Source organism: Bos grunniens, chromosome X (genome assembly GCF_055505025.1).
Source record: "Bos grunniens cultivar Pamir isolate PY7600 chromosome X, Bosgru_T2T1.0, whole genome shotgun sequence".
Lineage (NCBI taxonomy): Eukaryota > Metazoa > Chordata > Mammalia > Artiodactyla > Bovidae > Bos > Bos grunniens.
This window is the reverse complement of record NC_141194.1, coordinates 68,205,518-68,765,758: the sequence shown is the minus strand read 5'-3', so window position 1 is coordinate 68,765,758 and position 560,241 is coordinate 68,205,518. Positions and strand designations below refer to the sequence as shown.

The window sequence follows — 560,241 nt, the reverse complement described above, 5'->3', positions numbered from 1 at the left end:
CTTTTTATGTAAAGTTTATTGTTATGAACTCCAAGATCTTCTATATCCTTAAGTCACTGGGTCTTTCCCTCACTTTTAAAACACTTCATACCTCTAAACGAATCATCCCCAATCTCCCTTATCACTGCATGAGCATACCAACACTTTCAAAATTACTGTATTAAACTGAGTTTTCAAATAGAAGGGAATGTCTTTAAGTACATCAGTTTTCCTGGCATTGAGCAGACAGTAGGTGTCCTCCAAATGCATATGAAGTGGTTATTGATATCACTCAACATGTGTCTCTACAACTGCCACAGTACCTAGTTCTAAGTAAGCTTAATTAAAATAGAATGTGTGCTAAAAGTTTGAGTCTAAGAATGGCATTTATGACCTTCACCCTAATTTATCTAAATTCTTCAAACATATTTTATAGGGGAACTAACTGGATAACCTTCACACAGAATGAGTGCATCTGTGAGAGGATAAATCTTCGAATACACTAAGAAAGCCGCAAGGTCAGAATATTGTGATAGCACAAAACAATTTAAACTACAGCTTCATTTCTGGTAGGGGCCATAGTAGTTTTATAACTACTCATCAGGCCAAGATTAACGATTAAGTTTTAAAAAGTATTTTCAAAGATGCAGACTACCACCATCAGACTTTACCACATAAGGCAACACATGCTAGTAAAAGTCATACTATTTCTTTTTGCCTATTAGAACAGGTGACAATTATCACTTATCTGACAAAGTGGTACTAATTATACTGAAAATTACATTAGAAATTCTTTTATTTAATTAGAGGCTAATTACTTTACAATATTGTATTGGTTTTGCCATACATCAACATGAATCCGCCACGGGTGTACATGTGTTCCCAATCCTGAACCCCTGTCCCACCTCCCTCCCCATACCATCCCTCTGGGTCATCCCAGTGCACCAGCCCCAAGCTTCCTGCATCCTGCATCAAACCTCGACTGGTGATTCGTTTCTAATGTGATATTATACATGTTTTCAATGCCATTCTCCCAAATCATCCCCCCTCCTCTCCCACAGAGTCCAAAAGACTGTTCTATACATGTGTCTCTTTTGCTGTCTCCCAATCAGGGTTATCGTTACCATCTTTCTAAATTCCATATATATGCGTTAGTATACTGTAATGGTGTTTTTCTTTCTGGCTTACTTCACTCTGTATAATTGGCTCCAGTTTCATCCACCTCATTAGAACTGATTCAAATATATACATTAGAAATTCTCAGTGCCAACTGAGGAACAAAGGTTGAAAGTTCCTTAGACATGTTTATTTTGCTTAATAATGTTGGTTACATGCATTTGAATACTTTTTACATTCTAAATATGACATGTTCAAATTTAAACAAATAGTGGCACTATGTAGTTTCTAATCTTGGAACCTTTTATTGAAATGACATTCAAATAATTTTTCCTACTTAAGACTTGAAATTACTGGCTTTGGTACATTTAATGAGAAAACAGGACATGTTGCCATAAGAGCAATTCTTTTAGTATTTCATATATTGAGTAAACATTCTTCAAATGTTTGCTTAAATATAAATCCTTATCTACATCAGGAAATTCTGGAGATTCCTAAGTCACTTACCTGATAACCTACATTATAAGTGAATTTTAGAAATCTTTTAATTTTGCCAATGGGTTTCCCTGGTGGCTCAGTGGTAAAGAATCCACTGCCAATGCAGGAGATGCAGGTTCAGTCCCTGGGTTGAGAAGGTCCCCGGAGAAGGAAACGACCATCCATTTCAGTATTCTTGCCTGGGAAATCCCATGGACAGAGGAGCCTGGTGGGGTACAGTCCATGAGGTCGCGAAAGAGTTGGATGCAACTTAGCAACTAAACAATTAAGCAATACAGATAGGTTACTCAACTCAAATTTCATTCTCTGCTTACTTGAGCACTATAAACAAACTACTACAAGAGGCTTACTTCACAGCCTTTGAACAAGGAGTAAAGCAGCACGTGGTTTAAGATATTGCGCTTTATTCAGTTACTATTTTACACATAAAATCCAATGTTATAATGAATTCAGGACAATCCACAAATCCAGAAGTTGGTACAGTTACAGAAAGCCAACAGCAGAGGTCACTAATAGATAAGTGAAAGTAAAACCACATCTCACAGATCTTCAATAATATCATAAACATCTCAAATAAATATGCTGAAAAGGTTATTAAGATAAATGTACCAAGGGAGCCAAGGAGCTAGCTAGTCTTCAAACATCTTAGGAGTTCATTTGATAAGACCAGTTTTCTCATGGATCTGGTGACAACTTACGTTCTCCTGGCAGGAGTTAAAAGGACTTAATAATGGCAATTCCAAATATAAACATAAACAAGACTGAAAAGTAGATATAAGCAAGATATGGACACCAAGTTTTAAACTCAAAAATGACCAAAGTAACTCTGTGATAAGTTATTCATGAACTGTAATTTCAGCCTACCATAAAGTTGACTTCCAGGTGATAGCCAAACTTTCCTTTCAAACTACCTAAGACAGAAAAGCTATTCAAGAAGTTGTACAAACCCCGCTGCCCTGTCCCCTCATTCACCTGCATACAGAGGTGCATCAGCGTGGCCTCCAGCTCAGGCTCATGTCAGCACGAAGGAGGCAGCATAGGGCATTAAAAAAATTGTACAGTGTTTTGACCTTAATATTAACACAAAGGTTAAATAAATAAAAGCAACCAAGCTTGGTTTCATTTACAAAAGAAACAAACAAACCTACAATGAAGGTTTCAAGTATACTTTATTTCTTCAAACATGCTATATTTTAATGGGTACATAGTACTTTTACTTGGAATTAATTATGAGTTGATTTTGAAACAATTCAGTATTAAATCAGCTGGGATGATTACTGTTCTCTCCATTCCTTTGGGGTGACTCTGCCAACAGGTGATGGGTTCCACTCTATTCCAATTTGTGTTGCCATCTGTAAGAATTAAATTGCTGTCAGTTATCAGTTATGTTTAAATCAGAGTCCATGCTCCCTTGGAGATTATTTCCTAAAGTGGCAAAGGTATTCTGCTCTATAGGTTAAAAACACACAGTGCTCTCCATGTAGGCCAAATCTAATTGCTGTTCTAATTCTCTAGGGTAGTGCTGTTCAACAGAACTTCCAGAGATGACAGAAATGTTCTGTATGTGCACTGTCCAATACAGTAGCCACTAGCCACATATGGCTAGTGAGCAACTAAGATGTAGCTAGCATGACTGAGCAAGTACATTTTTAAAATTTTTTAATTAATTCATATTGATATTTCACATTTCTACACTACCTCCTCAAAATATTGTTTCACTCAACCACAACTACCTAAGTACTGCCAAGGAGGACATTTGTAATATCCCTTCATCAAGGAGCATTTCACCTCCAAAAATGTCCGTGATAACACATTTATTCAACATCTGTTCACTCTTCTAATTAAGTACACACTTAGACTCCTACTTGAACCATCAAGTACAGTAACTGGTAAATAAGACTGGTAAATGTTAGATGTAAAAAACTAAAATATTAAAAGCAAGTCATTTTATATCTCATCCATCAAAAACACTGTACTCAGTTCCAAGGGTAGAATGCAGAAGACTGACTAAGCAAAGAAAGGTGACTTAAGATGATGAAAACTCCGGAAACCATATAACAAAATGACTGATAGAACTAAGAATGTTCAATATGAAAGAGAAGATCCAGGAAACATAGAAATTTTCTAGTATCTAATGGCTGATACATGGAAATATGATCAGAATTTGTGTTGCAATGGAATGATGGGTAAATATGGAGGAGGCCTATTTTAACTCAATATAAGATCTTTTCAACAGCTACACAATATCGAAAAGACTGCCTTTTGATCCATAAGTAACTTGTTATTGGAAATGTTAAGAACAGATGATGAACTAATGCTCAGTGCTGAGGAAAAGTTCCTGCAATGAGTGAGTAATTACGTTAGAAGATCTCTAAAGCCCCTCCTAACTAGAAATGTACACTACTGTGTGAAAACATTTTGAATACATAAACTAAATGGCAATAAGAAAAATCTAAAACAGAGATTATCAGTCAATAGTACTTACATATACCCATACAGCAACACAGAAAGTGGCTCCACTAGCTAATACAGCATTACCATATTTGTCATGGAAATCAGGTGCCCGCTTTTGATGGATCTGCCTTGCCACTGCTTGCTGAATGCTTTGAACTTAAAAAGAAAAAAAGAATACAGGAGCATATCTACCAATTATCAGGAAGACAGAACATTTGTAATTGATATTACCACTTAACAAAAGCCAAGGAAGTTACTCTATAGCATTATGCAGTATAATAAAATGTTAAAACATTGTATCTAAAAGCAAAGTTGCATACTTTGAAATGCTTCACAAATAAGATGAATTGACAAATGGATAATATGTGATATAACAAATAGTGCAAAATGTTAGTTGTAGAATCTACATGCTGGGTATGTGGGTGTTCATTAGACAATTATTCCAACTTTTCAATATGTCTGAAATTTTCCCCAATACAATCTTGAGTGGGTAAAACAAAGAACAAGTGATGACAGTAACATCCATGATAAATCGGTATTTGTATAATCCTTGAACTTGGCTCCTACTTCATTAATCTGAGTATTTATGATTTTGATTTTCACAAAAGTTTACTCAGCAGTGCTCAACAACTTGAAAAGTTTAATACATAGACACTGTTCTCAGGTAACTTCCAGTCTAGAGAAGGCTATTATATACACAGACACAAACCATTATAATATAAGGAGGTAAAATGTTAGCTAAGCACTTTGAATAGCAGGTACGATTTGGTTATGTAGATATGGGAAAAAGAAATCTGAAAAAAGCAGAAACAGAAAACCCAGTGTACTATAAAACCAATCACGTCTGAAGGATAAGTTGTATAGATTAGTACATGTGTGCTAAGTCGCTTCAATTGTGTCTGACTCTGCGACCCTATGGACTGTAGCCCACCAGGCTCCTCTGTCCAAGGGGTTTTCCAGGCAAGAATACTGGAGTGGACTGCCAAGTTTCTTATGTCTCCTGCATTGGCAGGCGGCTTCTTAATCACTAGCGCCACCCGGGAAGCCCCTATACATCAGGAGCAGGAAATGAAGCCACTTTTTTGGTAGAGCTAAGTTTCTGAGCAGAATGACAACATTAAAACTTTGCCATTACCGTTATTTCAGTAGAAATAGTTTCCAAACTGCCTCTGGAGGCACCTGGGGGGCTTGGGAAAGAACGTTCTTAGCTCACCTTTGGTTACATTTCCAATGGGCAAATCTACAACATTTCACAGTATATTCTGTTCTAGAGCAGTTAAAAGTGAGCATGTGAATTCCGCATTGAAAGTAACAACTCCCAAACCCCGTTCCCTAAGGTCCAAGGCCCTACCTTCTCAAAAGGCAAAGAAAATAAGATTACCAAACAGTTCTGCAACACCTCATGACCTCAACACTCATGCTACACAAGTGGATTTCTTTAGACCTCTTCTCTGTGACAAAAAACGGTTCAGTTACCACCTACTGATAATTTTATATAAACCTCAACAACTCCATGAGGTAGGTATATTTACTAAGCCCCTATTTTACAAAAGAGGAAAATGAAGTTCAGAGATGTTAAATTATTTGCCCAAAGTGAAAAGGGAATAGACGTGGCTTTCGGAATATGAAAAACCAGTCAGGCAACTATTTTTTGTTATTATCAAAGGTGCTTCAGTGTTTCGTACACAATCTAGTAATACTTCTAATGACTATAAGCTGAAAATAAAAAGGTAGCTAAAGAACTAAATGCTAATTGCTCAAGGTCACTTTCATTGTAAAACTGTTCACGTTACTCAAGGTCACCTTCAGTGCAAATGAAGTATGGAAATGACTTCTACTTCTCTAATCTAGAGCATTCTCAATACATAACTCTGGTTTCAAATTTTCCCTGTACTTATCTAACTTTTCAGTTCAGTTCAGTCGCTCAGTCATCTCCGACTCTTTGCGACCCCATGAATCGCAGGATGCCAGGCCTCCCTGTCCATCACCAACTCCCGGAGTTTACTCAAACTCATGTCCATCAAGTCGGTGATGCCATCCAGCCATCTCATCCTCTGTCGTCCCCTTCTCCTCCTGCCCCCAATCCCTCCCAGCAGCAGGGTCTTTTCTAACGTTTAGGTAAGAATAAAAACAACCACAATTATTCAGTTAATAATCCACGAAAAACATAAATGCCAAAGTGCTACCATTTAGCAGGTAGCAGCACTGCAATGAAACCAGGAATAGGATAAGAAGCTCTTTTGCGGGTAAATTGTATCCCCAAAGCTAAAATTTATGAAATTACTTAAGGAACAAGAAGTGTTTACTAAGTGTCCCCCTTGAAATTGTAGGCTACCATATAATGAAACAGAGCAGGGTTATGACTCCAGTAACAGAAAGAGAGCTGGGAAACCAAACAGAAACGCTGTGCAATGAGGCTAATGCTAAGGACATCTTCCCAATTACTTAGCGTGCGGCGGGAGACCGAGCCTTTAGAATTACAAGGTCGAGCTGCAGATGGAAGGAAAGGGCACGAGAGACCACGAGCACAAAAGAATAAAAGTTGATGGGAAATGATCTGTTTACAATTTTTGCTCACCTCTCAGACGACTTAGTGCGTTTTTGGCCAAGGGAAACATCCTGAGGTTGAACATAAAATGGCTGCAACTACAGCTGCTGGTCTCTAGCAATTCGGCGTCTAGTACCCTTGCAGAGTCCTGAAAAACAAAATGGCTCTCGGCTGCGCTCTTCAAAGAGATTTGATGAAATCTCTCGCGAGACCTGTAAAGACCTATAGAATTCGTCCTCTTTACAGCACGCAAAGATACACGCCTTTTGGGAAATGTAGTTTCACGCTTTATAAATGACTTAGGGTATTTATTGAACAATGAGAAAATCGCTTGCCTTGAAGCCAGGTTTAGGGCTCTTTAGAGGAGAACTGAGACATTAATCTTAGACTAGTCATCAGAAGCATCAACTTCAAGATAGTGTTCAGAGGCTTGAGCTTGTATCTCGCTCCACACTAGCCAGTACTTTCTGTTCCCTCCAAACTTCGTTTATTTCTTTGATTTTTTGTTTCCTATTACTACCTACTAATATGTTTAATTTTGAATTTTGAAATGATTTCCAGTTATGAGGAACGTTGCAAGAACAGTAAAAGGAATTCTTACTACGTAGAAAAATCTATGATAAAGCAAATTTAACAAACTGTTGATCATAGAATCTTGGCTGTGTGTGTTCAGAATACAATTAATTATTTCAATATTTCTGTATGTTTGGACATTTTCATAATAAAATATTATAAAAAACGTGTCTCTTATGTCTCCTGCATGGCAGGCGGTTGCCACCTTTAGTCTCCTATAAAACTGAGGAGTTCCTCCGCCGTTCTTTGTCTTTCATGGTATTATTTTTTTTCTTAATTTTCAATTCAGTTCAGTCGCTCAGTCTTGTCTGACTCCTTGCGACCCCATGGACTGCAGCACGCCAGGCCTCCTTGTCCATCACCAGCTCCAAGAGCTTTCTTAAACTCCTGTCCATTGAGTCGGTGATGTCATCCAACCATCTCATTCTCTGTTGTCCCCTTCTCCTGCCTTCAATCTTTCCCAGCATCAGGGTCTTTTCCAATGAGTCAGTTCTTTGCATCAGGTGGCCAAAGCATTGGAGTTTCAGCTTCCGCATCAGTCCTTCCAATGAATATTGAAGACTGATTCCCTTTAGGATAGACTGGCTGGATCTCCTTGCAGTCCAAGGGACTCTCAAGAGTCTTCTCCAACACTACAGTTCAAAAGCATCAATTCTTCGCCACTCAGCTTTCTTTATGGTCCAACTCTCACATGTATACATGACTACTGGAAAAACCATAGCTTTGACTAGACAGGCCTTTGTTGGTAAAGTAACGTCTCTGCTTTTTAATATGCTGTCTAGTTTGGTCATAGCTTTTCTTCCAAGGAGAAAGCATCTTTTAATTTCATGACTGCAGTCAGCATGTGCAGTGATTCTGGAGCCCCAAAATATAAAGTCTCTCAGTGTTTCCATTGTTTCCCCATCTATTTTCCGTGAAGTGATGGGACTGGATGCCAGGATCTTAGTTTTTGAATGTTGAGTTTTAAGCCAGCTTTTTTATTCTTCTCTTTCACTTTCATCAAGAGGCTCTGTAGTTCCTCTTCACCTTCACTTTCTGCTATAAGGGAAATGTCATCTGCATATCTGAGGTTATTGATATTTCTCCTGGCAATCTTGATTCTAGCTTGTACTTCATCCAGCCTGGCATTTCACATGATGTACCCTGGTGGCTCAGACGGTAAAGAAGCTGCCTGCAGTGCAGGAGACCCAGGTTCCATCCCTGGGTCAGAAAGATGCCCTGCAGAAAGTAATGGGAACCCACTCTAGTATTCTTGCCTAGAGAATTCCATGGACAGAGGAGCCTGGTGGGCTACAGTCGATGGAGTTGCAAAGAGTCAGACATGACTGAGCAACTAACACTTACTTATTCACTTATTCTGCATATAAGTTAAATAAGCAGGGTGACAATATACAGCCTTGTCGTACTCCTTTCCCAGTTTGGAACCAGTCTGTTGTTCCACGTACATGTTCTAACTGTTGCTTCGTCACTTGCATTTCTCAGGAGGCAGGTAAGGTGATGTGGTATTCCCATCTCTTTAAGAATTTTCCACAGTTTGTTGTGATTCAGTCAAAGGCTTTGGCGTAGTCAATAAAGCAGAAGTAGATGTCTTTCTGGAACTCTCTTGCTTTTTCGATGATCCAACGGATGTTGGCAATTTGACTTCTGGTTCTCTGCCTTTTCTAAATCCAGCTTGAACACCTGAAAGTTCTCAGTTACTTACTGTTGAAGCCTCGCTTGAAGGATTTGGAGCATTACTTTGCTAGCATGTGAGATGAGTGCAATTGTATCATAGTTTGAACTTGCCTTGGCATTGCCTTTCTTTGGGATTGGAATGAAAACTGACCTTTTCCAGTCCTGTGGCCACTGCTGCGTTTTCCAAGTTTGCTGGCATATTGAGTGCAGCACTTTAACAGCATTATTTTCTTACTATACGTAAGCTTATTCTCTCTATTTTACATATGAAGGAAGTGAGTACAGTATCAAGATTAGGTAATTTTAAGCAACAGAATAGGTAATGGACCTTCTGACTATACAAGTTTGTGCTCTGTAATATATTTGAAGAGTACAGGCCAGTTATTTTGTAACAGTTCCCTCAACTTTTGTGTACTTGATGTCTTCTTATAATTAGATTCAGTTAAGGCACTTAAGAGTTGACTCATTGGAAAAGATTCTGATGCTGGAAGGGACTGGGGGCAGGAGGAGAAGGCTGGATTGCATCTCTGACTCGATGGACATGAGTCTGAGTGAACTCCGGGAGTTGGTGATGGACAGGGAGGCCTGGCGTGCTGCGATTCATGGGGTTGCAAAGAGTCAGACACAACTGAGCGACTGAACTGAACTGAACTGAAGGCACTTCTAACGGAAATACTACATAACAAGTGTGTTTTCTTAGGGTAACTTATCAGTAAGCCTATATATAATATTAGTTTGTCTTTTTTTTTAATTTTTGGCTGTGCTGGATCTTTGATGCTGTGTGTGGGCTTTAGTCTCGGCGAGTGAGGTTGAATGGGGGCTACTCTGTAGTTGCGGTGCACATGCTTCTCATTGTGGTGCCTTCTCTTATTGCAGAGGGCCCTAGGGCAGTACAGTAGTACAGCACTGGCTTAGTTGTCCAGGGGCAAGTAAAATCTTCCCTAAGCAGGGATGGAATCCATGTCCTCTGCATTGGTAGGTGGATACTTAACCATTGGACTACCTGGGAGGTCCTTGTCTCATTACTGATAATGCCAGCTTTAATCATTTGGTCAGAAGTGTGGCCTCCAAGTTTCTATACTAAAAAGTTACTGTTTCTATCTTTCTGATTAATAAGTAATATAAGAATACATTGAGATTATGTGTATATCCTATTCTTTATCGAACTTCCACCCACTAGTTTTTGTATTCATTGATGATTTTTCATCCTGGATGAAGCACCATCTGGAATCAAGATTGCCAGGAGAAATATCAATAACCTCAGATACACAGATGATACCAGCCTTATGGCAGAAAGCGAAGAACTAAAGAGCCTCTTGATGAAAGTGAAAGAGGAGAGTGAAAAAGCTGGCTTAAAGCTCAACATTCAGAAAACGAAGATCATGGCATCTGGTCCCATCACTTCATGGAAAATAGATGGGGAAACAATGTAAACAGTGAGAGACTTTATTTTCTTGGGCTCCAAAATCACTGAAGATGGTGACAGCAGCCATGAAATTAAAAGATGCTTGCACCTTGGAAGAAAAGCTACGACTAACTTAGACACAGCATACTAAAAAGCATAGACATTTCTTTGCCAACAGAGGTATGTCCAGTCAAAGTTATGTTTTTTCCAGTAGTCATGTTTGGGTGTGAGAGTTGGACTATAATGAAAGCTGACTGCCAAAGAATTGATGATTTTGAACTGTGGTGTTGGAGAAGACTCTTGAGAGTCCCTTGCACTGCAAGGAGATCCAAACAGTCAATTCTAAAGGAAATCAGTCCTGAATATTCATTGGAAGGACTGATGCTGAAGCTGAAACTCCAATGCTTTGGCCACCCAATGTGAAGAACTGGCTCATTGGAAAAGACCCTGATACTGGGAAAGATCGAAAGCGGGAGAAGGGGTCAACAGAGGGTGAGGTGGTTGGATGGCATCACTGACTCGATGGACATGAGTTTGATCAAGCTTCAGGAGTTGGGATGGACAGGGAAGCCTGGCATGCTGCAGTCCACAGGGTCACAAAGAGTCGGACACAACTGAGCAACTGAACTGAACTATGCTTTTTGCCTAAAAGAATTATTAGTGTGAAAGTTGCAAAATGATTTTTATAACTCTATCATTCCTTCCATATTTAACACTAGGTATTCTATTACAAGGAGAAAATTTATCTTCTTCCCTATTTATTTGTTTATTATCAGTTTGGATTCATGGATTCCAAAGGTTATAATCCATTGCTATCATGATTTATTTTAAGGCTCAGTAGTCTCAGATGTAGTCAGTAGGATTCCCTTCTGACTTATATGTCTTATATAAGACATATTGCTTCAAATTGCTTGATCTTGATATTGTACTCACTTCCTTCATATGTAAAACGGAGAGAATAAGCTTACCTATAGTAAGGCTTATATGTCTTTTCTTTTAGGTCTCCATCACTTTATTTTTTTGAGAACTTCTTTATTTTCTGACACAAGGCTCATCTTGCACTTTCTTTACCCCAGCACTGGAATCTATCTTCCTAAGGAGCCTTGATTTCTTTTAGGGATGGCATTTATCAACCTACATTTGGCATTAGGTTTGCTCATTTGTACTGGAGTGTCATTGCTTCTAGTCATTTCAGTGAATAGAGCTAGAAATATATGTTATGAATGATAAATTTATGCAAATACTGCCAATTCCAGTCCAACCCCCAAAAGTCCTTTTTCACCTTTCCTTATTTCATATTTGTATCTCCCTGCTTACACAGTGAGAATCCTAGCTCTCAACGTCTATGTTTTTACATATTACATTATACAAAATATATTTCCAGAATTGTTATCTACGAAAAACAAATCTACTTAGTAGAGTTTAAGATTTGCTTGTAGTTATTTTTTTCTTTAGACTAATAGTATATAATCAAAATAGTGTGTTCATAAATTATTCAGATTAGTTCTATTTTCTTTAGTGCAGTTGTTTTTCTTTTGAAATAGAGTTGTGCTCCATTTTTTCTGTTTTGTATTCAATTTCAGCTTTTTAACCCATTCTTATTCATGTGATTTTTAAATGTTTAACTTATTTTTAATTGTGGTAAAATATACATGACAAAAATTTACCCTTTTAACCTTTTTAAAGGATACAGTTCAGTGGTATTAAGTACATTCAGATTGTTGTACAACTATTGCTACCATTCGTCTCCAGAACTTTTTTTTTTTAAACTTTACAATATTGTATTAGTTTTGCCAAATATCGAAATGAATCCGCCACAAGTATACTTTTTTCATCTTGCAAAACCACATGATTTGCTCTTATATTTTATTTTAAAATGATTAACATTATTCCAAAAGTCAAAACTATACAAACTGGTATACTTAGAGAAGTGTCATTCCCTTCCTTAACTGTTCCAATCCATTTTCTACAACTCCTGTAGGAAACCAATTTCATTAGTTTCCGATTTAAGCTTTCTGTGTTTCCTTTTGCAAAAATGGTAAAACATGTATATATTTTCTTATTTCCTCTTCTATTTCATACAAATGTAGCATAATATGTACATACTTTTGCATTGGGCTTTTTCACTTTAACAATAGATATTGAAAATCCATATCATTTATACAGCTCTTCCTCATTTCCTTTCCTTAGAGTTGTGAAAAACTCCAAGGTATTTATGTTCTGTAGTCATTCTCCTACATTTGAACATTTAAGTGGTTTTGAGAATAATTCAATTACAGATAGTGCTGAAATAAATAATTTTGTGCACATATATCTTATTATTGAAGTAGATCCCCAAAAGTGGGATTGCTGAATCAAAGGATAAATGTATTAGATATTGTTAAGTTATCCTCCATTTTGCATACTACCAGCAATGTTTGAGGGTGCCTGCTTCCTCATAGACTCAATGACAGCACTTACTGAATTTTTGCCAAAATGATAGTTGAGATTCCTCTGTGTACCTTAAAACCTTAATTTTTTATTTGTTAAATTTACATGCAGTAAATTTCACTTTTTTAGTGTAATATTCTGAGTGTTGACAAATACAAACAGTATGTAACCACTCCAACAATTAAGGTGAGAAAGGTTGCACCCTCACAAAAAAATCTCCTTGTGTGGCCCTTTTGTAGTCAATCCCTCTCCCCACCTCCAGTCCCTGATAGCTACTGATCTGTTCACTTTCTACACGGTCACATAAATGGAATGATATTGCATGTCCAAGTGTTTTTTTGTATTTTTCATATTATGAGTGTCTCTTAACGTTTTAATTTTTTTTCACTTCTCTATATCAAACCAAATCTCTTCAGAACCAGCTCTTTTCCCTTTCATGCCATCTCTTTGTCTCTCCAGCTTAATGAAATTATTTTCCTCTGTGTGTGTGTGTCCCACCAGGCCCTAAAAGAATGGCCATATGATATTCCAAAGCATGAAAATAAATCCAAATTACAGGCGATTGATTTTGTTGCTGCTTTTCCTCTTGAATATATTATTCTTCTTCAATAAAAACATCCCAGTTTTATAACTCACTATGGTACCTACAAGACCTTTTAGAACTAACACCCAAAAAAGATGTCCTTTTCATTATAGGGGACTGGAATGCAAAAGTAGAAAGTCAAGAAACACCTGGAGTAACAGGCAAATTTGGCCTTGAAATAAGGAATGAAGCAGGGCAAAGGCTAATAGAATTTTGCCAAGAGAACGCACTGGTCATAGCAAACACCCTCTTCCAACAACACAAGAGAAGACTCTACACATGGACATCACCAGATGGTCAACACCGAAATCAGATTGATTATATTCTTTGCAGCCAAAGATGGAGAAGCTCTATACAGTCAGCAAAAACAAGACATGGAGCTGACTGTGGCTCATACCACGAACTCCTTATTGCCAAATTCAGACTTAAATTGAAGAAAGTGGGGAAAACCACCAGACCATTCAGGTATGACCTAAATCAAATCCCTTATGATTATACAGTGGAAGTGAGAAATAGATTTAAGGGCCTAGATCTGATAGACAGAGTGCCTGATAAGCTATGGACAGAGGTTCGTGACATTGTACAGGAGACAGGGATCAAGACCATCCCCATGGAAAAGAAATGCAAAAACGCAAAATGGCTGTCTGGGGAGGCCTTACAAATAGCTGTGAAAAGAAGAGAAGCAAAAAGCAAAGGAGAAAAGGAAAGATATAAGCATCTGAATGCAGAGTTCCAAAGAATAGCAAGAAGAGATAAGAAAGCCTTCCTCAGTGATCAATGCAAAGAAATAGAGGGAAATAACAGAATGGGAAAGACTAGAGATCTCTTCAAGAAAATTAGAGATACCAAGGGAACATTTCATGTAAAGATGGGCTTGATAAAGGACAGAAATGGTATGGACCTAACAGAAGCAGAAGATATTAAGAAGAGGTGGCAAGAATACACAGAAGAACTGTACAAAAAAAGATCTTCACGACCCAGATAATCACGATGGTGTGATCACTGACCTAGAGCCAGACATCCTGGAATGTGAAGTCAAGTGGGCCTTAGGAAGCATCACTAGGAACAAAACTAGTGGAGGTGATGGAATTCCAGTTAAGCTATTTCAAATCCTGAAATATCATGCTGTGAAAGTGCTGCACTCAATATGCCAGCAAATTTGGAAAACTCAGCAGTGGCCACAAGACTGGAAAAGGTCAGTTTTCATTCCAATCCCAAAGAAAGGCAATGCCAAAGAATGCTCAAACTACCACACAATTGCACTCAGCTCACATGCTAGTAAAGTAATGCTTAAAATTCTCCAAGCCAGGATTCAGCAATACGTGAACCATGAACTTCCAGATGTTCAAGCTTGTTTTAGAAAAGGCAGAGGAACCAGAGATCAAATTGCCAACATCCGCTGGATCATGGAAAAAGCAAGAGAATTCCAGAAAAACATCTATTTCTGCTTTATTGACTATGCCAAAGCCTTTGACTGTGTGGATCACAATAAACTGTGGAAAATTCTTCAAGAGATGGGAGTACCAGAGCACCTGACCTGCATCTTGAGAAACCTATATGCAGGTCAGGAAGCAACAGTTAGAACTGGACATGGAACAACAGACTGGTTCCAAATAGGAAAAGGAGTTCATCAAGGCTATATATTGTCACCCTGCTTATTTAACTTCTATGCAGAGTACATCATGAGAAACACTGGGCTGGAAGAAGCACAAGCTGGTATCAAGATTGCCAGGAGAAATATCAACAACCTCAGGTGTGCAGATGACACCACCCTTATGGCAGAAAGTGAAGAAGAACTAAAAAGCCTCTTGATGAAAGTGAAAGTGGAGAGTGAAAAAGTTGGCTTAAAGCTCAACATTCAGAAAATGAAGATCATGGCATCTGGTCCTATCACTTCATGGGAAATAGATGGGGAAACAGTGGAAGCAGTGTCAGACTTTATTTTGGGGGGCTTCAAAGTCACCACACATGGTGACTGCAGCCATGAAATTAAAAGACGCTTACTCCTTGGAAGAAAAGTTATGACCAACCTAGATAGCATATTGAAAAGCAGAGACGTTACTTTGCCAACAAAGGTCCATCTAGTCAAGGCTATGGTTTTTCCAGTGGTCATGTATGGATGTGAGAGTTGGACTGTGAAGAAAGCTGAGCACCAAAGAATTGATGCTTTTGAACTGTGGTGTTGGAGAAGACTCTTTCGAGTCCCTTGGACTGCAAAGAGATCCAACCAGTCCATTCTGAAGGAGATCAGCCCTGGGTGTTCTTTGGAAGGAATGACGCTAAAGCTGAAACTCCAGTACTTTGGCCACCTCATGCGAAGAGTTGACCCATTAGAAAAGACTCTGATGCTGGGAGGGACTGGGGGCAGGAGGAGAAGGGGACGACAGAGGATGAGATGGCTGGATGGCATCACCGACTCAGTGGACGTGAGTTTGAGTGATCTCCGGGAAATGTTGATGGACAGGGAGGCGTGGGGTGCTGTGATTCATGGGGTCACAAAAAGTTGGACACGAGTGAGCTATGGTTTTTCCTGTGGTCATGTATGGATGTGAGAGTTGGACTGTGAAGAAGGCTGAGTGCAGAAGAATTGATGCTTTTGAACTGTGGTGTTGGAGAAGACTCTTGAGAGTCCCTTGGACTGCAAGGAGATCCAACCAGTCCATTCTGAGGGAGATCAGCCCTGGGATTTCTTTGGAAGGAATGATGCTAAAACTGAAACTCCAGTACTTTGGCCACCTCCTGCAAAGAGTTGACTCATTGGAAAAGACTTTGATGCTGGGAGGGATTGGGGGCAGGAGGAGAAGGGGATGACAGAGGATGAGATGGCTGGATGGCATCACTGACTCGATGGACGTGAGTCTCAGTGAACTCCGGGAGTTGGTGATGGACAGGGAGGCCTGGTGTGCTGCGATTCATGGGGTCGCAAAGAGTTGGACACGACTGAGCGACTGAACTGAAGTGAACTGAACTGAGCTACTGAACTGAAATGAACTGATGATAAACAGAACTGGGACAAATAAATGGAAAGTTCTGCTATGTAGGATTTTTGTTATTTTTTAGAAAAGGGATTTGGGTATTTCAGACAACTGATTATGAAACAAAAACTTTAAAAAGACCTAAGTGCTTTCTTACTACCTTAGTGTGGCATCCACCCCTCAAACAAACTAATGACAAGTTAAAAAAAAACACACACACTTTTGCTGTCTATAATCAAAATTTAAGTCCTTGTTGGTGCCCGCCTCATACATCTAAAAGATTGCCATGAATAAGGACTTTAGAAAATAACTTTTGACCTCTGCTTTGTTCAGCACACGTGGCACCGTCTTAAAAAAGATCTCCTTCAGCAATATTGTTTTTCCTTTCTTGCTTTTACCTTTTTTGGATTTGAAACACTTTGGAGGCCAAACCACGGGCTTGGGATAGGTCTTATCAGTTATATGGCTAGGCAAAATTTTTCTAGAATAGTACACGAAAGAGGTGGTTTTCTTTTTTGAAATTAATTTAGTTTTTATTTACTTTTGGCTAGGCTGAGTCTTTGTGTCTTCCTTCCTGGGCGGGGGGAGGGGGGGAGGTGTGGTGGTGGTGGTGGAAAGGGCGGGGTTGTCGGGCGCTTTCTCTGGTTGAGGGGAGCAGGGGCTATTCTCTAATTGCGGTGCCTGGTTTCTCATTATGGTGGCCTCTATTGCTCTGGAGCACGGACTCTAGGGCCCTCTGGCTCAGTAGTTGTGGCCTGGGGCTTAGTTGCCCTCGCATCATGTGGAATATTCCCAGACGGGGAAAGATCAAACCGTGTCCCCTGCATTGGCAGGCGAATTCTTAACCACTGAGCCACCAGTGAAGTCCGGTCGATTTTAAAGACTTCTAAAAGGATCTGAGGAGAAAATACCCTGTTTTAGTAACCTTAAGCCATCTCCAACACTGAAAAGCCGCAATGATTCACAACTGCGCAGGCGCATTTAAAGAGCCTACACCCGCCATCTCTACGTTTAACGAAAGGGGTGGTCCATCATCCTTAGCGGACCAATGCAAAACCTCCAGATTATCGTTTTTGTATTGGCTAACGGAGACCAATTAGAAGTGAGCCATCTTTTAGCGGGCGTTTGGCAGTACAGCGTCGTGACGTTTTGTGAGGGGACTACCGACAGGGCTGAGCTGGGCCAATGAGAAGGGGAAAGGGGGCTGGTTTGCCTTTTCTCACGCCCAACCAACCCTCAGACCCAGCCCTAGGAAAGTTTCCCTTCTAGGCGGGAGAGAAGGCGAACATGGCAGCGCGTTGGTGGCGTTGGTGTGTCTGTGCAATCATGGCGGTGGCACTGCTGCTCGTTTTCGGGGTTCCCTCAGCCTCTGCCCAGAGAAAGAAGGAGGTGAGGACGCTGTTTCCAGCAACATGGGCTTTTCCGAACGAGAGGGGCTTGAGAGAATCCGTTTTGTTGTACCCGATCCCTTTCCCCGCCAGTTCTGTGTCTTTGGTGGCTTCAGTTCTGCCGTTTTTAGAATTGTGGGGTTCGCAAGAGAAGAAACCGTAACACTTTGTCTTATGGGATTGTCGAGTCTGAGAGTGGGGCGGAGTAGGTGACAGCCTGGCTTCTGTAGGCCTGTGGATAAACAAAGCTACGAGTTTTGACACTTCTTTGAATATGGGCCCCATCAGGTGGTGGAGGGAAGTTCGACTTTAGGTTCAAGGGGTAGAATATCTGACTCTGCTGTCAATAGATGTAACTTCCTTTTAGACACGTAAGAACTATATTATGTAGCATTTTCACTTCAGGAATGAGAGGATTAAACAGAAGAGCGGAGCTATGCCAAATTTATTTCATTGTCCAAAAAACTGATTGATCATTGTCCAAAAAACTGATTGAAAGCAATTTCAGTTCAGTCGCTCAGTCCCGTCCGACTCTTTGTGACTCCCATAGACTGCAGCATGCCAGGCTTCCGTGTCCATCACCAACTCCCGGAGCTTACTCAAACTCATGTTCATAGATTTGGTGATGCCATCCAACCATCTCATCCTTTGTCGTCCCCTTCTCCTCCTGCCTTCAATCTTTCCCAGCATCAGGATCTTTTCCATTGAGTCAGTTCTTCGCATCAGGTGGCCAAAGTATTGGAGTTTCAGCTTTAGCGTCAGTCCTTGCAATATTCAGGACTGATTTCCTTTAGGATGGACTGGTTGGATCTCCTTGCCGTCCAAGGGACTCAAGAGTCTTCTCCAAAACCACAGTTCAAAAGCATCAATTCTTCCGGGCTCAGCTTTTTTTTTTTTTTTTTTTTTTTAACCGGAGTGAAGTTCTTAAGCCATTTTCAACCATTTGCCAAACATCAAGCGTGCCAGCCATTGTTCTGGGAACTTAGTATACATAAGTGAACAAAACTAAGGTCCCTCCTTGTGGAATTTACTGGCTTTGACAAGTGGAGGAGATACAATGTTTTTTACTCTCTGTTAAGCAATCCAAGGTGAGGATTTTTAACATTGTTTTGAAACATTTGTGACTTAGAGCCGTTTGCTCTTAAGAGTTACAAATTACTAGCAATTGTTTATGCGCTCTAATTTTATAAATGAGGAAACCTAAGGCCTAAGCTTACACGGTTAACCATTGAAGAACAAAGACTAAGATCTTTGGTTAGTCTTATGCTATTTCCTATACATTTTGTGCTTCCTTTTGTACACAATACCTGTGTGTGCGTGCTTCTTAAGTCGCTTTTGTCGTGTTGACTCTTTGTGACCCCATGGACTGTAGCCCACCAGGCTCCTCTGTCCATGGAACTTTCCAGGCAGAAATACTGGAGTGGGTTACCATGCCCTCCTCCAGGGGATCTTCCCCACCCAGGTATTGGACCCCTCATCTCACATGCACTTTATTTTTTTTATCATTTATTATTATTATTATTTTACTTTACAATATTGTATTGGTTTTGCCATACATCAACATGAATCCACCACGGGTGTACACATGTTCCCCATCCTGAACCCCCCCCTCCCACCTCCCTCCCCATACCATCCCTCTGAGTCATACCAGTGCACCAGCCCCAAACATCCTTTAAAAATGCTATTTAATCGGCTCAGATGCTTGTCAACTTGAGCTGAATTTTAAAAGAACCTGTTTTCTCTGTTGCTGAGTATTTGTCCTAGTCCATAAAAAAAGGTAGCATATTAAAACGAGTTACTTATTAGATTGGCAAAAAGTGAAGTTAAAAATATACAATGTACAAAGTGTACAAAATGAGCAAGCGCCTATACTGGAACTAGAAATTGATGGGCTTTTTAAGGAGGATGCCAAGCCATTTTTTACGTGGAAAACAAGATGTAGAGCAATACATAGTTGTATATTCTGGAGACCTTTTATGTTAAAAAAAAAAAAACAACTACAAGTTAGGTATACGTAGAAAGAAACTTTTGTAAGAATATAGAACAGTGGCTACCTCTGGATAGTTGGGATTGTTCATTAGGGGAAGACTTTAACTTTTTGCCTTGTATGCTGGTATTGTCTAAATTTCTATAACCACCACTTACCCTTTTTAAGTAAAAAAGTGTAGATTTTTAATAACAAGTATTTCTACTAATTAAATTATTTATTCATTTAACCTCTCACTAAACAAGCAGGGGATAAAGTACTTTTAAAAGGGATCAGCAATGAATTGTGCACTTTAAAATTGTTAACACGGTAGATTTTATGTTATGTGAATTTTATGTCAATAAAATATTTTAAGGAATCAGATTCTAACACCCCTCTCACCATGCCCACTGTTCAAGACTGTTATTGCTCTTGCAAATTTATTGCCATATCTGTCTAACTGATCATCCTTGAACTCATCCTTCATAGTGTTGCCAGAGATAGTAAGGAGAAAAACTGAAAACCAAAAGGTTAAAAAAATGTATTTTGCAAAGTGTAAAAGAACTTATATAATGTGTTTCTTCACAGACTCATCTCAATTCAAGCTCCTCCCTATACTGGCTGCAAGTCATGTGGGATCTTAGTTCCCTGACCAGGATCGAACCTGGGCCCCATGAGTGAAAGCACTAAATCCAAACCTATGGGCTGCCAAGGAATTCCCTGGAAAAGAGTGAACGTACAAAGCATACCGAAACATTAAAAAATGGTCTTAATAATGCTAGGATGACAGACAGTTTTCCCTCCATTTTCTCAGTTTTCAAAATATTGTGTAAAATTTTAAAGAGCATATATGTTAATGCAATCCAAGTGATCTTTAGCCAGTTACTCTGAGTCTCATTTTCCTTATCAGTAGAATGGGAAACTGCCTATTTCTTTTCATATTGTGAAAATTAAAGGAGATGGGGCCTGTAAAATGCCTAATATATCTGGCATGTAGAAGACATTAGATGAATATTAGAAAATAAAATAAAATTGGGTTCCTCTGCAGTATACATTTTTTTAAAATTTATTTGGCTGTGTTGGGTCTTAGTTGTGGCCTGTGGGATCTCCATTGCATTATGTGGAATCTTTCATTGAGGCAAATGGACTCTCTAGTTGTGGGAGCTGGCGCAGTAGTTGTGGCACATGGGACCAGTTGCTCCACAACATGTAGGGTCTTAGTTCCCCAACCAGGGATCAAACCCACGTCCCCTGCATTGCAAGGTGTATTCTTAACCACTGGACCACCAGGGAAATCCCAATATAAAATATTTTTCAATTGATCTTTTTGTGTCAAGATTTTATGAAGATTATTCAGAAAATAAAATTATCTGCATATTTTGACAAGGCAGGCAATACTGAAAAAACTTCTATATTCTCTGACATTGCTTTGAGAACTGATACATACAAATGTCACATGCACAAAACCCCAGCAATTACTTAGAAAATACCTTATTACCAAGAACCAAAGGCTCAAAAGCATTGCAAAACAAGCAAATTGAGACATCCTCCAAAAATAAAACATCAAGAAGAAGGGATAGTGGAATATTTTAGCCCTATCCAGAAAATATGTAAACTGAGAATGGAGCAGATAGCATTTAAGGATTACAAACACTCTCTTCTCTGTTTACTGTCTTTCTCCTTCAGTCATTATCTGCCAATTATGTTTCCAGATCTGTTCAGTCTCACTCTTAATTTAAGGATAGAATTGGAAATTTATTCCTTAACCAGGAGTTTTCTAAACTAACATTTGTAGACTAGTGGATTATTAGGAAAGCTAAAAATCAAGAATTTTTATGAATAAACCATGATGGTCTAGAACACAGATACAATGAAGTAAGTTTTGAGGGTAAAGGAGGTGCATTTTAGAGGAATTCAGACCGGTGATGCTTAGCTTTATTCTGAAATTTAAAAGTAATCTTAATGACAGGATCAGAATTTAAGTGATAGTGAATTCTTATATGCTATCTTTGATAAATGATATTCAGTGATAGAATTTGTAATTGTTAAAGCTTAATCTACTTTGCTAGAGCTAATTGAGATATTATGCAAGGAAGTAGAATAAAATTAAACTGTTGTCACTTCAATTTCTTATACTCCTAAAAGATTTATCATACTTGATTATTACTAACAGAATAAGAGATATTAATTGACTTCCTGTTAGTGGGATTATTTTGTGGCCATACTAATTTACACGTTTCAAGAGGAGAGAAAGACTTTAAGCTTACTACTTAACTTTGTTGGTATTATATTTTGATTGTGAATATTAGCACTCTTCTTTTTGTTTTATTTGAGTATTTGAAACTAATGTACTCCAAGAAGGGGAGAAATAAATCTAGTGTTTTTTCATAGTAAGCTTTTGTTTTGAATAAATATATCCAGTGCAAATTTTAAAACGATGGATATATTTTCTCAAATGTTTTTTTAAAACAATTAGTGGAAAAAATATTTGAAATAAAGTTGGTTCCAAATCAATTACTACTTTGAGTTGCTGAGTTCGGTTGATAAATCTCTTACCTTCATGTACTATCATCCTTGGAAACTGTGTTTCTTACTGATAACTTTAAAGTATTAAATAGTAAGTAGAAGGACCTGAAGGGTTCAGGTGACATTTTAACTGTTTATGTTTTAAATATATATATATGTGTGTGTGTGTGTATATATATATATATATTTTTTTTTTTTTTGCCGTACTGAGTCGTCGTTGCTGCTTGGACTTTTTCTCAAGTTGTGGAAAGTGGGGAATGCTCTCTAGTTGTGGTGTGTGGGCTTGTCATTGCAGTGGCTTCTCATTACAGAGCTCAGGCTCTAGGATGCACAGGCTTCAGTAGTTGTGGCAAGTGGACTCAGTAGTTACAGCTCCTGGACTCTAGAGCACAAGCTCAATGTGGTGCACAGGCATAGGTGCTCCCTGGCATGTGGGATCTTCCCAGACCAGAGATCAAACCTGTGCCTCCTGCATTGGCCAGGGGGGATTCTTTACCACTGAGCCACTAGGAAAGCCCCTTAACCCTTTACTTTTGAGTATTATGACTTTGAAAGATAAAGGAATATCTAGAGAGTGATTAGTGGGACTTAATGTAGAGGCTTGGAGAAGAAAATGGCAACCCACTCCAGTGTTCTTGCCTGGAGAATCCCATGGACAGAGAAGCCTGGTAGGCTGCAGTCCATGGGGTCGCACAGAGCGACTTGGCAATGTAGAGGCTATAGGAAAACGAAACTTTTGTTTCTGAGCCATAGCTTTCAGAAACAAAGGGCTCCTAACAATGGATGAGAGGCACCCCTAAATAAGAAGTTTCTTCATTGCTAGAGATTTATTCCAATGAAGAAAACTTGTAACTCAAATATTAAGAAAAGAGAAATTCTTTTATAAAATCAGAAAAGACGAGAGGAGTAGTAAAAGAAGTCTCTAAGAATTATTAAGGCATTATATGTGTTATATTTGAGTTATCTTGAATATATTACATGCTTCAACCATTTCAGAAACATCATGTGGAGGTTTATTTTTAGGAATGGTGTATTTTTTCCTGTTGTTTATAACTTAAATTGCTTAATGCTTATTTAATTTCTGTATATAATTGCATGCTGCTGCTAAGTCGCTTCAGTCATGTCCGACTCTGTGCGACCCCAGAGATGACAGCCCACCAGGCTCCCCTGTCCCTGGGATTCTCCAGGCAAGAACACTGGAGTGGGTTGCCATTTCCTTCTCCAATGCATGAAAGTGAAAAGTGAAAGTGAAGTCGCTCAGTCGTGTCTGACTCTTAGCGACCCCATAGACTGCAGCCTACCAGGCTCCTCTGTCCATGGGATTTTCCAGCAAGAGTACTGGAGTGGGGTGCCATTGCCTTCTCCAATATAATTGCATAGAAATTATATAACATGGGATCCTGGCTCATAAGAAATTTTTTAATATAAATTTATTTATTTTAATTGGAGGCTAATTACAGGCTAAATTCTTTTAGCCTGTAAAAGAATTTCTCTTTTCTTTACAATATTGTAGTGGTTTTGTCATACATTGACTCAAATCCACCACGGGTATACATGTGTTCCCCATCCTGAACCCACCTCCCTCCCCATCCCATCCCTCGGGGTCATGCCAGTGCACCAGCCCTGAGTACCCTGTCTCATGCATTGAACCTGGACTGGCGATTCATTTCACATATGGTAAGATATATGTTTCAATGCCATTCTCCCAAATCATCCCACCCTCACCCTCTCCCACAGAGTCCAAAAGACTGTTCTATACATCTGTGTCTCTTTTGCTGTCTTGCATATAGGGTTATTGTTACCATCTTTCTAAATTCCATATATATGCATTAGTATACTGTATTGGTGTTTTTCTTTCTGGCTTACTTCACTCGGTATAATAAGCTCCAGTTTCATCTACCTCATTAGAACTGATTCAAATGTATTCTTTTCAATGGCTGAGTAATATTCCATTGTGTATACATACCACAGCTTTCTTATCCATTTGTCTGCCGATGGACATCTAGGTTGCTTCCATGTCCTATTATAAACAGTGCTGTGATGAACACTGGGGTACATGTGTCTTTGAATTCTGGTTTCCTCAGTGTGTATTCCCAGTAGTGGGATTGCTGGGTCATATGGCAGTTCTATTTCCAGTTTTTTAAAGAATCTCCACACTGTTCTCCATAGTGGCTGTACTAGTTTGCATTCCCACCAACAGTGTAAGAGTGTTCCCTTTTCTCCACACCCTCTCCAGCATTTATTGCTTGTAGACTTTTGTATAACAGCCATTCTGACTGGCATGAAATGGTACCTCATTGTGGTTTTGATTTGCATTTCTCTGATAATGAGTAATGTTGAACATCTTTTCATGTGTTTGTTAGTCATCTGTATGTCTTCCTTGGAGAAATGTCTGTTTAGTTCTTTGGCCCATTTTTTGATTGGGTCATTTATTTTTCTGGAATTGAGCTGCAGGAGTTACTTGTATATTTTTGAGATTAATTCTTTGCCAGTTGCTTCATTTGCTATTATGTTCTCCCATTCTGAAGGCTGTCTTTTCACCTTGCTTATAGTTTCCTTTGTTGTGCAGAAGCTTTTAACTTTAATTAGGTCCCATTTGTTTATTTTTGCTTTTATTTCCAATATTCTGGGAGGTGGGTCATAGAGGATCCTGCTGTGATTTATGTCAGAGAGTGTTTTGCCTATGTTCTCCTCTAGGAGTTTTATAATAAGTTTCTGGTCTTACGTTTAGATCTTCAATCCATTTTGAGTTTGTTTTAGTGTATGGTGTTAGAAAGTGTTCTAGTTTCATTCTTTTACAAGTGGTTGACCAGTTTTCCCAGCACCACTTGTTAAAGAGATTGTCTTCTCGCCATTGTATATTCTTGCCTCCTTTGTTGAAGATAAGATGTCCATATGTGCGTGGATTTATCTCTGGGCTTTCTATTTTGTTCCATTGATCTATATTTCTTTCTTTGTGCCAGTACCATACTGTCTTGATGACTTGCTCATAAGAATTAAAATGTAGAACAGCAGTACTGAAACTTCAATGCATACAAAATCACTTTGGGTTCATGTTAAAACTCCATATTCTTGGAATCCACCAGAAGCTTAAGAACTGCCCCCTCCCCCAGAAAGAAAATGGGAAATCACAGCTTTGATTAAAGACTTAAAGGCATCAGAGATGGTAAGTGATGTAGTATCTCAGCCCTTAATGCCAGTTAAAAAAAAAAGACTAATAGGAACTGAAGTCTTATGCTGCTGCTGCTGCTAAGTCGCTTCAGTCGTGTCCGACTCTGTGCGACCCCATAGACGGCAGCCCACCAGGCTCCCCCATCCCTGGGATTCTCCAGGTAAGAACACTGGAGTGGGTTGCCATTTCCTCCTCCAGTGCATGAAAGTGAAAAGTGAAAGTGAAGTTGCTCAGTTGTGTCCGACTCTAGCAACCCCATGGACTGCAGCCTACCAGGCTCCTCCGTCCATGGGATTTTCCAGGCAAAAGTACTGGAGTGGGGTGCCATTGCCTTCTCCACTGAAGTCTGATAGCAGCTTATTATCAGCTGATTGCAGTTGTTGCTCCCAGACATTGTGACTGCAACTAAATCCATTACACAGTCTGATGACAGGTGGTATACAGTCTTAGACATCACTAACACCTTCTTGTGCCATCTTACTGACATGTGAGGATCAAGGTCGGTTCATATTCAGGTAGCAAGGCCTCCTATATATGTTTATAGTCTCCCCTGCAAGTACCGAAGCTCTTCTGCCATTTGCTACTAGTTGGTGAGTCAGGATTTAGCATAAGTTCCTCTCCCTTTCCATGTTTAAAGCATTCACTATATGGATGATGCCTTGTTGGCAAATAAAAGCCTCAGTCTCAGTGACTGATGGTGGTGCTGTCTTACCATAGAGGTAGCCAGAGCAGTAACTGATAAACCGGACAAAATTCAGGGGCCTGCTCACCAAGCAGTTTCTTAGAAGTAAGTGAATGAATTTATAACACTCAATTCCTATTGGGTTCACGGAAAAACATCTGTGTTTTTAGCCCACCAAACCAGACAGGAAACCCAGCACATTATTGGACAAACAATATGTCTCACTCAGGCATGCTGCTAGGTCTTTTATATCAGCTAACCTGCTAATCAGCATCCTTTGAGTGGGGCTTATGCAGATCTACTGAATCAGATTTATTGGAGGATGAAACCTGGAAGTCTGTACTTTTAATAGGCTGCTTTACATTAGCCACACTTTGAGAAACACAGGCCTAGGAAATTTATTATCTATCATGCTAAGGGCTTGCTTCATGAAGAATTTACTTACTTTTATTACCAAATCTTTCTTTTACATTGTGTTCTGATCAGTAATTAATAAAAATATGTTTGAATACATAATAAAATTATAAAAGCTTGAGTTGAGCTCTTAAAATCCATTTCAGTTTAGACCAATGTTTCTCAGTGAGGGAGTGAAGAATTTTACTTCCCAAGGATTACCTGGCAGTGTCTGGAGACATTTTTGGTTGGTGGTAGATGGTGATGGTACAGACATCCAACAGGTAGAGGTCAGGGATGCTGCTTAATAAGCAATGTGCCAGACAGCTCCCCACAACAAAGAATTACCTGGTCCAACATGTTAGTAATGCTGCTATTGCTTGATTTAGAATGATCTGTTTGAATCCTAGCTTTGTGTCTTACTAACTGTGACACTTTGTCCAAATTACTTAACCTCTCTGATCCTGTTTACTCAACATTTAAATGAAATAAAAATAGAGTATTTAACCTCATTGTGTTGTAGGGATTTGTGACCCCATGGATTGTAGCCCGCCAGGCTCCTCTGTCCATGGAATTCTCCAGGCAAGGATACTGGAGTGGTGGGTAGCCATTCCCTTCTCCAGGGGATCTTCCCAACCTAGGGATGGAATCTGGGTCTCCTGCATTGCAGGCAGATTCTTTACTTGTCTGAGCCACCAGGGAAGCCTCCCATTGAATTGAATATTCATTCTGTAAGAAGAGAAGTTGCTGCCTGACACATACATGGAAGGCATTCCAAATAGTAGCTTCTATTTTCTCAATAAAACCAATTCAAGATGGGTTTACCTTAAGACATATTAAAATTTTAAAGGTTAGATCATTGTGAATAAGGATTATAACTTTTAATTATCATGCTCCAAGCTATGTTTATGTACTTTTTTGGTAAAAGTTTATTTTTTTTTTTTTGGTAAAAGTTTAAAACTAGTTCATATTTTGTTGTGATCTGTCTTCAGTTCATTTTTCAAAAATGAACTCAGAAAGTAATTAATTGCTTCTGTATTAAGCAGTGTTTTGAGGTGATAATCCCATTTTGTTGTTGTTGTTGTTGTTCAGTCGATGAGTTATGTCTGACTCTTTGGGAACCCATGGACTGCAGCATGCCAGACTCCTCTGTCCTCCACTATCTCCCAGAGTTTGCTCAAATTCATGTCCGTTGAGTTGGTGATGCTATCTAACCATCTTATCCTCTGTTGCCCTCTTTTCCTTTTGCCTTCAGTCTTTCCCAGAATCAGGGTCTCTTCCAGTGAGTTGGCTCTTTGCATCAGTTGGCAAAAGTATTGGAGTTTCAGCTTTGGCACCAGTCCTTCCAATGAATATTCAGGACTGATTTCCTTTAGGATTGACTGGTTTGATCTCCTTGCAGTTCAAGGGATTCTCAAGAGTCTTCTCCAGCACCACAGTTCAAAAGCATCAATTCTTTGGCACTCAGCCTTCTTTATGGACCAACTCTCACAACCATACACGACTACTGGAAAAAAACATACCTTTGACCAGATGGACCTTTGTTGGCAAAGTGATGTCTCTGCTTCTTAATACTGTCTAGGTTTTTCGTAACCTTCTTTCTAAGGAGCAAGCATCTTTTAATTTCATGGTGGCAGTCACCATCTGCAGTGATTTGAGAGCCGAAGAAAATAAAATCTGTCACTGCCTCCACTTTTCTCCTTATATTTGCCATGAAGTGATGGGACAAGATGCCATGATCTTAACTTTTTGAATGTTGAGTTCAAGCCAGCTTTTTGACTCTTCTTTTGCCCTCATCAAGAGGCTCTTTGGTTACTCTTTGCTTTCTGCCATTAGGGTGGTATCATCTGCATATCTGAGGTTGCTGATATTTCCCTGGCAGTCTTGATTACAGCTTGTGATTAATCTAGTCCAGCATTTGGCATGATGTACTCTGCGTATAAGTTAAATAAGCAGGATGACAATATACAGCCTTGACAAACTCCTTTTTCAATTTTGAAATAGTCAGTTTTTCCATGTCTGGTTCTAACTGTTGCTTCTCGACTGGCATACAGGTTTCTCAGGAGACAGGTAAGGTGGTCTGGTATTCCTATCTCTTGAAGAATTTTCCACAGTTTGTTATGATATGATCCATACAGTCAAAGGCTTTAGTGTAGTCAGTGAAGCAGAACTAGATGTTTTTCTGGAATTCCTTTGCTTTCTCTATGATCCAACGAATGTTGGCAATTTTATCTCTGGTTCCTCTGCCTTTTTAAACCTAGCTTATACATCTGGAAGTTCTCGGTTCACCTACTGCTGAAGCCTAGCTTGAACAATTTTGAGTATTACCTTGCTAGCATGTGAAATTTGTGCAATTGTATGCTAGTTGAAACATCCTTTGGCATTGTCCTTCTTTGGGATTAGAATGAAAACTGACCTTTTCTAGTCTTGTGGCCACTGCTGAGTTTCCCAAATTTGCTGATATATTGAGTGTAGCACTTTCACAGGATCATCTTTTAGGATTTGAAATAGCTCAGCTGGAATTCCATAACCTCCACTAGCTTTGTTTGTACTAATGCTTCCTAAGGCCCACTTGACTCCACACTCCAGGTTTTCCGTCTCCAGGTGAGTGACCACACCATCGTGGTTATCTGGGTCATTAAGATCTTTCTTGTGTAGTTCTTCAGAGTTTTAAAGTGTTTGTAATTCCTTTGAACTAATCTCTTCTACTTGGTAAGTTACTTAGGGATTGTATAGCCAGATATCTGGTCCCTCTAGTTAACAATCAGAAAGAGGAATATCACAAAATTTTGCACAGACCTATTTGAGATTTTGTTTAACAAGACTCCACCTGTTTATCACTAATTCAAAGCACGTTTATTTGTTTTATTGGAATGATCATATATTTATATGACTGAATAGAGATAGACTATATGAAACTATATCTGCTGTTGCTTTACTTTTTCTTTTCTAAAATAGCTCCAAATAGAATCTGTAGTTAATAAAATAGCCAAGTTATGTTTCAATTTGCTGTTAACTGTCAAATTTAATTTGAAATATAAAGAAATTAATGACTGCTTTAGAATATTGAATGCATATTTTTAAACTGTGAACTAATATTGTTCTCTCAGCTAAGAGGATCATTAATTCTGTATCAAATAACAATTCATTTGTTTTGAATAACTGAGTGTAATCTATGCAGCCTTACTTTAAATCAAATATCCTGTTCTTGACAATTTTTTGTAACTAATTGTATTGTTTAACTAGACACCACCACTTGTTCCTTATCCTGTCTGCCTTCTGTTTCATTCTCTTCTACTGTCTTTACCACCAACCTGTTTCCTTTTTTAAAAAAATTGAAGTATAGTCTATTTACAATGTTGTGTTAGTTTTAGGTGTAAAACTATCCCTCCCTCACAGCCTGTTTTATCCCTTTTATCCCTCCCTCACAGCCTGTTTTATCCCTTTTATCCCTCCCTCACAGCCTGTTTCCTTAGTATCATTCATTGTTCCACAAGTCTTGTTAATTATTTGTTATACCAGTCTTTTGAGAGTGTATATATTTCTCTGTGGGCTTGTTAAAGACTATATTCATTTTTCCACATGTGACATATTCATTTTGAGACTGCTACTGGAATTATCTTTTATCTGCTACAAAACTATTTTCATTAAAATTTATTTATTTTTACTGTACTGGGTCTTCTCTAGTTGTGACAAGTGGGGATTACTTTCTCATTGTGGTATACAGGCTTCTCATTGCACTGATTTCTCTTTTGGAGCATGAACTCTAGGGTGCACAGTTTTCACTAGTTGTGGTGCATGGGTTTGCCCCATGGCATATGGAATCTTCCTGGACCAGGGGTCAAATTGAACTTGTGTCCCCTGCATTGGCAGGCAAATTTTTAACCACTGGACCATCAGGGAAGTCCCAGCTGCAAAACTTACCTTTCTATGCATCTTTCTCTATTGTTCATAAAAGTGTACTCAGGTAATAAATACTTTTTTCAGTATTGGTTGAATTCAGACATGCTTTAAAGGTCAGTCAGTTCAGTTACTCACTTGTGTCCAATTCTTTGTGACCCCATGGACTGCAGCGCACCAGGCTTCCCTGTCCATCACCAACTCACTTCTCAAACTCATGTCCATCAAGTCAGTGATGCCATCCAACCATCTCATTCTCTGTCGTCCCCTTCTCCTCCTGCCTTCAATCTTCCCTAGCATCAGGGTCTTTTCTGATGAGTCAGTTCTTCCCATCAGGTGGCCAAAGTATTGGAGCTTCAGCTTCAGCATCCATTCCTCCAATGAATATTCAGAACTGATTTCCTTTAGGATGGACTGGTTTGATCTCCTTGCAGCCCAAGGGACTCTCAAGAGTCTTCTCCAACACCACAGTTCAAAAGCATCAATTCTTCAGCGTTCAGCTTTCTTTATGGTCTAACTCTCACATCCATACATGACAACTCAAAAAACCATAGCTTTGACTAGATAGACCTCTGTCGGCAAAGTAATGTCTCTGCTTTATGATATGCTGAAGTGACTTAGCAGGCATACAGTGACATCTGTCTTTCAAAGAGTGCTGTTTCTCTATTAGATTCCTGATCTACTTTCAAAGTGAAAAGGCACATCTTAACATCTGTTCCTGGATGATTGAGTTTAATGGGAAGGAATTGTTTTTACAGTTTGAATGCCAGTGCCCTGGCCAAAGTTCAGTGTAAATAATAGGAAATGTAATTGGTCAGATGCTTCTGAATAGTGAACCACTCCACGATTTACCAACCATTAACAAACATACCCCTGTCTTGTAAAGAAGAACAAAACCATGAATTAGCATTAACCCTGCACTGAGATTCTTGTCTTCTGCACTTCTTTTTTATCTTTTCCCTTCTTACTACTTTTGCAAAGTTTGAACATAAAGGTAGAGGTGAGAGGAATGATAAATGAATATGATTTCATTTATTTCAAACTGAAATTCTCATTGACTAACCATGCTTCTCTTCCATTGCCTCATGATGACTGACTTATAAAAAAAAAAAAACTTAGCTTTCTTTGTATAGACATAAGTTTTCATTTCTCTGAGATGTATGTTTGGGAATGCAGTTGCTGGATTATATGGTTAGTTCCCTGATAGCTCAGTTGGTAAAGAATCCGCCTGCAATGCAGGAGACCCTGGTTCGATTCCTGGGTTGGGAAGATCCTCTGGAGAAGGCATAGGCTACCCACTCCAGTATTTTGGGGCTTCCCTTGTGGCTCAGTTGATAAAGAATCCATCTGCAATACGGGAGACCTGGGTTCGATCCCTGGGTTGGGATGATCCCTTGGAGAAGGAAATGGCTGCCCACTCCAGTATTCTGGCCTGGAGAAATCCATGGATTGTATAGTCCATGGGGTTGCAAAGAGTCGGACGTGACTGAACGACTTTCACTTTCACAGGTCACTTGCTTAATTTTTTAAAGAAACTGCCAAACTCTTTTTCAAAGACTGTACCATGGTATAGTCCTACCACCAATGTAGGAGAGACCCAGTTTCTCTACATCCTTGCCAGCATTTGGTATTGTGACTATATTTTATTTTAGTAACAGACATGTATTGATGGTTCATTGTGCCCTTAATTTGCATTTCAGTAATGACTGATGTTGAACATCTTTTTGTGTGTTTGTCATCTGTAGATCATCTTTGATGAAGTCTCTTGATGTCTTGTCTATTTTGTTTGCTTTTCTAAATTTTGATGGTTTTAAAATATATTCAAACTACTAATCTGTTTTAGGTGTGTAGTTTCAAAATATTTTCTCCCACTCTATTGCTTGTCTTCATATCCTCCTTACAGGGTCTTTCACAGAGCAAAAGTTTTTAATTTTGATGAGGTCCAGTTTATCATTTTTTTTCTTTTTTTTTTTTTTTCATGTAAGGAAGCATTTATTTGAGGTTTAACATGTAATCATACAAATAAAGTCTGTATAAACACAAATCCACAGAGTCATACCACAGATAGCAAAAGACAAAGTAAAAACAAAGAAAACTAATTGGCGGCTATATACAGTTGGACACAAATTGTGTCTTGTACACTAGAAAGTCTTTTACAAAATAATCATCTTAGATCAACAGAAGACCAATCTTCAATGTCCTCCTGCAAGATGGTTACTTTAGCAATCTCTTCCTGTTTTCTGCAGTGTCCCCTTTAATACGGCTGGTAATTGTTTTGGTGATTGCCACCCCCTCGGGATGCCTTGCCCTAAGTGCTCTGTTGGCCTCGGCCTCGACCCCTAGTACCACCTCGCCCACCAGCTGCTGCACCTCTTCCTCCCTTTTGTTGTTGCTGTTGCTGTGTATATACCTCTTTGGGTTGTGCAACTTTGATTTCACACTTCCCAGAACCAATTTGATGGTATCTGCTTTCTAACAATTTCTTTACTGGCTCCTCATCTGTATATGTAACAAAGCAAAATCCTCTTCTTTCATTTGTTTTTGTATCCATAGGAAGTTCAATATTTTCAATCTCTCCACAGGCTCCAAAATATTCTTTAATTTGTTCCTCCGAAGTATCTGGGCTCAATCCACCCACGAAAACCTTTTTTGGGGGTTCCTTCCCCTTTAAAGCTTTGGCCCTTTTAGAGTCTATCAATTTGCCATCCAGTTTGTGTTCTTTCAGTTCCAAAACCTTATCAACACTAGCAGCATCCTTGAAAAGCACAAATCCAAATCCTCGTGATCTTCCAGTAACAGGATCTGTTTTAATCGTGCAGTCCACAACTTCCCCAAATCAAGACAAATATTCAGTCAGATCTTTCTTGCTTGTATCCCAGCTCAAGCCTCCAATAAACATTTTACCGTCATCCTGCTGGTTCTTGCTCACGTTGATCTTGGATCCCTCGGCGAACTCCTCTATGTTGCTGTACTCGTTCATGTCTTCCATAGCAGTGGAGTGGTCGGCCGGAAGGTGCTGGCGCGCAGACCGAGTCGCAGCAGCGGCGGCGGCGGCGGAGCGTTGTATGGAGCTGGATTTAAAATGGCGGCGGAAGAGCAATTTTTTTTCTTTTTTGAATCATGCTTTTGTTGTCAGTCTAAGAGCTCTTTGCCTACTCATTGATCCTGAATATTTTCTCCTAATTTTTAATAATTTTCATTTTTACATTTAATTTTGTGATCCATTTTTAAATTAATTTTTGAATAAGTTGTGAAGTTCTGTTTGAGGTTCTTACTTTTGACTATGGATATCCAGTTGTTTCAGTACCGTTTATTGAAAAGGCTGAGTTGATCCTGCACCTTTGGCCATAATTGTGTAGGTCTGTTTCAAGGTCTTATTTCTGTTCCATTGATCTGTGTATCTATCCTTTTATTAGTATCACCCTGCCTTGCTTACTGAAGCTGTATAATAAGCCTTAAAATTAGATAGAGTAGCTCTTCCCACTTTGGAATCATTGGCCAATGAAAATTTTTATGATTTTATTTTATTTATTAGGAAATAAATCATGCACATACAAATATAGTATATGTTTAAATCTCATCATGAAATAATATAATTTTAAGAATAATTATCATCATCAGGCCCAAGTACCAAATTTAATTTTTAGTTCTCTTATATTTTTTGTGTACCTCTGCTTATTTTTCTTGATTTTCAGTTGCCTAGTTAAAAAATACTTTAAATTCCAAGTTGAGAGTATTAATGGCATTCTTTCTTTATCTTTTTTTTAGATGGTGTTGTCTGAAAAGGTTAGTCAACTGATGGAATGGACCAATAAAAGGCCTGTAATAAGAATGAATGGAGACAAGTTCCGTCGCCTTGTTAAAGCCCCACCGAGAAACTACTCCGTTATTGTCATGTTCACTGCTCTCCAACTTCATAGACAATGTGTCGTGTGCAAGTATGAACTTTCAACTACACTTTAAAAATTAAATAACTCAAAATATTTTAACCATTTTTCAATCCCAGAAGAATGAGATTAGTTCAGTGGGTACATAAACAATGAATGTGTATACCTTACTTAGTGTGTCTGTAGTAACACATAGTGTGCTGTGCTTAGTTGCTAAGTCATGTCCAACTCTTTGTGACCCCATGAATTGCAGCCCATCAGGCTCCCTTGTCCATGGGGATTCTCCAGGCAAGAATACTGGAGTGGGTTGCCATCCCCTTCTCACTAACATATAATAGTACTACTCTTTTATAGTCTTTTTTTAAAGGTTTTGTTTATTTATTTATTTTGGCTGCACTGGGTCTTCATTGCAGCATACCAGCTTTTCTCTATTTGTGGTGTGCAGGCTTGGTAGCCCTGCAGCATGTAGCATCTTAGTTCCTTGACCAGGAATTGAACCTGCCTCTCCTGCATTGGACGGGAGATTCTCAAGCACTGGACCACCAGGGAAGTCCCCAGTCTTTGTCCATATTAGTGGGGGAGGGACAAAAAGCAAGGATAAAGTATCATGGTAACCATCATAGAAATAACAGAAAATCTAAAAATCATAAATTGATATCAAGTTATATAAATGCATGTTGATAGCATTGATGTAGTACTTGTGTGCTCTTGTTTTATGACAACAGTCCCAGAAGTTAGGTAAAACAAATCTTTCGTTTTTGGAAGAAACAGTTTCCAGTTTTTTTAATGGTATACTGAAAGCTAGAGATATTTATTATCGCAATAATGGTGACTGCATCCAAAATTTGGAATTACAGGAGAACTTTTTAAGAAAACAAAGATTCATGATGTAGAGGTATTTCTTTTTTCTAGATTATTTTGTAGTAATTTTAAACCTTAGAAATGGAGACTAATCTCACTTAAACTTTCATCAAACAATGCTTAGTTGATTTGATTTTACTATTTCTGAATGCTTTTAGGAAAAAAGGTATTTCTTTAAACAAAAACATTATAGATAATTAAAAATAGTGGATACTAAAAAATAAAATAGCTTTTGCTTTTTGTTATTCATTTACTTATATTTTTAGATCATATGTGTGGTCTGGGAAATCACTTTATTTTTTTTTTTTTTTTTATTTCTTTTTTTTTTTTTTTTTTCTAATTTTATTTTATTTTTAATCTTTACATAATTGTATTAGTTTTGCCAAATATCAAAATGAATCCGCCACAGGTATACATGTGTTCCCCATCCCGAACCCTCCTCCCTCCTCCCTCCCCATACCAACCCTCTGGGCCGTCCAGTGCACCAGCCCCAAGCATCCAGCATCGTACATCGAACCTGGACTGGCAATGGGAAATCACTTTAAAGGAAATGATACAGCTACCCTGTGAAAAACTAGTAAAATCTTGGGAGGTTTTCCAAATTCTGGTAGCCTGAGCCCATGTGAAGAAATAGACAGCCTTCTTTCAGAATAGTGTGTTATGCTTCCCCAAGCCTTTATAACACTTCTTAAAGATTTCCTCCCCAGAGGTAGGAGATAGGCCAGATATTTGGTCCCAGAGTGCTGTTCTTCTTTTTCAGGGATGGGATTATGCTGAATATAAATGGAAAGTAGGTAGAAGAAGGAAAAAGAATAGTAAGTGTTAACTATGAATAAACTTAAACTCTGCAATTACTCATAATTCAGTCAGTTTACTTACTGGCAATCATGAGTATACAAAAATGTCAGAAAACAAAGTCCTTCATAATTATGCAAATTAATGGAATTCTTAATGTTTTTAATAGTATCTTTTTATAAGACCAAATTTTAAATTAGCTCGCATTTTCCTAAACTCATTCAAATAACTAAAATTAAGCAACAGTAATTAGTATAATACTATGTAGTTGGTGCTCTTAGGATGAGAAGTATAAGAGTGCTTGATCCCAGAGTGCTGTTCACTCTTATCATCTGGCTAGGGAAATGAGTTCCACATATGAAAATTTAGCTGTCAGTATGAGACAGTTTATGATTAAGTACTAAATGAATTGTGTACATAATAAATGCATAAAATTTCAGGAAGGACATATAACAGGAATGGTTAGGTTTGACCTAATAGAGAAGGTAGGACTTGTACTAGGGCTAGACAGATGGATCAGATTTACATGTCAGTAGGATATTCTGTTTAGAAGACATGATGTGTGGAAAGGTACAGAGATAGGAGTAAAGTGCTGGAATTAAGAGATCTTGTTTGAGATTGAGTAATACCAACCTAGACAGAGGCATTAGAAGGCAGAGACATTACTTTGCTAACAAGGGTCTGCTAGTCAAGGCTGTGGTTTTTCCAGTAGTCATGTGTGGATGTGAGAGTTGGACCATAAAGAAAGCTGAGCACCAAAGAATTGATGCTTTTGAACTGTAGTGTTGGAGAAGACTCTTGAGAGTCCCTTGGACTGCAAGGAGAGCCAACCAGTCCATCCTAAAGGAAATCAGTCCTGAATATTCACTGGAAGGACTGATGCTGAAGCTGAAATTCCAATACTTTGGCCACCTGATGCAAAGAACTGAGTCATTTGAAAAGACCCTGATGCTGGGAAAGATTGAAGGTGGGAGGAGAAGGGGATGACAGAAGGTGAGATGGTTGTATGGCATCACTGACTCAATGGACGTGAATTTGAGTTAACTCCAGGAGTTGGTGATAGACAGGGAGGCCTAGTGTGCTGCAGTCCATGGGGTCGCAAAGAGTTGGACATGACTGAGCGACTGAACTGACTGAAGGTTGTGTAAAAGCTAGATGCATTATTTGGAAATAGATGATAAAGAACCTTGAATAAGCAGTGAAAGAGCTTGGACATTGTGTTCTGAAGGTAATAAAAAAGCAACAGTGGTTTCTGAGAAGAGGAAGAGTATCAAAAAAGTAGTTATTTAGAAAGATTGATGTATATTGCAATGTTTAAGGATTGGAGGAGGAGAAAATAGAGTTAAGAATTTTAATATTCAAATGTCAGATATTAAAGATCTAACTTTAGGTGACAGCAATGAAAATAAATGTGGAGGGATAGAATTAAAAGATAATCACACCCTGAAGAAGGAAATGGCTACACACTCTGATGTCTTGCCTGGGTAATCTCATGGATAGAGGAGCCTGGCAGGCTACAGTCCATGCAGTCGCAAAGAGTCAGACATGACTTAGCGACTAAAACAACAAACAACAATTGGAAACTATAGAATAAACTTTAAGGTTTACTTCACAATCATGTAAATTCCATTTTGAGGGGGAAAGCTATTTTCTTGTCAATTAGAATTCACTGAAAATATTTTTTCTTATACTGTTACTCATCTCTTAATTTAATATTATGATCCCTATTTACACTCCTTAATCTTTCAGTTAACTTGTAGCTGTCATTGCCAGTTGTTAGTGTTACCGTATTTATGAAGTGAAAATGTATGATACTATTAAATTCAAATTTAAGATAAACCAAAAAAAGATAATCACAGATGAAAAAATGTCAGATCTTAGAACTAAAAGCATATGGGAAATCAGGGAAAAGTAAAATATAGCTTGAGCTTTCAACTAATCTCAATTCTTTGTCTTTGAACTCTTAGAAGTAATTTAGCCTATTAAAAATTGTAGCTAGATTTTTTTCCAGTGAATTTAGAAGGAGCTTTTTGATAAGAAACAGGCACAAAGTATGAAGCAGAGTCAGATAATCACTACGTCTTGTTGAAATCCCCAACTCTTGATATAAGATTTCTCTTATGCCAAAACAGTGGCAGTGTTTTCCAAGGTTTGTCCTAACCCTATCAACAGAGCCTGACTTGCACTAGATTGTTTTTAAAAATGTTTTATATGTTATCTTTACAAATCTAATTGCATCCAGGCAAGCTGATGAAGAATTCCAGATCCTTGCAAACTCCTGGCGATACTCCAGTGCATTTACCAACAGGATATTTTTTGCTATGGTGGATTTTGATGAAGGCTCTGATGTATTTCAGATGGTAAGCTATTTGGTTATTCTGTTAAATAGAAATTGGTAAACTATATATAATGTGGAATACCTCTTTTTCAACGGCTGCAAGAAGTTAAATAGGACTTGTCTTATGTAAGATCTAGAGTAGTTAGTGAAATAAAAGCTGAACTTAAGCTAAACATGAAATATGGTGGTCAATACTAACTTATTAGAATATGGAAATTGGGTAGAAATCATGTAAACTTATATATATATATTTTGTGGTAAAATATAATAAAAAAAAGTACCACTTTGTTTTTAAGTGAACAATTTATCAAGTAACTTTTTAATTCAGAACAAGAATCCCACTATTGTGTAATACTGTAGTTCTTGGTAAGTACCTGTCTTTAACCTCTTGTGGCTTGTCTTAGTGGAAAAGCTCCTTCTTTTTCAACATTTAACTTTTTCCTGTGCCCTATATCCTATACCTACTGGCTCTATCAATCATGACCTCTCTTACCGTTTTTTTTTTTTTTTTTAATTAAAACTATTCTTTGAGGAACTTATGGTTCACAGCAAAAATGAGAGGTAGATACAAAGGTTTTCTGTTATGTCTTATGCCCCTGCACATTAATAGCCTCTCCATTATCAACATCCCCCACCAGAATGGTATGTTTGTTACAGTTGGTGAACCTCCATTAACACATCGTAATCACCCAATGTGCATAGTTTATATTGTAGTTCACTCTTGGTCTTGTACATTCTGCTGATTTGGACAAAAGTATAGTGAGATGTATCCATCAATATGTATTCATAAACAGTATTTTCACTGCCCTAAAATTCTCTGTACTCTACTAATTCCTCCCTCCACACTAACCCTTGGTAATCACTGATCTTTTAGCTGTCTCCATAGTTTTGCCTTTTCCAGAATGTCATATACTTGGAATCATACAGTATGTAGACTTTTCAGATTGACTTCTTTCACTTGGTAATATGAATATAAAGTTCCTCCATGTCTTTTCATGGCTTGATAGCTCATTTCTTTTAAGAGCTAAATAATATCCCATTGTCTGGATATACGAGACCTTGTTTATTCTTTCATGTACTGAAGAAATCTTGATTGCTTCCAAGTTTTAGTAGTTATGAATAAAACTGTTATAAACACCTGTATGCAGGTTTTTATGCAGACACAAGTTTTAACTCCTTTGCATAAATACCAAGGAGCACAGTTGCTGGATCATATAGTATGTTAGGGCTTCCCTTGTAGCTCAGTTGGTAAAGAATCTGCCTGCAATGCAGGAGACCTGAGTTCAATTCCTGGGTTGGGAAGATCACCTGGAGAAGGAAATGGCAACCCACTCCACTATTCTTGCCCGGAGAATCCCATGGACAGGGGAACCTGGCAGGTTACATACAATTTATGGGGTCGCAAGAGTCGGACATGACTGAGCAACTAAGCACAGCACACACATAGTATGTTAAGTTTTGTAAGAAACTTCCAGACCATCTTCCAAATTGGCTGTACCATTTTGCATTCCCAAGAGCTGTGAATGAAAGTTCCTGTTGCTCCACTTCCTCCTTAGCACTTGGTGTTATCAGTGTTCTGCATTTTGACCATTCTAATTCCCAGGTAGCTCAGGTAGCTCATGCAGGAAACGTGGGTTTGATTCTTGGGTCAGGAAGATCCCCTGAAGAAGGGAATGGCAACCCATTCTAGTATTCTTGCCTGGGAAATCCCAGGGACAGTGGAGCCAGATAGGCTGCAGTCCATAGGATCGCAAAGTCGGACACGACTTAGCAACTAAAACAACAACAGTTGTGTAGCAGTATCTCATTGTTGTAATCTGCATTTCTTTGATGACATATAATGTGGAGTATCTTTTCAACTGCTCATTTGCCATCTCTGTATCTTCTTTGGTGAAATGTCTGTTAAGGTCTTAGGCCTATTATTTATTTATTTTTGGCTATGTTGGGTTTTCATTGCTAAACATGGACTTTCTCCAGTTGCAGTGAGTGGGGGCTATTCTCTAGTTGTGGTGTACAGGCTTCTCATTTGCAGTGGCTCCTGTTTTTGCAAAGCATGGAATCTAAGGCACTCAGGCTTCAGTAGTTGTGGTTGGAGGCCTCCAGAATGCAGTCTCAGTAGTTGTGGTGCACAGGGTTTGTTCTTCCATGACATGTGGAATCTTCTTGGACCAGGCATCAAACCTCTGTCCCCTGCTTTGGCAGGCAGATTCTTTACCACTGGACCACCAGGTGTCCCCCATTTTTAAAATTGGATTGTTTGATCCCCTTGTTGAGTTTTAAGTCTGTGCCTTGTCATCTCACTCTCTTACTTTTTGTCTTTTGCACAGCAAAAACATGTAAATTTAATGAAGTACAACTTATCAGTTATTTCTATCATACATTTTGTCTTTGATGTTGTATCTAAAAAATCATCACTATATCTGACGTCATCTAGATTTTCTACTATGTTATCTCTTAGGAACTTTATATTTTGTCTTTGTATTTTAAGGCCTTTGATCCATTTTGAGTTATTTTCTTTTTTCTATTTTTGACCATGCCTTGCAGCATGCGGGATCTTATTCCCCAACCAGGGATTCAACCCATGTCTTCTGCATTGGAAGCACAGAGTCCTAACCACTGGACTGCAAGGGAAGTCCCATTTTGAGTTATTTTTTGTGAACAGGACATGGTCTGTGTCTAGGTTTTGTGGGGGTTTTTTGTCTGTTTTTTTGCTCACGGATATCTAGTTATTTTAACACCATTTGTTAAAACTATACTTTCTCCACGTAATTGCTTTTTCTCTTTTGTTGACAATCATATGACTATATGTGGTTCTACTGCTGGGCTTTTTATTCTGTTCCTTTGGATACCACACTGTTTTGATTGTTGTTGTTCAGTTGCGAAGTCATGTCTCACTCTTTGCGACCCCATGAACTGCAGCACACCAGGCTTCCCTGTCTTCACTGTCTGCTGGAGTTTGCTCATTTCTGTCATTCATTTCACTTATATATAGGTACATACACACATACAATTGAATACATTGCTGCTATTATTTTGAACAAACTGTTATGTGTTAGTTAATTAAGAATAAGAAAAACAAGTTTTTATTTTACCTTCACTTATTCCCTCTTCAGTCCCTTTCTTTCTTTATGTAGATTCAAGTTTCCAACCTGCCTTATTTCCCTTCTCTCTAAAGAACTTCTTTTAACATTTCTTGCAAGGGATTGTTTGTCTGAAAGTCTTTATTTCTCCTTCACTTTTTTTTGGAAGAAGTTTATTTTTAAAATTTTTATCTGTGCTAGGTCTTCATTGCAGCACACAGGCTCTTTGTTGGGGTGTGCGGGCTTTCTCCAGTCGCAGTGTGAGAGGGCTTCTCTAGTTGTGGCACATGGGCTTTAGGGTGTGCAGGTTCAGTAGTTGCTGCACACAGGCTTAGTTGCCCCGCAGCATGTGGGATCTTAGTTTCCCAACTAGGGATTGAACCTGGATCCCATGCATTGGAACATGGATTCTTAATCACTGGCCCACCAGGGAAGTCCCTCTCTTTCACTTTTGAAGAATAATTTCACAGGGTATTTTTTTCTCTCAACACTTTAAATATTTCACTCCACTTTCTTCCTGTTTGCATGGTTTCTGAAAAGAAGTTGGATGTAATTCTTATCTCTCTTACTTTATGGGTAAAGCATTTTATTCCTCTGACTTCTTTAAGAGTTTTTTCTTTGAGTTAAATTATATGCATGGGTATGTTATTGGCATTTATCTACTACTTATTCTTAGAGCTTCCTGAATCTGTGATTTAGAGTCTGATGTTACTTTGGGAAATTTCTCTGTCATTAATATTTCTTCTGTTCCTTTCTCTTTCTTCTAGTATTCCCATTATGTATATGTTACACCTTTTGTATACCCACAGTCCCTGGATATTCTGTTTTGTTTGTTTTTTGTCTTTGTTCTCTTTATTTTTCAGTTTTCAAGGATTGTATTGATAAATCCTCTAGCTCAGAGATTCCTCAGCCATGTCCTGTATACTGAGTCCATCAAAGGCATTCTTCATTTCTGTTACAGTGGTTTTCATCTCTGGTATTTCTTTTGTGGTTGTTTTTAGGATTTCCATCTCTCTTATGTTATTCATCTGTTTTTGCTTGCTATCTACTTTATCCTTCAGCCCTAGGGTTGCTTGACAGCCCTTCTTAGAGTATACTTACTATGGACAGAGCCAGTATCTTGTAGCTATTAGTGCTAAGCACATAATAGATGTTCAAGTAAATATCAAACGAATGGCTTAATGTTCCATTTTACAGTATGTTACTGTGCTGGTCATATTTTAGTCTCACACAGTGCCATAAATCAAAATCAGTGTATTCATAAAACATGCTGCAACCTAAAAGATTAGTGCATTTAGGCTTTTTTAGACCAAAGGAAACAGTTTTTAGAGTTTAAGAAATTGCTTTCTCATTCTCTACTATTCAAGCAAGGATTGTTTTGGAAATTAAAAATTGTAATTTCATTTATCTTACCAAGATACACATAAAGTTTTCTTCTACATCAAATACCTTTTAATATCAATGTCCATTTTAGAGCTATATTTAGAGTTAGTGGTATAAGGATGGTAGTGTGTCCATCTGTGGAATAAATTCGAATCTTTCTCCAAAGAATATTGTTATATGCCACAGCATACAAAAGCCATGCATGGATAAAAAGTGATAACCTACCAAAAACCGTACATCTTATTTTGGCTCTTTAACATCTAAGGATTGTCAAAGCCTATAAGATTTAAAAACAAATTTTAATTGTGAGAAAATATGTGTGTGTGCATGCTAAGTTGCTTTAGTCATGTCTGGCTCTTTGTGATCCTGTGGACTGTAGCCATCAGGCTCCTCTGTCCACAGGATTCACCAGGCAAGAATACTGGAGTGGGTTGCCATGTCCTCCAGGGGATCTTCCCAACCCAGAGATTGAACTTGCATCTCTTGTATCTCTGGTATTGGCAGGCAGGTTCTTTACCACTAATGCTGAAATGTACTATCTTAACCATTCTTGAATATAGTTCAGTAGTGTTTAGTACATTCACATTTCTGCATAACCAATCTCCAGAACTCTTTTCACCTTGTACAATGAAACGGAAACTCTTTATACATCACATAACTCTTTATTCCCTCTTCCCCCAGCCCTTGGAAACTTATCATTCTGCTTTCTATCTCAGTGAACTTTACTGTTGTCAGTACCTCATATAAGTGGAATCATACATACTTGTCTTTTTGTGACTGTCTTATTTCACTTAGTGTACTGTTCTCAAAGTTGATTCATGTTGTTGCATGCATCCAAATTTTCTTGCTTTTGGGACTTTCCTGTTGTGTCCCAGGGACTTCCCCAGTGGCTAAGACTCCATACCCCCAACACAGGGAGACTGAGTTTGATCCCTGGTTGGTAAAGTAGATCTCACATGCCACAACTAAAACCCAGAGCAGCCAAATAAGTAAATAAATATTAAATTTTTTTCCCTTGCTTTGAAAGGCTGAATAAAGTTGCATTGTATGCATATACCACATTTTATTTTTTCATTCATCTGTTGATGGGCACTTGGGTTGCTTCCACCTTTTGGCTATTGTGAATAATGCTGCTATTAACATAGGTATGCAGCTATCTCCTCAAGACCCTGCTTTTAGTTCTTTTAGATTTAAACCCACAAGTGGAATTCCTAGATCATATGGTAGTTCTATTTTTCATTTTTGTAGTAACATTCATATTGTTTTCCATAGCAGCTGCACCATTTTGCATTATTTTTTATTTTTTGATAGTAGTTATCCTAATGAGTGTGAGATGGTGTCTCATTGTGGTTTTGATTTGTAATTCTTTAATGATTAGATGTAGAATATCTTTTCATGTGCTTGTTGGCAATTTGTATATCTTTTTTGAGAAATGTCTATCCATATCCTTTGCCCAGTTAAAAAAAATATATTTGTTTATTTTTAGTTATGATGGGTCTTCATTGCTTTGTGTGGGCTTTCTCTAGTTGCGGTGAATGGGGGCTACTCTTTGTTGTGGTGTGTGGATTTCTCATTGTGGTACTTCTCGTTGCACAGCACAGGCTCTAGGCACATGGGCTTTAGTAGTTGTAGCACATGGGCTCAGTAGTTGTGGCTCCCAGGTTCTAGAGCACTGGCTCAATAGTTTTGGCTCATGGGCTTAGTTGCTCCATGGCATGTGGAACTTCCCAGATCAGGAATCAAACCTGTGTTCCCTGCATTACAAGGCAAATTCTTATCTACTGTGCCACCAGGGAAGTCCCTTTGCCCAACTTTTTTTTTTCTTGTGCCCAGTTTTTAGTAAATGTGTTTTTTAGTTGTAGTTCTTTATGTTGTCTCAATATTAGCCCCTTATCAGATATATTATTTTTTTCCCATTGCTTTTTCACTGTTGATTGTGTCTATAGACTACAAGATACTTTTAAAGAGCTGATTTGGTGTAAAGATGTTATACTAGTAATGATGGAAATACAAATTATAATAATGGTGTTATTATATAAATTATATAGTATATAAATATTGTTATATAATTATATAAGTTAAATTATATATATTATATACATTATTACAATATTTACCCATTAGATCAACTTTTGGCAAGAATGTGAGGAAACATACCTTCCTGTGTTGCTGGGTAGGAGTGTAAATTGGTACAGCCACTTTTGAAGGCATGTTGGCTCTATCCATCTTCATTTAAAATGTTTCTGCTCTATGAACTAATTATTCCATTTCTAGAGAAGCATTCTTACATATATACAGGAAAATGTGTACATGACTATTTCTTAAAACATCCTTTTTAATTGGGAAAAAAGGAAAAAACTAAATTGCCAACAATAGCATAATTACTTAATAAACTATGAGAGCATATACCAGCCTCAACATACACACACACACACACACACACACACACACACACACACACACACATATATATGCTGTGCTTAGTCACACAGTCGTGTCCAACTCTTTGTGACCCCATGGACTGTAGCCCTCCAGGCTTCTCTGTCCATGGGGATTCTCCAGGCAAGAATGTTGGAGTGGGTTGCCATGCCCTCCTCCAGGGGATCTTCCCAACCCAGGGATTGAACCCAGGTCTCCTGCATTGTAGGTGGATCCTTTACCATCTGGGCCACTCATATTATATGGGGCTTCCCTGGTGTGTGTGTGTGTGTGTGTGTGTATACTGTTATGGATAGATCTCTCAAACACGGTTGAATAAAAAAAGCAAAATGAAATGCAGAATATTTCAGTTAATGTGATACCATTTTTGTTAAATAAGGCAGACACAAAACAATATTATGTTTTCTGTTGGTATATACACATCTATGTGAATAAGTTCAGAAAGGTCTATAAATGGTAATAGTGGCTGGCAGAATGGACTGGAGTTGGTCCCTATAACCCTGTAATTTTTTGTTTTTAATTTTGTACAGGAAATGGATTTCATATATTACATAGTTCTTTTAGACACACATGTATATATGTATATTTTAAATCCAAAGGTGGTATAGTAGTCCCCACTTATCTACAGGGGATACATTCTAAGACTCTGAAACTGCAAATAGTACTGAACCCTATATGTAACTATATTTTTTCCTATATATACATATGTACATACCTATCTATGATAAAGTTTAACTTATAAATTAAGCACAGTAAGAGTAGCAATAATAATAACAAAATAGAAGAATTAAAACAGTATAGGCTCAGATGGTAAAGAAGGGGCCTGCACTGCAAGAGACCCAGGTTTGATCCCTTGGTTGGGAAAATCCCCTGGAGAAGGGAATGACAACCTACGCCAGTATTCTTGCCTGGGAAATCCCAAGGACAGAGGAGCCTGATGGTCTACAGTCCATGGGTTCGTAAAGAGTCTGGATGACTGAGCGACTAACAGATTCACTGTAATGAAAGTTATGTGAGTGTGGTCTCTCTCACAATATCTTATTATACAAATTTATCTTTTCTATCTTGATTAAGCACTTGTCACTTACCGTAATTTTTGCAGTCGAACAGCAAAGTTAGCAGATTTCTTTTCCTTTACAATTTCACAAAGATAGCGACCTCAGCAAGTGATTTTTTTTTCTGTCCTTATTGAGAGCTTTCATCTTTCCACTTAAAGGAAGCACTTTATGACTTCTCTTTGGCATATCTCATTGCCAACATCACTACTTTTGTGTTTTGGGGCATTATTAAGTAAAATAAGGGTTACTTGAATACAAGCATTGTGATATCACAACAGTTGATCTGAAAACCAAGACAGCTACTAAGTGTCTAATGGGTGGGATATGCTGGACAAAGGGATCATTCACATCCTGGGTAAGATGGTGAGAGATTTCATCACACTGCTCAGAACAGCTGCAATTTAAAATTTTTGAATTGTTTATTTCTGGAATTCTCCACGTAGTATTTTCAGACTGCAGTTGACCACGGGTAACTTAAACTTTAGAAAGTGAAACTGTGGACAAGTGGGGACTACCATATAAATAAACTACTATTGAAGAGTTTGGCCTAAAATTTGGGAAGCACTTTGGCGGCATGAACACTATTCAGGACTTAGTTTTGCAGACTCAAACTGATTTAACAGTGTAGCCAGAATTTATCTAGCTCTGCAGACTTTGTGTACACTCGCCAAACCATAAAAATCCATGGACATTGGTAACCAAAGAGCTAATTTTTAAATTCACTAATTCAGCATCTTTTACTGACAAGAAGGCCAAACTAATCATATACCTAATTGGTATACCCTCTCCCCTTATAGGAAAGTCTAAAAAAACTACTTTTATAAGGGTTACTCTTAAGTATAGAATCAAAACAAGGGAGTGGGTTATTTTATTGGTTGATGTCTTTAAAGTGAAAGTGAAGTCGCTCAGTCGTATCCGACTCTTTGCGACCCCATGGACTGTAGCCTACCAGGCTCCTCGTCTATGGGATTCTCCAGGCAAGAGTACTGGAGTGGGTTGCCATTTCCTTCTTCAGGGGATCTTCCCAACCCAGGGATCAAACCTGGGTCTCCCGCATTGGAGGCAGACGCTTTAACCTCTGAGCCACCAGGGAAGCCCAAAATATTTCTTTGAGCCCCTTTTTTCTGGGGGGGGGCAAGAATACTGGAGTGGGTTGCCATTCCCTTCTCCAGGAGATCTTCTCAATCCAGGGATTGAACCTGGGTCTCCCACGCTGTAGGCAGACGCTTTACCGTCTGAGCCACCAGGGAAGTCTTTAAGTTATAGTTATTTTATAGAAGCCAATCTCTGTTACAGGGTTACCTGCTGAGGGTACCTGAATGCTTGCATCTGTTGGTGAACATCTTTTCCCTGGACTTAACATTTTCTATTTTTTACAAGTATTATCACATCAGGAAAGTTACAATGCAAATGAGTAGGTCATAGATTCTTTACCTTAGCAATTCCAGTGTTATCTTAAGAATACCATGGTCTCATGACAGAGAAATGTTACGCTTATCACTAAATACTTATGAACCTTTTAGAATTGACTATTTCTGCCAATTGGTTACCATTTTGTATTTGTTTTCCCTACAATAGAGTACTCTCTTACTCCAGTCTTCTTTCCTCCACATTGAGAATGTGCTCTATTTGAAGCTTACCTAAGCTGCTGCTGCTGCTGCTAAGTTGCTTTAGTGGTGTCCGACTCTGTGCAACCCCATAGACGGCAGCCCACCAGGCTCCCCCCGTCCCTGGGATTCTCCAGGCAAGAATACTGGAGTGGGTTGCCATTTCCTTCTCCAATGCATGAAAGTGAAAAGTGAAAGTGAAGTCGCTCAGTCATGTCCAACTCTTTGCGACCCCATGAACTGCAGCCTACCAGGCTTCTCCATCCATGGGATTTTCCGGGCAAGAATACTGGAGTGGGGTGCCATTGCCTTCTCCTATTACCTAAGCTACATGAGACAATTTTGGTTCTCATAAATGTATTCTTTTTTTTGCATAATCTCTGAACAGACTAAAGTAATTGTGGTATGGGAAATTTTCCATTTTAAAGGAGTAAAATGTAGGTTTCTTAGCTAGGAATTTATATTTCACAAGCAGCCTTGGGTTTGACTCTTGGATTACTTACCACTTTGCTTAGATGAATCACTTAACCCACCTAAACCTGGGCTTATTTGTCTTTGTAAAATGCCTAAATTTCAAGATATTTGCTGTTAAGATTATTTTTTGGTAATCTGTATTCTCGTGGACTACTTTTTATTCAGCTAAACATGAATTCAGCTCCAACTTTCATCAACTTTCCTGCAAAAGGGAAGCCCAAACGGGGTGATACATATGAGTTGCAGGTGCGTGGATTTTCAGCTGAGCAGATTGCCCGGTGGATTGCTGACAGAACTGATGTCAATGTAAGTTTCCTTGCTTTGTAGAAAGTTACTTTGTCATTATCTACTTATTCTTCTGGGAGGTCCTAATTGGTCTCGTCCTCATATCACTGAGATGGTGATAGTTTGTCAGTCCCTTTATAAGTAGCATTTAACAGAATCATCCTGATGAGTGACATTAAAACATGCTCTATTACTTAGTCAATTCAGCATGGAAACCACTCTTTTGTCCTCACTAAATCCATGGAGTATCTAGTTGTACTTGGCAAATACTTCTTAATCTAAAAGATGTATATGTGTGCTCAGTTGCTTCAGTCATGTCCAACTCTTTGCAACACCATGGACTGTAGCCCACCAGGCTCCCCTGCCCATGGGATTCTCCAGGCAGGAATACTGGAGTGGGTTGCCGTTTCCTCCTCCAGGGGATCTTTACAACCCAGGGATCAAACCTTTGTCTCCTGCATCTCCTGCCTTGGCAGGTAGATTCTTTACCACTGGGAAGTCCCTAAAAGATGTTATGTTGTGGTTAAAAAGAATATTGCATCCATACCATTTTAGGATACGTTATAGGCTATTTTAATTAGGATGAAAAGAAAAAGTGTGATTTTTTTCATGAAAGTAACCACACTGATTTTGATTGTTTTCATTTCAAATTATTTTGATCTATATACTTAATGAATAAATTTCATACTTTAAAATGTTTTTCTCTCCTTTTCATTAGATTAGAGTAATTAGACCCCCTAATTATGCTGGTCCCCTTATGTTGGGATTGCTTTTGGCTGTTATTGGTGGACTTGTGTATCTTCGAAGGAGCAATATGGAATTTCTCTTTAATAAAACTGGATGGGCTTTTGCCGCTCTGGTGAGTGAATGTTGGAAGAAAAATTGTTTAGATAAAACTCCTAATATTACATTGTTAGGTGGCATTTTGTTTCTTTCTTACCTGTGGTAAAAGATTTTATATATTGATATTTTTATTTTATACCTTAAAATCAGTTTGTTTCCTCCATTATCTCATTAGTATGGCAAGAGCTTGAAGGAACTCCTTGTACCTAGTTTTTATTCAATCTGAAAGACTGTCAACCCTATGAAAATCTCCATTTTTTTAATTCTTCTAAAAGGCTTTTCAGTATTCAATTTTAAACTTGTATCAGTTTATTTGTAATTTTAAAACAGTGCTTTCCTTTCAAAGTAAATATTGATTCTTGTGATCCTTATGATGAAATATAAGCTTTTTTGTCATTTATGGAAAAATTTTTTTTCATGTAATACTTGAGAGGATATGCTTTTCATATACCTGTTAATTTAATTAAAGTGGGACCATACAATATTATGAGTATTTCATTATTTTTTGTTTCCTAGTGTTTTGTGCTTGCTATGACATCTGGTCAAATGTGGAACCATATAAGAGGACCACCATATGCTCATAAGAATCCCCACACAGGACATGTGGTAAGGGAAGTCCAGGATTTCTTTACATTATATACCAAAGTTAACCTTAATGATTAATATCCTGTTAGATCAGTGCTAGTATATGAAGGAACTCAATTTAGTTTTGACTTTTAAATTGCTCTGTATTAATAATGAACTTCGATTGCTAAAAAGACTATGCCATACTCTCAAAAGGGGGACTTTTTTTTTTTAAATCCCTTTTGAGTAAGCTGGCTAAGAATGAAAGTCAGTCTTCAACTAAATAGAATAATTGATCAAGTACTTGACCATTTACTGTTTCTAGGCACTGTACTAGGTATTATTAGATAGAGTGATAAGAAAAATGTAGTCCCTGTTTTCATGGAGTTTATATTATTTTACCTCATGGTCTTGTACACTAAAATACTAGTTTTCTCATTGGTTGAAAACATAGTATAAGTATAGTGAATAAGTACAAATAAATATAAGTATGAATAAATAATAAATAACACAGAAATAGCATTTATTTTAGTCAGACTTTTTACAGGTGAATTCTACAGATCCAATGTTTACATACATCAGATGAATTAATAATTTCATAATGTTTAAAAATAGCCAATTTTAGGATTACATTATCAAATTTTAACATTTATTTAAAGATTAAATTTTGTCTTTTTTTCCCTCAGAATTATATCCATGGAAGCAGCCAAGCTCAATTTGTAGCTGAAACACACATTGTTCTTCTGTTCAGTATCCTCTTTATAATAAGTTCTTGGTGCCACATTTTAATTTGTCTATTTTCTCACATTCCAGTATTTTCTCTGTAACATTTGGTTGAGGCTGCTGTCTTATTAATGCAAGTCATAATATCTTTGGAATTATATTACTGTATCACTTGCCATAGCCCGATCAACTGAAGACCTCTAGGGACAAACTTGCAGTCTGATAAAGCCAATGATCTAATAAAGATCATTGCTACATGGGGGACTATAAATCAGAGGAACCATGTGATTTCTTACCTATGGAAAGGTAGAGTTGTTAATAGGACTTAAGGAAAGACAGTGCTTAGATGAAATGTAAATGAAGCAATGTTTTGATGAGCTCAAAGCAAAGCCAGGCTAGGTGTAAAGAGGTCAGTGTCAAGTCTGGACTGAAGTGGATCCAGGATTTTGTTTCCTGGAAACTACAAAGTTCAGATAAATGTACAGTTTGTTTTCAGAAACTCCTTTTTTGAAGCTCTGTCACTTTGGTTCTGAATTGAGGCTACTTAGAAATTGTACTTGTAGATCAAGTGACTTAAATCCTCCAGGTAAGAATGGAGTATTTCCTTCTTACTTATGTAGTTTGAATCAGTTTATGATTTTAGATTACAGTGTTCCTCATTGAGTAGGAAAGCAGTAGTTACTCAAAGATGGAGTTTGTTTTGACATTTACAGCTTCAGCATGTCCTAGGGAGAAATATTATTTCCTGTGAACTGTGCAGCTACTTTATATGTGTGTTTTCCCGTCCTCTGTCCCATAGGACAGATTTTTACTTTTTCACATCTGAAAATAGATGTCTCTGTAAGCTGCAAGGGTAGATAATAGTGATATCAGATAGGTAAGAGTATACATTTCTTAGTATTACTGAGCATAGTTTACCTACCTGAATGCATAAGCAGTGACTCTGTGAAACAAATCAACAAGGTAAACAGATATAATGTTCTTTTAGGTTGTGCTTCTCAGGCAAGGAGTCCTGATATTGACATATTGGAATCAGTTGTAGCCCAGACAGTTAGAGAATCTGCCCAGTGACTTGATGGTAATGTCATTTGCCCTGCTTTGTGTCATCTGGATGATTTAGAGGAATTCCATTTTTTGTAGTTACAGACACACTTTTCATACAGTTTAGTTTTTTAGTGTATTATAAGCGTTTACTAAATTGTATGGCCTTCATAGTTATGAAAATGCATGAGAATTACAGAAAAATAAGAAAATATAAGCAAGGAAAAGGAAAATAGTCACCATTATTAAATGTCCTCCAGGGGATCTTCCCAACCCAGGAATGAAACCCAGGTCTCTTGCATTATGGGCAGATTCTTTACTATCTGAGCCACCAGGGAAGTCCATAATGGATATGTCATAATTCAATTATTCTCTATTGGTGAATATTGCAAAAAATATTTTCTTACACATAAAAATAATTGATGGACTTCCCTGGCAGTTCAGTGGTTAAGACTCTATGCTTCCATTGCAGGGGGCACAAGCTCCATCCCTGACCAGGAAACTAAGATCCCACATACTTCACAGCACAGCCACCCCCCAACAGAGGGTAGGGAAATACATATGTGCCAGAAATACATATGTACTCTGCTACCCCTGGCAAGTCCTAATTATTGTTATGTATTATTTTTTAAAACTGCTCTTTCAGTAGGAAAATAAATTGTTTAAATATAGTTTGGACAATAATAATCAAAGTAACTTAAGCATTTCTTTAGAATTCTGTAATTATGCTTCATTTTATACAAATATCTTTGTCTTTATCATCTATGATACACTTTATTTTACTGGCTCTTTTATTTTTTTTTGAAGTATCATTGATTTACAATATTGTGTTGGTTTCAGGTATACAGATAGTGATTCAGGTTTTTTTAGGTTTTATTCCATTATAGGTTATTACAGGATATTGAATATAATAAATCCTTGTTGCTTATCTATTTTACATAGTAGTTTGTATTTGTTAATCGTGTACCCCTAATTTGTCCTTCCCTCCCTCTCCCCTTTCATAATCAAGTTTGTTTTCTATGCCTATGAGCTTGTTTCTGTTTTGTACGTGGATTTATATATATATTATGTACCATGCTCATGTTTAGTTGCTCAGTTGTTTGTGACTCTTTTTGTGACCCCACGGACTATAGCCCACCAGGTTCCTCTGTCCATGGGATTCTCCAGGCAGGAATACTGGATTGGGTAGTTATTCCCTTCTCCAGAGGATCTTCTTGATCCAGAGATTAAACCTGGATCTCCTGCATTGCAGGCAGATTCTTTACTATCTGAGCCACCAGGGAAGCCCTTTTTATGTATATATGTATGTGTGTGTATATATATATGTATTCATATATGTGCATATACTCCCCTCCCCCACATTTTGTGATTTTGATGTCCTGTTTTACATCTTCATGCTTATCCTTTTACTGTTTATTATAGTTATAATCACTTTTACAATTTTTAAATTGTTTTTTAAATCTATATACTGGTTTATTTAAGTGATCTTAAATCCTTCTATATATTTGCCTTTCTTAATGTGACTTTTTCCCTTTCCCATATATACTTTCTTCTTTTCTATTTAGAGAAGATATGTCAATATTTCTTTTAGGGTAGGTTTAGTATTGCTGAATTCTTTTAGTTTTCACTTGTCTGAGAAATTGTTTCTCTCTCCTTCTATTCTAAATGATAATCTTGCTGAGTATAGTACCCTAGGTTTCAGGTTTTTCCCTCACAGGACTTTGAATATATCATCCCACTCCCTTCTAGCAGTGTTTCTACAAAGAAATCAGCTGATAGCCTTATTGGCATTCTCTTGTAACTGACTCTCTTTTTCCCTCTTGCTGCCTTTAGAATCCTCTCTTTATCTAGTTCCTTGTTATAATGATCTGCATTTCTATCCATCATCTTTCTTAAATCAGTTCTTGTTATTACCACCTTTTTGAACTCGGGGTCTAGTAGACTGGTGAGCTCTATTTCATTATTTTTTCTTTCAGGGGATTTCTGCTGTTCTTTAATTGGAAGTAGTTCCTCTGCCCTGTGTTTTTTTTTTTTTGGCCGCACTTGCTGCATGCAGGATCTTAGTTCCCTGGCTAAGGATCAAACCTGTGCCCCCTGAAGTAGAAATTTGAAGTCTTAACTATTGGACTTTGCCTTTTCATTTTACTTATCTTTCTCTGTCTCTATGACTTTAGGAGAAAAAATTATCTACTATGATGTTAAAGGGGTGTTTTTAAGTGGGAGCGTCCCTGTGCAGACTGTGTATGTCCAGTGTTTCTGCTGCAAGGTAGTTTTGGTATGGACGCCAGCCACGTCTTCCCTCAGGGTGTGCTGGCGATTGTCCCCTTGATAGGGGATGTGATTGGTGTTGGAGTATCTGGAGCCTGTGCTAGACTGAGGCGGAGCTTCCTCCCTGCTCTGTGGTTGTCACTGTCCTGTCAGGGATAGGGTCTGCTGCTCAGTTGTTGGAGTAGAAGCCCTGAAGGTCAGGTTTAGTCAGGCTCTATTGCCCTTGAATGCATGCCCTGCCCCAAAAGAGGTGATTGCTGAAGTAAGTGAGGCCTGTGCAGTCACAGAGGACTTATATGCTGTCTGTGTAAGTGTCTATGGTTCCACTCAGAAGCAGCACAAGGTTGTGTCCCTTTGTTGTGTTTGTCCCAGATCTAGTACAAGGCTGTGGTGAGGAATAGGCTGGGGACTGGGGCATTGTGGCTGCAGGAATTGAGATGGCTGCACTGCCACAAGAGATCTGGGCTGCCTCTGTGGCAGTCTTCTCCCAGGACCTGTCTGTCTCAGATCAAGGGCTAAGCTGTGGTGTGGAGTGGGTGGAGGCTGAGCGCAGCTGGGATAGAACCACTGTGTACACCCAGACCATACCCCAGGCCCTCCAGTCTGTCCTACATGAGTCCTGTCCCTGAGTCTCTCTGCCTGGTATTTCAGCACTTAGCTGCTGCCTGTTCTTGTAGCACCACCCCAGGCAACCTGATATGTCTCTGTATAGTTAGACCGAGTCTTTGCTCAGGTCTCACGCCAGGCTGTGGTGTGGAATGAACAGCCAGGGTCTTCTCCGCCCCTTCAGTTTGGAGTCGTGGTGAGGTGACAGCCAGCAGTGCAAGGCTCTGTCCACTCTGCCATCATGTGTGTGCTCCGTGCAAGTAGAGTCTAGGCTCCTCTCGCCCTTTTGTCTGTCCCAGTGGATTTCTGAGAAGGCAAGGTCTGGGATACTCAGACTGTGGCTCCACATGATCGCTCCCCAGAGTGAGGATCTGCCTGTGTGGACCTTCTCTTCATTACAGATCCCTCTGAGGTTGGTAGGTCCTAAGCTGACACTTTGCTGGTTACATGGAGATGTTTCTTGCAGTTTTGGTTGTATAGGATTTCTTCTACCAGTATCCAGTTAGTTTTCCATGAGAATTATTCCAGTATAGATGTATTTTTGGCATGTGTATTGGGGAGAGGTGAGCGCTACATTCTCCTTCCTACTCTGCCACCTTGAACCACAAATCTACTAGCTTGTTTAATAGCCTAGTTCCTGTTTATTATGTAATAACACCTCCTCTATTTTCTATTCAGTTCTCTCAGGGTAAGATGATTATGTAATTATTTACTATTTATTGTTTGTATCCCCTACTAGAGTGTAAACTTGTTCAAGGAATGGTCTATATTTCCTCTAACTTTGTAAACCCAACTAATAGTGCCTGCCTATAATAGACAGTGTTAGTAAAAGTTTAAAGAGTCCATAAATGAAATAAACCAATACATATGGAAGTGCATCATAGCTCTTGATAGCTAAGAACAACAGCACACAAAGACCTTGATGGTATAGTGTAAGATGGAAAGCTCTAGACCATGATACAGAAGCAAACTAGTCCAAAAACAAGTCTCGATCATTAATCAGAGTGTCTATAGCCAGAGCCTTTAGAAATGATCAGTCTTCATGCATGTGTGTGTATTAGTCGCTCAGTTGTGTCCAATTCTTTGTGATGCCCACCAGACTCCTCTGTCCATGAGGATTCTCCAGGCAAGAATACTGGAGTGGGTTGTCATACCCTCCTCCAGGGGATCTTCCCAACCCAGGGATCGAACTGAGGTCTCCCACATTGCAGGCAGATTCTTTACCAGCTGAGCCACCAGGGAAGCCCAAGAATACCGTAGTGGGTAGCCTATCCCTTCTCCAGGCCATCTTCCCAACCAGGAATCAACCTGGGGTCTCCTGCATTGTAGGCAGATTCTTAACCAACTGAGCTACCTGGGAAGCCCATCTTTATGCATACCTGCATATAAGTATGCATCAGTTCAGTTCAATTCAGTTCAGTTGCTCAGTCGTGTCCGACTCTTTGCGAACCCATGAATCACAGCACACCAGGCCTTGCTGTCCATCACCAACTCCCAGAGTTTACCCAACTCATGTCCATCGAGTTGGTGATGCCATCCAGCCATCTCATCCTCTGTCGTCCCCTTCTCCTCCTGCCCCCAATCCCTCCCAGCACCAGGGTCTTTTCCAATGAGTCAACTCTTCACATGAGGTGGCCAAAGTATTGGAGTTTCAGCTTCAGCATCAGTCCTTCCAATGAACACCCAAGACTGATGTCCTTTAGGATGGACTGGTTGGATCTCCTTGCAGTCCAAGGGACTCTCAAGAGTCTTCTCCAACACCACAGTTCAAAAGCATCAATTCTTTGGCACTCAGCTTTCTTCACAGTCCAACTCTCACATCCATACATGACCACTGGAAAAACTATAGCCTTGACTAGATGGACCTTTTTTGGCAAAGTAATGTCTCTGCTTTTTAACATGCTATCTAGGTTGGTCATAACTTTCCTTCCAAGGAGTAAGCGTCTTTTAATTTCATGGCTACAATCACCATCTGCAGTGGTTTTGGAGCCCAAAATAATAAAGTCATCACTGTATGTATAGGTGTATAACATACAGAACACTAGTAAGGTGTATAATAAAGAATCCTAGTAAGAAAAAAAGATCACTGAGGAAAACAACTTAGCTAAGCAACAAAACCATGAATGAGTATCATCCCTAAGAAGAGACTATTAAAAAGAGTATGTAAAATGGTAATGAAAGGATGAACAGGCAAATTTAGAGCCAATTATAAATTCAGGCCTTATCTGAACACCTATTTTCCCCTTTCTGCTTATTTTTACCCACATGAGATAGCATACAATGTGCATGTGTATATGAATAATTAATATGAGCATTTTAAATTAATCTTTGTATTCACCAAACTGCAGGGTGAATCTCTCTTTTCTACTTGAACACATTCTATTTTGTTTCAGAATTTGATTTTTCTTATTTTACTGTTCAACCAAGCCATGTACTACCTATTTGCAAGAGTACATCTATTTTGTATTTATGTAGCTTCTATATTAAGGTGAATAAAAGTGAAGTCATGGCTCATAGGATTTTCTTTTTTTATTAAAATAAGACAATTTAAGTAGTTTAGTAGTAATTTGTGCTTTGAGGTTAATTGTTGAAATTCTAAAAAATATTTGTTAAGTTATTTTTCAAATAAAAGTTAGTTGCTATTCTCTCTAAATGGTGTACATTTCAAATGTGTTCTTTTTTGGCAAGTAGTTGAAATATTCAAAATGGCTACTTAATTTATTTTAATGTATACAAAATGGACTCAATAGTTGGAAGAATGTTTCAGAAGTTTATTTCAAAATACAATTTTAGAGGAAAACTCATGTTTTATCTCGAAGTTATAGTGGGACATTTGTTTAAAATATCAGTTTTTATTTGTACAAATGAAGTAATTTTCTAACCTTAATTTTTTATTTTATCTTCATAGTAAATAATTGTCATACTATATAGGCACATGATTACTTGGTTATGGGGAGGATAAATTGGAAGATTGGGATTGACATATACACAGTACTATATATAAAATAGATAATAGGGACCTACTGTATAACACTGTATGGGCTTCCCTGGTGGCTCAGCTAATAAAGAATCCGCCTGCAGTAAAAGGAGACCTGGGTTTGATCTCTGGGTTGGGAATATCCCCTGGAGAAGGGAAAGGCTACCCACTCTAGTATTCTGGCCTGGAGAATCCCATGGACTATACAGTCCACAGGGTCACAAAGAGGCGGACGTGACTGAGGGACTTTCACTTTCACTGTATAGCACAGAGAACTCTACTCAATGCCCTGTAGTGGCCTATATGGGAAAAAAGAATCTGAAAAAGAGTGGATATATGTATAACAGATTCACTTTGCTGCACACTTGAAACTAACACATCATTGTAAATCAGTTCTACCTGAATACAATTTTTTTAATTACTTATAATTTTTGTAATTGAATTGAAGGTTTATATATTTATTCATTCTATATTATTCTAGGAATATTAAAGTTTGTGTTATTTCTCTCTGTGAATTTCTCCTTAAACGATTTTTCTAAGATGGTGGGGTTACCTTAGGGATGGTGCTTTTATGTGAAGCTGCTACATCTGACATGGATATTGGAAAGCGAAAGAGTAAGTCATATAATATGCCAAGATGTAGCAGTTCTGCCTTTATATGGAAAAAAGGAATATCCTCTTAATCACTTCTCCTCTTAGTTATATTATTTTACTTCACTATTATAAAAGTAATATGTGCTCATTGTAGAAAGTGTTGGGGGAAATAAGAGAATGAAACCTTTGGAGGGGAAGTTACCCATTATTCCACCATTAAAAAGCTAATAATTTTAACATTGTAATACAAGTTTCTTCCATTTCTAAAAACATCTTTTCAACTGTATGTATAATATTTTGAATCTTATACCCCCTTTTTTAATTGAAGTTAAAATATTTCACTAATATTTTCCCACACATAATTTTTAATTTATTGTTTATGCTATTTATTTAACCATTCTGATTTTGTTAAACATTTAGTTTTTTCTTTTCATTATAATGAATAGTTATTTAGTGACTATTATGGTATATATTAAACTTTATCTTCTTTTCATATTAATTCCTTAGTGTAGTATGACTGTGTGGTCCTGTGTATGAGTATTTTCAGTTATCTTGATGTTTTGAGCTGATGATGCCAAATTCTTTACCCAAATGTTTAATAGTTTAGATTCCTATTAGTGGCATTTCAGAATGCTTGTTTTCACTGTAACTTTTTATCAACATTAGAGAACTTTATTAAAAATATGTATGTAAGTGTGTATTTGCTAATCAGATAAAGGGGAAATGTTATATTATTTTGTACTTCTTTGTTTATTACTGTAGTTGAATATTTTCTTAGATGTTTATTAGCTGTTTTGTTTTCCTTTGTCTAAAATACCTTTTTGTCTTTTGCCATTTATGTATGTTACTCCTTTTCCTGTTGGTTTGCATGGACTTTTTATATATTAGAATTTTCATATGCTGATATTTGTTACAAAGAAATGCTAACAATGTAATTTACTTAATATGAAATCAGTTTGAGTTTTTATTTTATGGTTAAAGAGTTAAATGTCATCAAAATTAACCTAGGTTAATAAATCTATCTACTTTTTCCTTCTAGAAAAAAAGATGATGATATTGGATTTTGAATTTGGGAGATAATTTTTCTGTTGCATTGAAATGAAGTTTTACATATTAGAAAAATAGAACTAATGTAGCAATTTTTCATCCAGTCACTATACATCCTTTAATTCCTGACTTTTGAAAAAATGCCTATTTCAGTATTCATTTTTGGAGAAAGGCCATCTGGGTACTACTGCAATGCTGGGATGAATTTAAGTTGTAAAACATTTTGGTGACATATATTAAGTTAGTCACAATTTGATCTATTTCTAAGATTGTAATTAATGAAATTATCACAAATATTAATAATAAATATTTCTTTAGCACTTATTATATATCAAGAACTTTCCTAAGCACTTTTAGATATGTGAAAAAATTAGAATACAAATATATATTCGGGGTGAAGCTATATATACATGTATATGTGCATTTGATTAGGAAGAAAAAAAGACTTCTACAAAGAGCATGTGTTAATACTTATAAAAAATTATTTAAGATTTAAATTTTTGGCCCCTAATCATATTGTGTGAGAATTGTAAAGGGAAAATGGATTATTCTCTAAGTATAACAAAACTAAACATTGTCATTAGTATTGTCCAATAAATATGTTTCCCTAGAGCTTCCATGCTTTTCCACACCTACCTCTCTGCTTCTTAGCCAGTCTTAGTCCAGGGATTTAAAAATCCTCATGTTATGGGAATCATACTTGAGCATTGTAGGGTCATCGTCTAGGGTTAAGGTTGGTAACTGCTATGCTGAACCAGAGCATAGAGAGCTATGAATTTGGGGGTAGGAATCAGGTTTTTTTTTCCCCTCATAATTCAAATAAGTAATCTGAGTTGAAGGATGTCCTCATATAAGCAGTGTTCACGAATAAAGTACTTTCAACTAAGGCTGTCAGAATGATATTACCAGATGTCTTTAAGTCAATATTTATCAATAATACAATAAGGCCATACATAATAAGGACTTAAAAGAAGTTTAAAAAGTGAGTTATATTAAAGCAATTATCCTTTGATTAAAAAACAAATTGTTTTAAAAGAGTGAGTTATTTTCTTGTCAGATGTAAAACAGTGTTTCTAACACTAAATTCTGTGGTGGTGTTTAATGGAATTCATTATTTCACACAATTAAATTACACAAGTGTAAATAGAACTATTCTATTATAGTGTTCAGTTCAGTACAGTTGCTCAGTCATGTCTGACACTCTGCGACTCCATGGACTACAGCATGCCAGCCTTCCCTGTCCATCACCATGTCCCAGAACTTGCTCAAATTCATGTCCACTGAGTCTGTGATGCCATCCAGCCATCTCATCTTCTGTCATCCCCTTCTCCTCCTGCCATCAATCTTTCCAGCATCGGTCTTTTCCAATGAGTCAGTTCTTCACATCATGTGGCCAAAGTATTGGAGCTTCAGCCTCAGTCCTTCCAATGAATATTCATGACTGATTTCCTTTAGGATGGACTAGTTGGATCTCCTTGCAGTCCAAGGGACTCTCAAGAATCCTCCAACACCACAGTTCAAAAGCATCAATTCTTTGGCCCTCAGCTTTCTTTATAGTCCAACTCTCACATCCATACATGACTAGTGGGAAAATCATACCTTTGACTAGATGGACCTTTGTCGGCAAAGTAGTGTCTGCTTTAATATGCTGTCTAGATTGGTTATAGCTTTTCTTCCAAGGAGCAAGTGTCTTTTAATTTCATGGCTGCAGTCACAATCTGCAGTGATTTTGGAGCCCAAGAAAGTAAAGGTCTGTTACTATTTCCATTGTTTCCCCATCTATTTGCCATGAAGTGATGGGACTGGATGTTCTTCTGTGTATTCTTGCCACCTCTTATTATCTTCTGCTTTTGTTAGGTCCATAAGGTTTCTGTCCATTATTGTGCCCATCTTTACATGAAATGTTCCCTTGGCAGCTCTAATTTTCTTGAAGAGATCTCTAGTCTTTCCCATTCTGTTTCCTCTATTTCTTTGCATTTATTGCTGAGGAAGGCTTTCTTAATCTGTCTTTGCTGTTTGGAACTCTGCATTCAGATTGGTATATCTTTGCTTTTCTCCTTTTCCTTTAGCATCTCTTCTCAGCTATTTGTAAGGCCTCCTCAGACAACCATTTTGCCTTTTTACATTTGTTTTTCTTGGGGATGGTCTTGATCACTGCCTCCTGTACAATGTCATGAACCTCTGTCCATAGTTCTTCAGGCACTCTGTCTATCAGATCTTATCCCTTGAATCTATTTCTTACTTCCACTGTATAAATCGTAAGGGATTTGACTTACATCATATCTGGATGGTCTAGTAGTTTTCCCTACTTTCTTCAGTTTAAGTCTGAATTTGGCAATAAGGAGTTCATGATCTGAGCCACAGTCTGCTCCCAGTCTTCTTTTTTGCTGACTTTATAGAGCTTCTCCATCTTTGGGTACAAAGTATACAGTCAGTCTGATTTTGGTATTGACCATCTGGTGATGTCCATGTGTAGAGTTTTCTCTTCTGTTGTTGGAAGAGGGTGTTTGCTATGACCAGTGCGTTCTCTTGGCAGAACTCTTTTAGCCTTTGCCTTGCTTCATTTTGTACTCCAAAGCCAAACTTGCCTGTTACTCCAGGTGTTTCTTGACTTCCTGCTTTTGCATTCCAGTCCCCTATGATGAAAAGGACATCTTTTTTGGTATCAATTCTAGAAGGTCTTGTGGATCCTCATAGAACTGTTCAACTTCAGCTTCTTCAGCATTAGTGGTTGGTGCATAGACTTGAATTACTATCATACTGAATGGTTTGCCTTGGAAATGAACAGAGATCATTCTTTCATTTTTGAGATTGCACCCAAGTACTGCATTTCAGACTTTTTTGTTGACTATGAGGGCTGCTCCACTTCTTATAAGGGATTCTTGCACCCACAGTAGTAGATATAATGGTCATCTGAATTAAATTTGCCCATTCTGGTCCATTTTAGTTCACTTATTCCTAAAATGTCAATGTTCACTCTTGCCATCTCCTGTTTGACCACTTCCAATTTGCCTTGATTCATGGACCTAACATTCCAGGTTTCTATGCAATATTGTTCTTTACAGCATCGGACTTTACTTCCAACACCAGTCACATCCACAACTGGAATTGTGTTTGCTTTGGCTCCATCTCTTCATTGTTTCTGGCATTATTTCTCCACTCTTCTCCAGTAGCATATTGGGCACCTACTGACCTGGGGAGTTCATCTTTCAGTGTCATAATCTTTTTGTCTTTTCATATTGTCTATGGCATTCTCAAGGCAAGAATACTGAAGTGGTTTGTCATTTCCTTCTCCAGTGGACCACATTTTGTCAGAACTCTCCACCATGACCCGTCCATCTTGGTTGGCCCTACTCGGCATGGCTCATAGTTTCATTGAGTTAGACAAGGCTGTGCTCCATGTGATCAGTTTGGTTAGTTTTCTGTGATTGTGGTTTTCATTCTGTCTGTCCTCTGATGAATAAGGATGAGGATTCCAGAAGCTTCCTGATGGGAGACTGACTGTGAGGGAAACTGGGTCTTGTTTTGATGGGTGGGGCCAGTAAATCATTAATTAAATTTTCTGTTGATGGGTTGGGCTGTGTTTCCTTATGTTGTTTGAGGCCAAACTGTCAACTGTGCCTCCACTGGAGACTCCTGGACACTCACAGGCAAGTCTGATTCAGTCTCTTATGGGGGCACTTCTTCTTTCTCCTGGCTCCTGGTGTGCACAAGGTTTTGTTTGTGCCCTCCAAGAGTCTGCTCCATTATAGTGTAATAGAGCAAATTAAAGGTGAAGGCAGACTCCTGAAGATATAAGAATGGGAATGAAATTTGTTGTAGTTTAGACTTACCAGTAGATATAGCCCTTGCATTTTACTCTTAGAAGTGTAGCCTAAAATTTATGTTCTTACTCTTTACTGTGTTTAACATGCTCATTTTACTCTCCTTTTATTTTTCTGCAGTAATGTGTGTGGCTGGTATTGGACTTGTTGTATTATTCTTCAGTTGGATGCTCTCTATTTTCAGATCAAAGTATCACGGATATCCATATAGGTATTATTTTTTCATTTGTATAGTGATTACCTATGCTTTCAATGATTAGAGTTGATGTGCTATATAGTTTTTTTTTACTTTACCTCCAGATTACTCTAGCTTCTGACATAGAGATAGGCTTTGAGTTATGTTGCATATAGAAATTATAATAATTATGATATAGTGAATAAAACTATGTGATTTCTTGGGAAAATCATTCAGGACTATTCTGACATCATTTAATTTAACCTAGAAATCTATCAAACACATAACGATTAGAACATTTTATACCCTCGCACAGTTCCTTATTTGCATACTTTACATCTTTTTGAGGACAAATTATTTTTTAATGTTTTTTCCAAAACTTTTCACTCTGCTTTTCAGGCTGTTTAGGTAGAATAAACAGAACATTTGAATAGAATCCAATTTGTAGACTGTAGAATAAGAAAGAGTGTTTAAGAAGGTCTAATAGACTTGAAATATTCATAGCGATCTCTAAAGCTCAGCGAAGAAATTATTCTCCTAGTTATAACTTCTTGATTTTATTCTGTTAATAGCCAAAAGAAATGTACCTGTACACAACAGGCAATATCATGAGTTAGTTTTATAATCTGAGTGCCATTTACTACAATTCTTGTTTTAATACAACATTGCCCTGTTTTATAAAGGATCATGAACACTAAATGTAAAGTGTATCAAGTGATATTTTTGAGACACAAATTCATTCTTCGTATTTTCAACAGAAGTTTTTAGTAGATAATTTTGAATAACTCCCTGGCCGGCTCATTATATTGTAACATTTCTAAATGTATTTTAATCAGTGAACAACTTAAATTAATCTCCTTTTGCATTTCTTGCAAACTTGTTTAATTCTAAAGATTAAAACCTATTAGAACTTTGATCCTTGACTAAATCCTCCAGCTCTATACTTTTATTCTTCTGTCTATATGTATTTTAAAATAATTTATCCCCTATAGAATACTAACTGGGATGCAGGGGTAATCTTTCTGGTATTTCTATTACTTATATGATCACTGTGGTTGATTCAGTTATTAATTGGTATCTATTCGGGAGATATTTTAATTTGAGGTTATTTCTACTTCCTTTTCTTCTAAGACTACCTCAGCATCTCAGTGTCTCTTTTTGTTATTGGTACTCAAAGTTTATTATACATGTACCCAGATGTTCTTTGATCTGATATGATAAAATCAAGATATTTGTTAGAGGTAAAGACTATTTTTCTTTTAGATATTAATAGACTGGTATATATTTTTGTTTCAGCTTTCTGATGAGTTAAAAAGGATTCCGGAAATATGTAGACACTGGAGTAATGGAAATTGAAAAATGAAAAATATGTGTGTGAAAAGAAGAATGCAATTTATGTATTTTGGATTACCTCTTTTTTTCCCACATGATTAAAATAGTTAATCATTTAACCAAAGAAGATGTATAGTGCCTTAACAAGCAATTTTCATGAAGTATTTGGATACAATTCTTCTCTTAACCTTCCCTTCCCAGTAAACTTTCTGGAACATTTAATTTAGTGGAATTTTATAAAAAATTTAAAACTACTACATTTTAATTAGAACAAGGTTCAAAACTGTGTTGCTTAACTTTTGACCATGTGATTTTTTTATCTTATCCAAAGGTAGTTGGGACTTGTGACCAGGTGTTCTTGCATATGCCTGTTACTGATAACAGCGTCAGGAATCCATTCTTAGCTTTTCCAGTGTTGCATGGATGTGCATACTTCACACATCTTTCCTTTTAAGCAGAGAAATCATATATGCTATGTGTCTTCTGAAAATGGAACACCATTCTTCAGCGTACACATCTAGACTTTAGAAAAAGATCACTAGCCAGTCCTCCATCTTCCCTCCTGAAATTCTTTGCAGACTTTGTTTCTTGGTAGCTGTAGACATTAAGAAGTATTCCTAAATACAGGATTATGATTTCTTCATGAGTGTGGTGTTAGCTGCCTGTATTTGGAACAATTTCAGGCTCATTCTGTTTCCCTAATTTATTTAAGATGAAAGTGAAGTTGCTCAGTCATATCCGACTCTTTGCGACCCCATGGACTGTAGCCTACCAGGTTCCACCGTCCATGGGATTTTTCAGGCAAGAATACTGGAGTGGGTTGCCATTTCCTTCTCCAGGAGATCTTCCCGACCCAGGGATTGAACCCAGGTCTCCTGCATTGTAGGCAGACACTTTACTGTCTGAGCCACCAGGGAAGTCCTTTATTTAAGATGGGCCCCTCTCTAATAAAAATGTAGCTTAGTATTAAAATCAGTGTAAATTTACAATTGACCAAAATGTTTCTGCAACTCAGAGATTATCACTTATTTCATTTGTACCTAAGAGAAAAAAATGGATTTATCTGGTTAAATCAATTTCTGTATTACAGTGACAACACATTTTATTAACCCTTGTGTTTAGGAAAAGGACTCCCCTAGATTGGGAAAATAAAATGATGAAATATTAAGTTGTTGCTTATGAATAGAAAGTAAATTTTTCTTGTAAACTGTTCTGTTTTCTTGCTATTATGTTAACCTTTGTCTTCTCACTTTATGTGGAGAAACAAAGTTATCATTTGAAGAAGTTCTGTTTGAATTTAATCTTTTTTCTGTCAATAAAAATAACCATATGTGCTAACCAAATTTCTGTGAAGAATGAAAGTTGATGGTTATCAGTAGATATAGCTATAATCTCCTCCATGGCTGTAAAGGGTATCCAGAAATGCCACTATTATAGAAATATGCAAATTCCAATTGTGAAGAAATTTTAAGAAATCTTAGAAGTATTACATTAAAATAATATTGTGACTGCCTGCTACTATTTACCATCTAATAACTCTCCCTCATGGTCTAGAAATCTTACATAATAGACGTTTAAAGAAAGAGATGATTATAGTTGCCTATGAAGAAATGTTCTATGTGGGGCTTTTGGTTTGTTTTTTTTTTAAGTAGATTTGGTGGGTGAGGTGATATTTACTCTCTACTGGAGCCCATTTTTGTTACTCCACTGTAAATTGCGTGATTCTGGATTCCTTATCTGCTGTTTTTGTACTTGTCTCAGGCCAAATAAATTTACGCTGTGATTCTTATGAGACTTGTATGAATATGCCCTGATTTGTACAGACTAACCAGGGGAATATTACTGCCATGTAACCTATAGCTCCAGATAATTTGCAATGAGCATTGAAGAATGACAGTTCTTTGTATTTTCTGTGTCTCTCTTAAGAGCACATTCTTCTTCTTTAAGGAGAGAAGTTGTGTTCTGGCTAAACTCTGTAGAGGGCAGATTTACTACACTTAGAATAGTGTTACTTTTGTGGAAATGTTGAAAGTAGCTTTCATCTGAAGTGCCTTAAGTAGATTCTTAAATTTACTTTTCTAGTATTGATTTAAATATTATTTGTTATGCATTTTAAAATACTATTCAAAATTATACATTGTAGTGGCAGAGATAAACAAATGTCTGGCTGTTTGCTTTTTGATCATATCAATAAACTTCTACAATCTAAATTCTGAGTTTTTGGTTAACATCTAAAGAAGGGTGAACTGAAAACACTACACTAGAAGTATAATATTAGGCTATTCCATTTTGAAATTATAACTAAATTTACTATTGTCCTAATGGCAATAATTTGGTAGGCCAATTAGGCATTTCTCAATTTAAATACTTTCTTCCAGGATTCTATCCATTATCCTTTATGAATGCTGTCACCCTCTACATTAGTCAGAACAATCAAGATATGTAAAATAATGACTGTTTTCAATGCTTCGTTACATTTTGTCCTAGTCAGTGAATATTGTGACTAGGTAACATAATGGGAAAGACTAGAGATCTCTTCAAGAAAATTAGAGATACCAAGGGAATATTTCATGCAAAGACGGGCTCAATAAAAGATAGAAATGGTATGGACCTAACAGAAGCAGAAGATATTAAGAAGAGGTGGCAAGAATACACAGAAGAACTGTATAAAAAAGATCTTCATGACCCAGATAATCACAAAGGTGTGATCCCTCACACTCACCTAGAGCCGGACATCCTGGAACGTGAAGTAAGGTGTGCCTTAGCAAGCATCACTAAAAACAAAGCTAGTGGAGGTGATGGAATTCCAATTGAGCTATTTCAAATCCTAAAAAATGATGCTGTGAAAGTGCTGCACTCAATATGCCAGCAAATTTGGAAAACTCAGCAGTGGCCACAGGACTGCAAAAGGTCAGTTTTCATTCCAATCCCAAAGAAAGGCAATGCCAAAGAATGCTCAAACTACTGCACAATTGCACTCATCTCACACGCTAGTAAAGTAATGCTCAAAATTCCCCAAGCCAGGCTTCAGCAATACGTGAACCATAAACTTCGTGATGTTCAAGCTTGTTTTAGAAAAGGCAGAGGAACCAGAGATCAAATTGCCAACATCTGCTGGATCACCAAAAAAGCAAGAGAGTTCCAGAAAAACATCTATTTCTGCTTTATTGACTATGCCAAAGCCTTTGACTGTGTGGATCACAATAAACTGTGGACAATTCTGAAAGAGATGGGAATACCAGACCACCTGACCTGCCTCTTGAGAAATCTGTATGCAGGACAGGAAGCAACAGTTAGAACTGGACATGGAACAACAGACTGGTTCCAAATAGGAAAAGGAGTATGTCAAGGCTGTATGTTGTCACCCTGCTTATTTAACTTATATGCAGAGTACATCATGAGAAACGCTGGGCTGGAGGAAGCACAAGCTTGAATCAAGATTGCCAGGAGAAATATCAATAACCTCAGATATGCAGATGACATCACCCTTATGGCAGAAAGTGAAGAAGAACTAAAAGCTTCCTGATGAAAGTGAAAGAGGAGAGTGAAAAAGTTGGCTTAAAGCTCAACGTTCAGAAAACAAAGATCATGGCATCTGGTCTCATCACTTCATGGCAAATAGATGGGTAAACAGTGGCTGACTTTATTTTTCTGGGCTGCAAAATCACTGTGAATGGTGACTGCAGCTATGAAATTAAAAGATACTTGCTCCTTGGAAGGAAAGTTAATGACCAACCTAGACAGCATATTCGAAAGCAGAGACGTTACTTTGCCAACAAACATCCGTTTAGTCAAGGCTATGATTTTTGCAGTGGTCATGTATGGATGTGAAAGGTGCACTGTGAAGAAAGCTGAGTGCCAAAGAATTGATGCTTTTGAACTGTGGTGTTGGAGAAGACTCTTGAGAGTGCCTTGGACTGCAAGGAGATCCAACCAATTCATTCTAAAGGAGATCAGTCCTGTGTGTTCTTTGGAAGGACTGATTTTGAAGCTGAAACTCCAATACTTTGGCCACCTGATGCGGAGAGTTAACTCATTTGAAAAGACCCTGATGCTGGGAAAGATTGAGGGCCGGAGGAGAAGGGGACAACAGAGGATGAGATGGCTGGATGGGATCACCGACTCAGTGGACATGGGTTTGGGTGAACTCCGGGAGTTGGTGATGGACAGGGAGGCCTGGCGTGCTGCAATTCATGGGGTTGCAATGAGTCGGACACGACTGAGCAACTGAACTGAACTGAATTCCCTTTTGATACTAACTAATTTGAAACAGATACCCAGACAGGTTCAGTTCAGTTCAGTCACTCAGTCGTGTCCGACTCCTTGCGACCCCATGAATTGCAGGACGCCAGGCCTCCCTGTCCATCACCAACTCCCGGAGTTCACCGAAACCCATGTACATCGAGTCAGTGATGCCATCCAGCCATCTCATCCTCTGTCATCCCCTTCTCCTCCTGCCCCCAATCCCTCCCAGCATCAGAGTCTTTTCCAATGAGTCAACTCTTCACATGAGGTGGCCAAAGTATTGGAGTTTCAGCTTTAGGATCATTACTTCCAAAGAAATCCCAGGGCTGATCTCCTTTAGAATGGACTGGTTGGATCTCCTTGCAGTCCAAGGGACTCTCAAGAGTCTTCTCCAATACCACAGTTCAAAAGCATCAATTCTTCGGTGCTCAGCCTTCTTCAGAGTCCAACTTTCACATCCATACATGACCACAGGAAAAACCATATCCTTGACTAGACGAACCTTTGTTGGCAAAGTAATGTCTCTGCTTTTGAATATGCTATCTAAGTTGGTCATAACTTTCCTTCCAAGTAGTAAGCATCTTTTAATTTCATGGCTGCAGTCACCATCTGCAGTGATTTTGGAGCCCCCAAAACTGAAATCTGACACTGTTTCCACTGTTTCCCCATCTATTTCCCATGAAGTGATGGGACCAGATGCCACGATCTTCGTTTTCTGAATGTTGAGCTTTAAGCCAACTTTTTCACTCTCCACTTTCACCTTCATCAAGAGGCTTTTTAGTTCCTCTTCACTTTCTGCCATAAGGGTGGTGTCATCTGCATATCTGAGGTTATTGATATTTCTCCCGGCAATCTTGATTCAAGCTTGTGCTTCCTCCAGCCCAGCGTTTCTCATGATGTACTCTGCATGTAAGTTAAATAAGCAGGGTGACAATATACAGCCTTGACGTACTCCTTTTCCTATTTGGAACCAGTCTGTTGTTCCATGTCCAGTTCTAACTGTTACTTCCTGACCTGCATATAGGTTTCTCAAGAGGCAGGTCAGGTGGTCTGGTATTCCCATCTCTTTCAGAATTCTCCACAGTTTATTGTGATCCACACAGTCAAAGGCTTTGGCATAGTCAGTAAAGCAGAAATAGATGTTTTTCTGGAACTCTCTTGCTTTTTTGGTGCTCCAGCAGATGTTGGCAATTTGATCTCTGGTTCCTCTGCCTTTTCTAAAACAAGCTTGAACATCTGGAAGTTCACAGTTCACCTATTGCTGAAGCCTGGTTTGGAGAATTTTAAGCATCACTTTGCTAGCGTGTGAGATGAGTGCAATTGTGCGGTAGTTTAAGCATTCTTTGGCATTGCCTTTCTTTGGGATTGGAATGAAAACTGACCTTTTGCAGTCCTGTGGCCACTGCTGAGTTTTCCAAATTTGCTGGCATATTGAGTGCAGCACTTTCACAGCATCATCTTTTAGGATTTGAAATAGCTCAACCGGAATTCCATCACCTCCACTAGCTTTGTAGTGATGCTTTCTAAGACCCACTTGACTTCCCATTCCAAGATGTCTGGCTCTAGGTGAGTGATCACACCATCGTGATTATCTTGGTCATGAAGATCTTTTTTATACAGTTCTGTGTATTCTTGCCACCTCTTCTTAATATCTTCTGCTTCTATTAGTCCATACCATTTCTGTCCTTTATCGAGCCCATCTTTGCATGAAATGTTCCCTTGGTGTCTCTAATTTTCTTGAAGAGATCTCTAGTCTTTCCCATTCTGTTTTTTTCCTGTATTTCTTTGCATTGACCGCTGAGGAAGGCTTTCTTATCTCTTCTTGCTATTCTTTGGAACTCTGCATTCAGATGCTTATATCTTTCCTTTTCTCCTTTGCTTTTCACTTTTCTTTTCACAGCTGTTTGTAAGGCCTCCCCAGACAGCCATTTTGCTTTTTTACGTTTTGTTGCCATGAGGATGGTCTTGATCCCTCTCCTGTACAATGTCACAAACCTCCATCCATAGTTCATCAGGCAGTCTATCAATCTAGTCAGGTTATATAAGACTGAGCAGCTGCTGCTGCTACTGCTGCTAAGTCGCTTCAGTCATGTCCGACTCTGTGTGACCCCATAGATGGAAGCCCACCAGGCTCCCCTGTCCCTGGAATTCTCCAGGCAAGAACACTGGAGTGGGTAGGAAGTAAAGAAATCTGGCTTTTAAACAACTTTTAGTCCTTACTTTGTTTCTGACAAAGTAAGGACTAAAGCTCTCTGACCACAGGCAAGGCAGTGAACCTCTAGACCTGTTTCTTTATTCTGAGGTCAGTGCATTGGATTATATCACCTCAGTGTTACTTCTAGCACTGCTGTTCCATGATGTATAATATTAAAGATGCATTTAAATCTCAATAGACATCATTTGTGATATTCACGGTTGGTGTTGAATTAAATCATTTGAAATGTAGGATGGTTTGTAGTCAGATTTCTGAAGACACTGTGAAATGCTTGTGGGGGCCATTATACCTGAAAACTTTAATAATATGCATTGAAATATTTTAGAAAGAATACACTTGACACTGTTATGGTAATATCAGATCTTGATTTAAGTGGGTTATATTAAATTTTTAGCAACAATGAGATGAACAAGTGTAATAGTATGCTAATATTATAAAATATCAAAACCAAGGGAAGCTTAGATACCACTCAATCTCTACCTTCCTTTTGACTACTAAAGAATACCTGCCCTAGAGAGGTGAAATGATTTCCTGAAGGTTATTCCAAGGAAATGCCTACAGGTTTCCTATTTTGTTGCACATTCCCTGTGGATTAAATTTCACTTCAGGATGTAGATTACTCCCTGACGAAATGGAAACCATAGTGAGTCTATCTTGATTGCTTCCTTATATCTAGATTGTAGGGACTTGGGGAAGGGGGAATGGGAGTTGTTTATAATTAAGAGTTTCAGTTTTGCAAGATGAAAAGAATTCTGAAGGTTTGTCATAAAACAGTGTGAATGAACTTAACAGTACTGAACTGTGCATTTAAAAATGGTAAAAAAGTATATTTTATGTATGTTTTACTACAACTCAAAATGAAAACAAGTGCTAATGCCTTGGTGCCAATGTCATATTGACATATCCTTACTGACACCATTTTTTATTTGATCATTGTCCTGAAAATTGAGTAAGCTGAATAGAGTGTAACTCATGGTGGAAATATTGAAGTATCATCTTTAGACTCTGGGTGAAATTTTTAAGGATATACAGGTAAACTCTGCCTGAAGAATCAGTGACTAGTATATTTCAGTTACTACTCTTTAAACAATGACTTTCAGCTGGAAAAAAAAAAAACTCATGAAGATATGTTGGCTCCACCAAAACATCCAGACTCAGAAATAATGCATTTGGTCTGAAACTTCCACTTTATTAATATCATGCCTGGCCATGGCTCTGTGGTCAGCAGTTGTACCTAGAAAACTTTGGGTCTGAAGTTCTTTTTATGCTCTTCAAATAAATGCAGTGTTTTCTCTATTCCAAACACAACTCAAAAATTATAATTTCCAGGAAGCTTTCTTGACCTCCCAGTTTGAGTTTTATACTGCTCTTTTCTTCTTCAGTGCATCTCTGTTATCCTATCTTGTAATTGCCCTGTCCCTCCCATAAACTGTAAGTTCCTTGGGAACAGAGGTGTTGTCTTACTCATGTTTGTATGTTCCTTTTCGAAAATACATGCATAGTACACATGAGGTGAATTTTCACTGATTGAATAAAGAAGAAAAAACCTTTATTCTCAGGGTGTTTGCAGTCTTGTGGTGGAAAAAAACATAAACAAATGTAATCCCAGTGGGGAAAATCTGTGTTGTATCATGGATACAGAGAAGGGTTTGATCACTTTTTGAGGTTAGGAGGTACAGGAAGGGAGAGATTTAAGTACCAAAATGCCAAATTATTCTTATCAGTATAGAATCATTTTGTTGTTCAGTCACTAACTCATGTCTGACTTAGCATGTCTCTCCCAAAGAGAGCACAGATCAGATCAGATCAGATCAGTCGCTCAGTCATGTCTGACTCTTAGCGACCCCATGAATCGCATCACGCCAGGCCTCCCTGTCCATCACCAATTCCCGGAGTTCACTCAGACTCACGTCCATCGAGTCAGTGATGCCATCCAGCCATCTCATCCTCTGTCGTCCCCTTCTCCTCTTGCCCCCAATCCCTCCCAGCATCAGAGTCTTTTCCAATGAGTTAATTCTTTGCATGAGGTGGCCAAAGTATTGGAGTTTCAGCTTTAGCATCATTCCTTCCAAAGAAATCCCAGGGCTGATCTTCAGAATGGACTGGTTGGATCTCCTTGCAGTCCAAGGGACTCTCAAGAGTCTTCTCCAACACCACAGTTCAAAAGCATCAATTCTTCGGCGCTCAGCCTTCTTCAGAGTCCAACTTTCACATCCATACATGACCACAGGAAAAACCATATCCTTGACTAGACGAACCTTTGTTGGCAAAGTAATGTCTCTGCTTTTGAATATGCTATCTAAGTTGGTCATAACTTTCCTTCCAAGTAGTAAGCATCTTTTAATTTCATGGCTGCAGTCACCATCTGCAGTGATTTTGGAGCCCCCAAAACTGAAGTCTGACACTGTTTCCACTGTTTCCCCATCTATTTCCCATGAAGTGATGGGACCAGATGCCACGATCTTTGTTTTCTGAATGTTGAGCTTTAAGCCAACTTTTTCACTCTCCACTTTCACCTTCATCAAGAGGCTTTTTAGTTCCTCTTCACTTTCTGCCATAAGGGTGGTGTCATCTGCATATCTGAGGTTATTGATATTTCTCCTGGCAATCTTGATTCAAGCTTGTGCTTCCTCCAGCCCAGCGTTTCTCATGATGTACTCTGCATATAAGTTAAATAAGCAGGGTGACAATATACAGCCTTGACGTACTCCTTTTCCTATTTGGAACCAGTCTGTTGTTCCATGTCCAGTTCTAACTGTTGCTTCCTGACCTGCAGACAGATTTCTCAAGAGGCAGATCAGGTGGTCTGGTATTCCCATCTCTTTCAGAATTGTCCACAGTTTATTGTGATTCACACAGTCAAAGGCTTTGGCATAGTCAATAAAGCAGAAATAGATGTTTTTCTGGAACTCTCTTGCTTTTTCAATGATCCAGCGGATGTTGGCAATTTGATCTCTGGTTCCTCTGCCTTTTCTAAAACCAGCTTGAGCATCAGGAAGTTCATGGTTCACATATTGCTGAAGCCTGGCTTGGAGAATTTTGAGCATTACTTTACTAGCGTGTGAGATGAGTGCAATTGTGCGGTAGTTTGAGCATTCTTTGGCATTGCCTTTCTTTGGGATTGGAATGAAAACTGACCTTTTCCAGTCTTGTGGCCACTGCTGAGTTTTCCAAATTTGGTGGCATATTGAGTGCAGCACTTTCACAGCATCATCTTTCAGGATTTGGAATAACTCAACTGGAATTCCATCACCTCCACTAGCTTTGTTTGTAGTGATGCTTTCTAAGGTCCACTTGACTTCCCATTCCAGGATGTCTGGCTCTAGGTCAGTGATCACACCATCGTGATTATCTGGGTCGTGAAGATCTTTTTTATACAGTTCTTCTGTGTATTCTTGCCACCTCTTCTTAGTATCTTCTGCTTCTGTTAGGTCCATACCATTTCTGTCCTTTATCGAGCCCATCTTTGCATGAAATGTTCCTTTGGTATCTCTGATTTTCTTGAAGAGATCTGTAGTCTTTCCCATTCTATTGTTTTCCTCTATGTCTTTGCATTGATCACTGAAGAAGGCTTTCTTATCTCTTCTTGCTATTCGTTGGAACTCTGCATTCAGATGTTTATATCTTTCCTTTTCTCCTTTGCTTTTCACTTTTGTTCTTTTCACAGTTATTTGTAAGGCCTCCGCAGACAGCCATTTTGCTTTTTTGCATTTCTTTTCTATGGGGATGGTCTTGATCCCTGTCTCCTGTAGAATGTCACGAACCTCATTCCATAGCTCATCAGGCAGTCTATTTATCAGATCTAGGCCCTTAAATCTATTTCTCACTTCCACTGTATAATCATAAGGGATTTGATTTAGGTCACACCTGAATGGTCTAGGGTTTTCCCCACTTTCTTCAATTTAAGTCTGAATTTGGCAATAAGGGGTTCATGGTCTGAGCTACAGTCAGCTCCTGGTCTTGTTTTTGCTGACTGTATAGAGCTTCTCCATCTTAGGCTTTAAAGAATATAATCAGTGTGATTTTGGTGTTGACCATCTTGTGATGTCCATGTATAGATTCTTCTCTTGTGTTGTTGGAAGAGGGTGTTTGTTATGACCAGTGCATTCTCTTGGCAAAACTCTATTAGTCTTTGCCCTGCTTCATTCCTTATTCCAAGGCCAAATTTGCCTGTTACTTCAGGTGTTTCTTGACTTCCTACTTTTGCATTCCAGTCCCCTATAATGAAAAGGACATCTTTTTTGGGTGTTAGTTCTAAAAGGTCTTGTAGGTCTTCATAGAACCATTCAACTTCAGCTTCTTCAGTGTTACTGGTTGGGGCGTAGACTTGGATTACTGTGATATTGAATGTTTTGCCTTGGAAACGAACAGAGATTATTCTGTCGTTTTTGAGATTGCACCCAAGTACTGCATTTCGGACTCTTTTGTTGACCATGATGGCTACTCCATTTCTTCTGAGGGATTCCTGCCCACAGTAGTAGATATAATGGTCACCTGAGTTAAATTCACCCATTCCAGTCCATTTCAGTTTGCTGATTCCTAGAATGTCAACATTCACTCTTGTCATCTCTTGTTTGACCACTTCTAATTTGCCTTGATTCATGGACTTGACATTCCAGGTTCCTATGCAATATTGCTCTTTACAGCATCGGACCTTGCTTCTATCACCAGTCACATCCACAGCTGGGTATTCTTTTTGCTTTGGCTCCATCCCTTCATTGTTTCTGGAGTTATTTCTCCACTGATCTCCAGTAGCATATTGGGCACCTACTGACCTGGGGAGTTTCTCTTTCAGTATCCTATCATTTTGCCTTTTCATACTGTTCACGGGGTTCTCAAGGCAAGAATACTGAAGTGGTTTGCCATTCCCTTCTCCAGTAGACCACATTCTGTCAGATCTCTCCACCATGACCCGCCCATCTTGGGTTGCCCCATGGTCATGGCTTAGTTTCATGAGTTAGACAAGGCTGTGGTCCTAGTGTGATTAGATTGACTAGTTTTCTGTGAGTATGGTTTCAGTGTGTCTGCCCTCTCATGCCCTCTTGCAACACCTACCGTCTTACTTGGGTTTCTCTTACCTTGGGCGTGGGGTATCTCTTCACGGCTGCTCCAGCAAAGTGCAGCCAATGCTCCTTACCTTGGACGAGGGGTATCTCCTCACCGCTGCCCTTCCTGACCTTCAGCGTGGGATAGCTCCTCTAGGCCCTCCTGTGCCCACGCAGCCGCAGCGTGGGGTTGCTCCTCCCGGCCGCCGCCCCTGGCCTTGAGCGTGGGGGCATGGGGTAACTCCTCCTGCCGGCTGCCCCTGGCCTCAGGCTTAAGGGCGTGGGGAATCTCCTCCCGGCCGCCGCCCCTGGCCTTGAGCGTAGGGGCGTGGGGTAACTCCTCCTGCCGGCTGCCCCTGGCCTCAGGCTTAAGGGCGTGGGGTATCTCCTCCCGGCCGCCGCCCCTGACCTCTGACGCGGTGTAACTCCTCAACTCCTCTCATCGCGGCCCCTGACCTCGGACGCTGGGTATCTCCTCTCCGCTGCCCCACCCCGACCACAGACGTGGGGTAGCTCCTCTCGGCGGTTCCTGCGCCGTCGCAATCTGGCACTCTCAGCCGCCGCCCCTGACCTCAGACGTGGGGTAACTCCTCTTGGCCACCGCCCTTCGGGCATGGGGTCCTCCTGGTTTCTGCCCCTGAGCTCTAACATGGGGTAGCTCCTCTCGGCTGCGCTTTATCGCGCCCGTCGCAGCCGCCTGCGCTTTGCACAGCGGACCTTATTTTCAAGAAATTGTTTTGACCTGTCTTTGGATTCCCTAACAAATGACACAGAGGCTTGCCTTAATTTTGTCTAACTCGGAAGTCATTCAGGGCAGGCAAGCAGCTGTTCACACAGCATGTTCCTCAAAAATATTAAAAGACAAATGAACAAGCCACTGCTGCTCAGGGCAAAACATTCTAGTTGTGGTACATAATAATGTGTCAAAAGTCTGGGACCAAAAGCTGAGGAGAGACTTAACTTTGGGAAACAAAAGCTTTGTATCCCCATAATAGGATGCATGCCCAGAATAGGCTTGATAGTTCCGTAAGCTTTCACCTCTAATATTTATGCTCGGTTCTAGCAGGAAGTGAAAGCTAAGGCAGAGTTGTAAAAAGACTGGCTGTGTTACAGGACTGTACCAAAACAGGGCCAATCTACAAAGTCTGAAAGACATTTTTTTGTTTTGCCTCCACGTGTTTAAGGAAATCACTCTCATATCATTAGGTGACTGCTAAGCTATTGAAACAGATTTCAATGTCCACATATGATGAAGAATACAGTCTTTACAAAAATAGTTTAGGAAGTTCACTAAGCAAAGCCTATAAGTTGCAACATCCAGAAACAAACAATGGGAAAGAAGAAGAATCTGATTTCAAGAGTTATCACATTATAATACTCAAAATGTACAATTTTCAACAACAAAAAATTATGAGATAGATGAAGGAATAAGAGAGTATGGCCTATTCACAGGGAAAAAAAGGAAATTATTAAAAACCATACCTGAAGAAGCCCAGACAATCAATGGACATACAGGAAAAATATTTTAAATCAGCTACCTAAAATATGTTCAGAAAGCTAAAGCAAATCATGTCCAAAAAACTAAAGGAAACAAGGTAAACAATGTCTCATGAAACAGAGAATATCAATAAAGAAATAGAAATAACAACAAAATGGTAATTATGTGAGGTAAAGGATGTGTTAACCTTATTGTGGTATTTCATAATATATATGTGTATATCAAATAATCATGTTGCACACCTTAAACTTACACAACATTATCTGTCAATTATATCAATAAAGCTGGAAAAAGTAGAACACATTACTCTTGAGGAAAAAAAAGATATAAAAAATAGAAATTCTTGGTCTGAAAGATACATTAATGAAAAACAATTTACTAGAGGGCTTCAGAAATACATTTATGCTGATAGAAGAAATAAATAGTGAACATGAATATGAGTCAATTACAATTATCCTGTCAGAGAAACAATTAAAAAACAAGAATGGAGAAAATGGACAGAACCTAGAGACCTGAGGGACAACATCAAATACACCAGTATACAAATAATTGAGAGTCCCAGCAGGAGAGAGAGAGAAAAGGCAGAACAAAAAAAATGAAATGATGGCCAAAACCTTCCAAAATTTGACGGAAGACATGAATTTACACATATAAGAAGATCGTCAAACTAAGTAAAATAAACACAGAGATCCATACCAAGAAAGACAGAGAATCTAGAAAGTACCAAGAGAGAAGTGATTTTTCACTTAGATCCTCAAGAAGATTAGTAGCCAATTTCTCACATGAATAGATGTTCAGCATCGCTAATTATTAGAGAAATGCAAATCAAAACTACAATGAGATATCACCTCACACCAGTGAGAATGGCTATCAGCAAAAAATTCACAATAAATGCTGGAGAGGACATGAATAGATGAGAACCTTTCTACGCTGTTGGTGGGATTGTAAATTGGTACAGCCACTATGGAGAATAGTATGCAAGTTCCTTAAAAAACTAAGATCTACCATATGACCCTGCAATCCCACTCCTGGGCATATAAGAAAAACATGATCCTAAAGGATACATGCACACCAGTGTTCACTGCAGCACTGTTTACAATAGCCAAGACACAGAAGCAACCTAAATGTCCATCGACAGAGGAATGCTAAAGAAGGTGTACATATATACAATGGAATATTGTTGTTTTAGTCGCTAAGTAATGTCTGACTCTTGTAGCCCACCAGGCTCCTCTGTCCCTGGGATTTCCCAGGCAAGAATACTAGAGTGGGTTGTCATTTCCTCCTTCAAGGGATCTTCTTGATCCAGGGATCGAACCCACGTCTCCAGCATTGGCAGGCAGATTCCTTATACTGAGCCACCAGAGAAGCCCAATGGAATATTGCTCAGCCATTAGAAAGAATGAAATAATGTCACTTGCAGCAACATAGATGGGCCTACCTAGGGATTGTCATACTGACTGAAGTCAGACAGAGAAGGAGAAACATATGACATCCCTTATATGTGGAATCTAGAAAGAAATGATACAGATGAACTTACAAAGCAGAAAGAGACTCACAGACTTAGAGAACGAACTTAGGGTAACCAGTGGGACATACGAGGGGAAGAGATAGTTAGGGAGTTTGGGATGGACATGTACACACTGCTATATTTAAAATGGATAACCAACAAGGACCTACTTTATAGCACATGGGACTCTGCTCAATGTTATGTGGCATCCTGGATGACAGGGAAGTTTTGGGGAAAATGGATACATGTATATATAAGGCCAAATCCCTTCTCTGTTCACCTAAAACTATCAGAACATGGTTAATCAACTATATCTATAGAAAATAAAAATTTTAAAGAAAAAAATATTAACAGCCAATTTCTCATTAGAAACCAAGGAAGTCAGAAAGCAGTGAGATGACATATTTAAAGTGCTGAATGAAAAAGATATTCTATATCTGGCATAATTATCTTTTAAAAATATTTATTTATTTACTGATTTGGCAGCTTCAGATCACAGTGGCCGCAGGAGAGATCATTGCATCATGTGGATCTTTCACTGCAGCGCAACGACTTTCTAGTTGCCTTGCATGGGCTTCAGTAGTTACAACACACAGGCTTAGTTGCTCCCCAACATGTGGGATCCTAGTTCCCCAACCAGGGATCAAACCTGCCTTCCCTGCATTGCAAGGCGGATTCTTAGTCTCTGTACCCCTAGGGAAGTCCTCCCTCAACAATCTTTTAAAAATTAAAGAAAGAACTTCCCTGGTGGTCCAAGTAGTTATGACTCAGTGTTTCCACTGCAGAGTGCATGGGTTTGATCTCTAGTCTGAGAACTAAGATCTCACATGCCACAAGTTGCAGCCCCCAAATAAATAATTAAATAAAGGAAAAATGAAGACACTGGCAGATAAAGAAAAGCTGAGAAAGTTGATTTCCAGTAGATCTGTCCAACAAGACTTGTTAAAGCCTTCAGGCTGAAATTAAAGTATACTAGACATTAACTCAAAGCCGTTTGAGGAAATAAAGGACACTGATACACAGGTAATTATAAAAGCCAATATTATTGCATTCTTGGTTAATAACTATTTTCTTACATAATTTAAAAGAATGTGCATAAAACAAAAATCACAGATTAGTTAATGAACACACAAAGTTTAAAGATGTAAGTTTGATGGTAACAACATAAAAGAGGAAAAATGGAGCTGTATGGGATCAGTTTTACATACTGTTGAAGTTAAGCTGGCATTCATTCACACTAGATTGTATAAATTTCAGAGACTTATTGTAGTTCCCAGGACAACCACTATGAAAATAATGTAGAAGTATAAAGAAAATGAAATGACAAAGGAATTAAAATGATGCACTCCCAAAAGATCAATTAAATGCAAAACTAAGACGTAATGGAGGAACTGAAGAAAAGAGTATATACGACGTATAGAAAACAAATAGCAAAATAGCAGAAGTTAGTTTTTCCTTATCACTAATTACTTAAATGTAGGACTTCCCTGGCAATCTAGTGGTTATGAATCTGCCTAGTAATTCAGGTTAGGGTTAGGGTTCAATTCCTGGTCTGGAAAGATTGTATATTCTGTGGGGCAACTAAGCCTGTGTGCCACAACTACTCAGCCCGTGTTCTAGAGCCCACATGCTGCAGGTACTGAAGCCCACGTTCCTAAAACCCTCACTCTGCATTGAGAAGCTACGGCAGTGAGAAGCCTGAGCACTGTATCTAGAGAGTAGTCCTCACTACCACAACTAGAGAAAGCCCATGAGCAGCAATGAAGACCCAGTGCAGCCAAAAACAAAATAAATTTAATAACAACAACAAAACCCACTATCCAAATATAGGCTGTCTACAAGAGACTCATTTTTTTCTTCATTGAAGTATAGTTGCTATACAACATTATATGTTGTTGTTATTGTTGAGTCTCTAAGTCACGTCTGACTCTGTTACTCCATGGACTGTAGTACACCAGGCTCCTCTGTCTGTCCTCCACTATCTCCTGGAGTTTGATCAAATTCATGTCCATTGAGTCGATGATGCTATCTAACCATCTCATCCTCTGCCACCCCCTTCTCCTTTTGTCTTTGATTCCTCCTAGCATCAGGGTCGTTTCCAACAAGCCGGCTCTTTGTATCAGGTGGCCAAAGTATTGGAGCCTCAGCTTCAGCATCAGTCCTTCCAATGCATATTCAGGGTGATTTCCTTTACGATTGACTGGTTTGATCTCCTTGCTGTCCAAGGGACTCTCAAGAGTCTTCTCCAGCACCACAATTTGAAAGCATCAATTCTTCAGCACTCAGCCTTCTTTATGGTCCAACTCTCACATCTGTACATCTGTACATGACTACTGGAAAAACCATAGCTTTGATTATATGGACTTTTGTTGGCATTGTGATGTCTCTGTTTCTTAATACTCTGTCTACATTTGTCATAGCTTTCCTTCCAAGGAGCAAGTGTCTTTTAATTTCATGGCTGCAGTCACTGTCTGCAGTGATTTTGGAGCCTAAGAAATTAAAATCTATCACTGCTTCCACTTTTTCCCCATCCATTTTCCATGAAGTGATGGGACTGGATGCCATGATCTTCGTTTTTTAAATTCTGAGTTTCAAGCCAGCTTTTTCACTCTTCTTTCACTCTCATCCCTGGAGAAGGAAATGGCAACCCACTCCAGTATTCTTGCCTGGAGAATCCCATGGACGGAGGAGCCTGGTAGGCTACAGTCCACGGGGGTCGCAAAGAGTCGGACACGACTGAGCGACCTAACTTTCACCCTCATCAAGAGACTCTTTAGTTCCTCTTCTCTTTCTGCTATTAGTGGTGTTATTTGCATATCTGAGGTTGTTGATGTTTCTCCTGGAAATCTTGACTTTAGCTTGTGATTCATTCAGCCTGGCATTTCCCAATGATGTACTCTGCATATAAGTTAAATAAGCAGGATAACAATATACAGCCTTGTCATACTCCTTTCCCAATTTCGAACTAGTCAGTTGTTCCATACCTGGTTCTAATGGTTGCTTCTTGACCCGCATGCAGCTTTCTCAGAAGACAGGTAAGGTCGTCTGGTATTCCCATCTCTATTACAGGTGTGTAGAATATAGTGATTCACAACTGTTAATGATTATACTCTATTTATAGTTATTGTAAAATATTTGCTATATTCCCCAAGTTGTAAAATATATTCTTGTAGCTTATTTTATACAGAATAGCTTATACCTCTTAATCCCCTAGCCTTGAAGTGCCCCTTTCAGCTTCTTTCTCCCCACTGGTAACCACTAGTTTGTTCTCTATATCTGTGAGAAGAGACTCTATTTATTTATTTTTCTGAACTTTAAACTTCCTATTAATATTTTGTATTGGTGTATAGCCAATCAAAAATGTTGTGTTAGTTTCAGGTGAACAGTGAAGGAACTCAGCCATACGTATACATGTGTTAGGGGAAGTACACTGACTGAAACTGCTCACCCTGGCCAGGCACCATAGTTACCATGTGCATGACTTGTTTTATGACAGGAGGTCCTGGTAAAGAACATGAAACTAATAAGCCACCACCAACTGGAAGAGTTCAGGAAGGGTCAAAAGGTGACACCACGTGCCCATCCACCTCTCAGAATCCTTCTCGCTGGCGTCCATCTTGGCTGAGAAATGCGTGGGCCACCAGGAAGGCCTCTGAATGAGAATGATTGGCCAAAGACAACCTGGACACTAATCCAATCACCATAAAACCCAAGACTGTGAGCCATGTGGCAGAGCTGTTCTCCTGGGTTCCCTTACCCTACTGCTCTCTGCCTGGGTGCCCCTCCCCAGTAATCTCTTGCTTTGTCAGCACATGTGTCTCCTTGGACAATTCATTTCTGAGTGAGCTTTTGGGCCCTGGAAGGGGGCCCCTTCCTGCAACAAATGCATCCATTCTCCCCCCAAACCTCTCTCCTATCCAGGCTGCCACATAACATTGAACAGAGTTCCACGTGCTATATGATAAGTCCTTTTTGGTTATCCATTTTAAATATAGCAGTGTGTACATGAGCTTCTCAAAGTCTATAATTATCCCTTCCTCCTTGCAACCATAAGTTCTTTTTCTAAGTCTGTGAGTAAGAAGACTCCCTTTATTTTTTAAATTAATTTATTTGTAATTGGAGGATAATTGCCATATATCAACATGAATTGGCTATCAGTATATGTATGAAGGCAATGGCACCCCACTCCAGTACTCTTGCCTGGAAAATCCCATGGACGGAGGAGCCTGGTCGGCTGCAGTCCATGGGGTCGCTAAGAGTCGGACAGGACTGAGCGACTTCACTTTCACTTTTCACTTTCATGCATTGGAGAAGGAAATGGCAACCCACTCTGGAGAATCCCAGGGACGGGGTAGCCTGGTGGGCTGCCGTCTCTGGGGTCGCACAGAGTCGGACATGACTGAAGTGACTTAGCAGCAGCAGCATATGTATGTCCTCTCCCTTGAGATTCACTTTAGATGCAGACACAAATAGATCAAAAATTAAAGGATGGAAAAAGATATTCCATGTAAAATATAGTAACCAAGGGGAGCTTGTGTAGCTGTATTGATATCAGGAAAAATAGACTTTTAATCAAAAATTGTTATGAGACCAAAAAAATGACATTATGTATTGATTAAGGGGTCATTTCAACAAGACAGTATGGTAATAATAAACATAAATTTTAAAGATTGAAGTCATACCAAATATCTTCCATGATTACAATGTAACAAACCAGAAATTAATAACAAAAGAAAATGTGTAAAATTCATGAATATGTAGAATAGTACTAATAGTATAATATTAAACAATCAATGAGTCAAGAAGAAACCACAAAGGAAATTAGAAAATACTTTGAGATAAGTGAAAACAAGAACATACAATAACATGGAATACAGTGAAAGCATAACAGAGGGAAAATTATATCTGTAAATGCCTACATTAAAAAGAAGAAAAATATCAAATCAATCTCAAATCAATAACCTAACATTACAGCTTCTAGAAAAGAGGACATAATTTGACACAAGTTAGCGACTGGACAACAACAAAGAAATTAAGAAACTATAGGTATAGTAGAAACTAGATATAGAAGATGGAGAAGGCAATGGCACCCCACTCCAGTACTCTTGGCTAGCAAATCCCATGGATGGAGGGGCCTGCTGGGCTGCCATCTCTGGAGTCGCACAGAGTCGGACACGACTGAAGCAACTTAGCAGCAGCAGCAGCAGATATAGAAGATTTACAGAAGTAATATCCAAATTTAGCAGAAGGAAAAAAATGCTAAAGATTAGATTAGAATGAAGATATACAAAATAGAGAATATAAAAACAACAGAAAATCACCAAATAAAATATTAGCTTTTTTAAGACACCAACAAATTATTAAATTGCCTTAGGTTTAGATTCTTCATAAAATATTGCACAATTTATTCAACTCCCATTGGTTTATGAGAAAGAAACATTATTTCATTTGGAGCTATAAGATTAATCTTGTCTGGTATACTTCTTAAAATTGAGGTAAAATAGACATACGATATTAGTTTCAGGTGAACAATATGATATGATATTTTGGGATATTGTAAAATGATCACCACAATAAGTCTAATTGGTATCCATCAACATATGTAGTTACCATTTCTTTTCATGTGATGAAAACTTTCAAGATTTACTCTTAGCAAGCTTCAAATATGCAATACAGTATTATGAACTATAGTCATCATGGTATGCATTACAATCCCATGACTCATTTATTTTATAACTGGAAGATTGTCCCTGGTTTACTTTTAAATATTCTGTTCTTCCATATAATTTTCATAATGTGAATGGAGAGGTTATTTTAATTTATGTTAAAAAAAATGAAAAACAAAAACTAGATAGGGGCTTCCCTCATGGCTCAGTTGTAAACAATCTGCCTACCAATGCAGGAGACACGTGTTCAATCCTTAGTCCTAGAAGATCCCATATGTCAAGGAGCAACTAAGCCCATGCACCGCAACTACTGAGCCTATGCTATGCTGCTGCTGCTGCTAAGTCACTTCAGTCGTGTCCGACTCTGTGTGACCCTGTAGACAGCAGCCTACCAGGCTCCTCCGTCCCTGGGATTCTCCAGGCAAGAACGCTGGAGTGGGTTGCCATTTCCTTCTCCAATGCTTGAAAGTGAAAAGTGAAAGTGAAGTCGCTCAGTCATGTCTGACTCTTAGCGATCCCATGGACTGCAGCCTACCAGGCTCCTCCGTCCATGGGAGTTTCCAGGCAAGAGTACTGGAGTGGGGTGCCATTGCCTTCTCCGAGCCTATGCTATAAGTCACCACAATAAGACTGCACACCACAACTAGAGAGTACCCCTTGCTGACCAAAACTAGAGAAAAACTCATGCAGCAACAAAAACCAAGCACAGCCAAAAATAAAAAATAAAAAAACTAGACAGTTCTATGAGAAAAAATGAATTGCTATTTTATGATTTTTAATTATATTCATTTTAAATGGAATTTATTTTTTCAAGCAGTTTTAGTTTTACAGGAAAACAGAGCTTTGTCATACATCACCTTATCCCCTCCCCCAGTTTCTCCTATTATTATTTGAATTAGTGTGATATTCTTGTGATAATTGATAAACTTACATTGACACATCATTATCACCCAGAATCCATAAGTTACATGAGGGTTCATTCTTGGTGTTGTACATTCTATGGGTTTGAACAAATGTATAATGACATGTATCTACTATTACAGTCAGTCAGTTCAGTTCAGTTGCTCAGTCGTGTCCAACTCTTTGTGACCCCATGGATCGCAGCACGCCAGGCCTCCCTGTCCATCACCAACTCCTGGAGTTTACTCAGACTCATGTCCATTGAGTCAATGATGCCATTCAAGCATCTCACTTTCTGTCATTCCCTTCTCCTCCACCTTCAATCTTTCCCAGCATCAGCGTCTTTTCGAATGAGTCAGTTCTTTGCATCAGGTGGCCAAAGTAGTGGAGTTTCAGCTTTAGCATCAGTCCTTCCAATGAATATTCAGGACTGATTTCCTTTAGGATGGACTGGTTGGATCTCCTTGCAGTCCAAGGGACTCTCAAGAGTCTTCACAGTTCAAAAGCATCAATTCTTCAGCGTTCAGCTTTCTTTATAGTCTAACTCTCACATCTATACATGATTACTGGAAAAACCGTAGCCTTGACTAGACGGACCTTTTTTGGCAAAGTAATGTCTCTGCTTTTGAATATGCTATCTAGGTTGGTCATAACTTTTCTTCCAAGGAGTAAGCGTCTTTTAATTTCATGGCTGCAGTCACCATCTGCAATGATTTTGGAACCCCCCAAAATAAAGTCTCTCACTCTGTCCATTGTTTTCCCATCTATTTGCCACGAAGTGATGGGACCACATGTCACAATCAAAGTTTTCTGAATGTTGAGCTTTAAGGCAACTTTTTCACTCTCCTCTTTCACTTTCATCAAGAGGCTCTTTAGTTCTTCGCTTTCTGCCATAAGGGTGGTGTCATCTGCATATCTGAGATTATTGATATTTCTCTTAGCAACCTTGATTCCAGCTTGTGCTTCATCCAGCCCAGCGTTTCTCATGATGTACTCTGCATAGAAATTAAATAATCAGGGTGACAATATACAGCCTTGACATACTCCTTTTCCTGTTTGGAACCAGTCTTGTTCCATGTCCAGTTCTAACTGTTGCTTCCTGACCTGCATACAGATTTCTCAAGAGTCAGGCCAGGTGGTCTGCACCATCTCTTTAAGAATTTTCCACAGTTTGTTGTGATCCACACAGTCAAAGGCTTTGGCATAGTCAATACAGCAGAAATAGATGTTTTTCTGGAACTCTCTTGCTTTTTCAATGATCCAGCAGATGTTGGCAATTTGATCTCTGGTTCCTCTGCCTTTTCTAAAACAAGCTTGAACATCAGAAGTTCATGGTTCATGTACTGTTGAAGCCTGGCGTGGAGAATTTTGAGCATGACTTTCCTACCATGTGAGATGAGTACAATTGTGTGGTAGTTTGAGCATTCTTTGGCATTGCCTTTCTTTGTGATTGGAATGAAAACTGACCTTTTCCAGTCCTGTGGCCACTGCTGGGTTTTCCAAATTTGTTGGCATATTGAGCACAGTACTTTCACAGCATCATCTTTTAGGATTTGAAATAGCTCAACTGCAATTCCATCACCTCCACTAGCTTTGTTCATAGTGATGCTTCCTAAGGCCCACTTGACTTCACATTCCAGGATGTTTGACTCTAGATGAGTGATCATACCATTGTAACTATCTGCGTCTTGAAGATCTTTTTTGTATAGTTCTTCTGTGTATTCTTGCCACCTCTTCTTAATATCTTCTGCATGTGTTAGGTCCATACTACTTCTGTCCTTTTTTGTGCCCATCTTTGCATGAAATGTTCCCTTGGTATCTTTAATTTTCTTGAAGAGATCTCTAGTCTTTCCCAGTCTATTGTTTTCTTCTATTTCTTTGCACTATAGTACTATACCAAATATTTTCATTGCTCTAAAAATCTTCTGTGGTCTTCCTATTCATATATCCCTCCCGAAACAACCCCTGACAACCACTGATCCTTTTACTGTCTCCACAGTTTTGCCTTTTTTAGAATATCAGATAGTTGGAATCATACAGTATATAGCCTTTTAATATTTTTTGATAATTTTTAAACAGTTAAAAATGTTTTAATTTTTATTTTTCATTCTTTTATTTGGCCATGGCCCAAGGCATGTGGGATCTTAATTTCCCAACCAAAGATCAAACACATGTCCCTTGCATTGGAAGCATGGAGTCTTAACTATCAGACTGCCAGGGATGTCCCAGTATATAGCCTTTCCAGATTGGCTTCTTTCCCTTAGTAATAGGCTTTTATGTTTCCTCCATGTATTTTCGTTGCTTGATATCTAATTTCTTTCAGGACTGAATGATATACCACTGTATTGTTGCACCACAGTCTAGTGAAGGACATCTTGGTTGCTTCCAGGTTTTGGCAACTATTAATAAAGTTGGTATAAACATCTGTGTGCAGGTTTTTGTCTGGATGTCAGTTTTCAATTCATTCATGCATTCATTCTTGCAAGTATGGGGTCATATGGTAAAAGTATTTTTAACTTAGTTTTAGTAAGAAACTTTCCAAAGTGGCTGCACCATTTTCTATGAATGGGAATTTCTGTTGCTCCATGTTGTCATTAGCTTTTGGTGTCATCAGTGTTTTGGATTTTAGTCTTTCTAATAACTGTGTAGTGGTATCACATTGTTCTTTTAATTTGCAATTCCCTAAGGCTATGGTTTTTCTAGTGGTCATGTATGGATGTGAGAGTTGGACTGTGAAGAAGGCTGAGCGCTGAAGAATTGATGCTTTTGAACTGTGGTGTTGGAGAAGACTCTTGAGAGTCCCTTGGACTGCAAGGAGATCCAACCAGTCCATTCTAAAGAATATCAGCCCTGGGTGTTCTTTGGAAGGAATGATGCTAAAGCTGAAACTCCAGTACTTTGGCCACCTCATGCGAAGAGTTGACTCATTGGAAAAGACTCTGATGCTGGGAGGGATTGGGGGCAGGAGGAGAAGGGGACGACAGAGGATGAGATGGCTGGATGGCATCACCGACTGGATGAATGTGAGTTTGAGTGAACTCCGGGAGTTGGAGATGGACAGGGAGGCCTGACGTGCTGCGATTCATGGGGTCCCAAAGAGTCGGACACGACTGAGCAACTGAACTGAACTGAACTGAATGTTATGTAATGTTGAACATTTTTTCATAAGCTTATTTGGTATCATTATATCTTCTTTGATGAGGTGTCTCTTTGATTCTTTTGACCATTTAAAATTGGGTCTTTATTTTCTTACTGTTGAATTGTAAGAGTTCTTTGTGTATTTTGGATATCAGTTCTTTATCAGATATGTTTTGCAAATATTTACTCCCAGTCTGTGGCTAATCTTTTCATTCTCTTAGCCGTGTCTTTTGTAGAGTAGAAGTTTTTAGTTATAATAAAGTCCAAATTACAAATTTTTCTTTCATGAATCATACTTTTTCAGTTGTATTTAAAAAAAGAAGTCATTGCCAAACTCATGGTCACCTAGAGTTTCTATTTTATCTTATAGACATTTGATAGTTTTGTGCTTTTAATTTCAATTCATGATCTACTTTGAGTTAATTCTTGTGGAATTTGTAAGGTCTGTGTCTAGACTCATTTACTTTGCATATGGATGTTCAACTCTGCTAGCTCCTTTTGTTGAAGACTTTTCTTTCTTCCACTGTATTGCGTTTGGTCCTTTGTCATATATCAATTGACTCTAGTTGTGTGGGATTATTTCTAGGCTCTCTGTTCCTCCATTGATCTATTTGTCTGTTCTTTTACCAATATCACACTGTCTTCATTTTCAATTAACATTCATTTTTTGAACAGGAAATATACCCACACATAGTGATAAAATATAAAGGCATAAAGAGTATATAGTGAAGTATAGTGAAGTTTCATCCTGTCCTGTTCCCCCTGCTCCCAGATTACCTTTCCCAGGTAATCACTATTATTAAGTATAATTTTCATTCTTTCAGAGTTGTTTTGCTTCTTATCCTCTCTCACTGTCACTCTGTGGATCTTTCTCTTCCTCTCACTTTTGTGCATGCATGCTAGGACACTTCAGTCGTGTCCAATTCTTTGCAACCCTATGGACTGTAGCCTGCCGGGCTCCTCTGTCCATGGAATTCTCCAGGCAAGAATACTGGAGTAGGTTGCTGTGTCCTCCTCCAGGGGATCTACCTGAGTGAGGGATCAAACCCATATCTCTTGTCTCCCGCATTGGCTGGCAGGTTCATCACCACTAGTGCTACCTGGGAAGCCCCCTCACTCTCCAACACAAGTATTAACATACAGCATTATGCAACTTGCTTTTTTTTTTTTAATTTAACAATATAACTAGAAAAAAATCACATGTATGCACATGTATATCTGTCTTTTTAAAAAAGTATTTTATTGTGGTTTAAAAAGCATAGAATATTAAATTTACCATTTTAAGTGTAGCATTCAGCAGTGTTGAGTATACTTAGATTGTTGTGATCTCTAAGACTATTTAATCTTGAAAGATTGAAACATTATACCCATTAAAAACGAATGCCCCTCTCTCCCACCCATCTCCCCAATCCTTTCAATCAGTTTTCTACATTCTATTTATTTGATTTGACTATTTAAAATACTTCATATGGAACTTCCCTGGTGGTCCAGTGGTTAAGACTCCATGATTCCTCTGCAGGGGATGCTAGTTCAATCCCTGCTTGAGGAACTAAGATCCCACATGCCAAGTAGTATGGCAAAATAATGAAATGAAAAAAAGTTTTTAAATACTTCATATGAGTGGAATCACACAGTGTTTGACCTTTATGACTGACATTTTGCTTAGCATAATAGCCTCAAGGTTCATCTATGCAGGGTATGAAAAAAATTTCCTTTTTAAGGCTTCATAATATTCCATTTTCTTTATCCATTCATGTGCCAATGTGCATTTGTATTGCTCACACCCCCTAACTAATGTGAATAATGCTACAGTGAATATCAGTGGGCATTTATCTGTTCAAGATCCTGTTGATTATTTTGAGTATATACCCAGAAGTGAAATTGTTGGATCATATGGTAATTCTCTTTTAAACTTTTTGAGGAACCTCCATATTGTTTTCAATAGCAGCTTCACCATTTTATATTTCCAGTAACAGTGCACAAGAAGGATCTTTATACCACATCCTTACCAGCATTTATTTTTTTTAAAGGAGTTTTGACTATAGTTACAAAATTTTTTATTTATTTGTTTTCACCTGGTCTTTTAGTTTCAGCATGTGAGATCCAGTTCTCTGACTAAAAATTGAACCTGAGGCCCCTCCATTGGGAACACAGAGCCCTAGCCACTGTACCATCTGGGAAGTCCCTTGAATTTCTCTTATGATTAGTGGTGTTGAGCATGTTTTCATGTTTGTTGGCCATTTGTATATCTTCTTTAGAAAATTGCCTATTCAAGTCCTTTGTTGTTCATTTGCCAAGTTGTGTCTGACTCTTTGTGTCTCCATGGACTGCAGCATGCCAGGCTTTCCTGTCTCTCACCACCTCCTGGAGTTTGCCCAAGTTCATGTTCATTGCATCGGTGATGCCATCCAGCTACCTCATCCTTTATTGCCCTCTTCTTCTGCTTTCAATCTTTCCCAGCATCAAGGTCTTTTCAAATGAGTCAGCTGTTTGTATCAGATGGCCAAGGTATTGGAGCTTCAGCTTCAGCATCAGTCCTTCCAATGAGAATTCACGGTTGATTTCCTTTAAGATTGACTGGTTTGGTCTCCTTGCAGTCCAAGGGACTCTGAAGAGTCTTCTCCAACACCACAGTTCAGAAGCAGCAGTTCTTCGGTGCTCTGCCTTCTTTATGGTTCAGCTCTCACAACTGTACATGACTACTGGAAAGACCACAGCCTTGACTATATGGACCTTTGTCTGCCAAGTGATGTCTTTGCTTTTTAACACACTGTCTAGGTTTGTCATAGCTTTCCTGCCAAGAAGCAGTCATCTCCTAATTTCATGGCTACAGTCACCATCTATAGCGATTTTAGAGCCCAAGAAGAGGAAATCTGTCACTGCTTCTACATTTTCCCCTTCTATTTGCCATGAAGAGATGGGGCTGGATGCCATGATCTTAGTTTTTTGTTTTTTTTTTAATATTTAGTTTTATGCTGGCTTTTTCATTCTCCTCCTTCAGCCTCATCAGGAGGCTCTTTAGTTCCTCTTCACTTTCTGTTGTTAGAGTGGTATCATCTGCATATCTGAGTTTGTTGATGTTTCTCCTGGCAATCTTGATTCTAGCTTGTAACTCATCCAGCCCAGCATTTCTCATGATGTGCTCTGTGTATAAGTTAAATAAACAGGGTGACAATAAAAATAGTCTTGTTATACTCTTTTGTCAATCCTGAACCAGTTGTTCCATACAGGACTCAAATTGTTGCTTCTTGACCCACACACAGGTTTCACAGGAGACTGGTGAGATGGTCTGGTATTCCCATCTCTTTGTCTTTCACTTCTCTTCTTTTCTCAGCTATTTGTAAGGCCTCCTCAGACAACCACTTTGCCTTCTTGCATTTCTTATTTTGGGGGATGGTTTTGATCACTGCTTCCTGTACAGTGTTACAAACATTAAATTAAAAGATGCTAGCTCCTTGGAAGAAAAGTTATGACAAGCTTAGACAGCATATTAAAAAGCAGAGACATTACTTTACTGACAAAGGTCCATCTAGTCAAAGCGATCAGGAGTCGTGTATGGATGTGAGAGTTGGACCATAAAGAAACCTGAGTGCCAAAGAATTGATGCTTTTGAATTGTGGTGTTGGAGAAGACTACTGAGAGTCCTTTGGACAGCAAAAAGATCAAACCAGTTCATCCTGAATGAAATCAGTCCTGAATATTCATTGAAAGGACTGATGCTGAAGCTGAAGCTCTAATACTTTGGCCATCTGATATGAAGAACTGATTCACTGGAAAATACCCTGATGCTTAGAAAGACTGAAGGCCGGAGGAGAAGGGGATAACAGAAGATGAGATGGTTGGATGGCATCACTGACATGAGTCTAAGCAAGCTCCAGGGGTTGATGATGGACAGGGGAGCCTGGCGTGCTGCAGTCCATGGAGTCTCAAAGAGTTGGACATGACTAAATGACTGAACTGAAATGATTCCTATCTCTTACTGAGAGTTTTCCACAGTTTTTTATGATCCACACAGTCAAAGGCTTTAGTGTAGTCAATGAAACAGAGGTAGATGATCCACACAAAGGCTTTAGTGTAGTCAATGAAACAGAGGTAGATGTTTTTCTGGCATTCCCTTGCTTTCTTTATGATTCAGTGAATGTTGGCAATTTGATCTCTGATTTATCTGTCTTTTCTAAAGCAAGGTTGAACATCTGAAAGTTCTCAGTCCACATAATGCTGAAGCCTAGCATGTAGGATTTTGAACATAACCTTACCAGCATGGGAGATGGGTCAACTGCCTGGTGGTTTGAACATTCTTTAGTACTGCCCTTCTTGGGAATTGAGATGAGGACTGCCTTTTCCAGTCCTGTGGCCACTGCTGGGTTTTTCAAATTTGCTGACATATTGAGTGCAGCACTTTGATAGTATCATCTTTTAGGATATTAAATGGCTCTGCTTGGATTACATTGCCTTCATTAGCTTTATTGATAGCGGTGCTTCCTAAGGCCCACTTGACTTCACACTCCAGAATGTCTGGCTCTGCGTGAGTGACCACACCATCATGATTATACAGGTCATTAAGACTTTTTACCCTCTTAGCAAAATTTAAAGTATATAATACACTACCATTAACTATAGTCTTCTGAGGACTTAAAGTCTAATTCCCCAATCCCCCCTCAATAAAAAACCCACTAAATGTCCCTCTGGTCACATAAGTGCTACACAGCAATCCCAGGTAGTTGTGACTCAGAGAGCTGGGAACAATCAAAAGATTTGGTTGGCCAAAAGTGGATGAAAAAGAATATAAAAAGTTTAAAATGTTGACCATCTATAAAAAAAAAAAAGATAAATTTGTGCATAGTGCTTCTTGTTTTTGCTCTACTTCCTGTACTGCTACATTTCCTCACATATTAAAAATGAAAGCATACATGTAGATGTGTCTAGCACATGCCCAATAGAGTAGAAATTTAATAAATGTGAGCTGCCCCAGCCCTGCCTTACCTCCTTCTCCTTTATTCAGTGGATGATGAGTAGCTGCAAGTAATATTTAAGGAAGTTACATAACTTTGTAATCTCATCATAATGTCACTGTATCAATAAATTTCTTCCACCTTCACAAGTTCCAGTTAGAACAGAAAGGTACCAATCTGATTTATGTTATTTCTCATTTTGAATAGTAAAGATTAAAATGCACATAAATTACAACTCTGCTATAAGATCTCCACACTTTCAGGAATAAAACCGTTATGTGTGCCTGTGTGCTCAGTCACTCCACTGTGTCTGATTCTTTGTGACCCCATAGACTGTAGCCTGCCACGCTTCTCTGTCCATGGAATTTTCCAGGCGAGAATACTGGAGTGGGTTGCTTTTTCCTCCTCGATCCTTTGAACTTTTTAAATTTTTTATTTGTTGTTATTGTTTAGTTGTAAAAGTTCCTTACATATTCTGAATATTAAATCCTTATTGCATATAGGATTTGCAAATATTTTCTTCCATTCTGTAGGTTGTCATTTCACACTGTTGGTAGTTTCCTTTGATGTGAATAAATTTTAAAATCTGATATAGTCTTATTTATCTATTTTACTTGTATTGCTTGTGTTTTGCTGTCACATTTAAGAAGTCAGTTGCTGAATCTAATGACCTGAAGCTTTCCCCCTATGTTTTCTTTTAAGAATTTTACAAGTTTAAGTCTTTAAGCCATTTTGAAGTAATCTTGTATACGTTTTAAGATAAGGGTACTACCTCACTTTTTGCTACTGGATATCTTATTTTCCCAACACCGTTTATTGAAGAGACTGTCCTTTCTTAGTTGTGTCTTTCTTAGTCTTGGCACCTTAATTGAAAATCATTTGGCCATACATGCAAGGGTTTATTTCTGGGCCTTCTTTTCTGTTCCATTTTCTATATATTTATACCAATACCATAGATGGGGAAACAGTGGAAACAGTGGCTGACTTTATTTTTCTGGGCTCCAAAATCACTGCAGATGGCGATTGCAGCAATGAAATTAAAAGATGCTTACTCCTTGGAAGGAAAGTTATGACCAACCTAGACAGCATATTCAAAAGCAGAGACATTACTTTGCCAACAAAGGTCCATCTAGTCAAGGCTATGGTTTTTCCAGTAGTCATGTATGGATGTGAGAGTTGGACTATAAAGAAAGCTGAGCACTGAAGAATTGATGCTTTTGAACTGTGGTGTTGGAGAAGACTCTTGAAAGTCCCTTGGATAGCAAGGAGATCCAACCAGTCCATTCTAAAGGAGATCAGTCCATAGGACTGGAAAAGGTCAGTTTTCATTCCAATTCCATAAAAAGGCAATGTCAAAGAACGTTCAAACCACCACACAGTCACACGCATCTCACATGCTAGCAAAGTAATGCTCAAAATTCCCCAAGCCAGGCTTCAACAGTTTGTGAACCGAGAACTTCCAGATGGTCAAGCTGGATTTAGAAAAGGCACAGAAACCAGAGATCAAATTGCCAACATCCTTTGGATCATAGAAAAAGCAATAGAATTCCAGAAAAACATTTCTTCTGCTTCACTGATGCTAAAGCCTTTGACTGTGTGGATCACAACAAACTGTGGAAAATTCTTAAAGAGATGGGAATACCAGATCACCTTACTTATCTCCTGAGAAATCTGTATGCAGGTCAAGAAGCTACAGTTAGAATCAAAAATGGAACAACGGGCTGGTTCCAAATTGGGAAAGGCCTATGCAAAGACTGTATGTTGTCATCTTGCTTATTTAACTTACATGCCGAGTACATCATGCGAAATGCCAGACTGGATGAGCCACAAGCTGGAATCAAGATTGCAGGCAGAAATATCAATAACCTCAGATATGCAGATGACATCACCTTTATGGGAGAAAGAGAAGAGGAACTAGGAGCCTCATCATGAAAGTGATACAGGAGAGTGAAAAAGTTGGCTTAAAACTCAACATTCCTAAAAAGAAGATTATGGCATCTGGTCCCATCGCTTCATGGCAAATAGATGGGAAAACAATCTAAACATTTTCTTGGGCCCCAAAATCACTGCAGATGGTGACTGCAGCCATGAAATTAAGAGAGGCTTGCTCCTTGGAAAAAAAGTTATGACAAACCTAGACAGTATATTAAAAAGCAGAGACATTACTTTGACGACAAAGGTCCATCTAGTCCCAGCCATGGTTCTTCCAATAGTCATGTATGGATGTGAGAGTTGGAGTATAAAAAAAGCTGAGTGCTGAAGAATTGATGCTTTTGAATTCTGGTGTTGGAGAAGGCTCTTGAAAGTCCCTTGGACTGCAAGGAGATTCAACCAGTCAATCCTAAAGGAAAACAGTCCTGAATATTCATTGGAAGGACTGGTGCTAAAGCTGAAGCTACAATACTTTGGCCATCTGATGCGAAGAACTGACCATTGAAAAAGACCCTGATGCTGGGTAAGATTGAAAGAAGGAGGAGAAAGGGACAACAGAGAATGAGATGGTTGGATGGCATCACAGATTTGATGGACATGAGTTTGAGTAAACTCCAGGAGTTGGTGATGGACAGGGAATCCTGGTGTGCTGCAGTCCATGGGGTCACACAGTAGGACACAACTGAACCACTGAACTGAACTGATAGTGCTGGGTGCTCAGACAATACCTAATCTGACTGTAATGCTGGAGACCCAGGTTCTATCCCTGCGTCAGGAGGATCCCCTGGAGAAGGATAAGGCAACCTACTCTAGTATTCTTGCCTAGAGAATTCCATCGACAGAGGTGACAGGCGGGCTCCAGTGCACGGGCTCGCAGAATCCCACATGACCCAGGGACTAACACACATAGTGTGGGTATATATTAAACGCTCAATAAACATATGTTGTTGTTATTGTTTTGTCAATATGTCAGGGAAAAGAGGATAGATTAAAAAGCATTTTCACAATAAAGTCAAAATACGTCACTAGCAGTTTCAAGTCAATGGGACTGAATTAGACCCCCTTTGAAAAGGCGGAGGGGATCAAATGACGTAGACCCCCTTAGCAACAGGCCCCCAAAGAAGGTGAATTTCTGTAGCCAATAAGAATCTGCACTGCAGATAAGGCAGCCAATGGTCGACTCAAAGAGGAAGAGGGAGGACGCGCCAATTCTGGGCCTGAGCCTCGGCCCAACAAAATGGCGGCGGCGGCGGCGTCGCTTTGTTTCCGCGGCTCCTGCGGCGGTGGCAGCGGTGCCGGCCTTTGAGCTGTGGGGAGGATCCAGCGCCAGATCTAGTGACGACTAAGGGTCCGGTGCATTCTACCCTAATTGCGTGCCGGGGAGGGCAGAGTCGCGCCCTACGGTCGCTGAATCCTACAGGGCGTAGAAGCGAAAACATGACTGCTGAGCCCATGAGGTAAAACACAACTCCGTCTCACGGGTCCCAGCTGTCTCGGCCTACGCGTTTTCTGAACCTGGTGTTTGGGAAAAATTTGGCTTGGTGGGTTAGGCCTGTGTTTTGCTGAGCGGAAAGAGGCATCGTTTTCTCTTTAGGTGAGGAGGCTTCGAAGAAGGCTCCAGCCCGGGGTTGGGGAGGGGGTAGGGGTTGACTGGGGGCGCGGCCTGGTTTGTCGGGCGCCTTCTCAAGCCTCTCCAAACCCGCGGAGCTTAGTTGAATTCCTCTGTTTATTCTTCGCTGCCTGTGGAACTGAAACCCCCAAGTGGGAGGCGGTTTTTGGTATCCTGATAATTCTTCCTAATCTTTGGGCCTAGAACCGCGTGGGGAAGAAGAGAGGGTAGGGGGTAGGCAGAAGAGGGGCGAGAGGTGGGAGGAGGGGGAGGGGCGGTGGGGAGGATGTGAGATCCTGGGAAGACTCAGTGGCGTTTGTACTGCTGGAGACGGGAATACCCCAGCCTGGAGGAATTTTATTTTTTTCTGCAAACCCTGGGGACAAGCCCATTTTGTGGGGTGAATGGGTGGGTCTTGCCAGTGTTTCTTCTCTACTCCAGATCCTGAAGCGTAGCCCTGGATTTATCTCGGAGGTAAAGGTACTAACGCAGGGTTTTGCTTTCAGAGGACCCCAGTGTACTACTTTTTGTGTGGTCCAGCTTTAATGGGTGGTAAGGCAGTCATCAGATGTTTCTCCATTTTATGGGCAAATTTTGAGCAAAAATAATTAGGCCTTATTTTTGTTTATTTATTTATTCCAAGAGGGATGGGGAACACGTTAACTTGGTTTGATGGGAAATAAAATCTATTCCAAGGAAGCGGTGAGTGGCAGGCCACCTCTTAGTAATCAAGCACGTTTATTATAAGGTTGAGGCTGCTTTTCTCTTGTGCTTCTAATTTGGCTCTTGATAGTGTCTAAAAATATGGATTGTTAATATGGAATGTATACCACTTTTACACAAGTGAATGGGTTGCATTTCAGGCAGGTTGATATTTGACTTTTCATCCCTTGTGAATACAGTAATTTTTTTACTGTTGTATTCTTGGCTCCTAATGGCAAAGTAAAATTACAGGGAGCATAGACCAGAAGTTCATATGTAGTTGGCAAAATGTGATTTTGAGTAACTATTAGGATCGTATATATTTATGTTTGTGTATATATATGTGTGTGTATATCCACCATCTTAATAGTATACAGGTATGTATGTATTTATTTCCTTGGTGGCTCAGACGGCAAAGCATCTGCCTACAATGCAGGAGACCTGGGTTTGATCCCTGGGTCGGGAAGATCCTCTGGAGAAGGAAATGGCAACCCACTCCAGTACTCTTGCCTGGAAATCCCATGGATGGAGGAGCCTGATAGGCTATAGTCCATGGGGTCGCAAAGAGTCGGACACGACTGAGCGACTTCACTTTATTTTTTTATGTATGTTTTTGGGCTTCCCAGGTGGCGCTAGTTGTAAAGAACCTGTCTGCTAATGCAGGAGACATAAGAGACGCTGGTTCAATCCCTGGATGAGGAAGATCCCCTGGAGGAGGGCATGGCAACCCACTCCAGTATTCTTGCCTGGAGAATCCCATGGACAGAGGAGCCTGGTGGGCTACAGTCCAGAGGGTCGCAAGAGTGGGACACGACTAAAGCCACTTAGCACACACACATGCATGTATGTTTTTAGAGCATTTTAGCTAGTGTATAGAATTTGGGAATGAACCTATGATACTTATATGTCTATTTTCTGCATTAAAAAGTAGCAGATGGAAGATGTTTTCCTTCCTTTGAGGGGAAAAAATGGACTTTAGTTCTCAGATTATAGATCCCTAGTTGTGTAAAGATTGTGGCTTTGTTTTCTGACTTTGTGTTCATTGTTTTGAGTGCAGTAAGCCTTCATTTAATTGATATTGGGCACATTAGAGGTACCCAGTACAACTTGTTGGCTAGTTATTATCAGGTGCCCATGTTGCTCTACATGAAGGGTGTACCTTACAGTTAAATATGATCTTTAGATTTTACTAAATCTCAGAAAGTCTGCATTTAAAACTGTAGATTGAACTTGGATTTTCTCCCTTTCTTTTAGGGTGAACAAATTAATTATGTATAAACATTCTGAATAGAACTAGTTTATGCGAGGGTCAGTTTTTCTTACGGGCCTTGAATTTTTGTATATATTGGTGTAAGAATAATAATCATAACTAAAATTGAGTGCTTATTGTTGACCTCTACCTTTGTAATTTTAATTAATTTTCAAAACAGCTCTATGGAATAAGTACTTGGTGTTCCCCATTTTACAGATGAGAAAAGTGAGGCATAGAGAGAGCAAAGAAATTGATCAGTTATATAAATTGTAATTGATGGAGCTGGAATTGAACCGAGTCTTGACTCCAGAGCTTATGTTCTTAACCACAAGACATTAATACCTCCTTGAGCTACCAGAAAAAAACGTGATTATGACCATTTTAATTTAGTTCAAGTATTACAATGGAAGAAGTTCATGTTAGCTGCTATTGTCATTTGTTGTAGGTCTTTGAATTTGTAGGTGTTTATAATATTTTGCCTTTTATGTTCATATGAGATAGTAAGATAACAGAAACATTTATTTTCAGGAGAATCTTAAGCTATGTGAAAACCCCCTTGCAAAGAATACATATAATAGATATAAAGAATTAATTTTAAAAAGTGTGATGCTCTCTGATTATTTACTATGAAAGAGATCCAAGTGGGTGTCAGAACTGTCTCAGTATGAAGTGTTATTCATCTCAAGTCATAATCATAGGTGAAGGATAATCTGACAGGTAATGCTTGAGTGAGTTAAATCCACAATACTACTCTTTAAAAAAAAATCTTTTATTATAGTTGATTTACAATGTTGTGTTAGTTTCAGATGTACAGGAAAGTGAATCATTTATACATATATTCACTCTTTTTTAAAAATTATTTTCCCATATCAGCCATTACAGAGAATTGAGTAGAGTTCCCTGTTCCTTAACAGCAGGTTCTTATTAGTTATCTATTTTATATCTTAAATCATTCTTGATTTTCTTCTATGTGAGGCAGAAATAATATGAACAATTCTATACGTTGTCATTAATGTTATTTTAGGGAATTGTTCTGGATTTTTTCTTTATCAGATCCTCTGGCATTTAAAAATAGGAGCAAAGATTAGTTTCTGATTTTTACTTACATTTTGTAAGTAGGAACATTTCTGGGATTCTGTGGTGAAAAAATAGCCAAAAGGCAAAAGGGAGGAACATGAATGGGTGATTTGGCTAAATTTTATGTTGGCCCTGTGTTCCTCCATTCAATACTGGGGATTTCAGTCTGTGGTTGGTTGAATCCCAGGATGTAGAACTGAGGATATGGAGGGCTGACTATGGGACTTGAGCATCTTCAGATTTTGGTATCTATGGTGGATCTTGGAACCAAGATACCCTGTGTGGATACCGAAGGACAAATATACACTGAAAAATCAGTGGCTCAGTTTTTAAAGTTTTTGTTACTGTTTTTAAAGAATTTTTTGTTGTTTTTGTTTTCAATAAGATTGTTTCTTCATTTTTTTGGCCTGAAAGATCAGCCTCTGATTGACAGATAAACTTTCATTTATTCTCATGTAAAGATCTTAGAGATTTGATGGACTTGTCATTCTGAACCGTATGGCAATTTCTTACTTGAAAAGCTGAAAGCAGTATAACTAGTCATTGGTCTTAAATTTTAAAAAGTAGACATTGTCTAAATTGAGAGATGTTGAGAAAATGACTTAGAAAGTCTCTGTTATTGTGTTAGTCTACAATCAGTTGCATACTAGCCTAATTTTTGAAAAATGTTATCTGAAATATGTGCATTCCCACTGTGTGGAAAGCATTAAGCCAGGCCTGTGGCAGGGGAGTACATGCAAATTTTATAAAGGGTTTAAACAATTTTTTAAATGAATTTTTTATGACGTATAGTTGCTTTACAATGTTGTGTTAGTTTGTAAGTGAATCAGTTATACATATATCCACTCTTTTTAAGATTTCTTTCCTATTTAGGTCACCATAGAGCATTGAGTAGTGTTCCCTGTGCTAATGAAAAGTATTGTAAATGTTATGTTTGTTATGTTATTGCTGAGGGTGAAAAGAAAGACATTTTTTATTTTAATTGTGCTCAGACCACTTCCCATTATTGGCACTTCTTGGCATAGTTGATCATGAGCTTTCAGTTTTATATTTAATTTCTAGAGATAAGGTAAGTGTAATACTTAAAGGTATTTGTAGATAGATTTAGGTATGTGAAATACATTTTTTGGTAAGAAATTGTATTTATGTGCCTATTTCACTTTTGAAATCTGAATAAGCTTACAGACTGGGTGACAGAATACAGGCAGTTCTTGGATTTGCATGAAGTCTATTTTCTCCAGACCTTGAATGTTCTCTTGGCAGAAGCTGTTCAGATGGGTTAAGCTATGGGAAATGAAATATAGATCTTCCTTTAGGAATGCTGAATATAACAGGGCAGTAAAAGGAGTGTCTAAGTAGGATCTCTCTGCACATGGTCATAACAGCAGTTCTTACAAAACAATAGACTAAAAGCTCTTTGGGGATCTTTGTTAATTTTTAAGTGTTTTAGGAGTATAAAGAGTTCCTGAGACTAGAACTGCTGGTTGTGGAGGAATGAATGCTTAACTCTGAGCCAAACCTAGGTTTTCTAGTTGCAGCTCTATTGCTTAGCTGATTGTAAACAAATCATGTATCCTTTCTAGGCCTCTGCTTTGTCATTTGCAGAATGAATTTGTACTAGATGGTCCATAAGTTATTAAAAGTCCTATTTATGTTAGTGTCTATCATTTTTTGACTTTGCCTTTTTTGGGGGTAGGGAGAAGTGATGAAGGAAAATATCTTTCTTGAATTTGTTTGCCTTAAAACTTATGGTTTTAAGATGCATGGTTAGGATGCAGGTGTTTTGTTGCTAATATAATGTCATATTATGATGTACACAAATGTTTTATTGGAAAGGAAAACCTGCTAATTATTATGGCTCAGATTATGTTTTTATTTTGAAAGATTACTATATCTAGTATTTTTCTGCCCTTTTTTGATTGGAGATGATACTTCTGAAAAGACCTGTATTCTAGTAAACTGTGCTTTCTGCTCTGCAAAATTGTCAATTTTTCTCTCTAGCCACTGTTTTCAGATTTTGTTTCTGAGTTTTGGCTTCAAGTAGCCATTCTTGATATCAATAGTCCAGTTTTCTTGTTAAGTGTTACATATAATATTTGTTTAAGAAATCACTGTATGGCAGTGGTATTCATGTGTATATACCCTATGCTCCATTTTTTGGGGGGATGCTTTATTCATTGATCAAGTACATGAGTATCAACTAGGTGCTAGGCACTGTTCTAGCATATGCAAAGGGTAAAAGACAAAATTCCTGCCCCCTTAAAGCATTTTTAACCTAAGGAGGGAAATAGTAAATAAACATTGGAGGTCTATTGGTTGTGCTAGGGATCAGAATGAAGAAAAGCCTAATTTGGGGGATGTCTAGCAAAATTTTGCAGAGGAGATGATATCTGTATTGGGTCTTGAAGAAAAGTTAGCAGTTAAGCATTGACTATGAAAAAGGGCAGTCCAACAGGGGGATTAGTATGGCTAAAGATTAGTCTTATTTTCTACATAGCAGAGGAAATAAGATATGTTCACAAATAAATTTGAAGCAGGATGTAAAGGGCTAAATGCTGTGTTGGGTAAAAACTAAGTTGCTGTGGGAATTAAAAGTAGGAAGACATTTCTAATGGGGTCCAGGAAAGGCTTAGAGATAGTATTTAATTGTGCCCTTGGAGGATATATATACTTTTGACAAAGAAGACTGGAGAAGGATTTCAGATGTGAGGTATAGCAGCTTGAGCAAAGAAATGTTATGTATATTAGAGTTTTCTAACTGAAAGGAGGTCAACTTAGAATCTTTAACTCAATTCCTGGGCAAATAATTGTATAACCATTGGCAACTAGTATTTTTTTTCCCAGCTTTATTGAGATATAATTGACATACAGCATTGTGTAAATTTAAGGTATACAGTGTGATGATATGTTATGCATATATACTTTGAAGTGACTGCTACAATAATTACCTTTTTTAAAATTATTGTTGTGGAGAGAACATTTAAGATCTACTCTTTGGCAACTTTCAAGGATATAATACAGTGTTGCTATCTAGAGTCACCATACTGTATACTGTATATCAGATCTTTAGAACTTATAATGAAGTTTGTATGTTAACTTTTATGGCTCGATGATCTTATAAAAGCTTGTGACTGAGCCTGATAATTTTAGTTCAGCAGAGCTGTTAAAAGCATAACCCATTTTTTCTTAAAGATTGTGTAGAATTTAATGACAGATTTTGAATGACAAGCATTCAAAATGTATCATTACTTGTCTTTATTTTGGTCATTTGTCAGTTGACTTTTGGGTAACATTTGATTTCTAAAATCCAAAATAAAAAATAGTTTTTTTTTTTTTTTTTTTTAGTAATATTGGATTTATTTTGCTTATTTGAATATATCAATTGTTTTTTGGTTTATTTGATAACATTCCAAATTTAGCTCTGCTATAATGCTTGTTTTGAAAAAAAATGTGCATTTGTTCCAACAAGATTGATATATTGGGTAACAATTTGAGCATAAGACAAAATTTGTATTTGCTTATTCAGGATTTTGTTTACAAGGTCAAGGTTCAGCAAACTATGGCCACCACAGTGACCTGTTTTTGTAAATAAAGTTTTGTTGGAACACACCAAACTCATTTGTTTACATTGCCCTGTGGCTGTTTTTATAGCAGAGTCTCAGAATTGGATAGTTGCAACAGAGACCCAATGGCCCACAAAGCCTAAAATATTTACTCTCTGGCCCTTTATAGAAAGTTTGCCCTAGGTGAATGCAGGAAGCTGGACCCAGCTGAACTGAGCTGCATTAAAATACATGCATATACAGGCACATGCCTCAGACCTCTATCAGCTACCTCAGTTCACCCCTTGTGTTATGAGCCACACCCATCCACATCTATTGTTACAATTTTCCATCCGATTTCAGATAACCCTCCTTCCATCACTTCACAATAATTCATGAGCTGCAACCCTTCTGATGCCCACTTCCACAAGCAAACTTCAGGTCTTTTTCAAGGTAAAGTGCCATATTTATTGTTGTACTTGTGTATTTCTTAATCACTTAATGTGTGTAAACTGTGTAAAATTGTGCTACCATTTCTATTAGGTTTTTGTCTTTTTTAAAAAATATGTCACTGATGAAGTTTTTGGAGTGTTGTGCTTCTAACCCCATTTCCCCCCAGAGTCCTATGGTGTTCATTGTATAATTTTGCATTACCTGGTGATTTTTAGGAGCTCGTATCATTGCAGAATTGACTACTTGTCATCTTGCAAAAAGTATTGATTCATTCCCCAAATATTTCTTGGACTATGTGAAGTTTAAGTGAGTTAATGGACCCAAAACACTTAGGTTAGTGTGACATAATAATTACTCAAATATTAGTTGTTACTAATTACTATTACCATGTGCCAAGAACTGTTCTAAGTACTGCTTAGGTGTACAAGACAAGGCACCCCATGGAGCTTACATTATACTTAAAAAAAATCTGTACTAATTTGCATTTTGGCTTGTAGTTCCCCCCCTCAAAAAAGATGTTTTGGTGTTTTTATAAATGATATTTTAAAAATGTCTATCCACGGATCAAAGATACTTAAAATAACTTTCTAGTCAATATATTATTCATCTCATGTACTGTTTTATTGAATGATTTTTTGAAATGTTTTTTATAACTATAACCTTGGGTGATGAATTTGATCCTACCTTCAAGCAGATAAAGAATAATCATTGCCTTTTTACTATATTTCAAAATTAAAAGTTTCCCCCAAATAGGAATATTCTCCTATATAACCTCATTATAATTAGCAAAATTAGAAATTAATCCTGAAACAATACTATTTCTAATCTACAGACCTTACTCACATTTTGCCAGTTGATTCTCAATGTCCTTCATAGTGAATTCATATTTTGCCAGTTGATTCTTAATGTCCGTCATAGTGAAAGACAACGATTTCTTTTCTCTGGTCCAGGATCCAGTTCTGGAACAGGCATTGCATTTTGTTTTCATGTTTCTTTAATCTTTTTAAATCTGGAGCAGTTCACTTTACTTTTTTATCCCTTTCTATCCCATTTTTGAAGAACACTGGCCAGTTAATTTGGGTTTGTCTGATGTTTCCTTGTGGCTGTGTATTTTGCTAGAAATAGTATGAAGTGATATGCTTTTCTTTGCACATTTTATCAGGGGGTATATCTTTGCTTTTACTGTATTTTAAAATGTTTTTACTTTTAATACTAATATTATCAGCCCAATTTAGAGATTTTAAAGCTAGGTTTGGTTAATTTCTATAGAGTTAGAGAATTTGCCCACCTGTTATTTTTCTTGCCTTTCCCATTTCTAACTTTCCTCAGGTACCCCCAGCATTCAAATCAAAACACCCTATTTATGAAGTTTCACTGTGCTTTTTGAGTATCTACTAAAAATAAAGAATTAAGAATGAATGTTTCATATTAAAGTGACTGGACCTGTTAAGTATATGAAATAATACACTTCTTCCGAAGGCTGAATGTAGAGCATCCAAGAGAGCTTATTGAATATTTCAGTTTAGAGATAGAAGAAAAATATTTGATGGTACTAAATGACTTCAGAGCTTTTAAAAAATACTCAACAAATCACTATTCTTTTCTTTTAAGGAATCCCTGAGCAAGCATTATCATCATTTATATAAACATTTAGTATTGCTCTGTTCAAGGCAATTTGTTTTTTTCTCATATGGAAAAAAAGAGATGAACTCAGACCAGTTTCCTCCTTTGAGGAGTTTACACTCTAGTAGGGAGTACTCTTGGGTTTTAAAGAAGAAATTATAAGGAGAATGTGTTGCTGTTAAAGAGAAGTAAAAGAATGTTCAGTGGGTGAAGAGGGGAAAGAGAACCTTCTTTGAGGTAAGAGTTGTGGTTAGATAAGATTGGAAAGTCATGTGTGAATTATTTTGCAGAAAGCTTCAAATTCTTGCTTAGGGGTTTGTACCTTATCCTTATTTATAAACATGGGAAGCTTCTGAATGTTTTGAGCATGGGGGTGACAGATACTTGAATCCGTGCTCAACTATGCCAAATCTGTGGATTCTGCATCAGCAGATTTAAACAAACTCGATTGAAAATATTTGGGGAAAAAATTCCAGAGTACCAAAGAGCAAAACTTGAATTTGAAACACATAGGCAATTACTTAGACACCAATTATATTATATTAGGTATTATAAGTAATCTAGATAAGATTTAAAGTATAGGTGAAGAAGGTCATAGGTTATATGCAAATACTTTGCCATTTTATATAAGGGTCTTGAGCATCCTCAGATTTTGGTATGGGGGAGTCCTGGAACCAGTCCCCATAGTTACTGAGGAATGACTGTAAATTTAGGAGAATATAGTCATATACCTCTAGCTCCCACCTCTTACCCCCTAAAATAATAGCACAAGCTAAGTATCAACTGAGACATTTTAGGTATGATAGTATAGTAGTTTAGTACTTGAATTGAGGTAGAATGAACTTGGGCAAAGATGGGATTTCAAGGCAGATAATAATGACTTTTAGGTATACTTTTTCCCCCCTCCTTCCCCATTCCAAATATAATACTAAAAGATTTAAATAACTTTTATTTGTTAAGTATTGCCATCCACTTAATACTGTTTTCCATGATTTGTCTCTCACATCTGAATTCTAAACATTCATCTGATTATTCTGGATGGGAGCTAGGGCTACATGACTTGAAGAATGAATTCTGGAATTAGGTCTGATTTTCTGATGTTCTGCCTGTAAAATCTAAACTTTTAAAAATTGTAACTTTTCCTTTTGCAGAGAGAAAGAATGCCAGTTCTCTCCTAAAGACCCTTTTCTTGTAACCTCTCACAACAGAATAAAACTTTTTGCTTTGCTTTCTTGCTCTTACCACATTTTTTGCCTTCTATCTCCTTCTGAAGACTCTGCCTTTGAGTGGGGATTGGGTATGGCATATTGATGAAATGGACTGTATTTAATCACTGTGCCAAACAGAATGAAGCATTTCTTGAAGTTCCTACTGGGAATTACTGGTTTGGCCCACATGAACGTAGTTATTGCAATTAAAAATTTTTGAATGTTTCTTAGAGATCACCATTTATACATATTAAGGTAAAATGTAGGTCTTGTTCAAATGTTGCTGCTTTATTACTCAGATTTGTAACTTTTATCTGCATTAGAGCATTTATATCTTTGTATTTAAAACAATAGATTGTAATTTGTTCAGTCCTCCATTCTCTCTTAAATATTTTAGCATTTTAACCACTTAAGAGTGTATAATTTAGTGACATTAAGTACAGTGTTGTGTAACCATCATTATCTAATTCCCAAACATTTCTTTTACCCCCCTCCAAAGAAACCATATATCTGCCAATACTACTTCTCCATTCCCCTTGCAAACACTAATGTACTTTCTTTCTAGCTCAATGGATTTGGGTATTCTGAAGTTTTCATATAGAAGAAACGGTACAATATGAAGATTTATCCATATTGAATCATGTATCAGTACTTAATTCCTTTTTTATGCCTGAATAATATTTTATTAGGATATCCTACATTTGTTTACCTGTTCATCAGTTGATAGGCATTTAGATTGTTTTTACCTTTTGGATGTTGTAAATAGTGCTACTGTGAATATTTCGGTATATGTTTTTATTTGGACATGTGTGTTCATATCTCTTGGGTATATACCAAGGCGTAGAATTTGCTGAGCCATATGGTTACTCTCTGTTTAACTTACTGAGGAAAGCTAAACTATTTTCTACAGTGGCACATCTTAACATTTCCGCACGTGTTATTTTCTGTTTTATTTAAAAAATTATGGCCGCTATAATGGGTGATATATATTAAAGTGATATCTCACTGTGGTTTATTTTATTTTTTTTTATTTAAGCAAGTTTGTTTGAAATCTGTTTGAAAAGATTTTGGTCTTGTTTAAAAAGACCAAGCAGGTCAAGAAGACGGTTAGAACTGGACATGGAACAACTGACTGGTTCAAAATTGGGCAAGGAGTACGTCAAGACTGTATATTGTCACCCTGCTTATTTAACTTATATGCAGAGTACATCATGCAAAATGCCAGGCTGGATGAAGCACAAGCTGGAATCAAGATTGCCAGGAGAAATATCAACAACCTCAGATTTGCAGGTGATACCACCCTTATGGCAGAAAGTGAAGAAGAGCTATAGGACTTCTTGATGAAGGTAAAAGGTGAGAGTGAAAAACCTGGCTTGAAACTCAGCATTCAAAAAATGAAGATCATGGCATCACTTCCATCACTTCATAGCAAATAGATGGTGAAACAATGGAAACAGTGACAGACTTTATTTTCTTGGGCTACAGAATCACTGTGAATGGCGACTACAGCCGTGAAATTAAAAGACGCTTGCTCCTTGGAAGAAAAGCTATGACAAGCCTAGACAGTATATTAAAAAGCAGAGATATCATTTTGCTGACAAAGGTCCATATAGTCAAAGCTATGGTTTTTCCAGTAGTCACGTATGGATATTAGAGTTGGACCATGAAGAAGTCTGAGTGCTGAAGAATTGATGCTTTTGAACTGTAGTGTTGGAGAAGACTCTTGAGAATCCCTTTGACTGCAAGGAGATCAAACCGTCAATCCTAAAGGAAACCAACCCTGAATATTCATTGGAAGAACTGATGTGGAAGCTGAAGCTCCAATACTTTGGCTATTTGATGTGGAGAACCAACTCATTGGAAGAGACCCTGATGCTGGGAAAGTTTGAGGTCAGGAGGAGAAGTGGATGACAGAGGATGAGATGGTTGGATGGCATCACTGACTCAATGGACATGAATTTGAACAAACTCTGGGAGATAATGAAGGACAGGGAGGCCTGGTTATGCCAACAGTTCATGGGGTTGCAAAGAGTCAGACACGACTTAGTGACTGAACAACAAACTACTCAATATTAAAAAAATAGATCCAACCAAGACATTTTCAGTATTAGATTATAAACTGTGTAAAATGTGATTAGGGACAGGAGATGAATATGAGAAATAATTTCTATTAATAGTGAATAAAGTTTACTATGTACTGTTTATTAACAGTTTTGTGGATTCTTGTACACATTTGCAAATATCTGTGCACTATGGGGAATACAGCTCTGTCATAGCATAAAAGTTAGCATTGCTTAATGGTAAGATATACTTTGTTAAAATCTTAACTCAATTTCATGCTTACTTTGGAAACTTATTTAGTCTCTCTGAATCTTGATGATTACCTTCTGAAAAATGGATGTTAAAAGTAGAAGAAATTGAATCAGTCAACATTAAATAAGATGCCATTTCCATTTTAAGTATTCAGTGTTACTGATCAGGGCAAATGCCCTAAGGTGGAACATTAAAATTTTTTACAAGACTCTATCTTAGTAGGAGGGAAGGCCATAGCAAAAAACAGGGGCTAAGATCTTGTAGGACCTGCAAGAAAACCTCAAGATTTTGGCTTTATTTAACTGTGATAAAATTGACAAACTATACTATTTTAACCATTTTTAAGTGTACAATTTAGTGTCCTTACATAAATCACATTGTTGTACAAACATCACCACTATCTCCAGATCTTTTCATCACCCCAAACTAAAACTCCATATGTATTAAATAATTCCCCAGTCCCCTCTCCCTTAAACCCTGATACTACTGTTCTACTTTCTGTGTGAATTTGACTCTTCTTGATACCTCTGAATAAACAGAATTGTACAATATTTTTCCTTTTTTGTTTGGCTTTTTTCACTTAGCATAGTGTCCCTAAGGTTTATCCATTTTGCAGCATGTATCAGAATTTCATTTCTTTTTAAGGCTGAATAATATTCCATTCATTATATGTATGTACCACATTTAGTTTATCTGTTTATATGTTGATAGGCATTTGGGATGTTTCTTATCTTTTGGCCATTGTGCATAATGCTAATGTAAACTTTGGTGTGCAAATGTGTGTTTGAATCCCTGTTTTTAGTTCTTTCAGGCATATACCTTGAAGTGGATTTCTATCTTTAATCTCTTGGGGAACTACCAAACTGTTTTTCTCTGTGGCTGCACTATTTTACATTCCTACCTGCAACATATAAGGGTTCTAATTTCTCTAGATTCTTTCCAAAAATGGATTTTATTAAAAATTTTTTTTGATAGCAGTCATCCTAATGGATGTGAAGTGTTTGTGCTTATTGGCGCTTTGTTTGTCTTCTTTGGACAAATGTCTATTGATGTCTTCTGCACATTTTATGGTTTTTCTTTAGTTGTTCAGTCACTCAGTCGTGTCCAACTCTTTGTGACCCCATGGACTGCAGCACGCCAGGCTTCCCTGTCCTTCACCATCTCCCAGAGCTTGCTCAAACTCATGTCCATTGAATTGGTGATACCATCCAACCATTGTGTTCTCTGTCATCCCCTTCTCTTCCTGCCTTCAATCTTTCCTAGCATCGGGGTCTTTTCTAATGATAATTATTGATAGTTACCCCTTGTTGTTCAGTCACTCAGTCATGTCCAACTCTTTGCAACCCTGTGGACTGCAGCATGCTAGGCTTCCCTGTACTTCACTATCTCCTGGAGTTTGCTCAAACTCATGTCCATTGAGTTGATGATGCCATTCAACCATCTTATCATGTGTGGCCCTCTTCTCCTGCCCTCAATCTTTCCCAGCATATCAGGGTCTTTTCCAGTGAGTCTCTTCCAATAACTCCTTATTAGATATATAATTTGTGAATGCTTTCCCCCATTTTATGGATTGCCTTTTCACTCTCTTGGTAGTGTTCTTTGATACACAAAAGTTTTGACTTTTAATAAAGTCCAAGTTATCTATTTTTGCTTTTGTTGTGTGTTTTTGGTACCATCCAAGAAATCGTTGCCAAATCTAAAGTCATGACGTTTTATCTCTCTGCTTTCTTCTTTTATTTTTAAAACTTTGTTTATATATTTTTGGTTGTGCTGGGTCTTTGTTGCCACACACATGATTTCTCTGATTGTGGCTAGTGGGAGCTACTCTCTAGTTGTGGAGTGTGGGCTTATTGTTGCAGTAGCTTCTCTTGTTGCAGAGCACAGGTCTAGGCGCGTGGCTCAGTAGTTGTGGCACACTGGCCTAGTTGTTCCATGACATGTGAAGTTTTCCTGGATTAGGGATTAAACTTGTGTTCCCTGCACTGACAGCCAAATTCTTATCCCCTGTAGCACCAAGGAAGTCCTTTGGAATGTTTTTGATTGTCAATTCAAGTAGGGAGATTGACTAATTGCCCCCACTCCCTCCATTTGCTGAATGCTATCTTTGGCATTTAACCATGTAGTAACTTACCATTGTTTATTTTGTAGTATACCTCTGAGTTACACTGTGATGTTCTTTTATTTCAGCCTAATGGACTCTGTTTAGCAGGTATGCCAGCAGTGAATTCACTCAGCTTTTGTTTTTTTGGCACATTTCTTTTGCATTTTTCAAAGATACCTTTACTACATATAGAATTCTTGGTTGACATTTTTTTCCACAGCATGTGAAATATGTTATCTCACTGTTGTGTGGTATTTAACTATTTTGTTAATGAAAATCCTGTGTACTTATCATTCTCTTGTTGATTTCAAGCTTTTCTTGGCTTTTGACAGTTTAGTTATGTTTTGTCTCAGTGTGGATCTCTGTCTGTCCTACTTGGAGTTAATTGAGCTTTTTGGATTCATGTATTTCTTGAAATTTGGTAAGTTTTTGGCAGTTATTTCTTTAAACATTCATTCCGTTCCTTTTTCTCTATCCTCTCCATCTGTGACTCTCATTATGAATGTGTTGGTAGGCCTGATGGTGTCTTAAAGGTCTCTCATGCTCTTTTCATTTTTTTTTATCCTATTTTGTTTCAGTGTCTCATACTAGGTAATCTCAATGGGGCTTTATTTAAGTTTACTGAATTTTTCTTCTCTCTATTCAGATCATCTGTTCAATCTCTATAATGAGTTTTTCACTATTGTACTTTTATTTTGTAAAAGTTTATTTGGTTGTGTTTTGTAGTTATTTTTCTGAATATTCTTTCCCTGGTAAGACTTGTTTTCCTTTAATTTTTCTTTTCTTCTTCTGTTTTTGCCATGCTGCGAGGTGTGGGGATCTTAGTTCCTTGAACAGAGTTTGAACCTGCACCCCTGCATTGGGAGTGTGGAGTCTTAACCATTGGGCTGCTAGGGAAGTCCCTCCTTTATTATTTTTTTTTTTGTTCATGGTTTTCTTTAACTCTGTGAGTATATTTAGGACAGTTGTTTTAACATCTTTGCCTACTAATTCCAGCATCTGGGCTTCCTTAGGAGCAATTCTGTTACTGTCTTCTTTTTCCTCTGTGAATGGGCCATACTTTATTTCTTTGCATGCTTGGAACTTTTTGTTGAAAATGGACATTTTGAATATTGTAACGTGGTAACTTTGGAAAACATTCTTTCTTCTCCACAGGATTTGTTGTTGCTGTTTGTTATGGATTGTAGTTTTTGCTTAGGGAATTTTATAACCTATTTTTATTATGACTATTCTTTGTCTTGTGTGGACACTGAAGTGTTTGTTCTGGTAGATTATTCATCAGTTAGTGGTTTGACTGAACTTTCCATAAATGGATCAAAGCAAAAAATACAGACAAACTACAAACAAAACCCCAAATCCAGACAAAACTACTCTCTCAGTCTTTGGAGATTGACTTGGCATTGGGGCACTTCTCAGTGCTTGGCCATTTCATTTAAAACTCTTCCCTAGCCCTCCCTGCTTGATTGTGTGGAGCCTAAAGGTGAGCCATAGATGAACACTTATGGCCTTCTGTCTTTTCTGAGCATGTGTCCAGCCCTGAGTGTGTGTGGGCTTCCAAATTCCCTGGTCTATGTAGGAGCTTTTCAGAGTCCCTGTTCCTTCTATGTATGTCTTTCTCCATCCAGCTTTTTCCTTCTTATCCTTTTATGTCTGTCTAGTGCCTGGCCCGCTTGTTATTCCTTGCCCCAGGTGACTGTGGATAGTATATTTTCCTTTAAATGCTTTGTATAAAGGTTGCTCATTTCAGGAACTTGTTCTTCCTCCTGAGGTGGGTGAAAGAAATGGAAACCTGTGATGCAGTATGCCAGGTAACTACCAAACAGGTGAGAACACACAACTACCATTCTTTAAGAATAAGGTCCGTATTATTCCTTTTGACATCTGCAGGTTGTGCTAGAATTGTAGGCCACTGTCTTCATGGCCACCACGTAGCTGAGGAGTGAGGCATGGTAGGTGCATAAAATAAAATACCACAGTGCTCTCATTTCAAAGTTCAGCAGCTTTTTCTATTAAGTGCTCCCCTGGTGGTTGTAATGTTTTGATTACAAGATTCTAGAGTTCCAAAAAAGTTGATTCTGATGACAGTTTTTACCAGCATAATTGTTGCCATAGTGGAGGGACAGAATTTTGGAGTTACTCACTCCACCACTGTGTATAATGTTGTTCTTGGTCTGTTTGTTTTAATCCCTATGCAATGGCACATTTTCTTTAAAATTAATTTTTTTAATTGAAGTGTTGGGCTTCTCCAGTTGCTCAGTGGGTAAAGAATCTGCCTGCATTGCAGGAGACACAGGAGATGTGGATTCGATCTCTCAATCAGAAATATCTCTGAGAGATCGGAATGGCAACCCACTCCAGTATTCTTGCCTGGGAAATCCCATGGACAGAGGAGCCTGGTGGGCTGCAACCTATGGGATCTAAAAAGAGTTGAATGTGACTGAGCATGAGCAAGGACAGATGGATAGCTGATTTACAGTGTTGTATTGGTTTCAGGTGTATAACAAAATGATTCAGTTATCTATCTATATTTATTTTCAGATTCTTTTCCCATATGGGTTATTACAAAATATTGACTGTAGTTCCCTGTGCTATAGTAGTGTGTATATATTAATCCCAGACTCCTAATTTATCCCTTCTGCCACATTTCCTTAATAAGTGTAGCTTTTTATGAAGTCTTGATATCTGCTAGGGCATGAGTGCCCACATTGTTCGTACTATCTTGGTTATTCTTGTACTGTTCCATGTTATGTATCTTTTTCTTGTATTTCTAAATGCTTTGATTGGTGTTTAATTCTATTTTGATAAACACTTTAGAGGCCTACTGTGAGCCAAGCATTGTTTTAGATCAACATTTCTCAAACTTGGCATTATAAACATTTTGGTCCAGGTAATTATTTGTTGTGGGAGGCTGTCCTGTGTGTGCATTGACTCTCTGTCCTCTATCAATAGATACCAGTAACAACACCCCCTTCCCCACCCTCCACCAGTTGTGACAAGCAAAAATGTTTAAAGATGTTTTCAGATAGTTCCTGTGGGAGGTGGTGGTATGGGGGTGACACAGTCCTCCCACTTGAGAACTACTATTCTAGATGATAGGGATTCACAGATAATTAATACTGAGCTAAGAGGAGGAGTAAATGATTGAAATACTCTGTGATATGGTTAAGTATGTATATGAACCAAGGAATGTTGACAAACAGTAAAAATTGCCATGGAGTTGGGTCTTAAGGCTAGATAGTGATGTTATTTAGGAAGGGAGATGTTCTAGGTGGTAAGAAGTCTAGAGACTTGGTAAAAGGACCCTTACTTGAGCCTTGAGAGCAGAAAGAAATTGTGTGATTGGAGAGGATATGGAATGTAGACTTGAAGAAAAGGAAGGGAGTTGGGGTCAGATTTGAAAAGGCTTTTCATGCTATTCTGTTTTATTTTTTGTCTTTTCATTATAGAAAACCAACAAATACTTTTAAAGTTTTTAGAGTAATATGTTCAACTTTTTTGTAGCAACAATAATGAAATGATAAAAAGCATATGGTGAATGTTAAACTCAAGAAGATAACACTAAAAAGGGAATACTTGTACACTGTTGATGGGGATGTAAATTGGTACAGCTACTATGGAAAACAGTGTTGAGCTTACTTGGAAACTAAAAATAGAACTATCATCCAACAATTCCACCTTTGAGTATATATCTAGGAAAAAATAAGATGAAAGTGCACATCAGCAGACTGTTCTATTAAGAAGATATGTGTGTGTGTATGTGTGTGTGATGAAATATTACTCAACCATGTAAAAGGTTGAAATATGGCCATTTGCAGCAACTTGGATGGACCTACATAATATGATACTTAGTGAAATAAGTCAGAGAAAGACAAATACTATATGATATTGTTTATATGTGGAATCTAAAAAAATAATAATACAAACTAATGTATATAGCAAAAGAGAAAGCACATTCAAACAGAAAACAAACTAGTTGTTACCAATTAGGAGTATGGGATTAACAGATACAAACTACAGTATTTAAAATAGATAACAAAGATATACTGTATAGCACAGGGAATTACATCCATTATCGTGTAATAATCTATAATTGAATATAATCTGCAGAAATACTAAATCACTATGCTGTGTATCCTAAACTAACACAGTATTGTAAAATCAGCTGTTTGTTGTTGTTCAGTCGCTAAGTAGTGTCCGACTCTGCGACCCCATGGACTGCAGCATGCCAGGCTCCCCTGTCCTTCACTGTCTCCCAGAGTTTGCTCAAATTCATGTCTGATGAGTCAGTGATGCTATCTAACCATCTCATGCTCTGCTGCCCCCTTCTCCTTTTGCCTTCAATTTTTCCTGGCATCAGAGTCTTTTCCAGTGAGTTGTTTCTTCCCATCATGCCAAGGTATTGGAGCTTCAGCTTCAGCACCAGTCCTTCCAGTGAATATTTAGGGTTGATTTCCTTTAGGATTGACTGGTTTGATCTCTTTGCAGTCAAGGGAACGCTCAATAGTCTTCTCTAGCACCACAATTCAAAAGCATCAATTCTTCGGCACTCAGCCTTCTTTATGGTCTGACCCTCACGGCCATACATGTCTACTGAAAAAACCATAGCAGCTTTGATTATATAGACCTTTGTCGGCAAAGTGATGTCTCTGCTATTGAATTTGCTGTTTAGGGCTTCCAGGTGGCACTAGTGGTAAAGAATGTGCCTGCTAATGCAGGAGACATAAGAGACCTGGGTTCGATCCCTGGGTCAGGAAGATCCCCCGGAGGAGGGCACAGTGACCCACTCTACTATTCTTGCCTAGAGAATCCTATGGACAGAGGCGCCTCGCAGGCTAGAGTCCATAGGGTCTCAGAGTCCATCATGACTGAAGTGACTTACCATGCATGTACAGGTTTGTCATAGCTTTTCTTCCACGGAGTAAGTGTCTTTTAATTTCATGGCTGTAGTCACGGTCTGCAGTGATTTTGGAGCCTAAGAAAGTAAAAACTCACCATTTCGGTTTTTTACCCCTTCTATTTGTCATGAAGTGATGGGACCAGATGCCATGATGCAAGTTTTTTAAATATTGATTTTCAAGCAAGCTTTTTCACTCTCTCTTTCACCCTCATCAAGAGGCTCTTTAGTTACTCTTCACTTTTCTGCCAGTAGAGTGGTATCATCTGCATGTCTGAGGTTGTTGATACTTCTCCCAGCGTCTTGATTCCGGCTTGTGATTCATCCAGCCCAGCATTTTGCATGATGTAATCTGCACAGAAATTAAATAAGCTGGTGACAATATACAGACTTGTCGTACTCATTTTCCAATTTTGAACCAGTTCACTGTTCCATGTCCAGGTCCAGTTCTAATGGTTGCTTCTTGACCCATATACAGGTTTCTCAGGAGACAGGTAAGGTGGTCTGGTATTCCCAACTCTTTAAGAATTTTCTACAGTTTGTTGTGATCCACACAGTCAAAGGCTTCAGTGTAGTCAATGAAGCAGAAGGAGATACTTTGCTGGAACTCCCTTCCTTTCTCCATTATCCAACGAATGTTGGCAGTCTGATCTTCTAGTTCCTCTGCCTCTTCAAAACCCAACTTGTACATGTGGAACTTCTTGGATCACATGCTGGTGACGCCTGGCTTGAAGGATTTTGAGCATAACCTTGTTGGCATGGGAAATGAGCACAGTTGTATGGTAGTTTGAAAATTCTTTGTATTACCTTATTTAGGATTGGAGTGAAAACTGACATATGCCAGTCCTGTGGCCACTGCTGAGTTTTCCAAATTCGCTTACATAATTGAGTGCAGCACTTTAACAGCATCCTTTTTTTATGATTTGAAATAGCTCAGCTGGAATTCCATCACTTCTGCTAGCTTTGTCATAGTAAAACTTTCTAAGGCCCACTTGACTTCACACTGCAGGATGTCCGGCTCTAGGTGAGTGATCACACCGTCATGGTTATCTGGGTCATTAAGACCTTTTTTCTCTATGTATATATTCTGTATTCTTCTGTGTATTCTTGCCACCTGTTTTTTTTTTTTCTTCTATAAAATAGTACGTTTATTGGTTAAGAAGAATATTGTATTTGAAAAGTACCTTCCTTCTGGGATTTTCAAATAAATTTGCAGATATCATTTTATTCATCCATACAGCAGAAACTTTGGAAACCAGAAAAATGGAAAAAAGTATGGCTTTTTATACATTTAACGCTATACAACCAGTTCAACTATTTCCTCATTCTGGTGACTATGAGAGTACAAAGGAACCATTTACTCTTTTCCCTGGCATCACTCCACCTCTTGGGGAAATTTGTGGTAGGTGACTGTGGCTTCTTGGTCATATGATTCCTAGGGACAGTACAGGAATTCAGTGAGGGAGTTTAAAATGTTTCAGATAACTGTCAACATTCCATGGTTACCACCTCTTTCTAATTTCTTCTGCTTCCGTTAGGTCCTTACCGTTTCTGTCCTTTATCATGCCCATCCTTGCATGAAATGTTCCTGGATATCTCCAGTTTTCTTGAAGAGATATCTAGTCTTTTCCATTCTCTTTTTTTCCTCTATTTCTTTGCATTATTCATTTAAGAAGGCTTTCTTATCTCTCCTTGCCATTCTCTGGAACTTTGCATTCAGTTGGGTATGTCTTTCCCTTTCTCCCTTACCTTCTCTTCTTTCCTGAGCTATTTGTAAAGCCTCCTCAGACAACCACTTTGCCTTCTTGCATTTCTTTTTCTTTGGGATAATTTTGGTTGCCACCTCCTGTACAATGTTACAAACTTCTGTCCATAGTTCTTTAGACCCTCTGTCTACCAGATCTAACCCCTTGAATGTATTTTAGTCACCTCCACTGTGTAGTTGTAAGGGATTTGATTTAAGTGAAGAGTGAAAGTGAAGTCTCTCAGTCGTGTCTGACTCTTTGCAACTCCATGAACTGTAGCTCCTTCCTCCATGGGATTTTCCAGGCAAGAATACTGGAGTGGGTTGCCATTTCCTTCCCCAGGAAGATCTTCCCGACCCAGGGATTGAACCCGGGTCTCCTGCATTGTAAGCAGTTGCTTTACCGTCTGAGCAACCAGGGAAGTCACACCTGAATGGCCTAGTGGTTTTCACTACTTTTTTCAAGTTAACCCTGAATTTTGCAATAAGGAGCTCATGACCCGAGCCATTGTTAGCTCCAGTTCTTGTTTTTCCTGACTGTATAGAGCTTCTCCATCTTTGGCTGCAAAGAATATAGTCAATCTGATTTTGATATTGACCGTTTGGTGATGTCCATCTGAGAGTCATCTCTTGAGTTCTGAGAAAAGAGTGTTTGCTATGACAGCGTGTTCTCTTGGTAAAACTCTGTTAGCCTTTGTCCTGCTTCACTTTGCACTCCAAGGCCGAACTTGCCTGTTATTCTGAGTATCTCTTGACTTCCTCCTTTTGTATTCCAATCCGCTGTGATGAAAAGGCATAATTTTTTGGTGTTAGTTCTAGGAGGTCTTGTAGTTCTTCATAGAACTGGTAACTTCAGCTTCTTTGGCATTAGCGGTTGAGGCATAGACTTGGATTACTGTGATGTTTAATGGTTTGCCTTGGAAACAAACTGAGCTCATTTTGTCATTTTGGAGATTGCATTTAAGTACTGCATTTCAGACTCTACTACTCTTCTGCTGACTATGAGGGCTACTGCATTTCTTCTAAGGGATTCTTGCCCATAGCTGTAGATATAATAATGGTCATTTCAAACAAAAACTTGAATTAAAAAATATTTATTTATTTGGTTGTATTGGGTCTTAATTGCCACATGCCAGCTCTCCATTGTGGCACATGGATTTAGTTGTCCCAAGGCATGCGGGATCTTAGTTCCTAGATGAGAGATTGAACCCACATTCCCTGCATTGTGGATTCTTAACCAGTGGACCACCAGAAAAGTCCTGGTCATCTGAATTAAATTTGTCCATTCCCTTTCCATTTTAATTCACTGATTCCTAAGATGATGTTGTTCAATCTTTCCATCTTCTGTGTGACCACATCCAATTTACCTTGATTCATGTACCTAACATTATATGTTCTATGCAATATTGTTGTTTATAGCATGGGACTTTACTTTCACCACCAGACCCATCCATAACTGAACATTGTTTCCGTTTTGGCTCAGCCATTTCATTCTTTGTGGAGCTATTAGTAATTGCCCTCCACTCTTCCCCAGTAGCATATTGAACAGCTTCTGACTTGCAGGGCTAATCTTCCCACGTCATACTTTTTCCATTTTAATACTGTCCATACGTGCCCTGACGTTTCACTTTCATGCATTGGAGAAGGAAATGGCAACCCACTCCAATGTTCTTGCCTGGAGAATCCCAGGGACGGTGGAGCCTGATGGGCTGCCATCTATGGGGTTGCACAGAGTCCAACACGACTGAAGCGACTTAGCAGCAGCAGCAGCAGCATACGAGCCCTGAATGGCATGGCTTGTAGGTTCATTGAGTTATGCAAGCCCCTTCGCCATGACAAGGCTGTGATCCCTGAAGGAGAAATGAAGATAATAGTACATACTTGAGGTGGTTCTGAGGATTAATAAGATCATGCATAATAAGCATTTAGAAATAGTACTTGGGAAATAATAGATACTCATTAAATGTTAGCTATGTTTTTTGTTTATATCAGCATATGTGTATATTAATCATGTTTGAATCTTCTGTGGGAACACCTAGTGAGGTGTCAGGCAAGGGACACTTAAATGAACGCCTTGGATGTGTTTATGAAGTGAATTCATAAATAAGCATTAATCCAATTTTAATTGTATATAACCAGAAATGAGTTTAAACTCCAGATTTCTTTCTGTTGTTTTTTAATTGAAGTGTAATTGATGTACTTCTTACTACTGTTGTAAATACTTATATATAAATTTGAGTCCTTATTGTCTACAGGCCACTTTTCTAAGGTATGACCCTGAATTGGGTATTAAAGTAATAGTCTCTATATATTTAACTACTTGTATTCTGGACAGTTACAAGCATATTCAAAAGGAAGAAAATAGAACCGTCTAAGTACGTGATACCATCTTCAATAGTTATCTCATGGTTAATTGAATTTTCTATTTCTGTTTAATACATACTGACCTAAGTACCCCCTCACTGGATTAGTTTTAAACAAATTCTGGATGTCACATTATTGTATTGAAGTTTTTTTAAAAAAACTATACTATGATGTATTTCCCTGAAACCAGCTAGTATTTGCAAAAGGACAAGTGGATGCTTTTTTCTTTTGATACTAATGCAAAAATCAGATTGCCTTCCTGACTTCTGTTACGTGATAGTGTTTTAGATGTTTGGAGTCCATCCATACTTAAAGTGTAGAAGCTAGTATACTCTCACATTGGAGAAGGCAATGGCACCCCACTCCAGTACTCTTGCCTGGAAAATCCCATGGATGGAGGAGCCTGGTGGGCTGCAGTCCATGGGGTCGCTAAGAGTCACACACCACTGAGCGACTTCACTTTCACTTCTCACTTTCATGCATTGGAGAAGGAAATGGCAACCCACTCCAGTCTTCTTGCCTGGAGAATCCCAGGGACGGGGGAGCCTGGTGGGCTGCCGTCTCTGGGGTCGCACAGAGTCGGACATGACTGAAGCGACTTAGCAGCAGCAGCAGCATGCTCTCACATTATTAAGGTATAAAATTTTCAACATTTTCTTCTGAAATACTTCAGACTTTGGGGAATGATTTTACATATATTCACCACCTAGATTCTACCTTTAACATTTTACTACACTTGTTTTATCACATATTTTCCATGTATCTAACTCTAATGCAGCAATCCATCTTGTTTTTTTTACTCATTTCAAAGTAAATTCCAACAATCAGTATAATTAAAGTTCAGTTTTTAAAGCTGTTTTTTCAACTGTTTTTTTTTTTCAGATTTCTTTTTGTGTAAACTTTATTTTTGTGAATGATCTGAAGTTCTGAATTGTGGCCACTCATAGTCTCTGTGGTTTCAGTGCTTTTCATTTTGAACTTCGCTTTCATATACCGTGAACCTTTATTAGATTATGTAGGTTACATACCAGTAATTAATATTTAACCAAACTAAAGTAGCATGAATAATGAGAATTTTGCATATGTGTTTTCACTGGTTTTTAAAGAAAATTTATTTTAGGAAATAATTGTGTGTCCCATTGTGGTATGTTAAACTAATATGTAATTTTAGTAATCTCTTTTAAATTTTTCTATTTAACAGTTAATGTCAGGGTCCGATCCCCTGGAGGAGGGCACAGCAACCCACTCTAGTATGCTTGCCTGGATAATCCCATGGACAGAGGAGTCTGGTGGGCTACAATCCATGGGGTCACTGAGAGTCGGACATGACTCAAGTGACTGAGAACACACTGAGGTCCATAAGTCACTGTTTTAGTGTTTAGCTCTTTTTCTTTGATCTTGGTATTCTGTAAAGTGTGTAAATATTGTTTGTTCTCCATATGACTACATGCCTCATGACAGAAAAATCTATTTACCACATTATGAACTTTTTGAATGCTCATAATAGCCATGTGGGGCTTCCTAGGTGGTGCAGTGGAAAAGAATTCGCCTGCCAAAGACGCAGGGTATGCTGGTTTGATCCCTGGGTCGGGAAGATCCCTTGAAATAGGAAATGGCAACCCGGTCCAGTATTCTTGCCTGGAGAATTTCACAAAGGAGCCTGGAGGGCTATAGTCCATGGGTTTGCAAAGAGTTGGACAGAACTGAACACACATTCAGTAGCTATATAGTAAATGCTGTTGAGTAAATAAATGAGATAATTTTATCAATTCATATTGCAACTTTGTTTTTTTGGTTCAGTATTTTGGGGATTTTGAGGTAGCTTTAGATATGCACTGTTCAGTACAATAGCCATTAACTGTCTGTGGCTATTGAGCACCTGAAATGTGGCCAGTGTACATTGAGATGTGCTGAAAGTATATTTGCACACAGGATTTTGAAGACTTACTATGCAAAAAAGTAAAATATCTCATTACTAATTATTTTATATTAATTATATATTGAAATGATAATTTGGATATATTGGACTAAGTAAGATTAAAATTAATTTCACCTGCATTTTTTAAAATGTGACTTCTGCTGCTAAGTCACTTCAGTTGTGTCCGACTCTGTGCGACCCGATAGACGGCAGCCCCCCAGGCTCCTTTGTCCCTGGGATTCTCCAGGCAAGAAGACTGGAGTGGGTTGCCATTTCCTTCTCCCAAATGGCTTCTAGAAAATTGTAAATTATATTTCTGGCTTACATTATACCTCTGTTGAACAACACTGATCTGGATTGCTCGTTTTTCATTTCATTAGTTTTCAGTTGAATGGGTATACTACAATTTATCTGTATACCATAGGTGGATATTTAGAATATTTTTCTAATTTGGTACTATTAAAAAATGTTACTGAGAACATTCTTAAATGTTTCTCTGCACATGTGCTAGAGCTTCTTTAGGAGGTCAGTTCTGTTTTTTATTATAAGATAATTGCCAAATTGGTATCCATAATGGTTTTACTAATTTACACTTCCACTGGCAATTTGAGAATTTTCTTATTCTATATTTCTCCATTCTGGCCAATGTGTTTTTATAGACAATTGTAACTTAACCCTTAAATTAACAGCTTAAGCAAGCACTGGTAATTCTTTAAGTTTCTCCTAGTGAATCTTTTGTAATAGTCAGTGCACATAGCCCTTTTTTCTGTACTACTTATATTCTGAATAGATAAAAATTGATTTTAAAATTTTGCAGCCATAATGCAGACCCTATTAGTAGGCAGCTACAGTTCTTGCAACAAAAGTATATCTATCTTTTTAAGTGCCGTTAGCTTGAGAAAAAGCTTCTGGCATCTTTCTTTACAGGATGGGATACTATACTGACATTAAAAATTGTTTTAGAAAATAATACTGCAGAAGATTATTCACTACATATTAATGGAGAGGAAAGGTTGCAAAACAGTTAAGTAACCATTCAATTTTGTTAAAAAAAAATTCCCCAACATGTATGCTAACATCAGCTGACATTATATTGTGTACTTCGCACCTCTTCATATTCCATTTTCTCTAGTGGACTTACTAGGGACAGAGGATGTGGAGGGTGTCCTTAGCAACAATAAGCTAAAACTTCCACACCTGGAATAAAATTATAGGCTAGAGAGAGTGACTAAATGTGCTGTAATTGTTCCCATTTTAAATATTAAATATCAGGCTTTCCTTAAGGTACAAATGGACCCAAACTATATTATTCTTTACCTGTTGTTTTTTCAGTATTAGAGAAACTTTTCCAAGAATTAGAAATTGTCATTTAACTTCAATAAGAAGTCTATTTGCATTTGATATTTTCTACTCTTTTGGAAAGAAAATAGTGGAAAATGGATTAATCTTCAATCCTTTGGAATAAAATTTAGATGGTTTGAGCTCTGGTCTCAAATTAGTTTCATTTGGAATTACCTGATAAAAGGTTAGATTTGGGTTCAAAGCCAGTTCTGTAATCTTTGAAAAGTTACCCAACAACCAAGTTGTTTTTTCACTTATGCAGTGAATATGGTAATACCTACATGAAAATCTTTATCACCTGCCTAGCATAGTGTAAACACTTAATAAAATTGAGTTGCTTTATCTCTTCCTTTTCTGTTTTTCAGAGTAGATGCAGTTAATAGCTGGAGACAGAATTGATTAGGTATCAATTTCATGAAAAGAACTATGAATAGTTTTGATGTACATATCAAAAAAAATAGAGAAGTTACCATGTAAGTTGATTCTGATTTTTCATACCTTCCCCCTCAGGTATCTATCACCTGGAGTATTGAGTTCATTATACTCTAATGATAAGCCAAACACTGTGTTTTCAAAGATGATCTCATCTGTTTATATATCTTTTGCTTCTGGAATGATAGCTTTGCTCTTGTAAGAAAGTTAATGCTATCAGCAGACCTTAATGAGCGGTTATAAAACTCCTTTTAGCTAGTGCTTGCACTGTAGATTTTATCTGATTCCGTTTTTATTGATTAGGAACATAAGCTATATACTTTATCTGGAGAAATTTGCTATAACTCCCCTAGAATTGAATAGGGGTCCACAAACTAAATGATCGCCCTAGTAGGTTGTGGATGGATTTTGTTAAAGCACTGAATATTTAGTTACAGATACAGGAATGTGTATGTGGCTTTGTCTTTTCTCAGAAAACCTAAATTTTGTTTTTCTCCTCTTTCCTCTTTACCAAGATAGAAATAAGAATTTTATTTACACTAAGTTTCAGTATTGTTTGCAGTACAATAAATAGGGATATAGATTTACTCTGAAGTTCTAGGGGAAAATAGGTTTTGTTACAATGGGCAAAGTAAAATTGCATTTCTGCTTTATCAGAGGATAGTTTGTATTTTATCCTATTTAAATCTAAATTCATTCCCTTTGAGCTACAATATACTTCATCTTGATAAAAACCTTCCAAAGGCTTCTTCTTTTGAAAGATCTTAGTATGTTTTTGTTAGAAAATACAGTGATACTTGTACTTATTTTTCTGTTACAGTGAATAGAATATATTGAATTTAAATAGATGTACCTTGAGTGGAGTAAATTTAAGCTTTTCAAATATTTATGCATATTTCTCATTCTCAACTGTTCTTTATTTTTCCTTGATTCTGTATAAAAGCATTGCAATTTTCTCTTTTAATAAAGGAAACATCCATGGTTCAGTGTTTGTTTTCCAAGGTATACATCAGGAAATTCCTGATTCTATAGCAAAATTTGCTTTTTAAAATAGAGGTTAGCAGGTATTGGAAACAAGGTTAAGAGTTTTCACTCTAAAGGAACCTATACAAAAATTAGGTGGAAAACAATTACACATACTAGAGATTTAAAAGTATTAGGAAATTCACAGTTATAAGCATGTTTCCCCTTTCTTCCATAGATTATTCCTGGGATATTTAACAGCCTTTTTTTGCCATTAGAGTTTGAATTCCTTAAGGTCATGTCTTATGTATTTATTTTTTATTGCAGTACTAAGTACTCAGAATAAATATATTCAGCATTTGTTAAATATTATAAAATGAAATAAGTGAATCTTATTCCTCATGAATAAAAAGTGAAGTCTGACTGATTTATGTTTAAAACTCTCTATGTCAGTTTGGGAAGAGTTTAAATAGAAGTTTTTTAGGCAAGAAGTATTTGTGAAGCTAACCTGAATAACCTTTGTACCTTTAATATATCTTGTTTTGGGACTCAAAGAGAAGGTCTTGTATTTTACTAGTGCCTTGTTTGTTGTAGTGCATTTTGGATACTGTTTTCAGGAAAATAAAATTTGTTTTATAAGATGATTATTCTATGATGTCAGTGATAGATATGACCTGTCATCTCATATACTTAATTTTTATATCCTTAGATTGCTGGGAGGCCTGAGTGATTTTTTGAGATGATATAAAAGAGATACCAGTGTTATTTCCTGTTTTAGTATTTTTTTGTTCGCCTCCCTTTTTTTGGTAAAGTAACATATCTACTACTATGGACAAGAATCCCTTAGAAGGAATGGAGTAGCCATCATAGTCAACAAAAGAGTCCAAAATGCAGTACTTGGATGCAGTCTCAAAAATGACAGAATGATCTGTTTGTTTCCAAGGCAAACCATTCAATATCACAGTAATCCAAGTCTATGCCCCCGACTAGTAGTGCTGAAGAAGTTGAGGTTGAATGGTTCTATGAAGACCTACAAGACCTTCTAGAACTAACACCCAGAAAAGATGTCCTTTTCATTATAGGGGACTGGAATGCAAAACAAGGAAGTTAAGAAATACCTGGAGTAACAGGCGAATTTGGCCTTTGAATACAGAATGAAGCATGGCAATGGATAATAGAGTTTTGCCAAGAGAACGTGCTGGTCATAGCAAACACCCTCTTCCAATTAAGAGGAAGATAGCATTTAATTCCCTTATTTGTGGCACAAGATTTTTACCAGATGGTGTGATACATTGATCCTTCCTATGTCCCACTATAAAATTACTATTAAAAATTAATCTTAAATAGAAAGAATAATAAAATAATAAGATTCAGGTAGGATTCAAGACCAAAAATATCTTATCATAGAGAATAGAGATTGTAAAACCCTATTGTAAAACTTTGTGCTCTGTGTGGACATAGAGTGTGGACACTTGATTTTTTTTTCTTAATACTAAATGTGGAATTTTTCATAAAGCAGAGCTTCATGAAAGGCTTGATATTCTAGTGTGAGATCCTGGGTAGAGGAAACTTGTGCTTTTTCTACCTCATTTTTAATATAGTCAATCCTTGTTCACTGCTACATGGCCTCAAAAGCACCAAAGTAATTATCTAGTTTGACAGATATAGTTTAAAAAAGGTATAGTTGAGAGATTTATTTTAATTTCTGTTTCCATCCCATAGTTTTATAATCTGTGCTGAACCAAAAAATTCAAGCATTAACAGATTGATTACTTTCTAATCACTGCTTTTAAAGCTAAAGAAATTGAAGTAATATCCTCAGATCATGTTGAAACTTCTACTGAGTCAGTTTTTTCCCTAGTTTTTGTTCAGGGTAAAAATTATATGAAAGGTCTAAATTCTAGTGCAGTTGTTGTTAGAAGATCTCTTAACTCAGTCAATGTCCAAGTCACTTTCTAAAAAATAACAAATTTATTGATATAAATCACCTACCACAGTCCATTCATTTAAAGAGTACAATTTGGTGGTTTTAGTGTCTGTCAGATCAGTATAGCCTTCACTACAATATTCATCACTTCAACAGAAATCCTCTACCAATTAGTGGTTACTCCTCATTTTCCCTTATATCTCTACCCCAGATCCTGTCAACCACTATTTTACTTTCTATCACTATGGATTTGTGTATTTTGAATATTTCCTATGAAAGGAACCATACAGGATGTGGTATTTCATGACTGAATACATTCATTTAGCATATTTTCAAGGTATATCCATATTGTAGCATGACTCAGAACTTTATTCATTAATATTGCTGAAAAATATTCATTTATTTAATGGATATGTGGTTTCTGTTTTTTGGTTACTATGAATCATGCTGTTGTCAACATTTGCATATAAATTTTTGTATGTTTAACTTTCTGAGGAGCTGTAAAAACTTTTTCAGTTTTGTATTATTTCACAAATAGTATAGTGCTTATCTGTTTTATATTCACATCAGCAGTGTATGAGGGTTCCGATGTTTCCACATCCTCACTAATAACCTCCTAATATCTTTTTGTTGTTGTTGTTGTTGATATACCCTTTTATTTATTTATTTATTTATTTTTTGCTTTTGTCTTTTTTTTTTTTTTAATTTTTTATAACTTTAAAAATCATGTGTTCCCCATCCTGAACCCTCCTCCCTCCTCCCTCTCCACACCATCCCTCTGGGTCGTCCCAGTGCACCAGCCCCAAGCATCCAGCATCGTGCATTGAACCTGGATTGGCATCTCGTTTCATACATGACGTTTCACATGTTTCAATGCCATTCTCCCAAATCTTCCCACCCTCTCCCTCTCCCACAGAGTCCATAAGACTGGTCTATACATCAGTGTCTCTTTTGCTGTCTCGTATACAGGGTTATCGTTACCATCTTTCTAAATTCCATATATATGCGTTAGTATAACCTCCTAATATCTTTTAAATCTTTTAAATGATACCCATTCTTGTGGGTGTGAAGTAGTATCTTGTGTTTATTTTTACTGTGGTAAAGTATACATATTATGATATTTATCATTTTAACCATTTGTAAATTTGCAATTCAGTGGCATTAAATGGAGAGGGCAATGACACCCCACTCCAGTACTCTTGCCTGGAAAATCCCATGGATGGAGGAGCCTGGAAGGCTGCAGTCCGTGGGGTCGCTGAGGGTCGGACATGACTGAGCGACTTCACTTTCACTTCTCACTTTCATGCATTGGAGAAGGAAATGGCAACCCACTCCAGTGTTCTTGCCTGGAGAATCCCAGGGACAGGGCATCCTGGTGGGCTGCTGTCTATGGGGTCGCACAGAGTCAGACTGAAGTGACTCAGCAGCAGCAGGCATTAAATACATTGACAATATGTAACAGCCACCACCATCTACCCAGAACTCCATCATTCCCAACCAAAAGCTCTGTACCCATCTTGATACTCTCTTTAATAAATGGTGCGGTGTCCATTGAATATCAACATGTGAAAGAAAGAAGGTTGAAGTGTTACCTTACACCATATACAACTAAAAATGAATCAAATACCTAAATTTGAGAGCTAAAACTGTGGCCCTTAGAAAACTTAAGGGCCTTGAATTTGTCTGTACTATTCCAATCACTTGCTCAGTCGTGTCTGACTCTGTGACTGCACGAACCACAGCAAGCCAGGCCTTCCTGTCCATCACCAACTGCCGGAGTCTACCCAAACCCATGTCCATTGAGTCAGTGATGCCATCCAACCATCTCATCCTCTGTCATCCCCTTCTCCTCCTGCCCTCAATCGTTCCCAGCATCAGGGTCTTTTCAAATGAGTCAGCTCTTTGTATCAAGTGGCCAAAGAATTGGAGTTTCAGCTTCAACATCAGTCCTTCCAATGAACACCCAGGACTGATCTGCTTTAGAATGGACTGGTTGGATCTCCTTGCACTCCAAGGGACTCTCAAGAGTCTTCTCCAACACCACAGTTCAAAAGCATCAATTCTTCGGCACTCAGCTTTCTTTATAGTCCAACTCTCACATCCGTACATGACCACTGGAGAAACCATAGCCTTGACTAGACGGACTTTTGTGGACAAGTAAAATTTCTGCTTTTTAATATGCTGTCTAGGTTGGTCATAACTTTCCTTCCAAGGAGTAAGCATCTTTTAATTTCATTGCTGCAATCGCCATCTGCAGTGATTTTAGAACCCCAAAAAATAAAGTCAGCCACTGTTTCCCCATCTATTTGCCATGAAGTGATGGGACAGGAAGCCATGATCTTAGTTTTCTGAATGTTGAACTTTCAGCCAACTTTTCCACTATCCTCTTTCACTTTCATCAAGAGGCTCTTTAGTTCTTCTTCACTTTCCACTATAAGGGTGATGTCATCTGCATATCTGAGGTTATTGATATTTCTCCTGGCAGTCTTGATTCCAGCTTGTGTTTCCTCAAGTCCAGCATTTCTCATGATGTACTCTGCGTAGAAGTTAAATAAGCAGGGTGACAATATACAGCCTTGATGTATTCCTTTTCCTATCTGGAACCAGTCTGTTGTTCCATGTCCAGTTCTAACTGTTGCTTCTTGACCTGTGTACAGGTTTCTCAACAGGCAGGTCAGGTGGTCTGGTATTCCCATCTCCTTCAGAATTTTCCACAGTTTATTGCGATCCACACAGTCAAAGACTTTGGCATAGTCAATAAAGCAGAAATAGATGTTTTTCTGGAACTGTCTTGCTTTTTCCATGATCCAACGGATGTTGGAAATCTGATCTCTGGTTCCTCTGCCTTTTCTAAAACCAGCTTGAGCATCAGGAAGTTCACGGTTCACATATTGCTGAAGCCTGGCTTGGAGAATTTTGAGCATTACTTTACTAGCGTGTGAGATGAGTGCAATTGTGTGGTAGTTTGAGCATTCTTTGGCATTGCCTTTCTTTGGGATTGGAATGAAAACTGACCTTTTCCAGTCCTGTGGCCACTGCTTAGTTTTCCAAATTTGCTGACATATTGAGTGCAGCACTTTCACAGCATCATCTTTCAGGATTTGGAATAGCTCAACTGGAATTCCATCACCTCTACTAGCTTTGTTTGTAGTGATGCTTTCTAAGGCCCACTTGACTTCCCATTCCAGGATGTCTGGCTTCGTAGGTGAGGGTGAGTGAGTGATTACACCATCGTGATTATCTTGGTCGTGAAGATGTTTTTTGTATAGTTTTTCTGTGTATTCTTGCCACCTCTTCTTAATATCTTATGCTTCTTTTATACCATTTTTGTCCTTTATTGTGCCCATCTTTGCATGAAATGTTCCCTTGGCATCTCTAATTTTCTTGAAGAGATCTCTAGGCTTTTCCATTCTGTTGTTTTCCTCTATTTCTTTGCACTGATTGCTGAGGAAGGCTTTCTTATCTCTTCTTGCTATTCTTTGGAACTCTGCATTTAAATGGGTATATCTTTCCTTTTCTCCTTTGCTTTTCACTCCTCTTCTTTTCACAGCTATTTGTAAGGCCTCCTCAGACAGCCATTTTGCTTTTTTGCATTTCTTTTGCTTGGGGATAGTCTTGATTACTGTCTCCTGTACAATGTCACAAACCTCCATCCATAGTTCATCAGGCACTCTGTTTATCAGATCTAGACCCTTAAATCTATTTCTTACTTCCACTGTATAGTCATAAGGGATTTGATTTAGGTCATACCTGAATGGTCTAGTAGTTTTCCCCACTTTCTTCAATTTAAGTCTGAATATGGCAATAAGGAGTTTATGATCTGAGCCACAGTCAGCTCCCGGTCTTGTTTTTGCTGACTGTATAGAGCTTGTCAGTGGTCTCTAAATAAGATGCTAAAAACAGAGTCAAGAAAAGAAAAATAGATAATATGGACCTAATTAAAATAAAAAATTTGTGTGTTAAAGCACAGTCTCCATAGTGAGAAGACAACCCACAGAAAAAATGTTTGCAAATCATTTATTTGACAAGTGTTTAATTTCCAGAATACATAAAGAAAATTTGCAACTCAGCAGCAAAAACACAACTCAGAAAGTGTACCAAGGACTTGAATAGACATCCATTTACTTTTTTAAAAAAATGTGATAAGGTACACATAACATAAACCTTTTTAAAGTTTACATTTCAATAGTGTTATGTACATTTTTGCCATTTTTAGATTGTTGTACAGCCAATCTCCAGATCTTTTTCATCTTGCAAAACTGAACCTCTATACCCTATAAAGAATAACTCCGTATTTCCCTTAGCTTCTCTTTATTTATAGTCAATGTCTTTAAAGTGGTGTCTTTAAATATATATAAAGACAACATATATATGAGTCTTGGTTGAGTCAACTCTGACATCTGATTATATCCACCTCATGTTCTTGACATTTTCTGACTCTTAGTGAATTTAGATCATTCACATTAAAGTGAATTTTGATGTAATTGGTTTAATACCTGCCATGTTTATAACTTTGTTCATTGTGCTTGTTTTCTTCTTTATCTTTTTTGTCCTTTGGTTTTAATTGAACATTTCTATGATTTCATTTTATTTCCTCTTATAAATTATACTTCTTTAAACATTTTTATTGATTGCCTTATAGTTTGCAATATACATTTATAACTAATCTCAGACCCTTTTTAAATAACACTATACCACTTCAGGAGAAGGGCATGGCAACCTACTCCAGTATTCTTATGTATAGAATCTAATGACAGAGGAGCCTGGCTGGGTACAGTTCATAGGGTCACAAAGAGTCGGATATGACTAAAGTGATTGAGCACACATGCATACCTCTTCACAAGTAGTGTGGATACGTTATAACAGTATTCCCAATTCCTCTTCTTATCCATAAGCTATAACCACCCAATGCATTTTTTGCTATTACTAGTTTGGACAGTTGACTATTAAGTCAGTTAAGGATAAGAAACATGAGAGATGTTATTTTACCTTCACTTATTTCTCATCTAATGCTCTCTTCCTGTCTTTATGTAGGTGTGTACTTCTGACCTGTATAATTTTCTTTCTCTTTGAAGAACTTCTTTCAACATTTCTTGCAGGGAAAAGCTACTGTCAGCAAATGCCTTTGGTTTTTGTTTGAGAAAGTCTATTTTTCTTTTACTTTTGAAGAATCATTTTACTGGATACATTATTCTAGCTTGGTGAGATATTTCATTCTGCTTTCTTCTTGCTTGCATGGTTTTGGACAATATGTAAGATCGAATGCTTATCCTTGATCCTCTATAGATAATATTTTTTTTCCTGGCTTTTTAAAAGATTTTTCTCTTTGGCTTTGTTTTTCTGCTGTTTGCATATGAGAAAACTAGGTGTAGATATTTAGTATTTACACTGCTTGATATCCTTCTTCTCTGGTATCTGTCATTAATTTTGGAAGCTTTTCCACCGTTCTTTTATTTCAAACATTTCTTCTGCTATTTTCATTCTTCTCTGTATTTCAGTTACATTTATGCTACAACTTCTGTAATTGTCCTACAGTTATTAGTTTTTCTGTTCCCTTTTATTATTTTTTCTCTTTGCATTTCAGTTCAAAAGGTTTATATTGACATTATCCTCACTGATTGTTTCCTCTTCAGTCTCATTGATTCTTTCATTGGCTGTGTCCATCAAAGGCATTCTTTCTTATATAGTGTGTTGGCTTTGTAGCATTTTCTTTTCTTTGAGTTTTCATCTCTGCTTACATTACACATCTATTCTTGCAAGCTGCTCACTTTATCCCTTAAGAATCCTTATTGTATTAGTTATAGTTATTTAAAATTTACCTATCTGATAATTCCAAAACTCTTTGTCTTCTCTGAGTCTGGTTCTAATGCTCTCTTTGTGACTTTAGATTGTGTTTTTTCTTGCCTTTTAGTAGGACTTGTAATTTTTTGAAAGCTGTATGTAATAAGAAATGAGGTAGTCAGGCTTTTAGTGTGAGCTTTTATGTTAACATGGCAAGGAATGAGGCTGTGTTTAAAGTTTGCTGTAGCTGTTTATACCAGAGCCTTTATTTCTTCTAGTTTCCTTGTTTTAGTTTTTTTTTTTTTTTCCTTCCCTTTTGTCTTTGGGTATTCTTAAGAATTCCTTCTTAAACAGAATTTGTATCTTATAGCTTTCCCATTTGTAATTCTATTTTATTATATTAAATCCCAGGAGTTGGAGAGGGAAACTGATCTTATACCCTTGTCCCTGGGCTGTGACCTTCAGAAATGTTTCTTAGCCTTTCCCCTCCCTACTTAGGTGAGGTAGGAAAGCTGGAGGAGGCTGAGGTTGTCTAATTGCTCTTCCTTTAGGTAGATAATGCTGTGGTGTAGTAGTTTACCTTGAGAGCATGACTTTGTTAAAAAGAGAATGTTCTGGGTGTATTTTAATATTTAATATGGTTACTTTCCCCTCCTTCTACTTAAGGTGCAGTAGGATTTTTTTCCCCTCAGATCTTTCTCATGAAAACCTGAAAACCTTTTGGGACTCCTGTAGGTAAAACCCAGCAAAGTGTGCCTCCCATTCCAACTGGGAACCCAGGATTTTTTTTTTTTTTTAACTCTCAGGCTAATCCTTTTTGGCTTCCCATAATTCATCAGTTACTGTTGAAGTGTTCTCACTTCAGAAAAAAATGTGATTTTCTGTATCGGCCTGTTTTCCTTTTTTTTTTTTTTGGTGATATGTTCTGTGTCCTTGGGCTTCCCTGGTGGCTCAGCAGTAAAGAATCTGCCTGCCAATGCACAAGACACAGATTTAATCCTCAGGTGGGGAAGATCTCCTGGGAAAGGAAATGGCAACCCACTCCAGTATTCTTGCTGGAAAATTCCATGGACAGAGGAGCCTGGCAGGCTACAGTCCATGCAGTTGCAAAAGAGATACAACTTGGTAACTAAACAACAGCAACCTGTGACCTCAGGTCTCTAATGGATCTAAGAAAACTTACTGATTTTCAATTTATCTTTTTTCTTGTTGTGAGTATAGTAGTGAGACTTCTAAGCTGCTTACTTTTTGTAGCTCACTGTTTTTTTTTTTTTTTTTTTTTCTGTTTGTTTTGGCTTTTTAAAATAAATGAACCCATGTGAAATAATGTAACTGCGGCTTTTCCGGATCCTCTCCTTTGTTTAGAATGCTTGTGTAACATCTTTCAGGGCTTGATCTTTGTGAGAATCAGGTTCCAATTTCAGTTGGAAGTTTTAGAAATTGAATTTAAAACGATTTGTTTTTCTTACTGTTAGCACCTTATGTTTAATTGCTGCTGTATCCAAATAAGGATAGTATGGTAAGCTCAGTGGATTAATCATGCGTAGTAAAACTAGAGAACTTAGGTAATTTAATGTATTCATAGTGTTTTTATTAAAAATTAAATGAAAAATTAATGAATATATGCAAAATAATAAAGCAATGAACAAAGATGAAAAATTTTGGAAATGTATGCTATAGTAATTGAAGGTATCAATACTTTTTTTGAAATATTCTGAGTTTTGAGAATTATCTATTAGCATAACTACTTTTCCTATTCATTAAGTTAATTAGTCACTATGCCTTCACTTCTTTTGAAGAATGCAGTATAGGGTTGGATTTGATTAGAGATAGAATTCCTGATTTTCTATTACAAGTGCAAATTATTTAATTTGCTTTTACTAAATGCTTACTTCATTTACCAAATAAGTGTATTTTTTTTGTGTGTGTATCAGACAGACTTTTTTACAAATGTTACAAGCAATGACCTGGAGAGAGTCCTGTCTGTGGAATCACCATTTAACAAGATGATTATCCTTTGGGGCCATAGGCATGGTGCTAACCTCCACTTTTCTTTGGTTTGTTTTGCTTTCTGGGGTTTGAGGATGGTATAGTTTGCATGCACTGTATACTGATCTGACAGGAAGAGACATAGAACTTTGAAGATCTGGAAGCATCAAGGAATGGTCTGTAGGCCAAGTTGATCCATTCTTCTCTATTGGATGAATATTTTGGCTCCTGGTTTGTTACTCTCATGGTGTCCAAATCCACTAGCATTTACTGATGTCAGTATATCTGGATGGCTCCTCTAGGTTCTGGTCATTCATATCAGTAGGAACAATCTGTAGGCCAGTGTTCCCTCTGGAAAAGGTTTTGGTAGCTGGCCTCTGAACTGTAATGGAATGAACTGAAGCTGCCAGTTATTGGGCAGAAGGAAGCTGCTGGGAAATCTATACCATTTTTTTCCCTTTACAGACATAAACAGCTTGGCCTTCTGGGACACTGTGGATGGTTGGGTCTGTGGCAGTTCAGTAAAATTCTGGATACAAATCAAGGGGCCCATAATACCCTCTGAACAGTGCCACAGAACAGGAAGAAGGTAAGAGTCTAAACAGGAAGAGTGTTCCTAACACCAGCCAATTTGATGTCAAACAGTATCATGCTCCAGGCGGTATTGCTGAACCATGAAGTGGTAACATTTCAGAAGTGCAGAAAGTGCCACAGCACCACAGAGACATATAAATGGATATACAGGGAAGAGAACTCTCTCTTCTTTATGAGGCTGGATGAAGAAAATTATAATTGAAATATACATTGGAACCAAGTCTTAAGTTGCATAGTCGTGTCTGACATTGTGACCCCATGGACTATAGCCCACCAGGCTCCTCTGTCCATGGGATTTTTCAGGCAAGAATACTAGAGCGGGTTTCTATGTCCTCCTCCAGGGGATCTTCCCAACCCAGGGATCGAACCCATGTCATGTGTGTCTCCTGTATTATAGGTGGATTCTTTACCATCTGAGCCACCAGGTAAGCCAGTGTTGGTGGCCTAAATTCTGATCATGAAATCTCTGCAGTAGGTATTCTATAAAAAATGTCAGTGAGCGAAGACCACACTAAAATTCAGAAATTCATTAATTAAATAAAAATACCGGAATTCTGTACCATAAAGATCAGGTCCATGAAGAGTAAAGACATTATACTAAACAATGTTGAGTGGTGCAGTCACCAAGTTTCTGTAATAGTAGCTGTCAGTGACTACCACAGTCACCAGAAGGAGAATTAGGGCAAACAGCAACCAATGAAAGAAACTCTTCCAACCTGTTTCATGACCAGCAAATCAGAGGCAATAGGTAAACCAAGAGCTACACTGAATGGCCAGCCTAAGATAGCCCCAGTTGCTAATCCAAGTATATTAATGGAAGTTTGTCTGTATACCAGCCAGTCATAACTATCAAGGTAGTGTACAAACAGAAACTTCTAGGAAGGAATGCTGATAATGAGCAAAAGATGTCAGTGCTGAGAACCAAGAAGGCTAACATTTGATGCACATGCAACCCAAACTTCTTACACATAGCCTTGTAAAAGTAGAGTTCACATAAATAGCTCACAAAAGCTAGTAGACATTATAAAATGTAAAATACAAGAATCTTGAAGTGAAATCACTCAGTTGTGTCCAACTCTTTGTGACCCCATGGACTGTAGCCTACCAGTTCCTCTGTCCATGGGATTTTCCAGGCAAGAGTACTGGAGTGGGTTGCCATTTCCTTCTCCAATAAGAATCTTAAAAATAAGCTGGGGAATATTCCCAAGCCTGAAACCCCTTCCCATAGATGAGGTAGTGTGTTGGTTCCCAGTAGTTGAGTGTTTCATCACAGTCAGAGATGTTGCTCTGGAGAGTAGCACATAACCTTGTTGAGAGCAGATACTTGAAAGCAGTAGATCCTTCTGGTACCCAGACCTGTCCTGCTTTATTCCCATATGTCCTGCACTCTAGGGTTTTTTCACTAGTAAAATGAGACCTGAGCTGGGGCATCTATTTAAGTCTGATGAATATCCAACATCCACCCACCCTGGTAGTGCAGAAGGAGCAGGATGAAGAGGCTGTGGGCCCTCCTGGCTGGAAGACTGGGCCAGGCACAGCCCCTCACTGTACAGGCATAAGCGCCTTTCTGAGCCTTGGTTCCCTGTAATAAAGTTTTCATGAAGTTTAAATCAGGTCAGTGTGTATAAAATGGATGTTAAAATTTGTCATGGTTATGTAAGGAAACCCGAGACAGTGTGGGCTAAGAAAAATTCCACCATTTACCCTAATGTTTGATTTTCCAGTGATTGGTATTCATTGGCATAGCAGCAACCTGTTTGGACCTTTATCACATTTGAGAGTAAAATCAAGGCATACAAAGTTTATAGAAAATTAGGCTTTATTTTATATTTTTGCATAGTTAATACTTGCCAGCAGTTAAAAGGACTTTTTGTAATTTTACTTGAATAAGGACATAAGTTAATAGACATACTTGAATGAATAGTAAACTTGTAGTAAATGAATTGTAGAAAATCTGTTGGATTAGTGAAAAGTCAATTGTGAATTACTATTTAATTTAAAACCTATATCTCCATGCACTTAGGAGTAATGCAATGAATTTATTATATTACAAAAATGTAGAAGAAAAAGTATCACTTAAAATTTTATCACACAGGTAATATTAATGTTTTTATTTTTTTGCAAATTTTTATTTACTTTGAAACATAGTTGTGATTATACTTCATGTTCAGTTGCTTTTTTTCGTTAAACATTGTAGCATGAAGTATTTTTTATATTGTAATTGAACTTTTTGGAATTTAAATGGCTGGTATGATATTGTAAGACTTAGGCATGACTGTTGAGCCATTATTATACATTTAAGTATTCATAGTTTTTTTGACCGTTGTAAATAGCTCATAGATCAATGTCTTGTGATTAAAGTTATTTCTTTAGAATTATTTTATTTGTGTAGATAAAAAAGAGGCAGAATTATGCAAGAGAATATCAAAGACTTATTGCTAAATTGTTTTCTAAATCCTTGTATTACCGTTGACCATATATGATAGTGTGTATTTCATAGCATATTATTCTACAATTAATAGTCATTTTTCCATTGAATATTTGATAGATTAAAAAGAGGTATTGCATTTAACACTTAAAAAATTTTATTTATATTAATTTTTGGCTGTGCTAGGTCCTTGTTGCTGCTTGGGCTTTTCTCTAGTTGTGGTCAGTGCTCGGGTTTCTCATTGCTTTGGCTTCTCTTGTTGTGGAGTATGGGCTCTAGAGCACAGGCTCAATAGTTGTGGTGCAGAGTTGTAGCTGCTCTGGGGCATGTTGCATCCTCCCAGATCAGGGATCCAACCTGTGTCTCCTACATTGGCAGGCGGACTCTTCACCACTGACCCACCAGGGAAGCCCCATTTAACACTTTTTATAGCATCTAGTAAGTTGTACTGTCATGTTTATTTCTTCATGCAGTTTGCTTACTGTTTAAAGGAAAATGTTCACAATTTTTTCAAGTTTCTATAAGGGAAATGGAGCAAAGTAGTATGTTTTGCATTGCTTTATTTATTTTTTGTTAGCTATAAATACCTTTATCTATTAACCAAAGGAATGTTCCTGTTTTTGTCTTATTGAAGTATAGTTGATTTATAGCTTCCCTGGTGACTCAGTGGTAAAGAATCCACCTGCCAATGCAGGAGATGTGGGTTCAGTCCCTGGGTTGGGAAGGTCCCCTGGAAAAGGAAATGGCAATACATTCCACTGTTCTTGCCTGGGAAATTCCATGGACAGAGGAGCGTTGCGGGCTACAGTCCATGGGGTCGCAAAAGTTGGACACAGTGACTAAACAACAACATATTTGATTTATAATGTTGTGTCAGTCTCTGCTGTACAACAAAGTGACTCAGTTATTCTCATGTACATATTTTTAAAAAAGTTAATTAATTTGACTGCTTCAGGTCTTAGTTGCGGCAGGTGGGATCTTTGTTGCGTCATGCAGGATCTTTCCTTGTGGCATGTGGACTCTTAGTTGTGGCACACAGACTCAATGGTTGTAACCTGTGGGCTCCAGAGTGTGCAGGCTTCAGTAGTTGTGGCATGTGCATTCTCTAGTAGTGGCTCATGGGCTCTATAGCACTTGGGCTTAGTAGTTTTGGTTTGTGGGCTTAGTTGCTCCCTGGCATGTGGGATTGCCAGGTGGGAACAATGTTAGTTGTTCAATCCCATCTTAGTTCCCTGACCAGGGATTGAAACTGTGTCCCCTGCATTGCAAGGTGAATTCTTACCGCTGGACCACCAGGGAGTCCATATACATGCTTTCAAAATGTTCTTTTCCATTATGGTTTATGTCAGGAGATTGGATATAGTTCTTTCTGCTAAACAGTAGAATCTTATTGTTTATCCATTCTAAATGTAATAGTTTGCATCTACCAACCCCAAGTTACCAGTGCATCCTTCTCACTCCCCTTCCCCCCAGCCTTGGCAACCAGAAGTCTGATCTCTGTGCCTATGAGACTTTCTGTTTTGTAGATAGGTTCATTTGTGCCATATTTTAGATTCCTTATATAAGTGGTATGATAAGGTATTGTCTTTCTCTTTCTGACTTCACTTAGTATGATAATCTCTACTTGCATCCATGTTGCTGCAAAAGGCATTAGTTTGTTCTTTTTTATGACTAAGTAGTATTCCGTTGTATATATGTACCATGGCTTCTTTATTCATTCATGGGTCAGTGGACCTTTAGGTTGTTTCCATGTTTTGGCTATTGTAAATAGTGATGCTATGAACATAGGGGTGCATGTATCTTATAGTTTTGTCTGGGTATATGCCCAGGAGTGGGATTGCTAGATCATATGGTGATTTTAATGTTAATCTTCTCAGGAACTTTCATATTGTTTTCCAAGTGGCTGCACCAACTTACATTCCCAGCCAACAACGTAGAAGGGTTCCCTTTTCTCCACACACTCTCTAGCATTTATTGTTTCTAGACGTTTAATGATGGCCATTCTGACTGGTGTGAGGTGATACCTCATTTTAGTTTTGATTTGCATTTCTCTAATAATTAGTGATGTTGAACATCTTTTCATGTGCTGTTTGACCATCTGTATGTCTTCTTTGGAGAATGGCTATTAAGGGTTTCTGCCCATTTTTTAATTGGATAGCTTTTTTTGTTGTTGAATTGTATGTGCTGTTTGTATATTTTGGAGGTTAAGCCCTTGTTGGTTGTATCAGTTGCAAATATTTTCTCCCATTCCATAGAAATAGTTTCCTTTGCTCTGCAAAAGCTGGTAGGTTTGACTAGGTCCCATTTGTTTATTTTTTCTATTGCCTTGGAAGACTTATATTTAAGTCTTTAGGCTACTTGAATATATTTTTGTGCATCGTGCGACTGTGTGTTCTAAATTCATTGAAATACATGCAGCTATCCAACTTTACTGGCAACACTTGCTAAAGAGATTTTTTTCCCCATTTTATATTCTTGACTCCTTTGTCAAAGATTAATTGACTATAAGTGTGTAGACTTCTGGGCTCTATAGTCTGTTATTTTTATTTGTATATCTGGTTTTGTACCAATACCACACTATTTTTTTAAATTACTGTAGCTTTGTAGTATTGTTTGAAGTCTGGGAGAGTTATGCCTCCTGTTTTGTTTTCATTCCTTAGGATTGATTTGGTGGTTTTGGGTCCTTTTTGGTTCCATATAAGTTTTTGGATTATGTGTTCTAGTTCTGTGGAAAATGTCATGGGTAATTTGATAGAGATCTCATTAAATATGTAGATTGCTTTGGCTAGTCTTGGCCATTTTAACAATGTTAATTCTTCCAATCGAAAAGCATGGCATATCTTTCCATTTCATTGAATTCTCTTTAATTTTCTATATTAATGTTTTATAGTTCTCAATGTATAAATCTTTCACTTCGTTAAGTTTATTCCTAGATATTTTATTATTTTTTGTTGCAATTTTAAAGCAACTTTTTTTTACGTTCCATTTCTGACATTTCATTGTTCATGTAAAGAAATGCAAACAATTTCTGGATATTAATCTTGTATCCTACTACTTAGCTTAATTCATTGATTAGATCTAGTAGTTTTTGTGTAGAGTACTTAGGGTTTTCTATATATTCTATCATATCATCTTCATGTAGTGACACTTTTACTTCTTCCCTTCCAAATTGGATACCTTTTATTTCTTGTCTGATTGCTGTGACTAAGACTTCCAATGCTATGTTGAATAGAAGTGGGATCCTTGTCTTGTTCCAGATTTTAGCAGAAAGGCATTTTGGCTTTTCCCATTGTATATTTCATTGGCTGTGGGTTTGTCATAAATAGCTTTTATTATGTTGAGATATTTTCCCTATATACTCAGTTTGCTAAGATTTTTTTTCATGAATGGATGCTGAATTTGTCAAATGCTTTTTCTGCACCTATTGAGATGATCATGTCGTTTTTGACTCCAGATTTTTGTTAATGTGGTATATTACATTGATTTGCATATGTTGAACCATCCTTGTGAACTTCGGATGAATCCCACATGGTCATGGTGTATGACCTTTTTTTTTTTCTTTAACAGGTTGTTTATTTATTTATATTTATTTTTGACTGCAGTGTATGTTTATTGCTGCACTTGAGCTTTCTCTAGTTATGCCAGTAGAGAAACTCTTCCTTGTGGTGTGCTGGCTTCTAATTGTGGTGGCTTCTCTTGTAGAGCACAGGCTCTAGGGCATGTGGGCTCAGCAGTTGTGGCATGTGGGTTCAGTAGTTGTGGCACATAGGCTTAGTTGCTCTGTGGCATGTGAAATCTTCCCAGACTAGGGATCGAACCTGTGTCCCTTGCATTGACAGGCAGAGTGTTAATCACTGAACCTCCAGGGAAGTCTCTGTATGGGAGTTTTTTATGTGTTGTTGGATTCAGTTTGCTAATATTTGTTGAGAATTTTTTTCATGTATATTCATAAAAAAAATCAGTTCAGTCGCTCAGTCGTGTCCGACTCTTTGCGACCCCATGAATCACAGCACGCCAGGCCTCCCTGTCCATCACCAACTCCCAGAGTTCACTCAGATTCACGTCCATCAAGTCAGTGATGCCATCCAGCCATCTCATCCTCTGTTGTCCCCTTCTCCTCCTGCCCCCAATCCCTCCCAGCATCAGAGTCTTTTCCAATGAGTCAACTCTTCGCATGAGGTGGCCAAAGTACTGGAGTTTCAGCTTTAGCATCATTCCTTCCAAAGAAATCCCAGGGCTGATCTCCTTTAGAATGGACTGGTTGGATCTCCTTGCGGTCCAAGGGACTCTCAAGAGTCTTCTCCAACACCACAGTTCAAAAGCATCAATTCTTCGGTGCTCAGCTTTCTTCACAGTCCAATTCTTCACATCCATACATGACCACGGGAAAAACCAGTGTGGGTGGCTACGACGGCTCACAGAACGCGGGCGGCTGCGACGGGCGCACAGAGTGCGGCTGAGAGGACCTACCCCACGTCCGAGGTCAGGGGTAGAAGCCGGGAGGACCCCATGCCCAAGGGGCCGCGGCCAAGAGGAGTTACCCCACGTCCGAGGTCAGGGGCGGCAGCCGAGAGGAGCTATCTCACGTCCGAGGTCAGGGGCCGCGGCGGAGAGTGCCAGGCTGCCACAGCGCAGGAGCAGCCAAGAGGAGCTACCCCATGTCTGAAGTCAGGGGCGGCGGCCGGGAGGAGCTACCCCACGTCCAAGGAGTGGTGGCTGTACGGGCACAGGAGGGCCTAGAGGAGCTATTCCATGTTCATAAAAAATATTGGCCTATAATTTTCTTTTTTGGTAGTGTCTTTGGTTTTGGAATCAGTGTGATGGTGACTTCGTAGAATTATTTTGATATTGTTCCCTCCCCTACAGTGTTTTTAGTAGAGTTTGAGAAGAATTGGTATAGGTTTTTTGTATATTTGGTAGAATTTGGCTGTAAAGCTGTCTGGTCCAGGGACCTTTGTTTGTAGGGGATTTTTTTTTTTTTTTAAATAGCAGATTCTGTTTCACTTCTAGTTATCAGTCTGTTTAAATGATCTATTTCTTCCTCATTCAGTTTTGGTGGGCTGTATATTTCTAGAAAGTTGTCCATTTCTTCTGAGGTGTCAAATTAAAATTTTTTCAGTTGATTTTGATCTAAGTTTTTATTATATGTGGACTTCTTAACCCTTCTTATTTATTTATTTAGTTTTGGCTGTGCTGGTTCATTGTTGCTGTTTGGGCTTTCCTCTAGTGGTGACTGTGGCTTCTCTTGTTGCCAAGCACAGGCTCTAGAGTGTGTGGGCTCAGTAGTTGCAGCTCCTGGGCTCTATAGTACAGGCTCAGTTGTTACTGCACATGGGATTAGTTGCTCCACCGCATGTGAGATCTTCCCAGATCAGGGATTGAACCTGTGTCTCTTCCATTGGTGGGCTGATTCGTTAACACTGAGCCAGCAGGGAAGCCATAACCCTTCTGTTTTGTAAAAAAAAAATTACTTATTTATCTGTACTGGCTCTTAATTTTGGTAGTAGGATCTTCAGTCTTCATTTTGGCATGAGGGATCTTTAGTTTCAACTTGTAAACTCTTCATTGGAGAATGTGAACCCTTGCAGCCTGTGGGATGTAGTTCGCTGACCAGAGATTGAACCTGGGCTCCCTGCATTGGGAGCACAGAGTCTTAGCTACTGGACCACGAGGGAAGTTCCTTGGTTGTCCAAGTTGTTGGTGTATAATTATTCATAGTATTCTCTTAGGTCTTTCTGTATTTCTGAAGTATCACTTGAGATTTCTCCTTTTTCATTCCTTATTTTGTTGATTTCTCTCTCTTTTTTCTGGGTGAGCCTGGCCAGAATCTTGTCAATTTTGTTTACTTTTTCAAAGAACTCGTCCTTGGTTTTATTGATTCCTTTTTATTTTTTAAATCTCTCTTTTTCTTATGCCCTGCCTGATTTTTATTATTTCCTTCTGTTGACTTCAGGTTTTGTTTCTTCTTCTTTTTCTAATTCTTTTAGGGGGTAGGTTAGGTTGTTTGTTTGGGATTTTTCTTATGTTTTTGAATAAGGCCTGTATTGCTGTGAACTTCCCATTTCTTTTCCTCTGGTTGATTTCTAGTTTCGTTCCTTTGTGATCAGAGATGTGATTGAAATAATTTCTGTATTCTTAAATTTGTTGAGGTTAGTTTTGTGCCATAGTATGTGGCCAATCTTTGAGCTTGTCCCATGTATTTTGAAAAGAATATGTATTTTGGGTTTCTTTTTGAATGTAGTATCCTGAAAATATCAATTAAATCTAAGTATTCTGTTGTATCATTTAGGATCTCTGTTGCATATTTTCTGTCTATAGTATCTGTTTATTGATGTGTATGGGTGTTAAAAGTTTTTTATTATTATTGTTATTCCCATCAGTTTCTCCCTTGTGTTTGTTAGTATTTGTTTTATGTATTTGGGTGCTCCTGCATTAGATGTATATATGTTGACGAGTGCAAAACTCTTCTTGTATTGATTTTTTTATCATTATATAGTTTCCTTGTTTTTCTTTGTAACAGTTGCTTTAAACTATATTTTGTCTGATATGAGTATTGCAACTCCCACTTACTTTTCATTTCTGTTTGCATGAAATATCTTTATTCATTCCTTCAATTTCAATCTGTGTATGTTCTTTGCCCTAAGGTGGGTCTCTTGTAGGCAGCATATTGTAGGCTTTTTTTTTAATCCAGTCTACCACTCTATGTCTTTTGATAGGAGCATTAGTCCATTGAGATTTAAGGTAATTTTCGATGCATATTTATTGCTATATTAAACCTTGTTTTCTAGTTGATACTTTGTTTCTTTTGTTTCCTTTTTCTTTCTGTTTTTCTTTTTGTGGTTTGATGATTTCCTTTTATCTTAATTCTTGTGTTCTCTTGTTTTTGGATTTTGTGAATCTGCTGTATGTTTTTTAATTTGTGGTTACCTTGTTTTTCAAGTATCTTAACTCCTTCCTGTATCTGCTTGCTTTAGACATATAGGTTAAACACATTCTGAAAAAAAGAATGTATTTTCTTACTCCTTCCCCACATTTTATTATTTTGATGTCCTTTTTTACATTTTCATGTTTATCTTGTTGCTCTTCCTTGTGTTTACCATTACTTTCACTAATAGGTTTTTTATTCTCTCTTTTTGATATATGTACTGGCTAATTTAAGTGATTTATTTTCAAATTTTGATTTCCTCCTTCTTATATCTTCTTGCTTCTTTTCTATTTAGAGAAGATCTTTCAATATTTCTTTTAAGATAGATTTAGTATTTCGGTAGACTTTGAGTTTTTGCTTGTCTGAGAAATTCTTTATTTCCCTACTGTTCTAAATGATTATCTATCTTGCTTGGTAGAGTATTCTAGGTTGCAGGTTTTTCCCTTTCAAAACTTTGAATATATTTTACCACTTCCTTCTGGCCTGCATTTTTTCTGTAGAGAAATCTGTTGATAGCCTCATGGGGCTCTTACAGCCTTTAGAATTCTTTGTTTATCTTTAACTTTTGCCATTTTTATTATCATATGTCTTGGTGTAGGTCTTTTGGATTCATTTGTTTGGGATCCTCTGTGCTTCTTATATCTGGATATCTGTTTCCTTTAGGCTTGGGGAATTTTCAGCCACAATTTCTTCAAATACATGTTCAATCCCCTTTTCTTTTTCTTCTTCTAGAAATCCTAGTATGTATAGATTGGGATGGTTTATATTATCCTGTAGGTTTCTTATACTGCTTTCCTTTTTTTTTTTTTCATTTGACTTTCTGAATGTTATTTTGCTTCAGTGATTTCTATTATTATGTCTTTCAGGTCACTTATTCTTTCTTTTGCATTATTCATTGAATTATTCATTGCTTTTAGCTCAGTTTTCATCTCAGCAAATGAATTTTCTAATTTTTCTTGGTTCCTCCTCATACTTTCTAGCTCCTTTTTATAATAATCTGCATTTCTGTCAATAACCTTTCTTAATTCTTCAGTATTTCCATTACCTCCGTCTTTCTTGGAGGGTAGGGCCTGTGGCATGTAGGATCTAGTTACCTGACTAGCGATCAAAATGGTGTGGTCTGCATTGGGAGTGCAGAGTCTCAACCACTGGATCACCAGGGAAATCCCATTACCTCCTATTAGACTAAAAAAGAATCTGTTTCATTGTTTCTTCCTTCCAGGTAATTTTCTTGGTCTTTTAACTGAGAGTGGTTCATCTGCTTCTTCATCTTCCTTTTATTTATCTTATTCTGTGAGTTTAAGAGAAGCAGTCTTGGAGTGCTGTTATATGCTGGAGCATTCCTGTGTAGCTTGTGTGGGGTTAATGTTTTTTGGCGTGAGGGAAGTTTTTGGTCTGGATGTTTGCCACGTTTGCCATCTCTTTCCTCAACATGTGCTGGCCATTATCCCCTTGATAGAGGGTGTGCAGGTGTGTTACCCATGCATGCTTCCAGTAAGGCATGGGCAGTGGTTGGCTCCCAGTTGTGGGACGCTTTGCAGCAGTGGTCTGTGTTTACCTTTGGGGTCTGAGGTAGATATGCCTGCTTCTAGAGCTCATATAGGCCACCTGAGAGTTTGTCTGTGAGAGAGCCGATTTTTAGATAGGTTGATAAGGAGTCCATGGCCCTCAAGGAGGAAGGGGTCCTGGGTTCTCAAGGAGGAGAAAGGGGCAAATTTTTTTTTCTATATTGCTTTCTATCGGGCTTCCCTCGTGGCTCAGACAGTAAAGCGTCTGCCTGCAATGCGGGAGACCCGGGTTCAATTCCTGGGTCGGGAAGATCCCCTGGAGAAGGAAATGGCAATCCACTCCAGCACTCTTGCCTGAAAAATCCCATAGACGATGGAGCCTGATAGGCTACAGTCCATGGGGTCCCAAAGGATCTGACATGACTGAGTGACTTCACTTTCACTTTAGCTTAGTCAAGTAAGATGCTTTTTCTTAAACTCTGAGTTATTATGAAAACGGTCTTTAAGACTAACTTTCTTTAAGCCCAGAGCTAATAATTACACAACAAAACAACTCATCTTGCTCAAGGGTGTGTTTTTCCTTGAGTTCCCTACTAATGATTATATAACAACAATGTATCTTGCTGACTCATTTTTGAGAAGACCCTGATGCTGGGAAAGATTGAGGGCAGGAGGGGAAGGGGACGACAGAGGATGAGATGGTTGGATGGTATCACCAACTCCATGGACATGAGTTTGAGCAAACTCCAGGAGTTGATGATGGATAGGGAGGCCTGGCGTGCTGCGGTTCATGGGGTCGCAAAGAAACTGAGCAACAGAACTGAACTGATCTTGCTTGAGGACATGTTTCTCCTTCTTAACTGGAACCTTCTGACTAATCCTGTTATCTTAAAATATGTTATGGGAGTGGGTCTGGTTGGTAAGAACTTTATATTGTTCTGATCTTGTTAATTTAAGATGTATGTTGTGGGAGTGGATCTGGTAAAAGTATATAAGGCCTTGGTAAGACTAGGTAGTGGGACACTCTCTGTTCCCCTTCTGATATTCTTTCTCTGTCCTTTTTCATTGTAATAAAATTTCTGTCATGCAAAAGTTCTGAGTAATCAAGCCTGGTCCCTGATCCCAAAGCTAAATCTTTTTTGGAGATTATGAATCCGACACCATTCACTGTAAGCTATCACCTGGAGAGTGACTCTTTTCTTACATGCCCCCTGACAGTGGTGCCCTGACTCTTTGGCAGGTCCAGGCCTCCTTCCGCAGTATCCTTATAGCCCCTCAGGCTGTCTCCATGTAGCCAACCCTAGTCCTCTCCCTTGGGTCTGACCTCTGAAGCTCTAGCCTTGGCACCCAGTGCCTGCCTTTCCCAGTCCCTCCCAGTGTCTCAGACTGGGAAGTGCTGGGTGGCCATCACCATCTGTGCAGATCTCTCTCTGCTGTGTTCTTAAGGCAATTCCTGCACTCTCTGAGGCTCTGAAGCTCTCCCTCTGTCCTGGCTGATCTCCCTACCAAGTGAGTGGTATTCCTAGTGTGGAGACATTTCTTCTTTCACAGTTCCCTCTCAGGGTCACGGGTCCTGCCCCAATTACTTTTTCTCTCTTTCTTTTTCTATTTTCTTTTGCCCTACTGAGTTATGTGGATATTTTCCTGCCTCTTTGGAAGTCTGAGGTCTTCTGCCAGTGTTTTGTAGATGTTATATGAGAATTGTTCCACATGTAGATATATTTTTGATATGTTTGTCAGAGAATGTGAGCTCCATGTCCTACTCCTTCGCCATCTTGATCTGGTCTCTGTTTCTAGTTTTTTTAATTGAATTATGATTGATTTATAGTCTTATATTAGTTTCAAGTATACAGAATAGTGATTCACAGTTTTTATAGATTATGCTTCATTTAAAGTTGTTACAGGGACTTCCCTTGTAGTCTGGTGACTAAGACTCTGTGCTCCCAATGCAGGGGCCCGGTGTTCAATCCCTTGTCAGGGAACTAGACCCACATGCCACAACTAAGACCTGGCACAATTAAATACATTAAAAATGTATATGCAAAAAAGTTATTATAAAATATTGGCTATATTTCCTGTGCTATGTAATATGTCTTGCAGCTAAATTATTTTATATATATAGTAGGTTTTACTTCTTAATCCTCATACCTATTTTGTCCCTCTCCTTTGCCTCTGGTAACTACTAGTTTGTTATCTGTGAGTCTGTTTTGTTTTATTCATTTATTTGGATTCCATATATAAGTGACAACATACAATGCTTGTCTTTCTCTGACTTACTTCAGTAAGCATAATACCCCCCAGGTTCATCCATGTCTTTGCAGACAGCAAAAATTTCATTATTTCTTATGGCTGAGTAATATTCCATTGTGTAATATAGATCATATCTTCTTTATACAGTCATCTGTTGATGGATACTAGGTTGCTTCCATATCCTGGCTATTGTTAAGTAATATTACTGTGAATGCTGGGGTGCATGTATGCCTTCAAATTCATGTTTTTGTTTTCTTTGTATATATTCCCAGGCTTGGAATTGCTGGATGATATAGTAGTTCTAGTTTTAGTTTTCTGCAGAACCTTCATACTGCTTTTTATAATGGCTGCACCGATTTACATTCCCACCAACAGTGTACTAAGGTCCCCTTTTTTCCACATCCTCTCCAACACTGTATTATTTGTAGACTTTTTCATGATAGCCATTTTACAGGTGTGAGATAATATCTCATTGTAGTTTTGATTTGCATTTCTCTGGTGATTAGTGATGTTGAGCATTTCTTCATGTGCTTGTTAGTCACCTAAATATCTTTGGAAAAATTTCTATTCAGGTTTTCTACCCACTTTTTGTCTTTTTTAAGAGAAATATTGAGTTGTATGTGAGCTGTTTATATATTTTGGATATTAACCCTGTATCAGTCATATCATTTGCAAATATTTTCTCCCATTTCATAAGTTGTCTTTTATTGATGTTTCCTTTATTGTGCAAAAAGTATTATGTTTAATTAGGTCCTATTTGTTTATTTTTGCTTTTGTTTCTTTGCCTTAGGAGACAGATCTAGAAAATATTGCTAGTGTTTATGTCAAAGAATGTCTGTTTTCTTTCAAGAGTTTTATGGTTTCCATCCTTACATTTAGGTTTTTGATCCATTTTACATTTACTTTTGTATATGTCGTGAGAAAATGTTCTGATTCTGTTCTTTTTGCATGTTTCTCCAGTTTCCTGTATTACTTATTGAAGAGACTCATTTTTCTATTGCATATTCTTTCCTTCTTTGTGATATATTCATTAATCTTAAGTGCATGGGTTTACTTTTGGGTTGTTTATTCTATCCATTGATTTCTGTGTCTTTTTTGGTTATTACCATACTGGTTTGATTACTGTAGCTTTGTGGTATAGTCTAAAGTCAGTGTGATACCTCCAGCTTTGTTCTTCTTTACCAAGATTGCTTTGGTTATTCCAGGTCTTTCATACTTACATACAAAGTAAGATTGTTTTTGTTCTAGTTCTGAAACCATTTACAACAGATTGGGACTCAAACCAAGCCAAAACCCTGCTTGGGACTTGAACCTACATGGCTGGGACTCAAACCCAGCCAAAACCCCGCTTAGGACTTGAATCCACGTGGCTGGGACTTGAACCCAGCCAAAACCCTGCTTGGGACTTGAACCCCCGTGGCTGGGACTCAAACCCAGCCAAAACCCACAGCTCCTGGTTTCTGGACCTAATGAAGCTCAGGTTCGTAATGTCTCATTGCAGAACAAATTCAGTGAGAGACAAAATGATAGGTAAGAAGTGGATTTATTCAGATACAGAGAGAAGCACACTCTGCAGACAGAGTGTGGGCCATTACAGAGGGTGAGTGCAGCCATGAACTGTGGCGGGGTTAGTTTTGATAGGCTGGGTAATTTAATAGGCTAATGAGTGGGAGGATTATTCCAGCTATTTTTGGGAAGGGGCGGAGATTTCCAGGATTTGGGCGACTGCCCATTCCTTGGTCTTTTAATAGTGCCTTGGAACTGTCATGGCACTTCTGGGTGTGTCATATGGATCAGATTGAGGACCAAGATCTAGTCTTGTCTGCCATCTTGGTCCCATTTGATTCTAATCATTTAGAATGGCCTTGGGTGATGTTATTCTTTCAAAAGTTTTGCCCTGCCCCTTTCCCTCCTGTTACAGTTCTGTGAAAAATGCCTTTGGTATTTTGATAGGGATTTCATTGAATATGTAGATTGCCTTGAGTAACATTGTCATTTTAACACTATTAATTTTTCTAGTCCATGAACATGATATATCTTTCCATCTGTTTGTGTCATATTTTTCTTTCATCAGTGTTTTACAGTTTTCAGAGTACAAACAAGTCTTTTAACGCTTTAGTGAGATTTTTGGTGTGGTGGTAAATGGGATTGTTTTTTAAAGCTCCCTTTCTGATAGTTCATGTTATTTTACAGAAATACAGTAGATAGTTGTATCCAGTATCTTTATCAAATTGATGAGGTCCAGTAATATCTTTGGTGTGTTTTTAGGATTTTATATGTAGGGATGATCCTAATTAAGTCAGTGCTTGGAAATAGTTGTGTATAAAACATGTGTGATAGACATAATAGAACACAGTGATGAAAAATAGTATTGTGAAGATTCAGCAAATTGAGCTTGTTTATTTTAACAGCTTGTTCCTCTAAAATGATGTTGGAATTTTTGTAATACCTTTTCATAGATCCTGGTACAGGTGACATTGTTCATAACACATTCTCAGTTGAAGACAGTTTGAGGTTTTCTACCAACAGCTGTGGTTTCTTCAAACTTCTCTTCTAGCTTTCAAGAAAACTGTGTTTTCAAAGGTGCACTCAATTTTTATAGTGAGAGATTCGCTGTCAGAAGTGATGACATAATCTGGCTTGACCTCTGCATCCATTTTTCACAATGCCAGTCCCACTCATACTGCCTTTATATATCCCTCAACATCTTTACTCTTCCTTTATATATTCATCAAAGCCATTTTCCTGTTAGCTGATGAATGGTAACTATGGTTGGCCTTGGGAACAATGTCCTGTGTGGGAAGCAGGGCACTTGGTCCTGGGAGGTGTGCTTTACCTAACCCCTTTTTAACCGCTGGCCCCCATTCCCCTGAGCCAGGAGGTACAAACTAGCTCCCCTCAGGACTTCGCATGTCCTTTCTGCAAGCTAAGTTGCTTTATTATTAAAATAATTTACTTATTAAATTGTAGTTCTTTCATACTTTAAATTGTTAGAACATTGTAGCTAATGCTTAAGTTCCATTTAAACTATTTTTTGATGTATTTTGATTAATATAGCACTAGTTCAACTGGTATAGTCTGTCATGTAAATGTATAATCTGTCCTTCCTGTTTTTTATGGTTAATTAGGTTATTTCCAAATTTTTTTCTGATACAAATAATGCTGCAGTTTGTACATGTCCTCATTCATAGCTTTGTGGCCACACACAATACCAGCTTTCTTTTAATATTTGTTTGATATATCAAATATCTTTTGAAAAATTACTATTTTAACTATTTTTAAGTTTACAGTTCAGTACCATTAAGTATAGTGGCAGTCTTTTGTAACCATTGTTACTCTCCATTTCCAGATCTTTTTCATCTCCAAAACAGAAACTCTGTACCCATTAAACAATAACTTGGCATTCCTTACCTCTTTCCAGCCCTATTCCACTTTCTGTCTATGAATTTGACTGCTCTAGGACTTTCATCTAAGTCAAAGTATACAATGTTTCTCCTTTTGTTGTGCAGTGGTTTATTTAGTTAGTATAATGTTTTCAAAGTTCATCTGTGGTATAGCATGTATCAGAAATTCATTCCTTTTTAGGGAGTATCATTCCTTTTGTACCATACCATTTGTATGTTACATTTTACTTATCCATTCATCTGTTATTTTGGACATATTAATTATTTCCACCTTTTTGGCTCTTGTGAATAATACAGATATGAACACTGATGTATAAATTTCTGTTTGGGTGCCAGCTTTCATTTCTTTTGGTATATACTCAGAAGTGAAATTGCTGGATCATATGGCAATTGAGAAAAGGAAAGATATACCCATTTGAATGAAGAGTTCTAAAGAATAGCAAGGAGAGATAAGAAAGCCTTCCTCAGTGATCAGTGCAAAGAAATAAAGGAAAACAATAGAGTGGGAAAGTCTAGAGATCTCTTCAAGAAAATTAGAGATACCAAGGGAACATTTCATGCAAAGATGGGCATAATAAAAGACAGAAATGGTATAGACCTAACAGAAGCAGAAGATATTAAAAGAGGTGGCAAGAATACACAGAAAAACTATGCAAAAAAGATCTTCATGACCCAGATAATCAAAATGGTGGGATCATCAACCTAGAGCCAGACATCCTGGAATGTGAAGTCAAGTGGGCCTTAAGAAGCATCACTATGAACAAAGCTAGTGGAGGTAATGGAATTCCAGTTCAGCTATTTCAAATCCTAAAAGATGATGCTGTGAAAATACTGCGCTCAATGTGCCAGCAAATTTGGAAAAGTCAGCAGTGGCCACAGGACTGGAAAAGGTCAGTTTTCATTCCAATCCCAAAGAAAGGCAATGCCAAAGAATGTTCAGAAACTGCACAACTGCACTCATCTCACACGCTATCAAAGTAATCCTGAAAATTCTCTAAGCCCGGCTTCAACAGTTCGTGTACCATAAACTTCCAGATGCTCAAGCTGGATTTAGAAAAGGCAGAGGAACCAGAGATCAAACTGCCAACATCTGTTGGATCATCGAAAAAGCAAGAGAGTTCCAGAAAAACATGTACTTCTGCTTTATTGACTACTCCAAAGCTTTTGACTGTGTGGACCACAACAAACTGTGGAAAATTCTGAAAGATATGGGAATACCAGACCACCTGACCTGCCTCTTGAGAAATCTTTATGCAGGTCAAAATGCAACAGTTAGAACTGGACATGCAAAAACAGACTGATTCTAGATAGGGAAAGGAGTAAGTCAAGGCTGTATATTGTCACCCTGCTTATTTAACTTATATGCAGAGTACATCATGAGAAACGCTGGGCTGGATGAATCACAAGCTGGAATCAAGATTGCCAGGAAAAATATCAATAACATCAGATATGCAGATGACACCACCCTTATGGCAGAAAGCAAAGAAGAACTAAAGAGGCTCTTGATGAATGAAGTGAAAGAGGAGAGTGAAAAAGTTGGCTTAAAGCTCAACATTCAGAAAACGAAGATCATGGCATCTGGTCCCATCACTGCTTGGCAAATAGATGGGAAAACAGCGGAAACTGTTGACAGACTCTTTTTTTGGGCTTCAAAATCACTGCAGATGGTGACTGCAGTGATGAAATTAAATGACATTTGCTCCTTGGAAGAAAAGCTATGACCAACCTAGACAGCATATTAAAAAGCAGAGATTATTAGTTTGCCAACAAGATCTGTTTAGTCAAGGCTATGGTTTTTCAGTAGTCATGTATGGATGTGAGAGTTGGACTATAAAGAAAGCTGAGCGCTGAAGAATTGATGCTTTTGAACTGTGGTGTTGGAGAAGACTCTTGAGAGTCCCTTGGACTGCAAGGAGATCCAACCAGTCCATCCTAAAGGAAATCAGTCCTGAATATTCATTGAAAGGACTGATGTTGAAGCTGAAGCTGCAGTACTTGGGACACCTGTTGCGAAGAACTGACTCATTTGAAAAGACCCTGATGCTGGGAATGATTGAAGGCAAGAAGAGAAGGGGATGACAGAAGATGAGATGGTTCGATGGCATCACTGACTCAAGGGACATGAGTTTGAGTAAACTCCGGAAGTTGGCGATGGACAGGGAGGCCTGGCGTGCTGCAGTCCATGGGGTCGCAAAGAGTCGGACACGACTGAGGGACTGAACTGAACTGAACTGTAGTATTTTTTCTGTTTTTTCACAGTAAATGCACTATTTGATATTCCTAACAGCATTACTCTCATGTTTCCTGTTACTTCCTTACCTACACTTGTTATTTTCCTTACTTTTTTTTGAAAGGGCATAATACACTCCTAACAGGTGTGAAGTGTTATCTCTTTACAGTTTTGATTTTATTTCTCAATGACTAGGGATGTAGAGCATCCTTTTGTGTGCTTATGGATATTTTTATGTCTTCTTTGGAAAAATGTCTGTTCAGGTCCTTTGCCCATTAAATTTTTTTTTTTTTTTGCTGAATTGAATATTTTACATTTTTTTAATTGAAGTATAGTTGATTTACAATATTGTATTTCTTTCAGGTGTACAGAAAAGTTATTCAGTTATACATACTTATTTATATACACTTAGCATATATGTGTGGAGAAGGCAATGGCACCCCACTCCAGTACTCTTGGCTGGAAAATCCCATGGATGGAGGAGCCTAGTGGGCTGCAGTCCATGGGGTCGCTAAGAGTTGGACACGACTGAGCAACTTCACTTTCACTTTCATGCATTGGAGAAGGAAATGGCAACCCACTCCAGTCTTTTTGCCTGGAGAATCCCAGGGACGGGGGAGCCTGGTGGGCTGCTGTCTCTGGGGTTGCACAGAGTTGGACACGACTGAAGCGACTTAGCAGCAGCAGCAGCAGCAGCATATATGTGTGTGTATGTGTGTATGTGTGTGTGTGTGTGTGTGTGTATATATATATATATATATATGTATGTATGTATAGCATATACACTTATACATTTCCTTGCAGAAGGAAATGGCAGCCCACTCCAGTGTTCTTGGCTGGAGAATCCCAGGGATAGGGGAGCCTGGTGGGCTGCCATCTATGGGATTGCATAGAGTCAGACACGACTGAAGTGACTTAGCAGCAGCAGCAGCAGCATATATGTGTATACATATATATTATTTAAAGATTCTTTCTATTAAAATTTATTACAAGATACTGAATATAATTCCATGTTAATGTCAGTGCCTAGTCACTCAATTGTGTCTGACTCTTTGTGACCCCATAGACTGTAGCTTGCCAGGCTCCTCTGTCCATGGGATTCTCCAGGCAAGAATATTAGAGTGGGTTGCCATTTCCTACTCCAGGGGATCTTCCCGAACCAGGGATCAGACCCACAACTCCTATGTCTCCTGCATTACAGGCAGATTCTTTATCACTGAGCCATTGGGGATGCCCATAATTCCATGTGCTATACAGTAAATCCTTGTTTGTTTTATGTATAGTGATATGTATCTCGTTATCCCACACTTCTAATTCCCCCCCCCCCCTTACCCTTTGGTAACCATAAGTTTGTTTTCTGGGTCTGTGAGTTTGTTTCTGTTTTGTACTTAGATTCATTTGTATTATTTTTTTGATTTCCCATAAAAGTAGAACAGTAAGTCCCCTACATACAAATGAGTTCCATTCTGAGAGTGCACTTGTAAGTCCAGTTTGTTCGTAAATCCAACAGTTAGCCTAGGTATCCAACTAACACATTCGACTCTATACTGCTATACTGTAATAGGTTTGGAATAGATTCACATCTTTGAAAGTTCACAACTCAAAGGTTCGTATGTAGGGCATCCCCTGCTGTATTAAATAATATTTCTTTCTGTTTCCCACTTAACTTCACTCAGTATGATAATCTGTAGGTCTATCTATGTTGCTGCAAATGGCATTATTTCATTCTTTTTTGTGGCTGAGTAATATTCCATTTTGTATATATACCATATCTTCTTTATGTGTTCATCTGTTGATGGACAGTTAGATTGCTTCCATATCTTGGCTATTGTAAATAGTCTGGCTGTGAACATTGTGGTTCATATATGTTTCCAAAGTATCGGGTTTTTGTCTTTTCTGGATACATGCCCAGGAGTGGGATTGCTGGATTGTATGGTAATTCTAGTTTTGATTTTTGAAGGAACCTCCATACTGTTTTTTATAATGGCTGCACTAGTGTACATTCTCACCATCAGTATAGGTGAGACCCAAACCCTCCAGTGTTTTTACTTGTGGGTTTTTTGGTGATGGCCATTTTGATTGGTGTGAGGTGATACCTCATTGCAGTTTTGATTTGCATTTCTCTAGTAATCAGTGATGTAGAGCATCTTTTCATGTGCTTTTTGTCCATTTATTGTTTTGAAGAAATGTCTTTTGGTCTTCTCATTTGTTTGATTGGGTATTTTTTTTTTATATTGAATTGTAATCCTGTGTCTGACATCATGTGCAGATATTTTCTAGCATTTCTTTTTCTTTTGTTCATGGCTTCCTTTGCTGTGTAAAAGCTTTTAAATTTGCTTAGGTCCCATTTGTTTATTTTTTTTCCCCAGAAGATTCTTTTATTGAAACTGGTTGATATCAATAAGGGGACAGTACAAAAAAATTTTTGGTCCATGAAAAAAACATAATAATTCAGTTAATGAAAACAGTTATCTTCAACAGGGACACTGTAGGAGTGCTGAGCTTCCTTATGGTTCCAGCCCCAGGGACAGAGGTTGTCCATTGTCACTCTGGGGAGAACCTTTCAGGGAGTGGGGGGATAATGACTGGAAGGAGAAGATGGGGAGAAAGTCCTGTTGTCCCCAGCATGGAACGGTCAGGAATACAGGGCTAGGGGATGTGCTCGCAGAAGTCTGAGGAGGGGGTGGGGAAGCAGGGGCTTTGTCAGTTCTGCAGCTTTACAGCCCATGCTGAATAGAATTCCCTCTCTGTGCCCAGCTCTTCCACCCTGCTATGCTGAGTCTGTGAGCCTGGTATATGCTAACTTGGGGGTGATACAACCTGGAAGAATCTGAGACTCTCCTGGAAAGATATGAAGCCATCTCAGTTCCAAGGGGCCAAGATTGCAGAATAAGGTCCTGCTGCTAGCTGAGGGGTCTGCAGCTTTGAGGGTGCAGGCTGGGGAGTCACAATCCTGTGAGGCAGGGAGAAAGATGAGTCACAAACCCAAGTCAGAGCTCTCTCTACCCCTAGGCGCTTTCACTCCTCAGTGCCCTGGAAGTCACCAGTGGGTGTCAACTGGGCAGACAAGGGACAGAAAGACTGGGATGGCCCAGGGCTTTTACCTATTTGATTGCAGGCCTGTTTCTCCATGAAAGGATGGGGGAGGCAGGGTGGAGTGAATGAATGAGTCACACCTCCACGCAGGAAGGAACATCCTCTGCTGGCAATGACAGCACCCTAGGTTAGGTTCCCAGGGCCCTGACAGGGAAAGGCAAGATTCCCCTACCTGAATGCCCTTGGTTAGGACAGACAGGAGGAAGTCCTTAACAGCAGCTACAGGGAGTGTGCTGGGAGGGAGCAATACTATGAGAACAAACTCTGATACTGATGTGTTTCCCCCCTCCGAGGAAGTGGAGAGAAGCACTGAGACAGCATGCCCATCTGGAGGGCTGTAGACTGACCTCGGGCTCAATGGAGCCCGAGAGCCAGGGTTCCTTTAGTGCTAGAGGGCAACAAGTGAAGGGAGAGTTTGCTCCAAACCTGTGGAGGGAAGGAAGGAAATTGGATTCTGTTATCAGGAGATCCAAGATCAACTAGCTTATAGAGTGCCCCCAGGCCTGAGTTGTGGAGAAGGGATTACAGCTCCTAACTCCTGGGTCTCTGAAGGGCAGGATCAGTGTAGTTGGTCCCCTTGAGGACCACTTGGCCTTAGGCCCAGTCCATTCACTGCACTAATTATCAAACTATGGGTTCTCTCTAATACTATCTAGAGGTCCTAAGCAGACCAGGGGAGGGGAGTGGCACATGGGAAATTTGTGGGGCAAAGGGAAGCTGGGGACAGGAAGGAATGGGGTGGAAGAGGATGACTGCTGTCACGTGATATCCTCTTCATTCTGGTGTTGTCCTAGAACCGACAGCATCCCCTGGAAGGCCCCAGGCAAGAGTATGAGACACAGCACAGGGCCCAAATAAAGAAACTGGTGCAGCCAAATTAGGGCTTTGTGGGTGAAGCCCTATGTATTTTGGATTCCCAGGGCTTGCTCTAATTTTTGTCATCTCTGCTGCACCTTGGAGTAGAAATATCGGCACACAGCTTCCTGGGCCCAAGGCTGGAAGTAGAATTCTGCTCAGTGTTCCTCCTCTGGGTTACCCACCATATCAGTCATGGTCTTGAGGTCCTGGCACTGGGACTGAAGCAAGTCACTGATGAAACCTTGAGGGTCTTTGGCAAAGCTCAGCAAGAACTCTTGCTGGGTCTTCAGCAGATTGATAGTTTCTGTTGTCTCATGGATCTTGTTGTCTAGAGTAGCAATCTCCTGCTGGCTAGCAGTAGACAGCAAAAGAGAATTCATCTGGGTTTTCAAGGTATCATCCACTTTCACATCAGTGTCATAACAAGCTGTCTTTTTCTGATCATTCGGGTCAACACTGATGACATGATTAATGATGATGGGCTCAGGTGTCATAAGCAAGGCATGGGGCTGTTGGGGGACCTCTGAAAACTTCATACATTGAGAATCAAAGATCTGCTGGAGGTACTTGTCAGAGATGACAAACTCCCGCTCATGTCTGTCCTGGAGCTTATGTGTCTTAATATATTGCCACAGTGCTTGAATGATCACTGGACAGGTCTGGGTGTGGATGCCCAGGAGCCAAGCCAGACAAAGGTCTAATTTAAACTGAGGAGGCTGGTAATTCAGTATCAACAGGACAGTACACCGTATATTCACATCTCCTGGCTATTTCACCTGGAAGCCATCCATCTCCTGGGTAGTGGTGGTCCTGTGCCGTTCTACCAGATGGTTGTCTGGTCCATACAAGTCTTTGTCCAGTTCGATTACCAAGGACTTAAAAGAAGAGAACTTCCTCTTTTGTTTGGTGGCATCATATTTGGACAAGGCTGAATCCTCCAGGAGCCGTCCTTCTACCTGAAGCTCCCAGGAAGCCATTGTCCCTTCTCCATCCTTGGCATCTGACTTAGCCAGATTGAAAGTGTTAGAAATGAAAATTCACAGCTTTTGTTTTTGCTTGATGGAACGTTTCAAGGCTTCCTGGATACCTAGCCGTTTGCTCACAATAGTCTGGTCCAGTTTCCTTTCAAAAGCCAAGATATCCATATAGGCTTAGGATTCTGGTACCATTTCACGAATCCTTTGAGATAGAATTTTGTCAGCCATCGTTTTTTTGCACTGTGATTCCAATTTTGGACTGCCTGCTGCTGGACCTGCTGGATCTGCTGAGGCGCAGGTCTCTTGTGGGACTGGTCCATCCCTGACTGAGCCAGGCCAGGTCAGACTGAAGGGTTCCCCCATGACCAGGGGGTCCCAAGGAGGGTCCCTGAGGTGTCATTTGGCTGCCTGGTAACATACCTGGTCTTAGATAGGCTGCTTTGGGCACCCAGGAGCGGTATAGACCTTGACTCGGGTGCTGGGCCCGTATGCACCAGACTCCCCAGTGCCCTGCCGAGGCCCAGGGCAGCCACTACGCCCACCCCTCCCTGAGGCTCCTACGCCCTACTGGGAGCCACAGATTGGAAACACGCCCAGGCTGCCATCTTTCCCAGAGCTGCTGCTGAAGCTGCACAAAGAGTCGAACTGGAACTCCTATTTTTATTTCTATTGCTTTGGGAGACTGACTTAAGAAAACGCTGATACGATTTATGTCAGAGAATGTTTTGCCTATGCTTTCTTCTAGGAATTTTATGGTGTCATGACTATGTTTAGGTCTTTAAACCATTTTGTGTTTATTTTTCTTTGTGGTATGAGGGAGTGTTCTAACTTCACTGATGAGGTTGTCTAGCTTTCACATTGCCACTTGTTGAAGAGACTGGCTTTTCTGCATTGTTTATTCTTGCTTTCTTTGTTGAAGATTATTTAACTGTAGATGTTTTGAGTTTATTGTTGGGCTCTCTATTTTGTTCTGTTCTTCTCTATGTCTGTTTTTGTGCCAATGGCATGCTGTTTTATTACTGTAACTTTATACTATTGTCTGAAGTCAGGGAGGGTTATGCCTCCAGCTTTGTTCTTTTCCCTCAGGATTGCTTTGGCAGTTCTGGATCTTTTGTGGTTCTATATTAATCTTATGATTACTTGTTCTAGTTCTTTGGAAAATGTTATAGGTAGTTTGATACGGATTGTATTAAGTCTGTAGATTGCTTTGGATAGTATGACCATTTTACCAATATTCTTCCAATCCAAGAGCATGGAATATCTTTCCATGTCTCCGAATCATCTTCTGTTTCCTTTTTCACTGTTTTATAGTTCTCAATGTATAGCTGTTTTACCTCATTGGTTAGGTCTATTCCTAGGTATTTTATGTTTTTGGATTCTATTATACTGTTTATTAAAATTATTTTTATATTTATTTATTTATTTGGCTACACCGTGTGGTTTGCAGGAACTTAGTTTTTAGAACAGGTATTGAACCCATGCCCCAGCAGTAAAAGCACCAAATCCTAACCACTGGACCTCCAGGGAACTCCTTGGATGCTATTTTAAATGGGATTCTTGTTACTTTCTCTTTATGAGATTTTATTGTTAGTATAAAGATATGCAACATATTCTGTATATTAATCTTATATTCTTTTACTTTGCTAAATTCATTTATTAGTTAATAGTTTTTGTGTGGAATCCTTAGGAATTTCTGTAGTGTATGTCATATGCATATAGTCACAGTTTTATCTTAACTTTTCAATTTGAATATGTTTTATTTCATTTTTTTTTTTTTGATTGCTGTGCCTTTGCTCAGTTTTGAATTTGGTTGGTTGGTTTTTTCCTAGTTGAATTGTAAGATTTCTTTTTGTTTCCTGACTATCAGTACCATTTCTGATATATAATTTAGAAATATTTTCTCTCATTTTGTGGGTTGTCTTTTTATTCTCTTGATAATAGCCTTTGATGCACAAAATGTTTACATTTTGGTGAAATCCAGTTTATTTTTTGTTGTTGTTGTTGCCTGTGCTGTTGGTATCATATTCAAGAAAGCATAGCCAAATCCGATATCATGAAGATTCCCCTTCTATTTTCTATAGAGTTTAATGGATGGTTTTAGCTACGCTTTTTAGGTCTTTGATGAATTTTGAGTTAATTTTTGTATGTGGTGTCAGACAAGGGTCCAAGTCAATTTTTTTGCATGTGGATGTCCAGTTTTTTCCATATTGTCCTTTTCCTGTAGTATATTGTTGATACCCTTCTTGAAAATCAATTGACCACATATATGCAAGGCTTTATTTCTAGGTTCTATACTCCATTGTTCTATATGTTCTTCTGCCAGTACTACAATGTTTTAATTATTTTAGCTCTGCATTTAGATTTTTTAAGTTTAGTTGATTTACTGTATTGTGTTATATATATATATATATATATTATATACGTCAAAGTAATTCAGTTATGCATATATATTTTCCACATTATTTTATAGTTTAGGTTATTGCATGATATTAAGTGTAGTTCCCTGTGTTATATGGTAAATTCTGTTGGTTTAGTAGTTAGTTTTGAAATTAGGAATTGTGAGTTCTTTAATTTTATACTTTTTCATAATTGTTTTGGCTATTCAAGATTCCTCAAGAATTTTAGAATTGATTTTTCTGTTTCTGCAAAAATATCTTGTGATTTTGATAGGAGTTGAAAAGAATCTGTAGACCACTTTGAGTAGTATTGCCATCTTAAAAATATTTGTGTTTTTAACTTTTTCTGTCTGTGAAAAGATTGCTGTTTTGAAGCTTACCAGAAGTCTTTCACCTCCTTGGTTAAATTTATTCCTAAATATTTAATTCTTTCTGATGCTATTGTAAATGTAATTGTTTTCCAAGTTTCCATTTTGGATTGTTGGTTGTTAGTATAAAGAAATACAGCTGATTTTTTGGTGTGAATTTTGTATCCACCAGCTTTGCAATTTGTTTATTAACTGTGTTAAGAATTTTTGTTATGAATTCTTTTAAGATTTCCTACATGTAAGTTGTCATCTGTGGACAGAGATAAGTTTACTCTTCCTTTACAGTTTGGATTATAATATGCTACTTTAAACAATTGTTAAGTGAGCATGAAACCATTTACCTCAGATTGGGACTTGACTCCATTTGGATAGGACTCAAACCCAGCCAAAACCCGTGGTACCTGGTTTCAGGGCCAAATAAAAATAAAGCTCAGGTTCTTGATGTCTCATCACAAAAAGAATTCAGTGAGAGACAAAGTGATAGGTAAGAGGTAGATTTATTCAGATTCTGAGAGAAGCACACTCCATAGACAGAGTGTAGACCACTGCAGAGGGCTTGTGTGGCTGCAAAATGTGGTCTGGTTAGTTTTTATAGGCTGGGTAATTTAATATGCTAATGAGTTGGAGGATTATTCCAACTATTTTTGGGAGGGGACGGAGATTTCCAGGATTTGGGGCACTGCCCACTCCTTGGTCTTTTAACAGTGCCTTGGAACTGTCATGGTACCTCTGGGTGTGTCATGTCACTTACTGATTGAGGACCAAGGTCTAGTCTTTGTCTGCCATCTTGGTCCCACTTGATTCTAATCGACTTATGTTATGTCCTTCAGTTCAGTTCAGTCACTCAGTCATGTCCTACTCTTTGCGACCTCATAGACTGCAGCATGACAGGCTTCCCTGTCCATCACCAACTCCTGGAGCTTGCTCAAACTCATGTCCATGGAGTCGGTGATGTCATCCAACCGTCTCATCTTCTGTCACCCCCTTCTCCTCCCACCTTCAATCTTTGCCAGCATCAGTGTCTTTTCAAATGAGTCAGTTCTTTGCAACAAGTGGCCAGTGTATTAGAGCTTCAGCTTCAGCATCAGTCCTTCCAATGAATATTCAGGACTGATTTCCTTTAGGATTGACTGGTTTGAGCTCCTTGCAGTCCAAGGGACTCTCAAGAGTCTTCTCCAACACCACAGTTCAAAAGCATCAATTCTTCGGCACTCAGCTTTCTTTATAGTTCAGCTCTCACATCCATACATGACTACTGGGTAAACCATAACTTAGACTAGATGGACCTTTGTTGGCAAAGTAATGTCTCTGCTTTTTAATATGCTGTCTAGGTTGGTCATAGCTTTTCTTCCAAGGAGCAAGCATCTTTTAATTTCATGGCTGCAGTCACCATCTGCAGTGATTTTGGAGCCCAAGAAAATAAAGTCTCTCACTGTTTCCATTGTTTCCGCATTTATTTGTCATGAAGTGATGAGACCAGATGCCATGATCTTAGTTTTCTGAATCTTGAGTTTTAAGCCACATTTTTCATTTTCTTCTTTCACTTTCATCAAGAGGCTCTTTAGTTCTTCGCTTTCTGCTATAAGGGTGGTGTCATTTGCGTATATGAGGTTATTGATATTTCTCCTGGCAATCTTGATTCCAGCTTGTGCTTCATCCAGCCCAGCATTTCTCATGATGTACTCTGCATATAAGTTAAATAAGCAGGGTGACAATATACAGCTTTGACGTACTCCTTTCCCAATTTGGAACCAGTCTATTGTTCCATGTCCAGTTTTAAATGTTGCTTCTTGACCTGCATACAGAATTCTCATGAGTCAGGTAAGGTGGTCTGATATTCCCATCTCTTTCAGAATGTTGTATAGTTTGTTGTGATCCACACGGTCAAAGGCTTTGGCGTAGTCAATATAGCAGGAGTAGATGTTTTTCTGGATTTTCTTGCCTTTTTGATGATCCAGCGGATGTTGGCAATTTGATCTCTGGTTCCTCTGCCTTTTCTAAATCCAGCTTGAGCATCTGGAAGTTCATGGTTCACATACTGTTGAAACCTGGCTTGGAGAATTTTGAGTATTACTTTGATTGTGTGTGAGATGAGTGCAATTGTGCGGTTTCTGAACATTCTTTGACATTGCCTTTCTTTGGGATTGGAATGAAAACTGACCTTTTCCAGTCCCGTGGCCACTGCTGAGTTTTCCAAATTTGCTGGCATATTTATTGCAGTATTTTCACAGCATCATCTTTTAGGATTTGAAATGGCTGATCTAGAATTCCATCACCTCCACTAGCTTTGTTCATAGTGATGCTTCCTAAGGCCCACTAGACTTCACATTCCAGTGTGTCTGGCTCTAGGTGAGTGATCACACCATCGTGATTATCTTGGTCGTGAAGATCTTTTTTGTATAGTTCTTCTGTGTATTCTTGCCACCTCTTCTTAATATCTTCTGCTTCTGTTAGATCCATACCATTTCTGTCCTTTATTATGCCCATTTTTGCATGAAATGTTCCCTTGGTATCTCTAACTTTCTTGAAGAGATCTCTAGTTTTTCCCATTCTGTTGTTTTCCTCTATTTCTTTACATTGATCACCGAGGAAGGCTTTCTTATCTCTCCTTGCTATTCTTTAGAACTCTGCATTCAAATTGCTATATCTTTCCTTTTCTTCTTTGCCTTTAGATTCTCTTCTTTTCTCAGCTATTTGTAAGGCCTCTTTCAGCCAACCATTTTGCCTTTCTTTTTCTTAGGGGTGGTCTTGATCACTACCTCTTGTACAATGTCATGAAGCTTCATCCATAGTTCTTCAGGTACTCTGTCAGATCTAATCCCTTGAATCTATTTCTTACTTCCACTGTGTATTCGTGAGAGATTTGATTTAGGTCACACCTGAATGGTGTAGTGGGGTATGTCATTCTTTCAAAAGTTGTGCCCTGTACCTTTCCCTCCTGTTACAAGCAGATATTTAATTACCAATGATTTGTTTATAAAAAGACCAGTTTTAGTCACTATATTCATGATTCAGTTCAGTTCAGTTGCTCAGTCGTGTCCGACTCTTTGCAACCCCATGAACTTCAGCACGCCAGGCCTCCCTGTCCATCACCAATTTCCGGAGTCCATCCAAACCCATGTCCATTGAGTCGATGATGCCATGCAACCATCTCATCCTCTGTCATCCCCTTCTCTTCCTGCCCTCAATCTTTCCCAGCATCAGGGTCTTTTCAAATGAGTCAGCTCTTCGCATCAGGTGGCCAAAGTATTGGAGTTTCAGCTTCAACATCAGTCCTTCCAATGAACACCCAGGACTGATCTGCTTTAGGATGGACTGGTTGGCTCTCCTTGCAAGTCCAAGGCACTCTCAAGAGTCTTCTCCAACACCACAGTTCAAAAGCATCAATTCTTTGGTGTTCAGCTTTCTTTATAGTCCCACTCACATCCATACATGACCACTGGAAAAACTATAGCCTTGACTAGATGGACCTTTGTTGACAAAGTAATGTCTCTGCTTTTTAATATGCTGTCTAGGTTGGTCATAACTTTCCTTCTAAGGAGTAAGCATCTTTTAGTTTCATGGCTGCAGTCACCATGTGCAGTGATTTTGGAACCCAGAAAAATAAAGTCAGCCACTGTTTCCACTGTTTCCCCATCTGTTTGCCATGAAGTAGTGGGACAGGAATGCCATGATCTTCGTTTTCTTAATGTTGAGCTTTAAGCCAACTTTTTCACTCTCCTTTTTCACTTTCATCAAGAGGCTTTTTAGTTCTTCTCCACTTTCTGCCATAAGGGTGGTGTCATCTGCATATCAGAGGTTATTGATATTTCCAAATTTCAGACATACTGTGTGATCTATTGCTGTGTTTTAAAAATAGCTGCTTATCCGTTGGAACAAGTAGGTGAATGGGTGAAAATTAAAAATAAGGGTTTTGGTTTTTATTTTGTGTTGTTTTTTGGCCATACCATGAGTTCCGAGCCCATGGGATTGTGAGCACAGAGTTCTAACCAGTGGACCACAGGGAATTCCCAGTGTTAGATGTTTCTGTTGTGAAATACTAGGTAACACATACACAGAATCTTTCTTTCAACTACATGTAAATCTGTAAATATCTCAAAATGAAAAGTTTAATTAAAAAAGGCTAGCTCTTTTACACATATGCTTATCCAATTAATAATGCAGAAATTATGAAGCACTAGTAATTTTTAGAACTCTAGAGTTCCTCATGGAAAAAAAGTTGTAAAACATTCAAGGTAAAGAACATGGCCCATAGTTCAAAACACTGATATCAGAACTTAAAACTTGGTCTGAAATTCAGTCATTATGATATGGTTATCCTACATTAGCACTTTAGATTTTTATTTTGGTTTACTTGAAGATAGATAGATTAGATTTTACATCAAGCCCATGTTGTTAATTGTGTATCTGTAAGTATAAAGGGTGATCACATTCCTCTAAAATAGATTTTTAACTACTCCTTTTTTCAAGGTTTATTTATTTATTTTTGGTTGTGATAAGTCTTTGTTGCTTTACTCAGGCCTTTTCTAGTTGCGGTGAGTGTGGGCTACTCTTAGTTATAGTACGTGGGCTTCCCAGTGTGGTGGCTTCTCATTTCTTTTTCATTCCTTAAATATCTTGGATCTTCCCAAGCAAACATAGAAGACTGGTACGGAGAGGCCACTGGCCTTGGAGCCCAGCACCCTGCTTGAATCTGGGAGGTGTCTGGCTTATGAAGGCCTCACAGATATTACCTGATTTCTAGTGGTTTTTTCTTAAAGCCTTTTATTTATTTATTTATTTTTGGCTCTGCTGGGTCTTTGTTGCTGAGCTTTTTCTAGTTGTGGAGAGTAGGGGCTACTGTTTGTTATGGTGGGCAGGCTTCTGGTTGCAGTGATTTCTTCTGTTGCAGAACACAGGCTCTAGGCACAAGACTTCAGTGGTTGTGGTACGTGGACTCAGTAGTTGAGGCTCACAGACTCCAGAGTGCAGGCTCAGTAGGTGTGGTGCATGGGCTTAGTTACCCCATGGCACATGGGATCTTCTCAGACTAGGGGTCAAACCTATGTCCCCTGTATTGCAAGGCAGATTCTTAACCAGTGGACCACCAGAGAAGCTCCACCTTACTGTTTTAATGTGCATTCTTTTGATGATTAGTGAGATTGGAGTGCTTTTCTCCTAATTTTTTTTTTACATAGTTATATTCCATTAAAAAAATTTTGTCTTTTATTCATTCATATACTCATTGTGTCGCTCAGTTGTTTCTGACTCGTGCGACCCCATGAGATTGGAGTACTTTTTCTCCCAGTTCTTTTTTTACATAGTTATATTCCATTTTTTAATTGTCTTTTATTCACTTATATACTAGGAATTTATTATTATTATTTTTGGTCGCACTGTATGGCATATGAAATCTTAGTTCCCTGACCAGGGATTGAATCCATGCCCTCTGCAATGGAAGCCTGGAGTCCTAACTATTGGACCATTAGGGATTCCCAGTTTTATTTAATATAATAAGAATCTTTTTATTTTCAGATGATTTTGCTGACTAAATTTTATTTATGGATTTTTTGGGGAAAGTGTGTGCACAAGTTTTATGTCTTATGTTTTATTACATGCATTCTTTTTTTTTAAGGTAAATTCTTTTTTTTATATGATTTGGGAGAATGGCATTAAAACATGTATTACATACATTCTTAAATACCATCCTCTACTTTTTATTTTCCATTGAGGTAAAATTCACATAAAACAGAATTTACCATTCTAAAATCATTTCAGTATATAATTCAGTTAAAAAATTTTTTTTTACTAAATTCACAATATTGTACAACTGTTACCACTTTCTAAAATTAGAATATTTTCATTGTCCCCAAAGATAGCCCATACCTCCCAATTTCCCCCTTTCTCCATCCCCTGCTGCTGCTGCTAAGTTGCTTCAGTTGTGTCCGACTCTGTGCGACCCCATAGACGGCAGCACATCAGGCTTCCCCGTCCCTGGGATTCTCAAGGCAAGAACACTGGAGTGGGTTGCCATTTCTTTCTCCAATGCATGAAAGTGACGAGTGAAAGTGAAGTCACTCAGTCGTGTCCGACTCTCATCGACCCCATGGACTGCAGCCTACCAGGCTCATCTGTCCATGGGATTTTCCGGGCAAGAGTACTAGAGTGGGGTGCCATTGCCTTCTCCATTCCCTGGGTACCCATTAATCTACTTTCTCCCTCTGTAGATTTGCCTACTTGGATATTTTACATGTATAAGCAGAATCATCCAACATGTAGGAATTTGTGTCTGCCTTTTATATCATAAAGTTTCCAAGGTTCATCCATGTTTAGTATGGATGAATATTTCATTCCTTTTTATTGGGGTATAATATCCCATTGTTTATTTATCAGTTGATGGATATTTGGATACTTTTTGCTTTTGACTTTTATAAATATTGCTACTATGAACTTTGTATAGTTTTTTGAGCATAGGCATATGTTTTCATTCTCTTGGGTATATATCTAGGAGTGGAATTGCTGACCATTAAAATGTTTTTCATACTGACTGTCCCATTTTACATTCCCACCATCAATGTATATAGGTTCCAATTTCTTTACATCCTTGCCAACCCTTTAGTTTTAAAATACAATTATCATATTCATCCTAATGTGTATAAAATAGTATCTCATTGTGGTTTTGATTTATATTTTGTTCTAATGACTAATAATCTTGAGCATTTTTTCATGTGCTTCCTGGCCATTTGTGTGTATTCTTTGCATAATTGTATATCTAAGTTCTTTTTTCAATGGAAGTATAGTTGATTTACAGTGTTATATTAATTTCTGCTCCATAACAAAGTGGTTCAGTTATATATACATTCTTTAAAAAATATTCTTTTCCATTGTGATTTATCATAGAATATTGAATATAGTTCTCTTGGCTATACAGTAGGACCTTGTTGTTTATCCATTCTGTATATAAAAGCTTAAATCTGCTGCCTCCAATTTTCCACTCTAGCCCCCCTCCTACTCTCCCACCCTATTTAGCAAACAACAGTCTGCTCTCTAGAGCTGATTCTGTTTCTGTTTAATAGGTTCATTTGTGTCATATTTTAGATTAAACATATGAATGACATGTGGTATTTGTCTTTCTCTTTCTGAGTTACTTCCCTAGTATGATAATCTCTAGTTGCATCCATGTTGCTGCAAATGGCATTTTTTCATTCTTTTATGGCTAAGTGATATTTCACTGTGTGTGTGTGTATCGTATCTTCTTTTTAACATTTTTATTTATTTTTAATTGAAGGGTAATTGCTTTACAATATTGTGTTGGTTTCCACCATACAGCAACATGAATCAGTCATAGTTATACATATGCCCCTCCCTCTTGAGCTTCCCTCCCACCTTCCACCCCATCCCACCCCTCTAGGTTGTTTCAGAGTACCAGTTTGAGCTCCCTGAGTCATAGCTCAAATTTCCACTGGCTATCTATTTTACATATGGTGATGTGTATAGATATACCACATCTTTATTTATCTGTCAGTGACCATTTAAGTTGTTTCCATGTTTTGGCTATTGTGAATAGGGTTGTTATGAACATTGTGGTGCCATGTATCTTTTTGAATGCCCAGGTTTGGGATTGCTAGATCAAATGGTAATTCTGTTTTGTTTTAGGAGGAACCTCCATAGAGTTTTCCACAGTGGCTACACCAACTTAAATTCCCACCAACAGTGTAGGAGGGTTCCTTTTTCTCTACACCCTCTTTAGCGTTTATTATTTGTAGACTTTTTAACGATGACCTTTCTGACTGGTATGGTATTTCACTGTAGTTTTGGTTTGATTTCTCTAGTAATTAGAAATGTTGAACATCTTTTCTTGTGCCTATTGCCCATCTATATGCCTTCTTTGGAATACTGTCTATTTAGGTCTTCAGCCCATTTTTTGATTGGGTTTTTTGTTGTTGAGTTGTTGTATATTTAAGTTCTTTAAAACCCATTTTACAGTTAGGTTTGTCTTTTTATTGTTTAATTGTAAGAAGTCTTTATATTATTAAAAGGATATATATTATATAAAAGGATATTAATGCCTTTTCAGATACATGATTTGAAAATAGTTGTCCCCAGTTAAATGGGTTGTCTTTTCACTTTCTTGATGGTATCTTTTGATACACAGAGGATTTGAATTTTTTGCATTTTAAACTTTTATTCTTTTGTAACCCTGTTGGATTACAGATGCATCTATTATATAACTTAGTAGGATATACTGTAATAATACACTTACATAAATATTTCCATGGGAATCTGTGAGCTCTAAATCCCATTCTATGTTTTATTCATCATTGTGTTTGTCATTTATAAAATTACTCTGTTCTAAGCAGAAAATAGAGTAATAAACAAAAAACTACTGAAGGCTTCCAGAGAGTAAGTGCTCAGGAAATATATTTGAAAAATGAATGAATTATTATTGTAAATGATGTAAAGCAGAATATCATACTATTAATATTTTCCTTGAATTATACTTTTTTATTTTAAAAATATCTTATTCATGTATAGAGTTTTAAATTTCTGTCATACAGCTCAGTGATTCAGTTTTTTATATATATATATTATATATATATATACACACACATATTCTTTTTCACATTATTTTCCATAATGGTTTATCACAGTCCTTGAATTATACTTTGTAGATAAGTGTACATGTAGAGTTTGTTACTCATGTTTTCATATCCTCAGTGAAATAAAGAAAAGACATTTTCTTTAAGTTTTATTTTATTTGTTTCAGACCACTTACAGTGTAGATAGATTTTCAGTTTACTAAACTATGTATTTAATTCAATATATGACCTCGTAAATAAGGATATTCTTAAAACTTTTATTTTAACAGCGAAAGCAAGTTGAATACATTGGTGCAGAAGCTTCATGACTTTCTGGCACACTCATCAGAGGAATCTGAAGAAACAAGTTCTCCTCCAAGACTTGTGATGAACCAAAGCACAGGTAAATTGGAAAAAAGAATTGCAATATCTTCTAGTCTTATTTACCGTTTATTTTTGAGGAGCTGAAGTTATTAAAATTTTTAATAGCCCCTGTGTTTCTAGGAGTTAGGTAATATCTGATATTATAGATTTTGATTCAGATAAGTAAAAAATTTAAGGTTTTATGGTTTTAGGTGCTTAGAGAAGCATACACTGAAGGTTTTATTTGTAATGGAAATGTTTTATAGAAGTGGGTGATGACTGTTAACTTTAAAATAGATAGGAGTGGGAGCAGTACAGAAATATGTTATTCTAAAAGTTATTCATGTATTATGAGTTATATTTTTATTTTCTTTGATAACTTTTCAGCATAGATTTGGTCCATACATTTTTAAAATACAAAACAACATCTCCTTTCTACCTCCCTTTTTCCTTTTTAAAAGTATATTGTATCATGTGATGATGACCATCATTTGTTTTCAAGTTTTTAAGGGTAGGCGCATATAGAAGAGGTGGACATGCACACAGGTGTGCGTACACACACACAAACACACACAGGCCTATTTGCACACAAACACAATATGGACAAGAAGTATGAAGAGTGGTAGATCACAGTGAAAAGTTCAACCATATGTGTAATTAGAGTCCCAGAAGGAAAGAAGAGAGAGAATGGTTCAGAATCTGAGTTTGATGAGATACTCACTGAGCATTTCCTAAAAGTGAAGAAAGACATCATGTAGATTCATGAAACACTGTGAACCTCAAGCAGGATAAATGGAAAGAAAACTATAACTAAGAAAATCATAATAAACTCCTAAAGAACAAAAACCAAGAGAAAAATCTTAGAAGCAGCTGGAGGAAAACAGTCATTGCTTTTTTAATGTTGAATGTTTTTGAACAGTAACACTGATAGCTCATTTGACAACAGTAATGTTAGAAGCTGGATGATAAATAAATGATTTATTTAAAGGGCCAAGTGAAAATAATTGCTAGCATAGTCTGCTCAGTGAAAACATCTTTCACAAGTGAAGGTGGATAAAACTTTGGAGTTTTCCTGACAGTCCAGTGGTTAAGACTCTGCCCTTCTACTGCAGGGGGCATGGGTTTGATGCCTGATCAGGGAACTAAGATTCAGCATGCCATGAGGCATGGCCAAAAATAAGTAAGAATGATGTCAGCATATGTACACTAGGGGAAATACCAAAGGGTTTTCTTAAATCAGAAGGAAAATAATTTGAAATGGCAGCATCAAAATACAGGAAGTTATGAATAACAATGGAATCAATAAATAGGTGGAAAAAATGAAATATGTACTTTTATCTAATCCACAGTCTCTAGTCTTAATTCATAAATTGCCCAACAGTGTTTTCATAGGTAAGTCCCCTACCCTCCCAAGACCAGGATCCCGTTGAAGAGCCCACACTGTATATGTTACTTGGTCTTTAGCCTTTTCAAATCTCAAACAAGCTGGAACCATGACATTTTAAAAATGTATAGATATATTATTTTGGTGATTGTCCCTCAGTGTTCGTTTGATTAGTTATAAAATTAGATTGAGGTTTTTAATTTTTGGCAGGATTGCTGTGTAAGTGGTGTTATGTTCTTGTCCATACATCATATCACAAAGCACATGATGAAGTTTCCTCCTTTATTGGTGATATTAACTTAGGTTATTTGGTTATGGCTGCTTTTCTAAATTAAACCACTGTAAAGTTATGATTTATTCTTTTGTACCTACCTAAAAAGTAATTTGTTGAAGATTACTTTGAAACTGCTTAGGTATTCTTTTCATCATCAAAAATTAGCTTTTTTTAAAAAATTGCAAATTATCACAAACTTGGCAGCTTAAGACAACCCAAATTTATTATTTCACAGTTCTGTGGATCTGGACTCCAGGTGGGCTTTGCTGAGGTCTGCTCAGGGAATCACAAGGGCTAAGTCAAAGTGATAGTAAGACTGTGTTCCTTTCTATAGAATCTGGAAGAATCCATTTTCATGCTCATTCAGGTTGTTGGCAGAATTCAGTTCATTGTGGTTGTAGGTCTGAGGTCCTCATTTCATGCTAACTATTGGCCAGGATCCTCTCAGCTCCTTAATTTCCTCTCGCATGGCCCCTTCCAACTTCAAAGCCAGCAATAGTGCATTGTGTCATCCTCATGCTTTGAGTTTCTCTGACTTAGCCTTTTGCTTGTTTCTTTTGCATCTTCTGCCATGAACTAGAGACATTTTTCTATTTTAAGGGACCCATGTGATTAGATTAGGTCCCTTCTGTTTCACCTCTCCCAAATGAGCTCCCATTTTTTAAAGTCACCTGTGCCATTTTATGTAGCAAAACAATGGGAGTGTTATTTCCTCACATTCACAGGATCTGGTGATTAGGGGGCATGAAATCTTGGGGGCCATTCCTAGAAATTCTGCCTGTCACCACATCCATTTATGATTCTTGGATCAATGGTATGTTACTATGATGGTTCAAAATGGTGATGTCCTATCATTACTTCTGTCTTTTCTGTAAGGGAGATGTTTACATTTCTATGCTCTCTCTTTATTTGTTTATATTGGTGTATGCTAGCATTTTTTTCTTTTTCCATGAATATTTTCTTACTGTCGTTATTTTAATGTTCAAATTATACCAATATTGGCTAGTGGGAACCCCTTTTGTATGGCTCTTGTAGACCTTTTCATAAGTCTTCATCAACCTTGAGCACTTTTCTTACTTTCTGCCCTCACAAGATGTTCATTGTTTACTTTGCACTGTCTGTTCCCCAGCCCTGGAATCAGTTATTTCTCCAAAAAGTTCTGATTCATTTTAGTGGGGTATAGTATTTAGAAAGCAATATCTGGGTGTATGATGTGCTCATTGCTGTTAGGATGTCTTCGCTTCCAGGCTCTTTAGCAGGGAAAGCCAATATATGTGATGTATTTTCATGTGTTGATATTGATACTTTTAGTTTTACTTTGGACTGCAGACATCATTCTGATCTTCCTCTTTTCATATTTTAACTTCTTACTGCAACAGAGAGAAAGGTGGTTCCCATTATCCTCAGTTTATGTACTCAGTTATTTAGTCTTCATTGTGTTCACAGTTTCAACTTTGCATGGTAAACAATCACAATAAAGAAACCTAACTAGTGTTAAATACTTAAAGTTCTGTCTTTAGAATGAAATTATATTGTCACAGTTCTAAATTCAGTAGTTAGTTGGGGAGTTTTGCTTCTAGTAGTGGCAGAGTAGCTCTTTTTGGATAAGCAGATTATCTCCCACAGATACCAATTATAAATTCTGGCCAAAATACTGAAAACAATGATGAAGGAACTGATTAGTGACACAAACAAGACACACACTGGAATAGAGTCAACATATGAGGAAAGAAGTATTCTTTGCTCAATTACCAGTTGTTAAGCCTTTTTCCTTAGGAAAGGTGCCAGTTAGCTCCAGCAGTGGAATTTCAGACTTGGATAGCTTTCTTCTTCTGGATATGCTGTGTGAGCTTGCAGCCCTATTAATTTTGATAGCTTCCTTGTGACTAAGGTTGAACCAGCATAAAATTCAGCATTTGGTCTAAGGTGGTGGTATAGGAATACCATGATGTCACCTTCCCCCACAGACACACTGAATTTACAGCTATGTAAAGAGCAGTTCCTTCTACAGAAAAACTGAGGTGTGATTAAACAGCTTCTGCACAACAAACAGTACAAGTACCACATAGAGATTGGTAGAGACAGAGACACAGTACTGATGAGAACCCCACTTCAATGTGGTATGCAGCAGTGGAGAGGGATCACTAAGGAGCATGTGTGCACACTCGCCTGCCTTGGGGCACAGAGATAAAAACAGTGGTTTAAAAGGGACCTAGACTATGCATGAAGGAAATCCTCTTACTATCCCTACCTAGAGTGTCTGCAAAATGGGCAGAGAACTGCTGGAAGTCTCTTCAGTGTTGAAGGTGCTAGAGAGCACCATTTTTTGTGTTCTCCCATCACCTTGATGAGGTCTTCCCTCATAGCTCAATCGGTAAAGAATATGCCTGCAATGAAGGAGACCTGGGTTCAATTCCTTGGTCAGGAAGATCCTCTGGAGAAGGAAATGGCTACCCACTTCAGTATTCTTCCCTGGAGAATCCCATGGACAGAGGAGGCTGGCAGGCTACAATCCATGGGATCGCAAGAGTCAGACATGACTTAGTGACTGAACCACCACCATCACCTTGATGAGATGAGTGGAATGTAGTCCAGGTTCTCTAGCTGGCCTGCCAAGGCACTTCAGCCTGCTCCTGGCCCACACAAGGTAAAGTCATAGTGCCAGGGCAGCCCAAGTGTGCAGCGCCCTAGGATCCCCCTGGCCGATGATATATTAGGCTTCAGCTGACCTGCCAAAACTGCCTGACACATTCAGACTACACAGGAGATGCTCTTAGCAGAGATTATGCCTTCAAGACCAAGAGAGGTACCTGTTTTGCCGGATGTATAGCATGAAACAGAAAGTCAAACAGAATGGGGACAGAAGAGTATGTTCCAAATGAAAGAGCAAGATAATACTTCAGAAAAAATCTTAACGAAATGGAGATAAGTAATTTATCTGATAAATAATTGAAAGAAATTGTCATAAAGGCTTTCCAAACTAGGGAGAAGAATGGAGGAATAGAGTGAGAACTTCAACAAAGGGTTCGAAAATATAAGAAAGAACCAATCAGTACTGAAGAACACAATAACTGAAATGACAAATAGAGGAAATTGATAGCAAATTAGATGATATAGTAGGACACATCAGCCATCTGGAACACAGAATAGTGGAAATCACCCAATCAGAATAGAAAAAAAGAATTTTTAAAAATGAGAGTTTAAGGGAACTCTATGACATCAGGAGTACTAACATTCTCATAGTAGGGGTAGGGAGATTGCAGATGGAGAAAAGAGGGAGAGAAGGGGACAGAGACTTACTTAAAGAAATGTTTGAAAACTTCTCTAATCTGGAAAATGAAACAGACATCTAGGTACAGGGAGCACAGAGTCCCCCCAAAAAATGAATCCACAGAGATCCACACCAAGACATGTATGTAAAATGGCAAAAGATGAAGACAATTTTATAGACAGCAGGACAAAAACAACTAATTGTATACAAGGAAAACCCCATAAGATTACTTACTGATTTTTCAACAGAAGCTCTGCAAGCCAGAATGGAGTGGCATGATATATTTAAAGTACTGAATGTAAAAAACTTCCAACCAAGGATACTCTACCTGGCGAGTTTATCATTCAGAATTGAAGGAAAGATAGTTTCCCAGACAAGCACAAAACTAAAGGAGTTTAGCACCATTAAAATGGCCTACAAGAAATGTTCAAGGGTGTTCTCAAGGTAGAAAAGCAAAAGCAATAGCTTGTTGTTCAGTCTATATGTCAATAAGTAGTGTCCAACTATTTGCGACCCATGGACTGCAGCATGCCAGGTTTCCCTGTCCTCCACTATCTCCCAGAGTTGCACAAACTCATGTCCATTGATGTCTAAACATCTCACCCTTTGCCACCTCTTTCTCCTTTTTCCTTCAATCTTTCCCAGCATCAGGGTCTTTTCCAGTGAGTCGACTCTTCTTGTCTGGTGGCCAAAGTATTGGAGCTTCGGCTTCAGCATCAGTCCTTCCAATGAATATTCAGGGTTGATTTCCTTTAGGATTGACTGGTTTGATCTCCTTGCAGTCCAAGGGACTCTAAAAGTCTACGACATCACAGTTCCAAGGCATCAATTCTTTGGCACTCAGCCTTCTTTATGGTCTAACTCTCACATCCATACATGACTACTGGAAAAACCATAGCTTTGGCTAGATGGACCTTTGTCAGCAAGGTAATGTCTCTGCTTTTTAATATGCTGTCTAAATTTGTCATAACTTTCCTTCCAAGGAGCAAGCAACTTTTAATTTTGTGGCTGCAGTTACTGTCAACAGTGATTTTAGAGCCCAAGAAAATAAAATCTGTCACTGTTTCCACTTTTACCCCTTCAATTTGCCATGAAGTGATGGGAGAGATGCCATGATCTTAGTTTTTTGAATGTTGAGTTTCAAGTCAGCTTTTTCACTCTTCTCTCTCATTTCCATCAAGAGGCTCTTTAATTCCTCTTCACCTTCTGCCATTAGTGTGGTATCATCTGCATATCTGAGGATATTGATATTTCTCCTGGCAGTCTTGATTCCAGCTTGTGATTTATCCAGCCTGGTATTTCTCACGATGTACTCTGCATAGAAGTTAAATAAGTGGGATGACAATATACAGCTTTGTCACACTCCTTTCCCAGTTTTGAGCCAGTTCATTTTTCTATGTCCAGTTCTTACTGCCACTTCTTGACATACATGTAGGTTTCTCAGGAGATAGGTAAGGTGGTCTTGATATTCCCATCTCTTTAAGAATTTTCCAGAGTTTGTTGTGATTGACACGGTCAAAGGCTTTAGCATAGTCAATGAAGCAGAAGTAGATGTTTTTCTGGAATTCTCTTCCTTTTTCTATGATCCAAAAAATGTTGGCAGTTTGGTCTCTGTTTCCTCTGCTTTTTCTAAACCCAGCTTTTCAATTCACATACAGCTGAAGCCTAACTTGAAGAATTTTGAGCATAACCTTACTAGCATGTGAAATGAGTGCAATTGTATGGTAGTTGGAATATTCTTTGGCCTTGGAACAGACCTTTTCCAGTCCTGTGTCCATTGTTGAGTTTTCCAAATTTGCTGGCATTTTGACTGCAGCACTTTAACCACATCATCTTTTATGGTATGAAATAACTGTGCTGGAATCCCATCGCCTATGCTATCTTTGTTTGTAGTAATGCTTCCTAATGCCCATTTGACTTCACACTCCAGGATGTCTGGCACTAGGTGAGTGACCACCCCTTTGTAGTTATCCAGGTCATTAAGACCTTTTTTGTATAGTTCTTCTGTATATTCTTTGCCACCTCTTAGCTAGAAATAAGAAAATATATGAAAAAAATCTCAGTGGTAAAGGTAAATATATAGTAATGACTGTGAATCAGCCACATATAAAGCTAGTAGGAAGGTTAAAAGACAAAAAATCAACTATAAGTAAAATAAGTGCATAAAGTTGTAAAATAATGTCAGAAAAAAAATTTGGGAGGGGTATACTAAAAATGTACTTTTAGAATATATTTGAACTTTACTTCCCTGGTAGCTCAGATGGTAAAGCATCAGCCTACAATGCAGAAGACCCGAGTTCAATCCCTGGGTTGGGAAGATCCTCTGGAGAAGGAAATGGCACCCCACTCCAGTACTCTTGCCTGGAAAATCCCATGGATGGAGGAGCATGGTAGGCTATAGTCCATGGGGTCGCCAAGAGTCGGACACGACTGAGTGACATCACTCACTCACTCCTCAAGCAGCTATCAGCCTATATTAAATCATTGTTTGTGTGTTTCAACCTGATAGTAACTGCAAATCCAAAACCTGCTATAGATAAATAAAAAATAAAGAGAGAAAGGAGCCCAAACATAAGGAAAGCCATCAGACTGCAAGAGAAGAAAGGAACAGAGAGGAACTATAAAAACAAGCAGAAAATAATTAACAATATTGCAATAAGTACATAGTTAGCAATAACCACTTTAAATGAAAATTTACTAAATGCTCCAATCAAAATAGAGATAGCTGAATGAGTAGAAAACAGGACCCATTTATATGCTGCCTACAAGAGACTCACTTCCAATCTAAAGACAGATTGATATTAAAGGGATGGAAAAATATATTCCATGCAAAAAGAAACAAAAAAAGAAAGCTGAAGTAGTAAATAAAATGCTACAAAACCAGTGCATCAGGGAAGAAATCAAAGAGCAAATTCAAAAATACCTTGAGACACATGAAAATGGTAGCACAACTTTCCAATATCTATGTCTGACTCTTTATAACCCCATGGACTAGTCTGCTAGGATCCTCTGTCCCTGGGATTCTCCAGGCAAGGATACTGGAGTAGGTTGCTGTGCCCTTCTCCAAGGGGTCTTCTCCACTCAGGGACTGAACCCACATCTCTTACATCTCCTGCATTGGCAGGCAGGTTCTTTACCACCAGTGCCACCTGGAAAGCCCTCTAATATCTGTGAGATGCAGCAAAAGCGGTTCTCAGAGGGACGATCATAGTGAAACAGGCCTACCTCACAAAACAAGAAAATTCTCAAATTAAAAAAAAAAACAAAACTTTATACTTAAAGGAGCTAGAAAAAGAGGAACAAAGCAAGCGCAAACTTAGTAAAAGGAAGTTAATAATAAAGGTCAGACTGGAAATAATGAAACTGCTAGCTTGTCTTCTTCTTCTTTTCAGGGTCTTTCACAGAGAAAAAGTTTTAAATTTTGAGCAAGTCCAATTTACAGATTTCCTTTTGAGGACATGCTTTTCTCCTATATAAAGGAACCAGAAGAAGAACAAACCAAACTCTAGGTTACTAGAAAGACATAAACCATAAAGATCAGGGCAGAAATAAATGAATAGAGACTGAAAAAAATACTAGAAAAGATCAGTGAAACTTATGAATGAATTTTTAAAAAAATATGAACAAAATTGAAAAACCTTTAGTGAGATCCATCTTGATAAAAAGAGAGAGGGCCCAAGTAAATAAAATGAGAAATGAAAGATGAGATTTATCAACTTGTATCACACCAATGTGCCAATAATGAGGGCTTCCCTGGTGGCTCAGTGGTAAAGAATCCACCTGCCAATGTAGGAGACGTGGGTTCAATCCCTGGGTTGGGAAGATCCCCTAGAGAAGGAAATGGCAACCCACTCCAGTATTCTTGCCTGGAAAATTCCATGGGCAGAGGAGCCTGGAGGGGTATTGTCCATGGGGTCACAAAGAGTCAGACGTGACTTAGCAACTGAGCACCCACCATGCCAACAGTGGAGAACATCAAAGAAATGGATAAATTCCTAGAAACATACAATCTTTCGAGAATGAATCATGGAGAAATGCAAAATCTGACTGATTACTAATAAAATTCAATCGGTAATGAAAAAGCTTCCAACACACAAAAGTCAAAGACCAGATTGCTTCATAGGTGAATTCTATCAAACAAAGAATTATATCAACAATATTACAATAATTTTATATGGTGACAGATGGTAACTAGCCTTGTAGTCGTGATCATTTTGAAACATATAAAATATTGAATCACTATGTTGTTCACCTAAAAAGAATACATTGTCAATTTTATGTCAAAATGAAAGAATTAGATAGAAATCTGCATTCTTGATGAGGCATAATGGAATTAAAGAGATCCCAATAGGTTTTGTAAAATGGAGAAGGACATCTCACTTAGAAGAGAGCTACAGCTTGGGAGCTCCAGGACCTGCAAAAATTCTTACTGTATCTGGTTGGATTACAAGTGCAGTCCAGTTAGGGCTAAAAGAACAGAATAAAGTTTTCAGCTGCTTATACCAGAGGGTATATATTAATATTTTGTGGTTTGATTTCAGCTGAATTAACTGTCTGCTATTAACAGAATCATCAACTAGAAGGGCATGCAGTGTTTTCACTATATCTTAAAATATGTCCAGTATCCAATCTGAAATACTGGATTAGATATAAAGAGGAAACTGTGACCCATGCTGAAAAGGAAAGGAAATCAATAGTGACAATCCACATGTCTTAAATTTTGAAATTAGCAAACAAGAATGTTAAAGCAGCTATTGCAAACTTATTAACAAAGGCACTAATTTGCTTTAGTATAATAAAGCAAATAGGCCTGGCCTGCTGCAATTCATGGGGTCTCAAAGAGTTGGACACGACTGAGTGACTGAACTGAACTGAATAAAGCAAATATATTTGTGAAGAGTGGACAGATAGAAAATCTCAGTACAAACATGGAAAATGTGAAAAAGGACCAACTTGAAATTCTAGAACTGAAAAATGTAATTTCTGAATAACAAATACTTGTATTTAACAGGAGATTAGAGATAGCTGTAGTAGTGTCAGTGAAGTTGATGATATTCTAACAGAAATTATCAAATCTGAGAATAGAAAACATTGAAAAATAAAAAGCATATAGAACACTTGCTCTTCAGATCCTTTCCACAATTAATTTGTATAGTTATCAATCAGATACATGTAAAGAATAGGAATGCTTCAGTTCAGTCATGCAGTCGTGACCCACTCTTTGCGACCCCATGAATTGCAGCATGCCAGGCCTCCCTGTCCATCACCAACTCCTGGAGTTCACTCAAACTCACGTCCATTGAGTCAGTGATGCCATCCAGCCATCTCATCCTCTGTCATCCCCTTCTCCTCCTGCCCCCAGTCCCTCCCAGCATCAGAGTCTTTCCCAACGAGTCAACTCTTCGCATGAAGTGGCCAAAGTACTGGATTTGAGCTTTAGCATCATTCCTTCCAAAGAAATCCCAGGGCTGATCTCCTTCAGAATGGACTGGTTGGATCTCCTTGCAGTCCAAGGGACTCTCAAGAGTCTTCGACACCACAGTTCATAAGTATCAATTCTTTGGCGCTCAGCTTTCTTCACAGTCCAATTCTCACATCCATACATGACTACTGGAAAAACCATAGCCTTGACTAGACGGACCTTTGTTGGCAAAGTAATGTCTCTGCTTTTGAATATGCTGTCTATGTTGGTCATAACTTTCCTTCCAAGGAGTAAGCATCTTTTAATTTCATGGCTGCAGTCACCATCTGCAGTGATTTTGGAGCCCAGAAAAATAAAGTCTGACACTGTTTCCAGTGTTTCCCCATCTATTTCCCATGAAGTGATGGGACCAGATGCCATGATCTTAGTTTTCTGAATCTTGAGCTTTAAGCCAACCTTCTCACTCTTCTCTTTCACTTTCATCAAGAGGCTCTTTAGTTCTTCTTCACTTTCTGCCATAAGGGTGGTGTCATCTGTATATCTGAGGTTATTGATATTTCTCCCGGCAATCTTGATTCCAGCTTGTGCTTCTTCCAGCCCAGCATTTCTCATGATGTACTCTGCATAGAAGTTAAATAAGCAGGGTGACAATATACAGCCTTGATGTACTCCTTTTCCTATTTGGAACCAGTCTGTTGTTCCACGTCCAGTTCTAACTGTTGCTTCCTGACCTGCATACAGGTTTCTCAAGAGGCCGGTCAGGTGTTCTGGTATTCCCATCTCTTGAAGAATTTTCCACAGTTTATTGTGATCCACACAGTCAAAGGCTTTGGCATAGTCAATAAAGCAGAAATAGATGTTTTTCTGGAACTCTCCTGCTTTTTTGATGATCCAGCAGATGTTGGCAATTTGATCTCTGGTTCCTCTGCCTTTTCTAAAACCAGCTTGAACATCACAAAGTTCACGATTCACATATTGCTGAAGCCTGGCTTGGAGAATTTTGAGCATTACTTTACTAGCGTGTGAGATGAGTGCAATTGTGCGGTAGTTTGAGCATTCTTTGGCATTGCCTTTCTTTGGGATTGGAATGAAAACTGACCTTTTGCAGTCCTGTGGCCAGTGCTGAGTTTTCCAAATTTGCTGGCATATTGAGTGCAGCACTCTCACAGCATCATCTTTCAGGATTTGAACTAGCTCAACTGGAATTCCATCACCTCCACTAGCTTTGTTCCTAGTGATGCTTTCTAAGGCCCACTTAACTTCCCATTCCAGGATGTCTGGCTCTCGGTGAGTGATCACACCATTGTGATTATCTTGGTCATGAAGATCTTTTTTGTGCAGTTCTTCTGTGTCTTCTTGCCACCCCTTCTTAATATCTTCTGCTTCTGTTAGGTCCATACCATTTCTGTCCTTTATCAAGCCCATCTTTGCATGAAATGTTCCCTTGGTATCTCTAATTTTCTTGAAGAGATCTCTAGTTTTTCCCTTTCTGTTGTTTTCCTCTATTTCTTTGCATTGATCGCTGAGGAAGGCTTTCTTATCTCTTCTTGATATTATTTGGAACTTTGCATTCAGATGCTTATATCTTTCTTTTTCTCCTTTGCTTTTCACTTCTCTTCCTTTCACAGCTATTTGTAAAGCCTCCCCAGACAGCCATTTTGCTTTTTTGCATTTCTTTTCCATGGGGATGGTCTTGATCCCTGTCTCCTGTACAGTCCATAGTTCATCAGGCGCTCTATCAGATCTAGGCCCTTAAATCTATTTCTCACTTCCACTTTATAATCATACAGTGTGGACGTTAGGAATGCTTAACAATAGAGAAAAAAGTGCTGATAGAAACTCTCACTTGGCCCAGTGTTCTATAGTTTTTGTTGTAGTGATTTTGTTGTTAGTCATATACAAATTTGTTACATTTTTAGCAAATTATTTCATTTTGGGGGTGCTATTTTAAATTCCCTGGCTTTTAAATCTCAAGTTCTAATTGTTCATTGCAATAATTCTGTTATGTTTTTTATGTTGACCTTTATTCTGTGAATATGCTCTAGATAGCTTCTTTTTCATCTTTCAAATTTATTGAAATTTTCTACCTAATCTGGTTGTCTGCAAATTGGGTCATGTTTATTTCTTACTTTCCATCGTATGGCTTTTAATTCCTTTTCTTGTCTCATTATGCTGCATAGGACTTTCTGTATTTTCTGTTATTATGTTGAAGAATGATAATAGACATCCTCTTGGTATTTCTGATATCAGTGGGAAAGCATTGAACTATTTTATCATTAAGTATGGTGGTTCCTGAATAAGATTTTTGTAAATATTCTATCAAGTTGAGAAAGTTCCCCTCCCCTAGCTTTCTAAGTTTTCTTTCCTAAAGTGATATTTTTACTGAGATAGATGTAGATTCACATGCAATTGTAATATATGCACAGCTCTTTTGTACTTTGCCTAGTTTCTCACAATAGCAATGTTTTACAGAAGTATATTTTCAGTTAGCCATGTTACTGATATCTACCAGTATGACTCAGATTTCCTCAGTTTTATTGTACTTTTGTATTTGTGTTAAGTTCTACACAGTTTTATTACAAACATGAGTTGGTTCATGTTTGCATCACCACAGTCAACATGCAGATTTCTCATCTTGCCCTTTTGTAATCATGTTCAACTGTCTACCCATATTCCTACCTGTGCCTAATACCTGGAAATCACTAATTTATCCTCCATTTTTAATTTTTTTTTTCATTTTAAACATGTTCTATAAATGGAATCATATAGTTTGGGATTAGACATTTTAGGATTGTGTTTTTTCACTTAGCATGATTTCCTTGGGATTCACCCAGGTCATTGCATGTGTCAATAGTTCTCTCCTTTTTATTTCAATGTAGTGTTCTATGGTATGGGTATACTACAGTTGGTTTAACCATTTACTTGTTAAAGGACATCTTGGATGATCCCAGATTTGGGCTGTTACAAATGAGGGTGCTGATAAACATTTGTGTACAGGTTTTTGTGTCAGTGAAAATTTCATTCCTCTGGGATAAATGCTCAGGAGTGCAGTTGGTGGGTCATTATGATGGTTGTATTTTTTTAAAAAGCACTCCTAAACGGTGTTCCATAGTGGCTATGCTGGTTTATAGTCTCACAGCAATTTAAGAATGATCCATTTTTCTGTATTCTCTCCAGCATTTGATTTTACCATTGTTTAAAAAAAATTAAGAAATTAGACATTCTGATAGATACCTAGTTATAACTCAGTGTGGTTCTAATTTTCATTTCCCCAGTGACTAATAAAACTTTTAACACCATTATAGAGATAAAAATCACAAGTTTACAGTGTACAGTTCAGTAGTTTCTAATATGTTCACAGATACATGCAGCCATCACGACAGAAAATTTTATAATATTATTACCTGAAAGAGAAACCCCATATTCTTTAGTTATCACCCTCTATGCTGCCTTAAGCAACCACTAATCTACTTTCTCATGGTTTTCCCTGTTTCAGACTTTCTTATGAATGTCATTCTATTACGTGTGGTACTTTGTGACTGGCTTCTTTCATTTAGTGTAAAGTGTTCAAGGTGTATTTATGTTGTAGTGTATATTAGTATTTCATTTCTTTTTTTTTTTCAGTGTTACAGCTCTATTTTATTTAGAAGATAGCAGAAGAGTGAGAGAGAGAGAGAGAGAGAGAAAGAAAAGAGTATTTCATTTCTTTTTATGACCAAATAACATTATTTTATATAGAAATATCACATTGGTTGTTTTGTTGGTGGACAATCTTGTTTCTACCTTTGGTTATTATGAATAATGCTACTCTGAACATTTGTGAACAAGTTTGTGTGTGGCCACATATTTTCATTTCTCTTGGTTATATACATAGGGGTAGAATTGCTGAGTTATATGGTAACTCTGTTAAATCCTTTGAGGAGATATCAAACTGTTTCTCGAAGTGGCTACACCATTGCATGTTCTATCCAACAGTGTATGAGGATTCTGATTTCTCTGCATCCATGCCAAGAGTGCTTGTTATCTGATTTTTGATTTTAATTTTAGTCAACCTAGTACATGTGAAGTTGAGTCTTATTATGGTTTTGGTTTTCATTTTGCGTGATGGCTAATGACATTGAGTATCTCTTCATATATTTATTGGTAGTTTGTATATATTCCTTGGAGAATTATCTACTTAGATCCTTTGCTCAGTTTTAATTGGGTATTTTGTCTTTTTTATCACTGACTTATAAGTATTCTTTATATCTTCTAGACTTCTATTAAGATAAAATATATATAATGTAAAGTTTACTCTTTTGACTAATTTTTAATATACAGTTCTTTGGCATTAAGTACATTCACATTGCTGTGTGTGTGAATCATTACCATCCATCTCCAGAACTTTTTCATCTTCTCCAACTGAAACTCTGTACCCTTTAAAGTCACTAACTTCCAAATCCACTTTACCCCTAGTCCCTGGTGGCCACTATTGTACATTCTTTCTCTATGATTATGACTACTTTAGGAACCTCACATATGTGGAATCTACAGTATTTGTCATTTTATGTCTGTCTTATTTTACTTGGCATAATGCCTTCAAAGTTATAGTCAGTGTTATAGCATGGATCAAAAATTTCTTCCCTTTTAAGACTGGATAGCATTCAGTTGTGGAGAAGGCAATGGCACCCCACTCCAGTACTCTCGCCTGGAAAATCCCATGGACGGAGGAGCCTGGTAGGCTGCAGTCCATGGGGTTGCTAAGAGTCAGGCACGACTGAGCGACTTCACTTTCACTTTTCACTTTCATGCATTGGAGAAGGAAATGGCAACCCACTCCAGTGTTCTTGCCTGGAGAATCCCAGGGACAGAGGAGCCTAGTGGGCTGCCATCTATGGGGTCGCACAGAGTCGGACATTACTGAAGCGACTTGGCAGCAGTAGCAGCAGCAGCATTCAGTTGTGTAGATGTATGTGTTTCTTTAATTTTCTTGATGATTTCCTTTGAAGCACAAATGCTTTTAGTTTTGATAATGTCCACTGTATTTCTTTTTGTTTTTGTTGCTTATACTTATGGTGTCATTTCTAAGAATCTATTTCTAAATCTGGGATCACAAAGATTTACCTCAGTGTTGTTTTCTAAGAGTTTTATAGTTTTAGCTCTTATGTTTAGTTCTTTAGAGTTAATTTTTGTATGTGGTGTAATACAGGTCTCTAACTTAAGTTTTTGAATGTGAATACATAGTTGTTCCAGTACCATTTGTTGAAAAGACTATTTTCTTCCTGTTGAATGGGTGTAGCATCCTGTTGAAAATCATTTGACCATAGACATAGGGGTTTATTTCTGAACTTTCAGATCTTTTCAGCTGATTCTTATGTCTATCCTTTTGCCAGTACCACACTATATTGATTATAGTTGTTTTACACTAAGTTTTAAAATCTCTAAGTGTGAGTCTTCCTATTTTGTTTTGACTATCCTGGGTTCATTTTAATTGTACATGAATTTTAGAATTAGCTTATCAGTTTCTACAAAGAAGCCAGTGGGATTCTGACATGGATTGCCTTTTTTAAAATTGTGGATTCATTTGGGGAGTATTGCTGTCTTAATGTTGTTTTCTATTTAATGATCATGCATTGTTTTTGCCATTTATTTAAATCTTTAATTTATTTCAATGATGTTTTGTAGTTTTCAGAGTGTAAGTTTTAAACTTCTTTAAGTTTTTTCCTAAGCATTTTATTCTTTTTGATGCTATTATAAATGGATTGTTTTCTTAATTTTATTTTCAGATCATTCTTTGCAAGTGTATAGGAATGTAATTGACTTTTATTTTTCTCATATCCTTCAGCCTTTCTGAACTCTTTCATTAGTTCTAATATTTTTTAGTGGATTCCTTAGGACTTCTATACACAATATATATTGTCTCCAAAGACAAATAGTTCTACCTCTTCCTTTTCAGTCTTCTTGCCTTTTATTTCTTTAACTCATGGTTACTTGTTCTGGCTGGAATCTCCATTACAGTGTTGAATGGAAGTGTTAAGAGAGGATTTCCTTTTCTCATTCTGCCCTTAGGTGGAATGGATTCAGTCTTTTACCATTAAGTATGATATTGCTGCTGCTGCTGCTGCTAAGTCACTTCAGTTGTATCCGACTCTGTGCGACCCCATAGATGGCAGCCCACCAGGCTCCGCTGTCCCTGGGATTCTCCAGGCAAGAACACTGGAGTGGGTTGCCATTTCCTTCTCCAGTGCATAAAAATGAGAAGTGAAAGTGAAGTCGCTCAGTCGTGTTTGACTCCTAGCCACCCCATGGACCGCAGCCTACCAGGCTCCTCCGTCCATGGGATTTTTTGTAGTTGTTGAGTAAGTTCCGTTTGTTAAGTTTTTAAAAATAAATTTTATTTTTAAGAGCTATTTTAGGTGCACAGAAAAATTGAGTAGAATGTACAGAAATTTTCTATTATGCATCCCCACATATGCACAGCCTCCCCCAGTGTAAACTTCCTGTACCACAATTGTACATTTGTTACAGTTGATGAATCTACAGTGACAGTCATTATCATCCAAATGCATAGTTTGCATTAGATTTTACTCTTGGCGTTGTACATTCTAGGGATTTTGATAGATGCATGATGATATCTATCTATCATTATAGTATCATACAGGTTAGTTTAGCTGTGAAACTGTATACCCCAGATTGGGACTTGAAACCAATCCCACCTCAGATGGGACTCAAACCCAGTGATGCCTCAGTTGGAACTTGGACCTACAATCTCTGACATAGGAGAGAACTCGAACCTCCCAAGCAGAAACCATACACCTGGTGTCAGAACTCAATGAAACTCAAGTTTTTTATGTCTCAGCACAGATGGAATTCAGCAAGAGGCAAAGTGATAGACAAGAACTAGATTTGTTAATATAGGATGTTTGTGAAGGGTATAAGCAGGCAGGCAAGAGGGCTCTGCCCCCAGAACTTAGTGGGTCACGTTTTTAAAATTAAAGGAAAAGTGAGGAGAGAGAGAAGACCACCTTCTGCTTACTTTGTAAAGATGTTGCAGGAAAATGGGATATGAGAGGATGGTCACATCCCAGGTCTTGGGTGAGTTCCTGGTATGAGCTGCCAAGTGAGGGTCCTTGGCTTCGCACAGGAAAGAATTCAAGAGTGAGCTGTAGTTAAGTGAAAGCAGGTTTATTGAGAGAAATACACATTCCATAGGCAGAATGCTTTCTATCTCAGAAGGTGAGAGTGGCCCTGGGAGATAACACACTCCATTAGAGTGTGGTCCATCTCAGAAGTTGAGAGCGGCCCTGGGAGATAACACACTCCATTAGAGTGTGGTCCATCTCAGAAGTTGAAAGGCTCTGGGGTGTGAGGGTGGTTTGTTTTTAAGGGCTTGGTAATTTCATAGACTAACAATATTATTCCAACTATTTTGGTGCAGGGTGGGGATTTCTAGGAATTGAGCCATCATCTTTTCTTAGCCTTTTATGGTTAGCCTAAGAACTCCTATGATGCCTGTAGGTATGTCATGTAGCATGCTAATACATTACAGTGAGTGTATAATGAGACTCAAGGTCTACTGGAAGTCAAATTTTCCACCATCTTGGGCCTGGATGGTTCTTACCAGTTTTTATTGTATCCTCAATGACAATGTCATTCTTTTAAATGGTTGTTCCCTGCCACCTTCCCTCCTATCTCAAGTTCAGCGACACTAAAAATCCTCTGGTCCATCTTTCCATTCTTCCCTATCCCCCAAATCCTTGGTAACCATTGATCTTTTTACTATTTCCATAGTTTTGTCTTTTCCCGAATGTCATGTAGTTGGACTCATATAGCATTTAACTTTTTGAGATTGGCTTTTTTCACACCAGTCAGTTCAGTTCAGTCACTCAGTCATGTCCAACTCTTTGTGACCCCATGAGCCGCAGCACGCCAAGCATCCCTGTCCATCACCAACTCCCGGAGTCCACCCAAACCCATGTCCATCGAGTCTGTGATAACATCCAACCATCTCATCCTCTGTCATCCCCTTCTCCTCCTGCCCTCAGTCTTTCCCAGCATCAGGGTCTTTTCAAATGAGTCAGCTCTTCGCATCAGGTGGCCAAAGTATTGGAGTTTCAGCTTCAACATCAGTCCTTCCAATGAACACCCAGGACTGATCTCCTTTAGAATGGACTGGTTGGCTCTCCTTGCAGTCCAAGGGACTCTCAAGAGTCTTCTCCAACACCACAGTTCAAAAGCATCAATTCTTCAGTGCTCAGCTTTCTTTACAGTCCAACTCTCACACCCATACATGACCACTGGAAAAACCATAACCTTGACTAGACGGACCTTTGTTGGCAAAGTAATTTCTCTGCTTTTTATTTATTTATTTTTAAAATTTAAATTTATTTATTTTAATTAGAGGCTAATTACTTTACAATATTGTATTGGTTTTGCCATACATCAACATGAATCCGCCATGGGTGTACACATATTCCCAATCCTGAACCCCCTCTCCCACCTCCCTCCCCATACCATCCCTCTGGGTTATCCCAGTGCACCAGCCCCAAGTTTCCTGTATCCTGCATTGATGCTGTCTAGGTTGGTCATAACTTTCCTTCCAAGGAGTAAGCATCTTGTAATTTCATGGCTGCAGTCACCATATGCAGTGATTTTGGAGCCCCCAAAAATAAAGTCAGCCACTGTTTCCACTGTTTCCCCATCTATTTTCCATGAAGTGATGGGACTGGATGCCATGATCTTAGTTTTTTCACATAGTAATATACATTTAAAGTTCCTCCATGTCTTTTCATGGCTTGCTAGCTCATTCCTTTTTAAAGCTGAATATTATTCCATTGTCTGGATGTACCACACGTAGTTTATCCAATTCACCTTTTGAAGAATATCTTGGTGTTTTCACATTTTGGCAATTATGGAAAAAGCTACTTATGAAGGTGTTGATATAAATAAAAAATACTTATAAACATCATCAGTGTGCAGTTTTTTGAGTGGACTTTGTTTTCAGCTTATTAGGTTAAATATCAAGGAATGTGATTGCTGGATCAGGTGGTAAGAGTTTGGTTAATTTTGTAAGATATTGCCAAAAGTGGGTGGATCATTTCACATTCCTACCAACAGTGAATAGTTCCTGTTATTCCACATCTGTACCAGCATTTAGTATTGTCAGTGTTCTGTATTTTATTCATTTTAATAGGTGTAGAGTGTTATCTGGAGAAGGCAGTGGCAACCCACTCCAGTACTTTTGCCTGGAAAATCCCATGGACGGAGGAGCCTGGTAGGCTGCAGTCCATGGGGTCGCTGAGGGTTGGACGTGACTGAGCGACTTCACTTTCACTTTTCACTTTCATGCATTGCAGAAGGAAATGGCAACCCACTCCAGTGTTCTTGCCTGGAGAATCCCAGGGATGGGGGAGCCTGGTGGGCTGCTGTCTTTGGGGTCGCACAGAGTCAGACACCACTGAAGTGACTTAGCAGCAGCAGCAGAGTGTTATCTTACTGTTTTAATTTTTGATCCCCTAATGAGATATGATGATGTGGAGCACATTTTCATATGCTCATTTGTCATTTATATATGTTCTTTGGTAAAATGTCTTCACATCTTTTGCCTGTTTTTAATCATGTTATTTTATTATTTTTGAGTTTCAGTTTTTAAAATTTATTTTAGATAATAATTCTTCATTCGATATATCTTTTGCAAGTAGTTTTTCTCTGTAGCAGAAAGACATGTCTTATTCTTTTGAAGTTTGCTAGTATTTTATTAAGGACTTTGGCCTTTGTATTCATAAGTGGTATTGGTCTGTAGATTTCTCTTTTTATAGTATCTTTTCCGATTTGATATGATACTGGTCTCATTGAATGAGTTGAGATATATTTCCTCCATTTTTATTAGAAGACTTTATGAGAAAATGGAGTTAATTCTTTTTTTTTTTTTTTTTTTGAATGTTTGGTGTAATTTGGTGGTTAAACCATCTGGACCTTTGCTTTTCTTTGTGGGTAGATTTTTGATTACTAATTCAGTCTTTTCAGTTACAGATCTGTTCACGTTGTTTATTTTTTCTTGTGTCAACTTCAGTAATTCATGTGTGTTTAAAAATTTGTCCATTTCATTTAGGTTATCTAATTTTTTGGCATACAATTGTTCATGATATTCCTTTATAATATTTAATTTCTTTAAGGTAAATAGTAGATCTCCTCTTTAACTTCTCATCTTGTGTCCTTTTTTCTTGGTCCATGTACCCTAAGTTTTTTTTTTTTTTTTTCCAATTTTTCTCATCTTTTTAAAGAACTTATTTTGATTTCATTGATTTTCCTCTATTGTTTTTCTGTTCCCTGGTTCACTAATTTCTGTTCTAATCTTTATTATTTCCTTCCCTCTGCTTTCTTTAGGTTTAATCTACTAAAATCTTTACTGGTAAAGGAAAATATATTGGGTTTGCCAAAAAGTTCATTTGGGTTTTTCTGGAAGATGTTATGGGAAAACCTGAATGAACTTTTTGGCCAACTCAGTGCAATTAATTAATAGTGTGTTTTTATTTTTAGTAGAAGATGGAACTTAAATTTTCTTTTAAGAGAAAATCTTTAAAAGGTTACAATAGGAAATGTTTTGATTACAAACTGCTCCTTTCAGAAATGCCTTTTAAAAATGGATTGGTATGTCAAAAGGGTGATTATAGGCAGAAAACATTTTTTAACCAAAGCAATATATTAAAAATATTTTTACTGGAGTATAGTTGATAGAAAACTCTTATATTTTAATGTGAGTAAAGCATTACCAATACTGCCATACAACATAGATAGAAAAATGGGTTCATAGAATTGTAGGTATTGGTGTTCTGTTTGATAATGCACCAAAGAGATAAATAATGCTTTCATTTCTTGTCTTTTAAGATAAAGCCAGTGGGTCTGGCAATAACTCTGATATGATGGAAAACAGCAGGGAAGAGGTAAGAATAACTTGGAGCATTTAAAAGATATTTATTACATACTACTAACCAACTAGAGTAGATGTCATCAGTTTGCTTTTATTTAATATATGCGTGTGTTTGAGTTTACTCTTATAACCAAGTATTATTATAACTTTATTTTCAGTAATTGTTCACTTTTTGATGGTGTTTACTGTTTTTGTTAGTGCTGTGGTTTGTTTCACCTTAAGTCAGACTACTGAAGGCTAGCTAACAGGTATTTGAATGTTATTATATTGTAACAGTGGTGCTCAAGGGGATTGTTATGGGCATAACCTTATGGTTCTGAGATGGATATTCAGAATTTCTTCAGCATTATTATCAGAACGCATCCTGAGGTCCTTCATCTGATAATGCCAGCCTACACTGTGTTTTAGAATTCTTTCTACCCAGTGTGAAAAATTGAATCCAATAAAATACACTGATTGTATTGGCAAAATGGAGGTAAATTTAGTATCTCTGAGAAAATTGTAGAAGGTACTCTGTGCCATGTATTAGGATAGAGAAAATGACACATTTTTAGATTCTTAAAACTGTCTTTTGGGATCTGGTTACCTCTTCATCTTTGTTTTGTGTTTGTCGGCATAGGCCAAGATCGTGGTACAGCAGTGTATCATTTTCTATTCCTCAAAATTCAAAAGTAATAATTTAACAAAAAGAGATAGTCTTTTTTTTTTTTTAAGAGATAGTCTTAAATCAAGGAAACCTTGAGAGTAAATGAGAATTAGTTATTGATGTTCCTTTTAGAAAAATATTTTAGGCATACAAATTATGTCTCATTCTACATATTATAGATGTTGGTATAGGGAAATAATTGTAGGGATGGTTCTCAGAGTTTTACTCACTTTTGTACTTATTTCTTGCATTTAGGGAGCTAGCTCTGCAGAAAAATCCAAATCGTCAGGATCATCACGATCAAAGAGGTTGGTTGATACTGGAGGGAAAAAAGTTACTTTCTTTTTCAGGTTGTTCTATTTCCTTTTTATTAGAATAATCTGTTTTTTCCTAAACTTCAAGCACTCTTGTTCTAAGTAAACTATTTTATACAAGCATATATATTTTAAAAAGGGCTGTTGTAATATAATGAATCCTCTTGTATCTATCACTTGACTTTTAATTTTAACTAAAATTTTCCCAGGGGAGGATTTATTATGTACTAGTGGCCCTGGCAGTATATAGGTAATGCCTTTCAGATAATATATGTGCTTTAAAAAAAGGAGAAAAGGGAAAATGAAATGTTAAATGTCTCATGAGGCAATATGAGTGTTTTAGGGTTATACAAAATTGTCTAGGATGGGAAATGGTAGCCATAATAGTTATAAGGAAGTTATAAGACGATCAAAGAGTGGTTAAAATACTTATCTGTGTTAAATTGTCAAAGTGAATTGTACATAAAGACTGAAATTACTCCAAGCATAATGTAATGTGTAATATACTATGAAATATAGTTTTTATTAGAAGTTTGCAGTTTATTCTATTGGCCTTTTTTTTTTAATTAGTGAAAATGTCTTTTAATAATCACAGTTTGTTTGTTATTAACTTATTCCCTAAAGTAGTGATTCTTAAATAGGAGTTCCCCTTTAAATACTCTTTACCTTTTTTAGAATGTGCATGCCTTGGTCCTGCTCAAGACCTACTAAATTGTAATGTGGTATAGAGATGTATGCTTCCCTAGGTGATTCTGATACGTATCTCTGGTTAAGAGCCACTGCTTAATCTAAACATGTTATTTATGTTATTTGGGTGTTTTTCAATTGTCAGAAATGTCTGTAATTCTATGGACTTAATTTTTTCATAGGAAACCTTCAATTGTAACAAAGTATGTAGAATCTGATGATGAAAAAACTTTGGATGAAACTGTAAATGAAGATGCTTCTAATGAAAATTCAGAAAATGATATTACTATGCAAAGCTTGCCAAAAGGTAAAGTGTATTAATTTTTTATATGAAGTTAAAGTTGAAAAATATCTTTAAATGTCATTACTATAAAATTAGAAATTGATTATTGTAAGCTGTGTGTCAAGGACCAAACCTGACATTTTAGTAGCAGTGGTTTGGAAATGTATTAGTATGGTAATGATAATGTGTGTTCCTGAGGTTAAATATTTAGAATATATAGTCAGGTTTGAAAAGAAAACTTATTTTCTCTTTCCATTGGTTTCTAGTTTCCAAATTATACTTGAATGTGGAAGTTGGTTTAAATGCTTAGTATGTTAAGTTTTGGTTCAGTGAATTTTAATGTGCTTGCTTTACAGAAAAACATAATGAATACACTGAAAACGTCTCAAAAACATTTAAAGTTTAATTTATTCTTACTGCATTCTTAAATTCCCTAAGATTCAAAGTGAAGTTATGTGTTAAATTTGATTTAGGTATATTTCTTGTAATTATCCTTTTTAAAATGCCTTGTCACATTTCCTCTCAACTGTTATGTTTCTAATCTTAAAAGTTGCATTGATTAGATTGGGGCCAGGTAGGGTGGATAGGGGAGAAGCCAGATGAAAATCTTGGACTTTTCATAGCTCAAGTCTAAGAGCAGTGTGATTACATGATGAGAGAATGACATGGTCTTGGTAATTTCATGGTGTTTCAGAATCAAAAGTTTTGATTTGTTTCTTTATTGAATAATATGTTCAAGGCTCTTAGATTTTTCAGATTTGTTATCACTGATCATTTACAGCAATGTTTACTACTTTATTCTCTGTCTCTACTTATGTTTATGTGACACATGTTTTGATTATGGAAGTTTAAAAAATGATGAATAGGAGGGTAATACATTTCTTGACTAGGAAAAATTAGGAGTTACAATAGATAAGAAATGATGAATGAGAGGAGGAAGAAAGAAGAAAAATTAATGGGCCTACCATTTACATGGCTTTGAAAATCATTTTATGTAATGGTTTTGGTGGCCTAAAGCAGAAACAGCTAACATGGCAGTCTGAGTTTCATAGGTAGTGATTCACTTTGGATTATTACATTCTCAGTGGTTGTTAGTGGAAGTCCTTATGATGGCCACTGGGTGAGCTAAGAACTAGGAGTTCCAATGTTTCTTTTAGTGACATTATGGAAGAAAGTTAGTATGGGATGTTATTAACCTGAACTAAGGGTAATTCTCTTCCACCAAACCAAAATAGACCTGTTTCATAAGGTCAAATTTGGTTGTTTATCACAATTGTTATAATACTGAGTATGTATAAGTACTGGACTCCTTAAAAATTAACTCATTTAACTCTCAAAGCAATGCTGTAAGGTAGTTATTGTTTCTACTTGTAGAGATGAAGGAACAAATTCAGAACTCAAGGAACTTTTTTAGCTTTAAATTAAAAAGTTAAGATTTGAACCTAGGTCTGCCTGAATCCAAAGCTAGTGAGTGCTCTTTCCACTCTGCTGCTTTGCTTTCATTTATAGAAGAATCTTCATAAAGAAATCTTTTTTTTTTTCCCCCGGTGTGTGTGTGTGGGTGGGGGGTGTTATCTGTAAATCTTTAGCTTTTTTCAAATGCCAGGGCTTCTCTGAGAGTACATATGTGGAATGGTTGTTGTGAATAAAGGTTTTTTTGTGTGTGTGTGGATATTACTTATATTTACCAGCTTGTAAAAAACTCAATCCTTTGTGCCCTATTTGCCCCCGTTTTTTCAGAGACTCAGAAATTCATTTAACCTCGGTTAAACCTCACTGCTGACTAACAAAGACCTATGTTTCAGGGAAACAGCCCCTGACAACTACCAGGTTTTACAGTTCGCCCTTCATATCCGTGGGTTCTGCCTCTGCAGATTCAACCAACCTCAGATCAGAAATATTTGGGGAAAAAATTCTGGAAAGTTCCAAAAAGCAAAACTTGAGTTTGTCATTTGGCAGCTGTTTATATAGGGTTTACATTGTGTTGGGTATTGTAAGTAATCTAGAGATGATTTAAAGTATACAGAAAAATGTGCATAGGTTATAGGCTATTTTACATAAAGGACTTGAGCATCCACGGATTTTGGTATCCAAGGGGTCCTGGAACAAATCCCTCATGGATACTGAGGGACAATTACACTTTCTTAATTGTTGTCAGTAATGCCCAGTTGGGCTTTTCTGGTGGCTCAATGGTAAAGAATCTGCCTGCCAACGCAGGAGAAGTAGGTTCAATCCCTGGATCGGGAAGATCGCCTGGAGAAGAAGATGGCAACTCACTCCAGTATTCTTGCCTGGGAAATCCCATGGAGAGAGGGGCCTGGTGGCCTACAGTCCTTGGGTTCACAAGAGTCAGACACGACTTAGCGACTAAACAACAATGCCTAATTACTAAGCCCAGCAATATAGGTAAAGTGAGACCTAGACCCTTTTTACCATGCCTCTGCTTTATTTGCTCTTGAGAGATTAAAATGAAAAATTAGCAACCTCTCTCCTCAGTTCACATGTTTTATGGCTAAGAGAGTGCATTCTTTCTAAAAGATTCCATAGGGACCAACAATTGATTTCATTCTGCAATTTATTGTTATAGCACTTGAGCTTAAGTACCTAAGGCAATATTTGTTTAAAACTCTTTAAGGACTTTCAGGGTACTGGAACTTTGACTTAAGTATTTAGGAAATGGTACAGAATAGTACAGCAGTAATAGCAGAATATAAAACAACACTTAAGAGTATTTTGCTGCCTTTATGGTTTAGCGTATGAGAAGAATAGGATGTCTTTAAAGCTTTCTTTTCTGATCCTTTTGTTTTTTAAACTGTGGAACTTAGCATAGATGTTCATAGTCAAAAAAGCTTTTGTGATAGGCAGTATAAAAATTGAGAACTGGGCTAAAGCTTTTTAACTTTATTCACACATTTCTGTTACAAATCAGTTCATAATACTTCCCCCCCCACCACCATTTTTTATGAACTATGTTTCCAACAAGTAATTTGATTGTTGACACCTGGCCCTTTTACTATTTCCCTGTTTTATTTATTATTGAGAGGTCCTTATATAAATATTGAAAGCTTGAAAGAAACAAAACTATGTTCCAGCAATGTTGGCTTTATCTGGAGTCTTGTACTTCACTTGCACATTTAATATGTGTAATGGTTTTTTAAATGAAATCATTCTAGGTACAGTGATTGTACAACCAGAGCCAGTGCTGAATGAAGACAAAGATGATTTTAAAGGGCCTGAATTTAGAAGCAGAAGTAAAATGAAAACTGAAAATCTCAAAAAACGCGGAGGTAAATACAAGTGAAAATGAAAACATGAGTTTAAATTGCTGTTTATGACCATATTGGAAAATCTGATGTACTTACTAAAAATACCTCCACTTTTCTGCCCATTGTTTTTTAAAAGCACTACTTAAAAATAACTTCTGTTTCTTTCTGAGCTCTGAAGCAGAAAAGGTTAAACACCATTGATTAAAATACCTTTGCCTTCAGTGGCTATTAAGTTATCTCAAGAAGCTTAGTATTTCCTTCTTACACATGTCAGTTCTGTAATGCTTATATGCCAGAATACCATGTGTTCCCTCTCACCTGAAAGAATTTTAGATTTGGACAAAGTCTTGCACGTGGCCTTCAGATAACTTTATACATATCTAAAACATTGTTTCAGAGAGTGATGAACATCTGCTTTAGTGTCACCTTGGGTGCTTATATTAAAAATGCAATTCCCTTGACTCCACGCGTGACGATTTAGAATTTCTGGGGATGATGTCAAGACCCTACTCCGGTTTGTTGTTATGTGCATTAAAGTCAGATATCTGTTGGTTTAAGGATATCAGTGTAGATATGAATAGGAAGGAGAAGGGAACTAGAGCTAGGAACCTTCCTTTCATCTGTCTCAGTCACCTCTTCCTTTGTCTGTCCACCCTCACTTACACACACAACAATTGGCTAGTCATCTGTAGAAAGTGAGCATGAGGAAGATTCATTTAAAAATTCACTACAGTGAAGTTTGTGTCCTACTTGTTTGTGTGTGAGTTTAAACTAGTGCCTGTATGTATTTTTGGGGCATATTAACAGAGCCAGAATCCGTTATGATAGAAAGAATGCGTCTCTAAAAGATAGAAATGACACTAAATTTCTAAATGGAAGTGTAATGGAAGCCTGTCTGTTTAATATTTATCATTTTAATTGTGAAATTATAGAGTAGTTCTTATTTTGCTGAAATTTTGTGTAGATTTTATTCCAGTGCTATATGATATCTTGGTGGTACCAGTAAAATATATCTGTATTTGTACAATAGTATATTGTATTAGATGTGTGTATAAATATATATATGTAAATTTTCAGATTCAATTCATTATGTTTAGAGATCAAGAAAATGTAGTTTAGTCTTTTGTCCACCAGGGGGTGTTCTGCCTCTTTCAAGCATAAGGAAGATTTTTTTGAGACTGCCATTGCAGCAACAGAGCTCACCAAACTAAGTAGTAGTCTTTAAAATAAGAGAATCAGCAAGTAGAAGATGATGATAAGGACCAGCAGTAAGAGTTTTCTTTCTTCTTATTTCTGGTTATGGATCCTCTAGGAAGACAGATAACTAAGTATAGTGCCTTGTGTCAAAATTAATATCTAGTGGTGTCTTTTGGGGAGGGACTCTGGAGTAGTCAGTGCCTCAGATATGGATAATGGCTAAAAGGAGAATAAAAAAGAGTTACAGTTATTGGGGAGGGTGATTTTAGTGCTAATTTACTATGCTGCTGGTATTTGGTCTGAGCTGATATGTCTCTGGAACATTTTATTGAGTGTTCTGTGTAAGAATGTTTATATTGTGCTTAAGGGAATATGTGTGTTTATAGCCATATGATAGCTAAATCTTTTTTGTTAATTTTTGTCTTAATAATTTGCTACATCTTTAAGCTGTCGGAAATCACATAGGATTTTAACTGTTTTTACCTATATACCCATGTATGAATGAACTAGTGATCCGAGGTACTGAACTGTTAGTTAATATTCAAACTTCATAGGAAGTTAGTTCTAAAATTGAAGTCTAATTTAGGAAACTGTCAAGAAGGTAAACTTTATACATAAAATAGTCTTATAATGATTTGAAACAAAATTAAACATAAAGATATTGACCATTTAAGGAGCCATTGTTTTTTTAAATACCATAGAAGATTTTGACATCCTTTCCCTAGTTCAGTTGTTAGAAAACATATTTTACATTTAATTTTTCTATATGACAGAATAATTCTCTCCTTAGGTTTGATAAAATGTATTGAGGTCAGAAATGAAAATGCCTCTTTTCCATTTATATGCTGTATTATAACCATTATTTCATAACTAAAAAAATAAAACATACATCCATAGAGAGATGTCTAGTAAAGTACCACTTAACCAGTTTACAATATTTGCTTCAGATCTCACTTAAATAAAGTATTGGTTTATTCCTATTTCCTCTTTCGCACTTCAGGTTGTGATTATTTGAAGTTTGTGTGCATATGTGCTGTTTCCATGCATGTTTTTATATTTTTTTTTTACCTAATTTTGCTCAAAAAGTATTTGTTTTTCATTTAAAAATATACATAGTAGTATCTGTAGATATCCTTTTTCAGCATTTTTTATTCAACTTTGATTTTGAAATGTATTCATATCAGTAAATGTATAATGGGTTTTTTACTTTTCACTGTTCTATAGAATTTAGTTATATAAGTAAATCACTATCCATTTCCTAAATGTGAAATTATTTCTAATTTTTTGTTTTCAAATTTTTCCCAATTGCTAGTTAGTACTTCAGTGAATATCTTTTATGATTCTTTATGCACATTTGGGGAAAATTCTCCATTGGATCACCTAGCTTTTTAAAATTCTTGAGTGATATATGTGCAAAAGCATAAAGAATATGCTTAATATTATCTAACATTGGATGAACATTCAGACTCTAGCTTTTCATTACTTTGTTAGCTTACATGAATGTAATCATTATTTGATATGAAAAAACACACTGTAAATTTATTTGTGTTTAAAGTACAGAATATATGAATACTCACAATCAAATACTAATGCAGGATGGTATGATTTAAAATAAAATATAAGCAGCTTTATAGAGTGTGATGGTGCCCTTATACTTTGGTTAACCTTTTTTAACTTCTGCAAGTAAAAATATTTGTGCTGATACTTGGTGCTTTGGACCTTAAAACTAAGAATAACACAAAATAGAAAATTAAAAGGTGAGAAATACCTATGTTGTTTTGTCTTTTTGTTAGGGACAGAGACAATTTCTTTTCCTTTTTTTTTTTTTAAGTCTTATTCCCTTCCCCCCCCCCTTTTTTTTCCTTCAGTGAATGAAGGCATTTTCACTGGCCTCTTTTGAGTCATATTCTACCATCTTATTTGGATAAGAGTTATTTGCACATCAGAGTCACCTGTAAAACTTTCAGTGGGTTAGGGATGGGAATGGCTGTCCCTGTTTTTAAAAGATTCTTTGTCTGATTCTAATTTTCAGTTGAGATTGTGAAGCACTGTGTAGAACTAGAGATGAGGGTGAGGCAGAAGTTCCTTTTATTCTTGTGTAGGTTATCTTCAATCTGTTTTTCTGCAGAAACTGTGGCATGGGACTCTGTCAAAACCCAGCCATTCTGAGGTTTTCCTGCCAAGATAGATATACCTGCCAATCTTATTTGTCCGTATTTGGAAATAGTGGACAGTGCTGATATGGACTTGACAATGGAGTAGATATAGAAAAAAGGCAGGTTAATGGGGATCGTGGATAGTATTGAAGGGACTTTGAGGAAGGAAATTGGTAATATAAAGTTATCAGGTTTTTACATACTTTTGAAAGGATCTGTATAGACAATTCCATTTTGAGAATAAAAATTTTATGGTATACCTAACTAAAGTATAGGGTTCCAAAAGAATCTATTCCATGTATTTCACTTGCTTCTCCATTCTTTAAGAACTGATGCTGAATTTATTTGTGAAGCAGTAGCAAAATGAAAAGAGCTCTTGGCACCTATTTTTAGAACTTCTTTTATGGAATCTCTTCATGTTATGTCAAGTTGTTGTGAGAAATAGAGTTTGCATCTGTAAAAGGGAACAAGTTAGCTCTGCAATTTGTCAAGGTTGTCATGTTTTTAGTAAGTCCATAAAATTATTAACCTTTTTATTTGTATCCAAAATGTCATTTTCCCAAGGATTATGAAGTATTTAATTTTCAATTTGAATGTTGGGAAATGCTAACTAAAATATATGTCTTTTTATATGTGTGTCTATGTGTGAATAATGGTCACTCTTTTCTTCTAGAAGATGGGCTTCATGGGATTGTGAGCTGTACAGCTTGTGGACAACAGGTCAATCATTTTCAAAAAGATTCCATTTATAGACATCCTTCACTGCAAGTACTTATTTGTAAGGTGTGTAATGATCTGTTGATAATTCCACAAATATTTGAATGCTTAACATGTGTCAGACTTTTGATGCACAGTGATGAAGATGGAAATGGTTTATGCCATTGGAGGGCATATACTGTAGTGGGGAAGACAGCCATGAAAGGGCCAATAAGTGCTACGATAGGGGAGATACCGTGTACTTTGGGAACACATGAGAAACCATTGTAATTTGGAATTGATATATAATGGAGATGATACAGCTGATGTCTGAAATATAAATAGGAATTAGCTTGGCAAAGTGGGATTGGTTCAGTATATTTTAGGCCAGAGGCAACATGATATTCAAAGACTCATAGGTGAGGGACAATGTGGTGTGTTGGAAAATTGCAGAGTATATGTGTGTGCACACATATGTTTTATAACCTTCCCTCTTTATAAACTCTAATTACTCAAATCTAAACTCTCCATGTAGAGTAGTGTTTTGACTTAATTTGGAGATTGTAGATTTTAAAAATATTTCATATGTATTGAAGATAATTTTAATAGTCTATGTAAACTTTTTTATAAGTAATACCTTGGAATTAATTTTAAATGTCTACTTTATCAAGAATATCATTTCCCCAACTCATATTACTGCTAAATTAATACTGTAGTAGTTTGTTTCCCAATAAAATATCTACTTGAATTGTAGGGGCAGACCAGACTTTCCTTAATTAGAGTTCCAATTGTAGATCTTGCATGAATTTTTGATAGATGTAGACCGACTGAGCGACTTCACTTTCCCTTTTCACTTTCATGCATTGGAGAAGGAAATAGCAGCCCACTCCAGTGTTCTTGTCTGGAGAATCCCAGGGACGGGGGAGCCTGGTGGACTGCCATCTATGGGGTCGTACAGAGTTGGAGATGACTGAAGTGACTTAGCAGCAGCAGACCAACTTAAGCTAAATTTACTGCCTAAGAGGCAGTAATTTGTGTCCTTCCTTTTCTTGAATTCAGTTCAGTCAGGCTTCTAGTTTTAAATTGTGACAGCTGAATTTTGCATCTATTGGATTTGTAATGTGCATTCCTTTTTTCTTGTATATGTAATTGTTTTTTTTCAAAGGCCAATCTATTGAGCCCAGGTCAGTAATCAGTAGTTGTCATCAGTGGTCATGGAACCTTCCCTTTTCTTTAGTTCCAGTGAGAAGGAATTTAAAGTCAGACAGATTTGGATTTGAATATCAGTTTTGCCTTTGTAATTGTATGACTTTTGGAGATTTATTTACATATTAATGAACCAAAGCCTTGTCTCTCAAATTGGGCAGTAATACTGCCTATCTTACAGAGTAGGTGTTGGAGATTTAAAGATAACATAGGGCAGAAAAGGATACTATTGCTCAGTTCTACACACAGTAGCTGTTTATATATGATGACTATTAAATTAGTATTAAGTAACAACAAATCTAATACATTTTTATGTAGATCCTTGGTAGCTAGCCATATGAGATCAGAAATTTGCCTTACCAAAATCTTCTATCAATTTTTATATATGGAACAGTGGTACTTGATGATATGGAAATCTGTTTTAATTTCTTGAGCTATTCTTGTGTCTCTAAAGTACTAGTTGGGGTGGCACAGTGTTTTTGCTTTGATTCTCTAAAACACACATACACACACATATATAGATACATTCCCTTTACTTTTTTAATGACTTAAAAAAATGAAGTTTTTCTCCTTTAAGAATGTTAAAAATTTTGAGTAAATTTCCCCTTTCTCTCTCTTTTTTTTAATAGAATTGCTTTAAATATTACATGAGTGATGATATTAGTCGTGACTCAGATGGAATGGATGAACAGTGTAGGTAGGTAATAAATCAAGATGAACTAAAATTCAGTGTTGTCTACTTGAGGGAAAATTCTTATATAGTCTGTTATTAAATCTTTTTTTTTTTGTGGTATCATCATTGATATCTTTAATGGAAGGTTTTCTTTTCCACATAGCCCTTGATTTATATCTTAATTCTCTAACAAAGAATAAGTAAATGACCTAAATTACTTTGCTATTAAATTGTTGGCAAGAAATTTTAATTGGTTTAGTACTATAAAGATTTAAAATGAGTTTCATTTTTGAATAATATTTTAATCTTTAAATAATTGCAGATGGTGTGCAGAAGGTGGAAACTTAATTTGTTGTGACTTTTGCCATAATGCCTTCTGTAAGAAGTGCATTCTTCGCAACCTTGGTCGAAAGGAGCTGTCTACAATAATGGATGAAAACAACCAATGGTATTGCTACATTTGTCACCCAGAGCCTTTGTTGGACTTGGTCACGGCGTGTAACAGCGTATTTGAAAACTTAGAACAGTTGTTGCAACAAAATAAGAAGAAGATAAAAGTTGACAATGAAAAGACTAGTAAAGTATATGAGCATGCACCCAGATTTTCTCCAAAGAAAAACAGTTCAAATTGTAATGGAGAAGAAAAGAAGTTAGATGATTCATATTCTGGTTCTGTAACCTACTCTTATTCAGCACTAATTGTGCCCAAGGACATGATTAAGAAGGCAAAAAAACTGATTGAGACTACTGCCAACATGAATTCCAGTTACGTTAAATTTTTGAAGCAGGCAACAGATAATTCAGAAATCAATTCTGCTACAAAGTTACGTCAGCTTAAGGCTTTTAAGTCTGTGTTGGCTGATATCAAGAAAGCTCATCTTGCATTAGAAGAAGATTTGAATTCAGAGATTCAAGCTTTGGATGCTGTAAACAAAGAGAAAAATACCAAAGAGCATAAAGTCATAGATGCTAAGTCTGAAACAAAAGTAAGAAAAGGAGAAAAACCTTGTGTTTTGGAAAGGAAGGATATTTCAAAATCAGAAGGTAAACTGTCAAGAAAGCAGGTGGATAGTGAGCATATAGGTCAGAGTGTTGCAGTAGAGGAACAAAGAGCACATAAAAATGACAGTACTGAACATAAGAAATCTGATAAAAAAGAACCTCAGTATGAACCTAGTAACACTGCCGAAGACTTAGACATGGATATTGTGTCTGTTCCTTCCTCAGTTCCAGAAGACATTTTTGAAAATCTTGAGACTGCTATGGAAGTTCAGAGTTCAGCAGAGTATCAGGGAGATGGCAACAGTGGAACTGAACAAGAACTGGAGACTTCTGTAAAATTAAATATTACTTCAAAAGACAACAGAGGAGGTATTAAATCAAAAACAACAGCTAAAGTAACAAAAGAATTATATGTTAAACTCACCCCTGTTTCCCTTTCTATTTCCCCAATTAAAGGTGCTGATTGTCAGGAAGTTCCACAAGATAAAGATAGCTATAAAAGTTCTTGTCTGAACCCTAAGCCAGAGAACTGTGAACTTGGACAGGAAAAGAATGATAATGAGCATTTGGCTAAAAGTGAAGTTCCGTTACTTTCAGAAGAATCTGATCTTCGAAGATCCCCGCGTGTAAAGACTACACCTTTGAGGCGACAGACAGAAACCAACCGTACAACATCTAATTCAGATGAAGAAAATAATGAAACAGTTAAGGAGCAACAAAAACTTTCGGTTCCAATGAGAAAAAAGGATAAGCGGAATTCTTCTGACAGTGCTATAGATAATCCTAAACCTAATAAATTGCCTAAATCTAAGCAGTCAGAGATTGTGGATCACATTTCAGATTCTGACGAAATGCTGACAATCCTCAAAGACATGCCCAGTATGAGTCACAGTTCTTCAGATACTGATATTAATGAACCTCATACAAATAACAAGAAGACTTTTTATTCAGAGATTCAAAGAGGGAAAGATGATAAAAGAAAAAGGAAACGAAAAAGTTCTACTTCTGGCTCAGATTTTGATATTAAGAAAGGTAAATCAGTTAAAAAGGCTATAATTTCTAAAAAGAAACGGCAAAACCAGTCTGAATCTTCTAATTATGACTCAGAATTAGAAAAAGAGATAAAGAGAATGAGTAAAATTGGGACTGCCAGAACAACCAAAAAAAGAGTTCCAAATAAAGAATATTATGATTCTTCTGAAGATGAAAAACACAGCAAACAAGGAATGGATAATCAAGGTCATAAAAGTTTGAGGACTGCACAGGAAGGACCATCTGATGATGTTGAAAGGAAACAAGAGAGAGAGAATTTCTCTTCAGCAGAAGGCACAGTTGATAAAGACAAGACCATCATGGAATTGAGAGATCGCCTCTCTAAGAAGCAGCAGCCCAATGTTTCCTCAGAGAGTGCTGATAAGCTTTGTTCTGGGAAAGAGGAGAGTTTTAATTCTCCAGAAGATAAAAAGGTTGCTGAATCTAAAGGAAAGAGTAAGCACCAGCGAACCAGAATGTGTCAGAAAATACTGGGTGGCTTATGTGATGTTGCTGAGAAGTTCTCAGAGAAAGAACAGAGTGATGAATCCTCTGAAGATGATAACGAGCAGAGCAAAAAGGAAATTGAAGAAAAAGAAAAGAAAACTGCAGACTTGAATAAAAAAGTGATGGAACAAGAGTATGAATCATCATCTGATACTACTGAGAAATTACCTGAGGGAGAAGAAATTTGTGACTTTCCTAAAAGCATAAAACAAAATAAGAGCTCAGCTGATGGGGAAAAGAAATGCAAAAAAATTAAAGATAAAGCTTCTAAAAAGAAGGGTGAATTATCTGATAATTCTGAGAAGTTACCAGGGAAAAGAGAAAGTTGTGACTCTTCAGAAGATAAGAGGAGTAAGAATGGAACATCCAGTAGAGAGAAGAAAAGGTTCAACTTGCCTGAAAAGAGTTCAAGGAAGAGACAGGATTGTTCATCATCTGATACAGAAAAATATTCCATGAAAGAAGATGATTGTGATTTTTCTGATAAGAGACCAAAAGGAATAGAATTAAGGGAAAGAAGGAATTTAAATTCAAATAGAAATAGCAAGGAAGTACAAAGTGGCTCATCTTCTGATGTTGAGGAAAGTTCTGAAGATAATAAAAACCTGAAGAAACAAAGAGCTTTAGCTAAAAAGAAGGCAGGCAGTATAAAGGAGAAAATGAGAAACTCCTTGAGAACAAGCACTAAAAGGAAGCAGGCTGACATTACTTCCTCATCTTCTTCTGATATAGGAGATGATGATCAGAAATCTGTAGGTGAGGGGAGCAGTGATGAGCAGAAAATTAAGCCTGTGACTGAAAATTTAGTGCTGTCGTCACATACTGGATTTTGTCAATCTTCAGGTATGGGAAAACAAATAGAATATTTATACTTTTCCCCTCTTGAATAACTACATTGTTTATTTTCTCTGTAGTCAGTCAAATGCAAGGCTACTTATTGTGTAGGAAAACACCATTTAAAAATTCTTTAGAGATTTTCTAGAACCTCTTTCTCCAATTTTTTTTGTCACCATTGGGAGGTATTTGAAACATTATTAGTGTTCTGTATCATGTATACCAAATTTGTTGGGTAAATTTCTTTATTAATGTTTAATGCTTTTCTTTGGAGTAATGAAAAGTAATTTATGAAGGAAAATCAGACTGTTGATAGTAGTTCAGTGGATATTTACTCATGTAATGGAGATGAGTGCTTGTTATGAGTATGACATGTTATGTGAAAGTTTTAACTGCTTTGCCATGCATCTGACTTTTATTTTTTTATTTAATTGGAGGCTAATTACTTTACAATATTGTGGTGGTTTTTGCCATACATTCACATGAATCAGCCCTGATTTTTAAATTGGGCACATTAACTTTGTGTCTATGAAATCCTCTGAAAAATTTAAATTTACTTTATTGAAACCTATTGCTGATGCTCATCATTTTTTTTTCTAATAACATGAACAGATGTTTCCATTTTTAACATTAACAAAAGAAAAAAAGAAAAAAATCCAGAAAGTACATGGATTACTCTACCCTGATGAGATAGAGCACTAGGACAATAAGGGTGTGGGTCAATGATACCCCCTCAAAAAATTAAAAATATTTATCATTATGGCAGTTCTTTAAAAAATAGTTGTGTAATAAATGTACACTTGTTGCTCATATTGTATTTTTTAAGTCAATAAAACCTGTCAGTTAACCAAGGACACTTAAAATTTATTTTAAAATTTTTGTAAAGGAGATTGCAGTTACTATTGTGTTTCCAGCAGAACATACGAACATTTACATGTAAGAGGAATAAGCAGTTCAGGTTAGATATTGCTGCCAAGTAAACTTTGGTACCACCTTACAAAATTTTAAATTTTGAGAACTTAGATTTTTGAATTGCGTATAAGATCGTGAACTTGTATTCAAAACATAATACAATAGTTGCTTTGATATCAATTCAATGTTTTGGTTATCAGGTTAGTCGAAAAAACTCTCATTAGGATTAGAGTGTGAGAATAATAAATTGTGATTAGTTACATGGAGTATTCTCATTTGCAAATTCTAGACTGTTGGAATAATCAAACTTTGTAAAACTGATTTCCATGACAAAACAGCTTCCCTAGTGAAATCTGCATGTTTGATTTCAGATACTCATTTTCATCTCCCCAAATCTCACTTGACACATATGAGGGTTTCTATGAGAATTATAATTCTCATGCTTAGAACTGTTAATAACTATTTTAATAAGTAATATGTATTGATTAGCTCTTAATTAGAGATGGCAACATATGGCTAATACTCAAGAGGGTTCATGTCCCTTTTCTCATGTTTATATCCAGAAAAGCCTTGAGAATTCTGCACTTCAGGCAAGATGCCAGTCTCTCAACTGTTGGGAGGAATAAAATTTGTTGTTCATATTTTCTTCACTCAGGGTATTTCTTGGACTGATTATACTTTTAGATGTAAAAAAGGATAAATTTGTTAGGGAATGAACTCATCTAACAATTGGACGTTGTCAACTATACTTAAATAAAAAAATAAATAAAAATTGGACTTTGTTGGTAAAAATACTTAGTCAGAAAAAAATATTCAGGGAATTGCAAATAAGCACTATGTTAAAAGCACTGATTTCCAGGATAAGTTTGGGTGTGAGTCAATGATAAGTGGCATTCCTTAAGAATTTGCTTGCCTGTATACAAAGCATGCTAAATTTATCTATTCTCCTAATACATCCAACTTAATTCAGGTGACAATTTTTATGAGCTCTTAAAAAGCCTACCCTGCTCCCATGAATTTAGAGGATTCCAATTTATTCAGCAATAGTTGGGAATCTATTACAGTGTACAACATTTTCTAGTTGGTCTCAGGAATGGCATGACTAACCATGATAAGGAACATCGTCCTAGGAGATTGCAGTCCAATGAGCAAGATAGACATAGATAAGTCATCATTTTTTTAAAAAAAAGAATACCAGGAGAAAGATGTAAAACTAAAACGAGTCTGTGTAATAAATAGTAGGTGAGCCAGTTATCCAAATATTGGAGGAAGACTTAAAAGAACAGGTAGTATTTGAACTCAGATTTGAAGAATGGGTCAAATTTTCAAAGATGTGGTAAGGAGGAACAGCACTAATATCACTGCTGCTGCTGCTCAGTCGCTTCAGTCATGTCCGACTCTATGCGACCGCATAGATGGCAGCCCACCAGGCTCCCCCGTCCTTGGGATTCTGCAGGCAAGAATACTGGAGTGGGTTGCTGTTTCCTTCTCCAATGCATGAAAGTGAAAAGTGAAAGGGAAGTCGCTCAGTTGTGTCTGACGCTCAGCAACCCCATGGACTGCAGCCTTCCAGGCTCCTCCGTCCATGGGATTTTCCAGGCAAGAGTATTGGAGTGGGGTGCCATTGCCTTCTCCGAGTAATATCACTAATAATATTTAATTTGAGGATCGATCTGTTCGAATGAAGTATTTATTGTGAGTTTGCTAAGGTTAATTGGGACATTTACTTTTGTCTTTCTACAGTTAGCATATTTCTATCCTGAACCTGTAGGTGTCTGTGAATTTTTTTCTTCAACATTTTCTCCCAGTATTTTTTTATGAAAAAATGTTAAATATACTGAGGAATTTCTACTGTTAACATTGTACTATATTTGCTTTATTGCATACTTTACTTTATATATCCTATCTATTTATCCATCAATGAACCTAACTTTTGCCCCCTCTTTTGTTTATTTTGAAATAATTATAAATTCACAGGAAGTTGAAAGAAAATATACAGGAGGTCTTGGATGTCTTTCATTAATTTCCCTCCAATGGTATCAATCTTTCATAATTATAGTACAGTGTCATAACCAGGAAACTGATGATTTATTCAGATTTCATCAGTTTTACATGCACTCCTTCATTTGTGTGTATGTGTGGTTGTGTGTGTGTAAGTATAGTTCTGTGCAAAATTTGTATCATGGGTAGCTTTGTATAGCTACCACAACAACCAATATATTGAACTGTTTCATTACCACAAGGTTCCCTTGTGCTACCTGTATGCACACTTCCTTTCATATCGCTATTCTTAACCTGTGGCAACTGTTAATCTGATTTCCATCTATGTAATTCTGTTATTTTGAGATGGAATCATGAAGTGTATAATCTTTTGAAATTGTCTTTCTTCACTCAGTGTAATTAATGCCCTTGAAATCTTTGATGCATTTGAATAATTCTCCCTGATTACTTCAGCATATATAGTGTTAACTAGGGTACAATGTTTGTTTTTGAGGCAAAATTTACATACAATGAAATGTACAAATTTTCTTAATCTCTTTATGCTGCTGCTGCTGCCGCTAAGTTGCTTCAGTTATGTCCAACTCTGTGCGACCCCATAGACGGCAGCCCACCAGGCTCCTCTGTCCCTGGGATTCTCCAGGCAAGAATACTGGAGTGGGTTGCCATTTTGTTCTCCAATGCATGCATGCATGCTAAGTCGCTTCAGTCGTATCTGACTCTGTGCGACCCCATGGACAGCAGCCCACCAGGCTCCTCTGTCCATGAGATTCTTCAGGCAAGAATACTGGAGTGGGTTGCCATTTCCTTCTCCTAATCACTTTATAATTTTAATCAAAAGATAGAAATGTTACTTTTTGTAAGGAAATAAGTTTTACTGTACTTTCTCTGGGTGATTCTACTTATGAACACCATACAAATTCAAGTATATTTTACAGTTACTTGGTATCACCAAGTATTGGTAGCATTTAAAAAAAAATTCTTCAGTGATACAGAAAAAGTTAGACATCTGCTAACTTTAAACGGGTCAGTAGAAAGCCTACTTCAGTGAGAAACTTACGCTAATATGATGGTGAATGATAAAATATTTGTTACTAGGAAGGATGAGCTTTAAAATTCTTGTGCTGTGGGAAGAAACTTTGAAATATATAAGATCCAACTATTTATTATTTTGCTGCTGACACTTCTTAAATTCCACATTGTATTTTCCTTATAAATTCTTTTTATTCATGTTTTGGATCCCAGAGTGTAGTTTAGGACTCACTAGTTCTTTTAAAGTTTTTGGCTTTCAGTTTTATTTTACATGGTTTTACTTATGTAGATAATTTTAAGTACACTTTTGTTCCCTCAAGGAGATGAAGCCTTATCTAAATCAGTGCCTGTCACAGTGGATGATGACGACGATGACAATGATCCTGAAAATAGGTATGATTCCATCTGTAAGGACTTCAAAAAGATTATAACACACCCTAGGCATGGGCACAAAGAGCAGCATCGGAATCGCAAGCAGGTTGTAGAAACCAGGAGTGCCAGCTTTAGAAGGACAGACTCACAGTCTTCCTCCAAGTTTCAAAGAAAGGCCAAAAAATGGGCTAACTCTGAAACCTTAAGAGAAAATAAATATAAATATCAACACACCCAGCATAGGGTGTGTTATAAATACAGCACTGTCAATTGTTATGTTTCATGTAAACTGTGATAAGTTTTTGAGAATATTTTAATTTTGACCAATTATTTATTAGTCAAAGTGAATCATGTCTCAAAAATTGGTGACAACAGAAATCTCTATCCTCAATATTTGATTATTGTTTTAAATTGCCATCCAATGTAGTGGTCCTATTCATTAAAACCTATTCAAAGTGGAAAAAAGGGGACTGCTCAGATGATTAAGAAATTGCTTTAAAAATAGAAGTATCTATTTGCACAGTGTCTAGACTGATTTAGATTTTAACAGTTTTTCAAATAAAATAGAAGTAGACAGTTTGATAGTGTTAACATTAATAATACTTAAATAATAGGTTTAAATGTGAACATTGTAGTCTGTATAGATTGACTTAACTAAGGGATAGCTGGGAGAAGAAAAAAAAGATACACCCATGTCTTAGCAATGAGGAATAAAGAAAGTGAAGATATTAAAAAATTTATGTTTTTTACGTATCTTTTAAACCCTTCCTGAACTAGAAGATCCCCCAACACTCATAATCTTCATGGAGACAATGTGGTGTAATGGATGGAATTTGGGGATAATGGGCATAAGAATATCTGACTTCTAGTTCTAACTTTTCTGTGTGATCTTGGAAAAGTGATTTTTGCCACAATTTTCTGTTCTCTAAAATGAAAAGATTGGATGAAATGTTCTCTGATTAATTCTGGCACCAAAAATCTATGATAGACTTGAGATTTTACTACAGAGTACTATATTAATCATCCATTTATTCCTAATAGTAAGCTCTAATAACTAAGAAAACATGAAGATAAACATTAATTTTTGTGTCATAATTTTGTAAGGAATTAACTGAGTTATTAAATGCTATGGGGCCAGCTGTCACTATAGTTTTGTTATGTCTTGCTGATGCTGACAGGTTTTTCTGTTTCAAAGATCAACATTCTCCTAATTAATAGGATAGCATTTTTATTAAGGTGAATGAACAATAATTTTTATTCTGTAGTTTTGATTAGAGCTTCAGCTCAGTCGCTCAGTCGTGTCTGACTCTTTGCGACCCCATGAACTGCAGCACACCAGGCCTCCCTGTCCATCACCAACTCCTGGAGTCCACCCAAACCCATGTCCATCGAGTCATTGATGCCATCTAACCATCTTATCCTCTGTCGTCCCCTTCTCCTCCTGCCCTCAATCTTTCCCAGCATCAGGGTCTTTTCAAATGAGTCAGCTCTCCGTATCAGGTGGCCAAAAGTATTGGAGTTTCAGCTTCAGCATCTGTCCCTCCAATGAACACCCAAGACTGATGTCCTTTAGGATGGACTGGTTGGATCTCCTTGCAGTCCAAGGGACTCTCAAGAGTCTTCTCCAACACCACAGTTCAAAAGCATCAATTCTTCTGTGCTTAGCTTTCTTCACAGTCCAACTTTCACATCCATACATGACTACTGGAAAAACCATATCCTTGACTAGACGGCCCTTTGTTGACAAAGTAATGTCTCTGCTTTTTAACATGCTGTCTAGGTTGGTCATAACTTTCCTTCCAAGGAGTAAGCATCTTTTAATTTCATGGCTGCAATCACCATCTGCAGTGATTTTGGAGCCCAGAAAAATGAAGTCAGCCACTGTTTCCACTGTTTCCCCATCTATTTCCCATGAAGTGATGGGACCGGATGCCATGATCTTAGTTTTCTGAATGTTGAGCTTTAAGCCAACTTTTTCACTCTCTTCTTTCACTTTCATCAAGAGGCTCTTCAGTTCTTCTCCACTTTCCGCCATAAGGGTGGTGTCATCGGCATATCTGAGGTTATTGGTATTTCTCCGGGCAATCTTGATTCCAGCTTGTGCTTCTTCCAGCTCAGCGTTTCTCATGATGTACTCTGCATATAAGTTAAATAAGCAGGGTAACAATATATAGCCTTTTCCTATTTGGAACCAGTCTGTTGTTCCATGTCCAGTTCTAAATGTTGCTTCCTGACCTGCATACAGGTTTCTCAAGAGGCAGGTCAAGCGGTCTGGTATTCCCATTTCTTTCAGAATTTTCTACAGTTTATTGTAATCCACACAGTCAAAGGCTTTGGCATAGTCAATAAAGCAGAAATAGATGTTTTTCTGGAACTCTCTTACTTTTTTGTTGATCCAGCAGATGTTGGCAATTTGATCTCTTGTTCCTTTACCTTTTCTAAAACCAGCATGAACATCAGGAAGTTCACAGTTCACGTATTGCTGAAGCCTGACTTGGAGAATTTTGAGCATTTCTTTACTAGCATGTGAGATGAGTGCAATTGTGCGGTAGTTTGAGCATTCTTTGGCATTGCCTTTCTTTGGGATTGGAATGAAAACGGACCTTTTCCAGTCCTGTGGCCACTGCTGAGTTTTCCAAATTTGCTGGCATATTGAGTGCAGCACTTTCACAGCATCATCTTTCAGGATTTGAAATAGCTCAACTGGAATTCCATCACCTCCACTAGCTTTGTTCTAGTGGAGCTTAGTCACGGATAAACTCAGGTGCTGTTGTCTACTTATTTTTTGATTAAACATATATATCCAGTTTTTTTCAAATTTCATTAAATTTTATGTTACAGGCATTTAAATTTTATCCTTTTAGCATGCTTTAATTCGTGTTCATTTATTTATATTATTTTCTTGTAAATTATATGGCCTCAAATGTTATTGAAAGGCTAATAATGTTTAAAACATGGTATATCCTAATTTGCTTATGGGTTATGAACCTTAATTTCATATTTAACCACCAAATAAATGTCATTAGGGTACAATAATTTTTGTGTTAGAGCTTGTCAAAATATAATTTTTCTTTTAAGTTACTTGATCATATCTCTCTGTAACTGGCAGGTATTTTATTGAAAGGCATCTTTAATTCCATCTTTTATTTGTGATTAAAAAAGTACAACCATGTTGAGTACTTTTGAGAAGAATTTTCCTTTGAGCATGTTTTTCTTTATATCCAGTTTAATGTGCTTTTATAAAATATACCATTAATAACTTGTTTCATATCCAGTATACCAAAGAGGTATCTAATACCCATGTATTATCTAATAATTGGGATATAATACCTTTTTGAATTATTTTAGTATAGACAATGTACTTGAGCATATTTGAATATGCACTAAGCAAGTTTTAAAACTTTGTTTTCAGATCATGATAAAGTCTCAGTTATTTTTTACCTTTTACATTTTTGAGTAGGATATATTTTAGTAGATAGCATATTGTAATGATGTATAAATTTGTACACAATTGTGTATAAATTTCATATGCTTTGCCTTTTTAGCAGTATTGTAACACATTTTCACTGTTGATATTTATGGACAAGTAAATAGTGTATTAATGCAAATGGTTAATTATTTGGATGCAATAAATGTCTATAAAACTTTTTTCTTGTTCAAGCATTTAATTTTTATTATAATAGCTCTTTTCATGAGAGTTGAAACAATTTGTTAGAGCCAAGATATGCAAGCTAGTTTATAGTTAACAATGTTTTGGTATTTTTGAAATTGAGGAAGTGAATACTTTATAATTCTTAAAACATATGTTCTCATATATAGCATATATACTTACCTATGTGTGTCAAAGTTTTATGACAGATTTCATTATAATTTATCTTTTTCATTTTAAAGTTATAGTAGGTTTTGAGGTAATTTAAAGAACTTAATCATGTCCTGAATATTTTAGTAGGTGTGAATAAATAAGTTTGTTATTTTAGCATGCTATTATATAGTATCATTCGTATTCAAAAGTAAATGTATGCTATTGTGAGATAGAGTGGTCTAACTTGTAAAATAATTTCTATTTAATTGCATTTAGTAAACAGTGATAAAAGTTATAGGTTGAGCAACAGTTTAACTTTTATAATTTTTGTTTCAGCTTTTTAGAAAAAATATAAATAGATGAACTTTATATTTTGAATTTTGTATAACAGAATTTAATTCAGATTTTATAACAGACTTTATATACTTTTGGAAGGGAAAATGATATCAGTTTGTCAGATTATTTAAATTATACATGTAATTTTAAAGTCATTTATTTGAATGTGCCATTATGTTAATGTTGCCTTTCAAATGGGTTTAAATTGATTCTTTCATTAAAAGGATATTTAATGTTTGTTTTCATACCTGCACTGTAAATTAGCCTCAGTCATAACATAGTAGTGTATTTAAGATCAATAGTGATGGTGTTGAGGATTATTAAATCAGGCTTTTCTTTAGAGGTTGCATGTTAAACTATCACTGAAGAATCCATCCACCTCCAAAAGAATTATTTTCAGAATATTCTTTATTTGTATTTTTTACAGGGTGTGGAAAAAATTTAAAATTGAGCTTTTAAAGGAAAAAAACTAGATTGTCAGAATTTTTCCTAAACCTGCAAATTTTTTAAATCCAAAATTAGCTTAAAATTGAGGCTTTTTATATGTATATCCTCTGCTAACTGCTAAGTCACTTCAGTCACGTCCAACTCTGTGCGACCCCATAGACGGAAGCCCACCAGGCTCCCCCGTCCCTGGGATTCTCCAGGCAAGAACACTGGAGTGGGTTGCCATTTCCTTCTCCAGTGCGTGAAAGTGAAAAGTGAAAGGGAAGTTGCTCAGTCGTGTCTGACTCTTAGCGACCCCCATGGACTGCAGCCTACCAGGCTCCTCCGTCCATGGGATTTTCCAGGCAAGAGTACTGGAGTGGGGTGCCATTGCTGCCACACATATATATATTAATATTTACTTTATAGTAGAAAAATGCTTAGTTAGGTCAACTAATATTGCATAGTTTTTCTCATAATTTCTCTCAGTGGGGCTAATTTTTTTCATAGAAGCAAAATTTGATGTGGAGATTGCTTAAAGAAATTGCCCATTGTTAATAGAATTTCTGCTTCATTATTGTGGGACTACGTTGTAGCCTTAGTTTTTCCAGTTGTTATACCATTTGGTACTACTTTGCTTTTCAGACTGGAAAACATACAAATGATTATTTTTTTCCCCTACTAGCTTGGTGTATCCTCTTGATGCAGGCTCTGTGCTATTAATCAAGCATGTTTTGGGAAGTGATTAATGATTCCTGGATATTTTTCATTCTAATAAAGATATTTGATGATTGTTTACTTGGCTTCAGCAAAGATTATTGGCTCTAATATATGTCAAGTCCCTTCGACATACGACTTTGGTTTCTTTTTTAAGCACGTTTACAAATGTTCATCTTCTATATATGTCTTTAGCTGTACTCTACAAATTTGCTAAACTGCAATAATTTTTTTCTGTGAATTTTTTTTCATAGTGCTCCTATTTGATTTGCAAAATTGCTTTAGTTTTCATTGAGCTTTAAAAACAAAGATAGGTTTTAAATGAGTATTTTACTTGTTTTATGTTTGAATAAGGGTTTTAAATATCTGGCAATTTTAAGGCAATTTTTTTTCAATTTGCTTTGTCTTTCCAGTGCAGGTAAGTATTGTAAGTCAAGTATAATACAGGTGGTCTAGCCACTAGATATAATCTACCTGAGATATAAACATTATGTTCAGCCTTTTTTTCCTATTTTCTATTGTTTGGTGATATTGGGACTTTCAGAAAATGAGAAAAAGCTCCCATCCCCACTCCCCAAAAAAGAGAGAGTTTGGATTTTCTAGGGTGAGCAAAAACGGTTCATCTTTATGACTATATAGTCTTTGGATTTTGAAAATAAAATTAAGGCAAATTCTTTGATTTTACTTTTCAAGTATTGAATATAAAAAAATTGAACTAGTTCTTTAGTATGATCAAATTTCCTAAATTAATATCAATGTTAATAAATTTCTTATTAAAATTTTCTCTAAAATTGGCTTAGATTTTTACATAAAATCAGGAAATACACATTTTGTAATTTGAGCCCATGTATAAATTGTTAATAAACTTTGACTTCTTAATTTCATACAGCTTTTATCTTTCTACTCCTAAGATTTTTTTAAAGTTATTTGATACTAATTTTAAGTAAACGGTGAAGTTTTTCATTAAGTGCAAACATTATAGAACATGTGACTAAAATATTTCAAGGTGTTGTTTAGCTTTTTGGTTATTTAGTGACTTCATCATTAACTCACGAATAGCACTGTCTTTAGGTATAGATGATTATGCCTTGGTTATATTTTTTTCATAGAAAGGGTCATATCAAGATACTGGGTTCGTCAAAAAGTTCATTCAGGTTTAACCCAGTATCAGTTTTGGAGCCTTCCCTGGTGGTCCAGCGATTAGGACTCTGTTTCCACTGCAGTGGGGTTGGATTTGATTCAAGCCTAGCCAGGTGACCAAAAAAAAAAGCTAATTTTGAACCAGAGTTTAAAAAAATACTAATACAGATTTTGAAGATGAGGAATTCCTTTGTAGTTCTATGAAATGTTTATCTTTTATTCTCAACCTGAAGTATATAATATTTGTTAAAACAAAGCGTCCCTCCATACTAGAGGGATATGTGTTCCTCACCCTGTTCTCAAAAAAATTTTTATTGTGAGAAATTTTATTTATTCAACATTTTTTGACTGTAGTTATTTGAATTGTTTTATAGATCAACCTTTTATATATGGTGTGTTGTTTTAGTATTGCATTTACTTAGACAGTTGTTTTTTATCTCTAAAACTATAATCTTATTCAGAATTCTCTGTTTTAACTATTCTTTTGTGATATTATGCACAGAATGCAAAAAAAATTAATTTGTCACCTTTGTGTATGGATCCACAGTATTTTGGCCTTCTAAAAATGTGGTTTCATTTAGTATGAAACGAGATGCCAGCCCAGGTTCAATGCATGATACTGGATGCTTGGGTCTCGTGCACTGGGATGACCCAGAGGGATGGTATGGGGAGAGAGGAGGGAGCAGGGTTCAGGATGGGGAGCACATGTATACCTGTGATTGATTCATTTTGATATTTGGCAAAACTAATACAATTATGTAAAGTTTAAAAATAAAATAAAATCAAAAGCATCAAAAATAAAAATAAAAATGTGGTTTCATTTAGTTATTTTCTTCAACCCTATTTTCAGAATCTCTTGAAAGATAAAGACAGTAGATTGTTGGGGATATCTGAAATGGTCTATCAGTATTTTAGAGATAGTGCATGCTAGATGAAAGATGTTTACAACTCTTTTTTTAAATCTTTAAAAATGAAAGCTTTAATTCTTTCATTTTCTAAATACATAATCTTAAAAATTAGTGAAAACTTAAAAATCAGTGAGATATCTTTAAGAATGTGACTTTAGTGTATTGCCCTAAGCACTCATTAATTAGCACAGTAGTAGTGAATAAGTAGAAAATATAGACTAACATAGTAAAATTAGTAGCAGATTGGGATTTAGGAGCTTAGATTGTACTTCTGGCTTTGCCACTTATTAGCTTTGTTTCTTTGGCCAAGTCATTTCCCCTTTTTAAGCCTGTTTCCTCATCTATGAAATGACAAACTTGGACTCTGAGGTCCTTTCTTCAGCTCTAACATTTTGTGTTGCTTTTGTAATGGCTGTTTCTCTAAAATTCCCTGGTGCAAGAGATTCTCTTGATTATTCCTTTTTAAGAAACCGAGTGTTTTGAATTATCAATTTTTCTACCAGCCAAGAGGTGCTTTACTTTCTTTTCCTGTTTGAGTGCTTAAACAAGAGGCATTACTAATTTCCTTTCTAGGAAGGATCAGAATTGCCAAAGGCTTTCTTGGCTCGCTTGCTCTCTGTGTGATTGCTCATTTGTCTTTGCATTGTTGGCCTCATTCCTTATTTTATTTTTGCTTTATTTTAGTAGCTGGTGGTGCAAGGATAATAAGGCATTATCTTATCTTGGTATTCATTATGTGATTTAGAAGACTTAGCTTGTTTGAGTTTTGAGGTTCTATTATTTATTCTTTTATGCTACCACTTCTGATCATTGTTTGTGGGTTTTTACCCTCCTTTCCATATTGTTTTGCTTTCTTCCCATCTCCTTTCCTTCCCTTTCAGGAAAATGGAGAAGTAGCTCCATTACTTCTGGCTCTGCCAGGTTTTCTGCCACAAGTGTGGCACAACTAGTGCCTCTGATGCTTCTGATAGAGTTGTGACTGCTTTGCATGCTATACCTGCCCCAAGATGTTGTGTTGAGTATTGAGATTCTAGGGGCAGTACCTTGTTGCCTGGATGATTTTCTCAGAAACATCCTGGAAAACCTCAAGAAAGGAAACTTCAGAGCAAACAGAATCAACTGGGGATCATGACTATACATCCATCACATGCATTCCAGCATGGGTCTAGCTGAGGCCTCCAAAATGATGCTTTCCCAGCCTGAGCTGTTTCTCAAGTGATGATGTCCTTGAAGTTTCTGTGGCCCGTGACTCAAGAGTTAATGTAGTGGAGTTTCCCTTAAAGAATCTCACTGCAGGCTTTGTAGATGGGACACATCTCACCTCAACATGTTTAAATACTCAGGTTGAAGGTCAGCCTCAGCCCTTGGGTCTTTCAAATTAAGTTCTAACTTTGAGTTGTAGGTTATGTGATGGGCTAGTTGTATGATACATTAAGTCTTTGACCTATTGGACTTGAGCCATCAGCCATTATTTATGCAAAATTATTTTATTATTCTTTTTAGGGCTTAATGTATATGGCTACTCATTAGGCTTTCCTTTGCTCAAAAGGCAAATCTAAAACATCTTAGTAAGGTAAAGCTTAGGGAATCTCCATTACTCTGTATAACTTTCAGTTTGGAGAAGAATGAGCATTCTCTATAATTTTTTTTGCATCTAAAGTATCTGTAATTGTTCTGTATATTATGACTTTATTGAAGGTTGTTGATAAATCAAGTAATTCTTCAGTGTGCAGATCTCATTTCATTTTCCATGATTTATTGTGTGATTTTTCAGTTGGTATAGAATCTTATTATCTTACGTATTTCATGTTAGTTTTTTCATGACAGCCTAGAATTTTAGTATTTGTAAGTTTACATGTTTTGACTTTTCATTTAGTAGACTTATTAGGAATCTAGAGTGCGAAAGAAGAAATATGTGGTTTCCTAAAATTAACAACCAAGTCTTTATAGATTATATGGAGCTTATGACAGTTTTTAAACTTGTAAATGCAAACTAAAATCAGGTGATTGAACTAACCTTTAGAGTAACTAAATTAATAATTGTATTCTTGTTTGCTATTATTATACCACTCAAATGGTGATATAAGATCTTGTAACTGCAGGTAAACTGTGTTTTTCTATTTATAACCTAGTATCCAGTGCTTCATATTATGTGTACACACACGTGCACATACACTTATTCATTCCAAATCTGTGTTTTTACTCAAATTGGCTTGAAAAAGTCTTTCCTTGTTCATGGGAAATGATGATGTGGTATGTATAAAAGATAATTTTAGAGAGTTTTTCCAGAAGGATGCTTTTAATTAAAGAGTCACTCTTTATTTTGAAACTGTCTCCTAATTTGTGGAGGGTATGTTTATACTTTATAAAATGATGAAATAAATGATATTTGGGTTTAATTTTTTTTCTTGGCAAAATGTAAGTTGTCCCCATTTTAAAAACCTTTACTATGTACAGTCCAAACCATGTACAGTTAGGAAACCACTGATGTAGAAGTTTAAACTTAGTCTCTCTCAGTTGTGTCCAACTCTCTGTGACCCCATGGACTGTAGCCCGCCAGGCTCCTTGGTCCTAGGGATTTTCCAATCAAAAATACTGGAGTGGATTGCCATTCCCCTCTCCAGGGGATCTTCCCAACCCAGGGGTTGAACCCAGGTCTCCTGCATTGCAGGTGGGTTCTTTGCCATCTGAGCCACCAGTGCAACTCTAGTAGGATATAAATTGGAATGATCTAATCTCCACTTAATTAAAATGCAAATCAAGTTAGAAATCCTCAGAAAAGCTAACTCATCTGTGGTTTCCTCTTGCAATTTGTGTAGCTCTCTCTGTTGTCTAAATGTTCCTTATCTATCTGTTTAGGAAGGAAGGACCAAAGGGCATATCAGCATTTATGAAAGTGATTAGCTATTTTGTTTGCTTTAGTCTGCCTAGGTGCTTTTGCTATATATCTTTGAATATAAATTGCAGTGAGCAATCTGTCTTTCAAATAAAATTAAGAAAACATTAACATACATTAACACCTCCTACCATTGAATGAATTCTTGATTTAATGTGAGTTCATGTTAATAAATAAAAATAATTTCAAATTTAAAAATAACAAAAGTCTCTTAATTCTAGCTCCAAGATTTTGACTGAGCTAGAGTCATTCATGATTACAGAGTAGATGTTTATCCATATAGAAGCTAGTTCAGGGAAAACCAAGAATCATGCCAACTTTTGAGCCTTTATATAAGGTTTCCCTTTGTTATTCTGATTTATGAATTTATATCTAAAGGTGCAAATTACCTCATCTTACACAAAAATTGTTTTTATCTTACACTTTTTGATATCTTCCTTTAGTGCAAACATGAAAATTTATTAGGAATATATTTTATTTTAACATAAGATGGTATTAAATATTTTCTCATGCTTTGAGCAGTTTATTTTTTTGTTGGCAAATTGGTCTTTGAGGAGCATCCGGAAAAATTTTGGTATGCTTTAGGCTAATGCATTATCTTACTTTTTTGGAAAGTAAAAACTTTTTGATAGTAATTTGTGTTCTTTAACTATGTACATAGTAAATAGCACTCTTGCCCCTTTTCTGCCTTAGTTTGAATATTATTAGGGATTTTTTATTGCTTTAGTATTGTAATATATGTTGTATACTTTCATTTGATAAGAAGAATTTATGCACTAAATTGAAATTTAAGAGCCAAAAATGTTATTCACTAGTTTGAGGCACTGTTTCACAATAGTGGTTTATTAGACACTGATTTTCTAAGAATATGTTTTACTGTTGAATAAATCCTTTCATGTGGAGTTTTGTGTTGAAATGCCATTTGTTTGAATGAATTGATTTACTATTGTGGGCCTGTCTGATACTGTAGTTGTCAGATGGTGGCAGCAGAGCAAGTAGAGGATTGGAAGGATATCCAGCATGAAGTTGCAACTGGTGAAAACAGTAGAAACATCCCTGAGATTTTTAAGTATATTGTGAAATTGAATAGAACTGGGAGAAAATCAGTGCTAAGAGCATTTTCAAAAGTTTTGGTTAGTACTTTAAATTAAAATAGACTTTGATAGACTTATTTATAATAAAAATCTATTGAAAAAATTATTTCTATTTTGATATATATAATTCCATTTGTTTTTAATTTGTAATACTTGACCACCAAATATATAGTTTTTATTGTCTTTTTATTCTCGAGAATTGCCAAGAAGATGCTTTTAGAAGAAATTAAAGCCAATCTTTCCTCTGATGAGGATGGATCTTCAGATGAGTCAGAAGAAGGGAAGAAAAGAACTGGAAAACACAATGAAGAAAACCCTGGAGATGAGGGTGAGTTCCCCAGAGAGAAGTGTGACGTGAAATGAAGTGAAGTGAAGTGAAATGGTAGTTGCAGTCGTATCCAACTCTGTGACCCCGTGGATTGTAGCATGCCAGGGTCCTCTGTCCATAGGATTCTCCAGGCAAGAATACTGGAGTGGGTTGCCATTTCCTTCTCCAGGGTCTTCCCAACCCAGTGATTGAACCCAGGTCTCCCACACTACAGTCAGATTCTTTACTATTTGAGCCACCAGGGAAGCCAGAGAGAAGTATAGGATGTCATAATTTGGTTGTTTGACCAGTTCAGTCTTTGAAGACTGACCATGAAATCTCTTAATAATATATGTTTGAAGTTTATTACAACGTTTAAAACGTTGCTACCATTAATCCTTTTGAATATCTGGTAATAATTGTGCAAATTTTGTCAGTCACTGCCAATAAATATATGGGTTGTAAAGCAAAATATCTTTTACCTTTTAAAAATCTATAAATGTATATTGGTGATATTTCATTGCTACTTAATGATAGTAATAGATCAAGTGTGATGTATGAGATTGCTTGGTATCAACAATTTAACAAGGTAAGTATGCAGCTCTGATCAGTTCCATAAATCATGATAATTATCTACAAACAGAATATGTAGGTGTACAACATTTTAAAGGAAAAAAGGCTGAAGGTTTTAATGATTTGTTTTCTCCATTTAGAAATAAAAAATCAAGCCATTTCTGAATCAGATTCAGATTCTGAAGAATCTAAGAAGCCAAGATACAGACATAGGCTTTTGAGACACAAGCTGACTCTGAGTGATGGAGAATCTGGAGAAGAAAAAAAGATGAAGCCTAAAGAGCACAAAGAAGCCAAAAGCAGAAATAGAAGGAAGGGTAAGATATTTTAATTTTGATAGTGAACAACGTACTGGTTCATACTGATAAAGAACATACCTGCTCCAACAATTGACCACCTATATTAGGTGAGTGTCTGCACACTGACAACAGCTATTCTGAGAGTGAAATAAAGAATTTAGAGTGGGAAGGTAACCCAGAAACTTGAGAGATGACAAAGAATATTTTTGACCTTTAGCAGTCATATACATCTAGATTAAAAAGATAAATATGACAATAAATAAAATATGCATTAAGGTCATGTGGAAGATATAAGACTGTCTGTAACTATAGGAAGAAATAATGCTTTCCTGAGGAAAGATAGAAGATATAGTTAATTTGGATAGATTTATGCAAGCTTATGTGTAAAACTTACATGTAGCCAGATTAATTTTTTATTACATTAAATTGTGTCTTTCTGCACTGAGTTAGTTACATGTTTCCAACATCATGGTAAACATTGAGGATATAAAATGAATAAAGAAATCACTGTTTTAAAAAAAAAAAAAGAAATCACTGTTTTATATGATAGTTTTCAACCTGGCTACACATGCAGAACACTTGGGGGATTTAAAAATACACCTTCCTATGTCAGGGCTCCACCTCTAGCCAATTGAAGCATAATTGATGGTGGTGGGAACCTAGGTATCCATACGTATTAAAAGTATCTCTCAAATGATTTGGATATGTAGCCAGTTTTGGTAGTCACAGGTTTAATAAGAATTACTGACATTAGAATTATAAGAACTTGTAGTACCATGAAGGTTGTCTTGTGTAACAAATGTAAGTTAAGATGTGGCATAAAGAGGATTTCTTTAGCTTCTTAGGGGTTGGGGTTATCAACAGAGAAGACTTGACAAAGATGGAGAGTTTCATCCAGCAGATAAAGTTCTAAATGGGGAGAAGGTAGATTTGTTGTTAAAATTTATAATATAAGCAGGGAAAAAGTTTTAAAAACCTCTGCAAATTGTTTAGCACATGGTGGAGGGGATGCAATTCATGTGGTATGGCTGGAATATAGAAGGGAGTAAGGAAAGGAACAGCAGGAAATTAGGCTGGACCAATAAGACAGAGATCAGATACTGTAGATCCTTGTAAGCCTGTTCCTCAAATTGGAGTACTTGACAGTGGACTCATGGGTACATGAGGCTGTAGAGTGAATATGGTACATCTCTGTGGTGTGTTCATTTTACTTGAGAGTTGGTGGAGAGCATTCTCATATTAAATAATATATATTGAGCAATTAAATGTGAACTTTTCCTGAGGATTTTGGCTAACAAGAAGTTCAAAGAAAGTTTATTCTTCTTTGGGACAGACTTTGAAGACTTTTTAACCAATTCCTGTCAGGCAGATTAACGCCACTACGAATAAGAAAGCATTTTTGGAAATATCTGAGAAGTACATTGGCTCTATAGAATGGAGAGCCTTTGAAAAGTTAAAAAAAATTTTTAATTTTAAAAATTATTTTTATATCATAGCTGTATTGAGACATAATTTTAAAATCATACAGTTTACCTGCTTACAGTGTACAGTATTTTTTTAGTATATTCACAGAGAGGTGCCACTATTTAAAAAGCTGTTTAAGGTATATATATATACAGAAAAGCATATATTTCATAAGTGGACAGCTTTTAGAGAAATTATTTATTTATTTGGTTGCCCTGGGTCTTAGTTGTGGCAAGCAGAGTTTTTTTCTGGTTGCAGCATTTGAACTCTTAGTTGCGGCATGTGGGATCTAGTTCCCTGATCAGGGATAGAACCCAGGCCCCCTGCATTGGGAACATGGAGTCTTAGCCACTGGACCATCAGGGAAGTCTCTGTAAGTGGAAATCTAGATGAACATGTTCAGCACCTAGATAAAGGCACAAGACATTCATTAGCAGCATTCAAGATTCATAACTTCAGTACAGCCACTCATTGTTCCCTTGAAAGGTTTCAACTAAGGATGTAATATGGTCAGATTAGTTGCCTGTTATTCTGTGAGACTGAGGGCTTTGATCCAATAAGCAGGAGAAATATCAATAACTGCAGATACGCAGATGATATCACCCTTATGGCAGAAAGCGAAGAGGGGGTAAAGAGCCTCTTGATGAAAGAGGAGAGTGAAAAAGCTGGTTTAAAACTCAACATTAAAAAAACTAAGATCATGGCATCCAATTCCATTACTTCATGGCAAATAGATGGGGAAATGATGGAAACTATGACAGAGTTTATTTTCTTGGGCTCCAAAATCACTGCAGATGGTGACTGCAGCCATGAAATTAAATGACACTTGCTCCTTGGAAGAAAAGCTATGACCAACCTAGACAGCATATTAAAAAGCAGAGACATTACTTTCCTGACAAAGGTCCATGTAGTTAAAGCTGTGGTTTTTCCAGTACATGTATGCATGTGAGAGTTGGACCATAAGGAAAGCTGAGCAGTGGAGAATTGATGCTTTTGAATTGTTTTGTTGGAGAAGACTTTTGAGAGTCCCTTGGACTACAGGGGGATCCAACCAGTCCATCTTAAAGGAAATCAACCCTGAATATTCATTGGAAGGACTGATGCTGAAGCTGAACCTCTAATACTTTGGCCACCTGATGCGAAGAGCTGACTCATTTGAAAAGACCCTGATGCTGGGAAAGATTGCGGGCAGGAGGAGAAGGGGACAATAGAGGATGATATGGTTGGATGGCATCACCGACTCAATGGACATGAGTTTGAGGAAGCTCTGGAAGTTGGTGATGGACAGGGAAGCCTGGTGTGCTGCAGTATATGGAGTTGCAAAGACTCGGACACGACTGAGTGGCTGAACTGAGCTGAAGGCTTTGAATCTATTTGGAGGATATTGCCATAGTTGATGTCAAATTCAGTTGTCCTAGTATATGTATAATAATGAGATTACCCAGCAGAGCTGTAATGTTGTACAAATAGAAGGCTAGGGAAAGAATCTTGCAATCCTGAGCATTTAAAGGGCTATGGGACAACAGCTATCTATTAAAGAAGAGGAGGAAGGTACCCCTTCCCCACACACGCATATACTTAATATGCTTGGACATTTTCATGTAAACAAATAAATAATAGTACCTCATTTTGTGAATGCATTTTTCATAAATTTCTTTGCAACATGACTACAAGCTGGTCTTTCAGATTCTATAAAGGAACTGAGTGATTTAACATATTAGAAAACAGCATGATTTCCTGTGCATCTTCAAAAGGAGAAATACTAATTTTGCCTCTGAGGCTTATTAGCTCAGGAATATAGATTCGTTTACTAGGTCAAATAGGACTTCCCAGGTGGCTCATTGATAAAGAACCCATCTGCCAAGCAGGAGACATGAGTTTGATCCCTGGGTTGGGAAGATTCCCTGGAGAAGGAAATGGCAACCCACTCTAGTATTCTTGCCTGGGAAGTCCCATGGACAAAAGAGACTGGTGGGTTACAGTCCATGGCTTCACAGAGAGTGAGACACGACTTAGCACCTAAATAGTAGTGTTGGCAGCAACTGTGGGCCAAATACATTTGAAATGTTTTATTGAAACCCAAGTTTTCTGTGACCTGTGTTTCCACTGTCCTTTTCTGTGGGTAACTTATAATCTAACTTTTTTTTTTTCGTCTTTTTGTGTAGAAGGAAGTAAACTAAAATTCTATCTTATTTATGTTTCTAATAAAGATTAATGTAATAGAGATTGATACTACATTCGGAATTGCACCATTTTCCAAGTTTTGCAAACTCTTGTGTCTCTATATTGTCTGGAAACTTATGATGGGCAATAGGGAAAAATCAGAAGCTAATAGCTTAATTATTAAATCAAGTGTAACGTGAACATTTTCACCTAAATTTGAAAAAATATGTAAAAGTTATTTTCGTGGTAATTTCAAGAATGCAGTGATTGCCTTTATAGTAGATTATAGTAGGTTCATGTTATTTTTCTCATGTACTATCAGTCAGTCAGTTCACTCACTCAGTCATGTCTGACTCTTTGCGACCCCATGAACTGCAGCACGCCAGGCCTCCCTGTCCATTACCAACTCCTAGAGTTACCTCAAACTCATGTACATCGAGTTGGTGATGCCATCTCATCCTCTGTCGTCCCCTTCTCCTCCTGCCCCCAATCCCTCCCAGCATTAGAGTCTTTTCCAATGAGTCAACTCTTCGCATGAGGTGGCCAAAGTATTGGAGTTTCAGCTTTAGCATCCTTCCTTCCAAAGAACACCCAGGACTGATCCCCTTTAGAATGGACTGGTTGGATCTCCTTGTAGTCCAAGGGACGCTCAAAAGCTTTCTCCAACACCACAGTTCAAAATCATCAATTCTTCAGGGCTCAGCTTTCTTCACAGTCCAACTCACATCTATACATGACCACTGGAAAAACCATAGCCTTGACTAGACAGACCTGTGTTGGCAAAGTAATGTCTCTGCTTTTCAATATGCTATCTAGGTTGGTCATAAATTTCCTTCCAAGAAGTAAGTGTCTTTTAATTTCATGGCTGCAGTCACCACCTGCAGTGATTTTGGAGCCCCCCAAAATAAAGTCTGACAATGTTTCCACTGTTTCCCCATCTGTTTCCCATGAAGTGACAGGACGAGATGCCATGATCTTAGTTTTCTGAATATTGAGCTTTCAGTCAACTTTTTCACTCTCCTCTTTCACTTTCATCAAGAGGCTTTTTAGTTCCTCTTCACTTTCTGCCATAAGGGTGGTGTCATCTGCATATCTGAGGTTATTGATATTTCCCCTGGCAATTTTGATTTCAGTTTGTGCTTCTTGCAGCCCAGCGTTTCTCATGATGTACTCTGCATATAAGTTAAATAAGCCGGATGACAATATACAGCCTTGACGTACTCCTTTTCCTATTTGGAACCAGTGTCTGTTGTTCCATGTCCATTTCTAACTGTTGCTTCCTGACCTGCATACAGGTTTCTCAAGGGGTAGGTCAGGTGGTCTGGTATTCCCATCTCTTGAAGAATTTTCCACAGTTCATTGTGGTCCACACAGTCAAAGGCTTTGGCATAGTCAATAAAGCAGAAATAGATGTTTTTCTGGAACTCTCTTGCTTTTTCCATGATCCAGCGGATGTTGGCAATTTGATCTCTGGTTCCTCTGCCTTTTCTAAAACCAGCTTGAACATCTGGAAGTTCACGGTTCATGTATTGCTTAAGCCTGGCTTGGAGAATTTTGAGCATTACTTTACCAGCATGTGAGATGAGTGCAATTGTGTGGTAGTTTGAGCATTCTTTGGCATTGCCTTTCTTTGGGATTGGAATGAAAACTGACTTTTTCCAGTCCTGTGGCCACTGCTGAGTTTTCCAAATTTGGTGGCATATTGAGTGCAGCACTTTCACAACATCATCTTCCAGGATTTGAAATAGCTCAGCTGGAATTCCATCACCTCCACTACTTTTGTTCGTAGTGGTGTTTCCTAAGGCCCACTTGACTTCCCATTCCAGGATGTCTGGCTCTAGATCACACCATCTAGATCACACCATCGTGATTATCTGGGTCGTGAAGATCTTTTTTGTACAGTTCTTCTGTGTATCTTGCCACCTCTTCTTAATATCTTCTGCCTTTGTGAGGTCCATACCATTTCTGTCCTTTATTGAGCCCATCTTTGCATGAAATGTTCCCTTGGTATATCCAATTTTCTTGAAGAGATCTCTCGTCTTTCCCATTCTGTTGTTTTCTTCTATTTCTTTGCATTGATTGCTGAGGAAGACTTTCTTATCTCTCCTTGCTATTCTTTGGAACTCTGCATTCAGATGCTTATATCTTTCCTTTTCTCCTTTGCTTTTTGCTTCTCTTCACAGCTATTTGTAAGGCCTCCCCAGACAGCCATTTTGCTTTTTTTGCATTTCTTTTCCATGGGGATGGTCTTGATCCCTGTCTCCTGTACAATGTCATGAACCTCCGTCCATAGTTCATCAGGCACTCTATCTATCAGATCTAGGCCCTTAAATCTATTTCTCACTTCTACTGTATAATCATAAGGAATTTGATTTAGGTCACACCTGAATGATCTAGTGGTTTTACCTACTTTCTTCAATTTAAGTCTAAATTTGGCAATAAGGAATTCATGATATGAGCCACAGTCAGCTCCTGGTCTTGTTTTTGCTGACTGTATAGAGCTTGTCCATCTTTGGCTGCAAAGAATATAATCAGTCTGGTTTTGGTATTGACCATCTGTTGATATATATGTGTAGAGTCTTCTCTTGTGTTGTTGGAAGAGGGTGTTTGCTGTGGCCAGTGTGTTCTCTTGGCAAAACTCTATTAGCCTTTGCCCTGCTTCATTCCGTATTCTAAGGCCAAATTTGCCTGTTACTCCAGGTGTTTCTTGACTTCCTACCTTTGCATTCCAGTCCCCTATAATGAAAAAGGACATATTTTTTTGGTGTTGGTTCTAAGAGGTCTTGTAGGTCTTCATAGAACTGTTCAGCTTCAGCTTCTTCAGCGTTACTGGGTTGGGGCATAGACTTGGATTACTGTGATATTGAATGGTTTGCCTTGGAAACGAACAGAGATCATTCTGTCATTTTTGAGATTGCATCCAAGTACTGCATTTCAGACTCTTTTGTTGACCGCGATGGCTACTCCATTTCTTCTAAGGGATTCCTGCCCACAGTAGTGGGTATAATGGTCATCTGAGTTAAATTCATCCATTCCAGTCTATTTTAGTTCACTGATTCCTATAATGTTGATGTTCACTCTTGCCATCTCCTGTTTGATAACTTCGAATTTGCCTTGATTCATGGACCTAACATTCCACGTTCCTATGCAATATTATTCTTTACAAGTTCGAATCTTGCGTATGTATTATAATGATATTTAATTATGTAGAATTGTGCCCTTATACTTAAGGGTGAAGTGTCATGATATCAGCACTTAATTTCAAATGGTTCAGGGCGAAAAAGGATGTGCATATATTTATACAGAAATAAAGCAAATGTGGTAAAGCAAATCTACTTTAAGTGGATTCAAAAGAAGGGATATAGGTGTTCATTTGGTGATTCTTTCCAATTTTTGGTAGGTGTGAACATTTTCAAAATAACATATTTGATGAAAAATTAATACTAGGCTTAAAGTTGTATTTAACCACAGAATTTGTGTGTGCATGTGGACATCTTGATCTCCCAAAGTCCCAGTTGCTTAGCAGTTCTTTTTTTTTTTAATAATATTTTTATTTATCTGGTTGCAGCAGGTCTTACTTATGGCACCCAGGATCTTCGATCTTCCTTGCAGCATATGAAATCTTTAGTTGCGGCGTGTGAACTCTTAGTTGTTGTATGTGGGATCTAGTTCCCTGACCAGAGTTGAATCTGGGCCTCCTGCATTGGGAGTGTGGTATCTTAGCCACTGGACAACCAGAGAACTCCTTTATTATTATTTTTTTGTTTGTTTTTTTACTGTGGCAAAATACACATAACATAATTTTTAACCATTTTTAACTGTTTGAAGCAATTCTGTGGCATTAATATATTTGCATTATTGGGCAACTATAAACACTGTCTGTCTCCAGAATTCTTTGATTATCCCAAACTGAAACTAAACAGTAACTCTTCACTCTCCTCTTCTTCCATAACTAGTCTTTATATTAATTATGCTTGTCTGTGTTTTTAAAGATAGACCAGACCTTTGATTTTGATGTCAGATCATAATAGATATTCTAAAAATATTTTATTTTGAACTAATACCCTTTACCTAGCTTTCCTAATTTAACACCTTATACTTATTATAGCACAATAATCAAAACCAGGAAATTAACATTGATACGATACTATTAATTCAGCCAGTGTTTGACAAACTACACCTGAAAGGTAAATCTGACCCTCATGTTTTTATAAATAGTTTTATTGGTGCACTGTCATACTTACTCAGTTATTGCTTTCATGTGTTTACAGTGAGAAAGTTGAGTAGTGGCTGCAACATTGACCTTCCAGCCTATAAAGTTGAAAATACCATCAGATCTCTGACCTCTAATGTAAACTGTAGATTTTATTTGGTTATCATTATTTTTCCCACTTGTGTTCTTTTTCCACTTTGGAATCCAGTCTAGGATCCTACATTGAATTCAGTTGTCTCCTTAATCTACTCCAGTCTGTGACAGTTTCTTTATCTTTTCTTTCATGACCTTGACACTTTTGAAGAGCATTGATCAGTTATTTTCTAGACTGTCGATCTGTATGTATTTGTTTAGTGTTTACTTATGGTTAGATTTAGGTTATTAGACATTGTGACAAGAGTACTGCAAGTTATATTGAATCCTTCTTGATGTGTTGTACTGAGTGTGTATGATAACAATATGTTTCTTATTGGTATTGTTAACCTGATTAAGTTACTGAAGATGGTATCTGCTGACTTCTTCTTCTGTTAAAAAAAAAACCCCTATTTTTTGTCCGTATTTAATAAATATCTTATAGAGAGCTACTTCGAGACAATGCAGATATTCCATTTCTCATACTTCTTTCTACCCACTAATTTTAGCATCCAGCTGCCTAAGCAGTTTTTATTGTGTTGTATGTTTAAGTGGTGATTTACAATTTCTTTCATTACTTCTAGGAAGAGTTGTTTCCCCCTATTTATCTATTTATCACATTACTTATATTAATATGGACATATAGATGTTTTATTTTATTTTATGAGTTACAATCCAGGTTTTCATTTTATTGCTCAGATTGTTCCAGCTTTGGTTGCTGGGAGCTTCTTCAAGTTGCATCATGTATCCTTTGAATATATCCCCATCAGTTTTTGAGAAATGCTTTACTTTCTGGTACCACAAGATAGTCCAGGGTTATCTTGTATTTCCCCTGCCTGCCTTGCTCTGACCAGAAAAATACAGGTATTCTTCTGGGGTTTTAGGTGCCTGTGTCTTACTGGCAATTTTGGTACAGAAAAATAAAATTTTGGAGAGAAAAAATAAAATTAGGTATTCATCTTATTTTCTTGTGATAGGCAGGACTCAGCTCCTTTTTCCCAGTTCTGTGGCTAGAAATGAGGTTCTCCCAGAGTTTTGCAGTCAGCACCCTTTGCATAATTTGCAATTCAGCCCGCCTTCCTGTCAAAACCAGGAAAGGAGTGGGGAAAAAACAAACAAACAAACATGATTTTCATCCTCCCACACAATTTTATGAGGATCATTATTTAAGTTTTGATTTCAGTCCCCAATCTGCCTACTCTTATTCCCTTTGCAGAGTCCTTAGGTTGTTTATTTATGTATTCTGTCCATAGTTTTCAGTTGTTACAAGTGGCAAAGAGTCTGTTATCACCCTTAGTTCACCTTGGCCAGCCTACTTAGCTTGCTTAAAATAACCAGAATCCTTGTATTGACTGATAATTTTTCATTTTGTCAGTTTACATACAGTTAATATATTTTAATGTAGAATCATAGTTTTATGACCATACTTGGTTTTCACTTGGATTTTTATAAATACCAATTGAGTCATTAACTGGTCTAATCTGTATGATGTCATATGTACTAGAGATACTATTCTCATAATACTCTTAAGTGTTCATGTTATGTTATTTACAGCAAATTGAATTTCTATTAGAAAGCGCTTAATAACCTTTAATATTTTTTATTCAAGTGAGTAGTGAAGATTCTGAAGATTCTGATTTTCAGGAATCTGGAGTTAGTGAAGAAGTTAGTGAATCTGAAGATGAACAACGGCCCAGAACAAGGTAAATAGATTATTTTTTCAAAAATTTTAGGAATTAATAACCATGCTTCAAATTATTTGTAGAAAGTTTTCTGTTATTAATAGTGAAAATCACTCAGTCGTGTCAGACTCTTTGCGACTGTAGCCCACCATGTTCCTCTGTCTATGAGATTCTCCAGGCAAGAGTACTGGAGTGGGTTGCCATTCCGTTCTCCAGGGGATCTTACTCACCCAGGAACCGAACCCGGGTCTCCTGCATTGCAGGTAGATCCTTTACCATCTGAGCCACCAGGGCATAGTAGTTAAGTAAAATATTTAACATTTTGATTTGGAACTCTTAAAATAATTAATTTAAAAATAGTATATAAACATTATATATAGTTGAATTGTACGTTCTGAAGTAGGTGGACTTTCAGTGTGCAAAAACACCTTTTTTAAAAAAAAAATATTATATATTTGGCTGTATCAGGTCTTAGTTGCTGCATGCAGGATCTTCATTGCAGCATGCAAGATATTTCCTTGCAGTGTGCACAGGCATCTCTCTAGTTATAACACATGGGCTGTAGTATGCATGGGCTCAGTAGTTGCCCTATGGCATGTGGGGTCTTAGTTTCCTGATCAGGTATTGAACCCATGTTTCCTCCACTGCCTGCCATTGGAAGGCAGATTGTTAATCACTGGACCACCAGGGAACTGTAATTTTTCATTGCTGTGGTGGAAAGTTGTAGTGTAGTAGTTATGAGGTTCTGTAGACCAACTGCCTCAATCTAACTCCTAGCTTTACTATACTTCCTATTTGTATGAATACTCTGTGGTTCAGTTTCGTCAACTGTAAATGAGGAAATTAACATTATTATTTCCCTTATTGGTTATTGTGGGCATTAAATGAGATTAAAGGGCTTATAAAATAATGCCTATTTTACAGATAGTAAGTGCTCCATAAATGCTAACTATTATTCTTTCATAACACTACTAAATACAACTTAGCCATGGAACAAAAACAACTCTACTAGTATTCTATTAATTAAGATGTGTTTGTTTTTTCAATACGCATGGATAACTAATCTAGATTACTAGCTGATTAAAATTTTGCTTCCTTCTTAGCATAGTATTTAATAATACTGACCATTCTAAGAAGGTTTTTATTTCCTCTGGAATAATATGATACATCCATCAATTTGTGTTTGTGTGAGTGTGTATATGTATATCTATATGGGTGTTTGCATGTGTAAATTTTAATACATTTGAGATTGTTTTAGCTTAATAATTACCATGTTGTACCTGGAGTATAGCAGCATATTGTACTTTCAGTTCAGTCAGTCACTCAGTCGTGTCAGAATCTTTGCGACCCTATGCACCGCAGCATGCCAGGCCTCACTGTCCATCACCAGCTGCTGGAGTCCACCCAAACCCATGTCCATTGACTCAGTGATGCCATGCAACCGTCTCATCCTCTGTCGTCCCCTTCTCCTACTGCCCTCAATCTTTCCCAGCATCAGGGTCTTTTCAAATGAGTCAGCTCTTTGAATCCGGTGGTCAAAGTATTGGAGTTTCAGCTTGAGCATCATTCCTTCCAAAGAACACCCAGGGCTGATATTCTTTAGAATGGACTGGTTGGATCTCCTTGCAGTCCAAGGACTCTCAAGAGTCTTTTCCAGTACCACAGTTGAAAAGCATTAATTCTTCGGCGCTCAGCTTTCTTCACAGTCCAACTTTCACATCCATACATGACCACTGGAAAAACCATAGCATTGACTATGGTTGACGGACCTTTGTTGGCAAAGTAATGTCTCTGCTTTTGAATATGCTATCTAGGTTGGTCATAACTTTCCTTCCAAGGATTAAGCGTCTTTTAATTTCATGGCTGCAGTCACCATCTGCAGTGATTTTGGAGCACAGAAAAAAAAGTCAGCCACTGTATCCACTGTTTCCCCATCTATTCTCCATGAAGTGGTGGGACCGGATGCCATGATCTTAGTTTTCTGAATGTTGGGCTTTAAGCCAACTTTTTTACTCTCCTCTTTCACTTTCATCAAGATGCTCTTTAGTTCTTCTTCACTTTCTGCCATAAGGGTAATGTCATCCGCATATCTGAGATTATTGATATTTCTTCTAGCAATCTTGATTCCAGCTTGTGCTTCTGCCAGCCGAGCATTTCTCATGATGTACTCTGTACTCTGCATATAAGTTAAATAAGCAGGGTGACAATATACAGCCTTGATGTACTCCTTTTCCTATTTGGAACCAGTCTGTTGTTCCATGTCCATTTCTAACTGTTGCTTCCTGACCTGCATACAGGTTTCTCAAGAGGCAGGTGGTATTCCCATCTCTTTCAGAGTTTTCCATAGTTTATTGTGATCCACACAGTCAAAGGATTTGGCATAGTCAATAAAGCAGAAATAGATGTTTTTCTGGAACTCTCTTGCTTTTTCCATGATCCAGCGAATGTTGGCAATTTGATCTCTGGTTCCTCTGCCTTTTCTAAAACTAGCTTGATGTTCTAAAACTTCCAGATGTTCACAGTTCACATATTGCTGAAGCCTGGCTTGAAGAATTTTAAGCATCACTTCACTAGCGTGTGAGATGAGTGCAATTGTGCGGTAGTTTGAGCATTCTTTGGCATTGCCTTTCTTTGGGATTGGATTGAAAACTGACCTTTTCCAGTCCTGTGGCCACTGCTGAGTTTTCCAAATTTGCTGGCATATTGAGTGCAGCACTTCCACAGCATCATCTTTCAGGATTTGAAATAGCTCAACTGGAATTCCATCACGTCCACTAGCTTTGTTCATAGTGATGCTTTCTAAGGCCCACCTGACTTCCCATTCCAGGATGGCTGGCTCTAGGTCAGTGATCACACCCTCATGATTATCTGGGTCGTGAAGATCTTTTTTGTACAGTTCTTCTTTGTATTCTTGCCACCTCTTCTTAATATCTTCTGCTTCTGTTATACCATTTTTGTCCTTTATCAAGCCCATCTTTGCATGAAATGTTCCCTTGGTATCTCTAATTTTCTTGAAGAGATCTCTAGTCTTTCCCATTCTGATGTTTTACTCTGTTTCTTTGCATTGATCACTGAGGAACGCTTTTTTTTTAAATCTCTCCTTGCTATTCTTTGGAACTCTGCATTCAAATGGGTATGTATTTCCTTTTCGCCTTTGCTTTTCACTTCCCTTCTTTTCACAGCTATTTGTAAGGCCTCCTCAGACAGCCATTTTGTTTTTTGCATTTCTTTTTCTTGGGGATGGTCTTGATCCCTGTCTCCTGTACAGGGTCATGAAGCTCTGTCCATACTTCATCAGGCACTCTGTCTCTCAGATCTAGTCCCTTAAATCTATTTCTCACTTCCACTGTATAGTCATAAGGGATTTGATTTAGGTCATACCTGAATGGTCTATTGGTTTTCCCCACTTTCTTCAATTTATGTCTGAATTTGGCAATAAGGAGTTCATGATCTGAGCCACATCAGCTCCCAGTCTTGTTTTTGTTGACTTTATAGAGCTTCTCCATCTGTGGCTGCAAAGAATATAATCACTCTGATTTTGGTATTGACCATCTGGTGATATCCATGTGTAGAGTCTTCTCTTGTGTTGTTGGAAGAGGGTGTTTGCTGTGACCAGTATGTTCTCCTGGCAGAACTCTATTAGCCTTTGCCCTGCTTCATTCTGTACTCCAAGGCCACATTTTCCTGTTGCTCCAGGTGATTCTTGACTTCCTACTTTTGCATTCCAGTCTCATATAATGAAAAGGACAACTTTTTTTGGGTGTTAGTTTTAGAAAGTCTTATAGGCCTTCATAGAACCGTTCAACTTCAGCTTCTGTAGCGTTACTGGTCGGGGCATAGGCTATGATTACTGTGATATTGAATGGTTTGCCATGGAAACAGAGATCATTCTGTCGTTTTTGAGATTATGTCCAAATAGTGCATTTTGGATTCATTTATTGACTATGATGGCCACTCCATTTTTTCTAAGGGATTCCTGCCCACAGGAATAGATTTAATGGTCATCTGAATTAAATTCACCCATTCCAGTCGATCTTATCTTAGTTTGCTGATGCTTAGAATGTTGATGTTCCCTCTTTTTATCTCCTGTTTGACCACTTCCATTTTGCCTTGATTCATGGACCTAACATTCCAGGTTCCTATGCAATATTGCTCTTTACAGCATCGAACCTTGCTTCTATCACCAGTCCCATCCACAGCTGGGTGTTGTTTTTACTTTGGCTTCATCCCTTCATTCTTTGTGGAGTTATTTCTCCACTGATCTCCAGTAGCATATTGGGCACCTACTGACCTGGGGAGTTCATCTTTCAGTGTCCTATCTTTTTGCCTTTTCATACTGTTCATGGGGTTCTCAAGGGAAGAATACTGAAGTGGTTTGCCATTCCCTTCTCCAGTGGATCACATTCTGTCAGATCTATGCAGCATGACCCGTCCGGTTTGGGTGGCCCCACACGGCATGGGTTAGTTTCATTGTGTTAGACAAGGCTGTGGTCCATGTGATCAGATTGACGTGTTGTCTGTGATTGTGGTTTCAGTCTGTCTGCCCTCTGATGCCCTCTCCTCGTGCCTACCATCTTCCTGGGGTTTCTCATACCTTGGATGTGGGGTATCTCTTCACCGCTGCTCCACCAAAGCACAGCCCCTGCTCCTTACCTTGGATGTGGGGTAGCTCCTCTTGGCCGCTGCCCCCAGCCTCGGGCCTGGGGTAGTTCCTCTTGGCCTCGCCTCTGTGCCCTTGCAGCCAACAAGCTTTCGGTTCAATCAGTTCAGTTGCTCAGTCGTGTCCGACTCTTTGCAACACCATGAATCGCAGCATGCCAGGCCTCCCTGTTCATCACTAACTCCAAAAGTTCATTCAAACTCATGTCCATTGAGTCGGTGATGCCATCCAGCCATTTCATCCTCTGTTGTCCCCTTCTCCTCCTGCCTCCAATCCCTCCCAGCATCAGGGTCTTTTCCAGTGAGTCAACTCTTCACATGAGGTGACCAAAGTGTTGGAGTTTCAGCTTTAGCATCAGTGCTTCCAATGAACACCTAGGACTGATCTCCTTTAGGATGGGCTGGTTGGACCTCCTCACAGTCCAAGGGACTCTCAAGAGTCTTCTCCAGCACCACAGTTCAGAAGCATTAATTCTTCGGTGCTCAGCTTTCTTCACAGTCCAACTCTCACATCCATACATGACCACTGGAAAAACCATAGCTTTGACTAGACGGACCTGTTTTGGCAAAGTAATGTCTCTGCTTTTTAATGTGCTGTCTAGGTTGGTCATAACTTTAGTTCCAAGGAGTAAGTGTCTTTTAATTTCATGGCTGAAATCACCATCTGCAGTGATTTTGGAGCTCCCAAAAAATAAAGTCTGACTGTGTTTCCACTGTTTCCCCATCTATTTCCCATTAAGTGATGGGACCAGATGCCATGATCCTAGTTTTCTGAATGTTGAGCTTTAAGCCACGCTTTAGGGGAATATAAAATAACAATAGGATATAATGAGAATTTTAAAGAACTGAGATGGAATTCAGGTAACACAAAATTCACCATTTAAAAGTGTAGAATATAGGGGATTTATAGAATATTCACGAAGTTGTGCATCTGCTACCACTATCTAATTTCAGAACATTTCCACTATTCCAGAAAGAAACCCTATGGCCCTTGGTCATTTCCCGTTCTTCCTGCTTCTCATTTCTTGGCAAAAACTAATCTGCTTTGTGTATGGATTTGCCTGTTCTGAACATTTCATATGAAAAGATTTGTAAATATGTGTCTTTTTATGAATGGAATCTTTAGCATGTTTTCAATTTTGATCCATGCTGTAGCTTGTTTCAGTACTTAAATCCTTTTTAAAAAACTTCAGTGAAATTTAGTATATTTCCAGAATATATACAGAATATATACAGAATAAATTTAATATATTTACAGAAATTGTGTTAATTTCTGATATATAGCAAAGTGTTTCAGTTATACATATTTATCTTGTTCTTTATATTCTTTCATTATGGTTTATAACAGGGTTGAATATGGTTCCCTGTGCTATACAATAGGGCCTTGGTTTTTACCCATCTGATATATATATATATATAAATTATATATATATATATATGTAATTGTTTGAGTCTGCTAATCTCAAACTCCCAATCCTTTTTTTCTTTACTCCTTCTTCTCCCTTGACAATGAGAAATTTCTTTTGTCTGTGAGTCTGTTTCTGTTTCATAGATGTGTTCATTTGTGTTGTATTCTAGATTCCACATGTAAGTGATATATGATATTTGTCTTTCTCTTTCTGACTTAAAGCATTACTATAATCGCTGGGTCCATTCAAGTTGCTGCAAATGGAATTATTTCATTCTTTTTATGACTAATATTCCATTGTGTACATGTGTAGCACATCTTTATCCATTCATCTGTCAGTGGACATTTAGATTGTTTCCATGTCTTGTCTGTTGTAAATAGTGCTGTTGTGAATATAGGGATGCATGTATCTTTTTGAATTTTGGTTTTTGAGTATATGCCCAGGAATAGAATTGAGGATCATTTGGTAACTCTACTTTTCGTTTTTTGAGCACACTCCATACTGTTTTCCATTGTTCCAGTTTATATTTTTACCAGCAGTATATGAGGGTTCTCTTTTCTCCACTCATTCTCCAGCGTTTATTGTTCGTAGAATTTTTGATGCTGACCATTCTGATGGTTTTGAGGTAGTACCTTATTGTAGTTTTTATTTGTGTCTTGCTGATTATTAATGAATGTGATTATCTTTTCATGTGCTTTTTGGCTTTCTGTATGTCTTTGAAGAAATGTCTATTTAGATCTCCTGTCCATTTTCTTGATTTTGTTGTTGTTGTTATTGAGCTGCAATGAGCTCTTTATATATTTTGGAGTTTAATCCCATGTCAGTTGCACTGTTTGTAAATATTTTCTCTCATTTTGTGGGTTGTCTTTTCATTTTGTTTGTTGTTTCCTTTGCTGTTGAAAAGCTTTTTGGTTTAATTAGGTACCATTTGTTTATTTTTTATTTTCATTACTCTTTGAGGTAGATCCAAAAAGATATTTCTGTGATTTATGTTAAAGAGTGTTCCGCCTATGTTTTCCTTTAACAGTTTTATAGCGTCTGGTGTAATATTTAGGTCTTTAATCCATTTTGAGTTTTTTTTTTGTATGGTGTTATCATGGAGAAGGAAATGGCGACCCACTCCAGTACTCTTGCCTGGAGAATCCCATGGACGGAGGAGCCTGGTGGGCTGCAGTCCATGGGGTTTCAAAGAGTCAGACACGACTGAGCGACTTCACTTCACTCACTTCATACTTTCTTACTGGAGAAGGAAATGGTAACCCACTCTAGTATTCTTGCCTAGAGAACCCAATGGACAGAGGAGCCTGGCTGGCCATGGTCCTTGGGGTCACAGAGAGTCAGACATGATTGAAGTGACTAAGCACGCATGGTGTTATAGAATGTTCTAATTTCATTTTTACATGTAGCTGTCTAGTTTTACCAGCACCATTCACTGAAGATATTGTCTTTTCTCCATTGTATGTTTTTGCCTCCTTTGTCATAGGGTGACTGACCATAAGTGCTTGAGTTTATTTCTGGGCATTCTATTATGTTCCATTGATCTATATTTCTTTTTTTGTGTCAGTACCATACTGTTGATTACTGTAGCTTTGTAGTATAGTCTGAAGCCAGGACGCCCGATTCCTCTAGCTTTGTTTTTCTTTCTCAGTATCGCTTTGGTTATTCAGGGTCTTTTGTTTTTCTATACAAATTGTAAAATTTTTTGTTATACTTCCATTAAAAATGCCCTTGGTGATTTTTAGGGATTGCATTGAATCTCTAGATTGACCTGAGTAGTACAGTCACTTTGAAAATATTGATTCTTCCAATCCAAGAACACAGTATATATTTCCATCTCTTTCTGTCATTTTTTATTTCTTTCATCAATGTCTCTCGTGATTTGCCAATTACCTTTAGTGTTGTGTTTGGATTGCATTTTCTTTTTTGTGTCTGTATCGTAGATTTTTAGTTTGTGGTTTCCATGAGGTTTTGGTACACCAGCCTGTGTATTAACAGAATTGTTTTAAATTGCTGGCCTCTTAATTTCCAAGCATTTCCAATAGCCTGCATTTGTACTCTTCTCCTAATTGCTGATTTGATACCATATTTGGGTGTGGATGATTTCCTAACCTTTACTGTATATTTGCCTTTACCAGTGAGGCTTTCCATTTATAATTTTCTTATTTCTGGTTGTTTCCTTTTCTGCCTAGAAAAGTTCCTTCATTATTTGTTGTAAAGCTGGTTTCACTGTGTTGAATTCTCTTAGCTTTTGCTTGTCTGTAAAGCTATTGATAGCTGTGTTGAATCTGAACGAGAGTCTTACTGGGTAAAATATTCTTGGTTATGTGTGTTTCCCTTTCATTACTTTAAATATATCCTGCCACTCCCTTCTGGCCAGAAAAGTATCTGATTAAAAATCAGCTGATGCCTTATTGGGATTCCACTGTATATTATTTGTTGCTTTTCTGTTGTTGCTTTTAAAATTTTCTCTTTGTCTTTAATTTTTGTCAGTTTGAATTGTATGTGTCTCATTGTGTTCCTCCTTGGTTTCATACTACATGAGACTCTCTGTACTTCCTGGACTTGAGTGAGTGTTCCCTTTCCCATGTTAGGGGAGTTTTCAGCTCTTACCTCTTCTGATCTTTTCTCATGCCCTTTCTCTCTCTTTTCTTCTTCTGGGACTTGTATAATGTGCAAGATGGTACATTTAATGTTGTCTCTAAGGTCTCTGAGACTTTCCTCCTTTCTTTTCATTCTTTTTTCTTTATTTGGTTCTGTAGCAGTGATATACACCAATTTGTGTTTTAGCTCACTTATTCGTTCTTCTGCCTCATTTATTCTGCTATTGATTCTTTTGAGTATATTTATTATTTTTGTTATTGTGTTGTTCATCTGTTTATTTAAATCTTGTAGCTCTTCGTTAAACTTCTCTTGTATCTTCTTGATCTGTGTCTTCATTCTTATGTGTTCATTCTTCATTCTTGTCTCATTCTTAAATCATCTTTACTATCTTTACTCTAATTTTTTTCAGGTGCATTGCCTAAATCCAATTCACTTGTTCTTTTGAGGTTTTATCTTGTTCCTTAATTTGGAACATACTTCTCTGCCAGCTCATATTGTCTAACTTTCTGTGTTTGTGTTCTCCATTTCACAGGCTACAGAACTATAGTTCCTTTTGCTCTGGTGTCTGCTTCTTGGTGGTTGAGGTTGGTCCAGGGACTTGTGCCACTTTGCTGTTGGATGAGACTGGTGCCTGTCCACTGGTGGTTGGAGCGTAACCTTGTCCCTCTGGTGGGGAGGACTAAGTCAGGGGTTATGTTTTAGAGTGGTTGTGGGCTAAGGAGGACTTTGAGCAGCCTGTCTGCTGATGACTGGGGGCTGTGTTCTCATCTTGTTTGTTTGGCCTGAGGTATCCGAACATTGAAGCCTGCAGACTGTTGGGTGGGACCAGGTATTGTTTGCCCAAATGGCAACCTCTCGAGAGCTTTTGCTGATGAACATTCCTTGAAGCCTCTGCCACCAGTGTCCTTTCCTCCTACAGTGAGCCACAGCTGACTCCTGCCTCCGCAGTTGACCCTGCAATACTCACAGGTTTATCTGCCCCAGGCTCCTATGGAGTCACTGCTTTGACTTGCAGCCCAGTGCATGTGAAACCATGTGTGTGCCCTCCCAGAGTGGAAATCTCCGCCCAGTCCTGTGGAGCTTTTATACCCAAGCTCCATTGGCCTTCAAAGCCAAATGTTATCCCCAGGCTGATGAGCTTGATGAGGGTCTCAGAAGTCTCACTCCTGTGGGAAATCTTTTGTAATATAATTATTTTATAATATGTGAGTCACCTTCCCTTTCATTATGGAATTTGATTATATGGTGAAAGCACCCCTTCTACTGTCTCAGTTGTGGCTTCTTTGTCTTTGAATACAGAATATTTCCTGTAGTTTCTAGTGTTTTTTGTTGATGGTTGTTCAGCAGTTTGTTGTGATTTTGATGTTTTCTTGAGAGGTGAGCTCAAGTCCTACTGTGCCATCTTGTCTCTTCCCTCATACCTAAATCCTAGAGTAAATTTCTAAAAATGACATTATTGGGTTAAAGTTAACACAGTTTTAGGACCTTTCATTATATATTTTCACACTTACAGAAGTCAATATTTTCTTCCCCCAGCTGAATATGTAAATAGCCATTGTCTCACTGGTTCAGCAATAAAACAATGAGCAATCTGTTAATTAGAACACATGTTGGGGGAACTGCAATCCATTTGAGTTAATTTTTTTTATATGTTTTAAGATAGGGATTCAGATTCATCCTTTTGCATGTAGATATCCAGTAGTCTAAGTACTATTTGTGAAAACTGTTGTCCCTATTGAATGTCTTGACCATGTGGAAAATCAATTGACTATAAATGTAAAGTTTTATTTCTGGGTTCTCATTTCTCTGCTGTTGGTTTTCATGTCTGTCCTTTATGTAGGAAAATATTGTCTTAATTAATGTAAGCTTATATACCAATTTCTAGCCACATAAGTATTCTCACTACAAATTGTTACTTTTTTTTTACTTTGTGTGTTCTGATATGATGAAAATTGTATCTAACTTTTATAATCTATTTTTTAAAGAGATGGTGAATAATTTTCATGTGTATATTGGCCAGTTATATTTCTGAAGGTGCTCCATCCATCTTATTACTGATATGCTAAACCTCCCTCTTGAATAACTTAGAATGTTGATCACTGAATTTATTTTTTATTTTTTTGTTCACTGGATTTCAAATTAAGTGTTCTCCTTTTGAACCCAGTGAAGATTTTTTGCTTTTTGTTTTTTCCTTTATCATTTTATTAAAGAATGTATGTAAAAGTGAAGCAGTTCTAAAATAGTACATAATTCACATAAGGGAATTTATCATAAAGTATTTTATTTTGCATTTTAAATATTCTTTAGGTCTGCGAAGAAAGCAGAGTTGGAAGAAAATCAGAGAAGTTACAAACAGAAGAAGAAAAGGCGACGCATTAAAGTTCAAGAAGACTCATCCAGTGAAAACAAGGTAATAAATAATGAACTTGGATTTATCACTGGTATAGTAGACCATAGTAAATATGTTATTAACTCATTTGCACTCTGTTTGTAAGTTGAATTCTACTAGTTGATTTACATTTTAAGCTTTGTGGAAGAATTGACTAATTATTAAATATATAAATATGCAGAAGTGTTAACTTTAATATATTATCAATTTTTTTCTTTTCCTTCACTGAATTTGATGGAAAGTTTAAGCTTTCTAATTCATTATTTATATTCTTAGGCTATAGAACTGATATGAAGTGTTCTGTGTGATTACATAAAACATAATAACTCATTAAATGAATAAATTTCTTCTAGCAGTGAAATTAGTCAATTTCAGTTTCTTGTATATAAGCAGAATTATTTAGAGTACAAGTTCTCCATAATGTTCTATCAATTCTATTCTCTTTTATAAGAGTTCATTTTTGTAATGACCCTTTTCACCATTTCTAATGTAAAATGCAATGACCTTAATTACATTCATAATTAGGAACTCTTGTGCCCATTAAACAGTAACTCCCCATTCCCGCCTATCTGCAGCTCCTTGGTGACGTCTAATTCTAATTTCTGTGCCTATATATTTGCCTATTTTAGGTTTCTCATATAAATGAAGTCACACAATATTTGTCCTTTCTTTCTGGCTTATTTCATTGATATAATGTTTTCAAGGTTCATCCACCTTTTAGCATATATCTGAATTTCTTTTATTTTTAAGGTTGGATAATGTTCCAGTGTATGTATGATAACATGTTGTGTTTATCCATTCATCTGTTGATGGACATTTGAATTCTTTCTACTTTTGGCTATTTAGAACAACGTTGTTGTGTACATGGTTATACAAATGTCTTTTTGAGTCCCTGCTTTTCTTTTATGTGCATAATCTTTTTTTTGCCAGTTTATTTTTTTAGTTGAAGGATAATTGCTTTAGAATTTTGTTATTTTCAATCATACATCAAGAATCAGCCATAGGTGCACCCATGTCCCCTCCCTCCCAACCCTCCCTCCCATCACCCTCCCCTTCCCACCCTTCTAGATTTGTCACAGAGCCCCTGTTTGAGTTCCCATACAGCAAATTCCTGTTGGCTATCTATTTTACATATGGTATTATAAATTTCCGTGTTACTGTCTCCATACATCTCACCCTCTTCCTCCTCCCCTACCCCTGTGTCCATAGACTTCTTCACTTTGTCTGTTTTTCCATTGCTGCCCTGAAAATGGATTCATCAGTACCATCGTTCTAGATTCCATATCTATGCATCAGTGTATGATATTTATTTCTCTTTCTGACTTACTTCACTCTGTATAATAGACTCTAGGTTTGTCCTCCTCATTAGAACTGACTCAAATGCATTCCTTTTTATGGCTGAGTAGTATTCTGTTGTATATATGAACCACAGCTTCTTTATCCATTCATCTGTTGATGGACATCTAGGTTGCTTCCATGTTCTAGCTATTGTAAACAGCACTGCAGTGAACATTTGGATGCATGTGTCTTTTTCAATTTTGCTTTCCTCATGATCTATGCCTAGTAGTGGGATTGCTAGGTCATATAGTGGTTTTGTTCGTAGTTTTTTAAGGAATCTCAATACTGTCTTCTATAGTGGCTGTATCAATTTACATTCCCACCAAGAGTGCAAGAGGGTTCCCTTTTCTGTACACCCTTTCCAGCATTTATTGTTTGTAGACTTTTTGATGATGCTATTATGACTGCTATGAGGTGATATCTCATTGTAGTTTTGATTTGCATTTCTCTAATAATGAGTGATGTTGAGCATTTTTTCATGTATTTGTTAGCCATCTGTATGTCTTTAGAGAAATGTCTGTTTAGGTCTTTTTCCCACTTTTTGATTGGGTTGTTTGTTTTTCTGGTATTGAGTTGTATGAGTTGCTTCTGTATTTTGGAAATTAATTCTTTGTCAGTTCTTTCCTTTGCTATTATTTACTCTCATTATTAGGGTTGTCTTTTCACCTTGTTTGTAGTTTCCTTTGCTATGCAAAAGCTTTTGAATTTAATTAGGTCCCGCTTGTTAATTTTTGTTTTTATTTCTATTACTCTAGGAGGTGGGTCATAAAAGATCTTGCTTTGATTTATGTCATCAAGTGTTCTGCCTATGTTTTCCTCTAAGAGTTTTATAGTTTGTGATCTTATATTTACATCTTTAATCCATTTTGAGTTTATCTTTGTGTATGGTGTTAGGAAGTGTTCTAATTTCATTCTTTTGCATGTAGCTCTCCAGTTTTCCCAGCACCACTTATTGAAGAGGCTGTATTTGTCCCATTGTATATTCTTGCCTGCTTTGTCAAAAATAAGGTACCCATAGGTGCATGGGATTGTCTCTGGGCTTTCTGTCTTGTTTTTATCTCTTTCTATCTCTGGGCTTTCTATCTTCTATCTTTTTCCATTGGTCTGTATTTCTGCTTTTGTGCCAGTACCATACTGTCTTGATGACTGTAGCTTTGTAGCATAGTCTGAAGTCAGGAAGGTTGATTCCTCCAACTCCATTCTTCTTTCTCAAGACGGCTTTGGCTATTTGGGGTCTTTTGTATTTCCATATGAATTGTGAAATTTTTTGTTCTGTGAAAAATGTCATTGGTAATTTTATAGGGATTGCGTTGAATCTGTAGATTGCATTTGGTGAAAGAAGTGAAAGTGTTAGTTGTTTAGTTGTCTCTGACTCTTTGTGACTCCATGAACTGTAGCCCGCCAGGCTCCTCAGTCCATGGGATTCTCCAAGCAAGAATACTAGAGTGGGTTGCCATTCCCTTCTCCAGGGATCTTCCCAACCCAAGGATTGAACCCTAGTCTCCAACATTGCAGACAGAGTCTTTACTGTTTGAGTCACAAGGGAAGCCTTTATATTTGATAGTATAGTTATTTTCAGAATATTGATTCTTTCTAAGAGCATGTAATATCTATCTGTTTATGTCATCTTTGATTTATTTCATCAGTGTCTTATAATTTCCCATATACAGTTCTTTTGTCTCCTTACATAGGTTTATTCCTAGATATTTTATTCTTTTTGTTGCAATGGTGAATGGGATTGTTTCCTTAATTTCTCTTTCTGATTTTTCATTGTTACTATATAGGAATGCAAGTGAGTCAATGCTTTTAATACTTTTGGTTGTAATCTGAGATGTGCAATTGCTTGATCACATGGTAATTCTGTGTTGAACTTTTTGAGGGAGTTACAGTTTTCCCAATGCCCCAGCCTTCTAGTTTTTCCCCATCCTCACCAACACTTGTTATTTTCTGGTTTTTTTTTGTTGTTGTTTGTTTTGTTTTGTTTTGTTTTTAGCTATCATAATGGGTGTGAGATAGTATCTCATTTGTGGGGTTGATTTAAATTTTCCTAATAAGAAGTGACGTTCAGTGTCCTTTTATTTGCTTATTTGACATTTCTGTGTCTCCTTTGGAGAATTTTCTGTTCAGTCCTTTGCCCCCCTTTTAGAGTTCTTTTTGTAAAATACTATTCTATATTGTAAAGTGTAATTTTGAAGCTTTTCAGTATGTCTTCTTTTACCTTTTCTTGGCATATTAATTGGAGTGAGAAATGGGTAAATCAGATAACTTTGTAGTATTAATGTTTTGATCATTTAAATTCCATAGAGTAATTCTGAAGAAGATAAAGAAGAAGATGAAGAAGAAGATGAAGAAGAAGATGAAAATGATGATTCCAAGTCTCCTGGAAAAGGCAGAAAGAAAATTCGGAAGATTCTTAAAGATGATAAGCTAAGAACAGAAACACAAAATGCTCTTAAGGAAGAAGAAGAGAGGCGAAAACGTATTGCTGAGCGAGAGCGAGAGCGAGAGAAATTGAGAGAGGTAAACCACATTTTATTTATAATTTCTTTTTAATGTATGACTTTCATAGATTCTTAGATTATAGTTCAGTCGTCCAAGAAAAGGATCTTGTAATCAACCAGAGATTTTTTGTAAGTTACTTTTTCCTATTGGCAGTATTTTATGCAACTTAAAAATCTTCATTAGGTAATATTAATAGAATTAGGTATATGGAAAGGATTTAGATTGTTGAATGATCACCAGAGTTATTGTTTTTTACTTGAGGTAGAAAAATATTAAAAAATTATTGCTTAAATCCATAAACGATTTCAATGTTTTGAATAATCTTTTCATTATAAAATAAAGGTCCATCTAGTCAAAGCTATGATTTTTCTAGTAGTCGTGTATGGATGTGAGAGTTGGACCATAAAGAATGCTGAGCGCTGAAGAATTGATGCTTTTGAACTGTGGTGTTGGAGAAATCTCTTGAGAGTCCCTTGGACTGCCGGGAGATCAAACCAGTCAATCCTAAAGGAAATCAGTCCTGAATCTTCATTGGAAGGACTGATGCTGAAGCTGAAACTCCAATACTTTGGCCACCTGATGCAAAGAACTGACTCATTTGAAAAGACCCTGATGTTGGGAAAGATTGAAGGCAGGAGAAGGGGACGAGGATGTGCAGTATTTTATGCAACTTAAAAAATCTTCATTAGGTAATATTAATAGAATTAGGTACATGGAAAGGATTTAGATTGTTGAATGATCACCAGAGGATGAGATGGTTGAATGGCATCACCGACGTGATGGACATGAGTTTGAGCAAGCTCTGGGAGTTGGTGATGGACAGGGAAGCCTGACATGCTGCAGTCCATGGAGTTGCAAAGAGTTGGACACAACTGAACGACTGAACTGAGCTGAACAGGCAGAAGGAATAGTATTATAAATCTCCGTATGTACAATACCCACCTTCAATAATTACCAACATATTCTGGAGATGGAAATGGCAACCCACTCCAGTATTCTTGCCTGGAAAGTCCCATGGACAGAGGAGCCTGGCAGGCTACAGTCCATGACGTCTCAAAGAGTCAGACACAACTTAGTGACTATACAGCAAATGGCAATTTAGCACCATTTTGTAGAAGGAAAAGCAAGGAAAGGAAGAAGAAAGATTATATTGGCACTGTGAGAGTGAGAGAGGAAGTTCAGTTCAGTTCAGTTGCTCAGTCGTGTCCGACTCTTTGCAACCCCATGAATCGCAGCACGCCAGGCCTCCCTATCTATCACCAACTCCCGGAGTTCACCCAAACTCACGTCCATCGAGTCAGTGATGCCATCCAGCCATCTCATCCTCTGTCATCCCCTTCTCCTCCTGCCCCCAATCCCTCCCAGTATCAGAGTCTTTTCCAATGAGTCAACTCTTCACATGAGGTGGCCAAAGTACTGGAGTTTCAGCTTTAGCATCATTCCTTCCAAAGAAATCCCAGGGCTGATCTCCTTCAGAATGGACTGGTTGGATCTCCTTGCAGTCCAAGGGACTCTCAAGAGTCTTCTCCAACACCACAGTTCAAAAGCATCAATTTTTCGGCACTCAGCCTTCTTCACAGTCCAACTCTCACATCCATACATGACCACAAGAAAAACCATAGCCTTGACTAGATGGACCTTTGTTGGCAAAGTAATGTCTCTGCTTTTGAATATGCTATCTAGGTTGGTCATAACTTTCCTTCCAAGGAGTAAGCATCTTTTAATTTCATGGCTGCAGTCACCATCTGCACAAATAAGCTGGAATTTTGCTGACACACTTGTAAAACAGCTTGCTCTGTACTAGTCAGTGTGTTGCAATTCAGTTACTGACTAGGGTCTGTTTTTCTGACTTCTGAGTGACCAGGGCCAATCTTCATTTCTCATTGTGCTCAATTCATTTATTCAAGAATTATTATGTATCAGTCAGTAATTGTGGGTCTTTATTTTGTCAAGTGGTACAGGAAGAAAAGACTAGATACATATTCATATTCAGATGTTTTAATTCTTTGACCCAAAGCAATTTACTTAATTACTCATGTGTGAAATAAGGCAAATTATATCTTCCTTATAGGAGTGGTCAAAAGATTTAATGAAATAATCCACATTAAACATTTAGCACAATACCAGGCATATGGTAATAAAAAAGTAATTGTAGATTTTAGATGATGATGATGATGTTATGTGGTTAGGGATTGCAAATAAATAATTTACTGAACTTTCAAAAAAAATTAGCAACACATGACTAGTTTTTTTTTCATCTGTTCTTTGAACTGAACTGAACTGAACTTGTTCAGTTGTTCAGTCATGTCTGACTCTTTGCAATCCCATGGATTGCAGCCCACCAGGGTTCTCTGTCCTTCACCATCTCCTGGGGCTTGGTCAGACTCATGTCCATTGAGTTGATGATGGCATCTAACTGTCTTGTCCTCAGTCATCCCCTTCTCCTCCTGCCTTCTGTCTTTCCCAGCATCACGGCTAGTTTTTTTTTCATCTATTCTCTTACCTTAACAATATTTTTGAGAAGTCTCAGATATCATATCATTTTGATTATATATGGTTCAGAATATATTGTTGAAAGATAATTACTTTTAAACATTACCACAGTATCATTATTACACTTAAACATTAATAATAATTTCATAATGTCAAATGTCTAGTTAATATTAAAAATTCTTTCATTTACATCACAAGCATAATAGTGGTTTATAAAAATATTTGTTATGAATCAGGAACCTAAGAAGGTCTCACTGTGTGTTGTGTTACATTTGGATACTTATGTTTATCCTTAAGCTATTCCTACACTGTCTTGATTACTGTAACCTTATAGTAATTCTTGGAATGGTATACTGTAATTTCTACAACTTGGTTCCACATTTTTAGAGTTGTTTTGGTATACTCAGTTATTCATATTTCCTTATGAATTTTAATATCCTGTCAATTTTTAATAAGAATCTTCCTGGAACTTTTATGGGGATTTTTTTGGATCTCTAGTGACATCTTAACAGATTTTGTTTACAATTATGTAAATATTGTATATTTCCCATTTATTTAGCTCTTCTTTGATTTCTCTTAGCAGCATTTTATGGTTTTCATTGTACATAACTAGCACTTATTTTTCTAAATTTATCTTTAAGTAATTTATGTTTTCTGTTGTCATGGTAAATGAAATTTCAAATGATTTAATGACCTTGTGTTCTGTGAGCTTACTATATTCTCCTACTGGTTCTAGTAACCTTTTTGGTAGATTCCTAAGGATTTTCTACATATTCAATCATGTTGTCTATACATAAAACACCACCACCACCACCAAAAGGATGGTTAATTTTTTCAAATGCATTTTAATGTATCTGTGGGATAATCTAGAAAATGTCTTGCACTGCCAGAATAAGCCTCACTGGTCATCTTATATTACTCTTTTTATATATTGTTGTATTTCTTTTCTTATATTGTTTCACCAGGAGTTTTACCTCACTTTTAAGTAGGCATGTTGGGTTATAAATTCCTTTACTTGTATATCTTTCTGCATTTTTTATTACAGTAATACTGTTCTCATGTAAAACGAAAAGGGAAATGCTCCTGTCTCCTCTACTTATAAGTATTTTTTATAAGATAGATAACATTTCATTCTTAAATGTTTGCTAGAATTCTCCAGTAAAGGTACTCTCCTGAGTTTTCTGAGTTTTTTAAAATTTTTAAACAGATTGTATTTAATAAGTTATTATTATTACTTTAATAAATATAGGGCCATTTAGATGATCTGTTCTCTTTTGATCTCTTTTGGTAAATTTTTCTTTGAGATATTCGTCTGTTTCATTTAAGTAGTCAAATGTATTGTTTCAAATAAATTTGTTTATAATATTCCTTTTTTAATGTTTTTGTTTTTTGTAGATCCTGTTAGGATAGCTCATCTTTCATTTCTGTCAATGATAATTTATCTTTTTTTTTTTCTTGATTAGTCTCTTTAGAGGTTTAGAGATTGTACTATCCTTTCAAAAAAACCAGCTTTGGATTTAGTGATTTTTTTCTTATTATTTTACCTTTCGCTATTTCATTGGTTTTTCACTCTGATTTTGTGTTGTCACTTTTTCTCTGGGTACAATTTCCTTTTTTTAAATAGCTATTTAAGGTGGCTTTTGACTGTTGATTCTTTTTTAATCTATAAATAATATAAAATTCCCCAATGTTCATATTATTTTAAATGTTGAACTGTATGAATTTTGATGTTTTGTGTTTTGCTTTTTACTCTTTCTGTTTTTCTTATGACCCAGAAAATGATGGTCCATGCAAATATTTTCCTTTTGTGGTGTGAAATATTCTATAAATTTCAGTTAGGTTATGTTGATTTATTACATTCACATCCTCTATATCCTTAATGATATTTTGTCTCATAGAGCAGATTTGAAGTCTGCAAGTTTAATTGTCAATTTGTCATTTTCTCATTGCACTTCTCTGTTTTTTCTCATATTTTGTTAAAGCTCTGCTAGATACATCTACTTGTGGGATTATTATGTCTTTCTCATGAATTGATCCATTATCAGTATGTAAAGTCCCTTTTAAACACTGCTGATTTTTCATCTGAAATCTACTCTGTTTGAATATGGTGTAGTCATACCATCTTATTTTTCAAGTACTTTGCTATGAAAAGTTCCAACACACTGCTAGGTTTACAGAATTTCACAGTGATTTCCCATAAACTCATGTCCTACATTTTTCTGTTGATATTTCACTATACTTGGTTTATGACTATTTATCTACTAAGCTCTCTATCCTTCATTATATTTTTATGCATTTGAAAGTCAGTTGCAAACATTATTTCACTTAACCTAAATGCTTTAGGTTGCATATCATTAATTAGAATTGATATTTATTTAGAATTTTTCTTTTTATGAAAAATTTACTTAGAGTGAAATATACCAATCTTAAGTTTACATTTTGTTTTTGACATACCATGGAATTGGGAAATGTATATATTTTCATGGTTTTCTTCACCTTGCCTTTTTTTCTTTTTACTTAATATTTGGAGAGTGTTTTTTCCTCAGTAGCTTGTGTCTGCCCTTAACTGTGGCAAAACTTATCTGTTGAATGGACATATCACTGTCAACCTTGCCTTCCCCAAATCTTCTTTTGAGGTACACTTAGGTTGTTTCAAGGTTTTCACTAAACTGGAGTATCCTGTTACGTATTGGAATGACTTATTTTGTTTGTGCTTCTTTGGGTTCTTTTTAAAAATTTTATTATTATTTTAACTATTTTTAAGTACACAGGTTAGTGAAATACATGTTGTGTAATCATCATCACCATCCTTTTCAATGCCTTTTTCATCATTCCAAACAGAAACTCTGTACCCATTTAAAACTAGACCCCATCCCCTTTTTCCACTAGTCTCTTGTAACCTCTCTTCTACTGTCTGTCTCTTATGAATTTGCCTATTTATTTACCTCATATAAGTGGATTTATTCAATATTTGTCCTTTTGTCTTATTTCACATGACAGAATATTTTCAAGATTCATTCATATTGTACCAACTATTAGAATTTCATTTGTTTTTAAGGATGAACATTGCATTGTATGCATATACCACATTTTGTTTATTCATTCATCTGTTTTTAAAAAAAAAATTGTGTTCTTTAATTTTAAATTTGTTTATTTTTAAATTGGAAGATAATTACTTTACAGGATTGTGTTGGTTTCTGCCAGTCATTAACATAAATCACCCATAGGTATACGTATATCCTCTCTTTAAATCTCCCTCCCATCTCCCTCCGCATTCCACCCCTCCCCAGTTTGAGTTTTCATTGTCATATAACAAATTCCAATTGGCTGTCTATTTTATATATGGTAATATAATTTTCCATGTTACTCTCTCCATACATCCCACCCTATCCTCCCCTCCCCCCTTGGTGATCCATAAGTCTTTCTCTGTGTCTGTGTCTCCATTGCTGCCCTTCAAATAATTTCATCAGTACCATCTTTCTAGATTCCATATATATGTATTAGTATACAGTATTTGTTTTTGTCTTTCTGACTTACTTCACTCCATATAATAGGCTCTGCATTCATCCACCTCATTAGAACTGACTCAAATGGATTCCTTTTTATGGCTGAGTAGTATTCTGTTGTATATATGAACCACAGTTTCTTTATCCATTCATCTGTTGACATCTGGGTTGCTTCCATGTTCTAGCTCTTGTAAACAGCACTGTTCTAGCTATTGGGATACATGTATCTTTTTCTGTTTTGGTTTCTTCATGGTTTACGCCTAGTAGTGGGATTGCTGGTCATATGGTGGCTTTATTCCTAGTTTTATAAGGAATCTCAATTCTGTATTATTTAGTGGCTGTATCAATTTACATTCCCACCAAGAGCGCAAGAGGGTTCCCTTTTCTCCACACCCTCTCCATCTGGGCTCACAGAATCACTGGGTTCCCTGTGTTATATAGCCACTTCCCACTAGCTCTCTATTTTATACATGACAATGCATATATGGCAGTGTTACTTTCTTAATTTGTCCTACCTTCTCCTTCCCCTGCTGTGTGCACAAGTCCACTCTACATCTGGGTATTCATTCATCTGTTGATGTATATTTTAGGTTTCTTACACTTTCTGGCTGTTGGGAATAATAGTGCTAGGAACATGGATATATGAATATCTCTTCAAGTTCCTGCTTTCCATGCGTCTGGGTATATATATACAAAAGTGGAATGATTAAGGAACATTGAGGAGTCATCACATCGTTTCCTCAACAGCTGCACCACTTTTACATTTCCACCAGCAGTGCATACAGGTTCCAATTTCTCTACATCTTTACAACACTTCTTTTTTTTTTCTTTTCCTTTCTTTCTCTTCTTTCTTACCTTTTTCTGCCCCCACAACCCCATTTGTAATAGCCAACATTATGGACATGAAGTGGTATTTCATTATGGTTTTGTTTTTTAAGAAGTTAAGTTTTATTTGGGGCAAAATTGGGACTGCACTGAGGGAGACAGCACCTCAGATAGCTCTGAGACACTGCTCTAAGAGACAGTGGGGTAAGGTGGTGAAGGGAAACTTTGTGAAATCAAGCATTTATCTTAAAAAAAAGTTTTTCTGCTTTTCATGAGGAGATGATGTCACTGTGAAGGAGTTTAGTGCTTTTCTAGATAAGAGGAGATGAAAGAATTTGGATAATTAAGGTTTTGATTTGCATCTTATTAATGACTAGTGATGTTGAGCATCTTTTCATGTGTGTATTGACTATTTGTATATCTTTGGAGAAATGTCTATTCAAATCCTTTGCACATTTAAAAATTGTGTTGTTTTTGTTATTGTTGTATTGTAGGGGTTCTATATATATCTGGATATCAGTCTGTTATCAGATATGTGATTTGCAAATATATTCCTCCATCTCATGGATTATCTTTAATTCTGTTGATAAGTATCCTTGGCATAAAATTTTGAAATTTTGATGAAGTCCAGTTGATCTATTTTTTTTTCTTTCATTGCATGTGCTTTTTATGTTTTATTTAAGGCATCATTGCCAAATCCTGTGTCATAACAATTTCTTTCTTTGCCGTTTTGTATAATCCTGTGTAATATATACTGTTGAATTTTGTTTGCTGGTACTTTGTGGAATAATTTTGAGTCTATATTCACAGAGAATCTGTAGTTTTCTTATAGTTTATCTTTTAAATTTTAAATTAGGGTAATGCTGGTCTCATTGAATGAATTAGAAAATATTCCCTCCTCTTTAGTTTTCTAGAAGAGTTTGAGAAAAATTAGCATTATTATTATGTCTTCTTTGGAGAAATGTCTATTTAAGTCTTATGCCCATTTTTTCGTTGGGATGTTTGTTTTCTGATGTTAAACTTCATGACCTGCTTGTATATTTTGGAGATTAATTTATTGTCAGTTGCTTCATTTGCAGTTATTTCCTCCCATTCTGAGGATTGTCTTTTCATCTTGTTTATGGTTTCTTTTGCTGTTCAGAAGCTTTAAGTTTAATTAGGTTCCATTCGTTTATTTTTGTTTTTATTTCCATTACTCTAGGAAGTGGGTCATAGAAAGTCTATATATGTCAGAAAGTATTCTATGTTTTCCTCTAAGAGTTTTATAGTTTGTTGTCTTACATTTAGGTTTTTAACCCATTTTGAGTTTTTCTTTGTGTATGATATTAGGAAATGTTCTAATTTCATTCTTTTGCATGTAGCTGTCCAGTTTTCCTGTCTTTTCTCCATTGTATAGTCTTTCCTTCTTTGTCGAAGATAAGGTGCCCATAGGTGTATGGGTTTATCTTTGGGCTTTCTGTCTTGTTTCACTGGTCTATATTTATGTTTTTGTGGCAGTACCATACTGTGTTGATGACTGGTATAGTCTGAAGTTAGGAAAGTTGATTCCTTCAGCTGTTTTCTTCTTTCTCAAGATTGCTTTTTCTATTCGGGTCCTTTTGTGTATCCACACGAATTCTGAAATTGTTTGTCCTAGTTCTGTGAAAAATGCCATTGGCAATTCAGTAGGGATTGCATTGAATCTGTAGGTTGCTTTGGGTAATATATTCATTTTCACAATGTTGATTCTTCCAATCCAGCAACATGGTGTATCTCTCCATCTATTTGTGTAGTCTTTGATTTCTTTCAAAAATGTCTTATAGTTTTCTGTATATGCCTCATTTCTCTCCTTGAAGCTCTATACAATCATCAACAACAAGACCTGGAGCTGACTGTGGTTCAGATCATGAGCTCCTTATAGCAAAATTCAGGCTCAAATTGAAGAAAGTAGGGAAAACCACTAGGCCATTCAAGTATGACTTAGATCCGATCCTTTTTGATTATACAGTGGAGGTGATTTATAGATTTAAGGGATTAGATTTGATAGACAAGTGCCTGAACATCCATTTTGGTTTTAGGTTCATAATTTTGTACAGTAGGCAGTGCCAAGAAAGCAAAGTGTTTGTCTAAGGAGGCTTTAGAAATTGCTGAGGAAAGAAGAGAAGTGAAAGGCAAGGAAGAAAGGAGAAGATATACCCAACTGAATGCAGAGTTCCGGAGACTAGCAAGGAGAGATAAGATCTTAAATGAACAATACAAAGAAATAGAGGAAAACAATAGAATGTAAAAGACTAGAGGTCTCTTCAAGGAAATTGGAAACATCAATGGAACATTTCATGGAAGGATGGGTATGATAAAGGACGGAAATGGTGACCTGACAGAAGCTGAAGAGATTAAGTAGAGGTGGCTGGAGTACACAGATATATACAAAAATGGTATTAATGACCTGGATAACCACAATGGTGTAATCACTCACCTAGCGCTAGATATCCTTAAGTGCGAAGTCAGATGGGCCTTAGGAAGAATTACTATGAGCAAAGCTATTGGAGGTGATGGATTTCCAGCTGAGTTATTTCAAATCATAAAAGATTATGCTGTTAAAGTGCTGTACTCGGTATGCTGGCAAATTTGGAAAACTTAGCAGTGGCCACAGGACAAGAAAAGGTCAGTTTTCTTTCCAGTCCCAAAGAATGGCAATGCCATGGAATGTCCAAACTACCATACAATTGCTGTCATTTCACATGCTAGTAAGTTTATACTAAGAATCCTTCAAGCTAGGCTTCAACAGTATGTGAATTAAGAACTTCCATATGTACAAGCTGGGTTTAGAAGAGGCAGAGGAAGCAGAGATCAAATTGCCAGCATTTGTTTGAAAGGAAGGAAATTCCAGAAAAACATCTGCCTCATTGACTATACTGAAGCCTTTCACTATGTGGATCACAACAAAGTCTGGAAAATTCTTAAAGAGATGGGAATACCAGACCACCTTACTTATCTCCTGAGAAACCTGTATGCAGGTAAGAAACCAAGTTAGAACCAGATGTGGAGCAACAAACAGGTTCAAAATTGGGAAAGGAGTATGAGAAGGATGTATATTGTCACCCTGCTTATTTAACTTCTCTACAGAGTTACCTCATGAGAAATCCTGGGCTGGATGAATCAGGAGCTAGAATCAAGATTGCCAGGAGGAACATCAACAACCTCAGATATGCAGATGATACCACTGTAATGACAGAAAGTGAAGAGGACCTAAAGAGCCTCTTGATGAGGGTGAAACAAGAGCATGAAAAAGCTGGCTTAAAACTCAACATTAAAAAAACTAAGATTATGGCCTGTAGTCCCCTCACTTCATGGCAAATAGAAGGGGAAAAAGTGAAATTAGTGACAGATTTTATTTTTGGGGGCTTCAGAATCACTGCCGCCAGTGACTGTAGCCATGAAATTAAAAGATGCTTGCTCCTTGGAAGGAAAGCTGTGACAAATCTAGACAGAGTATTAAAAATCAGAGATATCACTTTGACAATAAAGGTCCATCAATAAAAGCTATTATTTTCCAGTAGTCAATTATAGATGTGAGGGCTGGACCATAAATAAGGCTGTGCACTGAAGAATTGATGCTTTCACATTGTGGTGTTGGAAAAGATTCTTGAAATTCCTTGTACAGCAGGAAGATCAACCCAGTCAATCCAAAAGGAAATCAACCCTGAATATTCATTGGAAGGATTGATGCTAAATCTGAAGATTCAGTACTTTGGCCACCTGGTGCAAAGAGCTGATTTATTGGATAAGACCCTGATGAACAGAAAGATTGAAAGCAAAAGGAGCAGGGGGCAGCAGAGTATGAGATGTTTAGATATTGTCACCAACTCAATGGACATTAATTTGGGAGATAGTGATGGCAGAGCAGCCTGGCATGCTGCAGTCCATGGCGTTGCAACAATTAGGACCCAGTTTACCCCTGAACAATAACAACAACAACAACAATACTGCCCCTTTTTTCCTTAAGTACGTTCATTCCTAGGTATTTTATCTTTTTGTTTCAGTGGTGAATGGGATTGTTTCCTTAATGTCTTTCTGAGTTTTCATTGTTAGTGTATAGGAATGAAAGAGATTTCTATGTATTCATTTTGTATCCTGCAACTTACTAAATTCACTGGTTAGCTTTAGTAATTTTCTGATAGCATCTTTATGGTTTTCTATTTATAGTATAATATCATCTCAAAACAGTGAGAATTTTACTTCTTTTCTAATCCCTGAATTCCACAAGCTTTAGTATTCTATTTTTATTTTAATTTGAAGGTGTTTTCTAATGTCTCTTGTAATTTCTTATTTGACCTTTTTGTTATTTAAGAGTGTCATTTTTAAATGATGCATATTTGCGTTTTTCGCATTGTCCTTCTGTTACTGATTTCTAGTTTCATTCTGTTGTGATTGGAGATTTTAAATTTTTATTTAATTTTTTAATAAGTTGATAAGCTTTTTCATTTTATTTTATTTTATATTTTATTTTATTTGAAGTATTGTTAATTTTATGTTTTTGATGTTTTAAAATTTATTAAGGCTTGTTTTGTGCCCTATCATGTGGTCTGTCCTTAAGAAGTGTTACATGAAGTTGAGAAAATTTGTACTCTGCTGTTGTTGAATGAAGTGGTCTCTTTGATAGGACTTACTGGTCGACATTGTTGTTCAAGTTCTGTGTTTCCATCTTCAGTTGGCTTATTCTATTTATTACTGAAAGTAGGGTATTATGTCTCCAAACTATTTTTGTAGAACAGTCTAGTATTTCTCCTTTCAATTCTGTCAGTGTTTGCTTCATATAATTTGGGACTCTGATTTTGGTATATTTATCTTTATGATTGTTATATCTTCTTGGTAATTTATAGATATTTTCTTTGTAGTTAACATGGGATTAGATGTAACCTCCTAAAGTCATAATGTTATAGTTTGAATTTAATGAACTTAACTTTAATCACGTAGAAAAATATTGTAAATGTATTATACAGCCCCATTTCCCCTTGCATATAATTCGTGTTGCACATTTTGTTTTTATATATTTTATGCCCCAGTAACATATAGTTACTTTTTATGGTTTGTCTTTTAAATTCTATAGAAAGTAAACTTGGAATTACAAACCAACTTTGGCCGTGTGTGTTTTCCATACATATGGATAGTTCTTTATCCATCTTTCAGTATTCTTTCATTTCAGCCCAAAGGCTTCACTTTAGCAAATTTTGTTGTGTAGGTCTATTTTTAATGAACTGTCTTGGTTTAAGAATGTATTAGTTTCTCCCTCTATTTTGAATGATACTTTTGTTTAATATAAAATTCTCAGGTGACAGTTACTTTATTTCAGTAGTTTAAAATATATCATTGCACTGCCTTTTGATCTTCAAGTTTCTGATGAGAAATAAACTGATAATGTTATTGATGATCCCTGTTGTGATAGATCACTTCTCTCTTGATACTTTCAAGATTCTTTCTGTCTTTGTACTGTGAAGGTGTAACTATAATGTGGTTAGTCTGAGTCTCTTAGTTTATCTCAGTTCAAGTTTGTTGTGCTTCTTGGATTTGTAGCTCCTGGTCTTTACTCAGGCTACCCCAAATTTGGAAGTTTTGGCCATTATTTCCTCAAATAACCTTTTGCCTGTATTTTTCTTCTCCTTTGACTCTCATAATATGCGTATTGGTCTGCTTGATGATATCCCACAAGTCACTTGGTCTCTCTCTTTTCTTAATTCTGTTTCCTTTCTGCTACTTAGACTTGATAATTTCAGTTGACACCTTCATGTTCAATGATTCTTCTTCCTGCTCATATCTGAATTGTTTTTAAAGTTATTTCACTTTTTTCTTTTTCAGTTCCAGATTTTCTGTTTGGTTCTTGTTTGTAATTTCTACTTCTTTGTTGATATTCCCCACTTTGTATCTTTTCTTGATGTTTTTTAGATTGTGCCCAGTTTTGCTTTGTGTAATGAGTCCGTTGTTGAGGACCTCTTAGGGATGTTTTCTGTTATTTTAATTTCTTCTTTTGAATTGCCCATGTTTTCCTGTTTCATTGTTTGGTTTGTGGGTTTGTTTTTTTTTTTTTATTGCCATTGGGGGTTTAGCTATTATAATGTGATAACTCTGGAAGTTAAGTTTTCTCCCTTTCCAAGGATTTTTTGTATTTTTTTCTTTAGTTGTTACTGTCTGATTGTTATGAGACTCTCCTCATTTATTTTTACAAAGTTTGTTTATTGTTGTACATCATTACTTAATGCTCTTTTCCTTTCTCTAGTGTTCTGTTAATGTTTTGAGGGAGATTTCCTTGAATGCTGATTTCTTCTCAGTCTTTTTAAATTAGCTCTGTACTGGAATACTTCTCTAGTACTTAACTAGGCTTACAGTTAAGCCAAGGATCCCTCTGAAGGTAAAACTTGAGGTTTGCTCAGTGTTTTTTTGTTTTTTTTTTTTTTTCCGGGGAAACATGGCTTTTTAAATTATTCTATATGTTTTGCTAGTTTCAAATGCCCTAAATTCCAGGAGTCTTACCTAGCTTCTTTTCTGGGCCTTAGATGGTCAGTTGTATTTCTCCGTGTATAATGTCTTGGCCCTGGCATCTGTGGTTTTACAGTTGCCTTGTAACTATTTTTTTCTCTTTAAGCATTTCCTTCTGTTTCTCCCATTAGAATTTAAGTTAGGTGAAATAGTAGTAAGAATTTTATGTCATTCCTTCAGTTATCCTCTGGCAGGTTAGAATAGCTGTACACAATAACTAGCAAATAATTTATACTGTACTCCCTCTGGTTTGAGGGAAGAAACTGTCCACAAGGCTATTGCTGCTTCAAGAATAAGACTATCACTTCACTAAGAGGTAGTGGGTTAAGAGCAAGTAAAGATACTATAAAACTTTACTACCACTTTGAAAATGGCCTTTTCTTGACTGGTCATTTACTTGTTTGCTATAAACCTTTGACTGTTTTCCAGAACTCTGACAAAGTTGGTTCAAACAGTTTCTGATTTTTAAAGTTTTTTCATTTTTCATTTGTTTTTATATTTCTGTGTGAAAACAGGAGCTTAGAGCTTGTTTCTTGTCATTTTGCTGACATCTTACTTTTCCCTTAGTGTTTGAATGTTATAATCCATGGGTATAGAATTCTAAGTTATTAGCTTTTTCTTGATGTTGCTTCTTCATGACATGTTGTTTCTTGTCTTTATTTTTGCCCCTTAACCCACCCATGTGTATGTAATGTGTCTTTTTTTCTTTTTTAAAATGATTTGATGTTTTAATGGTTTGTGAAAATTTATCTATTTATCACCGACTTTCAGGAATTGATGGCTGTGATTTTCTTAGTTTTTATCCTGGCTGGTGCTCCTTTAACTTGCTGGTTCTGTGGACTTACAGTTTCTATCAAAATTTTTGAAAGTTTTGACCATTATTTCTTCAGACAAGGTTTTCTGTTCTTTTCCTATATGAGACTCTAATTACATATGTATTAGATTGCTGAGCATTTTCCCACTAGTTTCTTCAATTCCTCCCCCTGCCCCCTCCCCCCGCCATTTCATTTTAGGTAGTTCCTCTTGCTTTGTCTTCAAGCAAGATCTTTTCTTCTTTTCCAGTATGATGCTGATCTCATTCAGTGAGTTTTTCATATTAAATATTTATTTTTTATATTTTTATTACATAGAAATTACATTTGGATCTTTCTTATAGCTTGTATTTCTTTTCCCACTGTGTTCACATCTTCCTTTCAGTATTGGAACACATTTTACATCTGCTTTATTGTGCTTGTCTGCCAATTTGAACATCTCTGTCACTTCTTACCATTTTTGTTAAGTGATTTTTCTGTTGATTATTGTTCATAGTTTTCTTTCTTGATGTATCTAATAATGTTTTATTAAAAACTGCTGCTGCTGCTAAGTCTATTCAGTTATGTCCAACTCTGTGCAACCCCATAGACAGCATCCCACCAGGCTCCGCCATCCCTGGGATTCTCCAGGCAAGAACACTGGAGTGGGTTGCCATTTCCTTCTCCAATGCATGAAAGTGAAAAGTGAAAGTGAAGTCGCTCAGTCGTGTCTGACCTTCGTGACCCCATGGACTGCGGCCCACCAGGCTCCTCTGTCCATGGGATTTTCCAGGCAAGAGTACTGGAGTGGGTTGCCATTACCTTCTCCTATTAAAAACTAGACATTGTAAATCAGGTATTGTTGAGTGTATGTTGTATTCTATGGGAGAGTGCTGGCATTGTTCTGTATAGATATTTAAGGTACTTATTAGTTCAGTTTAATTATTATTTTTGATTTTTGGCTGTGCTGGTTCTTCACTGCTCTGTGTGGGCTTTCTCTAGTTGTAGCGAGCAGGGGCTACTCTCTAGTTGTGGTGTGTGGGCTTCTTATTGCCGTGGCTTCTCTTGTTGTAGAGCACGAGTTTTAGGCTCACAGCCTTCAGTAGTTGCAGCTTGTGGGCTCAGTAGTTGCAGCACAAGGGCCCTAGAGCATGGGCTCAGTAGTTGTGGTGCACAGGTTTAGTTGCTCTATACATAACATGTAGGATCTTTCCAGATCAGGGATGGAACCCCTGTCCCTGCATTGGCAGGTGCATTCTTAACCCCTGTAGCAGTAGCGAAGTCCCCAGTTAAATTATTTTGATATTTCAAAAAAAAAACTCTTAAGGTGTGTCCCTGTAGTTTATGAATGGTTTTGCCCCACTGCTAATGTATGGCCTTCGTCTTTTCTCTACTGAATGCCCTGAGTTAGTATGAAGATCATATTCTACCTTGTTTAAAACTGAATGCCTTCCAGACCTATATGATCACTGGGGACTATTTGCTTCATGACTTTTTGGTCACACTTTGTCTGGCTTTGTGGAATTTCATTCTTCATGTGCATTGTAATACTCAAGACTAAAGTGACTCCCATTTTGATTTCTGGAGGTCTTTTTTTATAGCTCTTTTCTCTCTGTGATTTCTCTGTATTTTTTCCAGCTCTCTGAGCTTGACCTCTGTTTCCCCAACTCAGCACAACTCCAGAGTTCTGCTTGAGTTATCTTAAATTCTGAAATGTACCTTCTGGTAGCAATCAAGAGGGATTAGGGCCCTCATTGATTTTTCTTCTCTCAGGTATCGGTGTCCTGTTGGTTCCTATAATCCAAAGTCATATGTTTGTTTCATATGTTTTGTCTACTTTTCTAATTGATTACAGCAGGAGGACAGATTTGGTCCCTAATACTCCATCATGCATCATAGTACTTAATCTCCATCAGAAGAAATGGGGCTCAGCCTTTTCAGTGTGTTGCCTAAATGATTTTGTATTCATGTTTTCTTTTCCTTTTTCAATTCAGACATGGGATGCATGTCCTTATTTATTCTTTACTATAGCTTAATTTATTTCTCCTAAATTCTCTCATTTCATTCCTTTCTGTCTATTATTAGTTAAATAAACTTTCCTTAAGTTGTACCTTTAGTGCATAAACACATGTACTTAGTCACAGATAAGTAGACCATTTCTTTGTAAATTATCTTCTCCATTCAGGTTGAAGATTCATTCATCTCTAATCCCAAAGATTGTGCTTAATAGCTAAAATGTCATCCATATCACTTATGAACATATGGTTCAGAAGTCTTAGTTAAAGCCTTATATATTAGTTTTCTACTGTGCATTAAAAAAAAAACTATCAGGCTTAGCTAAAAACAAAGCAAAATTATTATCTCACAGTTCGATAAATCAGGAATTTGAGAGTGGCTTAGCTGAGCCTGACTCTGCTGGGTCTTCTGCTCAGTTTCTCACTAAGTTGAAATTGAAGATGTTCGCCAGAGCTGCAATTTTCATCTAAGACTTTGTGCTTTTTTCTAGCTCACGTGTTGGCAGAATTAAGTTCCTTGTGATTCTGGCAATGAGGTTCTTAAGTACTGTAGACTTCTCTATAGTGTGGCAGTTTGCTTATCTTGGAGACCAGTAAGAGAACATCTCTTACTCATCAATCTTTTAAAGGGCTTACCTTGCTTAAGCCCACCTCATCTAAGGGAATCTCCCTTTTGATTATGTCAGATCAACTGATTAGTTGCCCAGTTATGGGAATGATTATAGTTACAGATCTCAGTCACCCCCAAGGGAATGGAGTAATATAGAATGTTTACAGCAGAGGATTGGAATCTTGGAGGCCATTTTAGGGTTCTGCCCACCACACCTTGCAAACAGGACAAGACATTCAGATAATTTTCCATTTTGGCTTATGTCTTTGACACAGCACTATGAAGCTGGGATACATCCAAGGTAGAACACAATAAAAATTTGTTGAATACTTAGTCTGTGCCTGATACTTTGTTTTCTTTGCCTCATTTAATCACCACAACTACCTCATGAGAGTTATTTATAAGCTTTCCTAGTTTCCACATGGACAAACTGAAGCTAAGAGAGTTTAAATAAGTTGTTGAAATAGAGCTGGGATCTAGATGACCAGTGCTATTTATACTCTACCATGTCTTGATTTGTATATAATTCTAGTTTTATCAAGGTAATATATTACAAATTTGTGACTTGTTTAAATAATTTTTACATGTAATAATGATACTGTAGTTATGATTTTAAAGAGAGAGAATGTCCTTTTAAAGAGACATTCTAAAACATTTACAGATGAATTAATATACTTGCTTGGATTTGCTTCAGAATCATTTATGGGATCAGAGGAGTTGGAGAATGAGTGAGAGGCTGCCAGTGAAACAACTGGCCAGAGGTTGATAATTTTTGAAGCTGAATAATGGGTGATAGGGCTCATTATGCTATTCTGTATACTTCTATTCATGTTTGGAAATGTCTATAGTGAGTATCAAGTAATCATTCATTCCTAGTTACAGTTCTAAATAAGGAAAAAAGTACCAGCTAAAATTTTATTCTTTTTTTTTCTATTACAACATCATGATTTATTAAAGCACAGCATTCTGTACAACAAAGGGCCTTAACAGTTGTCTATTCTCAGCCAAATTACTCTATAAGTTAGTTTCTCTTAATAAAAAACATGTTATACTTTAAATTAGTAATTTAACTGATGAGGAAGTTACCGTAATACCTATTTTAACATTGAACAAATCTAACCACCTATTGGACATTAATGTAAAATCCTGACATAGAAATTGATTTAAAACTTCTCAAAATAAATTCATTAAAGCAAGTTCCCTGTGAAAATATGTAAGAATGAAAGCTAGCATAATAGCAGGTGCAGTCTTTACATTTTATTAACCATAGAAGATACTTTTTTAATGAGTCTAATAGAGACATTAACTGTGCAAAAGCTGATGAGATTTACAGTCTTAAATACAAGCACCAACACAGAAAGGATATTGTGTCAGTTCAGTTCAGTTCAGTTCAGTCGCTCAGTCGTGTCCGACTCTTTGTGACCCCATGAATCGCAGCACGCCAGGCCCCCCTGTCCATCACCAACTCTCGGAGTTCAACCAAACTCATGTCCATCGAGTTGGTGATGCCATCCAGCCATCTCATCCTCTGTCGTCCCCTTCTCCTCCTGCCCCCAATCCCTCCCAGCATCAGAGTCTTTTCCAATGAGTCAACTCTTCACCTGAGGTGGCCAAAGTACTGGAGTTTCAGCTTTAGCATCAGTCCTTCAAATGAACACCCAGGACTGATCTCCTTTAGAATGGACTGGTTGCATCTCCTTGCAGTCCAAGGGACTCACTCTCAAGAGTCTTCTCCAGCACCACAGCTCAAAAGCATCGATTCTTCGGCGCTCAGCTTTCTTCACAGTCCAACTTTCATATCCATACACGACAACTGGAAAAACCATAGCCTTGACTAGATGGACCTTTGTTGGCAAAGTAATGTCTCTGCTTTTGAATACGCTATCTAGGTTGGTCATAACTTTCCTTCCAAGGAGTAAGTGTCTTTTAATTTCATGGCTGCAATCACAATCTGCAGTGATTTTGGAGCCCCCAAAAATAAAGTCTGACACTGTTTCCCCATCTATTTGCCATGAAGTGATGGGACCAGATGCCATGATCTTCGTTTTCTGAATGTTGAGCTTTAAGCCAACTTTTCCACTCTCCTCTTTCACTTTCATCAAGAGGCTTTCTAGTTCCTCTTCACTTTCTGCCATAAGGGTGGTGTCATCTGCATATCTAAAGGTCCATTAATTCTGCACTTAAGAGGATCGTTTCTTCATGTAAGCACAATCTCATTTATGAATTACACATGATATGTAGTTTAGGATCCATCTACATTATGCTTATAACTGTGTGCTGATGCTGCTAAGTTGCTTCAGTCGTGTCCGACTCTGTGCGACCCCATGGACTGCAGCCTACCAGGTTCCTCTGTCCATGGGATTTTCCAGGCAAGAGTACTAGACTGGGTTGCCATTGCCTTCTCCCTAAAATTTTATTCTTAAACATCATAATGTCCGTAGTTTAAAGTCATGACTCTTTATTGATTTTCATGGAACCATAAACCTGTTCATATAAGCATTTTCTTTATTAAAGTATTAATGCATAGTGGTTAAGTTCATGGACTCTGGAGCCTAACCCTCTTGGTATAAGTCCTAGTATTGTGTTACTTAAGAGTTGCATGACCTTGTATAAGTTATTTAACTTCCCAGTCTCTCAGGTTTTTTTTTTTTTTTTTTAATTTGTAAAATGGCAATACTTGTACCTAGCTTATACAGTTCTTTTTTTTTTTAATTTAAATTTATTTATTTTAATTAGAGGCTAATTACTTTACAACATTGTATTGGTTTTGCCATACATCAACATGAATCCGTGAGTATACTATGTAATGGATAGACATTGGGATGAGATAGCAAAAAAATATATTCAGACACATGTATTTATGTATATGTATTTAAGTTTTCTTTCAAGTAATAAAGGAGGTGATTGTTTCTCTTTTGCAATTAAAGGGTGTTATATATTCTTATGCTTTTGAGCCTGAGGTTCTCATACCAGTGTTTCTGAAAATTTTTCCCTTTCACAACACATATTTACAGTGGTTTTCAGTGGGAGCCTTTTGGAATCTTGGGTGGGACAGTTCTTGTTTTGGACTGTCTTCATTCACATTGTAAAGCATTTATATTTACCTTCACTACTGCCTGAATTAAATACTAGTCATGACCAGTCATTGTGGTAACCATAAGTTTCCTTGCACATTTTCACATGTCTTCTAGAAGAATGTGAAGTGAGTGAAGCTCACTCAGTCGTATCTGACTCTTTGCGACCCCATGGACTGTAGCCTACCATGCTCCTCCGTCTGTGGGATTCTCCGGGCTAGAATACTGCAGTGGGTTGCCATTTCCTTCTCCAGGAGATCTTCCCAACCCAGGGATTGAACCTGGGTCTCCCGCATTGCCGGCAGACGCTTTACCATCTGAACCACCAGGGAAGCTCTAGAAGAATAGAACCAGTCTATTTAGATTTTAATGGTGATGTCATAGATTAATTTAGAGTGCTCCTTTTCTCACATCTCTTTGTATCATGTGTTAAAGTGTTCAAGGTGAAAACCGATGAGCTATTAATAAATTACCAACATTACCACAGTGATTCAGAGTCTTGTAGAGGTTTTTTATTTTAGAAAACGTGTAAACTAATGATCCATCCTTGCCTTACTGAACAAAAATTACTGGATTTTAGTATGGAAGTAGACATGTCTGTATTTTGGAAAACTTCCCTTAGTAAGATTCATATTCCACCATTGCTTAAAAGATTTCTTTGAGCTTAACTATCTATGATTCCCTTTCTTGTAGGTGATAGAAATTGAAGATGCTTCACCGACTAAGTGTCCAATAACAACGAAGTTGGTTTTAGATGAAGATGAAGAAACCAAAGAACCTTTAGTGCAGGTTCATAGAAATATGGTTATCAAATTGAAACCACATCAAGTAGATGGTAAGAAACTATTAGATGGTTAAAGTGTTTTTAGTTAAATTTTACCAATATTTGATGGCCCCAGTGTGCCTCACATTCTGCTAAGACCTGGAGTTACATTTACTGGTGAGCATAACAGATATGATCCCTGCCCTTATGGAGTGCATAAGCTAATGAGGGAGAACAAAATTGAACATTGCACAGAAAATAAGTTTTGTGAAACAGAAATTGTGTGCCACTCACAAACGGGTATATATATAGCAAGTGGATTTCACCTAATCTGCAGTGGTTAGCTAAGGGCAGTGGTGTGGTAGGGAAAGGTACAGTTAGCTAAAAGCCTTCTTTAGGAAATGCTTTTTCAAGTATTTTTGTTAATAATATTCCTTTATTGGTTTTGGAAAGATATCCAATTATCCCTATCTTCTGCTTTGTCTGAGTGGAATCAATAAATCAATTTTGAGTGTGTATGTGAATGAATACATTAAGTAAATTCTGTAGTTCCTACTCCTTAGGTAGCAAGCCCATTTCTTGTTCAGTTTTTAGTGTTGAATAAAGGGAGAAATGATAAATTAGCTCCTGATAAATTAAATCCCACCCTGGATTGACTCAATAAACCTGAAAGTATATTCGATAGGGATCTATTCTCTCTTTGGATAAAGTTTCTATTAGATTATTTATCTATCTCTTTGGACCATCCCAGGGAATGGAGAAAAGGTCTGCTGTGATACCTGAGAGGACTGAAAGTCACCCTGTTGTGTGCCTGTGTTAACATGTTTTCTAATAAACCTTAGCGGTGGGTAGGGGGGTTGTGTGTAAAACAAATCTCATTTACATTAAGAGATTTTTGTCTCTCTCTTTTTAAAAAATTCTGTTTCTTAGAAGTTTTAGTTATATTTTTGATGTATTTACGAAGGAAGATTTTTTTAACTTGCACCTTTAAATTTGAACTTAACAAAGATATCATTTTTAGGTGTTCAATTTATGTGGGATTGCTGCTGTGAGTCTGTAAAAAAAACAAAGAAATCTCCAGGTTCAGGATGCATTCTTGCCCACTGCATGGGACTTGGTAAGACTTTACAGGTAAGAACATGAAGGTATTCTGTTCTTGTGCATTCATGAATTAAAAAAATATATATTATGTTCTGTTAGGTTCCAGATGCGGTTGTAGGGTCTGGAGATAAAGCAGCAAATAACAAGATTTCTCCCCCAACAAGCTTATAATCTGGTGGGAGAGAGAGATTTTAATCAAATAAAATAAGAAATATGTACTTTCAGATAATGTTAAGGAAGCATAGAGAGGGAAAGCATCTTTTAGGAAGTGATGTTTGAACAGAGACCCTAATGAAGTGAAGCAGTGGGATTATAGGCATAGCCAGTAAAACTGCAAAGATTCTGAGGTGGAAATGAACTTCCTTTACAACTTTCTTTTTGTTGTGCTGTGTGGCTTCTGAGATCTTAGTTCCTCTATCAGGGATTGAACCAGTGTCCTTGGCGTGAAAGCACAGAGTCCTAACCAGGGGATTCCTGACTTTAATAGTCTGTGATCCTGTAGTAATGAGAATATAATGTATTTTCACTATTAAAACACTACATTTCTGAATGCAGGAAGTTGCAGGAAGACTGCTGGAATTGTAGCAGAGGTGTGGAATTAGTGGGAAAAAAAAAATATATATATATATACACGTATACATATATACATATATATGTGTGTATATATATGTAATTCCAAGCCATAAGACAGTAGATTCAGTGAGTCAGAACACTTTGCAGTGGAAAAATACTCTATGATATAATTTTCTTCTAAATGGGAAGTGGTATTTTCTAAAGATCGTAGGAATGTTCTCTGGGGACTAGGGACTTAGTAGCTATTTTGCTGTGGTTATTATTTATTATATTCATATTATTATTATTACTGATCATAAAATAATGGAGCTTTAGAGTTGGAAGGACCTTATGTATCATCTAGTTGAATTTCCTCGTTTTACATGTTATATCTCTTTCTCTGTACTTTTCCTGGTTTGGAAATTGTGACCTTTGCCTGGTTGCTTTATTGTTTAAACAGCAAAAAAAAAAAATCCCAACTATTATAAGTTTGCTCAATTTATTTTCTTTTTGAAGATATTTAAATGAAGGTGGCAACTTAATTTGTTTTCTTGTAGGTGGTAAGTTTTCTTCATACAGTTCTTTTGTGTGACAAATTGGATTTCAGCACAGCTTTAGTGGTTTGTCCTCTTAATACTGCTTTGAATTGGATGAATGAATTTGAGAAGTGGCAGGAGGGATTAAAAGATGATGAGAAGCTTGAGGTATATTTAAAATATTTTCTATTATCTAAATGACTGCATAAAATTCATATAGTAAGAAATAAGATTTTTAATTGTCAGTGATGCATGTTTCAATGGGGATATTTAGTATTTATGCATTCTTACCTTTAAAAATCTTTATTTTCCCACCAAAGGTCTCTGAATTAGCAACTGTGAAACGTCCTCAAGAAAGAAGCTACATGCTACAGAGGTGGCAAGAAGATGGTGGTGTTATGATCATAGGCTATGAGATGTACAGAAATCTTGCTCAAGGAAGGAATGTGAAGAGTAGGAAACTTAAAGAAATATTTAACAAAGCCTTGGTTGATCCAGGTAAGATATTGACAGACACTGAGATAACAAAGCAAGTTGAATGAAAAATGTGGTTATGTTTTATTTAACAAATACTAATTGACCAACTATTAAGAAGCTGGTTATTGTTTGTCATTCAGGTTTTTGCTTTCTGTTTGTTTCTTAGTATAATTTCATTAAGATGAAATCACCCTTAATATTGCCACATGTTCAGAATTCACTTGCTGAGTCTGAAAGTATTTGAAGTTTTCAATAAATAAGCAATTAAAAATGTACCAGGTATGTCACAATTGCAAATTCCTCTGACTGAATATTGGACAATCATAAGAGCGCTCTCTATTCTCTGAAAACAGTTCTTTACATTTCTTTTCCAACTTTATGTCATTAGAAGAATTGCTGCATTTTTCCTTTTTTTAAATGGGTCATCACTGTGGAAGGTTAATATTTACAGTGCTGTTGACAGTATCCTCATGATGCAAGATCCAAATATTTAATCCTTATTTGTGACTTGGAAAAGCAGCAAGTTCTAACTGTCCCAGAGCCAACAATATTTAGTTACTTGTGTTCTATATTTTTTTTCTTTTCAAACTTTATCTGTTATATCTAATTACTTTAAGACACTGTTGAGGCTTTAAATGTTTGTTGAGAAAGTCTAATTTTTCACTGCCAAAATATTAGTATTATTTTGAATAGAATAATTTGAATTTGAATAATAGAATCATTTGAATAGAATCCATGGCTTTGCCCCTTTTAAATTTTATTTTTAATTTATTTTTTCAGCTTATTGAGGTTTAATTGAGAAGTAAAATTGTAACAGTTAAAATGTACAATGTAATCTTTTGATACATGTAATCTTTTGATACATTGTGAAAGGGTAAACCCTTTGTGTTACACATCCATTATCTCACGTAGTTTTCTTTTTCTTTTTGGTCATGACATTTATGCTCTACTCATTTTCAGATTTCAGTTATATAGTGCATTGTTATCAGCTATAGTCACCTTGTTATCACCATGTTGTTTACACATTAGATCCTCAGACCTTATTCATTTTATAACTGAAAGTCTGTACTCTTTTGCCTTTTTTTTTAAAGTAATGATATAATCAACATGTATCAAACTAACTGCTATTGTAAATGTTAAGTTTGTCCTTTTCTCATGACTAAAATAGTTGTCTAAAATCCTGTGGTTGTTTTGTTGTCAGAGAGCTATAAGCTAGTGAATAGTTTTGCAGCATATTTTTCAGAAGGTTTCCTTGAAACAGTTTAAAACAAGTTTCAGATGTTTAATTTGATCATGAGGAAATAAATTAAAAAGAAATGAAAGTTTATAATATAATGAGTAATGTTTGTTTTTCTATGTAAGCTATTTAGTGACATTAAAAAAACATTATTTTGAAATTTTTGTTTATTTGTTTACAGACAAGTTGAAATGACAGTAAAGAAAGTTCCCATTTATCCTGGACCCAAATCCCCCACTGTTCATCTTACATTGCCATGGTAGATTGGTCAAAACTAAGAAATTGATATATTAGTAACTAGACTCTAAACCATATTTGAATTTTACCAGTTTAATATTACCATCCACTTTCTGTTCCAGGATCCCATCCTGGGTACCACATAGCGTTTGTCATGTCTCCACATTCTTCTCTGGTCTATGTCAGTTTATTAGTCTTTCTTTTATTTTCTGTTATCTTGTCAGTCTTGAGGAGTGTTATTAAAGTATCCTGTAGGATGTTCACTGGTGTCTGTTGTTTTTCTTGTGATTAGACTGGTGTTATAGTGACAGTACACATGGGATATTGCCAAGCAGGCGTATTCATCCGAGCCTTGGTGTCTGAAGTTTGGGCTTGGTCACATAGATATGGTTGACCACTCATGTGGGTCATCTTAGTTTCTAGTCCCTCCAGAAGTTGAGAAGATGCTAGATGCCCAGAGCTGATCTCCCTTCAGCCCAATCACCTTGTTAGCATACACTATCTCTAATGTTTCCCAAGCCATCTAGGTAAACAAATTTTTATCAAGTTAGACATTCCTGGAATTTAGAGGTTACCGCCCTAGAGCTGGAGGCAAAGGCTAAACTGTTTTTTGGGCCAGGTTAATCCTTTACTTCTCTACATATATGTGTACATAGATAAAAATTACCCTGTTTGAGGTGGTTATTTAAATAAAATGGGATCATAATATAGATTTTGAAACTCTCTTCCTTTTGTTTAGTAACAACACATTTGACATATCTTTGAAGGATAGTGCAAAGAAATGTACATCATTAATTTTAAGTTCTGCAACATTCCATCATAGCATAGTTTTATTAACCCCTTTGACCAAGCTTTTAAGTTGTTTCAATTTCCCACCATAACAATGCTTCAGAGAATACTTCATGTATCTTATGATACTTGTGGAAGTATAGCTTTAGGATAAATTCCCAGAAGCTGAAATTTGGGTTAAGGGTGCAACATATTTTACATTTTAGTAGATATTATGAAATTGTCTTCCACAGTATTTGATTAACAGTTTGTGAAAAGTGAAAGTGTTAGTCACTGTGTTGTGTCCAATTCTTTGCAACCTCATGGACTATAGCCCACCAGTCTCTTCTGTCCATGAAATTCTCCAGGCCAGAATAGTGGAGTGGGTAGCCATTCCCTTCTCCAGGGGATTTTCCTGACTCAAGGATTGAACCCAGGTCTTCTGCTTTGCAGGCAGATTCTTTACCATCTGAGCCACCAGGGAAGCCCCGTTGATACTAGCTTAGACTTCCACAAAGGATGTATCAGTACCTGCTTCACCACACCCTCATGAACACGTAATATTAGGTAGTAGAAATCATTTTAATCACTTGTATAAAAGATAATTTTTATATTTAGAAAACTTTTTAGGATTCAAAATAAATAATAAGTTTTTACATATAAAGCAAGATTCGTATTTTCATTTTTAAAAAGTTGATTAGTTTAAAAATAAATCTTATTCTTCATGTAGTTCCATCTGAACATTGAATAGCAATTGTGTTATTTGGTCAATCATACTGAAGCAGTTACTTCTGAAATCATGTAGAAAATGCATTTTCTGTAATGCCTAAAATATAGGGGATAATTTGACAATTGCTATTGTTTAAATCAGTGTTTAAGTAATTTATGTGTATATTAGCTCAGTCCAGTTCAGTCACTCAGTCGTGTCCGATTCTTTGCGACCCCATGAACTACAGCATGCCAGGCCTCCCGGTCCATCACCAACTCCTGGAGTCTACCCAACCCATGTCCATCGAGTTGGTGATGCCATCCAAGCATCTTATCCTCTGTCGTCCCCTTCTCTTCCTGTCCTCAATCTTTCCCAGCATCAGAGTCTTTTTAAATGAGTCAGCTCTTCTCATCAGGCGGCCAAGCTATTGGAGTTTCAGCTTCAACATCAGTCCTTCCAATGAACACCCAGGACTGATCTCCTTTAGGATGGATTGGTTGGATCTCCTTGCAGTCCAAGGGACTCTCAAGAGTCTTCTCCAACACCACAGTTCAAAAGCATCAATTTTTCGGCACTCAGCTTTCTTTATAGTCCAACTTTCACATCCATACATGACCACTGGAAAAACCATAGCCTTGACTAGATGGCAAAGTAATGTCTCTGCCTTTGAATATGCTGTCTAGGTTGGTCATAACTTTCCTTCTAAGGAGTAAGAGTCTTTTAATTTCATGGCTGCAATCACCATGTGCAGTGATTTTGGAGCTCAGAAAAATAAAGTCAGCCATTGTTTACACTGTTTCCCCATCTATTTCCCATGAAGTGATGGGACCAGATGCCATGATCTTAGTTTTCTGAATTTTGAGCTTTAAGCCAACTTTTTCACTCTCCTCTTTGCACTTTCATTAATTCTTCTTCACTTTCTGCCATAAGAGTGGTATCATCTGCATATCTGAGGTTATTGATATTTCTCCTGGAAATCTTGATTCCAGCTTGTGCTTCCTCCAGCCCAGTGTTTCTCATGATATACTCTGCATGTAAGTTAAATAAGCAGGATGACAATATACAGCCTTGACGTATTCCTTATGAGAAGGCAAAAAGATAGGACAGTGAAAGATGAACTCCAAAGGTCGGTAGGTGCCCAATATGCTACTGGAGATGAGTGGAGAAATACTCCAGAAAGAATGAAGGGATGCAGCCAAAGCAAAAACAACACCCAGTTGTGAATGGGACTGGTGATGCAAGCAGGGTTCGATACTGTAAAGAGCAATATTGCATAGGAACCTGGAATGTTAGGTCCATGAATCAAGGCAAATTCGAAGTGGTCAAACAGGAGATGGCAATTGTGAACATTGACATTCTAGAAATGAGTGAACTAAGATGGACTGGAATGGGTGAATTTAACTCAGGTGACCATTATGTCTACTACTGTGGGCAGGAATACCTTAGAAGAAATGGAGTAGCCATCATAGTCAACAAAAGAGTCCAAAAAGCAGTACTTGGATGCAATCTCAAAAATGACAGAATGATCTCTGTTTGTTCCCAAGGCAAAACATTCAATATCACAGTAATCCAAGTCTATGCCCCAACCAGTAATGCTGAAGAAGCTGAAATTGAACAGTTCTATGAAGACCTACAAGATCTTCTAGAACTAACAGCCAAAAAGATGTCCTTTTCATTATAGGGGACTGGAATGCAAAAGTAGGAAGTCAAGAAACACCTGGAGTAACAGGCAAATTTGGCCTTGGAGTACAGAATGTAGAAGGGCAAAGGCTAATAGAGTTTTGCCAAGAGAACGCATTGGTCATAGCAAACACCCTCTTCCAACAACACAAGAGAAGACTCTACACATGAACATCCCCAAATGGTCAACAAAGAAATCATATTGATTATATTCTTTGCAGCCAATGATGGAGAAGCTCTATACAGTCAGCAAAAACAAGACTGGGAGCTGACTGTGGCTCGGATCATGAACTTATTGCCAAATTCAGACTGAAATTGAAGAAAGTGGAGAAAACCACTAGACCATTCAGGTATGATGTAAATCAATCCCTTATGACTATATAGTGGAAGTGAGAAATAGATTTAAGGGACTAGATCTGATAGACAGAGTACCTGATGAACTATGGATGGAGGTACGTGACATTGTACAGGAGACAGGGTTCAAGACCATCCCCAAGAAAAAGAAATGCAAAAAAGCAAAATGGCTATCTGAGGAGGCCTTACTAATAGCTGTGAAAAGAAGGGAAGCGAAAAGCAAAGGAGAAGAGGAAAGATATACCCATTCGAATGCAGAGTTCCAAAGAATAGCAAGGAGCAATAAGAAAGCCTTCCTCAGTGATCAATACAAAGAAATAGAGGAAAACAACAGAATGGGACAGACTAGAGATCTCTTCAAGAAAATTAGAAATACCAAGGGAACATTTCATGCAAAGATAGGCTTGATAAAGGACAGAAATGGTATAACAGAAGCAGAAGATATTAAGAAGAGGTGGCAAGAATACACAGAAGAATTATACAAAAAAGATCTTCACAACCCAGATAATCAGGATGGTGTGATCACTCACCTAGAGCCAGACATCCTGGAATGGGAAGTCAAGTAGGCCTTAGGAAGCATCACTATGAACAAAGCTAGTGGAGGTGATGAAATTCCAGTTGAGCTGTTTCAAATCCTGAAAGATGATGCTGTGAAAGTGCTGCACTCAATATGTCAGCAAATTTGGAAAACTCAGCAGTGGCCACAGGACTGGAACAGGTCAGTTTTCATTCCAATCCCAAAGAAAGGCAATGCCCAAGAATGCTCAAACTACCGCACAATTACACTCATCTCACACGCTAGTATGGAGAAGGCAATGGCACCCCACTCCAGTACTCTTGCCTGGAAAATCCCGTGGACGGGGGAGCCTGGTAGGCTGCAGTCCATGGGGTCACTAAGAGTCGGACAGGACTGAGTGACTTTACTTTCACTTTTCACTTTCATGCATTGGAGAAGGAAATGGCAACCCACTCCAGTTCTCTTGCCTGGAGAATCCCAGGGATGGCGGAGCCTGGTGGGCTTCTGTCTATGGGGTCGCACAGAATCGGACACGACTGAAGCAACTTAGCAGTAGCAGCAGCAGCACTTGCTAGTAAAGTAATGCTTAAACTCCAAGCCAGGCTTTAGCAATACGTGAACCTGGACTTCAAGATGTTTAAGCTGGTTTTAGAAAAGGCAGAGGAACCAGAGATCAAATTGCCAACATCCACTGGATCATTGAAGAAGCAAGAGAGTTCCAGAAAAATATCTATTTCTGCTTTATTGACTATACCAAAACCTTGGACTGTGTGGATCACAATAAACTGTGGACAATTCTGAAAGAGATGGGAATACCAGACCACCTGACCTGCCTCTTGAGAAACCTGTATGCAGGTTAGGAAGCAACAGTTAGAACTGGACATGGAACAACAGATTGATTCCATATAGGAAAGGAGTACGTCAAGGCTGTGTATATTAACCTGCAAGCGATTTGTGTTTATAGGATACTTTACCCATTCTGGTATGAGATCTGTAGCTTGGACAAGGTTTTTCTTCCTACCTCCATACCCATGTAACAGTCAGTTTAGCTGTCCTTTATCAGTTAAATTTTTTCCCAGCAATGACTACTAGTTTTGTGAAGTAAGTCAAATGGGAAGTAGTACTTGGTCTATTGTGATTTCTATAGTGTTTCTTTGAATGTAGCTTTTGTAATTTGTCTTTTCTAGTATATATAAGTTACTCTTGATCTCAAATGGTAGTTTTAACTTATATTGTACTCTTATTCAGAGGTCCTTAAGTACCATCATAATAGCACTTTAATAAAATTAATACTGTTAGTACCACATTAACCAAATACAGCAGCAGATAAAATATAACTGTTCTTATCAGGATGTTGTTTCCACAGCATCTTTCCATAAGAGCAGCACTGTAAAGTGTTTAACTTTACTTAAATGGATTGTGCTTTTAATTTTACTATGTATTAAATGTTGTTTTTCTAGGACCTGACTTTGTTGTTTGTGATGAAGGCCATATTCTAAAAAATGAAGCATCTGCTGTTTCAAAAGCTATGAATTCTATACGATCAAGGAGGAGAATTATTTTAACGGGAACACCACTTCAAAATAACCTAATTGAGTGTGAGTCAATGTGTAAAAGAATGTATCCAGTTTTGGACGAGTTACTGTTAGGAGCTTGGAAAGAAATGCTATGCTAAATGAAAGTTTTAGGAAGGTGGAGATTGGAGGATAGTTGTGTTGAATTCATGTCAGAATACAGTTTGCTGAGGCTGAGGATAAATGATGTGAACCCAGAGAAGTGACTTTTGAGTTTCCCTCATTTTCATATGTTTGTGATGACACTAAAGAGGGAACATGAGTTATGCAGCAAATAACAAATTGAAATATTCCACTGTAATCTGTTCTAAATTTTTTTGTTATTTTTATGTTATTTCCATTCTCAGTATTTTTATAGTTAATGTTTTCTGTTTTATTATTTGTAATACTGGTTACTGTTTCACTTTATCTTTCTTTATATTTATCTATACTATATATCTATATTTTATCTTTATTTTGGTCTGTTCCAGTTTTCCCCTTTTTTCTTTCCCCATTTATAGAATGTTGCCCTGTTTCACGTTGTGGTCCTGTACAGCATAGGGCAATTATTTAGGACTTCTTGAACTAAATCAGTTAATTCAAAATTTGATCTAGTAGCTTATTAATTGATTTTATTATTTTGGTTCAGTATCTATGTTGTTTTCACAAGATATGCTTGCTGATCATAAAGTCATAGAATTACAGAGCAGTTGTTTTATACTCAATATGTATTATAAAGACTAGTGAGTTAGAATAAAATGTTCTAGGTGTTGTTTTTCCTAAACATTAATTTCCTAAACAGTCTAGAATTTTGGATTGGGTTTTATTTGAAGTTCTCATCTGGTTTAGGTAATCCAGTTCTAGATCAGACTGATAAACCAGTGTTTAGTCTACACTCAGTTTGGTGTTCTTTCTTTGTATCTTAATTCTAATGCTGCCATGGCAGGCATTTTTGACATGAGCTTTTTGTCAGAGAAATTTTCTCAGTTCTTTTAGCTGTTACTGTTGTTAATGAACTAATATCTTCTTTCTTAGATCATTGCATGGTTAACTTTATCAAAGAAAATTTGCTTGGATCCATTAAGGAATTCAGGAATCGGTTTATAAATCCAATCCAAAATGGTCAGTGTGCAGATTCTACCATGGTAGATGTCAGAGTAATGAAAAAACGAGCTCACATTCTCTATGAAATGTTAGCTGGATGTGTTCAGGTACAAGTACATTCCACAGTAATAATATATTGTTACTTTGTTATACTGTAATCTCAAAATGTTTTCTGAATTTAAACTTGAATTATTTTGTGTTTTCTGTCTCCTTTCAGTAGTTTTACAGTTAAATCTTCTTGCACTCTTTTCCAAAGTTTATTTAGTATTGAACTTTAAAAAAATTGCATTGAGAAGTTTAGAACATACTTGATTAATTCATTTGCTGGATGTATAGCTGTATATGGTTATATGTTAATGTTTAGATTTTTCTCATCCTTATGATAGGGAATATGTATAAGGACCACAGCTATTATGATAGAGATTTCTGTGCTCACCAGAATTTATAATATAGTATTCCAAACCTCATTTGTTTGAAATGGTTGTAGGAAAGGCACTTATGAATTATGAAAGAAGTAATCCTGAAGAAACAGTTTTATTAATTCCAAGTACATACAATAACTTTAATGGACTAATAGTGTTCTTTACACATAGATCTTCAGTAAACCATTGTTAATGAGTAGATAAGGATATAGAGACTGAGCAAGCAGTTAATAGATCTCAGTTCTTTATTTTTCTTAAGACACCAGCTGTTAATGGATATAACAGATGAGATAGGCTGTCCTTTTGACTGACTGTACTCCCGTTATATAAGGTAAAGTCATTCTGTTTGTTCAGGTTACCCACAGGTACTAGCAGGTACTCTTATTTCTGTATTACTGCTACTACCTAGGTGGCATTTTTCTGATTTAGGTAGTTATTTGTATCTATCACATTAGTGTTCTTTCTTTCTTGTTCCTATATTAAGAATGCCTATACATGGCTTGTTTTCTCAATTGGACAAACATTCCCCCTGATGTTATATGTTATCCTCTGGCATGTTTGCACACTTTACCCAAAGGATAACTCAGACTGCATTGGACTTTGATTCATCTGTTTTACTGTATGATTAAAGCAATTCTTTTTGCTAGCACTACCTACTGTATCCCCTCCCCACCTTTTTTTTCTTTTCTTTTTTTCTATATAGAGGAGACCATTTGAAAACCTAAATTGCTCATTTGGTAGTATGGCCACTTCAATTTAAAACCTGCCTGGTGTGTTGCAGTATCTTTTTACCAGTGAGTCATACTATGTAGTCACATGAAATACATTAACTACAATTAAATGGGATCATTGTGTGATTAAAGAGGGTAATTATATTTAAGTAAATGTTTTCTTATATGTCTGGTACCTTTTATTTGTGTGCACTTTTTAGTTGCAAGCAGTGATGATTCTTAGAGCAGTTAATTCCTGTCATATATTTAACTAATTTTCATTCTGTTTATTATTAATTACAGAGGAAAGATTATACAGCATTAACAAAGTTTTTACCTCCAAAGCATGAGTATGTTTTAGCTGTGAGAATGACTCCTATTCAGTGCAAACTCTATCAGTACTACTTAGATCACTTAACAGGTAACAAATAGACTTAGTTTATTGTTTTTTTCTTTCTTAAGACATTCTTTTTCTGAAGAATGCTGTCGTGGTAATTTTACCACATCAGTTGTTCTTTTGCAATTTTGAATTTGTGTAAAATGGTATGTTTATATTATAAAAACAAAAAATATTTCTCATTAAAAAGCTAATATTCTCAAAATAAAATTAAGGAACAAACTAGTGAAAAAATATATAGAATATATCAATAATGCCTTAATTTGTAAAGAGCTTTTATTTCATAAAATATTATGTATTTGACTAAATCCAAAGAAGAAGATACATAAAATTCCAGTGTATTATTAAAAAATATCCAACCACATTAATAAAAGACCTATAAGTCAAACTCATGAAATGGGTTTTTTAGGTATCAAGTTGACAAATGTTGAAGGGAAAGGGGGGCAAAATACAAAGCAGGGCATATATTATGTCCCAGTGTTACAATAAAAATACACAGAAATGCCTAAAATACACAAATATGTTAATAACAGGTTATTTTCTGAGTGATTACATTATGAGGAACTTATACTCTTTTCCATATGCTTTTTTTAATTGTTGTTATTTAAACTTTATTTTTTTTATCTTTGACTATATTGGATCTTAGCTGCGGCATGTAATATCTTTTGTTGCGGCACGTAGGCTTCTCTTCACTTGTGGCATGTGAGTTCCAGAGCATGTGGGCTATGTAGTTGCAGCATGATGGCTTTTCTCTAGTTGTGGCATGTGGGCTGAGTTGCCCCACAGCATGTGGGATCTTAGTTCCTGGACCAGGGATTGAACCCATGTCCCCTGCATTGAAGGCAGATCTTAACCACTGGACTACCAGGAAAGTCGCTCTATGTGCTTTTAAAACATACAGCAGATAGATTCTGTTTCATCATCAATAAATTCAGGTGTTTGTATATGTGTTTGTCCAAGGTTGTCACCATTCACAGAGCAAAACGTTAGTTTCTGTTTGGTCTGGAGTGAAATTTTTTACTTGTTCGTCACTTTATTCTGGTACCTTTCCCCAGTTGATGTGCCAGATTTATTTAGGGGCTATAGGTTAGAAGGTACTCTTCAGCCATTTTCGATACAACAAGTGATCAAAGAATAATAGAGAGTGGAGGTTTATACACACACATTACAGTGATGCTTCATATTAGTGGTTAAAATAACACTCTTTGTGACAGATAATTTCTACTTTAGAAAATAGAATAATGATGATGGTCCTCAACAGTTGTTCTACTTTGGGGAAAACAGGTTTCGAATGTTTGTATTTTATAGAGATTTTTTTGCTTTATTTTTAAAACAATTTTCGGACTGATTTTTGAAAGGAGATCATTTCTAATAAGGCACACATTTTCATTTGTATGTTAATCATAAGCTATTAGATTTATTGTACCATTTGGACTTGAATGACAAAAAATGCAGACATCATTAACTAAATATAGTCATTCCAGTGAGAAAGAGAGGGATGTTGAGACCTCTCAACATCAGAGAGACTTTACTCTCTGAATAATAAAAGGTGCTAAATTTGGTCACTTAATATTTTCTCCAAAATATTTAAAATTTTGTTTCATTGTGGGGAACGTACTGTTTAAAAATATTAAAGAATCAGTTGTGTTTAATAACCAACAGCAAAATGTTAATAGCTCATGTATAGATATTAAAACATACTCTTTCTAAGAGCAGTGCAATATTTAAGATTTAAGGGAGCCTCATTTTTTATGACTTTAATTGATAGGAATAAATATCTAAAGTACTAACTGCTATAGCTTCTTAACTAAGAAAGGTATGGTTGTTAATTTATCTGGTGCCATCAGTCTTTCAGACATGAGAATGTCTTGGAATTTCCCCCCTACTAAATGTGATGTTATTTTCCTTAAAGTAGAATAACCTGAGTTAATAACCCCTTGAAAAAAACTCTCATAAAAGGCCAAATGGATTATATTAAAAGCTGCTTTATCTTGATTCTCACTAGAAACCATCAAAATATTTCTCCCAAAATGTCACCTGTCTCACTTGGAATTAAAATCTTTGATACTTTATTGATTACATAGTCCAAAAATACTTTTGTTTCTTTGACTCTTTTTATATTCAACTTAGCTTTAAGAAGTTCATATAAATTTTTCTTTTAATACTAGCAACAATTTGATGGTAAGTTTAGTAGTAATAGTTTATAGTATATTTAATATTTGCAGAATTAAAGTCATAAGAGACTAAATTTAATGAATTTCAAGAAAATTAGTATCTTCTTAATTTTCCTTCATTCTCTAAAAAATACAGTTGGCTCAGACAGTGAAGAATCTGCCTGCAGTGCTAGAGGTGCAGGTTTGATTCCTGGATCAGGAATTTCCCCTGGAAGAGGGCATGACCACCCACTCCAGTATTCTTGCCTGGAGAATTCCATGGACAGAAACCTGGTGGGTTACAGTCCATGGTGTCACAAAGAGTCACACACAACCGAGGAGCTAAAACTTTCACTTTCCATCAAAAGTTTCTATTTACATGTAAGCCTCTGTCTTCAGTAAACACTTTAGATTTTATAAATGTGAATACTTAGTTTTAAAACAGCCTGATTTTTAGCTTAAATTAAAATCCATACATTGTCTTAGGCATGCAGAAATGGAGCACATACAAAAACAGTCTACAGAATGGAAGAAAATATTTGTAAGTCATTTTCCTAAAAGGGATTAATATCCAGAACATATAAAGAACTCTTACAACTGCATGTGCTCATTTGCTTCAGTCATGTCTGACTCTTTGTGACCCTGTGCAGTGTAGCCCACCAGGCTCCTCTGTCCATGGGATTCTCCAGGCAAGTGGGTTGCTTTGCCCTCCTCCAGGGGATCTTCCCGTCCTAGGGATCCAACCTGTGTTGCTTAGGTCTTCTGCATTGGCAGGCGGGTTCTTGCCACTAGCACCACCTGGGAAGCCCCTTACAACCTAACAACAACAAAAAACCAAACAAAGTTCAAAAATGGACATAGGGGTTTTCAATAGACATTTCTTCAAAAAAGATATACAAGTGACTGATAAGCACATTAAAAAATGCTCTACATTATCACTAGTTATTCAAGAAATGCAAATAAAACCAAGAGATGCCACATCACACCCAATAGGATGACTCTCAAATAAAGATAATAAGTGTTGGAAGTGATATGGAGGAATTAGAACACTTGTGTAGGTGCTGTGACAAAAGTGTGGCAATTCCTCAAAGGGTTAAGCAGAGAATTACCATGTGATACAGCAATTGTACTTCTAGGTAAAATTCTACTTTCAAAATAATTGAAAGCAAGAATGCAAAACAGATACTTACCAATTCATGTTTATATAGCAGTATTATTTGTAATAGCCAAAAACATGGAAGCAATCAAAGTGTCCATCAAGTAATGAATAGATTAACAAAATATGATATATACAAACAATGGAATATTACAATCTTTTAAAGAAATTCTGACGTGAATGGAACTTGAAGACATCATGTTAAGTAAAATAAGTTGGAAACAAAAGGACAAATACTGTGTGATTACATTTAGAATTGACTTGAAGAGTCAGATTCATTTAACAGGTACAGAGTTTTCTGTTAACAATGATGGAAAAAGTTTTAGAAATGGAGAGTGCTGATGGTTGTACAATGTTTTGATTATACTTAATGCCACTGAATTGTACTCTTATAAATAGAGAACAATAAACTCCTATTGTCTTTAAAAATGAATCGATCTATGTACCACACATTACAGGTTGATTCAATGGTTCTAGAGTAGGGCTTAGGCAGCTGCATTTTTATAATTCCTCTGGGTGATTCTGATGTACCCTTTGCCTGAGAAACACTTCTCTAAATGTTGCTCAATATGATTAGCTATCAGGGAAATGTAAATCAAAACCAGAACAAGATACAGGCATACCTTAGCCTCTTTAAGTGTTCAGGTGAAAAGAAGACTCATTTTATGTCTTTGTAGAAATAAAAGGATTATAAGGGAATGCTATCAAAAAATTAGATGCCTCATTTTCACAGCAATGATTTCTATCATACACAGTGGCAATACCTCTAATCAGGCAAAATAGCAAGTACTGGATTTTTATGCTTTTTTATTCATATTTCATATCATCACTGAATATACATCTTGTCCCTCATGGAGATGTGAATTTAGATCTTTTAAAACTGTGGACAGAAAAATGTTATTGTTTAAATACTGTTCTTTTAAAAGACCAACTTTGTTCTTTTGTGTTTTACCCCCTTGATAATTTTGTCATCTTAATGAAATGTACATTCATTTCGTTTTTACTTCATTTTTATATAAAAAATATATTGTTGAAGTTTCTCTGGGCAAAATAAATAATTTTTTCAATTTGAAAAACACTTTTTATAAATACTGGGTTTTTGACGTAAGAGTTTTGCTTAAGTACTGTGTACAGAGAGTGGCTTTATCTAAAGCAGGAATTTGTAATCTAGAGCACATGGATAGAATCTAGGACCTGAATAAGAAAATACTGCCTGTTTTCACTAACCTCTATCAAAAATATGGCATTTTTCCAGTTATTAAACCATAGTAGTATTAGTGATAGCTGTGACTTTGTTACCAATAGAAATAAGAAATATTTCTACATATTATTGTTGTTACTCATAAATCAAACTTATTTGCCTTTATCAGTACTTCAGAATTTCAGGCCATTGTTAAACTTACTACTATATTTTGTTATTTAATGCATTAATAAGGTTGCATATCATTATACCACAAGTTTTTTTTTTTTTTAACATTTTGATGATTTCTGTATGTTGGATTTCTTTTGTAATCCTGTTTGTGTGTTTTGAAATAGTCTAAAAATGAGGGCCTGTTAGCTTCTCTACAGGGCCAGAGTATTCTGATGCACAGGTAAAGCTAAGGTCCTAATACAGAAACACCTTAGTTGAGCTAGAGAATTCTTATGTCTTAATGTTAGCTCTTTTTTTTTTTTCTTTTGATCAGGTGTAGGTAATAGCAGCGAAGGTGGAAGAGGAAAGGCAGGTGCAAAACTTTTCCAAGATTTTCAAATGTTAAGTAGAATCTGGACTCATCCATGGTGTTTGCAGCTGGACTACATTAGTAAAGAAAATAAGGTAAATTAACTAACCTAAAATTAATCAAAAGGTATCTGTAGTAAGTAGAATAACTTTGGAAAAAGGTTGATCTGTATAGACTTACTGTATATTCAGATTTCTTTTTCTTTATGGTACAGTACTTCAGCCTATTTTATTTCTAGTTAATTACTCTGTGTTTGAATGAATTGTGATTATGGAAGGAGTGTTAAATGTTAATTTTTAAAAAAAATTTAGTGGCATATAGTTGATTTACAATGTTGTGTTACTTTCTGTTGTATAGCAAAGTGAATGAGTTGTACATATATCCACTCTTTTTTAGATTCTATTCCCATATAGGTCATTACTGAGTATTGAGTAGAGTTCTTTCTGCTGTACAGTAGGTCTTTATTATAGTATTGTGTATATGTCAATTCCAATCCCCTATTCCCTTCCTGATGGTAACCATAAGATTGTTTTCTACACCTGTGACTCTATTTCTGTTGCTTAAATAAGTTCACTTGTACCCTTTTTTTAGATTCCACATATAAGCAATATCATACAATATTTGTCCTTCTCTGTTTGACTTCACTCAGAATGATAATCTCTAGGTCCATCCATGTTGCTGCAAATGGCATCATTTCATTTTTTATGGCTGAATAATATCCATTGTATACCACATACTCTTCATCCATTTCTCTGTCAGTGGACATTTAGGTTGCTTCCATGTCCTGGCTGTTGTACACTTTTTGAATTACAGTTTTTTTTCAGGTATATTCCCAGGACTGGGATTGCTAGATCATGTGGCAACTCTACTTTTAGTTTTTTAAGGAACCTCCATACTGTTCTCCATACTGACTATTCCAATTTACATTCCCACTAACAAGGCTTCCTTGGTGGCTCAGATAGTAAAGAATCCACCTGCAATATGGGAGACCTGGGTTAGATCCCTGGGTTGGAAAGATCCCTTGGAGGAGGGCATGGCCACCCACTCCAGTTTTCTTGCCTGGAGAATTCCCATGGACAGAGGAACTTGGCAGGCTACAATCCATGAGGTCACAAAGAGTCAGACATGACTGAGCGACTAAGCACACACACACCAACAGTATAAAGGGTTCCCCTTTCTCCACACCCTCTCTAGTATATAGTGTTTATAGAGTTTTGATGATTGTCATTCTGACCAGTGTGACATAGTACCTCATTTTTGTCTCTGGTCTCCTTTGCTTTGCAAAAGCTTTTTAAATTTTAATTAAGTCCCATTTGTTTATTTTTGTTTCTATCTTCATTACTCTCAGAGGTGAGTCAAAAAAGATCTTGCTGCGATTTATGTTAGAGAGTGTTCTGCCTATGTTTTCCTATAAGGGTTTTATATTATCCAGCCTTACGTTTAAGTCTTTAATCCATTTTGAGTTCATTTTTGTGTATGGTGTTAGGGAATGTTCTAATTTCATTTTTACATATAGCTGTCCAGTTTTCCCGGCACCACTTATTAAAGAGACTGCTTTTTTTCAATTGTATATTCTTGTCTCTTCTGTCATAGATTAACATCTTGCATAACCATAGTAAAATAGTCAGAATTAAGAAATTCACATAAGTACTAGTAACTAAACAATGGAGGTTAATTGGATTTCATCAGTTTTTGTATTTACATCCCTTTTCTTTTCCATGAGTCAATCTAAGACTTCACGTTGCATTTATTAGTCATATCTGTGATGTTTCCTTTATTTTTTCTAATATATTATAGTTCTTCAGTTCTTTCTTATCTCATAACAATGAACTTATCCTTAAATGAAATAGACATCATCATTATAATTTCCAGTATAAATTGAAATAAATTCTTAAAATGTTCATTTTTTTTCCCTAGGGATATTTTGATGAAGACAGTATGGATGAATTTATAGCTTCAGATTCCGATGAAACCTCCATGAGTTTAAGCTCTGATGATTATACAAAGTAAATTGAATACTTTTTGTGCCCTGTGTTGACATGTTTAAAATCCCAACTTGCTGATTGTCCTCTAATAATTGGCACTTGTATTTTTCCTGTGTTTCTCTAATCATTTGAATTTGTTCTCTTTTTTAGAAAGAAAAAAGCAAAGGGGAAAAAGGGAAAAAAAGATAGTAGCTCAAGTGGAAGTGGCAGTGACAATGATGTTGAAGTGATTAAAGTATGGAATTCAAGATCTCGAGGAGGTGGTGAAGGAAATGTGGATGAAACAGGAAACAATCCCTCAGTTTCTTTAAAACTGGAAGAAAGTGAGTCTAATAATTCTTACATATATCATGGAACACTGATTTAAAAAATATCATGTCATTGTAAAGTCATGCTTCTTTCCAGTATTAATTATCCTCACCAATGGGCTCAAAGGAATATCTTTCCACAATTGGTAAGCATCTAGGATAATCATATACACATAATAGCAACAAATGTTTAATGAATGCTGAAGTAGAAGCAAACCATTGTGCTCTCTCTGGTATTTAAGAAGAAGGGAAAAAAGAAAAGCTAACATTTATTTATACATATATGCCTAAATCCTATATTATTTTCACTCTATGTGTTAGCTAACTTAATTCTTGAACAGCCTCACAATATTATTATATCTTTATAAATGATTGGTAGAAGAGGATTCAGACCTAGATATATCCTATTTTAAACCCACCATGATGATTTCACTTAACTACATATAAATAACTGTAAGCATTTCAGGTAATAAACTGTGATTGTCATTCATTTTATACAGTAAAGCTAGTTTTGATGTTTTAGTCTTTTTTCTTCGTAATTCTTCATAATCTATATTTATTGTCTACTTTAGATTTCCCTTGTATCAGGTACAGTTGTGTCATCTACTTCGCTTTCTCTTTCTTTCTCTTGTGCATGAGTATAAACTCAGTGAAAGTCTTCCATTGAACTTCCCAGTGGCTTAAGTTCTCTTTACTCGTTTCTACATTTGAAGGATGAGTACTCAGGCTCCACATTCTCCTAGAGCAGTCTGACTAGATGTTTAGAAACTCGAGTGCTAGGAACAGATAGGTGAATATTTAAAATATCTAGAGACACAACAGTATAAATAACTCTAAATATGTGGCATTTGTGAATCATGGAGCAAAGTATAGACCATCTGTGAAGAGAAGGGAGATGTGGCTGCCAGCTCAGTGAATGATCCTATGAACAGACAAGTTTAGCTGGTCTCAGGCCTGCAGCTGAACAAATTTGGTGAATCCCTGATAAACATTTCTTTCTTCAGTACCTCCTTAGAATAAACAGATGGCAGCCTAACAATAGACCTCGGCTTACTTCTCTGAGAAATCAGGGGAGTAGTATAAATTAAATTACAAAATTTCTTTTCTTCTTATTTTTAAACTTTAGTTAATTTATTTATTTTTGTTGACATTGAGTCTTAGTTGCGGTGCCTGGGCTCTGTAGTTGTGGTGTGCAGGCTTAGTTGCCCTGTGGAACCTAGTTCCCTGATTAGGGCTTGAACCCATGTCCCCTGCACTGGGAGGTAGACCCCCAACCACTGGACCACCAAAGCAGTCCCTCTTTTCTTGTTTTTGTCCCCTGCTATCCCATAAAGTCAGCTTAGCAGTGTTCATATTCCAGCTAGATTTAAAGTATACTTAAAGGAATGGTTAACATGTAAGGTAGTGGGAATCTCCTGCTGTTTTCTCCTCTGGTCTCCTGATCTGCATTTCACTTAAATTTTCCTTAGTCTCTCATCTCATAATTAGAAATAAATAGCTCATAGTTTATGTGTTCCTGGGATTGATTTTTCCTAAAATACTCTTGTTGAAGTTTTTCATGTAACTTACTGTTAAGAGACAGAGAAGGCAATGGCACCCCACTCCAGTACTCTTGCTTGGAAAATCCCATGGACGGTGGAGCCTGGTAGGCTGCAGTCCATGGGGTCGCGAAGAGTCGGACATGACTGAGCAACTTCACTTTCACTTTTTGCTTTCCTGCATTGGAGAAGGAAATGGCAACCCACTCCATTGTTCTTGCCTGGAGAATCCCAGGGACGGGGGAGCCTGGTGGGCTGCCGTCTATGGGGTCGCACAGAGTCAGACACGACTGAAGTGACTTAGCAGCAGCATGGTTAAGAGAAAAGAGAATAGACTAACCAGTATGTTTCATACTGTGCTCCAAATGGGTTGCATAAAAGTATGTTGATGTATAGATCCCTTTGTCAGTTGGAAGTACAGATGGGGTCTAATGCAGCTGGGTTGCTTTCAGAAATGAGGAGCTTCTTCCACTTTTCCTGTTGTGCAATTATAAGTATTAGGTTGGTACAAACATAATTAATAGTTTCAGACAGTGAATTTTAAATCATTATAACAAGGCTCAAACATATTTTTATTAATCAAAATAGGAACCATTAAAATCAATGCAGTTTTGCCAACGAGAAATAATGTTTGCTTATTCCTGTAACATAAAAATCCATGCTTCAGTGTTCGACGATCTCTTGGAAAGCATTTTCTGCCTCCTGCTGGTTATGGAAACATTTTCCCTGGGCAAAGTTGTTGAGATACTGGAAGAAGTAGTAGTCTCTTGGCAAGAGGTCAGGTGAATGTGGTGGATGAGAGAAAAACCTCATAGCCCAATTCATTCAACTTTTGAAGCATTGGTTGTGCGATGTGCGGTCGAGCATTGTCATGGAGAAGAATTGGGTCATTTCTGTTAATGCTGCCTGTAAGCATTGCAGGTTTTGGTGCATGTCATAGATTTGCTGAGCATACTTCATAGGTGTAAATGGTTTCTTTGGTATTCAGAAGGCTGTAGTGGATCAGATGGGCAGTAGACTGCCAATCAGTAATCATGACATTTTTTTGGTGCAAGTTTGACTTTGGGAAGTGCTTTGGAGCTATTTCTTGGTCCAGCTGCTGAGCTGGTCATTGTCAGTTGTCATATAAAATCCAGTTTTTGTCACATATCACAATCTGTTTAATTAATGGTTTGTTGTCATTGCATAGAATAAGAGAAGATGACACTTCAAAACGATTTTTTTTGATTTTCTGTCAGCTCAGGAGGCACCCACTTATCTTTTTCACCTTTCCAATTTGCTTCAAATGATGAATGACCATAGAATGGTAGACAGTGAGTTCTTTGGCAACTTTTTAAATAGTTGAAAGAGGATTGGCTTCAGTGATCCACTCAGTTGTTCCTTGTCAACTTCTAATGGCCAGCCACAGTGCTCATCTTCAAGGCTCTCGTCTCATTTGCAAAACTTCTTGAACCACCACTGTACTATACATTCATTATCAGTTCCTGAGCCAGATGTGTTGTTGATGTTGTGAGTTGTCTCCACTGCTTTATGACTCATTTTGAACTCAAATAAGAAAATCGCTTGAATTTGCTTTTTGTCTAATATCATTTCCCTAGTCTAAAATAAATGTAAAATAGTAAGTCATAACTCACTAGCAAAAAAGCATAAAGCAAGAAATGCACATTGAAGTGATGACCACATTTATTTAGAATGTATTCCAGTATCAAAAAGCAATTTTCAACAATGCAAAAACTGTAATTACTTTTGCACCAACCTAATACTATCATTTGCCGTATTTGCTGAAATATGGAAAAGACTATAAAGAACTGGAGCAAAGAGTAGGTTGCTACATGTTATGAACATAAATGTAGACAGGTGCGGGGAGCTTACCTTCGAAAGTCCCTGTTCGGGCGCCACCTGCCGGGGACCAGCCCCGGCTGATCCAGGGTATTCGAAGGAGAGACGGCGTAGGCGAAGATCAGGAGACAATTGCTTAATTAAATGTTAATTAAGGATATAAAGAGTAATAGAATGAGGATAGCTCAGTGAGGAAATTTAGTGGAGAAAAGCGGTTGAAATAAGGATAGCTCAGTAGGAAAATTCAGTGAAGAAAAGAGGCTGAATAAAATTCCAAAGCAGGGAATTAATGTCACCTACGAAGGCCGCAGGCTTCCTCCCGTTCTCCCGAAGGAGAGGAGACACTAAGGCCTCCCCGGTTGGATCTTAGAAGCCCAGGCAAAATTAGTAGGCTTGACAAGCTTCCCTGCCTCAGAGGAAAAATTCAGCCAGAAGGTGAAAGAAAGAACGACATGGGGAGACCAAATTCCGGTGAACAAAAGGACATACTTTATTTTCCAAAGCAGTTTTATACCTTAAGTTGTGCATAGAGGATAATGGGGGAAGGGGTAGAGGCATGCAAAGACAGCAGTTCCTGATCCTTATCGAAGTCAGGCTTTCAAACTTATCATATGCAAAAGTTTAGGTGATTTACATCATCTTCTGGCCAGGAAGCCTGTTAACATTTTAAGAAACTTATTTTTCTCTAAAGGTGATTATTCTAAAGTCAGGCGCCAGCCTCCAAAAAGCATTGGAGAAAGTTGCATTCCTATAGGGCAAAGGTGAGGTGGGCTCAATCAAGAAAAGAATTAACTCAAGGGTCCAAGATTACAAACATTGAGGCAACTGCTTACATTTCTATACACCCATTATATCAATCAATACACCGCCAAGGACACAGTAGGTAAGGGATATGGAGACTTAGCAGCAAACATTGGCCCAACAAGTGAAAAACCCTTCACCAATACAATTTCTAATCAATCTTTTAACTACTCAAAGGAATCTGTGTTTAGACAGTTTAGAACATCTCCTGCCTCTCACAGTTGGGAGGCTCTGAACAATCACATGTTGCCGGAAAAAACCTATTCAGGCAGGCTAGAGGACTTCCAAAGGAGTTTGTAGGTTGAAACACTGTCACACCCAAGAATTATTAACTGGAGCTGTAAGCTAACTCTTTTTTCAGAGAGCAGTAGTGGGGGACAGCCCCCCGTAAAGTCAGAGGTGTAGGTGAAAGCACAAAGCAGAAAGTAGGCAGACTCTGGTTTTGGGGGTAGATTGCTCGAGAATTTCCAGGGAGACTCCTGAGGCTTGATCCCGCCTTTGCGTATGCCAAGCCTCCTTCCTCATGACCTTTGCCAGAGGCGGAGCTCGCTCCCCGCAGACAGGGAAAGCTGTGGGTTCCAAATGACGAACTTCACCTATTCCTCTAGTGTGTAGCTCTCTGTGGTCAAATAAAAGTCATTCATATATGGATGTATTTCATTTATTGCAGCTCTCTGCATGTATAGTTGATCAGAAACATTTTTTAGAACAAATAGATGATAAAAATCCGTTTTTGTTCTTTAGATCTAGATCTATATAAGGCTGAATAGATCACAGCATATGGTCATATATACCGGTATATATTATTTATTTATTGTCCATGCTTTGTGACTTGCAGGATCTTAGTTTCTAGACCAGGGATCCAACCTGGGCCCTGGCACTGAAAGTGCCAAGTCCTCACCACTGGACTGCCAGGAAATTTCTCCCCAAAATCACTTTCTTATAGTAAATGTAAAACCTGAATTAGAAGTATTAAGGAACCAACATGTTGCACCTCGAAATGGAAATGGATACTATTAATAAATAAGTAGATGGTTGTAATTGAGCTATCATTTTTCACTACATATTTCACTTTCTTTTAAAGAATTGATATCTAATTGATTTGCATTAGCTTTCTGGTCTTTTTGAGAAACAGGATCTTGAATAAGTCATTTAAGTTTACCTTACAGCATCTACAGCTTTGTGTTTTAGTTTAGTATCATATTAGGTAGTTTGTAAGGATGAAATGACTGTATATAAACTACTTCAGAATATTTGATTCATTACTATTTCACAGCAAGCATACCTTGTTTTATTGTACTTCACAGATACTGTGTTTTTCACAAAATGAAGTTTGGTGGCAACTCTATGTTGAGCACATCTATTGGTACCATTTTTCCAATAATATTTGTTCACTTTGTATCTGTGTGTCACAATTTGGTAATTCTCACAATATTGCAAACTCTTTTGTTACTATTATGTTTGTTATAGTGCTCTGTGATCAGTGATCTTTGATGTTACGATTGTAATTGTTTTGGGGAGCCATGAGCCGCACCCAGGTAAGATAGGCAACTTAATTGGTAAATATTGTGCTGTTCAGGTTCTGACTGATCTACCAAATGGCCTTTCCCCTGTGTCTCTCCCTCTCCTCAGGTCTCCCTATCCACTAAAACACAAAGTATTGAAATCAGGCCAATTAATAACCCTACAATGGCCTCTAAATGTTCAAGTAAAAGAAAGACTCATTTGTGTCTTACTTTAAATAAAAAGCTAGAGATTATTACGTTTAATGAGAAAGACATGTCGAAAGCCAAGATAAGCCGAAACTAGGCCTCTAGCACCAAACAGCTAGTAGCCAGGTTGTAAATTCAAATGCAAAGTTCTTGAAGGAAATTAAAAGTGCTACTCCACTGAACACATGAATGATAAGAAAGTGAAACAGGCTAATTGCTGACATGGAGAAAGTTGTAGTGGTCTGGATAGAAGATCAAACCAGCCATAACACTCTCTTAAGCTAAAAAGCCTAATCCAGGGCATGACGCTAACTCTCTTCATTTGTAAGAAGTGTGAGAAAGGCAAGGAAGCTGCAGCAAAAAACTTTGGAGCTAGCAGAGGCTGGTTCAGAGGTTTAAGGAAAGAAGCCATCTGCATAACATAACAGGACAAGTTGAAGCAGCAAGTGGTGATGTAGAAACTGCAGCAAGTCATTCAGAGGATCTAGCGAAGATAATTTATGAAGTGGCTGCACTAAACAATAGGCTTTCAGTGGAGACAAAATGGTATTCTATTGGAAGAAGATGCCACCTAAGGCTTTCATAGCTAGAGAGGAGAACTGGATGTCCAGCTTCAAAGCACCAAAGAACAGGCTGACTTTTATTAGGAGCTAATGCAGCTGGTAACTTCAAGTTGAAGACAGTACATTCTGAAAATCTTAGGCCCCTTAAGACTTTTGCTAAACCTACTCTGCCTGTGTTCTATAAATGGAACAAAACCTGCATAACCTCACATCTGTTTACAGCATCATTTACTGAGTATTTTAAGCTCACTGTTGAGACCAACTGGTCAGAAAAAAAGATTACTCTGAAAATATTACTGCTCTTGGTCACCCAGGAGCTCTGATGGAGATGTACAATGAGATTAATGTTGTTTTCAAGCCTGCTAACACAGCATTCTTTCTGTAGCCCATTGACCAGGGAATCATTTTGACTCTCAAGTCTTATTATTTAAGGAGTACCCTTTGTAAGTCTATAACTACCATAGATAGTGATTCCTCTGATGGATCTGGGCAGTCAGTTGAAAACCACCTGGAAAGTACTTACCATTCTAGGTACCATTAAGAACATTTGTGACTCATGGGAAGGGTCCAAAATATGAACATTAACAGGAGTTGGGAAGAAGTTGATTCCAACCCTCATGGATGCCTTTGAGGAGTTCAAGACTTCAGTGGAGGAAGTCACTGCTGATGTGGAAATATTATAGCAAGAGAACTAGAATTAGAATTGGAGCCTGAAGATGTGACTGAATTGCTGCAATCTCATTATAAAACTTTAAGAGATGAAGAGTTGCTTCTTGTGGATGAGCAAAGAGAGTGGTTTCTTGAGATGGAATATGCTCCTGATGAAGATGCTGTGAAGATAGTGGAAATGACAACAGAGACTTGAGAACCTTTCTTAAACTTAGTTGATAAATCCGTGGCAGGGTTTGAGAGGATTGACTCCAATTTTGAAAGGAGGTCTACTGTGAATAAAATGGTGTCACATGGCATCACATGCTACAAAGAGATCATTCATGGAACGAAGAGCTATTATTGATGCAGCAAACTAAATTTTTTAAGGAATCGCCACAGACACCCCATTATTAGGAACCTGACTGTCAGCAGCCGTCAACATGGAGGCAAGACTCTCCACCAGCCAGAGCAATTATGACTCGGCTTCAGTGAGATGAAGTTTAGTATTTTTTAGCAATAACTACTTTTTAATTAAGGTATGTGCATTGTTTTTTTAAGATATAATAGTATTGTATACTTATAGACTAGAGGATAGTATATAAGGGCTTCCTAGGTGGAGCTAGTGGTAAAGAACCCATCTGCCAGTGCAGGAGACGTAAGAGATGCAGGTTCGATCCCTGAGTCAGGAAGATCCCCTAGAGGAGGGCATGACAACTAACTCTAGAATTCTTGTGTGGAGAATCCCACAGATAGATGAGCCTTTTTGGCTATGAACTATAGGTTTGCACAGAGTCAGACACGACTGAAGTGACTTAGCAAGCAAGCATAGTATATAAACATAACTTTTACAAGTGCTGGGAAACCATGAAGCCATGTGACTCACTTTATTGGTCTATTTGCTTTATTGTGATGGTCTGGAACTGAACATGCAATGTTTCTGAGTTTTATGCGCTTGTTTTCAGAGTAAGCTTTATCAGTGAGCATTTATATTTGAAAACATAAAGTAGATTGAGGAATATGGTGGCACAGGAAGACGCTGTCTTTACCTACTCCCCTGAGCACACTGATCTACACCTACATAGAGTACACTTCTTCTTGAAGAAGATCTGAGGGCCCAATATGCTCATGCTACCAATCGAAGAACCACATAGAAACTAGTAGGAAAGTCAGAAACACAGTATCCATGGGACTCTCTCCTCTTTCAGGATGATCTACAGTAGAAAGATATATTGCTGAGGCATCCAAATGCAGACACACTCACTCTGGGAAACAGTGAAAAAACTTTAAAGGCACCTAGAGTATATGTAAAGGAAATCTGTTTACTAACCCTGAAGTTGCTGCCAAAATGACAGGGAACTGCTGGAGGTCTGGCTTGGGTTGGAGGCACTGATGATCACCATTGCCTGGAGTTGCCCCCCAGGACTCCTCCTGGCCTGTGACTGCTCTATCTTCAGCTGCCCCATCAAGGTAGCCTACAGCCCAGCACTCTTCAGGGATTGTTCCTGGACCATGTCCTCTCCAGCTCCAGCTATCCTTCTAAGGCAGCCTTATACACAGTACTTCGCAGGGGGCTGCCCCTGGACTGGGCCTGCTTCAGGCTCTTTAGTCCCACCACTGCAGTATTGGGCATATTGTTCCCCAGGGATTAACCCCTGTTGGTGCCCACTGCAGCCCCAGCCAGCCACAAAAGCCTTTAGGCCCAAGTGGTCTACACAGGGAATGCTCCCATACAAGGCCTCTTCAAGATTAGGACAGGTAGTTGTTTCTCTTAATTTATAGAAATGTAAAGGAAATAAAAATAATGAGATAGAGGAATGTGGTCCAAATGAAAGAACAAAATAAAACCCCAGGAAAAAATAAACCTCAGTGAAACAGACATAAGTAGTTTACCTGATAAAAGATTTGAAACTGTCCTAATGGTGCTCACCAAACTCAGGAAAAGATTGGAGGAACTCACTGAAAGCTTTAACAAAGACTTAGAAAATACAAGAAAGAATCAATCAGAGCTCAATACTGTAACTGAAATTTAAAAAGTTACACTTTATGGAATCAGAAGCAGATGAGATGACATAAAGGGACAAACAATCTGATAGATAAAATAGTAGAAATTACCCCCATAAGAATAGCAATAAGAAGGGAAGGATTTTTAAAAAATGAGAGTGTATGAGCCATCTGTGAAACATCAACCATATTCACATTATGTGGTTCCCAGAAGGAAAGAAAGTAACAAAAAACTTACTTGAGAAATAATGGTGGAAAATATCCATACCTAGGGAAGGAAACAGATACCCAGGAATAGGAAACAGAGATCCCAAATAAGATGAACCCAAAGAGACTCATACCAAGGTCCATCATATTTAAAATGGAAAAAGGTTAAGATAAAAAAGAGAATTTTAAAGACAAGAGAAAAACAGCTGATCATATATCAATCAAAGGGAACTCCCATACCAACATACATCATATTTAAAATGGCAAAAGTTTAAGATAAAAAGAGAACTTTAAAGACAAGAGAAAAACAGCTAATCATATATCCATAGAAGGGGACTCCTATAAGCCTATAAGCTGATTTTAATGCAGAAACTTTGCAGTCCAGAGGGGAGTGCCAGGATGTATTTAAAGTGCTGAAAGAATAAAAATTTATAATCAAGAATACTCTACTTAGCAAGGTTATGATTGAGGCTTGAAGGGGGCGATAAGGAGTTTTTCAGACAAGCAAACAACTCTAAAGAAGTTCATAACCAGTAAAATGGCCTGAAATATTAAAGGGTCACTGTTAAGGGTAAAGGAAAAGGTCACAACTAGAAATAAAATATATGAAAGAAAAAAAATCACTGGTGACAGAAAATATATGTTAAAGGAATTAGATCAGTCACTTTAAAAAGCTAGTATGAAAGTTCAAAGAAAAAGTAGTAAAAAGAATATCAGGTATAAGTAAATAGTTATGGGATATACAAAATAAAAAGAAATTAAATATAGCAACAAAAAATAAAACGTGACAGGCAAGTGAAAATGGAGTGCTTTTTTTTTTTTTTTTTTTTTGATTGATTGATTGACAGACTGGAAAGGAGGATTTAATGGTGGGCTTGAACAAGCAGTGGAGAACGCTAAGGCTGTTGTGATTCTGTGACCTGCCATTTGTCCAGAGGGGCATAATTAATGATGTATTTGACCCCACAGCCAAGTGGGATGAGTTGCTTTTCTGCCACCATCTGTTCAAATTCATTGACTTTAAACTTAGTAAATCCTCACCTTTTGGACAGGTGAATCTTCTGTTGGCCAGAGAACTAGAACTTGGCCCTGTGTAGGGCCTCAGTCTGTTCCTTATTCTTTAGCTTGGTGCTGATGGACATGATGACTTGACCAATGTGTACTGTGGCCACTGTGTCCTGGGGTGTTCCAAAGGCACCCTACATACCTTCTTAGAGCTTGTCAGCCTTGGCACAGGACACTGTCTTGTTGATGCAGATGTTGCAGAAGGGCGATGTGTTTGGACGTGGAAACCATCTTTGACATAGCTTTTCACCATGTACTTAGTACAAGTAGGGGCAGCCTCCAGTGGAGAACTGCTCATACTCATCTGACACTGCATGACCACAGAGTGGGAACTTTTGCCTCATGGTAACCACAAATCAAAAATAGCTACAATGGATACACAAAAAATAAAAGAATCCAAATGTGAAACTAAAGAAATCCATCAAAAAACAAGGGAAGAAACAAAGAGATTAAGACCGGAACAGAGAAGAACTGAAAACATAACCAGAAAACAAGTACAAAAATGGCAATAACTACATGCCTGCCATAATTATTTTAAATGCAGATTGACTAAATGCTTCAATCAAAAGACATAGGGTAGCTGAATGGATAAAAAAGTATGACCCATCTATATGCTGCCTGTAGCAGACTCCTCAGGTCTGAAGACACACATAAACCAAAAAAGAAGAGATTAAAAAAAAGATACTCCATCCAAATGGAAAAGTAAAGAATGCTGGGATAGTAATACTTATATCAGACAAAATAGACTTTAAAACAAAAACTATAAGAAAAGACAAGGAAGGGCATGCCTTTGTGATAATGGGGTCAATCCAACAAGAGGATATAACATTTATAATTATTCATATACCCAACATAGGAGTATGTAAATATATAAAGAAAATATTAATAGAAATAAAGGGAGAAATATACAGTAATACAGTAATAGAGGACTTTAATACTCTACTTACTTCAATGGATAGACCATCTAGACTCTAAATTGGTAAAGGACATATTCAGCAAGATGTATTTAATCAATATAGATCATTTCATTCAACAGCAGCAGAATACACATTTTTTTCAAATATACATGGAATATTTCTCAGGACAGATCACATATTATGTCAAAAAACATGCCTTAATAAATTTAAGAAGATTGGAATCATATCAAGCATCTTTTTAGATCACAGTAGTATGAAACTAGAAGTCACATAGAAGAAAACTAGAGAAAAACAGTAACATATGGAGGTTAAAAGACATGCTACTAAACAAGTAGTGGATCAACAAAGAAACCAAAGAGGAAATTAAAAAATGCATTGAGACAAATGGAAATGGAAACACAGCATTACAAAATCTATGGGATGAAGCAAAAGCAATTCTAAGAGAAAAGTTCATAGTGGTACAGGCCTACTAGAAGAAATAAGAAAAATGTCAAATAAATTATGTAAATGTACATTTAAAGGAACAAGAAAAAGGACAGGCAAAGCCCAGTGTTTGTGGAAGGAATGAAATAATGAAGATTAGAGTGGAAGGAATGGAAATTGAGACTAAAAAAGTAAAATTCAATGAAATTTAGTGTTGTTTCTTTGAAAAGATAAACAAAATCAAACATTTAGCCAGACCTATAAAAAATGAGAGCCCAAATAAAATTAGAAATGAAAAGAGAAGTTACAACTAACATCAACAAAATAAAAAGAATAATGAGAGAGTACTAAATTGTGTGGCAACAAATTAGACAACCTAGGAGAAATGGATAAATTTCTAGAATTGCACAATCTTCTAAGACTGAATCATGAAGAGATAGAAGATCTGAATATTGAACCTATAGTTGAAAAACAAAAGTCCAGGTACAGATGGTATCACAGGTGAATTTGTGGGTTTGATTGCTGGGTTGAAAAGATCCTATGAAGGAAGGCATGACAACCAACTCCAGTATTCTTGCTTGGAGAATCCCATGGACAGAGGAACCTGGTGGGCTACAGTCCATAGGGTCACAAAGAGTTAGAAGCGACTTAGAACAACAACAACAACAACAATAAATGGTAATTTTACTTTTTTTCTTTGAGGAACCTCCATTCTGTTCTCCACAGTGACTGAAACAGTTTACATTCCCACCAACAGTGCAAGAGGTGATCCTTTTCTTCCCATCGTCTCCAGCATTTACTGTTTATAGATTTTTTGATGATGACTGTTCTGACTGGTGTTAAGTTGTACCTTATTGTCATTTTGATCTGCATTTCTCTAATAATTAGCAGTGTTGAATATCTTTTCATATGTCTATTGGACACATGTATTTCTTCTTTGGGAAAATGGCTATTTATGTCTTCCACCTATTTTTTGATTGAATTGTTTGTTTTTTGATATTGAGTTCTATGAGCTATTTGTGTAGTTTGGAGATTAATCCTTTGCAAAGAGCATTGGGGTGCATGTATCTTTCTGAACTAGTTTTCTTTGGATATATCCCCAGAAGTAGGATTTGAGAGCCATCACTATGAACAAAGTTAGTGGAGGTGATGGAATTCCAGTTGAGCTATTTCAAATCCTGGAAGATGATGCTATGAAAGTGCTGCGCTCAATATGCCAGCAAATTTGGAAAACTCAGCAGTGGCCACAGGCCTGGAAAAGGTCAGTTTTCATGGCAATTCCAAAGAATGCTCAAACTACTGCACAGTTGCACTCATCTCACAACCTTGTAAAGTAATTCTTAAAATTCTCCAAGCCAGGCTTCAACAATACGTGAACCGTGAACTTCTAGATGTTCAGGCTGGTTTTAGAAAAGGCAGAGGAACCAGAGATCAAATTGCCAACATCCACTGGATCATTGAAAAAGCAAGAGAGTTCCAGAAAAACATCTATTTCTGCTTTATTGACTATGCCAGAGCCTTTGACTGTGTGGATCATAATAAACTGCGGAAAATCCTGAAAGAGATGGGAATACCAGACCACCTGACCTGCCCCTTGAGAAACCTGTATGCAGGTCAGGAAGCAACAATTAGAACTGGACATGGAACAACAGACTGGTTCCAGATAGGAAAAGGAGTACATAAAGGCTGTATATTGTCACTGTGCTTATTTAACTTATATGCAGAATACAGCATGAGAAATGCTGGGCTGGAAGAAGCACAAGCTGGAATCAAGATTGCTGGGAGAAATATCAATAACCTCAGATATGCAGATGACACCAGCCTTATGGCAGAAAGTGAAGAAGAACTAAAGAGCCTCTTGACGAAAGTGAAAAAGGAGAGTGAAAAAGTTGGCTGAAAGCTCAACATTCAGAAAACTAAGATCATGGCATCCGGTCCCATCACTTCATGGCAAGTAGATGGGAAAACAGTGGCTGACTTTATTTTTTGGGGCTCCAAAATCACTGCAGATGGTGATTGCAGCCATGAAATTAAAAGACGCTTCCTCCTTGGAAGGAAAGTTATGACCAACCTAGAGAGCATATTAAAAAGCAGAGACATTACTTTGCCAACAGAGGTCTGTCTAGTCAAGGCTATGGTTTTTCCAGTAGTCATGTATTGATTTGAGTGTTGGAATGTAAAGAAAGCTGAGCGCTGAAGAATTGATGCTTTTGAACTGTGGTGTTGGAGAAGACTCTTGAGAGTCCCTTGGAGTGCAAGGAGATCCAACCAGTCCATCGTAAAGGAGATCAGTCCTTGGTGTTCATTGGAAGGACTAATGTTGAAGCTGAAACTCCAATATTTTGGCCACCTGATGAGAAGAGATGACTCATTTGAAAAGACCCTGATTTGGGAAAGATTGAAGGCAGGAGGAGAAGTGGACGACAGAGGGTGAGATGATTAGATGGCATCGCTGACTCAATGGACATGAGTTTGGGTAAACTCCGGGAGTTGGGGATGGACAGGGAGGCCTGGCGTGCTCCAGTTCATGGGGTCGCAAAGAGTCGGACACAACTGAGCGACTGAACTGAACTGAACTGAGTGACTGACATACTGTTCTCTGTAGTTTCTGTACCAATTTACATTTCCACCTACAGTGTATAGGAGGGTTGCCTTTTCTACACACCCTCTACAGCATTCATTTTTTAATTTTTAAAAAGAAAATGTAGATTCTGTTTTTTTTAATGACTGTATATATATTGATTTATTGATTGATTTTTGGCTGTACTAGGTCTTCGTTGCTGCTCATGGTCTTTCTCTAGTTATGGTAAGCAGGGGCTACTTTCTAGTTGCAGTGTGTGGTTTTCTCATAGCAGTGGCTTCTTTTGTTGTGGAACACAGGCTCCAGTATTTTTGGCTGGCAGGCTCTAGAGCACAGGCTCACTGGTTATGGTTTATAGGCTTAGTTGCCCCATAGCATGTGCAACCCTCCTGGACCTCAAGGGATCGAGCCTGTGTGCCCTGCATTGGAAGGCTGACTCTCAACCACTGGACCATGAGGGAAGTCCTCTAGTATTTATTGTTTGTAGATTTTTTGATGCCAGCCATTCTGAGAAGTGTGGGGTGATATAAATTGTAGTTGTGATTTGCATTTCTTGAAAATGAGTGATGTTGAGCATCTTTTCACATGTTTGTGGGCCATCTGTGTATTTTCTTTAGAGAAATGTCTGCTTAGGTCTTCCACCCATTTGTTGGTTGGGTCGTTTGTTTTTTTTTATTTTGAGCTGCATGAACTACTTGTATATATTTTAAGATTAATCCTTTCTCAGTTGATTCATTTGCAAATATTTTCTCCCATTATGAGGGTTGTCTTTTCATCTTGTTTTTGGTTTCCTTTCCTATGCAAATGCTTTTATGTTTAATTAGGTCCCATTTATTTATTTTCATTACTTTAGGAGATAGAAAGAATCTTGCTATGATTTGTGTCAAAGACTCTTCTGGCTATGTTTTCTTCTAAGTTTTTAATAGTGGCTTTGCATTTAGATCTTTAATTCATTTTGTGTATGCTGTTAGGGAGTGTTCCAGTTTTATTCTTTTACACATAGCTGTTCAGATTTCCCAGCACCACTTACCGAACAGACTGTGTTTTCTCCGTGTTGTCATAGATTAGGTGACCATAGGTGCATGGATTTATTTTTGGGCTTTCTATTCTGTTCCATTGATCTATATTTCTGTTTTTGTGCTAATATGGTAATACCTTGATTACTGTAACTTTGTAGTATAGTCTAAAGTCAGGGAGCCTCATTTCTCTGGCTCTGTTTTTCTTTCATAAGATTCCTTTGTCTATTAGGGGTCTTTTGTGTCTCCATACAAATTTTGAATTATGTGAAAAATGCCATTGGTGATTTGATAGAGACTTCACTGAATCTGTAGATTGCTTTGAGTAGTATAGTATTTTCACAATATTGATTCTTCTAATCTAAGAACATTGTATATCTCTCCCATCTGTTTGTGTCGTCTTTGATTTCATCAGTGTCTTGTATTTTTTGCATACAAGTCTTTTGCCTCCTTGCTGTGGTGTGTCAGCGTGCTTAGTCACTCAGTTGTGTCTGACTCTTTGTGACGCCATGGACTGTATGTAGCCTGCCAGGCTCCTCTGTCCATAGGGATTCTTCAGGCAAGAATACTGGAGTGGGTTGTCACGCCTTCCTCCAGGGGATCTTCCCAGCCCAGGGATCGAACCCTGGTCTCCCACATTGCAGGTAGATTCTTTACCAACTGAGCCACCAGGGAAGCCTTTTGAGTCCTTAGGTATGTTTATTCCTAGGTACTTGATTCTTTTTGTTGTGATGGTAAATGGGATTGTTTCCTTAATTTCTCCTTCTCATCCTTCATTATTAGTATATAGGAATGTAAGAGATTTCTGTGTATTAATTTTGTATCCTGCAACTTTAATAACTCATTGGTTACCTCTAGTAATGTTCTGGTGGCATCTTTATGATTTTCCATGTATGTTATCTGTACACAGTGACAGTTTTACTACTTCTTTTCCAATTTGGATTCCTTTCATTTTTCTTCTCTGATTAGTATGTGTATAACTTACAAAACTATGTTGAAGAATAGGGGCAAGTATTGACACCCTCATCACCTTCTTGATCTTAGAGGAAATACTTTCAGTTTTTCACCATTGAGAATAATGTTTGTAGTGGGTTTGTCATATGTGGGCTTTATTATGTTGCAGTAGCTTCACTCTGTGCCTACTTTCTGGAGAGTTTTAATCAGAAATGAATATTAAATTTTGTCCGTAACTTTTTCTGCATCTATTCAGGTTATTATATGGTTTTTATATTTCAATTTGTTAATATAGTATATTGCATTGATTGATTTGTGTATCAAAGAATCCTTGCATCCTTGGGAAAACCCTACTTGATTGTGATGTGTGATTCTTTTAATGTGTTTGATTCTGTTGGCTAGTATTTTGTTGAGGATTTTTGCATCTATTTTTTGTGATCTTTGTCTGGTTTTGTTATCAGGTTGATGGTGGCCTCGTAGAATGAGTTTAGGAGTATTGGAGCACCTCTCTACATAAGGCAAATGCTAACAGCTATAAAAGGGGAAATCGACAGTAACATATTAATGGTGGGGAACTTTAACACCACACTTACACCAGTGGGCATATAATCCAGACAGTTTATAAGGAAACACAAGCCTTAAATGAGACAGTAGAGCATTTAGAACTTAATTGATATTTATAGGACACTCCATCAAAAAGCAGCCAAATACACTTTCTTCTCAAGTGCACACAGAACATTCTCCAGGATAGATCACATTTTGGGTCACAAATCAAGTATCAGTAAATGTATGAAAACTGAAGTTGTATCAAGCATCTTTTCCAACGACAATGCTATGAGATTAGTTATGAATTACAGGCGAAAAACTGTAAGAAAAAGAAAAAAAACAACACAAACACATGGTGGCTAAATAATATGTTACCAGCTAACCAAGATATTACTGAAGAAATCAAACAGGAAATCAGAGAATACCTAGCAACAAATGACAACAAAAACATGACAACACCAAATGTATGGGACACAGCAAAGGCAATTCTAAGAAGGACGTTTATGCACTATAATCCTACCTTAAGGAACTAGAAGAATCTCAAATGAACAACCTACTTACATGCAAAGCAATTAGATAAATAAGAACAAAAAGCCCCCAAAGTTAGTAGAAGGAAAGAAATCATAAAGAGCAGAGTGGAAATAAATGAAGAAAAAATGAAGAAAACAGTAGCAAAGATCAATAAAACTAAAGGCTGGTTCTTTGAGAAGATAAAATTGATAAACCATTAGCCAATCTCATCAAGAAAAAAAAGCAGAGGACTAAAATCAATAAAAATTAGAAATGAAAAAGGAGAAGTTATAACTGACACTGCAGAAATACAAAACATCATAAGAGACTACTGTAAGCAAATATATGCCTATAAAATTGGCAACCTGGAAGAAATGGACAAATATTTAGAAAGATACAACTTGGTCTTTCAGGACTGAACCAGGAAGAAATAGAAAATATGAAAAGACCAATCAGAACCAGGGAAATTGAAATTATGATAAAAAATCTTCCAGCAAACAGAAGTCCAGGACTAGATGGCTTCACAGGGAAGTTCTGTCAAACATTTAGAGAAGAGCTAACATCTGTCTTTCTCAAATTCTTCAAAAATTGCAAAGGGAAGAATATTCCCAATGGCATTTTTAGACTGAACTAGAACAATCCTAAAATTTGTATGGAACCAGAAATGTACTAAACAGCCAAAGCAATCTTGAGAAGAATTACAAAGCTGAAGATAACATGATTCCAGACTTAAAATTATACTACAAAGCTTTAGTAATCAAAACAATATAGTAGTAGCACAAAATCCAAGACATAGATCAATAGAACACAATAGGGAATTCAGAAAAAAACTCAACCAAGCTTCTATATCCCATTATCTATAACAAAGGGGACAGGAACATCCAGTGGGGAAAAGATAGTCTCTTGGAAAGATGTTGTTAGGACAATTGGACAGCTATCTGCAAAAGAGTGAAACTGGACCAATTTCTTATATCACATATAAAAATAAACTCAAAATGGATTATAGACTTAATAAGACCTTAAATTTTAAAATTCTTGAAAGAAAGCATAGGCAGTAGGCTCTTTGACATGGGTCTTAGAAATTTTTTTTTGGATCTGTTTCCTTAGGCAAGGGCAATGGAAGTGAAATTAAAGAAATGAGACTACATCAAAGTAAAAAAGATTTTCTACAGTGGAAGAAACCACCAACAAAATCCAAGGCAACTTACTGAATGGGAGAACATATTGCATATGATATACCCTATAAGGGGTTGATATCCACAGTATATATAGAAGTCATACAACTCAGTATCAAAAAGCAATTAAAAACTGATTAAAAACTTGCCAGAGGACCTGAAGTGATGTTTTTCCAAAGAAAAACTACAGACGGTTGACAAGAACATGGAATGACCCTCAACATCACAAATTATCAGCAGAATGCAAATCAAAAGCACAGTGAGATTCCACCACACACCTGTCAGAATGGCTGTTATCAAAATCAAGATACAACAAGTGTTGGTGAATATGTGGAGAAAAGGAAACTGTTGTGCAGTGCTGGTGGGAATGTAAATTGATGCAGCCATTATGAAAATATGAAGGTTGTTGAAAAAATTAAAAGAACTAACATTCACCACAAGATCCAGCATTTCCATTTCTGAGGAATACAAAGAGACTAAATTAAAAAATATATATGTAGCCCATGTTCACTGCAGCACTATTTGCAATAGCCAGGATATGGAAGCACATAAGTGTCTATCAGTTGATGAATGGATAAAGATGGGGTATGTGTGTGTCTGTGTGTGTGATGGGATACTATTCAGCCATAAAAAGTGAAATCTTGTCATTTTCACAACATGAATAGACCTACAGGGCAAATGAAATAAGTCAGAGAAAGAAAAAAAAATACTCTGTGATTTCACTTATATGTGGAATGTAAAAAGCAAAACTAATAAGCAAACAAAACTAAGAACATAATACTCATAGATATCTAGAGCAAACTGGTGATTTCCAGAGGGAGGTACGTCGTGAGGGTGTGGATGAAATAGGTAAAGGGAATCAAGAGGTACAAAGAGATACAAACTTCCTGCTATAAAATGAGTAATTCATATGGATTTAATGTATACCTAGGGAATATAGTCAGTAATATTATAGCAACTTTGTACTGTGATGGATGGTAACTAGTCTTATTGTAGTTATCATTTCATAATGTATAAAACATTTAATCACTGTTGTATACCTAAAAGCTAATTATAAGTCAATTAAAAGCAAAATGTCTGTAATTTATTGTATGGGTATATACTTTGTATATGATGTAATATCATGATGTTAACATTCACATAGCACATTTATTCATTCAACAAATGTTGATTGTATTCTTACTATGTGTCTGGTACTGCTCAAGAAGCTTGGTTATATCAATGTACAAAATACACTTACAGAGTTTACCATTCTATTAGTACTGTTATTTATACACATAATATTTTAATGATATCCCACCTTTATTTCTAAGATTACAATGTAGCTTTTTAAGGAATATCCTTACTGTTCTCCACAGTGGCTATACTAATTTACATTTCCACCGGCAGTATAGGAGGGTTCTTTTTCAAACCCTGTCTAACATTTATCATTTGTAGACTTTTTGATGATTCCCATTCTGACCAGTGTGAGGTGATGGAGGTTCCATAAAAAACTAAAAACATATGATCTTACAATCCCAGCTCTGCACATATATCAGGAGAAAAACCATAATTTGCAAAGATATGTGCACCTCAGTGTTCATTGTGGCACAATTTGCAATAGCCAAGACATGAAAGCAACCTAAATGTTGATAAATGGATAAAGATGTGGTATGTGTATGTGTGTGTTGTTGTTTAGTTGTTTAGTCGCTTAGTCTTCTCTGACTCTTTTGCAACTCCATGGACCATAGCCCACGAGGCTCCTCTGTCCCTGGGATTTCCATGCAAGGTAGAATACCAGAGTAGGTTGCCATTTCCTTCTCCAGGGGATCTTCCTGACCCAGGGATCAAACCTGCGTCTTCTGGATTGGCAAGCAGATTATTTACCACTGAGCCACCAGGGAATCCCATATATATGTATATAGTGGAATATTACTCAGCCATAAAAATTCATGAAATAATGCCATTTACAGCAACATGAGTGGGCCTAGAGATTATCATACTGAGTGAAGTAAGTCAGAAAGACAAATGCCATCTGATATAATTTATATCTGGAAACTAAGAAAATAAAAATAATACGAATAAACATATGCAAAACAGAAATAGACCTACAGACATATAAAACAAACTCGTGGTTACCGAAACAGAAAGGGGGGTAAATTAGGAGTTGGGGATTAACATATACTTACTGCTGCTGCTGCTAACTCGCTTCAGTCGTGTCTGACTCTGTGCGACCCCATAGCCGGCAGCCCACCAGGCTCCCCCGTCTCTGGGATTCTCCAGGCAAGAATAGTGGAGTGGGTTGCCATTTCCTTCTCCAATGCATGAAAGTGAAAAAATCAAAGTGAAGTCGCTCAGTTGTGTCCGACTCTTAGTTACCTCATGGACTGCAGCCTACCAGGCTTTTCTGTCTATGGGATTTTCCAGGCAAGAGTACTGGAGTGGGGTGCCATTGCCTTCTCCAACATATACTTACTACTATATATAAAATAGATATTTAACAGGGACCTATTGTATGGCACAGGGAACTGTACTCAATATTTTACAATAAACTATAAGGGAAAAGAATCTGAAAAAGAATATATATATATATATATATATATATATCTGAATCACTTTGCTGTACACCTGATACTAACATAGCATGGTAAATCAACTATTCTTTAATTAAAGAAAAAAAGCTAAGAAGAGTAAGGGATGAAGTGGTACCCTGAAAAGAGGATGGAGTCAGGAAAGAGATTCAGTTTTAGGAGATGGTAACAAGGTATCTCCGATTCTTTAGTTCTGGTAGTCTTTTACTTTGGGATACACTTTGAAGATGATGATGATGGCTGATTGATAGGTGAATTTATAGCCTAATTCTTTCAGTCATTCTCTAGAATCAAAAATATATGATGTATATCTAATACACTGATACGAGGAATCAAAAAATAAGCAAAGGGGCCTGGTTTTCAGGGATGCTTGGCCTGGTGGGGAATGTTCTTCACTAGACTGGCAAATATGTTGCATTTCCAATAGAACCACTGAGTTTAGTATGCATGGAAACACCTGTGCTACCAAAACAGGATGGAGAGAGTATTCTTTAAGTTGCGTTTAACAATAATCTACATTTCCAATGACTTCTCCCAATATTCATGTGTAGTAGAATTCTGGTATAAAATGAAGTTCTAAAGAAAAAAAACAACTATAGTGTATCTCGCTGCAGATATGGTGTTTAAATATATATTTGTATTGCTTCAAGAAATTAGAGTTAAAAGTTTTGCTTTCTATTTGTTTGTATTTCCTTTGTACCATACCTTGTAAGCATTTTTTTGATATCCAGGGTGGATATTTAGGAATGGCTTTGATTTATTAATTCACTGTTAATTGTCATGTATGCCTATACAATACAAAATTATAACAGAAGGAATGATTATTCTATGTCAATGATGAAATAAGAATATTCCACATGTAATATCTATTTGTAGGTTTTAATTATATATTCAGGATAATTATTAACTGGAGTATCCCATGTTTCAGGGGCCAGTTTTAATTTTTAGAGATTAAATATTGTCATTATATCCAATAGAATTAAAATTAGTATGAATCTGTTGTCTTTGCACAAAAATTTTCACCTGTGCTAAGTTTTGAGACTTCTTATTTTCTGCCACGTTTAAACCAGCTTTTTAATTTAATTGTTGACACTTTTACCATATATAAATTGCCTTTATTAAATTGGATAACCACTGCTGAAGTTGTTTGCACATCTGTCAAAATGTAAAATTCCCAAAGGCACTGATTATTTGCCAGTTGACTAATGGTAGAAAGGAATTTTAGTCAACATATGCTTGATAAGCTATGTGTCAGGAGTCTTCCAAACCACCCCCAGGTTTGGTAACTCACAGGACTTAGCAGATACTCATATTCAAAACTATGGTTTATTACAGCAAAAGGGTGTAAAGCAAAATCAGGAAAGGGAAAAGGCATATATGGATCAAAGTCCAGAGGAAAACAGGCATAATCTTCCAAGAGTCTTCTTCTAGTGGAGTCACACTGGATGTACTAATTTCTGCAGTAACATTTTATGGCAGTATGTGTGAAGTGTTGTCTACCAGAGGAGATCATTAAAAGCTAAGTACCCAAGGATTTTTAATGGGGACTGGTGACAATAGCAGTGTCTGCCTGGCTTTTAGCAAATATCAGACTCCTGAAACAAAAATAGGTATTTTTTTTCTAGAAGCGTAGGGCCAATGGTCCCTTCGTTTTCAGGGAAAATTTTACGTTAGTACAGGGGACTGTTTACCATTCAAGTTCCCAGATGATAGACAAGGGTCATTCTCTTAAGAAAGCTGTTCTAAGATGAAAGTTTTGTTGATGCTTGAAGGACAGTAAAATATACATGGAAGTTTGTCAAGAAAAGAGGGAGGAATATAGTATAAGATACTCAAGGCATAGAATCATATTAAATATGTGACACATTAGGTAGTAGTTTATTGTGGTTTAAATATAAATGCATAATGAGGTCTGTAAAAGTAATGGGAATGCCAAAGAATGTTCAAACTACTGCACAATTGCATTCATTTCACATGCTTGCAAGATAATGCTCAAAATCCTCCAAGCTAGGCTTCAACAGTATATGAACTGAGAACTTCCAGATGTACAAGCTGGATTTAGAAAAGACAGAGGAATAGAGATGAAATTGCCAACATCCTTTGGATCACAGAAGTAAGAGAATTCCAGAAAAGCATCTACTTCTGCTTCATTGACTACTCTAAAGCCTTTGACTCTGTGGATCACAACAAACTGTGGAAAATTCTTAAAGAGATGGGAATACCAGACCACCTGACCTTCCTCCTGAGAAACCTATATGCAGGTCAAGAAGCAACAGTTAGAACCAGACATGGAACAACAGATTGGTTCCTAATTGGGAAAGGAGTACATCAAGGCTGTATATTGTCACCTTGCTTATTTAACTTATATGCAGAGTACATCATGAGAAATGCCGGGCTGGATGAAGCACAAGCTGGCATCAAGATTGTTGGGAAAAATATCAATAACCTCATATTTGCAGATGACAGCACTCTTATGGCAGAAAGAGAAGAGGAACTAAAGAGCCTTTTGAAGAAGGTGAAAGAAAAGAGTGAAAAGGCTGGCTTAAAACTCAGCATTCATAAAACTAAGATCATGACATCCAGTCGCATCACTGCATGGCCAATAGATGGGGAAGCAGTGGAAAGAGTGACAGATTTTATTCTCTTGGGTTCCAAGATCACTGCAGATGGTGACTGCAGCCATGAAATTAAGACACTTCTTGGAAGAAAACCTGTGACAAACTTAGCTTATTAAAGGGCAAAGACATTACTTTGCCAACAAAGGTCTGTATAGTTAAAGCTATGGTTTTTCCATTAGTCATGTATGAATGTGAGAGCCTCTTGATGAAGGCGAAAGAGGAGAGTGAAAAAGTTGGCTTAAGACTCAACATTCAGAAAACAAAGATCATGGCATCCGGTCCCATCTCTTCATGGGAAATAGATGGGGAAACAGTGGAAACAGTGTCAGACTTTATTTTTCGGGGCTCCAAAATCACTGCAGATGGTGACTGCAGCCATGAAATTAAAAGACGCTTACTCCTTGGAACGAAAGTTATGACCAACCTAGATAGCATATTGAAAAGCAGAGACATTACTTTGCAAACAAAGGTCCACCTAGTCAAGGCTATGGTTTTTCCTGTGGTCATGTATGGATGTGAGAATTGGACTGTGAAGAAGGCTGAGCGCCGAAGAATTGATGCTTCTGAACTGTGGTGTTGGAGAAGACTCTTGAGAGTCCCTTGGACTGCAAGGAGATCCAACCAGTCCATTCTGAAGGAGATCAGCCCTGGGTGTTCTTTGGAAGGAATGATGCTAAAGCTGAAACTCCAGTACTTTGGCCACCTCATGCGAAGAGTTGACTCATTGGAAAAGACTCTGATGCTGGGAGGGATTGGGGGCAGGAGGAGAAGGGGACGACAGAGGATGAGATGGCTGGATGGCATCACTGACTCGATGGACGTGAGTCTGAGTGAACTCCAGGAGTTGGTGACGGACACAGAGGCCTGACGTGCTGTGATTCATGGGGTTGCAAAGAGTTGGACACGACTAAGCAACTGAACTGAACTGAATTTGCTGTTGATGGGCATAGCTGTGTTCCCTCCCTGTTGTTTGGCCTGAGGCCAAACTGTTGACTCCTGCCTCCACTCACAGGCAAGCCTGGCTCAGTTTCCCACTGGCCTGTAAAGTCAAATTCCCTGGGGGTTCTTGGTCCCTTTGCAAGATCTCCAGGTTGGGAAATCTCTTGTGGGTCGTAGAACTTTGTTAATAGTGGGAGAATTTCTTTGGTATAATTGTTCTGAAGTTTGTGTGTCCTTTGCTCGGAGTTGTATGGTGGGGCTAGTGGCGACCTCCTCCTAGAGGGCTTAGCCACATGCTGCGTGACTCTGGTCTGCTGCATCCAGAGCCCCTGTCCCTACAGCAGGCCACTGTTGACCCGTGCCTACACAGGAGACACTCAAAGGCAGGTCTTACTCAGTCTCTGAGGGACCTCTGGGTCCTGGTGCACTCGAGGTTTTGTTTGAGCCCTTCAAGCATCTCTGGCGTCTGTGGGGTCTGATTCGAAACGTGATTTCACCTCTCCTACCATCTTGTTGGGGCTTCTCCTTTCTGCTTGGATGTGGGGTATCTTTTTTTTGGTGGGGTCCGACATTCTCCTGTCATTGATTGTTCAGCACTGAACTGCAGTTTTGGAGTTCTTGCAGAAAAAGATGAGCACCTATCCTTCTACTCTGCCATCTTGCTATCAGCCAACTGGAAAAGGTCGGTTTTCATTCCAGTCCCAAAGAAAGGCAATGTGAAAGTATGTTCAGACTACTGCACAATTGCCCTCATCTCACACACTAGCAAAGTAATGCTCAAAATTCTCCAAGTGAAGCTTCAACAGTACGTGAACCTAGAACTTCCAGATGTTCAAGCTAGATTTAGAAGAGGCAGAGGAACCAGAGATCAAATTGCCAACATCCACTCGATCATAGAAAAGGTAAAGGAGTTCCAGAAAAACATCTATTTCTGCTTTATTGACTACACCAAAGCCTTTGACTCTGTGGATAAGAACAAACTGTGGAAAATTCTTAAAGAGATGGGAATATTGACCTTACCTGCCTCCTATGAAATCTGTATGCTGGCCAAGAAGCAGCAGTTAGAAACATGGAACAACAGACTGTTTCCAAATTGGGAAAGGAGTACATCAAGGGTGTATATTGTTACCTTGCTTATTTAACTTATATGCAGAATACATCATGCAAAATGCTGTGGATGAAGTACAAGCTGGAATCAAGATTGCCCGCAGAAATATCAATAACCTCAGATGTGCAGATGACGCCACCCTTATGGTAGAAACCAAAGAGGAACTGAAGAGCCTCTTGAAAGTGAAAGAGGAGAGTAGAACAAGGTGGCTTAAAATTCAACATTAAAAAAACGAAGATCATGCCTTCTGGTCCCATCACTTCATGGCAAATAGGGAAACAATGGAAACAGTGACAGACTGTTTTCTTGGGCTCCAAAATTACTGCAGATGGTGACTGCAGCCGTGAAATTAAAAGATGCTTGCTCCTTGGAAGGAAAGCTATGCCAAATGTAGACAGCATGTTAAAAAGCAGAGACATTACTTTGCCAACCAAGGTCTGTCTAGTCAAAGCTATGGTCCTTCCTGTAGTCATTTATGGATATGAGAGTTGGAGCATAAAGAAAGTTGAGTGCTGAAGAATTGATGCTTTTGAACTGTGGTGTTGGAGAAGCCTCTTGAGAGTCCCTTGGACTGCAAGGGGATCAAACCAGTCAATCCTAAAGGAAATCAGCCCTGAATATTCATTGGAAGGACTAATGCTGAACCTGAAGCTCCAATACTTTGGCCACCTGATATGAAGAACTGTATCCCTGGAAAAGTTCCTGATGCTGAGAAAGATTGAAGGTGGGAGAAGGGGATGACAGAGGACAAGATGTTTGGATAGCATCACCAACTTGATGGACATAAGTTTGAGCAAGCTCCAGGAGTTGGTGATGGACAGGATAGCCTGGCATGCTGCAGTCCATGGTGTCACAAAGAGTTGGACATGACTAAGCGAGTGAACTGACTGAATTGAACCCAGGCTACCAACGATTCTCACATATTCCAGCTATATTATAAGTGACATGACAGTAAAAAGTTATAGAATGCCTGAAGAAACAATCAACGTTAGGAAAAGTTAGCAACAAAAATTATTAGTTAACCTGACAAAGTTAACACAAAAATCAAACAGCATGATCAGAATGTCAAGAACCTGAGATAGTAAACAATTTATAAAGTAGGAATGTTTAATGTGATATTTTATAAATCATTAGCATAACTTTATACCAGAAAATTTTAAACTTATATGAGATATATACATTCTAGAAAAATAGAATACCAACTGGTTTAATGCAGTTATTTCATAGTATCCAAAAAATGAAAAAGAAACTAAATGTCTGTGATCAGGAGAACTAAAAAATTACAGTATAGTGATGTAGTAGAATACCATATATGGCAGAATTATTGAATCAGTCTCACTTTGAATGGAAAATGAAAACTATATTCAGTGAAAAAATATATTCAGTATAAAAGTATGTATCTGTTCAGTTCAGTCGCTCAGTTGTGTCTGATTCTTTTCGACCCCATAGTCTGCAGCACGCCAGGCCTCCCTGTCTATCACCAGCTCCAAGAGTTTACTCAAACTCATGTCGGTCAAGTCGGTGATGCCATCTAACCATCTCATCCTCTGTCATCCCCTTCTCTTCCTGCCTTCAATCTTTCCCAGCATCAGGAAAGTATCTTTTCCAGTGAGTCAGTTCTTCACATCAGGTGGCCAAAGTACAACTATACATATATAATTATACATATGTTCCATTTACATGTAGTTTAAAAACATGAAATATAATATACAGTTCGGTGATGTACGTTAGTGAAAATTTAAAAACATACACATAAAAAGTAAATATAAAATTTAGGGTTTTATTTATCTCTCAGAAAGAAGGGTGGGAAATAAGAGAAGAGCTGTATTATGCTTCAACTGCATCAGAAGCAGATTTAACAAGTTTTAAAATTTGACAAAGATGCAATGTGTGAACACTGTTATTCTTTATTATATGTATACTTTTCTGAATATGTAGAATACTTTATAACAATACAAAAATTTAAAGTACTTTGCATTAAATGGCATCTGAGAAGGCACAGAAATATGTTAAACCTGTACATTCTGTATTTGAAACTTAACTGTGTATCTTTCATAGGTATTTTGTTACTTGCTTCTCATACCTTTTTATAGTCAACGTTTATGGGGAAAATAAGAGCAAAATAATGTTTTCCTCTTTTTTTAAAGAGCAACATGATTTAACATGAGATGATGATGCTGGGAAGAATCTTTGTTTGAGTTTTCCAGAATTCTAGTACAGTGAAAGTTTTCCTGCCCCTAAGATCTTTTCTCTCTTGATCTCTGAGTCAGTCTCTCTTTCCTTCTCTCCCTCTCTCTTTGGGTCTCTCCGTCTTTTTCTCCTGGTCCCTGTCTGTTAGGGTGTGCTTTGGGATTATACTGTCTCAGGGCCTGGGGAACTTAATTTCTTTGGGTCTCTGTCTTTCTGAACCCCTCCCCCCACCCCAAATTCTGTTTCTCATACTTGCACTTTCTCAAGGTCTGTCTCTTGCTTACTCTGTATTTGGAGGCCCTCCCCCATGTCTGTGTGCATATGTGTGTGTTTTTATGTTCCTTTGTATATGTCTGATTCTCTGTCTCTCTATTTCCTTTTCCTGGAGTCCTCTGTGCCTCACCTCCCCCACCTCTTGTCTTTCTCTTGGAGTGTAGAGCTCTTTATTTCCTATGGTTGTCTTTTTTCCTCTCTCTCCCTACCAGTCTCTTTCTTTCTCAGTCTCTCCCTGAGTTGGTTGGTCTATATCTGTTTCTCTTAATCTCTTTCTTAATCCCACTCTGGAGTCTTTCAGTTTCTTCTCTTATTTGCCTACTTATTTATGTTTCATTTATTTTGTTTAGGTAAAGCTACTTCCTCTTCTAATCCAAGCAGTCCAGCTCCAGACTGGTACAAAGATTTTGTTACAGATGCTGATGCTGAGGTTTTAGAGCATTCTGGAAAAATGGTACTTCTCTTTGAAATTCTTCGAATGGCAGAGGAAATTGGGGATAAAGTGTAAGTTCTTTCCTATTTCCTATTTTTATTAAACAAATTTTTGATAACCTTTTTATTGTTTCAACTACTTAAATCTGTTTTGTTTTCTTCCTTTTTAAAGATGTAATTTCTTGGTTAGTGTAGTGACAACTATCTTCCTTCTAAGCCACTATTTCTGAGTGCATAGTCTGGATGTTCCTTCAGTGCCATTTTCCCCTTCTGCCTGTAGAATCTTGAACTTATTTCCTTGAGCCAAGTCTCTACTTGGTATCTGTATTTCATCATTTTCAGAATCATTTTTCAATCCATGCAGTGTGGTTTCTACACTGTTACTTAACTAAGATTTCCCCCTCCAAAGTCACTTTGTTGTTTTTATTGTTTAGTTGCTAAGTTGTGTCTGATTCTTTTGCGCCCCCATAGACTATAACCACCTGGCTCCTCTGTCCATGGGATTTCCCAGGCAAGAATACTGGAGTGCATTGCCATTTCCTTCTCCAGTGGATTGTCCCCACCCAGGGATCTAACCTGCATCTCCTGCATTGGCAGGCGGATTCCTTATTGCTGCGCCACCAGGGAAGCCCCCTAATGTCACCTATTGACCTTCTAATTTCCAAATCTAGTGGATACTTCTCAGACTTTATTTTACCCCTTTTTGACTACTCTCTATAATTTCTCCTTTGTTTTTTGTTCCTGTTTTTTTTTTACTCCTAGCATTTGTGCCCTAATTCCCTTCCCTAGATTCCATCCCCCAGTCTTATCAAAAATGTGCTTTTAAAATTTTGAACCATGCTTATCGTTTAGGCTTTTATAAGGCCCTGTGTTCTGGTCATAAAATATTTTTAAAATATAATGCTTGTAATATAAGAATTTTTTTGTTAAAAACTTTAAGCAGTTTAATATAAGGCTAAAATAAAACAAATCTTCTATCTTAAAAAAATCTAATTTACTTTCTTTAACTTTCCTAGAAAGAGGTAGATTTCTTTTCTATTTTCATACCACCTTTTAATATACTTCTACTCTACTCTTAACACATTCTAATGTATTTATTTTTTTGCTGGATAGTGAGTTGTTTGAATTAATAGTTAATTATAAAAATATTGGTTTTTATTAACCACTGTACATGACACCAAGTAAGTACTCACTGCAAGTTATTTTTGTTATATATTGCCACTTAACACAGAAACAAGTAGTTCAGATAAGGGAGGATATTGGCATGGAATGGAATGGTAGTAGTGGAGATAAAGAGTGTGTTTTGGGGTAGAGAAACAATTCTTGGTAGATTAAATGCAGGACAGTAAGATAGAGTAGTCAAAGATGACTCCCAGGCTTTCCCCCTAAGTGCCTGTGAATTATGTTGTTATTTACCAAAATGAAGAAGACTAAGGGAGAACTAAGTTTATTAGAGGTAGTAAAGAGTTCTGCTGTGATTTTGTTAAGTTTCCAAGGCATATTGTATGTCCATGAGAGATGTCAAGTAGAAAGTAGATATTTGAGCTCCAAGTTCCTGAAGGGTCAGAAGAGACTGATGATTTAGACATGCTTATGCTTTTTTTTTCTATTAACTTTTATAGTTTAAAGTTAATTTTTATTGGATACCGTATAAGAATTTTATGAGTGTATAGGAGATTTTTAGTAGTCTTTTAATTTCCTAACAAGGAATATCTTTTACCATGTTCATCATAGATGCTCTCCTAGTTTCTCCTGAGTAGAATATTTTCCATTTCAGAAGGCTCCCTAGAGTTGAATACTTCAAAGTGTTAGAAAATGTATGCTTATCTTTAGTTTGTACTGTATTCCTATAGCTATTTCCCCCTAGTCTAAAATAGAATATATCTATTGCTTTTTAAAAATACTGTTATAATGATCATTTTTAGTTATTAACCCAAGTGATAAATGTTATCAACATTAAGACATAAAACTGCATTTCTGAAATTGTGATTACCACTATTCTTTGTCCAGTGTTTCATTATGGAAATTTTCAAACATAAAAAGCAGAAAGAATAAATAGAGTGAATACCTACATACCTGTTACCTAGAATCTATACTATATTTTATCATACTTTATTATATACCTATCTATCCCTCTATCCATCTTATTTTCCTGATACTTTTCAAAATAGGTTGCAGACATCACTACTACTGTTTCAATTGTCTCCTCTTCAGATAATGATGGGTTTATCTCTTGTCACTGTAAGCTTTTTCTTCTCAGTTGATTGTTCTATTCTTTGTATGGCTTAATTTCAGTCCTGACAATGGTTTTGAATATGCTTCAATTTTTAGCACTCATCTCAAAATATGGTCACAGTAAACAAAACACTTCAGCTGAGTTTTTATTAACACATAATTATAGTGAGTCTGGCTATTATTTACTTTGGATCCTGTCATTCCATTCTTGTAATCTGATAGAATGGTTTTCCAACATCTAAATAACATTATTGCTTCATGTTCACTTATGGTCAGCTAAGACTTTTTTTTCTTTTAAAGAAAAACTTGTCAAATTAGATTCTTCTGTTCTCTATTTATGCAGCTGAGGCTTAGACAGAAATTTGTTTTTTAGCATATGAATGTCCAGTTTTGCAAGACTATTGTTAAGAAGACTTCTTTCCATTGAGTTGCTTTTGCCTCTTTGTCAAAAACCAGTTAACTGTTGTGTGGCTTTATATCTGGATTATATTCTGTTCCATTGATTTGTGTTGGTTTCTTTGTCAGTGCTGTACTATTTTGATTATACTAGCTTTGTGCTGAAATCATGTATACTTATGCCTCCAACTTTTTTCCTTTCGAAATTGTTTGGCTACTCTATGTGCTTGGCATATCCATATAAACTTTAGAATCAGCTTGTTAATTTCTGCCAAAAAAGTCCTACTGAGGTTTTGATTAGAAATGTGTTGAGTTTGTTACTCTTTTAATCTATGAACACTGATTTGTTTTTCAGCCTTGTTTTCAGCCAGTCTCTCATATCTCTGGACTTGATTGAAGATTTTCTTGAATTGGCTAGTAGGGAAAAGACAGAAGATAAAGATAAGCCTCTTATTTATAAAGGTGAGTTATGTTTACATATCATAATTTTTAAAATGTTCATTCAGACATATAAACATTTTAACAGTAGAAGAAAAAAATTACCTGGACTCACAACCTTAAGATATATATTTTTTTTTTCTGCACTTTCTTTTTGTTCTTATCCCTATAAATATGGTCTTTGTTGCTGCTGTTGTAGCAAATTTTTTTTTGTTTTTTTAAACAGTGTTGTTGAGATATACTTCACATAACATGCAATTTACCTACTTAAGGTATACAGTTCAATGGTTTTTAGTATATTTTCAGAGTTGTGCAGCTATCACCATAGTCAGTTTTTGAACATATTGATTACCAAAGAAACACTGTTCCCTTTAGCTATCACTCTGCTAACCTCCTTTCTGCCACTTTACCCTTAAGCAATCACTAATTTACTTTCTCTTTATATAGATTGATATTGACTTATTCTGGACCTTTCATGTAAATAGAGTCATATAATATCTGGTCTTTCGTGACTTCTTTTGCATAGCATGTTTTTAAGGTTCATCCAAGTTGTAGCAAGTGTCACTGCTTTATTCCTTTTTTGACCTACTAATATTCTGTTTTATGGTTAATACCCACATTTTGATTATCCATTCATTAATTCATAGATATTTGAGTTGTTTTCTCTTTTTGGCTATTGTGAATAGTACAGCTATGAATGTTTGTATACAAGTTTTTATTTCTTTAAAAATCTGTTTTTACTTGTTTGGGATATATTGGATAGTTACGAATGGAACTGTTGTGTCATATGCAGTTCTAAGTTTAACGTATTGAAGATTAACCAAACTGTTTTCTATACTGGCTGCACTCAAGAAGCATTGTACAAGGGTTCTCACTTCTCCACATCTTTATCAACATTTATTTTCTGTTGCTGAATTATGGCCATCCTAGTGGCTGTGAAATGGTATCTCATTGTGATTTTGATTTGTATTTCTCTAGTGACTAATGAGGAGAAGGAAATGGCAACCCACTCCAGTGTTCTTGCCTGGAGAATCCCAGGGATGGTAGAGCCTGGTGGGCTGCCGTCTGTGGGGTCACACGGAGTCGGACACGACTGAAGTGACTTAGTAGTGACTAATGATTTTGACCATTGTTTCATGGCCATTTGTATTTCTTCTTTGGGAAAATTATTATTTGGGTCCTTTGCTCATTTGAAAGACTTTTTTTTTTTTAAATTTTAAAAATATTCTGTTTAGGAGGCCATTTTCAGATATATGCTTTGTAAATACTTTCTCTCATTCTTTGGGTTGTCTTTTCACTTTCTAGGTAGTATTTCATTTTTATGAAGTCTAATTTACATTTTTTTCTTTTGTTACTTATGCTTTTAGTGTCATATTTAAGAAACCATTGCCAAATCCAAGTTCATGAATATTTACTCCTATGCTTCCTTCAAAAAATTATATAGTTTTAGCTCTTTTGGTTAGGTCTTTGATGCATTAATTGGTTAGGATTTTGATGCATTAATTTTTATATATGCTATGAAGTTAAAAATCCAACTTCAGTCTTTTGCTGTGGCTATCCAGTTGTCAAACACTATTTACTGAGAAGACTGTTCCTTCTCCATTCATCGTTTCTGGGCACCCTTGTTGAAAATTAGTTGACCAAAGAGACAGATTTATTTTTTGACTCCCCAAGTTTTGTTCCATTTATCTATATGTCTGTCCTCATGCCAGTAGTAGCACACTGTTCTGATTACATTTGCTTTCAAAGAAAGCTTTGAAAGTGTGATTCCTCCTACATTGTTTCTCTTCAACATTTTTTTTTTGTGTGTGTGTGGCTATTCTGGATCCCTTGCAATTCCATATGAATTTTAGAATTAGCTTGTAAAGTTTACAAAGACGTCAGCTTGAATTCTGTTAGAAATTGCATTGAACTTTTAAGTTCTTTTTAGCAAGTATTGCCTTCTTAACAATATTAAGTCTTCTGATCTATGAACATGGGATGTTTTAACATTTACTTAAGTCTTGAATTTCTTTCACCAGTGTTTTATAGTTTTCAGTGTATGCATTTTGCATTTCTTATGTTAAATTTATTTTATTCTTTTTGATAATATTATGAGTGGAATTGTGTCCTTATTTTCAGTTTTGAATTTTCATTGCAAATGTAAGTTTTGCATATTAAATCATTTATTAGTTCTAGTAGTTTTTTGTGGATTTTAAAGGATTTTCCTTATGCAAGATCATGTCATCTGCAAATAATGATTTACTTCTTCCTTTCCAATATAGATTACGTTTATTTCTTTTTCTTGACTATTTCCCTCATTAGAACTTCTAGTACAGTGTTGAATTAATGTGACATAACCAGACATCCTTTTCTTGTTCCTAATCTTAGAGGGAAAGCATCTGATCTTTCACCATTCTGTATAATGTTATTTATATTTTTTAGTAGATAGCATTTATGATGTTGAGGAAATTCTCTTCTATTTCCAGTTTTTTGAGTGTGTTTTTCTTATCATGAATGTGTATTGAATATTGTTAGGTGATTTCTTTGTGTCTATTGAGATGATCATGTGGAATTTTTTTTTATTAATTTGTTAATTTAAAATTTTCCCCCAGGAATAATTTATTCTTATATACCTTAAGATGTGGAGCTTCCCACTTGGCTCAGTGGTCAAAGAATCCACCTGCAAATGCAGGAGATGTGGATTGGGGAGATCCCCTGGAGGAGGAAGTGGCAACCCACTCCAGTATTCTTGCCTGGAAAATCCCAAGGACAGGAGCCAGGCAGGCTCCAGTCCATGGGGTTGCAAGGAATAGGACACCACTGAGTGACTAAGCATGCATACACCTTAAGATATATCCTAAGACCTTTAAACTTTTAATGTTATTTAAAAATTAAACAACTAAGGATTTCCCTGCCAATGCAGGGGACATGGATTTGATTCCTGGTCCTGGAAGATTCCACATGTGGTGGAGCAACTAAGCCCATGCGCCATAACTACTGAGCCTGCACTCTAGAGCCCTCTAGCTGTGACTACCGAGCCTGTGTGCCACAACTACTGAAGCCTATATGCCTTTGAACCTGTGCTCCACAACAAGAGAAGCCCCCACAATGAGAAGCCTGCATGCTGCAGTGAAGTGTAGCTGCAACTATAGAAAGCCCACACAAAAGCAACAAAGACCCAGCGCAGCCAAAAATAAAAAAACACATCCTATTTGTGGGAATCATTAATACAGCTAGATCATTTATTCTAGAAATCCTTAATATTTGAATCTTGTAGGATATTACAGTCCTTAGAACATAAAATTTGACTTGATGAGACATACTTTGTTCTTTTGTTTTAGTCTAAATTCTCAAAGGAATGGATGTGTTAATTTTTTTAATGGAAATACAGTTGGTTTATAACACTGTATTAATTTCAGGTTGGGTCTCTGGTTTGGCAAGATCCCCTGGAGAAGGAAATGGCGGCCCACTCCAGTATTCTTGCCTGGAGAATTCCGTGGACAGAGGAGCCTTGTAGGCTACAGCCCATTGGTTCACAAAGAGTCAGAAACACCTGAGCGACTAACACTTAAACTTCTATACAGCATAGTGATTCAGTAGTTTTGCAGATTATACGCCACTAAAAGTTTTATAAAATAATGACTGTTATTCCCTGTGTTATACAATATACCCTTTTTAAAAAATCTATTTTATACATAGTAGTTGGTATCTTTTAATCCCTTACCTCTCTCTTACCCCTCTCCTCTGCCTCTCCCCCTTGGTAACCACTAGTTCGTTTTCTGTATCTCTGAGTCTGTTTCTGTTTTGTTATATACCTTTGTATGGGTAATTTTTTGTATTTTACATGTTAGTGATACAGCATCTGTCTTTTCTCTATCTGAATTATCTCACTAAGTAGACTATTTCCTAGGTTCATCCATATTGCTGAAAATGGAAGAATCTCACTCTTTTTTTTTTATTGCTGAGTAATATTCATGTGTCTGTGTTTGAGTGTATACCACAAATTTTTAATCATTTGTCTGTTGATGGACTTTTGAGTTACTCCCATATCTTGACTACTCCTGTGTACATTGGGGTGCATGTATGTGTTTGAATTAGTGTTTTCAGACTTTTTGGATATATACCCAGGAGTGGAATTATGGGATGTTACTGCTGCTGCTGCTAAGTCGTTTCAGTCATGTCCAACTCTGTGTGACCCCAGAGACGGCAGCCTACTAGACTCCCCTGTCCCTGGGATTCTCCAGTCAAGAACACTGGAGTGGGTTGCCATTGCCTTCTCCATGCTGGATGTTATGGTAGTTCTATTTTTAGTTTTTTTGAGAAACTTCCATACTATTTTCCATAGTGGCTGAACCAATTTACATTCCCACCAACAGGGTAAAAGGGTTTCCTTTTCTCCACATATTCGCCAACATTTGTTATTTGTAGATTTTTTGATGATAGCCATTCTGGCAAGTGGGAAAGGATATTATGGTTTCATTTGCATTTCTTTGATAATTAGTCAATTATTAAATTAAAAGATGCTTGCTCCTTGAAGAAAAGCTATGACAAACCTAGACAGCGTATTAAAAAGCAGAGACATTATTTTGCCTACAAAGGTCTGTCTAGTCAAAGCTATATGGTTTTCCCAGTGGTCATGTATGGATGTGAGAGTTGGATCATAAAGAAAACTGAGTGCTGAAGATCTGTTGCTTTTGAACTGTGGTGTTGGAGAAGCCTCTTGAGAGTCCTTTGGACTATAAGGAGATCAAACCAGTCAATCCTAAAGGTAATCAGTCCTGAATATTCATTGGAAGGACTGATGCTGAAGCTGAAGCTCCAATACTTTGGCCACCTGATGAGAAGAACTGACTAATTGGAAAAGACCCTGATGCTCGGAAAGATTGAGGGCAGCAGGAGAAGGGGACGACAGAGGATAAAATGGTTGGGTGGCATCACTGAATTGATGGACATGAGTTTGAGCAAGCTCCGGGAGTTGGTGATGGACAGGGGAGCCTGGTGTGCTGTGTAGTCCATGGAGTCCCAAAACATCAGACATTACTGAGCAACTGAACTGAATAATTAGTGATGTCAAACATCTTTTAATGTCCCCATCAGCTCATATGGTTGCACTCATCTCCCATGATAGTAAGGTCATGATTAAAATCTTGCATGCTAGGCATGAACCAAGAACTTCCAGGCGTCCAAGCTAGGTTTAGAAAAGGCAGAGGTACCAGACATCAAATTGCCAACATTTGCTGGATCATAGAGAAAGCAAGGAAATTCCAGAAAAACATCTACCTCTCTTTTATCAACTACACTAAAGCCTTTGACTGTGTGAGTCATTACAAACTGTGGAAAACTCTTAAAGAGATGGGAATACCAGACCACCTTACCTGTCTCCTGAGAAACCTGTATGCAGGTCAAGAAGCAACAGTTAGAACCCTCTATGGAACAACTGATTGGTTCAGGATTGAGAAAGGAGTGTTGACAGGGCTGTCTGTTTGTCACCCTGTTTATTTAACCTATACACTGAGCTTATCATGAAGAATGCCAGGCTAGATGAAGCACAAGCTGGAATCAAGATAGGCAGGAGAAACAATAACAACCTCAGATATACACATGATACCACTCTAATAGTAGAAGCAAAGAGAAACTAAAGAACCTGTTGATGAGGGTGAAGGATGAGAGTCAAAAACCTGATTTAAAACTAAATATTAAAAAAACTAAGATGATGGCAATCAGCCCCATTATTTTGTGGCAAATAGAAGGGAAAAGGTGGAAGCAATGACAGATTTCATCTTCTTGGGCTTTAAAATCACTGCAGATGGTGACTGCAGCCATAAAATCAGAAGATGATTGCTTCTTGGCAGGAAAGCTATGACAAACCTAGACAGTGTGTTGAAAAGCAGAGACATTGCTCTGCTGACAAAGGCCCATATAATCAAGGCTATGGTCTTCCCAGAGGTCACATAAGGTTGTGAAACATGAACTCTGAAGAAGGCAAAGGGCCAAATAATTGATGCCTTCAAATTGTGGTGCTAGAGAAGACTCTTGAGAGTCCATTGGACAGCAAGGAGATCAAACCAGTCAATCTTAAAGGAAATCAACCCTGAATACTCATTGGAATGATTGATGCTGATGCTGAAGCTCCAGTATTTTGGTCAACTGATGCAAATAGCTGAATCATTGAAAAAGTCCCTGATACTGGGAAAGATTTAGAGCAGAAGAAGAGGGCATCAGAGGATGAGATGGCTGGATGGCACCACCGTTTCAAAGGACGTGACCTTGGGCAATCTTCCAGACATGGTGAGGGACAGGGAGGCCTTGGCATGCTACAGTCCCTGGAGTCATAATGAATTGGACATGACTGGGTGACTGAACAACAACAATGCCCTCTTTGGAAAAAATATCTGTTCAGGTCTCCCCATTTTCTGATAGTACTGTTTGTTGATATTTAGCTGTATGAACTGTTTGTGTATTTTGGATATTAACTCCTTGTTGGTCATATCGTTTGTGAATATTATCTCCCATTCCGTGGATTTTCTTTGCATTTTGTTAGTGGTTTCCTTTGCAGTGCAAGAGCTTTTAAGTGTAATTAGGTCCCATTGATTTATTTTTGCTTTTATTTCACCTTAGTAGATCATAGAATGTTTTTTAGCGTATAAATAAGTATTCAGTCATTATTTGTTCAGTGAATGAATAAATGCATTCAGTGTCTTTGGTTTTTATCTGTTTAGTATCAACTTGTTAATAACAAAGGGGGAAACCTTGTCATTTTTAGATTTAATTAAAAAGAATTTTCATACAGCTTAATTATATTCTTTTGAAAGTTTTTTAGGATTCTAATCAAGGATGAAATTTACATGTAGGTGAAATAGTTTTGAGAGTACTTTTGCTATTCAATATGTGTTAGAAGGAAATCTCTGGTAAATTGCACTAGTAATACAATGTTATCTCTTGTCTTGCTCTGCAAATAGAGTATATATAAATAGCTCTTAAATGGCAAGCAAAAAAGGTAAATCTTTTACTACTAGGATTATATGTATATATCTTTTTTCTTGTTGAATTTTCAGGTGAAGGGAAGTGGCTCAGAAACATTGACTATTACCGTTTAGATGGCTCTACAACTGCTCAGTCAAGGAAAAAGTGGGCTGAAGAATTTAATGATGAAACTAATGTGAGGTAAGAAGCATTTTCTGAATGTATAATTTTTTAAAAATCATTCTAAATCTGCAGATAATAAAATTTACTCTTTTATTGTCTACTACTATAATTTTTGACAAATACAAGATAAAGTCCAGATATAAAATGCTTTCATCATCCTTTAGGAAATTCACTCATGGGATCATGCAGTTTGTAGCTTTTTGAATCTTACTTTTTTCACTTAGCAAAATGCATTTGAGATTCATCCTCATTACTGCATGTCAATAGTTAGTTCCTTTTTATTGTTGAGTTGTATTTCATTATAGTATTTCATTGTGTGGGTATAAGGTTTGTTACCATAGTTTTCATTGTTTGAATGTGTTCATTATATGGATGAGTGGTTTGTTTAATCACTTCTGTTTGAGAGACCTTGGAGTTGCTTCCAGGTTTTGAAATTAAAATTGAAGCTGTTTTAAAGATTCATGTGTAAGTTTTGTGTGACCATAGATATTTGTCCAAGTGAAATGAAAATCTAGGAGTGCAGTTGCTGGGCTACATGGTAAATTTATGTTTAACTTTGTAGGAAACTGCCAAACAGTTTTCCAAAGTAATTGTATAGTTTTGCATTCCCACCAGCAGTGTATGAGAGTTCTAGTTGTTCTACCTCCTTGGTATTATAGTTAAAAATAAAAATTTACCCATTCTAATAGGTGTGTAATGGAACCTTACATGGTTTTAATTTGCATTTCCCTAATGATATTTGATGAGAAGCATCTTTCATGTGTTTATCATCTTTGGAGACACAGGTGTTAAAGTTAAGGTATTCTTGATCTCTTTATTGTAGAAACTTGAATAATATACTTCAAACCACTGTAGGTAGAAGTTGTGTCATATATGTGTTACTGATGTTGCTTTTAACGGTTAGCAATTAATATACTTGAACTGAATTTGTAAGAGAAAAATTTATGTGTATGTGTACGTATAAATATTTGCACACACACATGTGTGTGTATGAAAAAATTGCCTTTAAGAAAGTAATGAAGAGTTGGGGTTAGCTTTTTCTTAACTTTTTGTTTTGTATTGGAGTATAGCCAATTAACAGGGCTTCCCTAGTGGCTCATGTGGTATAGAATCTGCCTGCAGTGTGGGAGATCCAGGTTCAGTCCCTGCTTTGGGAAGATCTCCTGGAGAAGGGAATGGCAACCCACTCCAGTATTCTTGCCTAGAGAATTCCACGGACAGAGAAGCCTGGTAAGCTATAGTTTATGAGATCTCAAAGAGTTGGACACGACTGAGCAACTAACACTCACACATAGCCGATTAACAGTGTTTCAAGTGGACAACAAAGGGCCTGATGAGATTAGTTGAATGAAAAGATGGCTGAGATATGCCTTAGTAAATGTTCTAAAGTTTGAGAGGTAGTATATTGTGTGTAAAACATGTTTTAATTTTAGCAGAGTCCTAAACTACGTGTGTGCGTGCTAAGTTGCTTCAGTCGTGTCTGACTCTTTGTGACCCTATGGGCTGTAGCTTGCCAGGCTCCTCTGTCCATGGGATTCTCCATGCAAGAATACTAGAGTGAGTTGCCATGACCTCCTCCAGGGTATCTTTCCAATCCAGGGATTGAACCTGCCACTCCTACATTGCAGGCAGATTCATTGCAGGTAGCACATTGAGCTACCAGGGAAGCCCGTTGTGAACTACACCTAGGGTTATAACTAGGGAAATTCCAGTTAGACCATAGGAAAGAATATATTTTTATTAGGTATTTAAAATCTGTAGAGTCTGGAAAGCTTACAAAGGGATTGAGTACAGTAAAGTTATTTTTTAATGGTTATATAACTATATAAAGATAAGTACATTTTTGTATTCTGTTTGCCATGTTTTAAAAAGTTATCATTTGTGCATGAGTGTGAAGAAAGAATTCTGAGTAATCCTACTCTTGTCAAATTTAATCTGAACCTTTGACTTGTTCAGTTTCCCAAATTTGTAAATGTCATAATAGCGTATGATTTGTCATGTAAGAGTTATATTTGATAGCTAGTGATGAAAGTGAAAGTGGAGAGTGAAAAAGTTGGCTTAAAGCTCAACATTCAGAAAACGAAGATCATGGCATCCAGTCCCACCACTTCATGGGAAATAGATGGGGAAACAGTGGAAACAGTGTCAGACTTTATTTTTCTGGGCTCCAAAATCACTGCAGATGGTGACTGCAGCCATGAAATTAAAAGACGCTTACTCCTTGGAAGGAAAGTTATGACCAACCTAGATAGCATATTCAAAGGCAGAGACATTACTTTGCCAATAAAGGTCCGTCTAGTCAAAGCTATGGTTTTTCCTGTGGTCATGTATGGATGTGAGAGTTGGACTGTGAAGAAAGCTGAGCACCGAAGAATTGATGCTTTTGAACTGTGGTGTTGGAGAAGACTCTTGCGAGTCCCTTGGACTGCAAGGAGATCCAGCCAGTCCATTCTGAAGGAGATCAGCCCTGGGATATCTTTGGAAGGAATGATGCTAAAGCTGAAACTCCAGTACTTTGGCCACCTCATGCGAAGAGTTGACTCATTGGAAAAGACTCTGATGCTGGGAGGGATTGGGGGCAGGAGGAGAAGGGGACGACAGAGGATGAAATGGCTGGATGGCATCACTGACTCGATGGACGTGAGTCTGAGTGAACTCCAGGAGTTGGTGATGGACAGGGAGGCCTGGCGTGCTGCGATTCATGGGGTCGCAAAGAGTCACACATGACTGAGCAACTGAACTGAACTGAAGGAAACAATGTTGAAATACGGTTGTGAGCAGTCACCTTGGCTTATTCACTAGCAAATTAAACCCCTTAAACATCTGCCAGAAAGTGTCTCTTATTCAGATTCTTCATGTATGTGCGTGTGTTTACACACACACATACATAACACACACACAAACACCCCATGGATTTCAGGAGTTACTCTTGAGTAGCTAAATCTGTCTGGATTAAATTTGCAAATGTGAAAGATTATGTCTGTTTTTCTATCTATCCATCTTCTGTTTTCTCATGACTTGTTAATTTTCAGAAAATAAATATAATTTTGTTTATTGTTAAGCCATTAGACACTTTAAGCTTTAAAATAGTAACATAATGCCTTGTATGGCCAGGAAGTACTTTTAACAGTCTCAGGGTCTTTGGTTAGCTTGATACTGTTTTTTTAAACTTATTTATTTTATTTATATTTATTTATATGTTTATTTATTTATACTATTTAGAGTCAAAGGTACTTACAAAGATAGAGAGGTACTGTGACCTGTTTCTCCTAATGGTTACATCTTGTAGTTGTGGTTCAATCACTCAGTCATGTCCAACCCTTTGCTACCCCCATGGACTGCAGCATGCCAGGCTTCTCTATCCTTCACTGTCTCCCAGAGTTTGATCAGATTCATATCCTCTGAGTCAATGATGCCATCCAACCATATCATCCTCTGTTGCCCCCTTCTCCTTTTGCCTTCAGTCTTTCCCAGCATCAGGGTCTTTTCCAATGAGTTGGCTCTTCTCTACTATTGAGCTCATCTGTTGAGTTTTTTGTTGTTGTTGTTACTGTATTTTTCATTTTCTGAGATTTCCATTTTGTTCTTCTGTTTGAGTTGTGGTATAATTCTTAATTCTCCACCTGATTTCTTCTGATACTAATCCAGTAGCAGGAGAGTGGGTTTTTCGTACAACCACTTGGTGGGAATGGATATCCTAGTTCCCTACATGGTCTTCACTGACATTGCTGGATTGGTGAGAGGACTTTGTTAACTCAAACTTATCTGACACTATTTTGGCTATGCCTTGTTGCAATTAGGTGAGGATGGAAGTCTGGGCTTCCCTCTCAGCCTTTAGTGACAAGGGTGAAGGTACCCCACATTTTGTCTGTACTGTTTGACTGGTGTCGAATGATTGTTGTTGTAAAGTTTTCTGTCTTGCTGGTCTGGCCCTTGTTTGGTCCTTTTGCTAGAGAGCAGGCTTTCTGTGGAGATTTTGATAGCACCCACTGGTGTTTCCAGATTGCTCAGTTCTTTAGCACTCAGTCTGGGATATACAAGGCAAAAAGAAAGCCTGTGGAAGTTACTGCTATATTATGTGTTAGGTCTCAAGCCCCTGTGCTTCCTTCTCACTTTTAAGAAACTTCTTGTTTGTATTATATAGAGTATTCAGGCATTTTTGCTGTATTTATGGTGGGAAATAGGACTTCCCAGGTGGTATAGTGGTGAAGAATCTGCCTGCCAATGCAGGAGACGCAAGAGACACAGGTTTGTTCCCTGGGTTAGGAAGATCTGGAGTAGGAAATGGCAACCCACTCTAGTATTCTTGCTTGAAGAATCCCATGAACAGAGGAGCCTGGCAGGCTACATTCCATAGGGATTGCAAAGTTAGACACGACTGAGCAACTGAGTGTGCGTGCATGTGTGTGTGCACACGGTGAGGAATAGGGAACAGCATGTCTATTTTATCTTTCCAGAATTAGAAGTCCAAAAATTACACTTTTTCAAGAATTTTATCTTTTAGTGAACATATAGATTGCTTATGTTGTGTGTATGTCTAGAAGTGGGATTGCTAGGTAATGTGTATGTGCATATTCAGCTTTAGCTTATACTCCCAAAACATTTTTCCCAAATGGTTGTACCAATTTACACTCCAGCTGGTAGAGTATGTGTTTCATTTTGTTATCTGTCCTAATCATAGCTTGATGTCAGTTTTTTATTAACCCATTGTCATAGATATATAGTAGTAGTAAGACTTCATAATCTTTTAAAAAGTATTTATTTATTTGGCTGCATCAGATCTTAATTGTGGCATACAGTATCTTTTTTGTGTCATGCAGGATCTTTCATTGCATGGCACAAACTCAGTAGTTCTAGCTTGCGGGTTTAGTTGCCCTGCAGCATGTGGGATCTTAGTTAACGGATGAGGGATTGAACTCGCGTACCCTGCATTGCAAGGTAGATTCTTAACTGCTGGACCGCTAGGGAAGTCCCAAGGCTTCATAATCTTGATCTGTATTTTCCTGATAATTAGTTCCAAGTAGTTTATAGGTTTAAATATTGAAACTAAAGCATAAAGGTTTTAACTGGCAATAGCACATTTTCCTGATTTTGTAGTAAGAATTTTTTTGTAAATAGGACACACAAAGTACTGACCATAAAAGGAAAAATTGATAAATTGAGCATGATTAAAATTAAGAACTTTTATTCATCGAAGGCATTTCATGCTAAAATGAAAAGGCAAAGCATAAGCTGGGAGAAGCTATTTTCAATAAAAGGATTCAAAAAGGACTCTTATCCAGAATATGTAAAGAATTCTTAGAAATCAGGATACTAAACCAGACAACCTCATTGTTAGATGAGCAAAAAGCCTGGAAAAGACTTTACAAAAGATAATATCCAAATGACCAATACACATAGAAAAATGTGATCATTTTTATTAATCATCAGAGAAATACAAGTTAAACACATTTTTGTCAAAGATGCAAAAAAATGTTTCAATGAAGGGAGGATAAGCTTTTCAGTAAATGGTGTTGAAACAATGGGGTATTCATAAGATGAAAACAAACCTTGAATTAAGCCTAACCCCCATTCAAAAATCAAGTCAAAATGGATCCTAAATCTAAGTGTAAAAATTATACGTAAGAGAACATAGAAGAAAGTCTTCAGGAACTAAGATTAAGCAAAGATGTCCTAACTGTGACACCAAAAGCATATAAGCCATTAAATAAAAAATCAATAATTGAACAACCAAAATTAAAAACTTTTGTCTGTGAGAGACTATGTGAAGAAGAAGAAAAGACAAGTCACCAACTTACAGGAAATATTTGAAACTACATATCTAACAAAGAACTCATATGTAGAGTATGTGAAGAATTATCTAAATGTAACAGTAAGAGAAGTTGTTTTTTCAGTTAGAAAATTAGTCAAGGACTTAAACTTATGCTTCACTGAAGAGGATCTGTACCTGGCAAAAGAAAAGTAAAAAACACAAGAAAAAGATGTTCAGCATGGCTCGCTAACAGGGAAATGTAAATTAAAATCACAAGATATCATTTCATATCTATCAAAGTAACTAAAAATAAAAAAATAGTAATACTGCCAAATGCTGGTGAGGTTGCAGAGAAACTGGATTTCTCCTGCAGTGCTGGTGAGAAAATGAAATGGCACAACCACTCTTCCTGAAAAATAGGTATTTTTTTTTAAAACTAAACCATCAAATATTTACTTGCAATCACAGTCTTGGAAATTTATGCCAGAGAAGTGAAAACTTTCTATGTGAAAATTTTCACATAGAAACCTATACACATCTTTATTTGTGATAACCAAAAACTGGAAACACCCCAAATGTCCTTTAACATGTGACTAGATAAACAAATTGTGATATGTCCATATAACGAAATACTGCTCAGCAGTAAAAAGAAATGAACTGTTGGTAATGATCCAGACAACAACTTGGATGGATCTTGAGGGTATTACGCTGAGTGAAAAATGCCAGTCTCAAAAAGTTACATATTATATGATTCCATTCATATGGTATTCTTGATGTGAGAAAATTATAGTGATAAAGAGCCCATTAGTGGTTGCCAGGGATTAGGGTTAAGGGGATAGTGTAAATACTAAGGGATAACATATGGGAGGTTTTTTGTGGTGATGGAACAGTTCTGATTCCTGCTTGTGGTAATGGTTATATGATTCTGCATATGTGATAAAATTTCATGGAGCTATACACCAAGCAATAAAAATACATATAAAAACCAGTGAAATCCAAATAAACTCTGTGATTGAGTTCATAGTATTGTACCAGTACCCATGCCAGTTTCCTGTTTTTGACAACATATTGTAGCTATGTAAGATGTTGCCATTTGGAAAAGCTGGATGAACCAGTACACAGGAACTCTTTGTACCACTTTTGCAAATTCTTATGAACCGTAACTATTTTTTAAAGGTTATACTTTATTAAAAGACAATACCATGAGTTATCTAAGATCTGAAACATTGGAATTCTCATACTCTCCTGGCAGGAATGTAAATTGGAATAACCACTTTGGAGAACTATTTGTTCAGCTTTAATAGTGCCATATATACACCGTGTGATCCAGCAGTTCTACTCTTAGGTATATACCTAAAAGAAATGCTTGCAGGTTTTTAACCAAAAACATACAAAAGTGGTTTATAGCAATACCATCCAAATATGGTTCATATTTTAATTGTGTCTTAGTGTGTACCTTAATACTAAGAAAATCTAAAAATATCCTGGTTAAGTTTAATTTAGTATGGGCTTACATATTCCAGACTGAATAATATTAAAGGTTAAATAGTTGTAAAATAATTCTTGATACTGGTTCAGTCACTTGAATCTCTGTTTCTTTATTTTTCTTTTGAGGTCAAAATTACATGTTTGCTTCCCACTTGTATGCCTTTAAAAACCAAAATATGTCACTGACTACATCTTTATCATATAAATAAGTACCTCTGTTATTGCAAACTAGACTGTATTACAATTGTTTATATGTGTTTTTAAATTTTTTGTAGTTAGTGGTCTCCTTTAGTGCAGTTACCAGATTTTTTTTTTCATCTTTTGTATTTCCAGAGTAGTTCAGCACTTGGAATTGATAGCAGTTTGATAAACATGCTTATTTAACCCATTCAACTCTTCATTAGTGGATAGATTACCAAAGAGTTTTGAAGTTCTCTCCTCGGTTTTCTCTTGTCTTATGTGTATGTTTTTTTAACCCGCATAGTCAATACTGTTCTATATGCTTGATCCTTCAGCTGGTGTGGAATAGATCTAAGTAACTGAAGTAATTTTGGAGCAGCATTTGCCCATAAACTTTTAAGTATATCTACTAATTAAAGAAAGCACAGTTCATTCTCTGTAATAAGTTCCATATCCTGCTTTTCCCCCCCACATAATGTAATATTGTAGTTTTTTTTTTTTCTTTCTTTCTTTTGGGCCACACCACATGGCATGCAGGAATTTTAGTTCCCCAGCCAGGGATCCAACCCATACCCCCTGCAGTGGAAGCATGGAGTCTTAACCACTGGACAAGTCCCTATGTTGTAGATTTTTATGGTAATGTACCATGTTGAATAGCCAGAGTGTAAGTTAGTCTTCTGTGTCATACACGTTTTTTCCCCCAAACTTATGCCCTTGTAAATAACACTGTGATGAACATATATTCTTGCATTTCTGGTAATTTCTATAGTTTATATTCCTAGACATGTGATAGCTCCAAGATGATACAAAACATGACTAGTACTGTAATTCATCTTGTACCAGAATTTTTCTTAATTATAAGCTTGTTCTTATTAGTTAAATTTTGAGCTTCTTTGCATTCTGGTTTATAATACTATACCTATAATAGGTATGGAATTTTAGTTACTAATTTTCTGTCATGAAATTGTAGGAAGTAAGGCTTGGTGTATAATGGCATTTTGTGGAGATTGTTGACAGCTCATTATATTCAAGAGGTTTTCTCAACTGTCAACAGTAAACAAATTGTATAGTCATCTAGTGAAATATTATGCAGCTATCAGGGCTGATGTTTACTAAGAAATTATAGAAAATGCTCATAATATAAACTGTATATGCAGATACTATATTATCTTGGCTGAATAAGACAAAAATGTATACACCTGGAAAAAGAAACCTATAGGAAGTATACTGTGCTTTGAATGGAGGTTGTTTCTATGGAGTAGAACCGAATAATTTTTTTTCTTTAAACTTGTTTATATATTTTTAAAATGTTATCTATGATCTTTTAAAATTAGATTTCTATTTATTTATATCAAATTAATATATTTACATATATAAAAATTAGTCTGTTGACCAACCTCTTCCTACTCATGACCTCCACACTCTGCAGATAACAGTTTCAACTCTTAGCAGTTCTTCTGGTTAACATCAGTAAAGCCATAAAATCTTATTTCATGTACTCTTTTATTCTATTTACATATAGCATTTCTACAATTTAAGGTGACAATTTACTCACAGGTATATACATACTTTTCCACATTCATTTTCTCAATACCCTTTTTCTTGGTATTTGCCTAAATTAGTTTGGAGTGTTTGCTTAGTTGTGACTATGTAAATATTCACAGTTAAGCCATATCTGTTCATTTTTGTTGAAGTTACGGTTTGTTTTTACCATTTGCTTAGTTTTCTTTGACTATTGCTAATTCATTCCCAAATTCCCTACAGAAATATAAATTCTTTTGTTCCAGTATAGCAGGTAATCTATCAATTTTGTTTATTTTTTTCTTGAATACATTCTTCCTGGAGCCCTGTCTTGTTGATCCTATTTTTGTTACCTTGTTGTTGTTGTTCAGTAGTCATGTCTTACTACTTATGACCCCATGGATGGCAGCATGCCAGGCTTCCCTGTTCTTCACTATTTCCCAGAGTTTGCACAAACTCATGTCCATTGAGTCAGTGATGCCATCCAACCAACTCATCCTCTGTCGCCTCCTTTTCCTCCCGCCCTCAGTCTTTTCCAGCATCAGGGGCTCTTCCCGTCATGTGGCCAAAGTATTTGAGCTTCAGCTTAGCATCAGTCCTTCTAATGAATATTCAGGGTTCAATTCCTTTAGAATTTACTGGTTTGATCTCCTTTTTGTCAAGGGGACTCTCAAGTGTCTTTTCCAGTACCATAATTCAAAAGCATTAATTCTCTGGCACTCAGCCTACTTTATGGTCCAACTCTCACATCTGTACCCTTTCCTGGTGGCTCAAAAAAAGTCTGCCCGCAATAGAGGAGGCCTGGGTTCAGTCCCCAGATCAAGAAGATCCCAGTGAGAAGGGCATGGCAACCCACTCGAATATCCTTGCCTGGAGAATCCCATGGACAGAGGAGCCTGGTGGGCTACAGTCCATGGGGTTGCAAAGAGTCGGACACGATTGAGCAATTAACACAACAGCAACTCACATCCATACATGACTACTGGAAAAACCATAGCTTTGATTATACAGAAATTTGTCAGCAAAGTGATATCTCTGTTCTTAATGTGATGTCTAGGTTTGTCATAGCTTTTCTTCCAAGGAACACACGTCTTTTAATTTCATGGCTGCAGTGACTGTCTTCTGTGATTTTTGAGCTCAAGGAAAATATGTCACTGTTTCCACCTTTTCCCCATCTATTTGCAGAGAAGTGATAGGACCAGATGCCATGTTCTGTGTTTTAAATGTTAAGTTTCAAGCCAGCTTTTTCACTCTCTTTTACCCTCAAGAGGCTCTTTAATTCCTCTTTGATTTCTGCCATTAGAGTAGTATTATCTGCATACCTGAGGTTATTGATATTTCTCCTGGAAGTCTTGATTCCAGCTTGTAATTAATCTAGCCCAGCATTTCATTTGATGTACTCTGCATATAAGTTAAATGATAAAGGTGACACTACACAGCCTTGACGTGCTCCTTTCCCAGTTTGGAACCAATTCATTGTTCCATGTCCAGTTCTAACTGTTGCTTCTTGACCTGCATACAGGTTTCTCAGGAGGCAGGTAAGGTAGTCTAGTATTCCCACCTCTTTAGAATTTTCCACAGTTTGTTGTGATCCACACAATCAAAGGCTTTAGTGCAGTCAGTGAACCAGAAGTAGATGTTTTTCTGGAATTCTCTTGCTTTTTCTGTGATCCAGCCATTGTTGGCAATTTGATCTCTGGTTCTTCTGCCTTTTCTAAATCCATCTTGAACATCTGGAAGTTCTTGGTTCAGGTACTGCTGAAGCCTAGCTTGAAGGATTTTGAGCATTACCTTGCTACCATGTGAAATGAGCACACATGTACAGTAGTTTGAACATTCTTTGGCACTACCTTTCTTTGGGATTGGAATGCCATTGTGGCCATTGCTGAGTTTTCTAAATTTCTAAATTTGCTGACATGTTGAGCACAGCACCTGTTACCTTATACCTTGCATCTATCTAACTTCTGTTTACATTTGTTACATTATATTGCAATTGCAGGGCTTCCCTGGTGACTCAGTGGTAAAGAATCTGCCTTCCAGTGTAGGAGATGGGGGTTCAATCCCTGGTCTGGGAAGATCTCCTGGGGAAAGAAATGGCAACCCACTCCAGTTTTCTAGCCTAGAAAATTCCATCAACAGAGGAGCCTGGTGGACCAAAGTCAATGGGGTCCCATAGAGTCAGACAGGACAGCTACTTAACAACAACTGAACAACAATTGTAATTATATATCACCACCCCTCCTACACTCAGTTCCTTGAGCAGTGTCCTTCATTTTGATACACTTAATGCTCATAACACTCAGTTCAGTTCAGTTCAGTTCAGTCGTTCAGTCATGTCCGACTCTTTGCAACCCCATGAATTGCAGCACGCCAGGCCTCCCTGGCCATCACCAACTCCCGGAGTTCACCCAGACTCACGTCCATCGAGTCAGTGATGCCATCCAGCCATCTCATCCTCTGTCGTCCCCTTCTCCTCCTGCCCCCAATACCTCCCAGCATCAGTCTTTTCCAGTGAGTCAACTCTTGGCATGAGGTGGCCAAAGTACTGGAGTTTCAGCTTTAGCATCATTCCTTCCAAAGAACACCCAGGGCTGATCTCCTTCAGAATGGACTCGTTGGATCTCCTTGCAGTCCAAGGGACTCTCAAGAGTCTTCTCCAACACCACAGTTCAAAAGCATCAATTCTTCAGTGCTCAGCTTTCTTCACAGTCCTACTCTCACATCCATATGTGACTAATGGAAAAACCATAGCCTTGACTAGACGGACCTTTGTTGGCAAAGTAATGTCTCTGCTTTTGAATATGCTGTCTAGGTTGGTCATAGCTTTCCTTCCAAGGAGTAAGCATCTTTTAAGTTCATGGCTGCAATCACCATCTGCAGTGATTTGGGAGCCCCAAAAAATAAAGTCTGACACTGTTTTCAGTGTTTCCTCATCTATTTCCCATGAAGTGATGGGACCAGATGCCAGAATCTTAGTTTTCTGAATGTTGAGCTTTAAGCCAACTTTTTCACTCTCCTCTTTCACTTTCATCAAGATGCTCTTTAGTTCCTCTTCGCTTTCTGCCATAAGGCTGGTGTCATCTGCATATCTGAGGCTATTGATATTTCTCCCAGCAATCTTGATTCCAGCTTGTGCTTCTTCTAGCCCAGCGTTTCTCATGATGTACTCTGCATAGAAGTTAAATAAACAGGGTGACAGTATACAGCCTTGACATACTCCTTTTCCTATTTGGAACCAGTCTGTTGTTCCATGTCCAGTTCTAACTGTTGCTTCCTAACCTGCATACAGGTTTCTCAAGGGGCAGGTCAGGTGGTCTGGTATTCCCATCTCTTTCAGAATTTTCCACAGTTTATTGTGGTCCACACTGTCAAAGGCTTTGGCATAGTCAATAAAGCAGAAATAGATGTTTTTCTGGAACTCTCTTGCTTTTTCCATGATCCTGTGGATGTTGGCAATTTGATCTGTGGTTCCTCTGCCTTTTCTAAAACCAGCTTGAACATCTGGAATTTCACGGTTCATGTATTGCTGACGCCTGGCTTGGAGAATTTTGAGCATTACTTTACTAGTGTGTGAGATGATTGCAATTTTGCGGTAGTTTGAGCATTCTTTGGCGTTGCCTTTCTTTGGGATTGGAATGAAAACTGACCTTTTCCAGTCCTGTGGCCACTGCTGAGTTTTCCAAATTTGCTGGCATATTGAGTGCAGCACTTTCACAGCATCATCTTTCAGGATTTGAAATAGCTCAACTGGAATTCCATCACCTCCTCTAGCTTTGTTCGTAGTGATGCTTTCTAAGGCCCACTTGACTTCACACTCCAGGATGTCTGGCTCTAGGTGAGTGATCACTGCATTGTGATTATCTGGGTCGTGAAGCTCTTTTTTGTATAGTTCTTCTGTGTATTTTTGTCACCTCTTCTTAATATCTTCTGCTTCTGTTAGGTCCATACCATTTCTGTCCTTTATCGAGCCCATCTTTGCATGAAATGTTCCCTTGGTATCTCTAATTTTCTTGAAGAGATCTCTAGTCTTTCCCATTCTGTTGTTTCCCTTTGTTGTTTCCCTCTATTTCTTTGCATTGATCACTGAGGAAGTCTTTCTTATCTCTCCTTGCTATTCTTTGGAACTCTGCATTCAGATGCTTATATCTTTCCTTTTCTCCTTTGCCTCTTCTTTTCACAGCTATGTGTAAGGCTTCCCCAGACAGCCATTTTGCTTTTTTGCATTTCTTTTCCATGGGGATGGTCTTGATCCCTGTTTCCTGTACAATGTCACGAACCTCCGTCCATAGTTCATCAGGCACTCTGTCTAGCAGATCTTGTCCCTTAAATCTATTTCTCACTTCTACTGTATAATCATAAGGGATTTGATTTAGGTCATACCTGAATGGTCTAGTGGTTTTCCCTACTTTCTTCAATTTAAGTCTAAATTTGGCAATAAGGAGTTCATGATCTGAGCCACAGTCAGCTCCTGGCTGACTGTATAGAGCTTCTCCATCTTTTGCTGCAAAGAGTATCATCTGTCTGATTTCGGTGTTGACCATCTGGTGATGTCCATGTGTAGACTCTTCTCTTGTGTTGTTGGAAGAGGGTGTCTGCTATGACCAGTGTGTTCTCTTGGCAAAACTCTATTAGCCTTTGCCCTGCTTCATTCCATATTCCAAGGCCAAATTTGGCTTTTACTCCAGGTGTTTCTTGTATTCCTACTTTTGCATTCCAGGCCCCTATAAGGAAAGGACATCTTTTCTGGGTGTTAGTTATAAAAGGTATTGTAGGTTTTCATAGAATCATTCAACTTCCGCTTCTTCAGCATTACTGGTTGGGGCATAGACTTGGATTACTGTGATATTGAATGGTTTGCCTTGGAAACGAACAGAGAACATTCTGTCATTTTTGAGATTGCATCCAAGTACTGTATTTCAGACTCTTTTGTTGACCATGATGGCTACTCCATTTCTTCTAAGGGATTCCTGCCCGCAGTAGTAGATATGACGGTCATCTGAGTTAAATTCACCCATTCCAGGCCATTATAGTTCGCTGATTCCTAGAATGTCGACGTTCACTCTTGCCATCTCCTGTTTGACCACTTCCAATTTGCCTTGATTCATGGACCTAACATTCCAGGTTCCTATGCAGTGTTGCCCTTTACAGCATCAGACCTTGCTTCTGTCACCAGTCACATCCACAGCTGGGTATTCTTTTTGCTTTGGCTCCATCCCTTCATTCTTTCTGTAGTTATTTCTCCACTGATCTCCAGTAGCATATTGGACACCTACCGACCTGGGGAGTTCCTCTTTCATCCTATCATTTTTCCTTTTCATTCTGTTCATGGGATTCTCAAGGCAAGAATACTGAAGTGATTTGCCATTCCCTTCTCCAGTGGACCACTTTCTGCCAGACCTCTCCACCATGACCCGCCCGTCTTGGTTGGCCCCACAGGGCGTGGCTTAGTTTCATTGAGTTAGACAAGGCTGTGTGATCAGATTGGCTAGTTTTCTGTGATTATGGTTTCAGTGTGTCTGCCCTCTGATGCCCTCTTGAAACACCTACCATCTTACTTGGCTTTCTCTTACCTTGGATGTGGGGTATCTCTTCAATGGCTGCTCCAGCACTGAACACATTTTTTGAATTATACATAAATTTTCTACATTTACTGAAAAATCTATAAATAAATATCTTGAATGCATTGTAAACATGTGATTTCCGTATTTATTTTTATTCCTATATCAGACTATCTGATGTTACAGCACTACAATTCTTTTGGGGCATATAAATCGTAACTCCAACTCCTTAGACTTGTCCTTTTCTTCAGTAAGCAAGTAATGAATTCTCTGAACTCATGATTGTTCATAAAACTGCCTTAGGATTAAAAAGTCATGTCATAAATAAAATATGTGTTAATTACTCATCTCTAAACATTTATTCTGTGTTTTCATTTTCAGAGGACGATTATTTATCATTTCTACCAAAGCAGGATCTCTTGGAATTAATCTGGTAGCTGCTAATCGAGTGATTATATTTGATGCTTCTTGGAATCCATCTTATGACATCCAGAGTATATTCAGAGTTTATCGCTTTGGACAAACTAAACCTGTCTATGTATATAGGTTCTTAGCTCAGGTAGGCTTGTAATTTATATTCTCTTTTTCATATTGAAAGATTGGGTGAAACTGACGATATTTTTGAAATTCAGACTATACATGCATTGTAGAGAGGCAAACAAAGTTGAAAATATCATTCCTGTTCTTAAAGCAATATAAGTTAATTTTGACCTCTCATGATTTTCTATTTTGTAGTTTGTCCAGGTCTCTAATTTCTCAGATTAAGATGAATTTGCATGGGTATACAGATTTAGCAATTTCATGCTAGTTTAAGAAAGTTAAACATTTATAATTCTTTTACTTACTATGCATAGAAAAGCCAGTAACTAAATCTAATTTGCTTATAGATGTGAAGGTCAAATGATCACTGTTTTCAGTGGCACCAGATAATCTCTTAGTTTGAAGAGTGTGGTTAAATAAGAAGAAACAATTAATGTATTATAATAACAAGAATCATTACAAAGAATATTTAATATTTCTAGTCAAGAATATTAATTTCCTTTAAGTATAAAGTCAGGTATTAAGAAATAGAAACTGAAATTTAAGGAAAGGAAATGAAATCAAAGAAGTGAATGCAGTTCAATGTTATACAGGTTTATAGAATCAAGTTGTCCTTTTAACTGTTTCATCTTCTTTGGGAACAGATGCCACCTTCTCTACCATCCTCCAAATCTGGGCTTCTCAACTAGAGACTGGGTTTTATTGGTACATCTTCATTGGTACATCTATGTATTATTGGTACATAATATTGTTGGTAAACTACACTGTAAACTCTTTCCTGTTATTTTAATTAAGAGCTCCTTTACATTCTACTTCTGAATGTTATATAGAATATATAATAGATATGGCATTGTAGTTATTAATTTTTTGTCCTAAAGTCATAGAAAGTAAGACTTTACATAAAGTCAGTTTATAGTGATTGTTGAGAGTGTGTTATATTCCACTGAATAAGAATTAAACTGCCCTGTTGGATTCTTACATCAATAACCCCCTGAAATTTGATTTCATGTACTCTTATTCTGTTTAGGTTGGTATCTGACTGCTCTCGTTCTTTCACCAAGTACAGAAATATATAAAGCAATACATGAATGCATATTGGTCAGAAATTTTAGGATGATTACCAGTAATAAAGTTTTATTTCTCATCAACATAAACTACTCTGAACAGAAAAAAAAATCTCATGAATTAAGCAACATTGCTCATAAAATTTGCTTCATGGCAGTATATTGCTATCCAGTTTTGCTATTTCATATAAACCAATAACTATATTTCTTCTTGATTAATTTTCATGTTTACAAAATTTGTGTATTGTTCATTCTTTTTTACGAAGGGAACCATGGAAGATAAGATTTATGATCGGCAAGTAACCAAGCAGTCACTGTCTTTTCGAGTTGTTGATCAACAGCAAGTTGAACGTCATTTTACCATGAATGAGCTGACTGAACTTTATACCTTTGAGCCAGACTTGTTAGATGACCCTAATTCAGAAAAGAAGAAGAAAAGGGATACTCCCATGCTGCCAAAGGTAAACATCTTAGAATATTAACTTAAAAAAAAAGCTTAATATAGATCAAGGAAATTTTATTACTACTATGAAAGTTATTCATCTGACTAAGGCTATATTTCAGAATTTTTCAAAGAGAATAAAATTGTATTTAAATGAGAGATCAGTTCTCCACATAGTACCACAAAAGATAGTATAATCTGAAATACATATTTTATGCCAAATAAAAAATTCAGCCCTGCAGAAAAGGATTTCTGAGTAGAAACCTTGAAGACATAGTATGGTTCTCTTTTAATAATCTTCAGTAGCGGGCATACATAATTTTAATAATTATATATGAGATTTAATTGTCTGTTCCTTAGCATTTTTTGTTGTCATATAGCAATTAAGAATCAGCAAATAAGTGTCTCTTACTTGATATTTTTCACTGTCATAACACAAGACTTCGTACTTGGAAAAGAGACCTCTCTCATTTTATAGATGGAGAAACTTATGTCAGAGGCATTCAGTAACTTGCCTAGTTTTCAGCTAATAAGTGACAAAGCCAGGAACAGTATCTACATCTCTCTTCTGGTCCATTGTTCTTGGATAAGAGCCAATTATACATAAGAGAAAACCATATGTGTATATATATATGTATTTTAACCTATTCTGATTATCTAAAACATAATTTTAGGGGGGATTATTAGGGGAGGTTCTTTTCCTATTGTCTTGGTTTCAAATTTAAGCATATAAAGTTCCATATAGCTGTTAAGAGAATTGGGAAAGCAGCTAACAGGTTACAGTGTCACTTTACGAAAGTCACTTCAATCATTTGTTAAAAAAAAAAACAAATACTCAACAGTATCTTAGTTCTTCATATGACTTGACCAGTTTCCTATTCCTAAAAAGGTAATAGGAATAAATATTTCGAATGTTAATATAAATCAGTGATTTCTTCAGTTAATTCTCAGTGTATATGTGTCAGTTAAAATAACGTGAATATTAAGCATTTAGGAAAATTTTAGTGACCTTTGTCTATATTAACAAATATTTTGTTTTTATCCTTTTTTTTTGAAGGGCCGAGTTGTATAGCATGTGGGACCTTAGTTCCCCAACCAGGGATCGAACCCATGCCCCCTGCAGTGGGAGCATGGAGTCTTAACCACTGGACTGCCAGGGTAGTCCCAATATTTTGTTTTTCTAAGCAGTGAGCTGTTTTTCCACTTAAAGTTCACTGATGGAGCATTTAGGAAAGAGTTTTTATGACAGTCTTTATCAAATCTCTTTGATAATAGCTTAGGGCCTCATGGGCTTCCCTGGTGACTCAGATGGTAACAAGTCCGCCTGCAATGCAGGAGACCCAGGTTCAGTCCCTGGGTCAGATAGGTCCCCTGGAGAAGGAAATGGCAACCCACTCGAGTATTCTTGCCTGGAGAATTCCATGGACAGAGGAATCTGGCAGGCTACAGTCCATGGGTTGCAAAGAGTGGGACACTACTGAGCGACTTTGACTTGACTTCACTTCGCTTAGGGCCACATGAAGGTTAAATCTATCATTTTTTTAGTACTTTAAAGAATCATTTCAATTTCCATGTTATAGAATATTAAATTGATAGCAGTTTGGCTTCCTTTGTTAATTATATAACAGAAGTAGGGATCTTGAATAGTCTTTGGAAATTTTTCTGTGTACAAACAGGTTTGTATATCTTTAAAAACACACAAACTCAAATGGACTCATACCATACACACTGTTTTGCAGCTTGCTCTTTTCACCTAGATGTTTCTTGCAGATCTTTCCATATTGTTACATATACCTTTACTTAAAAAAAAATTGCATAGTGTGTACTTGCCTTGTTTTACTTAACTTATATCCCTTTTCTGTCAGGTATGTAATTTTGTGTGACAAAGAGTATTCTTTTAAGGACTTGTACATATTTATGTTTATAGTTTTAAAGATAGTGAAGTTTCCCTTTTCAGTTGACTTCATGTTTAATTAGCATTTCCCCTAAAATTACACTTAACTTAAACTTCAATTTTTTTGAGAAATAGCCCATGATTAGCAATATTTCTCATAGGAAGCCACCATTCCAATTTGTAAAGGGATAGTTGCTTTGAAGTTATTTGTTATGTGGTAAATTTCTGATTGTAGGAAATCTGTTTAATTGGATAAACATTTACTGATAATTTGATGACTTTGAAGTACATGGGGAGGGTGTATTTAAAAGAACAAGACAAGAAAGAAATGCTATTTAATTGTTACAGGATATCTGGAAAGAAACTATTTGTTTTATAATTTGGCACGCTGAGTTGTGAAAGGTGTCATGTTTTTTCATCTACATTTTACTTACTGTGTTTTGTTTTGGTATGACCCTTTGCCCAAGAAAAAAAAGTAATGCTACTTTATTTATTTTTTTTTAACTTTACAATATTGTATTACTTATCAACATGAATCCGCCACAGGTATAGACGTGCTCCCCATCCTGAACCCTCCTCCCTCCCCGTACCATCCCTCTGGGTCGTCCCAGTGCACCAGTCCCAAGCATCCAGTATCTTGCATCGAACCTGGACTGGTGACTCATTTCATATATGATATTATACATGTTTCAATGTCATTCTCCCAAATCATCCCACCCTCTCCCTCTCCCACAGAGTCCAAAAGACTGTTCTATACATCAGTGTCTCTTTTGCTGTCTCGTATACAGGGTTATTGTTGCCATCTTTCTAAATTCCATATATATGCATTAGTATAAACCAATACAATATTGTAAAGTAAATAATAATAATAATAAATAAATAATAAAAAATTTAAAAAAGGAGAGGATGTATTTTAATTTAAAAAAAAGCTTTGAAAAAGTTTTTTAAAACTGTACCATATTATGATGGCTTGCTATCACAGTAACTAAGACTTGTCAGGGATCTGAAAGGAAATATAATAAGATGTATATGTGATTTACCTGAAGAAAATGATAGTCTACTTGGGGAGAAAAAGTAACATTCTTAAAAGCAAAAGTGCTGATGTGACTGGTACTGAATGTATTTGGTTTAAAAATGAAGGGGAAAACATTCAGGTAAAGTTTAATGGAAAAAAAATTAGACTGATTGGCCTATAAATGATGGTTAATATTTAATTGCATTAGGTAAGAATAAGTTATGAATGTAGGATGAAACAGTTGGGGTTAAAATAAAGGTAAGAATTTAAGTGCCAGACTCAAGATATGATGAAGAAATTGACCAGATGAGTTGAAATTGGATAGATAAAGGTAGGGCCAGCTTATAGAGAACCATTAAAGGCAAACAGAGGCATTTGGATTTAAAATATCATTCACTGTAAGTTCATGGATGGGGTTTTATATGATGAATGTGGGCTTTTGGAAAGTCAGTGTGGCATTAAAATGCAGGATGAGGACGTATAATAGGGTGATGATTGTTGAGTTAAACAGACATTTCAGGTAAATGATGGGACTCAGTTACTGATGATCAATTGTAGCTTTTGGTAGACTGTGAAAAAGCTTTAACCAAAATAATGAAGCTTATTCATTAATTAGTTAAAATCTTTGCAAAGTATCTGCAACATGCCAATCATTATGCTGGTTAGTAAGGATACATTGATAAATAAGACTAGGTTCCTGCTCCCAAGGAGCCTACAGTCTAATAAGCATTTTTTTGTTTGTTTAGTCACTGAGTCATGTCTGACTCTTTTTGCAGCCCCATGAACTATAGCCCACCAGGCTTTTCTGCCCATGGGACTTCCCAGGCAAGAATTCTGGAGTGGGTCGCCATTTCTTTCTCCAGGGGATCTTCCCGACCCAGGGATAGAACCCTCATCTCCTGCATTGCAGTCTCATTCTTTACTCCTGAGCCCCCAGGAAGCCCCTAATAAGCATATCTTCACAATAAAGAAAATATTTATTATATATTGTATATACATATATATTTATTATTTATTATATATAATAAATATATTTATATATTATACACATATAATAAATATATATGTATTTATTTATATATTGGGGCTTCCCTGGTGGCTTAGACGGTAAAGTGTCTGCCTGCAATGCGGGAGACCTGGGTTCGATCCCTGGGTGGGAAAGATCCCCTGGAGAAGGAAATGGCAACCCACTCCAGTATTCTTGCCTGGAAAATCCCATGGACAGAGGAGTCCATGGGGTCGCAGAGAGTCAGACACGAATGAGCGACTTCACTTTCACAATAAAAATTATGGATCCTGTATTAGAAATCTGTATAGGCACCCTGTACCATCCATTTGAAAGGATGGAATATTCAGTTCTTTCTTGGAAAAGTTGGGGATGGGGAGTTGACATTAGCAGGACTTCAACTGATATTGAAGATAGACATGGTAGCTGTTTGCATTGCTGTGAGGGCAAAAGATGAAGGCCCTTCAAGAGGATGAGCAGGAAAAAACAAACACGTGCATAAAACAGCATTGCAAATTTCAGGAACATCAGGTAGTTAAAAATAAATGGAGTGTAAAGAGAGAGTAGTATAAAGTAAGGGTGGTCGTGGGAAGAGGTGAGAGAAAAGACTGGAAAGGAGGATGGGACTCAGATCATAGAAGTTAAGAGAGTTTGGACACTGTGTTACAGGCTGTGGGATCTATTTAATGATTCTAAACAAAAGACCAACATCAGATTTTCATTTAAGAAAAATCATTTTGGGTGTCAGTGTGCAGGATGGATAGGAGAAAAGAAAATGAATGTTAATGTGTAAAATAGATAGCTAATGGGAAGTTGTGGTATAGCACACGGAGACCAGCCTGGTGCTCTGTGACAACCTAGAGCAGCGGGATGGGGTGGGCAGTGGGAGGGAGGTTCAAGAGGGAGGGGGCATGTGTATACCTATGGCTGATTCATGTTGAGGCATGGCAGAAACTGACACAACATTGTAAAGCAGTTGTCCTCCAATTAAAAACAAATTTTAGAAAAAGAAAACAAAATGGATGTTAAGATACTTGTTACCGTGCAGTGATCCAGATGAGAGAGGAGGAGGGCACAGCAACCCACTCCAGTATTATTGCCTGGAGAATCCTATGCACAGAGGAGCCTGATGGGCTACAGTCCATAGCATTGCAAAGATCCGGATGTGACTGAAGTGACTTAGCACACATGCATGCGATGGGACTGGATGCCATGATCTTAGTATGATGTATGTTGAATCTTAGCTTTTTGACTCCCTTCTTTCACCTTCATCAAGGGTTCCTCCTTAACTTTTTTTTAATAACTTTTTTGGGCTGCACTGGGTCTTTGCTGCTTTGTGTGAACTTTCTCTAGTTGCTGGGAGAGGGGGCTGCTTTTCGTTTGGAGTACAGACTTCTCGTTGCAATGGCTTCTCTTGTTGTGGAGCACAGACTCTAGGCATGTCGGCTTCAGTAGTTGCAGTGCACAGGCCTTTAGTTGCTTGGCAGCATGTGGAATTTTCCCAGACCAGGGATTGAACCTGTGGCCCTGGCCTTGGCAGGCGGATTCTTATCCGCTGCACCACCAGGGAAGTCCTGTTTCTCCTTAACGAAATGTTAACTTTGTTCCGTGGGCTTGTATTGTGAATTTCATTTAACTTTGTGCAGTACTGTTTGGTTTTCATTTCCTTTAACAGGATTTTGAAAATTAGTCCTCTCTGAACTGGGTACAAGTAGGTGTTTTTTATATTTGCAGTAGTGTTTGAACCTGCTCTTATTAAAGACATTTCAAAGTTGGTTCCTACTATATTATAGTACAATCGCAAACACCTGTCTTTTTATATATATATATATATATATTTTTTTTTTAGGATGAAAGACTGCTAAAAATGATACATTTTCATTTCCCCTTCAAATTGCTATTATCTAACTAATGATTAAATTGCATGCCTTTTTAACTTTTCTTTGTCCTTTGATAGTTCTGTAAGTGGTCACTTTCAACTTACTTGATATGGGATTATTACATCTCTTTCTGCCTCATCACTTCCTCTTAAAGTCAATAATAACTCCTTTTCTATATTTCTGTTCTTGTTTTCTTTCTTTTACTTCTTCACTTTCTAATTAGATTTACTATTTCAGTTTATTAACCACCAGATTTTTTCTTGTCTTTTTATCTCTGCAGTTCTTCAACGGCAAGAACTGTATTTTCTCCTTTCATCTATAGTGAATAAAACAGTATCAATACTTTTATATGGTCTTTTTTGAAACTCTAGTCAACCTTTGTAGTGATATTTAACTGTATTTTTATCATTCCGTATTGATCCATGTATCATTGAAAATAAGTGTTAGAATTTGCCTTAACTTTTGCAAGCAGTAAAAATGAAATGAAGCAGGTGTGTGAAAGGAGGAAAATTAGAGCTTTAATTCATGTCTTCAGTTCTATATTCAATCAGCTATCTTAGTCAGCTCTATTCATCACCTCATCCAATGGATTATATTGTTAAATATCCTGATTGATTTATTGCTGTTGTTGGTGCTGCTGCTTTTTCCTTTTTGAAATATAATGGTCTTGTAGTTCTGTGGAACCATTTTTAAAATATATTGATTTTAGAGTCTACTGTATCATGTCTACCAATGCATTTCTTAAGTTGTTCAGAGTAATAGTGTTCCTCAGACATTTTGCAACTTCATAATGATCTAAACTTATAAATCCTTTAACACAAATTTCTAGTGATAAAGATTTGTTCACTGATTCTCTTTTTTTAATTTATTTTTTAACTAGAGGAAAATAGTTTTACAATGTTGTGTTGATTGATTCTTAACTGTTTGTTTTTTGAATATCAAAGTAATATCTGACCTCTGTAAATGTTTATGTAAATTATATTAGGGGAAAGTACCTTTCCTGGTAATAAACTTATGAATTATATAGATATCAGAGATTAAAAATCTTGATTAAGGCCATATTTCATAATATTCTTCAGTGGGGATACAGCCTAAGCTCTGTACCCTTTATTAAGAAAACAAAAGACAGTAAAACTGGCATAGAAATTTTTTTGCACTTCCCTTTTTCAGCATTTGCTACCTATGTCTTTTTAAATATGGACTGCATGTTGATAATTATAGGGAAAATGAAATGGGGATTTAAAGTAAAGTACTGAAAGTGAGGCTTTACTTCCTCTACACTGGTGTTGTGTACAATTTTCTCCCTTTGTCTTTAGTCCTTTATTCACGTTTTAATACCTCAAAGCATAGTTTTCTGAACAGAGATGTTATTGTGCGATTTTATCAGCCAGCAGATGGTAATAAAAGGTTTTACCTTAGTCATTCCTAACATTAGAGAGAAATATACTCCATTAAAATAATTTGATAGCTAATTAACTGATTTCAGGAACTTGCTTGCATTTACCCTTTGAGAATAAAGGTTCAAAAGGACCCATTTAATTGTAGAGCAAGTATTAGTAACCTGTAGAATATTAACCACATGTATGCACATGAATGCAGTTTTTATTGACATGTACCTCTATGGGATCTTCCCAGGTGGCACTAGTGGTAAAGAAGCCGCCTGCCAATGCAGGAGACATAATGAGATGCAGGTTTGATCCCTGGGTGGGGAAGAGCCCCTGGAGGAGGGCATCATGGCAGCCCACTCCAGTGTTGTTTCCTGGAGAATCCCATGGACAGAGGAGCCTTGTGGGCTACAGTCCATAGGTTTGCAAAGAGTCAGACACAACTGAAGCAACTTAGCACACGTGCACATACCTCTAAGGAGCTATGTTCATAATTAGCGCATATATGAGGTTTGATGTCATTATTTCCTACTTTGCTGCCTCTTTGATCACAAGTGTAGTATGTTTATTATTTAATACAGCAAATTTTAATATTTTTTCTATATTTGTATTCACTGGCATAAAATGATGATTATTCATCTGCATAAGAACAGACCACCAAAAATCATAATAAACTATAGAAAAGTTGTAATTTTACCATTTATTTGTAGATTGTAAGAGTCTCCCACTCAGTGTTTGCTGGGATAGTTGATTCCCAGTAAAAAAAGCAAATGGTTTAAGCCCCGTCCCTTTTGCAAGAAATGTGCCAATCACCCCTTTTGGGTGTAATTTTAGGCAAGCCACATATGTTTTCCAAGCCCTGCTTCCCTTAAGAAAGTAAGAAAATAGTAGTACATGTCTCACAGAAGAGAGAATCCACGTAAAGCTCTCTGCCTAGCACATAGTAAGCACTCAAATGTTAGCTGCTATTTTTGTTTCTATAATTGTCATTAATAATGCCATTATACTGGTTCATTTTTCTGAAACAAGTATAGACTTAAATTTTTGGAATTTTGGAGGAGTCATATGAGATTTTGATCCTTAGAAGATTTAGCTTGACATATGACAGATAAGTAGAAGACTAAAAACATTTAGAGATCAGAGGCAATAATCTCAGCTAGACTGCAGAAGAGATGAGTATTTGAGTAATTCTCCTAGAGTTCAGTTATAATCAAGAGATTATATGATAATATTTAATTACTAAACACTGATAATCACTTCCCATGATGTTATCATGCATTTGACTACAAACTATTACTCTAACACTCAAGGATTTCCCCCCCCTAAATAATACATACAACTTTAAAGGAATTGTCTACCTTATAGCCAGCTGTGACACCAGTGTAGTAGTAATTTTTAAAAATGAAAGGATGTTTCTAGTATTCTTTTATTAATACAGACTACAAAATAAATACATGTTAATAGACCGATCATTAAAAAAAAAAAAACAGTGCTGCTTTGTATCCTACTTTGATTTTATCACCTTATAACACAAGAAAAACTAAGGAGCTAAAGTCAACCAGCATTTTAGGGGAAACATTTGGATTAAAGAGATCATGATACCAATGATGTCCCTAAATGGCAACCTCCCTACTCTAGCAAGCTGTCTTACAAATCACTGCAAATGGAAACATCAACAACTTACTGGCACAGTTGAGGGTGGAATGTGAAATTCCATTGGAAGTGGAGGGTGGGGATTGGGGGCAAAGTTCCAGAAATGTCTCCTTTTGAAGCACTAGAAATACCTACCACTATGGGCTTCCCTGTAGCTCAATCGGTAAAGAATCTGCCTGCAGTACAGGAGACCTGGGTTCGATCCCTGGGTTGGGAAGATCTCCTAGAGAAGGAAATGGCAACCCACTCCAGTATCCTTGCCTGGAAAATCCATGGACAGAGGAGCCTGGTGGGCTGCAGTCCATGGGGTTGCAAAGAGTCGGGCACGAATCGGGGGCTAACACTAACACTATGGATCATGGAAATTCTGAAATTGAAAATGCCAGGTTTGTATTTAGTAAATGTGAATTAAGTGGTATAAGCTCTTTGGATTTATATACAAGTTAAAAGATACATCTGTTCTCTCTAGGTTATGTGCTTCTTACTAGCCTATGTGGGTAGGGATTGTATCAGTGTATCTTTATCACTGTATCACCAGTACCTGGCATAATACCTAGCGCATAGCATGTATTCAATAAAAGTGTGACAATGAACAAATACATTTTTGTCCTAAAAGTAAGCTAAGGCAATGGTTGACATGCCTTGAACTAACCTGCATCAGAATCGCCTGACAGCTTGACAAAAATGCAGATTCCTGGCTTATCCAAGACTGACTGAATCAGGGACTTCCCTGGTGGTCCAGCGGTTAAGACTCTGTACTTCCACTGTAGGGGTACAGGTTCGATCCCTGGTGGGTGAACTGTGATTCCACCTGCCATGTGGCACATCTCTCTCCAACTCCAGCACCACCAGAAAAAAGCCAATGGTCAGAATTCCCTGGTAATACATTGGATAAGAATCTGCCTTGCAATGCAGGCGACAATGGTTGGATCCCTCATCGGGAAGATTACACATGCCTCAGGCAGCTAGGCCCATGCGCTCTAGGGCCCACAAACCACAACTACTGAAGCCTGTGTGCCTATGGCCTGTGCTCTTCAACAAGAGAAGCCACTGCAATGAGAAGCCCGTGCACCACAACTAGAGAGTAGCCCAGGCTTACCACAACTAGAGAAAAGCCCACAGGCAGGCAGTGGCTAGTGCAACCAAAAATACTTTTTTTTTTTAAGCCAATGGTCAAGACTTACTAAATCAATTTCTGAGTGTTGGACCTGTATTTTTAACAAGGTCCACTGCTGTTGTGAGTACAAGGTATATAGGAGTATGGTTCACCTAGTTATTATCAGCTAAACTTTTGATTTAAGAATAATAAAGAACAGTAACAAATGTTTATTGAGTGTTTTTTATGCCAAGTACTATTTTTTTAATAAAAATTTGACTTTTATTATTGCTTTCAATGTCAATTAAACATGGCGGTTTTGAAAATAGGTTGAGCACAATTTTTATGTAAATCATCAAAAACAAAGGCGTTTTAATCTGACGGCTGGCATTTTTAAAAGGCATTCCTTCCCCTCCTACCAACTAAGGAAAAAGTCCTTCCACTACCAGATCAGGGGCAGTGTTTCTGAACTTGCGACATTTGCCCTTAATTTAGTTAAAAGTGAGAACAAATTAATTCATGGTTCCTTAATTCCAAACAAGGATGTGAAGCAGGCTGGTGACTATTTAATGCCTAGATCTAGGTTGGAATTTTTTAAAATTAGGCAGAAGGTGGGTGTGTGTGCATCTAATCTGTCTTAAAGAGCCTGAGTTATTCCTAGCTTTTAGAAATTATGAAAGAAGTGAGTGAAAACACAGTTTAAACACTCTATTCATAGGATAAGAGGAGGGAGGGAGGAAGCTGACTTTCATTCACTTCCCCAAAATGTATTCTGTACCTATTATGTGCCAGGCACTGTTCAACATCCTGGGGTTACAGCAACACATAAAGCAGACAAAAGGCCCTGCTCTTACGAAGCTTCCATTGCTGTGTGAGTGGGGAGAGACAGATGATAAAGAAGGTATTAATAAAGACATATGGAGAAGGAAATGACAACCCACTCCAGTATTCCTGCCTGGAGAATCCCATGAACAGAGGAGCCTGGCAGGCTACAGTCCTTGGGGTCACAAGAGTCGGACATGACTTAGCATCTAAACCACCACCAATAAATACGTAAAATGTAAAGTATGACAGTGATCAATGCTATGAGAAGAAAAATAGGCACATGGTTCTGAAATGTGGATATTTGGGTGTATGTCAGAGTTTTTATTTATTTTTTATTGAAGTATAGTTGATTTACAATATTAGTTTCAGGTGCACAGAGTAGTGATTGAGATATACACACACACACACACACACACACATGCACGCACACACACACACATATACATATTCCTTTTCAGATTTTTTTCCCTTGTACGATAGATTATTATAAAATATTGAGTATAGTTCCCTGTGATATACAGTAGATCCTTGTTGGTTACCTATTTTGTATATAGTTATGTATATATGTTAAATCCAGTCTCCTAATTTATCCCTTCCCCAGTCCCCATTTCTACTTTGGTAAACATAAGTTTGTGTTTTAAGTCTTTGAGTCTCTTTCTGTTTTATAAATAAGTTCATTTGTATCCTTTTTTTTTTTAGATTCCACAAATAAGTGATACATACTTGTCTTTCTCTGCCTGGCTTAGTTCACTTAGGATAATCTCTAGCTCCTTCCATGTTGCTGCAAATGGCATTACTTCATTCTTTTTATGGCTGAATAATATTCCTGTGTGTGTGTGTGTGAGAGAGAGACATCTTTATCCATTCATCTGTCAGTGAATGGTTTAGGTTGCTTCCATGTCTTGGCTATTGTGAACAGTGCTGCAGTGAACATTAGGGTGTGTGTATCTTTTTGAATTATGGTTTTCTCTGGATATATGCCCAGGAGTGGAATTGCAGGACCATATGACAGCTCCATTTTTAGTTTTTTAAGGAATATCCATACTGTTTTTCATAGGAACTGTACCAGTTTGCATTCCCATCAACAGTATAGGAGAGTTGCTTTTTCTCTACACCCTCTCCAGCATTTATTGTTTGTGGATTCTTTGATGATAGCCATTCTGACCAGTGTTAGGTGATGACTCATTGTAATTTTGATTTGCATTTTTCTAGTAATTAGCAGTGTTGACGGAGAAGGCAATGGCACCCCACTCCAGTACTCTTGCCTGGAAAATCCCATGGACGGAAGAGCCTGGTAGGCAGCAGTCCATGGGGTCGCACAGAGTCAGACACGACTGAGCAACTTCACTTTCACTTTTCACTTTCATGCATTGGAGAAGGAAGTGGCAACCCACTCCAGTGTTCTTGCCTGGAGAATCCCAGGGATGGGGGAGCCTGGTGGGCTGCCGTCTATGGGGTTGCACAGAGTTGGACACGACTGAAGCGACTTAGCAACAGCAGCAGCAACAGCAGCAGCAGCAGTGTTGAGCATCTTTTCATGTGCTTTTTGGCTATCTGTATGTCTTCTTTGGAGAAATGTTTATTTAGAACTTTTGCTTATTTTTTGATTGAGTTATTTGTTTTTTGATGTTGAGGTATATAAGCTGTTTGTATATTTTGGAGATTAATACCTTGTTGGTTGCATCATTTACAAGTATTTTCTCCCTGTCTGTATGTTGTCTGTTCATTTTGTTTATGGTTTCCTTTGCTGTGCAAAAGCTTCTAAGTTTAATTAGGTCCCATTTGTTTATTTTCATTCTTATTTCCATTGCTCTCAGAGACGAATCCAAAAAGATGTTGCTGTGATTTCTGTCAAAGAGTATCCTGCCTGTATTTACCTCTAGGAGTTTTATAGCATCTGGTCTTAACATTTAAGCCATTAATCCATTTTGAGTTCATTGTACATGGTGTTAGAGAATGTTCTAATTTCATTCTTTAAACACATAGTTGTCCAGTTTTCCCAGCAGCAAGGTACTGTATTAAGGGCTTTACTAGCATTGAATTCTTATAGCATTCTTACAAAGCTGGTAGAGTTTATTTCTGTTTATAGGTGATCAAATTATGACAGAGAGAAGTGGTTTCACCTGCATTTGAACTCAGACCCCCATACCCTTTAACTACCACACTCTGCTGTGCTACATATGTTACATAAGTAAACTTGTGAAAATATAGTGAATTGGGGCATTCTGCTTTGATAGGACATCACACTTCTTTTATCCTTCTTTTTTATATCCAGCTTTTTTCCATTGAGAGATGATTGATATATAAATTTGTTAGTTTCAGATGTACAACATAATAATTTGATATATGTGTATATTTAAGAATGATCACTGCAATAAGTCAAGTTAACATCCATTATCACACATAGTTAGACTTTTTTGAAGAGAAGTTTTAAGATCTTCTCTCTTAGCAACTTTCAAATATACAATACAGTATTATTAACTATGTCCTTTTATACACTTCATGAGGTTCTCACAGCAAGTATAGTGGAGTCGTTTGCCATTCCCTCTTTCATTGGATCACATTTTGCTAGAACTCTCCACCATGACTTGTCTGTCTCAGGTGGGCCTACACCATTCAGTTCAGTCGCTCAGTCGTGTCCGACTCTTTGCGACCCCAGGAATCGCAGCACGCCAGGCCTCCCTGTCCATCACCAACTCCCAGAGTTCACTCAGACTCACGTCCATTGAGTCAGTGATGCCATCCAGCCATCTCATACTCTGTCATCCCCTTCTCCTCCCGCCCCCAATCCCTCCCAGCATCAGAGTCTTTTCCAATGAGTCAACTCTTCGCATGAGGTGGCCAAAGTACTGGAGTTTCAGCTTTAGCATCATTCCTTCCAAAGAAATCCCAGGGCTGATCTCCTTCAGAATGGACTGGTTGGATCTCCTTGCAGTCCAAGGGACTCTCAAGAGTCTTCTCCAACACCACAGTTCAAAAGCATCAATTCTTCGGCGCTCAGCTTTCTTTATAGTCCAACTCTCACATCCATACATGACTACTGGAAAAACCATAGCCTTGACTAGACGGACATTTGTTGGCAAAGTAATGTCTCTGCTTTTTAATATGCTATCTAGGTTGGTCATAACTTTCCTTCCAAGGAGTAAGCGTCTTTTAATTTCATGGCTGCAATCACCATCTGCAGTGACTTTGGAGTCCCCCAAAATAAAATCAGCCACTGTTTCCACTGTTTTCCCATCTATTTGCCAAGAAGTGATGGGACTGGATGCCATGATCTTAGTTTTCTGAATGTTGAGCTTTAAGCCAACCTTTTCACTCTCCTCTTTCACTTTCGTCAAGAGGCTCTTTAGTTCTTCTTCACTTTCTGCTGTAAGGGTGGTGTCATCTGCATATCTGAGGTTATTGATATTTCTCCTGGCAATCTTGATTCCATCTTGTGCTTCCTCCAGCCCAGCATTTCTCATGATGTACTCTACATGTAAGTTAAATAAGCAGGGTGACAACATACAGCCTTGTCATACTCCTTTTCCTATTTAGAACCAGTCTGTTGTTCCATGTCCAGTTCTAACTCTTGCTTCCTGACCTGCATACAAGTTTCTTAAGAGGCAGGTCAGGTGGTCTGGTATTCCCATCTCTTTGAGAATTTTCCACAGTTTATTGTGATCCACACAGTCAAATGCTTTGGCATAGTCAATAAAACAGAAATAGATGTTTTTCTGGAAGTCTATTGCTTTTTCGATGATCCAGCAGATGTTGGCAATTTGATCTCTGGTTCTTCTGCCTTTTCTAAAACTAGCTTGAACATCTGGAACTTCACGGTTCATGTATTGCTGAAGCCTGGCTTGGAGAATTTTGGGCATTGCTTTACTAGCTTGTGAGATGAGTGCAATTGTGTGATAGTTTGAGCATTCTTTGGCATTGCCTTTCTTTGGGATTGGAATGAAAACTGACCTGTTCCAGTCCTGTGACCACTGCTGAGTTTTCCAGAATTTGCTGGCATGTTGAGTGCAGCACTTTCACAGCATCATCTTTCAGGATTTGAAATAGCTCAACTGGAATTCAATCACCTCCAGTAGCTTTGTTCATAGTCATGCTTCCTAAGGCTCACTTGACTTCCCATTCCAGGATGTCTGGCTCTAGGTGAGTGATCACATCATTGTGATGATCTGGGTCATGAAGATCTTTCTTGTACAGTTCTTCTGTGTATTTTTGCCACCTCTTCTTAATATCTTCTGCTTCTGTTCGATCCATACCATTTCTGTCCTTTATGTCCTTTTATGCCCATCTTTGCATGAAATTTTCCCTTGGTGTCTCTAATTTTCTTGAAGAGATCTCTAGTCTTTCCCATTCTGTTGTTTTCCTCCATTTCTTTTTGAATTGATGGCTGAGGAAGGCTTTCTTATCTCTCCTTACTATTCTTTGGAACTCTACATTCAGATGCGTATATCTTTCCTTTTCTCCTTTGCTTTTCGCTTCTCTTCTTTTCACAGCTATTTGTAAGGCCTCCTCAGACAGCCATTTTGTTTTTTTGCATTTCTTTTTCTTGGGGATGGTCTTGATTCCTGTCTGCTGTACAGTGTCACGAACCTCCATCCATAGTTCATCAGGCACTCTGTCTGTCAGATCTAGTCCCTTAAGTCTATTTCTCACTTCCACTATATAGTCATAAGGGATTTGATTTAGGTCATACCTGAATGGGCCAGTGGCTTTCCCCACTTTCTTCAATTTAAGTCTGAATTTGGCAATAAGGATTTCATGATCTGAGCCACAGTCAGCTCCTGGTCTTGTTTTTGCTGACTGTATAGAGCTTCTCCATCTTCACATAGAATATAAAGAATCTGATTTCTGTGTTGACTATCTGGTGATTTCCATGTGTAGAGTCTTCTCTTGTGTTGTTGGAAGAGTGTGTTTTCTATGACCAGTGTGTTCTCTTGGCAGAACTCTATTAGCCTTTGCCCTGCTTCATTCTGTACTCCAAGACCAAATTTGCCTGTTACTCCAGGTGTTTCTTGACTTCCTACTTTTGCATTCCAGTCCCTTATAATGAAAAGGAAATCTTTTTTGGTTGTTAGTTCTAGAAGGTCTTGTAGACAGCATGGCCCATTTCTTCATTGAGTTATGCAAGCCCCTTCACCCTGACAAGGCAGTTATCCTGATATTAATAAAGCTAGTGGATGAGATGGAATTCCAGTAGAGCTATTCAAAACCCTAAAGGGTGATGCCATCAAGATTGTACATTCAGTATGTCTGCTAATCTGGAAGACCCAGCTGTGGCCACAGGACTGGAAAAGATCAGTCCTTATCCCAGTTTCCAAGAAGGGTAATACTAAAGATTGTGCTAACCATCAGACAATTGCACTCATCTCCAATGCTAGTAAGATTATGCTTAAAATCTTGCACGCTAGGCTTTAGCATTACATGAACCAAGAAATTCCAGATTTTCAAACTGGGTTTAGAAAAGGAAGAGGAACCAGACATCAAATTGCCAACATTTGCTGGATCATAGAGAAAGCAAGGGAATTCCAGAAAAACATCTGCCTCTCCTTCATCAACTACACTAAAGTCTTTGACTCTGTTGATCATAACAAACTGTGGAAAGCTCTTAAACAGATGGGAATTCCAGACCATCTTACCTATCTCCTAAGAGACCTGTATGCAAGTCAAGAAGCAGCAGTTAAAACCCTCTACAGGACAACTGATTGGTTCAAGATAGAGAAAGGTATACAACAGGTCTGTCTGCTGTCACCCTGTTTGTTTAACCTATATGCTGAGCACATCATGAGAAATACACGGCTGGATGAGTTACAAGCTAGAATCAAGATAAGTGGGAGAAAAATCAACAACCTCAGATAATGTGGATGATACCACTCTAATGGCAGAAAGGGAAGAGAAATTATAGAGCCTCTTGATTAGGTTGAAGGAGGAAAGTGAAAGAGCTGGCTTAAAACTAAATATTAAAAAAACTAAGATCATGGCATCTGGCCCCATTACTTCATGTCAAATAGAAGGGGAAAGGTGGAAGTAGTGACATATTTCCTCTTCTTGGGCTCTAAAATCACTGCAAATGGTGACTGCAGCCATGAAATCAGAAGACGATTGCTTCTTGGCAGGAAAGGCATGACAAACCTAGACAGTATGTTGAAAAGCAGAGACATTGCTCTGCCAATGAAAGTCAGTATAGTCAAGGTTATGGTCTTCTCAGTGGTCACATATGGTTGTAAGAGCTGGGCCATAAAGAAGGCAGAATGCCAAAGAATTGATGCCTTCGAAGTGTGGTGCTGGAGAAGACTCCTGAGAGTCCCTGGGACAGCAAGGAGATTAAACTAGTCAATCTTAAGGGAAATCAACCATGAATACTCAATGGAAAGACTGATGCTGAACCTGAAGCTCCAGTATTTTTGTAATCTGATGTGAATAGCCAACTCATTGGAAAAGTTCCTGATGCTGGAAAAGATTGAAGACAGAACAAGAAGAGGATGTCAGAGGATAAGATGGCTGGATGGCATCACCAATCAACGAACATGAACTTGGGCAAACCTTGGAATACGGTGAGGACAGGGAGGCCTAGCATGCTGCAGTCCATGGGGTTGCAAAGATTCGGACACGACTGGGCCACTGAACGACAGCAGCAACATTATTAACTGTGGCCAATACACTGTACAGTATATCACCAGAACTTACTCAGCAGCTTATAACTGTAAATTTGTACCCTTTGGCAGACATCTCTCCATTTCACATACACTTCAGCTTCTTGTAGCCATCACTCTACTCTGTTTCTATAATTTCAGCTTTTTTCTATTTCACATATAAGTGAGGTTGTACAATATTTTTCTTTCTCAGTATGACTTATTTGACTTAGCATAATGACTTCACCACCCATCCATGTTGTTAAAAATGGCAGGATTTTCTCTTTTTTTATTCAGCAGTATTCAATTGTGTGCACCATTGTATGTACCCATTTTCTTTATTCATTCATTCATGGATTATACTTAGGTTGTTTCCATGTCTTGGCTGTTATAAGCAATGCTGCATTAAAGTTGGATTTGCAAATATCTTTTTGAGTTAGTATTTAGTTTTCTTTGGATAAATACCCAGGAGTGGAATTGCTGGATCATATATATGGTAGTTTTATTTCTCAGTTTTTCAGGACACTCCATACTGTTGTTATCCATAGTGGTTGCACAAATTTACTTTCTACCAACAGTGCACAAGGGTTCCCTTTTCTCTACTTCTTCACCTTTCTTCTTAATACTGTGAGTTTATGGAAAGGCATTTGCAGTGTTATAGAGGTGTGTAAGAAGCACAAGCTGGAATCAAGATTGCCCAGAGAAATATCAATAACCTCAGATATGCAGATGACACCACCCTTATGGCAGAAAGTGAAGAGGAACTAAAAAGCCTCTTGATGAAAGTGAAAGAGGAGAGTGAAAAAGTTGGCTTAAAGCTCAACATTCAGAAAACTAAGATTCTGGCATCTGGTCCCATCACTTCATGGCAAATAGATGGGGAAACAGTGGAAACTGTGGCAGACTTTATTTTTGGGGCTCCCAAATCACTGCAGACGGTGATTGCAGCCATGAAATTAAAAGACGCTTACTCCTTAAGGAAAGTTATGACCAACCTAGATAGCATATTGAAAAGCAGAGACATTACTTTGCCAACAAAGGTCCGTCTAGTCAAGGCTATGGTTTTTCCTGTGGTCATGTATGGATGTGAGAGTTGGACTGTGAAGAAAGCTGAGTGCCAAAGAATTGATGCTTTTGAACTGTGGTGTTGGAAAAGACTCTTGAGAGTCCCTTGGAGTGCAGGGAGATCCAACCAGTCCATCCTAAAGGAGATCAGCCCTGGGTGTTCATTGGAAGGACTGCTGTTGAAGCTGAAACTCCAGTACTTTGGCCATCTCATGCGAAGAGTTGACTCATTGGAAAAGACTCTGATGCTGGGAAGGATTGGGGGCAGGAGGAGAAGGGGACGGCAGAGGATGAGATGGCTGGATGGCATCACCGACTCGATGGACGTGAGTTTGAGTGAACTCTGGGAGATGGTGATGGACAGGGAGGCCTGGCGTGCTTCGATTCTTGGGGTTGCAAAGAGTTGGACATGACTGAGTGAACTGAACTGAACTGACAGGTGTGTAGTAATGGAGAGTATAGATTTTATCTTTTAGTTACTGCAAAATCCTAAAGTGGCACAGCTAATTCCAGTCCTTCTTAATTATCTTTAATGCTGAATATATTGATCTTCAGTACTGAGTCAGTATAGCATGGTGGTTAATGTCAAGAGCTCTCAGGCAAGACTGAGGTTTGAATCTTGACCATATCAAGTTACTTGACTTCTCTGTGCCTCATTTTCTTGATCTATCATTCTGGGAAATTAGTATCCATTATAATAAAAAACTCATTCTCTCCAGTTTTATTTGCATCTCCTTCTGAGACTATTTTGGAGAAGGCAGTGGCAACCCACTTCAGTACTCTTGCCTGGAAAATCACATGGACAGAGGAGACTGGCAGGCTGCAGTCCATTGGGTCGCAAAGAGGTGGACACGACTGAGCGACTTCACTTTCTGAGACTGTTATTATGCTTTTAGCTTCCATATCTTTTAGCTTTTCTTTTGCATTTCCTATTTCTTTATCCTTTCCTGCTATCTTTTGTGAAAGTGTCTCAGTATGATCTCCTAGCTAAGTTAGTCTTCAGCTGTACTTCTCCTGCTACTTAAACTATCCATTGAGTTAGTTATTTCAATGATTTTTTTTATCTGAAATACTTCATTTTGATACTTTTAAGATATGTTTTATTTCAATTTCATATTGCTAATATTTCCCCTTATTTCCTTAAATGCACCTATCATGCTTACTCTGAATTATTTTTTCAATAACTCTGCCTCAGGTGGCATATGATGCCCATTTTGTCACCCTAGTGATGTTGCACACACACGTGTATCTCTCTAAGTTCCTGGACTACATGTTTCATTTTACCTTCTGTAGTTTTTCCTGCAGGTTGATTGTCAGGAAGGGAACCAGCACCCCATGCTGAATTACGATCTTAGATATCTCATCAGTAATAAGGGGGTTAAAAATAGTGTGTACTTCATAGAGTTATTGTGACTAATTAGATAATTCATATGAAGTTCTTAGAACAGTGTCATCATGCATTTTTGCATTTGGTTTAGGTGTTTCAAACATCTGTAGAGAGGTAACTTGGAGGAAACGGATTTGCTAAAATAGAGAGCTAACTAAGGCTAGAATGCATATGGAGCCATCTTTTCAACTTTGGGCTGTCCCAGAATTCTGCCGTATAGTCTACTGTTTCCCTTATCACAGATAAAATAGGTTTAAAAAGTTAATTAAAAATTATTCCTATTGTGAAATTTTCAAACTAGAAAAATGTAATGTATACCCATATACCCATCACCTAGATTTAATAGTTGTTAGTATTTCACCACATTTGCCTCTATTTTCCTAAATTTTTTAAATTACAAGAATATATTTTGGTTGTAAATATTTTAGTAGAAATCTCTAAATTATAATCACAATAACATAAAATTAATCATTCTTAATTTCCTAGCATCATCAAATGCCACATCCATATTAATATTCAGATTAACCAACTTGTCTTAAAAATGTTTGTTACAGTTTCTTTGTTCAAACCAGGATCCACTCAAGGTGTACTGTACTTGGTTGTGGTGTCTCTCTATATATTTCTTTAATTTAGTGCAGTCACCTTCCCTCCCTTCATTCTGGATTTATTTCCTAATGGTGAATTTGAATTTCTATATCTTATATATTCTGTAAACTGAAAATTAGATCCAAAAGTTTGATTAGATTCATGGCAGATATTTTCTGACAAGAATGTTTCATAGATGGTGTGTAAAATGAGATTAGTATTCTTTAAAAAAAAGATAAGGCAAGTTATGGGGAAAAGGAAGTAATACATATCAAGTGCATGTGCTATGTTCCTTTTAAAAACATAATCTCTTTTAATCCTTACAATAATCCTATGAGTTACAGGTGGTATTACCCCTTTGTAGTAAGGGAATTGTTTCTGAGAGATTACCCAGTTATTAAGGAGCAAAGTTAGAATTCCAAAAGAGGTTTCTTAGAAAACTAAAAATGGAACTACCAGATGACCCAGCAGTTATAGTTTTGTGTATATATCCCCAAAAATGAAAATAGTAATTCAAAAATATATGTGCACCCCAGTGTTCATAGCAGCATTACTTACACTAGCCAAGATATGGAAGCAATGTCAGTGTTTATCAACAGATGAATGAATAAACAAGATATGGTAATTTATATATACAATGGAATACTGCTCAGCCATAAAAAATGAAATTTTGCCATTTGCAATAACATGGATGGAGTTGAAGGCTATTTTGCATAGTGAAATAAGTCAGCCAGAGAAAGACAAATACTGTAGGATGTCACTTATATGTGGAATCTAAAAATACACCAAGCTAGTGAATTGTACAAAAAAGAAACAGACTCACAGATGTAGAAAATGAACTAGTGGTTACAAGTGAGGAGCTGGAAGGGAGGAGGAGCAAGATAAAGGTTGGGGATTAAGAGGTACAAACTATTATGTATAAAATAAATAAGTTACAAGGATATATTATATAGCACAGGGAATATAGACAGTATTTTATCATTATAAGTGGAGTATAACCTTTAAAAATTGTGAATCACTACGTTGCACACTTGAAACATATGATATTGTATATCAGCTATACCACAATAATAATAATGAAATTAAAATTCTTTTAAAGAGAGAAGGGAAAAAATTCAACAAGATACTTTAAATAAACATAAGAAATTTTACTAACAAATCACTTGCTCTTTGTGCTTCAGTCTCTGGTAAAATAAGAGCAATAAGTTGATTTGATCCTCACATAAATAAATTGCTTTGGCTTATTATGCTTTCATTTTAGGTAATGAGAGGTATCCTTTAAGCATCAGCTAAAATGTATTTACATATGTATGTTCTTAGAACAGGTAATAACTGGTCCTTCTATAATTATGACAGCCATATATCTAGAATTTTCTAGGACAATTCTGACATCAGATAATTTGTCTTGTTGATTTTGTCCAATGAATTTTTCATTAGAAAGACTTGGTTAAGGTTTAAAAACTACTCTCTGTGTATGGGAATACATTGTTAGTTTTTTAAATTGAGAGTCTGCTTTAGATCTTTAGAAAAGGTGTTGAATATAAGAGAAAGTGGTAAATAAAACCTGATAAGATTCTTTTCTTGATCCCAGTTAACTGACCAAGAAAAAAATATTAAAATCTTAGTTTCTGCAACACATTAGTCACATTTCAAGTGCTCAGAGGCTACATGTGACTGCTGCTGCTGCCGCTAAGTCACTTCAGTCATGTCCAGCTCTGTGCGACCCCATAGACAGCAGCCCATGAGGCTCCCCCATCCCTGGGATTCTCCAGGCAAGAACACCAGAGTGGGATGCCATTTCCTTCTCCAATGTATTAAAGTGAAAAGTGAAAGTGAAGTTGCTCAGTCGTGTCTGACTCTTTGCGACCCCATGGACTGCAGCCTACCAGGCTTCTCTGTCCATGGGATTTTCCAGACAAGAGTACTGGAGTGGGGTGCCATTGCCTTCTCCAATATGTGACTGCTGCTGCTGCTAAGTCACTTCAGTCGTGTCTGACTCTGTGCGACCCCATAGATGGCAGCCCACGAGGCTCTGCCATCCCTGGGATTCTCCAGGCAAAAACACTGGAGTGGGTTGCCATTTCCTTCTCCAACATGTGACTAGTGGCTGCCAAATCAGACAGTGCAGACACAGCACATTCCATCATTGCCCAGAATGCTGTTGGAGCCGTACTCTAGACTCTGTGAGCTTTACTACTACATATAAAGCCTCCCAATTGAAAAAGTTATATAACTCTGTGTGTGTGTGCACACACGCACAACACACACATATATGTTGTTGTTTAGTTGCTAGGTCATGTCTGACTCTTTTGCGACCCCATGAACTGTAGCCCACCAGGCTCCTCTGTCCATGGGATTTTCCAGGCAAGAATACTGGAATGGGTTGCCATTTCCTTCATGGGATCTTGCTGACCCAGGGACTGAACTCGTGTCTCCTGCATTGCAGGTAGATTTTTTACCATTATTCTGCCATTAAACTTTCCTCTAAAATTAAAAAGGCTGTCTTTTTCTTTTAATCAAATCAATTGATTCCTGCAAAATTATACTGATGTTTATACATAAAATTGTTGCAGAGAGAAACATGGTAAGCAAGGCTATATGTCCTCTCAGTTTTTTTTTTTTTCATTTTCATTTAGAGAAGTTCAGAAGGATATAACTAACATGTTGAAATGACAGTGATTGTGAATTACTATAGATACTTGAGTGCCACAGCATTTTAATATCCTAAAATATGTTATTGAGGTTGATTGGTTCAAATGTGTCTTATAACACTTCCAGGAATAGGGACAGTGGAAAACTGAAACTGTAATACTTACAGGGGAATTAAGTAGGTGAATGTCTCTTCATTTACTGAGGTTTTCATGACTGAGCTTTTTGTATCAAATTTATTACTTTAGAACCTTAAAAGGAGTATAAATTGTGGGAGAGATTTGATCAAAATAAGAATCACTAGTTGATCTTACATCATTTTTTAAACCATTTTAACTTTTACATTTTAATGTTTTCTTTCTTTAAATGTAATTTGAACTGCCAAAAAAACTACTTTCCCTCCTATTTTCATATACTTTTTATAACACGCCTATGGTTGTGTTAGAGGATGTAACACTGTTAATAAACTAAAGAAATAATGTGAACTCCAGATTGTATAACATAAGAATTGAGTTCCAATTCAGGCTCTTCTTGGAAAGCTGCAACCTCTAGAAAGTCACTACAGTCATATAAAAATATAGAATGGCACTTTTTACCTCACAGTGAGTGGCATATGTCATGTATAAGAATTGTAATGGATAACCAGTTTTTAAAGGTTAAATGCTAAATATAGTATCTGGTTCTTTAAATGTTAATTGAGTATCAAACATTCTTATCAAAGGAGATTCTAGCTTTTAATCTCTACCGGTTCGATCCCTGGGTCGGGAGATCCCCTAGAGAGGGAGATGGCAAAACACTCCAGTACCTTTGCCTGGAGCATCCCATGTACACAGGAGCCTGGTGGGCTACAGTCCATGGCGTGACAAAGAGTCGGGCTTGACTGAGCAAATAAAAAGGACAAGTAAGTGTCAGTTTGGCAGGCCTGCCTTTTCTTTCCTTGAAAGTTACAAGTTCTACAGTTGTCACTAACTTATTCTTACCTACAATTTGAGAATCTGGATTATATTTATAAATACTCTTTGGCAAGGTTTATGTGCTCTTGACCTCAAAATCTGATATGAGGTGGTATGTGAACTTCATTTATTAGCTCTCTGCGGCTGCTGCTGCTGCTGCTGCTGCTAAGTCACTTCAGTCGTGTCTGACTCTGTGCGACCCCATAGACGGCAGCCCACCAGGCTCCACCATCCCTGGGATTCTCCAGGCAAGAACACTGGAGTGGGTTTCCATTTCCTTCTCCAATGAATGAAAGTGAAAAGTGAAAGTGAAGTCGCTCAGTTGTGTCAGACTCTTTGCGACCCCGTGGACCACAGCCTACCAGGCTCCTCTGTCCGTGGGATTTTCCAGGCAAGAGTACTGGAGTGGGTTGCCATTGCCTTCTCCTTACTAGCTCTTTCAGATCAGTCGCTCAGTCATGTCCGACTCTTTGTGACCCCATGAATCGCAGCACGCCAGGCCTCCCTGTCCATCACCAACTCCCGGAGTTCACTGAGACTCACGTCCATCGAGTCAGGGATGCCATCCAGCCATCTCATCCTCTGTCGTCCCCTTCTCCTCCTGCCCTCAATCCCTCCCAGCATCAGGGTCTTTTCCAATGAATCAACTCTTTGCATGAGGTGGCCAAAGTACTGGAGTTTCAGCTTTAGCATCAGTCCTTCCAAAGAAATCCCAGGGCTGATCTCCTTCAGAATGGACTGGTTGGATCTCCTTGCAGTCCAAGGGACTCTCAAGAGTCTTCTCCAACACCACAGTTCAAAAGCATCAATTCTTCTGCACTCAGCCTTCTTCACAGTCCAACTCTCACATCCATACATGACCACAGGAAAAACCATAGCCTTGACTAGATGGACCTTTGTTGACAAAGTAAGGTCTCTGCCTTTGAATATGCTATCTAGGTTGGTCATAACTTTCCTTCCAAGGAGTAACATGGCTGCAGTCACCATCTGTAGTGATTTTAGTCACTTTCAAATATGTTGCATTTTTTCCCCTTAGGTAGTTTGGGAAGAAACGGGCTTTAAATTTGAAAGTAGAAACTTTTTTGACTAGGAATATTGAGTTTCTTTATTAAGAATCTAGACTTATTTAATAAAAGGAATTTTTTTCATAGCTTTTTGAGTGGATCCTGTGGCACGTAAGTATTCTAGTGTTATGTCTAGATATTATAATACTCAAATTCAAAGTGATAGCAAGCGAAATATTTTAAAACATGGCAAACCCCTGCCCCCACCCCTAGGCAAAGCTTGATTGTTTTTTTTAAATTTTTATTTTCAAGGTTTAATTTCATAATTAATTAAATGGAAATTTTTGTCAGCTTGCCAAATACTTTAAACTCCTAAGTAATTAACTTAAACTTGTAGTTTATCATTAATTTTCATTTATTAATTGGACTAGTCATTTTAAAGCTCAAACTAATTTAGGTTATTAGCTAGAATGTAGACCATGGTTTTCCCAGCTTATAAGTTTTTCACTTATTTAAGGAGAAACAAAGTTTAGACAAAGAAAAGTAAAGGTACACATTTGGATATAATTTAAATCTCATTTTGATGACTGTTGGCTGAGTGATTATAGATTCTGCTCCAGTATTATTTTCAATAATAGTGTTACTATAGCAACTAATATAATGCATGGTTTAAGGGGGAAATAACAAAAAAAAACACCTCTCTCTGATCATATTGTATATTGGGATAAAATTTTTCTTTATTAGTTTTTATTACTTGTACTAGACTTTGCAAAACTTTTTTTCCCAAAGAAATACTCTGAGGATCCTGTTGCAGATATTTTTTGCCCTATTCATTTCATCATCTATTTCTTGTATTGACAGTATGCTGCAATTAATTTAAATGGGAAAGTTGTAGAAACACTTTGTATCAGAAATCCTGTATCTTTTTTCTCTTACTGTGTCTTATACAACACTCTCGAAGAAAGATTTCTGCTTTCCTACTTTTGAAATGTATAAATGAATCTCGTTCCTTTAAAAGTCAGTTAGCTTACATGTAGTCTTTTCTTTGCTAAAATGATGATAATGGTAAGGGGTACTTGTCTAAGTCCCTGAGTATTGTTGGCATATTATTGTATGAACAAGTGGTTGATATACATTAAAATTTATCCATTAACCTATTTCATTGCAGATTTGGTGATAATTAAAACCTAGAAGTGGCATAAACATATAATAAACTCTTAAGAGAATAATTCAGTTCAGTTAAGTTCAGTTCAGTCGCTCAGTCGTGTCCGACTCTCTGCGACCCCATGAATCCCAGCACGCCAGGCCTCCCTGTCCATCACCAACTCCCGGAGTTCACCCAGACTCACGTCCATCGAGTCAGTGATGCCATCCAGCCATCTCATCCTCTGCCGTCCCCTTCTCCTCCTGCCCCCAATCCCTCCCAGCATCAGAGTCTTTTCCAATGAATCAACTCTTCACATGAGGTGGCCAAAGTACTGGAGTTTTAGCTTTAGCATCAGTCCTTCCAAAGAACAACCAGGACTGATCTCCTTCAGAATGGACTGGTTGGATCTCCTTGCAGTCCAAGGGACTCTCAAGAGTCTTCTCCAACACCACAGTTCAAAAGCATCAATTCTTCGGCACTCAGCCTTCTTCACAGTCCAACTCTCACATCCATACATGACCACAGGAAAAACCACAGCCTTGACTAGACGAACCTTTGTTGGCAAAGTAATGTCTCTGCTTTTCAATATGCTATCTAGGTTGGTCATAACTTTCCTTCCAAGGAGTAAGCATCTTTTAATTTCATGGCTGCAGTCACCATCTGCAGTGATTTTGGAGCCCAAATGATAAAGTATATCTATATAATGTACACAATTAAAACCAATGAAGGTTCTGTAGTTTGTGTAAAATAATGTTCATGGACAGATATTAAGGCAGAAAAGTAGGTTTTAAAGTATAGTAGCAAAGTATAGTACAATCCCATTTTTATGTGAAAATTTATATACACACACGTGTGTAAAATATAAATGTGTGGAGCGATATACACAAATGTTACCAGTAGTTATCTCTAGGTTTTATAACGGGAATTATAACATCATTTCCATTAAAAATTTTAAAAATTCTGAAAAGAAGGGAGTGTTGTGGCTAGTAAAAGCAATATGGTTATTTCGCTTGATGTTAGGAGGGAGGTAATGTTTTAGGAAAAGGGTCCAAAAGTTTTTAATGATACGAAGGTATGTTACGTGCACTTTTCCTCTGATTTGTTGGCATTTTAATTGACTGTGGGTCAAAATGAAAATTATTGCATGGATGGAAGCTGAATCATAGTCTAACCATAGTTAGGCAATCATGTTTGACTTGATATCATAGATCTTAAATCTGGTGGGGAGAAGACATTAAAAGGTTTCAGAAATGGGATTTCATAAAATGACTATCTCCTGAAGATGAAAATGGTTAAACAGTTCTTGTCAGGTTCAGGCTAAGCATGAACTGACCTTTTATGTTTGTGTCTACTTATTGTTTTTATTTCAACTTTTATATTTTCTTTTATTAAAAAATTAACACATTTGTTTTTAAAAACTTCAAAAAGAACAGAAGTGTTAAAAGTGGAAAAAAATAGACCTACTTAAGTTTCTCCTTCCTCTGCAATCCTTTAGGGAATTCTTCTTTTTTAAAGAGAATAGATCTGGGAAATGGAGGAACCATGCCTCAAGAAAACGGTCATTCTTTACAGTGTGGTAGAATGATCACTGGATAGGAGTCAGGAAATTTATCTTCTAATCCCAGCTAGTCTGTAGCTCTGTGATTGGGGAAAAAGTTACTTTGCCTCTCTGAACATTATTTTCTACCAATTTCAAGATGATAAGTTTGGACTTTGAAAATCAGGATACAGACACTTTTTTAAAAGGATATATATGAGCGTTGTTTGTGTGTATGTGTGTGCATGCATTTCTGCAAAGGCTTTTTCTCTAATTATAAAAAGTAGTTAATATATGAATCATGACATTTATAATTGAGAAATAAATGCTATACTTAATTGACATAGTGTTACTTTCCAGAGAATTGGGTATTTCATTTATTCCTGCTATTCTTATATCATCCTGTTACACATGTAACTGTAGAGCATTTCATCCATGTTTAACTCACAGTCATAACTAGATTAAGTTATTATCCACTGTTATAGAGAGAAGCGTACAGCTGAAAAATAAATTCAGTTTCTGCTGCTCTTTCCCTTAGGTTACTGTCTTAGAGAAATGAAGTGATTTTTGACTACAGTTCTTTTAAGAACATCACTTATTGTCAAACAGAAGTGAAATTGGGATTATCCATAGAACATTTCTATCTTGTAATTTATTTGGTATTTTGTGAACAGCTGACTTTCCTAATTATATTTGGCATGGTCACTTGCTAAAAATATTAGTCAGTGTTATCTGGTTTTATTACATACCTCTCTTCTGAGTCATGCATGGGGTGGGGTGGGGTAACCATGGGAGACACACATCTAAGGAAGCATTATCTTTTAACAAAATTTAATTCAGATTGCCCTATCTCTCTGCCTGCCTGGTTAGTAACTTTGAACTTTGGAGATCTATCTAGTTGTGATAAACATGTTCTGTATGCCATAGGCCAGAGAAAGTCAGCTTTGATGGCAGATTTCTATACTGGTGCAGAAGAGAAATGTTTAGTTAACGTTTTAAAATAAGTAAACCAAAAAATAAAGAACTAAATTTATTAGCATATATGCATTCCACCAGAAGACTTTCTTTCTTGAACCTTATATGGTCTTTTAATGTTTTCAACCAAAGAAATAGCACATGCATTCAAAATTAATTATAAAATCTTAATTACAGATATATCCATTTAAAAAAATCATTTTCTTTCATGAAATTACGAAATGATTCTTTCAAGTGTTTATTGATGTGGCAAGATAAAAAGTTTGTTAACATAATACCAGGTATCAAAATGGTTGGAATTGGTGTCAGCATTTGCTTTTGTACAGAAAAAAAAAAAAAAAAAAACAACTTAGGGCCTCATGAGTTGAATTTTTCATCTTGAGTTACATAACAAACATTTGAGCTCCTATCCTGTGCTGAATTGTATACTGTAGATATGGTTGAAGATGTAAAGACAAAATTCTTTGTAAGTGTGGGCTTTGTCTATGCTAAAACTTAGGCATTAAGCATTATTTAATATAGATTAAATTTAATGTGCTATATGCTTCCCTGTACCTTCCTTTGACCAGTAATTATTTACATTCCTTCATTAAATTCACTCAGTTTAGAAAGTGTGTTCTAAGGAATCTTGCTATTAGAAGCTATAGAAAGTCCTTTTGTAAAGTGAATTAATTTGCCTTCTATATATCCAGGTTTTCATCTTTAATTTCTTAATACACAGCTTGTGAATATTTTAAATTTTTTGTTAGCAAATGACATATCCATGGTTCACTTTAACAGAGCAGGAGTTTGGGGTTCTTACTGAGTATATAAGTGATTCCAAGTTTTAAGCTTTTAGTTTTTTCACCTTAAAAGACTGACATAAGACATCATGACTTTAAAAAAAAGACACTTTGATAATAAAATGATAAATAATGTATATCAATTTAAATTTGATCCTAGGTCCTTATAGTGTAATTTATATTTGAGTTTCTTACAGTTGAAATAGAAGGACTGTATGTTCCAGTTGTGCAGATGACACCACCCTTGTGGCAGAAAGTGAAGAGGAACTAAAAAGCCTCTTGATGAAAGTGAAAGTGGAGAGTGAAAAAGTTGGCTTAAAGCTCAATATTCAGAAAACGAAGATCATGGCATCTGGTCCCATCACTTCATGGCAAATAGATGGGGAAACAGTGGAAACTGTGGCAGACTTTATTTTTGGGGGCTCCAAAATCACTGCAGATGGTGACTGCAGCCATGAAATTAAAAAACGCTTACTCCTTGAAAGAAAAGTTATGACTAACCTAGATAGCATATTAAAAAGTAGACACATTACTTTGCCAACAAAGGTCCATCTAGTCAAGGCTGTGGTTTTTCCAGTGGTCATGTATGGATGTGAGAGTTGGACTGTGAAGAAAACTGAGTGCCAAATAATTCATGCTTTTGAACTGTGGTGTTGGAGAAGACTCTTGAGAGTCCCTTGGACTGCAAGGAGATCCAACCAGTCTATTCTGAAGGAGATTGGCCCTGGGTGTTCTTTGGAAGGACTGATGTTGAAGCTGAAACTCCAGTACTTTGGCCACCTCATGCGAAGAGTTGATTGATTGGAAAAGACTCTTATGCTGGGAGGGATTGGGGACAGGAGGAGAAGGGGACGACAGAGGATGAGATGGCTGGATGGCATCACTGACTCGATGGACGTGAGTCTGAGTGAACTCTGGGAGTTGGTGATGGACAGGGAGGCCTGGCGTGCTGCAATTCATGTGGTCGCAGAGTCGGACATGCCTGAGTGACTGAACTGAACTGAACTGATGTTCCAGTTAAACTGTTCTGTAGCTATTTTGATTAATTTAGATTTGGATTTTGTTAGTATAGTGGTTGGTAGGTAGAGAGATTATGAAAATAAAGTTGTTAAGGGACTTCCCTGATGGTTCAGTGACTAAGACTCTGGTGCTCCCAGTGCAGGGGGCTCAGGTTCAATCCCTTGTCTGGAAACTGGATCCCACATGCTGCAACTTAGAGTTCTCATGCTGCAGCTATAAAGATGCCACATGCTACAGCGAAGATCAAAGATCCTGCATGCCGCAACTAAGAGACCTGGTGCAGCAAAATAAATAAATAACAGGTGTTAAATATTTATGAACAGGAATAGCCATGATTTTTAGCAAAAGCATCTATGAATTTAGCAGACTTACGTTAGCCTTTTTTTTATCAACTTTGAAAAAAGCACAAAACAAAATGCATAGGAAAAAATTAGAAAAATGTTGGAATAAGAAAGCTTGAAAGATGAAAAGTAGTCATTAAAAAATTGAACCCCTAAAACATGCTGTATAAATATGACATTCTTACATAAGAGGCTGGTATTGCATGTATTGTGAATGTTTTCTAGGTAATTTATCATATATATCAGAAATATGTATAGTAGCGAGTTTCTAGACTAACAGTAGGTCAAAGAACTATGGAGATATGATCCAGAGGGAGAAAATAACTATTATTTCAACCTTTCTAAACAGGACACCATACTTGCAGAACTTCTTCAAATACATAAAGAACACATTGTAGGATATCATGAACATGATTCTCTTTTGGACCACAAAGAAGAAGAAGAGTTGACTGAAGAAGAAAGAAAAGCAGCTTGGGCTGAATATGAAGCAGAGAAGAAGGTAGTTCATCTGAAATGCTTTTTGTTGTTGTTTTTGTTGTTAGTCATTTAAAAGAACAGTGGAGGAAGAAAAGGGTCACATTTGGAAAAAGTAATAATATAGTGAATCTTCAGGAACAGAGTCCCCCAAGTTTGGGTGTCTGTTTATGGGCTTTGGCTACCTTTGGTGGTAGACTCGAAGGAGAGGAGAGAAGAAAATGTTTCCCTTTAAAGAGTAGTAACCTCATTTCTGATTAGCACTTGCTAAACTGAGAGATTAGTGGGAAGCTGTATATTTAGCATCACTTAACTTCCATCAACACCCTTACTGTAGTAACAGACATACAGGAACTTGAGTTTGGAGGTAGGGGTAAATGTTGCTTTAGCTTGTGTACCAAACTCAAAGTTTGACCGATTATCAGAACACAAAAATACTCCATTATTGGACATTAATGTCAATCTACAGCAGCAACTTTATTTAAAATAGTTCCACCTCTGTTTTAAATACCACCTCACTTGAGCAAAAATGTGCCTGAGCATGGGAAACCTTATCCTAATACCCGAATCCATTTTAAACTCCTAATTCATTGTACTAAACTTCTTTAACATTGTGATTTTAGGAGTCTCATCAGAATTCTCTGAGTTGCCCCATACTGTGCAAATTATCAGAAAAGACTACACCTTTAGGGGTTAAAGCTTTCTGTGTAATAAGATCTTGGTTTCAGATGAAAAGGGTGTTTTATTTGTGTGTGAAAGAGTGTTAATAATTTCCTAGATCTGAGAATGTGGGTTTTTTTCTCAACCAGTAGGTGATGTAGAATTTCAAGTTTTAAATCACAATGTGGAAAGTGCATAATTTTTTGTTTGTAGGGACTGACCATGCGTTTCAACATACCAACTGGGACCAATTTACCCCCTGTCAGTTTTAACTCTCAAACTCCTTATATTCCTTTCAATTTGGGAGCCCTATCAGCAATGAGTAATCAACAGCTGGAGGTAAGTTGTGAAGTACGAAAGTATTTTGCCTTGAATTAAAGGCAATTTCAAATGCCTTGTTGTTGAGAGTTTCCTATGCAGGAATATCACATTCCCCAAAAGATTACCTCTGAATAGACCAAGAAATTTTTCTTTTGTTTGTTGACCTTTTTGAACCAGCGTAGTTATAATAAAATGTGGTTTGTTCAGAGCACAAAGAAATCAGGCCTTGAATTAATATAGTTTGAATTATTTTAATTAAGAAACAATAGGGTAGCTGACTGGCTAGAGAAATAGCACTTTCTTCAGTTATAAAATATTTTGAATAAGCAAATTACTTAATGTTTGAAAGTGGGATAAATACACACATTGATCTACATTCTAAAGCAGTGAAGATGCTACTTTAAGTGTATGATAATGTACAGTATTATGAAATAATTTAAAAATAGGATCAATGATGAGTTAAATAAGAAAGACTAGGTTTTAATATACCAGTAATTAAATAATGTAATTGAATATGTGATTTTCTTTTTAAAACGTGCTTATGGAGTCATTTAAATTATTAAATTATTGGTACAATAGAACCCAATTTTTATCTTCCTAACAAGACCCTCACTGATGAGTTTTACTCCATTTTATTGATGCTGAATTTTGCTGTACTTTTCAATTACTTAAAGATTTTTAAGGCCACATGTTGTAAATTGGCAAGAGAAAGGCTCCCTATACTTTTAAAACTAAGCTGTCTTTTTATGTGCCCTGATAAAGTTATTTCTTGCATTCTTCTAGGACCTCATTAATCAAGGAAGAGAAAAAGTTGTGGAAGCAACAAACAGTGTGACAGCAGTGAGGATTCAGCCTCTTGAAGATATAATTTCAGCTGTAGTAAGTTAATTGGCAGTTGTCTTATACCAACTTGCAATTCTTATTCCCACCATTCATTCTGATTTTTGTTTTTTGCTTCACTACTTCTGTGGGGGAAAGACCGTAATTCTTATAACTTGATTTACAACAGTAAAATACTAGTGAACTGTATAATAGTGCCAAGCTATATATCTCAGTTTTATCAAGATGTTGGTACAAAAGAGAAATGTACAATTGAAGAATTGGGAAATCAGTTAATCATGGAAATGTATGTGTTGTTTATATAAACATATTTTAATTACCAGTTGCATGAGTTAAATCCAAATAGTTTTTCTCTAGGCATAGCTAACCCTTGTACAACAGTGGACAGTTTAGTACCTTGCTTTTACATCATTGTCTTCTTTAGAAAAGATTAAAGGAAAAGGGGGAAAGAAAACTTTAAAAATCCTGAATATCTTTAAGGACCATAAATATTTTATTTTCTTCAATTCTACTGCAATAAGGAATAAATAGAAATTTTTCTTCCAGTGGAAGGAAAACATGAATCTCTCAGAGGCCCAGGTACAGGCATTAGCATTAAGTAGACAAGCCAGCCAGGAGCTTGATGTCAAACGAAGAGAGGCAATCTACAATGACGTGTTGACAAAACAACAGATGGTAAGAATTCAGAGTATCTCTAGGTTATGTTTAATTTTCTTGAATTTATAATAACGAGTTTGTGTGACATCTGTGTTGATATCTGTTCCCACATGTGGTTGGATGGATGGTCATTGGTTATTCCCAGAAGAAATTTTATTCATAAACCTAGTAATGTCAAATAAAGGTAATATCTTTTGTTGCAAAGGAGCAACAGCTTCCCAAATGAATCTCCTTGAAGTTTACATAGCATCTCTTCCATATAATTTCACTTTTGTATATTCTGGACATCTAGAAAGGAATTTTTGCCAGACTTTTCTTACCACATTTACTATTTTTAAACAACTTCCACAAATAAGTATACTTTTTAATATATTTAATTTGAGATAACAAGTGGAGCTATAAATGATACATGACACAGGTTCCTACTAAATTATGTAATTCTTTATAAGGCTAACATATTCCAGAATCCATGATTATCTTTGTTAGCATGGTTGTTTGGCAGCCATCTACCTTGCACTGGGAAATTTCAGCTCTTGACACCAGGGAATCAATTTCTGTGGCATGAATTTTACTTAGAAAGCACTGTAGAATTATGTGGTTTTAAATTATCTTAGGAAATCTGAGAATCTACATTCTAGGTAGGCAGGTAGGAATTACTCCCACTGCAAGTGCCTTTTCCCTTTGGTGTTTGTCACTAAAAGTGTTTATTTGTCTGTCATCATGTGAAATATTCAAAAGAAGGACAAAGAAAGAGACTTGACAAAAAACTGCTGTAACTAATACTTGAGACTAATCACAGTGCAGGACAGGTTACTATAGCAACCAATTTAAATGCTGCTTGCACTACAATAGTCAAGTCATTAAGAGAATTTAGCCCTAAATGGTGTTACTAACTAGTTTCTACAGTAATGGTCCTGTGAATGCCATCAAATTAGTAATGGTGATAACAATAATATGTTTTTCTTTTGGTATGCTACCCCCTTAACAAATTGATTTTAACTCAAAATTTGATACTGCCTCTTTGAGACAGGTCATGCACTTGTAACAGCTCTCTTTTCTCTCCTTAGTTAATCAGCTGTGTTCAGCGAATACTTATGAACCGAAGGCTCCAGCAACAGTACAATCAGCAGCAGCAGCAGCAAATGACTTATCAACAAGCAACACTGGGTCACCTCATGATGCCAAAGCCTCCAAATTTAATCATGAATCCTTCTAACTACCAGCAGATTGATATGAGAGGAATGTATCAGTCGGTGGCTGGTGGTATGCAGCCACCACCATTACAACGTGCGCCACCCCCAATGAGAAGCAAAAATCCAGGACCTTCCCCAGGGAAATCAATGTGATTTTGCACTAAAAGCTTAAAAGATTGTTAAAATCATAGAAAGATCTTTTATTTTTTTAGGAATCAATGACTTAACAGAACTCAACTGTATAAATAGTTTGGTCCCCTTAAATGCCAATCTTCCATATTAGTTTTAAATTTTTTTTAATAGGGCATACCATTTCTTCCTGACATTTGTCAGTGATGTTGCCTAGAATCTTCTTACACACATTGAGTACAGAAGATCTTTCAAATTGTTTTCAGTGAAAACAAGTCCTTCCATAACAGTAACAACTCCACAGGTTTCCTCTCTAAATTTTTATGCCTGCTTTTAGTGACCATAAAATTGTCATAAATTAATGAATTTATGAAAGAATACTGATTTATATATTCATTCTTTACATATAAAGACACACAGCTGAGTTCTTAGAGTTGATTCCTCAAGTTATGGAATACTTTTGTACTTATCCATTTCTTGACTAAAGTGATTGAAATGGTTTTAATGTTCTTTTGACTGAAGTCTGAAACTGGGCTCCTGCTATATCATCTCTGTGACTGAAAGTTAGAAATTAAGGGTTGGTTATCTTTGACACAGAATTGTGTGCAATATTGTTAAATACTACTGCTCTAAAACTTGGAGGAGTCTTACAGTTATCTTAGCATTGTATAAACAGCCTTAAGTATAGCCTAAGAAGAGAATTCTTTTTCTTCTTTAGTCTTTTTCTGCCATTTTTATTTTCAGTTATATGTGCTGAAATAATTACTGGTAAAATTTCAGGGTCGTGGATTATCTTCCACACTTGAATTTTCTCTCTCCTGGCACTAATATAAGGCACATCTCTTAACTGCTTGGTGCCAGTGCTAGTGCTTCATCCTGTTGCTGGCAGTGGGATGTGGACTAACAAAATCAAGTTCTAGCATTTTAGGAGGTTAAGGATGACGTTGTGGTTGTTAGCTTCACACCCTGTTTTATAAACACCATCAAAATGGCAGAACCATTGCTGACTTTAAGTTCACATGGGGAATGTGCTTTAAAACAATTCCCAGTACTGTCAGTATTGTGAAGTAATTCCTCCTAAAGATAAGGATCACTGGCTTCTATGCTCTTCCTCTTCTTTTCTCTCATCAGTATGTTGTTTTTCCCCAACTGTATTTTCTTACATAAATTCTGTTTTAAAGTTCAATTTTTTTTTTAGTTTAGATCTATGAGGCAATTTTCTAATCAAAATTCATCTAATGCCCTTTTATGAGGTTTTACATTGTCGTTTTTCTTAATCCAGGCTTGTAAAAATGACCTGTATGCTTATTCATGTACAATTTGGTTGCTTGAGTTTCTTAAAGAAAAAGATTGTTAGACTATGAGAGTCAACTCAACATGGCGAAACCATTTTTGAGATGGCGATGTAACATGTAGTGGAAATAGCTAACAAATTCCAAAAAAAAAAAAAAAAAAAAAGCTGGGTGGAGGATTTGCTCTAGGTATCACTGAGTTAGAATGAGTTTAACATTAGCTAAAACTGTTTTGAGTTGTTTGGACGATTAAGAGATGTCCACTTTTATCTTGAAAGAACTAGTGGTAGAACATTCAAGAGTACTAAGTTTGTCATATAGAATTTTGAGGTTTGGTGGATCCACCCTCCACGTTCCCATATTTGGATATTATGCCAGCCATATAATCAAATTTATTTCACTAGGGGGATGTGTTTTTACTTTAGAAGAAATGAAAAAGACAAGATTTGTGAAATAAATATTTGAAGACAGTATACTCTGGCCAGCTGTTATCAGTTGGTATTTCTACAAGTCCAGAATACTTTAAACCTGATTTACTCAACCTGGGAACTTTCACCATGGTCTGATTACTTGCTCAAAGACATAGATGTCAAAATTTTAGGCAACCTTCTAAACCTTTTTCATAATGAATGAAACTATGACTTAAAGAATAATACATGGAAAGGTTAATTGGAAATAGTTTGGGATAAAACTTGGATCAGTTTGCATACAATCTTCACTTGACATTTTAGCTACATAATATGTACTTTGAGTATAACATCAAGCTTTAACAAATATTTAAATATAAAATCATGTCAATAAGATACTAAAAGGCTCATTTTTATATTTGTTTTAGATGTTTTAAATAGTTGCAATGGCTTAAAAAATGATTTAAAATGTTGCTTGTAATACAGTTTTGCCTGCTAAATTCTCCACATTTTGTAACCTGTTTTATTTCTTCGGGTGTAAAGCGTTTTTGCTTAGTATTGTGATATTGTATATGTTTTGTCCCAGTTGTATAGTAATGTTTCAGTCCATCATCCAGCTTTGGCTGCTGAAATCATACAGCTGTGAAGACTTGCCTTTGTTTCTGTTAGACTGCTTTTCAGTTCCGTATTGAGTATCTTAAGTACTGTAGAAAAGATGTCACTTCTTCCTTTAAGGCTGTTTTGTAATATACATAAGGACTGGAATTGTGTTTTTAAAGAAAAGCATTCAAGTATGACAATAATACTATCTGTGTTTTCACCATTCAAAGTGCTGTTTAGTAGTTGAAACTTAAACTATTTAATGTCATTTAATAAAGTGACCAAAATGTGTTGTGCTCTTTATTGCATTTTCACAGCTTTGAAAATCTGTGCACATAATGTTTCATAGAAAATGTATAGCTTTTTATGTGCTATTTAATGGTGGTTCTTTTGCACATTTAGTTATTTAATATTGGGAGGTCAAGGAGTTTGGTTTTTGAATCTGTTCTATACTAAATTCTGTAAAAGGAGATCTCAAACCTCAAAAATAATTTACATACCAGGAAGCCTGTGTGTGTTTGTTAGTTTTGGTTGTCTGTGTGTAATCCAGCACCATTTCCTGCTTCCCAACAGCTGTGTCACTCATTTAAGTCAAGCAGACCTACCACTCCACAGTTGATACGAAAGCTGCTTACCATCCTGAAGCACTAGCAGGTTGATGGAAATTATCACCTGGCCTCCAAAGAAGCTGAATATTTTGCAGTCTTCCCTTAGCTATGCCCATTCTCCCTCTAATATCATAAAACCAGATACATATTTCTGTACCCTAAACAAAACTTTCAGAAGAGTTAAATATCCCAGTAAAAATTTTCCTTTGAGGGTGGCATGTTGTGCGATGTTTTAACAGTAAAATAGGTCATCCTTTTACATGTTTATTTCACTAACAACTACATTCAGGTTATTCCCCACCATGTTTCACCAGACTTAGTCTCAAGTGACTTTTGGCTATCTCCAAATCAAATCTAGCCTTAAAAGAGATGAAAATTCTTCCACCATTGATTTTTTTAAAAATATGTAATCTGTGCCAATCTAAAAGGAGTGACCAAGTTTCAGAAATGCTTTTTGTCTGTGCAACATTTTATATATGCTGTTATATGGAAGTGAATAAAAATTAAAAATCCAAAATATATACTGTTTCTAAGCTTAGTATCTGTCAGGAACCAAACTGCCCACATCACTCATGTTGGATCTAATAAAAGAATGGTCCTTCTTGCCCCTGCCTAAGAGTTTTACTCCTCAAGAGTATGTGCTGACATAAAATTTCTTTACATATACACTGCCACCCTCTCTTTGGAATAACCTTCCTGATACATTATGCCCACTTCACTAACTATGGGAATCACTCTTGCCCTCAGTCTAGGGATCTAATAGTGACCACTGCATACCTTCACCAAGGGAGGTGTGACAAGGAAAGCAGCATATCAATTGAGGCCTTTGTTAAAAACAATAAAGATAAAGCTTTAATTGAAGGAATGAAAGGATGGGAGAATCCTAAAATACTGAAGAGCCTCTTAATATTCAGAACTGCCCCATATTTCAAGCAGTCTCTACCCAGCAGCATTATTCCACATTCTGCTCCTGAACATTATGCCCTCACTTCTCCTCCCTGATAGAAACAGGGAGGGGCAGCTTGGCGCCAATCTCCTTTATTAAATAGACTTGGCTCCCTCCCTGCAGACCTCACATCAAATATATGTTGATTTTCAGTAAAGGTGAAGAAAGATGACATATGCAAGGATGGGGTTTGTTTCAGGTATATGAGGAGAAAGTGTATGAAAAGGAACAAAGGTAGAGAAGGATCAGGAAGAGACTAAGTTGGAGTGGATTGATGGAGGGTCTTGAAATCCTGAATGGGTAATTCAATACAGAGGATAACAAGGGATTGTGAGGCAGCTGATGTGTTCAAAATAGCAGGTAAAGACAGTGATTTGGGCAGGGTTAATTTGAATGGTTTAGAATGTAACGTGAAGAAAGATTGCAGACAGGAAGATAGGTAATTAAGCATTCAGTGACCAGACTACTAACAATTTTAAGGACAAAAGGCAGAATCATTAGAAGTTGTATAGAACAGTGAACTTCTTAAATTGTGAGAAAAACCTTATTTCCTTTTACCCTTCCCCACGGAGTCTGCTTTGTTCAGGATTTCTGACTTTACATGCAAAACTTCACTTACTCTGTGTTCACTTTCTGAAACCTAGTGGAAAATCCATAGTGGCGTTCCTGTTTCACAATTTTTCATTACTTCTAATTATCCTGTATACATATTTGCAGAAAGTAAGTTTGGTCCATTTAACTAAACTAAGTATAATTCTGCTTCTTCCTCAAGTTAATCTTCAAAGGGCTAAATCCATTCTTGTTACTTTTTCTTGAGACCCATCTAGTCCAAGGGCTAGTATCTCAGTTGGTAATGTTACATTCACAAGCTTCCCTTCGTATTTTCAAAGTAATTTGTGGTTATTATGTGTTAACCTGTATACCACATATGAAAAAAGTGAGGAGAATAACTACATTTTTCTCATGACAGTTAAGCTAAAAGACCAAATCTGTTGCACTGAGGAGGCAGAAGATAAATTATAGTCAAATTATCTGAGTCTTTCATGTCTCATTTGGAAAATAGGACTTTAATAATACCTTAACTTTCTTGAATGCAGGAGGCCCGACCAGGTGATTTCTTGAGGTCTTTTTCAGCTCTTAGGGTTTAGACATGAGAAAACCACAGTTTGAAGCCAAAAGGCAATGTGTTTGTCTAAGGTTACACAGTAAGTTTGAACAGAATTGGAAATCCCTTCCCTTTAGCTAGCCCTCCCCCATTAAGCTATGCCTTTTCTTTTCCTCTGTTTAGAAAAATGAGAGGTCTGACAGGCATTTTAATGACAAAGCAGGTAAGTCAAGTTGTAATTGGCTCTAATTACTACTTCTACAAGCTGTAACCTCCTTTATCTTTTGCCCAGGGGCACTCAGAGCACTGTTTCTTATTCTGGAACTCTGCAGAAAATGAAAAAACATGTTTAAGGATCTGATTCTTACAGCTTGGTTGCTTGATTGGGTTATATACATGACAAAACATCAAGGTAAATATAAATCCACTTTTGTTAAGTCAACTTTTAAGCAAATAATTGGTAGCCTCCCATTTGATTGTTCATAACTCTAAAGCCCAAATTAGGCCAATATTCAAATTGTCTGGTCTGGATAAAGTTTATAGTAAGTAGAAGGCAATATTGTCTTCTATTGACTCTTATGTGACAACACATATGACATGTTTTGAGATGTAGGTTTTATAATGGTTTATTCTTGTGATGAAAACTACAAAAGCTAACAGAAGAGTGAAAGGGTGATTATTTTCTTTGTAGCTGCTTGTTCCTACATGCCAGTAGCAAAGCAAGTAGAAGCTTGTGTCTAGTTCGCTGAATACATTTCAATGGGGAAAAAAAAGTGGTTAATATAATCATTTGCAGTCTTGTTAGTTCATTCTCAGTTCTTGGTAGGTTTTCAATAATAAAACATGGAGGTTGGCCTTCAAAGGCTTTAGTGATACAGGCTTGCTTGGACCCTATCCTTAGCAAAGTAAACCTTTTATTATGTGTTTCCGCCCTCTCTTTGCACATCTTCCACACTCTACTGGATGTGCTAAGCTCAAACGTACCTGCCTGTGATTTTTTCCCCTTCTCCAAACTATCATTTCACCACCCATACATCCCTCTATATTCTAATACCTCAGTGTGTGTGTGTATATGTGTGTATTTGTAGGGGAGGCTTATAAAATCATACAATTCTAGAGATGGTACGGGTCTTAGAGACCCTGTAGACTATCCCTCTATAGTCAGAAAATAAAGGTCCAGAGAGGGAAAGAGATACACAAGGGCACCTATATCTTCTAGCTTCTATTCCACTTCATTCCACTCTGTTCAGATGCCCCCTATTACACAGGTATCCCAATTCATTTTTTTTTTCAATATGCCTGACCACAATAAGCAAATTTTCAGAAACTGGAGCCTATTATGCAGAGTGAAGTAAGCCAGAAAGAAAAACACCTATACAGTATACTAACGCATATATATGGAATTTAGAAAGATGGTAACAATAACCCTGTATACGAGGCAGCAAAAGAGACACTGATGTATAGAACAGTCTTATGGACTCTGTGGGAGAGGGAGAGGGTGGGATGATTTGGGAGAATGGCATTGAAACATATATAATATCATATATGAAATGAGTCGCCAGTCCAGGTTCAATGCATGATACTGGATGCTTGGGGCTGGTGCACTGGGACGACCCAGAGGGATGGTACGGGGAGGGAGGAGGGAGGAGGGTTCAGGATGGGGAACACGTGTATACCTGTGGCAGACTCATGTTGACATATGGCGAAACCAATACAATATTGTAAAATTAAAAAATAAAATATATTTAAAGCTAAACAGAATCCAGCATTTAAAACCAAAAGATATTATTGTTCGATGCAAGCCCAGTGCAGTGTTTCCCATCAGCTTGGCAATCTATTAAACTAATTCTGTGGATCAAAAAAATAATAATAATAATTGTTCTGAACTCAACTTTAAAATGAAAACCGTTTGTGGAAGATAGAGGGGTATGTGGACCAAAATGACAGGGAAACAAATTCCTGTGTGGTAACTGTAAACTGGGATATTTATTTTTCTTTTTTCACCACACTCAGCACAGTTAAGACCAATAGGATCTAGAAGCACTGTTCTGCTTTCTGGATCTCCGCATCCTTCAGCGTCAAAGATGGAATAATTCAGCCTTCCTCAGATGAGGTAAATTGATGTACCAAGTACTTCAAAATCCTCTGTTTCAAATGAGAAATGCTGCTGTATTCACAAGGAAACAAAACAGAAAGCTCTGTGTTAGTGTAGTGACGTCTGTCAGGAGAGGGGCAACTAATGATTATTGAGTATAGAGATATGCCATAAGGATGATGAGTAGTTTACATATTTTCAGAGAACTAAAACAGCAAAATGATTTTAATATGCTAGAATTTGGGGGTCTCATTCTAGATTTATAAAGTTGTACAAGCTAGTTCACCTCACTGAATCTTCTTTCGCACAGCAATAAAGATTTATTGAATGCCTGTTATGTGTCAGGTACTATGACTAGTCACTATCCTGTTTTACCGATGAGGAAATAGGTTTAAAATAATTAAATTATTCACTCAGTGTCACATGACTAACTGGAAGAGGTAGACAAGAGCATGTATCTGATTCTGCTTTTGCCATTAAACAAGCTTGTTTTCAAAGTACTTCCTTCTGTGTCTCTTCAGTGGTGCCTAGAGAGTTTGGCTTTATCCTCACATTTCCTTCTGTGATCCAAATAGAAGTGTCTGAAAAATCCAGTGTGAGTATTTTGAAATATGTTTCAAGATACCCAAATTCATTTTTAATACAGTGGCTTCCTTACAAGTTCTTTAAGGCACCAACTGAGAATCCTAAAGATAGAACTATTCTGAACTAAGTTTACTTTTCATTTTTTCCACCTGATAAAGTGTAGGTACCATTCAAGCAAGGACTTAAATGAGCTAGAATATGGACATGTAGAGATTAAAGAGAAGGGTATCTCAGAGGAAACAGCAAACACAAACACGTGTAAGCAGCAAAGAACAGAATTCAGAATAGGATAGTTCTAGGAAATGCCATGCTTCTGTACTTGTGCACAGAAGGTCAAAGTCTCATTTAAGCCAATAGTTTCTGGAATACATAATAATAGTATGGTAGGATAATTCTGAAAGAGATGGGAATACCAGACCACCTGACCTGCCCCTTGAGAAACCTGTATGCAGGTCAGGAAGCAACAGTTAGAACTGGACATGGAACAACAGACTGGTTCCAAATAGGAAAAGGAGTATGTCAAGGCTGTATATTATCACCCTGCTTATTTAACTTATATGCAGAGTACATCATGAGAAACGCTGGGCTGGAAGAAGCACAAGCTGGAATCAAGATTGCCCGGAGAAATATCAATAACCTCAGATATGCAGATGACACCACCCTTATGGCAGAAAGTGAAGAGGAACTAAAAAGCCTCTTGATGAAAGTGAAAGAGGAGAGTGAAAAGTTGGCTTAAAGTTCAACATTCAGAAAATGAAGATCGTGGCATCTGGTCCCATCACTTCATGGCAAATAGACAGGGAAACAGTGGAAACAGTGTCAGACTTTATTTTTGGGGGCTCCAAAATCACTGCAGATGGTGACTGCAGCCATGAAATTAAAAGACACTTACTCCTTGGAAGAAAAATTATGACCAACCTAGATAGCATATTGAAAAGCAGAGACATTACATTGCCAACAAAGGTCCATCTAGTCAAGGCTGTGGTTTTTCCAGTGGTCATGTATGGATGTGAGATTTGGACTGTGAAGAAAGCTGAGCACCGAAAAATTGATGCTTTTGAACTGTGGTGTTGGAGAAGACTCTTGAGAGTCCCTTGGACTGCAAGGAGATCCAACCAGTCCATTCTAAAGGAGATCAGCCCTGGGATTTCTTTGGAAGGAATGATGCTAAAGGTGAAAGTCCAGTACTTTGGCCACCTCATGCGAAGAGTTGACTCATTGGAAAAGACTCTTATGCTGGGAGGGATTGGGGGCAGGAGGAGAAGGGGACGACAGAGGATGAGATGGCTGGATGGCATCACCGATTCGATGGATGTGAGTCTGAGTGAACTCCGGGAGTTGGTGATGGACAGGGAGGCCTGGCGTGCTGCAATTCATGGAGTTGCAAAGAGTCGGACATGACTGAGCGACTGAACTGAACTGAAAGATGTTCAGCTCCTATCCCAGAACCTGTGAATATGTTGTTACATGGCAAAGGAGAATTAAGATTACAGGAATTGTTTGCTAATCAACTGATCTTGAAATGTGAGAGTCTCCTGAATTATCTGGTGGGCCCAGTGTAATCACAAGTGTCCTTAAAAGTGGAAGAGGGAAGCAGAGGGAGAGTTACAGGCAAGTGTGACTAGAGGTTCAGAGAGATGCAGTGCTGCTGACTTTGAAGATGGAGGCAAGGGATGTGGGTGGCCTTTTCCTTGGTGGTGCTGGGAAAGGATAAGGAAAAGAATTCTTACCTAGAATTTCCAAAAGGGAATACAGCTCTGCTGACACCATGATTTTTAGCCCAGTGAGACCTGCATCAGACTTCTATCTACAGAACTGTAAGATAATAAACACATGTTGTAAGCCACTAAATTAGTGGTGATTTGTTACAACTGAAATAGGAAACTAATACCAATGGTTATTTGTGTGATTACTTGATTAATGGCTTGCTCCCCTGCTAGATGTGTGAGCTCTTTAAGGGCAGAACCCTGTATATTTTACTCAATTTAATATCCTCAGCACCTGACACAGAAAAGGTGTGAAATATATATTTGATGAATCAGTGTGTGAGTATCTTGGTGGTCATATATCACCTGAGAAAATTACAGCAATGTTAATATCAAATTTTGTTTCCGTGTCCCTAAGTGTATATGCATGTCTATTTCTCTGCCTTTTGGTTTGGGTCTTCTTGTCTTTCTCCTTCCCCTTCTTTAGTCTCTCTTCTCTTTTCCTGACTTCTGTCCCTATTTTTAATTGGCCATAACAAAGGACTGAAACACACCTTGTAATTGTCTATTATGTTTATGGAATAAGATCATATTTTCTATGTTTTATTTTAAAATATTTATGTATTTTTTCACTGTCAGGTCTTAGTTGCAGCATGCTGGATCTTTCATTGCCACATGCAGGCTTCTCTCTAGTTGTGGCACACAGCCTTAGTGGTTGTGGCTCGTGGGCTTAGTTGCCCTATAGCATGTGGGATCTCAGTTCCCCGACAAGGGATGGAACACAAGTCCCCTGTATTAGAAGGCAGATTCCCAACCACTGCACCACCAGGGAAGTCCCTGTTTATAGTTTTTAAAAAGAAATAAGTTATATAGTTTATTGCACTGAAAAAGATTGCTTTCCATTCACGAGCCCCTTTAGATATTACCTATTTAATCAACATCAGTGGGTGAGTGATCCTTGATAGAAGTTACTCATTTCTGACTTAGGCTGTTATATAGAAACCAGGGGCAGAAACATCCCACAAAAGCTATGCCTTTATACCTACTGGTGGGAACTTGTTCCCTGATTGCATGGCCCACATTAGCCAGATAACACAAATTTCTCTCTTCTGAGAGGAGAATAGACATTTTGACACTGTCTATTGAGAAAAAATTGAATCTTCTCTTAGGACCAGAGAAGTCTTTTCCCTGGTACTGGCTACTGAGTTTGATCACAAAGATGTTTAAAGTTTGAGTGCTATGTACTGGAATCCCAAGAAAGGCGTTGGGCCTATTGTTAACCCACAAAGCTCAGCCTGTTCCATGAAGCAGAATGGTGTAAGGAACGGTGAGTATTTTGGTGAGAATGTTCTTGAAATTTCTAGTGTTCAAGAACATTTAGGTAAATCTTCATTCCTCACATTGAAAGGACCTGTGCTTCTCAAACTTTAATATATGTGCAAATCACCCAAGAAGCTCATTAAACTTTAGATTCTGATAGAGTAGGTATAGGGTAGGGTCCAAGAATTTGCATTTCTAACAAGCTAGCAGGTGATGTTGATTCTGCTGTTTCAGAGACCACACTTTGAGGAACAAGAGGACTCTGAATCTGGTCAGTCAGAGCTAGAGTATCTGCATTCTGCACAGGAGAATCAGAAGGTGATAATTTCTAGAACCAGAGCCTCAAGGAAGGTGTCTGAGCTCTGCATTCCTTTCGGACAAATGGAGAGTCTAGGTCTCTCTCTCATGTATTGGGCTCCCCAAAACCAGGGCTGGTGCAGAGTACAGTGAGTCTGGCCTTCTCTGGGTGTGTGTGTAGGGGGTTGAAGAAAATGAAGTGAGCATGTGTATTAGGGTAATTAACCCTAGCTACCTCAAACACAAAGCTCAAAAGCTCAGTCAAAGTAGTTGGCTGATCACCATGTTGTATGTGAAGACACATACCAAAATACATTTGAAAACTATTATTGGATGAATAGAAAAACCTCCAGAACGATGTACACCAGAATGTTAATGATGATACGAAATAAAGATACCATTGTTTTGTTTTCTTCTTTTTGTTAAATCTTTATTTTCTGATTTTTTTGTAGCAAAAAAAAAAAAAGTCTTCAAAAGATACTTTAAAAAAACATATATATCACTTTTATGATAAGGATAAAGGTTTTCCAAAATCAAAACAAACCCAATCATATCCTGCATGTGCCTTTTGCTTAAATAATAATAATATTTAATACTTATCAAGTACTTACTATACTCTAATTACTATTGTAAGTTTTCTACAAACATTATCTCATTTATTACTTGCAAGAAACCTGAGATAGGTACTGTAATTTCCCCCATTTTTCCATTGAGAAAATTGAGGCAGAGAGAGGTTAACTGACTTAAGTTTAAGTAAATGGCAAAGCCAGAATTTGAACCCAGGCACTGATTGCTACAGAGCCTGTGCTTTTTTTTCCCCCCCAAACACATGACTATATTTTAATAACACAACCAAAATACAAAGCACCATAGTAAAATTTTTAACATATATAAGTTGCTTAACTGATGATATGCCTTGCAGTTTTGCAAATTCCTAGGTGTTTCTGATGGGTATACCACAGCTTGGTGAGAACTTGGCATTGTAAAGCTTTGATTATTGTTGTTTAGTTGCTAAGTCATGTCTTTTTTGTGACCCATAGACTGTAGCTTGACAGGCTCCTCGGTCCATGGGATTGCCCAGGCAGTATCAAACCCACGTCTAATGCTTGGCAGGTGGTTTCTTAACCACTGAGTCACCTGGGAAACCCAAAGATTTGATTAGCCAGAACTTAATTAGAACCTTTAATTTAAAGGAATTTCTTTTGATACATGTTCCAGCTATCAGTTTATTTCTTCTCAGCTCAAATCCACCCTTCCCTGCCCTGCTTTGTGGAGCTAGACCCTATAAACATTTCTCCTTTGCAGCTGTCATAATGTTTCATCAGTAAGGAGCATTGGAGGACCACTGCAGGAGGAAAGTGCTTCTCATCTTTGTTCTGATGTGGCTTTCCTCCTGCTGCAGTACATGGCAGCCAGTGGGTGCCAGAATCCCAACCACAACCAACCACCCAGCAAGTCTCACAGGTACCCCACGAGGTGATTTCTTGCCTCCCTACCCTGACTGTAGCACCTCAGTGAATTTCTCTACCATCCAGTAGGTGACAACTATACCCTCTGCAATAAGGTCAGAATCTCAGCCTTGGTAGGAGAAAGGGCTCTTTCACATTTGCTACTTTTGTATCATTTCCTTTTAGATTCTACATATAAGGGAAAGGGATGTCATGATATTTCTCCTTCTCTGTCTGACTTACTTCACACTCGGTATGACACTCTCTAGGTCCATCCATGTTCAAAGGACCATAGTAAGTTGATGGCAATAGAATATGGTATTACATTCACTTTGCATGACAAATGGTTAACAAATGGTTATAAATGAGTTCTTAGAAACCATTAACAAAGACATTGATATACCAAGGGAAATGGAAAAAACAACCCAAGGAAATGAAATAACACAAGTGGTTAGTAAGGATTAAGCATATACGAAGATGACTGAGTTGCCTGGGCTCTTAAACACTACGTTATATGACCTCCATTAGAGTACATTCATGGCATCTTTTTTAGATCTCAGAGTCTCTCCTACCTAAAAATAAACAAAGAGTATCTTTTATTTGCTTCTTTCTCAAGCCATGGCCTTATCTCTGTTCTCTTTTCTGCTAACCCTCTCAAAAGTGTGGTCTGTACTTGCTGCCTACGGTTCCCCTCACCCTTCTCTTCATTGCTTAGCTTCCTCAGCAATATGCTTTCTACTCCTACTCCTCCACAGATGATACTTTCTTGACAGCAACCCATGATATCCTAAAAAGAAAAGACCACAATTCTATGGACTGGAGCTGCAACAAAGTTACAATCTCTAAATTCAGCTGTCTAGAAACCCTTCTAAGTGTCCCTAATCAGCTGCCTACTATCTTCCTCTCCAGGTTCAAGGAGATAACCTTGCCTCCTAGTTCTCTTTGAATGACAAAAGCATCAAGTCAAAAACCTCACAATCTCCTTTCCGCCCAGTCCCTTTCACAAAATTACCTATCCTTCCCCCTTCTCTTGAGTTTCAATATTAGTGTCTCCCTCCTGCCAATAAATGTATTCTTCCACCTGTGCTATGGAGCCAAGGTTCTCCTTACTCCTTAGAGATTTGGCTCCATCCATCATCATCCCCTCTTTATCCTATACCTTTGACCTCCAGCTCCCCAACCCTGATCCCTTCCTAATGCTATAAGTACAGTAGCCTCTTAGTTTGTTTCCCCATCCATACAATCCGTCTTCCACACTGCAGTCAGAATGATCTTATTTATTTATTTTTTAATATAAATTTATTTATTTTAATTGGAGGCTAATTACTTTACAATATTGTATTGGTTTTGCCATACATCAACATGAATCTGCCACGGGTGTACACGTGTTCCCCATCCTGAACCCCCCTCCCACCTCCGTCCCCATACCATCCCTCTGGGCCATCCCAGTGCACCAGCCCCAAGCATCCTATATCATGCATCGAACCTGGACTGGTGATTCATTTCACATATGATAATATACACGTTTCAATGCCAGAATGATCTTATTTAAACACAAATCTGACCATGTTACATTTCCTTAGGTTGCTTCCTACCATATAGCAGCAGCTCATATAGTACATTCGCCACTAAACTCCTAAAAGTTATCAAAACCACCAGAAGACTTGGCCTTATTAGCCTAGGACTTCTGCCCTCCCCATCTATATTTGCCTTGAGGAGTAGTGTGGGGAGAGGGGAAACTGGTGATTGTTTTCTATGTCAGTTAGCTACAAGGTTTTCAGTCATTACTGTGCAGTCAATCACTGAGTATGGGGACAAACAATAGACTTCTGGGCAAGAGGATAGCAGACTACAAGAAAATAGGATTTCTCTCTGCTTTTTCAACCTCTATTACACTAGAGGCCCCCTCAAGTTCACGAAAATTCATTAGCACCTACTAAGTACTGTGTCAGGTATGATAAAAAAATTATAGAGAACTTGCTGGTCTGGATCCTGGCATTAAGAAACCTGTGTATGTGTGTGTGTCCAACTTATGAAGTATCGTGCCAGGCACTATCCTCAGTTATTTACACCCATGTTGTCATTTAGTCCTGTATTATTGCCACCTTTTTGGAGATGAGGTAACTGAGCCTTGCTAAAGGATCACAGAAGATTGTGCAACATACAGTTTGCAAATCCAAGTCTGCCATCTGCAAAACCCCTTCTTTTACTTTTATGGCTCTTCTTGCAACCCATTTGGGAAGATAGAGCTGATGATCCTGATATGAAGAGAGCACACTGGAGCAGTGTATGATCAGGTGGTAATTTGTGATACAAGTAGAGACAAAATGATGTGATACAAAGAGTCTAGGATTCATGTTCAGTAAATTATGGAGCCAGTTTTGATTCTGTCACTAATTAGGCATGTGCCCTTAAATATATTACCCTCTATGGGTGTCAGTCTTTCTTTTTTTTTTTTTTTAAATAAAGAGGTTGAAGAAATCCAAATGGTTTTTAAACAAATAGGAAGTCACTTTATCTGAGTCATAAAATGCAAATGAGCTAAACAAATATAATTTTCATTTATATTTCATTGGCAAAGATAAAACAATTGTCGATTTTGTTGATAAAGTTCTGGGGAAACAGGCACCCTCATAAATTATTGGTGGTAGTATAAATTGGTACAACTTTGATGAAGGATCATTTGGTACTATCTATTAAAATTTAAATGCCCATTGCATTTGTCCCAGAACATTTCACCTTTAGAAATTTATCTTACAGATATACTCACATACATACACAAAGATAAATGTTTAAGTATATTCACTTGAGTTGTTGGTCATAACAGCAGAAGACTAGAAGCAAGAGCCCATTGATGGGGGACTTATTAAATACTATAATGGCCTCAAGGCATTATAGATAATTATACATGCCCACTGTAGAAAAGTTAAAAAAAATACAGAAAAATATAGAAGATAAAGATAATAAGAAGCTGCTCAGAGACAAGAGCTCATTATTTTGGCTCAATTATTAATATTGCTATTATTTTTTCTATTCATATGTTTGTATGTATGTATATATACATAATTGAGATCACTGAGATCATCAGTTGTGTAATACAATTGCATATTCTGCTTTTCCCTTTAAATTATCCTGAGAATGTCTCTATGTCATTAGAATTTCATCAACCTAGTTTTAAATGGACTGCATAATGATTGATCATAATAATGTACCATATCTGTAGCCATTCTTCTATTGTTGGAAAGTTGGTTTTCTTTTTCTTTTCTTTTTGTTTTATAAATATGTTGCAGAGAACATCAATTGCATTATTAGAAGTAGAATTACTGGGTCAAAAAGCATGAAAAAGTTTAAAGTTCTGAATTTATATTATCAAGTTGCATCATTAGCATTTTCCCAGTATATGACAGAGCCTCATTCTCTGCATCTTCATTGGTTTTAAGTATTATTATATTTCTAAACTTTCTTAATTTCATAAGGAAAATACATTTCATTGTTTTGCATCTCATTAATACTTTGTGAAGTTGAAGTATGTTTGTATTTTTTACAAGTTGCTATCTCCTTTTGTGAACTAACTATATGTTTTATTTGCCCATATTTTATTGGAAGCTTGGTGTTTTTGTGATATATTTGTATAGGTCCTATAGTCAGTATATTAATGATAGTAACTTTTAAAATTTTTCTGGAAAACATTTTCCCAGTTTTTATTACCTTTAATTTTATTAATTTAAAAATATTTAACAGTTTATAAACTTCTTGATGTTTTCCTTCATGATTCCATCCTTTACATGTATGTCTACTGCTACTGCTAAGTCATTTCAGTCGTGTCCGACTCTTTGTGACCCCATAGACGGCAGCCCACCAGGCTCCCCCGCCCTGGGATTCTCCAGGCAAAAACACTGGAGTGGGTTGCCATTTCCTTCTCCAATGCGTGAAAGTGAAAAGTGAAAGGGAAGTTGCTCAGTCGTGTCCAACTCTTCGCGATGCCATGGACTGCAGCCTACCAGGCTCCTCCGTCCATGGGATTTTCCAGGCAATAGTACTGGAATGGGGTGCCATTGCCTTCTCCGTTACATGTATGTCTAGGAAGTTCTTTAAGAACTAGAGAAATTTGGACATATTGAAAGGGAAAAGCTGTGTGAATGAGCTGGGATTGAGTGTGCAGAGAAAGGACATAACTTTCAGAGCCAGAGGAACACTCTTTGAAAGAGGAGGAAAGGAAAAATGAATGAGTCTAAGACCTGCTTGAAAAAGATTAAAGGAGACCTAAATAAATGGAAAGACATCCCATGGTCAGGGACTGGAAGACTTAATATTGTTAAGATGGCAACACCATCTTGATTGATGGCAACAACCCCAAATTGATCTACGGATTCAGTATAATCTCTGTCAAAATCTCAGATGGTTTCTTTGTAAAAATTTACAAGCTGATCCTAAAATTCTTATGGAATTGCAAGGGACCCAGAATAGCCAAAAAGGCTTGAAAAAGGACAAAGTGGAGGACTCTTATATCATGATTTAAAAATTTACTACAAATCTACAGTAATTATGACTGTGTGGTACTAGCATAAGGATAGACATATACATCAATGGATAAAATTGAGAATGGAGAAGTAAACTCATACGTCTATGATTAGTTGATTATCCACAAAAGTGCCAAGACTATTCATGGGGAAAGAATAGTCTTTTCAACATATGTAGCCATGACACTTAGCATACACATGTCAAAGAATCTCTACCTCATACCATTTACTTGTGTACAGAATACATAAAGAAATCTCATAATTCAATAATAAAGATACATAAAACTCTACTAAAAATGGACAGATAATCGAATAGACATTTCTCCAAGGAAGATATACAAATGGCCAATAAGCACATGAAAAGATGCTCAACATCATTAGTCATCATTAGTAAAATGCAAATCAAAACTACAGTGAGATACAATTTCACAACCACTAGGATTGCTACAATAAAAAAGATGGAAAATAAAAAGTGGTAGTGAAGATATGAACTGGAACCCCCATATTGTTGGTGGGAATGCGGCAGTTTCTCAAATGCTTGACCATAGATGTACCATATAACTCAGCAATTCTATTCCTAGGTATACACTCATGAGAAATGAAAACATGTGTATACAGAAAAACTTGTACACAAATGTTCATAGCAACATTATTCATAATAGTCCATAATAGTTCTTTCAAAATTGAAAGAACCCAACTGTCCATCAGTTGATTAATGGATAAACAAAATTGGTACATTCTGTACAATGGAATACTATTTAGCTATAAAAAGAAATGCAGTATTCACACATCCTAAAATATGGATGAACCTTCAAAACATTATTACATGAAAGAAGCCAGTCGTAAAACACCACATATTCTATGATTCTGTTTATATGAAGTGTTCAAAATAGGAAAATCCAAAGGGACAAATTAGATTATGGTGGCTAGGAGGCTAGGAGGAGGAGGAGGAGGTAATGAGGATTTATTGCTTAATGGTTTTTGTTTGGGGTGATGAAAATTTTTAGAAATTTTTAGAAATAGATAGTGATGACGGTTCTATACATTGTAACTATAATTGTTGTTGTTTAGGTTAGTCGGACATGACTTAGCAGCTGAACAACAACAAAGCAAAGTTCAGTTGTTAAGTTGCATCTGACCCTTTGTGACCCCATGGACTGCAGCACACCAGGCATCCCTGTTCTTCACTGTTGCCCAGAATTTGCTGAAATTCATGTCCATTGAGTCACTGATGCCATCCAACCATCTCATCCTCTGTTGTCCCCTTCTCCTGCCCTCTATCTTTCTCAGAATCAGGGTCTTTTCCAATGAGTTGGCTGTTCCTGTCAGGTGGCCAAAGTATTGGAGCTTCAGCATCAGTCCTTCTAATGAATATTCAGCGTTGCTTTCCTTTAGGATTGACTGGTTTCATCTCCTTGCTGTCCAACAGACTCTCAAGTGTCTGCTCAAGTATTATAACTTGAAAGCATCAATTCTGTGGCACTCAGACTTCTTTATGGTCCAACTCTCACATTTGTACATGACTACTGGAAAAACCAGAGCTTTGACTATACGGACCTTTGCTGGCAAAGTGACATCTCTGCTTTTTAATACGCTGTCTAAGTTTGTCATAGCTTTTCTTCCAAGAAGCAAGCATCTTTTAATTTCGTGTCTGCAGTCACCATCGAGAGTGATTTTGGAGCCCAAAAAAATAAAATCTGTTACTGTTTCCACTTTTCCCCTATTTATCTGCCATGAAGTGATAGAACCAGATGCCATGATCTTTGTTTTTTGAACGTTGAGTTTTAAGCCAGCTTTTTCACTCTCCTCTTTCACCCTCATCAAGAGACTCTTTAGTTCCTTTTTGCTTTCTGCCATTAGAGTGGTATCATCTGCATATCTGAGGTTACTGATATTTCTCCTGGCCATCTTAATTCCAGCTTGTGATTCATCTAGCTTGGCATTTTGCATGATGTACTCTGCATATAAGTTAAATAAGCAAGGTGACAATATACAGCCTTGGCGTACTGCTTTTCGAATTTTGAACCAGTCCATTTTTTCATGTCCAGTTCTAACTGTTGCTTCTTGACCTGCATACAGGTTTCTTGGGAGGCAGGTAGGGTGGTCTGGTAGTCCCATCTCTTTAAGAATTTTTCACAGTTTGTTGTGATCCACACAGTCAACAGCTTTAGCTTAGTCAGTGAAGCAGAAGTAGATGTTTTTTCTGGTATTCCCTTGCTTTTTCTATGAGTCAATGGATGTTGGCAATTTTATCACTGGTTTCTCTGCCTTTTCTAAAAATCCAGCTTGTACATCTGGAAGTTCTTGGTTCACATACTGTTGAAGCTAACTTGAAGGGTTTTCAGCATTACCTTGAGTGACTATAATTAATGCCCCAGAATTATACACTTAAAAATTGTTAAAATGGAAAAAACATGTTTTCTTTAAAAGAAAAAGACCAAATTAAGCAATATTTTAAAAAATTGCTAGGAAGCAATTGCTAGATTGCTTGTTATTGTTGTTTAGTTGCTGTTGTTGTTAAGTTGCTAAGTCATATCTGACTCTTTTATGAGACCCCATGGACAGAGGGTAGGTCTTAGTAAAACATGAGGAAGGTTTATCTACAGAGACAGACCAGAGAATACCTTATCTGAAACAGTCTGGAGCTGAGGGCTAGAGACAAATGAAGTTTCATAACATCTCACATGAACTAATGCAGTGTTTGCCACCTATTTTCATGATAGGAATCACTGCTGCTGTGGCTGCTAAGTCGCTTCAGTCATGTCCAACTCTGTGCGACCCCATAGATGGCAGACCACTAGGCTCCCCCGTCCCTGGGATTCTCCAGACAAGAACACTGGAGTGGGTTGCCATTTCCTTCTCCAATGCTTAAAAGTGAAAAGTGAAAGTGAAGTTGCTCAGTCGTGTCCGACTCTTCGTGACCCCATGGACTGCAGCCTACATCATGGGCAGGCTCCTCCATCCATGGGATTTTCCAGACAAGAGTACTGGAGTGGGGTGCCATTGCCTTCTCCGTAGGAATCACTAGGGGACTTAAATATACAGATCAGTGATTCTCAAAGAGTAGTCTAAAGATTCTTGAGGGTTTGTGAGGTCCTTTGTTTTGTAATTACAGATCTAGGAGGGGCCAAATTTTCTCCCTATACTTCAGGCAAAATAACTTATATTAATAGTTAACAGACTGAATGCAGAAGCAGATATAAGAATCCAGCTGTCTTCTATTAAGGCAGACATCAGAGAGGTTGGGGAAAATGTAAAATATTACCATTCACTAAATTTTTGAGAATAATTTTTTTCATAAAAATGCAATTTATGTTAATTTCAATGGATTTGTTATTACTTTAAATGAAATAATAGATAACTAAAATTTATGAATTTTAATTTCTAATATGTTAAATACAAATAACCATAACCCACATAAATAAAGCTCTTTGAGGTCCTCCATAGTTCTTAAGTTTGTAAGGACTCCTCAGATCAAAAATTTTGAGAAACACTGATATAGATAACCAAGTCTTTCAGTTGGAAATTCTGATTTAGGAAGTCCTATAGAGCACAGAAGCATGGCCAAGAGGAGCTACCCCTCATCCAAGGTCAGGGGCAGCGACTGAGAATGCCAGGCTGCATTGGCACAGGAACAGCCTAGAGGAGCTACCTCATGTCTGAGGTTAGGGGCGGTGGCCGAAATGAGCTACCGCACACCTGAGGTCAGGGGCAGCAGCCGAGAGGAGCAACCCCAAATCCAAGGAGCGGTAGCTGCGTGGGCGCAGGAGGGCCAAGAGGAGCTACTCCTCATTCAAGGTCAGGAGGGGCGGCTGTGAGGAGATAAGCCTTGTCCAAGGTAAGGAGCAGCGGCTTCGCTTTGCTGGAGCAGCCGTGAAGAGATGCCCCACGTCCAAGGTAAGAGAAACCCAAGTAAGACGGTAGGTGTTGCAAGAAGGCATCAGAGGGCAGACATAATCACAGAAAACTAGCCAATCTGATCACATGGACCACAGCTTTGTCTAACTCAATGAAACTAAGCCATGCCATGTGGGGCCACCCAAGACAGGAGGGTCCTGATGGAGAGGTCTGACAAAATGTGGTCCACTGGAGAAGGGAATGGCAAACCACTTCAGTATTCTTGCCTTGAGAATCCCATGAACAGTATGAAAAGGCAAAATGATAGGATACGGAAAGGGGAACTCCCTGGGTTGGTAGATGCCCGATATGCTACTGGAGATCAGTGGAGAAATAACTCCAGGAAGAATGAAGGGATGGAGCCAAAGCAAAAACAATACCCAGTTTTGGGTGTGACTGGTGATAGAAGCAAGGTCCAATGCTGTAAAGAGCAATATTGCATAGGAACCTAGCATGTCAGGTCCATGAATCAAGGCAAATTGGAAGTGGTCAAACGAGATGGCAAGAGTAAATGTCGACATTCTAGGAATCAGCGAACTAAAATGGACTGGAATGGGTGAATTTAACTCAGTTCAGTTCAGTTCAGTCACTCAGTTGTGTCTGACTCTTTGTGACCCCATGAATCGCAGCACGCCAGGCCTCCCTGTCCATCACCATCTCCCGGAGTTCACTCAAACTCACGTCCATAGAGTCTGTGATGCCATCCAGCCATCTCATCCTCTGTTGTCCCCTTCTCCTCCTGCCCCCCATCCTTCCCAACATCAGGGTCTTTTCAATGAGTCAACTCTTCGCATGAGGTGGCCAAAGTACTGGAGTTTCAGCTTTAGCATCATTCCTTCCAATGAACACCCAGGACTGATCTCCTTTAGAATGGACTGGTTGGATCTCCTTGCAGTCCAAGGGACTCTCAAGAGTCTTCTCCAACACCGCAGTTCAAAAGCATCAATTCTTTGGTGTTCAGCCTTCTTCACAGTCCAACTCTCACATCCATACATGACCACTGGAAAAACCATAACCTTGACTAGACGGACCTTTGTTGGCAAAGTAATGTCTCTGCTTTTGAATATGCTATCTAGTTTGGTCATAACTTTCCTTCCAAGGCGTAAGTGTCTTTTAATTTCATGGCTGCAGTCACCATCTGCAGTGAGTTTGGACCCCAGAAAAATAAAGTCTGACACTGTTTCACAATCTATTTGCCATGAAGTGATGGGACCAGATGCCTGGCGTGTTGTGATTTATGGGTTCGCAAAGACTTGGACACGACTGAGCGATTGAACTGACCTGATAGAACCTAGAGTCTGTATTCTTAGACAATTATACCAGGTACTTACCAGAGAAGTTTGGTTAACACTGAACCAAAATAAAGGTGTTTAGATATTAGGGATTTTTTATGATGGACTATAGTGAATGCAAGATAGAATCAAGATTAAATGTATAAAAAGACATCAAGTAGGGAAATACTGGTCTGTTTGAGGTAGATAAGACTATATTTATAGTGGAGTCATTTTATGACCCAATTTTCATAACTTTATCTAGCAATGTTGGCAATCCAGAAGCAGAAGCAGAGAAAGTGGGCACTTTAAGATGAGTTGGATGGGGCTTTGGGTGTGGACTCTTCAAGTACATCTGTCCTAGTTATATACATGACATTCAGATTGTACACTGAGGAGGCTGTGCCCTGAATTTATATTGGGGGAGAGTTGTGGAATCTATTGGGTGTGAGTATAATAGCTTAAGGTGGGAGCCTGGAGAAACCTATAGAATATAGTGTTAGGTGGTTAGGATGGTATAATGGATTTTAGAAAGTTGGAGCATGTACAACTGGTATGATGACACAGGGAAATTGAAAACAGACAGAGAAACATGCATCTGCCACCACAGGTTTACTAGGGGTCTCAGTATGTAGCATGTTAAAGAGGACTGGGATGGGGCTCACAGTGGACAACTATAAGGAAGAGAAATGAAGATGGAGGTTTCTGGATATGTGGGACCCAGGTGATACCGTTTATTCGTGACATGGTCATGGGAACCTGTAGAAGGGAAGCTCCTGGGACCCCAGAATGCACTGCTAAAATATAACTAAAATAGAAGTTGGGTGAGGGCTGACAGATTCTGTTGGTTTGCTTCATACCAGGTGCATTAGATGGTGGAGTTTCCAAGTGGGTCCTCTCATTATGTGTTCTTAGTAGGATGCCAGCATTTGCATGGCATGGCTGTCTCAATATACCACCTTACTTTATGGTATTTGTCCTTTGTAAAATCCCAGCAGAATCATACATAGAGGGGATGGAGTGATACATATGTTCATTCAGAAATATGTCTTCAAATTAATACTATTGATAACAAATAATGAACTAAAGATAATAGCAATAGCTACCATTTATTGAGCACTTACTATGCACCAGGAATTGTGCATAGTAAGTACTTTACACTTTCCATATATCATCTTATTTAATCTTCACAGAAACTGCCCTTAAGCTTTGTTGTTCAGTTGCTCAGTCCTGTCCAACTCTTTGTGACCCCATGGACTGCAGCACGCCAGACTTCCCTGTCCTTCACTAGCTCCAGGAGTTTGCTCAGATTCATGTCCATTGAGTACGTGACGCTCTTATTTATCATAGCAACTGCCCTTGAGGTAGGTTCTATGATTATTTTCGTCTTACAACTGAAGGCCTGCGGCTTATTACAATTTAGCCATATCATGTTCTTATAGTTTTTTGATCATGCCTGACTCCTTCTTGACTCTGGACTTCTACATATTCCTGTTCTCTCTGCCTGGAAAGCTATTCCTACTCTCAACTAAATTAACTCCTACTCACCCTTCAGGGCTCACCCCAAATATCAGTTTTTCAGGAAGCCTTCCCCTAACCCTGTTAATAGGTTGTCTGCCTTGGTATATACTCTCATAGCACCTTGTATTACTTCTTTACAGCACTTATTACAATTTGTAGGTTTAACTTGTTTATGTTTGTCTTACTGACTAGACCATGTGAGGAGGAGAGGAACTGCTGCTGCTGCTGCTGCTAAGTCGCTTCAGTCGTGTCCGACTCTGTGTGACCCCATAGACGGCAGTCCACCAGGCTCCCCCGTCCCTGGGATTCTCCAGGCAAGAACACTGGAGTGGGTTGCCATTTCCTTCTCCAATGCATGAAAGTGAAAGCGAAGTCGTTCAGTCGTGTCCGACTCCTAGCGACCCCATGGACTGCAGCCTACCAGGCTCCTCCATCCATGGGATTTTCCAGGCAAGAGTACTGGAGTGGGTTGCCATTGCCTTCTCCGAGGAGAGGAACTACATCTGTCTTATTTATTGTAGTGTTTCTGAAGATGTAAAAGTTCTCAGTAAATACCAGTTGAATTAATGAATTTATTCAGGGTCAAAGAGGAAGTACAGGAATCTGGATATAAAACAAGGTTGGTCTGACTTCAGGACCTGCAGAACAAGTTATTGCATGTCTTTTGCTACATTGCCAATGATAAGGAACAGAGTTGACCCCATACTTCGTCTGGGAATTGGAAAGAAATGTAGAGGGGCAACAGCTTGTGCTGGGTTGGAAGAGTGGAAAGAGACTATGAGAGTCAAGGAGAGACAGTTGGCTCTGCAATTAACACCAGAGCCCTTGTGTAGAGGCCTATTAGAAAGGTCTTCCATTTTCTGTTTTGAGAACAGAAGGAGCTCTAGGAATGACAATCTAAATTATGTTCTGTTCCTCCTGCTAAACAAGGAAGTTGCTTAGATGACTGACCATGAATGTGTGTTTCCAAAAGACAGTGTCTTTCCTCACTGGTCCCTTTTCCCCTAACCTTCCACGTTCCTCCTCAACAGCTCCCTGTTCATGAAGTGCTGGGGAAAAGCAGTGTAGCTCCAGCTACTCCAGAGAGAAGGAAAGCAGCAGTCCCCAAAGATCAGCTGAAGAGTCAGGAGGAGGAAGGTGAAGCCTGTGCTCTAGGCAACTTGGACAAAGCCTGTGTCACTTGCAGCCCCACCAGAGCCTGGAACCTGAATTGGATTTCTGTGTAGCCAGGGATGCAGTGGCAGAGCACCACAGTGACCTGAAGGTAATATAAACTTGGGTTCTTTTATTATTATTTTAAACCTTTGATTAAATTCCTTTGGGGAGGGAGTTTCCTCTGATGGCTCTGATAAGCTCCTTGTGTCTGGACCTGGTGGGTTCAGTCTCTCATTGTTTCTTAACCATGAACAACATTTGGCTGTGGCAGTGGAGGTGAAAAGAGGGCTGCACAGGGAGGGGAAAGAGAGTCTTGTTGCCATCAGAAATGTTGTCAGGGCTGGTCCTGGGTTGAACTTTGTTCAGAGCCACTGAGCAGTGAAGCCCACCCAGCTCCTCCCTCCCCTCAGTCCCACCTCTCTGTCACCAAACTTAAAGCGTAGTGGTTCCTAACATTTGAGAGGAAACTTTGAGAACTAATGGAAGATTAAATGTATGTACACATAGAAATTTGCACACTATTCTGGGAGTTCAAGCCCAGAGGGCCTTCTGTGGACCTTTAAGGACCTTGTGAACTCCAAGTTTGGAAACTCTGGTGTACAGTCTTTCTCTTGGTCTGGAATAGCAGTTGTGTATAGAAGTTGTAGCATTCCTAGGTCTTATATACTCTTTCTTGAAACAGTACAGGTGCTCGTGAGAAATCTGGGGGTCCCATGGAATATGTAGTTCACAAATAATGCCACCATATTCTGTCACTTGTATCTAACATTCACCTTGTTCCATGCAAATGATAAAATATCCTTGTCAAGTTTGTCTAGCCTCAGCTTAAGCACTTCCAATGATGGGGAATTCACTGTCTTTCCTAAGATAGAGTCTAGTTTGTCACCATGCATATTTAAGTGTACTGGAAACTTAATAGTTCAGATGATTGCTATATAATGCATTTGCTCTCTCTAGCCTGGCATTTGCATTATATACCTCTTTGCTAAAAGTTGCTATGTCTTTGTCCATTCACTCATTTACTCATTCATTCTTTCAACCAACCATTGTTGATTCAACAAACATTTCCTACGTTTGTTTTGTTCCAGGAACACCCTAAACACTGGGAGGGGATGAAAAGACATTGTCTCTGTGCATGTTTTCATCCAAAACCAGAGGTCCAGAGCTTATGACTCTACAATCCCCTCTCAGTCAGTTCAGTTCAGTCGCTCAGTCGTGTCCAACTCTTTGCAACCCCATGAATTGCAGCACACCAGGCCTCCCTGTCCATCACCAACTCCCAGAGTTCACTCAAACTCACGTCCATCGAGTCAGTGATGCCATCCAGCCATCTCATCCTCTGTTGTCCCCTTCTCCTCCTGCCCCCAATCTCTCCCAGCATCAGAGTCTTTTCCAGTGAGTCAGCTCTTCGGATCAGGTGGCCAAAGTATTGGAGTTTCAGCTTCAGCATCAGTCCTTCCAATGAACACCCAGGACTGATCTCCTTTAGGATGGACTGGTTGGATCTCCTTGTAGTCCAAGGGACTCTCAAGAGTCTTCAACACCACAGTTCATAAGTATCAGTTCTTTGGCACTCAGCTTTCTTCACAGTCCAACTCTCACATCCATACATGACCGCTGGAAAAACCATAGCCTTGACTAGATGGACCTTTGTTGGCAAAGTAATGTCTCTGCTTTTTAATATGCTATCTAGGTTGGTCATAACTGGTTGGCACAAAATCCATTACTTTAACACTTTGGGGATATGGTGTCATTAGCTGCTGATTTGATCTAGTGGTATTAGGTCATCCATCTTATATTTTCATTTCCAGAATTTATCTTTTCCTTCTTTCTGACCAGGGGAACAGATGCCTATTGACATTTTCTAGCAATGTGCCCTATTCATCGTTATTCCTAAAGTTCCAAGAATGCCTCCCATTTGACCTCATTCTGCATCTTGGGATTCTTCTTCTGTTCTTTTGCCCTCTACTTCCACTCAGAGGAAAAAAGGTAAGTCCTGACCCTAGCATTTGGAATATTTTCCTTTTCATTACATTGACATTTTCCTTGTAAATCCCACCCTGTAGTATGGTGCTTGCGGCCTTGCCAGGCCCATGTCAAGTGCCTCGCTAGAGTAATACTGGCTCTACTCACAGGGAAGTGCCTGCTTCCTATTGGTTAAAACGGATCTCACAAGCCCTCAGAAGTTAGGGCTATGTATCTAGGTAGTTGACCATACAGAATATAGTAAAATTTTGGCTTTAAAATAAAGGTATAATGCACATTAAAAATGTGATAAAAAATGTCACACAGCTGATTTTTACCCTCCTCCCAGAGATCTCTAGAGGTGGTGTTTCTTCCCTGTAGCCCAACAGACATTGCCATCAGCCTCTTGGCTCTCCAAACCCTCCTGTTGGTTCTTCAAAGTGGGGCATTACCCCTTTTAAGAAACTTTCCCTACTCACCTCAGACCTGTGTAATCTCTGCCTTGGTGGTTCCATTGGCAAGCACTCTAGTCTGTAATCACATACATGGTGCAACTTAGCACTTTCTATCATACAGCCTTATTTGCTCTTTCATGTATGTATTCTCTGTTGGGTACTTAGATTTGGATGAACTTCTATAGAGTTTATGGTTTTGACTTTTAAGTGAGCTGCTATCTAAACTATTTGTTTCACCAATCAGTTGGGAAAATAGTGGATGTCACTAAGGAGCATCAGGAGAAACTATCCTAACCCCAAACCTTCTACGAGACTTTTATTCCTTCGGTTCTTGTGTCCAGACAGCATTTGCTTTGAAAATGCAAATAGCCCTATACTCCCACCTCAGTAATTATCAGTAAAGGGGTCAGGGATTTTAAAGCAAGATATCTAAGAGACTGTTCTGGAGAAGAGAGAGCTCCAGGAATGTCTTCCCCACTTCAACTAGAGCCACTCTTCTTTTATGGACTGAAGTTATCCTAAAACTTTATGTATAAGTCATTCAGATACAAAAAGAATTCTTTCTGAAAACTATTCTTTTAGAGTACTAGGTTTCAAACTTTATTGTGCACAGGAATCCTCTGGAAGGCTGTTAACATGCAGATGGCTGGCCCTTACCCCCAGAGATTCTGACTTGGCAGGTCTGGGGTAGGACCTGATAATTTCCATTTCTCACAAGGACCCAGACGATGCTGCTGATAAAAAGGCCATATACTTGAAGAACTGTTGCTTTAGGAAAATGTGTTAACAGATTCCCATAACTCTCTAGGAGAAACACTGGTAGAGGATAGGGGTAGGGGTTTGGAGAGGGAGTGGGAGAACACCTCTGGAAGGGAAGGTTGACTAGTTCAAAAGATCACTCTCCCTATTGATTGCTGTTTATTTCAAATCACCTCATCTTCATATGATAAGTAAGAAGCCACCAATTAGAGTTGCTGACCTTTGGGCCCTAACCAAATTCCAAAGGAGGGTTTCTCTATGCTTAGTCCTAAGCACAAATGGGAGCTTCCATAAGAGCTGATGGTCTAGGCCTTTCTGAAGCTTTGATTCACCACTAAGTTTAAAGTCACAAAACCAGAAAGAACTTCAGATAGGGCTCCTAGATAATGCTAATATTGTAGATAGCGAGTCACCTAGGCTAGGCAGTGTGATGCCAACATCAAGAGATTCTAATGAGTAGCAAAAGAAGCCAACAAACCTTCTAATCTTACTAAGTGTACAAATCAATAGAGTTAGACAGTGGTTACAATATAAAGACAATTTTATTGCCAATAAAAGCCTTTGATAACTCATTTATCCTGTTTCAGTAGGACCTTATTCTTTCTGATGAAAATCCAGTCATAGCATCTCTCATTAAAAATAAAATTATTTTGAAATAAATAAATATATAAAATAAATAGCATATACATTTCATAAATAGTTTGTCTTTATGCACAGTATCCATGCTTACATTTTAATATCATTTTCTTACAACCTACCCCATCTCCCACTTTCAACGTCAGGAAAACTGCATGTCAGGACAGATGATAAATCTGCAGAGCCAATACAGGAATGGCTTGCAGCAGGGCTGGAGCCCTAAGAATTTTCTTAATGAGACTTCTCCAAAGCTCTGTAGGTAGCATCTATGGCAGATTCCTTGGTCTTTCATTTACCCACTTTAAGGTATTTGGGTAGATTGTGGGGCAAGACACCTCTGGCCCTTGGTAGGGGGCCCCATTCTTTCTTGTGCCACCTCAGGGGAAAGAACATGAGTAAAGAAAAAAGTATATACAAGATTCCCTCTAGACCTCCCCATCCCCCCACACCCCTCCCCAAAATAACCCAACCTTAATATATACTTTTGAACAATGAGGGAACAGCTGGGTCGAGTTGAACAGTAAGTGCTTCTTTGTTATCTAAATTGATAGGAAAGAGGATTGAAAAGCTATGAGTATAGTGCTTCCAGAGACAACTGTGGCCCCAGAGTATACGGGTCACAGAGATCACACTAGGGGTCCGTTACCTATAGCGGAAGAGGTCTCTGGACATGGTGGGCAACTTAGAAGGATCTACTGGCCTGGGTAAAAAGTGGGTGAATTTCTGGTGTCGTTTAGTCCTGTATCCCTCCCGGGGTGAGCCGTCTTTATTCAGGGCCACATAATACTGTCTCTCCGAGTCCGAGTGTTTGTACAAGGTGGAGGCATAGGTGTTGTACCAGTTTTCTTCAAACTGTTCCCGGAAAACACATTCACGTGTGAGTTTCTTCTGTGAGGGTGAGAAAATAAAGTAGAGCCCATTATATGACTATTTCTCCCATCCCAGCTTGCTGGTGGAGAAACTAATAAATAGCACATTTATATTAGAAAATTTCAGGCCTATCTCCTGGTATTACTGAGGCATCTTCTTTCCAAATAACATTAAACAGTCTTGTCTGTATTGCTTTCACCCTCTTTCATGAGCCACGCAAAAATGTTTCAGGTGAGATCTTTTCTGAAAGCAAGAGACTGGAAGAGATGGGCTCACCTGGTACTCTGAGCCTGAGAATTTCTGCTTCCCAATGCCCACTGATACCTCTGTACTTTTTCCCTATTTAGGGCTAAAGATGTTCAAATCCATTGAGATTGCCATCAATCATGTCAACTGACAGGCAAAGGCCTCGAATCTATATAAAGCTCCATGGGAGGCAAGCTGTGATCTCTCCTAATGAAGGGTCTCAGGGCCTGTCAGTTGGAAAGCCAGGAAAAAAATCTCCTTGAGAAGTTCCTCCAATCTGGCTACTTCAAGCTGGCAGCTCCTGGGTCTCTTGCCTCTATCCCTTCTCACACTTGATTCAGCCACAATACTACTTGCTGGGGTTGCCGATACTGAGTGCTGGGGACAGGCCTATCTCTTAGGTGTCAGGGAAGAATGTGCTCTGATTTCATGGGATGCAGGCAGCCAGAAAGTATACTCTGTGACTCAAAAGCCAAAGCCAGGAGTTAGGATCCCCCAGAAGGGTTAAGATCAGCAAAGTCACTTACCATTCCCCAGCTCTGGGCTGGCTTCCAGAATAGAGAACATGTGCTGCAGCCAATACAGTCCTAGCTGGGGACTTAGGGCTGTCACCAGACCCTGGAATCCTTACTCTTCATTTGTTTGTTTGCTTCGTTTGGCCTTTGGGATTCAGCTGAAGCGATTTGGACATCAAGGACTTTGTTCTTAATTTCAGAATCCTCAATCTCAAGGCCAGCTCTCACTGCCTATTTTTGTGCCAGCTAGTTGGCTACTCCTCTCGGTACCCATCACAAATCAGATATACTCCTTGGGAGGGTTAATGCCTCAAACCCTTACCATCTACTGACAAACCAGTACAGCTTCCTATTATTATCAGATGAGCTGACACTCTAATGGAGAAGGCAGAAGCAATTATACCACAGAAAAGCTTCTGTTTTCATGGGGACTGAATGAGTGAAAGTGTTATGTAGCAAGTTCCTGGGCAGTCAAGAATTGACTAGAAGACACTAATCCTTTAAAGTTGACAAAAGTGCTTTCAAGTGCTAGATAAAGTTTTGCCTTACATTATCGAAACACTGGTGGTAATAGCTTCTGAGAAAAAAAAAAATAAAAAACTTTAAACTTACCGACCCATAGAGTTCTCCTCTCTCGTTCATTCCTAAATACAGGCCAGAGTCCACTCCCCGGATGCTGATCAGCCCTACAGCCAGGCTGATAAACTCCAGAATTCCTAGAGCAAAACAATGAATTCCATTTCCATCACTGATATCAAGCTAACAGAAAGCTATCAAGGTGACATGAGCTGGTCCTTTATCCCCAACTGAAGGCCAGTGCTATGTGCCTTTGGTGAATTACCTGATGAAACCATCTTTTGCAGCAAGAATGGAACCTCAGAGAAGAAACTGAGTCTCTCTGGGCCTCAGTCACTCCATATGTAAAATGGGGGACAATCTCTGCCTCTACTCAACACTCTTAGGCATATAATAAGGAAGAGACTGTGAGAAGGCTTTGGCTACAAAAGCTTCATAATTTCAAGGTACTATTAAAGGCCACCATTTCAACAAACAGGAGGGCAGCTTTCGAAATGAAACAATGTGGCCAAGTTTCTGTATCTTCCCAAAGTCACTTTCTGATTCCCCAGAGCTCACAGCATTACCTTGCTGTCCTCTAGGCTGAACTTGTTTTGTACCCTCTTAGCTCCCATGTCCTTAAAGCCACATGAGGCTGTCAACTGCCTGTAGCTGACTCTAACAAAGGCCACACAGGCCACTCACTAAGTTTGTTCCTCTGTCCTATGGCAGGAAGCAAAACTTGGCCTGGTGAAAGCTTTCTCCTCAAAAGTACTTTTGGCCAGTGCAGCCGCAGGCCAACAAGCCTGTCATTCTCCCCTTCTCTCCTGTGGATTTTAAATCTATCTACGGCAAACAGTTGGCAGGTAGTATTAGACTTGATACTGATTTGAGATGTTGCAACTTTAAGGGGAAGAGGAAGATATTCAGAAATGTTCCTCTAGTTGACAAAGTTAGAGGTGAGAATTTGAAAACGTTTTCATTTACCCAGCAGCAGCAAGGGGGAAAAAAGACATTGAGTACTAAGTGGGAAAAAGGAACCAGAACTGAAATCCTGGGGATACTGAAGACTTAACAATTTTGTTCTAACATAACACATCTATTATATGGATACAGATGCAATGGTCAACTAGATTTCTTTTTTATATTCTCTAGCCATATTTTTCAATGTATAGATTAAAACTTGATACAACTGACTCCAGAGGCATCCAAAGGTATGAAATGAGCTCATATCTGGCTGTCTTTCTTATCAAAAAATGTAATTATTAAGGGTAGTAATATTCTATGTAATCTATATAGGGAGTAGGACTGATTTCTTAAAGATCACTTAAAAAAAATTAAGTGGTCAATTTTGAAATCAGGTTCAAGAGTCCAGTGGGAAGTCTTCTGAAGAGCCCCAGTGACTCGGGCTAGTGGGTGGGTATTCAGGTATGGAAGCTTCTAGGGCACACACAGACCTTTTCAAAGAATGTAACTCTCTTCTGCTGCCACTGTACAGAATACTCAAAGCATAGCCTTTGGCCTGTAGCATTGACATCCTCCAAGTTTCATTCTCAGTCTGGTGGTTACTAACTCTCATAGCACATACACACAATAGAGTTTTGGAAAAGGAGGTTGACACAAGATGGTAGGAGGGGAAGGGAAAATTACCCGGTGCCAAGTAGGGGTTAAGCAGATACTGATTTAGTGGGCCAAGACCTTTAGTTACACTGAACAGGGTTCTGGTTTTGGTTCTGCCCTGTTTAACATTTTAATGGATGACTTATAAAAGGACATGGGGACTGTTTACCCTAGTTCCAGAAGACATACAGCTGAGAGGGTAACAATAAAAATCCAGAGATTTTAAGAGAATGGAAAAATGGGCTGACTCCAACAAAATAAGCTTTGATTAGAATAAATGTAAAGTCCTGCACTTTGGTCCATAAGCCAGTTAAACAAGATATTTTGTGTTTGGAGTTGTGTTGAGGGGAGGTGAGCCTCAAGTATTAATCATGAATTTATCTATTTCTTTCTTTTTATTTCCATACTCCTCCCCCCTCCAGGCAACTATGTATATTTTCTTGAAAACTTTGGACTGTTGGACTACTCTTTTGTGTTCCTGTGCATTTTTGTTAAATATATCTCCCCATCTTTGGGATGGGGAGATGTGGCTTAGCAAAACATACACAACAACAGCTTATGGAGTCTGATTGAACAAGGTAAGCTCAGTATGGCTGAGTCATGAGATTTTAAAAAGCTAATGTGAAGTTAGTCATGTAAAAATTAAAAATTACTAAAAAGCTAATTAAACAAATAGAAAATATGAAATAAAAATTAGTATGATTTAAGACTGTATTGATTGAGATCTAGTAACTGGCATAAGGGCAGGGGTTGCCCCATTCTACTCTGCCTCAGATCACAGTAAGAATAGTTTTGAATTCTACTCTGTTTAAAAAGGGTCACAGAAAACCAGGAGGGTGTTCAAAGGAGAGTGGCCAGTATGGCCAGGAAATGAGAAGTCAGTTCTGGGTGGTAAACATTGAGGGATACCAACCTGCTGGAGCCTTCAGTTCTTTGCTTTGCTTAGGCAGTTTACTTCTACACTTTGAGTCTTGGTTCCCTCATTCTCTAAGTATCTCATGTCTCTGACCACCCTGAGCTCATTAAGTAGCAGAGGGCAGCTTGTGATCTCACCATCCAAGACCTGGTGTGAGAACAAATCATGAAACCCAAGAGGTGTGGCCTTTGAGTCACCACGGTTTTTCTCCAACTCTGTTAACCCTGGTGCCAAAGGACAGATCATACAGGAAGTCACTTGGGTTGTGTCCAGTAACCAGGGGTCTCTAACAGTTGGAATCATCCCTGCCCAGCTGTCTTTGGGCATCATTTCCCTTTGCCAACTTTCCTATTTGCTGGATTCAAACTGTGGGAACCCAGTGGCACATGATGATGGAACAGATATTCCTAAACCTTCTCTTGAATTCCAGCCAGCATGAAAGGAGAGAGAAAATAAGCCAGTTTCACATTTTCCCAACTACAGCTGGAGAGGGGTGTTAACAGCAAGATGTTGAAGCAAAGTATTAAGTAGACAAAGTTCATCCTCAGAACTTTCACCCCCTTCAAAGCCCAGGACCTCCCTCTACTCTGCTTCATCTTGACCTGCCCACCTCAGGCTCTGGCCTGTGTTTGATAATTTCCAGATTCTTCTTATACTTTTTCTCCCATGGCTTCATTCAAAATGAATCTGTTCTGGGTCCCACTGCTTCAGAACCTAGCTAGATGACTGGCTAATATGTCATTTAATCTAGTTCCATAACTCGTCTGAATGCCCTCAGCCATCCTTTCAGCCCTTCAGGGCCAAGGCAGTGCTGTTTTGGTGCCTGGCCAAATAAGAACCAGATAGCTCAAAAACCAAAGCAGCTGCATAAGCTTGTTGCATCCCACCTGGCAAGAGGCCTCTCCTCCAGTCTGGCTCCCAAGCTCTATTCTGCCAGCCCACAGGTGCCCCTCAGGAATGTCAGTATCCTTGTGAACCTCATGTAAACGCCACCAGCCAGGCAGAGATTGAAATACTCCTGGCTACTGATTGCAGAATGGGGGATGGGTGGGGAGGGGGAGCATAGGCTGTGCCAACAGGTTATTATTTGGAGTCAAGGCTGCTCTTGGGCTCAGCCTGACTCTTTCTGAATGCATGGATTCCAGGGTAATCCTTGGGGGCCCTGCTCTCCAATTACAACAAATAGCTATTTACTTTACATGGCCTTTGGAGACTACCTCTTCCCCCCAAGCAGAAATCTATAATATTTTATATCTTAGGTCTGGCCTATTTTACCCTGCTGGAATGTTGACTGCTAAAGCACTTATGGAATGTTAAAGTTTCGATTTATTGAATACCCTGGCTGATTAACTCAAATGTGGAGCGAGGAAAGAGTCAGCAAATTCAAACACCACCACTTTCTTTGCCAAAAGCTAAACTGAGGAAGGGTAAATGTGTGCTTGAAAGTTGGTAAGGGATGTTACAAAGAGACAGCTTTGACCACGTATCATTTCCTTTACCGGAAATACACAGATCTGCCAGAAAGCCAGGGAAGGAGGGAAGGGAAAAGGTGATGCAGAGGTGGTCTCTGTGAGTAAGTGCGTGAGTGTGTTTTAGGCAAAACCCAAAAATGAAGCAGTCAGTTAAACAGCAGTGAAAACACCCCTTCCTCCTGCCAGGTTTATTTCCTTTGGTTTCTCCTTAAACTTAACACCCTTAGCAGTTTGAGAGAGAAAAGAAATCAAGATGTGTCCTTAGGGAGGTAATTAAAGACCACTTATCCCAAGAGCCTATTACTGATTTACGTTGACCTTGTAGGTTATTGGGCTCAGCTTAGGCACAGAGTCAGACAAACACTTGTAGCTGCTGGGAGTCAAGGTCATAGTTTCTCCACCTCTGCCCCCCCACCTCACATTTCTCCATCATTTCAGGATTTTTCTTCTATAGCTCAGGAATGAACTACCCCAATATCTTTAGGCCATTTCTGGGAGCTTTGGGGGGCTCTGAGGCCAGGGTGGGAGTCCTATTCCTTCTGAAGAGGAACAAAATGGGACTACAAAGTCACTGGCAATGGAAGGGAAAGGAGCCAAGTTAACCCTAGTTCTCCCCTCACCCCCCCACCCCACCTTATCACCCTTTTGAGGACCTGCTGCAAGTTTATACAGACACCTGTACCCTTCCATTACTCCCACCCCACACACAACCTACTGTACTCCAGCTCTCCAAGTACATTTTTCCAAGATGACATAGACTTCATTAGGGTTCCTGCTTGCTCCGTAAGGAAGACCAGCCCTGGCCCAAGTTGTCTGCTAGACTTAGCCTTGCCCAGCTATAGGCCTCTGTCCCCCCACCACCCTCATCCACCCCCAGCTTCTTACCATGGTGCACTTGGAGGCAGCTCTAGCAAGACATGGGGAATAGGAGGATGAGGCAGTTTGGGGGGAGTGGAGGAGGATTGGGGTGGGAAAGGAAGGGTGTCAGACCTGCCAGTAGGCAAAACTTATCACTGGCTTAGGGACAAAAGGTATCTTTGGCCTATAAGGTCCTTGGGGAGGAAGTGAGGACACTGGGGGATGCTGGGACCCAAGGAAGGGTAGCTGTCACAGCACCTGAATAGTTTAGTAGAGGACAGGAAATTGAAAATAAAAACAGCCAGATTATTGAGGAGTGAACACATTTGCATGGTAACACAATGATCTCTGTCCCAGATCAAGGTTTATATTAATTGTGTTCTGCATGTGAGACAGGCAGCTGTGCCCTTTGAACAGGCAGAGAAAATCCTTGATAGAGGTGGGGTGTTTTCTGCCCTGGGCCCAGGAGACACCTGTCTGGGGGGCTGGGAGTGGGCCCAGGATCGTTTCCTCACTGAGGCAAGGAGTCCAGAGGTAGCTCCCGGGCAAAATGTGCCCCAGGGCTTGTACCCTTACACACTGGCCACCGGGAGGCTTTCCTAGTTTCTCTAATACCCAGCTCCCGCCGTGCTGTCTGGGTTGGCCCCTAACCCAGGCAGAGCAACACAGAGGCAGGCAGGTGCCAAGGCTGCCGTGTCCCCATAGGCCAAAAGCCACTTGGGCGCGGGCCGTCCGCACATAGGGTCCATGGCCGACGAAGTCTCCTGCTTCAGGTAATCTGCCGCGACAACCTTGCTGCCGTCGAGGCTCAGCCTCGCGCTGTAGCCTCGTTCCCCGATCTCCTCGGTGGATGCTCCTACTCCCACCCACCCCCACCACCCGTCCACCCAGCTCCACCTGCTTTCCTTGAAAGGGGAAGCGCAGCGTCCAGGTCCCAGAACAATCCCTCTAGCTCCCCGAGGAGGTAGGGTGGGGTGGAGAAAGGAGAGGACGCATCTCAAGGTGCCCCCGCCTCCTCCTGAGAGCATCCGAGGGTGCGGGGCGCCCCGACGCCGAAGCCCGGCTCAAGTCCGCACCCTCACATCCCGCCTGCCCGCGTCTTCAGCGGCCTCCCGCCTCGACGAGCCCAGACAGCGCCGGGCGGGGCGGGAGAGGCTGGTCCTCCGGCCCCAAGCCGCAGCCTCGAGCCGTCGGCTCCCCAGGGCGCCGTCCGCTAGCCTCCCGTCCCTCCCGGCCGCGTCCTCACCGAAGCGGCTGTGGTCGTGGCGGGTGCCGTGCACCGTGCCGTTGGGGAAGATCTCCAAGTGGAAGCCGGTGCGGCAGTACAGCTGGCGGCGTCGCAGGATCCCCTTCAGGTGGGCGAAGTCGGTGGGCGAGCCGCGCTGCAGCTTCCCCTCAATCTGGCCCAGACGCTCGTTCAGGAAACCCGGGGAATCAGCTAGAGGCACGTTTCCCAGAGACGAGGAGAAGCCGTGCAGATCCCAGTCCAAGGAGGCGAAGACCCCCCCCACCTCCGCCATGGCGGGGCGCGCGGGGCCGAGCCGGGCCGCGGGGCGCGAACTGCCTCTCCCAGCCGCGGGCGCGGGCTACTCGGCGGCGCTCGCTCGCTCGCTCGTTCGCTCCGAGCTCTACGGAGCTGGAGTCGACGTCTGTTCGCGTCCAAGGAACTTCTCAGCCGCGGGGAGCGTGGGGCAGCGCGCTCCTGACCTTGCGCTCAGTCAAAGTGCCGCTTCCCCTCCGCATCCATCTCCCCAGGCCTCTCATAGCTGGCTTCGTCGAGCTATCAGATGCAAACGGGACTTTATATACATACCCACTCCCCTTACATTGACATATTGGATATTTAAATACAAGCCACACCTCAATGGCATCCCCTCGGAGATTGGTGTGTGTGTGTGTGTGTTTTCCCCTCCTCGTATGCTTTTGGCTCTTTTTGGGAGAGGGGGGTGGAGGGGGAGAGAGCGAGCGAGCTTCACTCCCTCTTTTATTATGAAAAAATGGCAGGAAAAAGCTACACATTGCAGTGAGGCATAACTGCTTTTGGCAGGTTTTTCTGAAACTGCTGATGAAATAACTGGAGCCCAGTACGTGGAGGCTGTTGGCGTCCACTGCCACTCGGGCCTGTTGCGTGGAAGTCTGTCTGTTGCGCGGGGGAAGCACCCACCTCCCGCGGGGTCTCCGGCTGCTTGCCTTTCGAAAGTGGTGTGAGACCTGGGGTGGGGGGGTGGGGTCACGCGTTCGTGAGTCCCTTCTTGTTCCCCGGCTGGTCGGAGGCTGCGGAGGGGCACCTGGCCTGGGTCCCTGGTTTCTTTGTTCTGTTGACCCCCTGTCCCACTCCCCACCTGTATGTCGGCAGGAGGCTGAGGAAGTGAATAATCTGGAAACGCATGCAGTTGCAAAATGTGGGATCTGGGGGGTTTCGCTGTTCCTGCAGCCACCCAGGCGGGGGGCCTTAAGGGATCTGGGAGGAGCGGGAAGCCCCACAGAAGAAAGAAGGCATTTTTTAAAAAGGGACGTTACAGCTTAGGAAAAGGAGGGGGGAGTAAGAAATAGCGATCTTTTTGAAAAATGATCTCCTCTGGCTTTCTGGGCGCGCTTTTACAAGGCTCTCGAGAACAAGCTTGATGAGAGGCCACTGGAAGTCTGGAGGGGGTTTTCCTCCACCTCTTTTCTTGTTGGAAACAGGTGTTTCCTCGCTCTGTCCCGTGCCCTCCTTAGATTCTATCAGGAAGAGCGGTAGTTGGGGCGGGAACTGGAGGCACCCAGGGGAACAGGCAGCGCTGAGGAGGCTTGGGGAGCTGGTGCCCGGCCTGCCCCCTGCCTGGCACCTGAACCCTGGGGCCCCTCTCAGGGCCTGGCGCTCAGCGTCCTGCTCGCTGACTAAACTGCGTTGTCTGCAGTTCGCACCCGCGTGGGTGCTCTGACTGTCTTCTCCGGCTCTGGCTGCAGCAGGAGAAAACTGAACTAAGAGCGCACCCCATCCCCGCCCCTCCTTTGCAGCGCCTCCTGCTGGAGAACCTGTGTCTCCCGGCGAGTTGGAATTCAGTCTCTGGAAGGGAAAACCCTTTCAGTTTAATTGTATGTTAGTCACTCAGTCGTGTCCGACTCTTTGCGACCCCATGAACTGTATCCCGCCAGGCTTCTCTGTCCATGGAATTCTCCAGGCAAGAATACTGGAGTGGATTGCCATTCCCTTCTCCAGAGGATCTTCCTGACCCAGGGGTTAGAACCCTGGTCTCCTGCATTGCAGGCAGAATCTTTACCACTTGAGCTACGGGGAAGTCCTGCAGTTCAATTGAGTTAGTGCAATTAGAGGTCCTGCTCCTGGGTTCTCAGTGCTCACTCTCAAGAATGGCAGCAATTCTTGGTGTGGGACACCGAGGCTTGGTTATGGTGTGCCTCTCTAGCTCAGACAGAACCTCCACAGCAGAGTGCAAGGTCTGGCAGATGGTACGTGCTCAGAAATCATCTTCTGATGTGCACTGAGTAGTGGGGAACGCAGATGCAAATAATCTTCCGACTGTACAGGACACAGAAATGCAAAAGTTAGCGGCTCTATTGGAGTATATATGGGTGAAATGACAAGATATTTGCGATTTGTTTCAAAGTAATCTAGAGTGAGAAGGAATGGAAGTTTAGATGAGATAATAATATTGTTCATATTACTAATTACTGAAGCTGGGTGATGAGTACATGGGTGCTCATTATGCATTTCCTCTATTCTTTCAATAAACACACAAACATGAAATGTCCATAATAAAAGCTTTAAAAAAATGGGACTGCTGTAAAACAACAAAGAAATCCTTCTTTCCTTCTTCATTCTTCCCTTCAAAGAGTTTTTGGATTTAGTGCGAAGGTGGGGGAGGTGGGGCAGAGGTTAAGACAAGAATACAAATGGCTAGAATACGAGGCAGTTTAAGGTGTACAGTGCTGTGTGGATTCAGAAGGCAGAGAGACTATTGTTCTGGGGGTTTAGAGGGGGTTCTGGACCAAAGAGGCCTTTGTGATGGATGGGCCTTGAAGGGAAGATGGGGAAGATTTTGCAAATTCAGACGGGCCACTTCTAGAAAAAGTAAAATAGTGATAAAGCAAGTGGAACAATTTTAATTGGTACACACTAATTCTTGGGGGTTTTGGTGAATGTCATATGAAATAATGTTGTTAAAATGGCTTTGAGAAGTATGTGATGTGAAGGAGTTAGATGTCTCTATGATTATATAAATCACACATTGATAATGATAAAAGGCCATTTCTTTAACAGTCACTTCAGGGAATTTCTACATTCTTTGTCTCCTAACATTCCCAAAGTCATCAACCCCAGTTGCAGATCTGGAATCTTACCTGTTCGAATGTCAGCATTACATTGCCATTCTGGGGTTCTTTTGAGATTAAGCTGACTGATAATTCTCTTTTAGTAATGTTTCCATGAAGTATCCCAATTGACAGAGCCCTTTCATGAAAGTTATTTAATATTCACAACCTTGTGGAGTAGGAGATACCACTCTCCCTATTTTAGAGGTGAAGGTAAGTGATTAGCACAAAATCATATAAGGAACAGAGTCATCATTTAATCTCGGATCCACTGGGGGCAATTTACTGTCAATGTATGGGCTTTGGGATTATGCAAAGATTGGCACGTGAAGGACGGTGACATTTAAGAATATATTCGTTTTACAGAAAATCCTCAGCAGGATATAACCTTAGGGCAGCATTGTGCTGGATGTATGGAATGGGAGGAAAGTGTACGTAAAAAAGAAGCAGCCCTCTCTGGATTCAGGATGTTACTTTTAAAGTGAAGTTAACTGTACCCCTTCACAGTGGTATTGTGAAGACAGAATGAAATCACTGGTGGAAAGTGCCCAGCATTCGGTCTGGCACACAGAAGATACTCAATACATCTGAGATTACATCCTCCATTCCCAACACCTCACAGGGAAAATGTGAAAAATTAAGCAACCCCAAAGAAAGGCAATGCCAAAGAATGCTCAAACTACTGCACAATTGCACTCATTTCACACGCTAGTAAAGTAATGCTCAAAATTCTCCAAGCCAGGTTTCAGCAGTACATGAACCGTGAACTTCCAGATGTTCAAACTGGTTTTAGGAAAAGCAGAGGAACCAGAGATCAAATTGCCAACATCCGCTGGATCATCAAAAAAGTGAGAGTTCCAGAAAAACATCTATTTCTGCTTTATTGACTATGCCAAAGCCTTTGACTGTGTGGATCACAATAAACTGTGAAAAATTCTGAAAGAGATGGGAATACCAGACCACCTGACCTGCCTCTTGAGAAACCTATATGCAGGTCAGGAAGCACAGTTAGAACTGGACATGGAACAACAGACTGGTTCCAAATAGGAAAAGGAGTATGTCAAGGCTGTATATTGTCACCCTGCTTATTTAACTTATATGAAGAGTACATCATGAGAAATGCTGGGCTAGAAGAAGCATAAGCAGGAATCAAGATTGCCAGGAGAAATATCAATAACCTCAGATATGCAGATGACACCACCCTTATGGCAGAAAGTGAAGAAGAACTAATGAGCCTCTTGATGAAAGTGAAAGTGGAGAGTGAAAAATTGGCTTAAAGCTCAGCATTCAGAAAACTAAAATCATGGCATCTGTCCCATCACTTCATGGCAAAAAGATGGATAAACAGTGGAAACAGTGGCAGATTTTATTTTGGGGGGGCTCCAAAATCACTGCAGATGGTGATTGCAGCCATGAAATTAAAAGATGCTTACTCCTTGGAAGGAAAGTTATGACCAACCTAGACAGCATATTGAAAAGCAGAAACATTACTTTGCCAACAAAGGTCCATCTAGTCAAGGCTATGGTTTTTCCAGTGGTCATGTATGGATGTGAGAGTTGGACTATAAAGAAAGCTGAGCGCTGAAGAATTGATGCTTTTGAACTGTGGTGTTGGAGAAGACTCTTGAGAGTCTCTTGGAGTGCAAGGAGATCCAACCAGTCCATCCTAAAGGAGACCAGTCCTGGGTGTTCATTGGAAGGACTGATGTTGAAGCTGAAACTCCAATACTTTGGCCACCTGATGCGAAGAGCTGACTCACTGGAAAAGACCCTGATGCTGGGAGGGATTGGGGGCAGGAGGAGAAGGGGAGGACAGAGGATGAGATGGCTGGATGGCATCACCAACTTGATGCACTTGAGTCTGGATGAACTCCAGGAGTTGGTGATGAACAGGGAGGCCTGGCGTGCTGCGATTCATGGGGTTGCAAAGAGTCGGACATGACTGAGTGACTGAACTGAACTAAACTGATGTGAAAAGGACATGGAAAAACAAAACTCTTTAAGAAAAAATGGAAATTCTGACCCAGGCTATAAGTGACCAGAGGCTGAGGGCAGCCATTTGGGATCTGTTTCTTGAGGAAGGCTGAAGCTAATACTTCTGATGCTCACTTCTGCCTCCCCCTGCCCTAAAACACAGCTAGGAAAGGGAACAGGATGTGTGAAATTGTTGGTCTACCCACTTTTTCATTTCCCTGACAGCTTATAAATGTTTTTCCCTTCCTAATGTATTTTCCCTGATAAAGGGGCAGTGAGAGCTGTACTGCTGGCAAATCCAGCAGGGAATGCAGTTAACTCCATCAGTTGCTCCTGTTTATGGAGTCTTAACCTCTGGACCACCAGGGAATTCTCCTCTAAGAAATAGTTTTTCTTTAAAAAAATAATTTTATTTATTAATTTATTTGACTGAGCTAGGTCTTTGTCACTGTGTGCAGACTTTTCTCTAGTTGCAGTGCACAGGGGCTACTTTCTAGTTGTGGTGTGAGGGCCTCTCATTGCAATGGCTTCTCTTGTTGCAGAGCACAGACTCTAGGGCATGCAGGCTTCAGTAGCTGCAGAATGTGGGCTCAGTAGTTCTGGCTCATAGGCCCCGAAGCGCAAGCTCAGAAGTTGAGGTGCATGGGCTTAGTTGCTCCGTGGTATGTGGGATCTTAGTTCCCCAACCACAGGTTGAACCCGCATCTCCTTCATTGGAAGGTGGATTCTTTACCACTGAGCCACCAGGGAAGCCCCTAAGAAATAATTTTATTCCCATTTTACTGATGAGGAAACTGAGGTCCAGAAATATTCAGGAACTAGAAGCAGAGGTAGGACTTCTGATCTTAAGAGATAAAACTTTGATCTTAAATTCAGACCTAATCAGGACACTGTGTTGCCTCAATCTATATACTTCAAATGTATTGCTCCTTTGTCTTTTGTTTCTTTTTCCCCTTTCCTGCTTTCCTTGTAGGCAGCAGTATAATGCAGCAGTTGCACATTCTATCTCTGGTGTCAGACTGCCTATGTTCAAATCTCAGCTTAAAGCCATTCTAGGTGTCAGAGCTTCAGTTTTCTCTTCTGTAAGATACTGGTGGTAATGTTCATCATAACCGCATAGAGGTAATGTGAGGTTTAAGTGAAATAATACACAGACTGTACTTAATATGTGCCAGGTACATATTAAGTGGTCATTATTCTTAATATTATTTGCATCCTATCTGTCCCCAGTCTTATTTCCTCCCCGTGCTAAGTTTCTTCAGTTGTGTCCAACTCTTTGTGACCCCATGGACTGTAGCCCACCAGGCTTCCCTGTCCATGGAATTCTCCAGGCACGAATACTGGAGTGGGTTGTCATGCCCTTCTCCAGGGGATCTTTCTGACTCAGAAATCGAACCTGTGTCTCTTATGTCTCTTGCACTGGCACGAAAGGTTGTTGTTGAACCACAAAAGATGCCAGGATTCTTGGCCTCTGGAGGAGAAGAATTCAATCCGGGGCCAGAGACGAGACTTGATCACTCAGAGCTTTTGTGTAATAGAGTTTTATTAAAATATAAAAGGGATAGAGAAAGCTTCTGACATAGAGATCAGAAGTGGGGCAGAAAGAGTGCCCCCTTGCTAGTGTTAGCAATGGGGTTATATACCTTTTAATTAGTTATTACCATGAATCAAAAGAATGTCTGGAGGTTGTAAAGACCTTACTAGACCCACTCCCATAATTTACATTTTAAGATAATAGGATTAGCCAGAAGGTATTTTCCAGAAACTGTCCTCAAGCAGTACACATACTGTTATATAATCCTAAGGAACGTAGAGGAAAAAAAAGTTTGTCCTTTCCTCCTCCTTGAGAAGTCCAGACCCCTCTTTCCTTGGGAGACTTCTTATCAACCTGCCTAGGAATTGACTCTCTCATTCCCCCCTTTTCTTTTAGGAGAATTATGTTGCCAAGGGAAAGGGACATCTTTTTTGTTCTATAACTACTTCCTGCTGTTGAGGGGCATGGTTCCTAAATTGTTGAGGCAACATATTCTCCTAAACCTCATATTGAGGGCCTCTGATTCAAGGGCCCCAAGTAATAGTTGGAGGAGGCTGTGGCACTCGTAGGAGCTTGGACAACCATTTTTAACTTAAAAGCTTTCAGACGGTTAGAAACAAACCCTGTTTTACAGTTACAGATGTCATTAAGCCAAGTTAAAACCTAATCAAAATTAAAAGTTACATTATGCCCATAGTTACATCAGTCCATCTTAGGGTTGTTAGATGTCATCGCAGAGTTGAAGAGAGTCCTTTCCTTGAAGTGGAGAAACCCACCAGGGAAGTCTTCAGTTGATGAGGAGGGGAGTGCTCCGCAGACCCAGCAATTAGATGGACTGTGGAATGTGGTGTAGGAATGAGCCCAGGACAGGAAGGTGTTGTCTTGAGGTTCAGATGCCAGACTCAGGACCTTTGGATTCAGCAGAAGTAGGCTCACATAGATTATCAGGCCCATCTGAAAAGTGCAAAGTCAGAGCATAGAAAGTAAAGGCATAAAATGACATCACTTAGTTCTGGTCAGGGTGCCACCTCTTAACTCGAGTGTGATGCACCCACGAATCAATTCCTGGCACTTTGACAGATGTGGGAGAAGAAAGAATAACCTGGTAAAGGCGTTCCCAGAGGGGCTTGAGGGATTGGCCCCCAGATCCCAATGTTTTAATCAGGACCTCAGTTCCTGGCTCAAATAGAGGCTTGCTTGACTCAGAGGCTGGGTTAGGAGTCACCTCCCAGAGTTCCATTAATGCCTGTTGAAAAGCTGAGAGCTGAGTTACATAATTAGTTAATTCCAAAGCTTTAGGAAAATTTTTCCATTGAGCATTTTCAGGAATTAGTAATCGTCCATCCGCAGACTGTAACGATCCTGTATTAGTAACCTTCACTCCTCTCTTCTCATATCTTTCTAATTCTTCCTCAGTATATTGTGGTTTTTCCTGTTCCACAGGACCTGTTCAAATCAAAGGCGTCTGCAGTGAAGAGGTTTCATAAAGTGCCGCTTTTCTGGCTTGACAATCAGCCAGCTGATTACCTTCAGCTACTTTACTCTTATCCCTTTACAATGCGTAACAGCTACTTCTTTAGGACAATATATAGCCGTTTAAAGTCTCTTGACTTTTCTGAAATGCTTAGTAGGTTCTCCTGTTGCCGATTGATTTCTTTATACCCAAAATAGGAGTGTTGCATGGAATTAATAGCCCCTGCTCCTTTAAGTTCTCAATGATGGTTTTTAACCCTTCCGTAACCTCAAGTTTCAGTGGATACTGCTTCTTAATGTGGAAATAAGTGCGGGTGTTTGAGCTTGACAACCACAGGAATAGCACTTTGTGCTTGGCCCACAGATTTTCCATCAGCTCACACTCTAGGATTTACATTTTGTTCAATTAAAGGGAGAGAAAGGAAGGGCTCCATATTCATGAAAACAGAGGTATAGACCTTGTTCAGTATATCCCTCCCCAAAAGGGGTGAGTGAGACTCTGGCACGATCAGAAACTCGTGTCAAAATAGCCCAGAGTCCCAGTTACACCTTAAAGTACCACTGAAGTAATATCTTTTGACTTGTCCAGACAGTCCCAGGGAAGCAGATCAGAAAGAAAGTGGGCCAGGGGCTTCAGTAAGCACAGAGTAAGTTGCCCAGTATCTAAAAGGAAATCGATGGATTGCCCACCCCTCCCCCCCCCCCCCCCCCCAGTTATTAATACCTGGGGTTCAGTTCTGTTCAGTTGCTCAGTCGTGTCGGGCTCTTTGTGACCTCATTAACTGCAGCACGCCAGGCCACCCTGCCCATCACCAACTCCGGGAGTCTACCCAAACCCATGTCCATCGAGTCGGTGATGCCATCCAGCCATCTCATCCTCTGTCGTCCCTTCTCCTTTTGCCCTCAGTATTTCCCAGCATCAGGGTCTTTTCCAACGAGTCAGTTCTTCGCATCAAGTGGCCAAAGTATTGGAGTTTCAGCTTCAACATCAGTCCTTCCAATGAACACCCAGGACTGGTCTCCTTTAGGATGGACTGGTTGGATCTCCTTGCACTCCAAGAGACTCTCAAGAGTCTTCTCCAACACCACAGTTCAAAAGCATCAATTCTTCAGCGCTCAGCTTTCTTTATAGTCCAACTCTCACATCCATACATGACCACTGGAAAAACCATAGCCTTGACTAGATGGACCTTTGTTGGCAAAGTAATGTCTCTGCTTTTTAATATGCTGTCTAGGTTGGTCATAACTTTCCTTACAAGGAGTAAGCGTCTTTTAATTTCATGGCTGCAATCACCATCTGCAGTGATTTTGGAGGCCCCCAAAATAAAGTCTGCCACCGTTTCCACTGTTTTCCCATCTATTTGCCAAGAAGTGATGGGACCAGATGCCATGATCTTAGTTTTCTGAATGTTGAGCTTTAAGCCAACTTTTTCACTCTCCTCTTTCACTTTCATCAAGAGGCTCTTTAGTTCTTCACTTTCTGCCATAAGGGTGGTGTCATCTGCATATCTGAGGTTATTGATATTTCTCCTGGCAATCTTGATTCCATCTTGTGCTTCCTCCAGCCCAGCATTTCTCATGATGTACTCTGCATGTAAGTTAAATAAGCAGGGTGACAATATACAGCCTTGACGTACTCCTTTTCCTATTTGGAACCAGTCTGTTGTTCCATGTCCAGTTCTAACTTTTACTTCCTAACCTGTATACAGATTTCTCAAGAGGCAGGTCAGGTGGTCTGGTATTCCCATCTCTTTCAGAATTTTCCACAGTTTATTGTGATCCACACAGTCAAAGGCTTTGGCATAGTCAATAAAGCAGAAATAGATGTTTTTCTGGAACTCTCTTGTTTTTTTGATGATCCAGCAGATGTTGGCAATTTGATCTCTGGTTCCTCTGCCTTTCCTAAAACCAGCTTGAACGTCTAGAAGTTCATGATTCATTTATTGCTGAAGCCTGGCGTGCAGAATTTTAAGCATTACTTTACTAGCATGTGAGATGAGTGCAATTGTGCGGTAGTTTGAGCATTCTTTGGTATTGCCTTTCTTTGGGATTGGAATGAAAACGGACCTTTTCCAGTCCTGTGGCCACTGCTGAATTTTCCAAATTTGCTGGCATATTGAGCGCAGCACTTTCAGAGCGTCATCTTTCAGGATTTGAAATAGCTCAACTGGAATTCCATCACCTCCACTAGCTTTGTTCATAGTGATGCTTCCTAAGGCCCACTTGACGTCCCATTCCAAGATGTCTGGCTCTGGGTTAGTGATCACACCATCGTGATTACCTGGGTCATGAAGATATTTTTTGTACAGTTCTTCTGTGTATTCTTGCCACCTCTTCTTAATATCTTCTGCTTCTGTTAGGTCCCTACCATTTCTGTCCTTTATTGAGCCTATAATTAGGATGGGAGATTGTGTGGGGACCTCTGGGCACCTTCAGTCCTGATTGTCTTGAGAGTCCGAACCTTGAAACCTATGCCTCTGGGGGCAGTCTGTCCTCCAGTGTGGTCCCTGGCAGACCGGACATGGAGTCGGGGGCGGCTTAGATGCCTGAGGGCACTCCTGCTTGAGGTGCCCCTCGTTTCCACAGTAATAGCAAGCCCATCCTTTTTCACCTGGGTCTCTCTGGGCATTTTTCTCAGGCTGTTTAAGAACGGTTCTGACAGCCATTACAAGGGCTTCCACCTCTTCCTTTGTCTTTTTCTGCCTTTCTTTCTTTTCTTCATATTCCGTACCATAATAGACTGTTTGAGCCAGTTGCAATAGATTATCTAAAGGCTGAATTGGTCCATATGCCTGTTTTAATAGCTTACGGAGGATATCTGGAGCTGATCGAGTGAGAAATCTATCTTTTAAGATCACTCTCCCCTCTTCACTTTCAGGATCAATCTCAGTGAATCTGCGAAGGGCTTCTCTCATTCTATCTAGGAATTTATCAGGAGCTTCCTTCTCTTCCTGTTCTATGTTTGCCAATTTGGGATAGTTTAAAGTCTTAGCATGTGCTTGCCTGAGTCCTTCAAGAATACAACTGACAAAATAACTCTGATCCCATCTTCCTTTAGCTGTGTTATAGTCCCAATCTGGTTCTATAGTTGGGACCACCTGAATTCCAGTGGGGAGGGCGGCTATCTCATCCTCCCTCTTCCTTACTGATTCATTACTAAGCCTTTCATCTCCATAAGCAACAGCTTTCCCCAAAACTCAAGTTTTTGAGTTAAGAGTCAGCATTTGTCCCAAGATATACATCACATCCTTCCAAGTAAGGTCATAAAGCGGAGTAACACCTTTAAAAGCTCTAATATATTTTTCTGGGTCCTCTAAATAGTCTCCCAGATCCTCCTTGATTCTTTGTATTTCTTGATAAGAAAAGGGCTTATTAACTCTTATACACTGATTATTTCTTCTGTTGGGTGCTTTATGAAGAGGCAACAGCTTGTGTAGCTGTTCCTCAGCCTCTCTGGCTGCTCTGTGCATATGATCCCAGGGATAGATTAGATAGATAGCTTTTTTGATCTCTTTGTCTCCTGTCTTCCATCTCATCTCTTACTCTGATGGTCTGAGTTTCTATTGAAACCATAGTAGTCTGAGGTCGTGTTAATACAGGGGTTGTTTGGACCTCTACTTGGGCAGTTTGAATCTCAGTTTGGGTTTCTACTGAGACCAAGGCAACCCTTCTTGCGGGGGCGAGGGTGGTTTCTCTGACTTTCAGTTTGCTCAGTTTGGAGCCCCAGGTACGACGGCAGAGTAGGAGGACAGGAGGGAGCTGAAGGTTTCACACTCAAATCTATACCCTTAGGACATAAGTCTGGCATACCTCCAAGAGAGCAAAAGGGCAACACATATGCTACTTCTAGCCATTTTCCTTGTTTTCTACAGAACCGGCCTAATTGTAAAATAATAATAATTGAGATCCTTCAACAGGTCAGCATTCCCCGTCTTCTAAACGATACTGTGGCCTTTCAGTATCACAGAAGAAGATCAGGAGTGCCTTCTTTAAGCTCCCGGGATCAAATCTATCCCAGTTTTTCAGAATACAGTTCAAAGGAGTGAGGCTGGAATTGTTAGCTCCCATCTGTAAGAAGGGACTTTCCTGGTGGCTCAGATGGTAAAGTGTCTGCCTACAATGTGGGAGACCCAGGTTTGATCACTGGGTCAGGAAGATCCTCTGGAGAAGGAAATGGCAACCCACTCCAGTATTCTTGCCTGGAAAATCCCATGGACAGAGGAGCCTGGTAGTCTACAATCCATGGGGTCTCAAAGAGTCGGACATGACTGAGCGACTAAACTTTCACTTTCACTTTCATCTGTTAGAGAGAAAAAAGCAACAAGTGCCATCTTTCTACCAGAGGTGTCCCTCCCTGCTCTAGATGGGGGTGTAGACAGACTTTACACCGAAGCTTTCCTTCTCTGGTCGGACTTAGTCTGTCCCTTACTGATGCAGGTGCTGTACTCGTCCCTCCTGGTTCTACCACTGAGATGGGGTGGAGATGCACCAGGGGTAGACCTGATGGCATCCCAGACTGATGTCCAGTTCCTCACCATTAAAACCTTGGTTGCCTCTGATGCCACCCGAGGTGCAATCAGAATAACTTTCTGGAATGCCTCCCAAGCTAAGACCACTGCGGGAAACATTCATCACCTGAGTGCCTGTGCACAACTCTGAGTATATTCCTGACCACAATAAAACCAGTATGAATATAAAACCGAGATGTTCCTTCCAAGTGTCACCACACCAGTATAGTGATAGCAAAGGAGATAGTGAAAGGCTGGCCAGTGAGGAAAAAGTGATTTTTGTCCTCAAGTTATTAGGGCCAGTCCTTCCAGTTCATTCCCACAGATTCTACAGAAAGAATATCTAAGGAGTTGGGACAAAAGCCACTGGAAAGTCTCCTGTGGTCCACTAAGAGCTAGTGTTACCAAAGGAAGAAACCCATTGCACTTCCAACCTGAGTAATCTTTAACTTCAGGGATGCTCTTGGAGCTAGAGCTCCATCTAACTTCTGAACTTTCAACTCCTAGTGAGGCTAGGTGCTTCTTGACTACCAATCCAAGTTTGGGACCTAAGTAACAGTACACAGTAACAGCATAGATCACAAGCCCCTTGAAAGTCTATGATCCAACAGATAGGTTAGTAGTTCTAATTCCCAAGAAGTTATGAAATGGTCAAAGAGCCTGGAAAGTTTGACTGAGAAAGGAGAGTTCAGTCCACACGCTTTGCCCACTTCTGGTTGGTCCCTGAAGGAGACATTGGGTGCCTCCTAGCATTGGCAGGTCAGTATAATCCCCTGACAGGTTTCTGCCATAAGCCATATGAGGTCACCGTGGAACTGCAGAGCAGGGCTCCTCACTTGCTTCACACAGAGCATGTCATCCATTCACACAAGCACGCTGTAGGGTTAGTAAAGTACAGCAGAAAACGTGTTCGCTAGGAGAACAAAGAACTAGAGCTCCAAGCATCCTTACCTTGTCCTGAAGAATCCCAGATGAGCCACCAACCTGAAAGGTTGTTGCTGAACCATGAAAGATCCTGGGATTCTTGGCCTCTGGAGGAGAAGAATTCAATCCGGGGCCAGAGACGAGGCTTGATCACTCAGAGCTTTTGTGTAATAGAGTTTTATTAATGTATAAAAAGGATAGAGAAAGCTTCTGACATAGAGATCAGAAGGGGGCAGAAAGAGTGCCCCCTTGCTAGTGTGAGCAGTGGAGTTATATACCTTTTAATTAGTTATTATAATGAATCAAAAGAATGTCTGGAGGTTGTAAAGACCTTGCTAGACCCACCCCCATAATTTACATTTTAAGATAATAGGATTAGCCAGAAGGTATTTTCCAGAAACTGTCCTCAAGCAGGATACATTATTGTTATATTCAGTTCAGTTCAGTTCACTTCAGTTGCTCAGTCGTGTCCGACTCTTTGTGACCCCACAGACTGCAGCATGCCAGGTCTCCCTGTCCATCACCAATTCCCAGAGCTTGTTCAAACTCATGTCCATCGAGTTAGTGATGCCATCCAACCATCTCATCCTCTGGCATCCCCTTCTCCTCCTGCCTTCAATCTTTCCCAGCATCAGGGTCTTATCAAATGAGTCAGTTCTTCACATCAGGTGGCCAAAGTATTGGAGTTTCAGCTTCAACACCAGTCCTTCCAATGAACATTCAGAACTGATCATCTTTAGAATGGACTGGTTGGATCTCCTTGCAGTCCAAGGGACTCTCAAGAGTCTTCTTCAACACCACAGTTCAAAAGCATCAATTCTTTGGTGTTCAGCTTTCTATATAGTCCAACTCTCACATCCATACATGACCACTGGAAAAACCATAGCCTTGACTAGATGGACCTTTGTTGGCAAAGTAATGTCTCTGCTTTTGAATATGCTGTCTAGGTTGGTCATAACTTTCCTTCCAAGGAGTAAGCGTCTTTTAATTTCATGGCTGCAATCACCATCTGCAGTGATTTTGGAGCCCCCCAAAATAAAGTCTGCCACTGTTTCCACTGTTTCTCCATCTTTTTGCCATGAAGTGATGGGAAGGATGCCATGATCTTAGTTTTCTGAATGTTGAACTTCAAGCCAACTTTTTCACTCTCCTCTTTCACTTTCATCAAGAGGCTCGTTAGTTCTTCTTCACTTTCTGCCATAAGGGTGGTGTCATCTGCATATCTGAGGTTATTGATATTTCTCCTGGCAATCTTGATTCCATCTTGTGCTTCCTCCAGCCCAGCATTTCTCATGATGTACTCTGCATGTAAGTTAAATAAGCAGGGTGACAATATAAGCCTTGACGTACTCCTTTTCCTATTTGGAACCAGTCTGTTGTTCCATGTCCAGTTCTAACTGTTGCTTCCTGACCTGCATACAGATTTCTCAAGAGTCAGGTCAGGTCGCCTGATATTCCCATCTCTTTCAGAATTTTCCACAGTTTATTGTGATCCACACAGTCAGAGGCTTTGGCATAGTCAATAAAGCAGAAATAGATGTTTTTCTGGAACTCTCTTGCTTTTTCTATGTTCCAGTGGATGTTGGCAATTTGATCTCTGGTTTCTCTGCCTTTTCTAAAACCAGCTTGAACATCTGGAAGTTCATGGTTCACATATTGCTGAGGCCTGGCTTGGAGAGTTTTGAGCATTACTTTGCTAGCTTGTGAGATGGGTGCAGTTGTACAGTAGTTTGAGCATTCTTTGGTATTGCCTTTCTTTGGGATTGGAATGAAAACTGACCTTTTCCAGTCCTGTGGCCACTGCTGAGTTTTCCAAATTTGCTGGCATATTGAGTGCAGCACTTTCACAGCATCATCTTTTAGGATTTGAAATAGCTCAACTGGAATGCCATCACCTCCACTAGCTTTGTTCACAGTGATGCTTCCTAAGGCCCACTTGACTTCCCATTTCAGGATGTCTGGCTCTAGGTGAGTGATCACACCATCATGATTATCTGGGTTGTGAAGATCTTTTTTTGTATAGTTCTTCTGTGTATTCTTGCCACCTCTTCTTAATATCTTCTGTTTCTGTTAGGTCCCTACCATTTCTGTCCTTTATTGAGCCCATCTTTGAATGAAATATTCCTTTTGTATCTCTAATTTTCTTGAAGAGCTCTCTAGTGTTTCCCATTCTATTGTTTTCCATTTCTTTGCACTGATCACTGAGGAAGGCTTTCTTATCTCTCCTTGCTATTCTTTGGAACTGTGCATTCAAATGGGTATATCTTTCCTTTTCTCCTTGTTCAAAAGAGGAAGTATTGGGACTTCTCTGGTGGTCTAGTGGTTAAGAATCCACCTTCCAATGTAGGGGATGTGGGTTTGATCCCTGGTGGGGGAACTAAGATCCCACATGCCGTGGGGCAACTGAGCCCACACTCACAACAAGAGAGCCCACGTGCTGCAACTAAGACCTGACAAAGTCAATAAATAAATAAATAGATGTTTACAAAAGAGAAAGAATTATAATACGATCACAGTCCTCTTCCAGACAAGGAAAATTCAGGACAAGAGAACAATTTTCCTCCCCACTTCCACCTCTGCCCCCACCTCAGGTGATTTGTATTTTGAGTTTGAGAAATCTGCAAAAAGCCAGACTACCTTCCAGTCTCCCCATCCCCAACTCTAGGGTTCAGAGAGGAAAGACAATCTCTTTGGTTCAAATGAGCCCTCATCTTACCTTTCCAGTCAGTTTCCTGCAGTGACACTGAGCCACAAGTTTCCTTTGTCTCTGCTGTCATTCTTCTCCAGGTCTACCTGTAGTGGGGATGGGTAATGGACCATTTATTCTGGCTGTAACTTGCCATTAGTCAGCAGGTGATGACACCTTTGTGAAATGATCTGTTAGTTCTCTGAGAGGAATGGGACACTGTGGAATGTGGCTCTAAACCTGGCAATCTGGGTTACTTTTTAACCTCATGTATATGACTGTGAATGTGGGTATACTGGTGGCTGTGTATGTTCGGGGCTGGATGTTGGAGGAGAAGTATGGACAGAGAGTATGATTGTTTGGTTTTTCCAGTACAAATGTGTGCTTATGTTTGTGTTTATGACAGGATGCAGAAGTGTTTGTATATGTCTGTGTAACAACAAGAATTGTGGGTTTAAGGTGTGAAAAAGTAGGTGTAAATATGTGAATCTACAGGCAGCCCCTGCTAATTTGCACAAAGAATATATATGATGTTTGTGAAGCTGAGTTCATTTGAATCTGAAGTCACTTCCTTTTTTTTTTTTTTAACCTGCTGCTGCTGCTGCTGCTACTGCTAAGTCACTTCAGTCGTGTCCGACTCTGTGCGACTCCATAGATGGCAGCCCACCAGGCTCCCCTGTCCCTGGGATTCTCCAGGCAAGAACACTGGAGTGAGATGATTGTTTTAGTTCTACAGCCTGAGGGTACAATTCACCTCAGGAGATAGTAAAGCCAGTTGGGGTACACCGCTGAGGGCCCAGTTTCCTTAGAGCCTTGAGGATGTGGCTAATATTATGTAATTATGTAATTCTTACATAAACCAAGGAATAAAACAGAGTCTTAAGATCAGCTCTTTGCTTCCTGCCTATGGCCTCTGATTAGCAGGACTTCCTTCCCTGCTTTGCCTCTTTCTCCCTAAAACTATGAATTTTATCTTGTTTCTGCAAGGGATTTTCATCTCATAATTACACTCTGATTTCTGGGAAATGCAGCATTATTCACTGCATTTGAAGATTTAGAAAGGGACTAAAAGTTATTGCCTGCTCTCAGGGATGCTGGTGCCACAAATATAGGTGATAGAACCCTTGGCAAATTCTAAAAAATGTTGAAGAGTACAAAGAGTGGAACAGAGTTAGCAAGGAAGTGTAGTTCACAGTCAGTAGTCACCTGAGCAAATCACTGGGAAGAAAGATACATTCTGAGGGGGTGGATTGTGATCCTAGCTTTCCCTCAACTCACTGTCTGGGGCTTTGGCCAAATTATTTCTCATCTGTGGGCCTCAGTTTTCCTAACTGTGAAAAGAGAGGGTTGGACTAGATCAGTCTTCTCAAACATTTATTTCTTAACTGAAGTAACCCAATAACAGAGGAGAGGGAGAATGAAATCCCCAGCATGGGTAGAAGAGAGGGGTGGATTGGATTATGCAAAGGAGCCTACTATAAAGTCAAAGTGTCCTAGAGGTTTCATGTTTTATTCTAAAAATGTGTTCAAAATTTTCATTTGCTACGATGATATAGCCATATTTGTTTTGATATAGAAATGTTTTAAGTTTCTTATATTCAAGTAAAATTGACACTCTAAGACCATGCTATGTTTATCCTGTAACTTTGTGGACCCTCTTGGCACACTGCCATGGACCCCCCAGGGGTATGCATACCCCAGTTTAAAAGTTTGGGAGTAAATGATTAAGATTCCTTTCTGCTCTAACAGTGGTTCAATGACCTAGGAATACCTGTGGTATCTTTGGTAACTGCTCTTCAGGATGCTACTGGTTTTTTTTTTTTTGTTTGTTTGTTTGTTTTAATGGCTCCATCTCAGTACTCCATTTGCTAGCCAGTTATCCAAAAAGAATGGAAACCTCTGATTTTGTTTCTGGAACAGTCGTCTCCACTGTTTCTTTGCTGAGCCCCCAATACAAACCCAGGCTTATTTTAAGTTGTCCTGGGGATTCTTATGGCACTGCTGTGGAGCTTAGACTAACTTTCATGAAGCAACAGGGGTTAAGAGTTTGGTGAGGTAAGTACTAAACTGTGTGGTGTAGATTTTAAGTGCAGCATGAGGTTGAGAAGTAGATAAATATGCTTCCTGGAGGAGTTTGAAAAATGAGCATAGTTCAGATAAATGGCATAGAGGAAGAGGGTCAATCCAGCTGGGAGGAGGGTAAGAGTTAAGGTCTAGAAGTTGTCAGGATCATAGCCTGGGACTTGCTCAGTGGCGGGAAGCACAGAACGCTGAAATGGGGTCTTTCTCCCCTTTGGGATGAATCATTATCTACTTATCAGTTCACTGTCTTTTTTTCTTATTTTTTTAAATTATGAAAGTATGATAACACACTTATAGAAGACTTAGAAAATACAGAAAAAAGTTACATATAGTTCTACTATATATTACAATTATTTTTAAGTAGATAAATTAAGATTTTTAATTGGTGTTTTAACATCAAACTCTCAAAAAGTAATAGAATAAATAGACAAAAAAGTAGAAGAATATAATAGACCTGAAAAGCACTAAAAACCAATTCAACATAATTAAAATTTATACAATTTTCGCACAACAGCAGAATACAAATTCATTCAAGTTCCCATAGACTATAAACTAGGAGATACTGCAACATAGCCAGAGACATAAAACAAGGAGCAAAAATTTCATGGTCTAAAGATATTGAAATCATACAGAGTTTGTTCTCTTTTCACTGTACAATTATGTTAGAAATCAATAGAAATCAAGTGCAATGTGATATTTACCAAGAGAGATCTTTGATCTAGCCATTGAAAGCCTCAATAAATTTAGAAGAATGAAAAAACACAGAGGGTGATTGTAGAGAAGAAAGCATTTAAGTGAGAAATTAATATCAAAATAAGAAATTAATATCAAAGATACTTTAAACAAAGCCCTATGTATTTTGAAATTAAATGTCCACTTTTAAATGATGTGTGTATCTAAGAAACCATAAAAAGGAAAATTATAAAATATTTGTAACAGAATAAAAATGAAAAGAGAATTTATCAGAATTTGTTGCATGCAGCTGAAGTTGCTCAGTGCAACTAAATATAATGTCGAATCTTTAATAAGATATGAAAACAAATAATGGACACTGGCATAAAATTTTGTGAAATTTGAACAAAATCTATAGTTAATGCTGTATCACATGTTAATTTCCTATTTTTTTTAACCATATAATATTTCTTTATATTTTCAGAATTGGATTAGAAGTTTCAAGCCTCATTCAAATTTTTAAAAATCATTAAGATAATAAGCTTTCTAGACTTTTAGCAGTAATACTAGATACCAGAATAAATGGAACTATATAAAAGTTCTGAGTGGATATAAGTTAGAAATCTAGCATTCTATTAATACTTAGTGAAACTGTCTTTTTTTTTTAAAGGAAGTCATGACTAGGGCTGAACCTCCTCTCCTTCAGGGAGTAGGAAATCCCTGGAAAAAAACCCAAAACAACCTTCCAAAAGGGATCTATGGGAGAGAGTGAAGGATAAAAAGAAATCTAAATGACCTCATATATTGTCATCCCATCCAATCTGTAATTAAATGTATATTTATAATGTTCTGTAAAACATTAGATTTCTGGTCTTTGGGGTGCATGTTACTTCTTCTGTTCTTTTTTTAAAAATTTAGTGGTAAAAATTTACTTTAAGGGGGCCTGGATAGTACCTGCACATCATCTATGGTTCAGGGCAGCCTAGAGTATTGGGGAGCTTCCAGCTCCTGTCTGCAACACCTCAGAGCACAGGGTGAGGGCTGGAGTGAAGGAACCTGACTAGGATGTGCTGGTGGCTGGAGATGGTGATGCCAGCACTACCTCAGAGCCTAAGGAGAAATACACCCAAGGGGAGCAGAGTTGGTGGCAAGTGGATGTTTCAACAGTAGGTCCAGGTAGAATGAGGTTTTAGGCCAGTGGTCACAGGACCAGGGAGTCAGGCAGCAGGCAGTCACAGGTGGTCCTACAAGGGGCAGAGGCAGCATCCTGGGAGTCTGGTGACAGGCTTCAGATAAGTGTCTAGGAGATGAGCTGGTGTCAAGGAAGTATAGTTGCAAGTGGCAGGGACACATTACCAATAGGTTCAAAATCCAGAAAAAGTAAAAATATTAACATGACTAGCAGAAATAAGGAGGTAAAGGAAAATAAAATAAGCAGAAATGAGTAAGTGCTGATTTTTAAAAAAGTACTTTATTGAGGCATGATTGACATGCAAAAACCTGTACAAATTTAGATATATATGATTTGATGTGTCTGGAGATAAATATATATACCCATGAAACCAATACAATCTATGCAATAAACCTATCCATCGCCTGCAATAATGTCTTCCTATCCTCTTGATTATTATTATTCTTGCTATTAAGAATACTTAACATAAGATCTACCATCTTAACAAAAATTTAAGTATATAATATAGTATTATTAACCATAGGTGCTACCCTGTAGAGTTGTCCTCTAGGACTTATTCATCTAGCATAACTGAGTGTGGATTTCTTAATCTTTCCTACTAGGGAGCCAATTTATAACATCTAAAATTGAAATATATAAATTTTAAAATTTCAAAGGACTCCAATTCTCAGAAAGGCCCTAGGTTGGGTAGGCATTGAAGGGATTGGCAAGAAAGCCTGCTCTTTCCTAAGTGCTGGAAGAATTTGGAGACCTAGGGAATTACAGGGCCTCTGATATAGAGGGAATACGACAGGAGCCCAATTGCAGGAACTAGGTACAAGGCAGAAACCTGTACAAGATCCCTGTTACTGAAACTGAAAATATGAGATCATAGTAGGGCCAGATGCCACTCACTTGAGCTGGTAAGGTATGGATGGAGATATATTTCCCTCCTGATTCAGGGCAGAATGAATCCCAGAGTCTGTAGAAATGGGGAGGGAGGAAATCTATCAGTTGGGGCTAGGTGGCCCTAGAAGGGCCATGGAGCTGGACAGTGTGACCCATACTGCTGCTCAAAAATCTCTGCTACATGATCCAGAGGCATATATTTCTTCATAGCCCCCTGCCCCTGCCCCCGTCAACACCACTCCAAGAATGGAGTACCAAATTGTCCTTTCAGGGCGTTAACTTCACTGGCTCTTTCCTGTCTGGACCTCCCTAAACCCAGGCCTTTCTTGATTAGCATCTCAGGCCCACAGTGGAGGATGAGGTCACCCTGGTGTGAGATGAAATGACAGTATCATGACTTGGCTGGCCATAAAACAACTGCTTTTAAAGCTAAATTTTGTAATCTCAAAGTTTACCCAAGGGGTTGTGTAATTCAAAGCAATGACCATGAAGCTATTTGTAAAATTCTGACTTTCTTATGAACCAAGTGTGGATCAGGGGATGGTTATGGTGGTGTGGGAGTGGAAGAGCTGAGAGCTGAGGGAGGCAAGCAAGGCCCAGATAGTTCAAGGTTGAGACCAACACTCATGGTTTCCCCTAATGTGACAGGGGTCTCCTCTTCTGCAGATATAAAAAGTTTTGTCTTTTCAAATGCATTGAAGATTTCCAAAGCAGAGGGTGCTTAACCTACTGGCCCCAACCTGGAAAAAAGTAGTAAGAGTAAGAGAAAATCCCAGCAGAAATTGCTCAGCCTCCTAAACCATAACTAGGGCCAGCTGGCTGCCTGCATGGGGCAGGATGACTTGCCCTCCAGCAAGGTTTTGGGGCTGGGCCATCCTGGGGGCTGACAGTCTTAAAATTAGATACACATGATAACTGGTGAGTTTCAGGCTTTCTCTGAGTCCAGGAGTGAATATGTGGAAGGTATGATATATCAGGTAAAGCATTAGTAAGCAGTGGAATGTGCTGGATGTAGAATCAGACAGATTTGAGTTTGACTCTTGTTTCTATCACTGACTTGTGGCTTTAGGCAAGGCAGTGAGTCTTCTCCAATTTTGTCTCTTTTTTTCTTTTCCCTTGGCTGTACCTGTGCAGCTTGTGGGATCTTAATTCTCCCACCAGGGGTCGAACCCGGGCTGCCAGCCGTGGAATTGTAGAGTCTTAACCACTGGACCACCAGAGAATTCCTTCCAATTCTGTCTCTTGCTGTAAAATTGAAACAATAACTGAAGCTACCTGTTAGACAATATCAAGTCTAAAATATAACTAGATATATTTGTCTGAAGATCTCACAGTGAGTAACACAGTTATACAGGCTTATGTATGCCAGGGACTGTGTGGTTCTACATAAATAGATCTTTTGATTCTTTTTTAATAAACTTTTTATTTTGCTTTGGGGTATAGCTGATTAACAATGTTGTGATAGTTCCAGGTGAACAGTGAAGGGACTCAACCATGCATATACATGCATCCCTTCTCCCCCAAACTTCCCTCTCTTCCAGGTTGCCACACAAACTGAGCAGAGTTCCATGTGTGATACAGTAGGTCCTTGTTGGTTATCCATTTTAAATATAGCAGTGTGTACGTGTCCATTCCAAACTCCCTAACTATTCTTACCCCTTGTCCTTCCCCCTAGCATACATAAATTCATCTACTAAGTCTGTGAGTCTTTTACTGTTTTGTAAGTTAAGTTCATTTGTATCATTTCTTTTTAGATTCCACATATAAGGTATGTCATATTATATTTCTCCTTCTCTGTCTGACTTGCTTCACTCAGTGTGACAATCTCTAGGTCCCTTTTGATTCTTTTTTATTTCCATGATTGCTCACTATAGTGTCTTTTTAAAAATTTAGCTCTTGAAACTGGTTTCTTAAAAAAAAATAATTTTTTTATTTATTTTTGGCTGTGCTAGGTCTTCATTGCCAGGTGGGCTTTTCTTTAGTTGTGCCAAGTGTGGGCTACTCTCTAGTTGTGGTGTGCCAGCTTCTCATTGCACTGTTTTCTCTTGTTACAGAGCACAAGCTCTAGAGCACCGGCTCAGTAGTTGTGGCGCACAAACTCTCTCATGGCTCTGTGCCATGTGGGATCTTCCTGGATCAGAGATTGAACCTGTGTCTCCTGCACTGGCAGGCGGATTCTTTACCATGGAGCCACCAGGGAAGCCCAAAATTGGCTTCTTTTTTTTAAAAAAAATTTTGTTTTTAGTATTTATTTGGCTATACCAGGTGTTAGTTGCACCTCACAGGATCTTTGATCAAAGGCATTTTGTGTGGCAAGGGTCTTTAGTTGCAGCACTTAAGATTTTTTTTTTTAGTTGTGGTATGCAAACTCTTAATTGTAACATGTAGGATCTAGTTCCCCAACCAGGGATGGAACCCAGGCCCCCTGCATTGGGAGGGTGAAGTCTTAGCCACTGGACCACCAAGGAAGTCCCTATAGCAAAGTTTTTGAGAGGTGGGTTAGAGTGACTTTGCAGTAATGGAGGACTCTTTTACAAATGCAAGTTTCTTCCTTGTTTTTCCATTCTATTCACCCATTATGTTTTCAAAGAATGAGAAGCAGCATGGTGTGGAGCAGGAAGAGTTGGACAAATGGGGCTTGAACCCCAACTGTGTCACTTATAGGCCATAGAACCCCAGATAAGTCATGTTAATGTCTCTAAACTTCAGTTTCCTTGAAGGATTTTTTTTTTTTTGAAGAATCAAAAGAGATAATGGGTATATCATGCTTGGCACTTAAATATACAGAGAAGTTTTTATTCTATCAATCCTTGTTCAGAAATTTTAGATTTTTAAAATGTGCAGGTTAGCTAAGACTGTGCAAGGCTTATCGTTATTGTTGAGTCGCTTAGTCATGTCTAACTTTGTGGCCCCATGGACTGCAGCACACCAGGCTTCCCTGTCCTTCACTATCTCCTGGATCTTGCCCAAACTCACGTCCATTGAGTCAGTGATGCCATCCAACTATCTCATCCTCTGCCATACCCTTCTCCTCTTGCCCTCAATCTTTTTCAGCATCAGGGTCTTTTCCAATGAGGTGGCTCTTTGCATCAGGTGGCCAAAGTATTGAAGCTTCAGCTTCAGCATCAGTCCTTCCAGTGAGTATTCAGAGTTGATTTCCTTTAGGATGAACTGGTTTGATCTCCTTGCAGTCCAAGAGACTCTCAAGAGTCTTCTCCAGCATCACAATTTGAAAGCATCATTTCTTCAATGCTCAGCCTTCTTTATGGTCCAACTCTCACATCCGTACATGACTACAGGAAAAACCATAGTTTTGACTATATGGACCTTTGTTGTCAAAGTGATATCTCTGCTTTTTAATACACTGTCTAGGTTTGGCAAGGCTTACTAGTACTTCATGATTTCGAGGATTTGAAATGTTGATTTTTCAAGAAGATCCACTTTGAGAAATTATGCCACAGAAACGTGCCTCCCAATGAAGACCCAGACTCAAAAGTTGCAGGTCTCCTCATCTGACATCTAGATACCTTAGTTGCTCATGTGATAAAGATTGCTGTTTGCTACTGAATTCAATATCTTCCCTTCAGAATTTTTGTGGCTCGTGGTTTTTTTCAGAGCTGTATGAAGATCTCCATAAAGCTCTGAAAAAACCCAAGAGGCACCATAAGGGCTTCTTCTTTGCATTGTTAACGTTCTGTGGTGAACTGACCTCAACAAATTTGGTACTGTACAACTTTTAGTTTTATGAGTATGTCTTGGTAGTTACAAACAGTTGGAAAAAAGTGAAGGGTTTAGCTACCTCCCCACAACCTTGCTGCCAGTTTAGAATAAAAGCAAGTGTCCCACCAAAATCTGCCACACATATAAACATTTATTAGCAGGCAGGTACAAAACAGTCATAAAACCTGTTCTAGAAGCTCACTGATATTCAGATCTCTGTCCTTTTTGGTTACTCTTGCATGAAAGGTTCACCTGAGGCAAATGTAATAATATTCCAGCCATAGATTCAATTAAACTTTTATTGGATTCAGGGAACTAAGAATTATCCGGAAACATCAGCAGGACTCAGGACCCTTTAAGAATCGATTCAAGAGTACCCTCCCTAAAATGTAGAGACTACTAGATTTTAATACCCTGTTCAAGGTAAAATATTCTAGTCTGTCCATATATTTTGAATACCACTAATCTCACCAATAACCCATTTTAATAAGCATCATATTAATTAACTTGTCTCTGTTTTCTCCAATGAAAATTTATTTCTAAAACTTTTTATGCTAATTATCATAGTCTCTGGTATTATTAGAAAATAATGATAGTTGAAGCTGGTAGCTGTAGTAGCCATCTCTGGAGTGTGCTTTTGAGTGAGAGGTCTTGATATACACTCTACATAAAGTGTATATTTAAACTAATCATGCAGAACATCACACTATCTCTGCTTTAATATTTTAAAGTAAATTATAGACATCATAGCAGGTGTCTCATTCTGATGATCCTGGAATCAACAGAAGATGAGAAGCAGAAAGTCTTTAGGGTTTCAATATGAGTGAAAGGAGAGAAATATGAAATCAGTACCACAAAGACTGCTGGAGTATATCTTCCTCAAGACAACTCGAGAAATCAAGCTCTTGCTTTTGACTTTCCAGAGGCTCCTTGGCTTCTGCTGGGTTTTTTCTTCCCCAAAAGGCAACTATAGCTCAATATATGGAGAGTTTCTAGAATATTAAGCACTCAATAGTTGGACTCTGCTGGTATTAAAGATTTCTTACCTCTGAGGCTTTTCCTCTAGAGAGTGGAGTCTGATCTGGGTGGAACCCCCAAATGCCAAAAGTCTTGTGGTGACAATTGCTGGTGGCTGATTGCTAAAGAACAGTACTGTGTACTTTTCAACTAAAAGAGGGAGCCATGTGCTTAAGTGCAGTTCAAGACTCCAGGCATGTCTTCAAGGCAGGAAGAATTCCACTTAGGCCCATGCCCTCAGCTTCTATAGTTCTTTCACTGTGCTGAAATGCCAGCCCCAGGACCTCTCCTTCAGTATATTAAGCCACTGGCAGATTTCCCTGACTTAAAAGTGAGTGCAAGATAAAAAGGAATGAGCTATCCAACACACAACAACTTGGATAAATCTCAAGGGAATTAGGCTGAGTAAAAAAAAGTCATTCACCAATGGTTGCATACTGTATAATTCCATTTATATAGCATTCTTGAAATGACAAAGTTGTAAAAATAGAGAACAGATTAGTGGTGGCCAGGGTTTAGAGAAAGAAGGGGGAGTGAGGTCAGTGAGAGGGATGAGGGCTACCTGAGGGATTCTTGTGGTGATGGAACCATTCAGTGTCTTGACTGTGGTGTGGATACATGAACCTACACAGGTGATAAAATAGCATAGAATGAAACACACATACAAGTAAATACAAATAAAACTGGAGAAATCTGAAAAAGATGGGTAGATTGTACCAATGTCAATGTTCTGCTTGTGATATGGTTCTACAGTTTTACGGGATGCTACTGTTGAGGGGAAACTGGGTAAAGTGTACAAAGGATCTCTTTGTTTTATTTCTTCCTACTATACATGAATTTACAATTGTCTCAAAATAAAAATTTAATTTAAAAAGTGGGCAATTTGTGGCAATCACTGGGCATATACTAAAACACAGTGAATCATACACTTTAAATAGGTGAACTGTATGATATGTGATGTGTATCTCAGTAAAGCTGGTAAAGTGGATGCAGCATTTTCAGAGAAGCTGACTAAGAAATCCAAGGTAAATTACTGGCCCACAAAGGATGACTCTAATGGTGGAATTGTTATTTGCTCAAGAAGACTACAAGCCTCTGCCTTCCCCCAGGCTTTTCTAGTCCCCCTGCCCTGAGCCATTCTTGAATGGGCAACTTCAGCTGCCCCAGCCCTCTGGTGACTGGAGTGAGCCACAAGAAAGACCCAAGTACCTTGAAGCCCTCTTATGACAGCCATTCTTTATTTCCCACTGTGTGGCTCAGTTCATTTGCCTGGGTTCTGGCTCTCTGCTTGGACTAAGGCCCACTTTGGACCTTAGTTTGGGACCTTAATTCCCTACCTGGCTCTGGTCAAGTTCTTCCTCTGGAGGCTGAATGCTTTTTTCCTGTCCTCTCTTGCCAGTGGCTGAGGTTCAGCTGTGAATGAACTCACTGCTACCATCTGTCTAATTTGGAGGATTGCTGTCTGTTGCCTATTTCTCTAGCTGTGATTGGGAGGGGTGGCTCCTGAGCCTGCCTGCCCTCTGAGACCCTACATTCTGCACCTAACAGACACCAGAGATCCACATGCCCTTTAGCCAAGTTGCATTGTCCTGTTCCACTGCTTCCTCCCTCAGGGCCCAGCCTAAGTGGTCAGGATGGTGACTCCTAGTTCTCATCTCACCTGCTACTAATGTCTTCCTCCTTCCCACTGGTTGATATTGCATGTCTCACATCCAAACCCACTCAAGTGACAGTAAAGTGTAATCCTGTTATCCTGCCCTTTCTGCAAAGAGCATACCCAGAAACCATTGATACTAGCTGCTCTGGGTAAGATTCTAGTGCTAAAAACAACATCAACAGACAAATGTAGAGCAAGTGGAGCTATTTGGTCCAGCCTTCAGTCCAGCTACTGAAGAGCTACTCCGTGTATGTGTACAAGGTGCTGAAGCAAGTCCATCTGGACATCAGCATGTCGTCCAAGGCCATGGGAATCACGAATTCCTTCGTCAACCACATTTTCGAGCACACGGCTGGTGAGGCATCATGCCTGGTGCATTACAACAAGCACTCGACTATCACATCCAGGGAGATCCAGACCACCGTGTGCTTGCTGCTACCTGGGGAGCTGGCCAAGCACGCCATGTCCGAGGGCACTAAGGCTGTCACCAAGTATACCAGCTCCAAGTAAATATAATATGCCTAGCTGCTGTTAACGGAGAAGGCAATGGCACCCCACTCTAGTACTCTTGCCTGGAAAATCCCATGGACAGAGGGCCTGGTGGGCTGTAGTCCATGAGATCGCTAAGAGTCGGACACAACTGAGCGACTTCACTTCACTTCACTTCACTCAGTCCAGCACTTTTCTTTCTGGGGAAGTCTCTGTGGAAAGCTACAAATCAGCTACAATGATTTGGCAAGACTATTCCAGGGAAGAGACTCATGTCCTGTTTGTGGTAGCTCCTTTTCTAAAGAGAGTCTGATCCTCTGAATCCCATCCCAAATGTCCTGCAATCACACCTCTGGGCTCCATCATTTCTGTCTTTTTTTTTTTTTTTTTACTTTACAATATTGTATTGGTTTTGCCATACATCAAAATGAATCCACCATGGTATACACGTGTTCCCCATCCTGAACCCCCCTTCCACCTCCCTCCCCATACCATCCATCTGGGTCATCCCACTGCAAGGCCCCGAGCATCCTGTATCCTGCATCGAACCTGGACTGGCGGTTCATTTCACATATGATAATATACATGTTTCAATGCCATTCTCCCAAATCATTCCACCCTCGCCCTCTCCCACAGAGTCCATAAGACTGTTCTATACATCTGTGTCTCTTTTGCTGTCTCATATACAGGGTTATTGTTACCATCTTTCTAAATTCCACATATATGAATTAGTATACTGTATTGGTATTTTTCTTTCTGGCTTACTTCACTCTGTGTAATAAGCTCCAGTTTCACCCACCTCATTAGAACTGATTCAAATGTATTCTTTTTAATGGCTGAGTAATACTCCATTGTGTATGTGTACCACAGCTTTCTTATCCATTTGTCTGATGATGGATCATTTCTGACAATGAGGCTGGGATTTACTTTAGCTGGGCTTAAGGAGTTTCATTTTATTTATTTTTAATTTTTAAAAACTTTTTATTTAAGTATAAGAAATAAACCCACAGACATAGGAACAAGCTTATGATTACCAAAGGGTAAGTGGGGGAAGATAAATTAGGAGTTTGAGATTAATATATACACAGTACTATATATAAAATAGATAACCAACAAGGACCTACTGTATAGCACAGGGAACTATACAATATTTTATAATAACCTATAAGGGAAAAGAATCTGAAAATGAATATGTATAGTCGGACATGACTTAGCAACTGAACAACATATATATATATATATATATATATATATATGTATGTCATGTTAGTCACTCAGTCAGTCATGTATGACTCTTTGTGACCCCATGGACTGTAGCCTGCCAGGCTCATCTGCCCATGGAATTCTCCAGGCAAGAATACTGGAATGGGTTGGAGCAGGTGCCATTTCCTTCTCCGAGGGATCTTCCTGACCCAGAGATTGAACCTCAGTCTCTGGCATTGCAGGCAGATTCTTTACCATCTGAACCACTAGAAATGTTCATATATATGTGTGTGTGTGTGTATGTGTGTGTGTATGTGTGTGTGTGTGTGTGTGTGTATATATATATATAAAATTGCTGAAGGAAGGTGAGAGCCAGTCTCCAAAACCCAACTGACTAACATCTCACTCATCTGGAGGTCATTTCTCTGGCAACCTCATATATCTGGAACAAAGCGGAGAATAAAGAAGTGAGAAGGGGAAAAAAGCCTCCAAGAAGTCAAAATAGATGTCAGCAACCATACAGTGAAGTTTTCAGCATTTACACATAAATCTTTCTAGGAGCCAATTTACCTTGCTTCAGACTAAATCCTTACAAGGGTGCTTATTGTTTTCATAGTCACAACAAATGAGAATCACCAAATTGTAAGGAAGCAGAAGTGACAGTTGAATATAGATGTAGACAATGAATCACAGCCTTAAGGTTTTGTCCTCTTAATAATACAACATGACTGACTCCTGTTGTTATATATATATTTATATATATATATAAATCTGAATCACTTTGCTGTACAACTGAAACTAACACAGCATTGTATTTATTTATTTATTTTGTAAGAAGGAAACTTAGCTGAATTGTCATCATCATAACTCATCACCCTCAAGCAAATGGTCAGGCTGAAAGGATGATCTAGAAACAACTAACAGTGCCTAAAGTGGATAGCTGGGCAGGGTGGCCGATAAAACCTGACAAATTTCTCAGCAAATTGCTTCATCTTTGACAACAGGAGTCAGTCATGTTGTATTATTAAGAGGACAAAACCTTAAGGCTGTGATTCATTGTCTACATCTATATTCAACTGTCACTTCTGCTTCCTTACAATTTGGTGATTCTCATTTGTTGTGACTATGAAAACAATAAGCACCCTTGTAAGGATTTAGTCTGAAGCAAGGTAAATTGGCTCCTAGAAAGATTTATGTGTAAATGCTGAAAACTTCACTGTATGGTTGCTGCCATCTATTTTGACTTCTTGGAGGCTTTTTTCCCCTTCTCACTTCTTTATTCTCCGCTTTGTTCCAGATATATGAGGTTGCCAGAGAAATGACCTCCAGATGAGTGAGATGTTAGTCAGTTGGGTTCTGGAGAGTGGCTCTGACCTTCCTTCAGCAATTTTATGGTTGGCTTTTACCGCTTTCTCCTCTGTGGGCAGTGAAGCCCCACTGCTAAGGGTCAAACCAGCAGTCAGGTTGTAAGGTTGTAGATGTAGTTTTAGTCCAACTGTCTAGGTGAACCTTCCTCAATGGGGCAGTCTCTAGAGGCATAGAAAAGAGGCCTTTTTCTTTTGGTAGTAGATGGGAGTTATGGGGATTAGGAGATGTGACACCTTTCCTTTTGATTATAATGAAACCCTTTTTGATATAGATGTTTTCCTGCTAAGCTGTTTCTGCTCAGGTCCCCTGGGGAATGGCAGAGGGAACTAACATCTGTGAAATACATGGGTAAAGCAGCATACAGGCTGGGCTGGCCCAGAAATCCCTTCACTACAGTTGAAACCCGAGGCTCTAGAGCCTGGGCCAGCATGTCTGCAAAAGAAAGGGGCAGGCCCAAGGGATATTAATGAAAATGAATGTGTGTGTGTGTGTGTGCATGCACCCAAGACAGTGGAGAATATAGGGAGGGAGAGACGAGAAAGGGAAGCAACCTGGGCTATAACTGAGGGCCCTAAACCATCCTGGCATGGAGTGTTGTTCTTTTTCAAACATTCTTTCAGCCACCTTTTTTTCTTCCATATCTTTCCCTCAGCTTCTTTCTTCTTTTATCCCCCACTTCTACCTCTCCTTATCTCCTTCTCCACCCTTTTCTCACTCCCCTCCTCCATTTTTTCCAGGATAGTGAAGGACGTCTGGAAAGGTAAAGTGGCCCAGTCCTGGAGCAGCATCTTTGAAAAGTCACCTCGATGCCCATTACCTCTACAATTCTGGATTTTTAGTGTATCCATTCAGGCCTTGTTTGTGTCTCTCCTTCCTGTTCATTTTGAGAAGGCTGAATGAAAGCACATGAACTGTAACCTTCTCCTCTGATAACCCTGTTTCTCTCATTTTCCCTGACTCACTGGGGAGAATCACACATCTTTTTTGGATGGAGCACTTGGCTGGAGACAGAGGACCTGGCTCCTGTTACCAAGCTCTAAGTAAGTAAGTAAGTGAAGTCGCTCAGTCGTGTCTGACTCTTTGCGACCCCATGGGCTGTAGCCTACCAGGTTCCTCCGTCCATGGGATTTTCCAGGCAAGAATATTGGAGTGGGTTGCTATTTCCTTCTCCAGGAGATCTTCCCGACCCAGGGATTGAACCCGGGTCTCCCGCATTGTAGGCAGACGCTTTACCGTCTGAGCCACCAGGGAAGCTCACTCTATATTTTTGGTGTGACCTTGAGCAAGTTCCTGCCCTCTTTGAGGTCTTAGCTTTCCTTCCAATAAATTTGATAAATAGAAAGGAATACCTTTGGAGCCCACACTCAAAAGTGACGTTAATTAGAATACTGGGACTTCTAAGATCTTCCTAGCTCTTGCCCCACCCTGCTCCTTCCTATCTCTCCTCCTCCCAGGAAGCAGTTAGTTAACTGAAAGGCCACACCCAAGGGTATGGTCTGAGTAGAAGGACTGAGTTATTTTTCACTTTTTTATTGTAAACGATATAATCACAGAGTTACGATGTAAGAAGAGGGCAGGGGTAGGATTCTAGGATTTTTGTGAATAAATGCAAATAGTTATCCCCCTGAACTTTCCTGAGGCCCTCCACTCACAGATCCAGGATGAAGTATTTGGATTGCTGTTAAATTCAAGAGTCAGGTCAGGAAGCTGCCTGCTTCTGGGTGGTAGTTGGAGGTAGGTAACTGTCAGTCTAAACAAAACATTCTTAACTGTACTGTGTGGGGATTTGTTGGCCCAGTGACTCTTTACTTATGACTGGGCACCTAGCAGCAGGGTTGTGGGTCTTTCATTTGTCCAACTGTGAAAGAAGAAAGAATGGGAGTCTCCACAAAGGCCTGCAGCTGCCTTCCAAGGAATTTCAGTGTATCTGGGAGCACAGAGGCTGAGTCATATTTTGGGAGAGGATTGTGTTTTTATACCCGCAATACAGGGTGTTGCCATAATATTAATCATTATTATGGTTAAAAACAAATAAACTCATCCTGCAGTTATGACAAATCTGTGTCTTGGCTCTTTCTTGCCCCTGCATTGTCTTTCTTTTAGTTCTTGCCTTAGGGAACTAGAGTTTAACTCCATATTGCCGGAATAGGCCACTGTCTTTCTAATATCAGTTTTAGGGATGCAGTAAAGCACATAATTAAAAAAACACACTTCCACATTTATTTCCTAATTACTTACATTCTCAAAATTCAAATGCCTCATTAGTCACTTTGATCTTAATATTAATGGGCTTTTACTATTGTTTCCTGAGAGAAGGAGATGGGGCTGAAAGGAGAGACCATGAAGGTCCTGGACATCTGGCCAGGTATAGATCACCCTCAAGGGAAGAGAAAGGCATAGAAAGGGGCTGTTAGGACACTACAAACAGATCACCAACCTGATGGTTTTTCCACAGACTGTTCACAGAGGTCATGGCTACCACTGCAGGGGTTCTGTGCCTGGGGTGGGGGGAGCAAGAAGGGAAGGGGGTAAAATGAAGATTCACACTTAAGTTTAATGAGCCATTTCCCCAGCATGGGCTTCAGACCCTGGTTCTAGAGTGACAGATCCTGGTCTCAAAACAGGAGAGAGAACTGCCTGCTCACGCATTTGGCCCAGTTTAGTTGAGTCCCTTGGCATTGGGCAAATTCTATGGATCAGGCTTTGACTGTAGGACCTCTGATTCCCACTGAATTGAGAGAGATGAACCAACTTGGGAACTTCTAGGTATTTTGGGGGAGGAGGAGAGTGTGTGAGGACTTGGGTTCAGTAAGAGACCCAAATGTCTAGGCAAAGTGTGTCTTTAGATGTAGCCCATTCTGCCAGGCTAAACCCCTAGCCTGACTTTATCCAGTGACCCAGGAATACATTTTGCCTTTTTCTTGACCCCACTCTATTTTTAACAAAAAAACAAAGACAAAAACAAACAAACAAACAAAAAACAGGTTCAGTGCTATCCTATGTATCTTTCACTTGGGCTTAAATGAAAGCTAAGGTGGAGAGTCTCCAGTTACAGTCTCAATGACCATTTTTACTATCATAGTCTTCACTGCTCTCCTGCATCTACCTTTATTGCAGTTGTGGCAAAAGTGACACCTTCTCAGAGGCTTTCCCTCATTTCACTAGTTTGATAGCTCCACCAACACTCAGCCATATCACTCTGTTTATTGTCTTCATAGCACCTATTACTACCTCAAATCTTCATTTGGTTATTTGGTTGTTTCTTGTCCCTCCCCATCCTCCTGTCCTATGTATGCACCATGAGAGCAGGCACTGACTATGTTTGGTGCCTGCTATGTCCCCTGAAGAAATAGAGGAAAACAATAGCATGGGAAAGACTAGAGAGCTCTTCAAGAAAATTAAAGATACCAAGGGAACACTTCATGTAAAGATGCACAGTAAAGGACAGAAGTGGAATGGACCTAACAAAAGCAGAAGATATTAAGAAGAGGTGGCAAGAATACACAGAAGAACTATACAAAAAAGATCTTCATGACCCAGATAATCATGATGGTGTGAACACTCACCTAGAGCCAGACATTTTCTAGAATGAAGTCAAGTAGGCCTGAGGAAGCATCACTATAAACAAAGCTAGTGGAGGTGATGGAATTCCAGCTGAGCTATTTCAAATCCTAAAAGATGATGCTGTGAAAGTGCTGCAGTCAATATGCCAGCAAATTTGGAAAACTCAGCAGTGGCCACAGGACTGAAAAAGGTCAGTTTTCATTCCAATCCCAAAGAAAGGCAATGGCAAAGAATGCTCAAACTACTGCACAATTGCACTCATCTCACAAGCTAGCAAAGTAATGCTCAAAATTCTCCAAGCTAGGCTTCAACAGTACGTGAGCCGAGAACTTCCAGATCTTCAAGCTGGATTTAGAAAAGGCAGAGGAATCAGAGATCAAATTGCCAACATTCGTTGGATCATAGAAAAAGCAAGAGAGTTCCAGAGAAACATCTACTTCTGCTATATTGACTATGTTAAAGCCTTTGACTGTGTGGATCACAACAAACTGTGGAAAATTCTGAAAAGAGATGAGAATACCAGATCACCTCATCTACCTCCTGAGAAATCTGTATGCAGGTCAAGAAGCAACAGTTAGAACTAGACATGGAACAATGGACTGGTTCAAAATTGGGAAAGGAATATGTAAAGACTGTATATAGTTACTTTGCTTATTTAACTTATATGCAGAGTACATCATGTAAAATGCTGGGCTGGATGAAGCTCAAGCTGGAATCAAGGTTGCTGGGAGAAATGTCAATAACATCAGATATGCAGATGACACCACCCTTATGGAAGAAGGTGAAGAGGAACTAAAGAGCCTCTTGATGAAAGAGGAGAGTGAAAAAGCTGACTTAAAACTCAATATTCAAAATATGAAGTTCATGGCATCCGGTCTCATCACTTCATGGCAAATAGATGGGGAAACAATGGAAACAGTGAGACTTTATTTTCTTGGCCTCCAGAATCACTGCAGATGGTGACTGCAGCCATGAAATTAAAAGATGCTTGCTCTTTGGAAGAAAAGCTATGACAAACCTAGACAGCATATTAAAAAGCAGAGACATTACTTTACCGACAAAGGTCCATGTAGTTAAAGCTATGGTTTTTCCAGTAGTCATGTATGAATGTGAGAGTTGGACCATAAAGAAGGCTGGGCACCAAAGAATTGATGCTTTTGAACTGTGGTGTTGGAGAAGACTCTTGAGAGTCCCTTGGACTGCAAGGAGATCCAACCAGTCAATCCTAAAGGAAATAAATCCTGAATATTCATTGGAAGGACTGAGGCTGAAGCTGAAGCTCCAATACTTTGGCCACCTGATGTGAAGAACTGACTCAGTGGAAAAGACTCTAATGTTGGGAAAGATTGAAGGGAGGAAGAGAACGGGACAATAGGGGATGAGATGATTGGAGGGAGTCACCAACTCGATGGACATGAGTTTGAACAAGCTCCGGGAGCTGGTGATGGACAGGGAAGCCTGGTGTGCTGCAGTCCATGGGGTTGCAAAGAGTCGGGCACGACTGAGTGGCTGAACTGAACTGATGTCCCCTGAATCTGGCATAATCGAGCAGGCCTCTTCTCTGTCTGCTGAATACAACATGCATGTCCTCATGTTTTACCTTTGCTCAAAGTACTTCCCATCCCTGGAATGTATTCTTACATGTTTGTCCAATCCTTGTCCTGCAATACTGGACTCAAGTCCCACCTCTTCCAGAAAGGCCTCCCTGATCACCTCAGCCCACAGAGCACTTTTCCTTCTCTGACTGCTATAGCCTTGACTGTCTTTGCTATCAGTTCAGTTCAGTTCAGTTGCTCAGTCATGTTTGACTCTTTGCAACCCCATGAATCACAGCACGCCAGGCCTCCCTGTCCATCACCAACTCCCAGAGTTCACTCAGATTCACGTCCATCAAGCCAGTGATGCCATCCAGCCATCTCATCCTCTGTTGTCCCCTTCTCCTCCTGCCCCCAATCCCTCCCAGCATCAGAGTCTTTTCCAATGAGTCAACTCTTCGCATGAAGTGGCCAAAGTACTGGAGTTTCAGCTTTAGCATCATTCCTTCCAAAGAAATCCCAGGGCTGATCTCCTTCAGAATGGACTGGTTGGATCTCCTTGCAGTCCAAGGGACTCTCAAGAGTCTTCTCCAACACCGCAGTTCAAAAGCATCAATTCTTCGGCACTCAGCCTTCTTCACAGTCCAACTCTCACATCCATACATGACCATAGGAAAAACCATAGCCTTGACTAGACGGGCCTTCATTGGCAAAGTAATGTCTCTGCTCTTTGCTATATATTTTACTAATTCTTTGTTTACTGTCATGTATTCCTTCCCAATTGTTTCCTTTCTATTGATGTTACCTCTCCAAGTAGATTGTATCCACAGAATTTTCTGCTTTTGATCTGGTCTAACTCTTCTGTCTCACTTTGGAATAAAAATGAGTTTGTGCTTATTCAGTGATACAAACGATGCAGCAGGACACAGAAACAGTTTTATCTTTGTGTCGTCCAAGGACAACAAGCAGCTCTTCTTTTAATTCAGATTCCCAGATACTCCCTCCACAGGTTCAGAATGAATAGCTTGGGGTGGACCTCTGGAATCTGCATTTGAAAGAAGACCCTTCTGATACACAAAGTTTGAGAGCCGATGATTTAGGGAGACTCATCTTCATCCTGGCTCAGTCACTAACCAACTTTGAATGACTCGTCCTCTCTGGCCTTTTGTTTCCTCTTCTTAAGATGAACGGGTCAGGAAATGTGACCTTTTTAAAAAAAAATTTTTTTTTAATCAGCAAGTTTTTATTCTATGAAATCCTGGAAGGTAAATTCCTTGGCTGATATAGTTTAGAATCACAATTACAACATATTCAAGTGTAGTACCTTAAATGTAGTACCTATGAGTGACTGAATGGAGTGAATGGTGGGAGGCAGGAGAGTGGAATCTTCTGACAATTCAGAGACAGCAATGTAGTGGACCAGAATACAGGCCTGTGTTAGAATCCCAGTCTCTGCCAAGTCATGTGATCTCTCCAACTCTCCATTTTCTCATCTGTAAATTGGAGGTGTTAATAGTACCTACTGCATGTGGCTGTTTGAAGATGAAATGAGATAATGTCTACAAAAAACTTAGTACGGTGTCTGGCACATAGTAAACACTTAGTACCTTTGTTTTTAATTATGTCATCCCAATGAGGAGCAAATAATTAATTTTCAGTGAGGCAGAATGTGAACTTCAACCATATCCTAGACTCCTCAGGTCTCCCTCTTTCCCACTGACCACAAATCAAAGGGGAAGAAAATGAATGTTTTGGGAACTCCACAGAGACCCTGACTCTGAGGGCAGGGTCTGGAAGCCTGGCTCTTCTAACAGCCACAACTGTGAGGACCTGAGTTAGAACTTGGGAATGATGGCCTGGAATTTCAGGACATGCTATACCTTATCTGTGGGCTGGGAACACCGAAGTGTCAAAGCATCATGATGTTTATCATCAGTGATATGGAGAGAGTGTGGAATTTGGAGTGAGAATGTTTGTGTTCAACTCTTAGTTTTTGCAGGAAGACTTCCTTGAACCTGCTGTATCCCATCTCCTTATATGGGTCAGGTACCTCTTCTCTTTGTGCTCACAGTGTTTACTATTTCCCTTATCATTGTATTTACTTTTGTTGTCACTACCTCCTGACTGTCATCCACAGTAGGCTGAGCTCCTTGAGAGTAAGGACAATGTCTTGACCATCTCTGTATCCTGGACAAAGAGCTTATTGCCTTTGTGTAGCAGATGTGTAGGGAATGTTTATAGAGCTCAACTCAAGTGATGAGCTGATGTACTGTTGAGTTTTGCCATTGATTAGACTTGGGCAAATTGATTAACCTCTTTATACTTATAAGAGGAGGATGGATAATCAATTTTCAGTTCAGTTCAGTTCAGTTCAGTCACTCAGTCATGTCTGACTCTTTGCAACCTCATGGACTGCAGCGCCCCAGGCTTCCCTGTCCATCACCAGCTCCTGGAGCTTGCTCAAACTCATGTCCATCAAGTCCATCAATGGCAAGGTGATGCCATTCAACCATCTCATCCTCTGTCATCCCCTTCTCCTCCTGCCTTCAATCTTTCCCAGCATCAGGGTCTTTTCCAATGAGTCAGTTCTTCGCATCAGGTGGACAAAGTATTGAAGCTTCAGCTTCAGCCTCAGTCCTTCCAATGAATATTCAGGACTGATTTCCTTTAGGATTGACTGGTTGGATCTGCTTATAGTCCAAGGGGCTCTCAAGAGTCTTCTCCAAAACCACAGTTCAAAAGCATCAATTCTTCAGTGCTCAGCTTTCTTTATGGTTCAACCTTCACATCCATACATGACTACTGGAAAAACCATAGCTTTGACTAGGTGGACCTTTGTCAGCAAAGTAATGTCTCTGCTTTTTAATATGCTCTCTGTGTTTGTCATAGCTTTTTTTCCCAAGTACCAAGGTTACTGTGAGGCCCAACACTCTGTAACATGTAAGAGAATCATAGTTACTGACTGCCTTTGAGGCCTTTTACCCACCCCTTCCCTCCCAGTCCTGATGACCTTTACCTAAAACTACATCCTTTTAGGACTCTACTTCCTGTCCTCTAGGTTATTTTGTCACCAAATCAGGAAGAGGATTCCATGCTAATGTGTTAATGGGTGTTAACTGGATGATATATTTACATTTCAACAGGGAGCTTTCCCTGCTTCAGAAAGAATGAGTAATGGTGGATTCCAGGTACTCAGGCACAGGAGGGCTGGGTTTTTTGTTGGTATTAGGGGGCCTCTGAAGACATTTCTCAGACTGCCCTGGTAGGGGCCACTACTTTCCCTCTACACAGGGCTTACTCTGCAACACATCATGGTTCTCCTGCAGAAAATGCCTAAAGCCTCTAGGACCATGTTGGGAGCTTCTCTCTTGTGAGGGCTCCAAAAGCATAAAGAACCATTTTCTAACAATTTACCTGCTCCTTTCCTGAGTTTTGTGTCACACCAACTCAAGAAGCCTGATGAGCTCTGTTCCAGTCTTGGAAATCAGACCTGGGGCCCAGAAAAGCCATTCGTCTGGAAAGATTATTTCTGCTAATCCCCTAAGCAGCTCCTAAGGCTTTTCACATGTTCACAGAATAGCCTGGGGGCCTTTGCTGGGGTCCAGTTCTAAACTCCTTTGGAGAGAGGTGTAATTCCTGGTTAAAAGTTCCTCTGGAGCTATTAATGTATAACAGAAATAAGTTTTAATGCCTGAAATACCAATGCCAAAGATCTCATGAGTGTTGAGGACCAAGGGATGAAGGTGAGGGGTTTATTGGCTGAGGCTAGTTTGTAGGAACAGGCAGGGCAAAGGGGCAAGGGAATGTTCCTTTGTGGGTTGTGGGCATAGGTGTGTATTATGACTGTGTATGTGCTGTGAAATGATCTGCAAATTTGCCCTTTGGTTCTTTTCAGGATTCTCTAATATAAGAGTTTGCTATGAAAAGAAAGGGTCCGTCCTTGCCACCTTATATATATAAGTAAAGTCACTGTCTAATCTTCTTGGATCATTGTTCCTGATTGTGCTGAGGTCTGAAAATACCCAGGGCATGATAGGTTGCCACTCTGGATATCAATGTTCTCTGTTCAGAACGTGGGGACCTTGGATATATTTTGGGAAAATGAACCAGGAGACACTGGATCAGAGGATCTGACTTTTCCAGGGGCTGATTGTCTTGTGGCTTGGTGGGTTATTGTAGGGCTTGCCTTCCATTTTTACCGGTCTTCTTCTTGTTCACTTCTCCTCTTGCTCAATTACTCAGAGGAAGAGTAAAAAGGAAAAGAGGTGAACATCACTACCCTTCAGTTGGAAAATGTCTCATTTCCCAGTCTTTGTAGGGTCAGAGGTCACCATGTTGCCCCACACTTCAGCCCCTTCCAGAAGGGCTGATGAAGCTTCAACCCATATTTGTACTGGAATTGTACCTTCTTTCTGCAGTGGACTCAGATGGATGTATTCTCTGAGTGGGGCAGGCTTAATATGTAAATGAGGATACTAATGTTTTTGATGGGCCAAGAGGGGATCGACAGGTGATTTGCTTTCAGTGCAGTGGGATTGTAGGTTAATTCCTTGTTGTGCCAAATACATCAGAACAGGAGCTTAGAGCTCTGTTGGCAGGTGGGGTGGGGGTTGGGAGCAAGCTAAGAGGAACAGGATTTGTTGATGAGAATTGTAGTTGCCAAATGGGAATCTGAAGACCAGCATTCACACCCCATGTGATTTGAACAGTGTTTTAAAGCATTTGAATTGTTTCCCTCATTTAAAAATTCAAAAACTTGAAAATATTAAGATCACATAATACTGGGCAAGTTGCCTGCTTAACAGTAATAAGTTGTAATGAGTAATGGCTGCCGCATTTGGGCAGGATCTGTGTTTTCCAGTTTGCTGTAGTCCACCATTTCCTTATTGGTTGCATTATACCCTGTGTTATTCTCTCACTTAGACTACCTTTATGGCTCCTATAGACCAGTCTTTGATCCATGAACTTTCAACACTCATCATGGTGGAATAGGCCTTTGGGGGAGATTCTGCTGCAGGGGGTGGGAGATCAGGTGAGTAGCAGGGCTGGAAAATAATCAGAAAGCCTGAGAGAGGCAGCCAGACGTTATGATTTGGCATTCTGTAAGGCAGAGGGATCACAGTAATAGGGAACCCAGAATGTAGCATCTTGTAAAGACCTGGGTTGGAAGCACTGAGGGAAGGAATATTCTGAAAGGAAGAGGATAGAGCCAGACGGTCTGAGGTCAGTTGACTCCACCATGCTGCTGCTGCTGCTAAGTCACTTCAGTCGTGTCTGACTCTGTGCAACCCCATAGACGGCAGCCCACCAGGCTCCCCCGTCCCTGGGATTCTCCAGGCAAGAATACTGGAGTAGGTTGCCATTTCCTTCTCCAATGCATGAAAGTGAAAAGTGAAAGTGAAGTCACTCAGTTGTGTCCGACTCTTAGCGACCCCTTGGACTACAGCCTACCAGGCTCCTCCGTCCATGGGGTTTTCCAGGCAAAAGTACTGGAGTGGGGTGCCATTGCCTTCTCCGTGACTCCACAATAGTCCTGTGTAAACTACTGATGAGTTTCCTTTGTTTTAAGGATAAAGACGAACAGCCTTACCATGGTCAGCAAGGTGCTGTATGGTTTCGCCTGATGATGTTGACCTTTATCTTGAGCCCCATACTTCTATAAAACCCCTTATCCTTTTGCAACTCTTTTGTGTTTTAAGAAATGGCTAACTGCAAAGGACCACTCCATCCTCATAAATAAAGAAACACTCCTTTACCCTTTTTAAATAACTCAGCTAAGATCCACCCCAAGTTTTCTCCCTCTCTTTTGATATAATCTTAGTTCATGAACATTATTCCCATTGCAATAACCTAAATAAAACCATCACCTTTCTGTTGCATTTTAAAAAGTCTTTCATGGTTTTGGTGCCATGACTTGAATGGGATTGGACCTCACCTTCAGATCCATATTTACTCCACTCAGGTAATAAGACCTCTCAGAACTGCGTATGCTCTTCTGACTGGTGGCCAGTGGCCCCAACAGTGACTTCAGCTCCAGATCCTGGGTTTCAGACACTTGTCTACTGTTAGCACTCTAAAAGGATTTCATTTTGGTTATTTATTTATTTATTTTTTCTGGTTCAGGCTCTTTTTTTTTTTCTTTTCTTTTTATTTATTTATTTATTTTTTACTTTACAATATTGTATTGGTTTTGCCATACATCAACATGAATCTGCCACAGGTGTACACGTGTTCCCAATCCTGAACCCCCCTCCCACCTCCCTCCCCATACCATCCATCTGGGTCATCCCAGTGCACCAGCCGCAAGCTTCCTGTATCCTGCATCGAACCTGGACTGGTGATTAATTTCTTATATGATATTATACATGTTTTAATGCCATTCTCCCAATTCATCCCCCCACTCCCTCTCCCACAGAGTCCAAAAGACTGTTCTATACTTCTGTGTCCCTTTTGCTGTCTCACATACAGGGTTATCATTACCATCTTTCTGAATTCCATATATATGTGTTAGTATACTGTATTGGTGTTTTTCTTTCTGGCTTACTTCACTCTGTATAATAGTCTCCAGTTTCATCCACCTCATTAGAACTGATTCAAATGTATTATTTTTAATGGCTGAGTAATACTCCATTGTGTATATGTACCACAGCTTTCTTATCCAGAAAGAGAAATTAAGGAAACAATTCCATTCACCATTGCAACGAAAAGAATAAAATACTTAGGAATATATCCACCTAAAGAAACTAAAGACCTATATATAGGAAACTATAAAACACTGGTGAAAGAAATCAAGGAGGACACTCATAGATGGAGAAATATACCATGTTCAGGGATTGGAAGAATCAAGATAGTGAAAATGAGTATACTACCCAAAGCAATCTATAGATTCAATGCAATCCATATCAAGCTACCAATGGTAGTTTTCACAGAGCTAGAACAAATAATTTCACAATTCGTATGGAAATACAAAAAAACCTTGAATAGCCAAAGCAATCTTGAGAAAGAAGAATGGACCTGGAGGAATCAACCTGCCTGACTTTAGGCTCTACTACAAAGCCACAGTCATCAAGACAGTATGGTACTGGCACAAAGACAGAAATATAGATCAACGGAACAAAATAGAAAGCCCAGAGATAAATCCATGCACATATTGACACCTTATCTTTGACAAAGGAGGCAAGAATATACAATGGAGAAAAGACAATCTCTTTAACAAGTGGTGCTGGGAAAACTGGTCAACCACTTGTAAAAGAATGAAACTAGAACACTTTCTAACACCATATGCAAAAATAAACTCAAAATGGATTAAAGATCTAAATGTAAGACCAGAAACTATAAAACTCCTAGAGGAGAACATAGGCAAAACACTCTCTGACATAAATCACAGCAGGATCCTCTATGACCCACCTCCCAGAATATTGGAAATAAAAGCAAAAATAAACAAATGGGACCTAATTAAAATTAAAAGCTTCTGCACAACAAAAGAAACTATAAGCAAGGTGAAAAGACAACCTTCAGAATGGGAGAAAACAATAGCAAATGAAGCAACTGACAAAGAACTAATCTCAAAAATATACAAGCAACTCCTGCAGCTCAATTCCAGAAAAATAAGCGACCCAATCAAAAAATGGGCCAAAGAACTAAATAGACATTTCTCCAAAGAAGACATACAGATGGCTAACAAACACATGAAAAGATGCTCAACATCACTCATTATCAGAGAAATGCAAATCAAAACCACAATGAGGTACCATTTCACGCCAGTCAGAATGGCTGCGATCCAAAAGTCTACAAGCAATAAATGCTGGAGAGGATGTGTAGAAAAGGGAACTCTCTTACACTGTTGGTGGGAATGCAAACTAGTATAGCCACTATGGAGAACAGTGTGTAGATTCCTTAAAAAAAAAAAAAAAAAACTGGAAATAGAACTGCCATACGACCCAGCAATCCCACTGCTGGGCATACACACCGAGGAAACCAGAATTGAAAGATACACGTGTACCCCAATGTTCATCGCACCACTGTTTATAATAGCCAGGACATGGAAGCAACCTAGATGTCCATCAGCAGATGAATGGATAAGAAAGCTGTGAATTTGGTTATTTTTGAGTGTTTGCATGATTTCTAGTGTTGCCTTCTTTTGGTTTCATGATCTGACCATTCAGTGATCTCTGTAGTGGATTACAGCTCTCGACTTATGATGGGGTTGTGGTGGTAGTTTAGTTGCTAAGTCATGCCTGACTCTTGAGACCCCGTGGACTGTAGCCTGCCAGGCTCCTTTGTCCATGGGATTCTCCAGGCAAGAATACTGGAGTGGGTTGCCATTTCCTTCTGCAGGTGATCTTCCTGACCCAGGGATTGAACCTGGTCTCCTGCATTGCAGGCAAACTCTTTACAGACTGAGCTACAAGGGAAGCCCTTATAGAATGATGGGGTTACATTCTGATAAATCCATCGTAAATTGAAAATATTGCAAGTCGAATATACATTTAATACACCTAACCTTCCAAACATCATAATTTAGCCAACCTTAAAAACATGCTCAAAACACTTACTTTCAGGAAAATCATCTAATATATCTATAAAGCCTACACTTTATAATGAAGTGTAATTTATTGAATACTGTAGTGAAAATGAAAAACATAATACTTATAAGTTTATCAGTTGTTTACCCTCATGATTGTGTGGCTGACTGTGAGCTGTGGCTCCCTGCTGCTACCCAGCATCATGGAAGGGTATTGCACCACATGTTGCTAACCCAGGAAAAGATAAAACATCAAAATTTGAAGTATGGATTCTTCTGAATGCATATTGCTTTCATACCAAAATAAAGCCAAAAAAAAAAAAAAAAAGTTAAGGTGAACCATTAAAAGTCCCGGGCTGTTTGTAATGGTTTATAGAGATATTGTCTCTGTTGGGTGAAAGATGATAGTATCTGGTTGGTTTTTTCTATTTCAAACTCAAATCAATTAAGAATTCCATGCCCATCAGGAAGAGAAGAGCTGGAGCTGTTTAATACGGATCAGTGAGTTTTATAATCTGTGTTTATACTTGACCAATGGCTAAAATTTTAGAATTAAACCTATAGATTGTCTTTCTATTTATATCTGTATGTTTACATGTAATCAAAGTCTGTATCTTTCATTATGTGACCATGTAATATTTTTCTACTTCTGGATGGTATTACCAAATTAGATTGTAAGATCTCTTTTGTTGTTCAGTCACTCAGTTGTGTCTCACTCTTTGCAACCCCATGGACTGCAGCATACCAGGCTTCCCTGTCTCTCATTGTCTCTTGGAATTTTCTCAGACTCATGTCTATTGAGTTGATGATGCCATCCAAATATCTCATCCTCTGTTGTCCCCTTCTCCTCCTGCCCTCAATCTTTCCCAGCATTAGGGTCTTTTCCAATGAGTCAGCTCTTCATATCAGGTGGCCAAAATATTAGAGCTTCAGCATCAGTCCTTCCAATGAATATTCAGGGTTGATTTCCTTTAGGATTTACTGGTTTGATCTCCTTGCTGTCCAAGGGACTCACAAGAGTCTTATCCAGCACCACAGTCAGAAAGCATTAATTCTTCGGTTCTCAGCCTTCTTTATGGTCCAACTCTCACATCCGTACAGGACTACTGGAAAAAACATAGCTTTGACTATATGGACATTTGTCAGCAAAGTGATGTTTCTGATTTTGAATACACTGTCTATGTTTGTCATAGCTTTTCTTCCAAGGAGCAAGTATCTTTTAATTTCATGGCTGCAATCAACATCTGTAGTGATTTTGGAGACAAGAAAATAAAGTCTGTCACTCTTCCCATTCTTTTCCCCATCTATTTGCCATGAAGTGATGGGACTGGATACTATGATCTTAGTTTTCTGAATGTTGAGTTTTAAGCCAGCTTTTTTGCTCTCCTCTTTCACCTTTATCAAGAGGTTCTTTAGTTCCTCTTCGCTTTCTGCCATAAGGGTGGTGTCATCTGTATATCTGAGCTTACTGATATTTCTGGCAATCTTGATTCCAACTTGAGCTTCATCCAGCCTGGCATTTTGCATTATGTACTCTGCATAGAAGTTAAATAAGCGGTGTGACAATATAGAGCCCTAATGTACTCCTTTCCCAAGTTTGAACCAGTTTGTTGTTCCATGTCTGGTTCTAACTGTTGCTTCTTGACCTGCATACAGATTTCTCAGGAGGCAGATGAGGTGATCTGGTATTCTCATCTCTTTAAGACTTTTCTACAGTTTGTTGTGATCCACACAATCAGAGGCTTATTGTAGTCAATGAAGTAGAAGTAGATGTTTTCTTGTAATTCCCTTGTTATTTCTACAGTCCAATGGATGGCAGCAATTTGACCTCTGATTCCTCTGCCTCTTCTAAATCCAGCTTGTACATCTGGAAGTTCTCCATTCACATACTCCTGAAGCCTTGCTTGAAGGAACTAAATTCTGATTGGCTTAGAGATAAATTAGTGCTTGTATGAACTTACATCATGCGAAATACCAGGCTGGATGAAACATAAGCTGAAATAAGGTTTGCCAAGAGAAATATCAATAACTTCAGATATGCAGATGATACCACCCTAATAGCAGAAAGTGAAGAGGAACTAAAGAGCCTTTTGATGAAAGTGAAAGAGGAGAGTGAGAAAGTTGGTTTAAAACTCAACATTCAGAAAACTAAGATCATGGCATCTGGTCCATCACTTCACAGCAAATAGATGGGGAAAAAATAGAAACAGTGACTGGGCTCCAAAATCACTACAGATGGTAACAGAAGCCATGAAATTAAAAGACACTTGCTCCTTGGAAGAAAAGCTATGACAAATCTAGACAGTGTATTCAAAAGCAGAGACATTTACTTTTCTCTCAAAGGTCCATCTAGTCAAGGCTCTGGTTTTTCCAGTAGTCATGTATGGATGTGAGAGTTGGACCATAAAGAAGGCTGAGCACCGAAGAATTGATGCTTTCGAACTGTGGTACTAGAGAAGACTCTTGAGAGTTCCTTGAACAACAAGGAGATCAAACCAGTCAGTCCTAAAGGAAATCAACCCTGAATATTCATTGGAAAGACTGATACTGAAACTGATGCTTCAATATTTTGGCCACCTGATGCAAAGAACTGACTCACTGGAAAAGACCCTAATGCTGGGAATGATTGAGGGCATGAAAAGAAGGGGATGACAGAGGAGGAGATGGTTGGATGGCATCATCAACTCAATGGACATGAGTTTGAGCAAACTCCAGGAGATAGTGGAGGACAGAGAAACCTGGAGTGCTGCAGTCCATGAAGTCACAAAGATTTGGACATGACTGAGTGAACAACAACAACAAAATAAATTGAATGTTCCTAGAATTCCCAGAAATTAAGGAAATTGTATTGGACATTTTCAATATGCTAAACAAAATTGTTCTTACAGAAACTAATTCAAATAGTTTAAGAATTCAAGTTCATATAATTTAGATAAATATAGCAAATGAGAATAGTTTAATATCTTTGATTTAATAAAATCAGCTATGCTTTTTCTGATTTATCAGTATTGAATATGCTATAGTATACAGTTTTGGTCTACTTGGGTATGTTCTTACTAAATTTTTATAAATTTATTGATCAAATAAGCTAGTATGGCTTTGACAAAGTGTTTAAGATTATGAAGAATGTAAATTTGTATTTAACCAAATCACATCATTATTCTGACAAATTCTATTTCAAGAATAACTGTTCCAATTAAAATATATAAATTTATATTAAAAAAGAATAACTGTTTTGTAGCATATCATCTTGAAGATAATTTATAAAATATTTAAGAAACTTAAAATCTTTAAAAAAAACTTGATATGATACTAAATTGAGTTGACTAATGAATATTCATTAGATACCTTAGATAACTTTTAAGATTGAATACTGAAACATTAATTACTAAGTACAATTTTAAGATTGTATAACTTTTTTCCTTATTTTTACTGCTACAGAGAGGCTATATATACTTGGGCCTATTAATAAATGTGTTTGTTTTTGCTACTTTGGAAAGTTGTAATGGGATTGTATACAGATATAGAAAGTTGTAGAATGTTCGTGCAAAGGAAATTTATTTTGTTAAGTTCAAAGCTGGCTGAGGCTGGATGTGCTTATTTATAAGATTTTCAAAATGAGCTTTTAGTGTTAAATATCTTTCTGATACAAAACTAGAATTGGATTTTCTTTCTGTTAAAACATCAAATTTTTCTTGGATTATTGGTCTGCTCTTAATAAGAAGTTGTAAAAGATTATTCTTTACTTTCTATGTATTATGCTTAAAGATAAAGATTCTGTGTCTTACTAGAGTAACCTTCTCTGGTATATGTTGACTTTTTGATGTCCTTGATTATCAAAGAAAATAAAGTATTTCCCTTCTTAGGAAAGAGCTATGGTTCTTTACAATCATGTTATATCTTATGTTTACTTTTCAGATTTTTTATTGTCAGTTTGGTCATATAAGCATCCAAGTACTGTTTTTCAGTAACCCAGGATCCTATCTTAAGTGTTCAAATATCCTGACAATTGTTGATATTTTGGATTCCCAGAGTCTAATCCTAAATGGTATCTTTTGCACCTACAATTGTCTTTCAGATTTCCCAGAGGGCCCTTGGGGGAAAAGATTTTGTTCTTTTATGTTATAAAATAGAATTGCTAGAGATAATTTGGTTTCTTTGATGAGTTGGACTGTGAAGAAAGCTGAGTGCCGAAGAATTGATGCTTTTGAACTGTGGTTTTGGAGAAGACTCTTGCAAGTCCCTTGGACATGACTGAGTGACTGAACTGTACTGAACTGAATTGATATAGTATTATTGATAAGCTGCATGAGGAGAGTGGTTAAATCAGAGGAGATCCTCAACCTTTCCTAGGTTAAAGTGGTATAGGTAGTTCAGTTCAGTTCAGTTTCCCAGTCATGTCCAACTCTTTGTGACCCCATGAACTGCAGCGCGCCAGGCCTCCCTGTCCATCACCATCTCCCGGAGTCCACCCAAACCCATTTCCATTGAGTCGGTGATGCCATCCAACTATCTCATCCTCTCTTGTCCCCTTCTCTTCCTGCCCTCAATCTTTCCCAGCATCAGGGTCTTTTCAAATGAGTCAGCTCTTCGCATCAGGTGGCCAAAGTATTGGAGTTTCAGCTTCAAAATCAGTCCTACCAATGAACACGCAGGACTGATCTCCTTTAGGATTGACTGGTTGGATCTCCTTGCAGTCCAAGGGACTCTCAAGAGTCTTCTCCAACACCACAGTTCAAAAGCATCAATTCTTCGGCGCTCAGCTTTCTTTATAGTCCAACTCTCACATCCATACATGACCACTGGAAAAACCATAGCCTTGACTAGACGGACCTTTGTTGGCAAAGTAATGTCTCTGCTTTTGAATATGCTGTGTAGGTTGGTCATAACTTTCCTTCCAAGGAGTAAGCATCTTTTAATTTCATGGCTGCAATCACCATCTGCAGTGATTTTAGAGCCCCCCAAAATAAAGTCAGCCACTGTTTCCACTGTTTCCCCATCTATTTATGGTGCTCCATATTTTGTGGCTGCAACCAGGGGATGCCTCTTGATCACCTGGATTTGGAGGCCAGGGTAACTTGCATTCCTGGTCATATGGGACTGTAATAGTCGGTATCACCCAGAAAGCAGTTTCCACCCTTGTCTGGTGCCCCAGTTTTTTGACTCCTGGCAGGGGACACCTATACATCATCTTGCTCTGGTGGCCAATGGGGCCACTTGTGGGTCCCTCAGGATTGTAACCAAGGGAGAAAGAATTCTTAAACAGCTACCTCCCTCCGACACAGCAAGAGGCAATGAACCTAAGAGCTCCATCTTTCTGTGAAGGCATATTAGCTAACCATAATGACTGTGGCCTAGGTGGCAGGGTTCTAATTAAATATGTCTCTAGGTGCTGACTATAATTCTTCCCAGAGACCTCAGAGGGTAGATACTATCTTTACCCTAACCCTCTGGTATGCTCCACAGAGCCAGTGTCTCCTGGAAGGGAGTTTTACATGCATCTAATGCCAGGGTTTTGTGGCTGATGCCCAGGGGACATTCCTTGATCACCTGGCTTGGGCAGCCAGAGGGGTTTGTGTTCTTGACAGAACTGTGACAATCAGAGGTATGGTTCTTGGCAGACTACCTCCCCCAGGGCACTGCACAGACTATGGACTAAGGCATGCCCTCTCCCCTAGTCTTTCTGTGAAGGAGGCCACTTTGCTCATCTTGGGGCTTTGAACTGATGGCAGACTTCTGGTTTTGCATACATTTAGTGGCCTATGGAGCTTTTCTCAAGGAACATAGGGCTGTGTACACCAATCTGTGCTCTCCCTCTGTCTTACTCCAGCTTGCCAGTATCTCCCAAAAAAGAACTTATACACTTGTTTGGAGACCCTAGTTTTGTGACTGCCACCCAGGGGACATCTCCAAGATCACCTGGTTCTGGCAGCTGGTGTGGCTTAGGCTTGTGGTCCCCCAGGACTGTATGGATTTGCATACTTTTAAAAGTTTCTGCCTTAGCATCTGGCTTCCAGTTAGCCTGGATCAGGTGCTGAGATCCTCCCTTTGGGACACTGACAGGTTTTGGCACATTCTCAACTACTGGGAGCTATTAAACATGTAATAGAATGTTTGGACAAGCCCAGAAGTTTGACAGATGACAAAGGAATTGCACAGGGCTGAATGAAGTTTCATCTTCTACATGAGAACACTCCTTCAAGACTGGCGGAGGTGATTGTTTCATCTACTGCACAGAAACCAACATAGAGAGTCAAGCAAAATGAAGAAACACAGCAATATGTTCCAAATGAAAGAATAAGATAAAAATCTCAGGAAAAAAATCAATAAAATGGAGATATGTAGTTTACCTGATTAAAAGTTTAAAGTAATGGTAATAAAGATGTCCACTGAACTGGGGAGAAGAATAGATGAAAACAGTGAAAACTTCAACAAAGAGATGGAAAATATAAAAAAGTATCAAATAAAAGTCACAGAACTGAAGAATACAATGACTGAACTAGAAAATATGCTAGTGGGGTTCAAGAACACAATAGTTGAAGCAAAAGAAAGGATCACTCAACTCAAAGACAAAGCAGTAGAACTCACCCAATTAGAGCAGCAAAAAGACAAAAAAGAATGGAAAAAAGTGAAGATAGCTTTAAAGACATATGACAAAATCAGACAAATACTTGAATTATAGGGTTCCCAGAGGAGAAGAGAGAAAGGGGCAAAAATATTATTTGAAGAAATGGTGATTGAATGCTTTCCTAACTTGGGGAAGAGAAACATCTATCCAGATCCAGGAAGTTCAGAGAATTCCAAAAAAGATGAATCCAAAGAGACCCACACCAAGACACATTATAATTGAAATGTCAACAAGTAAAGATGACGAAAAAATATTAAAAGCATCAAGAGAAAAACAATTTGTTACATGCAATGGAACCCTAATAAGACTACCAGAAGATTTTTTCAGCACAAACTTTGCAGGCCAGAAGGGAGTGGCACAATATATTCAGAGTGCTGAAAAAAAAAGCCTTCCAACCAAGATCACTGTGTCTGGCAAAATTATCATTCAGAATCGAATAGGAAATAGAGTTTCCAAGAAAAGCAAAAGCTAAAGAAGTTTATTACCACTAAAATGCTGAAGGGACTTCTTTAAGCTGAAAAGAAAGGATGCTAATTATGTTAACAAGAACACAAAATGAAAGAATGAATCTCACTAGAAAAATGAATACATAGTAAAGGTAACATATTAATTAATTATAAAACTAGTGTGAAGGTTAGAAGACAAAAGTAGTAAAAATATTATTGTGCCTCACAATTTTTTTTAAACAAATTGAAGAATAGCAGGAACTCTATGTCAAGCAAGCCTATTGGCACAATTTTTTCCAATAGCATTTACTCACTTTGTGTCTCTCTGTCACGTTTTGGTAATTCCTGCAATATTTGAAAATTTTAATTACTGTTATGTTTATTATGGTGCTCTGTGATCAGTGATCTTTGGTGTTACAATGGTAATTGTTTCGGGGAGCTATGAACCACATATATAAGACAGGCACCTTAATCGATAAATGCTGTGCTGTGTGGGTTCTGACTGATCCACTGACTGGCCTTTCCCCTGTGTCTCTCCCTCTCCCCAGGTCTCCCTATCCACTAACACAGCAACACTGAAATCAGGACATTTAGTAATCCTACAATGGCCTCTAAATCTTCAAGTGAAAGGAAGACTCACTTGGGTCTCACTTTTAAAAAAAGCTAGAGATGATTAAGCTTAATGAGGAAAACATCAAAAGCCAAGATAGGCTGAAACTAGGCCTCTTACTCCAAACAGCTAGCCAGGTTATGAATTCAAATGCAAAGTTCTTGAAGGAAATTAAAAGTGCTACTCCACTGAACACATGAATGATAAGAAAGTGAAACAGGCTTATTTATTGCTGATACGGAGAAAGTTGTAGTGGTCTGGATAGAAGATCAAACCAGCCACAATATTCTCTTAAGCTAAAGCCTAATCCAGAGCATGGCCCTAACTCTCTTCAATTGTAAGAAGTGTGAGAGAGTCAAGGAAGCTACAGCAGGAAAGTTTGGAGCTAGCAGAGGGTTCAGAGGTTTAAGGAAAGAAGCCATCTGCATAACATAACAGGACAAGGTGAAGCAGCAAGTGGTGATGTAGAAACTGCAGCAAGTCATCCAGAGGATCTAGCTAAGATAATTCATGAAGGTGGCTGCACTAAACAACAGGCTTTCAATGGAGACAAACAGCCTTATATTGGAAGAAGATGCCATCTAGGGCTTTCATCATCAGAGAGGAGAAAGTCCATGCCTGGCTTCAAAGCCTCAAAGGACAGGTTGACTCTTGTTGGGGGGCTAATGTACTCTAAATTGAAGCTAGTGCTCATGTACCATTCTTAAAATTTTAGAGCCCTAAGAATTGTGCTAAATATACTCTGCCTGTGCTTTATAAATGGATCAACAAAGACTGGATGACAGCTCATCTGTTTATAGCATGGTTTACTGAGTCTTTTAAGCTTACTTTTGAGACTTACTGACTAGAAAAAAAGATTCTTTTTAAAATATTACTGCTCATTGACAATACCCCTGGCCACTCAAGTGCTCTGATGGAGATGTGCCATGAGATTATAATTTGCAGGCATGCTAACACAACATCCATTCTGCAGGCCATGGACCAAGGAGTCATTTTGACTTTCAAGTCTTATTGTTTAAGAAGTACATTTTGTAATGTTATAGATGACATAGAGATTCCTCTGATGGGTCTGGACAGTCAGTTGAAAACCACCTGGAAAGGATTCACCATTCTAGGTACCATTAAGAACATTCATGACTCATTAAAGAGTCCAAAATATGAACATTAACAGGAGTTGGGAAGAAGTTGATTCCAACCCTCATGGACGCCTTTGAAAGGTTCAAGACTTCAGTGGAGGAAATCGCTGCTGTTGTGGTGGCACTATTATAGCAAGAGAACTAGAATTAAAATTGGAGCCTGAAGATGTGACTGAATTGCTGCAATCTCATGATAAAATTTTAATGGATGAAGAGTTGCTTCTTATAGATGAGCAGAGAGTGGTTTCTTGAGATGAAATCTGCTCCTAGTGATGATGCTGTGAAGATTGTGGTGGAAATGACAACAAAAGATTTAAAACATTTAGTAAACTTGGTTGATAAAGCAGTGGCAGGGTTTGAGAGTTTTTACTCTAATTTTGAAAGAAGTTCTATTGTGGGTAAAATGCTACCAAACAGCATTGCATGACACACAGAAATCTTTCATGAAAGGAAGAGCCATTATCGATGTGGCAAACTTCATTGTTATTTTATTTTAAGAAATTTCCACAGACTTCCCTGGTGGTCCAGTGGTTAAGGCTCCAAGTTTCTACTGCATGGGCATGGTTTCCATCTCTCGTTGGGGAAGTTTCACATGCTATGTGGTTCAGACAAAAAAAAAAAGGAAAAAGAAAAAAAAATTGCCACAGCCACCCCAATCAGCAGCAGCCACCACCCTGATCAGTCAGCAGCCATCAACATGGAGGCAAGACCTCCACCAGCAAGATGATTACAATTTGCTTCAGTGGGATGGTGTAAGCATTTTTTAAAGTAATAAAGTATTTTTAAATTAAGGTATGTACATTTTCTAGACATAGTGCTATCGTATGCTTAACAGACTATTGTATAGTGTAAACACAACTTTTTAATGCACTGGAAAGCCAAAAATTCATGTGACTCACTTTATTATGATATTCAATTTATTGCAGTGGTCTGGAATCTTGAAATACCTCTGAGGTGTCCCTATAGTTAATAATACTGTATTGTATACTTGAAATTTGCTGTAAGAGTAGATCTTAAGTGTTGTCACCACACACAAAAAATAATGGTAGCTATGTGAGGTGATGGATGTGTTAACTTGATTGTGGTAGTAATTTCACACTGTATATTAAATCATCACATCATATATTTTAAAAATGACATTGTACAACACAATATATCAATTTTTATTTGAGAATCATACTTCACTAAAGCTGAAAATAAAGTCTTTTAGAACATTGCAAAAAGAAAGAAAGAAGCTACATTGCCACATCTCAGAAAACCCCTCAATTCTGGGCAAATTAGAATGGTTGGCCAATTTAAGGTTGCATTTACTTTCAGTTCAGTTCAGTCTCTCAGTTGTGTCCAACTCTTTGTGTCCCTATGGACTGCAGCATGCCAGGCTTCCCTGTCCATCACCAACTCCCAGAGTTTATTCAAACTCATGTCCATGGAGTTGGTGATTCCATCCAACCATCTCATCCTTTGTCATTTACCTTAACTCTCAGATAAATAAATGTGGGCTACTAGTCCCTAGAGCCAATAGGGATCCTCGAGTCAAGATCCTCAAAACCATTCTGGGGACACCATTTCCTCACCCATTATCAATATTAATACATCTTAACTATTTCTGGGATGTACTGCTTTTATACCTAAGTAGTCTGTCTGTCTCTCACATACACACCACTCAAAAAACTCCTCTATCTCTCACAAGTCCACAGTTCATGGAGTAAGAAGCAATGTTTGACTTAGCTGCTCTGGGTCTGTTCTCATTGCTTCAGATCTAGGATTCATGGCCCTCATGACTTCTGGGCAAGAGTTTTTGTTGTTGTAATTTTAAAAACTGAGATAAAACTTGCCATTTAAAAGTGATTTGTGTGTGTGTGTGTGCATATGTTTTAGTATATTCACAATGTTTACAACCATCACCTCTTTTTATTCCAGACCATTTCCATTACCCTGTGGAAAGAGATCCTTGGACGTGGGAAGAGATCCTTAAGATCCCCCACCACTATTGAATAAACTTGTTTTCAAATGTGAAAATAATGATAAAAATAATAGATCTTGCATTTTCAATTGTTTATTAAGTGGAAATGGGATATACCAATCCAACATGCTGTATCCCATTTGCAACCAAAGACATCACATCTGAGGTTAGATTACTAAAAGTAACACTTTCCTACATTACATAATACAAGCAATAGTGTTACCTGCTTTCATTTATATGCCATCTTACAGCCCAGAAGGAGTTCTCACATATTCCCTTTCCCTTATATAACTCTCAGACTCATGAAAGGTCTCACAGCTGGTCAAGAGCAGAGTCAGAGCCAAACCTCTGACTTGATTCCTAGTCAAATTCTCTTCCCTGAATTTGTGCTGCTTCTCTGGCTGGGCTGATTGTTGACCTAACCAGTATTTATAGAGTCAGTCTTAATTTTGATATAAAGCTGATTGGCTTTTGACATGACTCTAACTCCTGAACTTGGTTTTATTTGCCTGCTCAAATTCCAGTCAGGCAGAGAGGCAACTGATGATGAACCCAAAAGAGAGTTATGACCCAAACTGATGGCCCAACTTGGCACCTGAGGACAAGGTGAAAATATACCCAGGAGAATAGATAACACTGGAAGAGCTCTAGCCTCATCAACCATACATTTCTCCTTTTTAGAGGTCACCCAGACTAAAATAGACTCCTTTATATTTCCCTCTTGATCTTGGGATTTCCTTATTCTCTCCTAGAGGTGCTAGGTAGAAACCAGACCATGTGGTAATAACATTGGCTCCCCATATCTGTACCAGTCTTTTTGTGACTTTTTAAATCTCTCTCAACAACCATGTGAGGCAGATTAACATCATCCCCATTAAAAAATATTTTATTGAAGTAGAGCTGATTTACAAAGTTAATTTCTGCTGTACAGCAAAGTGACTCAGTTATACATATATATATATTATATACACATATATATTCCATTTCATACTCTATTACATTATGTTTTATCCCAGGATATATATTTTTAATTAATTGATTTTGATTGGAGGATAATTAGTTTACAATATTGTGGTGGTCTTTGCCATACATCGACATGAGTCAGCAATGGATGCACATGTGTCCCCCCATCCTGAACTCCCCTCCTACCTCCCTCCCAACCCCATCCCTCTGGGTTTTCACAGAGCAGCAGCTTTGAGAGCCCTGCTTCGTGCATCAAACTTGCCCTGGTCATCTATTTTACATATGGTAATATACATATTTCAATGCTAGTCTCTCAAATCTTCCCACCCTCGCCTTCTCCCAGAGTCCAAAAGTCTGTTCTTTACATCTGTATCTATTTTGCTGCCTTGCATGTAGGATCCTCATTACCATCTTTCTAAATTCCATATATATGTGTTAATGTACAGTATTGGTGTTTCTCTTTCTGACTTACTTCACTCTGTATAATAGGCTCCAGTTTCATCCACCTCATTACAACTGACTCAAATGCATCCCTTTTTTATAGCTAAGTAATATTCCATTGTATATATGTACCACAATTTCCTTATCCATTTGTCTGTTGATGGACATCTAGGTTGTTTCCATGTCCTAGCTATTGTAAACAGTGCTGCAATGAACATTGGGGTACATGTGTCTCTTTCAATTCTGGTTTCCTTGGTGTGTATGCCCAGCAGTGGGATTGCTGGGTCATATGGCAGTTGTATTCCCAGTTTTTTAATGAATCTTCACACTGTTCTCCATAGTGGCTGTACCAGTTTGCATTCCCACCAACAGTGTAAGAGGGTTCCTTTTTCTCCACACCCTCTCCAGCATTTATTGTTTGTATACTTTTTGATGGCAGCCATTCTGACTAGTGTGCAATTATACCTCATTGTGGTTTTGATTTGCATTTCTCTAATAAAGAGTGATGTTGAGCATCTTTTCATGTTTGTTAGCCATCTGTATGTCTTCTTTGGAGAAATGTCTGTTTAGTTCTTTTGCCTGGTTTTTGATTGGGTTTTTTTGTTTTTCTGGTATTGAGCTGCATCAGCAGCTTTATATTTTGGAGATTAATTCTTTGTCATTTGCTTCATTTGTTATTATTTTCTCCCATTCTGAGAGCTGTCTTTTCACCTTGCTTATTGTTTCCTTATAGTGCAAAAGGTTTTAAGTTTAATTAGGTCCATTTGTTTATTTTTGTTTTCATTTCCATTACTCTGGGAGGTGGGTCATAGAGGATCTTGCTGTGATTTATATCAGAGAGCATTCTGCCTATGTTTTCCTTTAAGAGTTTCATAGTGTCTGGTCTTACATTTAGATCTTTAATCCATTTTGAGTTTATTTTTGGGTATGGCATCACAGGATATTTTATATAGTTCCCTGTTGTTTCTCCACTACACACACACACACACACACACATACACATAAAACTATTAGTAGGTGCAAATTATTATATATGTAGTTTGCATCTGCTAATCCCAAACTCTCAATCCTTCTTTCCCTAACCCCCACCCCCCACTACTGCTTGGCAACCACAAGTGTGTTTCTCTATGTCTGTGCATCTGTTTCTGTTTTGTAGAAATCATCCCCATTTAACATATAAAGGTCAATCAGGATCCAGAGGTGTGACCAGAAATGTTTTTTGTCCCAGAGTTAGGTGGAAGAGCCGAGTAAAAGACAGGTGCCTTGACAGGAACACTTGTTGAATATCTAGCTCCCATCCTGTTAAAACTTGACTAGAGGGTTGGTCTCCTGGTACAGTCTGGTGATAGTAGCTATGGGATCCCTGGGCCAAGGAATTTATATCTTTTTATGCTCCCAGCCCCTAATTCCAAGGCACCCAGCGCCTTGATATTGTCTGTCCAATCCACACCTCCCACCCTCTAAATTAAGTCATTCCCAGAAAGTTTTACATAGAGAAATAAAATTATTAAATACATTCTAAGCAGCATTTTCAGCCTCCCACTCCACCTTTGAGTATACCTGCGATTCTATCTGGGGTCTTGGCAATTATAGTTCTTTCTGCTGGTTTATAAAGGGTCAGGGATCCTCTCCAAGTTCCAGAGTCCTTACAAGAAGAGGCAATCAGACTTGAAACTGATAACTGGTTCTGTTTAGTTCATGACCAGAGACCTGGCTCCAGCTCTGGCTCTTGGCTGGCCTCTGTGAACAGAAAGAAGGAAACTCGTTTTTCATCCTCTCTTTCCAAAGTCCCATCTAACTGTCTGCATTCAAATTCCATGACGGAGTTAGGCGTTTTAGGCGGCAGCAGGTGGAAAGTGTTTCATTCCTGATGGGAATTCCTGGGTCCAAATCCCAACCCCTCCTCCCTTCTCATAGAAACTCACAGGCCCTTGTTCTCTGAATGCCAGACTGTCTCCTAAGCAATGGAAACAGAATCCTAGCTTAGCCTGACCCCAGAAACATCTCCCTTAAGTGCTGACTGCTTAACTGAAATAGCAACCAGGGTCTCCAGGAACTGATTGAACTTAGTGTGTGGGTGCAGTTATAAGTGCCTTGGGCTGGGGATTAGCACTCCTAGGTTCACCTCTATCTCAGATCACTCCTTGTGGGGTATGAGTTTTCTCATCTAGAAATCAAAGGTAATAGTGGCTTCACAGCCTGCCTCTACAGGGTTTACACAGGAAATGAAAAATCCTGTTAAAAATTACAGAAGGTATGGAATAAATTTGTTAAGCCCACAATCCATTAGCCTCAGTCCCAAGGCACACTCAGTTCTTGATTAGGGAACAAGAGTGCTCCAAGGACAATGGAACAGTTAAAACATCCTGTGCCTTCCCAGAACCCTCCACTCTGTCCCCTGAGTCTGAAGGTTATTTAAATTGAGGCTGTTGCAGGTGGCATGTGAAGACAATGTGTGTGTAGAGTGCTTCCCAAGTCGACACGAGAAAGGTCTGGGCATGAGTCCATTTGTGTATGAGCAAGCATTGGAATAGGGGAATTGGGATGCCAAGAACTATAATGACTAATGTGCCTAAAGCATATGAGTCACATCCATGTACAAAGCACAGAAGTACCCATTCTCACCCAGCCCTCTTTTATGCCTGTTATTAACTAACTCCTCCAACAAGACACCCTTTGCTGAGGCTTATGCAGGGAACAGATCCCTCTTCATTGTGATGCTGGCTTGGCTCCAGTCTATGAAGACAGCCAAGGAGCCCAGGTTATGCCCTCGAGGAGCTCATACCTGTAATGAGGGAAAGAGACACTCATAGACTTGAAGACATGTCTCACTGTTTAAGACATGTTTGATTTGAGATATCTAAGGGACATCTAGATGGAGGGGTCACCAGCCAATTGAACATCTGAAGCTCCAAGAAAAGGTAAAGTCTGGAACTAGAGATTTGAGACTCATCTTTAAAGAGATGATTGCCAAAGCCAAGGGAGTATATAGGATCTGTCAGATATCTAAGGGATACCTTCTAGAGCAAGAATGGAAGAGGATCAAGGATGGACCATTGAGCCCAGTTATTTTGAGAAATGGGAGGAAGAAGTAAAATAGTTCAACCAAGGAGACTGAGAAAGAGCAGTTAGAAAGTAGAAGGGAAACTAAAAGAATGTCATCATGAAAATCAAGGGAAGTTCTTAGAAAGAAGGGAAGCACAGAGAAAAGTGGTCAAGGAAATGAATGCAGAATACAAGTTATTTGATTTGGTAAGCTTTGAAAGAATTAAGCCTTGAGGGAAAAATCTAGACAGCAGAGAACTAATATCTGAGAGGTAGGGTTACCAGAGCTGGTATCCAGGTCTGAAAGATTTGTGGACCAATGATAGGATGGTGCGAACAGCCAGATTCTTACATGAATAACAACATCAAGCAGAGGACTTTCAAGGGGTGAGAGAGCTTAACTTTTTGTGCTTTAGACTCCTTGGTATCCTTCCTGTCTTCTTCTGAGCTTATCCCAATTCCTGCCCTGTTTTATCCCATTTCCAATAAGCTACAATGAACTTGACTGAAGAAATATAAGACCACAGCAAACACTTGCCTTCTGATACCACCTGGGATCTGCCTACATTTTCCAGCTATTTCATGTTTACTCCCCAAAGCAATGGTTTTAATTCTTGTCCACTTTTCTTAACTCACTGGCTTTCACCTATTTTTTCTTGGCAGAAAATTTCACCTGCTATACCTACAAGGTGGTCTTATCAGGCCCAAACTCTTACCCCTCTATGTCAGATATCTCAAACCCTTCTCACTCTCCTCTTTACTCCTGTCTTTGAGAACGTCAGTGTCCCAGTCCATGCCTTCGATTCAGCTCCTCTTAGTTTCCCTCCAGAGTTCTGCTCTCTTGTTTTATCCCTTCTCAGACTGATTTAGATGTGTGCATCTTATCTCCTCAACAAGACCCTGAGCTCCTTGTGGCAGAAACTGTGCTACATTGTACAATAGTTTCTGCAGCAAAGCTTATAAAGAGCAAATGATTTGAAATAGAAACCTGATTTCAAGTATTTGATATATTAATAAGTCCTTGGAAAACCAGCTTCTGAGTAGCAGTTTAACATAGTTGTTAAGAGCATATACTTTGGAGCCAGATTATTTGAATTAGAATCTTTGCTGTATCATTACTAACTGTGTGATCTTGGACAATTCACTTTTTTTTTTTTTGAATTTCCAAACGTACACAAAAGTTGAAAGAATTTTATAGTGAATACCCATATATATAACTCTAGATTCTATCATTAACATTTGCTGTACTTGTTTAATCTCTCTCTCACACACTTATTATCTATCCCTCTATCCATCAGATCATCCTTTTGTTCTTGTTGTATCTCATAGTATGAGATACAGGCAATAGCACATTTACTCCTAAACACTTTAGTATGCATGTTATTAACTGTTTAGAATAATTTGCATTTAACTTCTCTGTAACACTTTCATCATCTATAAAAAACAGGGATAATAATAGTAGCTACCTCAAAAGCTTTGGGGGAGGGTTAATACATGTAAACATTTAGAGTTGTGCCTGCATATAAAAAGTAGTCAAAAAAGTTATTACTGTTTTACTTAAGCAAATCCCACCTATTCAATTGCTTCTAAGAGGAGCAGGCCAGTGTGCCAGTATGGTATCTCCTCCTTTCTCTCTTACTGCCACATACGAACAAATTCATCAATTGTCTTCTAGGTCTTCTGAAGACACCAATAGGAGTTTATCCCTTTCGCCCAAAGAGACAGCTTTCTTCAACCTTCACACCCTTAGGCACTCAGTTGCAATGACCTGAAGCCCTAGAGCTTCCTTCTCGCCTGTGTGACTCCTTTGTTATCTGTTTTGCTGCATCCTAGTTAGGGTCACTTGGACAGAACACTAAGGACTAGAGGAGTCTTTGTCAAAGAAAGTATCTTTCTTTTACACCATACTGCCCTTGATTCTGTTTCAAATCACAGTCCAATCTAACTTGAAAATCACAGGTAGGGGGAAAACCGGCTGGAATATTTGCCCTGTAAGCCAAATAAACGACTTAGGGTAGCAAGGAGGGGGTGGCACAGATAATGACCAAAGGCATATCTCCTCTCCAAGATGAGCCATGTTGCTGAAGATACTTGCCTAACAATCCAATCTCACTCCTTGTTATTATATATAACTGAGTGAGATTAGTCTTAGCCCAAAGGAACACAATTCACCCACTTCCCTGAATAATTTTCTCTCTGGGCCCCATTGCCACACTTCTTGACCAAGTTGTATGTGGCAAACAGAATTCTATGATGGTCCCCCAAGATTCCTGGCTCCTGGTGTACACATCTTCTCCCACTCATTCAATCAAACACTAATTTAGGTGTTTCTGTGAAGAGATTTTGCAGATGCTATGAAGGTCCCTTATCAGTTGATTTTATTTTAGGGAGATTATCCTGAGTGGGCCTGACCTAATCAAGTGAGCACTTAGACTATGTCAGAGGCATTCAAATCAGTGTAGATTCTCCTATTTGTCTGGGAGAGGCAAGCAGCTATGTGGTGAAGTGCCTGTGGAGGAGGCCACATGGCAAAGACATGGAGGGCAACTTATAGGAACTGAGAGTCATTTCCAACTGATAGCCAGAAGGAAAACAGAGACCTCAATCCTACAACCACAAGGAAAAAACTTCTGCTCTAAATTAGTGAGCTTAGAAGTGCACCCCAGGCCTCAAATAAAATTGCAGCCTTGTGGACACCTTGATGTCAGCCTGGTGAGACCCTTAACAGAGGACCCAGCCAAGCTGTACTTGGATCCTAACCATGGAAGCTGCGGGATAATAAGTTTGTGTTGTTTTAAGTCACTGAATTTGTGGTAATTTTTTACAAGGCAATAGGAAACTAATACAGTGTGGAAAATTCTTCTTTTCCCTTAGTTCAGTGAAGACAAGTTTGGAATTTGTCAGGAAGAGTTTTTACCAGGAAACCAAGTGCAAACAAAACAAACACCAATACAGGCCCAGCTGATTCTATGTAACATTGAACTCTGATCCCAAAATAACTCAGACGGGTTGGCCTGTCTGACAAAGCAAATGGGACATAACATCCCAGTCTCTTCTTCTTATACCTCAGTGCTGCTTCCGGGAGTGAAGGAGTCAGTGCAAAAACAAGTCACTGAGACGTAGAACCTAAGGTTATGGGCCATATTTTTTACTTCCAAAGTCTCCCTAGCCTTCTTGGACAGAAAGGCCTTTTCTGTTTCTGTCCTGAAGATTAGTCTTTGGGGTTATATACCCTTCTGCACCAAACTTGCAGTCACTTCTCCAGACAGTCAGAGAGATTTTCAGGATTCTGGCCACTGGAAATCTTACCTTCTATCTTGATCTGGTCTTCCCTCTGGTCTGTGGACAATTGACGGAAGTTTATTCACCAGCCAGTTTGTAGATTTATGCTCTTTAGTGAAGTGAAAACAACTGCCAGTTGAAGCTTTGAAGCTGCCTCCTTCCTTGATTATCAGATCAAATGTGCCTCCAGAAGCTGCTTTATTCTCTTGGAATAAGGTGACATTTTTAAACTCCAGTCTATGAAAAAAATTCCATGAAAATTCCCTATATCATGCACAGAGATACAATTCCAGTTTGTATAATGCTTTCCAGGATAAATAGCAATGTACAATCACCAACTATTAGAGACAGAAGGGACCTTAGAGATCATATTGTTTTGTGGTATCCAAACATGTCTTATTAAGAGAATGCACTAGAAAGTTTGTTTGGTACAGATCCTGTGTCCCACACCTAGATATCAGCATTCAGAACACCTAGGGTACAGTTCAAGACTCTGTACTTTCAAAAAATGTCTCCATATGATTCTGATACTCAACTAGCTTTGGAAATCAATCCTATTTTATTCCTTCCAGGTATGTGGCTTTCTTCTCCTATACCACTGTGAATTATAGCACTGTTGAGGGCTGCCAGCTCTACCCTTGGCTCCATTCACTGTCATCTTACTTTTTCAAGCCATGAATGGTAAAAGCAATGGTCAGCAATAATGATTTTAGGAAGAAGAAAGATATTTAATCCTCACAAATCTTCTGTGGTGTGGGAGTATTATTGTCTCCACTTTATGGATGAGAAAACTGAGGATTTGGTAACTTGTTCAGGGTCACATAGCTACTAACTTATGGACCCAGCAATGGAAAGCAAGCGTCTTAAGTCTAGACTTCCCCATGCTACTTCCTTGATGACTTTATTAGCCAAGTGATGGTGACTTCCCAGTGAGTCTGGGGAAGGGCTGGAGTAGAAGGGAATATCAGGCAGGGACTAGGGACCAAGGCAAGAGAACCTACAGAAGTGATTCTCAATGTGGGGCATTTTTTGTCCCCCAGGGGACATTGCACAATGTCTGGAAACATTTTAAATTGTCACAACGGGGGCAGAGTCTGCAACTGGGTCGGGAGTGCTATTGGCATTTAATGAGTAGAGGCCAGGGATGCTCCTAGGCATCCTATAATCACAGGACAGGAAATCCTCCCCTGCCAACATACACACACCAAAGAATTATGTGGCCCAAAACATCGAATGCTAAGGTTATAAAACCTTGACCTAGAGTGTGAGAAAATGGTTGAAGATGGGAGATTATGCTTATTTAAGCTAAAAAAAATAGGGGATATTATAGGAATGAGGTAGAAAATAAGGTCAGGGCCCAGACACCACAATGTCCAGCCCCTGCCCAAAGGGATCTCACAAAGTTGTGGAGGCCTTTTGCTCAAGAGCCCAAAGTGATATACCAATTCTTCCTTTGTCTGGAGTTTTGAAAAAACTCTTTATAACCACAGTTCCCATCAACTTTTAGAACTGTTCACACTACTGTGAGTGAGAATTCAGTTCAGTTCAGTCACTCAGTCGTGTCCAACTCTTTGCAACCCCATGGAGTGCAGCACCCCAGGCTTCCCTGTTCATCACCAACTCACAGAGCTTGATCAAACTCATGTGCATTGAGTCAGTGATGCCACTCAACCATCTCATCCTCTGTCATCCCCTTCTCCTCCTACCTTCACTTTTGCAGCATCAAGGTCTTTTCAAATGAGTCAGTTCTTCACATCAGGTGGCCAAAGGATTCAGCTTCAGCATCAGTCCTTCCAATGAATATTCAGGACTGATTTCCTTTGGGATTGACTGGTTGGATCTCTTTGCAGTCCAAGGGACTCTCAATAGTCTTCTCCAACAACACAGTTCAAAACCATCAATTCGTTGGCACTCAGCTTTCTTTATGGTCCAACTCTCACATCCATACATGACCACTGGAAAAACCATAGCCTTGACTAGATGGACCTATGTTGGCAAGTAATGTCTCTGCTTTTTAATATGCAGTCTAGGTTTGTCATACCTTTTCTTCCAAGCAGCAAGTGTATTTAATTTCATGGCTGCAGTCACCATCTGCAGTGATTTTGGAGCCCAAGTAAATATAGTCTTTCACTGTTTCCATTTTTTCCCCATCTATTTGCCATGAAGTCATGGGATCAGATGCCATGATCTTAGTTTTTTGAATGTTGAGTTTTAAGCCAAGTTATCCACTCTCCTCTTTCACTTTCATCAAGAGGTTCTTTAGTTCTTCTCTTTCTGCCATAAGGGTAGTGTCATCTGCATATCTGAGGTTATTGATATTTCTCCTGGAAATCTTGATTCCAGCTAGTCCTTCATCCAGTTTGGCATATCACATGATGTACTCTGCATAGAAGTTAAATAAGCAAGGTGACAATATACAGCCTTGACGGACTCCTTTCCCAATTTGGAACCAGTCTGTTGTTCATGTCCAGTTCTAATTGTTGCTTTTTGACCTGTATACAGATTTCTCAGGAGGCAGTTAAGGTGGTCTTGTATTCCCACGTCTTTAAGAATTTTCCACAGTTTGTTGTGATGCACACAGTCAAAGGCTTAGGTGTAGTCAATGAAGTAGATGTTTTTCTGGAACTCTCTTGCTTTTTTGATGATCCAGTGGGTGTTCGCAATTTGATCCCTGGTTCCTCTGTCTTTTCTAAAACCAGCTTGAACATCTGGACGTTCTCAGTTCACGTACCATTGAAGCCTAGCTTGGAGAATTTTGAACATTACTTTGCTAGCGTGTGAGATGAGTGCAATTGTACGGTAGTTTGAGCATTCTTTGGTACCGCCTTTCTTTGAGATTGGAATGAAAACTGATCTTTCCCAGTCCTGTGGCCACTGCTAAGTTTTCCGAGTTTGCTGGCATATTGACTGCAGCACTTTCACAACACCATCCTTTAAGATTTGAAATAGCTCAGCTGGAATTCCATCACCTCCACTAGCTTTGTTAATAGTGATGCTTCCTAAGGCCCACTTGACTTTGCACTCCAGGATTTCTGGTTCTAAGTGAGTGACCACACCATCTTGGTCATCTGGGTCATTAAGATTTTTGTGTGTGTGTGTGCAGTTCTTCTGTGTATTCTTGCCACCTCTTAATATCTTCTGCTTCTGTTAAGTCCTTACTGTTTCTGTCCTTTATATAGCTCATATTTGCTTGAAATATTCCCTTGGTATCTCGAAGTTTCTTGAAGAGATCTCTAGTCTTTCCCATTAAATTGTTTTTCTCTATTTCTTTGCATTGATCACTTAGGAAGGCTTTCTTATCTCTCCTTGATATTCTTTGGAATTCTGTGTTCAGATGGATATATCTTTCCTTTTCTCCTTTGCCTTTTGCTTCTCTTTTTTCTCAGCTATTAGTGAGGCCTCCTTAGACAATCATTTTGCCTTTTTGCATTTCTACTTCTTAGGGATGGTTTTGATCACCACCTCCTGTACAATGTTAAGAACCTCTGTCCATAGTTCTTCAGGCACTCTATCTATCAGATTTAATCCCCAATTGCTATTTGTCACTTCCCCTGTATAATAATAAGAGATTTGATTTAGGTCATGCCTGAATGGTCTAGTGATTTTCCCTATTTTCTTTAAGTCTGAATTTTGCAATATGGAGTTCACGATCTGAGCAACAGTAAGCTCCTGGTCTTATTTTTGTGGACTGTATAGAGCTTCTCCATCTTTGGCTGCAAAGAATATAATCTATCTGATTTCTGTATTGACCATCTGGTGATGTCCATGTGTAGAGTCACCCCTTGTGTTGTTTGAAGAGGGTATTTGCTATGAGCTGTGTGTTCTCTTGGCAAAGTTCTGTTAGCCTTCCCATGCTTCATTTTATACTCCATGGCCAAACTTGCCTGTTACTCCAGGTATCGCTTGACTTTCTACTTTTGCATTTCAGTCCCCTATGATGAAAAGGATATTTTCTTTGGTGTTAGTTTTATAAGGTCTTGTAGGTCTTCATAGAACCATTCAGCTTCAGCTTCTTTGGCATTAGTGATTGGAGCATAGACCTGAATTATTGTAATATTGAATGATTTACCTTGGAAACAAACAGAGATCATTGTTGTTTTTGAGACTGTACCCAAGTATTGCATTTCAGACTCTTTTGTTGACTATGATGGCTACTACATTTCTTCTAAGGGATTCTTGCCCACAGTAGTAGATATAATGGTCATCGAATTAAATTTGCCATTCTGGTTCATTTCAGTTCACTGATTCCTAAAATGTCGATGTTTACTGTTGCCATCTCCTGTTTGATCACTTCCAATTTACCTTGATTCATGGACCTAACATTCCAGGTTCCTATGCAATATTGTTGTTTACATAATCAGACTTTACTTCCATCACCAGTAACAACCACAACTGAGCATTATTCTCACTTTGGCTCAACCTCTTAATTCTTTCTGGAGCTATTTCTCCACTCTTCTCTAGTAGCATATTGGGCACCTACTGACCTGGGGACTTCATCTTTCAGTGTCATATCTTTTTGCCTTTTCATACTGTTTATGGGGTTCTCAAGGCAAGAATACTGAAGTGGTTTACCGTTCCCTTCTCTGGTGGACCGTGTTTTTTCAGAACTCTCCACCATGACCCATCTGTCTTAGGTGGCCCTACACAGCATGGCTCATAGTTTCATTGAGTTAGACAAGGCTCTGATCCAAGTGATCAGCTTGGTTAGTTTTCTGTAATTGTGGTTACCATTCTGTCTGCCCTTTAATGGATAAAGATAAGAGGCTTGTGGAAGCGTCCTGATGTTGAGTGTGAGTAACTTATGAGTGAGACTGACTTATGAGTTATGAGTGAGAGTAACCTTACCCTAACAAAGCAGAGAAGATTCAGCAGAAAGGGACATGGAGAAATAAAGTAGAGAAACAAAAACAGAGACATGGATAGCACGCAGAGAGAACAAGCCTCAGAATATGCACAGGAAATAGCCCAAAGGGATTCTACTTGGATGCTCAGAAAATAGTAATGTAACTGGGAAAAATTAATCTAAAAAGTCAAATGTTTCTGAAATAGGAGGAAGCTGAAGAACACCAGGGTTGAGAGTTATCTGGGCTTGCTAACAAATGAGCCAGGGGTTGACCTTAACCTGTGGTGAGTTGCAGAGGTCATTCTGGTAATGCCTGGACTGTTCCTAGGTCCAAATGGGGCACACAGAAATCCAGCTCTTTATCCAGGGTTCTAGTCACTAGGAAAAATACCCTGACTTTTGGCAGACTGGTAGTGGGAGACCTAGAGAAGATCTTGAAATATGATCCTGGAGAACCAGCCAGGATGATTGGAGAAGATAGGTGAAAGAAACTAAATCTGGACTGGGGCAACTGTGAGGTTGGAAATGATAGCAACCTGCATGTATTTGGACTGTATAAACACAGGAGCCTGGTAGGAGGCTGTCTATGGGGTCGCACAGAGTCAGACATGACTGAAGTGACTTAGCAGCAGCAGCAGCAAACACAACTAAATGGAACAGACAGCAGTGGGGGGTAAGAGGATCATGAGAAAGACGGTACTGAATCTCAGAGGTGAAGGGGCCAAAAAGGAATTTCAGGACACTAAAGACCATCTCTACCTGCATTCCAAATGTGTTTGGGCTGATCCGGGTGCCAAAAACAACTTTTGCTTGGTCAATGGAGAAGGTAAATCCCAGGTCATGATCATATATCTATCAGCCCCTACCACCCAAACTTTCTTTACCCAGAGTTATCTCTAGAATATAGCAAACTCTCAGGGAAATATAGTTCTCTAGGGAAAGAGAAGTCCCTTCCAGGTAAGGTGAGCAGAGAAGGCTTCACAAAAGCTAATATCTTGACTTCATTTTTGAACAGATTTTACTAAAAGTCAAAACATACAGAAGATTATGCCAGGAAATGTTGAGAATACAGAGGAAATGCTGGACATTGTCCCTGTCTTCCAATAGCATATAAAATCCTTTAGGAAGACATGTCAACAGAGACATACAATGTTAGTTGAATCACTGTTATCACTGATAAAGGCAGTCAGTACATGAATAGAAGTCTTATGATGCCTGGAAAGTCTGACAGTTGAATTCAGAGAGGGCACTGAGACCTAATGTCAAGTGAGACTTCTTGGAGGAACAAGGCCTTGAAAGATAGGTGAGATTTAATGAGGCTGAAGGAAAAAAAAGAAGGTTAGTCCAGAGGAGCAAAACAACTGAGACATAGTTTGGGTGTAAAATAAGATCTCATTAAGGAATGAGGGTGGGAGTACCTTTCCTGATGACCCTCAAATCATTTTCCAGAGGTGACCATAGAATGGGTTACTTACCATTTCTTCTTAATTAACTTATTTTTTATTTGAAGGATAATTACTTCATAGAATTTTGTTTTCTGTCAAATCTCAACATGAATCAGCCATAGGTGTACATAAGGTCTGCCTACACATAAGGTCAGCTTTCAAACACTCCTTACTAAGTTGGATAAAGCCTTTCTTAACTTGTCCTTGTGCTTATTTTGACTTCCTTTCCACAATGGCCCAATTAGCTGCCTCCTCAAGATGGCTTTCTGATAGGTGGATTATGTTCTATCATCCATTGTCTGGGGTTACTAAATGAACATATATCTGTCTAGCTGTGTTATGTCAGGACACCTAGAAAGGCCTGAGTGATTCAATTTCAATACACATGATGTGGAGATGCATTCCGGCCTTCTGCATGGGGAATGTTAACAGACCTAAACCCCCAAAAGAGTTGTGACTGAATCTGAGAGCCATCTTAAGGCTTCCCGTGGAAAGCAGAGACATTACTTTGCCAACAAAGGTCCATCTAGTCAAGGCTATGGTTTTTCCTGTGGTCATGTATGGATGTGAGAGTTGAACTGTGAAGAAGGCTGAGCGCTGAAGAATTGATGCTTTTGAACTGTGGTGTTGGAGAAGACTCTTGAGAGTCCCTTGGACTGCAAGGAGATCCAACCAGTCCATTCTGAAGGAGATCAGCCCTGGGATTTCTTTGAAAGGAATGATGCTAAAGCTGAAACTCCAGTACTTTGGCCACCTCATGCAAAGAATTGACTCATTGGAAAAGACTCTGATGCTGGGAAGGATTGGGGGCAAGAGGAGAAGGGGATGACAGAGGATGAGATGGCTGGATGGCATCGCTGACTTGATGGACGTGAGTCTGAGTGAACTCCGGGAGTTGGTGATGGACAGGGAGGCCTGGCATGCTGCGATTCATGGAGTCACAGAGTTGGACACGACTGAACGACTGAACTGAAATGAACTGATGGAAAGGGGGAAGAAAACCCCATGTCCCTGCTAAATCTGTCTACTATTTGTAGCCACCAGATTACAGGAACTTCTTTTGACTGTTTTCACTATCAGCACAATGAAAGGATGTTAAACTACTTAGAGGAAGGTGGCGTTTTGCTTTGACACCTGAAATGTCTCAATGGAAAATTCTTCAATTATGCATTGAGTATAGTCAACATTAGTACTCTTGCCTGGAAAATCCCATGGATGGAGGAGCCTGGTGGGCTGCAGTCCACGGGGTCGCTAAGAGTCAGACATGACTGAGCGACTTCACTTTCACTTTTCACTTTGATGCGTTGGAGAAGGAAATGGCAACCCACTCCAGTGTTCTTGCCTGGAGAATCCCAGGGACAGGGGAGCCTGGTGGGCTGCCGTCTATGGGGTCACACAGAGTCGAACACGACTGAAGCGACTTAGCAGCATAGTCAACATGATAGGACAAAAGTTACTATAATAGAAAATGGGAACAAAACAGTGGTCCCTCCTACCACAGTCTGCAACCTCTCTCTGTAATGATCTGCTTGGCTCCCTGCCCAGGTATTCCTCTGTGCCACATAACTACAGGCACTTTACTCATTCATTCATTCATTTAATTTTCCATTCAACAATTTTTACCAATCACCAGCTATGTACTAGGCACTGGGGTAACAGGTACTGGGGGTCTAATCAAATGAAAAAAAATCCTAGTCCCTGTTCCCCTGAAGCTTGCAGTCTGCTGGACCAGACAGACATTTAAAAGTTATACAAATAAACATATACTTATAATGTGTGATCAGTGCTGTAAGGAAACAACCAAAGTACGGTTGATTCTCATTATTCACAGTAGTTACACTCTGTGAACTGTTGCTGCTAACACGAAATTAGTGAATCCTGAATCACTGCTCCCAGCGAAATGCAGACTTAAGTTCCTGTGATCAGTTGATCAGTATATAGCTTTGTTTTATGTGTGCCTCTGTTTAAAGATTATTTATTTAATATAAATTGTTGGTTCATTAATATTGAACTCATGACCAGCATCATTGTAACTCAAGCCTGAATAAAGCTTATCAAACACACATAATTTTTCTGTAAGATATCACAGTCTTGTGCTTAGGAACAGTAGACAGAACTTCAGCACTATGCATGAAGGCCATTTTAAATAGCAAAATCACCAAAAAAAAAAAAAAAAAAAAAAAGCACGTAAGGGGGAGAAAATATGGCAGTAAATATTGGGTTGGCTGAAAAGTTCATTTGGGTCTTTTCATAAGATGATTGCAAAATGGACTCTTGTTTACATTATGAGAGCTGAAACAAGAAGACAGAGTATTGTTCTGTTCAACCTCAACTGGGAATACATACCTTGGACAACTCAAAATTTTCACTGCTCTGTGCCTGTTCATGAATGATTTCCAAAGTGCCATGAATATTTAAAAAATTTTAAATTCCATGCATCTCACCCACCTATGGCTGATTCATGTTGAGGTTTGACAGAAAACAGCAAAATTCTGTAAAGCAATTATCCTTCAATAAAAAATTTTAGATTCAATTTACTTATATTTAAAAAAATTCACCCATTTCTCCTACCCTCACCCCACCTCTTGCAATCACCATCTGTTTTCTGTATCTATGAGATTTTTTTTAAGATTCCACATGTAAGAGAGATCATATGTTATGTGTCTTTCTTTGTTTGACTTATCTCAGTTAGCATAATGCCCTCAAAGTCCATCCATATTGTAGAAAATGGCAAGATTTCATTCTTTCTTATGGTTGAATAATATTCTGTTCTATATATAGACACACACTTTCTTTATCCATTCATCCACTGATAGACACTTAGGTTGTTTCCATATCTTGGCTATTGTAAATACTGCTGCCATGAACATGGGGGTGCAAATATCTTTTATTATTTTTTTTTAAAATCAATTGCTGTTATTATGTGACTGTGAAATATCAACTCTACTGCCTCAAATAAAGAACCAATAATTACTTTTATAACACTAAAGTCATTTGTAAACACAATATCTTTCTTGCGTTTATGACTAATCCATTTTAAACAAATGCCAATCTTAAAAACACAACTCCAGAATAAGTGCAGTTACACTGAGTGCAGATAAGAAAGTAAGGAGCTCATTGGCTATGCTACACCAAATGGATGAAAAGTAAAATTGATTTTATACTGGAGGTCTATATAAATAAATTAAAAAATCCTTTTTCCCCTGTATGTATGCTTAGATTACTTGTACAAATAACTGAATATTCCATTTCATTCACTTCAATGGGATGAACTCTTTAGAAAAAGAATGAAAAATGATTTGATAATCAGCTCCCAAGTTTTATGCTTTTTTGTTATGTTTCCATCAATTTCCTGACATAGTTGGCATAAGCAGGAAAATCTTCTCAGTAAATCAAGCAATTGAAGACTCAAGTAAAGCCTCAAAGTTGTTGAAGAACTCTGGCAAGTCACGTATATCCCATGTTGCTTTTGGTTTCCCACCTCTTCTTTGCGTCAAATCTCCAGGCAAGTTTTTTTTTTTTTTCACAAAAGCTGTGAATTTTCAGCATCCTTTTTGGCTTTTACAAAGTTGTGGCAGGCAATTGCTTTGGCAATTTTTACACCAAGCTCTAGAGTAGCTAGCTGGTTGTTGAGTTTCTCGGCCTTCTCAATGTTCCACGCTTCCACAACCTGGTCTATGCTCTTTTCAAGGCCCAAAGTTTCAACTTTATTTCAACAGTGGAGGTCAAACCTCTCATTGACTCCAAAAGACTAAGTCCCTTCCACTGGATTTCACTTGAAGACTGTTCATTACGAGACTCTTCTTCATTCTTTAATTTGCTTTTCTGGAGTGTTTTCTTTTTTTCTTTCCTGATCTTTAAGTTGAGGTTTTTCTGTTCAGAATGCATTTTATGCAATTCTTGAAATTTATTCCACTATTTAAGGGAATTCCAGAGGGACACTTTTCATGTGCATTTACATTTGCCTTTGCTTCAGTGTTTGGTCCATCTGTAGGAATATCTTAGATCTCTGTCTTTGTAAAGATCTCATCTTCTTTACCCTAAGTTAAGTTCAGAGCTGTCTTATACGATCTCATCATCAGAATTCAACTCAACATCAATCTCACTTAGGTCAGGAGGCAGCAGACAACTCTATATCTTAAGACCTTGCAGATATCTTTTAAATTACGGTTTTCAAATAAATATCCAAACTGAAATTGCTGGATCATATGGTAGCTCTATTTTTAATATTTTGAAGAAACTCCATACTGTTTTTTTTTTTGTAGTGGTTGCACCAATTTACATTCCCACCAGCAAGTGCACATGGGTTTCCTTTTATCCAGATCCTTGCTAACATTGCTATTTCTTCTTTTTGATAATAGTCATTCCAAAAGGTGTGAAGTGATATCTCATTGTGACTTTGATTAACATTTCCTTGATCATTAATGGTGTAGAACATCTTTTCATGAACTTGTTGGCCATCTGTTTGCTTTTTTGGAAAAATGCCTACTTAGAACTTCTGTCTATTTCTTAATCAGTTTTTAAAAATATTGAGTTGTATGAGTTTTAAAATGTGTTTTGGATATTAGCCCCCTTGTCAGATATATGATTTGCAATTATTTTCTACCATTCAGTAGGTTGCCTTTTCATTTTGTTGATGGTCTCCCTTGCTATTCAGAAACCTTTTAGTCTGTAAGCCACGTGGTACAGCCAAAAAAAAATATCACTCAGGATTCTAACTATCATCTTGCTGAAGTGTTGTAATCTTTTCGCTGGTGGAGGAGCTTGCCTCCATGTTGATGGTTAATGATTGATCAGAGTGGTGGTTGGGGCTGATGGCTGATGGTTGGGGTGCCTGTGGCAATTTCTTAAAATAAGACAACAATAAACTTCACTGCATCAACTGACTCTTCCTTTCATGAAAGATTTCTGTGTGTCATGTAATGCTATTTGATAGCATTTTACTCATGGTAGAACTTCTTTCAAAATTAGAGTCAATTCTCTCAAACCTTGCCTTGGATTTATCAACTAAGTTTATGTAATTTTCTAAACCACCTGTTGTCATTTCCACAGTCTTCACCAGGAACAGATTTCATCTCAAGAAACCACTTTCTGGTCATCCATGAGAAGCAACTCCTCATCTATTAAAGTTTAATCATGAGATTGCAGCAATTCAATCACATCCTCAGACTCCACTTCTTTTTAATTGAGGGAAAATTGCTTTACAATATTGTACTTGTTTCTGCCATACAACAATGCAAATCAGTAAGAAATATACTTATATCAGGCTGCATTTCTAATTCTAGTTCTTTTGCTATTTCCACTGCAGTTGATGTGACTTCCTCCACTGAAGACTTGAACCCTCAAAGTTGTCCATGAAGGTTGGAATCAACTTCTTCCCAACTCCTGTTAATGTTGATATTTTTATGCCTTCCCATGACTCATGAATGTTCTTAATGGTACCTAGAATAATAAATCCTTTCCAGGAAGTTTTCAATTGACTGCCCAGATCCACCAGAGGAATCACTATCTATGGCATCTGTAGCCTTACAAAATGTACTTCTCAAATAATAAGACTTAACAGTTGAAATGACTCCTTGATCCATGGGTTGCAGAATGGATGATGCGTTAGCAATTTAAAAACAACATTTATTGTTTGTAGACTTTTTGATGATGAACATTCTGACTGTGATATCTCACTGTAGTTTTGATTTGCATTTCTCTAATGAGTAACATTGAGCATCTTTTCATGTGTTTGTTAGCCATCTGTATGTCTTTTTTGGAGAAATGTCTGTTTAGGTCTTTTTTGCACTTTTTGATTGGGTTGTTTGTTTTTCTGATATTGACTGGTATGAGCTGCTTGTATATTTTGGAAATTAATCCTTTGTCACTTGTTATTTCATTTGCTATTACCTTTTCCCATTCTGAGGACTGCCTTTTCACCTTATTTCTAGTTTCTTTTGCTGTGCAAAAGATTTTAAGTTTAATTAGATACCACTTGTTTATTTTTGTTTTTATTTCCATTACTCTAGGAGGTGGGTCATAGAGGATCTTGTTGTGATTTATGTTACAGAGCATTCTGCCTGTATTTTCCTCTAAGAGTTTTATAGATTCTGGTCTTACATTTAGGTCTTTAATCCATTTTGAGTTTATCTTTGTGTATGGTGATAGGAAGTGTTCTAATTTCATTCTTTTACATGTACCTGCCCAGTTTTCCCAGCACCACTTATTGAAGAAGCTGTCTTTGCTCCATTGTATATTCTTGCCTTCTTTGTCAAAAATAAGGTAGCAATAGGTGTGGGGTTTATCTCTGGGCTTTCTATCTTGTTCCACTGGTCTATATTTCTGTTTTTAAAACACATTTCTCCAAAGAAGACATACAGATGCCTAACAAATACATGAAAAGATGTTCAACATCACTCATTGTTAGAGAAATGCAAATCAAAACTACAATAAGATATCACCTCACACTGGTCAGAATGGCCATCATCAAAAAGTCTACAAACATAAACATTGGAGAAGATGTGGAGAAAAGGGAACCCTCTTGCATTGTTGGTAGGAATGTGAATTGATACAGCCAATATAGAAGACAGTATGGAGATTCCTTTAAAAAACTAGGAGTAAAACCACCATCAGTTCAGTCAGTTCAGTCAGTTCAGTCGCTCAGTCGTGTCCGACTCTTTGCGGCCCCATGAATCGCAGCACACCTGGCCTCCCTGTCCATCACCAACTCTTGGAGTTTACCCAAACTCATGTGCATTGAGTGGGTGATTCCATCCAGCCATGTCATCCTCTGCCATCCTCTTCTCCTCCTGCCCCCAATCCCTCCCAGCATCAGAGTCTTTTCCAATGAGTCAACTCTTCGCATCAGGTGGCCAAGGTATTGGAGTTTCAGCTTTAGCATCAGTCCTTCCAATGAAAACCCAGGACTGATCTCCTTTAGAATGGACTGGTTGGATCTCCTTGTAGTCCAAGGGACACTCAAGAGTCTTCTCCAACACCACAGTTCAAAAGCATCAGTTCTTTGGTGCTCAGCTTTCTTCACAGTCCAAATCTCGCATCCATACATGACTACTGGAAAAATCATAGCCTTGGCTAGACGGACCTTTGTTGGCAAAGTAATGTCTCTGCTTCTGAATATGCTATCAGGTTGGTCATAACTTTTCTTCCAAGGAGTAAGCGTCTTTTATTTTCACGGCTACAATCAACTCTGCAGTGATTTTGAAGCCCAAAAAAGTAAAGTCTGACACTGTTTCCACTGTTTCCCCATCTATTTCCCATGAAGTGATGGGGCCAGATGCCACAATCTTAGTTTTCTGAATGTTGAGCTTTAAGCCAACATTTTCACTCTCCACTTTCACTTTCATCAAGAGGCTTTTTAGTTCCTCTTCACTTTCTGCCATAAGGGTGCTGTCATCTGCATATCTGAGGTTATTGATATTCTCCCGGAAATCTTGATTCCAGCTTGTGCTTCTTCCAGCCCAGCGTTTCTCATGATGTATTCTGCATATAAGTTAAATAAGCAAGGTGACAATATACAGACTTGACGTACTCCTTTTCCTATTTGGAACCAGTCTGTTGTTCCATGTCCAGTTCTAACTGTTACTTTCTGACCTGCATGCAGGTTTCTCAAGAGGCAGGTCAGGTGGTCTGGTATTCCCATCTCTTTCAGGATTTTCCACAGTTTATTGTGATCCACACAGTCAAAGGCTTTGGCATAGTCAATAAAGCAGAAATAGATGTTTTTCTGGGACTCTTTTGCTTTTTCCATGATCCAGTGGATGTTGGCAATTTGGTCTCTTGTTCCTCTGCCTTTTCTAAAACCAGCTTGAACATTTGGAAGTTCATGGTTCATGTGTTGCTGAAGCCTGACTTGGAGAATTTTGAGCATTATTTTACTAGTGTGTGAGATGAGTGCAATTGTGTGGTAGTTTGAGCATTCTTTGGCATTGCCTTTCTTTGGGATTGGAATGAAAACTGACCTTTTCCAGTCCTGTGGCCACTGCTGAGTTTTCCAAATTTGCTGGCATATTGAGTGCAGCACTTTCACAGCATCATCTTTTGGGATTTGAAATAGCTCAGCTGGAATTCCATCACCTCCACTAGCTTTGTTCATAGTGATACTTCCTAATGCCCACTTGACTTCACATTTCAGGGTGTCTGGCTCTAGGTGAATGATCACACCATCGTGATTATCTGGGTGGTGAAGATCTTTTTTGTACAGTTCTTCTGTGTATTCTTGCCACCTGTTCTTAATATCTTCTGCTTCTGTTAGGTTCATACCATTTCTGTCCTTTATCGAGTCCATCTTTGCATGAAATGTTCCCTTGGTATCTCTAATTTTCTTGAAGAGATCTCTAGTCTTTCCCATTCTGTTGTTTTCTTCTATTTCTTTGCATTGATCGCTGAGGAAGGCTTTCTTATCTCTTCTTGCTATTCTTTGGAACTCTGCATTCAGATGCTTATATCTTTCCTTTCGTCCTTTGCTTTTCACTTCTCTTCTTTTCACAGCTATTTGTAAGGCCTCCCCAGATAGCCATTTTGCTTTTTTGCATTTGTTTTCCATGGGGATGGTCTTGATTCCTGTTTCCTGTACAATGTCATGAAACTCCATCCATTGTTCATCAGGCACTCTATCTATCAGATCTAGTCCCTTAAATCTATGTCTCACTTCCACTGTATATCATAAGGGATATGATTTAGGTCATACGTGAATGGTCTAATGGTTTTCCCTACTTTCTTTAATTCAAGTCTGAATTTGTCAATACGGAGTTCATGATCTGAGCCACAGTCCAAACCACCATGCTGCTGCTGCTGCTAAGTCACTTCAGTCATGTCCGACTCTGTGTGACCCCAGAGACAGCAGCCCACCAGGCTCCCCTGTCCCTGGGATTCTCCAGGCAAGAATACTGGAGTGGGTTGCCATTTCCTTCTCCAATGCATGAAAATGAAAAGTGCAAGTGAAGTCGCCCAGTCATGTCTGACTCTTAGTGACCTCATGGACTGCAACCTACCAGGCTCCTCTGTCCATGGACACAGCAATTCCACTACTAGGCATATACCCAGAGGAAACCAAAACTGAAAAAAAACACATGTACCCCAATGCTCATTGCAGTACTATTTACAATAGGTAGAACATGGAAGCAACCTAGATGTCCATCAACAGATGAATGGATAAAGAGTTCTAATGAGGTTCTAATAAGGTGGATGAATCTAGAGCCTATTATACAGAGTGAAGTAAGTCAGAAAGAGAAAAACAAATGCCATTTACTAGCACATATATATGGAATCTAGAAAGGTGGTACTGATAAAATTATTTGCAGGGCAGGAATGAAGACACAGAGATAGAGAACAGACTTATGGACATGGGAGAGTGGGGAAGAAGGAGAAGGTGGGATGTATATAGAGAGTAACATGGAAAATTACATTACCATATGTAAAATAGCAGATGGGAATTTTCCATATGACTCAGGGAACTCAAATGGGCTCTGTAACAACCTAGAAGGGTGGGATGGTGAAGGAGGTTTAAGAGGGAAGGGACATGTGTATACCCTTGGTTGATTCTTGCTGGTGTTTTGAGAAACCAACAGAATTCTGTAAAGCAATTATCCTTCAATTAAAAAATAAATTAAAAATGCAAAAAAAATTAAAGTAAAACAACATTAATCTCATTGTACATTTCCACCCGAGCTCTTGGGTGACCAAGAATAGTAACATTTTGAAATTACTGTCAATGTGCTTAATCATTTCTAGGTTTTGATTTAAAATGAGTAAAGTGTGGAGCTTTACCCCACTAGGGAGCTTTCCTGGTGGCTCAGATTGTAAAGAATCTGCCTGCAATGCAGGAGACCTGGGTTTGATTCCTGGGTCGGGAAGATCCCCTGGAGAGAAAAGTGTGACTCTTCCTTTTACTTGAACACTTCGAAGCCATTGTAATGTTGTTAATTAGCTTAATTGCAAATTTTTATCTCTCAGGGAATAGAGAGGCCTGAGTAGAGTGAGAGAGATGAAGGAATGTCTGGTTGGTTGAGCAGTCAGAACACACACAACATTTATTGATTATTAACTTCACCATCTTATATGGGCATGGTCTGTGGTGCTCCAAAGCAATTACAATAGTAACATCAAAGATCACTGATCAGATAACCATGATCAATATAATAATAATGAAAAAGTTTGAAATATCGAGAGAATTATTTTGATAATATGACAGACATGAAATGAGCAAATGCTTTTGGAGAAATGGCGCCGATATACTTGCTTGGATGCAGGGTTGCTATATTTTTCACAGTGAGTGAAAAACACAGTATCTGTGAAGCACAATAAAGCAAAGATCAATAAAACAAGATACGCCTGTAAAATCACCGTGCTCTACGTTAGATCCTCAGAACTTATTCACTTTATAACAGAACATTTTCACTCTTTGACCCACAGTCCAAGTGTCCATGAATTCATGAATGAGTAAAGAAAATGTGGTATAACTATAAATCGAATTTTATTCAGCTATGAGAAAGAAAGAAATTCTTCTATTTGTGACAAACAAATGGACCTGGAAGACATAATGTGTGAAGTAAATCAGACATGGAAAAGTGAATACTATATTACTTATATGTGGGATCTAAAAAAGTCAAACTCACAGAACCAAAGACTACAATGGTGGTTACCAGGGGCTAAAAGTAGGGGAAATGGCAGATGGGGGACTTTCAATGTTAAAAGTAAGAATGTCTTGGGTCTAGTTGTCCTAAACCAAGTTGCCCTAATACTAGCATCCTTCTAAGCAGGTAGGGTGACAGGGCCTGAGGAATGCTTTGTAACACTTTGGTTAGATGAAAGTCATATATTATCCCTAATTGGGATAGTAGAAAACCATTCAGAAAGGAAGCCAGAAGAAAAAATATTCTGAGGATTATTGGACACTTAAAGCCATTGTCAAGATGCCGGTGAATGAGAAACTGTCAGGGATGACAAGGAATGTCTTTTAGTATAAACATGGACCTTATAAGTGATAAGCCATAGAAGAAATTTTTGGAAGCAGTGGCAGTTTTGCTTCAGAGCATAAGGAATGCTCATATTAACTAGGAAATGGGGTAGGGTTGGGTTCCTGGCTCTCTTAGTGTAGAACTAGATGGGTGACTTACTCCATTTTGAGGCTGATAGAGGTTATCACACCTAGATTTGAAATGACCAATTGTAGTTAAATTTCCTTTGTGACCTGTATTCAAGATAAGGCATTCATTCGATTGTTTACTGAATGCCTATAATAAACTTGGCCATATGCTAGAGTGTGTTAGGGATAAAATGATAAACAACATTGACGTGACCCTTACCTTTATGGTAGGTAATTATTTAAATTCTGTAAGAGAAGTATGGGGGCTCAGAGAGAATATATGAGAGACACCCAATATGCCTTGTGAATCTGGGAAAGCTTTCCACGGGAAACGAGGTTTAAGCACAGGCCTGGAGAATAAATGAGGGTTAGCTAGGTGATCAGAAGCATGACAGGCATCCCAGGCACAGGGAACAGTTTGAGCAAAAACAAGGAAGAGAAGACATACATTTGGAGAATTATGGTATGGTCCAGTATAACTAGAGTAGGCTGTAATTCTCCAAGTGTGATCCACAAACCATTTGCATCACAGTTACATGGACTGCTTCTTAAAAAACTGAAGGGTCCTTGTGGGGGTGGGGAGCTGAATGAATTGAGAGCTTGGGAGTGACACACATGCAGTATTGATGCTATATATCAAATAGATAACTACTGAGAGCCTACTGTATTATATAGTTCAAAGAACTATGCTCAGTGCTCTGTGGTGACCCTAAATGGGAAGGAAATCCAAAAAAGAGGGAATATATTTAAACATATAGATGATTTGCTTTGCTGTACAACAGAAATTAACACAACATTGTAAAACAACTGTACTCCAATAAAAATTAATAAAAAATGAAGAGTTCCAGATTTACTGTATCTCTGTGGTAGCATCTGTAAATCTGGATTTCAGTTTGTTTTCTTGGTGATTATGATGCACTATAATGTTCTATTAGTCTATACAGTAAGCATCCATACATTCATGTATCATGAAAAATAATATGAATGTGAACTTGTGTGTGTGTCTGTGTATGTGTGTGTGCATTTAGGAGCTAACTCTTCAATCTTTCTCATGATTTGAAAGACTTCTCTTCCTAAGGCCAAAGTCTCTAGGGCTCAGTTACCCTAGGTCTCTCTGCTAGGCTGAGGTGATCAATATCTGGGTACACTTATAATCCATTTCGGGGACACTGATTGGGAAGCTCTGCTGTTGACTATGAAAAGGAGTACAGATTTTGTCTAATAGGCAATGGTCCACTGAAAGGTTTTAGGAAGAAAGTGACTTGAACTGATTTATTGTTTAGGAAAATTATTCAGTTTACAAGAGACTGGATTAGAGTAAGGGCAAGATTGAAAATGTGGAAATTTGTTAGGAGAATATTGCAATAGTAAATTCTACAACTCATCTGGCTTGATAAATAAAAATACATTGTTTTATTCAAGAGTTAGAGGTTAGCAACACTTTCCTCATCCCTCTATTTTCTCTATGCCTGATAAAATGAGGCACTGTCCTGAATGTCAGGAGCTGCAAGGAGAAGATTTTGTTTCATAGTTGAATTTAATTGATTACGATGGCAAATAAATGTTCATCCTCACACCTAAAGTTTCTTAAATTAGAAATATGAGAAACTGAAGGTAATGGAGGTCTTCCCTTATGATTGGCTCTGGGTTCTGTCCATGGGACCCCCTTCATTGAATGGGAGAGGTATGATCAGAATCCCTGAGATAGAATACAAAATCAGAATTCAGGAAAATGCCAATTGGTGCATAAACTGGAAAAAGCAGAAGTGCCAGAGCGTAAGAGATAGCTGGCAATGGGGAAAAAGTACCCAAGATAAATGAGACATATTCTGGCTGACCCCTCTCCAGCTCTGCCAGTTCCCTTGGGATCTGTGGACAGTGATTCCTTGCTTCTGTGGATGGTAACCAAGACTAAGGTAATCTCAAGGTCACAAAGGGATCTGCAGAGGGCAGTGGTATATGAGCCTAGGGAATTGAAAAGCTACTTGTCTATGAAGCATTTCTCATTTGGAGAGGGACTGATTCATTTGGGGAGGAATCTGGCTTCTGGAGATGTGTGGTGTGGTTTGATCCCCTGGAGCCTGGATGGCCTGCTCAGGGGCAGTCTTCTCACCCTAATTAAGACTTTTGCTGCAGGTAAAAGAAACAGCTCCTGCTATCCAGAGTAAATTGGTCACAAAGAAACCTGCTCCTCATTCTGTCTCCTGGCTTCCCATAAATGACTGAAGCCCAGTCTTGGAATTGGTATGTACTTTTAATTATTTCAAGAGCTGGCATTGCTTGCCTCATAGTAAAAGTGTCATGAAATTACTGTAAGGTTGCATGAATTTGGGCCATAAATCTTATTCACTTCAGCTACATCTCATATCTTAATTCACTAGAGTATAAAATGCCATTTACACTGGTTCATAGTTCACTTAATCATAATTAAATGACCTCAGAGAGTAGTAATTTGTTGAGGCTCTGGCTTTGATGTGACACAAATAACAAAGTTGGTTAGTCATGTGGACAGGTTCCTCCATACTTTTACACTGGCCACAGACCTTGTGGAGTACATAATGTTGGCTTTTTGGTGTGGGCATGTACTCTGGTTATATGGCACATCTGGGCTACAGATGTGGTTGAGGGGACCAGCTAAATTGTCTCCTCTGGAATTTTGTGGAACCATCTTCAGGCCTCTCTAGGACTTCCCTTGTTTCCTTTCAGGTCTTCATAGGGTGAGTGTTTACCCATAGATAAGAGATGACGAGGGCACTTCCTTTTTAAGCTTCTCATCCTTGTGTTATTTATTCTCTTTCTAAAATGACGAAAGGATCAGTGGCTCAAGGGCTTTCAGACTACCTCCAGGTGTAAGTCTCCCTAAGCTCATGTCCCTGATCATGCTGTTTTTTGGGGATCTAGATCCTCAAGACCAACAGCTCTGGGTGCCATTACTATTTGGACACTCCACTTAATTTGGCACAACTTTGTTGTATTCCTATCAAAATGAATTCTTCTCATCATCTCTGTCATCATCAATGGCACTTACCATCCTGTGACCTCCCAAGTTCTAACCCCTGAAGCTCGTGTTAAGTAGAATAGTTCCTCCAAACCCCTGTAGATGTTTGTTCCCTAATCTCAGAAGCTTTGAATATGTTAAGATACGTGAAAAAGAATTAAGGTTGCTGAAGTTAAGAAATTAAGATTACTATTCAACTGGTCTTTAGATGGAGAGAGTCTTCTGGATTATCTGGTGGGCCCAATATAATCACAAGGGTCCTTAAAAGTGGAAGAGGAAGGCAGGGGGAGAGTTACAGGCAAGTGGGACTAGAAGTTCACAGAGAAGCAATGCTGCTGGCTTTGAAGGTGGAGGAAGAGGGTCATAAGGCACGGAATGTGGGTGGCTTCTAAAAGGTGAAAAGGGCAAGAAAAGAATTCTCACCTAGACCTCCAAAAAGAAATGCAGCTGGTTTATATCTTTATTTTAACCCAGTGAGACCCACATCAGAATTTTTACCTACACAACTGTAAGATAATAAATATATGTTGTTTTAATTCACCAAGTCTGTGGTCATTTCTTATAGCAGCAATAACACAAAGCCACTTTTGACTTTTTTCTTTCATCGTATCTGACTCTCAGTGCACTCTGGGAGTTGGTGATGGACAGGGAGGCCTGGCGTGCTGCGATTCATGGGGTCGCAAAGAGTCAGACACGACTGAGCGACTGATCTGATCTGATCTGATGAATCTCTTTTCGGCCACATCTCTCAGATTCTTATCATAACTTATCTTGATATTTTCCACTTGCTATACAACTTGGTTTTCTTCATGGACTCGAAGATTCTTTGCTCCAAACGATCCTATATATTGATACTAGAAGAATTATTGTCAAATATGATTTTCATCATATCATTCTTACTCAAGAATAAGTTATGGCCTTATATTGCCTCAGTTCCAAAATTCTTATTCTGGTCTCCAAGACTTCACTGTTAGAATATGGAATTTATAGGAAATCACCTTGCTATCTGTAAGTCATTTATATCAATGTAAGGAATTGCTGTTAAAAATATTGCTTGCTAATGAGGCCAATATCTTGCTTTCTTCTTTGTTCATTGAAGTTAGTTTCACACAGTGAAGACATCTAAGACACAATTCTGTGCTTATATCCACCATAATATTGTTTTGTAAGTGTTATCAATAGCTCAGTTTTTTAAAAGCTTTTTTTTTTTTTTTAAATCTTCCTGTTTCAGTTATCTATTACTACACAGTACCCCAAAACTTTTTGGTTTTAAAAAACAACAATTTATTCTACTTATGATATTGGGGGTTGTCTGGGTGGTTCTTTTCCCGTGATATTTGTTGGAATCATTCTTATGTCTGAGTTCAGCTGGTGTTCAAGTTGGGAGATTCTCCTTCATGTCTTTTCTCTCTTTGTGTGATGTCTTATCTTTTAAGGCCCTCCTGTGCCCCCTGCAGTGGAAACTCGGGGTATTAACCACTGGACCACCAGGGAAGTCCCTCAGGGCCTTTCTAAATAGCCTCTTTCTTTCTCCAGTAGGATTAGCCTAGGCTTTGTTACAGGCTGGGCTCCAGAAAGGAACATTCCAAGAAGACAAGCCTTTATTTGTATCATGCTTGCTGATATTCTATTGGCAAAAACAAATCATGTAGTTAAGCCCAGAGTTAATATTGAGAACTACCCATGGGCATAAACACTGGGAAGAGTAGTTTATTGGGAGTTAGCTATCAATACAAGTCTACGATAGTTCCCTCTCTCTCTTTTTTTACATCTGTGTTTTTTTTTTTTAGTCTTGTGGCTTGCAGGCTCTTGATTCCCTGACCAGGGATTGAACCTAGGCCATGGGAGTGAAAGCAGTCAGGGAATTCCCCTACATTTGTTCTCTTCTTTTTAACCAATAGACTATTTTTAGAACAGATTTAGGTTTATAGAAAAGTTGAGCCTATAGTGTGGAGAGTTCCTGCTTACATCTCCCCAACAGTTTCTCTTTTTCTTATTTTTTTGACAAATAAAATTGTATATATTTAAGGTATGCAATGTGATGTTTTAATATGTGTATACATTGCAAGATGATTATGGCAATCAGATTAATTAGCACATGCATCACCTCCCATCGTTACAATTGTGTGTGTTTATCATGGGAACACTTGAGATCTACTCTTTTAGCAATTTTTAAGTGTATATTACTGTATTAGGTCTCCAGCACTTACTCATCTTATAATTGAAAGTTTGTGCCCTTTGATCACTATCTCCTCTTCCTCCCCACACCTGAGACTCTGGTAATCACCCTTCTACTATATGTCACTGTAAGTATGACTTTTTAAAAAAAGATTCTACATGTAAGTGAAATCATGTGGTGTTGGTCTCCCTGTGTCTGGCATATTTCACCTAGCATAATGTCCCCTAGGTTTATCTATGTTGTCACATCTTTTTAAAGGTTTAGTAGTATTGCATCAGTGTGGTCACTTGTTACAATTGATGAACCAATCAGATCAGATCAGATCAGTTGCTCAGCCATGTCCGACTCTCTGCAACCCCATGAATCGCAGCATGCCAGGCCTCCCTGTCCATCACCAACTCCTGGAGTTCACTCAGACTCACGTCCATTGAGTCAGTGATGCCATCCAGCCATCTCATCCTCTGTCATCCCCTTCTCTTCCTGCCCCCAATTCCTCCCAGCATCAGAGTCTTTTCCAATGAGTCAACCCTTCGCATGAGGTGGCCAAAGTACTGGAGTTTCAGCTTTAGCATCATTCCTTCCAAAGAACTCCCAGGGCTGATCTCCTTCAGAATGGACTGGTTGGATCTCCTTGCAGTCCAAGAGACTCTCAAGAGTCTTCTCCAACACCACAGTTCAAAAGCATCAATTCTTCGGTGCTCAGCCTTCTTCACAGTCCAACTCTCACATCCATACATGACCACAGGAAAAACCATAGCCTTGACTAGACGAACCTATATTGATACATTATTATCAACTGAAATCCATAGTTTACATTAAGTTCACACTTTGTGTTATATAGAGTTCCATGGGTTTTGACAAATGCACAATGCTGTGTATCCAACATTACAATATCATACAAAATAATTTCATTGCCCTAAAAATCCCTTGTGCTCCACCTATTCATCCCTCCCTCCACCTTCAATCCCTGGCAACCACTGATCTTTTTATCATCCCCATAGTTTTGCTTTTTCCAGTATGTTATATTGAAATAATACAGTAAGTAGCCTTTCCAGGTGGGCTCCTTTCACTTAGAAAGATGTACTTAAGTTCCCTTTCCTTTTTGTTGGCATTTGATGTCACAAGCAGGCCAGAGGTAGACCTGACTATAGCCTCAGGGCCTTCTCCCACTTTCTGCTAGGCATTGTTTTTGAAAGACATTTGAATAGCTTTTCATGAGGAACCCAGACAGGATGGGAAAATAAACAAACAATTGTGCCAGCCACTGGATGTGCCTGCCTGAATTCTGAATAACAGCTGCGGCAGATTGTTAAAGTAATTGTCCCTAATGAGTCATGTCTCCTGGGATCTATGCACTTTTATGGTTCTTTCTCATATTGATACTTGGCTAAGTAACTTGCTTTGGCCACTAGAATATTAGCAAATGTGACACAAACAGAAGCTTGAAAAATCTTTGTGATGTGTGGTTGTTTCTCTTGCTCAGGGAACTCTTTTACCACTATAAGAAGAAGACCAGACTTTGAGGATGAGAGATTTTGAGGATAACTGACCACATTGAGAAGCTCAGCTCATAGGCAGTACCCACTGCCACACATATGAAGAAGGGTGTCTTAGACTATCCAACCCAGCTATCCGATAGCTATAGCCACATGAGTGGCCCAAGAGAATCCAGCAGAAGCATCACTCTGTTAAGTTCAGCCCCAAATTCGGATTCCCAGTATTTGTGGACACAATTAAATGGTTGCTTTTTGTTACTAAATTTTGAGGTGGCTTGTTACATAGCAATAAATATTTGCTACAATAGCTATCTGAATTTGAGTTATCTGTTATGGGTCATTGGCTAAAACTGGTTTGCCTGTAAATGTCCTGCCAGAACCTGTCTGAGTAATCAGAGAATCACAGTTAAACACTGAAGGAACCCAAAATTTATTTGTAGCTATTGTGTTTCTGCTTCCATATCATAGCATAGTGGTTAAAAGAACATACTTTGGAGTCAGACTTCATGCAGCTCCTGTACATACTTACTAGCTGTGTGACCTTGGACAAGTTATTTAACTTCATTATGCTTCAATTTCCTCATCTGTAAAATGAACTTTATCACCTATCTCTTAAGGCTGAGATGAATAAGATTATATGATTCATATAAAGCACTTATAATAGTGCCTAGCACATATTCTCAATCAATATTGACTTTTTTTTTATTATGTAATATAGACAGGGTTTCAAAGCCTAAAGGCAGGTTCTTGCTGGACCAGGCCTCTCTTAGAGAGAATTTTTAAAAATGGGGTAAGTGTTTATTAAGACTCTACCATGGGCAAAATCCTCTGCTAAGGGTTTATTTTTTTAATATAAATTTATCTATTTTAATTGGAGGCTAATTACTTTACAATATTGTATTGGTTTTGCCATACATCAACATGCATCCGCCACGGGTGTACATGTGTTCCCCATCTTGAACCCCGCTCCCTCCTCCCTCCCCATACCATCCCTTTGGGTCATCCCAGTGCACCAGCCCCAAGCATCCTGTATCCTGCATCGAACCTGGACTGGTGATTCATTTCATATATGATATTATACATGTTTCAATGCCATTCTCCCAAATCATCCCACCCTCTCCCTCTCCCACAGAGTCCAAAAGACTGTTCTATACATCTGTGTCTCTTTTGCTGTCTTGCATACAGGGTTATTGTTACCATCTTTCTAAATTCCATATATATGCGTTAGTATACTGTATTGGTGTTTTTCTTTCTGGCTTACTTCACTCTGTATAATAGGCTCCAGTTTCATCCACCTCATTAGAACTGATTCAAATGTATTTGTTTTAATGGCTGAGTAATACTCCATTGTATATATGTACCACAGCTTTGCTAAGGGTTTAAAAACAGAGCTTTTGTAGGGAGCATGGCCACCTGACATTCTATTTCTGTGCCAAGGCCCCTGTTCAATTAGTTGGTGAATGCATCATTATAGATTGCTTGCTGTGGGTCTGCTGTGGACAATATGCATAAACAGTACACACTATGCTTTCCTCTTAAGGAGTTTCCAGGATAAATTAAATAACTGATAAAGATGAAAGTACAGGATCTGATAGAAGACAATTTATGCTAAGTGCCAAGTGACAGTAAGTGTTGCAGAATTTCAGAGAAAGGAGAGATTTGTGAGAATAAAGGAGGAAAGGCAGGCTTCCCAGAAGAACTAATGCTTAAGTCAGGCTTTGAAGGATTTATTAGATAGAAAGAAGAAAGGAAGCCATTCCAGTCAGGCTGTATGATCTAAGCAGAGCAGGAGGCTGATGTGGCTAAGTGAATTCAGTTAACTGTGAAGAGACCACTAAGGGATGTACCCTCAACTTGCAGGGTTTGAGGTTTCCCCATATTTATCCTCCTCTAGCTCTTCTCTTCTCCTTCTGTTACTTGCTACTTCTAGCACAAGTGGTTCCCTCCAAAACCTCTGCCTAATAAGATACACATTGGGAATTTATTTAGCCTGGCAGGTAGAAAGTTTATTCAACCCAAGTTCAGGTTCCCTAAGGGCTGTTACAAAGTTTCTATCTGGCCAGGAAAGTTCTGTGCATATTCAAGCATGTATTTACTGTTTATTGTATAAAATGAAATGTCCTAGGGAAGAAGAAAGGTGTGGCTTTCTGTAAGAAGTTGGTGGCAGAAGTCAAATTCTAAAGCTGATAAAAAATGCTGGGATCTTTCAAGGATGATTTTGAGCAGCCTATGGCAAATTAAGCTTTTATACAGATGTATGTTCTAAAGAACAGGGAAATTAGATAGGAGGGAAAACAGGTGGAGAGATTTGACAAGAAAGCACAATCATGGGGCTTCATTTGTAGACATTTGGGGGCATCTAGCCTAGGTAAATCGGAGAGGGCAATGGCACCCCACTCCAGTACTCCTGCCTGGAAAATCCCATGGATGGAGGAGCCTGGTAGGCTGCAGTCCATGGGGTCGCTGAGGGTCAGACACGACTGAGCGACTTCACTTTCACTTTTCACTTTCATGCATTGGAGAAGGAAATGGCAACCCACTCCAGTGTTCTTGCCTGGAGAATCCCAGGGACGGGGGAGCCTGGTGGGCTGCTGTCTATGGGGTCACACAGAGTTGGACACGACTGAAGTGACTTAGCAGCAGCAGCAGCAGCCCCAGCCTAGGTAAATCAGAGAGGGCAATGGCATCCCACTCCAGTACTCTTGCCTGGAAAATCCCATGGACAGAGGAGCCTAGTGGGCTGTGGTCCGTGGGGTTGCAAAGAGTAGGACACGACTGAAGTGACTTAGCTGCAGCAGCCTAGGTAATGGAGAAGGTAATGTCACCCCACTCCAGTACTCTTGCCTGGAAAATCCCATGGATGGAGGAGCCTGACGGGCTGCAGTCCATGGGGTTGCTAAGAGTCAGACACAACTTCACTTTCACTTTTCACTTCCATGCATTGGAGAAGGAAATGGCAACCCACTCCAGTGTTCTTGCTTGGAGAATCCCAGGGATGAGGGAGCCTGGTGGGCTGCCGTCTATGGGGTTGCACAGAGTCGGACACGACTGAAGTGACTTAGCAGCAGCAGCAGCAGCAGCCTAGGCAAGCATGTGGAATTGTGATGTGGAAATTTTTCTTTATGCAACTGAAACAGTGAAAGCAGAGAAGACTTACATGGAACTGAAAGCAGTTTTTTTCTCTGTACAAAAAAGATGCAGGACAAGTACTTGTGAGGTTCTGAAATCTAAATGAGGGCCTACTGAGAAGGCCACTCATGATTTTTTATCTTGTAATATCCAAGAATATGAAGCAGCAGAAATTTAACAGTCACAAAGCAAATGGTTCTTCTTTCCTTTATATTGCAGAGTTCAACTTTGCTCAGATCCATACAGTGATTTTTTTTTTTCCCCAGAAAGTATTATATCAAAAAAAAAAAAAAAGAAAGTATTATATCAGACCACCTTGTCTTTTGGGCATTTTGTATTCAACTTGCTGCTGAGGACCTTAGATGTTGCCAGCCCCTTTTCAGTCAGGAGGTCCTAGTGCTTTGGCTCCTCCTTTTCTGACTCATTGGGCTTCCCAGGTGGCGCTAGTGGTAAAGAAACTGCCTGCAAGGTAGGAGACATAAGAGATGTGTGTTCAATCCCTGTGTCGGGAATATCTCCTGGAGAAGGGAATGGCAACACACTCCAGTATTCTTGCATGGAGAATCCCATGAACAGGGGAGCCTGGCAGGCTATAGTCCATAGGGTCACAAAGAGTTGGACACAACTTAGTGACTTAGCATGTACGCATGCACTTTTGACTCATTAATCATTCTTTTAGTATTTCTATGGTCCCCTTCTCCCAATGGGGACTGAGGAAGCCTCCGATTCTTTCTCCACATCCTGTATGAGTGTACAAGCTACTGCAAGACTGCCCTCAAGCCCACCTGCCTTGCCTCCAATTTTAGTCTTAGCTACTCCATAGCTTTTACACCATATTATAAGAAGCAGCAGGGGCTTCAGGGCTACTCCTTGAGGCTTGTAGTCTCCCTAGGCTATGGCTAGGGAAGCAAAGGCAGAAGCCTTAGATGTTCTTTTATTTCCCTAAACGGACCTAGGGTCTTCCCCACTGCAGCGCCATGTGAGGGTTTCGATTCTGTGGGTCAAGACAAGAGAATTGATTCTCGATTCCTTTCCTTCCCTCTGTCCCCATTCCTTTCCTTCTCAGTTCTAGAAAGCTTATCTTTTTCCTATGGGGTGGGAAGTTTCCTTATGTTATAACTTGCAATCTCAATTCTATGATTTATTTTATGGTGAGTCCTCCAAGTTTGGTTATTGAAATATAAAAACAGCTTTTTACAGTTCTGAGAATAACCATTTTTCTCTTTAGAAGGCTGAATTGCAAGATTGTTGTCTCCATATGGACTTTCAAAATCCTAGTTGGAAACTTATAGTTGAGCAATGATTTTCGTTTTCCATACCACCTGTCTTTCTTCAGAAGAAGAAATCATAGTTATTGGGATCTAGGCTTAACCATAAGAAGGTCTAGGCTAGTGGTGCTCAGTTAAGGTTGATTGTGTCCTCTAGGAAACATTTGACAATATCTGGAGACATTTTTGATGGTCACAAATAGAGATTAGTACTTCTGGCATCTAGTGGGTAGACACCAGAGATGCTGCTAAACATCCTTCAATGTGCAGGATGGCTCCCTACAGTGTCAAGAATGCTTAGTTTATTGATATGTAGTTGTTCTTTTCTTTTAATTAATTTTTTCCTAAGGTTTTCAGAGCTGTACTGTGCTTCAAATATTGCTTTGAGACTTTTTCTTTATTTCTTTTAAAAATAGAATCTTTTATCTTAAAAACTATGCTGTGTAATTAAATATATTTTCTTTTTAATTCTGAATTCTGAGTTTTTTTTTCTAACTTTAAAAATTTTCCTCAGCACAAAGGTTACACAAGTATCTTCCTATTATTTCCAATAATCTAGTATTCCACTTTTTATACTTATATTTTTAAACCAGGATTACAATCAATCTAATGCTCATTTTGCAGATTTTGAAGTACATATTCTAATTGTTTTCTTTCAAAATTATAATAAAAAAGTTTCGGCGGGGGGGGAAAAAAAATAATGCTTAGGTTGAGAAACCCTGGTCTAGGACCAAGAAGCGAAAACCTATTGAGTGATATTTTAAGATGTTTCCATGCTGCTTTTACTGTGAAAGGTCTAACTTTCTAAGGAGGGACAAAAGTCTCATTGTGCTAAACAAATAAATGCAGAAGTATGATATAGGGGTTGGGATCTAAGCAAGTTTATAGTAGCAGTGTTTTTAAACCTCATTCTGCACCATAGCCTTTAAACTTATGAACCTTTCTGAGTGATTAGTTAGTATTTAAACTTTTCAGTTTAACAAATATTACATCACAAGTATTGCCTGTGTTCTAGATTATATCCACCAATCCCCATCTGCCTGAAAGTTTTCTCATGAAGTCACATGCTGGCAACACTGTCCACTTATTGGGAGCCTTCTAAATGGTGAGCATAAAGTCTAGAAAGAACTAATCAACCTTAACAGTGTTGAACTTGGTAAATTCAAATGTATAATATGAGGAAAAAATGTTATGGCTAAGATGACCACGTAATGTATCTCTCAAATTGTAACACATTTGAGAGTAAATGAAGGTGTTATTAAATAATGATATTAGGACAATAGGTATAAACTGAGACCATCTGGAGCAAATCTTTGTCATATCCTTCTTAAGGTTACTGCCAAAAGTATCTATTTAATTCCTCATAAAGTGTTAGCTGCTAACAGCTTACAGTAATGTCTCCTTCTAGAGGCAGCTGGGTTTTCAGATGCGGCTTTAAAATACTTTAAGAGCATTTCAGATCTAAAATAATGCAGTTGTGATGATACTAGGGTTGACTAGCCGTGAGGAAATTGGGAACAGGAAATACCTTTCTTCTTGTTGTTCAGTCACTCAGTGTCTGGCTCTTGTGACTCCATGGACTGCAGCACGCCAGGCTTCCCTGTCCTTCACTATCTCCCAGAGTTTGCTCAAATTCATGTCCATTCAGTCAATGATGCCATCCAACCATCTCATCCTCTGTCGTCCCCTTCTCCTCATGCCCTCAATCTTTGCCAGCATCAGGGTCTTTTCCAATGAGTCGACTCTTCGCATCAGGTGGCCAGAATATTGGAGCTTCAGCTTCAGCATCAGTCCTTTCAATGAAATTCAGGGTTGATTTCTATTAGAATAGACAGGTTTGATCTCCTTGCTGTTCAAGGAACTCTCAGGAGTCTTCTCTAGCATCACAGTTTGAAAGCATCTTCAGTACCCAGGCTTATTTATAGTCCAACTCTCACATCCACACATGACTACTGGAAAAACCAAAGCTTTGACTAGATGGATCTTTGTTGACAAGGTGATGTCTCTGCTTTTTAATACACTGTCTAGGTTTGTCATAGCTTTTCTTCCAAGAAGCAAGCATCTTTTAATTTCATGGCTTCAATCACTGTCCACAGTGATTTTTGAGCCTGAGAAAATAAAGTCTGTCACTGTTTCCATTTTTCCCCATCTATTTGCCGTTAGGTGATAAGACCAGATGCCATGATCTTAGGTTTCTGAATGTCAGGTTTTAAGCCAGCCTTTTCACTCTCCTCTTTCACTTTCATCAAGAGGCTTTTTGGTTCCTCTTCACTTTCTGCCAAAGAATGGCATATCTGAGGTTATTGATGTTTCTCCTGGCAACCTTGATTCCAGCTTCTGATTCATCCAGCCTGGCATTTCACATGATATACTCTACATCGAAGTGAAATAAGCAGGGTGACAATATGCAGCCTTGATGTACCCTTTCCCAATTTTAAACCAGTCCATTTTTCCATGTCTAGTTCTAATCATTGCTTCTTGACGTGCATACAGGTTTCTCAGGAGACAGGTAAGGTGATCTGGTATTCCCATCTCTTTAAGAATTTTCCACCATTTCTTGTGATCCACACAAAGGCTTTGCATAGTCAATGAAGGAAAAGTAGATGTTTTTCTGAAATTCTCCTGTTCTATGATCCAATGGATGTTGCCAATTTGATCTCTGATTCTTCTGCCTTTTCTAAATCCAGCAGGTACATTTGGAAGCTCTTGGTTCATGTACTATTGAAGCCTGGCTTGAAAGATTTTGAGCATTACCTTGTTAGCATGTGATATGAGCCCAATTGTGCAGTAGTATGAACATTCTTTGCTTTGCCCTATTTGGTATTTGAATGAAAACTGACCTTTTCCAGTCCTGTGGCCACTGTTGAGTTTGCCAAATTTGCTGGCATATTTGGTACAGTACTTTAACAGCATCATTTTTTAGGATTTGAAATAGCTCAGCTGGAATTCCATCACCTCCACTAGCATTGTTTGTAGTAATACCTCCTGACACACACTTAACTTCACATTAGAGGATGTCTGACTCTAGGTGCGTGACCACACACCATTGTGGTTATATTTTTCATACAGTTGTTCTGTTTATTCTTGCCACCTCTTTTTAATCTCTTCTGCTTCTGTTAGGTCCTTACTGTTTCTGTCCTTTATTGTGCCCATCTTTGCATGAAATGTTCCCTTGATAGTTCTGTTTTTCCTGAAGAGATCTCTAATCTTTCCCATTCTGTTGTTTTCCTCTATTTCTTTGCATTTTTCACTTAAGAAGGCTTTCTTATCTCACCTTGCTTTTCATTGGAACTCTGCATTCAGTTGGTTATATCTTTCCTTTTCTCCTTTGCCTTTCACTTCTCTTCTTTCCTCAGCTATTTGTAATGTCTCCTCAGACAACTATTTTGCCTTTTTGCATTTCTTTTTCTTGGGGATGATTTTGGTCACTGCCTCCTGTACAATGTTATGAATTTCTGTCCATGGTTCTTCAAACACTCTGTTTATCAGATGTAACCCCTGGAATCTATTTGTCACTTCCACTGTATAATCATAAAGGATTTGATTTAAAGTATACCTGGTCTAGTGCTTTTCCATACATTTTTCAAATTAAGTCTGAATTTTGCAATAAGGAGCTGATGATCTGAGCCACCAAAAAAAGTGGATCCCACCAAAAAAAGATACCCCATGTCCCAGGGCAAAGGAGAAGCTCCGGCAAGGTGGTAGGAGGGGTGAAATCATGTTTAAAATCAAACCCCATACCCACCAGAGACACTCGGAGAGCTCAAACAAACCTTGTGTGCACCAAGACCCAGAGACCCCACAGACACTTAGCCAGAACTGTATTTGAGTGTCTTCTGTGGAAGTATGGGTCAGTAGTGGACTGCTGCAGGGACAGAGGCTTTGGGAGCAGTAGACTTCCTATTGGAGGAGGCATATGCCATTAACCCCATCATAGAGCTGCCAGAACTTACACAGGACTGGGAAAACAGACTCTTGGGGGGCACAAACAAAACCTTGTGAGCACCAGGACCCAGGAGAAAGAGCAGTGACCCCACAAGAGACTGACCCAGACTTGTCCATGAGTGTCCAGGAGTCTCCAGCAGAAACGTGGGTCAGCAGTGGCCTGCTGCAGGGTTGGGGGCACACAGCAGTGCATGCATGGGACCTTTTCAAGGACATCGCCATTATCTTCATTACCTCCATCATAGTTTGGCCTCAGGTCAAACAACAGGGAGGGAACACAGCCCTGCCTATCAGAAGAAAATTGAATTAAAGATTTACTGAGCATGGTCCCACCAATCAGAACAAGACCCGGTTTTCCCCTCAGTCAGTCTCTCCCATCAGGAAGCTTCCATAAGCCTCTTATCTTTCTCCATCAGAGGGCAGACAGACTGAAACCATGATCACAGAAAACTAGCCAATCTTATCATATGGACCACAGCCTTGTCTAACTCAATGAAACTATGAGCCATGCCTTGTAGGGCCACCCAAGATGGACAGGTCATGGTGGAGAGTTCTGACAAAATGTGGTCCACTGGAGAAGGGAATGGCAAACCACTTCAGTATTCTTGCATTGAGAACTCCATGAACAGTATGAAAAGGCAAAAAGATATGACACTGAAAGATGAACTCCCCAGGTCGATAGATGCCCATATGCTACTGGAGATCAGTGGAGAAATAACTCCAGAAAGAATGAAGAGATGGAGCCAAAGCAAACAGAACACCCAGTTGTGGATGTGCCGGGTGATGGAAGTAAAGTCTGATGCTGTAAAGAGCAATATTACATAGGAACCTGGAATGTTAGGTCCATGAACCAAGGCAAATTGAAAGTGGTCAAACGGGAGATGGCAAGAGTGAACATTGACATTTTAGGAATCAGCGAACAAAAATGGACTGGAATGGGTGAGTTTAACTCAGATGACCATTATATCTACTACTGTGGGCAAGAATCCCTTAGAAGAAATGGAGTAGCTATAATAGTCAACAAAGGAGTCTGAAATGCAGTATTTGGATGCAATCTCAAAAATGACAGAATGATCTCTGTTCGTTTCCAAGGCAAACCATTCAATATCACAGTAATCCAAGCCTATGCCCTGACCAGCAATGCTGAAGAAGCTGAAGTTGAATAGTTCTATGAAGACCTACAAGACCTTCTAGAACTAACACCTCAAAAAAGATGTCCTTTTCATTATAGGGAACTGGAATGCAAAAGTAGGAAGTCAAGAGATACCTGGAGTAACAGGCAAATTTGGCCTTGGAGTACAAAACGAAGTGGGGCAAAGGCTAACAGAGTTTTGCAAAGAGAATGCACTGGTCATAGCAAAACACTGTCTTCCAACAACATAAGAGTAAACTCTACATATGGACATCACCAGATGGTCAATACCGAAATCAGACTCATTATATTCTTTGCAGCCAAAGATGAAGAAGCTCTATACAGTCAGCAAAAACAAGACTGGGAGCTGACTGTGGCTCAGATCATGAACTTCTTATTGCCAAATTCAGACTTAAGTTGAAGAAAGTAGGGATAATCACTAGATTATTTAGGTATGACCTAAATCACATCCCTTACGATTATACAGTGGAAGTGAGAAATAGATTCAAGGGTTTAGATCTGATAGACAGAGTGCCTGAAGAACTATGGACGGAGGTTTGTGACACTGTACTGGAGGCAGGGATCAAGACCATCCCCAAGAAAAAGAAATGCCAAAAGGCAAAATGGTTGTCTGAGGAGGCCTTACAAATATTTGAGACAAAAAGAGAAGCAAAAGGCAAAGGAGAAAAAGAAAGATATACCCATTTGAATTCAGAGTTCCAACAAATAGCAAGGAGAGATAAGAAAGACTTCCTCAGTGATCAATGCAAAGAAATAGAGAAAAATGATAGAATGGGAAAAACTAGAGATCTCTTCAAGAAAATTAGAGATACCAAGGGAACATTTCATGGAAAGATGGTCACAATAATGGACAGAAGCGGTATGGACCTAACAGAAGCAGAAGATATTAAGAAGATGTGGCAAGACTACACAGAAAAACTATACAAAAAATATCTTCATGACCCAGATAACCACAATAGCGTGATCATTCACCTAGAGTCGGACATCCTGCAATGTGAAGTCAAGTGGGCATTAGGAAGTATCACTATGAACAAAGCTAGTGGAGGTGATGGAATTCCAGCTGATCTATTTCAAATCCCAAAAGATGATGCTGTGAAAGTGCTGCACTCAATATGCCAGCAAATTTGGAAAACTCAGCAGTGGCCACAGGACTGGAAAAGGTCAGTTTTCATTCTAATCTCAAAGAAAGGCAATGCCAAAAAATTCTCAGACTATTGCACAATTGCACGCATCTCACACACTAGCAAAGTAATGCTCAAAATTCTCCAAGCCAGGCTTCCACAGTACATGAACCATGAACTTCCAGATGTTCAAGCTGGTTTTAGAAAAGGCAGAGGAACAAGAGGTCAAATTGTCAGCATCTGTTGGATCATCAAAAAAGCAAGAGAGTTCCAGAAATACATCTACTTCTGCTTCATTGACTATGCCTAAGCCTTTGTGTGGATCACAATAAACTGTGGAGAATTCTGAAAGAGATGGGAATATCAGATCACCTTTCCTGCCTCCTGAGAAATTTGTATGCAGGTCAAGAAGCAACATTTAGAACTGAACATGGAACAACAGACTGGTTCCAAATTGGGAAAGGAGTATGTCAAGGCTGTATATTGTCACCCTGCTTATTTAAACTATATGCAGAGTACATCATGCAAAATGTTCGACTGAATGTAGCACAAGCTGGAATCAAGATTTCCGGAAGAAATATCAATAACCTCAGGTATGCTGATGACACCACCCTTATAGCAGAAAGTGAAGAAGAACTAAAGAGCCTCTTGATGAAAGTGAAAGAGGAGAGTGAAAAAGTTGGTTTAAAACTCAACATTCAGAAAACTAAGATCATGGCATCTGGTCCCATGACTTCATGGCAAATAGATGTGGAAACAATGGAAACAGTGAGAGACTTTATTTTGGGGGGCTCCAAAATCACTGCAGATGGCTACTGCGGCCATGAAATTTAAGGACGCTTACTCCTTGGCAGCAGAATTATGAGCAATCTAGATAGCATATTAAAAAGCAGAGACATTACTTTTCCAACAAAGGTCCATCTAGTCAAGGCTATGGTTTTTCCAGTAGTCATGTATGGATGTGAGAGCTGGACTACAAAGAAAGCTGAGTGCCAAGTAATTGGTAGTTTTGAACTATGGTTTTGGAGAAAACTCTTGAAAGTCCCGTGGACTGCAAGGAGATCCAACCGGTTCATCTTAAAGATCAGTCCTGAACATTACCTTGAAGGACTGATGCTGAAGCTGAAACTCCAATCCTTTGGCCACCTGATGTGAAGAACTGACTCACTGGAAAAGACCCTGAAGCTGGGAAAGATTGAAAGCGGGAGGAAAAGGGGCCGACAGAGGATGAGATGGTTGGATGGCATCACTGACTCAATGGATTGAGTTTATGTAAGCTCTGGGAGTTGGTGATGGACAGGGAAGCCTATCATGCTGCAGACCATGGAGTCTCAAAGAGTCAGACACAACTGAGTGACTGAACTGAACTGAATTGATATGAGCCACAGTCAGCTCCTGGTTTTGTTTTTGCTGATTATATATAGTTTTTCATTTTTTTGCTCAAAGAATATAATCAATCTGATTTCGGTATTGACCATCTGGTGATGTCCATGTGTAGAGTTGTTTCTTGTGCTGTTGGAAGAGGATGTTTGCTAGGACCAGTGTTCACTCTTGGCAAAACTCTGTTAGTGTTTTCCCTGCTTCATTTTGTATTCCAAGGCCAAATTTGCCTGTTACTCCAGGTATCTCTTGACTTCCTGCTTTTGCGTTCCAGTCCCCTATGATGAAAAGGACATCTTTTGGTGTTAGCTCTAGAAGGTTTTGTAGGTGTTTTATAGAATCATTCAATTTCAACTTCTTTGGTATTAATGGTTGGGGCATAGACTTGAATTACTGTGGTATTGAATGGTTTGCCTTGGAAACAACCCAAGATCATCCTGTCATTTTTGAGATTGCACGCAAGTACTATATTTCAGACTCTTGCTGAATATGAAGGCTACTCAATTTCTTCTAAGGGATTCTTTCCCACAGTAGTAGATTTAATGGTCATCTGAATTAAGTTTGCCCGTTCCCTTTCCATTTTAGTTCACTGATTCCTAAAATATCAATATTCATTTTTGCCATCTCATGTTTGATCACGTCCAATGTACCTTGAGTTATGGATTTTATATTTCAGCTTCCTATGCAATTTTGTTCTCTACAGCATTGGACTTTACTTTCACCACCAGACACATCCACAACTAGACGTTGTTTCTGCTTTGGCTCAGCTTCTTCTTTCTTTCTGGAGGTATTTCTCCACTCTTCCCCAGTAGTATATTGGAAACCTATCGCCCTGGGAGGCTCATCTTTCGGTGTCATATCTTCTTGCTTTTTCATAATGTTCATGGAGTTCTCAAGGCAAGAATGCTGATGTGGTTTGCCATTCCCTTCTCTAGTGGACCACGTTTTATTTGAACTCTCCACCATGACCCGTATCCTTGGGTGGCCCTATATGACATGGCTCATGGTTTCATTGAGTTACACAAGGCTCTGATACATGTGATCATTGTGGTTAGTTTTTTGTAATTGTGTTTCTCATTCTGGAGGCCACGGGGTTGAAGTTCTTGCTTCTTCTGCCTGCCCTCTGATGGATGAGAATAAGAGGCTTGTGTAAGCTTCCTTGTGGAAGGGACTGGTTATTGGGAAAACTGGGACTTGCTCTGGCTGGCAGGGCCATGCTTAGTAAATCTTTAATCTAATTTTCTCCTACTAGGTGGGACTGTGCTCCCTCCCTGTAGTTTGGCCTGAGGCAGCTGAGTCCTGGAGTCTGCAGTCTCTATGATAGAGCTATAGGCTCTATGGTAGGGCTAATGGTGACCTCCTCCAAGAGGATTTATGTCAACACTGTGCACCTCCCAGGACTGCTGCTGTCAGTGCCCCTGATCCCACGGCAGGCCACTGTCAAGTTACGACTCCATCAGAGACTTCTAAACATTCACAGACAAGTCTGGCTCCATCTCTTGTGGGATCAGTGCTCCTTTCCCCTGGTCCTGGCACACACAAGGTTTTGTTTGTGCCCTCCAAGAGTCTCTGGGCAGTATGAGGTTTGATTTTAACATGACTGCACTTCTTCTACCATCTTGCTGTGGTTTCTCCTTAGTCCTTGAATGTGGGGTATCTGTTTTTGGTGGGTTCCAACATCCTCCTTTCAGCAGATAGTTGTGATTTTGGTGTTCTCACAGGAGAAGATGAGCACATGTCCTTCTACTCCGCCATTTCTCTTCAAATTGTATTAGGCATGTGGTGATTTTTCCTGCCCATCTTTTGGGAGAAGTCAGGAGTTCTGGGCTCCTATGAAATCCTTCTTTGATGACAAGTCTCTTCTTTACAAGTGAATCATTCAAAGTGACCATATAATTGAAACAGGCAAGTCACCTTGACTAATTAGTGCCAGAATATGGCCAAACTTGCAAGTAAGTAGGTAGTTGGCATTTGGTTTTCAAAGCTAATTTAACACCAGCAGATGGTGCTAAAATGTAGCTTCTCCCTCTTAAAATAAATATCCAAGTTTTCCTTAAAATCAGATATCAGTTAAATGTAGGGATATTAATTGCTCTGAAAAGTTCAGATGATAGTTGTGTTTGTCATTATTTAACTTCCTTGAGCAGAGCTTCACTTGAAACCTAGGTGCATCTTCCACCCATACATCCAGACTTCTTTCAAGCTAAATCAGTTTTCTTCCAGTTGGAATCTCATTCATAAGAATGTAACTAAACTACAGAAGATTTTAATCTCTTGCTCCAGTTGGCAGGCAAAATGCAACCAAAGATCTAACTATGTAGCTCAGTGACAGATGATTATTTGCTACTTTTTGGGGTTTTTAGTACTTCTTGGGTTTTCTTCCCAGCAGAGAACCAATCTCCAAAGAAAAAAAATAGTTCTTAATTTATGACTCTTTCTTCATTGACATATAAAACATCAGAGCTTGTAGGACACTTATCAAGTATGCAAATCAGTAGCTTTCTATTTTTAGCATTAGAATAGTTTTTCTTTTTCAAATGGAATCCTTTGTGGAAGCCTGATATATAAAACTGATAGAAGCTGAATTACTCTGTCAAAATGTGTGTTAGAAAGATCTAGATCTCTGCCCTTTTGGCCTCTCTCTGTCTTTCTCATCCATGAAGTTGCCCCTGAGCCATGAACCCAAACCATGCCCTTGAGTCTGAACCCTAGGGCTGCACAGAATAGTTTGAAAACTATGATTGCATTCCAACCCTTCATTTACATACCAGGAAACTGAATCTAGTGAGGGAAAATGCTCAAGGGTATGAAAGATGGCTGGAAAGGCCAGTTAGTCTGGTCAGCAGGGCCAGAGTTCATGTGCATGCAGAGTTCATGTTCATGTAGTAGAGCTCTAGTTCTCTGGAACCTCTGGTGGATTGGTGTAGATGTGCGCACAGGTCTTATAACAATATTTGATATTCCAATGAAGTTCATTCAGTTCATTCCCCTGGGAGAAATGTAACCTCTCCACTTCTGCCAAAGATACCCTTGGGGAAATACCTCATGACCCTCTGATGTATCCCACAGCTGAGTATATGTGGTGCACTCTTGGTTTGGCTCAAGGAAATTTGTGAAATCTTCCACTTAGCTTGAACATAGTCTAATCTTACCTTTCCATGACTCCGTCTCCCCTAGGCACTTAAGAATTTTATGCTAGGGAGAAAAAGGTCTGTTGATCTTATTCAGGCCAAGATGGTCCCTTCCAGTGTTCTATCTTTAACAAAACTGAACCTCTTTTTCCTTTTATGTAATGCAAGCTCTCAATTCTTTGAAGAGAGAGGCCACTCCTCATGGGCTCTACATCTTGGATAAGGAAAGGAGACCAAGACAGAGATCTAGAGAGTTGTTCTTTCTCACTGAAGGAGGAACCTGAAGTTTTGAAGTGGGGAACTCTTTTGCCAAAGGTTAGTGGTGAAACAGGCTTCCCAGGTGGCTCAGTGGGTAAAGAACCTGCCTGCAATGCAGGATACACAGGATACCTAGGTTTGATCCCCGAGTCAGGAAGATTCCATGGGGGAGGGTATGGCAACCCATTCCAGTATTCTTGCCTGGAGAATCCCATGGATAGAGGAGACTGGCAGGCTACAGTCCATGAGGTTACAAAGAGTTGTACACGACTGAAGTGACTGAGCACTAAGGGGGAAACAGGCTTTAACCAGTATGCATGGTTAAAGACATATGTATGCCAAGGCAGGTATTTATACTTTAAAAACCTGTGTCAGGTTCTCAAATATGCTGCCAGGTGATTTTAAGGCCTCAGGTATCTCCTACAATGTGAATAGTACTGTTTGGAGTTGTGCAACCCCAAGGTACTGAAGATGATCTTAATTAAACTTCGTAGTCCCAACTTCTGGGAGAGTGCCTTCTAACATGGATGTGTTTGTGTGAACAAATCATGAGTATTAAAACCAAAAAGATCCTTAGAGATTACCTAGGATTACCTACAGATTACCTAGGATTACTAGATTACTTAGTTCAACCCTGTGGTTTTGAAATGGATGGATTTTAGAGGGATGGGTTTTAAGATGAACTTTAAAAGCCCAAATAATAGAAAGGGATTTTTTTCTTTTTAATATTTATTTATTCAGCTGCACCAGGTCTTATATGCAGCATGTGGGATTTAGTTCCCTGACCAGGGGTCGAACCCAGGTCCTCTGAATTGGGAGCAGGAAATCTTAGCCACTGGACCACCAGGAAAGTCCCAGAAAGGGATTTCTTAAGGTCACATACATGGTGACAGAATTTGGACCAGCAACCAGTGTACATTCTGCTTTTCTACATATGTAAGAACCATGAGGCCAGCCCCCTTGTGGGAAAAGACGTTCCATGAATGCAACTGAAGCATTTGCATTCTTTGCTCATTTTTTGAAGAGTAAAGAGCAAGATGAGGGGATTGCTAGAGGAACTGGTGTACCCAGAGGGTCTGGAAAACACTATCTGGTTTCATTAAATCAATCCAGGAAAACCTAGGCTCAGGTGAGTGCTGGAGCCTTTGCTAAGAATAAGACGAAAGGAAAAAAATAGGCTTAAAAATTTAATAGGAAGAATGTAAGCATTGAAAAAAATGTACCGCATTGCTCAGCAAACTTGAAAGCTACCCTCATTGCTGGTAGAATAACACCCAAACACTGGCAGATGTTCTTCTCACAGTCAAACTTGAGCACCTGCAATAAACTTAATATACTGAAATAGTGCAATTAAGCAGACTCCTCATGCCGAGCTTCCAGTTTCACTCACTTTAACAAACATAATTTGGGTGACATCATGAAAAACAACATTCTTCTTATGAGTGAATGTAGATTACAAGGAAAATGATCACATGGCTTAGCTTTGGCAAGCAAAAAGAAAGCACTAAGTTTGGCCCTTATGAAAATGTTCTGAAAATGACTGGTGCTTACACAAGTGATCAGGGTTGTTCAATACAGTATGTGTGTGTGTGTATGTGTGTGTGTGTGTGTGTGTGCATGCTTGCATATATCTACCCATGCATGTCACTGCTTGGCATCCCCTTAATTCTAGGTCATAGAATTATAAATGTCATCTCTCAAAGCAGCCTTAATTATCCCAAGCCCATTGTTCTACAGATGATAAACGCTGAGAATGAGAACTGGATAGTGACTTGTCCAATGTCATGCAATGCATCAATGACAAAAATCTGGACTAGAACAGAAGTCTCCTGACTGCCAGTTCTATACTTTCCTCTCCCCCTCTTACTTAGCACTGTGCTGATATGATTGGGACACTCCTCCTAGGAGCCATCATAGTCAACTTTTGTTATTTCTCTACAAAATTTATCTCTTTGTTTTCTTTAAACAGTGACTTTTTGCCTGTTGTCCTGGAAACAGTGTCTTGAAATCCCTGTCTCACACCAACAGGAATTGTCTGAAGCCTGAATTCTGGCCTGTATTAAGTTGAAAAAACCTCTACTGCTCTGGAAACAAATCCCTAATGAGGCAGAAAGAGGTGATCAGGAGAGGAGTGTGCATTTAGTCACAAGAGACTCTATGATGAGTAGCCCCAAATTTGAAGGCATATAATCATTTGAAGTATATGACAGTGGCAGAAAGGGAGTTAGGTGTGACCATTGTGATTGATTCAACAACTATTAAGTATCAACTTTATATCAGGTACTTTGGTAGAGTGGAAGAACACAGCCTTTAGAATCTGAATGTACAATTCAAATTCTACTTGGACCACTTGCTAGTGGCATCTCAGTCACATTATCCCAACTCCCTGAGACTTAGTTTCATCATTTATTAAATAGGAATAGTAACAGTATATACTTTCTAAGGTTGTTGAGAGAGGACTTTAGATAATATAGTATATGCTAAGTACCTATACAGTTTTTGGTATATAGTGAATGTGGAATAAAGGTTTTTTTTTTTTTTTTTGCTGAACATGATAACAGATAATTTTAATAGTTTCATGAAAACTGAATAAAATATTCTCTCCATCTCCAACAGCAGGATTTGAAAAGATCAAAGCACTTCAATTATCTTGACTGAAATAAATTGTCTATTGATAAATCAGGCTTAATCAATGCAAGAGGTGATGGTCAGAGGCTAGGTTCAACTTTTTGGATCTGTCTTACCACAGGCTTGTTTGTTTTCTACTTCATTCTAATCCATTACATTTGAGAGCCTTGTTCAGTTTAAATAGCACCATAAAATTTTTTCCTCTTCAGCTTTAAATTGGCTCTCCTCAGGAAGCTTTTGTGTTTGGACTGTATATTAAGGGCGTAACATAAAAACGCAATGCTGTGTGTATTCATACAAAACAGAAGGTCACAGGACCTTGCTCCCAAATGCCAAATTCTTCTAATCGCCAGCTAAAATACCAGTGTTTAAAGGGAAGGCTGCCTCACAAAACACGGTGTAGGCAATTGTACTCCTTGCCCCTGTGGCTTCCATGGCAGCTGTTCAAGGCAGAGCTGCTCTCTCTACTTGTATTGCCAGTGTTCCTAGAGCCAGAATGCTGGGTTGAACCAACAGCTTTTATTTTATGTTTTAAAATTTATTTATTTTTAATTGGAGGCTAATTACAATATTGTAGTGAGTTTGGCCATATACTGACATGAATCAGCCATGGGTGTACATGTGTTCCCCATCCTGAACCCCCCTCCCACCTCCCTCCCCATCCCATCCCTCAAAGTCATCCCAGTGCACCAGCCCTGAGCACCCTGTCTCATGCATCAAACCTGGACTGGTGATCTGTTTCACATATGGTAATATATATGTTTCAATGATATTCTCTCAAATCATCCCACCCTTGCCCTCTGCCACAGAGTCCAAAAGACTATTCTATACATCTGTGTCTCTTTACTGTCTCGCATATAGGGTCATCATTACCATCTTTCTAAATTCCATATACATGCGTTACCGAAGAATTGATGCTTTTGAACTGCGGTGTTAGAGAAGACTCTTGAGAGTCCCTTGGACTGCAAGGAGATCCAACCAGTTCATCCTAAAGGAGATCAGTCCTGAGTGTTCATTGGAAGGACTGATGTTGAAGCTGAAACTCCAATACTTTGGCGACCTGATGTGAAGAGCTGACTCATTTGAAAAGATCCTGATGCTGGGAAAGACTGAGGGCAGGAGGAGAAGGGGACGACAGAGGATGAGATGGTTGGATGGCATCACCGACTCAATGAACATGGGTTTGGGTGGACTCTGGGAGTTGGTGATGGACAAGGAGGCCTGGTGTGCTGCAGTTCACGGGGTTGTAAGAAGTCAGACATGACTGATTGACTGAACTGAACTGAGCTGAACACTGTATTGATGTGTTTCGTTCTGACTTACTTTACTCTATATAATAGGCTCCAGTTTCATCCACCTCATTAGAACTGATTCAAATGTATTCTTTTTAATGGCTGAGTAATACTCCATTGTGTATATGTACCACAGTTTTCTTACCCATTTGTCTGTCGATGGACATCTAGATTGCTTCCATGTCCTGGCTATTATAAACAGTGCTGCGATGAACATTGGGGTACATCTGTCTCTCTTAATTCTGGTTTCCTTGGTGTGTATGCCTAGCAGTGGGGTTGGTGGGTCATAAGGCAGTTCTATTTCCAGTTTTTTAAGGAATCTCCACACTGTTCTCCATAGTGGCTGTACTAGTTTGCATTCCCACCAACAGTGTAAGAGGGTTCCCTTTTCTCCACACCCTCTCCAGCATTTATTGTTTGTAGACTTTTGGATAGCAGCCGTTCTGACTGGTGTGAGATGGTACCTCATTGTGGTTTTGATTTGCATTTATCTGATAATGAGTGATGTTGAGCATCTTTTCATGTGTTTGTTAGCCATCTGTATGTCTTCCTTGGAGAAATGTCTGTTTAGTTCTTTGGCCCATTTTTTGATTGAGTCATTTATTTTCCTGGAATTGAGCTGCAGGAGTTGCTTGTATATTTTTGAGATTAATTCGTTGTCAGTTGCTTTCTTTGCTATTATTTTCTCCCATTCTGAAGGCTGTCTTTTCACCTTGCTTATAGCTTCCTTTGTTGTGCAGAAGCTTTTAATTTTAATTAGGTCCTATTTGTTTATTTTTGCTTTTATTTCCAATATTCTGGGAGGTGGGTCATAGAATATCCTGCTGTGATGTATGTCGGAGAGTGTTTTGCCTGTGTTTTCCTCTAGGAGTTTTATAATTTCTGGCCTTACATTTAGATCTCTAATGCATTTTGAGTTTATTTTTGTGTATGGGGTTAGATTTCTTTGGAAGAATGATGCTAAAGCTGAAACTCCAATACTTTGGCCACCTCATGTGAAGGGTTGATTCATTGGAAAAGACTCTGATGCTGGGAGGGATTGGGGGCAGGAGGAGAGGGGGATGACAGAGGATAAGATGGCTGGATGGCATCACTGACTCTATAGACATGAGTCTGAGTGAATTCCAGGAGTTGGTGATGGACAGGGAGGCCTGGAGTGCTGCGATTCATGGGGTCGCAAAGAGTCGGACATGACTTAGCGACTGAACTGAACTCAGCTGATGGTGTTAGAAAGTGTTCTAGTTTCATTCTTTTACAAGTGGTTGACCAGTTTTCCCAGCACCACTTGTTAAAGAGATTGTCTTTTTTCCATTGTATATTCTTGCCTCCTCTGTCAAAGATATGATGTCCATAGGTGTGTGGATTTATCTCTGGGCTTTCTATTTTATTCCATTGATCTATATTTCTGTCTTTGTGCCAGTACCATACTGTGTTGATGACAGTAGCTTTGTAGTATAGCCTGAAGTCAGGCAGGTTTATTCCTCCAGGTCCATTCTTCTTTCTCAAGATTGCTTTGGTTATTCGAGGTTTTTTGTATTTCCATACAAATTGTGAAATTATTTGTTCTAGCTCTGTGAAAAATACGGTTGGTATCTTGATAAGGATTGCATTGAATCTATAGATTGCTTTAGGTAGTATACTCATTTTCACTATATTGATTCTTCCAATCCATGAACATGGTATATTTCTCCATCTATTTGTGTCATCTTTGATTTCTTTCATCAGTGTTTTAGTTTTCTATATATAGGTATTTTGTTTCTTTAGGTAGATTTACGCCTAAGTATTTCATTCTTTTTGTTGTAATGGTGAATGGGATTGTTTCCTTAATTTTTCTTTCTGTTTTCTCATTGTTAGTGTATAGGAAAGCAAGGGATTTATCTGTGTTAATTTTATATCCTGCAACTGTACTATATTCATTGATTAGCTCTAGTAATTTTCTGGTGGAGTATTTAGGGTTTTCTATGTAGAGGATCCTGTCATCTGCAAACAGTGAGAATTTTACTTCTTCTTTTCCAATCTGGATTCCTCTTCTTTCTTTTTTTTTTTTAATTTTATTTTATTTTTAAACTTTACAATATTGTATTAGTTTTGCCAAATATCGAAATGAATCCACCACAGGTATACACGTGTTCCCCATCCTGAACCCTCCTCCCTCCTCCCTCCCCATACCATCCCCCTGGTTCGTCCCAGTGCACCAGCCCCAAGCATCCAGTATCGTGCATTGAACCTGGACTGGCATCTCATTTCATACATGATATTATACATGTTTCAATGCCATTCTCCCAAATCTTCTCACCCTCTCCCTCTCCAACAGAGTCCATAAGACTGTTGTATACATCAGTATCTCTTTTGCTGTCTCGTACACAGGGTTATTGTTAGCATCTTTCTAAATTCCATATATACGCATTAGTATACTTTATTGGTGTTTTTCTTTCTGGCTTACTTCACTCTGTATAATAGGCTCCAGTTTCATCCACCTCATTAGAACTGATTCAAATGTATTCTTTTTAATGGCTGAGTAATACTCCATTGTGTATATGTACCATAGCTTTCTTATCCATTCATCTGCTGATGGACATCTAGGTTGCTTCCATGTCCTGGCTATTATAAACAGTGCTGTGATGAACATTGGGGTACACGTGTCTCTTTCCCTTCTGGTTTCCTCAGTGTGTATGCCCAGCAGTGGGATTGCTGGATCATAAGGCAGTTCTATTTCCAGTTTTTTAAGGAATCTCCACACTGTTCTCCATAGTGACTGTGCTAGTTTGTATTCCCACCAACAGTGTAAGAGGGTTCCCTTTTCTCCACACCCTCTCCAGCATTTATTGCTTGTAGACTTTTGGATTGCAGCCATTCTGACTGGTGTGAAATGGTACCTCATAGTGGTTTTGATTTGCATTTCTCTGATAATGAGTGATGTTGAGTATCTTTTCATGTGTTTGTTAGCCATCTGTATGTCTTCTTTGGAGAAATGTCTGTTTAGTTCTTTGGCCCATTGTTTGATTGGGTCATTTTTTTTTTCTGGAGTTGAGCTGTAGGAGTTGCTTGTACATTTTTGAGATTAGTTGTTTGTCAGTTGCTTCATTTGCTATTATTTTCTCCCATTCTGAAGGCTGCCTTTTCACCTTGCTAATAGTTTCCTTTGATCTGCAGAAGCTTTTAAGTTTAATTAGGTCCCATTTGTTTATTTTTGCTTTTATTTCCAATATTCTGGGAAGTGGGTCATAGAGGATCCTGTTGTGATGTATGTCAGAGAGTGTTTTGCCTATGTTCTCCTCTAAGAGTTTTATAGTTTCTGGTCTTACGTTTAGATCTTATTTCTTTTTCTTCTCTGATTGCTGTGGCTAAAACTTCCAAAACTATGTTGAATAGTAGTGGTGAGAATGGGCACCCTTGTCTTGTTCCTGACTTTAGGGGAAATGCTTTCAATTTTTCATCATTGAGGATAATGTTTGCTGTGGGTTTGTCATATATAGCTTTTATTATGTTGAGGTATGTTCCTTCTATGCCTGCTTTCTGGAGGGTTTTTTTGTTTATCATAAATGGATGTTGAATTTTGTTAAAGGCTTTCTCTGCATCTATTGAGATAATCATATGGTTTTTATCTTTCAATTTGTTAATGTGGTGTATTACATTGATTGATCTGAGAATATTAAAGAATCCTTGTATCTCTGGAATAAAGCCCACTTGGTCATGATGTATGATCTTTTAAATATGTTGTTGGATTTTGTTTGTTAGGATTTTGTTAAGGATTTTTGCATCTATGTTCATCAGTGATATTGGCCTGTAGTTTTCTTTTTTTGTGGCATCTTTGTCTGCTTTTGACGTTAGGGTGATGGTGGCCTCATAGAATGAGTTTGGAAATTTACCTTCCTCTGCCATTTTCTGGAAGAGTTTGAGTAGGATAGGTGTTAGCTCTTCTCTAAATTTTTGGTAGAATTCAGCTGTGAAGCCGTCTGGTCCTGAGCTTGTTTTCTGGAAGATTTCTGATTACAGTTTTGATTTCCATGCTTGTGATTGGTCTGTTAAGATTTTCTATTTCTTCCTGGTTCAGTTTTGGAAAGTTATACTTTTCTAAGAATTTGTCCATTTCTTCCAAGTTGTACATTTTATTTGTATATAGCTGCTGATAGTAGTCTCTTATGATCCTTTGTATTTCTGTGTTATCTGTTGTGATTTCTTCATTTTCATTTCTAATTTTGTTGATTTGATTCTTTTCCCTTTGTTTCTTGATGATTCTGGCTAATGGTTTTTTAATTTTATTTTTCTTCTCAAAAAACCAGCTTTTAGCTTTGTTGATTTCTGCTATGGTCTCTTTTGTTTCTTTTGTATTTATTTCTGTCCTAATTTTAAAGATTTCTTTCATTCTACTAGCCCTGGGATTCTTCATTTCTTCCTTTCTAGTTGCTTTAGGTGTAGAGTTAGGTTATTTGACTTTTTCTTGTTTCTTGAGGTAAGCCTGTATTGCTATGAACCTTCCCCTTAGCACTGTTTTACAGTGTCCCATAGGTTTTGGGATGTTGTGTTTTCATTTTCATTCGTTTCTATGCATATTTTGATTTCTTTTGTGATTTGTTGGTTATTCAGAATCGTGTTATTTAGCCTCCATATGTTGGAAGTTTTAATAGCTTTTCCCTGTAATTGAGATTTAATTATACTGCATTGTGATCAGAAAAGATGCTTGGAATGATTTCAATTTTTTTGGATTTACCAAGGCTAGATTTATGGCCCAGGATGTGATCTATCCTGGAGAAGGTTCTGTGTGCACTTGAGAAAAAGGTGAAATTCATTGTTTTGGGGTGAAATGTCCTATAGATATCAATTAGGTCTAACTGTCCATTGTATCATTTAAAATTTGTGTTTCCTTGTTAATTTTCTGTTTAGTTGATCTATCCGTAGGAGTGAGTGGGATATTAAAGGATCCAACTATTATTGTGTTATTGTTAATTTCCCCTTTAATACTTGTTAGCATTTGCCTTACATATTGTGGTGCTCCTATGTTGAGTGCGTATATATTTAGAATTGTTATGTCTTCTTCTTGGAGTGATCCTTTGGCCATTATGTAGTGTCCTTCTTTGTCTGTTTTCACAGCCTTTATTTCAAAGTCTATTTTATCTGATATGGGTATTGCTACTTATGTTTACTTTTGGTCTCCATTTTTGTGAAATATCTTTTTCCAGCCCTTCACTTTCAGTTTCTATGTGTCCCCTGTTTTGAGGTGGGTTTCTTGTAGGCAACAAATATAAGGGCTTTGTTTTTATATCCATTCATCCAGTCTTTGTCTTCTGGTTGGGGCATTCAACCCATTTACATTTAACGTAATTATTGATAAGTATGATCCCATTACCATTTTCTTTGTTGTTTTGGGTTCAGGTTTATAAACTTTTTCTGTGTTTCCTATCTAGAGAAGATCTTTTAGCATTTGTTGGCGAGCTGGTTTGGTGGTGTTGAATTCTCTTAACTTTTGCTTGTCTGTAAAGCTTTTGATTTCTCCTTCATATTTGAATGGGATCCTTGCTGGGTAGAGTAATCTGGGTTGTAGGGTTTTCTCTTTCATCACTTTAAGTATGTCCTGCCAGTCCCTTCTGGCCTGAAGAGTTTCTATTGAAAGATCAGCTGTTATCTTTATGAGAATCCCTTTGTGTGTTATTTGTTGTGTTTCCCTTGCTGCTTTTAATATTTGTTCTTTGTGTTTGATCTTTGTTAATTTGATTAATGTGTGTCTTTGGGTGTTGTGCCTTAGATTTATCATGTTTGGGACTCTCTGGGTTTCTTGGACTTAAGTGACTATTTCCTTTCCCATTTTAGGGAAGTTTTCAACTATTATCTCCTATTTTCTCATTGCCTTTCTTTTTGTCTTCTTCTGGGACTCCTATGATTCGAATGTTGGGGCATATGACATTGTCCCAGATGTCCCTGAGGTTGTCCTCATTTCTTTTAATTCTTTTTTCCTCTCCGCTTCTTTTATTCTCACTATTCTATCTTCTACCTCACTTATCCTATCTTCTGCCTCAGTTATTCTACTGTTGCTTCCCTCCAGAGTGTTTTTGATCTCATTTATTGCATTATTCGTTATTGATTGACTCTTTTTTATTTCTTCTAGGTCCTTGTTAAACATTTCTAGCATCTTCTCAGTCCTTGTCTCCAGACTATTTATCTGTAACTCCATTTTGTTTTCAAGATTTTGGATCATTTTTACTATCATGATTCTGAATTATTTTTCAGGTAGACTCCCTATCTCCTCCTCTTTTGTTTGGTATGGTGGGCATTTATCATTTTGCTTAACCTGCTGATTATTTCTCTGCCATTTCATCTTGTTTAGATTGCTGTGTTTGGGGTGGCCTTTCTGTATTTGGCAGTTTGTGGTTCCTCTTTATTGTGGAGGTTCCTCACTGTGGGTTGGGCTGGATGAATGGCTTGTCAAGGTTTCCTGGTTAGGGAAACTTGAGTTGGTCTTCTGGTGGGTGGAGCTGGATTTCTTCTCTCTGGGGTGCAATCAAGTGTCCAGTCGTGAGTTTTGAGATGTTTATGGGTTTGGTGTGACTTTGGGCAGCCTGTATATTAAAGCTCTTGGCTATGTTCCTGTGTTGCTGGAGAATTTACATGGTATATCTTGCTGTGGAACTTGTTGGCTCTTGGGTGGAACTTGTTTTCAGTGTAGGTATGGAGATTTTTGGATGAGCTCTTATCAGTTAATGTTCCCTGGAGTCAGGAGTTCTCTGGTGTTCTCAGGTTTTGGACTTAAGCCTCCTGCCTCTGGTTTTCAGTCTTATTCTTACAGTGGCCTCAAGACTTCTCCATCCATATAGCACTGATGATAAAACATCTAGGGTAATGGAGAAAAGATTCTCCACAATGAGGGACACCTAGAAAGGTTCGCTGAGTTACATGGAGAAGAGAAGAGGGAGGAGGGAGATAGAGGTGACCAGGAGGAGAAGAGGGGGAATCAAAAGGGGCGAGAGCAATCTAGCCAGTAATCAAATCCCTATGTGCTCTCCACAGCCTGGAACACCCAGAGAGGTTCATGGAGTTACACAGAGAAGAGGGAGCAAGGAGATAGATCTGATGAGGAGGAGACGAGGGTGGGTGTAGGGGACCAAAAGGAAAGAGGCAGATCTAGCCAGTAATCAGTTCCCTAAGTGTTCTCCACAGCCTGGAATACCCAAAGAGATTCACAGATTTGGGTAGAGAAGAGAAGTGGGAGGGAGGAGATAGATGTGACCTAGGGGAGAAAAAGGAGAGTAAAAGGGGGAGAGGGCAATCAAGCCAGTAATCACACTCCTAGGTAAAAACTGGGTACTGAAGATTGGATACTTAAAGATACAAAATTGATAACAAATACCAAAAAGCAAAGATTAAAAATCTAAAGTAGAGATTAGACTCTCAAAAATACAATATTGAAAAAACAAAACAAAATCACAAAGATTATAAAAAAATATGAAGTTTGCTTTTGTTTGGAATGTAATAGTAGGTTATAAAAATGAAAACTAAAGGAGTAATAGAGGACTTAAAATAAAAAAAATAAAAATTAAAAAATGATAATACTAAAAATATATCTAGGAATTTATCTGGAGCTGTTGCAGGCTGTATGGGGTCAGTTCAGTTTCAGATAGTTCCTTGTTCCAGCTTATACTTCTCAAGATCTATAGGCCCCTTCCAATGTAGTCGGTGCTAACTATAGGGTTTTAATCTGTTGTACCTGTCACTTCCAAAGCGGTTCCCTCTGCTTATTTTGGCTTCTTCTGTTTGCAATCTCTTCAGTGTTTAATTTCCACCCTGACGCAAGGGGGCGAAAGTGGTCACTTATTTAGGCTCACTTGTTCAGTCGTGCTGTGGGAAGGCAGGAACACTGCAAACAAATATCACTGGTGTGCATGGGGAGTGCTCACAGTGTTTCGGCCACACTGGGTTTGCCCCCGCTCACAGCGTGCTTTCCCAGTCTACACTGCTTAGGCTCCTGGTTGCTCTGCAAGGCATCTGTCTAAAGGGGGCCCTGGGCTGCGTGCACTTCCCAGGTCTAAGCCGCTCAGGTTTGAGTTCTTGGGTACTCCGCAAAGGCGCAGACTAGGTTGGGCCTGCGTTTTGTGCCCTTCCCAGGTCTGAGCAGCTCAGGTGACCAGGTGCTTGGCGAGTGCACTCTCCTTAAGTGCCGTGCGTCTTATCACCTCCCCAGTCCCAGCTGCTCGGTTTCCCGTGTGTGCCATCTGAGGTGTGCCATGTGTCTCTTCTGGGGAGATAATCTCTGGCTGCAACTCTCCCAGCAGACGTCATCCGTCCAAGATCCCAGGAAGGCTTGATTGGCAACTGGGAACCTGCTGGCAGTTTGATGGAGGATGCCGTCTCTGGGGCTGAGTTTGCCCCTTTCCGGCTCTGGCTGTTGCCTGCCTGCCTCCCTGCCTTCAGCAGGGGATGGGCCGGTCCGCTGCCAGCTAGCTCTTTTCCGGTATTCACTCAGTCCTTTGTTCTGTGAGCCAGCCGGCAGTGCCATAGTTTAGGGCTTTTCGCGGGAAAGTTCTCTCTCTCTTTTTCTCTCTCTCTGGCTATCCCACAGTTTGGGCTGCTATCTCATATTAGCTCCCTCAGATTGCCCTCAGGGCATTCAGTCACAATCTTTACCCTAAGCCATGTGGCCCGCACCTTCCTGTTCAGCCCCGCTTGCTGGTGGTGGATGCGAGCGTCTGGGCTACTTCTCAGCTGGGAATTGCTGTTAGGCACATAATCTGTGGGCTTTATTTATTTATTTATTTTTCCTCCCGGTTATGTTGCCCTCTGAGATTCCAAAACTCCCCACAGACCCGCCGGTGAGAGGGTTTCCTGGTGTTTGGATACTTCTCCTCTTTTATGACTCCCTCTCTTGGATCTCTGCCCCTAACTCTCTTGTCTCTCTTTTTATCTTCTATATTTTGTCCTACCTTCTTTTGAAGACAATGGGCTGCCTTTCTGGGTGCCTGATGTCTTCTGCCAGTGTTCAGAAGGTGTTTTGTGGAATTTACTCAGTGTTCAAATGTTCTTTCAATGAATTTGTGGGGGTGGGGGGGAAGTGGTTTTCCCATCTTATTCCTTTGCCATCTTAGGACTGCCACCCCATCCCCCCCACCCCGGAATAAAGGTTCTTTACCTACTGTGTGAAATGAATAGATGAAGATATAGTCACCGGCTTTAGGGAAAGTACAGCTTAGAAAAGGAAATAAGCCATGTATTCAAATGACTGTTACACATTTTTATAGTTTTGATCCCTTTGACCTGCTTGTAAGGGGCAAAACCCCATGGACTGCCAGGCTCCTGTGTCCATGGAATTCTCCAGGCCAGAATACTGGAGTGAGTAGCTGTTCCCTTCTCCAAGGGATATTCCCAACAGAGGGATCTAACCCAGGTCTCCCACGTTGCAGGCAGAGTTTTTACTATTTGAGCTACCAGGGAAGCCCAAGAATACCAGAGTGGGTAGCATATCCCTTCTCCAGTGGGTCTTCCCGACCCAGGAATCCAACTGGGGTCTTCCGCATTGCAGGCAGATTCTTTACCAGGCGAGCTACCAGGCGAGCTGCCCCTTACAAGGGGCAAACACTACTAATTACCTACTTAATAGGTAATTAAAAAAATACAAGTTTGTGCATTTAAAAAATTTATTTATTTATTTTATTTTTGGCTGCACTGAGTCTTTGTTGCTGCATGTGAGCTACTCTCTAGTTGTCATGCACAGGTCTTCTCATTGTGGTGGTTTCTCTTGTCATGGAGCATGGGCTCTAGGGCACATGGGCTTAAGTGGCTGGACTCTACGAGATTCAGAAGGTCACTGAAGCTCATGTTTGGGGTGTCTATCATCAGTGGATCCACTGACAATAGGAATTTTGCTGTAGTGTCATCTTTGTTCCAAGTGTACTGACAGATTTATTATGGGAGGTAAAAGGTGAGGCCATGGCCTAACTAATGAATAGTCCAGTAATAATGGTGCTAAAGATTGAAAAGAGAGGTTCATTGTTTAAAGTATATTGATGATGGAAATGAACATAGAAACAACAGGGAACACTCTTGGAAATCTCTGTCTTTGTCCCTGACCAGCACTCTTAGGGACCCAAATCTTTTCCAAGGTGTTTTGGTGTCTCAGATTGTGGGGTGCCAGTATAAACATCTGTTTTCAGGATAGCTTTTGTGGTTTGTATCTCCTTTATCCTGGTCCTTCTTCAAAGAATATAGTTTAAGGTACAAAGTGCTCAGTGCCTAAGGAAGGCACAGAGAAAGAGTTTGGGAATTCAGATGCTGGGGAAACCCAGAAGACTTCTCAGAAATTGTGACTTTAGAATTAGAACTTAAAAGATGGACTGTGTTTGTACATGGGTAAAAGATAGTGGGAATGGTAAAAGAATATTCCAGGAAGAGGTGAAAAGAGTGAACAAAAACAGAGGTGGGAAGTATGGTCTTGTATGATGAGCAGGGCTTATACTTTCAGAATTTAGAGACATTAAGAAAACCTCAAAGGGACCTTATGCAGCCTCATTCAGCTCTGGAGTATTCCTTGGGGTTTACAATCTATTCTAGTCCTAGGCAGCATGCAAATCAGATATGTCACCCCCTTCCCCAGTCCAAACCACCATGGCTTCTCCTCATATTTATAACAACATCCGCTTTCCATAGTATGGAGGTAAAAAGAATTTGTGTATACTATTTGTATCACTCATGTAAATTCTCTTTGAGGGATAATTAACAAAATACTAAAGTCAGTTTCTAGAAAGTACAGATTGAAAAACTAGATGTCAATGCTCAGTGGCATTTTAGAATTGATTAGTAATCTGATGGCTTGTGAGGATCCAGAAAAGGTAAGTGATCACTAGGAGCCGGCCTACCAAAGGAAGTCAGTTTCTTCTCTGGATGTGATTACTAGACTTCTAGACAAATAACTCTTTAGTAATAATATATATTGACTCACTGTTCTAGTGCTGTGCAGCCACCGCTCACCGCTGTAAAAACCACCATCACAGAAAACTAATCAATCTGATCACATGGACCACAGCCTTGTCTAACTCAATTAAAGAATTTAATATATATTGCTTTGGAAAGATACATTATTAGATTTTTAAAAAATATTTCAAAATGGAATATTTATCCATTAGGCAGACTTTTATTTAGTATCTAATTTATACCAGGCATTGTTCTAAAAACTAGGAAGAGAATGGAATTTAATTCTAATAGGATATATACTATACTCTCATTTATATAACATTTTGAATATATATGTGCTTCAGTTCAGTTCAGTCACTCAGTCGTGTCTGACTCTGCGACCCCATGAATCCCAGTACGCCAGGCCTCCCTGTCCATCACCAACTCCCGGAGTTCACTCAAACTCACGTCCATCGAGTCGGTGATGCCATCCAGCCATCTCATCCTCTGTCGTCCCCTTCTCCTCCTGCCCCCAATCCCTCCCAGCATCAGAGTCTTTTCCAATGAGTCAACTCTTCTCATGAGGTGGCCAAAGTACTGGAGTTTCAGCTTTAGCATCATTCCTTCCAAAGAACACACAGGACTGATCTCCTTTATAGAATGGACTTGTTGGATCTTCTTGCAGTCCAAGGGACTCTCAAGAGTCTTCTCCAACACCATAGTTCAAAAGCATCAATTCTTCGGCGCTCAGCTTTCCTCACAGTCCAACTCTCACATCCATACATGACCACTGGAAAAATCATAGCCTTGATTAGACGGACCTTTGTTGGCAAAGTAATGTCTCTGCTTTTGAATATACGTGCTTACATTTGTGTAAAGAGAGAAACGTCTGAAAGGAAGTTCACTATAAAGCTAATGGTCATTCTTTTCTGAGTCTCTGCTTTTGAATATACGTGCTTACATTTGTGCAAAGAGAGAAACGTCTGAAAGGAAGTTCACTATAAAGCTAATGGTCATTCTTTTCTGAGTGGTAAGGCTTTAGTTAACTTTTACTTTTTTGCTCTTTTTTTTTCTTTTCTGTAGTGTTGGAACTTATAACATTAAGCATACAATATTTTTATAATCAAAAGGAACAACAAAGTTATATCCAGTTGTGGAGAAAATTCCCAACCACAATCCTTCACCCCTAGTTATTGTCCAATAAAAATCTCAAGACTCTCAGGAAGAACAACTAAGCTATCATCAATCATCAATACCCCTTCATGAACTTCTTTCTTTGTTCTTTGGGGGTCTGGTTGGCTAAGGGAAGATATTCCTAAGGGTTAAAGTAGGGTGCTTGAAGGTACAGAGATGACCACTGAAATGAATCTGTTTATTGTAGTTCTCCAAGAAGTTGGGGAAGGCAACTATATCTAAGTCTGAAGGAAGAGAAAGATCCACCTAATGCCAAAAATACTTCTGACTCCCACACCTTTCTTGGCCTCAAAACCTCATCTTCACAGCATTATAGTAGAGCTGTACTATAGTCAGTAGACTGCCAGGAGCCCTCTGGCATTCAGGAAGTTCATAGAGAAAGAAAGTTCTCATCTGTGTAAATAATTGTCCTCCTTGTTTTCTCCTCCCTGCAAATAGACTCATTAGGCTTTTGGCATCCCCTAAAGAGTTGGAGCCAGCCCCTCACTACTGACAATTCTCATTAGTATGCCATCATTGCAGTTCTTTTATTGCACTTATCAAATTACTTTCTCCAAGAACATTCCCCAGCTCTTGAAACTAAGTTATGTACTGAAAATGAGCATCTGGGAAGCTCTAATGTTTTTTATCCAGCATACTGGATCCCAGAAATAGGGCAAGGTAGAGTACTCCATAACTGAGGCTGTACTCTCATCTCCTTTACCAAAATCTATCACAAGTACTACTGACTTTAATTTAAAAACAGACAGATATTTACTTAAAAGTATAGCAGAGTGTTTAAGGTTTAGTTTACAGTCCAGGAGAACTGACAGATACGTACATAATAAACATTAAAACCAACCAGGAGAAATGAAATAATATAATATATAACAAAGATAACATATAAGCAAAGAGCTATGGGATTAAAAAGAATGTACCATTCAATCTGAGAGGGAGATCATGGCTAACATTATAGAGAAATAGCATTGGAGCTAAGAATTGAAAGATGAGTTTGATTTCAGTAAATAAAAATAGTGACAGAGATCAATCCAGGCTGAGAGAACATCACAAGCAAGAACATGAAGGCAGAGAAGTATGTGAAGTTATTGAGCTAAGACTGTGACTTTAATCAGCTGTGAATAAAGGAGATGGCACTGTAGCCCTGGCCTACAGTGCTCACTAGACATTGAATGATTACATGTAGCATTCCTGGAGAAATTTAATGAGAGATGATGTCAGAAAAAAGTAACAGTGGCCAGATTGTGAGGGCCCTTGAATGCCAGATTCAGGCCTTTAGAGTTAATTATTTAAGAATTATTAAAGGAGGGGAGTGACAGGCTGCCTCTGACAACTCCAGTGTTTACATAAACAGTGGAATAAAAGCAATGGGAATGGTACAGAAGGAAGACAAATAAGAGGCTACTTCAGTAGTCTAAATAAAAGACAACAAGGACATGGACTAAGATAGTGATGATGAGAATGAGGGGGATACAGATTTGGGAATCCTCAGTATATGGGAGACATCCAAAGGTATGGAAATAGATGAACTTACCCTCGGAAAAAGTATAGACGGGAAAGAGAAGAGACTTAAACATCAAACTCTGGGGAAAGACTATGCTAATTATCTTGATTATGGCAATCACTTTACAATGAATATATACATCAAAATATCACATTTTACCCCTTAAATATATGTAATTTTTATTTACCAAATAATACCTCAATAAAACATGGGATGGGAGAGAGAGACAAGGGAAGAGTTCTCAAACGAGACTGAAGAATAACCAGAGGAGCAATAGGAGAACCAGTAGAGTACAGTGCTCTAAAAACCAAGGGCAGAAACTCTCTGAAGGTCTACATTACCCTGGAGCTAGCCTTCCTTTGATCTGCATATTGAAAAAGCAGTCTGTGATTGCCACATCATAATTTTGGCTCATAGTGAGTTTGTTGTCAACTACAACTCCCAAGTCGTAGCTACAAGAATTGAAATCCAGTCAGATTTTGTTGTCCTAGACATTTGCAGTTGCAAAAACAAGATCTATTATGTTATTAGTTAGTGTTATTGTGTTTGTTTTCATTTGCTATTCCAGCTTGTCCAAGAATTTTTTATTTCTTGAGTCTGACATTCAGCATATTATTATCCAAGCTTTATGTCATCTGCAATCTGATCAGCTCACTGTCTAGGTCTTCACCCATATACTAGATTAAAATAACTAGAAAAGAACCAGCTCCAATGTGGCACTAGAAATCTCCTTTAGGCTGATATAAAACATAAATCAATTATTTGAGGGTTCAAATTATTAATCTAGCTCTGTTCCATCATTCAGGCCACGTTTCTGCATTCTGTACACAAAGATGTCACAAAGAAAATGCACTGAAGTCAATATCAGTTCAGTTCAGTATTCAGTCGTGTCTGACTCTTTGCGAACCCATGGATTACAGCACGTCAGGCCTCCCTGTCCATCACCAACTCGCAGAGTTTACCCAAACTCATGTCCATTGAGTCAGTGATGCCATCCAACCTCCTCAACCTCCTTCCCTCAACCTTTCCCAGCCTCAGGGTCTTTTCAAATGAGTCAGTTCTTCACATCAGGTGGCCAAAGTATTCGAGTTTCAGTTTCAACATCAGTCCTTCCAATGAACACTTAGGGCTGATCTCCCTTAGGATGAACTGGTTGGATCTCCTTGCAGTCCAAGGGACTCGCAAGAGTCTTCTCCAACACCACAGTTCAAAAGCATCAATTCTTCAGCACTCAGCTTTTTTTATAGTCCAACTCTCACATCCATACATAACCACGGGAAAAACCAAAGCCTTGACTAGATGGACCTTTGTTGGCAAAGTAATGTCTCTGTTTTTTAATATGCTGTCTAGGTTGGTCATAACTTTCCTTCCAAGGAGTAAGCGTCTTTTAATCTCATGGCTGCAATCACCATCTGCAGTGATTTTGGAGCCCATGAAGATAAAATATGTCACTGTTTCTACTGTTTCCCCATCTATTTGCCAAGAAGTGATGAGACCAGATGCCATGATCTTAGTTTTCTGAATGTTGAGCTTTAAGTCAACTTTTTCACTCTCTTCTTTCACTTTCATCAAGAGGCTCATTAGTTCTTCTTCACTTTCTGGCATAAAGGTGGTGCCATCTGCATATCTGAGGTTATTTATATTTCTCCTGGCAATCTTGATTCCAGCTTGTGCTTCCTCCAGCCCAGCGTTTCTCATGATGTACTCTGCATATAAGTTAAATAAGCAGGGTGACAATATACAGCCTTGACACACTCCTTTTCCTATTTGGAACCAGTCTGTTGTTCCATGTCCAGTTCTAACTGTTGCTTCCTGACCTGCATACAGATTTCTCAAGAGGCAGGTCAGGTGGTCTGGTATTCCCATGTCTTTCAGAATTTTCCACAGTTTACTGTGATCCACAGTCAAAGGCTTTGGCATAGTCAATAAAGCAGAAATAGATGTTTTTCTGGAACTCTCCCTCCTTTTTCAATGATCCAGTGGATGGTGGCAATTTGATCTCTGGTTCCTCTGCCTTTTCCAAGACCAGCTTGAACATCTGGAAGTTCACGGTTCACGTATTGTTGAAGCCTGCTTTGGAGACTTTTAAGCATCACTTTGCTAGCGTGTGAGATGAGTGCAATTGTGCGGTAGTTTGAGCATTCTTTGGCATTGTCTTTCTTTGGGATTGGAATGAAAACTGACCTTTTCCAGTCCTGTGGCCACTGCTGAGTTTTCCAAATTTGCTGGCATATTGAGTGCAGCACTTTCACAGCATCATCTTTCAGGATTTGAAACAGCTCAACTGGAATTTCATCACCTCCACTAGCTTTGTTCATAGTGATGCTTCCTAAGGCCTACTTGACTTCCCATTCCAGGATGTCTGGCTCTAGGTGAGTGATCACACCATCCTGATTATCTGGGTCGTGAACATCTTTTTTGTATAGATCTTCTGTGTATTCTTGCCACCTCTTCTTAATATCTTCTGCTTCTGTTAGATCCCTACAATTTCTGTCCTTTATTGTGCCCATCTTTGCATGAAATGTTCCCTTGGTATCTCTAATTTTCTTGAAGAGATCTCTAGTCTGTCCCATTCTATTGTTTTCCTCTATTTCTTTGCATTGATCACTGAGGAAGTCTTTCTTATCTTTCCTTGCTATTGCTATTCTTTGGAACTCTGCATTCAAATGGGTATATCTTTCCTTTTCTCCTTTGCTTTTCACTTCCCTTCTTTTCACAGCTATTTGTAAGGCCTCCTCAGATAGCCATTTTGCTTTTTTGCATTTCTTTTTTTGGGGATTGTCTTGTTCCCTGTCTCCTGTACAATGTCATGAACCTCTGTCCATAGTTCATCAGGCACTCTGTCAATCAGATCTAGTCCCTTAAATCTATTTCTCACTTCCACTGTATAATTAATAAGGAATTTTATTTGTGTCATACCTGAATGGTCTAGTGATTATCTCCACTTTCTTCAATTTCAGTCTGAATTTGACAATAAGGAGTTCATGATCTGAGCCACAGTCAGCTCCAATTCTTGTTTTTGCTAACTGTATAGAGCTTCTCCATCTTTGGCTGCAAAGAATATAATCAATCTGATTTTGGTGTTGACCATCTTCTGTTGTGTTGTTCGAAGAGGATATTTGCTATGACCAGTGCGTTCTCCTGGCAGAACTCTATTGGCCTTTACCTTGCTTCATTCCATATTCCAAGGCCAAAATTGCCTGTCACTCCAGGTGTTTCTTGACTTCCTACTTTTGCATTCCAGTCACCTATCATGAAAAGGACATCTTTTTTGGGTGTTAGTTCTAGAAGGTCTTGTAGGTCTTCATAGAACCGTTCAACTTCAGCTTCTTCAGCGTTACTGGTCGGGGCATAGACTTGGATTACTGTGATATTGAATGGTTTGCCTTGGAAATGAACAGAGATCATTCTGTCGTTTTTGAGACTACATACAAGTACTGCATTTTGGACTCTTTTGTTGACTGTGATGGCTACTCCATTTCTTCTAAGGGATTCCTGCCCACAGTAGTAGATATAATGGTCAGCTGAGTTAAATTCACCCTTTCCAGTCCATCTTAGTTCGCTGATTCCTAGAATGTCGACGTTCACTCTTGCCATCTCCTGTTTGACCATTTCCAATTTGCCTTGATTCATGGACCTAACATTCCAGGTTCCTATGAAATATTGCTCTTTACAGCATTGAACCTTACTTCTATCACCTGTCCCATCCACAGCTGGGTGTTGTTTTTCCTTTGGTTCCATCCCTTCATTCTTTCTGGAGTTGTTTCTCCACTGATCTCCAATAGCATATTGGGCACCTACTGACCTGGGGAGTTCACCTTTCAGTGTCCTATCTTTTGCCTTTTCATAGTGTTCATGGGGTTCTCAAGGCAAGAATACTGAGGTGGGTTGCCATTCCCTTCTCCAGTGAACCACATTCTGTCAGACCTCACCACCATGACCCGTCCGTCTTGGGTGGCTCCACATGGCATGGCTTAGTTTCATTGAGTTAGACAAGGCTGTGTCCGTGTGATCAGATTGGCCTGTTGTCTGTGATTGTGGTTTCAGTCTGTCTGCCCTCTGATGCCCTCTCTCAGTGCCTACTATCTTATTTTGGTTTCTCTTACCTTGGATGTGGGGTATCTCTTCATGGTTGCTCCAGCAAAGCCTTCTCTTTTACTTAGCAATATATCATGGGCAACCTTCCAAGTCAATATTCCTTATTCTTTACAATGACTTCATAGCAGTTTATGGTATAGTTAGACTGTAATTTATGTAACTAGTTCCCTATCAGTGGACATTTAGCTTGTTGCTATTACATATAATATTGCAGCAAACACCTTTATACAGTTCAGTGTTGCAGTTTAGTCACTAAATCATGTCTGACTCTTTTGCAACCCCATGGAATGTAGCCTGCCAGGCTCCTCTGTTCCATGGGATTTCCCAGGCAAGAATACTGGAGTAGATTGCCATTTCCTTCTCCATACCTATACATACTGGCACTTTAATTTCTGAGAGTTAAATTATTGTAAGTGAGATTTCCAGGTCAAGGGGTATGTGAATTTTTCAGCTTTAATAAATACATGTAGAAGACTTCCCATTAAATATGACAGACTAAATCTATGTTTATCATCTCTTTTAAAACCACAACAAAATGAAAGAGAATGGATTTTTTAAGGAGCATAAGCACACAAAGACAAATAGGACACGAATGAAGACAGCAACAGACAAGATATGCCTACACATTTTTGAAAGATGCAAAGCAGATTCATGTTAGCTCAACTGAAGGAGCTGAAGAGCAGATGCCTCTAGGTCGCAGATGCAAAATGAGAAGCAAGACAATTCATGCAGCAGAATGTCTGCAAAGCCCAGAAACTGGAAACAGCAATGACCAAAAAAGGGAGAAGTGTGTCAAGAGGCTGAAAACAGAGGGTTTAGTTGCATGTGTGTGAGAAATGTGGTTAGACCACTCTTAGATCCCTTCCCTCACCCTGCTCAACCAGGAAAATACTTTTTACCTACTCTGGCAGAAGACTGAAAGTTTGTTCAATCCACAGAAGACCCGAGCCAGACACCTCAGGTAGAGTGAAAGATAGGAAACGGTGTCATACTGAAAATAGAGGTACTAAATGAAAGGCTACAATAAGATTATTTTCCCTCTCCTCCCCTCAAATACCTTGGTTCCAAAGCAGTCAAGTATATATTTTTCAGGCAGAAAATTGAAGACTTCATCTCTGAAGAAATTAAATCTGTTATCTGAGGAAAGACCTATAAATATTGTCATTTTGGGGTCATGAGTGAGCTAGCCATTCTCATTCAATAATCTTAGAGTGAAGATCGCTAGTTGACAAGTCCTATTTCTATACAAAGACCTTCTATATGAAAGATAAAGAACAAATCAAATGAAGCAGTAAAATGAAGAGATCAAAGAAAAATTTTTTATTATACTCAGATATAAAATATTGTAACCATGAAATAAAAATAAGATACTGAAGGAAAAAAAAAAACAGAAAACCAAAGAGAAGTCATACAAATATTCTAATTTTCTTATGATACCTTTATAGCTTACTTTTTACATGCATGTCTCAAATTCTATGAATTTTTTGTGCATGGTACAAGGAGAGTATCTGAATCTATTTCTTTAAAAATTCATAGCTGTCCCAATATCATTTATTAAATAATTCTTATAGCTAGACCTTTGTTCACATTATTTCTTTAGGATAAAAACATAAGTAAAACTATTGGCTTTAAGGGGAAGAACAATTTTGAAATATACTGTTAAATTTTTCTCCAGGGAAATTGTACCAATTCTCTTTCCTTGAGCAGTATACGAGTGTTTCCGACATCCATATCAACATTTGATATTCTTATATTCAATAATTTTTTGAGCCAACAATGGTATTCTTTTATTTAATATTTTTCTTCTATTTTGTTTTTTTCTTTCAGTTTCATTAAGATATAAGTGATATAAGTCACTGTATAAGTGCAAGGTGTGAAACATAATGATTTGATTTACATACATCATGAAATGATTATCAGAATAAGTTTAGTGAATATCAGTCATCTCATATATTTAAAATATTTAAAAAAAGAAAAAAAATATGTATTTCCCTGTTATGAGAACTGTTAGGATTTACTCTCTTAACATTCACATAAAACATTCAGCAGTGTTAACTGTATTTATTGTGCTGTACAGTATATTCCTGTGCATTTATCTTATAACTGGAGATTTGTACCTTTTGACTGGCTTCATCCAGTCCCCCTCCTCCTACCCCAACCTCTGGTAATCACAAATCTGATCTCTTTTTCTATGAGTTTGCTTGTTTCTTTTTCATGTATAATTGACTTACAATATTGTGTTAGTTTTTTTGACCTCATGGACTATAGCACACTAGTCTCCTTTTTCCACGGAATTCTCCAGGGAAGAATACTGGAATGGGTAGCCACTCCCTTCTCCAGGGGATCTTCCCAACCCAGGGATCGAACCTGGGTCTCCTGCATTTCAGGCAGGTTGTTTATCATCTGAGCCATGAGGGAAGCCCTGTTACACAACATAGTGATTTGATATTTCTATACGTTGCAAACGTGACACTATGATAAGTCTAGTTACAATATGTCACCATACAAAGTATTACATAGTTATTGACTATATTCCGCACACTGTACATTTCATACCCATGATTCATGTATTTTGCAACTGGTAGTTTGTACCTGTTAATCTGCATCACCCATTTCTTTCCTATCCTCACCCTCTTCCTCTCTGGCAACCACATATTTGTTCTCTATATCTATAACTGTTGCTGTTTTACTATGTTTATCTGTTTTGTTTTTTACATTTCACATATAACTGGAATCATACAATATTTTTCTTTCTCTGTCTGACTGATTTCACTTGGCGTAATACCCTCTAGGTCCATCCATGTTGTCACAAATGACACAATTTCATTCATTTATTACGGCTGAGTAAAATTCATATATACATATGAACCACAACTTCCTTATCCATTAGACTATATATGAGCATTTACATTGCTTTCATATCTTAGTTATTGTAAATATTGCTTCAGTAAATTTGGAGTGCATATATTTTTTCTTTTTCAATTAATTTGTTTATTTTAATTGGAGGCTAATTACTTTACAATATTGTAGTGGTTTTTGCCATACATTGACATGATTCAGCCATGGGTGTACATGTGTCCCGCATCCTGAACCCCACTCCCACCTTCCTCCCCATCCCATCCCTCAAGGCTGTCCCAGTGCACTGGTTTTGAGTGCCCTGTTCCATTCATCGAACTTGGACTGGTGATCTATTTCACATATGCTAATATACATGTTTCAGTGCTATTCTCTCAAATCATCACACACTCACCTTCTCCCACAGAGTCCAAAAGTCTGTTCTTTATATCTGTGCCTCTTTTGCTATCTTGCATATAGGGTCATCGTTACCATCTTTCTAAATTCCATAAAAATGCATTAATATACTGTATTGGAATCATTTCTAATGAAGTGGATAAAACTGGAGCCTATTATACTGAGTGAAGTAAGTCAGAAAGAAAAACACCGTACATCTTTTCTAACTTGTGTTTTTGTCTTCTTAGGGTGAATAAACAGGAGTGAAATTGCTGGGTCATATGGTAGTCCTATTTCTAATTTTTTTAAGGAACCTCCATACTATTTTCCATAGCAGATGCACCAATTTGCAATCCCACCAACAATACAAGAGAATTCCCTTTTCTTCACAGCCTTGCCAAAAACGTTATTTGTTGTCTTTTTGATAATAGCCTTTTTACAGGTGTGAGGCAATATCTCATTGTGGTTTTAATTTGCATTTACCAGAGAATTAGTGATTTTGAGCATCTTTTCATGCACCTCTTGGCCATCTGTATATCCTCATTTTTAAAATGTTTATTCAGATCTTCCGCCCATTTTTAAATTGGATTATTTATTTTTTTTATGTTGAGTTGTAGGAGTTCTGTGTATACTTTGGATGTTAACCCCTTATTGAATATATTGTTTGCAAGTATCTTTTCCCATTCAGTAGACAGGTTTGGGGGTGGATTGATAGTTCCCTTTCTTTGCTGTGTTAAAGAATTTTAGTTTGATGTAGTCCCATTTGTTTATTTGTTTTAGCTTTTGTTTCCCTTGCCTGAGGAGACATGTCCAAAAAATATATATTACTTAGATCAATATAAAAGAGATTACTGCCTATGTTTTCTTCCAGGATTTTTTTTTATTTCATGTCTCATATTTAAGTCTTTAATACACTTTGAATTTTTTGTGCATGGTGTGAGAGAGAAGTCCAGTTTGATTCTTTTAAATGTAGCAGTTCAGTTTTCCCAAAACCATTATTGAAGAAGCTTTCCTTTCAGCATTGTATATTCTTGCCTCTTTTGTTGTTAATTAGTCAGTTAACTGACAGTTTCATTGTGGGTTCCTTTCTGGGCTCTCTATTCTGTTCCGCTGATCTATGTGTCTGTCTGTTTGTTTGTTTTTGCCGGTACCGTACCGTTTTCATTACTGTAGCTTTGTGGTATTGCCTGAAATTAGGAAGTGTGATGACCTCAAGCTTTTCCCTTCTTTCTCAAGGTTGCTTTGACTATTTGGGTCCTTTATGTTTCCATACAAATTTAAAATTTTTTGTTCTCGTTCTGTGAAACATTCCAGTGGTATTTTTATAGGGCTTGCATTGAATCTGTAGGTTGCTTTAGATAGTATGGTCATTTGAACAAAATTAATTCTTCCAATCCATGAAAATTATATTTCTTTACATCTATTTATGTGATTTTCAATTTCTTTCATCAGAGTCTTATAGTTTTTCAAGTGTAGATCATTTACCTTTTTGTTTAGATTTATTCCTAGGTACTTTTTCTTTATGATGCATTTGTAAATGGGATTGATTTCTTAATTTCTCTTTCTGATAGTTTGTTGTTAGCATATAGAAATGTAACAGATTTTTGTACATTAATTTTGTATCCTGGAAATTTACTGATTCATTGATGAGTTCTACTAGTTTTTGGTGCCATCTTAGGATTTTCTATATAGCATAATGTCATCTGCAAACAGTGACTGTTTTACTTATTTTGATACAGTTAGAATTACTTTTATTTATTTTTCTTGTCTGATTGAGGTGGATGGGAGACTTCCAATACTATGCTGAATAAAAGTGGCAAGAATGGATATCCTTGTCTTGGTCCTGATCTTGGAGGGAATATTTGCAGCTTTTCACCATTGAGTATGACGTTAGCTAAGGACTTGTCATATGTATCCTGTATTATGTTGAGGTATATTCCCCCTAAAGCCACTTTGCTGAGAGTTTTTTTTTTTTTTTTAAATCACAAATGGATGTCAAATTTGGTCAAAAGTTTTTTCTGCATCTATTTAAATGATTTTATGATTTTTGTTCTTCAATTAGTTAATGTGGTTTATTATATTGATTGTTTTCTGAATATTGAACTGCATTTATATCCCCCAGGTTGCAAGCGGGGTTCCACTTGATCATGGTAATCCTTTTTAATGTGTTGTTGAATTTGGTTTGCTAACATTTTGTTGAGAATCTTTTGAATCTATGATCAACAGTGATACTGTTGACCTGTAACTTTCTTTTCTGTGATATCTTTGCCTGATTTTGGTATCAGAGTGATGCTGGATCAACGGTGATACTGTTGACCTGTAACTTTCTTTTCTGTGATATCTTTGCCTGATTTTGGTATCAGAGTGATGCTGGCCTTGTTAGAATGAGTTCAGAAGCAGTTCATCTTCTACAATTTTTTAGGACAGTTTGAGGAGGATCGATGTTAATTCTTCTCTAAATGTTTGATAGAATTCTCTGAAGCCATCTAGTTCTGGACTTTTGTTTGTTGGTAGTTTATTTAATTATTATTACGGATTCAATTTCACTACTTGTAAATAAGCCTATTTATAATCTCTGTTTCTTTGTGGTTCAGTCTTGGGAGATTTACATTTCTAGGAATTTTTCCATTTTTTTCTAGACTGTTGATTTTATTGGTGTATAATTGCTTGTACTAATCTTTTTCTGTAGTGTAAGTTGTAACATTTCCTTTTTCATTTCTGATTTCCTTTATTTGGGCTCATTCTCTTTTTTTTTCCTGATGAGTCTGACTAAGGTTTATCAATTTTGTTTAATTGAAGAACCAGCCCTTAGTTTCATTGATCTTTTCTGGTTTTTTTAGTCTCCATTTCATTTATTTCTGCTCTGACCTTTATGATTTCTTTCCTTCTACTAACTTTGGGTTGTTTGTTCTCTCTTTTTCTAGTTCCTTCAAGGGTAAGGTTAGGTTGTTTATTTGAAGTATTTCTTGTTTCCTGAAATAGGCTTGTATCACTATAAAATTTCCTCCTGGAACTGCTTTTGCTGCATCTCATAGGTTTTGGATTGTTGTATTTTCCTCTTCATTCATCTCCAGGTATTTTAAAATGTTATCCTTGTAACTCATTGGTTGTTTAGTAGTATCTTGTTTAGCCTCCATGCATTTGTGGGGTTTCTTTTTAGTTTTCTTTTTTTAAAATTTTTATTGGAATATAGTTGCTTTACAATGTTGTATTAGTTTCTGCTGTACAGAAAAGTGAATTAGCTATATGTATACACAGATCACCTCTTTTTTGGATTTTCTTCCCATTTAGGTCATCACAGAGCACTGAGTGCTGCAGTCCATGGGGTCACAAACAGTCAGACACAACTTAGCAACTGAACAAAAACAACAGAGCTATACAGTAGGCTCTCATTACTTATCTATTTTATGAATAGTATCAATCATGTATATATATGTCAATCCCAATCTCTTCATCCCACCCCTCTACCCCTCCTTCCCCCTTTGGTAACCATAAGCTTGTTTTCTACATCTTTGAGTTTCCTTATAGTTGATTTTTTTAATCTTAAAATGTTGTGGTCAGAAAAGATGTTTGATATTATTTTAATTTTCTTAAATTTACTTCACACTTGCTTTGTGGCTTAGCATGGACCTATCCTGGAGAATCATTCTTTCTGGAGTTAGTTCTCCATTCTTCTCCAGCAGCATATTGGGCACCTACCGACCTGGGGAGTTCATCTTTCAGTGTCATAATCTTTTTGTCTTTTCATACTGTTCATGGGGTTCTCAAGGCAAGAATACTGAGGTGGCTTGCCATTCTCTTCTCCAGTGGACCACGTTTTGTCAGAACTCTCCACCATGACCCGTCTGTCTTGGGTGACCCTACACAGTATGGCTCATAGTTTCATTGAGTTAGACAAGGCTGTGGTCCATGTGATCAGTTTGGTTAGTTTTCTGTGGTTGTGATTTTCAGTCTGTCTGCCCTCTGATGGAGAAGGATAAGAGGCTTATGGAAGCTTCCTGATGAGAGAGACTGACTGAGGGGAAAACTGGAAAAGAACCTGATGCTGGAAAAGATTGCAGGTGGGAGGAGAAGGGGACGACAGAGGATGAGATGGTTGGATGGCATTGCTGACTCGATGGACATGAGTTTGAGTAAGCTCCAGGAGTTAGTGACGGACAGGGAAGCCTGGTGTGCTGCAGTCCATGGGGTCACAAAGACTGAGCAACTGAACTGAACTGATCCTGAAAGAAGTTCCACGTGCACTTGAAAAAAACTGTGTATTATGCTGCTTTTGGTTGGAATCATATATACATATATATACATGCATGTGCATGAAGTAACTTCAGTTGTCTGACTGAGGTCGTTTGCAACCCTATGGACTGCAGCCCACCAAGCTCCTCTGTCCATGGGATTCTCCAGGCAAGAATACTGGAGTGGGTTGCCATGCCCTCCTCCAGGGGATCTTCCCAACCCAAGGATTGAGCTCAGGTCTCCTGCATTGGAGGCAGATTCTTTACCTCCAGCTACCAGGGAAGCCCATGCTCCTTTCAAATTATTGCTTCAGCCCTGGGTCCCAGAACATGAGAGATTTTGTGTGTGTCCTTTACGAGTGTAATCTCTATTTCCCACAGCCCTCTGGGTCTCCCAAAATAAGCCCCCTGGCCTTCAAAACTAAGTCCTGGGGCTCATCTTCCCAGTATAGGTCCCCCAGGCTGAGGAGCCCAATGCATGGGTAGACCCCTTACTCCTTGAGAAGACTCTTTACAATTGTAATTACCCTATGACTTGTGGGTTGCCCATCTAGGGGGTGTGGGTCTTGACTATATCCCTTCTCGGCCCTTCTTTCTCATCTTGTTGTGGCTCCATCTTTATATCTTTATTTGTAGATCTTTTCTGCTAGTCTTCCAATTTTTCTCTCCAATGGTTGCTGTGCAAATAGTTATAATTTTGGTGTGCCTATGGGAGGAAGTGAGTTCAGGGTCTCCCTACTCTGCCATCTGGTCACTCTTGCCTCATAATTATTTTTGGCATGGCAAGTTGTTGTTCAGTCACTCAGTCATGGCCAACTCTTTGACACCCCATGGTGTCAAAGACTGCAGTCAAAGACTGCAGCAAACCAGTCTTTCTTGTCTTTCACCATCTCCCAAAGTTTGCTAAAACTCATGTCCATTGAGTAGATGATGCTATCAAACCATCTCATCCTCTGTCATCTCCTTCTCCTCCTGCCTTCAATCTTTCCCAGCACTAGAGTCTTTTATAATGAGTCAGCTCTTCACATCAGGTGGCCAAAGTATTGGAACTTCAGCTTCAGCATCAATCCTTCTAATGAATATTCAGGGTTGATTACCTTTAGGATTGACTGGTTTGATCTCTTTGCTGTCCAAGGGACTCTCAAGAGTCTTCTCCAGCACCACAGTTCAAAGGCATCATAAGAGATGGGGCTAAATTCTAGTGATCTGATAATTTTAGCCATTCCATGTGACTTCTTTCCTAGCCTTCTACTTTCTTTTTCGTGTCCTAACTTTGTCCCCTTTCACATAGATTCTTGCATGTTTTTATATGTGAGCCCTAGAATTCTGATACTGGCCTTACAATTAGTTGTGTATTATAAAACTTTGTTGATTAAAAATCTTCACACAATTTGTAAAATGAAGTGTGACAATGTATTAAAATTAAAAATACACATACCCTTTGACATAGTGATTCTCATTAGGAGAATGTGACCTAAGGAGAAGATAAGCAGAGAACTGTGCAAAGATGTAGGTGTAAAACTATGCATGCAGCTACTTTGACACTAGTTTTATTTCAGAAAATAGATGCGATAACTCTTCTGTAATGAATTTAGAAATATGTTTAAAGTCACATGTACTCAATATGCTTATAATAAAAAGAAAAAAAAAAAGAATAAACTGTGCATCCAAGATTGTTTCTAAGAGCAAAAATCTAGACAAACTTAAATGCCATAAATAGGAAACTAGTTAATAAAATATCCATGTTCAACTAAATGACTATAAAGAAAGCTGAGTGCCGAAGAATTGATGCTTTTGAACTGTGGTGTTGGAGAAGACTCTTGAGAGTTCCTTGGACTGCAAGGAGATCCAACCAGTTCATCCTAAAGGAGATCAGTCCTGGGTGTTCATTGGAAGGACTGATGTTGAAGCTGAAACTCCAATACTTTGGCCACCTGATACGAAGAGCTGACACATTTGAAAATACCCTGATGCTGGGAAAGATTGAGGGCAGGAGGAGAAGGGGACGACAGAAGATAAGATGGCTGGATGGCATCACCGACTCAATGGATATGGGTTTGGGTGGACTCCGCGAGTTGTTGATGGACAGGGAGGTCTGTCGTGATGTGGTTCATGGGGTCGCAAAGAGTCGGACACGACTGAGCGACTGAACTGAACTAAACTGAAAAGAGAAGGCTATTGTTACCACGTTTTTTGTGAAAGAAAATATATTATATGTTTATATGTTTGTGGGCTTCCCAGGGGCTCAGTGGTAAAGAATCCACCTGCCAGTGCAAGAGCCACAGGAGCCACAAGTTTGAACCCTGGGTTAGGAAGCTCCCTTGGAGGAGGAAATAGTAACCCACTCCAGTATTCTTGCCTGGAGAATCCTATGGACAGAGGAACCTGGAAGGCTACAGTCCATGGGGTCGCAAAGAGTCAGACAAGAGTGAGCGACTGAACACACATGTATATATTTCCATATGTGAAGAAAAAATTGTGTAAGAATTCACACTAGATTTTCTTTTTTTAAAAAAGACATGTGTTTATTTTATTTTTGACTGTGCTGGGTCTTTGCTGCTGCACACTCAGGATTTCTCTAGTTGTGCCAAGCGGGGGCTACTCTCTAGTTGTGGTGTTCTGGCTTCTCATTGCTGTGGCTTCACTTGTGGAGCACAGTCTCTAGGCACATGGGCTTCAGAAGTTGTGGTGTGTGGATTCAGTGGTTGTGGCTCATGGGCTCTAGAGCACAGGCTCTGCAGTTGTGGCAAGGGCTTAGCTGCTTGGAGGCATGTGGGATCTTCCTGGATCAGGGATTCAACCTGTGTCTCCTGCATTGGCAGGCAGATTCTTTACCATTGAGCCACCAGGGAAGCTCTATAACTTTTGGATCTTTTGTATGGAATTGTTTCAGTTAACCTATGATGCTTTTGTCATTCAAATGACAAAGTAAACATGCTTTGAAATGAGGTGTAGATGCAAGAATGTTTACTGTGGCTTTATATATGATAGTGAAAAATTAGAAATTAATATATTTCTCCATCTATTAGTGTCCTCTTTGATTTCTTTCACCAGTGTTTTATAGTTTTCTATATATAGGTCTTTAGTTTCTTTAGGTACATATATACCTAAGTATTTTATTCTTTTCGTTGCAATGGTGAATGGAATTGTTTCCTTAATTTCTCTTTCTATTTTCTCATTATTAGTGTATAAGAATGCAAGGGATTTCTGTGTGTTGATTTAATATCCTGCCACTTTACTATATTCATTGATTAGCTCTAGTAATTTTCTGGTGGAGTTTTTAGGGTTTTCTATGTAGAGGATCACGTCATCTGCAAACAGTGAGAGTTTTACTTCTTTTGCAATCTGGATTCCTTTTATTTCTTTTTCTGCTCTGATTGCTGTGGCCAAAACTTCCAAAACTATGTTGAATAGTAGTGGTGAAAGTGGGCACCCTTGTCTTATTCCTGACTTTAGGGGAAATGCTTTCAATTTTTCACCATTGAGGATAATGTTTGCTGTGGGTTTGTCATATACAGCTTTTGTTATCTTGAGGTATGTTCCTTCTATTCCTGCTTTCTGGAGAGTTTTTACCATAAATGGATGTTGGATTTTGTCAAAGGCTTTCTCTGCATCTATTGAGATGAACATATGGCTTTTATTTTTCAATTTGTTAATGTGGTGTATTACATTGATTGATTTGCACATATTGAATAATCCTTGCATCCCTGGGATAAAGCCCACTTAGTCATGATGTATGATCTTTTTAATGTGTTGTTGGATTCTGATTGCTAGAATTTTGTTAAGGATTTTTGCATCTATGTTCGTCAGTGATATTGGCTTGTAGCTTTCTTTTTTTGTGGGATCTTTGTCAGGTTTTGGTATTAGGGTGATGGTGGCCTCATAGAATGAGTTTGGAAGTTTACCTTCCTCTGCAATTTTCTGGAAGAGTTTGAGTATGATAAGTGTTAGCTCTTCTCTAAATCTGTGTTCTTGGATCGGAAGAATCAATATAGTGAAAATGAGTATACTCCCCAAAGCAATCTGTAGATTCAATGCAATCCCTATCAAGCTACCAACGGTATTTTTCACAGAGCTAGAACAAATAATTTCACAATTTGTATGGAAGCCAAAAGCAATCTTGAGAAAGAAGAATGGAACTGGAGGTATCAACCTGCCTGACTTCAGGCTCTACTACAAAGCCACAGTCATCAAGACAGTATGGTACTGGCACAAAGACAGAAATATAGATCAATGGAACAAAATAGAAAGCCCAGAGATAAATCCATGCACCTATGGACACCTTATCTTTGACAAAGGAGGCAAGAATATACAATGGATTAAAGACAATCTCCTTAACAAGTGGTGCTGGGAAATCTGGTCAACCACTTGTAAAAGAATGAAACTAGAACACCTTCTAACACCATACACAAAAATAAACTCAAAATGAGTTAAAGATCTAAACGTAAGACCAGAAACTATAAAACTCCTAGAGGAGAACATAGGCAAAACACTCTCCGACATAAATTACAGCAGGATCCTCTATGACCCACCTCCCAGAATACTGGAAATAAAACAAACAAACAAAAACAACACAAATGGGACCTAAATAAACTTAAAAGCTTCTGCACAACAAAGGAAACTCTAAGCAAGGTGAAAAGACAGCCTTCAGAATTGGAGAAAATAATAGCAAAGGAAGCAACTGACAAAGAACTAATCTCAAAAATATACAAGCAACTCCTGCAGCTCAATTCCAGAAAAATAAACAACCCAATCAAAAAATGGGCCAAAGAACTAAACAGACATTTCTCCAAAGGAGATGTACAGATGGCTAACAAACACATGAAAAGATGGTCAACATCACTCATTATCAGAAAAATGCAAATCAAGACCACAATGAGGTACCATTTCACGCCAGTCAGAATGGCTGCTATCCAAAAGTCTACAAGCAATAAATGCTGGAGAGGGTGTGGAGAAAAGGGAACCCTCTTACATTGCTGGTGGGAATGCAAACTAGTTCAGCCACTATGGAGAACAGTGTGGAGATTCCTTAAAAAAACTGGAAATAGAACTGCCTTGCTGCTAACTGGCTTCAGTTGTGTCCAACTCTGCGACTCCATAGACGGCAGCCCACCAGGCTCCCCCGTCCCTGGGATTCTCCAGGCAAGAACACTGGAGTGGGCTGCCATTTCCTTCTTCAATGCATGAAAGTGAAAAGTGAAAGCAAAGTCGCTCAGTCGTGTCCTACTCTTCGCCACCCCATGGACTGCAGCCCATCAAGCTCCTTCGTCCATGGGATTTTCCAGACAAGATTACTGGAGTGGGGTGCCATTGCCTTATGAACTGCCTTATGACCCAGCAATCCCAGTGCTGGGCATACACACCAAGGAAACCAGAAGGGAAAGAGACACGTGTACCCCAATGTTCATCGCAGCACTGTTTATAATAGCCAGGACATGGAAGCAACCTAGATGTCCATCAGCAGATGAATGGTTAAGAAAGCTATGGTACATATACACAGTAGAACATTACTCAGCCATTAAAAAGAATACATTTGAGTCAGTTCTAATGAGGTGGATGAAACTGGAGCCTATTATACAGAGTGAAGTAAGCCAGAAAGTAAAACACCAATACAGTATACTAACACATATATATGGAATTTAGAAAGATGGTAATGATAACTCTGTATGCAAGACAGCAAAAGAGACACAAACGTATAGAACACTCTTTTGGACTCTGTGGGAGAGAGCGAGGGTGGGATGATTTGGGAGAATGGCATTGAAACATGTGCAATATCATATATGAAACGAATCGCCAGTCCAGGTTCGATGCAGGATGCAGGATGCAGGATGCTTGGGGCTGGTGCACTGGGATGACCCAGAGGGATGGTACGGGGAGGGAGGTGGGAGGTGGGTTCAGGATGGGGAACACATGTACACCCGTGGTGGATTCATGTTGATGTATGGCAAAACCAATACAATATTGTAAAGTAATTAGCCTCCAATTAAAATAAATAAATTTATATTAAAAATAATATTCTAATTCAATTGTTTTACATGTAGCTGTACAGTTTTCCCAGCACCACTTATTAAAGAGACTGTCTTTCCTGCATTTTTAGTCTGGCTTCCTTTTTCATATATAAATTGACCATTAGGGTGGGGGTTTATCTCTGGGATATCTATCCTGTTCTTTTGATCTATATGTCTGTTTTTGTGCCAGTAATACACTAGTTTTTTTTTTTTCAATTTTCTTTTTTATTTTATTTTCTTTTTTTAATTTTATTTTATTTTTAAACTTTACATAATTGTATTAGTTTTGCCAAATATCAAAATGAATCCATCACAGGTATACATGTGCTCCCCATCCTGAACCCTCCTCCCTCCTCCCTCCCCATACCATCCCTCTGGGTCGTCCCAGTGCACTAGCCCCAAGCATCCAGTATTGTGCATTGAACCTGGACTGGCATCTCATTTCATACATGATATTTTACATGTTTCAATGCCATTCTCCCAAATCTTCCCACCCTCTCCCTCTCCCAGAGTCCATAAGACTGTTCCATACAATAGTGTCTCTTCTGCTGTCTCGTACACAGGGTTATTGTTATCATCTTTCTAAATTCCATATATATGCGTTAGTATACTGTATTGGTGTTTTTCCTTCTGGCTTACTTCACTCTGTATAATAGGCTCCAGTTTCATCCACCTCATTAGAACTGATTCAAATGTATTCTTTTTAATGGCTGAGTAATACTCCATTGTGTATATGTACCACAGCTTTCTTATGCATTCATCTGCTGATGGACATCTAGGTTGCTTCCATGTCCTGGCTATTATAAACAGTGCTGCGATGAACATTGGGGTACACGTGTCTCTTTCCCTTCTGGTTTCCTCAGTGTGTATGCCCAGCAGTGGGATTGCTGGATCATAAGGCAGTTCTATTTCCAGTTTTTTAAGGAATCTCCACACTGTTCTCCATAGTGGCTGTACTAGTTTGCATTCCCACCAACAGTGTAAGAGGGTTCCCTTTTCTCCACACCCTCTCCAGCATTTATTATTTGTAGACTTTTGGATCGCAGCCATTCTGACTGGTGTGAAATGGTACCTCATAGTGGTCTTGATTTGCATTTCTCTGATAATGAGTGATGTTGAGCATCTTTTCATGTGTTTGTTAGACATCTGTATGTCTTCTTTGGAGAAATGTCTATTTAGTTTGTTTACTGTAGCTTTGTATTAACAGTATAATTTGAAGTCAAGGAGCCTGATTCCTTCAGCTCTATTTTACTTTCCCAAGATTGCTTTTGTGTCTCTATGCAAATTTAAAGAATTTTTTGTCTTCTGTGAAAAAATGCCATTGGCAATTTGATAGAGATTACCCTGAATTTGTAATTGCCTTGGGCAGTACAGTCATTCTGAAAACATTGATTATTCCAGTCTTAGAACATGGGACATCTCTCCACCTCTTTTTGTCATCTTCAGTTTCTTTCATCAACATTTTCTAGTTTTAAGAATATAGGTCTTTTGTCTTCTTAATTAGGTTATTCACAGGTGTTTTATTCTTTTTGATGTGATAGTAAATGGGAATGTTTCTTTAATTTCCCCTTCTGATCTTTCATTGTTAGTGTATAGAAATGCAACAGATTTCTGTGTATTAACTTTGTATCCTGAAACTTTACTGAATTCATTGATTGACTGTAATGTTTTTTTGGCAGCATATTTAGGATATTCTATACATGGTATCTTCTCTAAATGTAAGGATTTAGAAGGCTTTGTGACTATGACTTACAAAACTGGAAAATAAAAGTAGTGAGAATGGACATCCTTTACTTGTTCCTCATCTTAGATGGAATTCTTTCAACTTTCACCTTTGAGTACAATGTTAGCTGTGGGCTTTTTGTATATAGCTTTTATTATGTGAGGTATGTTCCTTCAATGGCCACTTACTGGAGAGTTTTCTTTTTAATCATAAAATGGTGTTGAATTTTGTCAAAAGATTTTTTTTTTTCATTTATGGGAGATGATCATATGGTTTTTATTCTTCCACTTTTTGATGTGGTGTATCACAGTGATTCACTTGCAGATAATGGATATCTTGGATAAATCTCACTTGATCATGGTGTATGATCCTTTAAATGTATTGTTGGCTTTGGCTTGCTAATATATTGTTGAGGATTTGTGCTTCCATGTTCATCAGTAATACTGGCCTGTAATTCTTTTTGTAGTATATTTAGATGGTTTTATTATCAGGGTGATAGAAACCCAGGGTGATAGAATGAGTTCGGGAGTATTCCTTCCTCTGCAATTTTCTGGAGTAGTTTCAGAAGAATAAGTGTTAACCCTTCTTTAAATGTTTGATAGAATTCACCTGTGAAGCTGTCTTGTCCTGGACTTCTTTTGTTTTTTAAATCTTTAAATTTTTAATCACAGTTTCAATGTCAGTACTTGTGATTCATCTGTTCATATTTTCTATTTCTTGTTTAGTTTTGGGAGATTGTTCCTTTCTAAGAATTTGTCCATTTCATCCAGGTTGTTCATTTTATTGGGATATATTTGCTTGTAGTAGTCCTTGATGATCCTTTGTATTTTTGTGGTATCTGTTGTAATGCCTCCTTTCTAATGTTATTGACTTGAAATGTCTTTGTCTCCATAGTGAGCCAAAGCTACCCTCCCTGCCTCTGTAGGAGACCCTCTAATACTAGCAGGTAGGTCTGGCCCAATCACTTATACTTGTTTCTGTGGGTTCTGGTGAGCATGAGACCTTATATGTACCCTCCAGGAGTGGAGTTTCTGTTTCTCCCAGTTCAGGGGAATGCCTGTAGCCGAATCCCACTGGCCTTCAATGCCAGATGCTCCTCCTCCCATTGCAGGAGCCCTAGGTTGGGAATTCTGATATGGGGATCTAGACTTCCACTCCAGTGGGAAAACTTCTGTGATATAATTACTTTTCAGTTTGTGAGTCACTCACATGGCAGGTATGAGATTTTATTTTATTGCAAATGCACTCTTACCATCTTGCTGTGATTTCTTCTTTGTCTTTGTATGTAAGGTATATATTTTTTGGTAGGTTCCAGAGTTTTTTGGATGGTTGTTCCACAGTTAGTTGTGATTTTGGTGTTTTTGTAAGAAGGGGTGAGCTCATGTCCTTCTACTCCACCATCTTGCTGGCTTCCCTTTGTGATGTATTCAGATAGCAGAAGCTACAGTAGTGTGATGTAGAATAGAGTATGAGGGGCATACAGAGGGGACGGCTTCCCTGGTGACTATGCTATAAAGAGCAATATTGCATAGGAACCTGGAATGTTAGGTCCATGAATCAAGGCAAATTGGAAGTGGTCAAACAGGAGATGGCAAGAGTGAACATCAACATTTTAGGAATCAGCAAAATAAAATGGATTTGAATGGGGGAATTTAACTCAGATGATCATTATATCTACTACTGTGGGCAAGAATCCCTTAGAAGAAATGGAGTAGCCATCATAAAGAACAAAAGAGTCCAGAATGGTGAGAGATGAGACTGGAGATACCTGCAAGAGACAGGTTACAAAGGGCCTTTATATACCTTGTGTGGGAGCAGAGACTTTGGCATATGTGTAAAGAGCAGCTATTGATAGGTTTAACATAGATGAGTGACATAATCAGATTTGCATTTTAGAAATATCATTCTGACCATTTAGTGAAGATTGGATTGAATGGCTTGAGTGAAGACAAGGTCACTCTTTAGGAGGCAATTTTGGTAGTCTTGATGAGTGATGGTGGTTGCAAGGACTGATATAGTGGCAGCAATAATGGAGCAACATGGACAAATGCCTTAAAGGACGGCTTTCTATGCAGAAGGAGTTGTATGTTTGAGTGCCCAATGGTGTGAAAGACCATGGCATCTTCAAGGAACTGAAATGGATTTATTGTGATTCAAATACTGAGTGTGAAGGGCAAGAAGCAGGAGATGAATCCTTATAGGTCATTCTAGGGAGTGTGAACTTGATTCTGTGAATAATGGAGAGCCATTGAAGCATCTTCAAGCATGCAGTTATGTAATCAGAGTATGGTTTAGTAAGATCACTGTCTCTGTGGCAGGCACTAAGAAGTCCAGTTTTGAAAGGCTGGTTGCAGTAGCCCAGCACACAAAACAGAACCAAGAATCTAAATTAAGATATCCTTCTTGCTCCCAGTATAAAATGTCAAAAGGACAGGTTCTACTCCTTTGTTTCTGCTCTTATCTTGATAAGAATAGGAAAAGTCTTTCCTGGTCCCTAGAATGAATAACACTGGTTTCAAAAACTAGCCACCTTCCCCTCCATTGCTTATTTCTCAAGCCATGGAGGTAAAACCTGCCAGAGATGAAGGCGGAGATGAGAGAGAAATAGCACTTGAGTGTCTTTTTCCTTATCTCAGCAATGTCTTTTCTGCTGGAAATCACTACCTGCTGATGTTCTGGGCTATCCAAATTATGGACTCTCAAGCTGGATATCTGGAAGCCTCGGCAAGAGACCTGGAAGGAGGCAAGGCCATCTATACACAGGGATTTGGAGGGTTCAGCAGAGGGAGAGAATTAAATGGAAGGTCTCTGAGAATATAAGTGAGACTCTGCAGCTCCTATGCTATCAATTGTAACTATTTACATCCCCCAGAGGCTGTCAGAGCCAGCAAGCTTGTTGTCCCTCATTGCTCCTTCCATCTCTTTGCTCATTCCTTCAGCACTTATCATTTTATGAACTTCAGTCAGTGCAATGCAGCCTCTTCCATTGTCTTCTCTATTCCTTCCTTTTCATAGAACCAAGTAATCTAAGCACAAAAATATCATAAAGCATTCAGGCCTAACTCTTACATCTGATGTCAAGATCTGCTCTCTCCATGCCTGGTAAAGAGTCATCCAAAGTAAGCCAGAAAGAAAAACACCAATACAGTATACTAACACATATATATGGAATTTAGAAAGATGGTAATGATAACCCTGTATGAGAGACAGCAAAAGAGATGCAGATGTATAAAACAGTCTTTTGGACTCTGTGGGAGAGGGCGAGGGTGGGATGATTTGGGAGAATGGCATTGAGACATGTATAATATCATATGTGAAAAGAATCACCAGTCCAGGTCCGATGCATGATATGGGATGCTCAGGGCTGGTGCACTGGGATGACCCAGAGGGGTGGTATGGGGAGAGAGGTGGGAGGGGGGTTCAGGATGGGGAACACATGTACAGCCGTGGTGGATTCATGTTGATGTATGGCAAAACCAATACAATATTGTAAACTAATTAGCCTCCAATTAAAATAAATTAATTTATATTAAAAAATAAAATAAACAGAAGGTTCTTTAAGACCTCCTATGATGGAAAACTCAGTGCAACCCCTGTCTCTGCCCATTTTTGGGCAGAGATTGTCTCTGCCAATCTTATTCTGAACAGTAACCCATGCCTCTGTAACTTCTATTTCTTAGTTCTACTATAATACTTGGGAGTGCACAGATTAATTTTTCACTTCCAGAAATTTATTTTTGTTTTGATTACACTTTAGTCTTCTTATATATGGCTACTCCATGAGATATGTTAAAATATATGAGTCTTCATTTTACATTTTCCATCTTTCTTCAGCTTCCTTTTAGGAAGCCTACACAGGCCTGTTAAATAGCCTCATTCATTAGAGGGCAGACAGCAGAAGCAAGAAGAACTATATTCCTGAAGCCTCTAGAATGAAAGCCATAACCACAGAAAGTTAATCAAAATGAAAATGCAGAGGATTATGTACCAAATGAAGGAACAAGATAAAACTCCAGGAAAAAAAACAATTAAATGAAGTAGAGATAGACAACCTATGAGAAAAAGAATTCAGAATTCATTTTAGATAGATGATGCAAGAGCTTAGAAACAATGGAGGCAAAGATTGAGAAAATGCAAGAAATATTTAACAAAGGCCCAGAAGAACTAAAGAACAAAAAATAGTGTCTAACAATACAATGAATGAAATGAAAAATAGGCTAGAAGGAATCAATAGAAAAATAGCTGAGGCAGAAGAATGGATAAGTGACCTGGAAGACAGAATGGTGGAAATCACTGCTGTGGAACAGAATAGGGAAAAAGGATGAAAAGAAATGAAGACATCCTGAAACCTCTGAGAAGGCATTAAATGCACCAACATTCACAGTATAGGGGTCCCAGAAGGAGAAGGAAGAACCCAAGAAAATATTTGAAGAGATAATAGCTGAAAACTTCCTGAACATGGAAAAGAAAGCAGTCAGCCAAGTCCATAAAGTGCAGAGAGTACCAGGCAGAATAAACTCAAGGAGGAATATACTGAGACACATAGTAATCAAGTTGACAAAAATTAAAGACAAAGATAAAATATTAAAAGCAACAAAGGAAAAATAACTAATAACATACTAAAGAACTCCCATAAGCTGATTTCTTGGCAGAAACTCTGAAAGCCAGAAGAGAATGGCAAGATATATTTAAAGTGATGGAAGGGAAGAACTGACAATCAAGAATACTCTACCCAAAAGGATCTCATTCAGATTTGAGGAGAAATTAAAAGCTTTACAGACAAGCAAAAGTGCACAAAATTCAGCACCACCAAACCAGCTGTACAACAAATGTTAAAGGAACTTCTCTAGACAGGAAACACAAGAGAAGGGAAAGACCTACATAAACAAACACAAAACTATTAAGAAAATGGCAATAGGAACATGTGCTGTGCTTAGTCACTTCAGTTGTGTCTGACTCTTTGCAACCCTATGGACTGTAGTCCAAAAGCCTCCTCTGTCCATGGGATTCTCCAGGCAAGAATACTGGAGTGGGTTGTGTTGCCATGCCTTTTTACTTGGGGTATTCCAACCCAGGGATCAAACCTGCATCTCTTACATCTCCTGCATTGGCAGGAGGGTACTTCATCACTCGCACAACTTGGGAAGCCCAGTAGGAACATATGTACTGATAATTACCTTAAATGTGAACAAATTAAGTGCACCAACCAAAAGACAGACTGACTGAGTGGATACAACAATAAGACTCATATATGCTGTCTACTGGAGACCCATCTCAGACCTAGGGACCCATACAGACTGAAAATGAGGGGCAGAGATGAAGGTATTCCACACAAATGTAAATCAAAAGAAAGCTGGAGTAGCAATACTCATATCAGACAAAATAGATGTTATAAGAGAGAAAGAAGGACACTGCAAATGATCAAGGGTTCAATCTTAGAAGTGTGTCCAGGCTCAGTTGCTTCAGTCATTCTGACTCTTTGTGACCCTGTGGACTGTAGCCCACCAGGCTCCTCTGCCCATGGAATTTCCAGGCAAGGAGCCTGAAGTGAGTTGCCATGCACTTCTCCAGGGGATCTTCCTGACTCAGGGATAAAAATCAAACCCATATCTGCTGTGTCTCCTGCATTACAGGTGGATTCTTTATCACTGAGTCACCAGGAAAGCCCTCAATCCAAGAAAAAGATATTAGAATTGAAAATATACATACATCCATACATCCAATTGTAGGAGCACCTCAAACTGTAAAGCAAATAATAACAACCATAAAGTGAGAAATTGAAGTAACACAATAATAGTGGGGGACTTTAACACCTCACTATCATCAACGGATGGATCATTCAGACAGAAAATTAATAAGAAAACACAGACCTTAAATGACAAATTAGATCAGATGGACTTAACTGATATTTATAGAACATTCCATCCAAATTCTTCTCAAGTG

At 38.3% G+C, this 560,241-nt stretch overlaps 4 protein-coding genes, 1 long non-coding RNA gene and 5 pseudogenes across 26 annotated transcripts; 2 read left to right on the top strand and 8 right to left on the bottom strand.

The window, feature by feature from the left end:
* Positions 1 to 2,743: 2,743 nt before the first annotated feature.
* COX7B (cytochrome c oxidase subunit 7B) lies at positions 2,744 to 6,757 on the bottom strand. Its single transcript, XM_086387292.1, has 3 exons — positions 6,626 to 6,757; positions 4,079 to 4,203; positions 2,744 to 2,945 (listed from the first exon to the last, which is right to left on the bottom strand). Exons 1-3 carry the CDS (start codon positions 6,678 to 6,680, stop codon positions 2,868 to 2,870), a joined length of 258 nt encoding a protein of 85 aa, XP_086243418.1. The 5' UTR covers positions 6,681 to 6,757; the 3' UTR covers positions 2,744 to 2,867.
* A 10,745-nt stretch (positions 6,758 to 17,502) lies between these two features.
* MAGT1 (magnesium transporter 1) lies at positions 17,503 to 66,673 on the top strand. Of its 2 annotated transcripts, XM_086387291.1 has the most exons (10): positions 17,503 to 17,624; positions 34,031 to 34,200; positions 38,048 to 38,165; positions 48,350 to 48,490; positions 49,188 to 49,328; positions 49,829 to 49,918; positions 50,563 to 50,626; positions 58,032 to 58,106; positions 63,077 to 63,167; positions 64,428 to 66,673. In XM_086387291.1, exons 1-10 carry the CDS (start codon positions 17,523 to 17,525, stop codon positions 64,441 to 64,443), a joined length of 1,008 nt encoding a protein of 335 aa, XP_086243417.1. In that variant the 5' UTR covers positions 17,503 to 17,522; the 3' UTR covers positions 64,444 to 66,673. The 2 variants fall into 2 exon arrangements, 1 of the variants encoding a protein (XP_086243417.1); XR_015158790.1 differs by lacking the exons at positions 50,563 to 50,626; positions 58,032 to 58,106.
* On the bottom strand, positions 32,474 to 33,325 carry LOC147340667 (heterogeneous nuclear ribonucleoprotein D-like pseudogene; annotated as a pseudogene). Its single transcript, XR_015158791.1, has one exon. The product of XR_015158791.1 is annotated as a heterogeneous nuclear ribonucleoprotein D-like pseudogene (transcript).
* Positions 66,674 to 96,787: 30,114 nt separating the features above from the next.
* On the top strand, positions 96,788 to 381,199 carry ATRX (ATRX chromatin remodeler). 20 transcript variants are annotated; one of them, XM_086387274.1, is made up of 38 exons: positions 96,788 to 97,018; positions 104,107 to 104,196; positions 135,260 to 135,383; positions 170,677 to 170,789; positions 191,967 to 192,022; positions 192,911 to 192,963; positions 193,839 to 193,963; positions 197,113 to 197,226; positions 201,235 to 201,341; positions 203,090 to 203,157; positions 203,456 to 204,504; positions 204,592 to 206,517; positions 210,771 to 210,843; positions 222,339 to 222,469; positions 223,162 to 223,338; positions 232,902 to 232,995; positions 243,951 to 244,053; positions 247,675 to 247,890; positions 268,393 to 268,534; positions 269,484 to 269,593; positions 270,673 to 270,819; positions 270,972 to 271,149; positions 278,091 to 278,228; positions 279,219 to 279,394; positions 280,723 to 280,840; positions 285,811 to 285,941; positions 287,764 to 287,852; positions 287,982 to 288,154; positions 316,687 to 316,840; positions 319,755 to 319,861; positions 326,875 to 326,983; positions 341,846 to 342,023; positions 343,335 to 343,529; positions 374,685 to 374,834; positions 375,683 to 375,808; positions 376,574 to 376,669; positions 377,177 to 377,305; positions 378,355 to 381,199. In XM_086387274.1, exons 2-38 carry the CDS (start codon positions 104,139 to 104,141, stop codon positions 378,631 to 378,633), a joined length of 7,512 nt encoding a protein of 2,503 aa, XP_086243400.1. In that variant the 5' UTR covers positions 96,788 to 97,018; positions 104,107 to 104,138; the 3' UTR covers positions 378,634 to 381,199. The 20 variants fall into 20 exon arrangements, 19 of the variants coding, with proteins under 19 accessions (XP_086243400.1, XP_086243399.1, XP_086243410.1 ...); XM_086387273.1 differs by having other exon boundaries at positions 201,232 to 201,341; XM_086387284.1 differs by lacking the exon at positions 135,260 to 135,383.
* On the bottom strand, positions 135,795 to 136,430 carry LOC147340665 (alpha-1,2-mannosyltransferase ALG9 pseudogene; annotated as a pseudogene).
* Positions 158,129 to 159,696, bottom strand: LOC147340664 (SWI/SNF-related matrix-associated actin-dependent regulator of chromatin subfamily D member 1 pseudogene; annotated as a pseudogene).
* On the bottom strand, positions 298,283 to 298,904 carry LOC147340663 (large ribosomal subunit protein uL16-like; annotated as a pseudogene).
* A 4,328-nt stretch (positions 381,200 to 385,527) lies between the features above and the next one.
* Positions 385,528 to 388,062, bottom strand: LOC147340661 (uncharacterized). Its single transcript, XR_015158789.1, has 2 exons — positions 387,978 to 388,062; positions 385,528 to 385,734 (listed from the first exon to the last, which is right to left on the bottom strand). It is a non-coding gene; the product is annotated as an uncharacterized LOC147340661 (long non-coding RNA).
* A 19,022-nt stretch (positions 388,063 to 407,084) lies between these two features.
* Positions 407,085 to 416,291, bottom strand: FGF16 (fibroblast growth factor 16). The gene is made up of 3 exons (XM_086387269.1): positions 415,496 to 416,291; positions 409,441 to 409,544; positions 407,085 to 408,085 (listed from the first exon to the last, which is right to left on the bottom strand). Exons 1-3 carry the CDS (start codon positions 415,767 to 415,769, stop codon positions 407,840 to 407,842), a joined length of 624 nt encoding a protein of 207 aa, XP_086243395.1. The 5' UTR covers positions 415,770 to 416,291; the 3' UTR covers positions 407,085 to 407,839.
* Positions 416,292 to 487,606: 71,315 nt separating this feature from the next.
* On the bottom strand, positions 487,607 to 489,146 carry LOC147340659 (protein FAM204A pseudogene; annotated as a pseudogene).
* Between the last annotated feature and the right edge of the window lie 71,095 nt (positions 489,147 to 560,241).

Bases quoted from the DNA above. Each gene is read 5' to 3' on its own strand.
- FGF16 (XM_086387269.1), bottom strand. From the start codon at position 415,769: ATGGCGGAGGTGGGGGGGGTCTTCGCCTCCTTGGACTGGGATCTGCAC. The intron at 409,545-415,495 runs GTGAGGACGCGG...GTTTTGCTCTAG, and splicing joins CCACGACCACAGCCGCTTCG to GAATTCTGGAGTTTATCAGC. The intron at 408,086-409,440 runs GTAAGTTTAAAG...TCACCCTCACAG, and splicing joins GAGGAGAACTCTATGGGTCG to AAGAAACTCACACGTGAATG.
- COX7B (XM_086387292.1), bottom strand. From the start codon at position 6,680: ATGTTCAACCTCAGGATGTTTCCCTTGGCCAAAAACGCACTAAGTCGT. The intron at 4,204-6,625 runs GTGAGCAAAAAT...TTTCTTTTTAAG, and splicing joins CGCACTAAGTCGTCTGAGAG to TTCAAAGCATTCAGCAAGCA. The intron at 2,946-4,078 runs GTAAGTACTATT...TAATTCTTACAG, and splicing joins GTGTTGCTGTATGGGTATAT to ATGGCAACACAAATTGGAAT.
- ATRX (XM_086387270.1), top strand. From the start codon at position 104,139: ATGAGCTGCAACCCTTCTGATGCCCACTTCCACAAGCAAACTTCAGGT. The intron at 271,150-278,090 runs GTAAGATATTGA...TTGTTTTTCTAG, and splicing joins CAAAGCCTTGGTTGATCCAG to GACCTGACTTTGTTGTTTGT. The intron at 342,024-343,334 runs GTAGGCTTGTAA...TTTTTTACGAAG, and splicing joins TATATAGGTTCTTAGCTCAG to GGAACCATGGAAGATAAGAT.
- MAGT1 (XM_086387291.1), top strand. From the start codon at position 17,523: ATGGCAGCGCGTTGGTGGCGTTGGTGTGTCTGTGCAATCATGGCGGTG. The intron at 34,201-38,047 runs GTATGAACTTTC...AATTGCATCCAG, and splicing joins AGACAATGTGTCGTGTGCAA to GCAAGCTGATGAAGAATTCC. The intron at 49,329-49,828 runs GTGAGTGAATGT...TTTGTTTCCTAG, and splicing joins GATGGGCTTTTGCCGCTCTG to TGTTTTGTGCTTGCTATGAC.